Source organism: Calonectris borealis, chromosome Z (assembly GCF_964195595.1).
Source record: "Calonectris borealis chromosome Z, bCalBor7.hap1.2, whole genome shotgun sequence".
NCBI lineage: Eukaryota > Metazoa > Chordata > Aves > Procellariiformes > Procellariidae > Calonectris > Calonectris borealis.
This window is the reverse complement of record NC_134352.1, coordinates 59,696,592-60,177,659: the sequence shown is the minus strand read 5'-3', so window position 1 is coordinate 60,177,659 and position 481,068 is coordinate 59,696,592. Positions and strand designations below refer to the sequence as shown.

The 481,068-nt window shown below is 39.6% G+C and overlaps 8 protein-coding genes across 37 annotated transcripts; 4 read left to right on the top strand and 4 right to left on the bottom strand.

Moving 5' to 3' along the window:
- Positions 1 to 151,749: 151,749 nt before the first annotated feature.
- Positions 151,750 to 181,962, top strand: POC5 (POC5 centriolar protein). 7 transcript variants are annotated; one of them, XM_075136768.1, is made up of 12 exons: positions 151,789 to 151,946; positions 155,073 to 155,172; positions 159,568 to 159,715; positions 166,983 to 167,179; positions 168,663 to 168,839; positions 171,563 to 171,667; positions 172,969 to 173,148; positions 174,289 to 174,451; positions 177,717 to 177,835; positions 178,659 to 178,772; positions 179,644 to 179,820; positions 181,518 to 181,962. In XM_075136768.1, exons 2-12 carry the CDS (start codon positions 155,089 to 155,091, stop codon positions 181,665 to 181,667), a joined length of 1,614 nt encoding a protein of 537 aa, XP_074992869.1. In that variant the 5' UTR covers positions 151,789 to 151,946; positions 155,073 to 155,088; the 3' UTR covers positions 181,668 to 181,962. The 7 variants fall into 7 exon arrangements, with proteins under 7 accessions (XP_074992872.1, XP_074992871.1, XP_074992870.1 ...); XM_075136770.1 differs by lacking the exon at positions 155,073 to 155,172 and having other exon boundaries at positions 151,754 to 151,946; positions 167,046 to 167,179; XM_075136769.1 differs by lacking the exon at positions 155,073 to 155,172 and having other exon boundaries at positions 151,754 to 151,946; positions 177,759 to 177,835; positions 181,518 to 181,961.
- Positions 181,963 to 183,354: 1,392 nt separating this feature from the next.
- Positions 183,355 to 214,240, bottom strand: ANKDD1B (ankyrin repeat and death domain containing 1B). 4 transcript variants are annotated; one of them, XM_075136766.1, is made up of 15 exons: positions 210,696 to 214,238; positions 209,097 to 209,200; positions 206,955 to 207,053; positions 202,771 to 202,869; positions 202,574 to 202,678; positions 200,693 to 200,791; positions 198,930 to 199,028; positions 197,017 to 197,115; positions 196,009 to 196,107; positions 194,332 to 194,430; positions 191,743 to 191,841; positions 188,946 to 189,041; positions 185,201 to 185,399; positions 184,331 to 184,462; positions 183,355 to 183,987 (listed from the first exon to the last, which is right to left on the bottom strand). In XM_075136766.1, the coding sequence occupies exons 1-15, from the start codon at positions 210,964 to 210,966 to the stop codon at positions 183,929 to 183,931; spliced, it is 1,758 nt and encodes a 585-aa protein (XP_074992867.1). In that variant the 5' UTR covers positions 210,967 to 214,238; the 3' UTR covers positions 183,355 to 183,928. The 4 variants fall into 4 exon arrangements, with proteins under 4 accessions (XP_074992867.1, XP_074992863.1, XP_074992865.1 ...); XM_075136762.1 differs by having other exon boundaries at positions 183,355 to 184,462; positions 210,696 to 214,240; XM_075136764.1 differs by lacking the exon at positions 197,017 to 197,115 and having other exon boundaries at positions 183,355 to 184,462; positions 210,696 to 214,240.
- Positions 214,241 to 214,771: 531 nt separating this feature from the next.
- On the bottom strand, positions 214,772 to 252,931 carry POLK (DNA polymerase kappa). 9 transcript variants are annotated; one of them, XM_075136754.1, is made up of 15 exons: positions 252,807 to 252,931; positions 239,877 to 240,055; positions 237,325 to 237,444; positions 231,628 to 231,801; positions 231,118 to 231,249; positions 230,346 to 230,499; positions 227,910 to 228,125; positions 225,996 to 226,120; positions 225,646 to 225,812; positions 223,458 to 223,490; positions 221,492 to 221,588; positions 220,030 to 220,201; positions 218,221 to 219,174; positions 216,762 to 216,813; positions 214,772 to 216,614 (listed from the first exon to the last, which is right to left on the bottom strand). In XM_075136754.1, the coding sequence occupies exons 2-15, from the start codon at positions 240,012 to 240,014 to the stop codon at positions 216,530 to 216,532; spliced, it is 2,619 nt and encodes an 872-aa protein (XP_074992855.1). In that variant the 5' UTR covers positions 240,015 to 240,055; positions 252,807 to 252,931; the 3' UTR covers positions 214,772 to 216,529. The 9 variants fall into 9 exon arrangements, with proteins under 9 accessions (XP_074992855.1, XP_074992860.1, XP_074992854.1 ...); XM_075136759.1 differs by having other exon boundaries at positions 231,628 to 231,780; XM_075136753.1 differs by having other exon boundaries at positions 252,778 to 252,918.
- Positions 252,932 to 253,088: 157 nt separating this feature from the next.
- On the top strand, positions 253,089 to 329,466 carry CERT1 (ceramide transporter 1). Of its 4 annotated transcripts, XM_075137104.1 has the most exons (18): positions 253,096 to 253,530; positions 257,154 to 257,288; positions 277,723 to 277,839; positions 300,506 to 300,613; positions 301,866 to 302,004; positions 302,909 to 302,992; positions 308,659 to 308,816; positions 314,178 to 314,270; positions 315,707 to 315,793; positions 316,752 to 316,844; positions 317,417 to 317,494; positions 320,434 to 320,529; positions 321,185 to 321,317; positions 321,435 to 321,505; positions 322,836 to 322,964; positions 323,750 to 323,879; positions 325,234 to 325,370; positions 326,482 to 329,466. In XM_075137104.1, exons 1-17 carry the CDS (start codon positions 253,435 to 253,437, stop codon positions 325,359 to 325,361), a joined length of 1,875 nt encoding a protein of 624 aa, XP_074993205.1. In that variant the 5' UTR covers positions 253,096 to 253,434; the 3' UTR covers positions 325,362 to 325,370; positions 326,482 to 329,466. The 4 variants fall into 4 exon arrangements, with proteins under 4 accessions (XP_074993206.1, XP_074993208.1, XP_074993207.1 ...); XM_075137105.1 differs by lacking the exon at positions 317,417 to 317,494 and having other exon boundaries at positions 253,089 to 253,530; XM_075137107.1 differs by lacking the exon at positions 277,723 to 277,839 and having other exon boundaries at positions 253,095 to 253,530.
- A 2,894-nt stretch (positions 329,467 to 332,360) lies between these two features.
- On the bottom strand, positions 332,361 to 333,453 carry MED18 (mediator complex subunit 18). Its single transcript, XM_075137108.1, has 2 exons — positions 333,307 to 333,453; positions 332,361 to 333,033 (listed from the first exon to the last, which is right to left on the bottom strand). Exons 1-2 carry the CDS (start codon positions 333,377 to 333,379, stop codon positions 332,480 to 332,482), a joined length of 627 nt encoding a protein of 208 aa, XP_074993209.1. The 5' UTR covers positions 333,380 to 333,453; the 3' UTR covers positions 332,361 to 332,479.
- Positions 333,454 to 340,208: 6,755 nt separating this feature from the next.
- HMGCR (3-hydroxy-3-methylglutaryl-CoA reductase) lies at positions 340,209 to 360,656 on the bottom strand. Of its 7 annotated transcripts, none has more exons than XM_075137776.1 (21): positions 360,503 to 360,654; positions 359,729 to 359,868; positions 356,354 to 356,549; positions 355,849 to 355,960; positions 355,219 to 355,306; positions 355,041 to 355,125; positions 353,450 to 353,555; positions 351,963 to 352,069; positions 351,428 to 351,544; positions 350,757 to 350,908; positions 349,628 to 349,872; positions 349,310 to 349,482; positions 348,653 to 348,847; positions 347,893 to 348,051; positions 347,593 to 347,750; positions 346,391 to 346,496; positions 345,278 to 345,448; positions 343,069 to 343,209; positions 342,803 to 342,961; positions 342,337 to 342,491; positions 340,209 to 342,186 (listed from the first exon to the last, which is right to left on the bottom strand). In XM_075137776.1, the coding sequence occupies exons 2-21, from the start codon at positions 359,752 to 359,754 to the stop codon at positions 342,132 to 342,134; spliced, it is 2,706 nt and encodes a 901-aa protein (XP_074993877.1). In that variant the 5' UTR covers positions 359,755 to 359,868; positions 360,503 to 360,654; the 3' UTR covers positions 340,209 to 342,131. The 7 variants fall into 7 exon arrangements, with proteins under 7 accessions (XP_074993877.1, XP_074993878.1, XP_074993880.1 ...); XM_075137777.1 differs by having other exon boundaries at positions 359,729 to 359,805; XM_075137779.1 differs by lacking the exons at positions 359,729 to 359,868; positions 360,503 to 360,654 and adding exons at positions 357,002 to 357,231; positions 358,479 to 358,644.
- Positions 360,657 to 362,889: 2,233 nt separating this feature from the next.
- Positions 362,890 to 432,246, top strand: ANKRD31 (ankyrin repeat domain 31). Its single transcript, XM_075136744.1, has 27 exons — positions 362,890 to 363,018; positions 363,906 to 363,955; positions 365,750 to 365,829; positions 368,314 to 368,360; positions 369,025 to 369,119; positions 370,121 to 370,161; positions 377,354 to 378,007; positions 380,874 to 381,151; positions 381,477 to 381,604; positions 384,690 to 384,869; positions 388,026 to 388,168; positions 390,606 to 390,750; positions 396,800 to 396,861; positions 397,683 to 397,694; positions 399,173 to 399,707; positions 400,271 to 400,519; positions 405,613 to 405,807; positions 406,659 to 406,801; positions 408,791 to 408,950; positions 409,414 to 409,517; positions 410,294 to 410,372; positions 412,539 to 412,635; positions 415,032 to 416,082; positions 418,327 to 418,467; positions 418,721 to 418,817; positions 422,018 to 422,215; positions 431,967 to 432,246. The coding sequence occupies exons 1-27, from the start codon at positions 362,915 to 362,917 to the stop codon at positions 432,116 to 432,118; spliced, it is 5,220 nt and encodes a 1,739-aa protein (XP_074992845.1). The 5' UTR covers positions 362,890 to 362,914; the 3' UTR covers positions 432,119 to 432,246.
- A 3,859-nt stretch (positions 432,247 to 436,105) lies between these two features.
- On the top strand, positions 436,106 to 456,874 carry GCNT4 (glucosaminyl (N-acetyl) transferase 4). Of its 4 annotated transcripts, none has more exons than XM_075136366.1 (4): positions 436,106 to 436,195; positions 440,729 to 440,935; positions 453,645 to 454,949; positions 455,405 to 456,874. In XM_075136366.1, the coding sequence occupies exons 3-4, from the start codon at positions 453,646 to 453,648 to the stop codon at positions 455,496 to 455,498; spliced, it is 1,398 nt and encodes a 465-aa protein (XP_074992467.1). In that variant the 5' UTR covers positions 436,106 to 436,195; positions 440,729 to 440,935; position 453,645; the 3' UTR covers positions 455,499 to 456,874. The 4 variants fall into 4 exon arrangements, with proteins under 4 accessions (XP_074992467.1, XP_074992470.1, XP_074992468.1 ...); XM_075136367.1 differs by lacking the exon at positions 436,106 to 436,195 and adding an exon at positions 436,526 to 436,597; XM_075136369.1 differs by having other exon boundaries at positions 453,645 to 456,874.
- Positions 456,875 to 481,068: the final 24,194 nt, after the last annotated feature.

Below are 481,068 nucleotides of genomic sequence, written 5' to 3'. Positions count from 1 at the left end.
CAGGGGAGAGAGTACGAAATGGCTTGTTTCAGAAGGGGTTGCAACAGGCCCTATGGCCACCCGAAGACCACTGCATCCTTCCTGCTTACTGTCTTGCCTGAGCGCAGGCCATGAGCACTTCGCAGCAACAGTGTGAAGCTGCCTGCCCTCCATACGCAAAGGCTGCAAGTGAAGATCAGGATGAGAAGAAGTGAAGCTGATGTAGGAAGTCCCGCAAGCGAGTGGTTTTTACACACTTTCCTGAATATAAAAATTCCTGACTAGGAGAAGAGTGAAGCATTAGAATGGATTGCCTTGAGCGATGGTGGAATCCCCATCATCCATGGCTTTTAAGAAAACATCAGAAAAACATAACTTTAAAGACGATTGATTTGTCTTGGGACAAATAGATAAAATAGATTATCTTGTGAAGTCTTTTTTTTTGGACTCAGGTTCAATGAACAGTAGGAGGTTATTATGTTTATTTCCATTGTCACCAATATTTTTAATGTGGTGGCATCAAGGACTGAAAGTAACTTTGTTACACTAGGTGTTAATAGCCACTGTAGAACAAAGAACATGAAGACAGTTCCTCCTTTATGATTTTATACATTTACATGCAATTGCACTGGCAAAGTGTGTAACGTGACACACTGGTATTGCCAAACCGAAGACATGAGAGAAAGTGAAGAGAGCAGGTCGGATTCCATATTAAAACTACTTTAAAAATCAGCAAACATTCCACCAGTTTTATTAACAAACATGGGACTTGGGTTCACCTCTCCAAAATGTGTTAAACCATGAATTACACCTATAGTAGGAAAGTAGGGTAATGGGCAGATACCACCATGGCCCCCACCTTGTACTCTGAACATGCCTTATATGTAGCTTCCAGAGAGTTGTAGTTTCTGAAAGCTCATTTGCCTTTGAGTCTTCCTGTCAATATTTGCGAGCTTGTATGCATGTTTTCCTATGCTCTGAAATGCTTTTCTTTCCCTCTGTTGTTGCGTGAAAGACTCAAACAGCAAAGGAAACTGGCTTATTGATTGGCAACCCAGGGGAAAAGCTGAATGAACTATGCATGGAGTGCTGTCAAGTGTGAAACGTAAGCAGAGAAACAGAAAAGAAATACCTATTACTTTTCTGTCCCTTTCAGTAATCCTAGCCTTAGAAAATTGCACCTGGTGTTAGAAAACAGCACCTCCTTGTTAATAAAATAAACTTGCTCTGTACAATATACAGGAAAAACAAAGATTCCAAAATTTTCCTATGGCATCAAAAGAAAAGGCTGTTTGTGCCATACAACCAAGAATGATGGTGAAATGTTGACTATTTGACTCCATTTACTGTTGACTATCTAATAGGAACATTTCTGCATATAAAATACACGTTAAAGTAATCCCACTGTATTTTACTGAAATAAATTGATTAGGACAGAAGACATGCTCCTTGTGAGATCTTGAGCAAATATAGCAACTAACTCTGAAAGAAAAACCACCACCACATTTAGGTTTTGAATATATGGGACTAAAATGCTGAGAAAGATAAATCAGCCTGATAAAAGCATGATGGACAGATGTGCTTTTAACCTTACCTTCAGATTCTACAGAGAAAGGGCCACTACAGCAGCCACCTTCCACCTCGCCTACCACATTAGAGAGAGGGAGATTCACATGATAGGTTTCTAGGCATTTTGTAGAAAACAGGAACATAGACAAAAGGATAAAACCAAGAATTTTATCCACAGAAGTAAAAAGTGTGTAGTTTCATGGTCAGGTTAAACTGAAGTAACACTGTGTTGCTACTGTAGAGATCGGTTCTTCCACTTGTCTGCATACCTTGCCGCTCTCTTAGCATCAGCTTTATTATTTGTGTGGTTTCAGGGTAAAGTGTGTTGGTGAGTAGATCTGACTGCAGAATAAGCCTGGAAACCAAAGGAAAGTATGCCAAAGCCTGATGGGTTTTCAGTCATACCAGTGACTGACCCACTTGCCTCAGGCTGAGTAAGCCGATTCTGAAGCTGCAGCACGCGTATAGGACCGATGGTGCCAGCTCAGAAAGGTTGTTGTGGGAATGTGAAGCATCATTTAAGTAAAACTGCATAGTGTCTCCATGCTTTGTCTTCCATCCATGAGGAGTATTTGTACGATATGAGAAAATTCCTTCCCCCAAAATGTCCCCTCTGCAGGCAGGGGGGAAGTAGGTCTCATTCCTATGACCAAGAAACACATCCTGAGGTGGATTGCCTGCACACAGGCATCTCTGATGGAAATAATTCCTCTCAATTTGAGAATTTTACACAGATTACCTCTGTTTTCCCTGCTCTTGGATCTGATGATCCCTGCTTCCTGAAATTTGGCCTCAAGAGTACTCTTTTGTATCAGACACAAAATTTAATCTTTATATGCATTCAATTAAGCTCATGACATCTGCTGCTCTGTCAGTTTTCTGTAAAGAATATATGGCACATCTGGACATATTCATTTACAGCTATCACAGACCCAATAACACAAGTTTTTTTGCTAGCGAAAGATCCTGGAATATGACCACGAGCACATTGCATTTCTCTATCAACAGGACAAAACCAAAGACATTGTTTCTAGATGGATGGAAAACCAACAAAACCTTAGTATCATCACTTTGTAAAAGAATTGAGAAATGCAGACCCTGTGATCCTTCCAAATTATTCGTTCCATACTGGTTTTAAAAGTACATGGCAAACAAATGTGATAAAATACTATAGGATTGTGTCTGGGGTTTTTTTTCTTGCTGTTGTTGTTGTTATTTACTTTAACTTGCACCTTAAATATTTGCCTGTGAGACATTAGCTTTGTTTCTCCATTATTTCCTTTTCAGGATATAAATACACTAATATCTGGCTACAGAACCATGACTGAAAATAGCAAGCAGCAAAGATTTGTAGCATTTCCCTTGAAACCAAACCTAAATGTTTCATAGAACCAGGGTGTTACACCATACTGTACGTTCCTTTTGTACAAGTTCCACCTTCATCATGGATTGAATCCTGCAAGTACTTTCCTTGACTTAAATAGGGCAATGGGAAATGAGTAGCATAAAGATGTAAAGTGCACATAAACATTTACGGTTAATCCTCAGCAAGGGGTCAGTAACCCACAGGGATCCTCTAGCTGCCGTGGTAAACAGCTTACCTCAGACACTGAAGCACTTCAGTATTTTATTGTATGCAGAGTATAAACATTTCAGACTACATCCATACAGAGTGACCTAACAGAACAGGACCCAGTCCTGAATGAGACATTTGGACGCCTTTTTATTTCAAAAAAGTAACAGCAGGAAAAGGCCACTTAAAGGTACAGAAGGAATTCATTATGGTTTCAGGTGACAGAGACAGAAAAAAATTTCTACAGTTTGTTTAAAAGAAAAAGAAGAATTAAGTTTTCTTTAGTTGTTCTTAAAGTTTTCTTTAGTTTTTCCTAAAGTTTTCTTTAGTTATACATGAGATACTTGTCTGCATTTAACCCTAAAGATTGTGTATCATAATGTTTAGCCACATCTAATTGGAAATACTAGACAAATACAAAGAGTACTACAGCAAAAGGGAAAAACCTGATACTTCTTTGCTGTCAAATGAAAATCACTTTTTAAATCAGCCTATATGGTAGTGATTCATACACATAATATACATCAGACCATGTTTTCCTGTGGCCTCATGAACCAAACAAACAAGAAACCATGAACCAAGAAGCCAGGTAAAAGCGGTCATTGACTCTACGTCTTCTAAAATTAAAGGTAAAGAATCACTAAATAAATCTTCATACAATGCAAGCAGGAGCAACATTATCAGCTGACTGAGTACTCTACCAACAGGAGTACTATTAATACCTGAATCCTTTTGGTCATGATACAGATATGAAAAAACAAATCTCTCTCCTTGACATAGCATTTTTTTCTTCTGTCTCACTGCTGTCTAAATCTCAAAGTCTGATTGGCAGGAATGAGTGGCTTCCTGGACAAGAGAACGTTAAATGCTTATCTCCCAAATCCTAGTTTAAGGTTTTCTGCTGACCTGCTGCACTGATCATCTCCTCAAGCCACTGCTTCCTTTCTTGTTCTTTGCTGGTCTTGTTTATTTAAGATGTTGTGTCGTTAGACATGAGGAATAATATGGTTGCACTGCATGTAGAACTGTTCTCATAATTAGTATTGTAATTCATCTGTAATTCGTACATCGCTGTCTCTAAGTATAATAAAAGACTTAGGCCTTCTTTCCACAAGGACCACTGGATGATCTTAACTAAGCTATGTTCAGTTGAACTCCTGGGGAATACTCCTTTTATAAAATAGTCCTATTCAGCCCTGTAAATCTTTGCTGCATCGAGGCCTAAATTTGCAATAAGGTAAATCCCGTTTTTCTTCATGGCAACGATAGTTTAACTGAAACAATTTTTTACTAACTGGTTAGGTGTATTTTTTTAATGTATATATTAATGTACATATACTAGTACATTGAACTTGAGTTCTGACTCGTATTAAGTATGTAATTTGAAATTTGCTTCTCTTTCAACCATCATATTGCTTCTGTGTTTGATCACTCTTGTTAAAGTGATTTCTGATACCGTCATGTATCATTTGGAGAGGCTTATTCTTTTAGGTTTATACTGTGCTAGAGCATATATCATGCTAGAGCACGGCCTATACTGGCATGTAGTGCCCCCAATACTGGGGACGGCAGAAAAGTGACTGACCAAAGAACTCACACATGAACTTAACCCAGAGAAGGGTGAGTTATTCAAAGCCATAAAAATGAAAGAGGGCTGCAACAAATACAGAATCTCTCACATTTTTCAGTTATTGATTGATAAAATGACAGATGAATTTAAAAGTTGATAAATTCAATGTGTATTGTGAAAACAATCTCTTCTATGTGCACAGTGATATGATCCAGAATAACAAAATCTGCTATAATGTAACGTGCCTTGTTAGGAGGTTACATTAAGTATCTCATACTGAATATCTTCAGTTTTGTTTCTCAAACACACCTGTTTTTAAAAAAAAAAACTAAAAAAAACCAAGAAAACAAACTATTTCTCTTGTGGCATGACTGACTGGTACAAGCCAGTTTTAAACTTTTTCACCTATAACATGGATATAGATTATGCCATGCTTCCATCTGAAGAAAAATTGTAACATGCTTTTTCATATTCCTGACAGCCAGTGCTGAAGTATCTAGAGATGGTGCAATGAACCCATATTTTCATAGCTACGTATTTGCACCTGCATTCTTTTAGGTATATTCTCTGGGACTAGATAAATGGCATGAAGATACAATGAAATTATGCCAGGATTACCTTTTAAATGAAGAATATATTTTAAAATATCTTTTTTAAATGAAGAGCATCTTTTATAATTTAAAATCTGTAAACAAATCCTGTAAATTATCTGATCATTCAATCATGAATCCACAGTCTTCCTGCAGGTATCTCAATCATGCGTATGATGCCCCAGAGTGATGAATCTTGCATATATATTTAAGGAATAATGAAAAGCTATGTAAATCAAAACTTCACTGAAGCTCCCCTATGCCCTGTATAAGCATCTGAAGAAACTTGCAAACATTGTTTGTAGTATGAAGCTGGAACGTATCACACAGTTGAAAGGTGAGTTGGTATGCTAGTTTCACAAAAAATGTGGAAAAATAACAAGCTTACTGGGCTCCAATTGAACAGTGTTATTTATTCATTGTTTCTTTTCTGAATTTTTTCCAAATAAGCAAGTAGAACAAGTGTATTTGTCCTACTGAATTTCCAAAAGAAAACAAATTAATCCTAAGATCAATAGAAATTCCACAGAAGACTTTGGTGTTCTTTTCATTGCATATATTGCTCCATTCTTCGAAGGCATGAATAATCAATCAGAGACCAGAATCAAGCCATAAGAAACTCAAATTCTGAAGATAAAACAGTAACAGGAGTTAAGAAGTAGGTCTATACAAAATACACAACAGTGCATATGAATGATTCACTGTGGACTACGATAAAGTATTTTGTAAGAAGTGGAAGAAAATAAACATCATTAAACGCATCAAATGTGCTTTGCACAGGCATTGCTCATTCTGGATTAAGTTAATGGAAAGAATCTGATTTTCCTGGAATTGTTCTAATCAGCTCAGCAACTCTAGGAATCTTTTCTTAATTTTTTAACATTCTGAGCATAAATGACTTCAAAACCTGGACCAGCTTCTTTTCTATTATATCTTCTGATCCATCTTGAAAAATTTTGAACCTTTAATAAATTTATATCTAAAAGGCTCTTATGGGTTCGCATTGCTGGAAGGATTTTCATTTGGGCAGCCTAATCTCTATCAGAAGGCAAATTCCCCTCCCCTTCCCTACCTTCCCTCCCTTCCCTTCCCTTCCCCTTCCCTCTCCTCTCCTCTCCTCTCCTCTCCTCTCCTCTCCTCTCCTCTCCTCTCCTCTCCCTCACTCTTACCAAACAGTGCTAAATCACCAAGAAATAATATATTGGATTGCAGTGATTTTAAATGTCAGAAACTGTATTTAGTAAGACAACACATCCTACTTGTTCATAAGCTTAAAAACATTACCACTTAAAATATAAAATGCTCTACGAAACAAAGCAGCAGAAGAGTTCATGAAGTTAGTGAGTACCACAAGCATGTTGCAATTGGGCTATCTGGCCACCCCATGGACCACATAACTTAATTTGCTCCTAAAAGCAAAGGCCAAATTCCCTCTTGCTATCGTTTTTACCTGGAGTATCTCCATCGACAGCAGTGGAATAGCTAACCTACACTGGTGCACAAAAGGACAACTAGGACCAGTGTATCTGCTGTAGTATATAAATTTGTTGAATGCTGCTTTTATAAAAGGCAATTCAGTTCAAATGAATAAGACATATGGGCCAAATCTTGCTCTATTTAGACTACTCATCACCTAGAATTGGAGGTAATTTCTCCAGCATAAAGGCAAAGACCTTGTGGCTGTCCACATTGAAGGGAAGTACTCAATAAACTGTAGTAGTTGAAAGATACTGAAAAGAATGAAATATTTCGTTTAGGAATTCCATCTATAAGAGTAAAGTGAATCCTTGAAACAGGCCTTCAACTCTGTGTTGCAACTAACAGTATTTATAGAACTGAATCATTCTTCTTTTCTCAGCACAAAGGGAAGTAAAAACACAGATCTGGAGCAAGTGGGTGAAAATCAGTACTAAATTCTGCAGCAAGATACAAAATCCCTGTGTTAGCGTTGCTATTTTTTTATATTCTTGTACAACACCCAGACAATGATATTCTGAGGTGACTGGTTTCCACGTGCTGCTCGAAAATATGGTACATGGTAGTGCAATTTATACATCAATTCTAGTGGTCAAATTAACATTGAATGTTCATGCATATAAGCAAAAGCCGGAATTACAGTGAAACTGTAAATAAAGGTTATCAGAACCTATTTTCATCCTTCCTACTAGAAATTTCATGCTATCCTCCTTGTTTTGTAAGTTACATCCTGTTTGCGAACATCCTAAGTGCAGTCATGAGCCCTGGATCCAACTACTTTACATCACGCCAGGAGAAGGACACATCAGTTTGCAGTGAGTTATGAGCAGGCTATGGGTGGTGTAATGGAAAGCAACCCTTGAGCTGCTTTATACTTAAGGATTAGGAGCCAAATCTTGATGTCACTTAAACTAGCAGAGATTTTGCATTTTGGCAGCAGTAGAGTTGAGCTGCAAATCTGCTAAAGAGTACTCGTGGCTGTGTGCAAATAACATGTTCCAAGAGACTGTCGCATTTCAAATATAATCTTATTAAACATTTCAAAAATAGAGTGAAGTTAGGAGTGCCTGTAGCTACTTTTGATTCAAAGATTCAAAGAATAAGGAGGCTTCTAATGATTTATCTAAAATTCTAGCTGAGTCAACATAAATCTAAAACATTCAGATATCCTCCAGTAAGAAGTAAATGTGGCCACAGCTGGAGAAAAGTGGTAATCCTAAACTCCAACTTTCCCCCCCCCCTTCTAGAATTATCTGAATCAGCTATATAAAACATCTACACAAAGAGATACCGTTTTGGTGATTCATAAACATTCACAAGCCCACAATTATAATGTAATCTTTGAAAGCCAGACTTGAAACACCCTATGTGTCCCAGTGATCAGTTATTCACATAACCGGGGTCTAAGTAAATATTCATGTGAGTAACAACTCACCAACATGACTAGATACTTCACACTGGGGTTTCTGAAGGATGGTTATTTTTCACTCTTCCTTCCTAATGATATCTAAATTATAAAACTATGCCCAGCCAAATAATTTGCAAAACAAATCTAAAATTGCTCAGTAAGCCTTTTCCAATGTCAGATAATTAACTTTATCATAACGTTCACAATAAATGTGTTAAGATTATTCTATTTCTGGGCAATATAATTTATTTAATGTTTGCCTTGAATAATTTTTCCAATTGTCCTTTGTAGCTCTTCAATTAGTTTTCTTTCTCTGGTATTATTTTTAATATTAAGAATTCTTAGTTCCCAGAATGGGAAAACTTGTAGAAAAGCCCACCTGAAGTAAAATTTATTTTACCTTTAGGGTGGCATAGCTTTTATAACCAAAACTGATGAAGTTGTAATGGAGCATTAGAATTGTACATAAGTGTCTATTTTTAAAAAGAACATCAAAATGCTAATGCAAAATAATAAAAATTTGGACAAAAAACACCATATAGGAACTATTCTCCTGAAAGATTTTTGACTTGTGCTGTTTCATAAACAATCAAAGATTTTATTTAAATTAATCACTGTTTTTACAGAGATATGCAGCTGCAGTTGATCTTATCTTCTACTCATCAATTTATAAATTATTGAGCTAATTTTATTTTTGCCTTAGATCACATACATAAAATACAGCAGTACATAAGGAAGGAGATGACGGGGGGAGAGAATTCAGTTTTCTTCATCTAATGATATTTTTCTGAATACACGTAATGACCACAACGTCCAAATTGAGAATTTTGTTGCTAGGAGCAACACCATACAAAATATTCTCCCAGCTGCCTCAGTTATTACAGCTCCATCTACTTATCATTACATGTATCTTTTACACGTAATGTACTCACTACTAATTTCATTCTTATAACCTTCCAAGTCAACTATTTCCCCCAGAAAGCCCACAGAGGCAATCATCCAAATGGTTGTTTTGTTCCAGAAACATATCTGAAATTGGGATGATGTCAGAGAAGAGGGAGGTAGAAAATACCAGAGTTTAGTTAATACAAAATATTGTTTCCCAGGACACTAAAAATATCACCTCTATGCTTCCATTTGAAATTCTCTGAATCTAAGGTGGAGGAGCTTTTGACCAACATTGAGTATGTTGGCAGACTTGTGATGAATGAGTACGCATTCAAGAGCTCGTTGCCTGAGTATGTAGAGACAACCACTATAAGAAAATGGGGATTGCTGAACCTCCTGGGGATGAAGTCACCGATAGGTAAAATGATGTTCACCTACATCTTTTGTACTTGTAAAATGGGTGTCAATCTGATAACTTCTGCCTCTAGCTACCTGATTTATGCCCTGCCATGAATTTATTAGAAAAGTTTAGGTATGTAAGGAGTTTCAGATATGTTAAGAGCTAGAACTTGGTCTAAATGTGATTTTCCATGGATCACATCACTAGGAATCTGATCATCAAATTGAGCACTCACAAATCCAAACGAAGGTAAATTATGTCTGTGATTAGGGCTGGATTTAAATAAAAATTGTTATACGCCTAATGTCAGGGAGTAGCAGAAGCAGGCTGCTCAGCAAGGGAAACTGGGAGCTACACATGACAGCAAGGGAGGCAGGGGCAGTGACAAGGAGTTAAAGGCTCACAGCACCCGAGCAAGGCGAGCAGGAGAGGTCCAGTGGCAGTAGCAAGGTTCAGCTAAGAATCCCAATCCTCAGACAAGTCCACAGGGCAGGTCCAAGGTCAAGCCAGGAAGTCGAGTCAGCAAGTCAGTGACAGGATCAGGTCTGGGGACAGTAAACAAGACCAGCCGCAGTCCAGTGACCACCAAACAAGTCCACAGAGATAAAGCCGGTCTGGGATGAAGGCAGGTCAGCAGGTTAGGGTTGGGCTCAGGGAGGCACACGGCCAGGCGTGGGTACAGCTGTAGGGTAGCTACGGTGGAGACAGAGGGCAAGGGCCTGGGCTTAAAAGCAGTTCCCAAGCAAAGGGAGACAGGCTTTCACGTCTCACAGCTTTTTCTCACACAGTGGTTTCCAGACAGCTCCCTGGTGCAAGGCCAGGCAGCTGCACTACCAAGGCTGGCCCTGAGCCCAAGCAGCCAACTCCTCCAGAAGGGAGGGTGCGTTCAGGTCCCTGGCACCTAATTCCCATCCCTACCAGGAAAGTGGGGTTTCCACTAACCTACTGCACACTATGCATACCCTTATCTTTTGTAATCTAACGCTTACTTATGATCTACTTTGTCAGTTTAGGATACATTTGAGTGAAAAAAGATTTGCATTATAACAGACACGGAGCATTTGGGGAGAAATTTCCAAAGCATGCTTCTCTCTAATAACAGATACTATTAATATATTTGCAGTTTTTATGTATGTGATACACATCACCTTTATATTCATTATATTATGTAGAGACGGATACAAATACATAAATAGATATATTTTTATAAATTACACATGCAAACATGTACACACACACACACACGTGTCAATGAATAACCTGACATATATCCTATTTATGTTAAGGCTTATTCTCACTATTCCAAGTTGTTTGTACAACATGAAAGACAACCCTTTGTTATACACAGAATCCAAAACAGTATACTTGAGGAGAAAAGGTCAAAGCAAGGTTAATTGCATTTCTTGACATTTCACGGAAAATATGAGTTTTTTGCATAGTAAAAGTTTAAAGGAGCAGCTGGCAGTACAGGCAGAAAACTAGAGAGTTGTGAAGAAACAATCAATATACCAACACAAAAGGGAAAAGCTATACTTTAAGTGTAATTAGTAAGGCATTGTAAAGTAGTGGGAATGATAGAATTGTAAGTACAACATTAGCTCAATAATGACGAAAATAACCCAACTGTTTCTTTTGTGAAAGTGATCTTTTTTTTCTAAACATACCCTGTTTAGAAACTGGAGGGGAGAAACAAAAACAGAAAAAAGGATCACTAATGGCTTTCAAAATACTATAGAATTCAAAAACTTAACAGACAGAAATACATGTAATTTAAATGAATAAGCACATTTAAAAGAATCTCTCCTATTAAAAATCTAATTTTGGTTGCACGTTTTCTGCACTTTTCAGAGTAAATTTTAATTCAAAGAAAAGGAGCCAAAGGAGAAGACTTGGAAACAGCCATGAAAAATATCTTTTTCATAACAAAAAGTGTCAGGCATATTTTCTAGACTAAAAATGAAAAAAAAAAGTGTATATTGAAGAATTTAGAAAAAATCACAGCCAACTGATCTTCTGCTTAGAACACTGATTGCTAACATATCCAGTTTCATAGACAGCTGTCACTGAGGTCTCATGTGTGTAAACTATATGATGTTTCTAGATGCCTCGGTGGCAGCCGTCTCTCTGCTGCTTATTGCTTGTCAAATGGGCTATAGTTATGACAGCCAAGGGAGACTTCTTTCCACTAACTCAGATTTTAGTATTAGCAGCCCTTAAACTGACTATTGCAGGTTAGTGGAAAGGATACACTCAAGCCCCTGAGAATCCCGAACACCCAGAATGGGGTAACATCTCTTTGAGCAGTATTTCTGCACAAGGAAAAGGAGGAGCTGCTGTTACCTGGGCAGGGCAGGCTGCAAGAGACTTGATTACAAAACTGAAGTCTGTAATCCAGTTACAGAAGCATGTTACAAATTACCCTGCCTACAAATTTCCCTGTGACACCTGACAAGTAAGTCTTCATCTGCTTCATCATCTGCTTTATATGTCCAAAATGGTGACTATAGCACTTCCCTACTTGAGCAATTTAAGGAAGCATAGGTACAGTAAAGACTGAGACATCCAGATACCATAAACAATGGGCTGTATAAGTGAGAAGATTTGAGGCCAAATTCTGATTGTTTTGCAGAGTGCTAACAAGCTCTACTAGCCTTGGACATAACTACTACATTACTTCGTCACAGATTGCTAATGATATAGCACCGTGATAATGTTTGTTGGATTATGAAAGGCCATTCTGAACGTTTAGAGACATCATACTTTACACATATCCAGTGAAAGTTCAGTCTTATTCCTTATAGAATTGGTACCTTTGGTATTTGTTGTTATGTAATTCTGAAGACTGTCTTTCTCATATGTCTTGCATTTATCAACAAACAATATCACAAAGAATTTGGGAAAAAATTAAAGCTAAATATAGACTGTAGATCCTTCTTACTTTTCCTTTTTTTTTAAGATCATGTACAGTTCATAGCAGAGCAATGAACACAGCTCCCAATTTACACTTTTGCTGGCATAATGAACATATTTTTTACTCAGTTTTAATAGTTATAGCATATCATCCACAGGTACTCTGTCGTGGTTTAACCCCAGCCAGCAAAAATAAACGCCACGCAGCCGCTCGATCACCCCCCCCCGGTGGGATGGGGGAGAGAATCGGGAGGGCACAAGTAGGAAAAGCTCCCGGGTTGAGATAAAAACAGTTTAATAATTGAAATAAAACTAAGTAGAACAGTAATAATAACAATGATAACAACAACAATAACAGAATACACAAAACAGGCAGTGCACAACACAACCGCTCACCGACCGCCGACCACGTGTCACAAATGGGGGGCGAGCCCCTACACACACCTGGTTTTTATACTGAGCATGATGTCACATGGTATAGAATACCCCATTGGCCAGCTGGGTCCACCACCCCGGCTGTGCTCCCCCCTCCCGGTGCAAGCATCACCCAGCAACAGCCAAAGCATCAATGGGCCATCAACGCTCCTTTCACACCGAACCCAAAACACAGCGCACCCCCCAAGCTCCTGGGAAGAAAGTTAACCCTGTCCCAGCTGGAACCAGGACAATATCCACCCCTTATTCTATACCATCTACATCATGCCCAGGTCTCACATTTTCCCATACATTCCAATTAGTCACCGCTACTTTTCCCTGCCTTTTGATATACACACACACAGAGATATCATTCCCTTAGTCCATGGGCCATCCCTCTAAAACGTCCATTGAGTTCATTTAGTCCATGACTTCGGGTTCCACCTGTCATAACAGTCTTTCAGGGCAGGAGAGATGCTGTGTGGTGTTAGACTCTTGCATGCGGAGGCCAGTTCTGGGCACTTGTCTGGTTCTATCATTGTTGCACCTTGCTCAGTTTCATCGGAGTTCATCCTACATTAGTCTGGGTGATTCTTACTGTAATACTGTTAATATGGCATATGGTAACCATAGAAGTGATGACATACAGTACTATGTAATAACTAACATCGTACAATTCAGTTCATTGGCTATTTTCACCCAAAATTAAATCCCCTTGAGGTACACACCGGACTTCCCCATCCTTTCTCATCACCCACCAAGTGCACCCAGGTCCCTGAGCAAAAACAACCCCACGGATGAGTTTTCCCTTGCCAGAGGCAGGAGCAACCCAGACCGTCTTCCCCAGCATATTTCTCATATGCACGACAGGGACTTTATCCCCCTCTACAGCACGTAAGGGTTTGGATTGGGCAGGGCCAGCTCGAGTGACAGATCCCCTAGTGTTGCCTAACCAGGTGGCCTTTGCTAAATGTGTGTCCCAATGCTTGAATGTCCCACCACCCATTGCCCTCAGTGTTGTCTTTAACAGCCCGTTGTATCGTTCAATTTTTCCGGAGGCTGGTGCATGGTAGGGGATGTGATAGACCCACTCAATGCCGTGCTCTTTGGCCCAGGTGTCTATGAGGGCGTTTTGGAAGTGAGTCCCGTTGTCTGACTCAATTCTTTCTGGGGTGCCATGTCGCCATAGGACTTGCTTTTCAAGGCCCAGGATGGTGTTCCGGGCGGTGGCATGGGGCACAGGGTATGTTTCCAGCCATCCTGTGGTTACTTCCACCATGGTGAGCACATAGCGCTTGCCCTGTCAGGTTTGTGGGAGCGTGATATAATCAATCTGCCAAGCCTCTCCATATTTATACTTCAACCATCGTCCTCCATACCAAAGAGGCTTTACTCGCTTGGCTTGCTTGATTGCAGCGCATGTTTCACATTCGTGGATAACCTGTGCAATAGTGTCCATGGTTAAGTCCACCCCTCGATCACGAGCCCATCTATATGTTGCATCTCTCCCTTGGTGGCCTGAAGTGTCATGGGCCCACCGAGCTATAAATAATTCACCTTTATGTTGCCAGTCCAGATCTACCTGAGCTACTTCGATCTTGGCAGCCTGATCCACTTGCTGGTTGTTTTGGTGCTCTTCACTGGCCTGACTCTTGGGTACGTGAGCATCTACGTGACGTACTTTTACAGTCAGGTTCTCTACCCGGGCAGCAATATCTTGCCACAATGCGGCAGCCCAGATGGGTTTACCTCTGTGCTGTCAGTTGTTCTGCTTCCACCGCTGCAACCATCCCCACAGGGCATTTGCCACCATCCATGAGTCAGCCATTTTTCTCATTCAGCAATGTCCAAGGCCAGCTGGATGGCTTTCACCTCTGCAAACTGACTCGATTCACCTTCTCCTTCAGCAGTTTCTGCAACTTGGCGTATAGGACTCCATACCGCAGCCTTCCATCTCCGATGTTTTCCCACAAGGCGGCAGGACCCATCAGTGAACAGGGCATATTGCTTCTCGTTTTCTGGTAGTTTATTATATGGTGGGGCCTCTTCAGCACGCATCACCTCCTCCTCTGGGGATATTCCAAAATCTTTGCCTTCTGGCCAGTTCGTGATCACCTCCAAGATTCCTGAGCGACTGGGGTTTCCTATTCGGGCCCGTTGTGTGATCAGTGCGACCCACTTACTCCACGTAGCAGCGGTTGCATGATGTGTAGAGGGGACCCTCCCTTTGAACACCCAGCCCAGCACCGGCAGTCGGGGTGCCAGGAGGAGCTGTGCTTCAGTACCAACCACTTCCGAAGCAGCTCGAACCCCTTCATATGCTGCCAATATCTCCTTCTCAGTTGGAGTGTAGCGGGCCTCGGATCCTCTGTATCCCCGACTCCAGAACCCTAAGGGTCGACCTCGAGTCTCCCCTGGTGCTTTCTGCCAGAGGCTCCAGGTAGGGCCATTCTCCCCGGCTGTGGTGTAGAGCACATTCTTCACATCTTGTCCTGCCCGGACTGGCCCAAGGGCTACTGCCTGAACTATCTCCTGTTTAATTTGTTCAAAGGCTTGTCGTTGCTCAGGGCCCCATCTGAAGTCGTTCTTCTTCCTGGTCACGTGATAGAGAGGGCTTACGATCTGACTGTAATTTGGAATATGCATTCTCCAAAAACCCACCACGCCTAAGAAAGCTTGCGTTTCCTTTTTGTTAGTGGTGGAGACATGGCTGTTATTTTGTTGATCACATCCGTTGGGATCTGACGGCGTCCATCTTGCCATTTTATTCCTAAAAACTGGATCTCCTGTGCAGGTCCCTTGACCTTACCTCGTTTTATTGCAAAGCCGGCCTTCAGAAGGATTTGGACTATTCTCTCCCCTTTCTCGAAAACTTCCTCTGCTGTGTTGCCCCACACAATGATGTCATCAATGTATTGCAGGTGTTCCGGAGCCTCACCCTGTTCCAGTGCGGTGTGGATCAGTCCATGGCAAATGGTAGGGCTGTGTTTCCACCCCTGGGGCAGTCGGTTCCAGGTGTACTGGACGCCCCTCCAAGTGAAAGCAAACTGTGGCCTGCACTCTGCTGCCAAAGGGATGGAGAAGAATGCATTAGCGATATCAATGGTGGCGTACCACTTGGCTGCCTTTGACTCCAGTTCGTATTGAAGTTCCAGCATGTCCGGCACGGCAGCACTCAGTGGCGGCGTGACTTCGTTCAGGCCGCGATAGTCTACTGTTAGTCTCCACTCTCCGTTGGACTTTCGCACTGGCCATATGGGACTGTTGAAGGGTGAGCGAGTCTTACTGATCACTCCTTGGCTCTCCAGTCAACGAATCAGCTCCTGGATGGGAAGCAGGGAGTCTCGGTTGGTGCGGTATTGCCGCCGGTGCACTGTTGTGGTAGCAATTGGTACCTGTTGTTCTTGGACCTTCAACAACCCCACAACAGAAGGATCCTCCGAGAGACCAGGCAAGGTGGACAGCTGTTTAATTTCCTCTGTCTCCAGGGCAGCTATACCAAAAGCCCACCGATACCCTTTTGGGTCCTTAAAATACCCTCTCCTGAGGTAGCCTATGCCAAGGATGCACGGAGCCTCTGGGCCAGTCACAATGGGGTGCTTCTGCCACTCATTCCCGGTCAGGCTCACTTCGGCCTCCAACACAGTTAACCCTTGGGATCCCCCTGTCACTCCAGAAATACAAATGGGTTCTGCCCCTTTATAGCCTGATGGCATCAGGGTACACTGTGCACAGGTGTCTACGAGAGCCTTACATTCCTGTGGGTCTGATGTGCCAGGCCATCGAATCCACACAGTCCAGTAAACCCGGTTGTCCCTTTCCTCCACCTGGCTGGAGGCAGGGCCCTCTAGTCCTGGTCATCATATTCGCTATCTACTTCTTGTAAGTATGAGTCAGAAGCCCCTTTATTAAGGTCGGAAGTGGAATCAGCCCTTCTACTCTGTCTGGGGAACTCACTGGAGACTGGAGCAGCAGTTTTCCTGGAAGAACCCCCTTTTGTGGTTGTTTCCCCTTGCAACTCATGTACCCGTGCCTGTAGGACTGAGGTAGGTTTTCCATCCCACTTCCTCATGTCCTCTCCGTGGTCACACAGGTAAAATCACAGGGTGCCCCGGGGTGTGTACCCACGATGTCTCCTCTCTTGAGCAGAGGGACGCTTGCTCCTAATGGCTGAGACGCTGGCCTGTGCAGGTGGGGAGCAGGACATATCCTCTTTGAGTTGCTGGACCTCCTGAGACAGTTTCTCCACAGCAGAGACACAGGCCCGTAGGGAGGAAGAGAGACTTTCTTCATATTGCCGGAGTTGGCCAGCCAGTTCATCCACTGTTTGTTCCTCTCCATCTCTCCAGGTCATTACCGCCAATGAGTTTGCATGTGACGCCGGTGCACTCCGTACAAACTTCCGCCACATGGGTCGGGTGCATTTGACTTCATCTGGGTCTTTGGATAACTGCTCGTTGTTCAGGTCATCATAAATCACTTCCAGCACAGCTAATTCTCTCAGGTACTGGATATCTCTCTCCATGGTGGTCCACTTGCCTGGGTGGCATATAACATCTTCCTTGAAGGGATACCTTTCCTTCACACCTGACAGGAGTCGCCTCCAGAGGCTGAGGACTTGTGCCCCTTGTCCAATTGCTTTGTCAATGCCCCCTTCCCTAGAAAGGGATCCCAGCTGCTTGGCTTCCCTACCCTCTAATTCCAGGCTACTGGCCCCGTTATCCCAGCATCGGAGCAGCCAGGTGACGATGTGCTCGCCTGGACGACGGCTGAAGTCTTTTCGCATATCTCGCAGCTCACTCAGAGATAGGGATCAGGTGGTCACCATCTCATTTACGGGTTCTGCCTCCTCCTCCTCCTGTTCTCGTGATGGCCCTGGTTCATCTTCATCCCTTACTAGACGAGCTGATTTTCTTGTGCATTTTCTTTTTTGTATAGGGGCGACTGATACCAGCAGGGGTTGGTTCCCTGTCACAGGGGGCGGAGTAGCTGCCGTGCCTGCCGTCGGGGGTGGGGTAGCCGCTGTGCTTGCCGTGGGGGGTGGAGTAGCCACAGGGCCTGTTGCTTTGTCATCAGCTGCAGAGACGTTTCCTTCCCCTTGGGGGTTCCGAGTGGTGTTAAACAGGGCTCGGTAGGCGTGGGCCAGGCCCCAGCACATTGTAGTGATTTGTGTCTCCCTAGAATGGCCAAGGTGACAGCATACTTCTTCCAAATATTCTACTAATTTTTCAGGGTTCTGCACTTGTTCAGGGGTAAAGTTCCAGAACACTGGGGGTGCCCATTGTCCTAGGCATTTGCCCATGCTATCCCACTCGCCCTGCCACTCATAACTATCCAGCCTTGGGGCAGATCTCTGGATGACATTCTTAAATTGCTTACTAACCTTGGATAAAACCACAACAATATTCCCAAGGAGTACCAATAGGTGTATCTTAACTCCCCAGGCATGTTCAAGGTACTGGCAAGTTATCTTAACAAAGGAGATGACATCATAGAGAAAGGTAGCGAGGGTGCCATTCTCTATTTCCTCCATAAAAAATCTCTCGGAGGAAAAGGTATAATTGCTAATGGTCTCCATGAGGTGTCTCCATGACATACTCTTAAAACAAACATTAATGCTGTAGTACAGGATTAATTGCTGAATGGGATTACAAAGAAGTTTACCCAGTTGTAGAAAATATCCATTGCAATAAAAGCAATTTAGTAAAATCCTTAAAGCAAAGCTGCAGTTTGTGGATAGGGAAAAAGTGGTCTAAGGAAGAATGGGCAGACCAATACCTATATGAATGGAAAATGCTCTAAGTCAAATACATTTAAGTCTGGATAACAGAGTATTTGTGATTCTATTAAAAAAACAGGATAGAAAGGGAATTTAATTCTACCATAAACCACCAAGTTTATCTATGACCAGGCACATACTATATTAAAATATCCATTGTGAGGTTATCCACACAGGATTACCCACACAGCCTAAGCATCATGGGATATTCAAGGTGCATGGTGTCTCCATTTTGTCTAACTGTAGTTAAAATGTTGTTGTGTCATCAGCTAATTAGGTCAAAACAGTTGTGTTCATTAGGAACCAGTCAGGTCTTGGGTAACATGACTCTAATTACAAGCATAATAGCTGTTCATAATTTATTAAACTCATCCTCAAGGCTTTTTTTTCCTCTAAAGACATGAACAACTTATTAGGCAGGTCAGTCTAAAAAATTGACAGATATCTGAGATGACACTGAAAATAAATTGATAAATATACTCCTCTTTAACATTATGGTATTTCTTCTACGACCAGTACCTATCTTTTGCATAGTATCTTTCATATCAAAGCACTTTCACACTTCATTAACTTTTAAACTCCATGCCCTATAGAAACTCAGCTAGTGCCATGTTGAGGTGAAGAATTTGTGTCCCAAAATATTAGAAACATTCACACTCTTGGAAAAAAAAGAGTGGGCTAAGATGTAGCACTGTGGTTCGCAAGACACATCCAAAGGATGTCTATAGACTAAGCAGTGAAACTTCATACTCTTGAAAATCAGAAATGGCTTAACTGCCCAACTTGAACTTCTTTTAAAGAGTTTTGAATAGCATAAATTTATAAACAGCATAATACAGTTAAAAATAATGCCATACATTTTAAATGTCAATATATAATCTGCAGACTATCTGGATAATAATAATTCTATGAAAATCAAAAATATAGATCATATTTTCAAATTGACTTAGCAGCAAACCGGCATATTTCTGTCTCAACTTTCCCAACTCATCAATATATTCCTCTTCAGCCTATGAAAACTAGCCTTTGGAAGCACTGAGCGCACATATACCAGGTATGTATTTCCTCAGTCCTCACTAAATGTTATCTGCTTATGTTTACATGACTATATATAACCACAGACTTTCTTTCCAGTCATAAAACATCTTTAATAATCATAATGGCATTCAAAAAAGAATCACCAAGTATTGAATATAAATATTGGTGTATTGAAATACCACAAAGAGAGGCAGTGTTGAGAAAGTACTGAATGTTAAAATATTGGTAACACCAAGTCATTAAACATTTCAAAGACCTTGACCTACGTGCTTAGAAACAGAAGTAGCTTCAGTAGGAATTTTGGTAAGTATGCTCATCTCAAGGCAAGCACTGAACAGCGGAAAGACGCCAACATAATATCATTACTTAATATGAATCTAAAAATAAAACATGACCTTTTTTAATTTCACAATGGGCAGAGTCATGGGAAGTATTTTGAGAGCTTAAATACAGAGACAAGCAAGGTCACACTTTTTTCATTTGGTTAACAGATAGAACCGCTAGAGCAGATTGAGAATGAAGTAAACATCATGTTCTCCCATATCCCAAATTCACTGGTACTTTATTTGATACGGAGTTACTGAACATGAGGAACGTTACAAGGATAAATTTTCATCACACTTTATTTTGTTCTCAGTAAAAGTTGTATAAATTGGATACTGTTTCACAGAAGGCAGCAGTCAAGGTTGTTTATGATGAACTAATTATAAAAACTTTATTTTTTTCTGCAATAAAGCAGAATTTCTGAATCTAAAAGCTCCCATTTTTTTTCAATTTATTAATCCTATTTATTTATTGAATGACCCAAAGTTACTACGTGCAAATGAAGATCTTCCTCAGAGGTAACACTGATGAGTTGCTTATTTGAGTAGCAGTTTGGAATCCTAGAAAAACAGGTCTGGAAGCAACCTCAAGAAGACATCTGATCTTGCCTACCACAGAGCAGGATCAATTATATCTATTTCATTAGTGAAATATGGATACGAATCTAACACCAACAGTAACTGAGACTCCATTCCCTCCACACAAGCTGCTGGAGGGCTTCATTATCCTACCATTAAACCATAAATCATGCCACAAAGAAGAAACAAGAAGATAAGGTAAATATAGTTTAAAGGAAGACTGAGAACAAATGAGCTGACAGATACAGAATTACATCTTTTCATGTAACCACAAGTATATTGGTTTTAGTTATATATAATTTATTGATGTTGTATATGTCCTGTACTGCTTGAGATTTTTCATAAATATTTTTCCATTGCTGATATTTAAAATGCAAGTCAAAGCGCATGGAGGAAGCATCACAACCACTTTCAGTCAGTTTCCTTACTGACTGGAAGTACTCAGGGTCATGTTTCCGTGAAGCTTATTGGAGTTCATACAATCAGAACTTACTTTTTGCCAGTAGTCTCTAATATTTACTTAATATTTGCTGCTTTCATGAACATTTCAGCCAGGAAGCTTACTTGCTCCAACAGTTGCAGAAGGAAATACAAAAAGATTTTAAACTTAGTAGCACTTAATTCAGCTTTAAAAATTCTTGATGAAATTGTGAAAATTTACTCACCTCTAACACCATACCAGACTGTACTGGAAGAACAACTAATCCTAAAGTAAAATAAAAATAATATATTGTAATGTATAAGCAGCTGCATGATAATTATAGAATTTAGAAAAGAAAACTTAGCCTTATCTTTTTAAACTTCCGTATAATGTAATCTGCTGTACTGTGAAACACTCCAGGGAAATGACTAGATATCACTGACACTGGGCTTTTAAAACTAGAGTATAAACAGCATTGCTGGGCCTATGTTAAAACTGCAATAATGTCACTGTGTACTCGAACCTGTGCAAAATTCAGAATCAAATGGGTCCCTCTAATAGCCTTTAAGAGAGATTCTTTGAATCAAACAAGACCTATGATAATATATAAGCAAAATCAGCTATAGAAAAATTGAAAATCTGCATGAGATGGCAGTCTTCCCACCAACACTATCAGCAGCAGAGATATTCAAGGCCACATAATACAGTTGCTCTCCTTTCACCCTTCATTCATGCTCTGGATAGACGTAAGCCCATGCAAAATACAACAACATTATTTATATTCTTTTCAATGGGTTAAAAAAGAAGGGAAAGAAAATGCACCCTAGTATATAAAGCCAGAAGTTGTAACCCAGAATATACAGAGGGGGCAGATTAAATGAGCTAAGAAGCTGCCAACTCTATGTAGTCACTCTTCAATTGGATTTTATGTTTTCAAATGTTAGGCAACAGCAGTACAGTCACAATGCATTAACCCAAAGTATTACAAGAGCACTGATTAAATGGGGCTGCTATCCATCAGAGTGCTGCATCTGGTTACTATTAAACCTTAAGTAGTGATTAGAGTAATGAAAAACAATTTTCATGGGTTTCTACAGGGACAAAAGCTGAAAAAGTTGTTGCTTGCTAATGATCTTTTACTGTCAAAACAGGGAGGGTTGGTGTTGAAAATACAAGGAGGAAAAGTTGGTTTCTGAACTCTAAAATACAGGTCACTTAAGAGATCTGCCAAACTTGCTACATGTTTACAGTAAAACTATCATTTGTGTCACTGGAAGGCTATTAGCACTGTAATTTATTGAAGTATTATACTGAAATTATATTCATGCATTTCAGAGTTTTGTATGCAGTGCTGAAAATTTATGAAAAAAAGATTCTAGGAGGCTAAAGGAAATTTTAGTCTCTTCTATCGGTTTTAAATGGTGAAATTGCATTACATAGTTATCAAAGATACAGTAACTCAATATTCAATATATGTATAACTGTATGTACAATTTATGCATGGAAGTTTCAGCTTATTAGTCTAGACCACTTTTTCCTCAGTATCTGATTATTGCAGTATGAAACAGAGTTTTGTATTGTTCCAAAAAGCTGCTCCAGAATGTGGTTCCTGATAAGCTAATAGTGAGCTTGAAAAACAAAAGCTAAAGATAAACAACTCTGTATTTGATCTGCAAATCAGATGCAAGAGAGAAAAGGCTGACATTGTAAATCACAGAGACCTTCAAGGTTAGGGGGCAGATTGATGGATGAGAAATGGAGGATGAATTCTAGAGTTCTGAAGTGTTTTGATTGGAAGACTCTGTAGAGCTGATCTCTTGGTGAACAACTTGCCTTTTTTTTTACCCTGCAAAGAAAACCTCTACAACAAAACATAAGAAAGCACATTACATAGTTTTCAGACCAAAGGTCCATCTAGCCCACTGATTTGGGCAGTGCTCAGAAGTGGATGTTTAGGAACTTTTAAAAGGTTTTTGAAGTTCAAGTGTTTTAAAGTAAAAATGGTGAGAGTAACTGGCATTCAGTTAAGCACTGGCGGAGGTTGCTTAGAGAGCTTGTGGAGTCTCCATCCTGGGAGATATTCAAAACGGAGATATTCAAAAGCTGTCTGGACATGATCCTGAGCTCTATGTGATGCTGCTTGAGCAGGGAGCTTGGACTAGATGACCTCCAGAGATCCCTTCCAACCTCAACCATTCTGTGATTCTGAGAGGAAGGATACAACAACAGGCAAATGTACTGTGATATTTCCTTTCAATATAGTTGTCCTATTCCAAGCAATCCTTGGCTTAGGAATCTTTGGAATTAAAGGTTGCCTCTTTGTGGATGGTTACTTGGATGGATGTTTCTTTCTGAAATCTGTCCAAATGCTTTTGGAAAAAAAAGGGTCATACCAAGGACTCAGTCCTGTGGTGGCAGTGTAAAGAAGCACTGATGTATGTCTTGTGCAGTAGGATCTATGTAGTAGAACTGTCACTCATATTCTTAAGAGCACTGGAAAACAGCCTTACTTTCTCACTCATATTTTGACTCTTTCCTTTCGTAATGTCATCATATCTGCCTTTGAACAAAATTTCACTGCAACATAATATTCTCTTCAAGACTTCTTATGGTGCTGAGAACAAGGATGCACACACCCCTTCCTCCATTATTCACTGTAACCTCTATTTGTATTTATTCATTTATTTAAGATGTTTTACCTATTCAGCTTTTTTCCTGTGTCAGATTAGTCTGGACTTCCAACCAAAGTGAGTCTACACTTTACATATCGAACTCTGTATCCCCTACATCTAAGAAAGATACTCAAAATACTAATATGCTTAATCCTTGACTAAAGTTGCCAGGCAATAGAAGTATTTAATAATAATGATGATATAAAGATGTCCACCTGTCTGCTGCATCAGTTATTGCAAATGAAACATTAGAGCACTGGAGTTGAGTGTAACTTGTAAGGCAACTATGTTCAGCATTGCTGGTCCTCAGGTAGACCATGAAGGTACCGTCAGAGCACAGAATAGTTCTTCGTTTGTGGGCTTTATGTGAAAAGCATAAAGGCACGGCACACTTCCCACCCAGGTTCCATCCCAGCATTCTGTCAGGAAGCAGCTGGGCGTAGACCTGGAAGTTGGGAATTGCTTCCAAGGTCATCCCAATTACATACTAAAGGATGTGATTATGATTTACCTCTTCACCATGGCTTTGGAGGTGTTATTGTTATTATCAAAACAGCAGAGCTGGAGAAAAGCTATAAAGCCACAATGAAGGACACCTTATACTTTACTAATGCTGCCCTACCATTGGATTTTTAGGAAAAATATAATAAAATATCTAAATTGAATTTTTGAGTGTGCTTTTCTGAAAAGGCATACACAAAGCAAAGTTGAAATTAACTCCATTATGTCTTTGCTGCGCTGTTCCTTTATATAGATGTTTGGTAATGAAAAAAACAATGACATACGTACATAGATAGAGTTTACTTGCAGGAAACATTTACTCTTCCCAGAGCTATTTCACAATCTATTCAAGTGCTGTAAAAATGCAAAAGGAATTAATTCCACATTCTCTTCCTGCCAACAGTTTAGAGTTGCATAGTCTCTGTGTGTAACTATGAATACTGAAATTGGTTCAATAATTCCTTGAAATAAATGGCATTTTTTCACTAACTTTCTAGTTATCATCAGTATTTTATCTTTTTTATTAGATGATACATTTATAGATATAACTAAAAATAAACATTTTGCATTCTATTCACTTTTTGAAATTGGCCATACCTGTTATATAAAAATTAATCCTTTTACAACTCTCTTAACACATTCAGAAAGCTTAGATTTTGCACGGATTTAATTTAATCTTCATATATATATATATGATAAATATGCTAATCTAACAAAAAGATCCATGTTCTTTCCATATACTGGAGACTAGAAGAAATGTAACAACTTTGAAAATCTTCCTGTTTACCACTATTTTGCTAAAGCTTTTTTTGTCTTGTACTGTGGCATGTCCCCATGGAAACAGAGTTCATAGGTCATCCAAGACCAAAAGAGGACTGTAATCAGCAACATGTTGAGAAGTGACTGCAGCAAATCTTAAGTGAAATCTGAAGTATACCACTTCAGAAACTTAATTTTATCCCTATTGTGATTATAAAAGTTTGACATTAAATCTGCTAAAACTCTCTGAAAACTTAATAAGTTAGCACAATAAAACATGAGAAGATGGCCTATGCCTTTGTTACCTCCTTTCTCCCAATGGACTAACTTAAATTTCATGGAACTCATATATACAGATACATATATGTGTTTAACAAAATCAACAGTCAAGGGAACAAAAAACGTATGGGGCCTTTTTCCTTCTTTTCCGTTGTCAGGTTCTTTTTGTGCTTTTTCTGCTTGTTTATGAAAATCAACCTTTATAATTGCCTGACCTTTGTCTGAAGATATAGCATGGACGCAGCAATTATTGACTTAGTTTCATATACGTTATGCAAAATACAGCAGACAGGGACTATAATTGCTATATTTGTCATTGAACTGCTATTGCTGATCAGAGATCTGTACCTTGCTTTCAATCTTCCTACAGCACATTCTGCCATTATCCTGCAATTGTCTCAGATAACATATACTAAAATTGTTGCGTACACTAGGACAAGTTCAACTAGCCAAGGACACAGCAGAAATCAGGCCCCTCAGCATTACACAAGGAATGGAACGTCAATAATCTCAGTGTAAACTGGCTCCAGTTTTTTAAAGATTCTAGGTCTTTTTAAGTGGTGGCTTCCTGCACTTCACCTGTGTATGCCCCAATAATCAAATAACATCTCGCTAGTATTTCTTTAGGGTGCAAAGACCACCACATTCTTCATATTCCATTTTGATACTATCTGCATGTGGAGCAGGTATCTGGAAGACTTTCAGATTACTGCTGGCTGACAAACCCAAGAGTAATAGCTACTCCGTGGGATAGAGAAGGTTCTTTCTGTTTTTACAATGCATCAGCTAGCATCAGGGGTATAAGAAATTTTCTGATGTTGAACATTTACCGTTTCTCTTGTTTGTGCCACATCTTCATAACAGGATATACTCTGAGCAAGATCAAGCAAAACTTTGCAGTCATTCCTACACTCTCACTAAGGAAGTTCCAATTTCTGCATGCAGGAACATTATCTCTGCTTATGACCATTCCATTATTTCTAAAGAGAACAATTCCTGTCACTTCACATCCCTAGTAATCTGCGTATCACAAAATGGTAGATAAAAGAGTGTCTTAAAGGTAAGGATAAGGTTTTAGTTATCATTCAAGTGATTTCTGAGTATGTTGTGGAGAATCAGCATGGAGAACATAGGTCAGGCATGATGTGCTGCAGCTGTTAAAATGAAATGTTGTCCTGTGTGTCACGTGCTCTGACAGCTTCATACTATATTGCTAAAATTTAGCTGGGAAATGGCAAAGTTAGATGTGCCATTGAACTAGCCATTGTTTTTCAAGACAGGATGTGGTCTACGCACCATCGACAGATCATGCTACACTAAGGTCAGCAGAAGAATGTCTATGAGTAAGCAAGAAACCAAGGGGTTAATTACATCTCTTCCATCAAAAGGGAGAATTCTGTGGCCAAAACAAGCTCTGAGCCCTTTCTTCAGACAATCAGCATAGTCTGTCTTTTACGGCTTCTGTTTTAACCCGTTGATCTGTATCCTCCTATATTTCTTAGCAAAGTATTGGGCTATATTGGTGGTGTGGTATTCTGTGTCATACAAGATAGAAAGAAGCATGCTACTTCACACTCAGTCTAGAGTGCTGAATCAGTAATTTCTGTGTTTATAAATGTTTAATAGGGCCAGACAGAAAACTAATCTTTATGGGGCTCCGGAGGTAAGGGAGATACAGTTTCTCAGCACAACTTGTACGTCTCTTCTCCACTAAGAACATTAGGTAGTGTGTTTCCCTGGGAATTCCTCCATCTCCCTCAGACATGTTATTAATAGCTCAGGAATGACCGACTGACTCAAAAAGGTTTGTGTTCTGTTTACCAGTGGCAGAAGACCATCCAACAGTGAGATAATGTTGTTCGTGTTCTCTGTCTTGCCCTAAATCCAGGTTGTGCCAGGTCTAGGATATTTTGTGTAATTAGAAGTGTTTGAAAAAAACTTCAGACCCCTTTCCATAAGCTTGTTTGGGAAAAGGAGGATTTGACAACGGGTGGTAATTAACTAAGTCAGGTTTCTTCTGGATTGATCACTCTTGTTTGTCTGAACTATATACAGTTAGCTATTTCAGTGGGAACCAGGGACCTGGTTTAATCTCACTACTAAGGAAGAGACAGCATCTTCCTCAAAGATTACTTATACAAGCTCATTGGCTTCGGAAATTTGGCTCCTTATGCTCCAAACATTTTCCTGAATGTGGATGATCTCTTCAGCAGACGGACGTTAGATCTTTCCTGTGGATTGCAGGATTTCTGGTTTAATTATTTATTTAGCCCTTTCTTCAGGATATAATTTAACACCTTCTTCAAAAGCAGAGAGAAAATTTCTCTGTGAATGGAAACTTCTGCATAGGCTCAGGTAATTTCTGTGTTGTATTGTCTTTTTTTTTCTTTAGTTTTACACTTGCATTTTTTTGCCTGCCTCTGGCACAGTAGCACAGAGAAATCCATACAGTAACACTCCACATCTTCAACACTTTGATTTATAGATTGTGACTATCTACCCTGCAGTGCATTTGTTGAATCTGATGTAATCCTTAGCCCAAGGTCAGGTACTTGTTAAGTCTTTTCTAGCTGGAGAAACCCTGCTCATTTATTGCAACTCTTCAAGAAAAAGGCTGTGTAGAGATAAACGGCTCTTGTATGTAGAGATTTAATACAAAGGCATGTTACAATGAGCAGAATACAGAGACATGTGGATGACAGGAAATCCATAAGAAGTGAGGAAAGGAATATTTAGACATTTTCTTTGAGATGTTATTATAAAGATAGTGAAGTCTCTTGAGATGATGAATCTCATCATTATAACTAAAAAGCTTAGTGATGCTGTGAACCCTTGGCATGATATGAATTAACATGTTAGCTTTGGTGGTGATTTCTATATGAGTAATTTCAAAAGCCTCTGATTTCTGGATGGTTTGGATTTGAACTAACAGAACTTCTATCTGCTTTTTTTTTTTCCTTCTTTTTAGAAGATTTCTAATGTAGAATAACCTAAAAAAATACAAGATAAATACAGAGTTGTCATGTTTCCTCACTGGTTTTGAAGGTTTCTCTCACTGCCTGAAAATACCGATACCAGGATCTAAGGGATATGTCACAATAACATATTCCCTGTGACCTTTGTCGTTCAAATATGCACCCCAACATCTTAAAGCCTTCATGATCATCAGAGGATGTTTCTTCCCCTCTTGCTTCCCCAGTGTCACCCCGCTGTATTTCTCTCTCTGGCCTTTGCAGATGAAAGAGATGTCCATTATACTACGCTTTGGGCGCATTAAGGGGTGTGCTGGTGAGCTAGGGAACCCCTTTTTATTTATTTGTCACACTTTTGTGAGAAGGTTGCCATATTGTTGCTCAGCAAACTTATATCATGCTGATCTGAAGCCACTTATAGGTCAAATCCAAAGAAAATAATTTATGTATGACATTCAAAATAAACAATGTGCTTAATATTTGTAAAAGACACAGGTAAATAAACAGAATACATTTAATCTACCTATACTAAACCTACATCAGAAAATTTCTCACCCCATTGTCTTGCTCCTTGCCTCTGTCAAGGCTGCAGTCAAGGTTTCCATCTCTGTATATAGTTTATGGGTCAGGATGCATTTATAAGAGAAAATGCTTCCATGAGAGAAGTCACTCAGGAGAGGAGGCCTCCCAACAAAGGCTTCCTTTACAGACTTCTTTCAGAAGCCTAATCAAATCCTTCTGCCTTAGTGGAACATGTGATGCTCGTAGCAGATCCTGACAGATACAGCCTTTTACCCTGAAACTCAGTCTTTTCTTCTATAGGAGTTGATCTGGCCATTTAAAGAGCGGTTTCATTTTGGGGGGCAATATACAAGGATCTCTTTGTTAATTATTAATTAGTCTTTTGGTGTAATCACCTATGCTTGACTGACTAGTTTACTTTCTAGCAAGCTGTAGAATTTAAATAGGAGAATTCAATAAGAAAGCTGGCTGACTTATTGTTATATATCTGTGGGAAGTATTTTTTACACAAAACCTTAATTCTGTATTAAGCCGTAAATTAACAAAGCTTCTTGGCATAAGGACATTAGGAAAATATTATTCACTGGCAGAGTACTGCAACCCTGGAAGAGGTTTCACAGGAAGGTTGTGCAATCTCCATCCTTGGAGACATTTCAAAGCCCTGAGCAACCTGAACTAACTTTGAAGTTAGTTCTGCTTTGAGCAAGACATTAGATTCCAGAGGTCCCTCCCAACCTAGATTTCTCTCCATCATTTATTTAAATGAGGCAAACATAAGTATCTGGTTACTAGTTCTTGACTGGGATTGGGTGTCATTGCAATTAAACATTTTGGGGTGAATTTGGAATAAACTCAGAAGACCTACAGAAGGCCTACAGGAGTTACATATTTGTTTCATTTCTGTTGTTTCTGTTGTTGCTGGTAAAATTCCCACCAAAAAACGTCCAGATCTTGGTTTTTTCTGTGGGAATACACCTCCAGTTGATGAATAGCCTGCCACTAATGTAGTGCTTGCTCGTGGCAAACTTAAAGTACAAACCAGCTATCACTTGGGCAAGTCTTTGGTTGTTAGGGGAGACTTAATGTAGAAGAGCCTTGGAATCTGGTGGAAAAAAATGTTTTAGAAACAAGCTGGTTCACAGTAATTGCTATTTGATGAAATTGTTTTGCAGATCCAAGAAACAGTTTCCATTCAGGTACTCCTTGTCAGCTTCTACTTGTTGCCACATTGCTTTTAACACAACGTAGTATCAATAAGGAAGGTGCAGGTAAATGTTGAGGGTAAAACTTAAAGTAAAAATTTAAAATGTGAAAAGACAAGCAGTCCAAATAATAAGGTGTTCTTAAATTTTTACTGCTTATCTCATTTGGACTAGACAAAATACTTGAAAATATCTCATTTGTAGATTCCACTATTTTCCCTTCTTTTTTTTCCAGTCATGCTTTAAGCAAAAATATCTTGCAAATACTTTGTATTACTTGCCTCTAGCACAAAGAATTTAAGATCACTTTTCAGACAGAGTCATGCACATTGAGAGATAAGCTACGTCCATTTATTCAGGACATGGCTAGGTACAAACACATTTGTCACAGAGCAGCTGACACACTGCAGCATCACTCCCAACTTCAATTTCCAGTAATTTTTCTGCCAATGCTCACATTCATATTGCCCAAGAGCAGGTCATACTGTATCTGGCTAATGAAGAACAGCATGTACCCACTCAAAGTATGGGCTCACTCAGCTCAAAGCAGTATTGTTATTCATGAATATGTATTCAATTATTTTTAGAAGTATTGAATCATTATACTTCAATTAAACACATTTTAGCAACTCCATTTCAAAACACAGTGAATGTGAGAGATACTTGGCTTAAATGTTTATTAAGTAGGGAATAGCATTTCCAAGAATAGTGTAACTAGGTTAAGGTTTAGAGACAATTTTACTGATTGAATGTGTCTTTGTGTATAAATAATATCCTCCTACATACATCTAGTGGCTATAATGTTAATTCCTCTGTTTATTACTGACCAATATTTCACCAGTAGTTGCTGCTATAAGTCAGTCCAAGACTTTATTGCAAGATTACGTATCTCAAGCAATATATATACCTCATTTCAATTCTAGTAAGTCTCAGGAAAATTCATACCTGTACTTCATACAGTCAGAATGTCCCTGTGATACAAACTAAATGAGGAACAAGCTTTGGATGCCTCCCCCGCTCTCTCTGAATATTGCACCCCTCTTCCCGAAAGGGAAAGACATGGTCTTGCAGCGGATATTTTTCTTCTTCTATATGTTTATAGCTCTTCAGCTCTGGATACAATAGACAACTAAAAAGATGAGCTCCTTTAGATCTTCTCACCCAATCCTCATCAGACTACAAGTGTCCCAGACTTCTGAGCCTCATCTGTTAGAGAACTGGACATAATAATGCTTCTCTACTTTCCTGCAGTGGATAGATACCTTAATGATTGTGGGGTGTTCAAATGTTAAAGTGAGTGACAAAAAAATTGGTAGCTGGTGGATGATAGTGGGACTTCACACAACTTAGGCTGTACCTGCTCCAATCTTTACATTGTGCAGAGGATTGAATTATTTTTCTGTAGTTGGCTGACATATGAGGTACATGCTGTGTGTATTGGCTACCATAGTTGCAATAGCAACAATAAAAAAAAGAAAAACAAAGTAAATAAAATTAAATTAGATGTAAACATGCAACCAAGAGTAAAAGGGCAGTAGTTCTCAGCAAGGAATAAAAATGTCAAAATATGCCTGGGCAGGACTTTGTGGACAGAGAGGGATTGTCGATGAAAAGCCCTCTAACTAAGTTCGTGGCTTGATGCTGAACTCAATCCAGTTTAGTGATGTTGTTCTCTTATGGGGGGCTCAAACTGGATGCGGTATTCTAATGTAGTCTAACGAGTGCTAAGCAGAGGGATAATCCCTTACCTTGGTCTATGGGATGTGCTCCTGCTAATACAGCCCAGGATACCCTTGGTTTTCTTTGCTGCCAGGGCACACCACTGGCTCAGGTTCAGCTTGCTGCCCACCAGGACTTCCAGGGCCTTTTCTGCAGAGCTGCTCCCTGGCCAGTCAGTCCCCTGCCTGTCTTGGGACTGTAGCATGGGGTTCCTCCTTCCCCGGCACAAGAATTTGCATTTTTCCTTGTTGAATTTCATGATATTTCCCATTCCTCCAAACTGTTTGGTTATATCTGAATGACAGGCCTGCCCATGAGCGTATCAACAGGTCTCCTAGTTTGGTGTCACCTGCAAACTTGACAAGTGTGCACTCTCACCTCCTCCAGAACATTGATGAAGATGTTAAACAGTTCACGTTCCAGGACAAATCCCTACAATACTACATTTGTTATCAACATTGGGGTAGAGTATAACCCATTACCCACCAGCCTTTGGGCCTGGTCACTCAAACTGTTTTTAACTCATTGAGTTAAATAAATCCATAGAGACTGTTATATTCTAACTTGGATGTAAGAATATGGTGGGAGACAGTGTAAAAAGCCTTGCTAAAGTCAAGGCAAAAGACATCTACTGGTCTCACCTGTATTCACATCAATAATTTTAAAAATGGTTAAAAATGTTATTTTCCAAGATAGAGTTATGAGATGCACCACCAGATAGCAGAAGCCTTTGCCCAATGGGGTGAAGTTGCTTTCTTTAAAGGTCTTTGCTTTAGATTTCTAAAAGCTACCTTTAAATTTGGTGCAAGCTAGGATGTTGCAAAGCAAAATCATAAATGAAAGTATGAAATGGTGACACAGCAGTTGAAGTGGAAAAGCTCTATTCCTCTATGGTATTGAATTAGGTCAAAAGTCCTAAACATGATGGACAGACTGTTGAGAATTCTGGACACGTTAGCAACAGAAGGTCAATTCTTAAAATGCCTCATATCCCCTCAGTCCATCTCATCATCTACCTTCTGCAAACCAAAAAAGTTTGAAATTAGAGATCACTGGTAATGTCTGCACTTCTGGGGAAGAGAAAACCTAACATGAAATTCAATTAAGGATAGTGAGCCCAGCTACTCAAATTCAAAACAATGCTGAGACATTTACTTCCAAAGTAATCAATGCTACAATGTGCATTATTCAATCAAAACTGAATAGAAAGGCAACAAAATTATCCAAAATCTCAAAGTTCTCATACTAACTGCAGATATTACAGAAACACCACAAGATACTCCTCACATATGGGGTTCTGTTTTCCACAGTCATCCCATTAGTTGCCTTTTCTTGATGCAGGTCAAAATATCAGCCTAAAGAAAGATTACTGAAATCAGCCCAGAAGCATTGGCCAGCTGATGCAGGCAAAGCAAATTTTGCAAAATGATGAGGACAAAAGTGAACTTATCAGTACAGACAACCAATGAAGACTGGTGTAGCTTCAGAGATTTACATTACACTAAAACATGCCTTCAATCACAACAGACAATTGCTGTTCAAGTGTTCATTTTACATAAGTACAAAGGACAGAATATATTACTTATAGAAAATAGACATAACGAAAGAATTTATTTCAAAAAATCCAAGATTTATATTGTTCACACAATCTTTTTCAGAATGATAAGCTACTATTCTCTACATTTTATTTCAATAAAAAGTTTTGTAATATGGAAAAAATTTGTAGCACAACTACATTTCACTTTTCAATAATGTGAGATTAAAATGTTCTTGTTTGAAATTCAATGCTCCTTTTATTAATTTAATCCCTGAAGTTTAGGCTAGGGGGCGATGGATATGAAGGCTTTCCAAACTTCTTATCGCATGTCCAGAAACATCTAACTACTTAAAGGCTTCGAGACTTACTGAACAGAGACTTTAATACAGAGATACCTGTTTAACTACACGACCCAAAACTTACAGAAGTTGGGAGTATAATACAGCTGGACAACAATAATAATGTGTGGCAGCAACAGCAAATCTCAAAATTCTTATAAAAATCACTGACAAAAAATGTGAAGTTACACTTTGCACAGATGACCTATTGAATTTTATTACCTAATTCTCTCGGTGTACAAAAGTACCGTATCTGAAAGTACAAACGTCAAAGTTCTTCACTTAGCCAGACAGAATCAAATATTTTGGAATCAAAGATCCAAATAAATTAGAACAGGCTTAATATTCATAGTGATGAAACCTATCCAGCCATTGCTAGCAGTTACCAGCTGTTAAGGAAAGACAGTGGTGGCAGTGCTTCATTTTGCCATTGAGTCATTTGTACGTATAATTGCAAGAACTGGGAAAAAATACACAAATCATTCTCTGGATTTTCTTTTCTGGAGTAACCTGAGCATGATAACAATTATGCCCTCTGTAGCAGGGCCACCTGTTACTGGAAGCAGTTGAACACCATACAAGCTGTCTTTCCAGTCCAGCATTCCTATTACAGAACTGAGCAACTTTTAATGTGAAGGTATTTTAAAATTCTTTAGATTTCAGTGGTGATAATATTCCACCCAATGATTTTAGAACACTTGATGTTGCTAATCCCAAACTTTGCTTTGAAATTTCTAAAAATTAGATTAATTTAGTTGGCACTTTGTGTGTGTATGTGTGTATGAGTGCATGTCTGCACACAAGCACATGTATTTATGGCTCTGATTGCTTCCATATAAACTCATTAAACAGTAAAACTAGGTTTGAGACATCATTTAAAAGAATTAATAGTATTTTTACCACAAAAAATCCAGCCCCCCAAAATAAGAAGAAATAATTGTCATGTAAAGAATTAGGAAAATTTAGCGAAACAGATTTTATCGGTTTTGGAGTAAGGAGTAGAGAAATCTCTCACTTCTCATATGCCCCTTAAAGGTGGCCTATTCTCACCTACAAATCATCAGATACTAAAGAATCCATGCTATGAAACAGAATTTCTGCTTTAGTAAATTGTGTCTAGAATATACCAGAAAACTGCAGAACAAGACCTGGAGGCTATGCACACATTTACATTTGGCAATAACTCAAGACAGTCATAGATCCTTATTATGTCCAGGTGGTTTGTTTCATCTCATCTCTAAGCCATTTAACATATTTGTGCTTACTATTGTAAAGAAAGAAAGACAAAAGGAAAGAACCCCTCAGTTATCTCCTCCTTTTCTAGTTCCAGACGGGTGTATGACATTTCTCATTTCTAGAAAGAATAACGGCACAACAGGAAATATATTCAATTCAGATTGGTTGATGGTAATCCAAGCACAAAACTCTTACAAATGTTCATTAAGATGTCACTGATCAATGTTAACCTTCCAAAAAAAAAATTAGTATTTCAAAACAAGTAGACTCTAAATTACATTAATACAATAGAAACTTGATTGCCTAAGAGCAATCTTGGAGCAGATTGCTTTTCAAATTATACCTGGCATGACTTTTGTAGACAGAGGGGCAAATAAATGTGCATAATAAATTATTAAAAACATCACAGTGAATAATGGATCTCTCATTTTCATATGAAAACTTCTACATATACCCAGCCCCAAATAAATTCAAGTAATTGTGTGCATTTTTCCCACGCACCTAAAATAAGAATAATAATTTTTAAATTAAATAATATCCTTCATAAAGCTATTATGGATGGATACATATTTAAGTTACAAAAGTCCTCCATGAATTTGTTTACCTGGGAACACATTGGTCATTCTGGATTTCATAACGAAGGAAGAAACAAGCTATGGACAGCTTGAGACACGGAGAATTGGCAGTACCACAACTCAGCAGCCTCAGGACAGTGGTTATAGAGTCTGCACTCATCAAGAGGGAGACATAGGATAATCTCACCATTTAGAAGAATTTACAAGAAAACACTCAATATACGTCACACTTAAGCAAGAACCATTAACTCCAACGTGGGAAAGCCACAGTTCACTGGCTGCGTTCTCATGTGTGTGACACACAACATTAGAGTTCACACTGCTCCTATTTAATTTAGTTCAGGAATTATCATTACAGTTAATTTATTAATCACTTTAAAAATAAAGAATCCAAATCCACCTGCAATTATACTTTTTTCCCTGTAACTGTCAGCTGAAACTCATGCTGAAGTAATCTAAGTCTTCTTCTGCAACATGAGAAATAGGATTTATATTACAACCTGATTCGAGCATTGAGCAGGAGGATGGATCAAATGAGCTCCAGAGCTCCCTTTTGGTCTAAATTATTATATGATTCTATACATTATCACAGTGTAACTTTGCTTTTTCTAGGAGGCACCAGGCTGAAAAGAAAGCTAGCCAAACTGCCAAAAGCTACATTTGCCTGGATAATTAAACAAAAATTGTATATAAGTTTTAGGAACAATCGTGGAGACTGGTTTCATCTTAAAAGAGTAAGTATGAACTTGGATACACATTTGGCATCTCTTAGGCCTTCAGAAGTGGCTTCAGTCGGTGAGACAATGATTTTGTAATCAAGTGCTTGTGGCTCTGAAAGGTGAAAGGATGAAAGAGGCCTCCTTTCTTATATAGTTAAATGTTCCTTTATTTCATGAAAAGCAGCAAGAAGGATTTAGAGATTTTTTACCCTCGAACATCCTACTAATCAGGCAGGCAGAGAATTCATCTGAGAGGTAGGAGACATAAATTTCAGTCTCTTTAGAGACAGAAAATAATTGAAATTGAGTCCCAGACACCCACAGTAAGTAGTCTGATCATGGGTCTTGTTGAAAAGTATGGTCGCTCCTTCTGGTACTATGCTGAACCAGAGTAGTGTAGGCTGACACAGAGAAATACTTACATTCAAACTTGAGTAAGCTTGGGCAGGAGCCAGAAACCAACTGCTTCCCACTGGCAAGCCCTGACGTCCTTTTGTGCATACTCATTAACAGCTACTTAAGCACCTTGGCGGTTCTCTAAGGAAAAAGTTGGTGGCCCAGTCCACCAGGTACTCGTGCGTTCAGAAGTAGATGAACTGGAGTTTGGGGATCCATGTTTTCCCCTTCAGCACTTAAGTTTTATTTATACATCTAAGCATTGGTGCACCAGGTAGGGCTAAATATATGGAAGGAATTAACATGAGGAGTTATGAAGGCACACGCGAGAGAGGAAAAATCCATCAGTCTGTTTGATAGTGGTGAAAGGGTGATTCTAATAGAGGAAAGTGCTCTCTCTTTAATGAAGGAGAAATAGCTTCCAGTGAAGGGAGACCAAAGGCCAAAGGCACAGCTTTTCAATGCATGACATGCAAGAAGCACACACTTGGCTTCACTAATTTAATGTTCAGTCAAAATTTCTGCAATAATCTCTGCATACCTCTGTCTTTTAAAAACAGTGTTGCTCTTCTCCAGTAGCTTTGATGTACTGAGAAATCTAAATTTTAAACTCTACTCTAAGTTTGAGCAGAGTTACTTTAGCTCAAATTAATTGTTAGGAAGAGCAGTTTGGCTTCCTTTTGAAATACATTCCATTTCTTTCATCCTGCACATGGTTCCTAACCAACGAACCACACTGGGGACTGACAAAAATAGGTATGATTCTTCTGGGCATTGCAGGCTATACAAGGAAAGGATGCTTTTTGGTGAGGAAAAGATGGCTCCTTCCTACAGGTCCTGGTACAGTTCCTAGGGCTGGGGGAATTGGTCTTGTATGGATAAAGGCAGCCTTCCCTGAGGATGGAAGAGAGGTTTTTTGCTCTAAGGCACTTCTCTCAGTTAAAGGGAGAAGAAAAGAAGAAAGAAACTAACAATCAATTTCTGGGTATCAGCCAAGGAAAGATATGCCTGAATCCATTAGGCTGAGAAGGTTTCATTGTGTAGCTGTTCTAAAAGATTAAGTAGCATGGCTGACTTTAGACTAAAGAACCTGAATTAAAATTACAACATTCATTGATATAAGTGACTGACAGCAGACTGCAGATTGTACTTTATAGGCCAGTATAATATCCTCTCGTGATGTAAAGGTGACTCAACAGGCCAACAGCCAGAGAACAGTATTTAAATATTAGAATCTGTACTGCTGAAGTAAAGTTGAACAAAATTGAAACTGCATTTGAAAATCAAAATATGAAAAAAGAAGAGACAGTATTTAGATTTAAGCTGGCAGAGCTCAAAAGTCACAAACGTTACTGCAGTTTTTCAGATAATAGCCAATAGTGCCAATTGGAAAAAATATCTATGTTCTAATCTCTTGTCAGCTATGACTAAAGAAGAGATTTTGAAAATCAGCACTGTTTTGGCATGATTTTCTCTCTGTCCTCTGACTTATACATGGGTCCAAAAAAACCCCCATGCCTGAAGCTAAGACCTCCATCCATACTAAAATCTCCACCAGTTTCCATAGGAAGAGCAGGGCAGTTTGTTTCGGCATTCTTATGTACCTTTCTTCACAATAAAAGAATAGGATGCTCTGTACAATCCAATGTAGTTAGTGTGAGACTAGCAAGAGAAAATACTTCATATCTAGAGTATATCTCAGTCCAAGGAAGAAGTCATAACTTATGATTTATATTCAGAGAGCTAAGGTTGGACAGGACCAGGTCACCTTGACTTGCAGAAACCGGACTCCACAATCTATGAGATTGTAAAGTAGGTATGTTTATTCAGCGCTGGGCGGCACGGGGGGTAGTCCCACCAAAATCGTGCGCACCTCAATGCGGCACTCACCATAAATATATACAGTAAAATATTACATATTCATAAAGTTTTGTAATACGCCTATACATATGCATGACCTGTCCCCGCTTTGTATTAAAATGAGTTCCAAGAAGTCATTTCCATAGACCCCTCCCATCTGCGCTTGCGCATTGCCTCCTAGTGGTGGTCGTCGGGGGTCGTGGGGATGAAGGCTGATAGTTCCTCTTCGTCACCGCTAGTAACCTTTTGTTCTTGCGCAGGCTCAGTTGTCTTCTTACTTTTGTCCATACCGCAGGGTCAGTTTTAGCTGGCTTCTTGAGACAAGTTTTTAGTCTTTATCAGGAGCTGTCCTTGTGAGGCGCCTCAGTTAATTTACACCATAGCTAAGTCGGCCTTATCAGGCTGAGTCGGCCTTGTGAGGAACAAAGTATCAAGCCCCTACCTACTAATTCAATCTTCTACCTACTATTAATCATTCAACTACTAAAATTCCTTAATCCCTTGTCTCAGTCCCCCCTTTTCTAAAAAGTTAGTAAATTCTTTTACTCTATACTAAACCCTATACTAATTTTCTTTATATTATCCCATTCTTCTCCAGGTTGTATATTATGTACAGGCCCATCCAAACCCCTGCTTCGAGTCCCAACCACATATTTCTCAACCTTCCTGAGTTGTTTCCCCAAAGCAACCATGTAGGAGGTCATGATTTCATTCCCGACTTGCGTGGACATCCCTTTCTGTACTCTATAGGGTCGTCCATACAAGATTTCAAAAGGGGTCAGTCCTTCCTTTGCTCTTGGCCTAGTTCGTATGCACAAAAAAGCCAAAGGAAGAGACTGAGGCCAGGCCAAGTTAGTTTCCTATCCCAATTTCACAATCTGCTGTTTAATTAAGTGGTTCATTTTTTCTACTTGGCCACTCGACTGAGGGCGATATGGGGTATGAAGCTGCCAATCTATGCCTAAATGGCGGCTAATTTGTTGTACTACTTTGGAGATGAAATGTGGTCCTCTGTCAGAAGATATGGTTGCTGGAACCCCAAAATGTAGTATTATGTCTTGTATTAATATTTTAGTTACCTCCTGAGCCTTGGCTGTCCTGGTAGTGAATGCCTCTGGCCAACCTGAAAAGGTGTCAGTTAATACCAATAAATATCGATACCCCCCTTTTCTTGGGAGTTCTGAAAAATCGATCTGCCATTGTTGCCCAGGCCCATTGCCTTTTCCAATTTGGCCCTTTTCTGGTTTGGGGGTATTCTTGGGATTTGTCTGGAGGCAGAGATCACACTGCTGTGTCACTTGCCTTACAGTAGTGTATAAATTCCTAGCTACGATTTCTTTGATTAGTTGTTTATATAGGGCCTCCGCTTTCTGTGCCGAGGTATTTAGGGGCAAAGGCCTTAATTCTAGTATCTCCTGATGAGTGGTAATAGCGTATCCCGCATATCTTTTACCACTCAGGACATAGCTGCTTCCATCTGTGAACCAGTTTTCTCCGTCTTCTGTGGGGCTGTCTTTCAAATCTGGTCGGCTTGCGTATGTTGCTTCAATGGTTTCTAAGCAGTCATGATGCACTGGGTTTCCCTCTAGGAAGGAAGCTGGGTTGGCAATGTTAGTGACTGTTATTTCTACATCATCCTGTTCTACCAATATAGCCTGATATCTTAGAAATCTTTGTTGAGAAAGCCAATGTCCACCCTTCACTTCCAGTACTGCAGATACTGTATGGGACACCAGCACAGTCATTTTCTGACCCAGAGTGAATTTTCGGGCTTCTTGTATGTTTAGTATTACAGCTGCGACTGCCCGCAAGCATCCAGGCCAGCCCTTCGCAGTTGTATCCAACTGTTTGGAAAAGTAGGTAACTGCTCGTCGATCGGGACCCAAATTCTGTGCTAGTACCCCCAGAGCAACCCCTTGTTTTTTGTGGGAAAAGAGGAGAAATGGCTTACTCACATCTGGGAGCCCCAAGGCTGGAGCTGACATCAAGGCTTTCTTTAGTTTCTCAAAGGCTTGTACGGCCTGGTTGTTCCATTCAAGGTGTCCCTGGCTGGTAGTTATTAGGGCATATAATGGTTTAACAAGCAGTCCATAATTATAAATCCACAGCTGACACCACCCAGTCATTCCCAAGAAAGTCCGTAACTCTTTCACTGTTCGAGGTCTCTGGGTTTGGCAGATTGCCTCTTTGCGGGCTTGTCCCAAAGTTCTTTCCCCAGCACTGATTTCATAGCCTAAATAAATCACTTTGCGCTGTATTACTTGGGCTTTCTTCTTAGACACCCGGTACCCTTGGAGCCCCAAGAAATTTAATAGACTCACCGTCCAGATGACACAATCGTTCTCTGTTTTGGTGGCAATCAGGATATTGTCCACATATTGTAGCAGTTTTCCCTTTTCAGATGGGATTTCCCATGATTCCAAGTCCTTTGCAAGCTGATTGCCAAAAATGGTAGGGCTATTTTTGAACACCGTCCAGGCGAGTTGAGTCTTGCGACCGGTTTTGGGGTTTTCCCATTCGAATGCAAACAATCTTTGGCTGGCTTCATGGAGAAGGAGGCAAAAGAAGGCATCTTTCAAGTCTATAACAGTAAACCAGGCTAATTCAGGTGTTAGTGTAGTCAACAGAGTACATGGATTCGCCACCACGGGGTAGAGATCCTCAGTTACCTTGTTTACGGCCTGTAGATCCTGGACTACACGATACGACCCGTCAGGTTTACGAACTGGTAATATGGGTGTGTTAAAATTAGACTCACATTCTTTTAATAGTTCGAATTGTAAAAATTTTTCAATTATCGGCCGAATCCCTTCTCTATCTTCTCTCTTTAGGGGATATTGCTTAATCCTTACTGGTTGTTGGTTTCCCTTTTTAAGTTTAACTTCAATAGGTAATGCATTCTTTGCTCTTCCTGGTACATCGATAGCCCATGCCCCAGGGTATACCTGATTTAAGACTTCCTCCCTAATTTCTCCTTTTATGGAAGGATTGGTTAAGAATAAACTTAGGATTTGAATGTATTCTTGATCTTTTACTTTCAGAGGAATTTCTCCTTTTTCGAATATAATTTTTTGCACCTAATTGTTCTAGCAAGTCTCTTCCCAATAGGGCCTTTGGAGAGTCGGGCATATATAGAAATCTGTGAATTCCCCATTGTTTTCCCAGTTTATATTTCAAAGGTTTACAGAAATACGCCTTTTCACTTTGGCCAGTTGCCCCCTTTACCATGATGTAATCGTTCTCCAGGGGCATCAAGCCTTGATTCAGTTTATTGGACATTCCCTTTTCCAATGACCAAATTCCTTGCACAGTGCACATTGATCCTTGCCTAACCGAGATGGTTCTCGTCTAGGCCTCCTTTCTTCCTCTTCCTTGACAGCTGCTATTATTCCCCTTCGTACCTGTTTGTATGCTTCTTCCCTGTTACTAAATACTCTCCATGCTTCATCTAGCAACACCTCCAAATTTCTACTTTCTGTAGTACGTAGCTTCTGGAGCTTGCGCCTAACGTCCCCTGTGGACTGACCCAAAAACAGAGAGACTAGTTGTTGTATTCCTACCTCGGATCCAGGATCCAGCGGTGTGTTACGGTGCATTGCATCCCTCAGTCGATCCAGGAATTCAGATGGGGACTCGGAGGGACCTTGCTTAATTGCATATAGAGCTGACCAGTTTATGGTTTTGGGTATAGTCTTTTCCATTCCTCTCGAAATCCACTCCTGATACCCCTGTAGTTTTACCATTTCTGCAGATCTGTTCGCATCCCATTTTGGATCTTGTAGAGGGAAATATTCCTTAACATCCCCTCCTGTAGTCCTATAGTATTCATCAGCCAAACTCCCTGCTGTTTTTAAAATCAATTGCTTTTCTGTTTCAGTCACATAGTCTAATAATAATTGTATGTCCTTCCAATCAGGGTTATGTTGTTTCACAATAAACTGAAAATGTTTAGCTACACCGATTGGATCGCTCCTATAATCTTTTGCAACCCTTTTCCGTTCCCCTAAATCAGTAGTGGAAAAAGGTACCTTGATTAGCATCATCCCGCCATCAGGCGCCACCGCCTCTCGAAGAGGTGCCTGTAAGGCTACTGGGGCAGTTTTCTTTCTGGTGCGGGAAGATACAGGGCTGTCCGGGGGGGTGGAAGTTTCGTCCGAGTCCGCATGCTGTTCCTGTGGTCGAGGGGGAGGCTTAAACAGGTCAGTTAGATCTGGTTCCGGCACCTGGTGAATTTTGTTTGCTTTCAAACACCTCTGTCCAATACTGCATGCCGAGCAACACCGCTTCAGTTTACCTTTAAATTCTTTATTTTCTCGCTCAAGTGCGAGTACCATAGGGTCCTGTGGTGGTGCCAGTCCACAGTCCCTTTGCCACTCCGGATGGTTTCGGAGGGTGAAAAACATATCTGCATATGAAACTTCATCCCACTTCCCTTCTCTCCTTAGAAATAGCATCAATTGTAGGAGAGTATTGTAGTCTATTGATCCATTAGGTGGCCATTTAGCCTCACTTTCTAATTTATACAATGGCCACCATTGATTACAATATTTAATAAGAATTTTTCTATTTTCCGTCCCTCCGATCCCAACAATATCTCTCCAATGAGCAAGCACACAGCCCAAGGGGCTTTTCTTCAAGACTCCCTTTTGAGTGTTACCCATTTCGTATCTTCCCTTTATTGATCTTTTCTTTTAACCTTTAATAAGATGCCGGGACTGGTTTTCCTTCCCGCACTGTCTTAGTGACTTTATCGGAGGTTTTCTTATCATAGAACTCTCTAGATATACAATACTGCTTTTTCACAAAATTCTACAACGTTTTCGTACACAAAAGACAAAGGCTCGATCCTATCATTCACTTCGTTCGTCTCCGGCTGCTCTCCTCGCGGAGATTACGGAACCGCGGATCAGAACTCCACACTCGCTTCACAGCTGTGCTGCGTCTCACTCATACAACACAGACACTCAGTCACACAATAAATTGTTGCAACAGATGATAATATTTATGGCCATGCCACGTACAGCTCCTCAGACTAGTTGTACTCCCACCCAGCAGCTGCAACCATAAATTGCAAGGAGGTCTGCTTACCCTTCTCCTGCTTCTTATATACCAGTCATTAGCAGGTCCGTCCTGGCTCCCAACACTGGGATACAGCAGAAACCTCGGATCCACTCAATCTACTCCCAAGATCGCTAGCGGCCGCTCTATCGGTCAGCGAATCCCCGCTATTACCGTATAGGGTACCCTCCTACCATATGGGGACTATGCTGCACGCCAGACGTCTCTGTGCGATTTACCAGCAGCCGCAGCCATGCGTATGACTTACAGGCCCCTCTCCTAAAACATACCTTTCCTTTCCGCGGACTCAGGAGGTTCTTGTCTACTCCCACCGCAGGAGCGGCTGGCAGTGGAGTCCCCTCCGAGGAAATGGTCAGGACGCGCCCAGGGGCGTCCGCTCCCCAGCCGATCCTGCAGTGAAGCAGAGAGTCTCCTGCCTGGCTCGCCAAAACTGACTTGCGGAAACCGGACTCCACAATCTATGAGATTGTAAAGTAGGTATGTTTATTCAGCGCTGGGCGGCACGGGGGGTAGTCCCACCAAAATCGTGCGCACCTCAATGCGGCACTCACCATAAATATATACAGTAAAATATTACATATTCATAAAGTTTTGTAATACGCCTATACATATGCATGACCTGTCCCCGCTTTGTATTAAAATGAGTTCCAAGAAGTCATTTCCATAGACCCCTCCCATCTGCGCTTGCGCATTGCCTCCTAGTGGTGGTCGTCGGGGGTCGTGGGGATGAAGGCTGATAGTTCCTCTTCGTCACCGCTAGTAACCTTTTGTTCTTGCGCAGGCTCAGTTGTCTTCTTACTTTTGTCCATACCGCAGGGTCAGTTTTAGCTGGCTTCTTGAGACAAGTTTTTAGTCTTTATCAGGAGCTGTCCTTGTGAGGCGCCTCAGTTAATTTACACCATAGCTAAGTCGGCCTTATCAGGCTGAGCCGGCCTTGTGAGGAACAAAGTATCAAGCCCCTACCTACTAATTCAATCTTCTACCTACTATTAATCATTCAACTACTAAAATTCCTTAATCCCTTGTCTCAACCTCATCTGATTGTCTGTATCATAGGACACTACATTTGAGGTCTTTACATTTAGTTGTCATTCAACTCGTAAGTAATTTTTGTGAAGCTTCAAATTTTTTAATTTGTGGAGGGCAGAACTGCAGTATTCCAACATCAGTCTCACCAATAATGCATACAGAGGCAAATAGTCATTGCCCTTCTTCTTGTATTTAAATAACTGTTGTAGCTTAACCTGGCAGGCAGTCAAACACCACATAGCTGCTCACTCCCTCCCCCCCCTGCCCCGCAGATTCTCCCCGTCCCCCCGGGATGGGGAAGAGAATTAAAAAAAAAAAAGTAAAATTTGTGGATTGAGATAAAGATAGTTTAATAGAACAGGAAAAAAAAAGGAATAATAATAATAATAATAATAATAATAATAATAATAATAATAATAATAGAATATACAAAGTGAGTGATACACAATGCAATTGCTTACCACCCGCTGACCGATAACCAAGTAGCGATTGCTACTTTCTGGACCATGCCTCCCATTCATATATTGAGCATGATGTCACATGGTATGGAATACCGTGTCAGCCAGCTGTCCCAGCTGTCCCAGCTATGCTCCCTCCCAGCCTTTTGTGTACTTGGCAGAGCATAGGAAGCTGAAAAGTCCTTGACTAGCAGGGTACTTAACAACAACTGAAAACATTAGTGTGTTATCAATGTTCTTCTCATACTAAATTCAAAACACAGCACTAGGAAGAAATTTAACTCTATCCCAGCCGAAACCAGGACAGTATCCACCTCTTATTCTATACCATCTACATCATGCCTAGGTCTTACATTTTCCAATACTTTCCAATTAATCACCACCACCTTTCTTGTCTTTTGATATATACACACAGATATCATTCCCTTAGTCTGTGGGCCATCCCTCTAAAATATCCATTGAGTTAATTTAGTCCATGACTTTGGGTTCCATCTGTCATAACAGTCTTTCAGAGCAGGAGAGATGGTGTGTGGTGTTGGATTGTTGCATCCTGAAGCTGGTTCTGATTCCATCATCACTGCGCTTGTCCGGTTCTATCATCATTGTACTTTGTTCGGTTTCATCAGAGTTCATTCTTCATTAATCTGGGTGATTTTTGCTGCAATACCATTGATAGCAACAATAGAAATGGTGATATACAATATCACATAACAATTAACTTCGTACAATTCAGTTAATTGGCTATTTTCACCCAAAATCAAATCCCCTTGAGGTACACATCAGACTTCCCCATCCTTTCACATTACCTACAAAGTGCACCCAGGTCCTTGAGCAAACGCAATCCCACGAACGGGTTTTCCCTGCCCTGCCCTCCAGAGGCAGGAGTAACCCAGACTGTCTTCCCCAGCATATTTCTTATGTGCACGACAGGGACTTTATCCCCATCTTCAGTACGCAAAAGTTTTGATAGGGCAGGGCCAGCTCGAGTGAAAGATCCCCTGGTGTTGACTAACCAGGTGGCTTTTGCTAAATGTGTGTCCCAATGCTTGAATGTCCCACCACCCATCACCCTCAGCGTAGTCTTTAGCAGTCCATTGTATCGTTCGATTTTCCCAGAGGCTGGTGCATGGTAGGGGATGTGATAGACCCACTCAATGCCAAGCTCTTTGGCCCAGGTGTCTATGAGGGTGTTTTGGAAATGAGTCCCGTTGTCTGACTCAATGCTTTCTGGGGTGCCATGTCGCCATAGGACTTGCTTTTCAAGGCCCAGGATGGTGTTCCAGGCGGTGGCATGGGGCACGGGATATGTTTCTAGCCATCTGGTTGTTGCTTCCACCATGGTGAGCACATAGCGCTTGCCGTGGTGGGTTTGTGGGAGTGTGATCAGCCTGCCAAGCCTCCCCATATTTATATTTCAACCATCGTCCTCCATACCAAAGAGGCTTTACTCGCTTGGCTTGCTTGATTGCAGCACACGTTTCACATTCATGGATAACCTGTGCAATAGCATCCATGGTCAAGTCCACCCCTCGATCACGAGCCCATCTATATGTTGCATCTCTTCCTTGATGGCCTGAGGCGTCATGGGCCCACCGAGCTATAAATAATTCACCCTTATATTGCCAGTCCAGATCGGCCTGAGCCACTTCAATCTTAGCAGCCTGGTCCACCTGCTGGTTGTTTTGATGTTCTTCAGTGGCCCGACTCTTGGGTACGTGAGCATCTACGTGATGTACTTTTACAACCAGGTTCTCGACCCGGGCAGCAATCTTGCCACAATGCGGCAGCCCAGATGGGGTTACCTCTGCGCTGCCAGTTGTTCTGCTTCCACTGCTGCAACCACCCCCACAGGGCATTTGCCACCATCCGTGAGTCAGTATAGAGATAAAGTACTGGCCATTTTTCTCGTTCAGCAATATCCAAGGCCAGCTGGATGGCTTTCACCTCTGCAAACTGGCTCGACTCACCTTCTCCTTCAGCAGTTTCTGCGACTTGGGGTATAGGACTCCATACAGCAGCTTTCTACCTCTGATGCTTTCCCACAAGACGACAGGACCCATCAGTGAACAGGGCATATTGCTTCTCATTTTCTGGTAGTTTGTTATACAGTGAGGCCTCTTCAGCACCGATCACTGCTCCTAATGGCTGAGATACTGGTCCATACAGGTGGGGAGTAGGACATATCCTCTTTGAGTTGCTGGTACTCCCGGGACAGTTTCTCAGCTATCATGTCTGATAGTTTCTCCACAGCCAAAATGCAGGTCCACAGGGAGGAAGAGAGACTTTCTTCGTATTCCCAGAGTTGGCCAGCCAATTCATCCACCATTTGTTTCTCTGTGTCTTTTCTAGGTCATTATAGCCAATGAGTTTGCATAGGATGCTGGTGCGCTCCGTACAAACTTCCACCGTATGGGTCGGGTGCATTTGACTTCATCTGGATCTTTGGTTAATTGCTCGTTGTTCAGGTCATCATAAATCATAAATCATCTCCAGCATGCCTAATTCCCTTAGGTACTTGTTACGTCACTTGTCTGGGTGACATGTAACATTTTCCTTGAAGGGATACCTTTCCTTCACACATGACAGGAGTCACCTCCAGAGGCTGAGGGCTTGTGCCCCTTGTCCATTTGCTTTGCCCCCTTCCCTAGAAAGGGATCCCAGCTGCTTGGCTTCCCTATCCTCTAATTCCAGGCTACTGGCCCCGTTATCCCAGCATTGGAGCAGCCAGGTGATAATGTGCTCGCCTGGATGACAACTGAAATCTTTTTGCAATCTCGCAGCTCATTCAGGGATAGGGAATCAGGGATTTATGGCTTCTGCCTCTTCCTCCTCCTGCTGTTGTGATGGTCTCAGTTAATCTTCATCCCTTACTAAATGAGGTGATTTTCTTGTGTGTTTCTTCTTCTGTATAGGGGCGACTGATACCAGCATAGGTTGGTTCTCTGGTTCAGCCGCAGTGACTGTTGCTGGGGTTTGGGTAGCTGCAGTGCCTGTCGCAGGGGTTTGAGTAGCCACCATGTCTGTTGCTGGGGTTGATCTCCAGACGGTATTCCTAAATAGTTCTTTAACCCTAAACAAGACCTGAACCACATTCAGGAGACATAGCAATATGAACATGCTTGTTTGAACATCCCAAGGATATTCAAAATTCTCAAGAACTGTTGTGGAGGGCTTCACAAAGAGGATAGAAGAAAAAGGAGTTTCTGGAAATGTGAAAGGGAAGGTGAAGGAGTGGGGGAAAGTGTCCCACCCCATCTCCCCCATAAATTGGTTCCAAGGAGAAAAGGTAAAGAGTGTAATTATTAATAGTTTCCGAGACCTGGCTCCCGAGGTACAGAGGTGATGGCAATGCTGAGTATAAATACCTGGTCAGACTCACGACCAATGATTTTATCATATCATAAAACAGTGTTACACAGTGCAGCAAAATGATAACCCTGACCCAGCTCCAAGCAGTGATAAACAGCACAACAGGGAATACATACTGCAAGTAAAGTACTACATAACCCAACATTGAGAGCCAGCCCCACAACTTTGAGAGTCAATAAATCAACATTGTGACCAGCAACTATTAAACTAATATAATGAATGCTTATAGCAAATTTTGCCTTAACACATTTTAGTCAGATCTGTCATTATCTCAACCCTTTGAGCCCCACGTTGGGCGCCAAAAAGGTCTGTTGTGGCTTAACCTGGCAGGCAGCCAAACACCACACAGCCACTCACTCACTCCCCCACCCCCAATGGGATGGGGAAGAGAATAGGGAAAAAAAAAAGTAAAATTCATGGATTGAGATAAAGACAGTTTAATAGAACAGAGGGGGAAAAAAAGAATAATAATAATAATAGAACATACAAAATGAGTAATGCACAACGCAGTTGCTCACCACCCACTGACCGATAACCAAGTAGCGACTGCTACTTCCTGGACCACCCCTCCCATTCATATATTGAGCATGACATCTGTCGTGGTTTAACCTGGCAGACAGCCAAATACCACGCAGCCACTCACTCACTCCCCCCCGCCCTCCCAGTGGGACGGGGAGAGAATCGGAAGGGTAAGAGTGAGAAAAACTCATGGGTTGAGATAAAGACAGTTTAATAGAACAGAAAAGGGAGAATAATGATAATAAATAATGATAGAATATACAAAATGAGTGATGCACAATGCAATTGCTCACCACCCGCGCTGACCGATAACCAAGTAGCGATCGGCACTTCCTGGATCACGCCTACCATTCATATACTGAGCATGACATCACATGGTATGGAATACCCCATTGGCCAGCTGGGCTGGCTGTCCTGATTATGTTCCCTCCCATCTTGTGTACCTAGCTCAGTCAGTAGGCACGGGAGCTGTCCTTGGACTAGGAGGGCACTTAGCAACAACTGAAAACATCAGTGTGTTATCAACATTCTCCTCATACTAAATCCAAAACACAGCACTAGGAAGAAATTTAACCCTATCCCTGCCGAAACTAGGACAACATCACATGGTATGGAATACCCCATTGGCCAGGTGTCCCAGCTGTCCCAGCTATGCTCCCTCCCAGCCTCTTGTGTACTTGGCAGAGCATGGGAAGCTGAAAAGTCCTTGACTAGCCGGTACTTAGCAACAACCAAAGTGTGTTATCAACATTCTTCTCATACTAAATCAAAACACAGCACTACTAGGGAGAAATTTAATGCAATCCCAGCCGAAACCAAGACAATAACCAAAAATTTGGTTTGCATTTGCTGCCACAGTATCATCTCAGAAGTTCATATAAAGATACTTGTCCCTTAATTTTCCTGAGTTCCCCAGTTAGAGACTGCATTGTGCATATATAAATCCCACTCCCTATCTCCAGCTCCATGACATTGTGATTGGGTGTATGAAACCACACTTCGTCTGAGAAGACCTATTTTACCAAGTGATGCAGGTGACTGTTTTCATTATTTACTCTTCCACCCACTTTAAATAATCCCATAATGTCAAATATTTATAACCTACTTCCAGGTCACTGACTTAAATTTTTAAAAGAAATAGAACTCTTTCAATGATCAATCGCCTAAAATTTTTTGAGATCCAACTGTCAGTTCCTAGTGTTTGTTAATATTTGACCTATCAATATTAAAGAACAGTAACATTTTTAAACAGGATTCTATGCAATAATGAATTAGCCCTTTATAAAACTTAGTTACTGCAATGATGCCATTATTTTTATTAGTTTAACTTACAGCCTTCTCAGAAAAAGAAATCATGCTTGACAAGATTTATTTTCATTAAATTAAAGTTATGGAGATAATTGTATTCTAATCCTTTGTCACCTGAACACTGTAGCGGCTTTTCTGTTATTTTGCCTCAGACTAGTAGGACTTCAACTGGCTTATAAAAATATTCATGTTATCAATGTGTCTTCCTTGAACACTGATCTAATGCCTTATAATCTTCAATAGTGACTCCAATATTCAAAAGTCAGACAGTTTTTTGGAATACAAGGTACAAGTTTCCAGACCTGGTAGTATTTAGTTATAAATCAGTTTAGACAGAAATCCTCTGCAGTTACTGAGATATCACTCACTGAGTATATGGAGAAAAGTGACTTATTTAAAGAAGTGTTTAATATGTATGGGGGTGCCTTGTATATAAGCTGATAAAACATATAAAAATTATCATCATTATTCACCCAGCTTTCTTACCTAATGTACAGCTCTACCTCACCGTCTTTACCCTTGTTTACAGGCTCATGTTTTAAAGGTTATTCTTCCAGAAGCATCCATCCCTTCCAAAATCAAATATAAGTGCAAAGGAAGAGAAGAGGGGAAATTCATATACATTTTCCTGAAACATAAGACTGGCTTCCTAAAGATAAGCAGTGAACTCCACAAAATAGGTACATGTATATGTCTCCACTTTAGTGTATAGCAGTGCTCTTACTTTCACTGCAACGCAATTGATCAAGCATCTTTCCCTTAGGGCAGGTAGTTGTGTTATGGTGTTCCTGTGCTCCAAATCAGAGCTTATTCCCGCCACATAATAGATCCACTTCTAAATAGCAGTTTGGGGAGGAAGTAATAATGTGTGGTGCTGTTGGGGTCTATAATTACCTAGATTTATATTATGGGGAAATGGAAGGAGTAAGATGGAGCAAAAATAGGACTCGTTATACCTCTGTCCCATGTCTAGGTTTGAAAAAGCAATAGTTGATTTCAGCCTGAGAAGAAGCCATTCCTAGGATATAACTATCATAATGAGTACCATAAAAATAGATTTTTGAGCCAATGGAAGAGAATCTTCAGCAAATGAGAACATCAGAGAATGTCTCATACATTTTATGAATTATACTCTACAGTATTTCATGCCAGGTACAATTTAGATATCATATGCTATGGGCAAATAAGTAGGAAGCAAAACCCCAGCATTTTTAGATCAGTAGGCAAAAAATGCCAAAAATATCTCTCTTTGCACTGAGACGGTAAGAAACACAAAAGACAAAAATTATTATGAGTCATCTTTAAAATATCCCTGCCTCTGTGAGAAGGCAGATAGGGACAGAATGTATGAGAGTCACTAGTCAGCATGTGTGAGGGAAGCCTACACCAAGACAAAACTGTTCCAAAACATGAATTTTGTGAAATGCATAAGGAAAAGTTTGAGTCTTTCACAAAACTTGACAGAAATAATGCTACTTAGCTTAGAAAATCTACAGTACTGAAGCTGCAAAAATTCCTTTTGTTCTGTAGAAAGACAGTGACTTAAAGGAGATAATCTAAAACAGAAATTCATTTCCATTCTCCAGCAAAACTGGTGGCATTTGTACCATTCCCAGGTTGTATGAAAGTGCAGATAAATTTTACATTTCTGCTGACATTTTTGCTTTTGTTTAAAAAATAAAATAAGTTGTTCTCTTAGTATCCAGAGTAGTGTTGGTCCTAACTTCTAGTGGAGTGGCTGGAGCGATAGCATTGCACTGTTGTGCTGATATTTGTTTTCTCTGGTTACATAAGCTTGATTTTGAAACAATATTTCATGGTAAGTGGTACCAGATGAAAAATTTCTTGTCTTGCTAAAATGCAGCTCAATATCTAGATTTTTATCTCTTTCAGCTGTGTCCCTTGTACACGGTGTGACTGCCAGGAACTAGAACAACAACTAGGAGATTTTGATTTGATGGTCCTTAAAGTTGAAGAGAGAAGTCTCAGGTTTTGGCCTTCATATAGTTCCTTATTGAGGAAGTATATCCTTCTCATTAATTCTGCGTTGCAAAAAAATTTGAAAACATATATTGCATGTCTGAACTATGCATGACAGACACTGAAAATGTGATTCCTCCTCCATTTGAAAATGTTTATTACTGCAGATGCAAAACCAACTCAGGCATGGATGCCAGGAGGTTCACCAGTGACCATCTGTGATTCTTCATACAGATACAGTTTCAAAACTGGAACCAAACACAGGAATTCTTGCAGAACTTTTAAATAACCAGTTCCTGTAGATTACTAGGAAAAGGCTACTAAAGTAAACCAATGAAAGAATTTGTAAAAATAATAAGAAATGTGAAAACATTCTTGTGCCAAGAAAGCTTTTACTGATACAAAAAAAAAGTCATAAATTGTTTCAATCTTATTAAAGAGCAAATTATAATGTTCATGATGGAACGGATGAGCAGCCTGAACTCTTCTCTCCCATTGCCAAAGCCTGAAATCAGAATTCTCTAGTTACCTGACAACTGACTTTTATTTGCTGACCAAGAATTTTAGTGCTGTGTGGAATAATGGCCCTGTATACCTTGAAGCCTCAGCTGCAGAGGTAATAAAAGTGAAAATCCACTCCTAACACATGGCTCTGGCTGATGTTGCTCTTGGAAGGAAATCTTAATGGCCTTAGAAATCTGTGCCCCCTTGAGTGAGATTAGAGAGGAAAAGCTGTCCAGAGAATAAGCAGGAGAATCTGGCATTGATTTATTGCCTTACAGAGATGATTTATTTATTCTGATTTCCAGCTGCATATCTCAGATTCTGTAATACAATGCAATAATTCAAAATGAAAACTTTAAAGAATACTATTTGTGCAGTTCTTAGTAGCCTGTCCTGAAAATATTCCTAGAGCACATGCTAAAAAAAGGATTTCAGGACATCATCCTACTCACCATCCTGAATCAAAATATTTCTACGTCATAGCTGGCAGCATGTATGTCTTGCCTATTTTTTAAGAATAGTCATAATTTCCTTATACAATTCACTCTGAAGAGTTAGAAGGTTCTTTCCAATGTCTAACCAAATCCTCCTTCTTTACAATTTGAGTTCATTACTTCTCATCCTGTTCCTAATGACAAGTTCAAATTGCAGAAGGGGAGAGTTGATTGCACTAATTTATATTAAATCAATGATTTGTATTAAGCAGCGAGAAATTACAACTGGGTCATCGACACAACTCTGCTGTCTGATATCCTCTGTGAAAGAAAGGAACTTTGTCATATTTCTCACAAACGTGCTAATAAAGATAAAAGAGGTAATAACAAAACTGAACTGTCCCAGCCACTTACTGCACTGATTTGACTCCAGACAGCTGCAATATGAAACTTCTGTCACTTTCCTAACCCAATCTCTATTTTATAGTGTCTGTAACGCATATATCCCCAGGCACTCCACATAAAAACATAATTAAAACAAATATTACACTGAATAAGCTTTTAGAAACAAAGTATCCTTTTACTGTCAGTTCCTTCTAGCAAAGAGAAATGTGATGCTGTATATTCAAAGGGTTTGCTGGGAAGATGAACCCAGGGAACATTTGGAAGACATGAATCAAATGAGCACGGTGTACTAATATGCTGATACTCAACATTCACCATGGACAAAGACAGTGATGAGTCTGATGCATCAACAATATTTTCATATTAATTCCTGAAGCAATTGACAGCCAATGCAGCTGAAACCAAATAAGAGCTGCAGCATGTGGAGTAAGATTAGCTTACATTAACATGAATGCTGTAGTATTTTTTATGACTTGGGAGAAAGAGTTAGGGTAAAATCAAAACAAGACAAAGGGAGATCCTCATCAATTTTTAAAATGTTTATTTACCAATTCTGTTGGCAATATACCTGCTCCAAAATTGCATTAACTAGTGTGAAGAAAAGTAGATTTGAAACAAACAGGCACTTAACAGCAGAACTCCATGCCCTTAATGAAAATTCTGTTCATTTACAGAACATTTCACGTAACCCAAGAATTTTAATTTTAGCAGCCCAGTGAACACTCTCCAAAGAGACAGAGAAAACTGGGTCATATCATATTCTGAATGTTTTAAATGTTTTGAATTCTGAATGTTTTAAACCTGAACAACTTCAAATTCTGTTAAGACAGGCACTAATCAGAACAAGTGCAATTGTAAGTTTATCATCATCCTTTTATTTTTGAGGGGTGTGTTTTCTGTATTTGTTCTAAAAGAGGCTCCCAGTTTAATTAAGACCTCTTGAATCTCTGTCTTCTGTAATGTCTTTATCCCTTTACCCTTCCTCTTATGTCACAAAAATAGATCTCCCTATTGAAAAGAGGAATTTGTGATTTTAGGGATAGTTTGGTTGGAACATTCTAAAATGGCTTTGAAATTGGGATACCCAGCTTGATATAATTAGGACTACCCATATAAAACTGTTTACTGATTATATGTGTAATAAAGGAATTCTGTATATATGCAACACAAACAAAGAAACAAATCCCAAACAATTACATTACACAAATTTACACTACATAAACTTGTGTAAGCCTAAGTGGTTATTATTAATCTCCAATATAAAGACAGAAAAAGCCCTTAGATTTTGCTACAAGTCAAAAATAGATAACCTATACTTGTAGTAATATAGGTTATCAGTATAATTTTGTTGTTGAATGTCCAGTTTGCTTGGAAGTGGCCCAATACCCATAAGAAAAGAAGAAAAATACAAGAACAAATCAAAACCAAGAATTGCAATGTAAGAAAAGACATAAAGAATGGGAAAGACACAGAAAGCACAAGAAAGACATGGACCTGTTGGAGCAGGTCCAGAGGAGGGCCACAAAAATGATCAGGGGGATGGAACATCTCTCCTATGAGGAGAGGCTGAGAGAGTTGGGGTTGTTCAGCCTGGAAAAGAGAAGGCTCCAAGAAGACCTTATTGCGGCCTTTCGGTTCTTAGAGGGCTTATAAGAAAGATGGCGGCAAACTTTTTAGCAGGGCCTGTTGCGACAGGACAAGGGGGAATGGTTTTAAACTAAGAGAGGGTAGATTTAGACTAGATATAAGGAAGAAATTTTTTACAATGAGGGTGGTGAAACACTGGAACAGGTTGTCCAGAGAGATGGCAGAGGCCCCATCCCTGGAAACGTTCAAGATCAGGTTGGACGGGGCTCTGAGCAACCTGATCCAGTTGAAGATGTCCCTGCCCATGGCAGGGGAGTTGGACTAGATGACCTTTAAAGGTCCCTTCCAATTGAAACTATTCTATGATTCTAAAAAAAAACCAACCAACAACCCAATGGACAAATTAATCCTCTCTTTGAGAACAAACGAATCCCATCTTTTCTGAACTTTAATTTTGTCTCTTTCTGTATATGATCTTCCTTCACTTGCATCCCTAGACCTCCAAAAATATTTAAAAAGCTGGCATGTGCAAAGGGCATTACCTAGTAAAAAGCATTAAAATACACTGATGACCTGATGACTTTCAGTTTGAACTAACTGAATTGCCTCACAGCCTTCCAAATAAAATAATAGCATTAATTGGTTTACAACAGTTCCCTTAGGTCCTGAAAAACTTCTAGAATTTACGTAAATCAAAGAACTTAAAAGACCAAGGAACCTTTCAGCACAGTGACATTTTTTAAAACTAAGTTATTTCATTTCCAAACTTCTTAAAAGTCAACTCAGTTTTAACTAGTTGCATAGCCACTAGAAAACTAGCATATAATGGAAGTTTTTACCCTCAGACTTGGCAGGCTTCCTGGACAATAATGAATCATGAAAACCCTAAGACTTATTTAAAAGAAGACTTCAGAGCTGACCTCTAAGTTGACTCCTTCCATGCACACAATACTGGAATTAAAAGCTCTGCAGGATCTAATTATTTAAGCTCTGTTTACCTGAGAAACACTACCTTTCTTGCTCTTAAGGGGAAATTCTTACCTTCTCTCTCAAATACAACTAAGTAATCATGTAAATAAATACAAATGAAGGATAGCAAAGGCAATTAATTTGGCAAACAAGGACAATAGTATGATCATCTATTTAGGAGCAGCAGAGATTTAAAATCAGAATGTGCAGGAAGAAAAATGGCTGTCCCAATTGTCACGCGGTGATTTCTTCCTCTACAGTAAAATTAATGAGAAGCACTTTTGGTGCTGAAATCATCTAAGGACATTTCTCTCCATTCTGCATATTCCTGTTGGTGCTTTTGTCCCAGCATTTCTCTTTTATATTCTCTTGGTTTTAGCTTGCCTGACTTTTGTTTAGTGTATATGTTCTGTTGGTCCTGGAACATAAATTAAAATACCACAGGCACCAGATATCTGATGGTATGAGCCAGAGCAAAGGCCACAAAACAATGTTTCAAATTCAAAAGGAAAAATGAATAACTTAATGTAGGCAATGATGAATCCTGCCTGCAGATCTATGTCTGAGAGAACAGAATGTACAGAACGATGATTGTTTGTTCCTTTACTAACATGGTCAGATATTGCTATTAATTTGTTCTCACTGTGAGAATGTCTATCAATTTTTTTGTTTCTTTCTGGTCTCCTTTCCAGCCACAAAAACAACCTGAAGGAAATGGAAGTCACTTACACTCCTTATTTATACCTACTGAGACACTGGTTTGTATCTGGAGAGGCTTAGTTGCCTGCACGTTCAAGGATTTTGTAAATGCTATTGTACAGTCATTATCTTTTCTTCTTCCCTCACTGTTGAATAGTGTGGTTAACAGACTGACCACTTTAAAAAAAAGACAAAAAATGTTATAGTCATCAGAAACATGCCCGCAGTTTGTGAAGTGAAACCCCTGCCTCCTGAAATTAGTAAGGGTTTTACATCTGACTTTGATCACATCAATATTTTACTCACAGAAAAGATCTCTTGAAGTTCTGTATGTAAAGGCTCAGAACTGCAAGTATGCCTTGCTATAAGATTGTAAAATTGCAAACCTGTACCATAGTGAAGTGCATGTTTTAATTCAGTCACTTCTTAATGTAATAGCCCTATTCATAATTCATATTTCTTGTACTGGACAGGAGAACCAGAATAGGCTAACTGGAGCTATTGGAAGTTTTAAGATGCTGAATCTGCAGCTTTTTGAAACACAATAACCACAAAAGCTGCTTTTTGATGGTGGAAGAGATTTTTCGTGGTATTTATTGTAATTATTAATACTAATGTAGTCATAATGGCATTTTAAAAATAATACTGTTTCATACTTCAGACAATTTTGTACCTTTTCTGACTTCCTGTTTAGAAGGTTATTCCACACAAAGGATTTAGTATAAAAATGTCAAACTTGTACCATTCTTTTTCAGTGAATAGTTGGCCACCTGAAACTGTGTAACAAAATTGATTATTCCTGTTTTCCCTTTATAATGATAGAGATAATCTTCCAGCACAGCAGTGGCTGCAGCATTCTGCTCTTTCTTGTATCCTTAGCAACACAACCTGTTCCCTTATTCAGACAGTTCAGTGCAATATAAATGTGTCACATCCTTTCTGAAAGAGTATGTATCAACAATTCCTATCACTCAGAATGCAAATACAGTGAGGAGTTAAAGAGTTCATCAGCTCAATAGAAACACATGTCGTTTAGGAGGCCAAGTGGTGTCATAACTCCAGCACATCTTCTTTAGAGCTATGGTTCAAAATTAAATCCATAGTAAAACTGATCTCTTGTCTTGTCTCTGATATAGACGGCTTCATTATAAACTATAGTTTATGCCCATATTTAAAATACCAAACAGATTAAAAACTGACCACTTTTTCTGTTCTGTATCCTGACATTTTGAAAATTTACTAAACTCAGGGTCAGCCACAATAACACAAACAAGACAGAGCTACCATTAACGTCCAGCAAAATATGGGAAATCACTATCTCACTCATATTAATTTTATATGAATATGCAGAATGCAAAAGAGGGGAATAGCATTGATTTAAAAGATACTAAAAATATTAGAACTTTTCACTGCTTCATAACCCACAGACATGTTATTTTCAATGAGAAAATTACATCATTACCTCAAGTGAAGAAGAAGTCATTTATTATTTATTTTATCTCAGATAAAATCTGACGGATATGCTTTGAAAAGTTATAAAACAAAATATGGAAGCTTTCAGGGTACTGTTTTGGGTGACATTGCTAGCACATGAAATCAAAATGAAACCTCATACATTACTTTAAGACGTAAGAGGTGAAAATGCCAAGTTTTACCTTCTTGATATTGTCAGTTCTAGGTAAATTTTATAATCTTTTATATAAATAATATTTAGAATGAAAGCAAAGTAATTGCACTCTGTTCTTCAGCTCACAACAGTAAGACTATGGTGAAACCTACCTTCCTTCAATAATTGTATGTTTCTTGGTATGTTTATGCTATTCCATTTTTACCCTATCTGACAGCTATTCATCAGGACAGTCAATGGCACACCTTCTTAAAGCAAAATAATCTCTCAGTACCACAGAGGACTGCCATTTGGAGATATGTTCTTTGGAGAGATGGGAGAGAAAGCCTTGATGATTCTTGCATTTTTCTTCCCACCCAATTAGGGTTCCATCTGTCAGACCTATCTTTCTATACAGGAGCAGAATAAAACCCTACCATGACAGTCAGTTATAATTCTCCGAAGTAGCTGGAGGACAATAGGGGACACCTCCCCATTGCAGAGTTTGTAATATGTTCACATTTATTCCATTTCTGATACCAAACACAACATAGAACTTTCATATTTCAGGTTATAAAACCATCTCACAAGCCTTCTCTTTTAGAAAAGCAGGTAGCTCTGACCATCCCCATTAGCAACCTTTGCCAACTGACCTTGCATCACTATCCGGTCAAGGTTAATCTGCTTACGGGTCTCTGAAGATGTTGTCAGGGCAGAAGGACAAACCACACCTTAGTTTGATAGCAGTTGCTTTTAGGCATACCCTGTAGATGATCAGCTCGGAGCAGCCATGTAGTTCTGACATTCTTTGACTCCTCTAGGCATTCATCACCTAATTCCCCAAGTAAGCTAACATAATAAGCCATATTTGACTTGACATCTCTGGGAATCTGAATTACATATTTCCACTGTAGTGCCTATGGAAAAAAAAAACCCAAACCCAACAAACCCGTAGAAAAAGAGAGTGGAAAGTCATGCAACTCTATCTTGGATCTATTTACATCTTTAAAACTTTCCCAGGCTGCTTCTATAATCTCCTTCTCCTCAGCTAAACCCATCTATGTTTAGGTGAAGCAGAAGCAGACAGACCTAACATAGCATGCCTCCTGCCTGTGGCTCAAAGACAATCTCTCAGGTGGACTGATAGACACAGCAGTTTTCTGCCCTGTTCTTTCCAAACACCTCTTCCTTCTCTAGCTCTGTATTAGGGTCCAATATCCTCTTCAGTCCCAACTATTGGCTTGACAACAGTGACCCAGCCTACCTGTGAAGAATCAGATGGGCACTTTCTTCTTATTGTTACAGTCCATTGTTATCTGAAATCCTCAAGAGTACATGTGATACTTACAAAGTTAATACAATACTTCCTTATCAGTATGAATTAAAAGAGGCCCCTCATAAAACACAATTGCCCTTGAATGAGAGATTCTGATTACCTGGTACTTCAAAACATACACAAGTTTAATAGGTCATCAAAATTTTCCTGTACTGCACACTTACAGCATAATTTTAAAATACACAATTGCAAGAAATTGAAAATTCATGTCATATACAAAATTAAGAGTAAAGGAAAAAGGCCAGAGAGCAAATAACGTGAAGATGACAGGACTTTTCTGTGAAACAATGTTAAAAACTTAGTACTTCTTGAAGACGACTATCAAATTGCAATCCATGTCCCCATGGAAGATTATTCAAAGAAACAGCATATGGGAAATACTTGATGGACAATGTATCTTTAACAGGGAAACAATTCCATCATTGCATGGTCTTGAGTAAGTGGAACAATAAACACATTAATTATCCCAACTGAGTTATATCATTAAACAAACCGACATAAATGCATATTTGATGAAGCAGTAATGGAAAATATACAGAAGTTTCCACAAAAAGCAGAACCAGAAAATGAATACATTAGTGAAAGAGTCAGACAGGTTTACAAGAAACCTTCAAAACTCTATTTAAGAAGTTCATTATATTCAAATGACATCGACTGAGCAGTCAACCAGTCTCTCTTTTCTAGATAAAGTTGGAAAATGTGCATGATTGGTTAAGTATAGCTGAGAAAAATGGTAAAAAGATACAGGCATTAAACTTAAGAGCAATGAAAAGACACAGATAGGTCTTCTGAAACCTCACCTTTTCAGACAGAAGTCAGATCCTAACATCACAAAATATAAATGCTTCATGCTTTTAGAAAGTTTCTTTCTTTTTTCCTCCACTGAAAAGCTTTTTGACAAAATGAACAGGCAAGCTATGTACTCACAGTGGTTTTTCTGTGTAACTAAATTCAGGATGGTATATTGACGATTATCCACTAGAGACTAAATTTAAGGAAGAAGCATCTCTGACACACTATTCATTATAGCTACGGGTGCTGCAGCCTCAACTGGTGACAGAAGAGAAAAGCAGACTCCAGAGCTTTGTTTCATCCCATGACATACCACAACAGGCACAACATGTCACCTTAGCATTCTGTGCTACATGGGACAATGACAGGCTACAACAAAAAGCTAACTGCAAGCTAACTACAAGGGAAATGCATAACACTAGTCCATTTAAATTTGATCAAAAAGTTAAAATTATGATAATTGTTACATACATTTTATATATTGCAATTGTCAGACACTGTTTAATCATACAATGGTATTTAGCAGCACATATAGAAAAACTTTGTCAGAATGCTTGATTTTATCTGCTGAATTAGAATTCAACAGACTTTTCAGTACTCCAAAAATAATCAGGTAAGAACTAAAAGAATATCTGACAGTCAAACAGGTGAATGTGTCCCCTGCACAACAAATTCAGAGAACTCTGTACATGAACAGACCTGTGTAGGCCAGTAGACGACAACACTGTATGTTCATTCAAGTCAAATATCAAAGGATGAACTAACAAGTGATGCAGACTCTCCTACTGATATAAGCTGCAAACAGATTTTTTGTGTTTAATACCTATGTCTCTTATAATGAGGGATCTGGGGAAAAAGCCTCATACTGTTTATTACTTCACCTTTCACAGGCTACAGAGATACCTAAAATTTTGCAGCTTCTTGTTGTTATGTGTTAACATATTGCTATTGGAACACTAAAGAGGATCAGCTTACACCTAAAGAGTTACGTGTCTTACTGCAACTGACTTTAGAGAATTACAGTCAGCTCTTAAAGATGTGTTTTAGGATTCTTGGGTATAAGGGAAAAAAGCCTCACAGCCTCACAGTTCTAAAAGTAAGAAGAATAGCTAGCATATTTGTATGATCAATGTTTGTCATTGTGGAAGGGCTAAAGCTCCCTCATGTATCCATGCGTGGCCAGATTTGGTCCTTCTTGCTTATATCCATAAGCGCCTTTTCCTCCAAGCTACAAGATTGTGTAAAGGCCCTATGATCCCAAAACTCCTTATTTTTGGAAAATGGAGCAAGGAATACTTGCTCCCTGTCACATCCTTGAAAGCAACCTTATGCATACATGGTTGTTGTGTTTTATTAAGCCCACCCATCGAGTTAATTAGGACTCTCAAGCACATTACACCTCCCCATCCAAGATTTTTTCAGCCCTCTGCTACATAGAGGTGTGAGACCTTATTACATCACATCTGGTAGCACACATCTGACAAGTGAAAACAATTTATCTTAAAAAAGCATTCACTACTGTAATATTTATTGTGTTTCTTCACTCTTACAAAAGAGAAGTATTTTAATAAAGGTTTTTCCTACCATAGGTACGCTTCTGAAGACATGTCAGAAGATTTGACTTAAAGGGAGGGAATTGTTCTATTTAACATTGCTGATTCTAGACAAGGCACTACTTAAGCATACATAATCTGTTGAAAGATGGATGATCATGAAATCACGGTTCAGACACAAGGATTCCACTACCAAAGGGGATAAACTGCATGTATGAGAGAAAGCCCTTGTTTAAAACAGACCATTGGCAACTCTGAAAGAAGCTTTAGAAATCAACAATAATTAGATCCAGGGTGTATTTGTGGATCATACAGAAAGTTGTTGCTATTGGGGATGAGTTCATTCTTCTATAGAGTTTACTGGAGGAGAGAGTTGTTCTAATATTTCCTCAAGGAATCAAATTTATTGTGAATTATTTCAAAGAACCAATTAATATTAAGGGAACAAATTAGGTGACTTATGGAGCCAACAGCAAAATAAGATATAATACTAACTTAATGAAGACAACAGAAAGAAATTTTTAACTGTAATGAATTATTGTTCATTATGTATTTTCTGATATGGTGGCAATGTGTCACAAACGAGGCTACTGATGTGTATGATGTACTATGGGCAGACTTCCTGAAAAAGCATTGTATTTTTTATAGAATTCTAAGACAAAAAATGCTATTTGTGAAATAGCATAAAAGGCAGCGCATTCATATTGCATGCATGCATGCATGCAGCATGAAAGATGGTGTATAAACACCTGAAGGGAGGATATGAGGACTGGGATTCTGGGATAGACCTTTACACATCCAACAAATGTGTGGTACGAGTATGATTTTATTGTGACGAATGCTGGTTTTCTTATGAGTTACTTTTGTCTTCCCTTTTTGACAAGGGAGTACTATGGCCTTGCCTTGGCCAAGAGCCAAGTATAAAGTGAGCAGGAAATGAGTGTAATAAGCCATGGCAAGCAGGAACAGAGTGTAATCAGCAACAACCAACAGGGGAACAATCTGCAAAGGTAGAGATCAGGGGGACATCCGTCTGCAGATGTCCAACACCACATAGAAGGAGCATGCCCAGGCAGAGGAACTGTATAGGAGCTAAGCTGTTGCTGTACCTAAAAATATCATAGCCTTATGAAAAACGTAACAAGAAAACGAAAATTAAGAAGGGTATTTAGTTATTTCAAAATGAAGATATGGAAAAGCTATTTTCTGTGCAATTATCTATAATCACATACCAGTAGTAATACCAGTAGCTGTATGAACATTCTTCAGTGTTAAGTAACAAGGACCTGATCTCCAATTTCTTTCCTCTAAACTTCATTTTAAAATGTCATGAGTAAGTCATAAGATCTGAAAAAAGTCTTCCAGCTATTCACTTTCTTATTGTCTGGGTTTCATAATTACTATGTAGGGTTTCATATAAGAGCCCTGGAAAAAATTCTGAACAAACAATCTTGAAAAGCCGCTGCAAGCAGTTACTACTAGACTTGCTGTAACTTCCAGTTAGTAAAATGCAGGATTTTCATTTTAAAATGACAATGTATTACATATCCCGATACATAAGCCTTCGTACAGTGATAAATGATTCTTGAATTTTGCTGAACTAAGAGGGTATAAACATATCATTTCACAAACTGTGTTGTATTTTAAGGGTTTTTTTTTCATTTCTGTCACTCCTGTGTAATGGAATCCTAAAATATTTCATTTGAATAAATATGCATATATGACTCATAACTTGCATAGTAAAGGTAGGCCTTTGCCATAAATTAGACAAAAAATCTAAGCTAAAAGTTAAATGGAACACAGAATCCCATTGGTTATACAAGGGGAAAAATGAACAGAGTTTTCCTGACTTATCTAAGATATGATGTAAGGATTAACAAAGCAATTTTGAAAAATTATTCCTGTTGCCAAGTCACAGAGAATAGATGAGCAGATCAGCTACTAATGACAGAGGTCATTTAATTCACACCTCAGAACTATGTTTGCGGCCTAGGTGGAAAGGCTTTTTTCATGTTTATATGTATGCTATATAAAAATATTTTAACTGAAATACCTTATAAATATCCTTATATAAACTTGAACTATTTCCACAGACGGAAAGGGGTTGATGCATATGCTGTGATTTTCTACCATCTCCTTGGGATCAAAATGTTATTAAATAGTTCAAAATATACAATGATATTGCATTTATAGAGAGGGAAAAAAGGTCCTGTCATCATTTATCAGTTAGTGGAAACAGGAATGCAAAACTGAAATTCAAAGTTTTAAGATCTTAGTGACTTGACATCCCGAATTCTCCCCCCACATTTAATGAAACGTAACTCACCCAGCCCAAAGCAGATCCTGATCTGGATCTATTCTTTGAGGAACTGGCCAATACCTATTCAAAAGTTGAGACATAAACATCCAAAGAAAAGGAATTCTGGATTTATAAATATCCTGAACACTCATAGAAAAGGAGCGGACAGAGTGGAGGAATATGCATTTTCATTCCTGCTTTCTAAAACTGCATTGGTAACTAAAATGGGATTTTCATAATTTTTGGTCATCACGTATTTTTATTTCACAAAATGGGCAATATATAACCGTGTATATTGCTAGTAGCTCTTTCCAATTGTTTTGAATTCTGCTTTTGAGTACATGTTCTCAAAAGCTTGTACTTTCTTTTTTACTTGGTTTGGAGAGATTAAAACTCAAAAGTCTCCAGTTCTGATGTGCCACAGGACTAATAGCTGGTAGGTATAAGTTGCTTATGCTTTCAAGATTGATCCTGTGAAAACATATGCAGCTAATTCATTTTATGCACAACAAACCTACTTGTGCATAAACGAAATATATGCATAAAGGTTTGCAAGTTCTGGACCTTCGCCAATGCCACAAAATAGCTTGCAATGTATATGAAGTGTTTGAAGATTCCTCATACAAATACAAACCCTTTTTCATTACTCTATTTGGAACTGATTTGTAAATAGATGGTTGTCGTGGTTTAACCTGGCAGGTAGCCAAATACCACGCAGCCGCTCACTCACTCCTCCCGCCCCCCCCAGTGGGACGGGGAGAGAATCGGAAGGGTAAGAGTGAGAAAAACTCGTGGGTTGAGATAAAGACAGTTTAATAGAACAGAAAAGGGAAAATAATAATAATAAATAATGATAAAATATACAAAATGAGTGATGCACAATGCAATTGCTCACCACCCGCGCTGACCGATAACCAAGTAACAATTGGTACTTCCTGGATCACGCCTACCCTTCATATACTGAGCATGACATCACATGGTATGGAATACCCCATTGGCCAGCTGGGCTGGCTGTCCTGATTATGTTCCCTCCCATCTTGTGTACCTAGCTCAGTCAGTAGGCACGGGAGCTGTCCTTGGACTAGGAGGGCACTTAGCAACAACTGAAAACATCAGTGTGTTATCAACATTCTCCTCATACTAAATCCAAAACACAGCACTAGGAAGAAATTTAACCCAGCTGAAACCGGGACAATGGTTTGACAGAAATACCAGCCTTTAGCTCTGACAGGTTAGGCAAGGAATTAACCCAACAAGTCATTCCTCCTTGTGAATGCTTTCTGGTAAAACAGCACAGTTTAAGACATGACTCATCATAATTTGTTAACTCTATTAAAAGGGAAATAACTGTGCAGCTGACCTTGCTAAACAATGTGGGCTGAAAATTCTGGGTAGCAAAAAAAAAATTAAGATGCAAGTAAATTAAAAGCAGGCATCACTCCCTTTTCTGGTTTAGATCAAGATCCTCAGGATACATAAAAGATGTCATGCAGTATGAATTTTCTGAGGCAGACAGATCCACTCTTTTCCCACCATTCCCTACCTCAACACTTTGCACTGTAGCACTGCCTCTTTTCAAACACTATAGTAATGGCTGCTGGCTGCATCTTCTCTTCTATTCATATTAGAGTTTCAGCCAAGCCTGAAGGTTAAAATAAGCCTGGCTCTCAGATCTATTTATATCTAAAAGCAAAATAAATTCTGAGGACAACTAATTTATCTTTTTGTTGTTGTTTTCTTTAGGCCTTATCTCACTAAAATAACAAATGTTCTCGCTATCTGTAAATATTTAACAGAATACGTACATGTACCTAGATTTTTCTTAGTTACAAAAATGTATTGTTGGTATTCTCTAAGGAATCTAAATAAATTACATTTTGCTCCTGAAGTCTACAGGATGGGAATAATTGTGTTTTGAAAATGGCCAAACAACTAACTATTCAGATATTCGGCCAAAAAACCCAGACATTGCATCAAAACATAAAAAATAAAGCCATGACCATAAATCTCTCTTTTTATAAAATACTGAAACAGCATTGAGATTCCTATCCAAACTTAAAAATCATTCCAAGGTAATCTGTGCAAGGATGCCAATTAGCCATCTACAAAAAGTCTATGTTTGATGTTACTTCACAGAGGAAAATTGTAAGAAAATACTTTTCAAAATACAACATAGGTGAAACATTCTAGGCTCAATCCCAGAAGTTCAGAATGGAGTGACGTATATCAAAAGGTATACCAGTAGTGATCATAACATAGGTTGTAACAGTGTTTTGGCTTCATATGTCATATAGCACATCTAATAAACCAAGCACCTCCAACTGTAAATTACTGAACAATAAATTACTGGACTTTCCATTTCTTTTGGTTCCTCAGATTGCTTTTTGTAGTTCCCCCGACTGCTTCTCTGTTAATAAATACTTCATTTTAATAATTTGGTTTTGTTGTTATAAACATCAGGGTATTTTAAAGAAGGTTGATGTGACAGCCCTTAGCATTACTCTGAGTTCTGGAAAATTACTAATACCGGGTTTTGCCCATATGACTTGCCATGTCTAACTTCTATGAGTAAGATCGATATGAAACAAGGTCTCACAGATTAGTGATTCAGCAACACCGTTACTGAAGTTACTGAAGTTATTCTTTTAAACAAATGAATGTAAACTTATAATGGATGAATGGTCTTGTAACTCCTGAGTTATCAAATAAGCTAACTCTACCTGGAAAAAGAGAAGAAAAAAGATATTCTGCATGAATTTCCAAATTCATGTGTGTATTAAATGATTTTAACAATAAATGTATGTCCTTATGTGGGTCACACAATAAAAAATGAGCTGTGTTACTATTTTGTACACATTCTCTAATGAACCATTAATGATTTGGCATAAGATAATTCTGTCATTAAAATAGTTAAGGATGGAGACAAGACCTGTAATTTTGAGAAGAGAACTAAGAGACAAGAAATTCTAACTGTGTCTTCTAGCTTCAGCTTCTTGGTTTCTCTATTTCTTAGGTACTTTAAGTTACTATCTTATTATGAGGATTAATTAATTATTTTTTGATTTGGAAAAAAAAAGAAAAACCATGGAGATCAGAGGTATCATAACAGTAATTTTTTAAAAATATCATCAGATGAATTGCTCAGACGAAATCATACAATCATGGCAATGTTGTCTATACAAGACCTCTAGAAGACATCTAGGGTAGCCTCCTGCTTATAGTAGGACCATTGCCAACTTTAGAGTGGGCTAGCTGTGGATACATCCAGCTGAATTTTGGAAATCTCTCAATATGGAGATCCCACAAACTCTCCTGGACAACCCATTCTAGTGCATTAACTTTGGGATGAAGAAGATTTTCCTAATCCATAATCTGCATCTCCCAAGCTGCAATTTGTGGTCAATGCTCCTTCTTATACCACCTGCTACTATCAAGAAGAATTTGGCCTTATCTTTCAAACTCCCTTTCATGTTGTTGCAAGTTGCTATTACATTACCCCTTAGCTTTCTCTTCAAACTAAACAAACCCTGCTCCCTCAATCTCCATCCATGCTCTAGGCCCCTGACTGTCTTTGTTGCACTCTGCTGGACCTTCCCCAATTTCTCTGCATCTGTTTTGAACAGGGCATCCAAAACGAGATGAAGTATTCCAGGAGTTCCAGTTTCACCAATACTAACCATAAAGTGGTGTTCCCCCGGGCTCAGTTTTGGGGCCAGTCTTGTTTAATATCTTTATCAATGATCTGGATGAGGGAATCGAGTGCTCCCTCAGTAAATTTGCAGACGACACCAAGCTGGGCGGGAGTGTTGATCTGCTCGAGGGCAGGAAGGCTCTACAGAGGGATCCGGACAGGCTGGATCGATGGGCCGAGGCCAACTGTATGAGATTCAACAAGGCCAAGTGCCAGGTCCTGCACTTGGGTCACAACAACCCCATGCAACGCTACAGGCTTGGGGAAGAGTGGCTGGAAAGCTGCCCAGAGGAAAAGGACCTGGTGGTGCTGGTTGACAGACGGCTGAACATGAGCCGGCAGTGTGCCCAGGTGGCCAAGAAGGCCAACAGCATCCTGGCCTGTATTAGAAATAGTGTGGCCAGCAGGAGCAGGGAGGTGGTTGTCCCCCTGTACTCAGCACTGGTGAGGCCGCATCTCGACTACTGTGTTCAGTTTTGGGCCCCTCACTACAAGAAGTTGCTGGAGCGTGTCCAGGGAAGGGCAACAAAGCTGATGAAGGGCCTGGAGCACAAGTCTTATGAGGAGCGGCTGAGGGAACTGGGGTTGTGTAGTCTGGAGAAGAGGAGGCTGAGGGGAGACCTTATCGTGCTCTACAACTACCTGGAAGGAGGTTATAGTGAAGTGACTAGCGATAGGACGAGAGGAAATGGCCTCAAGTTGCACCAAGGGAGGTTTAGACTGGACATTAGGAAAAGTTTCTTTACTGAAAGAGTGGTCAGGCCTTGGAACAGGCTGCCCAGAGAAGTGGTTGAGTCACCATCCCTGGAAGTATTTAAAAGATGTGTAGATGAGGCGCTTAGGGACATGGTGTAGTGGGCATGGTGTGTTGGGTTGATGGTTGGGCTCGATGATCTTAGAGGTCTTTTCCAACATTAATGATTCTATGATTCTATGATAAAAGAATAGTAACTTCTCTCAACCCATTGGCCACATGCCTCCTAATGTAGACCAGTGTATATCATGTGAGTTATTTGCACTGAGAGCACACTTTTGGCTTAAATTCAACTTGACATTCGTTGTGACCCTCATTTGGGCTACTACTCAGCCACTTGGTACACAGCCTGTACCTATGCTATTACAAGGTTATTACATCCCAGATACAGAACTCTGCACTTCTCTTTATTGAATTTGATAAGGTTTCTGTTAATCCAAACTTCAAGTTTCTCAAGGACTCTCTGGAGTGTAGCTTTACCATTAGGTATGTAGGCCTCTCCCAGCTAGTATCATTCACATATTTGTTGAAGGTGTATTTTGTTTCATCATCCAGGTCACTGGTGAAGACACTGAACAATGCTGGCCCCAGTATTGCCCCTGGAGTACTCCCCTTGCTACTTAGTGGCTGCCAACAAGATACCAAGCCATTGAGCTCAATGTCCAGCCAATTTTCAATCCATCCAGCAGTCCACTCATTCAGACATACTTTCTCAGCTTCTAAATGATAATGTTGTGGGTGTTGGTGTCACAAGCCTTACTAAAACTGAATATTTTTAGAAGTTTTGACGTAACTTGGAAATATTAAAAGAAAATCCATGTTTGGAGCGGAACATTGCTTTTTTGGTGCTGTAATGCAACAGTCAAGTGCCTAAAAATACCAGTCAGAATATGGGCATAACTGCTTGTTGTGGTTTAACCTGCAGGCAGCCAAACACCACACAGCTGATCGCTCACCCTCCACCCCCCGCAATGGGCTGGGGGAGAGAATCGGAAAAAAAAAAAGTAAAATTTGTGGGTTGAGATAAAGACAGTTTAATAGAACAGAAAAGGAAGGGAAAATCATCATCATCATCATCATCATCATCATCATCATCATCATCATCATCATCATGGTAGAATATACAAAGTGAGTGATGCACAATGCAATTGCTCACCACCCGCTGACAGATACCAAAGCAGCAATCGCTACTTCCTGGACCACGCCCCCTATTTATATTCTGAGCATGACGTATGGTATGGAATACCCTGTTGGCCAGTTGGGTTAGCTGTCCTGGCTATGCTCCCTCCCATCTTTTTGGGCACTTGGCAGAGCATGGGAAGTTGAAAAGTCCTTGACTAGCAGGGTACATAGCAACAACTAAAAACATCAGTGTGTTATCAACATTCTTCTCATACTAAATCCAAAACACAGCACTAGGAAGAAATTTAACTATATTCCAGATGAAACTAGGACACTGCTTGAGAATATGTGTTTGTTGCTCAACAGCACGTGAAGAAGAGACTTCAAGGCTAGTAGCAATCACTAATACATGAACAAGGTGTACCGTAGTGCTGCATCACAATAACAGCTGGGATCCTGAAGCAGTTAGCTGATGGCTAGCTAGCTGGTGATAAGCTCGTTTCTGAGCAGACTAGAATTATTGCAGAAGGATTCTGAGCTTGCTTTAACAGAAAAAGTAGAAGTAATGTGCTTTATGGTTAAAACTAGAACAGTTGTTTACCTACTCTAATCCAGGCTAGCAGAAGGAACATGATATGGTATTTAAAAACACCATTGTTCTATCATCTCACGTATTTTAATATTGATTTACTAACTATTTCTCAGCTGAATTGAGCACACAACAATGTTACTTTTACTAGCTACAGAAGTCACTTTTATCAGATTCACATCAACAGCTAGCTTTGGTTATTTCTTTGATTATTTTAACTTCACCTTGCACATCATAATTTCACCTTGCATTTCATCATTCCTTCAGAGGCTTAAATCTCTTCTGGCTGTACTACTGAAAATCTGAAACACTTCAACTGAGTTAATAGAGTTTGTACCTACCTTGTTTGATGGACCTGACCCGCATCTGTGGATCAGGGATTGAGTGTTCTCAGAAGATCAGGATCATCTTCTTTCCATCAGCCTGCAAGAGGAAATCTGAGCTTGGAGTTTACTAGGTGTTTCCTTAAAAGACTCAGTCAAACCAGCTAACACAGTGAATACTTCAGCAACATCCAAAAGACTGAGGACTTATTCTTAGCTCGTGAGCCCAAATGCCTATCCCAGTCACAATACCATCAGATATCAGGGATACAAACCCCCTTCTCCTCAGACATTGCCTTCTATAGAAACGAAATGTGGATGTGTGCCAGAAGAGATCCATGACATGGCTCAAAGCATCAGGACTCCAAGACTTGCCACAGCACGTACCTAACATTCAGTGAAAAATTATTCATTTTATTTTCATTTCCTTTGGTCAAAGGCCCTAACATTTTCTTTTTCTTTCTTAAGTCTATGTAATTTATTCCAAAAAGCCAGCGCACCACAGAAGTAGCACCTGAGAAACCACTCAGTTACAAGGTTGCAGCATCATACTGCAGATCTAACCTTACTCATGTAATGCTCACTTAGCCCTATCCTTCTTCTTCCTTCTGTGCCACAATAGACAATAGTAAGTGTGTGGGTGGAAAGAATCACTTGAAGTTGACATTTGTTATAGTTCCTGAGAGCTGCACAGAATTCTCTCCAAGTCACTGTGTCAGGACTACATTTCTCTTAGCCACAGAATTGCTCTCAGCAAATTGGAGCCTCTTCCCTGGTATGCAAAGGAATGTACTTCAGACTAAAAAAAAGGAACACTAATACCTGTAAGTGGCTCAGACTAGAAGAAAGTAACATAAAGAAGCAGATATCTGAAAATCATATTAGCCCTTCTTATCTCTTACCTTTCTAAGATCTCTTATCTTTCTTAGATTATAAATACTCTATGTACTTCAAGTCATAGTCTTAGGGAGGCTAAAGGTACTTATATGACACCATGGGCATCCATGTCCAAAATACATGCCTTAAAATTTGCTATCAAAACCCGGATGCCCACGAGCTTTCTCATTATAGTTGTCAGGGCTCTAAATTTCTGCTACTGGGCACCTACCGAACCGCCTAAGGACTGGGCATGCTCAGTTTATCTCATGCTAAGCTCAAGCAAGAATCGCATAGAAGGAATTCCCCACATAGCTTACCTCTGGGGTCCAAAGCCTACCAGTAGTGCTTAGAAAATAACAAACTGTCCCACAAAACACAGTCAAAAAGACATAATACCTTGCTTCTCATCCTCTACTACCAAATAGAGCACTCATTCAGAAGCTGGAAGAAATATCTGGAAATTTCTTCTGTCTGGATATAAACCTTTCTCTTAGAAATGTAGCCTAAGCATAGGTCTGTACATTAGCCTTATGATATTCTTAACATGTTAGCAAAATGTCTTCATGAATACCATGTCTACACACCTGACATTCCCCAAGCAATGTACAGGGAGAGAGGGCGTCCAACTTGGGGGTTGAATCTGAGGACATAAGAAGGCATTTAAAAATTAGGTGGTGCAGCACCAGCACAAAAGCAGACTATGCTAGCAGAAGGCTGTGAAGGTGCCCTAAGCATACTTGAAACTTTGATCCTAAGATCTATGTGCCAGACAGACCAATGAAGCCTGAAATTCTCCTGCTTGTACCTTTAAGTGCCTTACCTCCAAAGTTCTCATTGCTTCAGCTTCTTAAATATAAATTAGAGACCAGGAAAGAAAGAGAAAATGCATGGGACTTTTAAGTGAGGTTTTGTTGACATCATTCCATAAGAAATGTTTGTGGAGAAAAATGGTTTTGGAACAAAGCACGTGTAACTTTTATGAAGTAAATCTGACGTACAGCAGCACTTTATCTTCTCACATAGTTTGGTTCCAAATGTTAGAAATTATGACAGCCTCATAAACCAGGAAAATTCACTGTGTGATTTCCTCAGGATTATAGAACTTCATTTCCACATTTCACCTATTGACCTCTTCATTCATTCTTGTCAGCGACATTTCATTATATAGTGCACACGTGATTTGGAACTAGAAAATCAATTCCAAGAACTCATATCCCCTTTTCACACAGGGAATTAAATGATCTCTTTTTAAATAAATCTACAATGAAATCAGGAAAATGCTGGCTTTAAACAGGAAAAAAGTAATAAATAGATGACTTGCAAAGAGGCCTTGTGTTTAGTGGATATATTCAATTGTAAAAATGTGAGAAAGACCCTGATTTTAAAGCTTTAGCTCTAATTGTCTGTCTGATAAATTACACAAATGCAGACACAGCCAAATAGAATGAATGATCCAACAGACAATTGGTACTTGGTACAAAGTTAACATAGTAAGTAAGTCTGTAGTAAAAGATGATGGAGTAAAAGATTATGGGAAGAGCGGTTCATTTTGAGGGCGCTCATGAGCCATGTCCGGGACAACCAGGGGATCAGGCCCAGACAGCACAGGTTCATGGAAGGCAGGTCCTGCTTGACCAATCTGATCTCCTTCTATGACCAGGTGACCTGCCTAGTGAATGAGGGAAAGGCAGTGGATGTGTCTACCTGGACTTCAGTAAAGCCTTTGACACTGTCTCCCACAGCATTCTCCTAGAGAAGCTGGCGGCTCACGGCCTAGACAGGTGCACTCTTCGCTGGGTAAAAAACTGGCTGGATGGCCGGGCCCAGAGAGTTGTGGTGAACGGAGTGAAATCCAGTTGGCGGCTGGTCACGAGCGGTGTTCCCCAGGGCTCGGTACTGGGGCCGGTCCTGTTCAATATCTTTATCAATGATCTGGATGAGGGGATCGAGTGCTCCCTCAGTAAGTTTGCAGATGACACCAAGCTGGGCGGGAGTGTTGATCTGCTCGAGGGTAGGAAGGCTCTGCAGAGGGACCTGGACAGGCTGGATCAATGGGCCGAGGCCAACTGTATGAGGTTCAACAAGGCCAAGTGCCGGGTCCTGCACTTCGGCCACAACAACCCCATGCAACGCTACAGGCTTGGGGAAGAGTGGCTGGAAAGCTGCCCAGAGGAAAAGGACCTGGGCGTGCTGGTTGACAGCCGGCTGAACATGAGCTGGCAGTGTGCCCAGGTGGCCAAGAAGGCCAATGGCATCCTGGCCTGTATCTGAAATAGCGTGGCCAGCAGGAGCAGGGAGGTGATCGTGCCCCTGTACTGGGCACTGGTGAGGCCAGACCTCGAATACTGTGTTCAGTTTTGGGCCCCTCACTACAAGAAGGACATGGAGGTGCTAGAGCGTGTCCAGAGAAGGGCAACAAAGCTGGTGAAGGGCCTGGAGCACAAGTCTGATGAGGAGCGGCTGAGGGAACTGGGGTTGTGTAGTCTGGAGAAGAGGAGGCTGAGGGGAGACCTCATCGCGCTCTACAACTACCTGAAAGGAGGTTGTAGCGAGGTGCGTGTTGGTCTCTTATGCCAAGTAACAAGTGATAGGACGAGAGGAGATGGCCTCAAGTTGCACCAAGGGAGGTTTAGGTTGGACATTAGGAGAAATTTCTTTACTGAAAGAGTGGCCACGCCTTGGAACAGGCTGCCCAGGGAAGTGGTTGAGTCACCATCCCTGGAAGTATTTAAATATGTGTAGATGAGGCGCTTAGGGACATGGTTTAGTGGGCATGGTGGTGTTGGGCTCAATGATCTTAGAGGTCTTTTCCAACCTTAATGATTCTATGATTCTATGTTTCTATGAAAAGAAGCCTGTCTTATCATGTTTCTGCTCTCCTGAAGTCCATGGTTATAATTCTGTTATTAATCTTGGTCAATTCTCTCAATATCTTAAACTCTACCATTTCATGATGGCTCAGGCCAAGACTGCCATGTCCTTCACACTCCCAACTAGGTCTTTCTGAGAGTAATAGACCCAGTAGTGCATCTTCCCTAGTCAGCTTGTCCATCAAGAAATTGTATTAAACACACTCCAGAAATCTCCCGGATTGCTTCTGCCCAGACATCTTTCAGTAGGTTTGGAGTAGCTCATATTCCTATTCCTCACTAAGGAATGTTTCAACTACTTCTTGTTATTAGGTGGTCTGTGGCAGGTACCCACCATGAAGTCACTCTTGTTGACTCTTTGATGCTCTTTTACCCATAAACATGCAACTTTGAGCTGCTTTGTGCCGTTGAGCTTTGTGTCCTTGTGTAAACTGCAACTCCTCCTCTGCGACGAGCGAGGGAAGGCAAGCAGTCGACTCAATGTGAGTGATAGGGCAAGCTTTTCACTTTATTGCAAAACTCTACACATATTTATACACTGAGTTCTACCTTATGCATACTTGTCTATAAATCATTGGCTTAGCTCTAAGGATTACATTATCATACTCCTCCTACTTCCGGTTACTGCTACGTGGTCCGGGTTCCATCCTGTTTTTCTTATACAGTGCTTCCTCAAAGTTGTTTATCTGCACAGTGCAAGGTCAGCACGACCTTCTTTTCTCCCTTGTCAGCATGACTCGGAATTTACCACCGTGGCCTAATCTGGCTAACTTATGTCAAGATTGAATCATGACCGCGTTCCCTCATCCATTCTCCAACACTCCTCCTTGCTTTCCTGATCTGTCCTACCTAAAGGCTCCACATCCATTCATCACAACACTCTGTTCAAGCAAACTATCTCACCATGTCTCTGTGATCCCAATGAGACCATAGCTCTGCAGCCGCACCTGGACTTCTCCTGTGTGTTTCCCATGCTGTGTGAATTGATGCACGTGTGTCTGAGATAGGCCTCCGGTCACACTTCTTTCTCAGTGGAAATATGAGGGCCTCTTTCATGCTGTGTTCCCAGGCACTTCCTTCTGCCTCTCACGCCTCCCTACACTTCTCTTCAGGCTTTGGTCACCATTCCCCGGCAAACCTAGATTAAAGTCTTCCACGCTTGTTAGCAAAGATGCTCTTGCCCCCTCATGTTAGTCCATCTCTCCCCTGTGGTTTTTATTCTTCAACACGAACCAAGTAGTTATCAAAGACAAAGCCTTGCACGTGATGTCAGCTGTGCAACCAGGCACTGACCTGCCAGATACCTTTCTACTCCACTCAGAATCAAGAATGTGAGGTGTAGGAGTAAAGAAAAGTGAAGACAAAGAAGTTTTCAGCATAACATGTTGTTTTCCCTGGGTTGTTTCTTTGTCATAATGAGCTATCGAGCTTGTCGTCGTTCTATTTTCCATTGCATTTTGTGCTTTCTGTGAGTCTTAAAAATTACCTATTAACTTTTGCCTGTTTGTAATTTTTTATGGCAAACACTCTAGTGGAAAGATCTTTTTTTTCAAAGTACAAAAACAGAAAATGAAAGTAAGAAAGTCAGAAACATCAGAGCTGTGATCTGTGTTGAAAAAACATCCACAGGATTTTGGGAGAAAAAGAAAATCAGATCATGATTGTTAATGAAATAACAATGTTAGTGAATCAAAGGTTGCCTGTCTTTCAGAAAACAAGGCAAGAAGGCTCCAAATAGTTTTCTTAGGTCTGCTCTGAATATGTCTAAAGAGCACATTTTAAAGCGGAAATGTTTGTACAAAATTGTTCTTTATTATTGCTTGTGTAACAACCTTAAGCATAACATCAAGGAAGAACTGGGTCTCCTAGAGCTTTTTTTTTTTCTTTTTTTGGCTGAGCTGCCTCTTCCAAGCATATTTGCTTTCTCCTGTGTTGGTATGTGAGTTCTTAACCTGGAATTAAAATTATTACTTCATTTTTATCAAAATATGGTTTTGGGGAGTGAGAGAAAAGATGTTGGTATAGTTTAGAAATTAAGTACCTGGTGGTCTGACTAGGGATATACCCTGCTAAACACTTGGCAAAAGTGTTTAACAAACTGAGGTTATACTGTGTGACAATAAGCTGCGATTTCCCAGATGATGTACTCAGTGTTACAGAGTGATTTTTACATTTTCCTGTAACAATACTTAATCAATGTTCTCTTTCAGTCCACATGTAAGACATCAATGAATAATTATTTTGGGAGTGAATACTAGTTTTACCTGAGCTGCATCTGTCAATACTTTATTCTGCATGATTTCGTTGAAGCAAAACCGAATAAAAATTTCACATTCAAAAAGCAGATTCAAACCAACATGCCCAGACTTGCAAAGATGACAAAGAAAAACAGTATCCAACAACAAATCCCTGCCTGCTTGCAGCATTGGTGATGTGGCAATTCAGGCCAGACAAGAAATGCCTCCAATTAACTTAAACAAGTACCCAGTTGTATAGGGGAGAGCAGCCTTTAGGCAGCAGCAGGGGAAAAGCTTGGAAGCACAATATTGAAGGTCTGAAGAAGAGAGGACCAAATAGAGGAAAATGAGACAGCTTCAAGATGACCTACTATAAGACTAGACTTCCAAAAATGCAGGGGAGTCTCAGTGTGCACCCAGTCTGGGAACACCACGTGAGCCCTTAAATTATGTCTACTGGCTTGTGAATATTTCCCGTTTCTTTTGCCTCTTTCTCATTCTCTTTGCTCCACTATGACTTATGCATCATGAAGCACTGCATCTTTTACTTTTCTGTATCGATCAAGACATAAGTCTTAGCTCAGCTCTCTATTGATAGAACAGAAGAAATGTTTTCATCCCACATTATCAACATGAACATTATTTAATAATACAATCAGAAATAAAATTTTCAGAATCTTTCTCCATTTCTGTCAATAATTATTCAGATCACACAGCAAGGAGAAATCACACTCTACCTGCTATAAACCTCGCTTGTTTAGGATCATTCTTGTCTCTGAAGACATTAGAAAAAGCCAAGAGACTTCCCTAAACATTTTTACGGATAACACGCTAAAAAGAAAAGACCTAATCAGATAAAAAATTCACTCTAAACAATTCATCCAGCAATAATGTTTCTATTAGTTCATCTGCATACTTCAGTTAAATTTCTTAATGTTTGCAGATTAGTCCTTTACTTTTTGATTTGTCCTTAAGGACTGCTTAAATTAATCAGACTGTTTAGCTTGCCCCCCATTTAATATTCTTTTCCATGCTGTAAATACAACTATTTCCCCTCAGTTTTCTTCAAACTAAGGAACACCAGTGCTTGCAAACTTCACATGTAGGTCTTACTTGCTAAGCAAATCTTTATTGCTCTATTTAAATGCACAAGCAAGTTTTACCCTTAACATTCAAAGACTAAGCATGACTCAGTTAGCAACCAGCATTCCATCACAAGCTATCCACAAGAGATCACTGGTCCCCAGACTTTTTAAAGTCCAAATACCCTATGAATACCACTACCTTACTTTTGCTAAGCTCACATACCTATGAATCATAAGCCATGTATTAATGATGGAAATGAAGGAAAAAAACCTACATTTACACAGCGTAACAGGCATTCTGCATGCACAACTGCTTGCGTTTTTATTTTACATTGTACACTGTTAATCTCAAATTAAATCTAAAGTCACATGCATGAATAACATATGAAATGCATGCACATAAAGAAGAGTAAACCAAAGTATTACGTGCAGGACAGTTGAAAAAATCGTTCTATTATTTATTACCAGTATGACTTCTGCCAGAGTACCATGTTGCATGCTGCACATAGTACCTGAAGACAGACATGACTCCTTCAGAAAATAAAGCTCAAAGAAGAGTATCTTGGATGATCAGAGGCTTAGGAAAAATAACATAGGAGGGAAGACTGAGAACTGGATTGATATAGTCAAGAGAATACTGAGAGGATCAGGAGAACAGTCTTAAAATATGCAAAAAATTTTCCCACAATGAAATAACAGTTTCTCCATGGCTCTATGAAACAGACAAGAAGTAGTGGACTAACTGCAGTAAGTGAGATTATCTTAAGCATCAGGAAAAGCTTCTCAAAGGTAAGAGAGTGAAGCACTGGGACACATTGCCTAAGACTGTGAAAGCTTCATGACTGGAGGATTTTTGAAAAACATTTTGTTTATACAAATATCTATCAGGAATTATTTAAGTAGAATTCATCTTGCTTTGGAGCAAGGAGATGCTAAAATTTATCTCCTGAGGTCCTTTCCAATTCTACTTAGCAAGTTGAGTTATTTCCATCACTACCATTAAGAAAACAAAGAGCAAACCAAATCAATAGAGAGACAGGTACAAAATGTTCCATTTAAATGGAAAAAAACCAAAACAAACCCCCACATTTTTACTGTGAGGGCAGTCAAACCCTGCAACAGTGGCCAGAGAGGTTGTGCAGTCTCTGTCCTTGGAGACATTTTAAACTCAACTGGATGTGGCTCTGAGCAACCTGCTCTAGAAGACCCTACTTCGAGCAGGGGGTTGGACTCAACAATCTCCATAGACCCTTCCAACCTCATCCATTATGTGTATGACATGCGATCAAATGTTTCAAATATACTTAAGCCATCTGTCACTCAGGCTGTGACCAAGGCTTTGATCCAGCTTGTTTGCAGTTAGTAGTCTTATAATTTATTTATTCTAGCTTTTGTTATAATTCAGGCTGTCCTGTCTCTTAGGGAAACAACAAGGGAAGGGTTGGACAAAGGCCTGAAGCATCAGTAATTGCAGTCTTACAGATCAGTTCTCACCTTGGTCAGAAGGGAAGCAACCCAAGCATCTGGGTATTGAACCATGAATTTGAGAACAGAATGTCTATTAAAAGTAAGCAAATATTCATCTGAGCTGCTATCAGATATAACAAGAACTGTGCTGCAGAAGACTCTTCCCAAAAACCACACACGTTTGCATCTTGTATCATAGAGATTCTTGTAATCAGTGCATTTTTCTTCATGATTCTTTTAAATAAACAGCTACTGAAATCTGAACACAGGCTGTCATTACCATGGAATAACTGCTCAATTAAAAATGCAGATTAAATTAAGTACTTGTCTTTAAACACTAGTAAATAAACCAAGCATAAATATGTCATTTTGCTAAGTTGTGTATAGAAAAGTAAAGAATTTAGCAATACACAATCCTTTTAATTTTTTTAAGACATATTGAATATTAACACTGTGATATTTGGAAACTCTGAAATTCATGCAAGCATTCCAATAGTTCATAATAACACGGAAGCTTATAAACAGGAAAACATTTAAATTCAAGCTAAGCCCTACACTTCTACACCTCATAAAAACAGATAAAAATCCCTTTTCTTTTTCTTTTCTTTTTTTTTTTTTTTAAGTAATAGTCCTATTGAGTGGTAGTCCTATTTCAAAAAACACATTAAAAAACTACGCTGATCATCAGCTTTTTAATCAGTGCATTTTTCCATATTCTGAAACATACTGTATTTTGAAATAGTCTGTATGAGAATAGGATTGGATATCTTATTTTTATCAGTGGTATGCAATACTGCAGTTTTAGAGTTCTGATGAGAAAGAATTGAAGCAATTGCTGCTGTTCTAATAGAAAGTGAAGCCTTTTCACTACCTATGGGAAAGGCTACAAACTGCCTAGGAAAAGTTTCTGCAAAGACATGAATATTGTGCCTCTCATATACAGTAGTGCTGAAAAATTGAGAGAAAAGCCATAGAAGTCCTTAAAATGTCAAAAAGCACATCTTCTCGTGAAAGACTACAACAGCTCAATCTCTCATCAGAAAGAAAGAAGGGGTATGATCTGATTAATGTTGAGATATACAGATACAATCAAAGGCTAAAGCTTCAAACTAGATAATATTAGACAAACAAGCATTTTAACAGGAAGAATAATTAACAGTTGGACCAACTTCAAGAAACTAGGATGGGTTTTCCGTCCTTGACATATTGAGGTTAAGCCCAGACATTGTTCTGAAGATATACTCAAGATTGCATAGCAATTAATTAAAGGAAGATTCATAGCCTACAAAATGGAGACAGTCAGTCAAGGTAACAACAAAGGTACTGTCTGGCTTCATAATCAGTGAACGTGTAAACTCTCATGCCTTTTATTGGAAGTTGAGAGTATTTAACATCTTGCCAGAAGTTCAGCCCTAATTGGTTTGTCAGGAAAGTATGTGTTCACGGTTTCTCGATACATAACCTTGGACCAGCAAGGTGAAAGCACGGGCTCAACAGAGTAAGTGGCAAATCTGCCACAGAACTTAAGAAAATCAGAATGTCTCTGGGCTACTAACATTTCTCAGTACTGAAAAAAATGCAACTGCCTTTGACTGTTCCCCCTAAGATACAGCCCCCTAGTCTCCAAAAAGAGTTAGTGTTCTAATTATTAGTAATATAATACACACTTCATTAAGATATCTCACTAAAATGGCAAGGTAGTTGTTTTCCAAAGCCTGCAATTATACATTGCCTGCAAGACACCAGTCTAACATTGTTTCTGTTGACAGCACGGAGAGTCCAGTTATGCTTATTAAAATTTTCTGTACCTCATGAATTGTACTCATTTTTAATACTTGGATCAGAAATTGGAAACCATATTCAAGAAAACCCACACAAGTAACACGAAAGTATACATAAATTAAAAGAAATAAACAAAGTTAAATGAGAATTTGAACTATTTGCAAGCTTCCAAAAGTTTTTCAGGAGTATTAACAAAACTATGTCTCAGATGGACATACATATTCCTTCAATTGCCTTATGGTATATCTACTATTTTTAAAGCATATCCCAGATACTTCCACCTTCTTTTACAGATAACTTAAGAGAAAAAGGAGCATTGACATTTCTGACTGGTCCTGTCATGTTATGAATTTATTCCATTCAGTACTAATTGTTTCTTTTAGGCACCTCCTTTCTAAGGCGTCCAGAGGCCTATCTATCGCTATAGTGGATTTCCAGATTTCATTTCCATAAGCTGAGGCAGAAAAATAATTTAATTGAAGACCTGTATGGGTTATAGATTTTTCATGTCAACTTATCACCTGCTCTTCTGGGCATCTCTACTTACTAACATGTTACTACCAACTGTATGACTTGACTCTCTTTGTGTCCTTTTGTCACCTTTGTGATAGGATCTGTTGTGGGGTTTTACTGAAGAAATATTTTTTTTCATAACTGATCATTTGTCCTATCTTTAGTAGAATGAGAAGAATTTGTGGTCTTTATTTGCATGATGGCTGAACTGCCATGTAGAAGAGCTGAATTTTGCTAATGACATGCAATTTGCCTTTTCTTCTTCATGTCTTTTTTTTTTTTTTTCTCTCATGCAAACTCAGTGGCAGTCCTAAAGAAGAGAAGTATAGGAATGCATTAATATTTAACAACTACATCTATGTCAAACCATTCATTTAAGGCCACACTTGCTTGAACTGTGAATGTTGAATCTTGAAGAAAACATTCCCAGTGAAAAAAAAGACATCCAGCTTTTCAAAGGACTCCAGCATAAAAAAAGTTTAATTTTTTAAATGGCAGAAGAAACTCCTTTTCTATGCTCACATAACTCGAATCATTTGAAAGAATTCTCTTCCAATTTTTGCATTAAAAATAATCTATTTTTGATGAAGAACAAGCAGGAAAATGCCAGGTGAAAAAGTCATTTTTGGGAGGTCATAAATCACTGGAAAAGCTTTGAACAAAACTGTTGTCTGACCCATAATTATACACTCTGAGAATAATGCTGTATAAAATAAACCCCACTGCCAAATTGTAAGACAAATTTGTTGTTGCACTGCTGCTGAAATCATTCTTTGTGCAATGCCAGCAGACATAACATTTTGCTTTCAGTGCCCACCCACAGCTACTCAGAAGAAAAAGCACAGATACTGCACTTGTACAATTAGCCAGTCAGATAGATTAGGAGAAACTGTTCAGCTCTACCAGCTAAGCAAAATGGCATTATAAATACGCCTAATAAGGGAATAAATTTCTCTGCATTTGCAGTGAATCTTCATGAGTCCTCTAACACAAGACAGAATCAAAAGTCAAAAGCAGACATTGCAGATTTCTTGCCCTTTAAAGAGCAAGGGATAATATTTGGCATTAAACAGACTACCTGCAAGGATGGTGATTTAAAGTGGAAATTAACTCAAAATGGGAATTCACGGTGAGAATTCACTGTCTTTATTTTCTCACCATTTATGGAAGGACCTAATGCCATTAATGCAGCCAAGTATTTCAAGAAATGCTAATTCTGGAAAAAGGACAGATTTTGGTGTCACTATAGGCACAAGTCTCTAGAAGTTATGTTGTAATGCCCAAGATGATAGGAAATTTCTTTAAAGAAATTATGAACCCATGAGGAGAACTCAACACTAATTACAAGTCTACCACAAATAGCTGTGGAGAAGCCTGTCCAAGATCTTGCTCTTTCAGTCTCCCAAAAAGAATGAGGAATTTTCCTTCCAATTACTGAGATGAGAAGAAAATATTTTCCATTTTTCTTTTTCCTTATGCCGCTACAACACAAGTCTGTCCTGTGCAGAATAAAATAATCAAAAGAGCACATTTCGACAGTCTACTATGTGGACTTAGGTCTCACAATCTGACAGAACAATGAAGAATTCATATCATCTAGTGACAGCTGTTCAGTGCTGCTAGGTTCTGGATCCTGTTGTCTACCCACTAAAGGGCTGTACCTTACTCTATGAACACCATAAGCTCTCTTAAAATTAGATGTCACAGTGAATATAGATGATAGAGCTGTGTTAAATACCATTGTAGGGAGTCTAATTCTATAGATCCATAGGGAAGTTACAGCACACATTTATATACTTTGCTTCATGGCTGTCTTGCTTCCTGTGGTGACCACACTGTTACCAGTACTAATTATTTTAAAGCTAGTTTAATTTACACTGCTGTTCTTTTCACTGCCTCCAATATGAAGATACCTACAGTTAAAATACTCTCAGCAGAGTTAGATCTTTTACTGGCCACTGTAGTCTTCCCACTATGGGAAAATATAGTGGGAACAGAGAGCAGAAATCCTGTATTGTGTAATAAATTCGGGCTTATGCTATTGGCTTAGAGAAAGTATTACTATGCTAGTAGGTCTAAGGGCAAGTTTCTCCAGGATATGCTTGATAACACAGCTATTTAGGAGAATCTCCAGAAAAAAGTTCAACAAAATCAGCAAATTCAGCGTACAAATAAGACAGGCATTATGCTTCATCTGTTTTTCCTATCCCAAGTAAAGAGAAGAAAAGAAACTAGTGTTGTGCAGGGAATGTTGCAATATTTGTTAATAGAAATATTGGAGGGTTACAAAATTATTTTTTTCTGCTGAATATTTTCAAGGGATCAAAACTTGGGGTTTTTTAAAGCAGGAAGTTATTCTTTAGCAAAACTGAGAAGAAATTCCCATGACACTTCCATGTTTAAGGTCCATGTTGATGGACCTTAATGGTGATCATGACGATGTATAGGCCCCATATGCAAAGCTGTGAAAGACATGGTTGAGAGAAAATGGAAAGATGATAGTAACATCTAAAGAAAAAACTACAAGAAAATTATGAGGAATATCTTTGTGAAAGTTTTTTGTTTGCAGAAACAGTTTGTCAGCAAGCATAAAAATGAACATCAATAAAACCTTTGTCATGTATTCAAAAAGAAAATAAAGAAAAATGCAATTGCTGCATACATCCTATGTGTAAAAAGATAGAAGTGGGCTAAATCTTGCTCAGTTATATACATCTGGAGTCCAGATTTTACAACATATATCTGATGATGGAAATACCCTGTATAAGGAAGAGCAGAAATGAGACCCATCATGATTGCCTATTCAGAAAGAGAGAGACGGACAAATGTGTGCTCGTCTCGTCTAATTAATTGTTTTGAGTTAAGGAAAACAATTGAGAAATTATAAACAAGTTATAAAGTTCCCATAATGAGGGGACATTGACTGACTAACAGCTTGGCACCCAAAGAGAAAACACAGTAACAGCTGGCCTTCCAGCAAAGTGGTAGTTCTATATATAATTAAACATAAGCTTACAGGAAAACAAAGTCTGCATACCCATCTGAATGTCCTCCAAATTAAAAGGGCTTTGGAGGATAGCTTCTAAATCCTTGGTTCATCCTTGCTAGAGAGAAAAAAGTTTTGCACAAGGTACAGGGGCAAATTAGGCCCAAACACTTCCCCAAAAAAGGCCACAAAAATCGATTGATTCAAAATGGTACATACTGAACCCATGGCAAAACCAAAACTGGTTTCAGTTAGTTTAATGTGTCTATGTTAGGACAGCATTATCTGTGAAGGAACAATAAAAGAGAAAGCCGTTACAAGAGAAGCAATTAACTGAAAGTTAGAGATTCTCAGCATCGGCAAAGAGAAGGAAATGCTGTGAAAAATTGAAGATGAGAAGGAAAATATTCAAAGTATTCTTCTAAAGGTCAAGGAAAATATCAGAGAAACTACTCAATGGAAATGTCACTAACTATAAAATCCTGACAGTAGCAGCAAATAGAAGGACTTGTACAATATTCTTGGTAGAAAACATATCCTGAGTGGCCCTTACTACGACTACATTTAAATGATTGTTTTTATTGTATTGCAAACATGATTTGTTTAAAAAATTTCTTAAAAAAAAGTTGTCTGCCACCAACATAGTTTAACGTTCCAATGAAGAAGAGAGAATACCTTTCAATAGGCCAATAAGCTATATATAATAAAAGCAAGAAAATCATTGTCTCAGTGAATATACATCTCTCAGAGATGAAAAGAGTTGAAACTAGAACCACAGTAAATCAAGTTTATTTCAACATTTTAAGTTTAGACAGAAAGTTGAGATCCATTTTACTGGATAAATGTCAGCTACTCCTACTGAATATACTTTTACTGAACACGGGCTTTGATCTCCTTTTGTACAATTGCTATAGTCTCTTTTAGAATATACCAGTTTTTCTAGAAATATTTTTGGTTTCTACAAATCCATCTTACTTTATAGATCCTCATAGTAATCCTCAGCAGCCATTTATCCAATGAATTTTCAGTTTCTGAATAGACAAAAAATAAAGGCTAAAATTTTCCCACACTTCTATTTCTTATTGGAATATGGGCTACATCTCATTTCAGTGCAGATGAACAAAATGTCAGGAAAAGAAAAAGAGAACAATGAAAGAACATATTCACCCCCCAATACATTTTAAAATATACTAGTACTAATACTGTCTAGGAATATATCAAATAGCATAAACTGCAGCTTCTGCATGGATTGGGAAGTCAACATCCAAAAAAAAAAAGCAAGCTATTTTTATTTAATGTACTGGTGCTGTAAAGCCAAAAATTTATTTCAAAAGAAGGACTCAATGAAGCAAAATCAACTGATTGCAATATTGTTTTCATTATTTACAAGCTATTAGTAATATCTAATAACAATTATAATACTGTAATTCTAGCAATTTCTGATTGCATGGTTTTAAAAAATTAAGGTTAAAAAATGATCAGAAGAGCAGGAAAATCATATTATTAAGTATTCTGGGTGAAACAGTCATTAGATCTAGGATCTCATGGTCTATCTAAATCTGAAGAGCACCAAGTGTTAAAACAGAGAAAGGAATTCTGTGCTTGCTGAAAACAGCAAAACTCATTTAAGTTCAATGAGATCCATGTTTCACGTACATACAACTCTAATATCTTCAGTGGAAACAACTCACTGAAGTGGAGGCTACAAACTGATTGGAGCTTATTTTTTAACAGATTACAAAACCAGAATTTATGTACAATTTACATTTTTGTAGCCCTTGCAAACAACACTTTTATCTTCTACAGGATTTCAGTACCCTTTCATTGTTCTTTGAACTCCCACAGTCTTTCACACAGAAGAATGGGTTTTCCGGAGGAGCTGTCTGACTAGTCACAAAACACTGCTGCTATAAAGGTTGCTTTGGTTGACATTGTTTGAATGACTATGGTCCACTAACTTGGAAAGGGCTTGGAAAGCCAGGGCATTATATTAAAACAAACAAACAAACAAATTATCTGCCTTAAAAATACTGTTTAAAAGATTTTAAATCTTACAGTCTGAAGAAAGGTGGTGAAACAGTGGAACAGGTTGCCCAGAGAGGTGGTAGATGCCCCATCCCTGGAAACATTCACAGTCACGTTGGACGGGGCTTTGAGCAACATGATCTAGTTGAAGATGTCCCTGCCCATTGCAGGAGGGTTGGACTAGATGACCTTTAAAGGTCCCTTCCAACCCAAACCATTCTATGATTCAATGATTCAATGATTCGATGATTCTATGAATGAAGAAAAAGTAGCATAAGTATTTTTCTTCTGTGCTCCCTGGCATATACCTCTGCCTTTTATGATTTCTTTATATTTAGAAAACCAGAGCCACATTTTGGACAGTTTTCCATCAGCAAACAATCTGTGTTCATTTTTAAACTGGATTACATTGTCCCAATAAAGATTCTCTACTCTACTCCTTGACTGCTTTATAACCTTGACTGTTTTGAGAAGAGCATGTAAGCATACTAAAGAAGATACAGTCTTTGCATTATTCTCTACTCTATGGTCATTGTGGTTCAAGTGCCCAGGGAGCCTAAGTTGCTCCACAGAGAGACAAAAAGCTGGCATTTCCCATAGCAAAATGTCAACAAGGAAAGTTTTTTGATGTTTTGTGCAAACATTCATTCTACAGTAGTCCTAAAACAATGTCCTGCCCTTACTTAAAGACGACTGTAAAGTTATGTTCTACCCTAAAATATGAGTAAGGGATTTTAACAAGCAGAGGAAAAACCTTCATAAGGAGTCAAAAACTATCAAGTGGTTAAGAATATGGGGTTTGGGCTACATTTCATTAATAAGGCTACAATAGGGAATTTTGTACATAATTGTGGGTTTTCTTATACATAGCTTAAAGCATACAAAGCTTGATTTGTTAACCACGAATGAGTACTCTAGAATATTCCAGAATTCTTCTGCTTCAGGTTGCATCACAGACTTACCTTTTCCTGTTTTCTATTCTTATTACTTACTTTATCTGTGACTTTTCCAACAAAAATGATCCTGCTCCTCAGCAAAAGTTGTAGAATAATTTCCTTCTATCCTCCTCCCACTTCGCGGCTCAAGACCATCTGCTGGCATTTCTCCTCCAAAGTACTCTGTTTTAGTAGATACAATAGATACTAGTGAAGGAGTATCATGCTAAGAGAAGTGCTGGAAAGGGAGAACAAGATGGAAAATAAAGTTGTAATGATATTTGATTTGCTCCTCCTCATCTCCATCTTATGAAGACAGGCTGAGAGAGTTGGGGTTGTTCAGCCTGGAGAAGAGAAGGCTCCAGGGAGACCTTATAGCAGCCTTCCAGTACCTGAAGGGAGCCTACAAGAAAACTGGAGAGGGGCTTTTCACAAGGGCATGTAGTGATAGGACAAGGGGTAATGGCTTTAAACTGAAAGCGGGTAGATTTAGATTAACTATAAGGAAGATTTAAATTAACTATAAGGAAGAAATTCTTCACTATGAGGGTGGTGAGACACTGGAACAGGTTGCCCAGAGAAGTTGTGGAAGCCCCACCCCTGGAAGCGTTCAAGGCCAGGTTGGATGGGGCTTTGAGTAACCTGGTCTAGTGGAAGGTGTCCCTGCCCATGGCAGGGGGGTTGAATCTCTAAGGTCCCTTCCAACCCAAACCATTCTATGATTCTATGATGTCTTCTGCATCATAAAGTGCCAAGAAATACAAGACAAGAAGGTATTACAAATTGAGAAATACAAATTACAAAATACAAATTAGGAAATATGCACTCTTCTATTGATCTCCATGAAACCAAAGGAATTGTTGTAACCTAAGAGTCAAAGGTCTGCTTTCCAACATGAGTTGTACTTGATACAGTCCCATGTTCTATATAAGTAGTTTAAGGGATTAAAGCACTGAGTCCTGCGCTAAAGGTGGAGGTGATGTGTCAATGGTTGAAGCTGCATCAAACTGACAAATATGTATTAAAGGTATTACAGACCTGTCACTGTGAGAATAAAATAGGACACCTATCTTTCAGACAGATCAGAATAGTCACTTCTTTCAAAGGAACAGCTGTTCGTGACCACTTCTGCCATGTAAGTGAACCTTTGAGACATTTTTTGTTTATACCTGAAAGAGCCAACCAAAGAAGAGATTTCCAGAATTCTACAGTGTCTGCCTGATAGCCAGTAAACAAGACAGAGTATTGGTAATATGCAAAGTCTGTCAATAGTTTAATCAAAATTGTTTGTAAATGGTTTAATATATGTGTGTTGTTCGTGATTTTCACTAAATTGCTTTTCACTAAATTGCTTTCTTTCTCCTGTGTCACATAATTTTCAATGGCCATTACTAGAATTACATGTGGGGTTTATTTTAGTTGCCAGACACCTTGAAGAGAGGGAAGTATGCCTGTGATTTTAGGTCAAGCGCGAACTTACAGAAACTGTGGTCAGAATTTGGCCTTTTTTGAGGCTTATCAGAGACTGTAGGTTCCTTACATGAGGGAATGAGTAACAGTAAGTCTGGGAAAGAGCACTTATTTTACAATGATATTTCCACATTTCCATAAGTCATTTTTATTATAGTAACAATGTATGACTGTGGTGCTGAATTAACAACAGACAAGTTCACATAGCTACAGAATTATAATATTTAATAGTAATAATAATAATGCTTGCCCTTAAGAACTAACAAGAAAAACGAACCTCTGTATTAAGAATGAAAGCTCTCAGGGGCTCTATTTATTTCATGACAAAGTATATGTCCACACTCCTCACTGAGAAGCAATGTAGTGATAGCACAGCTAATACCCAACAAGCTAGTCATGGTAGTGTAGAACTCCATGCTACTGGTACTCTACTATGTTACTCCTCAATGCTCTTTCATAGCTTCAGTACACTATATTATGATGTGTACTAGAAATGTATCTACAGTTTCAGACTTATACTGCCTCATTCATATTTTAACTAGTTCTTCCTTGGGCTCACTTAGAACTAAGGACTGAATATGCCTTATTCAGTGTTGCCTTATAGTTCAGTAGAGGCAAGTCAATTTAACACCAAGGTGTGTTTTCTTTTTTTAACTTCAAACACACCATTTATCCTGAAATGTTGTATCATCTAGCATGCAATCATATTGTAGGAAATAAGAAATCTCAGACAAGTGGTGCCAATGCCAACAGTGTCCCAGATATCTTGCCAAGTTTTCCCATATGCAAGGCTAAGTGACTCAGAGCAGGGCTAGTGAATGAGTTTCCAACGTAAAAATTCTTCACTGGAAAGTGATGATTTGAAGAAATATCAGCAGTCAAAATACTGTCTATTTCATCTCAGTTGTTAACATGAATTTACCAAAACATGTCCTTTCACAGAAATTGGACCCTTTTCTTTTGATACATTTTGACTGTACGATAAGCAGTTGCAAACTGCTGTAACTGTTGTAAAGCAGCAACAAACTTTCTACCCCCAAAGCAGTAATACCATCAACTAAAAACAAGAAGGAATCATCAGCTGCAAAAGAAAAACCTGATGTATGGTCTGGAAATCTGAACAGCTATTAATAGGAGGAAAATATTATGATGATTCCATTCCACGCTGATGACTCACAGGTGAAACTGTGACAAAAAAAAAACAATTAAAAACTAAGCCCTATATCTCCACTCTTCAAGAAAACATAACATATTTAAAAGTTGAAAATAAAACTGTACAGATAACCAGTTTATCAATTAAACTTACTAGAAAAATCCCTTCTGCTTCTGAAGTGGTCTGTATTTATTATAGGGATATGCAGATCTCTGATAAAACAGAATTTTATTCTGCAGCACAAGGTCTATCACCTGTGGCTGAATGAAGTCCTGAGTGTTAAGTTGTCAATTTAAGTTGAAAAGAATTACAAATTAAATGTTATTTTGTATCATTTTGACAAAGGTATATCCCTAATGTGTAGAGGTCTTAATCAAACTCCTAGGAGTCTAGTAGGAAAATAAGAGCTAAAGTGTTCTCTTCCCAACATAGCATGTAATAAGTAAGCATTACAGCCAAATAAATAAGCATTGGTTAATGAGGGAAAAGGTCATGCAGGCTTACATCACGTCTTGTATCAGCAAGTCCTGAAAATGCAGACAAATAGGAAATGAGTGTTTATTTTTATAAGACCCAAAGATCATCTACTCCACAAACCCAGCCTAACAAAATGATTCTAACACCTTACAACAAACTTAAGACCTGTAGAAAAACTATAATGTTCCAGATAAAGAGTGAAGAAGCTATTTCCAATGTCCTATATCTCATAATTGAGAATGTTTGGAAGAAAAGCATGCCTAAATACTCCTAAAAAGTGGACTGTGTTCCATATTACAATGGGGAACAAAAATAGGCTAATGGCTGTTGCTGATGAGATGAGAGTGGAAGGAATTTCTGGCTGATCCCAGTCTGGCTGATTAACTGTGAATGTACAAGGACCACACATCAACCAGCTATCCATAGGTTATTTAGCTAACTACGTACATATATGTATGTACACACATGCACATGCATCTTTATCTGTGATCATGTTTAATATCTGAAAGGACAACAGAAAATATCTCCCTAAACTAAATTATGCACTATGAGGAAAAGAAAATTTTTCTTGTTATGAGTCTTGAAGTGTGAGGTTAATATAAAATAAATACTATGCAAACAAAGAATATATAGTCTTATTACAAGTCTTCTTGGAGATATCATTAGAGCCAATATTCTAAAACTTTAAATGTTACTTTTCTCCCTCCAAGAACTCTGATATTCTGTCACGCGATCCTTCAGTAGTTTACCAAGTATAAAATAAAATAGGGTAAAATGTGGTCCAAAAAATCATTCGAAAAGTAAGGTGGAGAATATGTCTCCTTCATGAACAGAACAGAATTGTATCTATCAATGAGAAAACAGTGGTTATGTGCCAAATCAGAGGTGATTTCTCCCATCTCCCAGCTGGAGTGGTCATTGGCTAATTGTCACTTCTGACAAAGGAAAATACTGGTTGAGGTAAGAGAAATGTCACACGAAAATGAGAGGACCATGGATTGCACTAAGGGCCCTGCCTATTCTACGTAAATTCTTCTCAAAATTAGTCTACCAATTTACCTGTATTCCAGGTCAAGGGGATATGCCTTTCCATTATGTGGAATGGTCCTGAATTCAACTGACGAGTCTGAGTTTCCTTGCAAAGCTGTGATAAACTTGAGCACAACTAGCTAACTGCTTTATTCTAGCTGATTAGTTCAGTAGTGCCTCCGGTAAATCCATGTCTTCTATGTTTGACACAATCATATGTTTTCCTAGACAATATTTTTTAAAATATCCCTGAACCCAATAACAAATACTATGCTACCTCTTTTTCTGAATCTGTTGATATTCAGCTTTTTTAGTGCCTGCCTGTTCTAGCTTTGACCATATCGTGATAAAAGGATCTCATCAATACTCTAGATGCACTTGTAGTGACAGGCAGGTGCTAGGCAAAACTGCAAGGCAGCTGTAGTGATAGGCCATGCAAGGCAGACTAGAGAATCCAGCCAACTCTCTCCTGCTACCATCTTCTTTACACCTATATAGGCTAAACACACAAGATAAAACACGTATTTTAAATGTTAACTTCTTAAATTCAAAATACGTGATACAAATCTTAGAAACTGTGATGCCACTTTCTGTGGAATCACAGTTCAGTCAAAAATCTTTCCATTTTCCTTTCATTTTGAGTAGGTGCATAATCCAGCTATTCCATCAGAAACATATGTTTGCAAAACTGGAAGCTCCAGTATAACAACTGTTGTTGAGACAGAAGTTAGTTCAGGGGATTGCTATATATAAAATATGATTAAATAAGACAAAAGTAATATCAGTCTGGATCCACAGAAATTAGCTTTTGATGACATTATTTGATTTAAAAGGCACATTAAGAGACCAGGCAATAAAATTGCCATGCTCTCTTTTTTAAGACTTACAGATGCACTAAAGGGAAGAAAGCAATAGAGTATACAATCGGTCTAATGATAATGTTAATAAATACTTGACTTTTGGAATGCGGTGATTTAGGAAACTGTAAGTGGAGACTGCTAACAATGTTATTTTGCATGATTGCACAGTAATTGCTTTTATGTCATTGATATCAAGCTGTGCATGATTAGAGGCTATTTTAATTCTAATAACAAATAATGCATCCTTGTATTGCTAAAACAAAACTGTACAAAACTACTGTACAACAGTACTGTTGTTGTGACTAACAATAATTTTAAATAATAGTAACTAAAGTTACAAGCAAGCTACTGTGATTTATCTAGTTAACACCTATCAGTTTACATTTGCAAACTGTTTATTTATGCACTTCTAGCCACCTGAGAGCAGAAAATTACCAGGAGAGGTCATTCAAGCTAGCGTAGCTGCAAGTGGAAGACATGAAAGCTCATTCAAATTACTTTGTGTTTCTTACAGGCTAGAAGCATCTCTCAGACAACTTCTGTGAATTGCTTGATGTATTCTGATGTATTGCCTGAGGTATTACCTTGAGACTTTTTGTCTCATCGTAACTTGTTCATTTTTCTGAGCCCATAGCTATAGTTGGATTGTATTTCTCCATCTAAAATATACTTTATTTTTCTAATAACCTATTTTTAGTCTGTTGCAAAGAAAATCAATCCCCCTAAATTTCTCCTCACAACAGTTTTTCCCCAAAGTAAGATTTTTCCTTTAAGTTTTATAGAAGTCATAAAAGTTATGGTAATTCCAAAATGTTCCCATGGAGCCTAAGCTGATAGAAATCTTAGAATCATAATAATAATACACTCTTCTCCCTGTAAGTATTATCATAATATCTGACACATGGTGAATATATTTGTGCTCAGAAATATTGTTTTCCTCCAACTTAACAACTTAACATGGAAGTACTTACAAGTAATTCTATGATTTTTTTTTCATAAAAATAAGATTATTCTGTAAGGTTACCTTTGGTCCTATAATACACCAGTTAGTATGCACCTATACATAGAAATGCAACCAGAATCACTACAGGTTTATGAATGAGAGGACAGAGCAGCACCACTAACCCAGCTGAAGAGAAGGTAGCCAGTGTTCTGCCCTTAAAAGCAGGGCTACCTTCATCTCATGAGTACCCCCATCTTTTCATGGTAACTTTTATCTGCTCATTACGTGGCTGGTTTTAGGAACAGGTTTACAACTAAAAATCATGACTGGTATCTTTAAAGTGAAAACACCCACTATTTCTAATCCTTCAAGCATTCCCTGCAAATTTCACAGAAAAAGTTTAATGAAACAGTTGTTTTTGCACAGATGCAGACAAAACATATATTTTCATTTCTTTTGTCTCCCCACACATGGGTAAAAGAGAAAGCAAATCTCAGAACAGTGGGAAAGAAGGAATAGTAAAGATTCTCTATATTTAGAGAGGTGGAGATATAGATTATGTAGTTTACAAAGCCCAACCCCTATGCTCTTCCATTTGAAGTCCTTAGCTTCTTCATGATACAGTCTATTTAGAAGTTGTAATTTCTTATTCTCTACAAAGGTATTTTTCAGGCTACTGATTTTCGTGTAGATGTGCTGCTGAGATTCTGTAGGGGTTGGGAGGACATTTGCAGACATAAAGCCCTGTTGGAAGCTGATTATATTTGTGATTATAAGAAAAATTCCCCTAGAGGTCTTTGTAGGCAGAATTAGCAACCATAAAGACAGGAAGGTTTAATTATATGTACTATTATTCTGCTCTGTACAATGTAATCTTGACAGACAGTGCAGATTATCTCTAACATTTCTCTACTGTTTTTTTTTTAATATATTTTCAGTATATGCATATCATCTGCCAGGAACAAAAAAATCTCCAAAGCTACAGTGCTACAGCTAAAGATGTGGGGGAAGAAGGGAGGCAATACTGAAATGCTCCTCTTTCTTTTGTAGTTAATTATAGGAGAGCCATGTCTGCTTGGGGTGTGAATGCCTTTAAGAATACAATTGCTACTAAAAATCATAGCTGGTTTCTTGTCTCTCCTCAAGGAGAAATGGCTTATTATGGAAGTACATAATTCACACTAGAGTTGTGATTTTGAGAAGGTATTTCCATTGTAAATAGAAATTTAATTCCATCACTAAGTGCCCCTCCCACGGGACTATTAGTGCCAGAGAATCTCCAGAGCATCTGCTTGAGAAAGAACTTAAATGGCTTCATAAAGAGAATGCATAAAGATAAAAAAAAGTTCAACCATTCTTCTCTCATTGCTTTCACAACAAAAATAAGAACACAGGATACAACATTTTGTTCTCCACATCATAGTGAAGTATGAACATAAAAAGCCATGGCACAAAACATCAGCTTACAAACCAAGGACCCCATTTCAAAAGTTATTAATGACTTTCTATGGATCCCCAACAGGCACGCGGAGAAACAGGTGCTTTCGAGCTACAAAGCAGATCACAAAGCTACTTCTAAATAACAAAAAGGAACTCTGTGACTAACTACAGAAAGAAGGCACCTGTATACATTGCTGTATACAATACAGATTGTGCATGGCTGAGGTCCTCAAAGGCATTTAGACATGTAACTTCCTATGTAAACTCTTACATAGTACTGAATAGACTAATATACTGCCGCATACAATCCAGACAATCTGTCATGAGTTCCTAGTCCATGTGTGTTTAGTTCTGTATCTAGCATCTTCTCAGCACATCACTTGTCATTGATGTCTTTCAAAAAAGAAGGCATAGATTTAGTTATATATTCAGAAAGTTTAGAGAACAAAAGAGAGTTAAGAGGGAAATAAGTTTCTGTCCTTATTTCTTTCATTTCCCACATTTACTTCAAAAACAATGAGAGAAGAAGATGACAACAACAATGTTGGAAGACCACACACCTCACACAATGTACAGCTGACGTCTAATTTAAATAGCAAATCAATGTTAATCAATTTGTGTTCCAGTAACCCAATAGATAATAAATATATTTCCATAATTTGGACTAAACGGTGTGTCGTGGTTTAACGGTGACATAACAATATGACTTAAGAGTCTTGTCCATTTTCCTGGAAGAATTTTAGGAGGGAATAAGTAAAGCAGTGGTAAGAAAAGTATGCATGAAAAATATTTTACATAAAGTATCCCAAGAAGACAGTAAAAACTGTGCTGTAGAAATATTACATGAACTCCTTCACATTCTAAAAACACACATCAAATTTAAACTTATCTCCTATGTACACAAGCAACAGCAAAAATGTACAATGTTTTTTGTTGCATCTGCTTGCTAGGTACAGAATATCATCCTGTTCCCACTCCTGATCCAGAATAAAGTATCCACATTAGGGAATTTTACTGGCAAAACTGTGTGTTTAATTATAATATTATGCTCCAAACAATACTGGGAAAATAACCAGGGCAGACAAGTCTTCCTAAAGGATATGTCTTTCAGAAACAGACATGAACACGTGACTGGGAGGGCTACAAATTAGACATGAATATGAGCCAGCCATGTGCCATGGTAAGTTGCCATATCCCTGCAATGGCTCCAATAGACCAGTATGGAAGCTGACAATCATTGCAGTGTTACCCACTTTGCTTTGGTCTTCAAAGCTGTACTCTTTGTCATCAAAAAACTTTTACATTGTAGTAATTTGCCTGTAAATGGCTAGAGCAAATTAAGGTCTGCCTCATATCAGCAACATGTAGTTTACAGTCTCTAGGCCACAGTAAGTATCAACAGGCACAAAAGGAAGTTGGACATTGAGGAATGATCTGTCATATGAAAACACCACAGAAGTCCTCAGTCTACATCCGTAAGACATACCTAAAGGAGGAGCTGTGAAATTCCTGGAATTACTATTACCATGACTTCTGAGTCATAGCATCCACGACACAGTTTGGACTTCTGATAACAGCTCACTAGCTAGCCTACGTAATTATTTTAAAAGACAAGTCAAGCTATTGATGGAAACTAAAAATGCAAACAGCAAATTAAATACGCCCATCATATTGTCATATATATCAGGGAAAACACCACTTTGTTTGACTTATCAAACCAGCAAACAAACAGACTGGCAAATGCCCTAAATATTTAAGTATATGTAAGGTATCATAGAGAAGCCCATCAGAGCAGAATGTGACTACTCTCTGTACTCTCTGTACCTATAAAATATTTTTGCAAGCATAAAAAAATTATTTAGGAGAGGTGATTTCTTTCAACATTTCTAATTGGCACAATCAGCTCAGCAATATTTTATAGTCCAGGCTTCCAGCAATACTTTGTAGTGTAGGTTTGAGATTTTTTTTCCTGTTCAAGCACAGGCATGTAAACTTACCCTTGTACCTATAAAGACGAAGACTAACCAAACTGAACCTGATGAGGAAAAAGGCAGAATTTTCAAATGATTGATACTTTTCATGTTCATAAAGATGAATAATAAACCTTTGAGATACATCCTCCTAAGAAAAATATAGTATGGAATTCAAATGGATATTAACATAAGCAGTCTTGTAGCGTGGCCATGAATATTACCAAACCCAGTCTCTCAGCTTTATAATGAATCCTAGATCAGACTATGTAATTGAAAAGGAAATATCAAACATTTATACAATTGTGCTTTAAGCATTCAGTTAGATACCAAATTCCAATAATAATAATCCATATGCTGATACCACTTTAATAGGGAAATTATAGGTAATAGCTACCATATTTAACACAATGCTGAGGTCCATTTTCATTACCATTTTCACAACCAACACTGTGCCTTGCTAGAGATCACCCAAGTGATCTCTGTGAGAAGAGCTGGAAAATACTCTAGAGATCAGACAAAATGTTTTGAGGCACATTCTGCAGAATTCGTATGCACTTTGCGATAAGCACTAATATATGACTGGTCAATTCAGAAGTTTTGAATCTTCAGTCTACCTGCTTTGAAATATTCTTTACTGCCACACAATGCATACTATGTAAGGGACAGCTGATTAGGACAGCTGATACTTTTGCAGTATAAGGTTCTGGATGCCTTAGGAACTTTCTCAAAAACCCCACAATTTAGTAGTCTGTTTTCTGGTATTATCTGTTTCAGAAATCGCTCCTAACTTTACTCTGCATACTGCACAAGCATATACAGCCATTTTATTTCTAGCTACTTTCTTCTATTTAGGAAAATTCTATGTAGAAAGTTTGTTTGCACTGATATTGGTAAAAAAAAAAAAACAAACCAAAAAGATTTCCACGTCATGAAAAATATTCTCAAAATATTCAGATTGCAGATTGCAGCTGGAGCAAACTGGTAGAGTATTACTGAAGTCTGTTTTTCGTATCCCGTTAAAATCACTGTGCTTCATGTCCCTGACTTTACTCCTATATGTTCTGTGGACTGGACCAAATCGGTTTCATAACCAAATGAATTTATACTTTGGAAGTGCTTCGTCTTAGGGCTTTTAACATAGTCTCCATCAACTTAAGCAGTTTTTCCTTACATTTTTCGGAGTTTACTTCCAAGTTTTTTAACCTGGTGTTTCTGCTAACATTTACAGTAGGGTGCAACTTTGTCTGTGGCTTTGCAGTCATAATAATTTTCATGTAATTAACTGGTGAATAAATTCATTTTTTAAATAGAAAGGTGTCAAATTTGCAAACGTTTCACTCCTGTATCAAATTTGCAAACATTTCACTCTTGTATCACAAAAATGGTCCAGAGTATAATAATTTCAAAGTTTAATGTATGCTATATATAATATCTCCTTGAGTGAAAAAATAAATCTGATTACGATAATGTCCACACTAACATTTATTAGATGACTTGCCTTAAAAAGTCCAAGGAAATTAACAGTTTGAAATTTAAAATAGCCTCCCCTCTATTTATTGAGATACTCAGAGGAGTTAAAAACAAATTTATTCCTTCAACATCAAAAGAAATTAAACTAATCAATGTTTTTCTGAAGAGAAGCAATTACATTTAAGAAAGTAAAAAAGATGGTTTCCAAGCGACTATGTTCAGCCTACTTCCATTGTCTATTCATAACCTCTAGCAGAGTACAGGAAATGACAGGCTGTCACTGTCAGAACAGAGACATGCAGAATTATGCCATTTCTTTCCTGTGTTACCTCCTACAGCAGAGATATCACTTATATTCTACATGCATTTATTAGGTTAAATAACTTCAGTAAGTTTGAAATATTAGGATGTCTCAGAGTAGTCACATAATGCGGTGAGAATGCTTCCAAGAATTACAGCCACTTAACTCTAAAACATCACTACCATCTATACGCCAGACCAACATCTCTTGTATAGCTCTCTGTGTAAAGATGGGACTGAGTTCCCCCAGAGTTTCAGAGGTAGAATTAGCATTTCAGTGTGGCCCATCAATGTTGTAATTCACAAGTCATTGTCTCGATCCTGTAATTATAGCAGATGGGCAGATTGTTGTGCCAGCATGAAACACCATTAACTGCACTGACACTCTGCATGGGTGTAACCTTCACTCTATACACTGTAAATTACAGGACTAGGGCCTATGATTATTTTTTCTGGGCTTCTAATAAATAACAGCATCACACTTTCCCAATGGTCCATCCTTGGTGACTTTTTGAATACATGACACAATCAAGGCCTAAATGAAGTCAGCAAGAATTCCACCATTAACTTCTATGACAGTTTCATTAATTTCTTTATAATCTTTATGTCTAAAAGAACCATGAGATTAGGGGAAACTTATTTTCAAAATCAATTTGGCAGGAAAAAAAAAAAAAGGAAAAGCTTGAAAGCTTGAAAGCTGATATTGCTGCAATTTTAGCAATATGGCTGGGATAGTAAGAACCGATTCCTCTGTTGCAATCGTGGCAGAAGTATTTGAACATGTACTCGGGCAGCATGTATCTCACTGTCAGCAGCAAACAGATAGTGTAAAACAGAATTTGAAATTTTGTAAAAACATTTCATTTGACTGTATTGTCTTTTTCCTCTGTTTTCCCAAATAGGTTCCTCTTGTCATAGACCAAAAGGAATAAAGAAATGTAAAAGTAGATGGTTTATTAGTTGGTTAATTGAAGGAAAAGAAGGCACACACCTTCTTCTGTATTCCAGTAAAACCAGAAAACAACAAACGTGATTAAATAATCAGAAAGATATAAAAACGAGAATAATGATGTTTGCTTGTCTTTAGAACACGGACTTTATTCTCCTTTTTCATCCATTTTTTCCTCCTCTGATTGCAGAAAAACTCTTTAGAGTGTATTTTCTTTTCCTTATTACTGCATTCATTCAAGTTTGTCCAGTCAGGAAAAACTTACCCCTCTTCAACTGCAGGGAGAGAGGTATTTCCCACCTTGTTTTGTGCTACGATCTACAGATCCCATACAGAATTCAGGCTCTGTAAACATCACCATGCAAGGATTTAGAGAAAGGCCAGGAGTGTGGGATCTATTTAGAGGAGCAACAGAAGCTACATTTACCCAACAGAAAATACTGTTTGTGTGGAAAATCCATTTTCTTCTCAGATGGCAAGAAAAGCTGCTTTCCAGGACTCCACACAACACTGATCAGCTGCCTAGGTTGTACATAGGGAGCAGGCATCTTCTTCCACCCATATTCCATTTCAAATAATATACCCTGAAAGCAATTTAAATCTAGTTATCATGAATGTTGGGAATACTGTAACAAACAACTCTTCTGGGGCCAACAGACAAACTATGCGGATTTTCGGGGGGGAAGTTCAGCTGTATAAGGAAGCATTACTTTATCTGTACAAGGAAGCATTACTTTATGCTGGGCTTCTGAACTAATTGCTAATAATAGCTAATTAATTAGTTCAACCTACTTATAATGATTATGTATTTCTGGAACTAGCAGAATGCATCATTTACATATACAATTGTATATACTCCATGCTTCATTCATCATACTAAAAAAATAAAAATAGTCTACAGAAGGTTAATCACTAAAAGTAGATCTGAGAAATACCTGGCTTACTTGCAAGTTTTTAATCAAGTTAGTCATCATGTATCATGAAAGCGAACAACTACAGTAATTTTAATAATGGTCCTTTCCTTTAAAACCAGAGGTGCCTCAAAATTTTGCTTGAGTCCTTGACAAGTCAAGGAAAGTGAGTGGTATTAAATGAATGATGGTGTGCTTTTTCTTACAAAGAATAGGGCTAGATCCCAGGGAGGGGAGAATGTAAAGGAAAGGCAGTGGAATCAACAGTGGCTGCATGTTCAAAGGAAAAGATGCAAATAAGCGATAAAGGATGAAAGAGTAACCATTGACCACAGGGTGCAGCAGAGGCATTAAAATGCTGACTTACAAGGTAACAGAAACTACCAGTTCATCATGCACAAAAAATCCTTTCACAGCTACCTCAGTTTTTCTACAGTTTTTGTGATTTTCTTCTACTTCAAAAATTAAAAAAGTGAATAAACCATTAACATCTTCCATGTACAGCAAAAGTGTTTTCCCTCCTTCTCATTAATGGTAGTGCTTCCTGGTCAGCTCCTTGTTACAGTCATTAAGTACATACTATATGCATATGACACAGTCACAAAGTGGGACACAGTCCGTACTCTGGAATGCCTCATCAGCACAACTCATGTTCAACTCCTGTATCCTTTGCAAGATGAAATGATTGTACAGATAATTCTGGCTACCCTGAAGGAGCCAAAATGATGCTCCTCAGCAGAAATACATACAACAGAGAGAGGATGCCAAATGTTGTCTTAAACCTAGGCATTTGCATTTGCATATTTGCTAGTTAGGTTGTGATTAGGAGCATCTAACAAAACCCTTCTGAGGGTTAGTTTAGCCAAGATGTGTAACAGCTCCATTATGATAAAAAAAAGGCTAGTGTGCTTGTTTTTCTGTCACCAGTAAGTTGCCAATTCAAACGTAGTAAGAAAATTATTTTCTTTTAACAATCAAAATAGCTTTAAAATAAAAAACGTTGTACCTGAGCTTTTATTACAAATGAATTTAATAAAATTAAATTTCTTCAGATTTGCAGAAGCATAGTGTTAACTCACAGTAAGGCAGAGATGCAACCCCAATAGAAAACATCTGGCTAACAGCTGTTGCTATGAAATGACCAGCAGAATAATTTTTCAAGCATTTATTTAAACAGTGGAAGAATTCGGAAGGTGTACAAAGAACCTTAAAAAAAAGACAGAGCAAGAGCAAACAGCAGGAAATTTGTTCATTCTGTGCTCTCATTATTATTTTTTAAGTTATTACAGATTTACTGCTGCTGAGAAAGTCTTTTATTCTAATTAGAGACAAGCTAGTGGTGTGCATCAGTAGCAGCTGTTGCAGAGTCAGTCTCCTGTTCTCAATTATTAGCCCAGGTGGTGAACTGGAGAAAAAACTAAAACAAAAGATCCTGAAAAGTGCTCTCCCTGCTTTTCTTTTCTAAGTTTCTGAATACCGTCTTTGTGGGGAAAAAAAGCATTACTGCTGTTCAACATTAAGCTCTTCTCACCACACTGGACCTAGGACTCACGACAAACTGAGCATTAAGTCTTTTTCAGAGCATTAAGTCTCCAGCTTAGAGTTGATTTCACCTGACTTGCAGGGAATCCATTTTAGTGATAGGCTAATAGTCCCAGATGGAGCTTGGGATTTCTCCAACATATAATGCAGGTGGCAGCTAAAGTTACCCTGTCTTTCCTCTTCTATACTCTCCTATTTATCTTTCCTCATTCTTTTTTTTCTCCCTAATTTGGAGGAGTTTTGAATAATGATAGAGACTTTTATGCTAAAAAATAAAGAAAAAAGAGACTTTTGCACTTTTTTAATATCAGTGTATTAGATTAGAACTGTCTTAACTATTACAAAAGAAAGTCCCACGGACCTGCCTTCTCAGTATCAAACTAAGTAACAGCTCTGTAAGCTGCAACATGCATTTTTATCTCTAAAGGGCATAGATAAAGATGCAGCCTCCAAAATATCTCATGCTTAGTTCATTAATGGATCTGTAGATTTAAACAAGGATATTGAGTTCAGTCCAACAGCAGATGGAGAATATAAATCTTTCAAATATTCTGTATGAATGGACGCACTTTCTCATCACACAAGAGGTGGAAATAATTGGGTCTACCATTGTGCAGCGTTCCTCAGGTCAAGAAAAGCAGAACTCTTTTTTGAAAGGAAAGCTTTGGGAAAAGGCACAATCTGTAATGCCCAACCCATTTGTTTGGGCTTTTCTTCTAAAGTTCATCAGTAAACTGATCATAACCAACCCTTTCCAGGAAAAGCTTTCAGTCCTAATAAACGAACATTTTTTAACTAGTCACAAAACTGTACTGAAAATTCTGAGTAGTTTTCAGAAGTATACACTGCCAGTGTCCCACGTAAGCCAAACACCAAGCAGGGATGGCTCTTCAAGTTTCAGAATGGGAAGATAAGACTTGAAGTAAATTGCTCAGTTACAGACAAAATAATCTGAGTTAACTATGTCTCTCTGACACTTTAAAAGCAAATACAAAGCTGGCCATGTTCCAGGTGAGAATAGAATGAGCAGGTATGCATATGTTAATTAAACAGTGCTAGGCAATGTTCCTGGGAACTGGAATTTGACCATCTGTTCCTTTTGATTGTTAAAACGGTGCCTGAACCTGTGAGAATTAGTACTTTCGCAAATGATGACACGTTTGTGAACTAGCACAGGCTAGAGATTTTTCCTAGCAGGTAGTTTGGATGTGACCATCCTGGTTTGGCAGGTAAGAGAATTCAATAGCATGGGCACAGGCCACTCCATGCCAGTTGACATCAATGCTAAAGATTAGGGACAGGCATGTTTATTTTGCTATCACAAGGTATATGGGTTGTACTTTTAGTAAACATTCAGATAGTAGTACTCGATGACCAATAATACTGAAGGTTGCTGATAAGTCTAATATTTAGTATGGACATTTACACTACTCTCTTGTCCTGAGTGGCTCCACAATACCCAGGTTATTATGCATGTGTTAATTTTCGGTGTGCATCTTTGAAAACCACTTGATGCTGTATTTGGTTTACCACTGCTTTTTACCACTTTTTACTACCTTTTACAAAAAGACAGACTAGCAGCTTTAGCTTAGTGGTTGTTATGAAATTTGTTAATATCAGCATAGTGTCGTTTTGAAGAAACAATAAACTGTTGTTGCCTAAAGGGTTTGAGAACGAGTTCTGCCCCCCTTCGGAGAGTGTTCAGCCACAGTTTGCACCATGCCTTCTAGGCTCTTGGTACTATTCAGGAGTAAACACTGGTGAGCAAAAAGGAAATGGTGTGATGTCACAGAACTTGAATGTGACAAGAATTCTATACAGTACACCAAAAAATACGCACTGCAAGAATTTGACATTTAAGTGTCGAATATACACACCTCACCGGCCAAGACTTTAATCTCACTCAGTCTCAAAAATGATGTGCTTCAAATTAAAACAATTTGTTCCTAAAGAACAAGGTACATTTTTTATACAAATAAAACACAATCATCAGAAGGTGGAACAAGTCAATATCATTGGCCCAGTGACTGCCACCTAAGGTTCTAGGATCAGATGCTGGGGTTTTTTAGAGTCTTTTAGAGCTTAAATTCTTACGGTGATCTCAAGTAGTATGGGCAGGCCTCTGAAATCCTCCTATTGAAGGAATTTTATATCTGATATTCGTTGCTCAGTCTGCTGTTGGACAAGAGGTGGTAGCCCAGACAGGTCTTTAAATGATCTACTAAAGCAATACCCCTATTCCCATAAGAGAAATTAAGATAATTCTATGAAAATTTGTAGAGTTTACTCCATATGCTGATTTCTTCTGATGTCATAAATAGATGAAGCCTGGAAGAGCACTGCTGGCTTTTTTTTCTAAGTTCTATTATTATACTTTTGGTTTGTGTGATGGTCTAATGCTCAACTCGTTTCCCAAACCTGTAACATTACTACAAGGCAAGAGGTTTGAAAGACCACAATAGCGTAGGCTGCCCCTGACTTCTGAGCATCACCTGGATGTTAAATTTAAAATTTCCTTGCCACTGCAGTAACCTATATTGTGAAAATGCGCAGCACTCCTCCTGGCTCTAGAGGCTAATTCAACTAGTGGTCATCGCCCCCACAAAAGAGGACCTAGCTATGGTTTCCCAGGTTAAGGACATTACTAGGAAACTCCCTGGTCTGGTACGGCCCTCCGATTACTACCCACTATTGATTATATGGGCTGGCAGTGAGGAGGTTGCAGCGAGAAGTCCAGAAGTGACCAAAAGAGACTTTAGGGCACTGGGGCGATTGGTGGAAGGATCAGGAGCACAGGTAGTGTTTTCCTCAATCCCTTCAGTGGCAGGGAAGAATACTGAAAGGAACAGGAAAAGACACCTGATGAACACATGGCTCAGGGCTGGTGCCATCGGCGGAATTTTGGCTTTTTTGATCATGGGGAGGTTTATACGGCACCAGGCCTGCTGGCGACAGATGGAGTTCAGCTGTCTCACAGGGGGAAAAGGATTCTCGCTCATGAGTTGGCGGGGCTTATTGAGAGGGCTTTTAACTAGATTCGAAGGGGGAAGGGGATAAAACCAGGCTCACTAGAGAAGAACCTAGGTGTGGCACACCAATGTTGGGGGCGAAACTGGTAGCCCAGCTCAAGTGCATCCACACCAATGCACGCAGCATGGGGGCAAGCAGGAGGAGCTGGAAGCCATTGTGCAGCGGGATAGCTACGACTTAGTTGCCATCACGGAAACACGGTGGGATGACTCTCACAATTGGAGTGCTGCAATGGATGGCTATAAGCTCTTCAGAAGGGACAGGCGAGGAAGGAGAGGCGCTGGAGTAGCCCTGTATGTTAGGGAGTGCTTCGACTGTCTAGAGCTCAATGATAGTGATGATAAGGTCAAGTGTTTGCGGGTAAGGATGAGGGGGAAGGCCAACAAGGCAGATATCCTGCTGGGAGGCTGTTATAGACCACCTAACCAGGATGAGGAGGCAGATGAAGCATTCTACAGGAGGCTGGCAGAAGTCTCACAATTGCTAGCCCTTGTTCTCGTGGGGGACTGCTGGAAATACAACACGGCAGAGAGGAAACCGTCGAGGAGGTTCCTGAAGTGTGTGGAAGATAGATAACTTCCTGGCACAGCTGAGCCTATCAGGGGAGGTGCCTTGCTTGACCTCCTGTTTGCCAACAGAGAAGGACTGGTGGGAGATGTGGTGGTCGGAGGCCGTCTTGGGCTTAGCGACCATGAAATGATAGAATTCTCGATTCTTGGTGAAGTAAGGAGGGGGGCCAGCAAAACCACTACCACGGAATTCTGTAGGGCAGACTTTGGCCTGTTAAGGACACTGGTTGAGAGAGTCCCTTAGGAGACAGTCCTGAAGGGCAAAGGGGTCCAGAAAGGCTGGACATTCTTCAAGATGGAGGTCTTAAAGGTGCAGGAGCAGGCTGTCCCCATGTGCCTTAAGAAGAACAGGCAGGGAAGACGACCGGCCTGGCTGAACGGGGAGCTTTTGCTGGGAATCACGAAAAAAAGGAGAGTTTGTCACTTGGAAGAAGAGTTTATCACTATGGAAGAAGGGGCAGGCAACTCAAGAAGAGTACAGGGATCTCATTAAATCGTGCAGAGAGAAAATTAGAAAGGCAAAAGCCCAGCTAGAACTCAACCTGGCCACTGTCGTGAGTGACAACAAAAAATGTTTTTTCAAATATATTAATGACAAAAAGAGAGCCAAGGAGAATCTCCATCCTTTATTGGATGCGGGGGGGAATGTTGCCACCAAGGATGAGGAAAAGGCTGAGGTACTTAATGCCTTCTTTGCCTCAGTCTTTAATAATCAGAGCAGTTATCCTCAGGGTATTCAGCCCCCTGAGTTGGAAGACAGGAACGGCGAGCAAGATAAACCTCCCATAATCCAAGAGGAAGCAGTTAACGACCTGCTACGCCACCTGGACGCTCACAAGTCTATGGGGCCAGATGGGATCCACCCGAGGGTACTGAGGGAGCTGGCGGAGGAGCTTGCCAAGCCGCTCTCCATCATTTACCAGCAGTCCTGGTTAACAGGGGAGGTCTCGGACAACCGGAGGCTTGCCAATGTGACGCCCATCTACAAGAAGGGCCGGAAGGAGGATCCAGGGAACTACAGGCTGGTCAGCCTGACCTCGGTCAGCCCTGTCAGCCGCAGAAGATTATGGAGCGGTTTGTTTTGAGGGCGCTCACGAGCCATGTGCGGGACAACCAGGGGATCAGGCCCAGACAGCATGGGTTCATGGAAGGCAGGTCCTGCTTGACCAACCTGATCTCCTTCTATGACCAGGTGACCTGCCTAGTGGATGAGGGAAAGGCAGTGGATGTGGTCTGCCTGGACTTCAGTAAAACCTTTGACACTGTCTCCCACAGCATTCTGCTAGAGAAGCTGGCGGCTCACGGCCTAGACAGGTGCACTCTTGGCTGGGTAAAAAACTGGCTGGACGGCCGAGCCCAGAGAGTTGTGGTGAATGGAGTGAAATCCAGTTGGCGGCCGGTCACGAGCGGTGTTCCCCAGTACTGGGGCCGGTCCTGTTCAATATCTTTATCAATGATCTGGATGGGGGGGATTGAGTGCTCCCTCAGTAAGTTTACAGATGACACCAAGCTGGGCGGGAGTGTTGATCTGCTCGAGGGTAGGAAGGCTCTGCAGAGGGACCTGGACAAGCTGGATCGATGGGCCGAGGCCAACTGTATGAGGTTCAACAAGGCCAAGTGCCGGGTCCTGCACTTGGGTCACAACAACCCCATGCAACGCTACAGGCTTGGGGAAGAGTGGCTGGAAAGCTGCCCAGAGGAAAAGGACCTGGGGGTGCTGATTAACAGGCAGCTGAATATGAGCCAGCAGTGTGCCCAGGTGGCCAAGAAGGCCAATGGCATCCTGGCCTGTATTAGAAATAGTGTGGCCAGCAGGAGTAGGGAAGTGATTGTCCCCCTGTACTCGGCACTGGTGAGGCCGCACCTGGAATACTGTGTTCAGTTTTGGGCCCCTCACTACAAGAAGGACATGGAGGTGCTGGAGCGTGTCCAGAGAAGGGCAACGAAGCTGGTGAAGGGCCTGGAGCACAAGCCTTATAAGGAGCGGCTGAGGGAACTGGGGTTGTTTAGTCTGGAGAAGAGGAGGCTGAGGGGAGACCTCATCGCGCTCTACAACTACCTGAAAGGAGGTTGTAGCGAGGTGCGTGTTGGTCTCTTCTGCCAAGTAACTAGCGATAGGACGAGAGGAAATGGCCTCAAGTTGCACCAGGGGAGGTTTAGGTTGGACATTAGGAAAAATTTCTTTACTGAAAGAGTGGTCAGGCCTTGGAACAGGCTGCCCAGGGAAGTGGTTGAGTCACCATCCCTGGAAGTATTTAAAAGACGTGTAGATGAGGCGCTTAGGGACATGGTGTAGTGGGCATGGTGGTGTTGGGTTGACAGTTGGGCTTGACGATCTTAGACGTCTTTTCCAACATTAATGAATCTATGATTCTATGATTCTAATGCTGTCTATCTCTTCTGTTGGCTTCCTAAAGTGTGAGAGAGGTGCTCTTCCCTTGTAAAACCAACATCTGGAAAATCCTTCCCTGTAGGACTCTAGATCACGTATTGTCTTCTCATGGTTGTAAGTTAAAAGCTGAGCAATAATAAGGGCTACTTTTGGAGATGTTATTCATCCATCACAAAGGCAGATTCCACTCTTTGTCCTCCTCAGAACACTTCATCTTGTAAAGTCTCCTCCTGATAAACAGGCAATAAAAAATCATCTGGTACCTTTACAAGAAATTTTTAAAAATCCTTTAGATGAGTCATACACTCTTCCAACAAAATGACACCCACTGTATTCATAGAAAAGAAGATAAATAAGTTTGTCAGTTCTTGAGGAAGCTACTATCCACAAATATCCAATTCATTAGACAAAAAAGGAAAGAACTAGAAAGACAATTACATCAGACAGTAAGACAGAAACCTGGTTATAAGCAGCAACTTCATTCTAAGCTTCCATGGAATTGGTATTTGCATATTTCACTAAAGTGAAAACACAAAGCTCAGTTGAACAATGGGAACATATAGAAGGATCCATGGCACAGAAAGAGAAAAGACACAAAGCCAGCAATGACACACATAAAATCAGAATCGTTAACGACAGATATGGAGCCCAAACATATTGGGTAGCAGAAATGAAATTGTCAAATGGAAAATTACTTACTGAACTGGAATTTTCACCTGCTCCCCTTTGCAAAAACTACTTTGATCAGATATATTTATCTGAGGGAGGTCAGATGCTTTTAACAAATATCTGAAGGTGCCTCTCAAAAACCTGGGTTTGACTTGCGTTTATTCTTTAATTTATGCAATATGAAAAACACACAAATTTGTTCACATTTTTTGGCCAAGATGTTTGCTTTTTCCAGAGAAACATCTTCAGAAAAAGTAAATTAAAGTGATCATTTCCCATCCAAAGCAAGAACGTTTAAAATGCACCAAAATTTTTTTAAGCTTTTTTAACTGCTTATCGGTGTATCTTCCTCCCTTTGGTAGCACTGTCTGTAATAACCTAGTGATTTAGACTGCCACTGTCATTAGAAACAACTTGCATTCTGTGCCACAGTTGATCATGCCAAACAGTGTCCTAAAAAGTGGTAAACACTAGCTGGCATGGTAGCTTGTGGGAATTCTTTAGAAAATTGGAAGAATTTATTGCTTTTATAGAACTAATTTCTCTCTCATTTTCCTTCTCCAGCTTATTCTGCAAAGCTTGGAACCCAGAAGACCACTGCAGAAGTAGAACTGGAAATCAGGCTGTATGACTGGCTTCATCTAGGAGTGAGGGACCCCACACATGCAGAGAAAGGAACAAATTATACACTTAAAACATCATATTTTCACCGTAAGATTATATGTAAATAATAGGCACAAATAATGTTTTAATATGTCAGCTTCCCAACTGTTTTTTTTAGTATCATGGCAGCAAAGCTTCAAAGAATGAAAGGCACTCTAACAGTTTGATGGACTACAAAAATCAACATCCTTCATTCAGTACTAAGCAAATATTGTCTTAGTATAAATCCCACTAGAATATTAAACTCTACAAAAACGGAAAGATTTTGACTATATCATCTTCAGTACCTGAAAAAAGCCTTCAGAGAAAGGCCAGTAAAAATACTAGCAGTTACATTTTAACAAAACCAATTTTCAGAGTGAAAATTGCGTTGACCCTCTCACAGTCATGCAAACTAGGGGAGAGGTGAGATTTATTTATAAGACTGCTACAAATATTAAATCTAATAAACATTAACCTAGTTTGATTTCTTCTCTAATATGCATTGGTTTTGCTCCACTTCATACGGAAGTGAATGCACACTCAGGTCTCTGGTCCATTTCCTCTCTGAAGACACGTGCCTTTCTTTAGGGGCCTTCACTCCCTCCTGCATCCGACAGGCAGGTTTATGACAGACTCCAGCCAGGTTTACTACACCATCAGAACTGGAAGCATAAAACTAGGCCTACACAAGACCTCCTGGAATTAAACTTTGCTTTTATCACAGTTTTTCAAATAACTTGCAGGACTGGAATGTAAATTGTAAGAATGGAATCCATGGAAAGAAGAAACCCATTCCTTTCAACAGCTTAATACACAGTTTCTCTACTACCTGCACATTAATCCTTTTATGACTACTCCTGCACTACCTGACATACCTCTTCCCTTCGCCAGCTTTATTAACATCACACTTTCTAAAGGTGAAACAGTCATCTAAAATGCAGCATGATCCACATGGCACTAGGCTGTAAAATGTCTCTTTGCAAGGCATATGCTCCTTTGTTTATAGAAATTAAATGCAAGGACTGACACTTCAAACCACATTTCTCCAGCCAATCTAATAATGGGATATTATTCATTTGCTTAGCAGCATGTAAAAGGATAATACTTTCAAAATAATGAATAACAAAATATGGAACTACAGTAACAAAAACTGAAATAGCAAGCACATACTGGATGGGACCAGGAATAATGCATTATTTTTTCATTGCATAGTAGGCTATACCAAACGTGCAGGACATGTGAGCGTTCCTGAGTGCTGCTGGTCTACAGGTAGAACTTTGCCACCTCAAACCACAGTGGGGCAAGATTCAGGCATGCATCACCTATCAGATCCTTCCTGTCCCATTCCCTTCCTTCCCAGGGATGGTAAGGGTTGAAAGGAGGCCTGCATGCAAGGGCTGGCTGGAAGAGAACTGGACCATATACTGTCTTGTGAGCAGGGAATCAGGACCTCTTCCATTACATGGTAACAGAAGATTCAGGCATGGGTCAGGATGCTGGAATGCCAGGACACAGTGTCACCTTCAAATGCACAGTACAAGAACAGTTCTCTCCAAAGAATACTCCAAAACCATAAATGTTGAAGAAATCAATCTTTTTTATCAAAATCAACTTTCCTCTAGACATTCCATGAACATATAATAACTTGAAAAACATGATGGAGGGGGTACTGTATTGTTACTGCTTTACCTTAAATCTCCAATATCTATATGGGCTAAATTAAAAGCTTACTTTGTTTGATGTTTCATCATTCCCATTACATATGCACATTTCTGAACTTGGGGGAGGGGAAGTCTTATGACCTTTGTGACAGGTTGATCCAAATTGGTTTGTGGCAGAACTGCATTTACTTCAGTTAAGTCACAGGAAGGATGAATTTGGTTTGCTGCATTCTTTCCTCCGAGTGAAGTGGCAGACTCAAAATTTCAAAATGCAGTTTCTCAGTTTCTCAGTTTCTCTCTCCCTGAAGGCCTGGGCCTCAGATTGACTCAGGTTACCTTGGTTTTACCCTGCATACTATAAAAACACACTTAAAATCGACACAAGTAACATGACAAAGTCAAGCAAACAATACATTTGCTTGGCACAAAGAAAAGCAAAATACAATCTGTGATACTGTTTATAAACTGGAAGAAAATTACATCTAGGCGTTTTGAAGAGGAACACATCACAGACAGGAGAAATATGTACTACTAGCAGAACCGGAAAACCTTATAGGATTTACTATATGATGGGAAGAGCAAGTAATACCCCCAATATAAAATAAAGTAGGTTTCTCCTCTTCTAGAGGAATCTTCTTTCATGACTTAGTACAAGAATCAGTAAAAAAATATAGCAGTTACAATACATTTTCTTATCTTCAAGGAAGTAATATAATTTACAGTGATGTTCTTCTCACTGTTATTCTGCAAGACAGTAAGAGCTTCCCAAATGAAAAAAAAATGAGAAATTTAGTTATGCAGGAGGAGGTAAATACTTTGGTCCTTGTCAGTAAGATATTATAATAACCAAATTTCCATGGGAAGCCGTATTCATTCTGAAATTTTGAGACTGTGTAAACCAATTTTTATTTTAGATATATCCTGACCAATAAGCTGATCCAGCATGTCTGAAAAACAGTTAATAAAGATTTAGAAAACAGCAAAAAAGAAAAAGAAGAGCCTGGTTTTTAGAATTTGGACATGTCAAAGAATTCTCAATCCAACCTTTAAAGTTTGGGCCTAATTCTACCAAAGCTACAAATGAAGTATTTCTGAAAACTGATACATACTAACGCATCTGACCAGTCCATTACTAGTACACCTTGACAGGAGGCACAAAGAAGAATCCTGGGAATTGGACAACTGATGTCCATGACGTCAAAGAGAGACACATTCGAACAGGTCAGAAGCAGGACCAGATAGCAGCAGCGGACCGGATGACAATAGAAGTACTTTCACAAATACATATTCTTTTTGCTATTAGGCACATCATTACATGGATATTTTTGGCCCTGAACATGTTACTTTTTCTTTAAAGGGGGCCTCAGGGCAGAATAAGTCTTCTGAGTGCTGTAGTCTCAAAAATATTAGCTGAACGGTAATACCACTTTCCAAATAAGACACATTTTGTATGTGTCCATATATATACTGCACAACCTGCAAAAATGGTTAAGTTAAAAATAAGGTAAAACATGTATGCTATCAAAACTAAAATGACCAAATAAGATGCTAGACCTAAATGCAGGGCTAGTCATAAACTAAGTTTGGAGTTGACAAGTTCAGAAGCAGCAGTAAAATTGTCATAGTCTACTACTTTACCTCTATCACAGCCCTAAAAAAATATTTACTACTGCTGCCACCACTGAGAGATGAATCAGCAACTACTACTAGGGGGAAGATGGGAAGGAAAATTATCCCTCCCAGTAGTGATAAATATAATTTCTGAGTCTTCCTTTCCCTTGAAGAATAGGAAGCTTGACTTTCCAGGACTTCCTCTTTGATCTGCAGCCCAGTTCTGACCCTTCTCTTTCATTAAATGTACCAGCAACGGTTGAATCCTAATTTGGTTTCAGTCTTCCACCATCTGGATGGCAAAACTGCATTTCAGGTATGCAACTAAAAAGTTTTGAGCCGGACATTTCTAAACCCAGTTATGACCCAACATATTTCCCAGTTATCACCCAACATATTCATTAGAGAAGCACACTGTCAAGGACTTTTAACTTGGACTGCTTTGCTTTAAATACAAGTCAAAACTAAATAAACAAGCTGTCGAAAAAGGCAAATCTGACAAAAATCTAACAAAGATTCCAGACAAGGAACATCTTTAAGTACATGAATAAATCTGATCCCTATTCAGCAAAGTCCTGAGTCCTTTAACTATAGGTTTAAGTTAAACTGTCCCTGCATGACGTAAGACGTTGTTCAAATTCTTTCCAAAGTTAGTGACACAAATAATTTGCACTATTGTCATTTTTTGCAAATTTCCCTTTAAGGCAGGTGATAAAAGCGGAAGCAGAAATTAACTTGATACACACAGCATGAGATGTGTTTTTGCAAGTGCAGAACCTCAGCATGTTCTTCTTTGAATTTTTCTCATTCATGCATTCAAATTCTTATCAGATGGAAGACTGGTCACAGACAGGCATATGTGAGTATGCTAGAAAATAAACAAAAACCTTCCCAAACGTTCATTTTACAATTCATTTAAATGCTTCAGCCACGAAATCATCGCTTAGTTGGCTTCATACACTGCAGAAGCTGACAAAGCCAATTTTGAGAAGACAACTTCTCAAGAAGAAGAATGCCTCAAGAAGAAATGCTGTTTCCACAGCTGTTTACAAGATATTAGACACTGGGTTGTAACATTGATTTGACTGAAGAGTAGCTGACAGCTTCATCCAAAAAACAACTGGAAACTAACAAATTAATTCCTACAGAACCTTATTGCAAAGCTTCATTTCTCAGCACTAATATTAGGGCTTTCTTTAGTTAACATTCTGTTACCATTTCCCTTCCGTTAGAAAAAGAAAAAAAGCTGCATGACAGGACTGTACGTGCATTTCACACAGCAAAAATGTGTGGGTGGATTTCAAACAGCAGTAATATCCCATGAAAGGCTGAAAGCAGCAGCACCTTGGATACTGTAATTTCACCACACCTTTTCTTCTTTCATTTAAAGCAGGAAGAATCTTTGTGTATTTGCTACTTCTTTTTCCTTCTCAGCTCTTCCATCACATCAGGAATGTCAGAGTTTCAGTCACGAAAGAAACCCATAAGAAGTATACACTGTTACAGTTCAGGGATTTAAGAAATATCACTCAGATGTCTTTGTGGAAGTAGAAATGCTGACTAAGATTTCGATAAAAGGTTTCCAAATGTCAGTATTGAGAAGCAAAAATGAAACTGATATACTAATATCCTGCCCAGAATTTGGATGACAATGATGTCCTTCAGTTACTACTTGCTGTTTTTCTCAAATCCTGCCTGTCAACTTTTGTATTTTAACCAATCCTGTACCTATAAGGGAAGAAGTTTCTAAGTTCATTGGTACTCTTCTCCAGTACTGGTTGAAAATGTAGCCTTCCACCCTGAGTACGGAACAAGACTTCAAACAAAAAGGTGTGTTGAATTTGCACACCTATGAAATGGGCATTCAGTTCCTCATCTTAATGTCCATAAATGTTGATGTCTTCTACTAACATAACATTTTCCACCATTACATTAATTTAAGAAGCACAGGTTTAAAAGTGATTAAAAATGTCAGCATTGTTGTAGGTTCATGGCATACTTGGTATGCCTGCAATTTTTTATACATAACTTTTAAGACGGACTTTTTGACATTGTCACTTGATTTAGACACTGCCACAACTGGTGTAATTCACATCTCTAAAGTCTCATTTTGATGTTTTTCTCCAGTTTTCCCCTGATAACCAATGAGCTGACTCCTGGCACTTCTATCTCAACTTTCTCATTCTGGGCTGTCAAAGAGAAAACCCCATCTCATGCACCTTTTATTAAAAAAGAAAGAATGTATGCAGCTCCTTCTCTCTGGGAAGGACCAATGATTTGCTATATTAGAATAAATGATGTTCTATGTCAAAAAATATTATTTAGGTTTATTGAAACACAAAATCAACAGAGTATTAAAAATGAAAGTTGCAGGAGCAAAAAAGATTGTGTTTTACAATGAAGATTAGCTCATACAGAGCTACGGGGAACATATTGATAAATGAATTCCAGCCCCATTATGTTTCGGGGTGGGGGGGAGGGGATCTGAGGGGAGGGGGTGTTTGCACGCACACACACGCATGCAAGATTAATTTCTGAACAGGAAATGGCAGGGAGAGAAAACAGCTTTTGTTCCCTGAAGCTGGCTCCTGCTGCTGCAATCAGCGCAGGCTTTCATAACACACACAAGTATACACACACACTGCTGGGAGAAAACCTTTTAGCATTCTGGTCCCTTCTTTTGATTTCCAACCAAAAATAAGTGAGAAGCGAGGTGGGAAACAGAGAGAGAAAGAAAGGAAAGACTGGAGGCTTAAATTAACATTTTATTTGCAATTTATACCAAATCATGTTTATCTTTACAATTCCAAAATAATGGTGGCATATTGCCAATGAAAAACAAAACTGCTGTTTCTGACACATTTTATGGATCAGACTTTGGGTATTACACCACTAGCAAATCAAAGACCATCCTGAATGCTTAAGTAGCAATCCTTGCTTGCTGTAAAGTTGGTATGATTTTTATTACAGCTTTTCCTTCAACGTAGGGGAATGTCAGATGGCCTTTGACAGTCTGGCTGTCAAAAGTATACTGCTAGAAAGCTGATGTACCTCAGTACCACAGTATTTTTCAGCTGTCAACAGCAGATCCACAGTGGCTGTCACAGTTGGACGCAACTTGGAACAGTCCACTACTTCCTCAGATGGACCACAAGGTAAATGCGGACTTGGGTGGCCTGAGAGTTGAGACAGAGAGAATAAATTACATACAAAGTCATCTTTCACAGGTGCTCAGAATACAAACAGGAAGGCTGACCACCTGGGTCAGTACTTGTAATGTAAAAGCTTACCCTTTGTATACATGTATGCTGGTATTTCTTCACAATACAGCATAGCTCAACTATTACACACCTGCAGTATTTCCTAATCTTAAATAGCTCTATGTTATTATTGTGGCTTACGTTGTTTCGTACTTACAGTAATTATCAGAGGGTTTGTGATACGGATCGAGACATTTAGATGAGTCCTCTTTTGAAGGCTATATTTAGGGTTTTTCTTCACCACATAGACTTCAACCAGCAGCATCACTTTCTGTCACACCAGAAGTGAGGTACTTATATCTGTTGTTAATTTCATTGTGGATAGAGGAAAATCAAAATTTTCTCACTAATTTCTGTTGCATGGTTCCACAAGAAAATCATTAAAAGAGTAAAAGCCTCTAAAGCAAAGGACCAAGAGTGGAGGTCTGTGGTGTTTACACAAACTTGAGCTGAGCATTTGTATGAAAATAATCAATTATATTCCTATCCTCCTGTTTCTCATATAGAGTACCTATCCCATTCCACACCAAATGGCTTATACTTATTTAGCAATCATCTATTTGGTTTTATCTACATTGTTCGGTGCAAGACCCTAAATCTAATTTACACCATTCCACTCCTACATTTCTCTGATCTCCAAACCAGTATTAATTATCTGTCAACTTTTTTCAGTATAGTCATTACTCTAAGTGCTTTGCACAAATTAGGGTCTCAATTCAGATGCCTAAACATAGATGTTCAGCTATGCTATAGAAAATATATGCTACCTGCACAAGGCTGTCATATGACACAGGATCTACAGAAGATTCATGTCCTTCAGAATTGGCCAAGTGCAATAGTTCACAGTATCACAAATGCCTATGTTCATGCAACCGACCTAAATTCTGTAAAGCTTATTCTCATGATACCCCACCCTCTTACTACAATCCCACTCCATATTCACTGTGAAGTTTTCCATTCATGCAATAAATGAGGCAGAATCCTACAAACCCTTGTTCTCCATCTATAACACAATATCATCCATTATCTGGAAAAAACAGAAGATGAGTCTGTAATTAAAGACTGCACTACTATGGTGGCGCATTCACACCCCCGCTTTCTTCCCTGGGCCACTTGTTGATCTGGGCCGCTTGTTGATCTCAGAAATTCCCATGAAACCTCGGCCTTGGTGTACTGAGTCTGGCGGCTGAGCGCTCCTTGACCGTATCAGGAACTCTGCATGGCTGAGCTGGGAACATCCTCCTACTGCCTGGCCCAGGTGTCCAGCAGAACAGCACCGAAACCTTGAGAATTTTTTAGTAATTGCCACCTGGGACTGTGGCCAGGATGGAAATTTACGGATGACTAAAGCCAACCATCTTGCAAACCTATAATCGGTGGTCCTAAGTGAGGCCCTGTGAGCTCTCCTGGACCGCAGCGGCTGCACCAGCATCTCCCTCTGAGTGGGAGCCTCTCAGAGCTCGCGACCTCTCGGGTCTGCGATATTCGGAGGATCGTCGGGTCCTGGGCTGAGTCCCTTTCGAAGCTCAACCCTTCGCCCGTTAAGAGGGAATGCCTAGACATTCAAAATGAATATTTCTTCACTGAAATCGAGGAGGATTTTTAACAGGTACTGTCTGTATATTTTTTTATATATATATATACATTTCTCTGTGTGTGTGAACTGATAGTAAGCATAATCTGTAATTAAGTTGTGATTGTAGTGGACTTACTAACTCACTTTGTAAATATTGAATTAGTTAATGATTAAGTGCTATTAAAGTTTGCTAATGATTAGTTGATAATTAAGTGTTGCTAAACCGTGAATGAAACCTAGACTGCTGCTAAACACATATAGTCCCTGAGATATAAATCCTTAGATTATTTCCCTTTATATGTTTCATCCATGTAATAAGTAATAGAGTGAACCTTGCCATCGAATTCTATTAGGTCGTACCTTTAAAAATCTCTGTTAAAATTACTTTCTGCTAATACCTTTGATGGTGATTCTTTAAGCGGCCTCTAAACCACTCATTCGCAACAAGTACAGATTATCTGCAAAGTGGCAGTCTTACTGCTTTCTCCTTTATCTCTCTTTTTTTTTTTAGATCTCATCTTTGGCACCTTTGCGAGATTTTAATGAAGAAAATACATACACAAACTAAGTTTTAATGTAAGAAAACTGAAAACCTGAAATCCCCCATACACTACTTTAGTGACACCTCTGTGAGTCATACCTATACCACTTAAACAACGTAACCTCACACAGGCAGTCATGTCTCAGTGTGTTTTACAAATATCTCCTGAGAGCATAGGAATTGAATTTTTCACCACCATTTCACAAGACAGAGCCAAGTTTTCTTCAATAGATGTGTATTTTTCAAACCATTCCTCTAAATTTGGACCTTTTGCATTATTCCATTCAACAAGTCCTTGCCCCAGTCCCAGTGTGGTTCTTACCCTCTTTGTTTAATGTGTCTGCTACTCACGATCGTCCTTCCAGTCCAAGTCTTCTCATCCAGGTAGACTTTTTTCAACTTCACCCAAGTCCCAGAGTGCAATGTCATTTCTAGTTGCTTCTTGTCTTTGCCCTCAGTCTCCATAATTAATTAAATCTAATTCTTTCCATCCTTTTCCTCTACATTGATGTAGACCCTGACCTGCAAACTGACTTACCAGCTTGACCTTGGACCTGCCTTGTCATCATGCACTTGCCTAATGATCTGGACTCTTGGTTGAAACTGGCTATCATCTCCAGGCCTTCCCTGCTCACCTCACTGGGAGCAGTGGGATGGGGCCCCGGATGCCAAGGCACTGTCCTGCCATCCATGCTATTGCCCTTGGCTCCTCATCCCTTTGGAACCTGTCGGACTGACACTTTCCTCTATATTGCGCAGAGGCCAACACCTAGGTGAGGAAGAGGTGAGGAACACCAATTCCAATGCCCAGCCTCAGCCTACTGCACGGCAGGCAAGAGCATCACAGAGACATTGCAGCAGACATAGTTACTCTGCCTAAACATTTCATCCATGGCCTTGTCAGCACTAGGAGCTGTGTGAGGCTGAAGCATGCCCTGACAGACCAGGATTTGTAATTAGAATTGATTAATAGTAAAAGACTTGTACATATGCAAATTAGAATCCTTCATGGATTTACACAAACCGAATGTTAAAGAACAAAATAAGTGTATCCTTGACCGAAAGGCTGTTCCTATGGCAAATTTCAATAGCCTCCCAAAGGGCATAAGAATGTCAAATTAAAGAACTTTTATTTACTCTTATTTTAAGCACTGGAAAAAGGCACTTTTTCTCTATCTTTATTGCTAAGAATGCCTGAAAACAAATATAATGTTAATGTAAACCACCTACAAAAAGCCTTCAGACCAAACAATTGAAATTTGGGGCAATTATAAACATCTGTCGTGAGTGAGTGGTTTAGAGGCCGCTTAAAGAATCACCGTCAAAGAAATTAGCAGAAAGTGATTTTAATAGAGATTTATAAAGGTGCGACCTAATAGAATTCGATGGCAAGGTTCACTCTATTACTTATTACATGGATGAAACATATAAGGAAAATCATCTAAGGGTTTATATTTCAGGGACAGTCTAGGTTTCATTCACGGTTTAGCAACACTTAATTATCAACTAATCATTAACAAACTTTAGTAACGCCTAATCATTAAGTATTCAATATTTGCAAAGTAGGTTAGTAAGTCTACTACAATCACAACTTAATTACAGATTATGCTTACTATTAGTTCACACACACAGAGAAATATATATATATATATAAAAATATACAGAAGGTATACCTGTTAAAAATTCCCCTCGATTTCAGTGAAGAAATATTCATTTTGAATGTCTAGGCATTCCCTCTCAACGGGCGAAGGGTTGAGCTTCGAAAGGGACTTAGCCCAGGACCCGACGATCCTCCGAATATCGCAGACCCGAGAGGTCGCGAGCTCTGAGAGGCTCCCACTCAGAGGGAGATGCTGGTGCAGCCGCTGCGGTCCAGGAGAGCTCACAGGGCCTCACTTAGGACCACCGATTATAGGTTTGCAAGATGGTTGGCTTTAGTCATCCGTAAATTTCCATCCTGGCCACAGTCCCAGGTGGCAATTACTAAAAAATTCTCAAGGTTTCGGTGCTGTTCAACTGGACACCTGGGCCAGGCAGTAGGACGATGTTCCCAGCTCAGCCATGCAGAGTTCCTGATACGGTCAAGGAGCGCTCAGCCGCCGGACTCAGTACACCAAGGCCGAGGTTTCATGGGAATTTCTGAGATCAACAAGCGGCCCAGATCAACAAGTGGCCCAGGGAAGAAGGGGGGGGTATGAATGCACCACCACAACATCATAGGAAACACTGGACAATTTTAGTAAAAGGTAACAGTACCACTCCCAAATAATATATTGAAAACCCTGAATGCATGGGAACTTTATCATAGGAGCTAGACTCTGTTCTCCATACATGGAACAATTTACCATGTGCCTATCATAGTCAGTTTACCTGGCGCACACAAAATGGCACACAGTATTACAAGCTGATACATCTGTGTAACTCAGTTGATTGAACAAAATGCTATGCTTCTGTATTGCAGTGTTTTAAGAAACAGGACTTACAGTTCAAGATTTTATTCTATTACAGCTATAGTATTAGTACATACATACTACATTAATAATGAACCTTAATTGAGGTGCTTTTCAGAGCTTTACCTTTCAAAATTAATATTCCTTTAATGACATTTTTCTCTCAAATTATGCATTTTTGTTATGTGCATTTAAAGCATAAAATGAAAGTATTTTTTAAAAAGGACCTTTGATTCCCAAGATGTCAGTATTATTTACCTCTAGGACAGAAACAAATAGGAGTGTAAACTTTGTATTTGTCCTGGTATTTCTGGAACTACACGTTAGGAATGCTCTCTTGCAATTTGACAAAGGAATACTTCTTATGTTAAATTTCAGACAGTAGCGTCTTGAATATCCAATGCATACATATGCAGTCTTCCTTAATTTTTCTCTGAAATCACAAACTACAAAAAAAAATTAGTATGTATACAGTTATTGAAGACTCATATGCAAACGAAACTAAAATCAGAAGCTCATCTCAATGGAAATTACATGAGAATCAATGTTAACCTTCAGTTGCCAGTGTTTTGTTACATATAGTATACATATGGATGCTACATTACAAATATATTACATAAATCATACATTTCCACAGACAACATGGTTGATCCACATAACATGTATTTTTCACAGAATTTCCTCTTTGTCCAGGACGGAACCTTATTAATTGTACAAGAAAATAATATGAAATACTTCACATCTATAGTAGGCTAAGACCATGCTCAGATGGCTCACGATAGCACTTTAAGCTGATCTTTTTTGTCACCGACCATGTCCAATCCCCTATTCATTAATATACAAGTTCAGATCATCTATCTGAATCATATTTTCTAACAGTATATAAACCCACATCTCTCGTGGCTTTCTTAAACTACTACTCCAGCACCAATAAATGAAGGCCCCAGAACATAGTACACCTGTCTACTGTGTAACACACCTTTTTTTCACTCTAGATCCTTTCCATTTCACCCAAATGCACACCAAGTATAGTTGGTTTCAAGTTGCTATCCAATTTCCAATTAAACAAATTTGTTATACAAAAAAGGAAGAAAAGGCCAGATAATTACTATGTCTGTTTCACAGTCAAACCATGCTGCAAATTAAATGTGTTGAAATCAAAGCTTACATTTAAAAGGACACTGTCAAAATATTTTCATAAAATAGACTTTTCTCTTTTGTTATAGAATAAAGAATTGAATACTGAAAATTGAAATCTATTTCTTCAGTGAATTTCTGTCTTTCCTCCATGCATATACACTGCGTGTTGTCTGTATGGTTCCTCAGGAATAATAGGTTGCTAGCAGATATTAATTCTTTTTAGAAAACACCAGTTTTCTAAAGCATTTATTTGGGGAAGAAAAGAATAGGTAGATATTGCAGTTTGTTTGTGCTTGTTTTTATAAAAAGAGAAATACCTATGGCTACTCCCCATATATTATCTTTAGAAGCTCCATTCTGTAATAGCTAATTCTCCTCAGGAGGGACTGCAACACTAATTCCAGGGACTCCCTGGTGCCTTGAAAGGAACAGGCTACACTTCTACGAATCCCAGCAGATTAATGCAGGTAAAGGATGCCCAGGGTTCTCTCTCGACCAGCATCTTACCATTCAGCATCAGAGCTCTTGCCCTCTTGAAACTTGCTGCAACTATTTTTCCACTAAGCCATAAGTATTTTCTCTTTAAAGTTAAGACAAGAAATTAAAGGTGGTTGTAACAACACTGCATGAATTTACTGTCCAGCAGGTTGTGGAAAAGGCAACCTACACAAAAGACCTCAAGCCATACTGTGCAAGGTCTGGAGCTGATTAAAGCTCTGAGACTGTTAGGCTTGATCCTATTAACTGCAGAACACATTGGTATTATTTCAGCAAAACAACTAAAGATTTGAACTGTATGTGAGTAGCCCATTCAAACCAAACTAGCTTGCTCATTTCAAGTCAAACATATGAATGAACTGGGGCTAAAATGGTAATCAGATCAACATTTCTGATGAAACTCTTTCTTTCAATATTCTTCATTTGAACAGATCTATCTTACACAGCTAAATAAAAAGCAAAATACCTTAACTTCTCTGAAGCTCTCCACAGTATACTTTACTATGCTGAGAATAGTGTTAACAGCAGAAAGGGCATGGAAAAACAGTAGAAATCTACTTCTGCAGCTCTTTCAACTACTATGATCAGACAGGCTGCTCAGCTGACATCCATTTTTGAGACACTTCATACCTCTACACTGAAAACACACTGAAAACCACATAGGGCTGCAGCTTTAATCTAACATCCTTTATTACTGTATTTATTACTTAACTTAAATCTGTCAATAAGCTTATGATCTTACACCAGATTTATGATGCTTCCTGCTGAAATCAATGGAGTTAAAGCTATTCAAAACAGGTTTGATGTAGCAGAAGAATATCAGGCCTTCAATCTACAAAGACAACCTTTTAGATCATGAACTCCATTATCTCTGAAGTTAACATGAAAGGTTATTTTTTTTCAGGCTTCTCTTCATGGCATGCAGATGGTGAACAAGAACACTGTCAAGTTAATATAGGAATACTTCTCTGAGATACAGTTTTGTGAAAATCTACTCCTCCAGGGTGGGGTTGGTTTGGGGGGGGCTGGTGGTTCTTTTTTGATTTTTTAATTGGGCAAGTGAAACACTTTCAAATTTTCCAGGGAAATTATCATCACTCTAAAGGGAAGGCAAGCATATGTTTTGCTTGGACTGGTAAATCTTCATGACAATTTTGCAAGGCTGCTTGAAGATTTTTTTTCCCTCTCACACACACGTAATTACAGCATCCCATGTAACTGGGAACAAAGACTACAGGGAACAGAGTTTAATGGACTGTGATTACTGTTCTGGAACAGATTGAACCTCTTTATAGCCTATGAGAAGACGATGTGAACTGAATTCAAACTAAGAACTGATAATGGATTTTACCGAAAGCTACACAGCTAAAAAAGACACTCTCATAATTCATAGCCGCGGAAGGTATCTCAAAGCAAAAAGGGATTTAAAATAAATAAGAGATGTAATATGAGTAAAACAACAGACTTACACATTTGATCTTTATATAGTACTCTACTTCCAAGAAAGGAAAAGCAATAATATTATTTACTTTTGTTTTAAATATTTTCATTAATAATGTTGTGTTCTGGCTTTTTTGCACTAACACAGTAACTGTACCTTCTTGTTCACGCAGTTCTGTTCATGTTTCTATCTAACATAAGTCCCTGCTGCTACCAACGCAAATCAAATCGACTGTACTTCAACCAACACTTTAAAAATAAAGCATATTTCATGTCAGCCATTCTGTTTTGCTCTACTTCTTACTCTAAATCAACCATCCAGACATTTTCTTCTCCTCCCATCAGTGAGATGAGGGAAGAGGTGATTTTTCAGCTATCCATAATGATCGTTCTTGACTTGCTCACAGCATGGGGGAGGGAAGTGCCTCATCCCTGCATAAATACCTCCCTTTGTGACTATAGTCGTCATTTCTGATGTTCTATCCTTGGTGGCTGTTTTCTTCAATCTGCAAGTAGTGAAGGAGTAAGCTGCCTTTCTGAGTAAACAGCTTTGGAATTTTAGTCAGTAGATGAGAAAAACAATTTAAAATATATTTAATGTAGTATTAGCTGCTTCAAATTCTACCTTTCATACAAGGAAGGTAATCCTCTTTGTAAGCCAGAATACGCCCTATTAAATTTCTTACCAAGTGAGACTGAAGGATTAAAACAATGCATAAAAGTTGCTGTGCTGTTATCAATAGGACTGATGAGTTAACCCATAACAATCACCAACATTACAGCAGCCACTTTCTGATTTCTGAGGCACATTTTAAATACCATTTCACTAATGTTTGTCATAAGAACTGATCCAATATCACACTGGGCCCCAAATCTACCCCCAAATAGATGAATCTTCATGGTCCTTTTTCACTGTAATAAAGAGGATTAGTTCTGCACACGAACAATCATTTCGTATCTCGAATTACATTCTACAAATATTTTTAAATGGAAATATTGGCGAGTTTGTAATAAGCAAGCTCAAGCTGAAGTTTTTCTAATAGGTATTTTTCCTCTAACTTTGAATCCTCCCACCAGACGCCCACATTCTCCTAGTCTTTTTGTACTGCCTGTGTAACAGACATCTCCACTAGAAAAGACTCAAACAATTACCTAATGGTGCAGAACTAGCATGACAGCCCTTGCTGCTGTGCACCCCATTTCAATGAGGACGTGTTTTGTATGACTCAGAATGAATCAGACTGAGGAAAAAGAACTGCAGTCCCAGAAATAATAAACAGCAGCATACAATTTGGAAGAAAAATCCCATGCTGGTTAATCTTCACTGCCCCAAAGCTAATTGCATTGCACATTATATTGCATGCCTTAATAGGATACGTGTGTGGATGTATGATCATGCTTCCAATAAGCTCCACAAATGTTAATCAATGCCCTTTGTTGAAAATATCAAGCCCTAATCAATCATAACTGGATATTGATATAAAGCTGGATGCGTTAGCAAAAGACATTAAAACATTAAGAACTCCATTCCCATACTCATGCTTCTCTCCCCACAAGTCAGGCTGGTGCCTAACTGTGGGAGGGGGGCACAAAAGGTGGCACAAAACCACTTCTTCCAAGTATCCAGCACACAGGTCAGGCACGATAAGTTGTGGATTCAAGGTCCTTTCACACAGTCAGGCTCAAAGCTAGCAGAATGCTTACTGCTTTTAGAGGGTCAGCAGAGCTGTCCTCCCAAGTCCCTCAAAGGAACAGTGAGATTGCTACTTATTTAACAAAACCCAGGTGCCGGGTCTTCACAGCAAAGCCACACACATATTATGAGCCTCTTAACAACTTCTGCCCTTAGCCATGTGTGTGCAGTTGGGACCAGCCCTTGAAGATAGCTGGGGAAAGGCGCTGGCAGACCCCTACCACTGCAGTGACCTCACACGAATCTTTCCCGTGGCAGTGCAGAACTTACAGACAGTGTTACACCAGAACTTGGACTCTAACCTGTCATCGCATCTGTGCAAGGCTCAACAAGCACCCAAAACTGGGTCAGATTTGTTTTCTAGAGTGGTGGTGTCAAAATCCACATAAGATATACACACTGAAGGTATGTCTTACCCCAGCTGAAGCTTCTACTGAGTTCTCCAGCTGAGTGCTGCTCTCTCACTCATCATCACATATTGCTCAGAACCCCACTCCCATCTCATAAGCACAGATCTGTGGCAGCTGCTCTTAATCACAGAAAATCCTACACTATTTCTGCATAGAACCAAAAAAGAACAATGCCTTTATTAAAACGCTATCAACAGACAGTGGTGTCAGTAGAAAAGAAAATGAAAAGTTACCTTAGATAACACAAAACAACAATAAAATTACTGCATTCTCATACCATGTTTCTTTTTTTCCTCCCTAATCCTCCATTATTTACTTTCTGGTTTGGTTCTAGCTTTTTCTTGCATATATTGATGCTTCTAATATCAATGGCTATTTAATATGCTTCCTTCTTATATTTATGTATATATCTCCTTTTATCCCACTTTTTGTGTAATGCTTCTTATTTTCATATATTTTTAGAAGAATAAATAGTTTTTGTAGATCAAATGTTAACAATCCGCCACGAAGGCAATTAACCTCTGTAAAGTCACCAGGTCCAGTTCCTTCACTTTTAGGAAGAAGTCCATTATTTAAAATCACTGCACACAACTAAAATCCTTGATGTCCTGTACTGCACCATCGTATGGTCAACTGCATTTGTTTAAAAGACCTGAAAGTACTGCAGTACTCCCTAACTTTTGAAAAGAGGATTACATTCCCTGAGGCAGTGCCTCAGGGGTATCACAGCTGCATAGTTTTCCTAAAAAACTTTTTCAGTTCATTACCTTTGGCTGTGAACAAAATGCCAACATCTTACATTCCTAGGGCTGGAATCTCAGGAAAGGCTTACCTGAAAGATATCAGCTTTCTCCACAGGACAAAAGGAAGGCATGAACACGTTTCCTTGCCAGCTTTACTCCATTTAATGTCAAGAATTTAAATGTCAGCATTTTCTTACTTCCAATGTGGAAAAAACTGAATATACAGGATAAATGATCTCAGCAGTCAGCAGTTATGCCTAGTTTTGTTTTATAATTTCTTCAGCAGCTTTCTGTTCCATCAGGGATGACTGACTATGGGTTTTGATTTCCTATCTAGCTACTACGCTGCACTTCTTTACAAGAGAAAAGAAAAGAGCTCTGGAATCTTCCCACAGAGTGATAATGGCTCAAAGGCCCCATATGTTATATCCATACGTATAACCTCCAAGTCATTTTCTCCCTATGGAAAATGGTAGAAAGAAAGAGGATATTGGAAGGAATTGCAGTCAGTCTACAGGTATCCTAATTTCATTTGTTCTTTTTTCTGTCTTTCACCTTTTTGTCAGGCAATCTCCGGAACACCCAAGTGCCAGCTTTATCGTAGAGACTTCCAGCAGGGCAGAGAGTGGCTTGGGGAGCACAGACAGGATTTGGCCTTTTCTTTTGCAGACCTCGACTGAGAGCACACTACAGCCTGTGCAGCATTAGCCTGCTTTCAGTGAGGCTCTCAGAAGCTCGCTTAGGGAGAGAAACATCAAAGCTAGTAAGGCAATGCAGACCTGAACTGGCAGTGTCTTAATCCACTGGACACACAGATCCCACTGGGCTTTCAGAACTGAACTGGTATTTGTAGTCTGGTTCCTGCATAGCCTGTGAGCGTGGTCTTGAGGACAATGCTGAAATTGCCCCGAGAAAAGAGTCTAGACACACACGCTGAAAAAAAATCTTTATTTGTATGCTTTTCAACTAAAAAGAGCCAATTAATTTAAGTCTAAATAATCCCAATTATAAGATAATAAAGTGAATAAAGGCACAAATTAACCCTAGACTTTTATGATCCATATACCCAGTCAAATCAATACTTCTGTGAATCCAGGCCCTGAATTTCACAATAACTATTACCAAGAGAACATTTTCTCTGTGCTAAACAGAAGACAGGTTTCATGACCTGGGGGAACTATTATCATCAGACCTTTTGCTTAAGGCAGTTCACTGAGCCAGTGGCTTTTGAACTGAGCCCAGAACTTGTGTTTGAATCTTTTAGAAAGATATCCAAGTAACTAGGAAAAATGGAAATACTGTCTACTATGCTGAGCAGTTAAGCCATAAAAAAGAGCTGGAGAGATGTAAAACTTAGAAACGACTTTTGGGGTTGAGATTTCTGATGGAATACTGAAGAGCACTCCCTGGATCTGGCGTACAAATATTTTGGATTTCTGCAAAAATGGTGTGATCCACATTCATACTGGATAATTTGTCATCTTAATTCCATGTGTCATTATATCAGACTATATCCACCTGTTCATATTAAAGATTTTGTTTATTTAACAGATTAAGTATAGTTTATATTGAGAAAAACACTATGCCATTAGCTACACACAGCAATGGGGAAAAGATTTATTTGTATTTTAGGAAATAAACCAAGATTAAGACTGTTGAAATTTGAAGAATTACAATAGGAAAAGCATTAACTATGTATTAAAGATACTGTCATTCAGTAGATTCAATTCATAGGCAAAACTGCTGTGAAGTTAATGATTAATGAATGGGTTTGAAAATGGCCACGCTTGCAATTATGAAAAAATTCAGTGAGCCACAGTTCCAAAAAAGTTTTTAAAAAATATAAAATTGAGAAAAAACATAGCTTATACAAGGCAAACGCACATCATCTTTTATATTTAAAAGTCTTGAAGAGAAAAACTTATTTCACTGTTCAGACCAAATCTTCACACTCTCTAAAACTCCCCTTTATGCAAAAGGTTCAGTCCAAGCCTGTGAGCCCGGTGCTCCACATAAGATTAAATTAGGGGATACTTAAAGTAGCATATACACTTAATGGCTGTAAAATTATGAATTTCAACCACTAAGAGGATGACTTGATTAATTCTGCATGCCAGGAGTAACATCAAAGGCAATGTACCACGGTGTTCATTGAGATACTGAAGAAGTGAACCTTTCAGTGTCTATTCGGTGGGTCTTCTTAGACCAGAAGGTCTTTGGAACATTAAATGCTCTTTCCTTACAGAAAAGGCCTCACATTATGGGCCTGTAGGAATTGCTCCAGTTATTGCGAGAAAGCAGATATATCTAAATGTATCTAAAAAAATTCCATATACAAGTATCAGGTGACTGTAAGAACAAAGTCATTCTCCTAAAAACAGAATGCTCCTGTTTTTCTTTAAGATGTAGTAATGGACTATCCTAAATATGCTATCAACCAAAGATAAAAAGTTCTTCCAAGGTGATGAATAGTTGCCAATCCCAGAACACAACAGAATTCCTTACTCCACTGTAATGGAGTTTATTAAACAAAGGCGCTATAACAGGAAACCAACTAACTGTTCTATTTCCTAATTTCACTATATGCTAAAAGATGCTTAAAACATCCAAGTTTAAGGAGGCTACGTCCAGGCCTATGTCCAGGCCTACGTCCAAGACAATATTACATTGTCCTTTGGTAACAGTCAGAAGTGTTGATGAAGACTGAAAGCACCACAGTGTTTGGCATATTTATATCTGCTCTTAAGCCTTCTTTCAAATTTGCTGAGTGAAAAAAGCTTCAGACTCTGAAAGAGTCAGATTAGAAAGACTTTCATCAAGTTAAGGAATAGGCTAGTACCTTATTGAGCTTGATGGTATCATGGCTTTGAAAAACTTCTAACTCAATTTCCATCTTCCATTTACAGACCTCCAAAATTTTAGTTGACTCCAATTTCTCATCTCTTATACATTATACCAACTGCTTGGTCAGAAGCTTTAGCTGTGCTTTGCTGGATAGTGGTTATTATCTCCTACTCCTTTCAACTTCTCATGTTTGCAAGATGGTTTCATTCATCATTTTGAGAGAGAGAAGCAAATATGCAGCTTGTAGGGATGGTATTCCGCTTTTATAGCCCAGTACAGCAACCCAGAAAACAGGAATTTGTGTCTATTTCTCTCTGCCTCAGGTGATTGTGGACATAGCCCACTGTTCACCCTTACTGAAGGTAAAGTTTATTAGTATCTAACGTGCTAAGTATGTGCAAAACTGACCGCTGAAGAAGAATCTGCTCCCATCATAACTGTCCCAGGAGCCACAGGAAGGGAGTGCTATGCAAACGTCTGCAAGTCCTGCCGTGAAAGAACAGTTAGGAGTTACATGGGTTCAGCTCCAGAGTTTCATGCATCCTTTGCCTTCTATGAGTTTCCCTTGGTAAAGAACACTTAACCTGTAAGCATTTAAGCTTTAGGGCCAGACAGGACCATCACTACTGTTCCTTTTCACATGATATACATATACTGGCTATAAAACTGTGCTTTGTAAGACCTGCAGCAAGCCCTATCATTTGTGATATTAATTCATGTTTTCCTGCAAAGAATCAGCCCTCATGTCAAATATCTATCTAACCTTAAAGAACATACACAGAATTCAAAATGTGCATACTGAAATATTTTTCTACTGATTCCTGGTACACTGTCGTCCCCCTAGTTGCCTAAGCGGAACTGTTCGTTACCCTTTTATTTCTTCCAAATTTTGTGATTTTCAGACTCTGTTGAAGATTATGTCTATAGTACTGAACTAAACAACATCCAGAAACATCTCTGAACACTCGAACATACTTGTCTGTACAAACAAATTCTTAAAATATTCCCTAAGACAATTTTGTCATGTACCTCTCCCAAATAATTCATGCGTATGGTTTGGGAGGACAGTCTTCCTGGAACTATTCCTAAAAGGCAGTTTGTACACAACCAACCTGTTTTTGGAGGATAAAAGAGTTTACTAACATATATGCGTGGCATTATCTGCCAGTTAGCCCCAGTGCTTGGGAGACGTTTTCATTTACGAGTATAGACATAGCCTTAATTTAAATAGCTAGGAGATTCTTATATGGTTAGGTAGGGGTAGCAACTGACAATGTTCATTTGCCGGCCAACATTATTTGGGTAGCTGTTGAAAACATTATGAATGAGTTAGATCCAGTGAGATCCTGCGTGGCTCATGAGGGGTCCTGAGTATTCTAAAATCCAACTTCAAGAAAAAAAATGCTCCCTGCAGCGTCCAAGGAGGGAGGACACACAGGATTAGGTCTGAATGTGATGATAATATTCAATAAACATTCAAATGGAGTGGTAAGAGGGTTCATTTTAGAGTGAACCCAGTATCGGGGAATACAACAAATGTCACAAAAGCACTGGCAGCAAAAAGCTAATTGCAGTCACGCTACAGAACCATGTTCAAGGGAGGAGCTGGAGAGCTTAACGGGAGAAGTAAAGAAACAAGCAGAAAGGACTCAACACACCTTCATCTGTCTTTGTCCTCCTGTTTTCTATCACCTGTGCGCTACTTGTAGCAATGATTAGAAGTTTGCATCTACTCATGACATTGCAGGACATACTGTATTTTAAAATTTACCTTTTTATAGAACTTTTCAAATTGGATGGATTTTACAGCACGTTTTTCACTTCTTCCTACCTTTCAAATTGCAGATATTTCTGCTAGAAAACGGAATGTTTTCTATCATCAAAAACATCTCTTCAGCAAAATACGTCTTTACATAAGAGAACTGCATTTCTTTTGGAAGCCCATATAGCTGAAATTATTTCTTCCTTTACTGTTATAAGAAAACTGTAAAATGCTTTGTTGAGTAAAAATGCTGAAATGTTGAAAAAAACCATATGTGAATACCACAGCACCTTTTCCCATCATTCTTTTGCTGAGGAATTGGACTGAAACAATTAAAAAGTACCCAGCAATGACATCAATTTACAAGAAAAAGGAATCCCAGGTCTGAGTCTTGTCACAGCCAGTTGCTGTACGTTGTTGCTGGCTGTTCTCACAGCCAGTTGCTCCACTACAGGTATTTGTATCAGCAGAGATCTGGCTCATAATCAGAGAAGCTAACAGGAACTAAGAAAACGATTTGGCTGAACATCACTGGGCTAACTAACTTTACTCCTGATGAAAAGCATGGGGATCCCTAAGAATCTTACTGGCCAAGCTCTGGAAGTTACAGTTCCTTCACTCAAGATTTTAAGACTAGCTATTTCTTAAGCTAAAGAGTGCCTATTCTACATGAGTGAAGGAAAGGAATGGCTTGTGACTAGTAAACATTTCCAAGTATCCAATAACACTAGCTGACAAGCAAGCTGACACGTACTGTTCAGCTCCACATATAGTGAACACTTGCAGATTCTACTGCTTTTGAAAGGACCTGAGTACTCAGCACATTTGAAGAAAAACAACACTAAGTCCTATCCTCAGCGGAGGACCTTTCTATCAAATTCTTTCTTGTTTATCTTGTAGTCAGCACATCCAAATGGGGACATGCAAAATTAACAGCTGATTTGAAAACTGTAAGATTGCAATTCTCTACATTTCAATTTCTTAGTTTCTTAAAGCCTAGCAACAGTACTGATGAATGATATTTAGCTACTTCATCATTAAATAATATTTGAATACCAAACCACAATTAAGACCCATCAGTTGTAGGAATACAAGTATAACTCAAAAAATTCCTCTCAACCAGGTCTGTATTTGTTCCACTGAATCATTTCTTGTGGACACCATAATTTCCTTTCTTCATTCACTTTTCTCCTTTTTCAAAATGTGGGACAACATGTTTGCTGGAAAAGTTCTTTTTGAAATTCAACATACCTCCCCAAGAAAAGCTGCCTTTATCCAGAAATACCCCCAAAGTACCTAGAAATCCTAACACTTGGGACCTTTTGGTCCTAAAAGCCTAAATTGGTTGGTAAGCAAGACCATGTGAAATGAATTGGTAATCAAAAAAATAATTACACAGGCTATCAAACAAAATAAAAGTTAAAAATTCTAAGCTTTACTCCTCTCAGTACCACATTTTCAGGTGCTTACATATTAGCTATTTTGGTAAAGGAGACAACACAAAGCAAACTACACAATCATTCAGAGGATCTATATTTGTGTGAACATTACAAAATCCAAAGGAGACTTCACAGTGTTATCAATTTATGCAGACAGGGGAGGAGCATGACACAGTATGAAAGTGCTAAGTCTGCAACACAACGTAACTGAAATACCCATGACCAAATCTGAAGAGATCTTAATAATAAACATTGTGTAATGGGAAGATAAGTGAGATCAGATAAAAGGATAAAAATAGTTTTCACTTCATATGAATGCTAAAATTCATGTAAGCTCAAGGAAAAAAAAATTAAAATAGAGTAATTGTAATAAGCCTGACAAGTATAACCATCACATTAGTACTGTCTACTGGGAGAAGCTGTATCAGAATATTCTGGTGATGGTCTGCTCTGTTAAGGTAAGCTCCCACCAAACATCAGTAAAAAAGGAAAAATGTAGCTTTTGGAAGATGTACTATAACAATAAATCAATTACTCAGTCAAACAAATTATAACCCTGGATCCACTCTGAGGCTTTAGAAATGTAGGCTTCTGTATGTAGTTAAGAAAGAACAGAACAGTTCTTGCCTCTCAAAGTCACTAATTAAGAATCCATATACCTTGTAGCTTTCCCAGCCATGAGCAGCGTTAGGCATTTGCTTGGTTTCCCTAAGCTGTCCTTTCAAATTTACCATTTCTCATTCTGTTGAGCTGCTGGTCTCATTGAATGATGTTCATGACCTGAATGTAGAAGGAATAAATAAAAAGACAAACAGATGAAAAAGTATGTTGGATCTGATTACTCGTTGTGAATAATGATTATCTAACAAATAGGGATACTTTGCTGTACATATTAGTATATTTTGTAGCAAGATTTCAATGTGGTTCACAAACATATTAGGATATCAAGCAACAACCCAGAACTCCTTAATGCCAATTATTTTCTCTGTCAGGAACATTAGATGCTTCCCTTTATCAAATATTACCATGGATAGGTAGGAGTATCTCAGGAAATCCTGTTTTCTGTACCAAAAAAAAGAGAACAATGCCTGCCTAATGTTAGAAAGAGATGTAGTCATTATGACAGATAGAAAATTGAAGAGTCCATGTCACTGATGGGGTGGCCAAAACCCCCATCTCTGATTAAATATATAATAACATATAAACACTTTTATATTTAAAATTGTCGCTTAGGTACAAGGAATAAAATGAGCTACAGAGCTGACAGCCTAATGTCCCATTTGCATTCAGTATACAGAAATCCAAACAGGACTCTGACAGCGTCTAGACATGATCTATTCCTGCCATATAATATCAATGATTATAACACTTAACTGTTCTGCACTGATGCAATGCTACATCTGAGGGATCAGAAAAAAAGAAGAAAAAACTACTTTTTGCATAACGATGTGAGTTTTCTTAAGGGTTGCCAAGGCCACCTGCTAGTGAGAGTCTTTATGCAATTTACTTAATATCACATTTCAATTGCTCCCTTTAGAAGTAAAGAAAAATGTTCTTTTCAAGACACACCAATATCTTTGTAAGAACTAAAACTGAAATGATAGAACTGCAGCATGAGGCAACACGAAGAAGAAAATTAAGATGCAATCTTGTAAATAATGTCTTAATGACTAAAAATGAACTATTTAAGGATTGCACAACTGTGCTTCACAACTATGGCTAAGACAATGCCTTATTTCCTCAAAGTATGTTAAAAGTCTCCACACAGATCACAGTCTTGGCTTACCGTACGCATAACTTTGGGGCTTTTTAACAAAGCTCTTTAAGATCAAAATCTGTTCACACATAGTATCTCAAATGGGAAAGTTTAAAGCTTTAAGTCAATTAAAATTGTCACAACATTTTAAAAACTAAAGACTATAAACAATACAAACTCTAGAAATGGTTAGAAATACTGAAACATATCTTAACTATGTCATATAACTAAAGGAAAATTGATTCCAACTATTACTCAGTTATCTCTTTTATTTCCAAGGTATTAACCAAGTCTTTGTCTTTGAAGAATCTGTTCATCATAAAACTCTAGAATGCAGCACTTCACATAGTGTCTCACAGGGAACGTTCCTGGTGCATTATTAATTGCCATCAGTAATGCTTATTCTACTTCCCTTTTTACTCAAGTCATAATGTGCTGTGGTTTAACCCCAGCAACTAAGCCGGCAACTAAGCCCCACACAGCCGCTTGCTCATTCCTCCCCAGTGGGATGGGGGAGAGAATCGGAAGGGTAAAAGTGAGAAAACTCGTGGGTTGCGATAAGGACAGTTTAATAGGGAAAGCAAAAGACACGCACACAAGCAAAGCAAAACAAGGAATTCATTCACTACTTTCCATCCACAGGCAGGTGTTCAGCCATCTCCAGGAAAGCAGGGCTCCATCACGTGTAGCGGTTACTTGGGAAGACAAACGCCATCACTCCGAATGTCCCCCCCCTTCCTTCTTCTTCCCCCAGCTTTATATGCTGAGCATGACGTCCTATGGTATGGAATACCCCTTTGGTCAGTTGGGGTCAGCTGTCCCAGCTGTGTCATAGAATCAATCATAGAATCATAGAATCATTAAGGTTGGAAAAGACCTCTAAGATCATCGAGTCCAACCGTCAACCCAACACCATCATGCCCACTAAACCATGTCCCTGAGCGCCTTATCTACACGCCTTTTAAATACTTCCAGGGATGGTGACTCATCCACTTCCCTGGGCAGCCTGTGCCAAGGCCTGAACACTCCTTCAGTAAAGAAGTTTTTCTAATGTCCAATCTAAACCTCCCTTGGCGCAACTTGAGGCCATTTCCTCTTGTCCTATCGCTAGTTACTTGGCAGAAGAGACCAACACCCACCTCGCTACAACCTCCTTTCAGGTAGTTGTAGAGCACGATGAGGTCTCCCCTCAGCCTCCTCTTCTCCAGACTAAACAACCCCAGTTCCCTCAGCTGCTCCTTATAAGGCTTGCTCTCCAGACCCTTCACCAGCTTCGTTGCCCTTCTCTGGACTCGCTCCAGAAACTCCATGTTCTTCTTGTAGTGAGGGGCCCAAAACTGAACACAGTAGTCGAGGTGCGGCCACTCGAGGCATTCTTTAAAGGTTTGTTTCCTACTACAATCTTTCAGTCACTGATGACTATACACACTTTGACAAAGACTCGATATGCTATTTTTTGCAGGTTGTCAGCTAAAAAACTCTTCTTCAGCATAACTTTGAGGACTGATTAATTATGTAATGAAAAGAAAGCTCGTAGAACTTTAATGCCTGCCTGCAGATGGGTGGTATGTTTCCAAGTACTGCAAAAAGAAATTCCCACATGGCAGTATCACAATAGGTTTTAGTGAGTATGAGCTTGCTGGTAGAGAAATTTAATATCTTTAAAGGTGTTCTAAATTATTGTCTTCATATTAATAGAGATATGTAATTGAATATAAGCAGTTCACCTTCAACTAAATGCTAATTTCTGTATATTACTTCTCACTTTCTGCATCATACCAGATACAAGACTATAGGGCAGGTAATGCTAACTACTTTTATACTCATACATTCAAAAATTCTGTTAAAATGAAAATCACATTGAAGAGGTGCCTTTTCCCTCTCAAGTCTTCCATACACTGCCACAACACCATCAAAGCAAACAGGTGTTTATTTCCTTTTGCTTTCTTCTTCCAGGTCAAATTTCTTATTACCTTGCTGTTCTTTCCCGCAAATAGAACAGCCATCTGTATTCACGTAACATGCTAGAAAGTATACAATCTGCAATCCTGATGAAGGGAAGCAGGAAAATGTGAGTGATTGCCGCACTTACCACAGATTTTGTACTATTGAGTAGATATACTTTCCCATAAATGGAAAAAAAATCACAGATAAAAATTGAAAATACGAAGTTCTTGGTTTTGGCACAACAATTACTGCTCATCTAAAGCAAGTGGGAGATAGCAAATTAAACAAAACCTAGCAAACTAAACCAAAAAGAGAAGCAAAATATGTATTTATGAGGAAGTAAACTAGGAAACAGCAGAGTTAAAGGTAACATGTCCCTTCGCCATTTATTCTCCTATTTATCATCTTCACTGTTTTTGCTATAGGACGGACATATTTAAAAACTTTCAACTTTTTCTTAAGCATGCTCCTGAAATGACAATAAGGACAACTGTAATTCACACACAGAATAAAACACATTCACTCTACCTTAAATGGAATCTGATAAATTTCATATATTTACCTGAAAAATATCTCAAGCTAAATTACATACTTTTGTTGTAAATCTATTTTAACACAATCAGTTAAATCCATTATTATTTAAAATAAGCACTGTTTCTAACATAACTGTGATTCTAGGTCAGAGCAAAAGCTAGTGATTCATCAAGCTTAGTATCGTGTCTCCAAAAGAGCACCCAAAGTAAAAAAGAGAACAATATGGCACACAGTAGGACTTCTCCCGAATGATTTCCTGACCTCCAAAAATAGGTATCATTGGGGCTTCCTCAGTCAGTGATAATGTCTTTGCATTCAATAGGTATTGGTGGATTTTCCTTCCACGAACTTGTCCACTCTTCTCCTGAATGCATGTAAACTTTGTAGAGTTAGTTTGTGGAACTTCTTGCGAATGATGTTACAGATGCTAAAACAAGATGAAGAACCAAGTCTTCTTATTTGCTTTGAATAAGGCTTCTGTTAGCTTCAATTGATGTTCCCCCACTTTTTTTATTGGAAGAGAGAGAAAACAAGAAATCCCTAATGCACCACCTTCATACCACTTGGGGTTTTTTAGCCCTCTATTACATTACCATAGAATAGTCTTTTCTCTAGGCCGAAGAATTCTGGTTTGCCTAATTTTTCTTCCTGTTGTAGCCACTTCACACTTTAGATCATCCTTTTTACCTTTCTTTGAACTTTTTCCAGTTCGACTGTAGCTTTTTTAAGAGGAAGGGATAACAATTGTTAAGCACCAGACTCATGTTTTATAAAATCTGTTGTAAACTGAAGATCTTGTTCCTGAGTGAAGACGGATAGCTCAAAATCCAACATACTATGTGTAAAGTTGGAGGTGGTTTTATATATATTACAATACATTTGCCACCTGTGTACAGAGGGGTTAAAAGATGGAATTTTGGTCCGTGGATGGACACTGGGTGAGAAATAGATAGCTAAGAAAACCACAGTCAGCACAGAAAACAGATGATCTATTGTCTATTGTTTGAAATGCTGAACAGAGAGATAAGGAAAGTTGAGAAAATATTAGGGGAGGACGTGGACGACGTGCAATAATGAAGGAATATAAAGCACAATGTATAATTTTGCTTGCCTTGCTACATTTTGCTATTGGCTTGAGCATGGTTAATATGTGAATGCTGGATTATGGTAATATGCCGCATGTACAAAGCCTACGAACCAACAGACGGGGTGGCTATGGCTCGTGCAGCACGCCTGATCAGCGAGCGCATGCGCCATAGGCTCCCTATGTTGCGAGCTGGCAACCGAAGTGTGTTTTGGCACCCGCTGGCCACGTGTGTCGAAACCCATTTCCTCTGCAAATGTATAAATACCAGGATTTCCCGAAGAACAGGCCAGTGTAGACCGAGGTCTCCGTGGGGACGCCCACGTAAAGCTGGCACCTACCGAATGCTGGGCTGAGCTCGTGGCGCAGGACGACACAAGAATGTACGGATGGTCCATCTTTCTCATGGTCTTTGGGTCGGTACGACAATTGCTTTGCAAAATACCCTTAGCGTAATGCATGACTGTAGTTAATAAACCACCTGCTTTCCCTTTTTAATCTGTACATGTGTGTTTACTTTCGTGGGAATCCTCGAAACCACTCTAAAACACCACCTCAAAAACGTAAATTGGCAAGGAGGATGGGATTCCTGTGTTGAAGGAGGCACACACACACAAGTGGGTGGGGCGCGGATAGTGGAGTCGATAGCTATCTGTCGGTTGCACCACTCGGATGCAGGAGGGTCGGTTGAACGGGAGGCTCTCCGCATGAAGCTTTAGGGTTAAATTTGATAACAAGGCTTACTGCTAGATGAAGTCCTCGAATTGTCCGTGTTTTGTTAACTTAGATTGTAGTTGGTGCAGAACGGCCAGCAACTTAGTGAATGGGCAGCCGTTCGCAACAAAAGTTAGGGATAAATTTGGTGTCAAGGTCTGCCGCTGGTCGGAGTCCTTGTTCTTTTTGTGGACGGTGTGCGTGTTTTGTCAATCTCGACTGCAAGTGGTGTGCGAGACATCTTTTACCCTGAGATTTGAGGCTAGATAGAGCCCTTGATTTCTTTTGTGTTTGCTGTGGGGGAACCACCCCATTGCCTCAGGCGCGATTGGCATACTATTATTGTAATACCTACCTAAAGTCATTTTTGACTACGCGGTATGGCTGCTTTCCAGATACTCTGGAAATCTGGATCGGGAACCAGTGGGTCCCCACAGGCACCCCCAGTTGAGCGACCAGGTTGGACCCTGGAACCTTGGAATAGCCTTTGGGATAAGTGGGAAACCTGTACTCAGGTATGCCCAGAACGATGGACCAATGAATCTCCTACGGAGGTTTTAAGATATTGGGAAGGGTTCATGGAAAGCTCACATACGAAAAGGAAGGACCACCTTAAGCACGCTGGGTGGATGGGGAGTGCCCTCCTATTCGCCTATAAAGTACAATGGGGGACATTCGGAGTGATGGCGTTTGTTTTCCCAAGTAACCGTTACGCGTGATGGAGCCCTGCTTTCCTGGAGATGGCTGAACTCCTACCTGCCAATGGGAAGGGTGAATGCATTCCTTGTTTTGCTTTGCTTGCGTGCGCGGCTTTTGCTTTCCCTATTAAACTGTCTTTATCTCAGCCCATGAGTTTTCTCACTTTCACCCTTCTGATTCTCTCCCCCATCCTAGCCAGGGGGCGGGGGGGAGTGAGGGGCTGCGTGGTGCTCAGTGGCCGTCTGGGGTTAAACCATGACAGTCCTTTTTGGCGCCCAATGTGGGGCTCGAAGGGTTCAAGATAGCAACAGGTTTGATTGGAATGTGCTAGATCGAATTTATAGCTGTTATTGCTGTTTAGCTATTAATGGGCAGGCTCCTGTGCTTGCCATGGGGCTTGCTTGCCTTACTGCATATTAGAGTCTTGTGCTCGTTAGTGGCTGCTTTTTGCTTCCGCTGCTTGCTGTACTGCTGCACTGCTGATTGTCTTACTGTGCTGTGCCCGGGAACATTCTGATAACAGCAACGGGGATGCGCCTGGGCTGGCAGGTGGCCAGGGCATCGCTGCTCTTTCTGTGCTGCTGTACCGGGCAGGCTGGAACGCCAGTGTGAACGCGAGTCGAAGGGACTGTGACCTGTGGATGAGTCCACGCGGGAGCAGAACACCTCGAGGTGCCTGTGACCGAGGAATTACGTGGACATGGCATCTTCCTTACCACCCTCAGGGGGCAGGATTAGTAGAGCGCACGAAAGGATTACTGAAAGAGCAGCTGAAGCGCTTGGGGGGTGGCACATTCACCGGGTGGGTAGACCATCTGACTGAGGCAGTACGCATCCTGAATAATCGTATCATTGGCCAGAGCTCAACCCTCATCTTACACATGAAGCAAGGGCAGATCAGAACCACAAAAGTTGCAAATCCAGGAATACCCATCTTACAAGGGACAGCCTACACGGCTACACCCCAGGGCGGTGGATACACCGTGCAAAGTACTACAGACATAACCATGGCTAGTCAAGAGATGCGGTGGTTTTGTACTGACATCACGCTGTATCCAGCCTCCGGCAACTGTTTGCGTTTACTGTGCTTAACCCCAGGGCTCCTGGCCCGGAGCCTTGTATTACTGAACCCAACTCAGGAATCTGGACAACGACCACTCATACTTGGGATTAAAAATACCTCCTCGCAGGCAGTAGTCTTGCCTGCCGCTCCATGGGTTTTAGTATATCATGTCCTGAGTGCACCACCGGTTACAGAGACCACGCGGTGGTTCGCTGGAACGTGGGTATGGTATCGGCCCCCGTTAGGACAACCAGTTGCGGCTGAAGTTATAGCCGCTGATGACTCACAAGCTGTAACTATCGTGGTGCAGGGAGAATCTGCATGGCGGCATGTGCCAGCACAGCACTTATCGAGGCGGGAGTAAGGTATAGGCCATGTATTTTCTTCCCGCCCCCGCCTTGTGTTCACAGATGGACACAGTCATGGGTACCGCCGGAACCCAAGGAAAATGTCTGGGTAACCTTGGCTAAAGTGACCGGACAAGATTCCTTATGTCTCAGTACAGCAAGACCAAATAACCCCTTTTCCACGTGTCTAACAGGGGTTCCACTGTCATCAAAGGAGTTCAAAGGTTTGTCAACGACTGCCGTGCAGTTAGCCATGAACTCGATGGATTGGAATGCCCAGTTCTCACGAATCGGACATTTGCCTTCATTGCCACCCCTGGAACTGCAGACTTTAGGATCCACGAATGCAGACTGGTGTACCTATTTTAATTACACCAAAAAAGAGGGTGTGTCTTGGTGGGCTAATACCACCCTATCAGGATATTCCAACGCATCGCGCTGGTATAACACCACTTCCAACAATGTTACGATGAGCTTTTTTATGCATATGTCTTTGCCATCGGGACTGTTTTTGATATGCGGTGACCGAGTCTGGACAGAAATACCACGGGCCATCAAAGGTGGGCCATGTACCCTGGGCCGACTCACCTTGTTAGCCCCGAACATCACCCTTGCAATCTGGATGCAGAAAAACCATACTTGAGAGACACGGGAAATACATGCTTTTACTCCCGACTGCAAAGATAAAGTGGAGTTTTGGGATGCTCCACAGATTATCGCAGCATCTGTGCTCACACGTGGGGTAGCAAGTGCTGCAGCCCTATCTCAACTAAACAAACTGGGATGTTGGCTAGCCAAATAGAGTAACTCCACTAGTTTAGCATTATCGGAATTACTGTTAGATGTAGATAGTATTAGACACACAACATTACAAAACAGAGCTGCAATCGACTTTTTGTTACTTACTCATGGACATGGTTGCGAAGACTTTGATGGACCCTGTTGCATGAACCTGAGTGACCACTCCACGTCTATTCATGCACAAATACAGGAGCTACAAAGACTAAATCACCAACTGGTTGTACAAACAGGTTGGAACCCCTTCGCGGGATGGACATGGGGGCGGCCATGGTTACGACAATTCATTCTGGGTTTTGCTATTATGTGTCTTCTGTTTCTATGTATCATGTGTTTTGTCCCCTGTATTATCCAATTAATACGACAAATGATTGATACCTAGCTGCAACAACATGTCGTACGAATGGTAGAATATCGTCGTGTTCCCACCACAGACCACACAGTGGCATGTGTACGGAGGGGTTAAAAGATGGAATTTTGGTCCGTGGATGGACACTGGGTGAGAAATAGATAGCTAAGAAAACCACAGTCAGCACAGAAAACAGATGGTTTATTGTCTATTGTTTGAAATGCTGAACAGAGAGATAAGGAAAGTTGAGAAAATGTTAGGGGCGGACGTGGGACGACGTGCAATAATGAGGAAATATAAAGCACAATGTATAATTTTGCTTGCCTTTCTGCATTTTGCTATTGGCTTGAGCATGGTTAATACGTGAATGCTGGATTATGGTAATATGTCGCATGTACAAAGCCTACGAACCAACAGACGGGGTGGCTATGGCTCGTGCAGCACGCCTGATCAGCGAGCAGCAACCGAGGTGTGTTTCGGCATCCGCTGGCCACGTGTGTCGAAACCCATTTCCTCTGCAAATGTATAAATACCAGGATTTCCCGAAGAACAGTGGGCCAGTGTAGGGCGAGGTCTCCGTTGCCTCCGTGGGGACGCCCACGTAAAGCTGGCACCTACCGAATACTGGGCTGAGCTCGCGGCGCAGGACGACACAAGAATGTACGGATGGTCCATCTTTCTCATGGTCTTCGGGTCGGTAAGACAATTGCTTCGCAAAATACCCTTAGTGTAATGCATGACTGTAGTTAATAAAACGCTTTCCCTTTTTAATCTGTGTATGTGTGTTTACTTTCGTGGGAATCCTCGAAACCACTCTAAAACACCACCTCAACATCCAATCACTGTCTCAAAGTCTTCCTGTAAAGATAATCAGAGATGGCCTGTGAGTGCTAGGCAGTGTTTATTCTACGCAGCACTGCTAGTCTCCTTGAAATAAGAAAACTTTGCTAAATGGTACTTTATGGACTCCAAAAATTAATAATTAAAACGCAGTTATTTTTGCAGGATTTCCAGAGCAGTAGCCTCTGACTTTGCTGATTAATCAATTCATTGTAAAGTAGTCCCATAGAAGCTTACATTCCCCCCTGTCACTGATTCTGTCTGGCTTTACTCCGATGTCAAAGCTTTTGACATTCTGCCTAAAATGTTGTTGCTTATCTACACACACATGCCTTTATCTTCCTCCCTCTCCTCCTTCTTCTTTCATTTAAGGCTGCAAAAATTTCCATAAGCACTTTTATTCCCTTAATTTCAGTTCATGTTCATGGATTAGATTTTTTCTACATCATTTCTTTCATACACCCTTTATCTTCCCATTCTCTTTCATAATACTGTCTTCCGTAAATGCCTCATTTGTCAGTTTACTTGTTATTTGCATTTTAAATACTTCACAAACTTTTATTTAACCACAGCTACATTTTGCTTCTTAAATTTGTTGTACATTTAAAACTTTAACAAAGACTCTTCCCTTGCATTGCTTTTACTATGTTTTTATTATGGAACAGCGTCAGACAGGCCCTACCAGATTCATCCCTCACCTGATGTAGTGGGAGTTGTGTCTACTTACTCCAAAAATGGATTAGGATTACTCAGATCAATATTTAAGTCAGGCTTGTAGAATTCAGGTGCCAAACTGATAAATTCTGGGTTTTAATAATCAAATCCTCTAAGACTCTGTAGTTCCATTTGAGGTACAATTAAATTCAAAAGATAGGAATCATCCGAGCAAATGCAAATGTCTAAAACATTGATATCTGAACTCGTCGTCTAGACTCTCTTTATAGTCACAACAGAAGATAAGCACTTTTGTGGTATGATTCATCTGACCTTTTAGAAATGTATGAGATCAGCTGAACCCTGCAGGCACTTGTTTCTCTGCTTGGACTATAAAAGACTAAAAGACTTTTCAAATGAGGCTATCTCAGGTGTCCCTTAAGCAACTATAAGGGGAATCCAGAATGAATAGCCCAGAAGAAGATGTCTGCAATAAAAAGGCCTTAAGTTGGCAGGACAAATACCAGGCAAAACATTTCAGCCTGAATGTTACAGACATATACAGATAGGCAGCCTTTCTGAACATGTTTGAAAGGCATTTTAATAGCAACCTAAGTTTTTATTAGAGTCTGAATTGGAGGTGCTGGTCCTTCAAAGATTAGGAATCTTTCTTTATTAACAGAGAGAACTTTTTTATTAACTAGGCACCAGAAAATTTGAAAGAAAAAACTGTCATAATGTGTAGTATTTTGCGTCTGAAAATGAATGCCAACAATCCTCTCTAAAACTTAAAAAGGTACCTTTGGTGTACACTCTTACACCATCTGGACCATTTAATTAAGTTACTTTCTTCCCTTCAGTTAATGATACTCCACCAGTCTTTGTCAACATTAATATAATATTATATTATTATATTATAATTATAATTATTATGTTATTATATACTATTATATTATATATAATAACATTATACTATATTATATTGTATTATGTATCTATAACAATACAAATTCCAGAAACAATTAATCTGATTTCCAAAAAAAAGGGGTAGCAGAGCCAGGATATTGCTACTACATTTGTGATTCTAGGAGTAATCAAGAATGGTTGCTTATATTGATATCGAGTCTTATCTTGTGACTGTCAAAAGAGCAAAAGTTTCCACTAAGTCCCAAATTCTAGAAAATTCTACAGCTCTAAAAGGTATACAAAACACTTGGTCATATTCTATGTTGTGACCTAAGGGAAAGGGACCAAACTGACTAAAGTGACCTTTGTCGCTTTCTCACCCTGGCAAGCACAATGGGACAACAGATGGTGGCTTTTAAAGAGCTTTGTGTTTCCACACATCTTAAGCAATGCAAGCTCAAGCTTCAGGTTAGTATATTTTCATCCTAGTACACTCTGAGTCCTGGGACTCAGGACATGTCTAGAGAGCTACCCTATAGCCGAAGGTCACACACCTCTTGCGGAACATCTCAAGCTGATTGGAGATTTTTCAGAGCTCTTTAAAAGCAAAGCTCCTTTAAAGCTGAATAAAAGAGCTGGGGGGTCACGGGGATAAGCAGTGGACAGAATATGAAGAAGTGAGGATTCAACACCTACAGCTGATTTTTCCTTTCTGTGCTGACTGAATTCTACGGCCTGCTGCACGTTCTAAGTGGCGTTTCTTTAAATCGAGCTCACGAGCAGAGCAGCATGATATGTTGCCACCTGGTGTAGAGGTGATGTAAAAATCTTTGCTGACTCCTGTATGAGCAAAGGCTGCGTCACTGCAGAGGCACATCTTTGCGTGGACCACCTCGGCAATGTCGTCAGCTCCCTTGCTTGCTGACTCACGTCTTGGGAAGAAATCAGCTCTGAGGAAAGAAACTGCCCTTCAGCCTGCGATGATGCGGAGAGGGCAAGCACAGGGACTGCAGAACGTGCTTGAGAAAGGGGAGGGGGAGAGAGTGATGGCTACAGGCAAAGGAGCTGGAAGCATTCAAGCCAGAATGCAAATATGCATGTTTACAGCTGTCAACAGCTAACGTGTTGATCCTGCCATAAGATGCTGGAGAAATTGAAACATGATGACTGTTATACAATCACTCATGTAAATGGCCTGTTCTTAGAGGGAGGATGAGAGTCTGCTTCACATTAATCTTTTCAAGCTTTTCTTGCATGTCATTTGCCAAACAGATCTGTGCTTTATAACGCAAACTTCATTCAAATAGCTTGCCTAGTATTCCTTTGCGCGAAGAAACTCTTAAAAGTGGTAAAGCAAGTACAGTGCACAGATTTTTTAAAGACAGCAATAAACTTCACAATTGTTATTTATAAAGATTGTGTTTTCCTTAGGAACAGATCGTTAATATAATTAAGCTTAGAAAACCTTTTACTTATTTTTAGAGAAAACAGATTAATTGCTGCCAACTGCTTCCTATAGACTCCTGTAAGAAATACGGTTTTACCTTCCTTTTAAACCCTATATGCTGCTGTGAGGAACAATTACAAAACTGAAACCAGTATTCTTTCTTCAGATATGATTTTCAAAAGCAGATTTATGGGCTGCCTTAATGCTAGTCTTGAAAGAAGCTGATGTTGTGCATTTTATGGTCATTCAATATTCTATAGCACAGTGGTGTTCTACTGCCCCTGCAGCAGAATATGTCATCACAAGTATGTTGTACATATGCACTCTGCCACTGAAAGATCTCTAGGGATGTTGATCTTTTTATTTCCTATCGGAAGAGATTAAACTGATCACCTGTTCTCTACAGTTTAAAAGGAGAAAAGTAGCATTACCACAGAAATATTCCTGGTGCTTTTTGGCAGAATTGTTGACAGATCTTTTTTGGACCAGTTCAAGAGTGTTTCTTATAGCAGGAACATACCATGACCCCATAACTTATAATCCTGTTTTGGTTTATGCAGAGTATCCATGGCATTGTAAAACTTTATCAAGCTGCTTATAGTTTTTTTTTCAATTCAGAAGTTTGCAACAGAAATTATTATTTTAATTATTAAAAATACAAACAATGCATTGCTATTAAGTACTCTACATAGATGATTATTTGACTGAAACAGTATATTCTAGTCACTGTAGGCTACCATTATTCGCCACAGAGCAAGAGCTGATTACTGAAATCATATATAGCCACGGAATGGAATTTAGACTACAGAGTACAAACAAGAATATTCAGGCTTCTTCCATTCCAATTCTTTTCAATATTTGGAACAGAAACACCTTCCTTTTAATCAGCTGGTCTCCTATTTCTCCCACTAAAGACTAAACACAGCACAAGTTGCTGGTATTTCGCTAGCTTGAGGAAAAAAATCTGCCAAAGGAAGATTAAATAATCTTGAGGGTAGTGTTCTCCTTACATTCACCCAAAGCCTACAGATCTGGTTTCATGCATGGTATCATGTTGGAAAAAAGTTAGAGGCTTGAAAAACAGGCAAATGTATTGTTACTCAATCCACTGTAAGAGAAGCACTTTTTTCCCATGTAACTGAAAATCTTTATCTAACATGCCAATAAGTCATTGTGGTAGAAAAACCTTTTTTGCAATTCATGCAAATTCCATTCATAACTTTAGTCATGATAGGTTCTGTTACTGATGGGGAAAAGACTGACTGACTGATGTAGAAAAGCTTACTTGAGTGAAAAAATTCAGATACACTAGGAGAAACTCTTAAGTATATATGAACACATTCACTAGGCCTATAGCATGTATGGGCTTATCAACAAACACTGTTCTGTAAGTGCCTATCAACCTATAAGCTGATACATCTGTGAAAAAAAAAGGGAGAATGTATTTTCAGACATAGCAAATATTAGACTCCAGACTATTTTCAATCTCTCAATACTAACTGCAGTTCACGTGTTTTCTCTGGAAAGGATATATACTTGATATATGCACTGACTATATGACTGATGTAACAGAGTACATAGTCAGAACAGCATTTCTACAAGGGGAGAGTGGGCTATTAGGTAGAAGATAGAGCCCTTTAACACTAAGGTGTTCCACATTCACAGGATATGGTTGTTACTACTATCATCATTATCACAAGGAAAGAATGCCCAATAAATAGCTTCCAAAAGATGTGGAACTGCACTGTCACAGTGCCCATATGCATTATCTTTAGCCATTATTTTTTGTCTAAAATTAGGATTTCAATTGTGTATGAAATGCTGGTATTTTGAAAAATGTTTCTTTATTTCAGTTGGAACAAAAAATTTTATTTGAATCTTGAAATAGGTGATCTGCCAAACAGATACATTTATTATTTCAGTTCACATGATGGGAAAGGAACGGTCCTGGACCACGCAGTTACGAAGGCCCCACTGCACAAGGCAGTAGCCATAACATGACAGTCCTTTGAATGTAAAGCCCTTCTTTCTATAAAGAAGAATGTAAAGAAATGTAAAGACGCTTCTGTCTGAGGCATGTGGAGCCATGGAGCGGAAGAGAGATTGCAAGACTATATTGTGCAAAGCACAGATCTACCTGGTGGCCAGAACTGCATCTAACACTGCGCATGAGAGGAGCCAGATCTTGTGTTCACACAGCAAACAGCCAAATAGTTAATCTGGTAGAGTCAAACAGTAATTACGCCAGTATCCACATTTATTACAAAGCATCTGCTTCTCCATCATGGTAATCATGATAGATACTGGGGAAAACCAGAAAAAGAAACATTGAAAAGGTATTTCAACAAGCTATAGAATTATGGAAAACACTAACAATTCATGAATATTTCATATAAACTAGACTATGTTTACTTTGCACTTTGAATCCTTCAAAAATTGTTTCAAAGAACAAAGAGAGAACCTTTTATAGATGTGCTAATGCTATTAAATGCCTCCTTCCTCCTGCCTCCCTTCTCCCTCCAAAAAAGCAAAGGACAGTAACAGTTCCAAAACTAATTCCTAGTCTGCACAGATGATTGTACTTCTCCTGGCTCCAATCACTGCTGTGGCACTTACTTGGCTAGAGCAGCATATGAACAACAGAGCATAAAAGCATGGAAAAATTTCTTTCCCTCTGTAAAAATAATTGTACGTTCTATTCTACTATAGAATCCAACATTAAAGATGACTAGTATTTTTTATATACAATTCAGAATCAGAAAGTTTCAACAGAAGGTTTTATCAGATACTAAGATCCACAGTGTGGGAGTAGGGTAATTATTGTCATTTCATTGCTCTTTCTCTAACTATCTACAATTATCTCTTTATACTAGTAATCAGCTTTATACCATTTGATTTCCTTTGCTTTTTATCCATCTAATTACAAAGTAGCAGTAGATGTTTGCATCACAAAGACTGGTTTGAGTACCCATTGCAATCTCCTTCAATTTTCAAATGTCTGCGTTTTCCCAAAGACGTAAGACTGAAAACTAAACACATATTTAAAGGCTACGTCTTATGTGCCAATGGCAGTCATGTATTTAAAAAACTGTTTTATGCGGAAAGATTCATCATATTTTTTACACCAGCAGTGTACCACACAAATTAGCATGACAGCATGATAGAAGCATACGTCATCTCTCTATTTTGAATACTCCTCTTACATTGTTGGGTCTGAGACAAGGAACTTGTGCTCTGTTTCACTAACGTCCCCCAGACAAACATAAGCCTTGCTGAAAAGTTAGATTTTGACAAGCATTTCAAAACATTGCAGTAGTTCTACATTCACGTGACCTTATTTCAAATACCAAACAAATAATTAAATTTGGAGGCTGATTTTTAGTAGTTACGGATCAGAAAAGCTCATTTGGATTTGGTGATCTAAAATTGCTCTTTGAAGGAGCTTTTCTCTCGCTCTTAACTATATTGCCTCTTAAATACTAGAGATATGGGTAGAGGAAGTCCTGCAACCAGACGTCCTGCCACTCTTCATGACTACAAATGCCACCGTGCCCCCTGTCCTTTGATATGGAGGCCAACTCAGTCCAGTGACAAACAGTATTATTCCTCACAGCCCTTATTTTAGAGTTTAGGGATGGTCCAATACTACAAATTCATGTAAGGGTACAGTAACAACCCTACTCCCTTTTGTCCAGGAATACTTTGATTTATTACAAAATCCTCCCTCAGCTGTGACCTTGCAGAAAAGCCAGTTGTGGCAAGGGAAAATATATTATGCCTTGCTTTGGTGTAGGCATCGGTCACCAAAATATGATTACAGCTGGATGTTAGGTTCCATTTAGCATTCAAAGAAAATGGTGCCAGGACAAGCTCTAAGGCCAGCGCTCTTCCTATTCATGCAGACCTTACAAAATGCAGTTCCTCTTTACCCCAAATTTAACCCCAACTGGAACGGAAGACCCTATCATACCTAGTTACAACCAAATCAAAAAAAGATGTTTCTCTGAAACCATCCGCTCCTTCATGCTTACTACAATCCATCAGCAAATGCAGTCCTTCCATTCTGCTTTTCTGGAAACTAAGCTCAACAAGCATCATTGTAGGCCTTAATGAAACACAATGACTGCACGATAATGAGTCACTCAGGCTGGAGTTTTTGCTCATCAAATCATGCGGACCTTACCAGATGCTACAGTTAAAACCAGCCCTCTGTTGCCACTTTCTCTAAATCCTAACTCCAAATAGGTCTCCAAACTATTCTTAAACAAATTCCATTCACAAAAACAGTGACCAGGCAGTCATTTCTATACATAACAGCATCCATCCTCTTCCTGGAGACCTCAGAGTATCCTGGAATGAAACTTGTCTTCAAACCCTGCTGGATTCAAAACTGAACCTAACCCCATTCCCATTTTCAGTCATAACCAGAGTCTAATAAAGCACATGTGCAGCAAACCCAATCACACGCTTGTCACTTCTGCCAACAGAAGGTCCTGTCCTAGGTCTCAGGCAATAAATGCAGTTTATGACAATATAACCAATTGTTTGTGTTTAGGTTTTGATACAGACATTGCTAACTTGGCTACGGTCAAGACTAAAAGCTGGATGTTCTTAGGGCCAAGTTTTGTAAAAGGAATGACCGAATGCCTATTTATTGCTCAGTTCTGAATATGTGCTTGGCTAAGATGGAAGCTAATGCAGGCAAGGGCAAATATATTATGTTTAGGCTTGGAACAAATATGGATGTCCTGGTTAAGACTTAGACAAGGTTTAAGGTTGGGGCTGGATTATTGATTGGTAATCAAGAGCCGAAGGGTTTGGCTCATTGCAGAATCCTCAACAGACTACACTGCTGAACACATAGTAGTAGTAGTAGGTAGGGAATGATTTCAAAACAATTTTAGAAGATGCTTATTTTATCATAACCTAGGAAAGATTCTAGGTTTAGTTAGTGTTACAAATTTACGGAAAAATATGGGAAATTTGCTTTATTCCTTGAGCTCCTAGGCCTAAGGGAAAGTCTAATGTTGGTAAGTGCCAATTGCTAAAGCATTTAATATTAACAAAGTCAGCACCTCTCTTTAGCTAATGCTAAGCTGAAATTATGATTAAGTCTTTAGAAAAGCGAAATAGGATACCTCAAGTTAACAGATGGTTACTGTGTAGATTGCTAGAATGGAGAATTGAGGCCCTTTATGAATATAAAAATATTTATAAATATTTTATATTATAAAATATAAATTATAATTTTGTGGATGTTCAGGTATTTTATGTCTATGCTATCTTTCTCATGTTATCAGACAAAATGTTGGTGCAATATAAGGTATGTTCACATACTATGGAGCTTGACCAGGAAGTTTGTGGCTCTAGTATACCAGATGGTACAGCTGTAGCCAAAGTTCAGTGCTGTAAATTATTTTGAAAAGATTTTCTATGTCACAGCTTGCATTACAAAAAGAACAGTTAAGATGGCATCAGGATAAATGAAGGCTAGCAAACAGGACTCTCTCCTCCTTGATGTCTGATAGAAAATCTTTAAAACTTGGATGTTGAATTTCTGTTTATTATAGCCCCGAGATAACAGCAATAAAACCAATTCTCTCTGTGATTACACCGAGCAGTTACTGCTCCAGCTACTGACCCAGCAGCTTTGCCTCAGATGGGGTGTGCTACACACAGCTCTGCCACAGGGTTGACCGAATTTAACACCTGAATTCATTTAGCGTGCCTACCTATAAAAGGGTTTATAGAATTGGATTGGAGAGAAATGCTGGAGCCCACAGCTCCTTCTCTAACATCACTGCAAAAATTATTTAGAGCGCCTACTCGGGGAGGTTTTCTAGCTTCACAATTAGCATAGGTGGAAATGTTTAAGAACAAAGTAGTTCCACCAAAGAATCCTGTTTTTTTAAATCTTCTTTCTCCACAGGAAGGCCCTTCAGCAGCTCTTCTCCAACATGGAGAACACCACGCTCCCCCCACCTTGCCTAGCCCAAGCTTTCAGGTTGGCAATGTCCCCCAGCCGCCCCGCGCATTGACAGGGCCACTAGCCACTGCTTTGGCGGTCGATGAGGGGCGCACGCCAGCACCACAGAGCGGCCACCACCTTCGCGGGGCCCCAGGAGCTAACCCACCGCTTATCACTCGCCACCCGCCCCCCCATAACGGTACCACAGCACCGCCCCGCCCCGCCCCGCCCCGCGCGCAGCCCCTCACGCCCCCGCCAACGGCCGGCCGCGGCCCGCGCACCAGTCCCGGGAATGCTGCCGCCAATCAGCGCGCGGCAGCCGCCGACTGGCACAGGCCGGCGGGAGGCGAAGCGGCCGTAAGCGAAAGAGGGACGGCGGTGGGATGGACTGGCACGCCCGCCCCCCCAGCTGAGCAATTTAACTGGCTAGTTTGCCGCCAAACTGCCCAATCAGAGAATGCATTGTAAACGCACCCTGAGCCTATCAGAGAAGTGCTTCTTCTTCCGCCCTGGTAGTTTGAAACCGTCTCGCTCGGCGGCCGAGGGCGGCTGGTGCCCGCAGGTGAGAGGGGGGTGGCGGGGGGCGGCCGGGGGTGCTGCGCCCCGAGGGGCCGCGACCTCCACGGTACCTTCTCCATAACCCCGGTGCTCCTGCCCGGCGGCTTCCCCGCAGCCCCCCCGACCCGATCTTCGTACCGCTCCCTGAGGGGGCCTGTGGGCACCCACTGCCCCCGGGTAGTTGGGCTGTGTTGCCTTAAAGGCCAGCCTTTTTTTTTTTTTTTTAAAAAAAAAAAAAAAATCTCCTGTTCACATCCGGAATTGTGCTCCTTCCTGCCTGTCCACCCGGGTGCCTAGGCGGCTGTGCCTCCCAGGTGTCTGTGTGGCACCCTGCGGCTTGCCCTTCCTGTCGCTAGTGGAGATGACAGCGGCGGTCACTGTAGTATCAGCTCTGCAGGCGTCAGGAGTAGTTGCAGAGATGCTGTAGTGAGGATCTTAAAAACGTGGACCTGAGCAGTGCTGCTTTACAAGGGGCTACACTTAAGAGGAAAGAATATGTCCTGTGTGTACTGGGAGATGGAGTAGTTCTCTTTCCTAGGTGTTGAGTCCTCTGATCTGAATACAGCATTAAATTGTTTGGAAAGCATCACTTTTAGTCAAAACCAAACCCAAAATCCTGAGCACAGCTCAAACAATTCAAAATTAAGAATGAGAGCAGCCATGGTGGGTCAGACCAAAGGTCTTTATAGTTGTGTCCTGTTTCTAACAGTAGTTGTGTAGTTGTACACTTGTGTTTTGGAAGAAACTACTGCTGTTAAGAGGAATCTTTCTTTAATGAAGTCAGACATATGTTTTGGCAGATGTGCAGGTGAGATTAAAAGAACATGGTAAGCATGAAGGTGCTTCTCTCACTTGTCTCTCACTATATAATGAGTTGCAGCTTAGCAAATCAACTTGTTGACCCAGAGATAGTGTCTTACTTAATATCCCTTGATTTCTTTTTTAGAAATTTATCCAGTGTTTTCTTGAGCTTAGTGCTTGTTCACTGAGATCAAAGCAGACGTTATTCTCAGCATGACGTGGCAATGATGTCTGTAAACATTGGCTTAAAAGAAGTGTATTTATCTTAATTTATCTAGTAATCCAATCTGTTGTTCTGTACATGAGTAGATTTCTAGAATTTTAGGTTTACTGGGATTTTCACTGGAATGTTGCAATAATCAAAATGCAAGGTTAGACTCTAGACACAAACATTAGAGGTACAGACAAGTAAAACATAGAAATGCAGGGAAAGCTCGAATTTAAGTAGTAACCTGTTAGTGGAATCTAAAGCGGCATTCTAGTCAGTAAAGGCACTCAAGTGGAAACCGGATGGACAGAGTGGAGGGCTAGTCCACGGATATAAAGAAAAGGGATGGGAAGAGGAGACAAACACACTGAGCTTGAGGTGACAGTGAGAGACTCTTACAAGATGATGTCAAACAGGTAAGCTGCAGTTACAGATTTGAAGAAGAGAGTGGCCTGGAGTGGAGAGGTAGCATCACTTGTGACGAAGGAACCTTTTGAGTTTTGGAAGACCACAAGCTTGAGAGTAGTTTCAGTGATAAGCGGAGAACTAGATACACTAGACTGAGTGTCAAGGGCATGATGTCAGAAAACTGAAAATAGGAGTCAGGACAGTGGTCTTAAGTACAGAAATGAACTTCCCATTCTGCAAGATGTGGCAGAGAGAGCTTTTATGGTGCAGGAGGATTCAGCATCTGGAATAACTCAAAGAACAAAAAGACAATTAATTTCCGTCTGTATTCCTATGCAAAGAGCTATGACATTATTGCCTTTTTTTTTTGAAAAAAGATTATTGTTGAGTTACTGCCAATTTAATGGCAGTACAACTAGCAATTTAAAAATAACATTTCTGTCAGAAAATGCATCTGTTTAAAAAAAACAACTGATAATATTATATTTGACAGTTTTAACGGTCTCTCTAAAAATATTAATTTTCCTTGCATGGTTGTTTGCTACATTGTACAAGCAGTCAGTTCCTCTGGTTATTGACGGTGGTCTTCCTGTGCTTACTCTTTGCTGACAAGTCCCTGCTCAATGTGTCTGATGATTGTTTTTCATGTGCATCAGGCAACTGTATCACTCTGCCATTCATTCATTAACAAATTCACCTTGCTTAATACTCAGTTCCCACTCATTCTGTAATTCCTTTCATTCCCCCCATATCCTTCAGAGTTCTCTTTCCCCATATCCTATCAAGTTTTATCACAAGAACTTCAGTTCTTCACTGAAGGACTTACTCCAGGCTGCAGTAGATTAAAAGATACGTATATCTTTCAGAAAGTCTTCAAGTTTCTTGTCAGTTCTGCAGCATCGCCTGCTTCCCAAATGTTCAAAGAATACCTCACTATCTTGCGTAGAAATTGCTGGAATGATTGACATTACCTGAACCTAAGGCATTTCCTGTCCTTCCATACCTGTTTGTCTTCCTGGGCCTATAAGGCAAGAAGAGTTGAAAAAGTGGGGGGAGACTGATGTTGACCCCTAAGTGAAGGCGTCAGGGTATTGAACTGGAGTGTTCAGGACATCATCTCAGCTTGGGCTGTGGATGAGGTAGGGAGAGAATTTTTTCAGGGGGGAAAAAATCGCAGTGTAGCTTAGTCATTCGTATGTCACTTTATAGGAATTTTGTACTGAAACGAGCTGATAAGCTCCAAAACAATACAATGTGAATAAGAAGGAGGGATTGACACAGGAATGTATCTGTAAATTAAGGCTTCTCTTATTCCTTTTTTTTTTTCTCTTTCTCTCTTTTTCTTTTTTTTCCTCTAGCGGTGTATTTTAGTTACCATTGATGTAAAATTTTATATTGTGTATCATGAAGCATTAGGTATTCAACTTACGCAGTCAATGTAAAATAAGAGAAAACTTTTATATTGTTGCTTTTGCATTTTCCATTATTTTCTTTTAAAATCAATGGAAGTCTTTTCATGGTTTTGAGTATGGTTTGGATCAAGCAGTTTCCTACCTAGCGTTATATAATGAGACTATACAATCAGTTTAGCCCACCAAATGGGCGTTGATGTGGTTTCTACAGGAGAATCTCTCTTTCTGGGTAAAATGTTGGTGAACATACAGTAAACCTTTTGGAACAGAAAAATGAAGTTCAGCTTCTACTGTTTTATAGACTAACTTTGTGCAGAATGTCATCAGATGAGGAGAAAAGCACAAGTCCAGTTTTGCCAAAAGACTCTGTTCGGGGCAGTTCTGTTTCTTCAGATCTTCAGGTAGGAAAGAGGCAATCTCATTTGGTTCACTGTCATGGCATTTTATTTGGCAAAGGATAATTATGAGGAAACCTAACAAAACTTGGATCTTTTTTGTTTTACGTGTACAGGAAAATAATAAAAATGTTAGTAAAAGGAAGCAAATTAGACAAAAAATATCTGAGATTAAAATATCTTCACTCGGATTCCCTTTTGTGCATTTCGCAAGAAATTTCAATTTATGTGAAAATTCTTATCTAAATTTAAAAGATTGATCAATGACAACTATAGGTAAAATAGTACAGTTTTCTTACCTTTTATTTTTCTGGTATTATTTTTTATGTGTGCTAAGTCTTATCAAGAAGCATAAATTTGACACAGTAGCATAGAAACCCATTATTTCTGAGGGATGAAGTGTAACTGTGTTAGGCTTCTTACATGATGTTGTAAGAACTGATTTTTTTTTAATGGGTTTATTTCCCTTGGAGTAGGATTGTGGACAATTTAGTGTCAGAAAGGAAATGCTATTTTTTTTTTCTGCATGAAATATGCCAAGATATGCTGGAACTGTAACGGTGGGCGTTTTTCCTTTTCTGTGCTCAGCATTCTTTTGGGAGGATGCAGATACTGGATAAAGTCTTTGTCGTATTCCTTTGAAAGCAGCAGATTTTCATCCTTTAATAATTGGTTATTCCTATTTGAGTAGTGGGTGGGTTTTTTCCTTTGATAGGATTCTATCCAAACCAGGCTGGGTTTGACAAAAATAGGTTTTGCTTGTTGCCCTGTAGAAATGCATCTCCACTTTTGTCACCTGGTGGAATGGGCATGTACAGCAGAAGCATTGTTAAATTAAGTTTTGTTTTTTCTTTATGTGGATTGCTTGTCCCTTTTAAACTACCTGTTTATGGGTGATTCATTTCTGCAGTTCGTATGCTTCTCTTTTTGTGGTCATTATCTCATGGATAAGTTTTCTTAATCTTTGTTCAGCAATAGTAATTAATCTGTGTTTGTAGTTGGAAAACAGGATGAAGGCGTGCGACAAATTTTGAAAGACCAGAATTTTCTTTTATGATCTGGTTGATTATCAAGGAGGTTCTAAGGCCACCTTGTAGAGAATGATAAGGTAAACTAATCTTAATGAATGACTGCTTTGCAACTGAGAACACATCTAGAATAGAACAGAATAGTTCCAGTTGGAAGGGGCACACAACGATCATCTAGTGTAACTGCCTGACCAATTCAGGGCTGACCAAAAGTTAAAGCATGTTGTTAAGAGCATTGTCCAAATGCCCCTTAAACACTGACAGGCCTGGGGCATCGACCACCTCTCTAGGAAGCCCATTCCAGTGTTTCACCACCCTCTCAGTAAAGAAATGCTTCCTAATGTCCAATCTAAACCTCCCCTGGCACGGCTTTGGACCATTCCCACACGTCTGTCCTATCACAGAATACTCAGGACCTCCCTCTCCATGTCCCCTCCTCAGGAAGCTGTAGAGAGCAATGAGGTCGCCCCTCAGCGACCTTCCTTCTTTCCAAACTAGACAAACCCAGAGACCTCAGCCGCTCGTCATAGGAGTCTATTACTATTGAAAAAGAAGATGACTGGGGTCACAGCTGAGGAACAGGAATACTGACAGGGAAGTACTCTACTCTTTGTAGATAATTTTGAAGGGCCTTTTTTGTTTTATTTTGTTTGAGCCTTTTTGATAATTTGATGCTTTTAAATAGAGGCCAGATTATTACCTAGAAAGAATCCACTTTAAATTAATTAGAGAATTCTCTCTAAGGCTCTTAGAGAATTTCCATTTACTTATAATTGAGTTCTGCAAGACTTAGTCCATTCAATCCATTCTTTTTGTGTTGTTTAGTAACCTTGACTGCAATCCTAAGGACAAATTCCATGCAACATCTGCAGATTTTTATAATGCTTTAAGAAGGAAGAAAAAAACCCAAACCTTTGAATGCTCTTGTGCCGTTTGCTTGTTGCAACACTAATTTATTTACTTCTACAAAACCAAGGTAGTATGCATCAAGTGATCAAAACTCCTCTGACCTTCGGGCCTTAGAACTATATTCCTGTAGTTTTATGCTCCAACAGAATTTTTGTAGTTGACATAACAGCTTGAAAGTTTTGTTTAAAGCGAAACAAAGATAGTAAATAAACCAAAGATATATTGTTAATTTTATTTTATTATGTTTTTATTTGAAATTTATTGGTCAATATTGCATTCCAATTGCAGCGTCCTTGTTATGGAATATTTAAGATTGAGATAATACACTTAATCACTTAATGTTTCCATTTCTCTGTCTTACATATTCTTATTGCAGTCTCCGGGATTTTTTTTTTTTGTGTCTAAGTTTCTGATTACAATTGGGATACTGTGGGGTTTTTGATATTTGCTTTCAACTTCATTCCAACAGTGTTGTAAGGTTGTAATTTAAAAGCGTTTATTTTCAGATCTTTCACTGGATGCACTTTCTGTTAGTGCATAGAGTGTGTATCCTTGCACATAGTGTATTCCTTGGGTTTTAGTAAGAGTGTTAAACTTGAAAGACTAGATAAATTTTCTGCCATAACTTGAAATGCATATTTTGAGTGCTCAGGACGTCTATAGTAACACAGACTGTGTGCTAGTGATTAAATTGCTTGACTCAAAATGAGCCACCTACTTGTACCTGACATCTTAACCTACTATGTCCCTTGAATTGGATAAGGTACTCATGGAAGAAGCTGGATCAGCTCTGAAAACTAACTTGTTTGGGGGGAAAAATTAAAGTTGCTGGTCACACTATCTCTTTGAGGAAGACAGAGAAGTGATCTAATGTCTTCTGCACAATCATTTAATTTAGATGAGTTAAAGTAAAGATGAGTATATCGGCTTTTTTACTCTGCTGAAATTTTACTGGAGGGAATTTGGTATAGATCCATGTAGTTCATGGTTGAATAACTCATCTGAAGATACCTGTTTTCTTCTTCTGACATCTGATAAAATGTAAACTGTATTTATTTAGAAAGATATGGATATGGAAAAATGGATAACTTTTTGATTCACAGCTAACTATACCTTTGATGTGGAATGTGATACTTCCTTTTGCTTGTCAAAAAGATACACTATATATTTGTTTGTAATTATATCGCTTCACATACATTTATTTAGCCTTTTAGTTTTAATATGATAGGTTAGAAGATAGGAAACTTGAAAGGAAACTAGAATTCAGCTAAAAGGCACAAAACCTGGATTCTTAAAATGTTCTTTAATTACTTGAAACCCACATAGATAAAAGGGCTCCACTGAAAGTTTTAAAGATTATCCTTTTCAGCTGGTAGATTCAAAAACATATTACCTGGTAATTGGTACCTTTAACTGATTGTTTCCACTCTAACTTTCCCCAGCCTGCAGAGGAAAATAATTTTGCAATTCACAACTGGTTTCTGAGGTTTGACCTCATTAGGATACTAAACAGAATTAGTACAATAGTATTAAGTGAAGAAAAAATGACTGCTAGTGACCTGGTTTAGTACTTTCCAACCGTCGTTTTTTTCCAAATATTTAATTAGTGGCTTTGATCGGTTTCAACATTTAACTGCTACTGGAACTTTTTAAATTAAGTATTGGATTGTATGTTTAAGCTACAATACAGATTGTTCACAGTTTCACATTGAACTCTAAATACTTTCATTCTAAAGATCTGTTTAACTAGGAGATTTCAAAAAAATGTTAAGTTAATTGGCTTACTTTGGTACATAGTATAATGCCACATACCAGTTAGGTTGGTTTATCACTTTTTAACAGGAAAGCTTTTATATTAGTTATATATACACATTCCCTATACCTATGTAATTTAAAAATGCATAATACAAGGTGAGAATAATTATATCTCATCTAAAGAAAATACTGGATATTCAAATGTCTTTTGATGATTGGCTTTAGAACTCCCACCAAAGAAACTGTAATGTTACGGAATGTGAAATGTGACTGTGTTCAGTAGTATCTTTGTCATGGCTATAAAAAGACATATTTTTCTTTGCAGTAATAGTAATACTTAGAAATAGTATCGGGTGATTAATAGGTTACATGATCTGGAACTTTTTTTTTAGTTCATGTTTTTAAGGTGCCTGTTATAGTATCCAGTTCTGGCATCTCGTGAAGTCTAGATGTAACTATTACAGTGCATCTAGTTGTAATTGGAATGAACGTCAACATGAAACAAGAGAGAGATAAATTACTGTAATCATGGTAGAAAAACAGCTCGCTTTTGCAACTCTAAGGGAAATCCTCTTAGTTTTCACCATAATAATGATAATAAAAAAACTCTCAAAAATTATCAAAAGCCATTTCTACTCCTTCCTACATATACCTAGTTTTTAGAAATGTAATTGTAGTTTTATAATTATTCGTCATCACTTTGTGACAGGATGAATATGAAGAGCTGCTTCGTTATGCTGTAGTGACTCCGAAGTTTGAACAGAGTGTCTCGAAGTGGTCAGAACCTGCTTCAGAACTGAGAGCAGGTGGCAGATTTTCAAGTGTAACAGATGATGCCATTCACCGTAAGACTCCAGGTAGTATGTACAAAGCTATGCGTTGAGCTTACAAGAACATGATACAACTTTTTTGACTTAAGTTTTCTAGTAGCTTCTGTTTGAAAAATATATGTAGATCATATATAGCGCATTTACATTTTGCACAACAAGAAATTTAGGAAGGCATATTCACTGAAGGGTTCTCTCTCTGACATAACTTTCAGATCATAGTATTGATGTGCTGACAGTTCTCTGTGTCTTGTGATGCAGATGCTTAAAGTGATTCGTGTAATAATGCAAAAAGGGGTGCCCTTATTGACAGTATACTTCGTAGAAATTTGACAGGTGACAACTGTTATTTCTCATACCTGTGCTGCCGTGATAAATGAGTATTTTAAATACGATTATTTGGAAGTTACCTTAAAATATACCTAGCTGAATAACCCTCTGCTAGCAAGAATTTACCAGTGGGATTGCAAAGGGCAATGCAGACACTGAAAGTTGTTTATTTCATCTTGGAAAAAGAACCATGAGTAAAAATAAATCTGTCTTCTTAAATTGTATGTTGTTTTCACTGGAATATAAAGCAGTCTTAGTAAGCTGTCAATTACCATTTAGTTAACTCATGTTAATACAATATAATAAAAAAAAATCTAGAAACAGGTTCTTAAAATAAGGAATGTGATTAAAGTGGGGATGGTAGTATTGGTTATGCTCTGTATCCTTCCACAATGAGTCTGTACAGTGGAGTTTAGGTACATTCAGACACCCAAGCCAATACCTCTCTTTCCAGTATGCCATAAGAAGAAATGTTTTATCATTTTTATAAAGTAATGGAGAATCTTAGTCCTTAAGGACATCATATCCATAACTTCTCCCCATGCAGAATTAGCGTGGTTGGTCTTCTGAATACCAGACTGCCATAGGAAATGTAGAAGGCATGATTTTAGGTTCATTGAAAGCGTGAGAATGGAGATTTGGAGAGAGAGAATATTCTGTAATGGAAGTAGGTCTGGAATTAGAATGTGAATAATGTTAGAAAAACTTCTGCCAACAGAAGAGTTTCGAGTGCAGCCTTTGCATTTTGATTTTTACATATTGAAGGTTATTAACTTGATCCGGTGTAGTTATGGCTTGTGTGGGAATTGTACCAAGTTGCGTAAGAAATCAGATCAATAGAAGCTGCTAGTATGTTGTACTATGGCAACTATTCTTGAACAATCAAACATTGTAGAAAAAATTCCACTATAGTAAGAGGTATTCCTGCAACTCCTAGAATGAGAGCAGTTGTTTGGGGTTTAAAAAATTATGATACAAAATGTTTTGATTGGGGGAATAAAACATCCTCATCTGTTATATCAGGTTGAGGTACCAAAAATTGCAGTCTGATAGATTCAGCTGAAGGTAACGTTTAAACTACCTGTGATTTCCACAGCCAAAGAACATTCTGTGGCTACTGTCAAGAATCCAGTACTCTCTGACCAAGTTGCTTTAGTTATTGCACATGAGGAGGGTTTAGTCTGCTAATACCAGTTTATTCATCTGAAGATGTTTGCTATTACAGGGGTCTTGGCTTAGCAGAGTAATAGAGCAATATACTGAAATTGCAATGCAAGCACATGTCACAGTCTGTTTGGATCTCTCAAATTTGCAGGTTGGCATACTCGTAAATTAAACATTATTTTCTGAGCTCAATAGTAAAGAAAACAAACACATCAAACAAGGGCTCAATCCCCTTTGTACAGACTAGTCTAACATGTGAATTCACTAATTCATCCCTTAATTCATAAGGTTTTTAAGTCACGAGTTCTCCAATTCATAACTCGCAACTCGTATCTCACACTCCTGTGAGCAAAATAGTTGCCTAACTGACGGAGAGAGTGCTTGTCCTTCCTCCTTCATCATGGTGCAGACCTCCCCTGTATCACACCGGGAAGCACAGAAGCCCCAGCAGTCTGGATACATTTCAAAAGTTTTTTGGATAAGCTGATGTATTTATACCTTTCAGCTTGGAAGTTTGGTCTATACTATTTCTATAAGTTAGTGAATTCTGAAGGAACTGCCAGACAATCAAGGTGCAAGGATTATAGCTGCAGGAGACAGCAAGCTGCAGGTGATAATGGCTGCATAATGACCTTTAGCCCTTCTGTCCATCACGTCCTGCCTATATGCTGCTCCTGCCTTGACCTAATCGCACTATTCCCAACATACACCCGGCGTTAGCATGAGCTGTGTGTTAGACAAAATCTGAGCAGGACTTGGTGAACAGTCACAGCACGGTAGAGTAATTGTAGTATACAGTTAGATCACGGTACAAACATGATTCCTGTTACCAGTCTGTATACACGTACCCATCATAACACTGGGTGTCCTCAGTTATGGGAAGGGAAGGATTATGTGGGTTAAAGCCAGCTCAAGCCTGTTCCACTGTTGAAAGTTCGTTTTGCTGGTTGCTTAGTTTTTATCTGTGTTCAGTTGAGCCAACACTTCCCTCCTGCTCTTCTGGCTAGCACAGGAATGCATTCATACATCTTGATTAAGTAAGGCCACTTACACAACCAATTGATCCACTCAACTGATACAGCCATTTATGAAAAACGAAGGCCACCCTCTGCCCCTCCCTGTGTTGAGATAAGTTCAGCTTTCTTTACAACAGCTGTAGTCACTCCCTGTATTCTTCCCTAAACTTCATGAGCATAGTACTCATCTCCTCTGAATCTTCTTTCACTGTAGCAAGCTGTTGATCAGTCACACTAGCAGATTGCCAGGATTCAAATACACTTGCAAAACTCTTGAATTGTAGAGCAGTTCAGGTCAGCTGCTGGAAGCATTTTTCAGCCTGATAAGTTGTTCTTAAGAGGGGAGTAGAAAATTTCAAACCCAGCTGTGTGGAATTATATTATGGAGCAAATCCCAGTTCAGGTCTTGTCCCCAGTGCTTCCTCTGCTTAGAGTTTTGTCTCGTGGTTTGAGTGGACACTGTTTTGAAAGGGAATATTTGTGATGTGTGATACTGCTGTTCATAAGAAAGAAGATCAGAATCAAAACAATAGACTTGTGCTTTTTTTTTTGGTAGATGACTCTATATTCCATTTTCAATCACCCTTGTCTGAAGAGAAGATTTTAGCCAGCACTGTTTGCTGTGTCTCTTTTACTCTGTGAGAGGGGTTATACTCTTTCTTTTTTTTTTTTCCTGGGCCCAAACATGTAGCCTATGAAGTCTTTGTTCCTTTTCACTGCCTAAAGATGTGCAGTAGAAGTGAGAGGAGAAATTTCCGTTCCCTTGATTGCTTCTCTTGAAATATTTGAACAGAGTTATCTTTTAATATGCTTGGTATTACCAAATAAGAATAGTCACTTGCAAGCTGTAGTTAGTTGTCATGGGCCAGGGGAAAAAAAATGCTCTTACGCTTGATTGTGGTCAAAATTTTGTATTGCAGTTTTACGTATTGCTCATTACAAGGAGCCACATATTCCCCTCAGTTATAGACATTCAGATGTTTATTTCTTTGCAAAGGGCAGCACCTTGCAAAATACAATGTCTTTTATTTTCATAATAAAAAAATGGCTAAAAACAGTAAAGAAGGTGCTCTTTATTTTCTCGGAGACTAAGGCAAGAACATTTACACAGCCCCATCATGCTTCTATTAACTACACACTAGAAATAAACTTCTGGTGCTTTGTTGCTTAATCAAAAAACACAGGTTTGCTGTTCAAAGTGTCACTAAGTCCTGTCAGTCTAGGAAAGAGCTGTGTTCCATCTTGAGACAGAGCTTGAAACAATCTAGCTGTAAAAAGAAGGTTATTTCAACTTTTAAAAAAGGGTCTGACCAAAATCTGTCCAACTCTTCTATATAACCTCTAGTACTGATCCAGGATGATTGCATATTTGAGTGGTGTTTGCTGCAGTGTTAATGGCCTTGGAATACCTTTTTTTCTCCTGATACTAATAACAAGACTTTGGATGGACAGTGAGAAGGTAGTTGAATTCAAGTTTAATACTATACCCCTGGTACTGACCAGATAGGATAGATTAGCAGGTTGTTTCTGAAGGACAGTTAATTTTTTGTTTAGCTCCATTCTTTTGCCATTGCTACATGTTCATACTAAAAATCAGGCTCTTTGACATTTGTTCTTTCCCTGTCCAGCTCTAATGCTGTTGCTGTGTTAAAATAACAAAATCCTAAATTATTAGGGTAGTGTTCTATAACTTTGTAAAACAAAATGCATGTCTTTGCTGGGTATAAAGTTAATACCTAAAAGTTTGCTCTTCTGCAGAGCTTCTCAAGCTTGCAGTGTTTTTTCGCCTTCTTCATGTGATGTTGGTATTCAGACCGACAGAGTTTCCAATGCCATGTGATGCCATCTGACATGACGTTCTGTTTGTGGAATATTCTTTGGTCTGGCGTTTTGACTTTCTCCTCAGGTTTTTGAAACGGAAGTGAACGTTTCCCCTAAGACGATAGAAGTCTAATTACTGGTAATCTCTATTTGTTGCAGTAAATTTAATGACACATAGTATCTTCCAGTGAAATAAGAAAAATAATTGGAATAAAACATTCTGTACTATTCAATTCAATGTCCAAATGCTTTTAAACTTCGAAACCTAAAACTTAATTTCCTGTTCTCGTTACCAGTTTAGTTGATTAAATTTGAAAATGACTAAGACTGGAGCAGTAAATTATTTGTAGCAAAGATGTGTAATGATGACTTATACCCATACTCATAGTGGGAAAATTCCTTCTCTCCAGGCTACCAGTTCTCAGTATTGATCCATTAAAATTCTGAGAAGATTTTTTTAAAAACTCTACATTTTAGCAAATTTTAGCAAAATAGCTTGGGCCACTGATAGCAGATGATGTGTGACAACAGTCTGTCAGAGCTTATTTACTTAATAAAAGCAGAAAAAGTCAGATACTAGAGCAACACAGAAAAAAACCAAAACAGTAGTATTGGGATAACAGACATCTGGAAAAACAGCTAATTTCATAAACAAGTATCCTGTACTATAAACAAGGATACAGTCTAGAGATTTGTCATAGTAAATGCACGTGGGGATTATTTAATGAAGTGCATTTTTATAGTTTGTCATGTCCAAATGGTTCCACGTCCTTGGTACCTTAGTGCACTGTAACTGAATGGCATCATGTAACGCAGTGGAAGGAATAGAGGTGACAGAAAGAGAGCATTAGGAATAAGAATGAACAGAAAATTATGGCAGTACTGGAAGACCAAGAGAAATTACATGAGATGATGATATAAACATGTAACAGATACACTCAGTGGATTAAGTGAATCACATCCTATGATAAATGAGAAAAATGGAAGCTGAGTTAGGATAATCTGTACATAGGGAAGATTAAGGGGAGGGGAGTAATACTACGATCTTGGACTATGGCAGTTGTCAGTCTAGCTTAATATCCTGTTTTTATTGGTTACATTTTGTTCTGGTTTTTTCTTTGTAAATATCTTGCAACTATGCTGTGTAAATTAGACGTCTTTGTAATCCAAGCAAATAATGAAAGTTTAAAAATAAAAACAAACCTTCGCCTATTTTACAGCAACATTACAATTGAAGGAGGAGCACAGTGACACGCAGGAATGGGAACAAAAGTGGTGAACAACAGAACTGGAAACACTCGACAAGAGTAACACTGCCAAATATTTTATATTGTGAAAGGACAGCCAGATTCTTCATCACTGAAATTAAATGTATTTCAAGTAGTCTGGGTCATCTGTCTCGCAAAAACTCCAAAGATTTTTTGGAGATTTTTACAAGCAACGAATACTCAAATTCTGCCATTAGCTAAGCAATACTTCTCTCATTTTCAGGAAAAACAATGACAAAAAGCTAGAGCGTGATCTTAATATACTGGTGTGATTGGGAATAATCTGTTTATGGTCTTCTGATTATGCAATGGAGTAGGAAATTTAGTCTAGAGAGATGGTGTGTTAGATGGGGCTTCTTTAGCTCAAGCTGATGTTAATTTTATGATGTGTAGTTGTGTATGTCCTTGGGAGAAACACCAAAAAGCAGGTGTAACTGCCTCTGCATCACAGTTCTCCCTTATTTCCTTCTTGTTTTGGAGCATGAGTGTAGTAGTTGCAATCCAGCCTACTTGATGGGGGGAAGTATTAGCCAGACAGCTCTTCTCACTTCCTTTGGACAGGAGACCTAACAGTGCCAGTAAATTCAAAAGTGTCAACCATCAGGCTTGGCCTTGAATAAATTAGAAACATACATTTCCAGTGTCCACTGAAAATACTGCTTTGTGACAAACACTTAAGCTTATCTCTGCATGCTTGTATCAAATAGTACCCATCCACCATGAAACCAATTGTACTGACAATATTTGTTTTCAGAAAGGAAGACTAAAATGTTAGAGGTTTCCTCTCTCCATTTATGAAAGAAGTTTTTGAAGTTTTCCTGATTGTTATTAATACCAGGAATCTGGTAATCCCTCTTCTTTCCAAATTTTTTTTTATTCGGCTGTCAACTCAGATAACAAATTTTCGGTAAGGAGTAAATAAATGTGAAACAATATTTAATTTCCTCTGTTTACTTAAATATTAACTTCTTTATTCTTAGCTCATTTTTTTCTTCCCATCAGTTGGAACTCAAACGTATGCCCATTAGCTTCCGGGTGTCGATTAATTTTTTTTTTGTAGTGGTAGTTAGCCACATTACATGAAAGTGAGACCTTACTGTGTAAGGCATTATATAAATTAATAGTAGATATTTCCTTTTTCAAAGAGTTTAAAATCTAATTAGATTAAGCAAATTAAAGGCTGTAAGGAAAATGGATGCAGATACATACCAACATTGAAATATACCCACAGGTTGCGTTGCGAATGCACAAGGGAAGGCCCCTGGCCTTGGGAGTTTACAGTCTCATTAAGGAAAATGGCAAAACTTTTTAGATTTTTGACCTGAGATGTTAAACGACAAGAAGTCTTTACTGAGAAAGATGTTTTTTGTTTCTGGCAATGCTATTTTTTTGGTACTTGCTGTGAGCATCATCTTTACCATGAAATGACATTACAACATTCTGTGCTTTAAGGGAGTAGTAGTTTTGATTTGGCTACTGTTACAATATGACTGTTGGTTGAAATATACTTCTACCTTGGAGGCATATATTTGAATTGGTTGGTTTGTTTTACATGGGGAAAGGAGGTTTCTGATGGCATAAATATTTTGGGGTTGGGGATTTTTTTTTTTTTTAATGCCTGGCTTCTGACTTCCATCCAGAATGCAGACCAGTTAGCCTTTCCAGAGTATCAATCTTTATTCTCTGTTTCATTTTTAGTCTTAATATCCGTGAAGGAGCCTTCTGAGGCCAATATGGAAAAACTTTGCCCTGTTCTTTCAGAGGAGACTTCTTCACAAGGGTCCATACGTGGTCCAAGAGAAATTAATGAAACCACAGCATCTGAATTAGCTTTACCCGATGAAAAAGTAACTCAAATAGAAAACATACTTGATCTCTGGAGTGGAAGTCTTAAGGTATTTATTTTGTATGGAATCCTTAAAAATCCTTCTCTTTAAACTGGAGAGGTATGGATTTGATGGATGGACCGTCCAGTGAGTGAGGAATTGGTCTGGATGCATCCAGAGGGTAGTGGTCAACGGCTCAATGTCCAGATGGAGATCGGTGACAAGTGGTGTCCCGCAGAGGTCCGTATTGGAACTGGTACTGTTTAATATCTTCATCAACGACATAAACAGTGGGATCGAGTGCACCCTCAGCAAGTTTGCAGATGACTCCAAGCTGAGTGGTGCGGTCGACACACCTGAGGGACGGGATGCCATCCAGAGGGACCTGGACAAGCTCGAGAAGTGGGCCTGTGTGAATCTCATGAGGTTCAACAAGGCCAAGGGCAGGGTCCTGCACCTGGGTCGGGGCAACCCCCGGTACCAATACAGGCTGGGGGATGAAGGGATTGAGAGCAGCCCTGACGAGAAGGATTTGGGGGTACCAGTGGACGAAAAGCTGGACATGAGCCGGCAATGTGCACTCGCAGCCCAGAAGGCCAACCATATCCTGGGCTGCATTAAAAGAAGCGTGGCCAGCAGGTCGAGGGAGGTGATTCTGCCCCTCTACTCTGCTCTGGTGAGACCCCACCTGGAGTACTGTGTCCAGCTCTGGAGCCCTCAGCACAAGAAAGACATGGACCTGTTGGAGCAGGTCCAGAGGAGGGCCACAAAAATGATCAGGGGGATGGAACACCTCTCCTATGAGGAAAGGCTGAGAGAGTTGGGGTTATTCAGCCTGGAGAAGAGAAGGCTTCGAGAAGACCTTATTGCAGCCTTTCAGTACTTAAAGGGGGCTTATAAGAAAGATGGGGACAAACTTTTTAGCAGGACCTGTTGTGACAGGACAAGAGGGAGTGGTTTTAAACTAAAAGAGGATAGATTTAGACTAGATATAAGGAAGAAACTTTTTTACAATGAGGGTGGTGAAACAATGCAAACAGGTTGCCCAGAGAGGCGGTAAATACCCCATCCCTGGAAACGTTCAAGGTTGGATGGGGTCCTGAGCGACCTGATCTAGTTGAAGATGTCCCTGCCCATGGCAGGGGGGTTGGACTAGATGACCCTTAAAGGTCCCTTCCAACCTAAACTATTCTATGATTCTATATACAGATGTCAGTGTGTTGTAGAATAAATGAGAGTGCAGGAAAGGTTGCAGTGTGATTGCACTGGTGATTTTCTTATTGATTGTTGTTGTTGCATATTGCATATAACCACTAGAATATCTTGTTTCAAGAACTTTGGAATAGCTTTCTCCATTAGGGATGTTTGGTTATTATCATTTAGTATAGTTCATTATATCTGGTAATGTTTATAGATACAAACAGCCTGCGTAATGAAGGCATCACTGTAAATATTCATGTCTCCTTAATTGCTAAGTGTTTTAAGATTAAAAGATTAGGGAGGAGGGAATAATTTTACTAATTACACTACTGCCATCCCTTTAACTTTTCAGACAAATGTTCTGACTGAATTGAGAAAATGGAAGCTTAGTTTGATCGAACATCACAAGCTTCAAATGAAACAAGAAAAAGAGAAACATGCTGCGCATGTGAGGCAATTGAGCAATGAGATGGAAAACCTGAAGGAGTTGCTACATACTTATGAAATTTCTATTGGCAGAAAAGATGAGGTAGTAGTTCAATTTCATAATTCAACAGTTTCTCTCTTTTTAAAAATATCCACACTGAATTTTTGGGTCTATCTTCTTGAATAACAAAATTCTTCTTGCAGCAAGTAACATAACGAAGTAAATAATATATTTAGACTGTATTGTAGAAGAAGAATAATTGTTGCTAATAATGTTGTCCATACTAATAATAGAAATCTGACGTTTTGTATGTACATATTTTGCATTGTTTGCTTCTTAAATCTAGGATCTGTTGTTATTCCTTATTTGTTGGTCACAGTGGCTTAGAGTCTGTTAACTCTTACACTTTAAAAGCCTTTAATTTTTCAGTGATTGGATTGATTTTCTTGAATTTTAAATGAGCATCAGTCTCCTAAATGTTAAAGAGTCTCTACTTTAGGATTCTTAGGAATTGTACATATGTACAAATTGTTAGGTTTGTACTTTTGAAGTCTCTGAGTTATACTTTTCTGCTATTTTTTTCTGCTATTAACAAGTTCAAAATTAACTAGAATTGTGGAAATGGATATAAAATTTCGGCAGCCCTGCAATCACATAATGTAATTGATTCCTTTTACGGCTATCCTGAATTTTTAACCTTCTACTTGAGAACACTTAATGGAGTTTGAGTTTTTAATTCCTATTTACCTGTTTTTTTAAAAATGCCCATTAAGGGAGTTGAAATATGGAGGAGGAGGATGTTCTGTGTCCATCTGGAAAACAATCTAATCTTACAGGCCAAGTAAATATAAATGTTGTAACATCACAAGAACAAGATTAGTATAATATCATTTAACTAGAACAAATGTGCAGAACCACAGTTATTTCCGTGTATACCATTCAAACATATCTAGTTCTGTTGGACATCATTGTATGTCACTCATGTGTAATGCACCATAATTCTTGATGATACTTTGAAAGCAGTATTTTTTTTCTCCTACCAAAGAAATTATTTCTTCAGCCAGTTTTATGGTTCTGTTTCCAAAAAAAATTGTTTTCAATAGAAAATTATTTGACTTAACAGTAGGTGGCTGTGCTTCCATGTATCACACCATATTTATCAAAACTGCTGTATTCTGACATGGGCATAACACAAAGTCAATCAGCCTCCCAAATATTATGAATACCGTAGATTCTTGTTTTCACACTGGAAATCTCACAAGTGTTTTTTAATAGCAAAAATATACTAATTAACAAACATGGATTTAGACTAAGACTTCTAGTGTGTATTAACAGGTACGCAGCATCTACAGTTGATATTTTATTTAGTATATGACACTTTTTCAACAAAAGTAATTAATTATTATATTAATTTCCTTTACTTTCTATTTTCTTATTGATTTGTTGACGATTTGTGCAGATTTGCTTCTAATTTTAGATAAATCCGTTGTTATTTATACAGCTGAGACTATTCAGTTATTTTGAAACTAAAAAGTTAATTAGTCACATATAAGCAGAGAAAAGTAGCTTTTATTAGATTTATTAAAATACAGTAAATTATGAAGAACTCAAAAACATAGAGATGGATCAGCATTAAATTACTTCAGATGTGTCAAATTGACCTTTATTTGTCTCTGACTTCGATATTTTGAACACCTTAAAGAAACCAAGCTTTTGCCTAGTAATAGTTCATTAAACATTCTCAAGATTGACTGAAATTATTTGTATGAAACTCTGTACTGAAATAAATAGGAGTTTTGTACTATTTCCTAGATAACCTTGTTGATTTAAGGATAAATCTAATTTCAAGTATCATTCATTTCATTAATGTATGTTCGATAATTATTGCATATAACATAGGCAGTATAACATATTAACATACGTTAGCATGTAACACCATAAAATACTGTTCTTCACAATCTTTATGCAGTAGTTAAAATAACTTTAAGTTATTCCCAAGAGTCCCAATATTTGTCACTATTGCCTGTTGGAGTTGCTCAATTACGACTGATGGCAGAATCTAACTTAAGAAGTTAGGGAAAAATATAGAGAAATACTCATGGATTTGGTGTACCAAATTTGCATCATGCCTGGTCTAATTTTTAATCTGGGAACCTCAGCTGTTTCTGTATACTAATTAAAACATATTTCGAGGTTGATGGTAAAAATCCCTGGTTGCATTCTCTGTCCAGCAGGCCACCTTGCCTTTCAAATGCTATAGGCCTGTATGATGTCTTCCATGAGATTTTTTTAAAGGGAGTAACAATTCTTAATCAAATTTTTCTACTTCTTAGCAACTCCTTAGCTTGTTTATTCTGTTCAGAAAATTGAATAAGCTTTCTGCAGATAAATCGTTTCTTTACACTTCAGTTAATTAATAATGCACTAAAGCAAACTTTTAATATAAATGTTCCTGATTTATCAAAATTGTCTTTGCAAATAAGTGATTATTCTGATCTTATGCTACAGTAACATTTGATTATTAGAAAGTAGCACAGAAGCCTGCAGATGTAGGATGAAATAACAATTCAGTTGAACTTTTCTTAAAACTACGCAGTGAAAGTGTTTACGTGCCGCAGCCTGAGTGTTGAAGCCACAGGAATTTTACTCCTGATTTGAACTCTGATTATTGTTTCCTGCTTGATTAGACTAAGGGGAAGATTTAGTAGAAAGCATCTGTTGAAAGCAAATGCTTTAGTTGAAAAATAACTGATGCATAAAGTACATTCTATTTGACTTTACAAAGATCATAGCTATTGAAATAGTGTTAATAAATATTTTTGCAGGTGATTACTAACTTGACACAAGCATTAGAGAGGCAAAAGGAGAGAGTAGAGTTGATGAGAAAGTTTACACTGTGGCGGATTCAGCATGTTAAAGCCAAACAAGAGGTATGTGCACAAAATAAAATGTGATGCCAGTGAAGCCTCTGAACTCAAAAGGATCACAGTTGCTGCAGTTTCAGCTACAATTTGAAGAAATGACAGTGTTTCTATTTTGATGTGTTTGACAATGTGAAATAACAGTTTGAAAACATCAATTCTAAAAAGAACGCTGCTGTCGGAAAACTCTCTGGGATGGGGAAAAAATCAAACCTGTACTTGTCTTATATTGCTCCAATTACTGTGATCAGCTCACAGCAAATCACCATGGTTTACAGTATCTGCATTTTGAAGTAGGCACCAAGGGAATCTCTATCTAAATTTCAAACACATTATGTTTGAACAGTGATATGATACAGTATCACATTTTCCCACAAGCCACTTTCACAATTAAAACTTCAGCTGCCTGCTTTTCTCACCTTGCCAAAACTTGAAGTAGCTAAGAGGTAGTTGCCCACAAAATGTTTGGCATTACGTTAGCCATCTAACAGTAAACAGTCTACTAAGTGAAGTATGACAGAAAAGAAGGATCCCACCTCAAGACTGCAAATCTAGGCTGTTAAAAAGGAGAAGCTGTATTCAGGGCCTTTGTTCATTGGTACAGATTCTCGGCTAGACTCAAGTTCATTGACGCTATCCAAAATTCTGCTGAATTGCGGGGAGGTTTAGCCTTTTCTCTTTTCCTTCCTTCCCATCTTAGAATTTACTAATAATTTGGAGTCTGTTTTTTACTCAGCTCTTTTTATTTTTTCTAATTAATTTCTGAAATACTGAAAAAATACTGAAATACCTTGTCTGGTGACTATTTTGAAATACTGTAGAATAATAGAATTGTCTTAAAGGACTTTTTAAAGCATCCTGAAGTCTAAATTTATTAAAAAGATAGGTGTTTTATGCTAATCATCTGCAAACTTTGTGACTGCAGGTTTTATATGGTTTCTGCAGTGAATCAAAATGTGCCACAAACCCACTAAATGGCTTCACACATGCATGGTTATACCATATATGCGAGGTTGTTGTTTAAGTGTCATTAAGTTAAGAGTAAAAACACAGTTTTGTGTAACCTAGGAGTTTGCAAATCTGGTTTCTCGTACTGGGGACAGTAACGCTCCATGACGTGTGCAGGAAGAAACACCGAGTTGCTCATGCTATGTTGCGTATCACTTTACTGTGGCACGTATAACTCAGTTTAGGCGTTCATACTGTGGTCTACGTAATAAGTTGTAAAACAATCATCCACACTCTTTTGAGTACTTAAATGTCTAGGAAACCTGAACTTGCGTATGATGTGGTTATATTTGTTTCCTAAGGAATATGCAAATAGAATAGCAGACAGACAATTCCGGACAGCTTTGATGAAGAAAGTGTGGGCGGCATGGCGCTCTCTTAGTGAAGAAAAATGGAAAGAAAAAGTAGCAAAAGCCTGTCAGTTAAGGGCAGAAGATGTCTGTGTTCAGCTCACCAATGATTATGAAGCCAAAATTGCAGAGGTAAAATTTCATTTCTCTCCTTCACTCCCACACCTCCTATCCCTCCAAAGTATCTCTTTCTCAGCAACTTGAAAAACATGAGGACTTCCCAGCAGAACAGAGCTCCCAAGTACACAAGAAGATCTGAGGAGATCTAAGATCTCCACTATGGTTTCTAGATGTGATTTTTGTTTTTTTCCCCTCTGCGTCTGATGTAAAAATGTTGCTGATCTACATGCACAGGTGAAGTAATTCAGTCTCTTCCTGAATGAGACAAATCTCTATTTGCCCACCAATAGGGATGGTATTTGTTTTCTAAGAGCACACTGTTAATAATGGCTATGCATTTTGCAGTCTTACTGAAGAAGACAATGGAAATAGAAGACCATTATTATTATGAATAATCATGATGACTACAATATTTTTTCCTATAAGAGCTATTCTGTTAAAGGCTGAATTTAAGTTTGGTTTTGTCTTCAACTTGCCAATTAAGCTTGTTAAAGAATTTTCAGAGCTTAAGGTGAAGTTGAGTTATCAATGTATGCATTGGTGCATGGTAAGTAAGTAAAGTTTTAAAATACACATTTTAAAAGCTTTGTATTTTAATGAGAAATTAAACCCAGAATTTTAAGAACAGCTTACCAAATGTGGCTTACCAGCACAAAAACAGTAAGTAGTGAATTACAAAGGTAATTTGGTCTGTCTTTTCTCAGCATTTTTAGTTTTTTACAGTGGCTGGAAAAGAGAGATTGCGGATGGCAGTTCACCCTATGCTTAAATAGTTTTCTGGGAACACTTATTCTTCTGTTGAGCGAATCCATGTTCCTGCGGAAATCTAGCTTGTGCCAGATGCCTAACTTCTAAAAGACAGAAATTAGCAAGATAAATTTCTGCTTACCTGGTTAGGTAGGGTCTGACAGTCCTTCCTAGTGCACTTTTGTCCTTGGTGTGCTCTAGTACAAATAATGTGCTGTAGTACAAAGAAATGACAAGTAGCTGTTCATCTCTGGTGAACCAGAGATTTTAAATGAAGCAGAGATTTTGAAGTGAAAATGCGTGTCTTTGTAAACGTAATAAGTGACTTTTAAAGCTAATTAAGGAATATGTTCGTAGTTTGCGTTCAGAAGTACAAGACAGCTGTTTCCTTATTCTCTTTTGTAGTTAACTGCTACTTTGGAACAGACAAAAGCCGAGATTCTGCGACTGCACAGTGAAAGAGAACAGTATGAAGACACCATGAAGAAAGCCTTTATGCGTGGTGTATGTGCTTTGAATCTGGAAGCAATGACGATGTTTCAGGGCAAGGACAGTAGGACAGATTCTGGTCGGTGTAAAAAACAGCTCTAATCTGATAGTGTGTGGGGGTTTTTGTTGGGTGTGTGTGTTTGGGGTTTTTTGTTTGTTTGTTTTAAAGGATTCTACCTTTTCTCTTTTTTTTTAAAATTTAGTATGAGGATTTGTGGCAATACAGAGTTTATCAAACTCTTACTGCTTTAAAAAGTCCTGTTGAATATGTTCAGAAATATTCTGATGCTGAACTTTGTACTGCTGTAGTTGCAAGGTGGAACATGTTCTCTTCATCCTGTCTTGCTGTGAGGGTGGTAACCTGCAACTGAAGGCGGAACCCGAAGCCAGGGATGGCAAAATTCTTAAAATAATGTGGAAGATTACGCAGAATTCTGTCAGAATCCAGGTTATGGGGGATTGAGGGGGAAATCCTGGAAAACCCTCCTCTGTTCTCTGGAATCTCGGAGTGCAATGCATCTGCCTTTCCCAGCTCTCCTTTCTTATTCTTGCCTTTTAATGCAAAAAGGGCAAGTAAATCTCCAGATTCTGTATTTAGCTGGATTTCTGTGCCAGAACAGGAAACACCAGTGTAATTATATCAGCAGCACTCTCTTAAAACTTGTGCAGCTACACAGGAAAGAGCTGCACACCCTTACTGATGTAATGAAATCACCCCCTCAGAGTGAAACAGTCTATAGCAGTAGGAGCATAATCATGCTGGTGCAGCAGTGTACATTAAAGAGAAAATAGCTGTGCCAGTAGAAGTGTCACAACTGTGTGTGTGGCTTAACAACCAGCTGTACTGGCAGCAGTTGTTAATGGCCTTAGACAAGTAACTTCCATTGCTAAGCTTAACAGTCTTATACCAGAAGTTTCTGAACTTCAGAGAAGTTCATCCCCAAAAATGTAGATGTGAAGAGGAAATAAAAACCTGAAGGTGTGAGAGGATACTTACCTTAGCAGCTGTGTGAGCCTGTTAAGCATATGCAGTATTTGTGCAGTTGCTTAGGGAACTGGAATATAACTTGTCTAAGTGCAGTAGCTGCGTGCTAGTAAAAACATAGAATCAGTATTTGGGGAAGGTCAAGAATGAATGATTTCTTGAAGATACTGAGTTTGGGAATGAAGTTACAGGGCATTGCCCAAGTACTTTATTTTTTATTTTGTTATAAAATAAGAACCACTCTCTCTTGAAGCTTTATCTTATGTTTGTTTGTTTATTGCTTTCCAAAAATATGCAACTGACATGTTGGGTAATGATGGGTAACTGAGTGGTGTGAAATAGGAAAGCATTATTTCTGTAAACCTGTAAAGAAGAGGGTAGGTAGGAAGAAAATGAAGATGACCAACCCCTGAGGTTCATGGACCAAACACTTTGCTTGATTTTTACTATGAAGCAGGAGCTGATACTCTTCACAGGCACAGTACCTAGAGATTTTGCTGTGCTGGACAACGCTGGGGTGCCTGTACCCAACTTTTTGGGTGTCCAGCATCATGCTTTTTAATTTTCTGTGGTCACTGTGGTCCTCATCAGGCTTCATAACATCTCTTCACAACATCTCTGTTGTCCTTGGTCCCGTGCCAGCCATCTTCCTCCACTGTCTCTCGTACCACCTCCTCCCCTGCCCCAGGCACACCATGTCTTTCTTGCTACAGCTGGATGGTGCTTTTAATGACGTTAGTTACATAATTATTTAATACGGTTGTACAACTGTTTATTGCATTCTTCCTGAGGTATAACAGAACAGTGATCAGGACATCAGCGGACTTCAAACATCAGATTAGATGATTATTGTGATTTTTTTCTAGTCTTGTAATCTGTGGACATTAAAACTTCCATGTACCAGCCAGTCAGTGATTTATATGAACACTGCAGTGCCACCTACTGTCACTAGAAATAAAAGCATAATTTGGTCCCTTTACAGATTTATTATTATTAGGTTATTATAATGTACATTTAATATACATGTAATGTACAAATAACATACATATAATATACACTATAATGTAGATTATTAATAGTGTGCAAGTATCACAACTTTAATGAGTCCATAACATTTGGAGTCAATGTTGATGGTCTCAAATCTAGCTGGCTGATTTACTGATAGATGATTTTTTAAAAATTATTATTATATTAAGATTATTTTTAACCTCTTTCTGTATTTAAAGGAACATTGAAGCCACACGAATTCATGACTTTTTACTTAAAAAAACCCTAACACTGCCTTTTTAAGTAACATAGATCAGATCTGATTGGTCTGTAACTATGTGTTGGTCCTGTCTATGCTTAAGCTTCATGTGTGTGTACATACATGTATATGTACAAAATGCATATTCTGGCATAATTTCGCTCTTGAAATCTTAGAGTATTGCACCAATTTTATTTTTCCTGCTCACTTCAAGAGAAAAACAAAAAAACCAAAAACCCACAACTACCACATGGTGTCACTCTAGACCCTGGAAATGAGCAAAGTTCCCTTGTCCTGGAACTGCTGCTAGCATCATCTGCTTCAGAAATAGGAGAGTAAATAAGAATACCTCTCTCTGCTTCCTTTAAGGAAGTTGCATTCTAAGGGAAAAGGCTGAAACTGCTTGGAAAAGATATTGGTCTTAGGTCTGCAGCTCTGACCTGCCCAGGATGTCTGCAATGCAAGACAAAAGAATCCTGGACAGATTTTGCATAAGCTCAGGCTTACCCAGCTGGTGGGGGAGACGAGGGCTGTAGCGTGCCCACAGATCATCCCAGCCCTACAGCCAGGATGCGGCCAGTGCCCAGCCATTGTATGTGGAGATGAGATGCTGCTGAGGATAATCTATGGCTCCTTGAAATTGCAGTATGTTCTCAGGAAAGTTAAAATAACATTTTATTTTACTGACAGTGAGCCCCCTTAAGGATCTTATGCCTTCGCAGAACTCCTCGCAAAAGTCTCTGTTTTGCTGCTCTTTGCCTGAACTGGATTTTGGCTCGTAGCATAAGAACAGCTTTTGCACACTGGATGTAGTGTTGGCAAGCAGTACAGAGAACCTCGGTTCTTTGCACTACAAGTATGTGACAAGTGCCACAGGGATGTTGAGGCGTAACACAGAAACAAGCCCCTTGGAAAATATTATTTCCAAGCATCTGAAAAGAAGGGTCAAATACAGGAATGTTTGTATATATACATCTATGAAGAATCCTTTTAATTAGATTATACAGAAATCCCAAATGAATAGTAAAATTTTTACTGTGACTTATCTCTTCTTTTCCCTTAGGGTTTGGTAGATTATGTGCTGATCCCATTACTTTGTGTTTCTAATAATAGATGTAGGAAGTAGGAGAAATGATAATGGTACCATTGTTGCAGGAAGGCTACCTCCTTCGCAATATAATCCCCCCTCACCACCACCTCCACCAGCAACTACTCTTCAGCTGGAAGACATGGTAAGCATGTAGCTGGAACAGAACTGTATTTGCTAGTGACAAAAATGAACTTCGTCGGTTGGAGGTTTTTAAAGATTAAATGCTATAGCTCATGAATTGAAGGAATTTGAAGACAGTCTAAGTGTAAAAAGAACATACCTAAGGGTATGTTCAGACTGCATTGTGTAAATGAAGTGACTGGGGCACAGCTGCTGTGACTTGCTATACTTCCACTAAGGTCTGTTTTTTATTTTAGTGAAAATGCGTTAAACTAATGAAGACAAGGTCACTATAATAAGCAGAATTTGCACTCTAAGGTTCTTTCTGGAAAAAAGCTGTTAAGAGTTTGTTGCAAAAAAACTGAACTTAATATAATCTGAAAAGAAGAAAAGCTGGCTTGACTTGAAGCTTCTTTTTTAGAAGTGTATAACTTTAGAAGTGTATAGATGCTGAGGGAACTCGGCTTGTCCTGTCATGTCAGCTTAGCCAGATCATTATCCAGTAGCTTGGATGTTCTGGACCTGCCCTGGAGTCAGGCTGAAGACATTGCCGCTGTAAAACAATTTCACAGTAGAGTACAGGTTAGAACAGAGAAGATGCGCTTGCCTGTCTTCCTGATTTTTTCATTCTAGTAGTATCAAATGTTATTCACACTGTTTCTACAATTTTTAGACAAGTATTTTTAAATTAGCTAGAAAACAGTAAAACTAGAGATAAAATATTTGCAAAGAAGTTAAATTTAGAGGGTTAATTGGAATAGTCAAAAAACTGACTATCTAAAGAGTAAAACTGTATTTTCTAGAAGGTTACACTCATTCTTTGTAAACTCTGGTTTCATTCACAGTTTTCTACCCACCTGGGTCATGCAAGCACTTCTCAGACCAGGTTAGATTCTGATTCTCCAGTAATTGTCACTAGCACAGCTGCAGGATCTGGTGTGGCGTCAACTCAAAAACTGGTAACATGCTAAAATTAACTTTCTTATTTTTTAAGGCATAATTATAACAAATATTAGTTTGGGTATTGTTATTTCCACATTTTTTCACAGCAACACAAGTATGTAGTTCAGAAAACTGCCTTAAAGTTTACATAGCTGTGTGAAGACACTAGCTTGGAAGTGCCCATTTATGTTAGGGGCAATTTTAAATTATTTTTGGAGGGAGGAGGGGGAAGTGTGACAAAACGAAGAATAGAAGAGTGCACGTAGACTTAAGTATAGTGCAACAGGAACAATTGGTGTTTCATATTATACCATTTTGTTCTGGAAAGAATATGCTTTGCTTCAGCATCCTGCTGTTTGAAATGTCTCTCTCATTCCCTCTTCTGTATTTGTTGCTAAACTGTCCTTTTTACTTTTCTCCACTGTCTTCTGCATTGCTCTCCTATCTTTTTCCCATCTGATACGGTTTGCTACCAGCAGTCAGAGAAAGATGCAGCAGTTTACTGCATGGAAGCATTTTTGTATCTCCCTGCTATGTCACTGCTAGAAAGACTGTACAGGGTGATGGAAGTGCCTGCAGCTGTCACAAATATGCAGCCAGTGAGCAAAGCTAAACTATCCATGCTGCTTGATTTTTGACAAATTAGCCTTACTCCCCTCAGGATAGAAATCACTTGCTCGAAACGCTGTCTTATACTTAGAGTGGAAAAAGATGGAATAAACCAGGTTGCAACTAGGTGGAACAAAGTCCCATATAACATAACTGGATTACCTGCAACATCCCATGTTCCGTTTAGGCACGTGGCTGATAAAACTAACCAGACATACTACAGCATTGTAAATATTATGTTTAGAATTTCTTACCAACTAATACTTCATTTATTTGTAGCCCATGGCGAAAGTAATAACATCTGCTCAACAGAAAGCAGGAAGAACAATCACTGCTCGAATCACGGGCCGAGCTGATATGGGACAAAAAGCCAGAATTTGTGGTAGTTTAGCAGTGATGGGAGTTGTTCCACCCATGAGTTCAGTCATTGTTGAAAAGCATCATCCAGTCACTCAGGTAAGTCAGAATTATGTTTGTAACAGTATTCTTACTACAAAACATCTGGTAGTAGTTTAAGAAAAAAGACCACTGTGAAGAGATATTAGACAAAGCTCTGACTTGAGTCTTGTTTAAAATAGTAAACAGTACTGTCTTTGGGCTGGGTAGAAGGCACTGGTGAGGTGAGGATGTAAATATTGCCATTTTAATCTATTGGTCTTGTTTCTGTAGTAATTATTTCACAGATATAGTAGTCTTGGCTGTCTCTTTCTTGGCCAGCTCTTCCATGAGTCTTCCTTTTTGTGGAAGGGGTCAGTTGGTACAGCAATGTTTGGTGTTTCACCATGCAACCACAGTTTTAAAGACAAGCTTCATAGTGTATAGCAGGAAGAGTGACTCAACCAGAGGTGTCAGAGAGAGAGAGATTAGACTGACAGGCTGAGCATAGCAAATTACTGGGGGAAAAAAGTAAAACCCTTGTCCAGAGGCAATCAAATTTGTCCAGCCTGCTGATTGTTGTATTTTGAGTCTTACTCCCTCCCCCCGCCATTTATCCTAAAGAAAACACTGAAATAAGTGCATTAATAGGGTATGAAACCAACATAAAAGACAACTATGAACAGTGGCCTAAATGGCCTGGGCAAATGCTACACTTTTAAACCAATCTGAGCAAAAAAAATGTTTTGACTGGAGGTATATGAAACAGTTGAAGATTTTTTTTTAATATTTTAACCTGTAAAGTAGGATCTGAGTTTCCTCTGTGCTATTGGAACTCCAGTTTCTCTTCAGTGATACTGCCAGAACAAGCAGAGATACATCGGGTCCTTTAATTTGAGCTGGAGAATACTGGTAACTCTCTGTGTGAGGGATGTTCTGCTTTCACTCATTTCCTGCAGTGAATCAGAGCCCTGTGGCAGGCTGCACACAGCTTTCAAGAATTTGGGCTCCTAAACAGAAATTTGTGTTTAAATTGAATGTCCTTAAGGGGTTAGAGGTTTGGTGTGAGACTTTTTTCATTAAGAACAATTTCTAGATTCAGATTGTGTGACTAGTGTGCCAAATAAAGTACTTGAATAGTGTACCAAAACCTGACTTCTAAAAATCTAATAAATGTGACAATCCCAGAGATACATTCCGTATACTCTTTCTGCAAATAAAAGCCTAAGTGGAAGTCAATCAGATTGAAGTATTTCTCTTTAATTAATCTGACAGGGGAGAGAGTTTACCTTGATTAAAAGCAGAATGACTACTACTTATTGCAGTAAGGTGGCTATTTTTGAGGGGAGAAAATTCATTGTTGTTAAATAAATGCAAACCTTTTCCTTTCAGAGACCAGAGATCTTTCAGAGACTTCCTCATAGCAAATACTGAACTTCAAAAGGAATGATGGCATGATTAAATTAGCACTACAGAGGAAAATTCTAAACAATTTGGTAAAAAAACAAACAAACCAACCCTGAAATAAGATTGAGGTGATAAAAGCTCAGGGCATCTAGTTAATTGGATGTTTAGCACTTTATGTTCTAAAAAGTATATTACAGATAAGGAAGGAAAAAAATTACTCATTCTCTTAAAGTAATCCCTTTTTTTTTTTTGAGAAGTGTATTTCAGTTTGCTGGATTGCAAATCTTCTGTTCAAACTACAGCTCAGAGCGATTTTAATGGGAATTTTTTTGTACCATTAAAGTGTTTTGATGTATCTGATTACTTTTCAGCAAACCATATCCCAAGCCACTGCTGCTAAATATCCTCGAACTGTGCTCCATTCTTCTGGTTCTACCACTGTGAGACCTGCAGGACAAGTTGGGCGAATGCTTCAGGGCCAAACTCATACCAGTGTTCAGTCAATAAAAGTTGTTGACTGAATGAATATCTTTCTCACCGGTGGGGGTTTTTATCAAGGTACAATTTAAACCTCTTCCCAGTCTTTTCAGGTTTGATGTAGCAAGGCCTGAAGTATGTATCATGTTTTTACCCTTTTCTAAAAAAAAATTTTTTGAAGTAAAAGTGCTTTTATAGTAAACATTTGGAGGGGGGAAAAAAGAACTTGAAATGTTGTTCTACCTCCAAACTATTTGAGAACTTATTTTATTAAGATAAACACTTTTTATTTAAGGAATCTTTTGCACACTTTTAAATAAAGAATAGAACGTGATTTTTGTCTGAATCTCTTTGTTTAGCTCCAATGTTACTAACATGTACTTTCAAGAGAAAATTAAATTTATTTTTGTTACATATGCTTTTAGTTGCTTATGCAACTAAATGTAGTTGATGTGTATTTTAATTATATCCTACAACAGCATACTTAAATGGAGAATAACAGGGTGGTAGCCTTCACACCCAGGCTGTGACTTGGGCCAGGTGAGGTACCAAGTCCATCAAATTGTTAAACATTTTCGTTTTCCAAGCTAATGTTGCAGAACTTGATGCATATCTGTCAGGATCTAAGAATTTGTGATCTTAGATCCCTAATTCCAAAACCTGAGGATTTACCAGTCTGTTCCTCATATACCTGTGATGCTCTGCAGCCATGTCAAAACAGGTTGCACACAAGAGGGCAGTCAGGTGTAAGACTTCAAAGTAAGTTACATCATCTCTTTAGTACAAACAATAAGATTTAGTACAAAATAATGCTAGCCATATATAGATAGACAAGGCAATTCAATTCTTCCATTACATGATAAAACTATTGCTATTTTCTTACAGAGAAGACTGCGAGGACAGACACTACATAATTTTTCAGAAATATATTCAATAATGAGAAAACCTTTAAACATGTTCACCAAGACGCTACCAAATATTAATTCAAGACATGAACAGGAAATAGGTAAATAATTGCTAAATGTATTAAGTATTAAATATCAAATATTCTTTTTTAAGTATGTATACAAGGTTATGCTATGGTAGAAAATTCTGCAGCCAGCCACACATGGTTTTAGGCATGATATTTTTGTGTATTTTCACTACATAAATCAAATGCTGAAGAAGAAAGACTTGTCCTAATCCTAGCACTAATTAAACAAGAAAAAGCCCTGTTCAGACAGGAACACTATGATCCTAGCAAGACTTTATAAAAACCTGAATCCCAAATGAGACCTATTTCTGGAAGTGTTGATTTATACACATAATTTTCACTTACTAAATTTAATTTCTTTCAGGTAGAAAACATCTCATTTGCATTTCATGTCAAACACAAAATAGCTTAATTTGCAGTTCCAATACAGAATTAGTGTATCAATGTTAAGCCAGGTGTAGAAATTGTAGGGGGGTGGTTCTTGCTTAGCAGTATAGTCATAAATTACCAGCCAGCCATTTACTCTTAAATTCTTTAAATCATCATTGTATAGCAAGCATATGAGAAAGAACTAACCAGTATTTCAGGAGTGCAAGTTCTTCTAGCTTGGAAAAAGTCATACGACTTCAAAATAGGTTTTTGTTTCTGTTGTGGTTTAACCCCAGCCAGCAACCAAGCCCCACACAGCTGCTGGCTCACTCCCCCCCGGGTTGGATGGGGGAGAGAATTGGAAGAGTAAAAGTGAGAAAACTCGTGGGTTGAGACAAAGACAGTTTAATAGGGAAAGCAAAAGCCGCGCACACAAGCAAAGCAAAACAAGGAATTCATTCACTCCTTCCCATCAGCAGGCAGGTGTTCAGCCACCTCCAGGAAAGCAGGGCTCTGTCACGCGTAACGGGTACTTGGGAAGACAAACGCCATCACTCCGAACGTGTCCCCCCCCTTCCTTCTTCTTCCCCCAGCTTTATACGCTGAGCATGACGTCCTATGGTGTGGAATACCCGTTTGATCAGTTGGGGTCAGCTGTCCCGGCTGTGTCCCCTCCCAGCTTCTTGTGCACCCCCAGCCTCCTCGCTGGTGGGGTGGGGTGAGAAGCAGAAGAGGCCTTGGCTCTGTGTAAGCACTGCTCGGCAGTAACTAAAACATCCCTGTGTTACCAACACTGTTTCCAGCACAAATCCAAAACACATCCCCGTACTAGCTACTATGAAGAAAATTAACTCTATCCCAGCCAAAACCAGCACAGTTTCCTGAAAAGATATTATTTGTATTTGAAAGTCACTTTCCATCTGGCATGTAATCCATCATATATGCCATGTTTTCTTGATGAACTCATGAAATTGCACATTTTCTGGAGTCCATGTCAGTGCTACTTGCAGCTCTGATCTTGTCTGTAAGGTAAGAGGGGAAAATGCTTGCTTGACATGCTCCACTTTTTACAAGGTCAGACTAATGTAACTGAAGAATGGCCAATCACATTTTAACCGTGTTTGCAGGACAATGGAGGGAAGCAAAGTTTGCACATTTTTATCTTCCTTTAGAAATCTCAAGTCTCATTTAAATGCTCGTCAAGCAACCTCACCCCCCCAGCAAGGGCAGATTCCCAGAAAGGAAGGGAGTGTCCTCCAGCTGCACCGCGGTCACGCCTTCCCCGCACCAGCAGGGACCTCAGCACCGCACTGCAGTCTCGCAGAGGATAGTGTAACGTGCTCCGAACACCACAACACAACTTACCAGCTAAAGGCTGAAATCCTGCTTCCACCAGATCTTCGTAGATATGCTTGACAGGATTCTGATGAGCCAGCAATATACCATGTAACCAGATGAGCAACATTCTGTTTCCATGTTCCTTATAACTTTTTTTCCCTATGCAATACACAAAGCATTTGTCTGTTCCATGTGCTGGAAACAGTGTATTTTATGCTTTTGCACTTTTAGAGTTCCAAGAGGAACCTTGGAAACCCTTTAAAACCTACTCATTTACTCTTACTTCCTTTCTCACCTAGAAGCAAGATGAAGACTGAGACTTACAAAGGTTAAAAAAAAACAAACAAAAAGTCCAGTTTTATCTTAAAGCTGCTGTAAAGGAGGGGAAAAAAGCTAATACATCTTAAAATTATTTTTTTCCTTTCATTTTTGTTCAACGTGGAAATATACCCTGGAGTAGTAGTAAACAAGTGCAATGCGGGCTATAGAAATATTGCTTTCCCAGCACTCGAGATGCCTGAAACCAGGAACAGCAGTGTTTCTTGGCAGCTGTAAAGACAGAGGGTGAAAAGGTCTTCCTGTGTCATGAGGTTCCCCAGGTCCTCACTTGCAGCATGACCTGCAAGACCCTTCTGTGCTGCTCACTGCTCCTGTATTTTATTTCCAAATATGGAGGTTCCTTCAGGCCAAGAGGGAGAACAGAAGTGGCCTGTACTTCTACAGCACTGCTCCCCAGGAACCAGGGACAAGGCTTGCATCCATTCACCGCTCTTTCATAATTTAAATAAAAGCAGTATGGCCAGTGTGTATCTGTGAAACTTACGTAGTTTAAAAAGCAACTCTGCCTGGCATTTTTTATAGCTTATATATTATGTCTAGCCATTCATATATTGTTACCTGTCCATTGTTCTTCAATAGCTTTAATTTGTTCATCCGTGAACTTCCAGAACAGAGCCAGTTTTTTCCATTCCTGGGGTTTTAACTGGTTGTATGCTAGATCCCACAGGGAGGAACGGATTTGCTTGGTCTGTGTACTGTGATCTTGTTTGAAGGACAAGCTGAAGTCTGACCCATCATCACTATGAGCTAGATGTTCCTGAAAAAGAAAGCAGATGATAAATCTTGTAATGAAGCTGGGAAGCTTTGCTTAGCGAGCAGTGAACACTCTCCTGTACAGCCATATGTAGCTACTGACAGGTGATTTGCTCAGTGCAGGTAAAGGAACTGTGTTTGGCTCTTTGGAAGACGTCTGAGCATAGATGACGTTACTACAGTCTAACAACAGAACAGAAACAAAGCCCTCCTGTGTCTATTGCTGTGTCTTACTAAGTTAAATGCAAAATAAACCAGTTTCTTTCTCTGGCACTTGATACAATAGCAAGTACACCAAGTCCTACGCCAGAGCTGCTGTGCTCCTTGGCTGTGTCTACTTCATATGTCACGTTTTGAACGTGGTTGGGTTTCCTCTTCCTTCTTGAAGTACTAACCTCTCCCTGAGAAGAGTCTAGGCACCATCGGCACGGTGCTTGCTCAAGCTGTTCCTGCCTCTGCCCTGTCAGCTCCGCTTGGCTGAAGCGGGGACTACCAGGTCATTTGATGGCAGCATGAGCCACTAGGTTTAGCATGCACAGCCCCGTTCAGCAAAGTGTCTGAGCACCAATAAGCACATGCACGTTGAACCTGGATCTAGTTTTATTGCCTGCATAAGCAAAATGAGATAGATACTAAAACTGCAAGCATTTTACCCTCCAGATTAAAAGTGATGTTGCTACCATAGGAATGGCTCGCCTGAAACAGGAGTGATGGGGTTAGTTCTTGTTTGGGCACCTCTGCAAAAGTCATGTCTAGCAGTGATTTCAGCCCTAGCTGAGCGGTGCCCAGGGAAAAACCTCATTGCTAGTGTAGGTATGCTCAAACTACTTTGATATTTCATTTTGTTTATGTGCTAATCCTGTTTCAAATCAGTCTCGAAAGTGAAAAATGTCTTCAGGAAGTTGATACAGGATTACAAAGCAGATACTAAGCAGAAAAGGCAGCATGCCACATTTGAAAAGTGCTAAGCATAAAATACTCCATTCCAGATTAAACTCAGAAAAATACAACAACAGGGTTACTTCCTAACCTTATGAGAGTCTGGCAAGAAAAAAGATATCTTAGTTCAGTAACTAAGCATTGTCATGTATGTTTGATTCCATTTTTCTGGTGCAGACTTTATTTCATCCTTCCTGACACATGCAGGGTGAAATTTAGAACATTCTATAGGACAGCTTCAGGCTCTCCCCAGTTCAGTGTTTCTCTTCCGAGGTTTTTTAAAAAAAAAAAACCCCACACCAAAAAAACCCCACAAGCAAACAAACAAAAAAGAACTTTTTTCTCCTCCCTTTGTCGCAGCACAGCTTTTCTTTGCTGCTAATTGTGTGTCTGGGCAACGGCAGGGTGGGACAGTAACAGCAGCCCTCAAATCCAGTCAAAAACAGCCTGGGCAATGATAGGGAAGGGTTAAGTAGAAGCAGTAAATAGTAAAAAGGGCAAACAGAGAGAACAAGGCACACTCTCACACACATTAGTATCATTTGCATTTTCTCACAGCAACATGACATTTCCCTTTGTAACTAATGCCTCGTCACACATGGTAAGTCAGCCCAATGTAACAAAAAGACAGTTCTTACAATAATGGTTCAAAACGCTGTAGTTTCCTATACGGTAACACCACCTGAACGACATCATATTCCATAACTGTAAGATCTAAGCTGCTCCCAAAGGCTGTGCTCTTAGCTTCAGGTAATGGGATACAAACACTTATGTTTCTATTTCCCAACATCTGCGGAGCTCTTGCAGAAAACATCTGCTTAAATATCTTTTCTTCTCCTCTGGCAATTCAGGAAACAATGCCAAGAGGTTAGGAGCATTACAGGCTCACTGCTGTCAGACTTGTCGTGTCTTCTCTGGCAACAGATTAGATCACTTCTAATTCCCCTTTAAGCTAAAAGAAACAATAACGTACCTGACAACTCCAGCTGAAGGGATGCAAATCAAATATGCACAACACAGGGAGTTCATGGAGGTGTTTTTCATGATGATTAATCTGGATCTGTGATTTACCAGCACAATGCCCTGCAAGGTTAAGTGTCACGGATTTGGACACACAGGGCCAGAGTGGGATGGTAAAAGACCGGCTAATTCATGTGCCTGCGCCCGGGCAGGATCAGTATGCTTATACCGCCCCGGGAGGCACTTGGCTAGCCTGGTAAAACAAACACTCCCTGGCAGCAAGCAAGGATGAGAATGAAGTTACAGATTTGTGTGGCAGCTCAGCAATGAGAGCGCAAGAGCTGAATTCCTTTCACCAGACCTTTTGCCCCAGTTTGCTAGCTCTGGTGCTCACAGAATTACTTGCTCTACATATATAAATTGTGTCAGCATCTTCCTTCTTGCAGGTTTTACGGTGGATGCTACAAGAGATGTCTTTTACTGCCTCACTAGGCCCAGTCTGCGAGCAGTGTATTTGAGAGAGCTTGGAGATTTTAAACTGTATTGTGTCAAAACCCAGTAAATTTAATCAATTCTCAGGGAGCCCACATAAACCTATGGCTCCAAACAAGAAAAACTGAGCAAGCCAACACAAGACTGATTTATGGCATTAATATGCCCTAAATGAACTTTCACCATCTTATGAAACACTTCCCTTTCATCAAGCATGTAGGTGTAGCAGGTTCTTCGTGGCTCATTGCCACAACGGTCATTGACGGAATAAATAAACTTTCTCAGAATTCTAAATGGTCCCAGTTAAGACCTCGTGACATGAGACGTCCTGAATTTTCAAGACCCTTTTGGCCTGGGTCTGAGTTTCAAGGCACGTCTCTAGTAATGGGCCTCACCAGCAGCCCAGCTCCAAATACTCCTTTGATCTTAACAGGTACTAAGCTTAGCTTTGCTTGTTCACTTACCACTCATAGAGCGTGTACAGATTCTTAACTGACGTGGGATAGTCAATGCAGGCCAAAATAATTGTCATCTACTCTTTAATACATCTGACTCTCAGCCCTTTAGGGAGGGCCATCACTAAGCAGCCTACATTTAAATAACAACTAGGGAAAAAAGCTTAGAAATTCAGACAATCTGAGGTCAATCTAAGCCGTGTCCTTCACACTGGTTGCTTGGTTCTTTCCCATTTCATTGATTGCATTTTATAATTAACACACATAAAACAGAAGAGGGAGCTCCTGCCAAAGCAGCTGAGCCCTCACTAGCAAAGGAGTGACAGACACACGGACTCCTCCATTTTTCAACCAGAGATTTTGCTCTGTACCAAAAGGACACAGGGATCAACGTGGATTCAGGTCGTCCCAGCCCTGATGCTGATGGCACAGTTTTAATTTGGGTCAGAATCTCTCTCTGCCCCTTTATCTCTGTGCATAGAGCATGATGCAGGAAAATGGTAAGATCTGTCTACAGTTGTACAGCTAGTTGGGAATAAAACCTGGATGGGGTAGAGACCTTCCTGTTCCCAATCCTAACCTCAGTTTATCAAGGCCAGACTTGCAACTTGCCAAAAGGAACCACCTCAGGCAAAAGGCACTTCAAGATCAGAATCGGCTTTTCCCTTACAGTTTTCCTCAGTGTAACGAAAGATGTCTCTTACCTGTTTCGTGGCGTAATACCTTTCTGCTTTAATTATCATATCTACAATGAGGGCGTGATTGCTCCTTGATGCCACAGCTAGTGCAGTTTTTCCATGCTGAAAGCAGAGGTAGTGAATCAGAACATTATCTCATATATATGAGGATAAGTATATCATAGAAGAAACACAGGAGCTTCGTTTACAGAGCCCCATCCCTTTTTTTCAAGAAAACGTATTATTACAATTTTATGGCTTTAGGGTAGCTACAAAGTTCTATGCTTTGCGTGAGCTGTATCTCCTCAGCCCAGAGGAGGTCAATTTTTTCCTGCACTGAACTCCCCCTGAAGAACTTCTGGTGAGGTACAGCTGCTTTCAGAAGCCTCCTGCACTCAGACTGCGGCGTACTTCATACCAGCTTGCACTCTCCAGTCACTGCTTCCAGGTTGATGCAAGCCAAGGCATCCACAGGCTGAAAACTACCACAAATACAGTTCATTCCCGTGTTATGGTTAAAGTGGCGTTTCAGATGGATAGGCTGGCCAAGCTGGAAACCTCCAACTTTAAGGGCAAACCTGCGTCTTGTTTTGGATGGTAAGAGAAGCTGGCTCACAGAATGAAAAGAGGGTGTGGGAATGACTTCCTCATGACAACTGAAGTAAGGTGATGTTTCATGGGTAGTACAGGCAGTCAAAGGAATTAAAAGCTGTTGCTTTAATTCCAGCTGCAGAGGACTGCTCGGTCTATCTGAACCCATCTCCACTATCAGCACTTTGATGTAAAGGTATCTCAGTGGCTCTACAAGGTTCTCTGCAATTGTCTACTTTCAGCAGATTTGCACTGAGGGGACCTGGCTCAGATTTAAATATTCAGGATATTTTCCACATATCAAGTGCTAGGCATTCTAGAAAATTAGACCTAAAAGAAGCCAACCCCTTAATTAGAAGGTTCAGTAATTAAATTATACAGCATTTCAACTCCCCAGCCGTTATAAAGTTCCCTAATATATATCTTTTGAGTACTAGCTTCTCGCTCTGCTCAGGATGATTCTAATTAACCTGTTTTTAGAAAAGCATCACATTGGAAGCCAAGGCATTTACAGTTCATAAAATCTTTATAGCATAGACATACTTTATATGTGAAGAGCCCAGAGACCACAAGGTGGGTCCTTGGGTCCCACCTCTGGAAAGGTGCTCTGCATTTCACAGGGAGGTGGAGGGGTGGGTGTTTCTGGCTCCCTGTGCTAGTGTAGACACCACTGGCATCCTGCGTGTACGCGTAGCACGGCAGTCTCGCACACAGGGAGCACTCTCTGCACTATCAATCACAACCAGCAACAATTATATCTGCAGATGGGAGTAAGGAAGAGCTCCAAGGAGAGCATCTCCTGAGCTGAAACAGCTTGCAACTCGTGCAGATGCATGACATGCTCTGGAGACTGAGGACTCTCGCTGCTGGGGGACGGAGGCCAGGAAAATACTGTGCAATCGAAGCAGGCTCCCCTTTTTCCTGCCTACTGTTCAGTAAGGACGGGAACATTTTTGGCATCTCAGCACCAACTCAGTTCAAAGAGGAGTGTAGTTACAAATGTTCCCAGCGGTGGCGTGGCCTCAGGGGTCATCCAGCAAACAGGCAAGGGAAAAGCTACTCCAGGAAATAAAACCAATGCAGAAAGGTGACAGAACTTGTGCTGGCTCAGAGCCATATTCTCATAACATACCCTGAACTCTGTCAACACTGCTGTAATACCAGGGCACTATCCAGCTCAAAGGCTTGCAGGTGCTTAAGGTCAAAGCAGGCAATACGAAGTCATTTTCTGTGCCTGGCCTTGGAAGACGAATAGGTAGAGACAATTTTCCAATGGCTAAGGCGCTGTCTAAAGTGGACAAGATTTCATTTTGGGTTAGCCCGTATGAGAGCTGCAGCTCTCTGGCTAGTGTAGGCATGACTCTGAATGGGAAGGTTTAACTGCAATGCAGCATCTTACCTCAGCCTCCCAAAACACGTGAACTGTGTCACCCGCACTCAGAGCCCCGAGCCTCATGTCAGGCTAGGGAAAAAAGGGATGATCCTAGTCCATTAAGCTTTACTCCTTATCAGGACAGTTTTGTGCATGAAAATTACTTCTTAGAATTACTAAAGAGCTAAACATCAAATCTGTCAATTCAGTCATACAGAAAATCAATATAGTGGTAACAGTATAAAAAGAGGAAGCTCAATCTTGCAGTAATTTAGCAAAATTTGTAAAAACTGGATTTGGTACTCTGTCCTTTCAAAAGCACTTCCCCAGAGACTCTTTGCTTTGGTACTTCTTCCAGCCATCGCCATTCTTGCCTCAGTCTTTCCAGACTGAACATCCGCAACAGGGTCTAAGCAGCCACATGAATGGATCTGGGATGGCTTCTCAGGGACATGGCACCATCATTTCCAGATGGCCCAGACTGCTAAAGGGCAAACTCACCATCGCTGCAATTAGTGAAGCTGGCAGTACCTGTGCCTCTCCCGGCAATGAACCTGGCTGTGGGTGCACAGTTACAACAGCCGCAGGCTGTTTTCCACCCCGTAAGCCTAGTCCTTTTTCCATCAGAGGTCTCTGGCAGCAGGGTTTACCCTTCCAAATACAGAGCTTGGAAGCTTTACAGCTCTTCACTAAAACCAAGGCAAGGCAATATTAAAAGGAGACTTCCTTTGTAACAACTAACAGTTAGTTTTACGTAGGAAAGACAACTGGCAACAAGTGCTTCGTGCATCTCTGGAAAGAAGGTTATAAAACAAAAAATAAAATCACATAATCCTTGCAAAGGTGAGGAATGCAATCTACCTTATCCACGGTCTTGAGATCACAGCGTGCCTTCAGCAGCACTTCCACCAGCTCCACATTGCCAAGATCAGCTGCCAGATGTAGAGGGGTTTCCTGCCTCTGGAATTAATGACACCAAATAAATACAATAAGCCAAACTCCCTCTTAGAAGCAGAGTGCTCACAATCTGAATCTAAAGAAGATTCACCACAAGAGATGGCCTTGGCTAGAAAGCACTGAACAGAATGAAATCATTTAACTTTGAGTGATCTAACTCCCAGTTCTGTTTCAGGCAAACAAGGCAGCATCTGGGATCTCCACAGAAAAACCAGGCAGGAGTTCCAGCTGGCTCAGGAAAAAGTTGCTGTCATGCACCTCTAATGCATGTGGTCACATGAACCATGAGCACTGGATGTCATCTGGATCTTTGGAGGCCTGGTTGTTGGCCAGGTCACTGTAGACCACCTCCACCACCATCAACTCCCTCAGATACTGGATTACTTCTGTGGTGGTCTACTTGCCTTGCTGGTTTACAGTATCTTCTCTGAGGAGATACCTTGCCTTCACACTCAATAAGAGCCACCTCCAGAGGCTTGCAGGTGGCTGCCTCTCTTTCGATCCCTTTGGCAATCCCATAGTCCCTAGAGACGGACCTCAGCTGCTGGGCTTCCCTGCCTTCCCAGCACTGGAGCAACCAGGAAGCAATGCGCTCACCTTGCTGATGGAGGAATATTTGCTGCCTATCTCGTAGGTTGTTCAGGGATGGGGACCGGGTAGTTTTTGCCTCTTTTGTTTTTCCTGTCTCTTCCCTCTCCTGTCCTGCTGCTGGCCAGGCTGCCTCTTCTGACTCTTCCACCCCTCAGCAGGAGCTGCTGCTTCTCTTATTAACCAAGCTGACATCCGCTTCCACCATTTCTTCTTGTGAACAGGAGCAACTATTATACTTGAGGGTCGAGTCTCTGGTTAAGCCACTGTGTGTGCCCTCAGACTGAGCGACCTTTTCAGTGTCCATGTGGGTGGCTTCAGAGCAGGAGACCTTCTCAGCATCCCTCTGTGTGCTCCTTGATCAGGAGATGCTCTTTCTCTTTTGAGGCCACTGGATAGCAGCTCAGTAGGCATGCCCCAGGCCCCAACACAGCATTAGAAGTCATTGTGGTTCATCGGGGCAGGCAAGGCTCCCCTCCTTCAAATGGGGACTGTCCCAGGGATGAAATCCCAAGCTATTGGAGGCCATGACAGCCCCAGGCACCTGCCCAATTCCTCCCACACACCCTGCCACCCCAGGATCGACCGCCTCTGGGTACATTCCTGTGTGGCATTCCCAATTAGTTGTTTAACCTTATGAACAATAATCAAAATCAGGCTCATGACACACGCTACTATGAACAGTCTGATTACACAAGGATATTCAAGGAAATGAGAGGCCATTACAAGAAGGTGGGAGAGACCTATCCTGGAGAAGAAGAAGCGGTAGGTGCCATTCGTTCCTCTCTCCACAAAGTGTCTCTTCCAAGGCAAAAAGGGGAAAGGTGTAGTTACTGATTTTCTCCATGAGATGGTTCTCTGAGTACCCATATAACAGCAGCGTAGGGCCCAAAAATACCAGATTAGGCTCAAGGCCAGTGCTTTTATCATGGCTCTCCCAGGCAAAGCAAAACAAAGTGATACACAACACAGCAAAAGCTAAAAATGGTCATTAACAATTCTAGGAGGTTTTGTACAGCAAAAAAGGGATCAAGCAAGCCAGCACCAAAGTAAACACGTCGGCACTCTTCACATGGCCTTCCACAGAGGAGGTATCCAGTACCTGAGGGGATTAGCAGTGGTGGACGTGGTGGAGGTAGTCTACAGTAAACTGGCCAACAACCAAACAGACTGCAAAGACCACCAGCACCAAGCAGAGGCCAAACAATCCTGGCAGAGGTGGGGAAAACAGATGCCGGCGTCCCCGGGTAGGCTCGAGCCCAAACCTTTCGGTTAACAGCCGAACACGCTAACTGACTGCGCCACAGAGACCTGTGACCTCATCACTCAGTGCGGTGCTGTGTGGTGTGGAGCATCTCTTCGGTCAGCTCTGGCCATCTGCTTGGTTGTGTCCCCTCCCAGCTCCCTGAGCACCCCCAGTCTATGCACTGGCAGGGCAGACTGCGAAACAGAGAGGGTCTCGGTGCCGTGCAAACACTGTTCAGCAACAGCTAAAACACTGGTGCCTTACCAGCACTGTTTTGCTCACAAATCTGAAACACAGCACCACTAAATTAACTCCATCCCAGCCAAGTGACACTGTGCACTGGGTTTCCCTCTGCGATCAACAGCATTGAGACATTTCTGTCATTTATTACGCATTAATTGTAACACTTGAACAATAAATTAATCCAAATATTTTCTGAGTATATAGCATTTTGCTATCCTTATCTTGCGCAAACAATACTACCACAGCATGTACCAGTGACTAATACACATGCACACACGCAAGAAGATAAGGAGGGAGCTGACTCTTCCTATTCTTTTGTACCCTGAGCTTGTAAGGAAAAAAAAAATTATTTCAAGCAAAATCCACATAATCTCCTCTTTACCAGTGAAGTTATGTTAATTCCCAGTTTTTCTTACGTGATTTAAGGAGTTTATATCATGATTGGCATCCAAGAGGCTTTTTACTACTGGTAGATGATTATTGATGACTGCTAAATGGAGAGAGGAATTCTTCTGCTGTGAAGGGAAAATGATAAACTGTTATACTTGGGTACATTATTAGAAGTTCACTCAAACAAGAAAGAGGTTCATATTAAAATCCGCCCCTTGCAAAGGTGGTATGCTCTAGCAGAGGTTCAAAACTGCAGAAAACACACCTTGAGGTGTGGAGATATGCCAGAGACGGCAGTCTGCTCCTGCTCCTGCAACACCTACAGCAGCAGGTAAACAAATACAGCTGAGAAACCTGGAAGTGTTGAGTGCACGGGGTGCGTATCAGTGTGTCACCGCGTAGGAACGTGGCAAGGCACTCCTCTCATGTGTTCGTACCTGGGATGTGCTGCTACCCTTGGCCGACAATAGAGAGGTCGGGCTAATGTTTCTCTTCCCTCAGAAAATTGCATTTGCCCTTAGTTGAATAGGCTGGAGACAGATTAATTCTGTATTGGGTAAACAGCTGTCAAAAACTACTTTCCAGTAATAAACTCTTGTCACATGTTGCTGCTAGAAATATTCTTCATACTAAACTGACTTGCTGTCATATTTATAAAAAGCAAATTACAGCTAGAAAGAAATCAAGGTTTTTTATTTAAGTGATTATTCATTAAAATAACTGAGGCGCAGGTCCAACACCAGTCACAATCCAACCATTAGATTGGCAAAGTCACTTTGCATGTTGAACATGTGACTCATCAGTTCCTTGTTAAATACAGCTAAAAAATAATTCCATAGCCGTTCCATTCACTGGTGCCACACACCAGTTCATTAGTGTCTTTATAAACCACAGCCATTTCTTCAGGGCTACAGAAAAATAAAGCAAGCTTTTAGGCAACGCTGCACTGGAAATGTTTCCAAGACTTAAGTTACAATTTTATGAGTTGCTTCTGCAGCAGAAACCCAATGAGAACAAGCAGCACAACAACTGCCTGATCTTTAAAATAAATCATTTCAAGCACATCATAAATTGTTCTTCCTTGATAACATTACACAACAGGCCAGTGATCACGGCAGATAAGTCACAAAGCCCAGATTCTATTTTCATCCTGTACTGTAGAAGTGGAAAATAATTTACTATTCACAGAAAATCCTGGATGTAACAGAAACTGTAATATCTAAATTGAGGCAAGATTTAAATACTCTTTCTTTTTAAATCCCAAAGAATGGCAGCATGCAGATTTTGAAGGCATATGCTTTGAGTGTAGAGGGTGAAAGCACTAAAGTGTTCATTTACCTTTTATTTACCTTTATTCAAAATCAGTTACAAGTGTTAACTCTTTGCCCATGACAAGATGAAGTGGCACACAGGGATGTCCGCATTACTGCTGCTTAGTTCAGGCAGGGTACTTTGCTCATCTTCTCACAATGCCCAGCCCTTGGCTTAGCCTGGCCACTTCTACAGTGCGCTGTCCAGGCACTGACTGGGTTTGTACAACATATTGCTAACCAACATCCATAAACCATGTAATAACGTGCATAATAAAAAAAAAAAAAAAAGGAACTAGTCAGTCTCATTCAGCTGTCTGTATTCCCAAGGAAGGCCATAAAAGACAGGACGTGTTGAACAACAGCAGAACAGTTATACTGATATACACTCACCTTGGGTTTAGGGACCAGGTCAATATTCTTATCAATAAGAAAAGCAACCAAGGATAGATGTCTATTCTGAATTGCAATCTGCAAAGCACTGCTACTGTTCTGAAAGAAATGGTATGGACAGCAAAAGCTTACATTTTTGTTGCCGGAAAAACAGCACTAAAGAGAGCTATCAATACCAGATAATCTTACATTTAAATCTGTGTTATTATCCCCTCCCAAAAAAAAACTCCCTTTGATAAAATGATATAAAATGAAGTGGATCAGCAGTTAGTGTGATGTGGTTTTGTAAATACTGAAGGAACTCTCCATTTTTACTGTATCACAACAAACATGCTAAAACCACCAGTATTCAATAGTCCTTTTCAATCTCTCTTAAGAAAGAGATAAATCAGCATTGTCAGCTACCCTGCACCATGGACAACGACAAAGCCAACACGTCTCCTATTCTGTTAGTTCAGTTTGACCTTTAACAAACAAGTATAGTCACATTAACAAACTTTAAAAAATAAATCAAGAGAAAATTTTCACTTAGTAATTCTGCTAAAACAAATAAGCTCTCTGTCTGCTGGAATCATAAACTTCTCTCAGCAGGCAAGCCAAGGCCATTCAACAGATGTGAGCTGGACTGGAGTCCAGGAACCAGATGTGGAGAACAGGTTTGTCATCAGTTCAGTCGTATATGCTGCCAAAAAGGAGGATTTTGAATTACCCTAGTTGGTTACATTTCCTAGTCATATGTTTTACTATTGGACACACAGTAAACAAAAAAACTCCACCACAAGTATCTGTCAAATAAATCTATGCTATATTTCTTCCACATCAGTTTTATTCTCTTAGGACTCTCCACATTCCCAATTCTATTTTATTAATTAATTCTTTTTTTTTCCATTTCATAAAAATAAGCAGAGCAAATATACTGTTAGTACACACAGAAAAGAGAAGATGAGGTCCTTCCCATAGCCCAGGATGTCCCAGTACCTTTGTGCTGGAGGGCTACTGTGTACATACTTGAGTTAAAACATTGATGTCACTCCCTGCTTCCAGTAAGAGTTCAGCACATTTTTCATGACCTCCTTCAACAGACAAGTAAAATGGAGTTTCTCCGTTCTGGACCAACAGAGAGAAAACATCTGTTCTAATTTAAGCCATGTGACTATAAGGCTGTGACACAAAACAGGTTAGCTCGATCAGACTTGTCCAGCTCAATAGAAGAAGGGAGATGGTCACAAGAGAACACAACCTGAAAGCTCCTAAATTAACACTTAAATGAAATGGCAACTCACCAACGCTTAAGTGACAGATGACATTTATGCAGACAGATGTATGTTAAAGTTTATGATACAGATAACTATTTCATAAATATTAATCATGCTCTTTTCAAAGAATATTGCTAGCAACAGGCACAGAAACAAAGACGGTGGGTACCAATTGCTGCCACTCAGCACCAGGCAAAACTGCTAGCATGCTAGCACATACCGTGACATTTCTGTCAGTCCAACACCACGGATTTCTGAAGAATTCTCAACTCTAGGACTAGTTATAAGGAGCGCTCTGAGCAGGAATAATCCTATTTGTATTTATTTCAAATCTTCTCATCCCAAAAAAGTCCCCATGTCTCCACAGCAAGTATCTAAAGTAAATTACGTCAGCTGCACAATGATCTAATCCCTGCTTCTCAACTCCTAAAATACACAAAAGTTTACTGAGAGTTACGCTAATGTTTCAGTATTCACAGAAGCATCAATAAATCTTAATTTTTCTTTGCTTAAACTCCTGCCACCATTATTCTGGCAAACTTAATATATTTTAGTGCTTTGCTCATGCTGGGGAAAGAGAGACCTGTTTATCCACAGACCAGAACATCTGGACAGGAAGATCACGCCATTAGCCATGGCAAGGCAGGGGCACAAGCAGTACAAGCTTTGTGTGCAGAAGCAACTTTGTTAGACAAGGCTTTGAAACAAGAGGGCTTCACATTTCCAAAAGGGGCTCGTGTGCCTCAAAGCTTGCATAGCTGGAAATAACAGACAAGTTGGATAAGAGAGAACGCCCCAACCCATAAATCTGTTGCTGATTAAGGAGGGCCTTGGGTAGGAGCGGGTGTCCCTTACTCATTTCGCCTGCTGGGTCAGCAGAACAGACAGTCAACCACATGGCAGATTCCTGCAATGGGCATGCAAGCCCACAACAAAATGAATTAACTTGCTCATTCATTCCAGCTGCCCCGCAGAAGAAGAAGAAGACGCAAGGACCCCTTTCCAAAGCAGGAACGCTGAGTTGAGTAGTCAGGGTGCATTTCCCTCCTTCACCCCTACTTTAAGCCTTAAAATTAAGCTCATGAGTGCATCAACTCAGGGATACAATCTTCAGAGCTAATATGCAATTTATGAATATGCTGGCTGAGCTCACCAACACTAACCCAGGAAAGAAAAGTGGGGGCAGTGTCTGCAGCCAATTCTGTGCAGCCAGTTGAGATCAGATGAACAAATCTGAGACCTCTTTGCTGAGGTGCCTGCGATAGTATGTGCTGGGTATGCATGTTGAACTGGCTCAGTGAATAGCCTGAAAAGCACCAGAGATGGTAAAAGGAATGGGATAATGTGGCCAGAAATGTTGGAGGACAGGAAGCAAGGTCGGGGTTAGGCCCTTCTCTCTTTCCTTCTACCAGTGGTTATGCAAGGACATGCAAGATGGAGGGGAGGTCACTGGGCGAGGAACAGAGGACAGAGGAAGAGACATTGAAGGAGTTAATGGAGCTGAATTTATTAGAGGAGGGATAATGAAACAGGATGCAAAGATACTAGAAAAGCAGCAGAACTAATGAAGTCTACTCAGTGCAAAGCTTATCCCTTTAAAATGTTATTTTTTAATTGATTTTTCAAATTTCTAACTATCTCTTTCAGTAATTTCTGTGTCCTTACCTGATTGAGGTCATTTATTTCCTCCCACTGTTCGAGCAGAATTTCTACAACTTTGCTGTGACCATTTTTGGCTGCCAGATGCAATGCTGTGTTTCCCTCCTTGAAATTAAAATGTCAAATAAGATATTTTAAAATGCAGAATAAAGTTGAAACATTAAGTAACAACAACATTTAAACACAAAGCCTTTGGTCTTTCCATCTCTCTTTTACATACAAGGAGGAGGCAGATCCACATAGCATGTTCCAAGATTCAGACTAATCCGAAAGGAGCCTTTTCATACGTATGCAGACATCACTTTGGTCTAGTTCGCTGTCTGATATTCTGAAAACTGCAGTGTATTACCAGTGAAAAAGACCTAAAATTCTAACTCCTAAAGAATGAATCAGAAGAAAACTTTGGGCACTAGTTCCTACGAGGATGGGGATATCAAGCCCCCAAAAGCACTGATTTAAAGATGAATGGCCAAAACCTAGGTAACTTTATATAATCTTATAGTGGCTTTGATGCCAACGTCACAGCCTTCGTTCCTCTTCACCATCAGTACAATTCCTCACTAGCTAATTAAGGAAAAAAAAAAAATAGCACACCAGCAAGCAAATAGAAACAAAGAGCAAGCTAGATGACTACCAAGAAAAGCAGCAGCTTTTCAGCTAAAAGATAATGCTGGCACAAAAACAAGTATAAAACTGGCTAGAAACAAACTGAAGCTGGAAAGTAGGAGAAGGATCCTAACACTCAAAGAAATGAGGGTCCAGAACGCTCTTTTCAGTCAGAGCATGGCGGAGGTGGAGGGGCAGAAAATCCAAATACATTTTAGGAGAAGGTATGTTTGCTAATTGATGGTTACAGTGCAAATGCTTTCAGTGACCCATGAGATGAGTTGCTGTCCTGGCTACTTACTCTTTAGGATCACGGCCTTTGCCTCCCATCATTGCTGCTTTACACATTTAGCCCGCTAGGTGTCTGGGACAACACTTTTATTTAACTGCTGCTGATAAACTACTTAGCACATCAGAGCTCCACCTTGCACTGCAGCTTTTAAAGTATCACCAGAATACAAAAAAAAAAAAAAAAAAGGCGTAACTTTCTGGGTGCTTGCTTACATGGTTCTATAAATGCACTGACTATTTTACAATTTTTAATGTATTTATCCTTGCAATGCCTCGGATGCAGAGAAACACTGTCATGCTCATTCCACAAATAGTGAAGTAAGGAGTAAAGAAATTTAAGGGCAGACTTTGAAAGTTATTTAGACACCTTAAAATGCAGTGTCAAAAGCAAAGTCAATCAGATTGAGGTGTTTAGGCACTTCTGAAAAATCCCCATGGGTGTTTATTTGCATCCTGAAGTATTTAAACAACTTTGAAAAATTAGTCATGCGGGACTTAGCAGTGACGCACAGACACAGCCGAGCAGAGCGAAAAACTGGGAAACATGATCTCCCAGCACAGAGGCTGGCACCTTAATCACCAGACCTTCCCACTTCTCCTAACAGACAGCATATGCTAGGCTTGCTTTACATGAATTATTAATGCATATGGAAAAGTTTCCTGGCAGTAAGACCAAAAGTTCCACTGTCCTCCCTTAACTGCTGAAAAATCATCGTCCTTGTATATTTGTTGGTCCAATATATGTCACTGCCAGCACCATGACATCTGCGCAGCTTATTCATATGGCTTGATTATGTTGTAACTACACTGAAACGAAGTAATCTTTCACAAGCACATTTTTAGTTGTACTTCTGTGGAAAAGAAACCTTTACCTTATCTTTTTCAGATGTAAACAGCTTCAGAGTAATCAAATTGTTTATCATGTCAACATGGCCTTTTTCAGATGCCAGAAGAAATGGCTTTTTACCTTTCTAGAAAACAATTATGGAAAGAAACACAGTGTTACTGAAAGTAAAAATACTTTGCTTCCAGTTACTAGATATATGGCATACATATGTGTATGTACGTTCTGCATAAAAATGTATATATTGTATGACTAAGTAAACCAACAAAAAAGTAGGTATATACAAGAAGAGTAAGAATTAAAAAAAAGATACAATATTTACTTAGTGTAAAAGACATTATACATCTTGCATAATCTGAAGAAAATATCTGAAAACCGTTCCGAAACGGTAACGAGGTAGAAAATGTGCTCAAAATGTTTAATTCTTAATTCTTCTCAGTATGAAACTATTTATCAAAAGAATTGTTTCATTGAAAGTCTGAGGATGCTCAGAAACAGGCAGTAAAGAAGTTGCAAGATTTGTTTCCATGGCGTAACACGATTGATTTGAATTCTGCAAGCACAGACCAGAACAACCATATCTCAGAAGTTTCACCCAGGAGGCCTGAATTTAGTGCTGTACATTCTGGCTTTTTTTTGGTGGTGGTTAAACTAACAAAAACTTTTCCAACTGTCTACAACTCAACTGCGTAAAGTTATCTTGACATAAAACCATCTCACTGGTCAGACCAATTAATTAGACAGCCTCACTACCTTATAGTGGCCTATATTAAATATCTAAGGAAAAAAATGCAAGCAAATAATAGATAATTATTAAATAACCTCAACATAAAGAAGATTCTTCTTCACCTTTCCTTTCCCAAGGCCTAAAACACAGAGGTTCGTTTTGTTAAATTAACTCTGTTTTGTCAGCCTTGTCACGTGTAGAAAGAATTCAGAATTTTGCACCATTAGGTCAATACAATTCAAGACTCGAACAAAAGGATAGGGGAGCTCTGTTCTTTTGGTGACAGACCCTACAAGAATAAATTTTCCTCATGTAAAGATAAAATATCCTACTTAGCTAAGTAAGCCTTCAAAGCAAGATCCCCACATTGTGGGAAGGAAAAATAAAAACACAGTAACCCTGATGAGGACAAGGCCCTGGCACTGGCGCACCTCTGCAGGATGGCTGCACATAGTTTTATGTTCTGCGTTGGCGAAATATGCCCGTGTTGGCCATAACTGGCCGGTTTGGTACGGGCAGGGGGCGGCAGGGGTGAGCTGTGTGGGAGGAGGTCAGAGACTGCTCTATGCTGGTCACAGCCATTTCCAGCTGGCTCCACAACGGGCAAAACTGACCCACCACATGTCAGCACTCAACCCACCAGAGCAGCTTGTCATACCTCTCTGAAAACGTATTTAAGGGAGGGTGGTCACCGCTACAGGGAGGATGCACAAGGGGAGATACAGGAGGAGACATGAGAGGACGCAAGGGAGGAGACACAGGAGGAGGTACACCCGCAGGGGACTGCAGCCCATAGATGAACCCTTGCTGGAGCAGAGGAAAAGAGTAAGAAACAAAGAGCAGGAAAAAAAAGGAAATGACTGTGGACTGACCCCAACCTTCTCTGCCTCCCATCGCCTCACTGATGGGACTGAGCATCATGTGCAGCAAAAGCAAAGGGAGCAGGGGAGAAGAGGTATCTGGAGGTCAGCAGAGACAGGCAAAGAGGGAGGAAAGGTCTTTTCCCTAAATGCTTGTCTGGCTGTTTGTCTTACTTGTTTCTCAATACCCAAATCAGTAATTAAAAGTTTATGTAACTGGCAATAAATTAAAATTCATTGAAATTCCCCAAGTCAAGATTGTTTTGCCCACAACAGATACCTCATGACATGAAAGAAATAAACAGAAAGAAACATACTGTACCCCATCAGGCTTGTTCAAGTCATTCAGATGAAGATCTTGGAGAAAATATTCAACTATTTTAACGCTATTGTTCTGAGCTGCAAAGTGCAGTACATTCATTCCTTCCTGAAAAGCCATAAGCAACTCTGTAAGAACAAGTTTGATTTTTTTCCAACATAAATACGTTTAGAGTTGGTAAAAACTTGTCATCAACAAACCTCATTGATAGCCTTCTGATCAGCGCCTGCTTTAACTAATTTTCTCATTATATCCAGATTTCCAGTCCAAGCTGCAAGATGAATCACTGTCAGGCCATGCTTCAAATAAAATGATAAAAGCAGAAATTACCACCAAAATACCTCATGCCAAATTTCTTTAAATCTTTTTGATTAATTCAGTGTACGAGTGCATTCTGTTCTGCAGGCTCTTAGAAAATCAGTATTAACACCTGGCAGTGAGTGGGATTCACCTCACTTAATTTAAGCTAAATGTCATGCATCAAGACCTAGCTAAATGTTCGGGCTGCCCCTCTTCTTGACAGAAGGTCTGGCATCTCCAAGGCTGAGCAGACCCAGCTCTCTCAGCACCTCCTCATACACCATATGCCCCAGTCTTAATCATCCCAGGGGCTCTGCACTGGACCCGCTCCAGCTTATCAGTGTCTTTCCTGCATCGGGGAGCCCCAAACGGGGCACAGCAAGCAGAAACTGCAGTCAAAACCAGTGGAGGGCGATATGGAACATGCATCTGGTGCGCTGGCTACAAGACTAAAGCTGGGCTTGGGCGAAATTCGTGACTGTGGCTCAAAAGTCTGCCCTGAAAAACCTTCCCAACTCTGACCAAGGAGAAAAAGTAACTAGATCTGATAGCCTTATACAATGAGAAAACTAGCCTGGTGGGTGAGGGGAGAGAAATGAATGTTTATCTCAACTTTCGTAACAGTTTTCACACTGTCCCCCACGACACCCTTGTAGACAAACCGATGGAAGTACAGGTGCAGAGAAATGGATATACCAAGGTGTACTGAAAGCCAGCTGAACTGCCCAAAGTGTTCTGATCAGCAGCACAAAGTCCAGTCACTAGCAACGCACGCTAGGCATTGATCCTGGGTCCAGTACTGTTTTAACATCTTCATTAATGACCTGAATGATGGGCCAGAGTGCACCCGTAGCAAATTTATAGATGATATTGAATTGGGAGGAGTGGCTGATGGACCGGATTGGTGTGCTGCCATCCAGAGTGACCTCAACAAGCTGGAGAAATGGGCTGACAAGAGCCTCATGAAATTCAACAAGGGGAAATGCAAAGTCCTGTACCTGGGGAGGAGCAACCCCAGGCACCAGTACTGACTGGGGGCCAACTGCCTGGAAAGCAGCTTGGCAGAGATGGAGCTGGGGCTCCTGGTGGACACTAAGTTGAACATGAGCCAGTAACGTGCCCTTGCAGCACACGAGACAAATGGTATCCTGGGCTGCATTAGGAAGAGCACTGCCACCTAGTCAAGGAAGGTGATTCTTCCTCTCTACTCACTGGTGAGACACACTTGGCATACTGTGTCCTGTTCTGGGCTTCCCAGTATAGGAGAGACATGGACATACTGCACAGAGTCCAGCAAAGGGCCACAAAGATGAGTAAGGGACATCTGACATACAAGGAGAGCTTGAGTGACTTGGGACTGTTTAGCCAAAGAAGGCTGAGGTGGATCTTATTATTGTGTATAAATACCTGACAGAAGGGAGTAGAAAAGATGCAGCCAGGCTCTTCTCAGTGGTGTCCAGTAACAGGGAAAGAGGAAATGGACACAAATTGAAGTACAGGAAGATTCACTTAAATATAAGAAAAAACTTTTTCACTCTAAGGATGATCAAACACTGGAATCAATTGTCCAGAGAGGTTATGGAGTCTCCATCCTTGGAGATAATCAAAACCCGACTAGACATAGCTCTGAGCAACCTGCTTTTCATGACTGTGCTCTGAGCAGGAGGCTGGACTAGGTCATCTCCAGAGGTTCTCACCTCAGCCACCCTGTGTGATTCTGTGCATGGACTGTTTGATAGGCATGTGTCTGGAAGGAGAAAAGGAGGCACATGGGTACCAAAAAGGTGGGTTCAGGAAAAGAAAAAATAAAAAAGGCAAATAAGGTATAAAATCAGCTGTAGAATAAAAAAGGGAAGGATCTTGTGATGTCCCCAATCTTGTGATTGTGGACTCCTGCTGATGGTGGTGAAGGTGACCTGCAGACCCAAGCTCCCCCTGACATAGGAAGGAACTACCTTGGACTCTCCTGCTGGACTCTCCATCAGGTCCATGTCTGAAAGAGTTAGGATGGTAAGGTGGATAATAAGGGATAAACTTGTATCTTGATATTAAGTGCAGAAGGACAAGCGACAGAATTGCAGCTTAGTAGTATAAGATTTCTTTGCAGTAATGTAATTGTGTATCAATACTAATACTGATAATAAGCCACAGAATTGTAGCTCAATCACTGGAATGTGGAATGATATAATTGTGAATTAATACTACTAATAATAGTGGTGTGTTTATTAGCCAATTAATGTATTATTGGTTTCTTAGAGATGTGCCGCTTAATCAATAAAGTTCATAACTATCTCCATGAGTTATGTCAAGTCTCCAATCTGAGACGGGTTGATGGTTGGACTCAATGATCTTAGAGGTCTTTTCCAACCTTAATGATTCTATGATTCTATGATAAAGGTGGAAGCACCACATATCTGCTGCTAAGAACACTACCGTGTGTTTTTAATCAGCTTATTTTTTGTACTGAGAAATGTTAAGAATGCTTAAGACCTTATACTTATTAATACAAAAAGTATGTCAGAAACTGAAAAGGGGTAAGAAATAAAGTCATAGTATCTTCATTCTATTTCTCATCAATTGCAAGATCAAACTGATTGCCAGAGAGTACATGAATCACTGTCAAATACAATACGTAATGTCATAATATTTAAGCTCTGTAAGCTAATTATGATGGAGTGTTTCCAATGGTCTTTCAACAAAGATGATTAACAACATCTAAGAACTAAAGTCAGCTAATAATTAAAAGGTAATCCTTCATTAGAATGAGATTCTGAGTTTAACAGAACCCCAGCATGGGCGGAGGGTCTATATTTCCAACCTGGCTTCAATATACCCTATCAGGGTAATTAAAGGAGCCATAAAATGTTTTAAGTCACCTTATTGCCTCAACAAATCTGGAAGATAGCCACTGAAAAATAATTTGCCATAAAGAATAATTTGCAATAGCTACAAAATAAAATTGCATTAACACTATACCCAGTGGTACTCTGTAAAAGATCCAGGGATCCGTTTCTTAACCGTTGTTATAGAGAGTACTACTACTTAAAGAAAATTTTACCCTCTTGCAGAACTACCCTATTAGCATTTATATCACAGACTATTAATTTTAGAGTACTTCATTCAGGCAATGTCTTTCAGCTTGCCATATAAAAGGGAAACGTTGCTTACAGCAGTGCAAGATTTACGTAGGATAGGGTCCAGAAAGACGGCCACATTTCTTCAAAGCAGCATGTGAGGCATTCACTGACAGGGCAGCTTGGGAGAACATTTCAGAGCAACTCAAGCAGCACTAACAAGGAGATAGTTACCTACACTGCAAGCACATGCCCAAGCCAGGAGCCGCTGAAACTGGAACCAACAGGTCTCTCTCATCTTATTTTTATTCCAACACAATGCGAAAACAAGGCAGCTTCCTCTCTCTACCCTCCACAACCTGGAATTTGTCTTACAACTTAAACACTGCCACATATGGTGGATAAGGAAAAAGAAGCAAACAGGGGAAAAAAAGGTAAATCTATTTTCATTATTCAGTTCACTGGAAAATTCCTAGTTTGAATAGCCTGTTTATTAATAACATAACATACATTTGGTTTTAATATCTGAATCAAATCTTGCACTGTGAATCACCATCTGGCCCAACCAAATCAGCCATACACTGCTAAACTCTTAACGTGTTGGAGCCTGCAGAGCTGTCAGTTTTGCATTAAGCTACTTATATAAAAATGGAGGGAAAGAACACAAGGAGTTACTTTCTGAGCTCCTAGCAATCCTCAGAGCTCATTTTTACTTTTAGTGATTGTTTTCATACAAAGTGGCCAATGATTAATACACAACTACCACAGACAGCGTATTTGCACAAGTGGCTTCAACCACCCTTGCGCTCACTCAAGTATTCAACATAGCCAAAGCTCTGGGCAATGTGTTTTTCCACTAACAATGTTTTTTCATATAAATGTGTGCAGTCTTAAGACAAACTGAAGCATTTACAGCAAGCAAAACGCAGAGCATAAGGCAAATATCTACTTTTACTTTTTCCCTAAGGTGTTCCTATACTGTGTGAATCAAAACATGTAAACCAGCTTACCTGATCTGCCATATCAAGTCTAGCTTTGTGATGGAGAAGAAAATCCACCACCGAGATATGGCTTCTTGCAACAGCAAAATGGAATGCGGTGCGCTTCAGCTGAAATAAGCAAAGCTTTGGTTGTCAGGTCCATAACACTGTTCTTTTCCTTGTGCGGGTGATCAGGATTTCTGAATTCTCTGATTATTAACAAATGTATTTGTTAATATATATTCATTTGCATATTTCTCCTTCAACAGCCACGCTTGGTCTTTGTCTGCATTTTTGTTCCTTGGATAGAATTTAGGTATTGATCTTAAAGATTGTAGAACCAGAACGATTTAGTTACTCTACATAGCATCATCCCTTCACTGAAATTCACCGAAATGTCGAAGTGGGATTAAATAATTATGTACTGCCTAGAGGAGACACATGCAGTACAAGAAGCATCCATGGTTATTATTTTATTATATGATTTGATTTGAAAAGCTGAGAACTAGATTAACGCAATTAGATTTGCTTTTGGTGTCCTCCTTGCTTTTGATTATATCTGCAACGCATGACGAGATTCCTCCCTCACTGAGTATTAGTCACCCTCCCAGACTGAGTCATTATCTATGTAAATGAAAGCTTCCACCTTGCAAACAGTGAGTAATTTTACACAGATGAATAGGCTCAACACTTATCAGGAACACTTGATTAATTTTTCATTAAAGTAATTAATGGTATGAATTTAAAAGGGATTGCTTAAATTGAGTTAAACTTTAGTGGACAGAGTTTTGCTTCCAGTTAAATTGAACATAACTGGGTTTAACATAATTCACTGAGAGTTTCCATACAAGGATATATAAGTGATTTAACTTTAAAAGTCAGTTTGGATTTTTTCTCTTATGCTTCTATGCAGATCAGCAGACTTATCCATGTGTAAGTCTAAATTTACAGCTATATGCATTAAAAGCATAAAAAGGGGGGATTTATGATGTGCATTTATGCCAGAAAAAGCCTCTTGCAGAGAAATAATTCTATCAGCAAAACTTACCTTTTGGCAGCCTTGCTTATTTGGCTTGGGAATACAGGGACAGGAATGATCAACGTGAACAAAAGAATGGTTTTGCCAGTATAAGCTATGTCCCCACTAGGAGAATCAATCAATGCACACACCCACATAGCTATGCTAGTAAATCACTTATACTGTAGGTCTGATTTAAGGATGACAGAGTAAAGATTCAAACTACTGGAGTGGAAAAGTGTTTAGTTTAATTTCCTGAATTCTGGAAAGCAATAAGGAAGCAAGAATTATTTTTTTAAGTGACTTTTTAGAGTACTATGTAATTGATGGGAACACTCTCATTGTTCAAAAGAAGTTTACTCAAAAGAAATTTTTGTCTCCCCCTTTTTTTCACAAACAAAGCAAGGAATGCACCTGCACTGTCTCCTCAATTCCTCAGTGGGGAAAAATGCACGCAGGCATGGGAAGCAAGTTTTTTCAGAACCCATGATTAAGTAACATTGGATGTTCACGGGTAGATGATTTATACTTAGCCACTGAGGGCAAACTGTTCTCCGCAACTCCCAGATTAATATCATGACTGCTCCATTGCCGTTGAACTACCTCTCATGTGGAACAGAGCATTATATTTTGTTACTGTGAAGTACTCATCCTCAGATTTTAGGCCTAGAGCTTATGTCAGCATAAGAAATGCATTTTCGTCTATCTAGGGCAAATCTGAACTCTGATCTCAACCTGGAGCCAGAGGACATGGTAGAATGCTCCCGTGGCTCCATACAAACCGAACGGTAACAATTCACACTTGAAATTTGTAATGTTAGCAGCATAAATTTGTTCTCAAAGTGACTGTGAGGTTAAGTCCTCCTGCTCTGAACGATGGGGAACTCGAGAAATTAGAGTAAATATGAGAGCAGGGACCACAATTCAGAAGTCCTTAGTTCCCAGTCTGATGCACAGACTAGTGGCTAAATGCAAAGACCTGTGCATTATGCTGTCCATACTGGACGTGTGAAATATTTCTTAATCAGGTCCTAGAAGGGACTTCTGCAGCCTCAACACCTTGCAGTTGATGGGGCTAGCATGCTGGGATTCCACCATGCAACCCTGAGGAGTCACATTTCAGATCAGTGATCTGCCAGACGCTTCATACTCACAGTATCTACAGCATTTATATTAACATTCTTCTTAAACAGCTTTTCCATGGTTTCCAAATTGTTCATTTTAGCAGCATACTGAAATTCTCTCTCATTTGGTAATACTGTGGAAAAACATGATGAGAAAATTGCATTACTAAAAAAATAGCCGTAACCAACTTAAGGGATGATGATACTGTTCTTACTTTATTTGTCCTGATTTCATATGTCATGAGAATCATTTGCTTCTCATCATGGAAGTGTTCCAGGATTACATTTTTCTCCTCTAGAGACATCTGGCTGATGTTTCTAGTTGCAACTTTTAAGTGCAAATAGAGGTAGACTTTTCACAGCATGGATTACCATTATTTGCACTGTTCACAGGAACAAGAGTTCATTTATGAAGCTGTCACCACCTAAATGGGTCCCAAAGCACTTTATAGGCATAGCAGCGAACCATACATTTATTTCAGTACTCATAGACAATGGAAATCTTTCCAAACTTTTCCCCCCCTCCCCCTTTTTAATATCATGTTGTGGTATCCACATTGTCTCAAAAAAAGCACGTCTCAAAAAGTACATGGAAAAAAACCAGGAATTTGAATTGGCTGAAGAGTTCCAAGGAGGTAAAACACAAAAATAATAACAATATTCAGATTCAAATGACAACAAAAATACTTTCACTCTATTGTTTCTGAAAATTAAATCATATATTTAATGGTTTGGTAATATTTTCAATGATTTCTCTACGTTTTCTTGTTTGTTACTGGAAATAAAATGACTAGGACAAAGTAGGTATTTTGTTAAGTCACAAGAATCTTTGTCTAAAATAATTGCTTTTCAATTCAAAGAATTCATGGGAAAACCTACCTATTAAGTCCAACAGAGATATTTTATTTGTTTATTTTCTTTATCTGCCCTCTTTGCCAGCCTGGAATCAGGAAGCACGGCCCAGGAGAGTGGCTCCTGGCTCTCCCGCTGCGATCACAGCACAGGGCTGCGGCAGGGCTTAATAATTACCACTCAGTTTCCACAAATAACCCGTTTTCACTAATTGCAGCCCACACCAGAGCAGACTGCTCTTTCACAAACCGGTTTGCGGGATGAAAACGGGAGACACCATCACTGGGAGTCGTGCCACAGAGCGCAAGAAGGCCAGAAGGTCGTCCAATTTCTGCGTGCCCCCCAAAACAGGAGCCCAGATCGGTTGTGAAACTGTTGGCAGAGGCTCAGCCCCAGGGATGCGACTAAGGCCAGCGAACCCCCTCGGACAGCTTCAGGGGTGAAACTGAAGCAGGGCGCTGGGCAGTTTGCAGAACCTGTCCCTTGGAAGACGGACGTGCCAAACCCCAGCTCCCCATCCCACATCCACACGTCCTCGCTGATGTCTACTGCTTATAAAGCAGCTCACGTTCAACCTCCTCCTTCCCTCCTCCCACCGCTCATGTTGTTCTTTGGTTGAGGCAAAAAGGGGTTGAGGCAAAAATCCCCCACCATCTCGGTAGCCCTGACAGAGCCTGGTGCGGTGCCCCCGGGCAAGGCAGCCCGGGGCTGTGCCGCCCGCAGCGACGGGCCGCGCTGCCCGCTGGGTTGCCCCGCCTCCGACCCCCGCGCACTCACGGCTGTCGTGGCAGGCTGCGGCGGGTCCCTGCGTGGCATCCTCCCTGGCGCGGAGCAGGCGGCTCAGCCCCTTCATCGCTGCCCGCGGCTCCTCTTCCTCCTCACCCGAGGGAAGGAGCCCCAGGCCGCGGTGCCGGGGGAGGTGCCCTGCGCTGGCCCCGACAAACCGGTTCCCAGGGCTGTGAGTTGGCCGGAGCACACCCAGCCAGGCCCTGGCTGGCAGCGCCCTCCCCGCACGCCTGCAGCAGCACCCCGCGCTTGGCCACATCATCGGAAGAGGGAGAGGTGCAGAGCAGCTTTAAGAGTTTGTTTTAAAAGAAACCAGGACCTAAATACACGGAATTTCTTGATACTAGCCAGGCATCAAACAGGGTCATCCTTGCACAATCCCCCCCGCGCCCCAGGTCTTTTCTAGTGGCTAGCCTTATGTGCAAATAGCAATTTGCACCTACAAATGCACACACAAGACAAAAGTAGTCCAGTTTGCTCCTGAAGTGCTTCCCACATCGCCACACAACAAGAGGCACTTTTGAAGGGCAATGCCACAAGTACATACAGACAGACACACGGAGGCATCATAGCTTGCATAGGACCCCCGGCGCCAAGTGGCTTTGTCACTAGTTGCAGGGTAGTCGTGGAGCTCTCTCTGCAAGCTGAAGACCATTTGGGGGGAAAATTCCTCGTGGGAGTTATTCCCACTGCTGTCAACTAGTCTTCACTGGACTGGAGAGGGTGACTGTCCCTCCGCCCCTGCAAGCTTGACACAGTCTTGGGATGCGAGAGACTAAGGTGCTTCTGCCGTAAATTTGGGCAGAAACACGCACGTGCAGTAGAAGACTCTTCATTTTCAGGTAGATAATACTTCCATTTGCTTTTGTCCAGTCCACATCCCCAAATGTTCAGCTGCTGTGAATTGACATATTGAGATCCATCTGATCTACCTATCTCTCAATTTATTTTGAAGTCCACTGTTACTTTGGTCTACTTAAGCTGCCATTGGTATTTCATTTCAAGTAGACAATGACTTTCTGAGACAGGGCAGAAAAATTGTTTAAAGTGATGTTAGATTTTACTTTAAAAACAGCCTTTGATGTTGCTAACGTTTCAAAATAAATATTGGAAAAGTAACTCCAACAATGCAGGACTATCAGTATTCAGCCTTACACAACTGAAGACACATTCGTGTTCCTTCACTATAATTTTTTCTTTGTAATAAAATTACAGTCATCTTAACTTCCAAGATTATTAACACCATATGCGTCCATCATAAAATTAATCTGAAAGACTCAAAAGAGTTTGTAAATTGATTAAATTTGGATAAAAACCTATTTGCTCAGATTCTGCTTATCATACATCAAGAGATTTCAGTTCTTTTCTCTTTTAACATTTTTGATACAGTCAGGCTGTGATGTATAAGAATCTTTACACTTGATACTCCTTGGTCTGATAAGACAGTTTCATCAACTGTACTTCCAGTAGATGAATATTACTGAGCTGAAAAAAACACTGTGAAAATAAACCCAGAGTGAGAAGAAAAGTAACTGATTGAGCTGTAGCTGAATGACGGAGGTTTCACTTTTACTTGCTTCCTGCAAGTCAAACGTTCCAGTGAAATTTCTTAGGAGGAAGAGTTTTATTCCTGTATGGTGACTGGGCCAGTAATACAGGCCCACTGTTTGCAACATTAATGCTCCTTTTCGAAATGAGAGACAGCAGACAGCTATGGAATGATTGGGTTTACCTACAAAGCTGGCACCGAAGGAGAAATAGATTTGCAGCCTCATACAGAGCAGAAGTTATATATATATATAATCTTTAAAGATAATAATTTTACATACAGTCTGGAAACACCAGCTGTTAGTTTCCAGTAGTAATTACTATCATGCAATACTATTTCACAGCGTATCCCTTGTCTCTTAACTAACTTTGCCAGTACAACTATACTTTATGTGCTCAAACTTTGCAAATAGAAAGTTTACCACATTCTCTAACTCTTTCAAATGGCCCCAGCAACCTGCAGAAAAGACTGATGCAGAAACTAAGAGATGCAGAATCCAGAACAAAGTGCAGAGCAAGGGAGTACTGGACCATCTTCCTCACTTGCCTTCACAAAGGTCTCTCTCTGCCAGGAACTCAGAGCATTTTTTTTAATATTTAAAATAACAGTAGTAATAAATACATAAACAAGTAGAACAAATATAAAGAAAAAATGTAAGGTAAGACAAAAGCATGTTGAATAGTGCATAAAGAGGAACAAGCAAAAATTATGTCCTGTAAAAGAAGGTGAGATTTGAAGATAATGTCAAAGTAGCGACTATCATGTTTTTATTGAACTGTGTATTAATCTGTATTAAACTGGGTACTTCTACAGAAAGTATGAAACGCCGCAGGACTCTGAATCCCATGGTGCATTAATTGTTTGCCTGTGCAACTGCAGCACCTTACAGTGACCCTCATTCCTCCTCTCATCCCTGATGGTTACAGCTACCTGTTAATGAGCAGTAACTAGAACAATGAAATGGAGAGCCCCAGTCTCAACAGGTGCTCACGTATACAAACGGCAATCAGAAAAGACTCGGCAGACATCCCCAAAACACCAGCTGGACGACAAGCTCAGGCTGCTCCCTAGGTTCACTTGTAGGCAGCGTGATTTTTGATGGCTCCAACCTTCTGCTTGGATCTGCATACTACAATATGAGAGAAAGAGACAGGGATGTGATAAACTATCCCCAAATTAATTCCAACACAGATCAAGCCCAAGCAATTCAAGCCCAAACTCTGTCCTGCTGATGTTCCTGCCTGTTACTGACACTTCAAAGTGGAACTTCAGCAACTCTGAGAACAAAACAGCATAAGCCAAAGTATTTATATATGTCCAACAGGAAAGTTTCTAGAAATAAAAATTTTGAGACACCCAGGCCAAACAACTAATAAACAAAATTGGTCACCGTGATATCCAACCACAGTAAGATGTTCTGTAGGCAAGATATTTCAAAACTCAGAAATAAATGAAGATATTACTATAAATAGCAGTAAACAGATTCAATAGGAAAATGCTATTCTACAGCCTAAGTTTTTGGTGTTGAGGATGTACAAGATAAACTCAAGCAAGTCTTGTTCTTAAGGTAGCATCTCAATGGCTGTCCCACTTATGCTGAGTATCCTCCTTACAGGTCATCCGTATGCTGTCTGCATTCCTTTCTTTAGAAATGGTGGAGAGAAGAACATTAAGATCACAGAATTATCATCCTTCTTCTCTATCATTCATAACTAAACGAGGAATTAAAGATAACGTATATATATCTACCTTAAATAAGAGAGATGCTTACACTACACAAAAATTCTCATCCGCTACCAACCTAGATCATTCACGTGCTTCAGAACTGTGGATATAGTAAGTGTGGAATGGCTCACACACAGGAAATAATTTACACATTAAGTTAAACACAGCTATAAAGAAATTTCCAGATGCTAACGAAAACAGATTTTAAGTTAAGGTCAATTATATAACACACACACTGAGAAAAATGCAAAACAAAAACATCACTCACAGAGTCTTCTCCGCAAGAACTGAGACGAAAAATCGTATCATGGAAGTTTATGACAATACTTAATCGTGTACTGAAGGCCTTCTTCAGTAGAAGATAAAAACTGTAATAAATGTGGTATAAGAAACTATAAGGAATATTAAAAAAAAAAAGGCTTCTGTTTTGCATTGCAGTAAATAATTTACATGGAAAACATTAAAATAATCTCACCAAGCACCTTCTGTAAACAAACAGAATCACCTTTCCAAAAGGTGTATTTTTATACACATCTCAAAAGACAGATTTTTCTGGCTTTAGAATCATACTCTGAGTTTTATTTCCACATTGACTCTAACATACTCCAGAACTTTAACTTCATGACACTCAGATAACTCTGTTACACTTTTTTTAAACAGATGGTAAGACAACTTCCAAGGCTAAGCCAAACTAACTTCATTTGTTCAAGCATTTACAGTAGTTTACTTTTTTGCTAAGTAATGCATATGTAAAAATACACATTTTAAAGAAATACACACAAGGACAAGGTAATACTTAGATTCTACAGTTTATTGAATCATACAGATACAAACTAATAAAGGGACATGTGATCACCTTCTAAACAGCAGTGGTAGCTTAAGTCATTGTTCCCTCAGTTGCTTTTATGTCTTTCCTACCAAAAATTTCCAGCTCCCACCTCTGTCAACAGAACAGCTCATGCTGGATGCTCACTGACCTACTTTAGAAAAAGTCAACTGAGTCAGCTTACATAGTCTGAACTAGTCCAGCTGATTTGGTCCAAAGCAGATAAAGGAGCACTGACATCAAATGACAGAGCTGTGGGTACAGTGGCATCTGGCAAATAAACAGATGAGCAGGTAGAGATGATGAAATCATTCCAGCAAGTTTGGAAACAAAAAAGCATGTTCTGGACTTAGCCTGGGCTTCTAAAACATACCAGGTACACATTTGTTTGTTTAAAAACCAAGCAAACCCCAAAGTACTTCCAATACAGTTAAACAATGAAACGGATGCTTCTATAGTAGCCACTTCTTTTAAAGATTTTGCAATTGAAAAGCAGTTTATATTTCATAGAGGGTTTGACATTGTTTGTATAACTTGTAAGAAATATGCTGTCATCATAAATTATTTGCCTGATAAATATTTAATTATAATAAAATGTCTATACTTAAGCAATTTGGTATGAACAGAAAAAAACTAAACAGAGTATTTTAAATATTTGCACTTTACAACTTCCTCCTTTCACATATGTACTTATAAAATATCGTTTATTCAGAAATACAACATAATTTTAAAGGGAAAGATAGGTAAACAATAAGATGCTTCAGCACCTTACATATTTGCACATCATTCATATTATTATTGCACCATGAGACCTTTTATTTGAAGTAAATTTAGTGCTACTGACTGGTAACAATTTCACAATTGCGAAGAAAATTGAAGTTCTCAGTCTCTTTGGAAAAGCCAAGGATCAAATAGCATTTGTCTGACTAACCTGGAGAAATCCTTCTCTCATCAACAGGTTTATTAACATTTTTTAAATCAGTGAAGTCATCCTCATCACAATGAGTTCCTTCAGGGCTGGTCCATCAACTCTTACTGAAGTCATTTTCAGTGACAACAATCAAAGCTTGACTGTGCTCTAAATTCTTGCTCTTTCCCTTTGAAACTGTGCGACCAATCAATTTTTGTAACCACTGAGAAGACAGACGTTCAATAAGCTGAAATCAAGCAACTCAGCTCTTCTTTGTTATCACACGGCTAATACCACAATTAAATTCGGTGTTGAATTGTCCAAGGAAGTGTCAGCCTGAGCTACTATGGCTACCATGGCCAATACAACCAACAGAAGAGACAGCAGGTCAGGTGTGGGAAGAGGGCCTTCAGTGTGGCACTCTAGCTAATGATTCCTGCTTTCTAGCGAGCTTGCCCTACAGGCTCGCTCAATGGCAGCTCTAATCTCCCTGTTCTGTTTGCTGAACAGCAGAGAAAATTCATGAGCCTGCTCGTGACTCTAACAAAGTTCCACATGCTTAATATAAACAAAGTCGAAGTGCTAGCACATTTTGATTCTCGGAAACGACTGGGGAAAAAAGTATTAGTCTCAAAAAAAAAAAAAGAATTACCTGTTGTACCTCCTCTTCTACCTCAAACATCATGTTCTTTTTACACAGGCATGCAATGGCTCCAAAGTGACAGGCACCTGAATCCAGCCTACCACCAATGCTAAATTCATTTGCAGTCATAAAACACTATGAAATACTTCATATAGAGTATGTTGCTACACAGTCATTTAAAAAACATTTCAATTGTATGCTTGGAATTGCTCGACTTGGCCTTTTTTGGTACTGACTGTGAAGTTGTTAGTCCAGACCTAAAGTTAAGGGGAAAAAAAAAAAAATCACAGTAAGAGGTTAAAATATACAACGCATACCTACACAACTTTTACAACACTGAATATTTTTCTAAACTTTATTATTTTAAAATGAGTTGTGTACTCAAGTTTCCAGAAAACACTTACCTTTTTGTTCCTTGCGATGGATTTGTGCATTGCTGTCCTCTGCTTAAACCTCCTGAAAAGTAATTGGAAACAACCAAAATTAATTACTTCAATAAAGCAAGAATGCTTCAGAAATTACATACATGGCAGAACTTTTAGAAGAACAGTTTTGGGTAAAGCTTTTCTTTCCCTTTTTTTTTTTTTTTTTAACAGAACTGAATTTAATCTGTCTCAAGCAGATAACAGTTTGAGCACTGCAGTTTATATTAACATTTTTAAAAGAGAAAAACAAAAAGCCTTTAGTTTATTGAATTTTAAGGGATTAATTTGAACCTTGTAGTTTTCAGAAATATTTCAGCATAACATAGTTGATTTTCAAGGTGGTTATTGAAAACTATATTTCTGATTTTTTTATCCTGCAGGGGGAAAAAGGAATCTTTGCCAACAGTTAAGTTTTTCATTTAAAACAAAGCCTATTTGCACATGTAACAGCAAAACTGCTTATAAAATTTTCTGTATAAAGGATTCATATTGTAAGTCTCAATTGTGTTCTGATAATTCTAACACTCTAGCATTTTAATTTCCTCTCATAAAGCTCCCAAGTTAGATTAGGGACAAGGTACTTTAAGCAGATACTTAACTACCGCAGATGTCCTCTAATCTGGCTGAAGATTAACTCTTCATCAAAAAGAGAAACTACTTGAGTAAATATTCTACTGGTTTGGCACGTTACAGGTGCAGTTAGGACAAGAGGAAATGGCCTCAAGTTGCACCAAGGGAGGTTTAGATTGGACATTAGGAGAAATTTCTTTACTGAAAGAGTGATCAGGCCTTGGAACAGGCTGCCCAGGGAAGTGGTGGAGTCACCATCCCTGGAGGTATTTAAAAGACGTGTAGATGAGGCGCTTAGGGACATGGTGTAGTGGGCATGGTGTGTTGGGTTGACGGTTGGACACGATGATCTTAGAGGTCTTTTCCAACCTGTATGATTCTATGATATATTTTATTAGATGTAAAACAGGCTTGCAAGTTCCTGCCTTTATGCTTTAGTTCACTACGTCTCTGTTTTTGCCAGCACATTACATAATGGAACTTTTCTGTCAACTGAGTCTCTGAAACAACCCAGCTTGAAGATGTTTTCATTGATTTTCTTAAATCCTTACAAACACCTTTCTGAACATGGTCAGGAGGTAGCAAACATGCAATTTAGAGAAATGAGCAGTAATTCCTATATCACCATTGTGGCAAATGAGAATGCACTGTGTAACTACCATCATATTCATAAATATAGTTTGTCATGAAAACTGATTTGGTATTTTTTAAATAAAAATGTTCACTCTTACACAGGCCTTACTCAAATGAACTTCTTGCAAAAATGTCAAAGCCCTGAAAAGTTCAAAGTATAATATTACCAAATTATTTTAATTGTATACAAGCAGATAATTTGAATAACAAAATATATCCTAATGCACATACTCACCAACTCTGTTTGAGTTTTCCATATTATAAGTCTTAGTAGGAAAATCTTTTTTTTCTGTCAGCTCCTGGATAAGGCCTTTATTTAAGCAGACATCCACATGTCTGTTAAATGACACAAGACTGGTGGTTTTCTGTTCTGAATTACAAACTGGACAAACAAGAACACTGTCGTCTTTGGCTTCAAAGAAACAGGATGAACTAGTTTCTTCTGTATATTCAGTCTTTTCAAAACGGTCTTCACGGTCTTGTGAAATTCTTTTGGGGAAGAGACACTGTTTCATACACACGTTTCTAGCAATATCACTGAGATTGCTAGGCTGTCTTTCTGCGTGAGATTTATCAGATATTATCTGAGTTAATTTTTCTGTGCTATTGGTAGTAGAGTTGTCAGATGTAGTTGCAGATTGGTCTGTTCCTGCTAATTGATCTGTTTTATTTTTTTGACGTTCATCAACATTTTCATTTTTAAATTGTGGAAGACAGTTAAGTGTATTTTCTCTTGAATTGTCATTCTTGGATATTTCCACGGTATCTTTAATAAGAGGCCCATTGAGGCACTCATCAATATGCCTATTAAGCTCTTCCAAATTATTGCTGCTTTGCTCCTCAAAGCAAACAGGGCAGGTGAAGATCTTACACACGTTAAAATTCTGTAAGTCTGTGACTTTCTTTGTTTCTTCCACAAAATTTGCTGATTTCCTATCATGAAAGAGCTGCTTACCTACACTTCCATTTGGAGAAAGATTCTCACTGTTTAGTTGCCTTGCAGCTCGCTTTTTATCAAAAAAACTCCCTCTGGGAGATGCTTCTGAATTTTTTGTGAAATATTCTTGGTTGGACTTTCCTGGCTGAAGCCTAAGAAAACCAGTTTCTTTTCCTGATTTTAAGAAACTCATAATGCTTTTTTGTTGGTACTTCTTCTCTTCTTCACTTAGAAATCCTGATACTCGTACACCTAATGATGAAAAACAAACTTCTAATACCAATTTTATGAAAACTTGATACTAATTCTTGATTAACACCTTTTGAGGCACTCAATAAAAGTGCATTTTATCTCTAAACGGAGGCTATACTACCTGCAAATTCTAACAATGTATCACAATGTCCATACAACTTTATCAGACCCGAACACTTGCCCAATCATATTATTAATTTCAATACCCATGAAGTTTTAACCGATTGCACCATAACATGAGGCTATAAACTTAATACAGTTATATAGAATTCAGTCTGAAAGAGAGTTTTGCATGAAGTTTTCCCACCAAAGTATTTTTTTCTTCAGCGCATTCTGATACCATAGACAAGTAATTTTTACAAATGACTGAATGGTTCAAGCAGAATGTACAAGCACCTGAAACACATGGGTCTTAGAGTCAAAACACATTTGACAGAAATTTTCAAATTTCTTGCAGAATATAGCATCTTCTATCTATAAGCACTTTCATTTAAAGCATCTGTTTCTAAAAGAGGTTATGAACAGAAACTACCTGTTTCTGTGGTGCAGATCAGATTTAAAAGCTCTTTTAACGCAGCAGAATTAAGCACTGCTATGCGTTAAAATTCTACTCTCATGCCAGTGTGTATGTTGTACCAGGGCTAACAGGTGATAGGAAAAGTACAACCTCAATTACTAAAATGTTCCTGAGTCACCATTCAGCACTCCAGACCTGTTTCACTTCACAAAAACTACCAGGGCAACGGAGAAAGGATAAATCCATTTATACCGATTTTACTTTAGAGTATGATCTATTACTTTGATACACTAAAAGATCTAACTCTGAAAAGGAAGAATGAGTTTGAAAAATTTTACCCATAAGTCTTATCCGTAAAGGGTGAGGAGCAACACTATCAATTTCTGTTCCTAATAAGTCTTTAGCAACAGCAAATATTTCCTCCTCAGTAGAAACAGAAGACAGCACGGTTGAAGCTCTTGTTTTTACTTCAAAGTTGACATGCTTTAGCTTCAAAGTAACAGTTTTACCCTAAGCAAAAAAAAAAAGAAAGAAAAAAAAGAAAGAAAAAAGAAAAAAAAGAAGGAAAAAAAAGAGGAAAAAAAAATAAAAAGGTTAAGCATGTCATATATGGCATAGAAACAATTATTGTGTAGCATCTATATAAGGGCCCTAAAGCCATAGTCAAGACTGTGTGCTTATCTGTGTACAGCAAGGGGCACTGCCAAGAATTTGTCTGCAAGATTCTGCACTTGCTCCTAAACTGCTGCCAAAGCCGAATTCTCTGAAGTGGGTCATTGGCTATGGTTCCCCGCAGACCATCTGCCACCAATGCATGTTCAATAGATTTCATGCTCTGGCTACAGTCACAACTTCTACCCTGTCTACAAAAACTTATTTCCTCACTTGGAAACTCTCAGTGCCAGATATCTTAACTTTGCTGGGAAAACTACTAAGGACGCATAAGTGATACCCAATTAAGGATTCGCTGAAAACTTCCTTCCTCATGCATGGTGCTATCAGAGCCACACACAGCATCTGTGTTTGGCACAGATATTCCCCTGGCAACACCTTCCAAACCATTTGTGTTATTTAGCGTGTCCATCCAAATGTAAATAAATGGCGGCCCTTTTGTTCTGGTGCCTTTGTAAGCTTATCCTTTTGTCCTTCTTAGCTGATGATTTCCCTTTCAACCTGTCATCTTCTGAGACAATCTTTTATGGCTGAAGAAAACTAATCACAATTCTTATAGGCTTTTTAGGCTTCCTTGCTTTACCATAAAGACCTCCATAGAAAATATGAACTGTTCTTTCCAGATGATAAATAGAAATTTGGGGAGAAGGAATACAGGGACTGTTCCTACCATTCATACCATTGAATGGTATGAATAACTTGTCAGCAAGTTTGGGACATGTGAACTTCTTAAACTACACTACTGGCTATTGACTGGATCCTGTATGAATATGGGAGAGAAACACAGTGTTTTAAATACATTAGTATTACATGATTGACCAAAGCACAGCTTATAGACAATCAGCTCTATTATTTGTTTATAAACATTGCTTTTAGCATAAAATATTTATATGCTAAATAACTTGGTTAATTAATTTAATTTTTTCCAGGCGTGTTATTAGATAGCCACCTGAACAATATCAAAATGCTGCCTAATAATTCTAAACATCTGCAAATTAAAGAACAGAAACTTCTGAAGATAGATTGCATGGTATGATGCTGCTGAAAGCATTCACAATAACGCTGCATTAATAAATTTGAGTGCAAGGTGTTGTCTTTTTGCAAGTAAACAAAGTATAATATAAATACCTTAAGTCCCTCTTTCTGTAGCTCTTGAGCAAGGTCTCTGCAGAGTTCTCGACACAAGTTGTACTGGTCTTCTGCTGTGTTTATTTCACTGAATGTTCTAAGATAAAGATATGATCTTTTTTTCAGTATGAATCCTAAAATTTGTTCAGTGGCTGGTGTCTAAAAGTATTTTTGTACAGTTAAACAAAACTACATCAGAAGGAGGTTGTATAGGTTTGAGTGTTTATTCAAGGAAAAATGAGTATTAATACAAATATTATACAGAAAGATTTGTGCACATTTATGTGTTTCAAAATGTTTGCAAAGCTCTTCAAATAATGAAATAATTTCAATTTTTCACACACTATTTGAAAATGTATCGGATTTAAGGTCATTAATGCTTCAATATTTGCAAGAGAGAATACTAACACCAACTGAATTAATGGAGCCAGCCAAGTTATTTGTATTTAATCTCCTTTGTACCATGCTGTGTAACATCAGAAGAAAGAAAGGATTAGAAAGTCAACATCAGAGCCAACTATCAGAAATAAATAATGCAGATGCTAAGAAAAAGATGCCAGTTAGGATAATTATGTCTAGCCTCAGAGGATGAAAAACTATCTTTCTGCCAAAAATGTTGCTAACTGCCTTTGCTAGACCTTCTTAGCAGGGGAATTACAGTATTTTTTTTTGTTGTGCATCTGCTTTTTAGTAATAACATGAAAGCAAAGGCAACCTTTGGTTAGTAGTGGTTTTAAGAGAAGCGAGAAGCAAAACTTACAGCTGCCAGATGCTTTTGGAAAGGTCTCTCAGACCCATTGTTTCATGCCAGGCTTTATATTTACAAGTTTAAAGTCCCTATAGTTACACTGGATTTCAAATCTCTAAGTTATATTCAGGTTTACCTGACGTTTTGAAAAGTCATCCTCTATTATGATTCACATTCCCCTAAGAATGTTTGCATGCTGCCAAACTAACAGGATGAATATTTTACTGTGGGTCCCACACTATTGTCCAAGGAGTAACTCATGTTACCCTGGCAATGCTGCAGTGATTTACAGCATTGCAACGCTGCAGTAATTGGGAAGCTGTGAAAGTCCTAAGTTTGGAAGGGGCAGGATAGAGAGAATGCTATTTCAGGCCCATCTCTTCCCCCCATATAAACCAGTTCCATGATCTCAGCAGCCCATTGACATCTCTGGTCTAAAACCGTTTCCCTTAGGGAAAAAAGAAGGAAAAAAAAAAAGCAGAGGGGTACAATAGGCTACCCAGATTATCTGTCCGCCTGCAAACCAGCACAAGACTACAGCCATAAATTTCTCAGCTCTGGGCTTACTTACGGGGCTTACTTAAGCTGCCCACAACTATTAAGTCTCAACAGGAATAAGAATCTTTTCTTATCTTCTTTTCTAAGAAGAGACAACACATGACATAATTATTACGGTGCTCTACAGATCTTCCTTGCAGTATTTTCTTTTTAAAAATGAACTTTTGGAAATGACACACACCATCTTCTTGAGGAACTTTACACTGGTAAAAACTTAAAAGTTAGGAAATGTAACCAATTTTAGTTAACCATCAAAACTATTGTCTGCTTTGCAAGTCTACCTTATGCTATACTATGCATGTGACTGCAGGCTGCTAGACTGATACTGACATTAAAATGGAACATATAAAAAAATTCAAGGCCTTAAATATTTCCACCCTCTATTATGTCTTAAAGACCACTTTGATGCATTAAAGGCATTAAGAGAATCAGATGATGAGAAAAGAGAACACACAAACCAACAGAAGTACCTCCATAGTATTCTGAAGCCAAGGGAAAAAAAAATAATGAAAGTTTGAATCTGATTTAGCGAGCTGGTTGTATATGCGTTTTTTTAATACATATAAATACACAATGAAATTATATGACTAAGTATACACTACTTTGCATTAAGTAGATTTAGTAATTAATGTAATTTTTTTCAATATTAAAGAGGCATACCTTTCAGTGCTCATACTTTTTCTTTCTCCATCCCTTTAAAAAGAAGAACAATTTATTATACTCACTTTACCTAGAATTGTTCTCTTTTCAATAAACTCCGAGTCAACCAATCATGCTTCAATAACTAACAGCACTCTTCCATAAAATCTGGATGTTAACTTTTTCTACAAATCTTGTACATGAAGTTTAAGCGAGTGTGAAATGGAGAATTTTTTTTTAGAAAAACTTAAACTACTGTAGATAAAGACACAGATCAACCACAGACGTCAATAAAAATAAAGTTTGTAAAAAAAAAAAACCAAACCAACAAAGCTCCCCTCTCATATCAGAAGGAGTCTTATTTAAAAACAAAACTAACTACAAATCCTATGCTGTCTCACCTAGGTATAACCGTAAAGCACTGCTATTAAAATCCTGAACATACTATGTATATTTGAAGATTTGTTTATCTGAGGAATTAGTTTGCTTTCTGTCTAAATTATTGCCCATGTTAAAGGTGATGTGTTAAGGCTTTTTTTATTTGTTTGTTTGTTTTTTTCTTTCCGCTTTCAATTGAGCATCCTTTAACAACTCTTCTGCATATAAGGAGTTCCTCAGAGCATTTTCTTTTTAGGTTCTTCTTCTGTTTGTAAAAATTGGAAATAACAGATTTGGTATCCTCAGAGTTTCCTAAAAGAAGGTGGTCAAAGACAATGACCATAAGATAAACCAACTACTGAGGACTCAGGTGTTAAGGGCTTGTTTTCTCCACACTGAAATTAAGTTGGTGCTAATAAAAATAAAACCAAGAAATAAATTTCTTAGACAACACCATTAGAAATGTGTTCCCCTTCACAACGATAATCTTGGCTTTTGAAATGCTCCTGTTTTTTTTTTTTTTAAAAAAATGTACTGGGAGATTTCCCAGACTGTATAACACCTAAACAGGGTGAATAAGGGGAGAGAGTGCACCAATTATTAAAGGACCATTTGAGGTTGCATTATCTTAACAGAAACAAGTACTTGGAAAACCGCATTTTATCTTTTACCAGGTCACCTTCACAAAGTCAATCTTACTGCATATTTTGTTTCAAGTCAACATACTTGAAAAGAAAGAAAAAAACCAATACAAAGATTTGTGCTAGCACATTACTGGTCTACGAACTGCTATTGCATGTATTATTTTGTAGTCAAATGGAAAAAATGGAAGATCTATTACTGTCAGAGATGGAACAGAAATAATACAGAATAGGTCTTTCAGAAGTACATAAGACACTTTGGAACTCCTAATGAAAACAAATCATTGCCAAGCCATTTTTAAATAGAATTTCAGCACTTTGGGAAGGATAGAAGGATATTTAAAGAAGGAATATTTAAAAGAAAGGACTCAATCCTAAATTAAAACTCTTGGTTACACAAAATGCTATGGGTGTTTTTTTTTGTTTTGTTTTTTTTTGTTTTTTTTTTTAAGAACAATGGCTCCATGTTTGTTATCCAGGACAGGCTTAGAAATGACGCATATAATTGAAAAGACGTATTCACTAGTAAGACTGATTTCTCCCCTCCCAAACAGGACGCTAAAAAGCCATTAAAGTAGCATGAACCTTAAAGGAACAGATATGGAGAAGGATATAAAAATCTTCAGGTCTCTTCCAGCAAATTCACAAGTTGGTATTACAAATATGTACATTAACACAATAGGAGACACAGAAACTTCACTTACTTTCATTAGAAATACGACAATTTACCACCAGAGAAGATCAGATACCAATGCAATTTTCATTACAATCAGATAATAATAAAACCCAAGGAATGTAGATTGTTTTTACAGAAGAAAGAGGACTGAACACCTCTGCTTAGGATAACTCATTTCTCTTTAGCTATTTTAGTAATTATGAGGTTATCCTAAATGATACTGACTTGATTTCTTGATATACACTTATGCACAACTTCTCTGACAGACTTTTTGGATTTCATATATTAGACGTGGCTGTACAAACTTTTGCTTTTTAGTGTTTGGCTGTTCTGTGTATCTTAGCCATAAGTGTAACAATAACAGGTAAAAGAGATCTTTTAAAATACATTAAACAAGCTAAATTTTCATAATATTTGTTTGTCAATAAAATATGTCTAAAATGTACAGCATGTAACATACACAAGGAAAAATTTAGAAAAATGTAATTGCAGGAGAAAAACCCCCAAAACATACTTTTCCAAATGTGTTGAACCCAAACCAAGGGAAATATCCAAGAAATTACGCCAAGATGCTTCTGAAAAAAGAAGAGAAAGCAGTGCCCTCTGCTGGTAAAGTTCTGAGCAAGTCACAATTCCAAGGGCTTTTAACATCTTCTCTGTTACTTTTCCTATGCCTGGCACCTGAAAAAGAATAAGTATCATTATGTTGGAAACTTTCCATTTGTAGATCCAATACCAAGAACAATTTAAATCAAACACAACTGGGCCGATTACCTAGAAAAGTATATTTCTTCAGAAGAAATCTTGCTTTTAGAACATAAGGAACATACGTGCTTGCGTAGTAAATGTCATGGTATCTCTTACCTTTCTAATGGGCAAATCTTTTAGGAAGTCTAGCACTGCTTGTCTCTCAGGAGCAATTCTGCATTGCCCGTTAGGTTTATTACAATCACTGCACATTTTTGCTAACATTGTATTCGGCGCTATTCCTTAAAAACAAACAAACAAAAATCATATTTTTAAAAAATACAAGACAATGTTTAATTTCAACTGTCCAATATTTAAAAGCACAAGAGGAGCCTACACATTTAGCAAAGACTAAGCATAAGCAAAAGAATGACCATAACTGATAACCAGATTTGTTACAATTCCACAAAAAAATTTTATAATAGACATGTGAGAACATAAATACACGTGGTAAATTAACTATAATGGATGCACCAGATAAAGTGTACCTACCATTTTAAGATAGTCATGGTAACACAACACGCACTAATCAGTCATGAAGGGTTAATTATCAAGTGTTTAAAAATAACATCAGTTACATGATTGAACGATTTTATGATGGTGATTACAGTAAGACAAAAGGAAATGCTTACAACAGCAGTTATAATGAACTCTTAATAAGAAGGAGATATTTCTTACTTGTATTTCAGCAAAAAGACTAAATTAATTTTGACGAAATTTACCAAATAGAAGTCTTTTGTGGGCTACCACTCTTATGTAGTCATTTAAAAATATATATATATTTCACTGGTACTGGCAGCGATGAGGAGAGATTGCTCTTTTCTATCAAAGTAACTGTTTTTACAAATGAACTCAGGAATTGGTTTAGCAAGAAAAACGGAATTATTCTGCACTACAGCCCTAGTGGTCTAAATTTTTATTTGCTAACTGATATAATGTATTATTGAAGATGGTACAAGTAATTCTATTTATTATTGATTACCAGTATTTTTCCAATTAGCCTTCTAACTGTTTTTCATTTTTGGGCTTAAAACCCCTGATGCACTTATAAAAGCTATATCTGTTTTCTAAACATTAACTCATTCTTAGGAAGACAAAATTTCAGTAGAACAAAATTATTATTTGGCTACCACTCATGAGATAACGTACATGGGAGGGGGGGTCTCATCCTGCTTCTTCCTTTACCTGTTGCTTTACCTAGCTGCACTAGCTGTTCCTTTACCTCTGCTTACATTCAACACTTCCCTAGCCTTCCACATCTGCTTCATAAAGCTCAGCACTCCCTGATGCCTCACTGGCCTGGTTCATAAAGCAGATCAGATGTCATCCAAACTAAGTGGCTGGGGATATACTTTTTTTTTAGTGACCTAATCCAAATTATTATCAGAAGAGTTGAGACTTACAGGTGGGTTGCCAGAAGTCTATAGACAAAAAACTTGAATGGAAAATATTAAAAAACTAATGAACAGTTTATTAACTTCATTAACTTCAACACTTATTTACTTCTCTGAGAACTAACTTTTTAATGAATTTTGATATTGCCTTAAGCAAGAAACAGCATGGAGAGCTGTTAGAAATACTTATCAATATGGATCTGCTATTCAAACTAACTAATTTAGCAACCAGCGACAGATTTGACTATGACCACTGGCTTATGAAAACAGTTTACATAAAGCACTAAAACAACAACCACCAATGCTAAGATCAGCTCCTGAGCGCACTGGTCATTCTTCCACACTACTTGTATTTCAAGAAAGAAGCAAAAAGATGATATAACTGTTTCTAATGTTAAAAAAACAAACAAACAAAAAAAACCCACCAAAGCCAAAACCAGGAGTGACTTTGATAGCCATAACATCTCTTGAAACACTTGAAAGTCACAGTCTTTGCAGACTTGCAATGAGAGCATATTTCTTTGCAGCACAAGAATGCTGTGGCAATGCTAATTTCTTAATTAATGCCCTCTGAGATTGGAGTAGAAGACATTGTGGAAATACAAAGCATTATTATTACTCATATGTGTCTAAATACCTGCACTAGCCGTCAGTTGAGTTTTCTGCTCAATCCTAAAGCGAATTTCCTTCACAACTTCCTCTGCAGAAGTTCCAAAAACAACCGAATTTTCCACTGATTGATCTCTTTGTTCAGGATGGTCACCCATCAGAGGTGTACTGTCTTCAAACAGTACCGGTGAAGAAGAGTATCCATCTTCCTTAAATTTGGCAGATACATTTATATCATCTTTATCTACGTTAGATAGAAACACAAACAATTAATCTATCCATATAAAACATATACTTTATTGATTTCCTTCTGCAGTGGCTGAAGAGAGTTCATTGGCAGTTTTATTTTTTTCCTGTTTGGAAAAAAAAAATGTAATTATTTAGCCAAAGCGATTGCATTGCTTTTTGAAGAAAGGAGAGTCATAACTGCTTTGTTCTTAATATGATTTGAGCTTGGCTGAGATTGGAAGAATTGGCTAGGAGACTGGACATAACTTCTAGAAAAGCAAAGGTTTAATGGTCTGTTGCTGTAGCAGCAGATAAACATCAAAATTTTGGCATTATTTTTGTTTCATATCAGAGTGAAGGTCAGATGCTCCTTTTTTTTGTGGAAATAAAAATCTTTTGCAGAAGTTTTTTCAATATTCTCCAAAGAAAATGAGGGTTCTGGAATATCTGGTTCTAGAACCATCAGCCTGGTAAGCTTCTTGTTTTCAACTGCAGTCATGGTCGAACAAGTAATGTCAGCAGCCCTTTGGCTGACTCTACCAACTTTCCTATTACGATTTCACATTCTGAGTGCTTGTTTGTGTTTCAGAAGAACAAAGATGTCAGAGAAGTATGAAGAGGCACATGACTACACATCAGTGTTATTTATTTTGTAAAGACTATGCCAGTTTGTTTCCTTCTATTCCATTAATGCTTTTCAGTAGGAGTGTATCCTTGATTATCCTCTTAATGGCTATTTAGATAATTTCTGAATACTGAGAATATAAATGTTTCGGCTTGTGCATCAATCAACCATTTGTATGACTCCTCCTTTTTTATTATTCCCAATTGGGTATACAGTTATGGATGTGGTTCCAACTCCATCTTCTAGAGCCAAGTGAAATCCAGTCATATCTTAAGCCTTACTGTAACTCCAGCAGCGCTCATTACTTTATACATTTTTAGTCTTGTAAAATAATCACGTAACTAGAGCTTACGCACACTGTCTTTGCAGACAATTTCTTACGTTTCTGATGTACAGGATCACTATAGTATTTTAGGAAACACCTTTGCAAAATACAAATAATCTTTAGAGCTCTAAGTTTATTTATTCTACACTTCCTTAAGTTATAAGATTATTACTACTTATTTGCAAAATTATCATGCTGAACTGTAAAAGAAAAATACACACCTAAAACACGCAATTGGGTTTAGTAAACCTAGTACACTTTTCACACTTTTTACTCAAGTTAAAACAAAATAAATCCTCCAAATCCAAATCATCGTCAGCATACCTCTTCTGCACGGGTGAGTACTAAAGGAAGTAAACTAACAAATCAGAGGTAGAGTATTGGGAGGATGAATTATGCAAGGACTTAAGATTCTACACTTTCAATGGGTGCAGCTTATCTGAAGCTTACTTTATATGCATGTGTGACTGGTATGCTCTGCTCCCCACCCCTGGTAATGCAGTTAGCATAACTAGCGCCATTTTATAAGGCAAGCAGCCATCCTCTGTTACCGAAAGGGTCATGTATTCCTTCCTTTTCCCCTCATTATCAGGCCCTGAAGGTCCTGTGCACCAAGCAGATGAACCAAACAGATTTCTTTTTCCCCTCCCTATTGGCCTCAAGGTTCCTGGGCACCAGGCAGACTACGCCCTTCCTTGCCAGCCTTGAAGGTCCCAGGCACCCAGCCAAGCCGGTGTTGGTGATGACCCCGCCACAGAACAGGGAAGGGTAACGGCACCCAGAGCACTCCCTGTAAAACCAAGCAGTGACAAGTCGTAAGGGGGAACCTGGACCAGAAGTGCTGCCGGACAGCGAGGCCGTGACCCCCCCATGACCAGGGACGCCTCCACCATCGTCTGCTTCCTCCGAGGTCTGAGGGAGTGACTCGTATTCTTTTACATGATTTCGAGTCCAGATTATGATTGTTATATATACAGCAAACCATATATTAAGATCCAACCCAGTCTGCAGAGGGTCCACGTGATTAGAAATCATAAGTTAAGTTGTATTATAAATTCTGTATTACACTACTTACAGATTGTACTACATTGATTATGCTTGTAGAAATCCTGTGCTACTCTAATCGTAAATTCTGTGCTATACTAATCACAATTTCCTGTTAAGAAAATAAAGTTTAAATTGTAACTACGATTTAGTGCCATCATCATTCTGCCAAGGATCCCTTAAAGAAACCATCTGTCCTCTCATTGTCAAGTGACGGCATGAAAAGAGAGTAATTCACTTACCTTTTTCTGTAGTGCTTTCTGTGTTAAAAAAGAATCTTCTCTTTTCTTCAGGCCAGTTCAGCCTTTCCTCCAAGTGATCAGTTATGTTCAGGTAGGCTTCATCTAGGCCCATAGGCATAAAATTGGGATCATATTCAGCCAGTATTTCTCTAACCTTGATAAACACATAGTGAAAGTTTAAAGCCATGTTGCTGTAAGAGCAGATCTTGACATGCAATTATGAGGTGAACAAATGTACTCTGAAACTTCGGGATGACCAATCAATATTACAGATATTTATAGAACAAATTATTTATTGATATCAGAAAATTATAGTACTGCTTCTCACAAGTAGCAAGGTATCAATAGCAAGTGAGAACTAAACAGGTTTTGAGCAGTGTATTTTACTGCAGGGGTCATTAAGATCAGTGTATAAGGACTCTACAGGCACTAGGTTCACATACACTGCAGTAACCACCTGAATAAAAATCTGGGGACCTCGGAACTCAGCAGAGCACATGAGCTGATGCACCTTTTTGTGCACTGTGGGTCAGACATCACATAGGCAAAGGTTAAAAAAAAACCCACCTAAGTTTTAAATTACATTCAAACTAAAGTTATAGCCAATATTTTAGAGCACTGGCTAGTGCCACAGGCAAAACTTGTTAGAAAAATCGTTAGTCATAAATGCATCTTCCCAAAAGGCAACGTAATAAATTAAATGGTCAAAACCAAAATCTCTACTTTTTCTCCTGTACACTGACTTTTGTTTAGAGAGCACTTTCAGACTTACCTCTTTACTCACTTTGCCATATTTTTCAAAGTTTAATGGTACTATAGTTAGATGTGGACACAGCTTTTTAGCAATAAATCCAGGCATGGCTGCACGTACACCAAATCTCCTAGCGTGGTAATTTGAGGTGGACTTAGGAGAGATTAAATAAGTTTAGTGTTCAGTAATCAAGTTTTACTTGAAGTTTAGTATTAAATAATCAAGTTCTAATCACATATCTCCACGCAGAAAACACTGACAAGGCTGAGAGTTTATATGCATTCCCCCACCCCGCCTTTCAATCTGTTTACATCCTTTAAACTTTCATTAGTACACCTTTTACTGAAAAATAAAATCCAGTTTATAGTCTAGTCTAAGAACAGATGTTTCCTCTATGATTTTTGTTATTTTTTCCACACTTATAAAAATTCTCTATATAACAGTGACATTATATTATGTTATTATTGTATGGTTTATTAGGCTGTAGATTCACGTAATTGATTTCTGTATTAGCTTGACATTCGGCCTTACCAACATACTCATTGATCCCACTGCTATAGGCTTTTCCTTCAGCTCTGGATTGTCTCTCACTTCCACGGCTGCATAGAAGGCATCCATGTCAATGTGTACAATCGTACTGTTAAGGTTACGGCTCTGTTCCAGTTCTATCACAAGTTTGTCCATCTGAACAGAATAAATCAATAACTGAAAAACTATTAACCTGGCAGAAGTGCAACAGTACAGATGATCCTAAAAACTCAAATGCATCTGGCATATCGTTAAAAAAAAAAAAACAACAACAAACCCAAACCCCACCAAACCAGCACCAACAAAAAAAAACACAACCAAGTTTCTGATGAAACTTGCTCTCAGAGAGAACACTGCTGCAGCAAATGGTTCAAAAACACCCAAAACCCAACGAAAAAACCCCAACCCAACAAACAACAAAACCCCACCTATGTGGGAAAAAAAAAAGATACATCATCTGATTCAGACAGAAACTTTGTAAGACCACTGAATATGCAGCTTTAGCTACTATGATACAGGTTATTTAAAAAAACTGAAAACATGCTATTAGAGAATTTCCAACACTCCTGAATTAAGATATCACACTTCAGAAAATTGGCCTAGACAGGTGAAGAGAAGACCAACAGCTCACAGGGCAAATCCATCTACCTTGTCTTGTCAGAAATAAGGTCTCAAACAAACAAGTTAATTTACTGCCGAGTAAGCTACTATTAATCCCTTCAAAAAATTCCTCAACATCTGTTACAGGAATCCACATCATGTAAGGGTGAACTGCTAGCAAAACTGCAAGGTGACTTTTAAAGAAAAGCCCATACACAGAAAGAGTGTCTCACTCTAAGAGTCAAAGATGTATGGTCTACTAGTAGACTGTGAGCAGTACACCCGCTTCATCAGTTCTGTAGTGTTGTGAGGCAGAGGCTAAGCACACAGACCTCTCCATTAAATACTTTTAATTGTGATTAATTTGCTTGCATTCTTTTACTGGAAGACTTGCAGATCACGTGCTTGTTTCTGAAATATCTTTCAACTATGAATGAGGTATGAACTGTAAGTGTCACCAGAAAGCATAAGCACGTTACTTGACAGGTCTACTGATTTAAGACGACTATGTTGACAGCATCATCCTAGAAGCGAAAAAGAAAATATTAAAAAAAAAAAAAAAAGAAGGAAAAAAAGGAAGTGCTGTCAAACTATGACTAACTAACCACATTAATGACTATGCTAACCTCTATTTACACAACAAAAGGTTGCTACTGCTAGGAAAAAAAACAACAAATAGGCATAATAGAGCTCAAGAAATGCAAATAGTGAAAAGAAACCGAAGTTCACTTTGCTTGCAAACACAAGGACACTCACACACATTCATGACATCAAGATACTGTTACAAAAATGTCTCTGGCTTGATTGCAGTGGGTTTATAGTCCTGGAGAGGAATGTTTACATGCAATTTGCACAGTTACTTGAAGACAGTTTCTCTCTTTTTCCCCTCGACAGAGCTACTTAATAAAAACATAAAAACCTTATCCAAAAACACATCTTTGGAGCTGAAGACACTTGAACCAAGGCAAGTGGCTATGAATGTTCCAACTAAATTGCTGAGTAATGATTTACAAAGTCTTTTCTCCGTTTTGTTCCAAGTTGATTTGAGGGATGAAAGGCTAGAATGGGGCCTCAAACTAGGCTATTCCATACAGAATAGCACAGTATGCTCCCTGAGGCCAAGAAAACTGGCTTAGACAAATTAAAAGCACAAGGGGAAAGCCATTCAAATAACAACCAAAAAAAAAAGTGGGGAATTTACATTATTTTCATTACGCTACTAATTCAGCAAGGCTCAAGTCACACTATAATAATGAAAAGCATCCTTATTTTAAACTATACCTTACAAAGAATTTTCAGGTTACGCTCAAATTCAAATTGCTTAATTAATTAATAGTGTCAATTGCTCCTCTAGTTACTTAACTTCTGTATTTCAATGTATCATATTTATAACAAATTTCTTTTTGCTTTTTCTCCCCAAATGTATTTCTGACATGATATTTACTGATTAGCTAACATATGCATCTAAAGAATGAATTAAAATTACAGTGAACTAATCAGAAATACAAAAAGATAACTCTTCAGCAAAAGCAACTGTTACAAGTAATATGCCAAAACAAAAACCACCCAGAGGTACTCAGAGAATTCTGGGGACCTACAAATGTTTCCTTAGTAAGATAAGGAAAGTTATGGTATAGTTCCTTATGGCAAGCCAGGCTGACAAGTTTTTAAAAGCTGCTTTAAATTTTCCTTGGAAGATAAAAAGAGATACTAAGGTTTTTTATTTTTTATTTCTAAGCTAGGTGAAAAAAACCCTAAAAAGTACAAACTGTAATTAGAAGTTTAATTTTGCTTATAGTGACTTTTAGACAATTTAAAGAGTAACCTCTCATTCTTCCTTATCCCGCGATACAAAATACAAGTTTTCTATCTTAAATTGTCTTGTCAAAGTAAGACAGAAAAGATTATTCAAAATCTCTTTTACATTTGTAAAAGCATCTGACAAGGTAAAGAGGTAACAAACAGTGATACTATATTATGACAATAGTAACTATTTACAGAATAAACATCTGGGATAAAACCCATACGGATAAAAATAGCAAACATCAGTACAGCAGTTTGCAAATCTGGTAGCAGCTGGATACTTTTCAAAATATTATTAACTACTGCTGAATTTCAAGCAATTCCACTCTAAGTTGTTAGGATAATCTAACACTGTTACAGAAAAGTTTTCAAAAATTAAGAATTACATGATACTGTACAGTGTATAATTTCCCTTAAAAGACAACAATGAGATTCATTAGGAAAACTTCAAACTACCTTTCACATTTCAGATTGTTTAAAAACAAACAACCAAAAAAACAAAGAAATATTTGTACACAGAAATGGCAGTTTTAAGAAGATTTACAAGTACTTTCTAATGTCCGATATTTGCAAAATCAATGGTGGTAAATGCCCTTCTGCAAAGAAGGCCTTCTAAGGAAAACTGTAAAAATATGAGAAATACCCTCACAAATTCCTTGGCATATACACATGCTAGTGGTGAGGAAGACAGCATTACGTTGCAGATTCTACATTTTATTTACATTACTGTTTCCACCATGTAACCAGGATTTTGTCCAACAAATCCAGTAAGTGGGAATTTGTTTGTTTGTTTGTTTTTACACTACAGCACTTCCATCAACTGCCAGCTTAGGAAGCCGTATCTGAGCCTCTAACCATCCTACAAACAAGACTTGATCTGCAGATGAGAACTTGCAGCTTTCATAGAAATAGATATATGGATACCTTTGTAATTCTGGAGTACCTCCCACCTAAAAATTTTAGGAGAACCAATTCTCTCATGGTATATCAGAAGATAGCAGTAAAAAGAAGAGTTATAGAACTTGATAGACAACAACAATAAAGAAGAAGAAAGATAATGAGAGCTGACTATATCCATATCTGAAGACCTAGAGAAGCTGATTAAATAACACACAGCACATATTAAAAAAACCAAATAGGACAAATAAGATTTGCAAAGTTAAAGGTGGAAATAATGGCCTGGTGAAGAGCAGCTGGTGGGTAAGTGACAGGAAAAGAGGGAGGCATTTAGGATATCAGACACAGACAGATGAAGACTAGCTATGTCGGGAGACTGGCGGGGCATAGACAAGGACTGCTTTGGAAAGAGAACTGATGGTAATCTGTGGATGTGGGACAAGAAAAGGAAAATTCAGGATAGGAAAAATTAAAAGAAAGAAGAGGAGAGAGCAACAGGGTCAGAAGTTGTAAAGAAAAAATGAGGGCAACAACAATAATGAATGAGACCTTATCTGCATACAGAGGATGGAACCAAAATCCAAGATTTCAAGATGTTTTTAGAGCAGCAAAGATCTAAAATTAGCCAGCAAAAAAGTGTGCATGTTATCCCCCTCTAACGACAGTTCTCATGCAGTATGGCAGCTGACTTAACAGTTATTCCACTGGAAATAAAGACGACTGCTATTTGAGCAAGGGCATAAAGATTTCAAACATGGGGTTTGAAACTCAGGTCCCAGTAAGCTTTTTTTAAGCTTCTTTTTTCTTCTATAGAATGCAATTTTCATACAAAACATTAAAAGAAAATAACATTATGTTGCAAGATCAAAGAATCAAGTTCAGAAAAAGACAGCATGAGGGTAGTCAAAGCAATTAAAATGTATAGGCTTTCACTATATGCACTATATATTCTTTAATTATATAACCATACACTAATTTTATAGGATCTGTGTCATTCATTTTATAAGAAAGATTGTTCTCCATAAAATGAAAAGTTCTGTGGTGAAGGAAGGATGGAAATGGAAGTATTTTTTCATAATTAAATGACTTAAAAGCTACCCCCAGAAAACTAAAAATAGAACCAGACAAGCAGAGACATAACTGATCCATGTTAAAGATTAACTAAAAAGAATTGAGGCATATAAGCTTATAACAAACTTTTCAGAAATACTCTGAGAGTAATTGCAAGCTTTTCTGGGCACAAATTTGAGATACTGGCACCTAATCTACAGAAGTGATTTGTAAGTCTGCAATGAACAAAAGAAAAAACTTGGGACCTACAATCCTCACAATGGCATTCAAAATTAATGGATGTGTTTAGTCTTCATGTGCTTCAGCTCCTCATCTACAAAACAAAAATATCACTCTACTTTGCTAGAGAATTGCAAGAATAATTTAAAGGATTTACACTATGTGGTGTACAATAGAAAAGCCTATGAGGGAGTCAGTAGTTCTGCATTCAAAGCTTGATTAGACTAGTGTACAACAAATAAAGCTTGGGGCCACCCATTGAACAATGAGGACAACAGTAAATACTGAATAACTGCTCACTCAGTGAACACTGTCTGCACTGTGCACTGAATGAAGCAGGAATCCTGTTAGGGAAGAATAGCAAGCAATCATGTAATTAAAGACTGAATCACAGTACAAATGAAAAAGGAAAGGAATTAAGCCTCTACAAGCAACTTTAATTCTGTTGCGCCTAAGAATGCTTAGTGTGCAACCTTGGTGCTGTTTTCTTTTAACAACCTTTCATACATGGTAATACTTTGGAAACTATTACCTATCATTGGCATTTAAGAAGAGAAATAGCTTCTTCGTCTTTCTAGTTCAGGACACTCGTATTTCTTATGACTGCTTGCCATGATGATTTTTTCATTAATTAGCATAAATAAGGAATAAATTATATCCAGAAGAGTTGACAACTGTGATGTCCCTCATCCCATTGCAGGCCATTGAGCACAAATATACTTACATTATAAAAACAGAAAGTAAACTCAAGACTGATATGATACTTACTATTATGATACCTATTAACTTATTAATACTTATGTAAAAGTATTTAACAAAACTTTTACATAAACAATAATGACATCCCTTTAAAATTGATCAGACTTGGAAGAACAGGAATTACTTTGCTTCGCTTTACTCATTTAGAGAACATTTCAGAGTGATCTTACAATCTATTCTTCTAGCAAATTTATTAAGATTACATCATCAAAACATTGTGAACTTTTACTTGCACAACTAACATCAAAATGGTAGTTAACATTGTGCTTATCACCAGAATTTAATGTAATAAACACACCAAAATGTTTATCATGCGCCATTTACTCCAAAAAGTCTTTACAAGACTAGTACCTGCAGCTGTGCTTTCAAGAGCTGTCGTGTTGTAATTTTCTCTTTTAGCTGCATCATTTTTTCAATGCGTTGGTTAACTTGTTGATCTTTTTTAAGTTCATTTTCATAAAATCTAGAACCCTGGAAGAAAATTGCAAAAACACTAAGGTTTTTATTTGTCTTTTCCTATAAACATCACATTTGATCTTTAAACACAGAAAACATAAAACACAGTAATGGTTTCTAATGCATACTTTGGATTTTCACATAAATGATACACAAGAGAGACCAGTGGTGCTTTACATCTCTCCTCAAATGACAAATATATTTCTCCTTCTCAGATCCCCTATACTCAGATGTGTATAAGGGACTATTTAGAGAACTTACTATGTTTACTCATTCTAACACTTGACAACAAAAATTCCAAAATAGTAGATAAAAGTCAAACTATTATTTGCAATACCTCCACAATAAGGAGTATAAAACTGTAAAAAAATCTGATTTAAGCATTTAATCAGCATGGAAATAAATAATGACATTGTAAAAGTCAAACCCACTTATAATGTTGAGTATTTCATTGACCATTTCATCTTGAAGGACTTTGCAGAATTACAAACTATTTGGAAGAGGATGATAAAAGGAAATGGGTATAATAAAGCCCTCTTGCTCTCAAGTATGTAATTGCTCCTTCAAGAAAAGGAATGAATAAAAGGAGATGTAATGAAACCGTAAAGAGACAACAATCACATACTGAACATATAATGCGATTTCCCTTCCTGACTCATAACAAAGAAAAGAAGGCATACAATGAAATACAAAAGAGGAAAATTCAAAACCAGGAAATAAAATATTTTTCTTGCAACATCTGCTTAGTTTATGAGAGAAGTAACATTTGCAGGAAGAGGTAATATCTTTTACTGAACCACCTGATAAAATCTGCAAAAGTGGACAAATTCTTAGCTCAAAGCTTCTGACTACCAAACTGTCACTGATGCCAAGAATTCAGCCATAGTCAAATAAGAATCAGGCGCTTATATAAAAAGCAAAAATATCCGCTTTTATAATAATGATAAAAAGGGTGAATGGCAAGACTGTAATGTGTCATGTCTCATTGCTTAGAAAAAATCTCTAATTAGAAGCAATTAGGGTGTATCTTCTTTCAATATCAGACACGCATGTCCTCTTTTCTCCCCTCCGCAATCAAACATGATTTGTTGAGACTCACTGAAAGAAATAAGTACCAAAATGTTGGTGTGGGAAGCAACCCAATACTTCAGACTGTTATTAAGTGGTTCGTTTTTTTACATGTCATGCAGTATTTCACAGTTTAAATGCTATAAAAATCTTGTTGTAATACAATTGTGGGTAGTGTTTGTAGGTGTAATTTTGAAGATGAAATAAAAGCTTAAGAAAAAGAATCAATGCTTCTTTTCAGATTTCTCAAGCTATATCTGGTATTTATATTCTTTTGCTTTTTTTGACAGAAATAGATGTCTTCATATCCGTTTGAAAATATATGGCCTATATCAGTTTTGAAAGCCTATTTTACAGTTCATTCTATTTCATACAAGGAAATTAAATGGTAACTGTTCCGAGAAAATAATTTATCCAAATATCATTATTAGGGATATGTGTGACAAAGCACTAAGTTTTCAAGAAAGAGTGAATAGAATAAGTAGAAGAAACATCTAACCAGTAAGGGGCTCGATAGCATATAAAGTATCATCAAAGTGAAAATGCAAGCAAAAAAGAGTTTGCCAAACAAGAGCTGTTTGTAGTATGTTTTCTTCCCCCTGTCCCCGCCCCTGCAATTTACCGCAGAGCAGTAGTAGTCAACACAGAATTCATGAGCAGAATATCAAGCACATCATTTAGGGACATAGCAACACCAAATGAAATACACATTTGTGCAAGGAAAAGTAAGAAAACTCAGAGTTGCTCAAATAAAGCATATTATTATCCCCATATAGTTCTATGTGAAGACTTTCCGATAACAAGTTAGAGGACTAATATTTCAATGCTTTGTAGATTTGTGGGGTCCTCTGTGGATCTTTGGTACAAAGTTGCACGCTGCTGGCCACCTCTCTTGAATACTGAGAAGAAAGTCAGGAAGACAGGCAGTAAGCACAAAGAAATTCTACTGAAAGTACTAGAAAAACCTCATTACATCAAATTCATCAGTTACAGGAAGGTGACCAATAAAGGTAGATCTGCTTGGCTGATTAATGATGGGGGGTGGACAAAAGGAATGCAAAAGGGGAGAACAAGAGGCCTAAGGAAGCTGAAACCTTCACAATTACTGCTGGACAATGCTGTGATATGTACTGCTTCAGGCAAAAAGGGAGCACCTAAGGACGTACTCAGCTGTGTTGCTCCACTTCCCTGTGGATGAATCCAACAGCACCCTATGGTACCCTAAGCTACAGTTCCTCACCTTTCTCCCCACACAAGCATTCCTTCTTAGAAGCTGCCCTCCATTTATACGTGAGGGATAAAATTTGGAGAAGGGAGGAAGAGGGCCTTATGATACTGGACAACAGACAAAGCACCAGGAAGAGAGTAATCAAACCAACCTTCGTAGCTTCCATGATGATTTTATTGATTTTCTCTTTGTCCAAACCTTGCATTCCAGCTTTGTTATCATTGAGGCCCATTCTAAGTAGCACTCCATCATTGCAAGAGCTGTTATCAACTTTTTTCATGTCGTCCATAGCACTTCTTGAAAACAAGTACCTCTTTTAAGACTTAATACCTGAAAAAAAGAATTTAAATCATATTTTTTTCTAAGTTCCAGCTGAAAAATAAAAAAAAAATTGTGGAATTCATTTGCTGTATTTATTGAATAAGCATTTTATACTTATTCAGAAAACAACATACTTATCACGAATTTGAAGACTTGTATTCCTGTAAAGTGGCTGACCTGCCACATTCACCACATAAAGCCGCCTGTAACTCTATCTGTGTTTGGAGACAGTAAGATTTTACTTTTTTGTTAACTTAAAAACATACTCTCTTAAAAGCTCCCTTACAGAAATAATTGAGCACCATCAACTTCAGGTAAAGGCTAGTACCTTACACATGCACGTGAGATTTATGCCTGTATGTTATCCTGTCAGATGAAACAATACTGCCTTAAACACAAAATACTGCTCACTAGATTATTACATTAAAAGAAAAGAAATTGAACGATTTTTAAATTGCAGAAGACCATTGTTCATTTAGTCCTCATTCCTGCTTGAGACAAGCCATAGAATCTTTCCCAGTAATTTCTAGCTCAAATTCAAAACTTTTGTCTTAAAGCTCATCTTCTAGAAGCAGATGGCTTCAATTAAAAGTTTTGAATAAAACACTATTGTTTAATTCAGAGTAAAATTCATGCATTCTTTTTTTCCATTAATTTGTAGAGCCACGGTATCCAGCTAATAGAACTTACCAAGCCTTTACTACTCAGTTACTGCCATCAGTAATTTCTTATACATACAGGTACTTCCGATACATGAACTTCTGACATCTTCCCTTGTTGCTTATGAAAGTAAATAGCTGAATCCTTCAGTAGGCTCTAATCAAATGGCAAACTGTCTAGTTATTAAATTGATCTTAAAAAACTAAAGAAAGCAAATTTTATCCTCTGTAGCATGAGCCTCTGGTCTTATTTTTCCCAAATTAAAACAAGCAGAATCCAAGTGTGATACTGCCATATATTACTTAATATGTATTTATTACTGGAAAAGCATACAGAAAGAATTTCCCTCTACCCTATGAGTTGCTGACTCATAAACCACTTCAGCTTTATTCTCATGCAGGAAGCACATTCACTTCTAAACTTCCCCTTCAAGCTGCTCCCTGTGACAGGAGCCCTTCTTGTTTGGAGGAGCCACACCCTTCCAGGCACGTACAGCAGCTCCATGAAACAACCACAAATTACACAAATCTAAGAGTGTTACATTTTTGCTTTAAATGCCGCTTTCCCACTCCAGGACTTAAGTGGGCCTTATTAGCAACCAAACTGAAGAAAGTCATCACGTATTTTTGCATTTAGAGATGAACTTTTGCTATTAAAGAACCACATGGGTGACTTTTTTAAATTAATGGTGGCAATGTTCGTGTTTTCCTAAAGATCTTCTACAGGCCAGTCAGTCTCACCTCTGTGCCTGGGAAGATCATGGAACAGACCCTCTTGGAAGCTATGCTAAGGCACATGGAGGAGAGGGAGGTGAGTCGAGACAGGCAGCATGGCTTCACCAAGGGCAAGTCCTGCCTGACCAACCTAGTGGCCTTCTATGATGGAGTGACTACATCAGTGGACACAGGAAGAGCTACAGATGTCGTCTATCTGGGCCTCTGAGGCCTTTGACATGGTCCCCCACAATATCCTTCTCTCTAAACTGCAGAGATATGGATTTGATGGTGAACGAGGAATTGATTGGATGGACGCATCCAGAAAGTAGTGGTCAACAGTTCAATGTCCAGATGGAGATCGGTGACGAGTGGTGTCCCGCAGAGGTCCGTATTGGGACCAGTACTGTTTAATATCTTCATCAATGACATAGACAGTGGCATCAAGAGCACTCTCAGCAAGTTTGCAGATGACTCCGAGCTGAGTGGTGCGGTTGACACGCCTGAGGGTCGGGATGCCATCCAGAGGGACCTGGACAAGCTCAAGAAGTGGGCCTGTGTGAATCTCATGAGGTTCAACAAGGCCAAGGGCAGGGTCCTGCACCTGGGTCAGGGCAACTCCCAGTACCAATACAGGCTGGGGGATGAAGAGATTGAGAGCAGCCCTGCCGAGAAGGACTTGGGGCTACTGGTGGACCAAAAGCTGGACGTGAGCCAGCAACGTGAGCTCGCAGCCCAGAAAGCCAACCATATCCTGGGCTGCATTAAAAGAAGCGTGGCCAGGAGGTCGAGGGAGGTGATTCTGCCCCTCTATTCTGCTGTGGTGAGACCCCACCTGGAGTACTGTGTCCAGCTCTGGAACCCTCAGCACAGGAAAGGCATGGACCTGTTGGAGCAGGTCCAGAGGAGGGCCACAAAAATGATCAGGGGGATGGAACGTCTCTCCTATGAAGAAAGGCTGAGAGAGTTGGGGTTATTCAGCCTGGAGAAGAGAAGGCTTCGAGAAGACCTTATTGCAGCCTTTCAGTACTTAAAAAGGGCTTATAAGAGAGATGGGGACAAACTTTTTAGCAGGGCCTGTTGTGACAGGACAAGGGGGAGTGGTTTTAAACTAAAAGAGGGTAGATTTAGACTAGATCTAAGAAAGAAATTTTTTACAGTGAAGGTGGTAAAACACTGGAACAAGTTGCCCAGAGAAGTTGTGGATGTCACATCCCTGGAAACATTCAAGGTCAGGTTGGACAGGGCTCTGAGCAACATGATCTAATTGAAGATGTCCCTGCCCACGGCAGGAGGGTTGGACTAGATGACCTTTAAAGGTCCCTTCCAATCCAAACTGTTCTATGATTCTATGAAACACACTAGCCAACTGAAGCCAAGATATTAAAGAAAGCCATCTTAAAAAAAAACGTTCTGACAAAAATATCCTGATTTTAACCATATTCTATTAATTCAGACTATTATTTATGATGTCTTCCGAAGATGCAAAATCAGGTAAGTGATGCTGTGTTTATCTCCAGCTTGTTGTATTTCAAAGAACAGAAGGTGATATAGAGACTAGAACTCTTCTCTTGACCCTTTATTATCACTTGAGCTACTATAATGGCAACTAGGAATGGGAGTGGCTTCATAGCTCTTATGTGTATCTATCAAATAAAAGACCACTATGGTGAACATTTTCATAAATTTTTCACTTAGAGTAGGATAATCTCTTTCAGTTAACGTACACATTTACCAGAACAGGTTTGCTAGACTTCAATCAAAGGTAAAAGCACTGCATCCTGCACAACATTCCAAGTTTCATCTCAAGCTCCTAAGTACCCCTTTATCAATTAGTTCCACAATAATTCCATTGTAACTGGCAATTACTGGTAAGCAACGGGCACAATTCCCAATAAATACTTTCCTCAAGGTAAATGCCCCTCCACTATTCCCCCTGGTTCTTTTATCACTCTTTCCCTTCAAGAATCTGGAATGAACACAAGATTGCTTCCATTTCCTATTCCAGTCTTTGCAACATTTGTAGCTTATTCCTGAAAGTGTCTTTATCCCTACCACATACAAATCTTTGCCCTGTCCTCAGTCAGATCACTCTTAAAGGCTCAGTTTTATAGCAGAGGCTTTAAACACTAATTCATGTCAGTCAATAGCCTTCTCTATTACACTGTTATATATCCGGTGAGAAGAAAATTACCATGATGATACCAGTGATGGAAAAAATAATTGTCTTTAAAAAGCCTCATAAATGGTAGTCTCCTGATGTGTTTTATCTTTTCAGCTTCTTGTGTGGAACAAAATACATTGCTAGTATCGGATGATAAAGTGTATAAATATCAAATAATACCTTAATTGGAATTAAGAAGAAAACATTTATTTGAGGACATGACATTAGTTCTCCACCATAGCTTAAAGGTGTATAGAAGGGAAAACATGAATAACAACTGATACAATTTTCAGCCCCTTAACATGAACAGAACCTGAAGATTATCTTGGTTTCAGATTAACAGGTCTGGAAAAAAAATATGTAAAATATTTAGCATATGAATGAATCACAAAAGCTACAATAAGACAACAGATATAGCACTGTCAGGTAAAACCAGTGGATCATCTGCCATAGACAAAATGAAAATGGAAATATTTAAGGGAAACGCAGGAGAAGAACAGTTTGAAACACTATGCAAAATGTGAACAAAATGTCAGTGTAGAAACTGCTAAGGACAAGTAGTAACTGTTTTAATGGAAAATTGACCTACAGAAAACATTTAGCTTGTGGTGACACAATCTTATAAAATTTTTGCTAGAGCAACTTGGAAAAAGTGGGTAAAGGTTTAGAGTCTAATGAATACTAACTCAGAACAGTCTAGGCGAAGAGTGACATATTTTTGGCATGCTGTCACCTCAAGAAGCTGCTGCAAGACTGAGCTGTTTCCTCTAACAGAACACACTGAATCTCCCTCAGCATCATACTGAGTAAAGTAGGGTGTGAAATCAGAGAAGTCTGTGAAGGCAGTCTACAGTTAAATACTATCCTATTATTCCTGTGATTTGGGAATGGGGGGAGGGAGCAGGAAAATCATCTACAAGTGCAGGAGGTGACTTTCCAATTGCTACTGGAAGGACTTTTAAAAGTAAAGAGGAGGATTTCGGCAGTGGATGCCAACAGTTAATGCAAAACAAAGAAGTGGAGAGGAGCCACAGAATAGCATCACTGTGTAGGAAACTTTGTTCTTTGTTAGCAACCTGGGACGCTTACAAGAGGAAAAAGACCACTAATAAAACCCTAATCAAGCTCTTCTAGGAGCAGGCACAGAAACTCAGCTGAACCAATCAGACAGGGTTATATAGTATATGAAAGTATCAAGAGACTGAAACAGCAGTAAAATCTGAGCAACGATTCAATTTCTAGTGCCTCTACCTTTATTCAAATTCAGCATATTTTGGGACAGTTGACTGAACTAGCCTGAAGGAAATGGCTTGTATTTGATCCTGTGCCACTCCTCCAACTTCAGTAAAAATCCTCCAATTCCAGCAACAGAAACCCTGTGTGTTGTGTGAAAACTTAAATGCCTTCATATTATTATTTTCATGTAATAGAATAATACATAAGAAAGATAAAAAATATTTCTAAGAATATTCAGTTCAGTGGACACTGTTATTATGCAGGTTATTAACACTTGCAAAGTATGTTTACAGTTTGCCTTTTATTGATAGCACTAACAACTTGTTGCAAAGAAATATTAGGACTGCAAAATGACACCAGTATGGAAGAGCTTGAAAAAGAATTTATTTACATACTGAATTATGATTTGATGCATGTAAATTGAGTACCAGTCCTCATAAAGCAAATCAAATTCTGACATCTTTGCTATCACAGATGCTCATGCCAATAGTGAGATGCAAAGAAGTTACTAAGACACACAACTGCCTACTTCCCCCAGAGCTCAAAAGCTAAATGTAGGAATCAAGACATATACTACAGATGTAAAAAACCATCTTTTACATCCCAATTGCCCTGAGTAAGTCTCCACAGTGTGTAAAAAAATACCAATGTTGCAAATAGCGACACAATTATTAAAGACTCCTTTCTATGTGATTTTTTAATTATTATTTTTAGGATGGCTAAAACAAGGATCTAAATTAAATAGTTTCTTTCATTTCTGTAAAACTCATAAAAGCCTCCAATAACATCTCATCAAAATCTGACACCTCATTTATTGAGGTATGAGCCCAAAATAAACTTCCTATTTTCCCTCGATTAAAATGTTTTAGAGATTCCTTTATTTGAACTCTTCTATTCTTACTTTAGCAAGAACAAAACAAAATTATAACAGCTAACTTCACATACAAATGTAGAGAATGGATGAAGGGATAGTTTCAGGAATCCTGTCATTACATAGGCTGCATTAGAAGAAAATCAGTATTACCCTTAATTTCAGTAACAAGGTCAAGATGTTAATAGGAGTTCTGTAAAAGTATTGAAAGCACAATAATTAAAAAAGTTAGCACTTACTTCAGCTAGTTTTGATCACAAAGGAACAATTCTCAGGTTTTTGGCTAAAATCAAGTGTGCTTTAGTACGGATCACTATGTTCAGTATGTTCAAAAGATAAATGCCTCTGAAGTTAGTACTATACCAAAAACATCAAAAAGAAGAAAAAGAGAGAAACAACTTCCTTTCAAATATCAATATATATATATATGAGATCCTGGTCTTTTATTTTTCTTATGAAAACTTTACAAATGATTCATTATCAAATATTACTAAAGTTCGGAGCACTCAATGCAAGTGCGGGATGGAAAAATTTCTTCCATAAAGTAATTATTAAAATAATCACATCCATGTAGAAGATGGTTGTGAATAATATGAAACTCCTAGAACATTTTTTAAGTATTCATAAGATCCTCAGAAGTCAAAATATGAAATATCCAGCTTTAACAGGTCTGCAGTAAAAGGGTAATTTAGTAGCTTATGATGCTAAAAGAAGCAATTTCAGTTATTTCAAAAAATACACTTGTCATAAAACTTTGTGGGGCCACCACTTCACTATAATACACACTTAAGCCAATCAAAAGCCTCATAAGCCAAGACAAGCAACGTGAACAAAAATAAGCAAGCTGGATAAGTGTGTTTCCCTAGTGAGAATGGTGAGAATGCTATAGAAAGTCACTAATAACCATTCTTTGCAGTCACTTTCTTTTGTATTGAGATGGAATTAAGCTTAGTGCTGTAAACAGCTTCCTCTACCAAAAACCATAAACTAATGAACAGTTACTGTTCTAGATCTCAGACAGAACAACTCATATTCACCTATTAGCAAAAATTTTCAGTTTATATAAATGTAAAATATAAAATATACTCCCAAGAAGTCATGTAGGAAGTTATATACATACTGAATCAAAGGATAAAAAATCAAGTCCTTTTAAAAAAAAAAAAAAAGAAACAAAACACCAAAACCAACAAACAAAAAAAACAATCTAATGAAAATTGTTTTGACAAGAGATGTGGAAAGCTGTTAAACTCCACTGTAAGTGAATGGGGATACTCTGGGCAGAAATGAAAATCACTTGTACCGAAGACTATACTTCACAAGTAAGCATTAAATACTTTCTCTATCTACTTCATTACTTTTTGCCAAGCATTGAAGAATACTTGAAGAATAAAGAACTGAAGAGTGAATGCAGAACAAACAAGCGGAGCAGACTACTGATTCAAGAGTAACTCTCAAACCCAACCTTTCAAATGTCTCCCTTGCACTGGAAATTATTACAACTGGAAACCATATCACAGGTCACCTCGAAAGAAAGCCTCTGGGTACTACTGAAACAATACTATAAGTAATAAATAAAAGAGACCATACGAGACCTTCCCAATAAGACCACAACTCATCTAAATCAACATTTTTAATGGACACCACTTTGTTTTTACCCCAATTGCTAATTAAGATTGAACTGGTGGCCACATAGCTACACTTCTTAGTCCACTCACTGCACAGAAGTATCTTCATCTAGGCTGTGCATGCAACTGTTCAAGTCACCATCGTTAAAGAACTAAAACCCAGCCAGCCCACCTTGGTACAGAAATTCATGTACCAATAGTCAGGCCATTTGAACAATGGGTTTCCCACAAATGCATTGGTTTTTTTCTTGAATTTCTAAGACAAGAACAAACATACCTTCAAACTAGGAAACTTCAACCCCACTAGAATATTTTTAACATTTCTGATACTTAAAAGGTTACATTACAAATTCCAGTGGTGCATTTGATTTCATACTACTTGATTTATCCATTACTTGCATAAGGATTTTATCCCAAAACAGTAACATTACATTACATACTTTCTGACAAGAAGTACACCTGTCTTTTCTGGGTATTCATTTGGCAAGGAAACATTCTGGCTGACAGGATCAGATTTAACAAACTCCTTAACTCTCATTTCCTTGTAGAAACATGTTCCTCCAATAACAATTTAAGTATCAGCTGCTCTGAAGTCTCTCCTTCTCAGCAGGACAAACCACCAACAAAGACATGTGCAAGCAAGCATATCAGACTGTCCTTCTGAACTATCTGCTCATTTCTTTTCAGCCACAGGGGGTTTGATATTTACTAGAGCCCTGGTTTCCGAAGCCCTGAGAAGAGAACTCCTGTCAGTTTTAATCCTGTAGTGATTTACAAGAAAAGAACTGGCAGAAGGAACTGTACAACAGTATTATTAGCATTTAATATACACCGTGTATATACACTGTGTATTTAATATACACAGTAGGTTCCGTACTAGTGCATTCAAAACTGCTACTGTTTCACTATTCTCTCTCTCAATATGTAATAAAATCTAGTTCCCCAGAAAACAGAATCTTCTAAGAAAGATGTAAGTATTTTCACAAGTGTAATAAGCTAAGGTACATGATAAATTAATACTGAAGACAAAACCAGGCCAGGATTCATGGAAGTGAAAATTCCAATGCCCAAGCTGACACAGCTGAATGGGACTATTTTTCAAGTAGTAGCTGACTCAGCATTTTACAGAAACATAGGTCCCATACAAGCACCTAGAATTAGCCTTCAAAAAACAAAGCCCTAGAATTATGTCTTTTCTGAACTCACTGACTTTAAGATACAACCAGTGACAGACAACTCAATCCTTTTAAAAAGTAAATAATTCACACTGCAAAGTAAACAGATAGTAGAGATTGCTTCTGACAATGCCCAAAATTAAATGTCAAAATATGTATTTTATGCCATTCATCAAACTGTTTGAATAATTCTTCGCATATGTGAAGTGCAACGCAAGTGAACAAGTAGAATACTCATCCCCTACTAAATTTCTGCAGGCAAGATGCAGTACAATTCTGTTGTAAATCCTGCTTTCAGCTTCTCTGTCTAAAAAAACTCATGTCTTTAAAATTTCAAAGTTTATTCAAAGGGCAAAGAACTGTGGTATCTTCTCCTGTCTTTACTCAGCATTTTACAAGACCTTTTGTCCTGGTTCCGGCTGGGACAGAGTTAACTTTCTTCCCTTCCTAAGAAAGCTAAGCTTTCTTAGCTTGGGGGGTGTGCTGTGTTTTGGGTTCGGTGTGAAAGGAGCGTTGATGGCCCATTGATGCTTTGGCTGTTGCTGGGTGATGCTTGCACCGGGAGGGGGGAGCACAGCCGGGGTGGTGGACCCAGCTGGCCAATGGGGTATTCTATACCATGTGACATCATGCTCAGTATAAAAACCAGGTGTGTGTAGGGGCTCGCCCCCCATTCGTGACATGCGGTCGGTGAGCAGTTGCATTGTGCATCACCTGCTTTGTATATTCTGTTATTGTTGTTGTTCTCATCGTTATTATTATTACTGTTCTACTTCATTTTATTTCAATTATTAAACTGTTTTTATCTCAACCCGGGAGCTTTCCTACTTGTGCTCTCCCGATTCTCTCCCCCATCCCACCGGAGGGGGGGGGGATGAGCGAGCAGCTGCGTGGGGTTTATTTGCTAGCTGGGGTTAAACCACAACACCTTTTAAACTGAAAGATTTATCTCAAGTTTCTAACCAAGTTTTCCCAGTACTTCTCGATTACTGAAAACAAATGTTTTAGCAGTTTAATCCATAAAGAAAATAATGAAGGAACTGAACTATTATTAACAACATTCATCAGTAAAAACTACACCAGAAGTGTGTAGTTATCTGTAACCTCATTTCTATAGAAATGTGCTTATTGCCAATATATTCATAAATAGCAGTAATCTTCTGGGTTTTGGGTTTTTTTTTTTACTTAGAAGAAAAACCCTAACACAGTGATTCACAGAGATTACAATTGTTTTAGAAAAAATTGTCTCAATCATTTATATTTCAGAGCCTATACTATTAGGCAATATGCTGTGGCATAAACAAAGTTCCTTCAATGAACCTCTTAAGAAAAATAGTGTTAAATTTAAGAGCAAACATAACCATGAGCACGAACATACTAGAAAATGTTTATACACTACTGGTGAATGTGTTTTAATAACATACAATGAACATGCTAAAAGAGAAGGTACAATAATGGAAATAAGAGATATAAAAATGGAGAAGGAAAAAACCCAGATATTTATAAAGTTACCCACTTTATGATGTTTATGACTGACATCTTTAGAAGTAAAACTCAAAAAAACCATTTTTGTATTACAAGTACTATATCAGCAATACCGAACAACAGTATCTGTTCCACTGTTCTAACAAAGATGATGACTATTTCCAGTTAAAACAATAATTTGTAAACTTCTCACAATCTCTAAGACACTAGAAGGGGTACAGATTGAGTACTGGGGCTTGCAATGGAAGAACAAACACAGCAATGAAGTGCAAAATAAAAGTCCAGTGGAAAAGTAATAGGAGGTAGAGAGGAGTGGTCTACATCAGCATATCAGTTTGATCATCTCCATTTCCCACACCTTGGTTTGCATCCCAAATTGGTCTTGGAGCAGGCAAACCAGATTCCTTTCAAACTAACTAAACTGGAAGACTGTGCTTGCAGAGCACACCTGATGCATTACAATTGCTAATGCAGGTGCCCTCCATGGGACCAGGCTAGTGCTAGTCCAAAGAAACACCTCTTAAAGCATATATAAGATGAACTTAAGGTTCTCAGCACCAAACCTTTCCTTTACAAATCTATTCCCACTGCACCACATTCTTGCTAATGCAGATATGGCCTGATCTCATTACGAGTAATAGACAGCAAGTTATATAAGAAAAAGATGGTAAGAACATTAGAAATAAGAGTTAATTTACATAAGATATTCACAATTCCAATACACCTTTTGGAAGAACATAATCTGGTGACATTGTGGAAAAAATAAGACATATTAGGAGGAAATGGCAGATGTAAAAAAATCTATCAGTTAGCACAGACAAAGCATTATATGAGTTGTTGAAAAGGCAAACCTTTTACCACCCAGTATTTATTCATTTAAAGTTTGGTTATAAAATATTAGTTAGAATTAATAATTAAACAAATATTGTCTCTAACAGAGATGAGTATGTTTGTTAAACAACCTGAAAGAATATCTACCCATGGCATTTCAGTCAATCTATATTCGAGAAAGGAGAGCGAAAGGGGAGCGAAAGGGGAGCGAAAGGGGAGCGAAAGGGGAGCGAAAGGGGAGCGAAAGGGGAGCGAAAGGGGAGCGAAAGGGGAGCGAAAGGGGAGCGAAAGAAAAAAAGAGCTACTTCTGGAACTAGGTGAATAGTCCTAGACCGAAAGCATGACAGCACATGGCTATGTAGTACACATCACTGCCACTACCAAAAGGATTTGCTCAGACATGTATCTTCACCTTCTGCTCTCGATCAGGATAAAGAAGTTCATTCAGAGTTTAATGGAGAAAACACGACTGGCTTGACAGGTGATACCACTTAACTTCATCAACATACTGCAGAGAAGAACTATAAATTATTCTCATACATATCAATATATACAGAACTCAGCCACTCTGCTTGCTTAACAGATGCAATACATTGCAACAAACACTAAGAAAAAATGTCTTGCTTAGTTTCTTTCCAAACAGCTGGTGAATCAAAGAACATAGCCTCTCAACAACGTTTTATATATTATAAAATTGTCTAAAATACCACCCTAGACTCATATAAAAATTTTTCTGTGCATTCCAGTGATTACACAAATATTAAGACCTGTGTGACTACTCTTTATTCCTAATTTTTTAGGACAATGATGCTGCTTTACTGATCAGTCTCAGTGCTGTATTCATTGTAAACATCTTTATACTAGAGACTTTGAGTTGGTAGTAATACTATTTGACTTTTAGTTGCTACGTGTATAGAGAATGCACATAAATATCAGTGTCAATGCCAAGAGCTCTTTCAAAAAAATAATAAAACCCTCAACGGAAAATTTCAAGCAGCATAACATGGAAAAATTACACAACGATTTGTCACAAGGAGGAAGCCAGAGAAAATACAATGTACAGCATTGCTCTTTCGATATAACCAGAAGCGTATGTTCCAAAACTGAAGTTTCCTTAACCAAGACTACTTAACATACTTTTTTTTTTCAAGAAGTCACCGGAAAGGAGATGAGCCATCACAAATCTTAAGTCCTTCCCAAGCTACTACATCGGTGCATAAATTGTGAAGTGATACATTCAACTCCCTTTTTTTTTCCTTTCTGCAAGTACTTCTCCACCCACAAATACCGGCAAGTACACATATCTCAGACGTAAGTCTGAAGAAAAAAATTATCCTTTCGTTTCCTAAACTGCGAAAATATTAGGCAAATAAAAGACAGGACACCGCTACCTCGCACCTGAGGCAGTCTGCTGACCGCCACTTTCCACTCAACTCATCACACGCCTTTGGGCACAGCCGGTGAAGCAGAACGAAAAGGAGCAGCCGGGAAGGCGCGGGCTGTCGAGCCCAGCCGCGGCCGCACAGCACGGCTACTTGGCACGCCCCGCCGAACCGCGATCGCCGCCGCCCGCAGGGCGAGAGCCTCGGTGGCCTCTTCAACCCGCGGCCCCAGGGAGCCGCGCAGGTGCCCGCCAGCCCCGCACGGGCGGCAGAGACCCACTACCTGCGGCGGGACGGACGCCCTCTTCTCACGACTCAGCCGGAATCGGCAGCACCTTCCGCCCCTTCCTGCGACTTCCGCGGCCACCATTTTTGTAAGGGAAAGGTCTGGCGCTCACCTCCTCCGTCCTGCCGGTTTGAGGCAGGGAAGACAAGGCCGCACCTCTCACACTAGAAAGCAAGGAGGGCCGGAGAGACGCCTCACCTCACTAAAGAAAGAGCCCTCCCTCACCCCACAAAAATTAAAGCAAACATGCCCCAAGCAGCACCACTGCCCTCGCCCGGCGGCGGCGGGAGCGGCGTTCCCCACCTCATCGAGGGCACGGAGGCGAAACCCACCGGTAGAACCACAGAAACGACGAAACCAAGATGGCGGCCACCTGCCGACGGGAGGGAGACGGCCGCCGCGGCGGACTGCACCTCCCAGCACGCCGTGCCGCACCAGCGAGCACCAGAAACTACCTTTCCCGAGAGGCAACGGCGGGGGGAAGGAAGGGGGGGGCTTACCGCTGCGCAGGGCAAGACTACAACTCCCGTCAGGCGCCGCGCGGCCCGGCCGCCGGGGCTGGGAGGGAGGGCGTGGGGCGGAGCCGGTAAATAGTGGCACAGAGCGCCCGTCTCGCGTAAGATGGCGGCGGCGGCGGCAGGGGCAGCAGAGCTCTGAGCGGAGTGCGCGGCAGGCGGACGCGCGCTCGCCCCTCCTCCCTTCGCCACCTCTATGTTGTGGCTCTTGCCGCGGGCGGGGGCTGCGGAGCTACGGTGAGGGGGAAGCCCGAGCCTGCGTGCCTCGGCGCCGGCCGGTCGCTGGCAGGGGCGGGCGGTGCTGGTGGCACCCGCGGGCACGGAGCGGTGCCGGTCAGGTAGAGGCTGCCGCTCCCGTCCCTTCGGCAGGAGGAGGCTGAGGCTGCTGTGGGCCGGGGCCGCTTCGGCTCTTCTCTGCTCGGCGGTGGCTGCGGCTCGGGTCTCCATGTCGGACAACCAGAGCTGGAATTCCTCCGGCTCCGAGGAGGACCCCGAGACCGAGCTCGGGCTGCCTGTTGAGCTCTGCGGGGTGCTCAGCAAGGTAAGCCGCCTCTCTCCCTCCCCGCAGCCCACGCCCCGCGGCCTCTTGCTTTCCCTCTCCGCGCTCCGGTCCTCCCCCCACCCCGCTTCGTGGCTGGCCGAGGGCTGTCAGCCCCGTCCGCCTGTCTCCTGCCTGCTCTGGAGGATCAGGCCGAGGCGCCCGGCGCCGGTGGAGGGGCCTGGTGGGGGGGTCCGGGAGGCTCCGAGGGAGGCGCTGGCACGGCCGGGGCAGCCGCCACCTGACGGCGGGGAGCCTGCCAGGCAGCCGCTGTGGCGCCCGGCGCCAACGGCCTGTGCCCCCTCCCTCAGCCGCGGGCATCGGTACATCGCCGCCGCCGGGCCCCCTGTCTCTGCGTAGCTGCCGCCCCCCCCTCCCCACCCCGGGCGGGGGAGAGCCGCGGGCGCGGCGTCAGCCCGGCCGGGAGGCTGGGGGAGGTGTCGTTGCCGCCGGCCCGGGGGTCCCCGCCGCCCGCTGGCAGCCCGCCGTGAGGTTCTGGAGAGCCGGGCCTGGCAGGAGGCGGCCCGGTGCGCCGCGGGAGGGCGTCTCCCCCGCGCCTCAGGTTCCTGGCCCAGGCACCCCGCTTGCTTCCCCGGGAGCTCCCAGAGGCAGGCGCAGCCCGTGCCCAGGAGCGGGCACCAGCACAGGAGCGACGCAGCCTTTGGTCCAAGTATCAAAACAAGGCAATAAAATACTCCTGCAGCAAGAGATACGGGAGGTGGGGAGGAGTGGAAGGAAAATGGCCTTAAAGCTTGTTTCCTCTTTTAAAAATAAACACAATTTTTTGCTTTTTTATCACTGAAAATAAGATGACTTGCAAGTATGCATTGGGTGATACTGGGAAATTTTATTTTTAGGAGTACTTTAAAGGTGAATATTGAATTACTAAGTTTGAACGCAGGTTTTTTTATTACAGAAGGCACCTTCAGAATAATGTTGAAATATCTTTGGAATTAAAGCACTATATTTTGAATTTTTTTTCCTGCCCTACACGATAAGGCTGGACACAAGCCAGCATAGAAGGCACAGGTCACAGGATACAGAGATCATAAACCAGCCCTGGATGCTGAGAAAACAGCCATCATGGGGCTAGCACTCTGCTTTTTGTGAGGGACTTGGTGAACTCCTTCCAGCCTGGAAATGTTTCTAGCTCCAGAGATGAGAGGAACGGTTAGGAGAAAAGAAGGGTCTTGGCTTTCATTTGTAAGATCTTGTCATCTAATTTGGATGGGAGAGGGAGAGGCTGAGACGGATATGAGATGTTACAGCAGTTAAAATGTGAGATTTTAGTTTAGTGTAGTTTTATTGAGTTTTTTCCATTGCAAAGTTTTCCTTTGATTAGGTGCTTCCATCATCAGTAATTTTAATATTTGTGGGATGTAGTTGATTTTTATGTTGGCAAATTAAATACTTTATTAAGTCCAGGTGCTGTTTCTTACTGGTGTAGCAGGTGAAGCCGTGGTTTCTGACATTCTGTAGCTTAGGTATGCAATCTTTTTATTTTTCTGGATGATTATGCTGAGTGTAACTGACGCTGCCTTTCCTGTGAGAACACGGGTTATAGTCAAGTATGGTGAAACCTGTTGCAGTGAATATGCTTGAGGCATAAGTTTACCTTTTGTTAGTTGATGCATCGGTAATACTTGAGACAAACTCATTAAAATGAAATGGTAGCATACCAAACTTTCTACTAAGGAAAGATCTATTTTTTATAACTTATTGTGTATAATTAAATCTAAAGTGATAAAAGTAGGCTGCAGTTTCTGTGTGCTTAGTAGTGTTTCTGTTGTTCTGCCCTTTGGTAAAGAGAGAAGCTTTGAAGGAAATGGAGTAATTTGGTAAGAGCAGCTTATTAGAAGTACATCCTGCTGGTCTCTTTCAATGTTTCAGAACTCTAGGCTTTTTTCCATTGTATTTCCTGCTAACAATTTTAAGGTGGATACGAAGAAAGGACTTAAATGTGGAAGAGTCTTTCTTGAAGCCCAAGAATCTAGATGCTTGAAAAAACAGTGGTCCTTTCTTTGCCAAAACCTTGTGCCTACCCAGTATACTTTAAGGAGTGTCTTAGTTCATGGCATGTTTTGATTGCAACAGCAAGCATTGATTGCAATAGCAGCTGCAAGATTGAATGCTATATTTGCCTCACTTAACTCTGTCAAAGAAGGAAAGGTGCTTTCGTCCCTATCCCTTGCTCTTTTGCCCAAGGTAACTTTGCACTCTGCCTTTCACATCTGGGAGGAGTTGGGAACATGAGACAGGAAAAGAGGAAGGCAGGAAATAATATACCTCCATGACCGCTTGTGCTACCAGTTCACGTACTGAGCACAGCTGAGGGTTTCTTTAAGAAATACTGAATTTAGCAATTTGATGTGTTAAGAGATCGAAAAGGACTTTATCTTTGGAGAGCAAATCAAGGTCTTACCTATGCTTGAAAATTGTTAGGAATTTCTCAGCTATAGAAGTTTTCCCTAGACATCCTTTTGGTATTACTAGAGTTAACATATAGTTATGGGACATGTATTAACTAATATGTGTAACAGAATGTGGAAACGAGCCTGTTAGTTGACTTTCTTCCCTCCATTTATATATTACAAAATGATGAATAATGGTTAGACTTAAATGCTAGAAGGAACTTATTTCTGAGAGCTTTTTGTCCAAGAATGGTTGTCATGATCAAATAAATGCTTGCATGATAAAATTATTTTTGACGCTTTTGTTTCCATTTTTATCTAATTTATAATTTTTGCACTGCAATTCAAGACCAAGCACCAGCGTATAGTCAGAGTTCAGAACAGTCCTGATGCTCTATCAGTGTCGTATGATTCTACAAAGTGTAGTTGGGAAGATTTTGCAAATACAAGATAACCAGAACTTTTAGTCGCTTCTTACTAGACCTCTGTAGGATGAATCCAGGACTTGTTCCTGGAATATCAGTTTCATTCCATGTGTGAATACGGAGTCCCTAAAAAAATCTGAATAACAAAAGGATAATTGGATGTCTGCTGATAAGCAAGTATCTTCTTAATGATAATGTGGTTAGTAATTAAAACGTAAAGCAGTATCTATGGGCAATATTAAATTAATAAAAAACTGATTACTTAAGGCACTACAGTAGTTACATACTGTATTGTGGGATAATGGCATGTTTGTGTTTATATGAAGTGAACCAGGTACTTTAGTAAAATCATTTTTGTAGAAATGAACTTCTGTATAAAATGAATTATTTCATGTTCCACTTAGGTTTGACTTTTGGTCTAACTCCAGATTTTAAGTCAGGTGGCTAAACTCACCTTAGTGATTAATGTTTTATTTTTGCCCTCCTCCCCTTTCCTCAATTTGTGTCATCAGTATGTTTATTACCTTTATTTTAACTGGCTTTGGCAAAGCAGTTGCAATCAAGACATCTGTTATCTTACTGTTCATTTGAAACAACTGGTTTTTAGTGCCTTTAGGAGTTTTTAAAATTATTTCAGGAGCTCTGATCAAAATAAAGTTCTCAATTCGGAAGAACTTTTAAAAATAAGTTGCTTTTTTTCTCCTGGTGCTTGAAAGCCTGAGAAATATCAGCCATACTGTCTTTTATTGTTATTTTTCTATTAGCTGATCTTTGGAATTTTTTTTTACAGTGGACCAACTACATTCATGGGTGGCAGGATCGATGGGTAGTTCTGAAAAGCAACACACTCAGTTATTACAAGTCTGAAGATGAAACGGAGTATGGCTGCAGAGGTTCTATCTGTCTGAGCAAGGCTGTGATTACGGTAAGTGCTATTTCATTATTGCCATCTTTTCACGTTTTGGGGTGTTACGTATATTTGTAGGCTAATGTCTGGTGAAAGCAAACATGGGTATGGCAAATTCTATTAGGTCATCTATTACGAAAGTTAGTTCCATCTATCAGTGGAACACTTATTAGGGGTTCCTAATAAGAAAACAAGCTGTTCTCATTTGCGGCTGCAGTAAGCAGCTTTTCATCTTTTACGTTAGAGGTTTCTGTGGGTAGGGATACAGTTTGCCTCTGGAGGCTACAAAGTTTTTCCAAGGATTGACTTAAGACCGCGGACCAACTTCCCAAAGGAGGTACCGTCCGTTAGAGTCTTCACACTTTGCACTAGAGAGAGAGGGTAGTAGTTCTTTGATTGTACTTTCTGAATGTGACTCTGTAAAACATTTCCAAAAGAAAATGTTCTACTGCGTGCTTCCTCCTCTGGAAAAGTTAATGTGTTGCTGTTTTTGACTAACGCTAAAATATCCGCTATTACACTGGTGAGACTAAAGAGCCTACATAAAAGTGAAATCTCATAAAGATGAATTGGCCTTAGAAGATAAAGAAAAAAATGTGCTTTTTGTGGCTTTCAGAATTACGATATGTATTAATTATGACTAATGCTTGCCAAAAAGCATGCTGTAGCTTTTCTGTGTTAGTGTTAAATAGCCAGTCCAGATGCGTGATTTAGGGAAAAAAAAGCTGGACTTCTGTGTAGCACACAAGTTCCTAGAGTAGTAGTGTCAAATCTTACTATTTATGTTCTTATTCCACGGAATGTGTTTTTTTTTCAAACTGAATTAAGGACGGCAAATGAGAAGTTTTCTTTCTTACTAATATTCAGCTTACAAATAGAATTTTATTAAACACATCTTGGTTTGAAAAAAAAGTCTGGATTGATTACATCAACTGTATGCATTTTGGAAAAAATCTTGTGAAGAAAAAGCAGATTTTTTCATTTAGATGTCTAACGGGTATTGCGGTTATCTAAAAATTAAAACAGATCACCTCATTTATTTTAAAACTTTTTTAAACTGCATAAACTTTTAAAACTTGCTCAAGATTTGACTTACTGAGGAATATATGGTGCACAACAGTAATCTCTAGGAATTCTGACTTAAATGTACTTTTGGCAGTCTGTAGTACTATCAGCCTCTGATCAGGACTTCCAAAAAGGTCTCAAGTTAGCTAGCAAGAGGCTTAACATGCTAACCAGTCAGAGACAGAAAGGTGGTGGCAAGAAGGTAAGTCAAGGGATGTCTGGAAGTGTGCTGTAGAGCACATCTCAGCAGCCTGAATTCCAGTTGTGGTGACAGAGTGAGAGATTATAGTGATGCTGCTATTGCTACTGGAATGTTTTGGTACATTGCACTTTGTGAAGGGAAGTTGGTGGCTTTCTCTTCTGACTAGGGAGTGTGTAACACTGGAACTTCTTACAGATAACTTTTTTTCTCTTCTATCTGGCATTTGTTACATCTGGTAAGCTGGAGTTGAATTGTTGCATTTTTTTCAGTTCTTGAGCTTCTTGAGTACATTGAGAAAGAAACTACGGAGTTGGAGAAAAAATAAAAAGTGGGCACAGTTCGAAAAGTTAATCTGGTCTTTCAGTTGTTCTGTTTTCATTCAGGCTCATGCTTTGTGAGTGGTATTTGACAGTTTAATTGCTTGATTGTGGTTTGAGATGGCATCTCTGAAACCTAGTAAACTGTTAATTCTAGCTGCAGTTAAAGTGATTATTGTGTAAGTATTAGAGGTTCAGGAATACTATTGGATCATTTCATGTCTCTAGGATGTAGAAATTTACTTTTGAAACTGGCATGTGATTATTCTATCTGTTCTTTTCCAGAAGTTATTCTTGAAGCCAGAATTTTGGCATGAATGCTTCTGGCTTGATAGTTGTTTGGTAGCAAATAGAATTTTTTTTTTAAACCTATGTTTTCAATAGAAAATTAATTATCGTCAAAGATAAATGTTTAAAATACTCTTCCTGAGGTACGTAGTAAATCTTTACTTTCATGTACTTGTAATGTCTTACTAACTATAAGCTTACTAACATGTATTTAAATGCATAGGAGAACACCAATAGCTGATAACATAAATGTTGAGATGATAATGTGTGAAAACTACTTTTGCTGTCAGTGGAACTTACTCTTTACTGTATGTCTTGTGATTACTTTGGTAGAAAGCGGATGTCAAGTTTCTTACTGGCTTAATGTTTAGTAGCAATGATTTCATGTAGTGGGGATCCTAATCTTGAATATTTTTCAATAGTCTTTCACTAGACTGTAAGTTTCGTTTTCCTTGATCTTGGTGATCCAGAGTCAGGCATAGTAACTACCTATCTCCTAACCTGGTGTATTCAGTAAGTTTTCCTCAGTATAAAGCAGGACATGAGTGGTATGAGATGGTGTTGATGGCTGTAATGTTTCCTTGGAGGAAAGGGAGATCGGATTTTCATGAACTTTCTTTTAGGCACTCAGATTAGGTATGCATGTTTGGATTCAACAGGGAATGTAATGATTTTCTGTGTGTAATTAATGCTACTAGTAGTATAGAATGTTTTGTTGATGTATAAGCATAGATTTGGAAAGCTGCTGTCACTGAGTAGTCTTACTGTACTCCCAACAATGAAGATCAGCCTAATGATAAGTCATAGCATTAATTGAAACATGAATGTTGTATTCAGAAAGCCGCAGTTGCTTCTGCACTTGTTTTATCATTCCTATCACATTGGGCAGAGATTGATAGACAGATAATTCTACAGGGATATTTTATAAGACATTTATCTCTCCCCTCTGTGTTTAATGAGAGGAAGACTTGTTAAATTAGCATGTTAAAATAGCTTCTTCAGGTATTTCAAGTGTAGAATTATAATGTCATCCCTTCAAAACAGGTAAGTTTCTGTGACAATAGTCCTTAATTGAATGAAAAAGATGGGGTCTGGTTGGACTACTTGCTATATTAACCATTGGGGCGGAAAAGAGCTGATTTTTCTGGAATAGAGGACTAAAGGATGAATATTTATTGTATACTCACTGGATTACATCAAGTAATGAACAGTTAGGAACTGGCCATGTGAATTAAGCTATGGGGGAGGACAATGAAAATCAATACATGATGCTGAGTTGCTTTTAGCCAGGTAAAGAGAAACACCTCAAAGGTGTGTAATTGGTTTATAACAGGGTGGAGACTTGAACGCAAGTTAAAAGTGCTGCTATGTGGTCAAGGCATGAGAGGAAATCATGGGTATTATAAAAAGTTCATATATGCACAGATTTAAGTTTTATTATATTAATATAGCCTAGACATCCTAAAGTACTGCTGTAGTTGGTTGTCAAAACCAGATGGCGTTTATTAAAGATACCCTTCATTACCGTAAAGTTTTGTAGTTCTTTCATTCCTAAAGTCAAGCTTTCAATGGGGATTTCTGTGTACATGATTAAGAGTGGATATTCAGGGCAATCAGGTAGTGGTGGATCCATGGGGTTCAGCTTTGGAGTTGGAAGGTCTAGGGTCTGTCATTAAAAAAATAAACAGAAATGCTCTGTAGAGTTGGAAGTCCAACTTCCAGGCAAACTGGCCTTTCAGTTTGTACTTTCTTTGCCTTGATTACTGTGTCTGTTCTGATAGTGCCATCGCTGAGTTTGTACAGGGTGACTTGCGCTAACTCATGCAGTCACAGCGTGATATATCAAGAATAACATGGTATGCATAGAATAACTTAAGCTGGAAGGGAACTCTTGAGGTCATCTGCTGTGCCCCCGCCCACTTCGGGCAGTCTCATAGAAAGGCCAGCACTAATTTAATCCTGGTGGTAATTTATATTAATAGATATTCAAGCCTGTTTACAAATTCTTAACAATGAAGTTCTAGGGTTTTCCAGAAACGGTTTGGCTGGTCAGGATAGCTCTTCTGCATGGATCCTTGTGGAGGATCTTGAAAATGCTTAGAGAAATGTCATGCTTGATAAATTTTAAGAATGCTTAAACTCAACCATGTGTGAACTTTGTATTTTTTGTCGCTAGAGTTACTACCTATACAGGAACTGTTCCAAAAGCTTATGTTCCAACTTAACCTTCAACTTTTCTTCAGACAGGATTCATACTTGCCATGTTGTTTTAATCCAGTGGTTGCTCTTCTTTTCTGTATATATTACTGATGTACAAAAACTTCTTGATTTCTAATTTGGTAGTTTAAACAACATGCAATAACTATGATGCAATTATTTCCTTGGTTTTGGTTATACTGTGATGATGCATACTCATGTCAAAATCTTAATGAAAACATGCTATTGGTTATTAGTCTTTTTTTTTAGAACACTTCGTTGTTACTGTATTGTAAGGAGATGTTTATACAGTTCTGTGGAAATGCCTGGACCAGGATTGAGCAATAAATTCAGTTTGCATAATGGAGATATTTTCTATTTTTTTTTCCCCAGAAACAGTAGTTAGAAAGCACTGCTGCTTAATGAAGGCAGTAATGATGTTTTATATTAATATACAAGTTGAAAGCCATTCCCCTTCAGAATGGACTTCTGAAAGGGTGGATTTCTTGAGTATCTTGTGAATATCTGGAGCTTAGGACAGGCAAGAAGATAGAAAACTAAAGTCTGTCTGAGTGACAGCTTAGTGAATTGTCTTAGCTTTTTTTTTTTTCTAAATAACAATAAATTGCTATTGTGAAGAACTTAATAAATATTTGTGTTATAAATTAGGGCTAGTACAAATGTGTTAGTTCCAGTTTACAAAAAGAACAAGAGCACTAAACATGAAAGAGCTAAACTGGCAGTTTCCAATTTTAAGCTTCTCATTTCCTTACACATAGTCTGAAGAAAGAGTAAGATGGTTCTTTCCAGTAATCAGCTGCTAATAATAAAAAACGTACCCCACTTTTTAAAGGTACAGTTAATTGAACAGCCACCCTTCCTCACTCTAGCAGTATTTCTGGTTTATTTATAGCATGACACTGACCACCGTTAATAATTGGGCACTTGTGAGGGGAAGTACAGATGGACATTTTTAAAAATAGATTGACAAGTTGACAGAGGATGCTTCATGCATTTGTCAATTTAAACAGATACAGAAGCTTCCTATGAGAGCTTTTTTCACAGAAACTTTAAACTCTACAAATATTTAAGTTTTAGAATAAAGATGTGTATTTTTAATTGAAGGAAGTGTCTGTGCTAGGCAAATATTCTTAGTAGTATTGTTTAAAACACTTTTAGCATGAAGAATCATGTCTTGCAAAACAGACTTTCAAAATTTTACCTTGGCATTAACAGTATGTTGGTGTGTTTCTTTCAAATTTTATAAAATGTGAAATGTAACAGTATTTTGGAAGCAGTTGGAGTGGTAGTGTATAGAAGTGGACCCACTTGGAGGACTAATGTGGGTAAACTTTGGATTTGCTTTTTTCTAGCTACTACTCTGAACTTTTATCTTGCTAACAGACCTGCTCATGATAAAAGGAGAATGATGTAACTGCAGCTTTTATCCACTGATAAGTTTGATTCAATCTGTTGCTAGTTCAATTGAATGGGAACTGATAGCTTTTAGTTGGTGAAAGCTTTTTTAAAAAAAGCTAAGCTATAAATCTGTGCCCTAGGCAGAAATATCGTGGCAGTAAATTTGTAATAATTGCTAATTGCATGCGAAAATATTGTTTCCAGCTGTCTGAGGTTGGAAAACAATCTGTTTCAGTATGAAGTGATGAGCATTTAATTAAATAATTCATTTTCTGTAATTTGATAAAGTGCTTCCTCAGCCTTAATTGCTACTAAAAAGATGACCAGAGTAAACTAAGACAGAGAATACAAGCCCTAACTGGGGTTTGTTTATTTAGAGTTTTATTTAGGACACATGGCAATTAGTACTTTCAGGCTTTGGTGTGTGCCTTAAATAATCAAGTAGCTAAATCCAGTCTGGTGGAAAATCTTGGCTAAATGGGAGAGAAATCTGAATGGATATCCTAAACAGAGGCAGGTGTGGTCAGGAATGCTTACTCACATGCAAAAGGCCTGAGGGGATTGTATTCTGGAGAGGAAAATGCCAAAGAGCAACAGGTGAGTGAGGGAGAAAAAGGGAGTTGATGCCTAGGAGGTAATGACACTGGATTGGTGCTGGTGCAGCAGGCAGAAGTTGCCTGGAACATGGGATTCTCCTGGACAATTATTTTTAGCATTCACATCCTCTGTACAAATTTGTACATGTCTTTGAGTTATCGGAACCAGCAATGGATGGGTTGATGTTCAAAGTGAAAATGTCAGAACGTTGCCCTGTATTTATCAAAGTGCTATACAGTGCTAATATCCTTGGCAAACAAAATGCAATTATTTGGCAGGGTGGAGAAATAGAAGATTTCTTCCTTAGTAAGTATTGAGGAAATTAAGTAAGAAGTGGGAAAATATGCATCCAGATCAGCTCAGATGAGACTGTTCTTCATATTATGATGAAGAATTCCATAACGATTAAGATGTGAAAAAAAAATCAGTAATGTGTATTAACCAAATATTTTAGGATTACTTAATATCACTGAAGAATTCAGTTTTAGTACTTGAACATAATCATGTGTTACCACACACTTGAAATTAGGGCTGTAATCCAACAATATTTCTGTCAACTTTTTATTATCAATTAGAATACCATTCCCCCACTTGACTTTTTTATTAAGAGAATTAATTAAGTTTTAACAGTGGTCATGATTTGACATTCAATTCAGGATCATAATTCCCAGCTGTGGTTTATATCGGAGCATTTTCACACTGTGGAGCATTTCTCACAGATGCTATACCAAGCCTTAAATAATTCCAATGTTTGCATTTGGTGTTAAAGCTGTGATTTTATACCTCATTTTTCTGTGGTATTTGCAATCCTTATTCTTGTTCAATCTGAATTTCTATGCATCTTCATAAAATTGATTTTATAGTTGATTTATTGTTCATGGATACAGTTGGCTCATATATCATCCCCCCTCTGGGGTTGAAGCGTTGCTCAACAGTCCTGCTAGGCAACCTGCTGTTGATTATCTGATCTGTCTTGTGATAGCTATTAATGACATTTTTAACATCTCTATTGAGGATTTGTACAATACTTTCTGATACGCATTCCTAGAATGCTAAATAAAAAGGTCAGAATACTGTTTTTTGTCTACTAATATGCAGCTGCACCTGGCCATCTCCTGTTTTGCTGCCTCCTAAAGTTGCTAACTTACCAGCCTTGCGCTTCTGTTCATGCCCTCAGAATAGTTCTTCACAGATGACTGCCTGAATGTTGTTTCTGCTTCTCCCAGTTCATCTTTTTGCCTCCTCCTTTGGGCATACAGTTCAGTTGCTGTGTTTGCCATATTCCTCATGAATTCTAATCAATGTGAATTAGGTCAAATATTCTGGCTGACTTCAGCTGCTTCTTAGTCTGTTTGGTGTGTCTTTCCACTCAGTTGAAGTCCACCATTCCTCAGTTAAGAGGACCAGTTGGGACAGAACTGGTTACCCCATGCCTCCAGGCGCTTAACCCAGATTGTATTGTGACTAGTGTCTAATATATTTTTAAAGATTTTTAAGTTGCTTTCTCTTAAGAAGAAAAGTTGCTCTTTTTCTTAACCTCTCTTTTTAAGATCTTTCACAACTAAATATGTGTGCACATGTAGATATATATGTACACAAATATAATCATATATATCAAGGAATTGGAGATAGGTGTGATGCAAGAGTTTAGACTGACAAATTAGGTCAATTTTAAACTTTAGAATGAAAGCTTTTAGGCAGCCATTCATTAGCAACATGCCTTGTGCTTATAATTAGTTCTTACACATTGTTAATTATCACTATACATTAGTTCTTACACACTAACCATTATCATTATGTATTCAAAGCAGTCAGTCTTATATCTGACTTATATCCTAAATTAGCTGTAAGTATGCAGTACTATATATAGTACCATATAGCTAGCCTGATGGCTTTGTTCTTGATGGTCCTAGTTGCTGAGGTCAAGGTGACCTGACTGAAGAGCTCTTCAATAAGGGGTGGGGGGAGGTGGATGACAGGACAGGGACAGAATTGAAGTAGGCATCTTCCAACCCACCCCCCGTCAATTTAGGATCTTTTATAACCATCTTTTATAAAATGATTGGGGCTCCTGGACTGCAGGTGGTGTAATGCTGGAGAGGTGTTACTTTCCCAGGCTGCACCAAATGCCTTGCCCTGTTGCTCAGCTGTTTGGTTTTTTTCCCTTGTGTAGCTGCTGCTACTTAGAGCAAAAACAGCCTTCCCAGCTCTGGAGGTTGCACTTTTTCACTGACCAGTAATTGACCATTACAGAGTTGTTTATGTTTCTGGGGCCTCTGCTTTTAGTCTGTCCATATTTTCAAGGCCTTTGTTATCTCATGTAACAAGAGACACCTGGTACCAAAGTCTAGTTCACAGAGCCAGTGTTCATAACAAGATGATAATGAGCCTTACAGATCAGGACTGGGACCTTGCATAGTTAGCATAAGGCCTGTTGCTAGTAATGTTAATACTGCATTTATAGAAATGCTTATACAGTTGTACTGTATTAAGTTGTTTATGTTTGGATTCAAACCAAGCTAATCTTAAGTTTTAGTGTGCTGCTTTCAAGGTACAGCAGGCCTCTGCTTTAGCTGCAGCTCCACTGCTTTTGTAGGATGGGAACTCTCTGTACCCATACAGTGAGTGTAAGTCCAGGGTGCTCGACTCTCTCTGCTGCAAAGCTTTTCTCTTAGAGCAGAGTATCTTCTCTGGGTGTTGCCTCATAGTTTTCTTGTGAAATCCATATTGTACTGTTGCTGCTGGTGTATGGTCAGCTTTTGGGTGTTCCATGGCACACTGCAGTACATAGTATGAGATACCACAAAGCTAATCAATACACAAATAGTGATTTTAGGGATGCAGCAGTGTATATGTGATTCCTGCTCCTATATTTGACTGTTCTATGAAAATAAACTTTTAAAAACGTGATACATGGGGTTTCTGCATTCTCTGAAGTTGATACGAAGTTGCCTTGCTTCCTGCCTGATTAATAACTCCAGCTTCTTGCTGTGTATGATGGGATTCTTAATGAGTTTAACTTGGCAATTTCAAATCAATTCTAAGCTGATGTTTTTCCGGTGGTATAATTCTGATCCTCCCCCCCGTGCCATGGCTGATGCATGATGTTGGTAGATAATGCAAATATTTTGCTCCTAATGGATACCTGAGAAGCATCATATGCATTTTTCTGCGGGGGACTCCGTTCTCCTGTTTGGTTCCCACCAAAGTGACAACATGCACACTTCCATTTCCGGTATCTTATATTCTGGAGTCATTAACTGATAATTAGCTCTAAAGGCAAGTTTTATGACTTCGATAAAAGTTTAGGTTTATTCAGGCTGTGTTCAAACAGGACAGGCCCATTAGTTATATCCTGATTTCTCACGGTGTGTATCTGAATCTGTTAATACTCTATCACTAATCCATGGAGCTCTTAAATAGGGTATCCACAGTCACTAGTAGATCACTTTAGGCAATGGCTGTGTGCACATGCTGTTCTACAACTATTTCAGTCTTGCCCTCATTTCTTCTAATAACACAGGGCCATTCCATGTCTTTGGCCAAAGTTTAGCTGATATTTCAAGTGCACGTTTGTTACTCTGGATCTTGCTATTACAAGTCATTGTTTTTTCAGTAGGCAGTTGGGAATAAGGTGTCAGAGGTGTGTTTACATATAAACCAATACAGTGTGACTTGATACTAAATAGTAATTCCACATTATTAACAAAGAAATAACTGGATAAAATATTAATTAAAAAATTGGGTACTGTAAGACTATAGGATAGTTGATTCCCCACAAAAAATCTAAAAATTATTTTTATATAATCACTCCTGTATCTGAATCTCTCTGTCGGATGGGCAGAAAACCAGATTGACCAGGTTTGCTCTTGAGAACTGTGGGTTTCAAATTTTAAATACGGTTTCACTGCTAAAGTAACACATACAATATATATGCATGTTCGAGACTTAAAAAGGCTATTCTCAGATGAGAGCACTTCTTTGCAATGGATTAAATCAACCTCATTTTAAAGTTTGCATAGCATGCTAACAAGTTAATATTAAATTCTACTTAGCGTGGTTCTGCTTCCATGGGTGCAGTGGGCCCTCTACTTTAGCTAGGTTTTGGAAAAATAAGGTAATTATTGTTTAAAAGAAAGAGTGTTGAAAGGCATTTTGAAAGGCAAATATTCTAACCTAAGATCTGAAGTGAAATATTTGGGTAGTAGCAAAGAATGTAAAAATATTTAATAGGCTTTTATATTTTTAAGCCTGTTTTATTGATAAGATTTTTCTACATGTGTAAATGTGCCACTATAGGAAAGTTTTTCTTTTTAATGTAGTAATGAGCAAACGATTGATTAGACGTCCTGTGTTTTGCCACCTAAAAGGATCATCACTGTTTCGGTAGGCATAAAGCTGTCTTGTTTGCAATGAGATTTTCCTATATCCTGTCAAAAAAAAAAAATATAGCCAGCTGATATAACTAAATGGTGGGTTCTTATTGCTTAAGAATAACAGCAAGAAAAGGCAAGACATCCTAGTCCCCTGTTTCTATTAGGTTTTGCCTAGATTTTGAAATTCAGAAAGGGAAACCAGAATTTTGTGTTGTAAATTTTGGCTGACCCTAATTCCCCAGGTTTGTGGATCTACTTGGATTTTGTTGGGGGCGGGGGAGTATGACAAATAAAGTGAATTAGAACTTGCAGTGTCTCTTGGGTTTTCAGTATATTTTTAATAAAATGTATTATAAACAACAAAGTATAACACTTTCTCTAAGTTGCTCCACACTGAGAGTTAGTTCTAGGATAGTTAATGATATTAAAAAAAACCCTTGCAAAATTAAAGTAATAACTTTATTTAGTAACTTTAATGTTTATACTTCCAAAGCCAAGTGTCTTCAAAAATAACTTATAGAGACTTTTATAATTGCACTGGGTGTACATGGCAAGGGTGGGGGTTACCGGGCGGCCTCTGTGAGGAGAGGCTGCGCTGCCCCGCACTGGACATGGCCGGTTCCAGTGGACGCACTGCAGGGCACAGCTGAGCCCCTCAACCACCGTGGTGAGACCTCGAGATAAACATAGTTAAAGGGCAAAAATGCTGTTCAGCAGTGTGTGAGAAAGCAAGGAATGAGGAAAAAGTGTGAGAAACAGCCCTGTAAGCACCGAGGTGGGAGCAGGAGGAGGGGGAGGAGGTGCTCCAGGAGCAGAGATCCCTCGCAGTCCTTGGAGGAGAGCACCACGCAGCAGGCATTTCCCTGCAGCCTGTGGAGAGGACCACACCAGACCAGATGTCCACACTGCAGCCTGTGGAGGACCCTACCACAGCAGCTGGATATGCCCCTGTGGAGAGCCCATGCTGGAGCAGGTTTATCCTGAAGGACTGCAGCCATGGAGAAGATCCACACTGGAGCAGGGGGAGAGTGTGAGGAAGGAGTGGCAGAGTTAAAGCATTATGAACTGACTACAGCCCTCATTCCCCATCCACCTGTGCCTTTAGGGTTTTGATTTGTCTTTTTTTCTCACCATCCAACTCTAATAGGCAATAAAATTAAATTAATTTTCACCAAGTCAAGTCTGGTTTTCCCATGATGGCAGTAGATAAGTGATCTCCCTGTCTTTATCTTGACCCATGAGCTTTTCATCTTATTTTCTCACCTTTTACAGCTGAGGAGGGGGAGTGAGAGAGCAGCTAGGTGGGGGTCTGGCAGCCAGCCAAGGTCAAGCTGCTGCGGTAATCTAGAGAGTCGTTATAGGAATAGCTTGTGAATAATGTACTTGTTTGAAAGACTAAGAAGGGGCAAGGATTGTTCCTAAGCAGAGGGAGGATTTTGCTGTGTGTACTCAAACTTTGGGAAAGGAAGAAATCTCTAAAGGAAAATACAGTGGTGATGCTCATTCAGAGGAAATAATGTCAAGGAAGGATATAAGGAGGAGTAAACCATTTGGAATAGCAGTGTTCAGGCTATATTCTGAAAAATGAGCAATGCCTCTAGAAAGAAATACGCTAACTTGACTAAATACTTCTCCTTAGTATTTAATAGGGCACAAAAGACCATGTTTTTAGATGTATCTTGTGTGGTAAAATTCTTACCAAGCATAGTATTCATTGATAAAATACATATTTTGGTTCAGCTGATTGAGAGGATTTTTCCATTGATATTTTTAATACTATTCACCATATAGAATACAACTTTAAAATCATTTCTGTGGTACTTCATTTCACTATCTTTTCTGGTCAATGGTTTTCATAAGTTAGCATGTTTTCAGCCATTTTAAATTTTGTAGGGAGGGGACATAATTCCTCTACAGTTTGGACCTGTCATGAATTAAATGCTTTAGAAAAATTATTTTAAGATGTGCACATTTTGAAACTTGGCTGAGGTTTTTCACTTGCCTTTTTTTTTTCTAGCTGAATAATCACAGCCTTTGCCAATTCCAAACTGGTTTTACATGGGAGCTGAAATGCAGTTTTCATGTGTACTTTTAAAATTAATTCCTTCAATCATACAGCACAAATCTTAAAGTAAACTTTTTATCTTTGGGTTTTTGTTAGCACATCAACATAAGTACATATCGAAAGTGTTCATATAACTTTTCTTTCCTTCAGATACGTTCTTATATTTGCTCCCACAGTCAAAATACACACTTTGGTGTTAGCCTCACTTCTCAATAACTGCAGTGTTTTTCTTATTTTGATACATGCTGCTTACTGAAAATGGTGGAGTGAAGAGGGTTTTTTTTAACTTGATCTTGTTACTTTACGTTGCTTTCACTGGCTTCCCCTTTTTCTGTTGCATCAGGTACACTTTTTAAGGTCCTCAGCATCGTATTTCTATAGCTCATCATATAAGATGTTACGCCTTCTCTCTGTTTAAAATGTGATAGTGTTTTTGTCCATTGCTTCCTAAATTATCAAATATGCATCTCTTCCTTTGTCCAGTTTGCTGCCCCCTGTTGTGAGGAGGTTCTCTTGCTGATGTGTGAACACAGTCCTCTTTTGAACTTCTGTCTGTTTCAAAAGTAATACCATAGATGCGATTTAGTGTATTCTGATAACTGCTTGGCCCCCTCTATTCTTTCTTGTCCTATATATACTGTCCTGGAATGATTTTCTGGATTTCCTGTTGGAAACTAGAGAGGATAGAGGGGGTTTTGGCATTTGAGTGAATACATCCTGGTCCAGAACCTATTGAATCACCTATAAGAACATATAGGCAGATCTGTAGATCTTGTCATGTGGTAACTGCTCTGAACTCCTTTTCTGTGGAGGAAGTGGTAGTTTGTTCAGGTACTGTGTAACTGGAGGATTTCAGGAAGTTGCAGAATGGTTCAGGAGGGACACTTTTTCCTGAGTTCCATGGTGGAAGAACTTAATCCACAAACCAGTTGTAGAATTATACCTTGCGTTGTAGGAAAGTGACACTGTTCTCGTGGGAGAAGATTGTATTCAGCTCTCTTGAGCTGGCAGACATTGGTTAGGATAGCCTGGCTTGCATCTCATTTTCCAGGGTATAACTTTTCATGTCCACTTTTATAAGAAATATTTAAGTTGCAATTGGTGGAGACTGCTATCTTTAAAAGATTTTTCAGGCTTGTGAATGTGAAGATGCTTGTAGATAGACATCAGAGTTGCAAAGTGGTATTCCGGTACTGTCCAATCAGATGAAGCAAAAGACAGAATGAACCGACTCATATTCTGAGTGGAGGAGAAGTGATCGTGGGGTGATTTGTCCCTGTACACATCCTACTTGGAAAAAAAAAAATCTATAAGCATGGGTTACAGCATTTGCATCAGTGAAATACATGCAAAACACTTTACATTTATATAGGAAGAATAATTGTATGTTAAGTCAGTTTTACTTATATAAGGCATTTTTAGGTTTTTCAAAGCTGAGAATTAGCATTTTTAATAGCTTTAGATATTGTGATATAAGGCATACAAGTTTAGACTTAAGAAAAACATTTTAAGTTTGATTACAAAAATTTTAATTAATTTTCTCAATTTTCAGTTAAGTACCTTTTGACTGACACCATCCTCAAGCTTACCTGGAAAAAAGAATGAGACGTTCTGTTAACTTGTTTTGAGCTGCACAAGAGAAGGGGGGCGAAACATCAGGTTTCATGTTTTAGCTTAAAGCTGCTACTAAAGTCTTTGCTAATGATTGAAAGCTAACTGATCATCAGAGGAGTTCAGATCATTCAAGCTTTTTCCCTTAAGAGAATTTTGTGAAACCTAATTACGTAAACCAAAATGCATTGCTTTACAAAATGCCTTTTCTAAAGCAATGATTCCTTACAATTTTGCAATAGTTTTATTAGAGGGAATAAAACAGGTAGTACTTAATATTTGCCTTCATTGTAAAATTACCTTTTTATGAATATACTTCTCTTACAAGATTTTACGGCGGTGGTAACTCCGTCCACAGAAAAGTAAATAATGCGGTGTTCTAGCAGAATGAATGAGAATTAGCATTAGAGGTTTTGGGAATCTGGCTTAAATATGACTGGAATTTAGAATTCAAGAATTGTATTCAGCAGCTGAACAGGTTTTCACATTTAGCCTTGGGCAAAATGTGCAGCTATACTAAATTTTTCTTAATCTTGTATGAAAAAAAAAGACTTATTGGCATCACAAAAAAAACAACTAAAAACTGCAATGTCAAAGCTTCAGAGATAAATAGCTTTGTACTACTTAATTAGGTAAGTACAATGCTTGTCTTCACTCAGTTAATATATGTTATTATAGTGTATAACACTGGTGTATTTGTGAAGTGCATTTATCTTCATAGCAGTATATGGTATTGTTTTGTTAATAACTGCGAAGTGGTGGAGCTAGGCTAGATAATGGCCTCTGTTGCATTTATGCTAGTGACATTTGTGTCTGAGAGAGAACTAAAGAATGGTGGTTCTCGTTTTCTGTAGGTCTCTATTAATTTGTCTTGTATTCTAGTGCCCTGCTCGGTATTTTCTTATTTCAAAATTTTGAAGGTTTTTCATAAGTTAACCTTAGATAAGTTTTAGTTCTGCAATGGGAATAGAAACACAAGCACACTTTAATAGGTGATGTGCAGACTTGAGTTGGAACCCAGCTTTCCTCTGTAGGGAAAAGAAGAAATACCATTCAGAGTAGTGAGAGAACAAGCAAAAGTTTCTATGTTCAAGTTGGTTGGGTTTTTTTCCCCATGCAGTACTCTTGAAGGTTATGAAGTATATAAAAACACTTAAGCTTCTGTGTGTCATTTGCCTTAAGCACTTGAACCAATATTGTTCAGGCAGATACTGCTCTGAAGCTTGTTTCATTAATGCCTCAGGCTTGAGAGCTGTATAGCAGGAAGGATTTTGTGGCAATGCAGTCAGCTATGACTCATGAGACCTGAGCTGGCTATGGACTTCCTCAGTAACTGTAGCCAAGTAAATGTTTCTTCATGTAAATTGTTCTTGCTTGTATAAAATGTAAGAGCTAGTATAGGTTGGTTTTATACAGAAAGATCTGGGACGCTTGAATACTTGCTTTTATTTCAGCAGGATTCTCTCTGCCTCGGAAGAAAGCTTAGGAGGCGTACAGAAAGACTGTTTAGGGGTGCTGGAGGCCTATTTCTTGCAGCATATTCTTGATGGAATTATGATTTAGCTGTTTGTCTGGGTTTTTTTAAATGCTGGCTCTGGAAGGAGCCCTTAGTACACACACAGGCTGCCTCTGCCGCAGACTCTTAAAGTCTGCTCAACTCTCCTTTGAAAGTGCTGTAAAGGTTTTCAGGTGCTCCCATTCACAGTGTCATGTCAATCTGGGCTTTGTTGCCTGGTGCCCTTTCAGTCTACTTATGTATGCTGTTTGAGGCTGCTGTGGGGTGGAGGTGTTAGGAAAAAGGAGCTGATGTTCTCCAACCTGCTTTATGTCCTGAGGGTAGATAGTGAACTCCTGTTTGCTTCCTGCTTCCCTGCATGACTAAAACATTCCTCTTTCTTGCCTTATCTTGGTTGTGAAAGGGCAGTAGGATGTATCCTGGCCTCAGCACAGGTCCTTAGCTTGTTATAGATAAAAATCCCTATTTATGCTCCAACGTCTTGTCAGGCAGCTAAGAACTGTACCATTTTATAATCGCTTCTGAGCATAAGGAGGAAAGTAAACACTAGGCTAGAAACAGTGAAGCTCAGAAAAATGAGATCTAAATGAAATGAGTAGAGATCTACAGGAAGAAAGTGAAGGGAAGAGAAATGGAAAAACTTCCAGCAACTGTAAGGAGAGGCTCAAACTAGTTTCAGGAGGGTGTTAGAAGAATAAAAGACAGACCTGAGAAGTTGTGAATAACACTTCGTGGCCTCTGCTAGGTGTAGCTATAGAAAACAATAAAAGCAGTTATACCAAGAGGGAAACCAAGGAGGTTTGTCCATAGCTCAGTGGGGAGAAGAATGTAACAGATGATACCAAAAAGTTACATACTGAAGTCTACGAAGTTATCAAAGAAGATGAAAGGTGAACGCATTCCTGGTTAAGAAAAGGGTTAATCAACAACTTGATTTGTTCTGTGTTAAGAAAAGAACAGGTCACATGTAATTCAGGTGTTTTATTTGCTCTTGGTAAAATGCATATTAGAGAACTCGTGTTTCATGTTCAGTTAATACAGGGTTCTTGTGGTGGAGTCTTTCTTTTAAAAAAAAAAAAGCAGAGGAAAGGGGGGGAAAATAATGGGTCTGATTTCAGTTGCCAAAAATATGGAAAATAGGCAATTAATGAGTACTATAAGATGGTAAATAGGTAACATGCATCTGTCGAGCAAATCATGTATCACCTGCCTAACTTCTTTTGAAGCAGTATTTAGCCTTGTTAGTGGATATTTCTTTTTTTTAAGCAACTTGTCTAACAGGACCACCTGATCAGCTGGCTTTTTTGTGACATGGAACTGCACAGTGAGATGAGTATAACCCTAGACCTGATTTTCAGACGGCCTAGTCTCTAACTGTAGGTGATGCAGAAGTGTGCATGAAGTGATTGGCCCAAAAAAGTGTTTAAAGTTTTAGCTAGACCTCAAGGAAAACATTTCTCTTCCCTGTCTTGGCAATGAGGCATGGATTTTTGAATACATTGAAAGTTGCTGTGCAGAGAAGGAGAATACATTTGAAAAGGGCAGAAAGGTGATGGTTTTAAATCACATTAGATGATGTTTAGGTTAGAGATGGAGGGACAGAAAAAGCAAGGATGGTTGTACATTGGAGTAAGTTGTGTATGGAAGTGTGGGATCAGTAGTACTGCAGGCTTTTCAGTTGAATTTTGTCAAGTCTTTCTATCTGCGTAGCATGTCATTGCTTTTAATTCCTCCCAAAGGGCTTCAGAGAGAGAGATTGAGGAGGGGAATGCTGTCACAGCAAGAAAAACTTTGATAGCTAATTCTTGTACGCCTGCTTTTTGGGTGATTTTTTGGGGAGAGTCTTCCATTGTTGTAGATGCACGTCCCCCACCACATGGCTAAAGGAGGGACTGGCAGATGGGTGGCTGGGAACAGGCATGTAAGCCTGACACATTGATGTGGCAGGTTTGCTACCCTAAAGCAGATAAACATCTTTCTCATATACAGAAATAATAATGCAGCAAATGCAGTTTGAGGAAGCAGGGTCTGGACTAGAAGATTTAATGTCCTCTATTGGGTTTGCATGGCAGTGTTTTGGTAGTGGGGGGGCTGCAGAGGTGGCTTCTGTGAGAAGATGCCAAAGTTGCCCCCATATCTGATGCAGTCAGTTCTGTCTGGCTCCAAGATGGACCCGCTGGTGGCCAAAGCTGAGCTGATCAGCGATGATGGTAATGCCTCTGTGATAACATATTTAAGAAAGGGTAAAAACTGCTGCGCAACAGCACCTGGGAGAGAGGAGTGAGAATATGTGAAGTAAACAACTCTGCAGACACCATGGTCAGTGAAGGAGGGGGAGGGGGTGCTCCAGGTGCTGGAGCAGAGATTCCCCTGCAGCTTGTGCTGAAGACCATGGTGAATCAGGTTGTCCTCCTGCAGCCCATGGAGGTCCACGGTGGAGCAGGTACCCACTCTGGAGCCCGTGGAGGAACCCACACCAGGGCAGGTGGATGTGCCTGAAGGAGGCTGTGACCCCATGGAGAGCCTGTGCTGGAGCAGGCTCCTGGCAGGACCTGTGACCCTGTGGAGAGAGGAACCCACACTGGAGCAGGTTTGCTGGCAGGACTTGTGACCCTGTGGGGGACCCATGCTGGAGCAGTCTGTTCCTGAAGGACTGCACTCTCTTGAAAGGACCCATGCTGGAGCAGTTCATGAAGAACTGTAGCCCGTGGGAAGAACTCACGTTGGAGAAGTTCGTGGAGAACTGTTCCCCTGGGAGGGACCCCACACTGGAGCATTCTGTTCCTGAAGGACTGCACTCCATGGAAGGGACCCATGGTGGAGCAGTTTGTGAAGAACTGCAGGCTGTGGGAAGGACCCATGTTGGAAAAGTTCTTGGAGGTCTGTCTCCCATGGGAGGGACCCCATGCTGGAGCAGGGGAAGAGCATGAGGAGGAAGGAGCGGCAGAGACAACATGTGATGGACTGACTGCAACCCCCATTCCCTGTCCCCCTGCACTACTTGAGTGGAGGAGGTAGTGAAATCAGGAGTGAAGTTGAGCTCAGGAAGAAGGGAGGGGTGGGGGGAAGGTGTTTTAGGATTTGTTCTTATTTCTCATTATCCTACTCTGATTTAGATTGGCAATAAATTAAATTAACTTCCCTGAGTTGAGTCTGGGGAAGTAATTGGTGAGTGATCTCTCCCTGTCCTTTATCTTGACCCACGAGCCTTTCTTCACAATTCCTCTCCCCGGTCCGGTTGAGCAGGGAGAGTGATAGAGCGGCTTGGCGGGCATCTGACATCCAGCCAAGGTCAACCCACCACATGTCTCTTCTTACATCCCTATGTTCTGTGGCTCGGTGAAGGCAAAGCAGTGTATAGAACCAGTTTTGAAAGTTGTTTGAATTGAATTAAGTTGAGATGATCAGGTATTAAGTAATTAGTAGCTGCAGTTGATTGACTGGATTGTCAGTTTTGTCAGTTGCTGGGTTTTTTTCTGTGGAAAGTTTAAATGTCTTTAAATTGAACTTGGGTTCTGATCCTTGACCAAATATTTGAGGCTTTTAAAAGAAAAAATGTTGAAGCTTCTGTACTTTTATTAAATTCTTCCTAGCTCATTTTTTATTTGGTAGCTTGGCTTCTGTTGTGCTTTTTTTCCTCCTTAGTATATTTAAACAAGAAAGATTGTGTATTATTTGTAAGTAGCCCCTGATTTCCAGATCCTTTGAAAATAATTCTCACTGACACTGGACTGTTGTGCATGACAACAAATGAGACTTGCTTCTACGTTTTCTTTTGTGGAGTGTTTCATGAGCGATCCACAGTGCTGCAAGATGAATGTATTCACAGAGCGGTTCTTACATTGTAAGGGGTATTACTAATGTGTAGACTTGTCTTTAGCATCTGGAATCAATATTTGTGGTCCTTATCACCATGTTCCAGTATTTAAAGGGTGGCTACAAAGAAGGTGGAGACTCGCTTTTTAAAGGAGTCACATGGAAAAGACGAGGGGTAATGGGTACAAATTACTCCTGGGGAGATTCCAGTTGGACATGAGGAAAACTTTTTGCAATGAGAACAATCAGCCGTTAGAATAATCTCCCCAGGGAAGTGGTGGATTCCCCAACATTGGACACTTTTAAGATTCGGCTGGACGGGGTGCTTGGCCATCTTGTCTAGACTGTGCTTTTGCCAAGAAAGGTTGGACCAGATACCAGAGTAATGATGCTGGAAAGGATTGCATGTTGCTCCCAATTATCTGACAACCCTGTCTTACATGGTGAAAATAGTTGATGCAGAGGGTGCCACAGCATCCTTTAGTTCCTGCTCTTCCTTGTAATTTTGCTATAGTCTGCTTTTATGGTTCTACCCTGGTGCTTTTTGCTACAATGTATATATTCCTTCCATCTAAAATCCATACTGATAGCAATAACCTTAATTATTTTTTTTCCTGCTTTGAAAATAAAAAAAAATATATAGGTGTGTTTTCCTGGCTGTGTCCAGTAGTTACTTTGCTAAAGGATTTGTTTTGAAGTATGAAGTTTTGGTCAATGTTTGTGTGGAAGCTTTTTGTGACAATTTTATTTAATAAGAATATATTAAACAGGCTTTTCTATTTCAGAAGACTGGCACTTCTCATTATGAGAGTGTATGCTCATTATTTGAGACAGCTACATAAAACAGAATTTAGAATCTAGGATGAATTCAAGACAATATAGACCAGGTTTTCGAATTAGTGTTTTAGAGTGTCAAAATACTCTGAGAGGTATTGTTGAACATGTTGCTAATTTCAGCTACTCTTACCCTCTTTTCTGTCACAGCCTCATGACTTTGACGAATGCAGATTTGATATTAGCGTAAACGATAGTGTTTGGTACCTCCGAGCTCAGGACCCAGACCACAGACAACAGTGGGTAGATGCAATAGAACAACACAAGGTATGGTTTTTTTTTCTGATTTCCTTTCTCACTCCCTCATTAGATCTGGTGGTGCTTGCGGAGAATTATAAGCTTCCCTGTACAGTCATTAAAGTACTCAAAGTATTTATGACAGGTAAAAGCTGCAAGATTGAAGCTGTGTGTTAAACATGTTTCAAGGGAATTGATTTGCTTATTCTTCGTAGATAAGAGTTTAGAGAACTGGGAGCTAACAACTGTGAACCTTTCTTGAGCTCTAGCTTGAAAAAGAAAAAGCTTGCATTATGTTTGAGTGACTTAGTAATTGTTTTGTCCGTTCTCTCCCATGATTATTGAATTGTTTCTTACCTGTCGTAGTTGTTAAACTTGTTCCTCTTAGAGTCAATTCTCCTAGGTTATCATTCTGGTTTTAAGCTCCTCTCTTTCATCATTTGGCTGTTTTACTGTATCTGATTACTGGCTTTCGTCTACTTGTCTCTTAAGGCCTTAGTCTTCATCAGCATTTTCGTTCAGCTTTCCTGATCTATCCTGTACATCCTTCAATGAACTCAGTTATTTTCTTTTTATCTATAGAGCTTGAAGGTCAGGTATTTTTGAAGTACATAGCACGCAAAACATCCATTATATTTTCAGGTACAAGATAGGCACTGCCCCAAGGTGTTGAGTTTAACTACAATACCTAGCACAATGCAGCTTCTGCATCTGGGTTATACAGGTGTTACAGGCATACAAATTAAAATAGATATTTAAGTAGGTACATATTTTTACCTTGAGCTTCTTGAAATACTGCTTATATAAGTACTATTTGTAATTAGGAGGTTTCACCTTTTATTGGGCAATCCTTACAATAAGCGGTACATGCTCTTAAATTTGAAGTGCTGCCTTTTGATAATAGTTCTCTAAAAAAAAAATCATCTCAGTGTATTAGTCCATTTATAGTGTGGCATTTTGCCTTCACTTTGATACAGAGGTAACATTAAAATATTCAAAATTAAGTTGCAAAACTAGGCGTCTAGTGGAAGAGATACAAAATTAACCATGGAATATTCTTGAGGAAAAAAAATACTGCAATTTGTTACTGTTGCAATACCCAAGAGAAATGTCTCAAGAGGATACACTGACCAAGTTTCTGCATTACACATCCATAATGCCATCTGGCATTTCAAAAACTGGTTTACAGTCATGGGGGTCTTTAGGTATGGGGTTGTGGGGATATGGAACTTGATAACCCTGGGCTAAAATTCAGACTAGGTTTGGTGAATGATTTAGCTAGTGAAATGCAGAGCTTAACGTGAAGTCTGGATAAGCAGTAATGTGGGCTGGATCATTGCATGCTACCATGCAGGAATGAATGAGGGAAAAAAACCCAAATCCTGTCTTCAACTCTGCTCTGCACAACTCCAAAGGGAAGTCTTTTTCATCCTGTTCTTTTCCCTCTTCCAAGGCTGTCCTTAACTGTTGCTGAATTCTGAGCTGACAATTTTACAGAACCACCTTTTTGTAATATGAAAGTATTGAGTGGTAATAGTTTAGAGTTTGTCATTATATGTGTAAGTTTGGAATTGTGTTTCAGTGTCACCAAAAAAAATATCTTGTTTTTATAAACACTGAGTTTTCTTCTCCTACTTTACTGCCCAGCTGCTATCATGAGGTATCTGCTTGCTTTTCTTTTTCTGTCTGGTATTACTGGTAAACTTAAGTCATCTTATTTAACCTCATTTTCAGATCGTTAATGATTATTGAGGAGCATGAGTTCTAGCTTCCAAAAGTGATCTTCCTTTATGAAGAAGCCTGATTAATTATGCAGTCTTTCCACTTTTTTTTAAAAAAAGGCTTATTTTAATATTGATTTCAGCTTGGACAGTTTAAACTTCCATGCTTTGCAAGAATTTAGTGGTTCTTTTAAGAAAAAAAGGAAGATAATGAATTGTATCAGATCTCTGTCTTCACATTTAAAGGAGTGGAATGAGAGGTTTCTTGGGTAATTCCACTACCCAATTTTTTCAGTATTTACTTAGAGTTAGTATCAGGATAGGGGTAACGAGTGTTTTTTTCATTATTTTATTGAAGTTATCTTTCTGTTCATTTCTAAAAGAGAGTGAGTCGTGTTCTGGAATGTTATATAAACTGAAGAAAAGTGTGTCTACAAGTAGGAAGTGGAAATAAAATTCTTTCAGTATATGCTGAACTGACAAGAAATAGTTCAGTTTGCATCTTGCAGTCCTAATGTAATAACACTGGACTTGACTGTTCCAAATCCAATGGCTTTTTCAGTATGTGTAGTTTGCAGTTTCATGGCTATTTGACATTTTTGAGTTTCTTGCATACTCCTTTTTACTCTCTAGTGTTTACAGTATTCAAGACAAATAGCAGTTGTTTTCATTCTTAAATGGAGAGGGAAATATTATGGCACCTCACTTCTAAATAAACCATCAAACCATTTAATATATTAAAGCAATACATTATTTAAAAGCATTCTCTTTGTAGTATGCAACTAAATATCATGATCAAGACAAGGCAAGGAAAACAGCAAAAGGTAATGCAATCTTGTAACAATAGCTTGGACTCAAGTTAAAAGTATGTAATTAAATCTCAGAAAATCATGAGTTACTAGCATTTTTTTCCAGTGCCATATTCTGTTATCTTCATAATACAGTAGCAGCTTCGTGTGATGAATGTTGTAGATGTGGAGATGTATCTGTTCCTACTAACTGTTACTACCAAAATACATAGGAATCTTATTACCAGAAGCCTTGGAAAAGTGCTGTGTGGACATAAATAGGTGTTTGATGTAATTAAACATAAAACAGAAATGTCCGAATTCAGTTTTCACTTTGGTTATCATTAATGTTTCTTAAAGAACGTGTCTCCAAATGTCTTGTTTCTCTGTTTTCCAAATTGAGTGGTTAGTGCTATATCCTATGATTTATATACAACTTCGTAGGAAAAATGTACTGGAAAAATATACTGCTGCTTAGTAACATTGCTAGGATCTGAAAAATAGATTTTCTTGGAATCTGGAAGTTAATCCCATTTTTCATTTGAATTTGTATGAACAACACTTCAGTGATCCTTAGTTTTAAGTAACTTTTCACCCATCCTTTTATTTTCTTCAGCTCTTGTGGAAGTTTTATATATAAACACTTGATTGAGAGTAGGAGAAGGTGGGCTTTTGTGAGGCAAAATATCCCATTTTAATGAAAAGTTCAGATTTTTGTCTGCTTACTCTGAAATTTTCTGAAGGAACTTTGCTGGTCAGGTTACCAAAACTCAAGCAAATGTTCCTTGACAAACTTGTTACCTTTCTGTTTTTGTTTGAGAACTGGGTTCTTGAACTGACACATAATTATTTGAATAAAATTGAAAGAGGAGATTGTTTCCTTTACTAAGCAGTCATTTTGATAACTTGAGTCTACTGCTATGTAAAGTACTTTTTTTGTTTGTTTTTAAAACTCTTTGTTACTTACTGAGTGGGTAGGTAGTTCTGGTAGGCTGCTTAAGCTGTTTGCTAACAAAAGTATGTTTGTGAGACTTAGTAGCATGTCACAAGGTTGTTTAGAGTATGAAAGATGGACTGAAACTTTGTGACTGTGTTTCATTGTGTTCTGAACAGAGAAAATACTGACTTAAAATGCATTCTATATTAAATTTGAGTATGAGCAGACAGAAAAACTTTCTGCTTAGCAACACCAATGAGTAGCTGGTGGCCGAGAAATGTAAAACATCTAATGTTAAAGCATAACTGTTAGAATTTGCTGCTCTTTTTTTTGATCATTGCATTAGCCTTTTCTTGTATTGAGGTTCCTGAATGCGTACTAGATTAAAAGTTTCAAGTACAGCTTCTAAAATGCTTATTAATCTCCCTGAACTAGAGGAGGGAAAAGTCTAAAACAGTGATAAAACCATCAGTGAGGCGAATGAGGAAGTAGCTCATGTGTAACCAGGAGTCTTTTCTTCTACTTAAATGTTTCATTAAATGTACTGAGCAGATATTTATCTGTAAAATACCTGGTTGTAAGGGTGTGTATCATTAGGAAGCTTCTCTCTTCTCCTACCCTAAGAGATAGTCAGGTCTAGGATGGCTGATCACCTTTTCTTAGATGGATCTAATGGGAATGTGTATTGCTGAAGAACTCAAGACCAGACTAGGTTTCCACATTTCTCCAGAGTAAAAACATTGATGCATGAGCACCAAGGTATTGATGCTTTTGAAAAGTTGCTCTCTTCTTAAATAAGTTGCTCTCTTCTGTAAGCTGAAGGACTGACTCCAGGTCTCCACCGTGGTTTGAAAGTGGACTATGGAATTTCTAACCTAAGATTAGAGAAACCGGCTTAAGTGTTGTTAGTTCTGTGCTGTGAGGAAAATGCCTGGGTTTACCTGTAGAGAACATGGACTCCTGCAGCATGTAACTTCTAACAAATAAAATGAATGTGTGCTGTATGAATAAATAAGATTTACTTTTTCACTGAAGTGGAAAGTGTTTCTTTACACATATTAAACTTATCCAGAGTTTTCATTCTTTACCCTCTGCTCTGGCAGATGTGATATGTTAACTTACAAACTTGCATTACTTCCCAAAGGTGTAGATGAGGGGAGTGGATTGCTGTTTGCTGTGAGAACCACCTAGATAGTTAAACTTATTTTGAGCAAATCAACTTGAACTCCTGAGATCCAGATAATGAATTCTTGTAATGTTAATCTAACACCTGAGTTGAAAACTTGCTGAGAATTTGTTTAGAAATGAATGTTTCATGAGAAACTCTGCATTAGCTGAGGTTTGTTCCATTTTGTTCCATCTTAGTTTTAATTTTTTCCACGCAGATTCTGCATGTGTTCATTATTGACTTTGTGACTCTTCAGCAAAATAAATGGACAGTATTTTAAGTCTTGGATTTCCAAAATCTTGTGTTTATCAAACTGAAATACTGTTTTAAATCTTGCTCACTTCTTACAGTACCTGTCTTCAGTGTGTCAAACTGTAAAAGGTCATTCTCCAGAGGGATATCTAGATGTCCAACAAGTTTGGCATGTAAGGAGTAGGTGGTTCCCTTTTTCATTTTGAAGGGATGACATACAAGGTGTCCCTATCTAGAGCAGGAGGCATGAATTTCGAAGTCTGACTGTGAAAGGCATCAACTGGCTACCTTGAAGGAGTGACTACTTCATTGTTTTTACTGTTGATTAAACACTGGGAGAGGAGGAGTCAGCTACTAGAACAGGATTATACAGAAACATTGGGAAGAGTAAAATTTACAAAATGTCTCTTTTCTAGCAGTTTTTTCCCCCCAAATAGCTTGGGGGGAGGGGGCGTGGCAGCCTCAGGAGTCAAAGATTGTTTCGCTTCTAAGTAATTCTAGTTTTGTGAAATTCTTAATATACTACAACTTGTTTTTTAAATTACCAGTTGTCAAACTCAGTAAGACGCTTCACATCCCAGGTTTTTGCATTGTGTAAGTACAGATCTAGTTAGGATGGTGAAAAACCAAAAAGCTGGATTTGGCAGGCTGGTAAAGTCAAATTTAGGCATAAGTATTAAAACAGTTGATTCACTTCCTTTATTAAACACTGATACATTTCCAAACAAGTAAACTAGAATTGGGATGTTTAGTTTTGAGACGATTATTTTCTGAATGTGGATCCTGGTTCATAGATTAATTTAGAAAACCGCAGAGCAAACTTTAAACAGCAGTTTTGATTGCAGTTAATAAGGCCACTTTAGAATACTGTTGTGGGAAAAAAACAAACACCATTGTCAGCTTGAAATTTTCACAAAATGCTTGTTAACCACATAAAATGTGGTTCTTTTTTTCCACATAACCTAAAAAAAGTTAACAGTTACCTTGTGCACATTATTAAGAATTAAGAGTCACCCTTAAGATCATCTGCATGTTGTGTTTTCTCTTGTCAATGTACTATTCTAAAGGAGTTAATGAATGTGCTGTTAGGCATTGAAATATATTACTACTAGCAGTAATTGTGTTGTTGAAGCAGAAGAGGCAGGAAGGTAGGTGTCTGAGGGGTAGAGGTGGGCTTTTGCTTGTCTAACACAAGCGCAACACCACACAAAAGCAAAACTCCCAATGGCTAAAAACAGAGCACCATAGCGTTGTATGCTTGAGAAGCATCTTGAATATAACAAAATGACCTACAGAGTAATCTTAAAGGAGCCCCCGCAAACTTTCTGGTTGTTCCAGTTCTAAAAGGTTGAGTTAGTGTCAGATTGCTTAAATCTGTTGGTAATACAAATCAGCTTCTGGGTAAACAATATGAAGGACATCAGGTAAAATACTGAAGTACAATATTAAAGTATTTCTTAAAATTAAACTTGGCCTTCTGTCTTTGTGTTATTTCTCTTATCAACTCAAGTATAAGCAGTTATGCAGGAGTAACTTTTTTCAAACTCAGAGGAAACCTTAAATTTCAGTTCCGACTTTATGTAAGCACCTGGAGTATCTCAGTTCCCTGTGTTTTGTTCTGTAATTGGAATGCTTCACCTTCAGACTGCGACCCAAGTGCATCTACCCATTCCTTCAACCTAGTAGCTGCCTTAAAGTATTGTTAATGTGAAATTTCTTAAGTCAAGCTTTTGTTTGAATACTGTATGTAAATATTGATCTATGAGTTAGCTGTGCTAAGAAAACATTGAAAAATGCTAATGGAGGTAACTTTCTCATACTACTATTTTATTAGCAGTGGGTGCCAGAGCAAAAAACTTCTGACCAGAAATCTGTTCAGAAACCAATATCAGAGTTCTATTTCGCTAAAAATGGAGCTCAGGTTATCAACACGAAAGGGAGAGTACAGAAGGGTACTACATGTTTAACTTGTCCACAGGCTTTCAGCAATTTTGAGGAGAGCTATAACAGGCAGGGTAATTTTCTCCTTTTCTACATCTCTTGAATCCTGCCCCAAGATTGAACTAATTTCCTGACAATGCCAATAAAGACATGCAAATAAATCATTCCAAATCTGTTGCATGTCTGGACTGAAAGTAACATTAGTAAGATAATTCAGAATTAATAGGAAAGTATATGCAGAGTAGGAACGCTATAGAAACATTTTGATTCAGCATATTGATGTAACAAACTTTTTAAATAGAAATTAAATGAGAAGTACAAATTTCTGCCATCAGTAAATAGTTTTGTACGTTAAACTTAATTTTCCTATTCTCTGGCAGATCTTTGTGGAGCCACTGAAATAAGTAGTTTGGATGTTTATGTAGGCTATATTTAAGTGCATGACGGAACACTGCAAATGGTCTTCAGAAGTCTACACTGATGTTACGACCTTTATACATCTAATTTTTTTGGTACCAGTTTACTATGCTGACAGTTAGGCACTGTCGAGTAATTTCTAGCAAATAGCATCTCTTCTAATGTTGATGAGTGAATGCTAATTATAAATAAAACCTTGTTGATTATTTTAAAATTAAAACTTTCCAATAGTCTAATTTCAGATATGTCACACAGGAGGGAGCAATAGGAATAGTGTCTGTTGCCATTTCTCCAGTTACTTTCTGTCCTGGAATTTAGGTGTTTCCGTAATGTGTGATTTTTAAATGATTTGCTTCCTCAGCAGCGGTTGCTGAGGTCTGAAAAGGAAAAAATGTGGCTCCCTAATCTGTTCATTCTTTTGGCATTTCATCCTAACACCAGTTCCTCTGTCCCTACTTCCCCTCTGTATCCATTCACAAATAAGACTGGCTTAAGTGGAATCAACAGTGCAGATGAAGGAAAACACAGGAGGTATATGAGTAGGTAAATATTGTTTAACTTTGCTTTTATTTCTCAGGTTCATAATGAGGCCTCCTTTTTCCTGTGTTGATATTGGTGGCCTAAGTGTTGGAACAAGTTTCTTAAATGGTCTTGGTGTCAGCTATTGTTCCCTATCAAATTGACGTGGGTTGCCTTGTTCTGTTGTCTGATGCTCTGCAGCATATTAACAAAGTCTAAATTTTGCTATTTCATGCTGACACTTTGGACTGTATAAAATACCGTATTAGTTTCTGTGATATCACATGCTGCTTCAGAAGGTAGTGGCCCACTCTCACTGTGGCATTGTGAGGCACTGACTTGCAGCAGGAGTGCAACTTGCCTGAGAGGAGGCTGTAGAACAGCATTCAGGTATCTGTGTTAAGATGTAAAAAGCTCTTACCTGTTTAACAGACTTAAATGTGTAGGCAAGTCACCGATGAGTGGTAGAGACATATGCTTAAAGGTGTTGCAAAAACAATGTGTACTAGTTTGAAACTAAAAAACCATTAACAATTGCTCAGGCTTATGCAGGAACTTAGATCTGCTCTTGTTGCTGTTCTGTCACTGATGTATGTTGACACAAAATATGTAACTTAAGTTCTTGTGTATTCACATTTGACATCTCCCTTCAAAGCTGAATTTGAAGTGTTTGCAAAAGTACTCCCTGATACAAAACAAAAAATTAAGTCCAAGCATCGTCTTCTGAACTCTGCGGTAATAAGCTTATTTATTTTGGATTTCAGCCTGAATCTCAGACTAAAGTGGGAAATACACAGGAGAAGGATGTAGCTGTCTCAAGTCCAAGCACCTTGTCTAGCTTTTCTAGTTCATTGGTCCTTTAAATGTGAATACTGGCTTTTAGTTTTTACTCTTCAGTGACATCTGGCTAGTATACATATCAGAGAAGTAAACTGAAGGGCTCTCCTGAAGAAAGAGTCATGACGTTCATCCTAATTCTTTCCCTAATATGAACTAAAGTCATCCTTATCAGATGCCGTGTTTCATTATAAGTTAGACTGGTAAGTGTTGTAACAGTGAGGGGTCATGGAATGATTTTAGCCTGTTTCTGCTGTTAAAGGGATTTCTTCTTGCCATCCTCATCTAATCTGTTTCCGTTATAGAGTAGTCTTACTCACAGTCAGTCTGGAGAGGAAATTCTTCCCTTCATGTTTGCAACACTTAAGATTTCTTATCTTTTTATGTTGGCCTGAACAGCTACCCATTCCTCAATTGTTGTTCATGTGGACATCTTTTACAACTCTGATACCTTGTATGGCTTTATTCCAAACTCAGTCCTCATCTTTCTTTGAGGTACAGCGCCAAAATTAGACTCAGTATTCCTGTTGAGAATCTTACACGTTGTGTAGAACGTGGGATCGTTTTGTGGGTCTTGTCAACTACCCTGTTTTGCAGTACCATGATTTTTTTACTTACTCAGCCTGAGAACCACTAAATCTGATTCATCTCTAGCACTATCTGCAGATTGTTACCTGTCCTGTACTCGTGCAGTACAATATTTCCTATAGCCAAGTAAACATTGAACTTCGTTTTTCTTCAGTGTATGGAAGTGTTAAGTTTTCACTGCTCTTCTATCAACTTCAGTCTTTCCAACTCTGCTATCTTGGGTTTTGGTTTCTTTCCAGAAATAGTTCTCTGTCTTGTTTGGGTTGGGTTCAGTTTCTTAAGTGACTGTGCTTCTTCTAGTACTTTCTAAAGTATGGCAACTCTCTGGGGGAAGAAAGGCTAGGTCGTTTAACAGTATGTTGGTTGATAGCTGAGCTTTCTTGTTACTCTGTTTGGAGCTGCTTATCTGAGTCTGAAGCTGTATACGTATGTGCACTTAAGATAATCTTAAATCTTTGTATCCATGAAAGATGGGATCACTGTCTGCCATATGTTCCTGATCAAGAAGTTTTCTCCTCCGTGTAGTCAGAGTATTAACAGGTAGTCTTCATAATCTTAGTAGAGAACTCCCCTTCTCTCAAACCCTTACCCCCAAAAGGTAGTGAACTTAACTGAGATGGCTTACTCCTATCTTTCCCTTAAATAGCTAAATACATGAATCAACTGAAGATTCAAATGCACATAAAGGCTGAAGTGACTTTTTGATCACTGTATAGGCAGCCTGGTGAACCAGGGTGTTCTGAAATGTCTGAAGAATGCCTGAAAATTACAAGCCAAAATGCAAATTAGCAGAGCATTGCCTTGTGGGTGCAATACCATGTGAAAGAACACACTTTGAAAAGTGCTAACTCAGTATCAGATAGCATGAAAGGCTTGTGACTCTGCTGCTAAGCTGTTAAAAGTATGTCAGTCAATATTTTTGTAGTGCTATTTAATGAAGGGTTGTGTACATGGCTAAAGTAAACTTGGTGCCAAGTCTAATGCTGAGGCTTGAGATGACTGAAACTAACCTACCAGACTCAACATGCAGCTGGCTGTGCAGTAAATAACTGGTCTCATTTCTATAAACATGTGGGATTCTAGTAGTAAACTCAAAGGTGTTATTAATTCACTTTGTGAAAACAACTATGGTAGGTCATTTTGATAATGTATACTTTCATTTAATAAAAACAAGGGGAATGTCAATGTTTGTAAGTGGCAGAATGCCACATGGTAGTTTTAAGAGTCAAGCTCTCCGTGGCAGAGAGGCAGCACTTTTTTGCATGGCCTCCCTGAAAACAACATTGTTCATTGAGAGAGTCCTGTATCAAGCTTGACTTCAGTGGTCAACGCCCGTTCAAATCAGGGTAAGCTCTTGATATCGAGAACAGAAAGCATAGAGCTGCAATGTGGAAGTAGTGAGTGGTTAAACAGTTAAAAGTTGACACTTGCCAAATAGAGCTGCATGCTGTTTACTCAGAATTATTACTCATCAGCTCAAACAGTACTGTGCATTGACAGTTTAATAGAAAAATCTTGGATACTCTGTATGCATCCATCTACCAAATGCAGTCTTTTTTCTTTCTAAAAAGACTTTGGAGGGTGGTGTTTCTTCAGTGAGCTTTCATTACTGTGAAAGTCATCGAGTTGATATTAACAGACCAGAGTTACACCCTAGCCATAGGGAGTAGATGCTGCTCAGCCACATGGGTGGGGTGCACAAGTAGCAATGATACATATTCGGTAACATTCAACAGAGTGAATGTTTTGGTTCTTTTGAGAGAGACAGACACACAAGCACATGCACACCACCACCACCCTCCCTGTCCCTCTCCTGATAAAAAGAATAGCTGCAGGAGCTAATGGAACTCTAAAGAGCAGGGGGAATTCTAAAAACACAAGACTTGGGGCATCTCCTGCTTTTTTAATTCAATGTCCATTTGCCGTTATTGGAAACTCTTAAGGTAATTCTTCTAATATAATTTCCACTGTAGGACAACAAAAAAGATCTTTTTCTGTCTCTGAAAACACGTAGTGCTTGAAAATATGCATTTGCTATCACTTTAGTGTCATCTAGGTGAATGGACTTACTGCAGAGGAATCAAAATTCTGGTGTGTTAAGCATACCTGTTTTAAATGGGAGGGGAGGAAGAAAGGTTTAATATTCAGTTGCTAGTATTTAAATGTTATATATTGATTGGTATGAACACAGGCATTAGGAAATGTTGGGGGGGGATAAAAAGAGAGAAGTCCATCTTTCTTCCCCCCAATAATCTGAAATAACTTGTGGGGATTTGTGTATTACCTTAAAATTGCTGGTTTAAGCAAGCAAATACAGTTGAGGCTGCTCAGCTGACAAGAACTACTTGCCCTGATGTACATCATGATGCTGGTAGTGAAACTTGTAGATGTTGTAAAGAAGCTGTGTTTTCAGGGGAAGACTGGATGGATTGCTCAAGTTATTAGTCCTTTACTGGAAATAACAAAAGTTTCTTTCTTTAAAATTGAATCAAATATGCTTTTTCAAAGAGGAAAACTAAGCTTGGGTATGTCTTAACACATTCCGTTATTTTAGCACTGTTATCAGCAGGAACTCCTTAATACATATGATACTGCTTGTCATTTAATGTTACTAAATTTACTAAGTGCACTTATTGCTGGAAACTCTGTATTTCCTGAAAGAATACTTTAGGGGAAAGCCAGTGAATCAGCAGTTTCAGCTGAGTACACAAGCATATGCTGCAGCAAACTTAAATGCTGTCACTTCCAAACTGTTGAAACTTCCCTTTCAGGAAAGAGAAAAATAGTTCTTTGTCTGTCTTGGCACCCTTTTGCCACTCTTGGGCCTGTGTTTGAACAGCAGCCGTAAGTTGCAGTTTTATTAATAAGTAGTTACAGTTAAGACTGTTTAAAACTGTACTAAAGCTTTCAGTCCATTCCAGCCCAACACACTTGATTAATTATAAACAATGGAGATTGTTTCACTTTGACCTGCCCAGTCTTTCTTTGCCTGTATGTTCCAGTTATGTTTCATAACAATCACTTTGGCTTTGAAAAGAGATGTAATTCTCTGAAGAATGCATCCTTATGGGGTGGAGGCCTGGGTGTCTAATTGGACATACTCTGAGCAGGAGGTGGTACTAGATATATCTTGCAATCTCATCGTTCTGATTCTATGATAAAACCATATTTCTTATATAGCAGTTCAATTTTTCCTTGCTCATAATATTTTTTACTTCATAGCAAAAGAATTCCTCATTCCTCTCTTGAAATGATCCTTTGTTAACAAAGTGAAGTTGTATTGCCTCAATTTGCTAGTTTTTAGACTTTGTAAATAAAAGATTTGGTTAAACTCTGTCTCCTTGAAGTTTTGTTTTATTCTTGCAGGTGTAGCTTCTACTTATTTCCATTCTTGTTTCTACCTGCCCCCAAATATGCTAAACAAGGTTAAGATGAAAATAAAATACCTATTTCATGTGTTTAGTGGTATTTAGTAGGTTTGAGGAAAAAGGTAGGTTAGGTAAACCTGCCATTTTGAAATGTAAAAAGAAAGTGCAGAGATAAGCAACAACAGCTATTTAGACTACACTTCCCATAATCTAATCAAACAACACATAAGATTTGAGGTTTGTGTAAGTGTATCTAACTGATCTTCAGAGACTTACTGGGCTGGTTTGTGCTTTAGTTCTTGAAAAGAGGCCATCATGGCTGCTAGACACATGTCTTTAAATAGATCAAGAGTGTTCAGCCGGCAGTTCCAATCATACATAGCCTCTCCTCTTGGAGTATGCATGTGAGTAGACAGGTGATGCACCTGGAGTAAGACCATGGTCCATTATGTGTTTGCGCTTGGTCATATGAAAAGGCAGTCTGCAATATGTGACCTGGGGCTGCAATTAGAAGCAAAACTTGTGTGTTACCTGGCTGGAAAGGTTTTCTGCCAACCTCATTGATTTACAGTGTCTCGATATAAAATGCTTCAAGAAAAGTCCTATCTTTTTAGAGCTCTGCGATACACAGGCAATCTGCAAAGTTTTCGTTTACTATCCTAGACTGGGGGGCAGCTTTGAGTCTAGAATGCTTTGAGCCTGGATAAAGGTACCATAGCTTCACTTCACTGCCATTTTTATGGCTGCTACTTTGTCATGCCTGAACTGGGCTATATGCAGATCTGTCAGAATATGAAGATCTGGTTGCAGAATATGCATTTTGTCACTGCCATGCAGAACCTACTCAGTCTCACCTACTGTCAGGTGGGAGTCTCCCTCCCCTTGCTTAGCAATGGAGTGAAGTCAGCTTTTAATGTGTTGCAATTTAAAGCAGATAACAGCAAGAATATGGCCATTCTCGTTAAGTCTTATGCTGCTCCCCCATACGCACACTCTGGTGTCTGCAGGCAATAGCATCAGTGTTTCAAGCGATTTGTGAGCTCTTAACACATGGGTGTCTTTCTCATGATGAATTCTTCAGGGATATACTACCGTAAGGGAACCAGCAATGGGATTGGACTTTAGCAGTATGTAGAAAACATACGGGTCTACAAAATAGTTTATTCTGAGGACATACATATTGAATGTGTTCCTGCAGTTGCCTGAACTTTTCATAGGACAGTGTGCAGTTAAGGCACAAGTTCTTGCAGAAGGTGTTCCTATAGCTTGTACAAAATACAGTGGTGCTGTAATGCAATGAGACAGTTTAGTTATTAGAAGACTGAGTTAGAATAGGCTACTAAACTGCTTGTTTTATTAGTAGTACACTATTCTCTAGCTAATGCTTACTGCAGGGAGGTTTTTGTGTTTGTACGCAGCACTGCACTGGCATAGTTTGTCTTGTTCATACTTTTTTACCTCTCTGGAAAGCAGTAAGAACAAAAAAGGTGACCCACAGCTTAATGCACAACCTAATGATGCCAGTATTACAATCCTGTATAAAACTGGTGATAATGCTTATCTGTGAAGTCCTGAGCATTTTAGAGCCTAGATCCTTCCGTTTGCTTTCTTCTGGTGCACTTTTGTGGGCTGTTTTTCCACCAGTTCCCAGGTTTTCCTTCAAGGGCAGGGAAGGTCAGCTTATTGTAGAGACCTGTACTGTGCTTTAAGTTGTTCTTTCTATTGTCTTGCGCAGAGGGTGTTGGCTTTCAGCAAATAAAAGCAGTCTGTTTCTTCTCGCATGAATGAGTAATGATAGTGGGGGGGGGTGTTTTTGAATTGTCAGATTAAGTTGAATTTAATATTTTTACTGATATGTTTACTGATACTATGTGTAATGTCAGATAACATTTGAATTATCAAAGATTAACTTCCTGAAAGTGGCATTGCATAAAACATTGCATACTAACTCCTAAGTAAACCTACTTAAACTTAAGTGTTATGAATAGAGTAATAACTTATTTCAAATGAAATGTCTCTGTATCACTGCTGCATGACTTTTTATGGGTTTGCAAGGGTTTAACTAGAACTTTGTTTCTTCTGATGCTTCTCAAGGGGCATATGCATACAGGGAAAACTAGTTTGGTGAGAACCTACTTAATGCATACTCTGTACATGAAGAAATCCTGTGCTTGTTCATCTGGCTGGTATATAAAACTCCTTTTCACAATAAGCTGCATGTTTGACAGCTGCAGACAAATGGCAGAGCAATTGAATGTGAAGAAAAGTCTTCTACTTGGACGTGGTACTTGAGACAGAGGTGCCCAGTTTTCTGTATGTCACATATTAAGCGTTCTTTTTTAAAGCTAAATTATATTGAGCCTAACTGCCTCCATGTTAGATGAAGTTCTACGAAATCTGTGCCTAAACATTTGTCAGTGTGTTTAATTCGGTGCTAATGACTTTGGACAATCTTAACTGGAAATCAACGTGTTGTTAGTTGGTTCAGTGCTTTGAATGGCCTGAGAGGTGTGACTCAGAATAATTTCATTAATCTCTATTAAAATTTCTAACTCACTATTACTCTTTCAGCAATAGATGTCATTGTTACTTCTTGCATACTGTGCAGAAAACTTTATGCTCACTTAGCAATGTGTCTCAAATGTAATTATAAAGGCTAAAGGTAAAACTGTTCTGTTTTTAATAGTCTGTCAAGGAGAGGAGGTTTATATGCACAGGGACTGAAGCAGAAACAGGAGAAGGGTTACTGTTGGGCTTTGACCAATAGTAACCTCTAGACGTGTCTGTTTCCTTTTTGCTGTTGCCCTCTAGTGGTCACTCGGGATACTGATTTGGGGAGGTTAAATCCATGAACTCGTATCTTTTCAAATGCTTGTACCTAAATATGCTAATACAGAAGTAATATGGGCTGTATGGAAACTTAATCTGCCCAGTCCTGACTTGTTAGAACGCAGTGCATCGTAATATCTTGTGATGGGAGGACATACTCTCATGCTTCAGGTTGATCTGAATTTTTATCCTGTTGGGTATCCAGATGTGCCCTTTACTTGAAACTCAATCATGCAGTGCTCTTAGCATAATCTAAATTTGCTTCTAAAGTTTTTTGAGGTGGCAACTGCACTATATGTGTATCTTTGCCTTTGTGTATCTGAGACTAGGCCTTATGTCTAAACAGTTGAAGTGTTAAGATAATTTATCACTTCAGCATTTTATCTTTATCATGTTAGACTTGTTCTTGGTGCACAGACTAACATGAGAATTACAGAATCAGGTAGTGCTAGTCTTTGTAAACCAATTCATGTTTTCATTTAACTTTTTAAAAATGTTGGTACGTCCATTGCATATCAGGTGTTTGACTTAAGATCTTGCAAATGTTTCTTATTGTGTAAGCTCTTTTCTGCTTGTCATGCAGAACTGTTTTGGATTTTCTTTGTTTATATTGTTGTCCTTACAGAACTTTATAATTGATGCTTCCTATCTAGTGTGTTAATCTTTTACCTTTGGACAGAATTACCAAATTTGGTAATTTGTCCAAATTACCTTTGGACAGAATTACTCCCTAGTTAATTTGAGCTTAAGATATGGAATCTTTATGTTGCCTAACTGATGTATGGTTGGAAGCCGGAGTAAAGCTGCTACTGATGGCAGGATTCTGTGTGCATGAAGAGCTTTTAAACCAGACTGGGCTTCGTGTCTAAACAAACATAATTCTGACACAAAAAGAAGGACTGTTTTTATGAAACTTCAAGCCTGGACAACTTCAGGAATCTGAAGCTGTATCAGGAACATGACAAAAAAATGAATGTCCTGCGGAGTCCCTTGTTTCGTATAACCTTTTCTGTTCAACTGTGTAACGGGTGCAGTGAGCCTCCCTTGGTTTTGAAGGAAGTGGGTGTTGAGACCTGATAAAAACAAGGGGTGCAGCAAGAAGGAAGTAAGAAGAATAGGGAATAGGTTTTGAAGTCAAGAAAAATGTATTACGTTTGATAGGGTGTGAGATGCAAAACAAATGCTGTGTTGAAAGTAAACTTTCCTTTTTCCCCGCCTTTACCCAAATTACTGTTGTAAGATTGCAGTTTAAACTTAATGTGTTCTCATAGTTCCTTCCTTTGGGTGTAAGATCAATTTTTCTTAAATTCTCTGTCAAACATAATATGGATTTTTCCATCTTTGACAGTTCTAACTTCATCCTCCAGTGCTTGCCTACCTATTGCATACTCTGGGGTATGCCAAGCATTTAATAAGAGATTTCTATTCTGATGGCTAGGTGAATGTCTGAGGATTGAGTGGAGGGAAAAAACCTGTTCTTGTGTGTACCAGTGACAAGATAACTGCACTAGGTGAACAAGAGATTTAATTGTCTTTGTATTTTTTGCAGAAGCATTTGCTTTGGTAGTCTTTCTGCTTATTGCTAAGCCTGAGGAGCAGAATAGTAAAGGTGTTCTGTTGCTCACCTTCTCTTGGGCTCTTGGGTGTCCTCCTGCTCAGCGTCCTGGCTGTCCTTCATTCTGCTTTTGGAGCACCTGCCTCTCTCTATTCAGTTTTCGTGGAATCTTGGCATTTAAATATGTTGAATAATATTTGGTAAATAATTTTCCTGTATACATTAACAGTTAAGAGAATTAATGGAAAAACAGTACACATCCATGTAATTAAACATGGGTGTGAACTACGTAGATAAAGATAATCAAAGGCCAGTCATTTACTTTTGGTTGCCTCTTTGTCAACCTGAGTTGTCTTCTCCCTGCAATGATTTCTGTTGATACTGCTTCTCAGCCCTTTCCCTTTCTTTAGAAAGCAGCTATGTGGTTCCAGAGCTTACCAGCCTGTGTACTACTCTAGCTCATGCAGCTGTTAAAGAGGCTTTGTCTGCAGGCAATGTGTGGTGACTTACCAAAAGTATATGGAGTTTGGGAAGTAAAGACTGAAAAGATAATTGTTACTTAGATTGGACAAGCGAGTATAGCAGTTACAATAATCTTAGGGCTATAGTTTCTATTTTTTCAGTTGTCTTATTATACGTATTTTTCAACTCAGAATTCCTGTTTTTTTCCTCCTGTGTGCGTAGTATGCTTATTTACTATGGAATTGCAACATTTATCACTGTTGGAGGAAAAATATGTCTACATTTCTTTACCTGTTTTTGCAGTTGCAAAGAAAGGTCCTCTTAGAAGCTTTTTTGCTTTCTAAGTAGTCTCCTGCACTGTGCTTGGGAGAGCTGTAGGCAGGGGAATCATTATCCAGCTGCTGTGACCTGGATTGTGAAATTCCCATCTCTACCTTCCTGCTAATAACTACCTAATTTTTGAAACCTTAAATTTCCATTGTCAGCAGCTATAGAACAATTGAAAAATCATACCTACAGACACATGTTAATTGTATCTTTAACTTCAATCCTCAGGAATGCATCCTGGACTGCCCTACCTGTAGTATCTGTGGTGTTCTTACTGTCTGCAGCCATCCCTAGGTAGTCCTTCCTTGGCTTACCCTAGCAGTAGCCCTTCTTTCTTCAGGTGTATGTTGAAACATTTGCAGCAAGTCTAAAAATTGCCCTTGGAACATTGATGTTTTACAGAGCTTGTCTGCTTAGTCTCCACCAAGTCTTTCATAGTACCTCTCAGCTCTTTCATTTTGCGTTTTTACTTCTTTCTACATTCTTTTTTTTTCATAAGATATTGTGGTTTGATCTCTTGGATATTTTAGTAGGATTTTTCACAAATACTGCAGAGAACATGATTAGAGTCAGTGTATCCTAATATCTCTTTCATCATCTCCTAGGGTGAGCCACATGCCTTAGAGGGAGGAGCTGCCTGCTGCTTGTGTTATGTAAAATAATAAATAATTTTATAATGCTAATTGAAAATGCATGCCTCGGTGGATAAACATACACTGAAGTGCTTGACAGGCATTAAATCGAGACATAATCAAAATAATTCCTTGAAGACATGGGAGAATACTTTGCTTTATTTGAATTTTTTTTTTAAGTGGGGGAGCTTTCCTGTGACTCTGTGCTTTACTCAAGAGTATTACTGACCCACTTTAGGAAATCCTTAACTGGCGTATCAGTGTGAGCCATAGTGGAGGTCTGCAATACGATTCTGCGAATACGTAGCTATTTTACTGAAAGCAGCTTTTCTGGTGTGCTGCCTTGTTGCTGATACCAGCATCTGCTCCAGTAAAGAATCACATTGGATCATGTGGCTCTTTCCTCTCATCTATCATAACAAAAAAGCATTTTGAAAGGATTAATGGATTTTGTGCACTGCCTTAGAAAGCTGAAGGTGTTGCAGTGTACTAACAAATGCCAGTTTTAGTGTAGCTTTGAAGCTATGATGTATGCATGGAATTTCAAAGAACTGCATCTATATACTGAGCATGGTAATTTAGCATTAGTGCTTGATGGTATGAATTGATACAACTTCTGCAAGTTATTTTGTTTTCAAGCAGAGACTGTTAGCTTCTATTATATGGACTCTACCTGCTTTTCCAATTTTTATCATGGGAAATTAAAAAATGTGTAAACAGAAGAAGCTAGTGTCAACATTCCTCCTCTCAATGTAATTGAGTATTTCTGCAGCGAATAGTTAATGATGATCTGCTTTGCAAGACATGAATGCGGCAGTGATCTGCTCTCATTTAGATGTTGCGGTAGTAGAATGGTGGGGCTTTGCATGATACATGCTTTCATTGTTTGTGTTAAGCTGCTTGCATGTGTCTGCTGTGAGCTGGATGGCTTGTGTCTGCATCAGTTATAAGGAAATACTTATTTTCTGTTTCTTCTGACAAATAAGTATTCTTGATGTAATTTTCGTTTTTTTCCCCTTGGCTATTAAAACATAATTGTCTGAGACAGTTTTGTGAATATGATCTGTAAATGCACATGCTTTGGATTTGTGTTCTGTGCTGTTCTGTCTGCTGTTCCATCTTTCTGAATTTGCTCCTTGGTTGCAAATGATTAAAACTGTCTAACTGCTTTTTATGTAGCACCTTTTTATTGGTAGGGTTTGCGAGCTGATAGCTGTATACAGCTGATAGCCATATATGCTGTCTTGTATACAGTTCTGAAGCATGGATAAACTGTTTAGTGGAATTACTAAACGACAGTCAAATAAATATACTGCTGAAAAAATATCTTAAAAAAATCAAGCTTACATACTGATATGGAAGGAAGATAAGTAAAGAAGTTTCTTTAACCCTTAGCTTTTATTTTGTGAACTAAATTAACTGAGCATTGACTGTATGGGTAATATTGCAAGAAAAAAATTTTTAATTCAAATGTAGAATATAAGTCACCAGATTTTCTACTTCTAAGATTACATCTATTCTTGTAAGTTTTAGAGTACTATTAAGATGTGACTTTGATTAAATCTGCAAATACAGAAATTCAGAAATTCAGAAATTTCACTTCCTAAGCTTAAATCCAGGCTTTGCATAGGTGTGTCTTTCTCACTTAAAGGAGAAAGCAATCAGAAGGCATTTGCTGTCCTCAGTTAAAATGCTCTGACCTCAATGCAGTGGATACTTTGGCTACATCTTAAAATTGATCTGTTCATTAAGTCATATCCTATTGAAATGAAATTTTACCTTCTTTCTGGTGTGTACAACTTACAGCGAAAATAGAATGAGTCCCCACTGTCAAACTGACTGTAGAAAAGCACATTCAGACTCATCTTGATATTTGTAGCATATGATTAAATAAACACTGAAGTTACCAGTAAAACAGTGATTTTTTTTTTTAGATTTGCATTTAGAGGAAATCTTAAAAGAAATGTTGGATGCTTCAGAGTGTTGTGTGACTCTTATAAAATGCTTTTTTGACGTTTATGCTCATTAAACACTTCTGAAACAAAATAATTGTATGCCCAAAACTTTTACTTGTCCTTTTAAAAATCCTTTTATTCCCTTACCTACTTTTTTTTTACTTGTTAAGCCTTTGGAGGACTTAAAGTCCATAAAAAGAGTCAAAAGCCCTTACTCAAGTATTTGCAAAAAAACTAATCAAAGCTTCATTATTTGATTTCTGCTATACTTAAAATTACAACTGAGTGAGTTAAGGTATAATCTTTGCACTGAATTGCATTGCAATTCAAAATGTGGTCCAATATCCCAAATACATTACCAAAGCCAGGTATACTGCTTAACACTTGAACTGATATTCTGAAAGAGCCCCACGTATCCAGTGTGAATGTTTTTAACAAGCCTATTCCAATAGATATTTTAATGCCAAGCTTTAAAACAAATAGTAGAACTAATTCTTAAAAAATGGAGCTTTTAGCACTTTGATTGCTATACTTATGTAGCTATTTTTCTAGGACTCTTGGCCATTTAAATAGCTTTAAATGCATGATTTATAGTAGAAATTAATAAATGCTTAATACATCCGTATAGTATGGCTTAATAAGGAAACTATGTCTTGTGTTCTGTCATTTTACTCTAAGCTGTCATTAAACAAACTTCTATTTCTGCTAGGTCAGATGAGTTGCAGTATTTTTAATTTTTTGCTAAATTAAGCAATGAACTTAAGATATGCCTTATTAAATCTTTTGAATTTATAAGTGCCATTTTTCTTTTAAGTTGGTAAACACTTAGCCTTCTTCCACCAAGACTTTTGGAGTACCTTTTTCTAACTACACTTGCATTTCTTGGTCATATTCATTTTTCAACTCCAGTTCTACTTTTGATACTCATCCTGTTTCTCTTCTGCTTTCTCAGCGCTTTCTTGTCTTCCACCTCATGCTTTAGACAGGCCAGATAGAAATTGACCCTTGGCTCCTTTTTGCTTGATTTTGCTGGATAATCTCATTCAGTCATGTTCATTCAGGAATTATGTTGACAACTCTGGGACTCACATTTTTCTTTTCAGTCATACCTTCATTTCTCTCAAACTGTGTTTTTCTGCCACTGCTCCTTTGTAATCCAAACATACATACTTTGTCCTGCACATTGCAGTATTGACCAAATCCTCCTGCTTTAGCCAACTCTTCAAACAACTTTTTGTCCTTTCTCCTTGCTTTTAATACTCTTTAAGTTCATTTGCGTCTTAATTTATCAGCACTCTCCTGCCTTCCCAAAGCTTATGGAGTTTCCAATTTTTCCATAAAAAGTACAACAGCTAGAATTTCATCGTTGCTGCTTGTTTGTTCTATATTATTTATTTTGTCTCCCGTTCTCTCTGAGTTTCTACGCTACTGCAGAATTTATTTCTGTCAAAAGTCCTTCACAATGTTGTCACTGTTTACTTGATCAAACTCATCTATTAACAATATTTCAAATATTAATCTGAACCATCTGTTTATTTCTTACCTTCTCTTTCAGGGTTTTTCTTCTCCTTTGCCATGCGCAGGCCACTTACAATTAACCTTTAAGGAAATATTTTTCTTCCAGTTCTTCAGTATCTGCTACTGTTTGATTTGTGAGGAAATTTGTCAAACGTGATATTTTTAGATCTTTTTAATGTTATTTTAGTCAAGAGATGTTTTTATTTTTCTTTTTTCCATTATTCAATTAGCTACTATTATTGTCTTCTCCCTCTTACTTTTAGTATCTCACCTTTTTTACGTAGACTTTTATTCTTTGCAAAAAATAATATCAGTCTAGTATAAAGAATTTTGCTAAAGAGGTCTGGACCAAGCAAAAAAAAAAAACTTGATAGCAGTCATTGTCTGGTTTTCTATGACCTCTACTTTGTTGCTTTTAAAAATAAAATGGCACTATTTGAATGATTGGAAGGATTGACTGAGGCTGATTGTCTTCAAACTGAACCACGTTAATCCCCTGATTAATTGTACAGTACTGTAGGTTTTTGAATGTTATGTTAAAATTGCTTGGTAGGAATTATATAAACCAAAATAATGGAAGACTATCCCTTTTTTGAACCTTAAATAAATTTTGCCTTGTTCTTTTGGGGGCCCATAATAGGTAGTAGATAACTAATCTTTTACAGATCATTATGATAACAAAAAATAGATTCATAGTAACTTTACCGATGCTGCATCAACATCTTAAATATGCAGGCATAATTTGAGTTATTAAGCCCCTGCTGCTTCCTGACAAGAAACAAATGGACTGGTTTCAGAGGAAATGACATTAGTCTTGCTTTCATGATGTCTTTTTTATTAAAATCCTCAGCACTCTAGTTTTGTGTGTGGTTTGTTTTTTAGACTGAATCTGGCTATGGATCAGAGTCAAGTTTACGACGCCATGGCTCCATGGTGTCTCTTGTTTCTGGAGCAAGTGGATATTCTGCAACATCCACCTCTTCGTTCAAGGTTAGTGAATAAAGTTTTCTTAGTATTGGTGCATAAATAACACACGCAACTGGAAAAGAAATAACTTACATAAAGACTCATTCACGCAATTATAGAAAAAATACAGAATATTTGGTTTATTGTAAGTGTTAGTAATTCATCATATGATGATGAACAGATCATACAGGAAGCTCTCTTGTGCCTCTCTGCAGTTGTCCCTTTTAAACTGTGGTGCCATGGCAAGAAAATCAAACCCGTGGGGGCATTTATTAACCTCTACTAGTTTACTCCTCAGAATATCAGGGCCTCTGCCTGAAAAAGAATGCTGATTCTGTGACTTAACAAATTTGATTAATATTGATTAACAAATGATGGCTTTCCTTCTCCTGTGCATAAATATTTAACATATGAACTTGGGTGGGCTGTACTTCTGGGAGAACAGAAGAGGAGCGACACAAGAAAGGGGAGTAAAGATTGGAAGAAAGATCTTAAACTAGAGCAGACTGTTTTCAGGCAAATAGGCATAAAACATGCAAGATCGCATTTTTAATAAGCTTTTGTTGAATGCTCTAAAGTAGTAGATGCAGTCAAGAGAAAAAATTAGGACCAGTGGACAAAATAGTAAGGAACACTTGTTACAGTTTCTTACATTCATAGAGTCTTAGAATAGTTTGGATTGGAAGGGACCTTAAAGATCATCTAGTTCCAACCCCCCTGCCATGGGCAGGGACACCTTCCACTAGACCAGGTTACTCAAAGCCCCATCCAACCTGGCCTTGAATGCTTCCAGGGAGGGGGCATCCACATCTTCTCTGGACAACCTGTTCCAGTGCCTCACCACCCTCATAGAGAAGAATTTCTTCCTTATAGCTAATCTAAATCTACCCGCTTTCAGTTTAAAGCCATTACCCCTTGTCCTATTACTACATTGTAAAAAGTCCTTTTCCAGCTTTCTTGTGGGCCCCCTTCAGGTACTGATAGGCTGCAATAAGGTCTCCCTGGAGCCTTCTCTTCTCCAGGCTGAACAATCCCAACTCTCTCAGCCTGTCTTCATAGAGAGGTGCTCCAGCCCTCTGATCATCTTCATGGCCCTCCTCTGGACTTGCTCTTCTAACATTAACAGTATTTCATAGCTGCTGATATCTAAAATGTCCTTAGTGTACTTGAATTTGTTCTTCATATCTGCAGAAATACAATTTTATTTTTTATTTATGCATTGAACTATTGCTGAGTAGGTAGAAGCATTTTAGGCTTTTTTCTCTTGTATTTTCAGAAGGGCCATAGCTTACGTGAGAAGCTTGCAGAAATGGAAACCTTTAGAGACATCTTGTGTAGACAAGTTGATACTTTACAGAAATACTTTGATGCCTGTGCAGATGCAGTTTCCAAAGATGAACTCCAGAGGGATAAAGGTAAAACTGTAACTGAAAACTCCTATCTCCATCGAGTTTAGCTTTTTACACTGTAATAGCCCTTGAAATAGTTACTATAGCATTTGATGCCATATAAATAAAATAAATATCTTAAATTTACTTTTTAGTATAGGGATCAATCAGATATTTCTGCATGAAGTGTTAACTATTTTCACTTCAGAAGTTGGATTCCCATAAAAATCTGCTTAACTTAGTATTAGCCTGTAGCTGTCAACTGTACAAAAGAAGTGCTCTTTTAAGCATTTGCTGTTATAGAACAATAACTGTTTACTCTCATAAGATGAATTCAAGTTAGTTTATCACTGTGTCTCTTACCTTTTATTTTGAAAAACCAATAGGATGTTAGTTTTGATAGAAACAACGCATTCTTTAAAAAAGGCAAAGGTGCTGCCATAGTGAATGCTCCTGAGATGTATTGGCTGGAGGTAGAGCACTGAGTGCATGCTTGAGGCCCTAAGTAGGCTCAGGTGTGGATGTCTACATATCTCTGAATTGCTCTTCTCAGAGCATGGCTTGTTGTCATATCCGTGCACTCTCCTGAGGCATTTATATTTGTCCCTGGGTTTGTTCTGGCAGCCTGAAACTTTTGGTAATAAGAAGACAGTAGATAAATACAATTCCACTTCTTTGTGAATTTTCTAGTGTAGAAGAGTTGCTGAATCACCAAAATAATGTTGTTCTTACCATAGAATCGAGTGCTAAACTTCAACACTGATAGTGGTCTCAGGTCAAAAAAAATAAAAAAAGGAGGGGTTCATGACTATTGTTATAGGAAAAAGTCTTAAATGCTGCTTAGCCATGAAGATGCTCTTAATTCTTTCTTGCACACTAAAGAATTGGAAAAACTTTCTCACTCCCATAACACACTTTCTCTCAAATGTAGTGGTAGAAGATGATGAAGATGATTTCCCTACAATGCGTTCTGATGGGGATTTTTTACATAACAGTAACAGCAGTAAGGAAAAATGTAAGTCTGTGCCAACTTTTTCTCTGAAAATTCATACGAATGGTATGATGGTAAGCCTGATACAAGACGGGTGTTTATGCTTTTCTCTAAGCAGAAAATGGCAAGAATAGTTATTTAAATGTATGTGATGGAAAGTTCTTATTCATTTTGTCATTCATTAGCTGCTTTTCATGATTCTCTGAGTTATTCTTAATTCATACAAATATTAATGCAAGGCTGTCAAGCTGGAATTTCCTATTCTGTGTCCAAAGCCACTTTCACTACAAAATTCTGTTGAAACAACTGCATCATTCAGATATTGGGAACTGAGATTTATTACAGGTAATTACAGTTTTTCTTGCAAGTGTTACCTGCTTTAGGAGTGTGGTGGAGCACAGTTTCTAGTTAGGTATGTCCTAGTGTGGTTTTTCCAAGTTCTATGGCTACGTAATGGTTAAGTGAACACTGTTACTGATTCTCACTCATCATAATTTTAGCACTTTTTTACTGTGTTTCCCATAGATGAACAGAATTCTGATTTTTATTCTTATCTTAAGTGATCTAGTTATTGTACTCACTACATCCATGCAGTAAACATGAAGAACTCTTGCAAGTCTTGCTGTTCTGGAGATCTGATACTTCTGGCCTGGCAGAAGTTGTGTATGCATTTAAAATCTATTTGCATTCTTCTTAGACTTTCTCTTGTTTCCTGACTGAAATATTTTAGTGTTTATATGCTCTAGATGTTGACAATTCAGTTAGTCCTGAGGTATTTCTTAGCCTTTGATTCACAAAACTTTGAAGTTGCACTACCTCCAGTTTCAAATCTGATGGAATCTCCCAAAGAAATACTCACCGAAAGTGTTTTTAAAAAATGTAAATATTTCCGTCAAGAACCTGGAAAATACACAGGCAAAATAAGCTTTTTCTGTGTCCGCTGTTTTCTTTTTAATTGGCTATTGTTCCCACATGTTACATCTTTCCTTGCTGTATTTAAATGCCCTTTCTAGAGTATAGCTGGAACTGTTTCGAGGAAAGAGGAAAGGAAATGGCAGGAGCTTTCAGCATACTTCCAGAATTCATCATATGAGTAGATTTTTTTCAATTATATAAAGTGCTTGCTCTGCTGAGGATTAATCGTAATGCTGATTTCAGAGGTTAAGTTGCATATAACTCTGAAGTTTTGAATAAATCTTTCTTGCCTCTTATCGCCAAAGGTAAGCAAGCTTGCAGTGCTCACCTGTAAGCAAGCACACAGTTCAACTAATCCTATTGTGTATATAAAAGTGTACATTTTTTTGTGGACTATTAAGTCAGAACAATTTTCAGAAAACTGAAAAAGCCTTCTTTAAAAAATGTTAAGTGAGAATTTAACTTTGCTGCATGATTCATTTTGAAAGAGATGTCTTTGTCAAACTTAATTTTTGTAGGATCATGTAGGAGTTTCAGCTTAATTTACCTTTAGAACATTTCGTCATATCTACATTCTTCTGGTATATCGGCTATATATACATATACGATATGGGGAGTGTCATTAGGAAAGTCTATATTTTTAGTACATCTGGTGATCTTAAAACATTTAAATGCAAAGTAAGTGACTTTATTTTTTTCATCACCTGTTTAACAGGAGTTTGAAGTGATATCCATATTCCTCTTGTAAAAAGTTCTGTATCAAGTCTTTGGGAACTTAAATGCTAAGAAATTGCTATGTATTATAGGTACCTGTATATAAACTCACAATAGCTCACTACAGGAAATAATTTCTGCAACCCCTTGCTTTTTACAGAACTTCTAATTCCAGTTGTTATGATTCCTGATTCCATTAAATTTACTTTCCATCAATTATTTCTATGAAAAGCTTTATCTTCATTTTAGTTTTTCTGTGCCTCAGTTTGATTTCTAAGGGCTAAACCCATTAAATATTTAGTAGCTGAGTGCTGCAAAGCTTGATTAGGAATGAAAAATAAGTCACTGCCCTAAAGTGAAATAATAAGTCATAAGTGATGCAGTGGGGGAAGTAGATGTCTCAGGTTGAGACAGCCATGCCCATATATTGGGCAGAAAACTACTCAGACTAACTGATAATGAAAGATTTATCTTCACCCTTTTCTAAAGCTTAGCCTCAGAGCAGCTGTTAAGATTCTTTGGTTTCTCAAATTTCAGGTTCCCTTCTTGAAGTCTCTGGAAGGACTGGAACAATCTTTTTAACTGTAGCTGAGAAATGGTTGCCAGTTTAGTCTGGGGCTGTTCTGCAGTCAGTGCTCCAGGAAGTGAGAAGCAGGGGTTCAACCCGTTTAGTCTACTGTGATAAGAAGGAGTGTTTGAGAGCCTACTGTTCAAATCACTAGTGCACCAATCTAATGCTCAAATCATTAGATTTAATACTGACTTAAGGGACCATATGCACATAGTCTTTTGAAATTTGATGCCTTCTGCATCTTTCCTGGGGTGGGAGGAGAAAGTTAACATGACTATAGAGATTTGTGTACTACTCTGAAGAAGACATTTTGGATAGGGAGGCTTTTTCTTTTCTGTGTTCTCTAGGATCTTTGAAGAGCTAGGAAGAGTGCTATGAATGTATTTAAATTTATTTCCAATTAACAAATCTGGTAACTGAAACAATGATCACTTGTATAAAACACCAAGGGAGAGTCTGTCTGATGCATATTTACCCATTGGGATCTTATATTCTAAGAATGTAGAATCTTGATCAGCAAGTGTTCCCATCCATCCACTCAGGAAAATGAGCATATTTGGATTTAAATTATGTAAGAATAGGAAGAGCAGGTGAAACCTACTTAAGGAACCTCTCTGAAGACAGAAGGTGTTTTTGTACTGGAATTATAAAGAAGGAAATAGTACAGAGGCTAAAGGAGAGAAATTTGATGTGAAACACAGTGGGATTTATGCTGGGTTTTTGTGCTTTGAATGGAGGAAGAATATTCACCAATGTATTGCTGAAATAATGGGGTTGTTCTTAGAGGAAAACTAATCATATTGATCTTACTGCTGTCTACAGAAGATCAACAGCAGTAGGTATCAATAAGTTGGTCATGCACCTGAACGTTTTTTTTTCACTTAGAATTAGTTTAGTGACATATGATGTTAAGGTGGCATAAAATGGAAAAGGTAAAGGAACTTCTTTCTACTTGCTGTCTTTAAAATAATTTTGTTTCACTGGAAAACGGGTGATGTTTGGGACATCTGGGCAACTGTTACAAACAGAATCTTAGGAACAAGAAGGGAAAACTTTCCTAACAGACATAGAGGTGTAGGAGAGAAGGGCTAAAGCATATAAGGGAAGAATCCTTTATAGGAAAGGCAAGAGAAAACAAATCAGAAATAAAGCAAAATGCTTAAAAGACAGGATAGTTAAAAAGGAACCACCTGGAAGATGTTGAAATTGAAGTTAAAGTAGGAGAAAAATCATCCTGCTGCTTCTCTCAGTTGGCTGCATGCAGTTTGATCACCAAGCTGGAAGAGCAGTTGCAATGGTAAGAACACTTTCCTGTTAGCCTTTACCTTGAGCCATATAGATCTCCTGATGTCAGATTTCATTTTGAAACACTCAATCTTGTAGCTGACATGAAAAACATAAAAAAGGAATAGGAAATATGTTCGGGATCTCCAAATAGAAAAATCTCCTGACAAATACTTCTAATGTGCTGAAACTCAACTGTTACTGAAACAGGGATTGAGGCCATCTTCTGACATGTTCTGGGAAGACAAGTGTCTCCTGTGATTAGGAATGAATCAAGATACTCCCGCCCGTTGTAAGGAATCTCTTGAGTGACCATCTCTTCAAAGAAACAGGTTTTGTTCTTTCTGCAACAAGTTCATTTTTGCCCAGAATTATACTGGCTGAAAAGAACTATGGACACTGACTTTAAAACTGCAAGCTCTGCATGTATCACTGCTACGTTGAGACTAGTCATTGAGGAATGGCTTAGAATATATGATGACTGAAACTGTATGGAAGTATTAATGAGCTGTAGCTGAGACCTAAAGATATCCAGGAACAAAAGTTGGCTTTTTTCCAGGAAATGAGTCTGTGTTGCTGCATCTCCCTTACAATCTACCATAGAGATTTCTGAAATTATTTTAGTGTTGCAGCCAGCAGTAGTTTCTTCAGCATGTCTAGCACCTTGCATAATTAAGAGAGAAAAATCACATCTATAAGCATTATACCTGTGCCAATAAGCCTGCACATGAACACAGCCTATATCAACAGGGCAAATTATTGGTATAAACTATGTTTTTCAGTCATGAAGTGTTAAGGGTGAAGCTCTTGTTGTGTAATTTTCATTACTCTCAGTGAATCCACTGCATCGCCTTGCCAGCTTATACCACTTTCAGTCTCAGCCTCCTCTGTGTTCCCTCTGCAGCTGTTAGCGGGAGGGAGAGCTGCTCTGCTCATTATTGTTTCTGAAACAGATTTTTCTTTCTCCTACTTTCCTTTTTTGTCCAGCCCCCATCATCTTTACCTTTTAGGGAGTATTCTCAATCAACATGAAACAAAAAATAAGCTGTATTCTACCATAATATGTATGCTTATTGAGGTATTTGAAGTAGGGTGTAGTCTGTAGTCATCTGTTTGAAAAATGGTTTGATTCCCTCTGAAAGGAGGGCTTATAAAACCTCTGGAGACTTAAACCATTGCTTAAGACCATGTGACGGATTACTTTCTGTTCCTGAAGTATAGATACTGTGCTCTACCATTAGAGAACAGCAATTTCATTTCTTTTCCCTACAAGAACTGAACTGCTTGAAAGCTCTGCTTTGCCCTTGCAGACAGATATTGGATAAACTTACACAAATATTTATTAGTACATTTTAAACCATAATACTGGCATGTTGACAAACTGACAGACTGGGAAAGAAAAGCAGTATCCAGCTAGGTGATATGTCATTAGCTTGCCCATGGCATAGCAGGAGTTACTTTAACTTCATGGGCTCAGTCAGCTTCAACATGGGTGTTACTTCTGCTTTCTAATACTTTCTGACATTAATGTGTAGTGTTTGATTTGTTATTATGTCAACCTACATATGAGTTTGACATATAATAGGTACTTTTTTTGTCACACATTTTAAGTGACTTGTTTAAATAGCCTTAGCAACAGATGGCTTGGTTTTCAGCATGAAGTAGTTGTTAGAGCTGCAAAACCCGCAGTACTTGGATAATTCAACACATTTGATACTTTTATCTTATATCATACCTTTTTACTTTGAGGTTTTTAAATCTATAATTACCTGCTTAAAGCAACCTCAAATGTTATGTTTTGGGTTTGACTGCATTTTGGAATTGTTCCTTTCTTAATGATGTATCAGATATGTTTTAAGGTTGCTCTGTGCTAATTAGGCCGCACTTCAAGCTGTCAAACTGCTATTGTTGCAAAGTATTACCACTCCCGCCACCCACATGATTTGCAGAGTGCAGAGTAATACAGCATTACAAGCAGACTTGAAATACAGTATAGCAAGATGAAGCTGAAGGGATGTGTTCCTCCTTTTAAATCTCTTTCCTTATCCTGTGGATAGCTGAAAATTATTAGCACTTTTGATTTTTATTTTTAAATTAACTTTCTAGCCAGTCCGTTTTCTTCAAACAGTTGTAATATACGCATACATGTAAAGTGCTTGTTTGAGTTAAAGGCAGCTATCAGTGAATGATTCATGTTTGGTTTTAGTGTTTCCACATGTGACACCCAAAGGAATTAACGGCATAGATTTTAAAGGAGAAGCCATAACTTTCAAGGCAACTACTGCTGGAATCCTTGCTACACTCTCTCATTGTATTGAACTCATGGTAAAACGTGAAGAAAGCTGGCAAAAAAGGCTAGATAAGGTAAGATAATTTTCCTTTTACTTTTGTGGAAAAAAATGTTTCTTTAGCTTGAAATTGAAGTTTCAAATGAGCTATTAACCTTTTTTTTCCCAGGTATTGCTTTTAGTTTTATGCACAGCATTTATTAATTTTAGGTGCTTTCATTATTACTTCTACAAAGTGTTAAAGCCTCATCCTGACTGGTGATATAGTAACATTATTCATCATAGTCTTTCTTTTCCTAGCTGTTGTTCAGATGGTGTTCCTGTATTTTTTATATCTATAGAGAACCTGACAGTATTCCACAGCAATAAGTGTATTGCTTGCAGATTTCTAAAAGAGACCTAATTATCCATGCTTGCAAATTGACGTGCAAATCTCTGGAATGTTTTAATTGCAATAAGAGATGGTGACAATACTGAGGAGAACATCCAGTTCTAACTTTAAATGTCTCTTCGAGATGATACAATTATTTCACTTTCCTTTAGGAGATTGAAGAGATTAAGTCATGTTTTATACTAATTAGTTAAATTTTTTAGGTATGTGGTGTTAGAACATCTGTTATTCTAATGGCAGTGGTAGTTCATGCTAAGCCTACTCAACCACTATAGCAATTCGAAAGGAGCAGTGTCTTCTCTCATGAGATGTGCTGGAGGCATGGCTAGGTTGTACTTCAGGCTTTGATTTCTAGAATCCTGCCATCACTGGCTGGTGTCCTGTGCAGTCCTCTAGCTGTTGTTGTCTTTTGTTTTTCATTTAACATGTTTGTATATCCCACTTTAAATCTTACTCCATATGTTTTAGTGGTACACAATTCAAAGAATAAACACATTCAGACAAAACACATCCATGTTTGAATCCTTGCCCGTCTCTCCTGGGTCTTCTTTGTTCATATGTCAAAGGCCTGGCCCTGTCTAACTCTATTGCAACTTCTGTCAACACTTAATTTGTTACTGCTTCATCTAAGTAGTTGGAGGAATTACAATAGATCCAAGACTTGAAGCTTGTTCATGGAATCATAGGGTAATTCAGGTTGGACCTCAAGAGCTCTCTTTCCCTCTCCAACCTCCTGCTTAAAGGAAGGACAGTTTGAGATCAGACCGGGTTGCTCAGGGCTGTATTAAGTCTGGTTTCAAGTCTCCAAAGATGGAGACTGCACAGCTTTTCTGGGCAGCCTGTCCTGCTGCTCAACTGTTATAATGAAAACATTTTTCCTTACATCCAATTGGAGTAACTCTTACTTTAATATCTGCCTATTGTTTTTCATCCTTCTATTAATAGACTGCTGTGAAGAGTTTGGCTCAGTTTCTTTATGACTTTCTTGCAGATACTGGAAGGCTACTATTAGGTCCCCCACAAAAGCCTTCTCTTCTCCAGGCTAAGCAAACACAGTTCACTTTTGTTGATTAGACTTTGCTTAGAGCATGGATGAAGTGATTTTTTCTTGTCCCTAGGTTAGTATATGTTAATACAGAATAATATGTTAATACAGAGTTTGAATTAATTTACATTAGTTATTTGTCACTTTTTTCTTCTTCTGTGGACTAACTTTAAAGCACTTGTTTTTTTAGCTGCAAGTGGTTAACAAATTCAAACCTAAATTTCACTTCAGGTATCATGATTGATACCTCATACAGCATGAGTAAATACATTTTAAAGGGGGTCACAAGCTTATTTGGACTTGTTTTCCCAGAAATCAGAATAGCAAAAGCTTCTAAAAACTTGGAGGTTTTAAGTTGCTCTGCTTTGGTAGCCTTGCAACTTTTTTGAAATCACATTTGTCAACTAAATTTTCTGGGGTTTACCGCACACTCATGCTAAAGTACTTTAATTCTAATATAAAATAATTACTTTTTATTTGTATTCCTCTAATTGCTAGCCTTTTGGAAGAGGAGATTTTTATTGAATTAGATAATACAGAATTGTGGTGGGCTAGCCTTGGCTAACAGCCAAACACCCACCTAGCTGCTCACCAGCCATCCAGCAGGACTACAGGGAAAAGTAAGGTGAGAAAGCTCATGGCCAACAGAAAGACAGGGAGATTGCTTATCGGTTCTTATCATGGGAGAACGTTCTTGACTTGAGGAAAATCAATTTGTTGCTGATTTAAAATAGATCCAGTTAATGGGAAACAAAAAGACAAACACTAAAACAGCTTTTTTTCCCCCATTTCCCAGACTCAGCTTTACTCCTTCACTGCAGGCCCCTCTACCCGCTGCTTGCTAGCCCCAAGCAGTGCGGGGTGAGGAATGGGGGGTTGCAGTCAGTCCAAAACACTTCATCGCTGCCACTCCTTCCTCCTCACAGTTTTTCCCTGCTCCAGTGCAGGTTGTCTCCAAGCGGCAGTCCTCTGGGAAAAATCTGCTGCGGTGTGGATGCTCCACGGGACACGGTTCCTTCAGGAAATGTTCCTCTGCTCTGGCAGAGGAACCATGTCCTCTGGTTCCTCTGCTAACACTATTCCTTTTCAGTTGTAGACCTGCTTTTGTTTTTCTTCTATCTTGTTCTTTTAGTGGTTAAACAAGGCTTTATAGGAATATCTTTTATAACTATGGGCCTCAGCAAAAAACATTGCTCTGTCATCTGATAAATAGATGTAGGAGGAGAATGGTGTGCATCTTTGTACTTTTGGTTTTCTTGGATAGATGTGTAAACTGCTCTGAAAAGGAAGTAAATATTGTGAGATGATAAAGTTCAGAATACCTTCTCTAAAAGAGATTAGAGGGGGAAATTACATTAAATTAGGCAGCTGTTTGTGTTTATGTTCTGGCTGGGAGGGTTTTAGTAAGTCTGTCCAGTGCGTGTGAAAGAGCATCTAGCAGAGCTGAAAGGAGCAGCGTCAAGTTTGTCCTTTGCGTGTCAGCAGATTCATGCCGCTGGCGCTGTACTATGCAGGTTTGTCACAGGAGGAATAAGATCTCTGTCAGTGGCTAAAATCAGTGAGTGTTTTACAAGAAGTATAGGTGCCACTGTAATCCAGCTCACTCTCTTTCCCCCTCCAGCCTCCTCACTCCACTAGCTTCAGAACTGCCTTTTACTTAATAGCAACATGCAAAGGTGATCAGTAAGAGTCCTGCCACCTCACAAAATTACACAGCCTCCATCCTGTAGAGGGGTAACTTAGCCTAAAGATGCAAGATAGATTTATGTCTGCTGAACTTGAAGCAAGTATGTTTCAAAATTATAGCTGTCCTAAAAAATTTCTCATATTAAAAAAGCTCAAGTTCAGTAGAATTTATTGAACCTGGAGGTGACTACAGTTTGACTGAAGATGAGTACAGTATTATGAAGTGAGTATCTTTCTCTATAACCCCCTTTTTTTTTAAATAAAAGAAGGGGGTTTAAGTTACATTCTGAAGGTTCAAAACTATTTCTAAACCTTTGAAAACAAGAAATTATTATTAAAATGTATTTTAATTTTTAAGGAGACTGCTACAATAATGCACTTAACGATTACAATTTTAGAATTTTATGCTTAGTTTTCTTTCTGTTACAAAACAGTCAGACAGAATAAAATCAATACAAAAGCGTGTAATGTTATCTAAAGTTAATTGTAGTTACAGCTTTGCTTTCAACCTTTTACTCTTAGCTGTTAAGATCTTGAGCTTGACTTTTTATTTTTCCAGTGCAGTATATTTTTCAGTATAAGCCTCTTGAATGTGTTTTAAAATACTTTTCTTAAAATGGATAAATAAGGAAAGGATTTAATCTCTAGTAGTTGGTCCATTGTTTTATTTGCAATAGAATCCTTGTGATGAAGCTTTTTTCGTTGTCTTGACTACAGCAACATTTTTCTATTCTTGTTTCCTTTGGTCTTACTAATTGTTATTAATAAGCGAACTTATCTTCTGAACATTAAATTTCAGCTTAAGATTAACACGTTTAGGTAGCTTATTTTGTTCATCATTGACAATTGTAACTTAAATGTCTCATTAAATTTTAGAGTTTTAATATACCAGTAATTTTTCTGCTGTATAGTCAAACAGTTTCCCAATTTCTGCCTTATTTAATGTTGTTGCCAAGAGAAGCTGGCAGATTTGGAGAGTTGTTTTTTGACACGTGAATTATCACTAATTTGCAGATTGAAGTACAAAAGTGTGGGAACTGGGGGCGAGCGGGAAGAGGAGTTGTGTTTTGGGTTTTGGTTTTTTTTTTCATTCCAAGTGTTCTGGCAAAGCTTCTATGCCTTCTCTCAATTACTTACACTCAAGTCATGCTTTATGCATCTTCAGGCCTCTCGAGTTATTTAAAAAAAATAAATGTGCAAAATTTTGTGAAATGAAAGTGTTAGCAGTTATTTCCTCTTTGTGATAGTTTCAGAAGGGAAAAGCCTACATTCACATATAAAGACAATACTGTCTTCATTTAAGTGCTGCTTGTTTCCCTAAGAATTTTCCAGTAGAAAACTATACTACTTTGTTTTACATCAAAACTGTTGTTTTACTTTTCAAACGTTTCTTTAGAAACTGAAAAATGTGTTCCAGAGTGAAGTTGGTAAACTCAGCCTTTCAGTATTGCTTAAGCGTTTTCCACTGAATCTTTAAAGTTCAAATTGGGTTGCCGAATCACTATCTGCAAGAAGTAGTGTGTGGTGTCCAGTTGTCACCTGTAAGACTTAACTTTCTTCCACCCCTTCAGTGATTTTGAAAAAGGACAGAGAAACATTATTACATATTAAAGCTGAATTCTGCAAGAATTTCAGAAGTGTTTTTAGCTTTTCCACTGAGAATATCTGGCAGTATGTAGAATTTGCAGAAGAACTATTAAACTTAATCTGATTCTGGCATTACTAGTTTTTTGTTCAAAATATCCAATGATATAGACATCATCAGTGGCTCTAGTACAGTCACACACCTATTACGGGAGAATGCTGTTGAGTTAGTCTCTGCGTGGAGTTCACAAAATGATTCACATTGATCTTATGCCAGCTAGTTATAGATACAGACTTACATGCTGTGACTCATTAGTATCTCACCACATTCAACAAGTTAGCTTTTTACCAGTCTTACTTTTCATCCTTTGTTGTCACTGCCCAAGCATCTGAGTCAAGGAGGTTTATATAAACTGTCAGTCAGATACAAAGTCTGACCCTCAATGAACCATGAATAGCTATGCCTAAACTAGATACCAGTTTTCGCTTGCTTGTTTCTTCCACATGACGTAAAGAAGGTATCTTCAAGGTAGCTAGTTCCCCAAGCTTTGTATTGTATGTGCATGTATATGGGCACATATAATGCATGCATGCAAATAAATTCAGAAAATCAGCAGCTTTGCAATTGTTACCTGGGAAAAAAACTGTACTGGTCACTTCCGTTTATTGGCACGTTGACTATTATCAGTCCATTCTTTCTCTCTGCATCAAATGATTATGTAATTTTCCAGGAGATAGAGAAAAGAAGAAGAATTGAAGACGCATATAAAAATGCTATGACAGAACTGAAGAAGAAGTCCCACTTTGGAGGGCCGGACTATGAGGTACCAATTCTGCTTTTGAAATTTTTAAAAACAATATGACTTTTAAAGATTGGTTTGTTTCTCAAAGGGGGAAAGGGATGTGTAAATCAAGGTGTTTGGCTTGTGCAAGTGTGTTCATGCCACTTTTGTTTTTCCACTTTGGAAACTGAAACTGGATGAAGAATCTCAGTCCTTAATTTTTTGAGAATGGAAGTCTGTCTTCACCTCAGGCGTCCATGTTCTAAAGCATTTTGCTTGCAGATATTTCTGCTGATTTTTTTTTCTTGTATATTTGATATTTCTTATATGCAATAGTTTTGTACTTTTCCTTTTTAATAGTTCAACTGTATAGATATGTAAAGCAAATATGAAAACCCTGACTGCAGAGGCAGTCCTAGAATCTGAAGCTTAATTTGAATTGATTTAACTTGTCACTGCCACTTGAAATTTCGTGTTGACAAATTCAGTGATTTTAGGTTCTCTTCATCTGTTAAATTGCATATTTCAGCAGTTTCCTCCTCAATGAGCTATTTAGTCAAATTCTAAGACATTTAAACCACCTTCTGAAAAATAATGTAAGCTAATGCACCTATAATGCAGTTTGCCTAATTTTTAAGGACTTGACCCTTTCATGTACATTAATCAAACGCGTTTTGGCTTACAAATCATAGCCTGAGAAATAGTACTAATACGTTGAAATATTGAAAAGATACTTGAGTTTAGGTTCTCTGTTGTGACTGAGGCATACGCTGTAAAAGAAAAAGGTGGATATGAAGTTGGACTTTGTCTACCTGGTTGTGAATCCAGCTGCTTCTCCCAGATATCCCAGTTGTAAAGTAGTTTTTTGAAATTTGCTGGACCAGCTTGTTCTACAATACAGTAAAAGCAGTAAACCTGATTTTCTGAAATTACCATTTTATTTAGTAGCCTCGAGTTTTTAATAGTTGACTCAACTCTACCTGCTGTTTAGTGTTAAACTGTTCTTTCCAAGAATTTTCAATAGAGATGCCCAGAATTTTGTCTTCTCTTGATATGTTTTGAGCACATATCTGAAATCCACCCTAAGGCACGGGAATACTTGCAAGGAGTCTAACTACACAACTATGTTAATATGTGTACTTTATTGACACTAAACATTTTTAAGAGACAATACGTGTTAATTAAAACCTAAATCTGATGTCAAAGCATATTGACACGGTTGCTCAGTTTCCTGTTTTTTTAATTCTTTATATAACTATCCCTAAATTGTAGTTAGAGGGAGTAACTTCCTTTTAAGAAATAGGGTTTTCAGAGGAATTGTAATCTAAGAATATTGGTGAAAATATGTGAGGCCTATAGAAGAAATTTGCTTCCATCAGTTATATGTGTAATATATAAATACGTATTTCTGAAACTAAACTTAAGTGGAACTCTCATGTCTCCAAAATTTTGAACCAGTTTTGTTTCTTATGCTCTAGGAGGGTCCTAATAGTCTGATTAATGAAGAAGAATTCTTTGATGCTGTTGAAGCTGCTCTCGATAGACAGGATAAAATGGAAGAACAGGTATTGATACTTGAAGAATGCCTTAATGATGGGCACTTCATGGGAGACTTCTGTGACTTAAACTCAAACCTGGGGTGCATCTCCTGAAGCTCTAAATATTTTATTCTGACACTGATAAGGGAATTCACTTAATATTTTTACAGTTAAATATTGTTGCTTAACACTAATTTTGAGAATGTGATTTCACAGCTTACATAGAAAAGGATGGTATAAGTGTTAAGCTAATTGAATGTCTCTAGTTTCTAATTCCTAAATAAGTGTGCTGTATAAAACTCATCTTTGTATGTAACTGATGCCCTGTGCAAATAAGAATATCAAACGCTGCAGCTATTTCTCAAAACCTAATTATTGCTCTGAAGTTTCTTTTGAAGTATGTGAAATAGGAAAGACGTAGTTCTGTTGGTGTTTGTTTTTATTTAAAAATTCTGTAGGCTCTAACATTTCTTGAATACGCTTCAGTGACGAGGATCAAAAAGAGATAAGATGCATGTGAGAAAATACATAGAACAGGAGAACGTATAGCAGTGTATAAAATGAGAGGGAATAACAAAACGATGCACGCTTTGTCTTAAAAATGTTTAGGCTTATGAATATAGCGAGTACAATGACTTGGTTAAGAATTAAAAGACTTTCTAGTGGACATATAGTAGCCAAAAGAGTTTACCTATGTTGGAATCTCTTAGTGGAGAGTAGAAGTTTTGAGTGACTGTTTTACTGCTACATGGATCCTTAATGCTGCCGATCTGTTTTCCTTAACTCAGAAATACGCTTTGAAGCATAGAGGAATTCAGTCTTCAGGCCCATTCACTTACTGAGAATTCCAGCAGAATGACAGCTTCATGCCTGTCGTGGACAGCATTAGTTGTTGTAGCCACTACGTAGATTAAGGATGACTCACTTTGTTTCATAGTCCACCCAGTAGCAGCTGACTGCTAGTAATTAACCTATTTTGTTGCAGTCCCAAAGTGAAAAGGTCAGATTACACTGGCCAACATCCTTACCTTCTGGAGATGCGTATTCTGCTGTGGGGACTCATCGATTTGTCCAAAAGGTAAGATATTTCTCATTATCTCCTCTGAATAATGGGCTGACCTATCATATTTCTATATAATATTTTGTATGGGTAGGTGAGGGGTTTTTTTAGGTGTTTCTAGTAACTTTCAATGGTTTACTCATTTTCTAATTAAGCAGCTGGAATTGGAGAAGGACTGTTTTCTGTCTCAGCTCAAAAAATACTAACTTGGCTATCTGTTTAGAATACTCGACTTGTATCAAGCTTGTCAGTTAGATAATAAAGGAAAAATCCCAATTCAGTGTTTTTAAGATACCTTCACCAAAATTCTTTGAATTGATTTTATTTAAAAAAAAAAAAAATCCAATCTTTTGTATCAGGATCAGTTGACTTTATTTTTAGTGTTACTGGAAACACTATGCTCCTCTCAGGGCTACACTGGGAGCATAATACATAATAGGTGCATGAAATCAGCATTCGCTGCTGTGCTTGCTGCTTATGGTGCTTTTGTTTTCCTTTTCTTCATTATCTTGTGCTTGCAAGTTGGTACTGAATGCTCTGTTGTGCCTTTGTTCTGATTACTTGGTTTTTTCTTTGTCTGTCTCTGGTAGCCCTATAGTCGCTCTTCCTCCATGTCTTCCATTGATCTAGTCAGTGCCTCTGATGATGTTCACAGATTCAGCGCCCAGGTACTGTATTAATGTGTAGAGTGGGGGTTGCATATCTTTGCTGTATTTCATCCTCTTCTCCAGAACCTGGGTTTTTTGTAAATCACTGCTTGCTTTAGACCAGTACGTTGAGACAAACAAAGGAGTTCTCTTATTCCTGTACTAAATGGTTGTCTTTTTACATTCTGCTTGCATGTATATCACTTGTGCAGAGGTCCAAATCTTGTGAAACTGTTGGATTTAATTCAGTAGCCTTAATAAAAATGCCTACAATTTGAAAATTTTGCATTTCTGATTATAATAAAAGTAGAATAACACCTGTTTTGTGTGGACTGGAGGTGGTCTTTTCTTCAAATTGAATAGTTTTTCATGCTTTTAAATCAAAGATTTGATTTTTGTCTTTAACATTTGTTTGTAATGACATTAAGATACTAAATGTTAAGGTTCACCACTACTGTTTGTTACCTCTACACTAGTTTTATTACTGAAAGGTTATAAAGTATGTTGTTGACAAACAAGATTGGGGGTATGAGAATTTCTACTGAAGAGTTTCAATATATTCACTTATCCTTCAGAAAATAAGTCTGATATCCTGAATATGTCAATGTAGTCATAGTGACATATTCCAGCAGCTTGCTCTGAACATCATAGTTTAAAGTAGAATTAGATAGGTGAGTTCATGTGTTTGCTCTTTAGTCTCAAAAATGTTGGTCAAACATGTTGGTCAAACTACATGCCAGTAGTTTCCTTCTGCTGTGGTCCATATGTGATTGTGAATATGGAGCTCTGAGGGCCTTTAAAGTGAAGAGCTTCCCACTTAATGTTCAGGCCAAGGCTGCATGGCAATACGGGTTACAAGTATTTTTGCAGACCATTCCTGTAGCCTGCCAGGAACCCAGAGGTAATAGTGTGGCTTCCCCAGTGGGAAAGAAGCTGTGAATCTTGACTCTCTGCCTCTGAAATAGGTGCAGGTTGACAGACAGCGACCAGTGCATAGATTACATACAGTTTGGACAGGTGGTATGCACAAGGCAGTTGTAGATACTGCAATTCCTTGGTGAAGCAGAAGTAAGAAGCTGTTTAGATTGCACTCCTGTGGATGACCCCTTCTCTTCTTTCCTTGCTATTCCCCTCATCCCTCGGCATTTAGCATAAAGGAAAAAGCAGCAAAAGACAAAACAAACATATAAAAGCTAGCTTTTTCCTTAATAGATTAGGAGCTAGGGGAGAACAGACATAGGGACCTGAAGATGTTGTAGGTAAATGTTGGGAGCATAGTGAGGATTCCTTTCTGAAAGAAGTGTGACCTAGAGCTAGTAAATTGAATATTTAAGAGTCCATATTCTTACCTGGTTTGGATTGTACTGTCTTCGTTTCACTGGAAAAAAAATAAGTAGAAGAATCTTTTGTAGGAAACCTGCTAGTAACTGGCAGGAAAAGATGGCCTGCTTTTAGAAGCAGAAACAAATCTTGTGGGTGTTTTTAGTTCACTATAACTCGAAAACAAAACAAAAAAAAACAAAGAAAACCCCAGAAACTGGACTGATCACTTTTGCTTCTGTAGAGAAATATATAGTTAAGATAACTAGAATTTCCATCCAATGGATTTTATTTTGATGTGGTACTTTGCGGATTTTGACTTGATTCAATTACCTTTTTTCTTTCTGGTCTTAAGTGTATTGCCCGTGGAGTACATAGTACAAATGGAATTATTGCTTTAAATTAGAAGTTAATTATATCTTTCAATTCTATATTATAGCAGAAAAATATCTTTAATTTTGCTTTCTACTTGTTGTACTACTTGCTCAAATATATGTTTTCTATGTTATTTTATATGCACACTAGGCTTCATATTTTTGCAAGCTGTGCAAAACCACTTATGGATTCAGGCTATTAATCTTGTGATTGTGCACTACTTAGATTAATCTTTGTGTTGGTCAATCAACTAACCTTTGCTTGTACTGCTTTTCCTTTTGGAAAAAAAAGGTATTTCTAGTAATTCAGGAAAATAGTGTCAATCACGTGGACTTATTTGCTGTGACAAGTTTTAGCAGTCATGTACCTTTTGGTGGAAAAAAGTTATTAAATTGTTTCCAGTACTTGTAAACATTACGCAGCAATGGATACCTTATATTTTTGCTTCTGTTTTTATTTGGGGGAGAGTGAGATTTGGAAAGGGGTGTGGAACTGAAGAAACAGAATAAGATTGTAGATTTAATATAAAAATCCATTTCCTGTCCCAGCTATTTTCATGTACATTATGTGGAATAAAAAAAAATGAGGTATTCACATAGCTTTATAAAAATTTATCAATATTTGGCCTTTAAGAAAAGCATACAACTGTCTGGCTAAATAATTTTTAAGTTAGTATTTTATAATAGTACAGTCTGTATCATAATTTTTTTTAATGTAAGCATTTCTGTTTTTTTTTTTCTAGCTGGCAACTGTGCAAAGATACCAATGAAACGAAATAGGCATGCTTTGCTCATGACTGTTTCCTTCACTACTCTTCCAATATGACTTTTGATATGCATTTGCTTTTTTAGAGCTTGTCTGTCTTTCTCCCCACGCCCCCATCTTTGTCCAGCTTTTAAAATGTTCTTCAGTGAATATCTTAAAGTGCATTGTAATTCTATTTAGAGATATCTGAAATAAGTACCTGTATGTTGAAATAAAACTGTCATAGGTAGAAATAGTGAGTTTTGACATTTTAGAGGTGCAAAGGAAGGATAGGAAGTACCCATAAAGAATGAGATTGGAAGTTGAATCAAGCCTTCAGCTTTTGTTTCTGAAGGCCAGAAGTATCTGCTTGTTCTTAACCTGTAATAGAAAGCTTTGTTATCCAAATTCAGCTCCTGCACGAGATTTGAAGTATTGACTTGTGGCTTCCAATACTGTACTGTCTCTGCCCAAGAAGATGGAAGAAATGAGTTAAAAATGTGTATTTTTTTCCTTTAAAGGTGGAAGAGATGGTACAAAACCATATGACGTATTCCTTGCAAGATGTAGGAGGAGATGCCAATTGGCAGCTAGTGGTAGAAGAAGGAGAAATGAAGGTAAACGTTTCGGTTTTTGTTTAATTGATATACGATGACATGCTGTGAAGACAGATACCTTCAGTCTGGTGGGCTTGCAGTGTTAGGTTTACAGTTGAACTCAATGATCTTAAGGATCTTTTCCAACCTAAATGATTCTATGATTCTCTGGGAATACTATCACTCAGCAAGTTATGCTTCTTCTAAGAATAGTGGTGTTTAAGTTAGGACTGGAGTCCACAAGAGCTGTGGCTTCTGATATATTTATACAAAATCCTGTGTAACTCTTGCAATAGCTTTATCTTTGCAGATTCTTCATTCTCTCCTACTTAAACTTGGTATCAAAATGACATGTAAATTCGATGTATCAAAATGTTAGAGTAGCTGTGTTGGCTGCTCTACTGTGCTTGTATGGATCCTTGTGCACAGTAATAAATAAAGTTGCTTAATCATTTTTTGAGTAGAGATTCTTAAAATACTGATATTTTAATGTGAATTGCCATGTAAGAATGTCTGCATTGGTAGCTACCAGAGAACACTCTCATGGCAAATTATTAATTTGTTAGTCTTCTAGGTAAGTGTGTTTTTTAAAAACCTGATGAAATTTTAAACAATTGAAACATGAACAGTTTTGACAATTTCTGTTCCACATTTCTTTCTTCGTGTTTGGCTATAGGTATACAGAAGAGAGGTGGAAGAGAATGGAATAGTTTTAGATCCTTTGAAAGCAACCCATGCAGTTAAAGGGGTAACAGGGCATGAAGTTTGCCACTACTTCTGGAATGTCGATGTTCGTAATGACTGGGAAAGTAAGGAACTTGTTCTTAAGCTTTGCATGTTTATCAGCAAGGATATTATTTACAACATTGACCTAATATCTGTGTTTGTTTACTGATGGATTTTTTTTTTTCCCTCTCCTCTTTTAGCAACAATTGAAAATTTCCACGTTGTGGAAAATTTAGCTGATAATGCAATCATCATTTACCAGACACATAAGGTAATAACACTTCAGCTGTATGCATACCTTTCTGAGACAGTCTGGGGCATATATGTTCTAATATTATGCTGAAATACTTTAATGACTTAACAACTTAGAATACTGTTCAGAACAACATTTCAGAAGAAGTTTTCTGTTAAATTGCACTTTGTCGATTTTTCAAAATTTGTCATGATAGTGTAATTGCTTGTGCATGTGTCTGATAGAGCTTGTAATAACAAATGAGAACTGTTTTTAATCTCTAAATATATCACTGCCAGCAAGCAAGAGTCATCTAAAGGAAATGGAAGCAATGAATCAACACTGACTACAAGGAAGAAACCCATACTACTGTATCATATGTTTTGTTGCAATAATGCAAGCTATTGTTGACCACAATTAGTTGACATACACGTTTGCATTATGAGGTGGTATAACTGCTGGTACAACGTTTGTTCTTGTAACGTCATTATGTTTTATCCCCCACAACCAGTTCTGGCGTAGCTTTACTAAAATGTTCATTTGAATTATAACCCAAGAGCTGTAACTTAAAGGTTCAAAAAAAATGAGTGAAGTGTACGGATTCATTGTTAATCTTGCATGAGTCCAAGTATTAGTATACTCGAATATTAAACCAAATATTTTTCTTTGACAATTTTACCAGTAGTACAGTCACTTTAAAACTTCTGTAACTGGGACTTGTGATTTTGAGTAAGACAGTTGTGTAAACTGTATAGTGTTGTGGTAAAAACTAGACCTTTTTTTCCCCTGTTGAGTGTCAGGAAAATGGCTTTTGTATATTTTCTTATTTTATCAGACATTTTGCTTCTGAAACCTTCTCTTAGATAATATCAGTTTACCATATCTGTCTTACTGAAGTAGTAGCTTTTTGAAATAATATTTGTTTTAAATATTTCTCCCCCCCCTCGCCCTCTCTGGAGACATGTAGATGCAACTGTAGATGCATCTATTTATACTTAACCACTAGTTCAGTTTGTAGCTTAAAAGTATTAACTAAAATGTAAACCTGAGGTTGAGGGAACAGGAGGGGAACCGCCTCTTCCTGTTTGTCTGCTGAACAAGTCATTGCAACTTGGCTTTCTGCATTTCAAAGGCCTTAAACTTTTGCCTTAAATTTTCTAAAATGAAGTATAGCCATATAACCTGATATCCATCCGTACAACAGCTATGTTCTGTTTCAGTTTTGAAAATGAAATTACTAACTTGAAGGAACTTTTCCTTAAATAACATGACTGACCTGTTTGCCTTGCTTGTTTTTTCCTTTATCTAAGGATAGTAAGTACTTAATTTGCAAAACTGGAAAAGCTTATATTCAGGTGTTTCTCTGCAGAGGGTGTGGCCAGCTTCTCAAAGGGATGTGCTGTATTTGTCTGCCATCAGAAAGATACCAGCATTCAGTGAAAATGATCCTGAAACATGGATTGTGTGCAATTTCTCTGTGGAACATGACAGTGCTCCTGTAAGTATTATTTTCATTCTGTCAAGTTCTCCTTCTGAGATTATGTTTTTCTATTATGTGGTAATGGATGTGCAATACTAGTTTGAGGGAGGTGGGGGTGTTATGCAAAAATACAGTTTATTTAAACCAGGTGATACAATGACCTGATGAAGGGATTCTGAGCCAAAAGCTTTCTTGCCTTATCTCAACAGTTGGCATATCTAAGGTGTTGCAGCAGAATGGAAGTAAAATTTCTGGAGATGCAAAAACATTTTAAAGAATTGAGGTTATTTTGTATGGAATCAAACCAATAACTCTTCAGTATTGTCAGATATAGGAGTAGGATTGTATAATTGTAGGTATGGAATCTGTTAAACCTCCATCTTACACAGTTCTGCCTTGGTTCTGTCAGATAGTAGCAATGATTGTTTCCTTTGAAGTATTTCTGTGCTGATTGCTATGACATAGCCTGCTTACAAGGGAAGAGTTACTAACTGATATTTGTAAATGCTGATACATTATTCTTTAAAAGTTTCCTTGCTCATTTGTCACAATAATTGAAGTAATTCACTTGTATTATGTATTAAGCAAGCAGAAACCTGATATTCAGGCATTTTAGTTTAACGCTTTCCCTATTCATCCTGTACCTTTAATTTCACTCACATTCATGTTACATCCATGTAGTGCTGGAATGCAAACTCTCAGAAACACAGCTTCTGAAGTGTCTTAGACTTCATAGTAAATTAAAATGTTAGCAGTCAACAAATTTAGTTTGAGGCTTACAAATGTTTCATTTTTTCTGGCAGCTGAACAATCGCTGTGTCCGTGCCAAAATAAATATTGCTATGATTTGTCAGACGTTAGTAAGCCCACCAGAGGGGAACAAAGAAATAAGCAGGGACAACATCCTATGCAAGATTACATATGTAGCTAATGGTAAGTCTAAAATTTTTCAGTATGACATTCATGATATATGCTAATTTTGGGGAGCTGAATACTGGCAAAAAAAGCTTGATGCAGTTTTCTGTTAAATTTATGTATAGCATCACACTTGTGGTCTTCATGTTCAAAAAGACTCAAATTAATGTGCTACATAAATCAGTGGATGGGATCATTCATTGTGTGGCATTCTGGGAGGAATAAATGGAAGTGGTGTGTAGCTCAGTCCTAAATACAGAACCTTGAGGTGCAGGAGGGTGGGCAGAAGAAATGTCAGCAACTGGGATGACTTGTCATAGCTTTTAGTTTCATTAATAGTATGGTTTTTTTCATGTATTGCTGTATTTTTTTTTCCCCCGATTCATCTTGGTAGGCTGAAAAGCTGCTGATAGTGAAGATACAGTTTTTACCCTCAGTGTTAAGAAGGAGCAAATACGTTTTGTATGAGGATGTTTGCAAGCTATATAATCTAGTCTACGTACATTTTTTATTTTTTTAACTGATAGAATCCTTGGCATTGAATAAAAAGTTATCAAAGCCAAACTATTGTTACTGTACCCAGTATTTAGCAGTGTACTGTAGTATTGGAGCTACATACTTACTAACTCCTCTCCTGCAGCTACAAAACACTTCAAGAGTAGCTTACCTGCTTATTACTTTTAACAACCTATTACATGGCTTACTAAAGAGTCAGAGTCTGAAAAATTGGTTCAGTCAATCTTTACCATATAGGAGTGATGTAATTTGTATTAAATCCTGTACAAATAATACTATATGGTGTTAAACTCTGGGGTAAGCTGCTTTATTTCCTTTTTAGAAGTTTCCCAATTACTTCAAAAATACATTTTCAATGATAAATTCTGAATTGTGGTTATATGGGAAGTGGCAGCTTTTTCAGCAAAATACTTGCTCTGTGAATTGAAGTGTATTTTGTTTGAAGTGCTTTAAAAATAATTTGTAAGACATTGGCTATGTAGCAATTCTGCAGACAAATGCAGCAGTTATTGAGAAGTTAACTTACGGGTTTTTTTGAACTAAGAACTAACTCGAGTCTCTCTTTCTGTTGTTTCTTGAAAGTCCTTAGAGAATACCATTTGGATGTTCCCCAAAGACTCGAAACACATCATGTTTAATGTTTTCTAAATAGTGGCATCATAGAACTGGAATGAGCTTGAGTATTAAGTGTAGGAAGTGCTACAGTACAAGCTGTAAGGGCATTAAAAAAATCTGCTGATCATTATTCTTTCCTGTTACCTCAGAAAGAGTTGCAGGAATAATGAATTTAAATTTTCTTTTCTAGCCTTTAGCAGATTTTCTGTATTTCAATGTCTGTCTTCCTGTCTACTTCTAGTGAACCCAGGAGGATGGGCGCCAGCATCAGTGTTACGGGCAGTGGCAAAACGAGAATATCCAAAATTCTTGAAGCGTTTTACATCATACGTGCAAGAGAAAACAGCAGGAAAGCCTATTTTATTCTAGTATTAACAGGTATAACTTAGTTTTTTCACTCTTGATTCACTGTTGTAAATTTAAGGCAAAATAGAAGTATCCAATCTAGAAATGTCTTATCATGATTAGCGTGAATTCAGTGCTTAGTTTTAACATATGTATGCAATATACTTTTTAAAACATTCAAGTAATTCGTGTGTATTATTAGCATGAAAAATAAGGGCTGCACAAGTTATCAAGTATTAGTTTTTGTATACTTTTACTAGTTTATCTTGCAAGTTTTTGCATATATGTCTAGTTTAGGTAGAAGTATAAAAGGATGAAGTATTGTTTTTTTTCTCAGCTGTCAGGCATTTTACACTTGTTCTGAAAAGAATACATACGAAGTTTCTCTAGAGCCTCATGAGGTTTTGATATTATTCCTTGATATTGACAGAATAGTTTTGATCTAGGATTTTTATTAATGGAACTTTTTTGACAGACCAGTGTTAATAACTGGAGTATTTAAAAGGCTGTGAATTTTTAGCCTTTCTGATGAGCCTAAGAAAGAAAATGAATTTACAGATGCTTTCTGAAGTCAGTGGATGTATTTTAATGGTATAGGTCATTGGGCTAATCTAAAATGATTTTAACATTTAAATGATGATATGACATTAGAAGAGGATTTCTTGATCACTTTTGGGGCTGTCTGAATCTGTCAGACATAAGCCTTAGTGCTAAGTAAGGCTTTGCTTAATTCTTGGTAGTGTAGATTCTTGCTATGTACTTCATTATGTATAACTGTAGTGTCAAACCATCGAATTCCATTTGGTAGTTCTAGCATACAGCATGATCTGAAAATGAGTTTTTATCAGTTTTTCTATGCATGACGTAAGCTGCCTCTATTTTTGGGTTCTATTCATTATGTCAGACTCCAAAAGTCTTAGTGATTTGATCTTTCTGTAACAGGTAGCCCTGTGACTATTCATTTTTAATTGTATGTTGTTAGAGAACTAGTGAGGTGAACCTTTAAAAACACAGCTGTTATGAGCCAGCAGTTCAAATGTGATCATAGCAGTGCTGATACTATTTAAGGTGTTTAACGAGTTCTTGTTTCCCTATTAGTGTTCAAACTTTTCAGTGCTGTATTTTTGTCCTTGCTTACCTCCAGCGATCGGAACAAGACTGGGTGAGCATTCCACGTTGGAGAAGTGACCTTGCATAGAGCACTCCATGATGGAACGAAGGATCTACAGTCTTTTTATGGCCCAAGTTCTAGGCTTTGTATACTGAAGTGAAGAAGTGTGTGACACCATGAGGCTGAATATTTAACACTAGCTCTCTCCTGCTAACTTTTTTTGCTGAATCAGTGTGTAATTATAAATACATGTATTGATAACATGTATATGGCTCTATTTTTATTTGCTTGCTTTAGAAGCGGAAGAACGTGTCCAACTTTGAATCACCAATGTGGAGTACTGCTTTAATTTTAAACAACTTGCAGAATTTTCCCTGTCAGCCTTCCTAAGATACTCACACAGTTTTTGTGCATGTTTAAAAAGCACAAAAGACAAATGCACATATAGCATACTGTATGTGCTTTATATGTGCAAAAATCTATGTGGTATTTTGGGTGGGAGGGAGGAACTTTAGTAAAGCGTAGGTGACTTATTGGCAGGTTTTGTTTTGCTTTGTATAATCATAGTTCGTTGCTGCTGGTTTCTATAATGAATCATCTTGTTCCATAGAATGTCAGTTAATAACTGAGGGCTGTCAATATCCTTATGACTTTGCCTTTTCTATTGTCTTACTCTTATGAAGATCTTCAGTTCTGAAGGAGTAAGAGTGTGAAAAGCTTTATTTTTTTTCCAGATATCTTTATATTTCTATTGTAATTTTTAGTTATGTAGTATGTGCTACAGAATTTTTGTTATTAAACATGATCCAGAAATATCTAGGAAGATTCTGTATGAGAGGGCAAGAGACTGCCTCAAAGCTAGAAGTCATCTGTCCCTGCTATATGTGGACTGCTTTCTTGCATGATATCCAGGGCTTTCCCGAAGCTGTGAGAAGGTACATTATAATATTTATTGAAGTAATTTGGACTACCTAAGACAACATTCCCAGTCTAGAATGAGGATGAGTACATTATTTTTAGATCCTGCATGTGTTTTCCTCATCTTAATAAAGCCATGCTATGAGGTTCGTGTAGAAAATTACTTGCCTCTTGGTCAAAAACCCATCAAAACTATAAGGATGTGTAGCTCCTATTGGAAAGTTCCCTTTAGTTGCTGTGAGAATTTAAATGTCAGATATTTGCCTGCCTTTGATTCTGGAGATGCTCATTAGGAGAGGATTGTGGCAGACCGGTACTGACTGAGATCTCTTATCCATGTCCTGTAGATGAAAACTCTTCAGAAACTGCTCCGTGTTTCACTAACCTGTGTATCTCGAGAAAAAAGTTTCAGATATATTTTTTTCAAAAGAAAGTTGAAAGTCTTATTTGATAGAGTATGATAGGTGCCTGAAAATAAATATAATATAGTAACTTAATGAAGATTTGGTAAATGATTAAATGTGATCTGCACAGTGTTGAAAAACTTTTATCTGTTCATCTTCTCTGTAGAGATGAAATCATTCATAACACATGATTACACATGCATGCAGATTTCATGCTCCATAACTCTTCCCTTTTTATTTGCCTTTCTTTAATGGTGTGCATGGAATATGCCTTATTACAGAGTTATTCTGTTAATTTGAATATGTAGAAAAGTGCCTATATGGTAATGCGAGTAAGGCAAATAAGATGAAAATTTGTACATGTTTACTATATCACCAGTGAGCATTTTATATAGCGATGTTAAAAAAAAAAATCTTATACCTCAAATGTACTTAATCTTTTTACAATCAACTAAGCAATGGTTCATTCCACCATAGCCACTGATGGGAACTTTTAAAAAAAAAAAAAAAAAAATCCAAAATACAAAGGGTTTAACTCCTTATTTGCTGTTTCTGGTAACTGTTGGAACACAGACGAGTTTATTAATTTAATTGGATAGCTTTATTTTACAAAGGTATGGAAAGTTTACAGAGCAGTATATAAACTGATATCATTAGTTGCATTTGCACTAAATGTGATGTACTTTTGCAATTTATTCTGTAAATAAAATTACACTACATATACTATTTGTAAAGAATACGCTTTACTTTTGGATAAAGGCACGGGTACTTCACTACAGCTAGCCCTGCCCAATCAGAGTTGTAAGAGGCTTCTTAAAGAATGTGGAAGGAATTGCAAGATGGAGAAATCGGTAGTAATTGACCTCTTTAAAAACAGATGAAAAAAGGCAGTTCTCTGTAGGCCTCTCAGATTGTCTGTGTGCAAGTAGTCATTAGATCCTTTCTTCTGGAAGGGATCTTACTTTTTTAGTTTTGTAAAATTTGCCCTGTCTCTTGAGCCCGTCCGTCTTTTCAGTCACTCCCATGTGACTGTGTGCTCCGAGTTCATTTTTTCCTGTTAATGGATCGGTAGTGTTTATACAGCTGTGGTGGTCTTTGCAGAAGCAACTCCTGACTCTAGAATGGATGTTTTTATAAGCTGAACCAAGGGCTGAGAATGCAGCAGTCTTCTGCATCAGATATCATTCTCTAAATATCTGTGTCCGATTGGAGAATTTGAACATTGCCAAACTAGATCTGAAGGAAATGACTTGATAGAACCTGTATTGGGAATGAGGATGAGATGGTCATTGTTATCCTGTCTGAGAACCTGAACATCGTATTTTGACAAATTTATCTGTGAAAAATGTGATGCACTTTGGAAAAAAAACAAATTACCTTTTACTTAATTGGGCTGAGCTGGCTTATCTGAAGTTGCGCAGATTCTCTTTAAACTAATCAGATTGTCCACCTGTATTTTTGTCAAGTTGTACAGATAGCGCTGTATTTGAATTGCCACTGTTCATCTACAGACTTAAAACATGAATCATATTTTTGAGTACCTTGAGTGTGTAGAGTGTAACTGTTTGTTCTATAATAGCTTTATGATCCTAATGATAAGTTTTAAAAATTAAAAGAAGTTGGCTCTTCCATGTTACAATCACAAATTTAAAACCAGTATTTAAAAGTGAAAAGTATTAAAAATTATGAAGAAAAATCCTCGTTTGTAGTTATTTTTAACTTTCAGTGCTTTGGAGAAACTCATTTAAAACATTTCACCTTTTAACCAACTTTTAGATCATGTATAAAGCTATATACAATATTATAATGTATGGGAAAAAAAGGAAAGCAGTTTGCTTGTACTACTTGAAGTTACTGAGATGAAAACTTGAATGTCACATTAGTTTATATATTGAAAAGCTCATTTTGTGCTAGCATATCAGGGGCATGTTAAAAGATGTTCCTGTACAGTATAGTCTTAATATAGAGCGCTTCCAAAGAATTTCAGCTCTTGTCTTCCTTTGTACAGAATTAACATCATTATGGAAGTTTCCATGGGAAGAAGAGAGATCAGGACTGAGGAGTGCCAGAGGATAAACTTGTGGCTTTTTCTAAAGTATGAAGAATTTTTAAGAACTGAGATGAGCTTCTGTAGAGTAAGCTTTCTTAATTAGCAGAAGTAGCTGGTGCCTAATGGATCAATAACAATCCTACCTTTATTTGTTACGCAGGGATTTCTACTTTTTATATGGTAATCAGTAAAGTTGTAGAAGCCTACAATACATATATAACTAAATATAATTTGACCCTAGATAATGATAATTAGTTGGGGTTATGCCATGCAATTTACCAGTGTGTATTACTGATGGTATTGCTATTATCTTTAGTCTCCAGCTATAACAGCTAAGTTTCATAGGAGGAGAAAAGTGTATTTCATTAGATAAAAGAAAGGGATACACTTCTTGAGCATTAGGTGCCTGGAAGTGTCCATTTTTCTTCAGCTGTAACCACTGATGCAGTAAGCTTTTTTCTTCTGCACACCTATCTCCTCTATGCATGCACTGCAACTAGAATAAGGAAGGCTGGTAATGTGGATTGCTGCGATTTTTAAGATTTAAACTAATTCTCCTTAAAAAGAACTATTTTAAATGATTAATTTTATTTTTGAGAACTTAAACCAAGCAATAGTCAGACCTATTGTCATCTAAAGTGTAAAAACTTCAGTTTAATTGGGAACTTGCCACTCAGTCTCCTTTTGCTTGAGCTGGTCTGCCTGAAATTCCATGTGGGATTTTTATCTCTATCACCATTACACTAACATCAACCTTCTGTGACTTGTTTGTCCCTCCACTTAGAAAGAATCTTGGAAGGTAAATTACCAAGTGAGTTCCTTTCAGATGCAATGGGAAGTAAGTACAATGCGTACTTACTGTTTTCTGTGTGTCTTTGTACTTAAAACTATGTACCCTTGGAAAAGCTGGTATACAATGTTCAACTTTTCTGATCCATTGGACTTTTAAAATTCCGTGTCACAAGAGACAAGCTATGGAAGTCTGTGGCAAGCGATTCCTAACCAGTGTTACAGTGGCAGGATATGGCAACAACCCTGAGGATTCCCACCTAGCGGGGTGGGACTGCAACTGAACCGCGGAGCAACCCAGCAAGTTCAGCTCCCGGGTACAGGCAGAGCTCTGGGACCTACTCCTCACCCCTGGGAAGTTACCCCCTGTAACAGTATCCTGAAGAATTCCAGACTCAGGTTGGAATTCCAGACTCAGTGCTGTCTGATGAGGGCGAGTCATGCAAGTACGAACAAAAGAATTGTAGGTGTGTCCGTACCCTCCAGAAAATATTTCAAGTCTAGGTAGTGAGCAGTCGCACAGGTCACCTCGTTGCCTGTACCCTGCTGGAAAATCGCTGCTATGTAGTCAGGGTAATGGCGTTCTCCAGCCGGTGTTCAAGTACTCGGTTGTCCCCATGCCCCTTACGTAGAGCCTGCCTCAATGGAACACTCGAGACACTGCGCACGGCGAGCGCTAATCCAGTTGTCATGGCTTACCTTGTCCAAACTCCAGCATTGAAAAATGTAGCTGTTAACTTAAAAGGCTTTTTTTGAAGCTTTTTGTGGGAGTGGTCTGCCTTTAGTTGTTACATAGAGAGATGTGTGGTGCTAAAGGGAGGTGATGTCTCCGACAAAGGTTGGTGCATTTTAGTAATGGGTAAAATGGTTGCCTTCTGTAAAGAACTTGAGAAATTTAAATAAGCTTCTTTATCTTTGTTGCTTTTGCCAACCTTTTTTTGTTTGAACTGTATTTGAAAACTCTCAAACCTAATTCAAATATCATTGAACTGTAGGGAGGGTAACCAACCGTGGGAGGGTAACCAACCATCCTGCTATCAAGAGAAGTGCCAAAAAAAATCATCACTAGTTCAATTGCAGCTGTATGATGCTCTTAATTGTTTAATGTGTCAATTTTCAATATTGCTGTCAGGTGCGAGAAGTCGTAATAAAAAAACCCATGTAATTTACTGCTTTCTCATTAATTAAGATTGCTGTACCCAACTTCAGTGAAAAAGACAGAACAGCATTACAAGATTTGAAAACTTCTTGCCATTGTAATACTGCTGAATTGTTTTCCAATTCTAACTTTGGTTATATCAGAAAGTTTCACTACAGTATCTTGTGTCCTAGCTGTTCCTGTTCCATATACTATTACTTTAGTATTCTGTTGTAAATAGGTGTACGCTTGCTCTTTTATACTGTGTAGTGCCTGGGTTTATGCTTGTGTTAAACCACACCTCCTGCATTAAAGGATATTAACTTCATGTAGAAGAAAAAAGGATGACTGGGTAGTACACATGAATGGTGCTTTTTTAAAAAAAAAAAAAAAAAAAGGCAAGCAAGCAGCACTGGGATGTGGATACACAGGAGGATGAATGTTTTTGGAGTGTTAGGCAATATGCTTTCTAACAGGTATCTCCCCAACAGGAGAAGGAAAACTACCACTATTAGCATTTATTGATGTTTTCAATGGCATTAATTTAAAGAAGTGTCCACTTCTGTTCACATTCACGAGTGAAGGAAAAAACATTCAATAACTGACAAAACACTGTTATTTAGTCCTTTATTCCCCTCTCCCTGTTTTGATTTGCCCATGAAAGGCGTTTTAGAAAAGTACCCTCTTCAGGAACACTAAAAAAACCAATGCCTTAACTGCCCAGCTTTTCAATCACATCAGCCTTTTGGGGTCAATTTTTTCCAGGTGCACTAGAGGCTTCAGTTGCTCAGCAAAGTTCCTCATGTCATCAGAAACGACGTCCTGTCCTGCTGGCGCTACCACATTGAGCTCCACCAGGTAGGAGAGGGAGAGCGGCTCGATGCTCTCCGTGTTGCCCGGCATCAGGATGCGGAAGATCTTGTACACCACGATCTTCATGATGCCCTTGCGGAACACGTGCCCTTTGGCCACAAACTCGTGGTCCATGCGGAAGCCCATCTCCACCAGGAAGTCCGTCAGGTTGTCCGAAGTAGCGATGTCTACGCAGTTGCGCACCAGAGCGTGGCGGTTCTTGTCACCTATTTCTGGCTGGCCCAGGTAGCGCAAATGCCAGGGCATCCCGCTTTTGTCCATAGACCGCCGTGCCCGCAGCACGAAGGGGCTGGCCTGCTGCCCCTTCAGCAGGAACACCATCTCGTGGTCCAGAAAGGTCTCCGGCTCCATGTTGTCGCAGAGGCCGCGCAGGCGGTGCAGCAGGCTCTCCAGGCTCTGGTCCAAAACGCTTCCTGCGGCGGGCAGAGACAGCGCCTCGGTTACCCCCTCCCTCCCTCCCCTGCTCTCCCCTTCCGGGGGAGCGGGGCTTTCTCCACAGCGTGGGCGATCGCAGCCCGCCTGTGTCCGGCTCCGTTCCCGCGCCCCCCGCAGGCCCAGCCTCCCGCGGGCTGCCCCTCGGCCGAGGCGGCAGCGGCCTGGTGGCGGCAGGCAGGCCCGCGGCCCGCCGGGCGCTCTCCTCGGCGGCGGGAGGGAGCTGCCTGCCTGCCCTCCCGGCCGCCGCTTACCTTGGAGCAGGTACTCCATCATGTTGATGGTGCCGCCCGTGACGGGCATCATGGTCACGGGGGGCGCCTCCATGGTGCGGGCCGCGCCGCGCGGAGCCGGCCGCAGGGCTGAGGGCAAGCGGCGGCGCGGCGGAGGGAACAGCGCGAAGTCGGCGGGGGGCGGCAGCGCCACCTCGTGGCCTGGCGGTGCCGCTCGCGCCCTGCCCGCTGAGGCGGGCTGAGGCGCGGAGGGTGTCGCCCGGCCCTCCCGCCGGGGGCAGCCCCGGGGGGCCGGGGCCGGTGGGCTGCACGGCTCCTGGGGACGCCTCGCCTCAGCGGGGCGGAGGAGAGCGGGAGGCCGACAGGCGGGACCGGCCGAGCTGTGGGCAGGGGCCGGTCTGCCGGGGCGGTGGGAGCAGCCCCCGCTTCAGCCGCTCCGCGGCGCAGCGCCTCCCCCCGCGGTTTCCTGCGCAGTGAAAGGAGTACGCGTAAAATTTTGTGTAAAATCTTCGTCAGAAATACCGCGGTTTGTCTCTTGCCGCCCGTCAGTCGGTGCGCGTCGGTCCGCTGCCCTACGGGAGGGTACAGCGCAGAGGCCGGGCGCGGCGGTGTCGCGGGCCCGTTTCCAGGCTCCCCGGGAACTCGGGTAAGGAATTGTTACCGGGGTGAGATGGGCGTGAGGCATCGGTTTGGGAAGGCATAAACCCGGCCCGTCAGGCTTCTCGTCTGGACGCTGCAGGTTTTGCACCCCTGTTTCCAAATGGAAAAGCCTCCGTTTTCAAAAAGTACTAGAAATGCCCAGTATGTACCAGTTAAACTCGGTCCTGCAGAACCCAAACCTAGAGTTATAAACTTGATTTTTTCCTTAGCTGTTTTTATAACAAGCCTTCATGCCGCACGCAAGGTGAACAGTATGTCTGTCTTTCCTTTCTCAGTATCTCCACACAGTGGCGGTGTCCCCCGCCTCCCCCAAATAACTTACATAAATATTAGCACTAGCCAAACACCTGCAAATGAGAAATGGCACAAGCATACTCTCCCAGCACAGTAATAATTTGTTTCAGCCCTGATATATGGGAGCTAGCTTGCAGTACAGCCGTGCAGTTGAACTGGGGTGACTTCAGGGGCACAAGTGCAACCCAGGAGGGACCTGGCTCTTGCTGAAGCTGGAACCAGACCCCGGGGAGCTGCCACAGTGCGTACACATTGTACGTACTTCCCTGATTGCGGATAAGAGGCCTCTGTTGAAATAAAGGAAGAAAATAGTCAACAAGAGGGTTGAGTAATGGTTTAAAAGCTTCCTTACGCTTCTAAGAGCAAAAAATAGGTTTTCTCTTGTATACAGATCAGCTTTAGTTAACGTGCTCATAACAATCAGAATGAAAGAATATATAGTGAGGAAGGTACAGGAAAAGTAAAAATGAGTCAACAAAGCACTTCAGTGTTTCGCAAGGGATAGTTTCTGAGGTTCACTTTTTCCTGTGGTGATACAGGTTATCTCTTCTGCCTAGCTGAGGTGCATGGTAACATTACTACAAATGCCTAAAAAAAAAACTAAGAAGATGTGTACTTTTCAGTTTTGAAATGCAAATTCTTTTAAATTCCCTAGTTGCAGCTACCTCGTGTAGTTCTGCCCCGTAGTCTGAGGAGCTATGCAATAGTCCAATGCAGAAAACAAATGTTACCCCAAACTGGGCAAACACCCTGTAGGACTGGACAAAATTGGTGAGCAAAAGCGGCTTACATGCACACACAGAACATCTCCAAATCCCCTCGCCAGTCATGTAAAAGACAGCGACGACACAGTCCTGCAGCTGCTGAGCTGCTTGTCACCTTGGGCTTGGAGGCTCTATAGTGCACCTCTGCATCTTAAAGGTGAAGAACGTTTTTCTGCACTTGTTGAAGATACGACACAGCAGACACAAAAGACAGTTGGTCAGACAGGCGGAGGAGGTGGAGGGAAACAGAATAGAAATGGAGGGTAAACATGTTATTCACAGCCACCTACCTAAGTTCTGTTCAACTCCCTTTAAAACCCTTCTCAAACACCTGGCTGTGTCAGGGAAACGGGATGCCTGTGCGGGGCCAGGCCTTTATCTCAGCTCTGTATCACAGCATTTCAAGGGCATTGAGCAGAGCCCTCCCTGCAGAGCTCCTGCAGGGAAACGTCTGGTGAGATGTGCGATCCAGCCATGTTCTCACATTGAAGTAACACAAACAGTAGGGATGGTCAGTTAGATATAAACTGGATGTAAAGTTTTTTCTTCCTTGTTACTAAAACTCGGATTTTTTTCTCACTCATCTCTCAGGCTTTGGGTCTGAATCCCTGTTTTGCACCTTTATCGATCAAAATTGCTTTCAGACTAAGCGTACAGCACTCTCCATTCATTGGTGGTTGGTTAATAGCAAAAAGCTTTCCATCTCTCAAATCTGTGTGCGAGCTTGTTGAAATCAATTACTCCATTCAGCTATGTAATAGGCAATTTATATAATGAGTTCATTGCATAATTTACATTTTAAAAAGTTGACAAAATTTCAAGGCTAGGATTACTCATTAAGTGATTTTCTGTCTTAACAGGTAACTCAAGGACGTTGGGTTGTTCTTAGCCATTTCACCATACCCAATGATGTGTCAATAGCTGAGGGACCATCTTAAAGAAAGGGACTACATAAGCTTACAGCAGAAAGACAGAGAGAGAAGACAACAAACATCAGGTAATTGATGACTTATTGCCAGCCTCAGTATAATACACATTATGATTTATTCCTCTCTACCTTGCAAAGCAGGACATTTTTTTCAAATTAGATAGTTCAACCAGCTGGCCAGCCTGGTGGCTTCCAGACTTGGCCCTGTTCCTAAACTCGTATTACCAAAGCAAAAACTAAAGTTGCATGTAGTTTTCTATGCTACGTGACTGTGTCCCCTGGATTTTAAATGACCAATTTAGGGTGCTTTGTTAAATGTTAAAAGAAGCTGCTGTGAGAACATTTCTTTAGTGAGTGTCCAACTCTTTTTAGACTTACTTACCCAGAAACAACTTTCACATGGAAAAAACAAGGTTATTCCTGAAACAGTGCAATTCTGTTTAGCCAGAAACTCTGCCAACAGTGGTGTCTCTCCATGTGGCTGATAGACCTGCCCATTTTTTTTCACTAATGAAGCAGTCTTTTAGAGCCAATATTCCCAAAAGTTGAACTAATTTTAACTGGGTTAGTGCTGTCGAACTGGGCCAGCTCACACTGAGCTATGCCAGCTCTCACATATAAAAGAAGGGGAATGAGCCGGACCGCTGTACGTAGTTACACTAGTACTTGGCTTGTTTCGAGCACCTTTTTTAAAAAAGTTTTATCCTTGGCAGCATGGTTATACCCCTGCACAATGTATAAAGCAGGCTTGATTGGCTGTGGGTGAAACACTGATCAAACAATCAGTGCTGGGCAGAAGAAGGTAGCAAGATTGCCTTCTTGTTTTGAGGGTGAAGTAAGGTTTTCAGGGCAACTTTACACAGAGACTGCTTCCTTGGAAGACCACTCGTCTGAGGTTGTGGATTGATGATGATGCAGCCTATGGCATACACGTCCTCTAGGATTGCCTTCCATTTGTTCTTGGAGATGTGTTTCATTACAGGGAACGTGGGAAGCAATTTGGCAAACCGTATTGTGATACCAGGTGGAGAGCTAGAAGCAGCAGACCTATGTAACTAGTCGTGCTCTGAGCTTGACTTGCTTAAGTCTCGTCTTTCACCCAGTGGTCCTAGGAGACACTGGTCACAATTGGCACAATTTTTATGGCACAGTTATTTCATTCTGGTGTTCTAGCTTACGAAAATGGACTGACCTTGTACAAATCTTCTCCAGAAGAGTAAATTAGGTAAGGAAGAAATTCTTTATAATGAGTGTGCTGAGACACTGGAGCAGGTTGCCCAGAGAAGTTGTGGATGCCCCATGATTGGAAGCCTTCAAGGTCAGGTTGGAAGGAGCTTTGAGCAACCTGACCTAGTGGAAGGTGTGCCTGCCCACAGCAGGGGCGCTGAACTAGGGGAAGGGATTCTTTAAAGGTCCCTTCCAACCCAAACCCTTCTGTGATTCTAAGAGCTGGTCTTTATTTGGCTGTTGTGGATGTCGGCAGATACTGGTGCCAAGATGTAGATTTTCTTTTTTGTACAGATTCTGGCTGCAATGGAATCAATTGTCTTCACAGCAGCCTGTATGGGGCTGTGTTTTGGATTTGTGACTAACAGTGTTGCTAACACACCAATGTTTTGGCTATTGCTGAGCAGGGTTTGCCAGCATCAAGATTTTCTTTTTGTGCTGCTTTCTCCCCTGAGCCCACCACAAACGAGGAGGCTGGGGGTGGGCGAGAGGCTGGGAGGGGACACAGCCGGGACAGCTGACCCCGACTGACCAAAGGGATATCCCATACCACATGATGTCATGCTCAGCATATAAAGCTGGGGGAAGAAGAAGGGGGAATGTTCGTGGTTACGGCATTTGTCTTCCCAACAAACTGTTAGCGTGCCGAGGCTCTGCCTGCTGATGGGAAGTACTGAATAAATTCCTTATTTTGCTGTGCACATGCAGCTTCATTTTACCTATTAAACAGTCTTTATCTCGATCCACGAGTTTTCTTGCTTCTACCCTTCCGATTCTCTCCCCCATCCTGCTGGGGTGGGGGGTGAGCAAGCAGCTGGGTCAACCCACCACGTTTTTCTAGATAGCCCGAGTCCTAGTGGGAATGCTGCTGGGTTCTGTAATTGGGAAGAACCTATGAAAGCTGGGGCTAAAGCCCCTAGTGTCCCCCTGGATAGATTAAGCAGCAGACTGAACATAAACCAGCGGTGAAGATGGGGCACTAGGTAATTCTGCATTGTGTAATAGACTGCAAAAGCCCTAGAGCGCTGTAGAGAGGGGTTAGCTTCAGAGGCAGGCCTCCTCCCAGAGGCGGGGACACCAGCAGTGATCTCCAGGCAGGAAGACAAGGTACAGAACTGTCAGTGCCAGGAGTTTCACCGGATGCATAGCACTGTAATTGCCTTGGTGTCAGGCAAGATGCATCTGCCAGGAATACGAGCTTCCCCCGAGGCAACAGAGGATCTGTGGAGCAGAGAAGCTGTTGCTGTAACACAGCCTGAAGCCCAAACCATCGTCTCATTGCTTCAGCAGGTGTCCTTGTGCAGTGTAAACCTTCCCTAACCAAAGGCAAAGGGAGAGAGGGAAGAGGACACAGCCTCAAAAATGGTAAGCCATGTCCCAAAAGAGATGGAGATGATAACGTATCTTAAAAGCACTGTGAGTAGTAAGAGCTCTCACTCCACCCCAAAAGGCAGCGGAAAGGAGTGGGAGGACGGACCACCTACCACAGCTTTTCTCAGAGCTGTTCACCTTCTGAGCAGGGCTCACGCCAAGGATGTCCCAACAGTGCTGTGCATGGACACACCCAGAGCCCGGATATACTTGAATGCTCCTCTGAGAAACCAGGCAGGCTCTCAGCCGTGCTCTTTTCTGGGAACCAGTGTGCCTGCTCAGGAACGCCTGTGCTGGGGCCCTTGCTGGCACGCCCCCGTCCCACCACCAAGGCAGCATCCGCTACAGGCTTCTGGTATCATAGCTGTGCTCGGTATGCACGTGGCTGGCATCCCTGCGCTGCACGAGCGGAAGCCGCTTGTCCTGTCAGGAAGATGAGGTAAGGCAGACTTCACTGATAACGTCTTACGCTGGCTGAGAGAAATCACAGTGGACAACAACTCTGTAATTATCACAGCTGGAGCTGCGAAGCTTCCAAGCTTCACAGCTCGAAGCTTTCATGTCAGACAGCAGGAAGGCAACTGGTGTGTAGGGGGGGTAAAGGAGATTCAGGACACAGAGAAGAAAGGAGGTCATCTAGGTAAAAAGAGAAGCGAACTAGTTACCAGGGTCAAATACAGTATTTTTACTATTTTTTTCTCTAGGGTTTTAAAATATTTGGAAAACCGTTTCAAGTGTAGTAGTATAGCATTTCAGTTGAGGCAGCTTTAAGAACTTGATTACAGACAGCTGGTTTGGTTTTGCCAAGAATGCAAAACAAACAGTTCAAGATTGTTTCTTTTACTTGCTACACAAAATTTTCAGTGTGTATGCAGGGACACAAGAACCCTTCAGTTGTTACCAAAATGTTCTAACGCGTATGAAACGGTAACCTCTGCTTCTGGTATGAAGCCTGCAGTTCTGAGGAGACTGAAAAAGAATGCAGACTGCACTGTATGTCCGATGTAGACTGATGGACATTACCAAGACCAGACATGGGAGCTGGACTACAGGTGAGGAAAAGATGTGGGGAGGGGGAAATTTTTGGTAAGTTTCCAGGATGTGTAGTGGGGTACTGTCTAAAAGCTTAACCACGTTGCTGTGAACATGCACTGTGATATTAAAAGCTCTGATAAGAATTTCACATAGTTCTTGATGTGGTACTGAAGGGTTCTTTTACTCTTCCAGCTTAACCTGTCTTGCAAGAATATACAATACCGTGTATTTTGATAAAATTACATTTTCCTGGTGAAAGCAGTGTTTAAGATTGAAGTAGCAAGTTAACAGATTAAAAAGCACCTTTGAAACTTTGCTTTTGGTGGACAGGTGAAAAACTGCCACCAGTGTAATTCAACAGTTTTCTGGAAGATAGGAGAAATGCCCAGATAGGCCCGAGCAGAAGGTATTGCTAATGTGGCAGTAATTACTTCTCCCACCTGGGCAAACTGTGTAATTCAGCTTTGAGGAGAATAAATGAGTACAGGCTTCTGCAAACAAGGTTGAGAAGTTCTGGTGTCACAGCCCCACGGCGTTTAGTACTGTACGCCAGTTACATTTTCCTTAACCCTCCTATTTTACGTTGTTTACTAAGGTATGTCGCTAACTCATGAAATAAGCTTAAAATATTACAATTAAGCCAATACGTTTTCCATTGTTTTACTGAAACTGAAAAAGTAGTTCTGTACCAAAATGTACACAATTTAGTAGTAATACAAAATGTTAATTCTGCAAGACAGAATGTCAGTTAAATCCACCAAAATGAACACTGAACCACCATTTATTGCCAGAACAGTGTTAACTTTAAATAAGATCACTGAATGAACATAGAAACAAAGTAGTTCCAACTTTCCTTAAATAAAATGGTAGATATTAGCAACAATACTGCAGGAAGATAAACATTCATGGTATTTACATGCTATCAGAACATATCTAGCATGTAGTATGTCTTCATGCTTGCACACTAGCTTTAGTGAGCTTATGACAATGATATTAATATGTTGATGTACTACAAAATAATCCATCATGATTTATATCAAATTTGCACATTAGAAGAGCACCTCTGCTAGTCACCCCTTTAGGAATGCTGCTGCATTCCGGCAAGAAACCCAGTCCAATCCACTGATTCCCAAAAAAAAAAAACCAAAAAAACAAAACCCAAACCAAACCAAAAAAACCCCATCATCAAGCATATTAACATTTTTCCTGTGATTAACTAGGCAAGGCAATGCATTTAGCAATATTCCCAAAGGTGACTCAAACCAGAATACACCTGGGTTTTCTGTATTACGTTAAGAACACCTGAGACTGCTTCACTGGTCCAAGTACAGTATTTTAATACAAAAACTGCTTGTTGCATTAACATGTCATTTCACTGAATTCCCTTAATTAGTACTTTTCATCGAAAAAAGGCTAAGATTTCTTCTCAAAATAAATACTCCCCCCTCAAAAAGAAAGTTGAAAAGGAATTAAAACATAAAAAACCCTAGTGTTAAAGAACAGTGTGATTTTCTGGCTTCACTTTATCTCAGCTTAAGCAGTGGATACACACCTATTCCTGGGGAACAAGTGTCAAACACTTTTTAAAAAAAAAAAAATTAGGAATATACAAACACACTGTACCTTAAGAGACATCTTTTAAATGAAGTGTAAACATCGGTTCTTGACTCCTGTTGTTTGAATGCACTCCTATCAAAAAAAGTTTGAGAAACTGCATTTGCTTAAATTACTAACCTGTCTTGACACGTAACTGGTTTTGGAGTTACCAGTTTCAAAATCCATTTTTTCTACCTGAACAAAATAACAGAACAGTTGAAGACACTGTTTTTCCTTACTTCAGTACAGATTATATTTAACAGTTCAGAACTTCATAGGTCACAAGTTTTCTGTAAAAGAATAACCTAAATTGTGGAGTTAAAACATTGAATGCTGCTTAGCTGAAGCAGCAAGCAAATTAAGTACTACATATAGACATAGGTTTCTATAAAACTAGTATGATTCAATAAAATCGCCTTATAGCCTAAGACCTAGTTTTACATGTGAACAAAAATAAAATTGGGGTTCATGGAAATGATTAGGCTTGCCATCACTTTAAAAAACATACTTATCTAGCCAGAAAATAAAGATGGCAAGGACCAGTGCAGTCAAGCCAAGTTTAGACCAACCTTTTTTTTTTCCTCTTTTTTTTTTTTTTTTTTTTTTTTTAAACGGTATAAAGTACGTTACATCACTTTTCAGCTTGGTAGTTACCAGGAGCTTACTAGTCAAAATAATCTCAACCTGTAAAAACATAAGACTGACCCTTTAGAAAATTATGTTTAAGAGTAAGAATTCCAAAGCCATGTTCAAGACATCTGGCAGGACTTCTTTCATGAAGTCATCTCTAATCACTGAAGAAGGTCCAAGGCCTAAGTAGTCTCACACAAGTCCATTGATCTCTCAGTTTATCTTACACAGACATCATTGAGTTGAAGGTGATTTTCATTCTAAACGTCACAGATTTTTTTCTTCCCTGTGCACCGGGTCAGTTGCTAGAACACTTCCTCATTTCAAAGCCGTTTTGGTATTCAAGCTGCCTTCTTAGTGCAAGTTCCTTGAAGATCTTGTAGATTTATTTTTGACCTAAGAAAAACAGTAAGATTACTACATTAGATAGTTAAAGTGTTACACTGCTATTGTATGTTGCTATTATTCATGTAATTATTATTGAATCTGTGTACTTGGAAAAAGGGCAAAACAGCAGAGAAAGACAAGAATTCTTCCATTTCTTACCTGTTGTGGATCATGTGGCTTTTGACTAAATGCCCAGCTGCAAGAGCTGCCATTAGTGATAATTCCCCTGCCATCACTGTAGCACAAACAATTTTAGCAAGCTGACGGGCATTTTCACCAGGGTTATCTTGGCTTGCACCTTGAACCCCTAACATCTGGAGAGAAAAATATGCGATATTATGCTATAAAATCTAAGTAAATTTATGCTAAATTTAGTATTAAAGTCTTTCCAAATTATATCCAATCAACTAGCTTTAAGCCTCTTTCATATTAAACATCTTAAGCTTGAGAAACTAGATACATGAAAACGTTTGTAGATAATTCTAAAATTTTCATGTCAAATCCACCAAGTTTCAAGAGGCCCGATTCCCATGACATATTACCTGGACACAATATGCACAACACGAAAGCGAGCTTTGATTCAAGAGGCTAAGTTGCTTTAAACTTTGTTTAATTTGATTTGTACCTGCAAACAGGCCTGCTGTGGGAGCAAGTTGGTGCCTCCGCCAACAGTTCCTATTTCTATAGAAGGCATTGTGCAGCTGATGTACAGGTCTTCATTGGTGGAACCAGTTCGCTCCATCAAAGTGATGCAATTAGAGCTGCCCACATTCTGCGCAGCATCCTTCAGATCAGGAAGGAAAAACGAAACAAAAACAAAACACGCAACTAAGTGTTTGGTAAAGAATTATTGAACTAAAGAAAATCTGAATTGGTGTAAAACAAACCTACCTGACCACAGGCAATGTAGATAGCTGTCACAATGTTTGCTGCATGTGCATTGTAGCCACCTATGCTACCAGCCATCGCAGAACCCACTAAATTTTTGTTTATATTGACTTCAACGATATCTTCTGTAGTTGTCTTCAATACCTAGGCAAAATGATACACTTTTACTACACCATTCCTTAGGCAGGAGTAGAAATACTCTGTTTATGGTTAATAAGCCCTCACCCCTTGTTTGCTTCCATATGGAATTTAACTCAATCATTGTCCTAGATACCTACTTCTATTTTTGTTCAAAAGGAGCCCTTTCAAATGCAGGCTGCATTGTCCAAGTAAAAATTGAAAGGTCAGTGCAAAGGGTTTGGACTTGCACAGGCCTTTAAGAAAAGCTCACCAGCGATCTTCTCCGTTTCAAATTCTCAGTTATCTTCAGAATGAAACAATCAACCAACCAACTTGGCAGAAGTATCCCATTAATTCACCTTGACATGATAGCAACGTTCCTCACAAGTTGCTCCAGATGCTAAACCCTCCCCAATTTTGCTCTGCATAAGAATACGGAGCTAAACTGAAGAGTTCAAACACAAACCACTGTGTTACATTGGTAAATAAACATTGTGCCCAGCAATATCAAATTAAGTTGCACATTTATACTATACTGACTGTATTTTGAAACCTTCAGATAAAGAGATTTACACTGAATTCAGTATAAAAATTATCAAAGAGAACGAAAAAAAATAGAGCTGTGAGCAAAGCTTAAGATATTGCAGGAATAGCAACTGATGACAGAGATCTGCACAAAGTCTACAACACTGACAAAAATATAAAGTTTATGTATTAGAGTTGAATGTAAGTAAATGTAGTGATATACGGCTGAGGGTTGAGGAAAAACATCCCAAATTTACCTAAAAACTATCCATGCCCATTACCAAAGGATTGGCTCCCCATTACTACTCTGGAATGAAATCTTGGGTTATAATAGATATTGCCACTGAATCAGCTGTAAAAATGCAAACCATCTGAAAATTAGGAAACTACTAGGAAGCAAACCCAAAAGACATAAATGATGTCAATGTATAAATCCAGTCTGCACACACACTTTGAATAGCGTGTCCAAGTCTGTACCCAGAATTTTAGATATTTTAGAACTGAAAAAGATCTAGAGATAAGGATGTTTACAGACACGCAAGGATAGTCTTTTTACTCATTCCTCATAGAGAAACTAGAACTTTTCAATCTGAAAATGAGAATAGCTGGGAAGGTGGAAGGATGGTGTTAGAGCTATAAAATCTTGAGCAGTAGAGTGAAGGTAAAAGTCTTAATTGTCTCTTCCAGTACAAAACTAAGGCATCATCAAATGGAATCAACAAGAAGGAGGAGGTAGTTCTCACAGAAGGTGTAGCTGCACTGTGGAATTCTGCCCAGAATACTAGTGCTAAAAGTTTACACAGTTTCACAAAAGGACTGGATAAATTACTGGGGGAAAACAAAGGAACAAACAAAGCACCAATTCAGAAAATCTTGAACAAGTGGATGGAAGACTATGCTGAGTATGATGTAGTAAACGCCTCCCTGGATACTGTATCTCATGGCCAGTGCTGGCGACCAGGTAACAGGCAATGGATTTGGTCTGACACACATAGCCAGTCTTCTTTGCTCAGGTGGAAGAGAAACTAAGATAGCTCTTAAGATGTAGGACAAGTTTGCCAGGGGCTAGGACTGGCACTGGTTATAGAGGTTACTCTTCATCGTGCAAGACGCTAAGGCAGCTTTGGAAATAAGTGAAGCACCTGATTATCTGTTTCCACTGTAGTAGGAGGCATATAAACTTTGAAGAGAATGCCAGGTTTGTGCAAGAGACAACAAATGAGTGAAATAATCAAAATGACTGGGTTTAATGACAGGCAAAAGCCCATGTGTAAAAATCTGTCAAACTGTGGCATAATTTTTCAAAGGTAAAAGGTGAAAGACCTAATGCCTTCAACTAGATATGCATCATTAAATATATGCATGTTATGTCAGAAGAGACAATGAAAGGAAAAAATGTCTACTGTCTCACGAAAAATCGCTTATCCTACAGCAGGATCTGAAAATACATGTAGGAATTATCTTACCTGCAAAACAATTTACAGTTAATATTTATGATGTAAGACAGGTATCAGTTTTGTAAAACGTATGCATTTTTATAAACGAGTAAAAGAAAGCAGACACTTACTTCTCTAACAACCTTGGCTGGAATGACTGCTTCGCAGACAACTGACTTCCCTCTTCCTTCTATCCAGTTTATAGCAGCAGGTTTTTTGTCGGTACAGTAGTTACCACTAATAGCTATAACCTGGAGATCAGGAAACTCTTCATTCAACTTTGCCAGTGCTTTTTCAGTACCCTGTTAGAAGAGAAACAGATAAAAGGCTAGTATATCATTATAGCTGCAGAACAAGCTACTCAAGGACAATGGAACAGCAAGATTGTATTAAGTCTAATCAGATTATCAGTTACACCTGAAGAAAATAACATAATTTCAGGAAGGAACCTGAAACAGGAAAAAAAAAACCCCGATTATTACTATCTTTTTTCTAACCACTTTGGGAATTATATGGGGAATAATTGGACACTCTGGATACATTCTAGGTGAATGGGCATATGCTTACCATACCGAAGACACAACATGAACCAAGTCAAACACTACGGGCATGAAAAGAATTCATTTTGGATGTAGTGGAAAGAGCTGCTCTACACTAGAAAATCAGACAAAAGGTCTGCTATATTTAGTACCTGTCTATGACCAGACTCATTTATGTAATGGTTCTGATAGACTTAAATTTAATACTGATTGCCTATTCTATATAAATCTCTAACAGCACAAGGCATCCCCCCAATCCATGCATCGTGTCTCAGGTTCTTCCACATATTTGCATAAAAACAAAACCAACCAAACAAAACTAGAGAACACCCCTCTGCTGCCATTCACCAAATTCCTAATCCTTTATTTACAAGGAAGTGATAAATACAGTAACAGATTAATTACTGCTGGATAAAATCTTTGGCCCAAAGAAACAGAACAACCAGCTTAACTTCCATATTATCAAGAATACTTTCTTTAAATAATAAAAATTAAAATACAAAGTTACTTTTTTCTTTCTTCATTCTCATCCTATTTTTGTTTACACTTGTCAAACACTTTTATTATTTTATAGCACTGCAAACAGCACTATGTCTTATCTTCTGTCTTCACATGCCACGTAGTCAGAGATTGGTAGACTACAATTTGTTTATTTTTAAAAGAAATACACATTTATTAAAAAGACTTAAGGGAACTGGTCCTTACTTTTGAAATCATATTCATTCCCATTGCATCCCCTGTTCCAGACTGGAAACGGATATAAAGGTTACGACCAGCCAAACTGATGAGAAGTTTTTGTAGGCGGGCAAACCTGCAAGAAAATTTAACTACTACTTACATCCTCAAGGGAAAAGATTAAATTAGTTTTAAGTAGCAAAATGACAGTAAATGACAGCAAAATGACAGCAAAACAGCAGACAGCTGTTAACAGACAGCGCTGTCAACTACACTGTGCTCCTCCTCCCTCAGTGCAGGAAAAAACCTTCAGCCTCCATGCACATAGTTTTCTCGAGTAAATACTTTAAAAATGTTCACTGTGAAAGTGTTCACTGCCTTTTTATGTTTTATATCCCTGGACTTCATGAAATAGAATATCCTGAAGTGCTAACACAAATTTAATTCATTTGTATTCCTTAAAATATCTGACTACCAGGTATAAACTAAAAATGAGGCCTTTGGAAATTCTTATGTCAGTTTTACAGCAAGGCAAAACCCATGCTACCTCCCACAACAGTGCAAGTTCTGCAAGTCAAACAAAGACCGGGAAATACTGCATTTAAACAGCAGCATGTGTTTATTCTGGCTGAAATACACTTACGTCCTTGGCTGGCACTTGTAAGGTTGGTAAGAAACAAAACCGATAAGGAAACCTCTCTCTGAAACTTCCTACAGAAAGCAGGTCATCGTAAGTCTTAGAAAAAACTCTAGTGCTTGAAATAGACTTAATACTGTTTTACGTTTTTTAGCATTTCGATTCTAGCATTAGTTTATCCTGTATTCTCTGGAACCTCACAAATTAAATTATTAACATTAGTAATATCATCTGAAAGGCTAGATTCCAAACTTTTAATTACTTTTTGCGTAGTAACTACTAAAAATCCAAATAAGCTTTTATGTTTATTTTTAAATGCTTAGGCAAAATAAATAATGTATTAAGTATTACACAATGCGAATGTATTTGTTGCTAAAATACAGTTGTTTACCACTTATCATTGGAAGATGTTTATTACTAGCACTGCTACATAGCCAGTGACTTTTGTTCTCTTAGATTCACACTACATAGGATAGCCAAAATGAAGATGTAACTTCATGTATTGTACTACGCCAAAAAAAAACAATTAGGAACTTCCTACCATCCACAGTCGTCTTAAGTCAGGAAATAAAGCTGGAATGGCCATTGTACTAACCTACTTGTGCTGTCAAAAGCTTCCTTCATTATTTTAAAGCCTTCAGGGCTTTCAAGCCAAACTTTCACTTCTGCAGCCTGGCAAGCAGTGGGCAGCCTTACAACAGGTCCTCGAGTCATCCCATCTGCCAGAATACGGCTATTTGCTCCTCCACCAAGCTAAAAATCAAAGCAGAAGGGAAACAAAGTAAGATTACTGAAAGTGAATTTTAGTTTTTAGGAAGTCAAAAACACGCCTTGAATCACCCCAAATATATTTTATAATATAGAAAGTTTTTCAAGCTAGTCAAACAATACTTACACATATTGCTCTACATCCTCTGTTTGTGCTTGCTACAAGACATCCTTCTGTTGTTGCCATTGGCACCTGAAACTCTTTGTTATCCAAAAATAGTGGTCCTGCTACGCCTACAGGAATAGGCATATATCCAATCACGTTTTCACAGCAAGCTCCCATAACCTTACCAAAATAATACAAAAGGTATCATTAAGGTTACACTGCAGTGGTATGGTACAGCATGTTACATACTACACCTGTGACTACAACAAAGTATCTTAGCAAAAAACCCACAACCCTACCCATAAAGCAACCAATTCCCACCTCAAAAGGTTAATACCTACAGCTATCAACAGCCAATACTGTTCAATCTAGTATTTGGCAGACATATTGAATCTTATTAAGGCTTAAACACTATTAAAAAAACCCTAATGCTGTTAAATGAGTTTTAAATAAACTTCCACTTTAACTTGAGCTCAAGGTAGTATTATCATTCAGCTGAACTCAGGCTCAGTATTAGTAGGATTCTGCATTTCTGAGATAAGGCAGCTGCATACTTTGGTAGGAAATATTTTTGGGGTAAGCTACAAAACTTACTCACCTCCCTAGGTTTAAAAACATCAAGAGCAATAAAGGTAGTGCCTTACGTTTGCCTTTTTTTTCTTCCTTCTACATCAGTTTTGACCAAGCTCATTGTTAATTCACATACATCACTTTGAGCATGTACTTCATGTGTTTGAAAAATGGTTTTGCAGTGAGTTTTGCTTGTCTGCCTTTTACTTACCAAAGAATAATTATAATTCCTATAAGGAAGATATTGCAAAGATGAAGGTTCAGGGAGTTTCTTAGATAACATCTGTCTGCGAATGGACACACCTCGCTCCTGAGTTTCCATCAGCGTTTCCAGTTTGTATGCAGGAATATGCTTAGCATTAACTAAGCTGATAACCTCAGCATCAGTAAGGAATTTCGCTCCTTTCTGGAAATGTAAAGGGTGGGGAGAGAAAGTAGAGATTTTCTTGGTGAAAATCCTTTTAAATGTTGCCAAATGAAAAAGGGTAACAACTTTACTTTGACATTATCAGAGTACATCTAAAGGAACTAACTGCCAATGTCAGGTTTTATAGTAAGCCAGGATATCATCAAAAACTTTTTACTCAGACACCCACATATACGCGTACATGATGAAGCTTCAGTGACTTGGTATGTCACGAATGATGAAGCTGCTCCCCCGTCCCCGACTGACTGGAGGAGACATGACCTATTAAAGGGTTTTGTTTTAGTCATGACCCCCCACCCAAGTTATTAAAGCCATATAATTTTCCGAAGAATGACATTACAATCAATAGGATCATTTAAAAGCTGGAAAATGAACTGTAAGAATTCGTGCATCAGATGTTGCAGTAGAGGTTAAAAAAACCCGCAAGTTATTTTTTCATACCTCTGCATTTCCAAGTATACAAACACATTCCTCAATAGAACGTGGTTCTTTAGGTAACTCAATTTCTTCCTCTTTTCCATTAAGAAATGAAGAAGTTTCCACAGGGTTGCAACTGCCAACTACAAATGTAGCCTTGGTTGATGACTCTGCTAATACGGGTTTTATGACTTCGGCTGCAAAAAGACAATTAAAATGAACATTGGTTTACAAAATTCTTAAGTTTTGATTCCCAATACAACACACTAATACAGATTTCACTATTTTTTCAAATATTCAGGAATTTAAATTTAATTCAGACTTTAAAATGCTAAAAATTACCATTTCCATCTTTGAAAACTAAAGCTTCTTCTACTGTGTTAGATTTCTGATTGTTTTTCAGAAGTCCAGATTGCTTCCTGCAACAATTCTCAGGGACCTTTTTCTGGACCATCACTGGAGATGTTATAGGATTCTTCAGTGAGAGAGTGGATTCAGTCTCTGCTTGCTCAAAGAAAATGTATTTGACAGCAAGGAGAAGGGCTAATCCCAGAGTGATTACTTGTTCAATATCCATACTGGCCATTCTGGAACAGACAAATCAAAAAGTAAATACACGGTATATACAGTTTGTTGCTTGTAACAGCATTCTGACATCCCTTTGCTTTAGAAAGGGTAATAGTTTCATCATAATTTATACAGTTACAGAAATTCCAGTCCAAAGACATTTTCTACCAGGACATTCAAGTATGCTAGGTTAGGGTAGAGAAATCATTCTCTGTATTATTAACAACGTAAGATTTCAGATTTCATTAAATAGTTACTAGATCTTACCTAAAAAGCAGTCCCAGTAAGAGAAAGGACTGTAGAATATTCACTATCTAAGCTACATCAAACTGATTTAACACCTATCTCCCAGTGATAACGTAGAAAGTTTCAATTACCATCCTCTACCAATAATGACTACTATGATGCAAGCTGAACTGCTGCGATGGGGTGGGAAAACCTCTGAAACAGACAGTTCTGATTTTTCAGAATATGGAACCACAGATGCTGCTAACTTCAGTTGAGCTGAAGGCAAAGCAATAGCGACATGGCTTTTGCACTTTTGGCACTTGTGTGTGAATGGTCAGAAGCTCTGCATAAATAATTACTCTAGTGCAGTCAGAAAATTTATCTCCCAGTGTGCTCTGAAAGGTGTCAGTGCTAGTGGGAAAAGATAGTGTTTTGATGCATACAGGACAGCTGGCTCCTGATCATGTTCTTGATTACTTCGATTGTACTTCGAGGAGATTGGAGAAACAGCATAACATTGAAACATTTCTTACGAAATGTCATCTCTGATTCCACGAAATCCTACAGTGGTCAGATCTGCAAGTTACAAGTGTTGTACCCGAGGACCATAGCTTGGCAGCACTGGAGAATACACCCTGATCAAGGAAACACAATTCTCTTCTGTGAAGTCGCCTACCGAGAAAGGTAGAACTGCCATAATGAAACATTAGGTTCAATTCTCTTCGGTGCATTCTCATCCAATCCCACTGAATTTTCTACAGTACTGTTTTGAGCAGCTGGTTCCGCTATCCAACGACTGTGGGCATGAACAAGAACCAAACCCAGCGACTGTATTAAAAACACAAAACAACGAAACAAATATTAGTTTTTCAACTCTAACTAGTTATGTAACCTACTAAGATTAAACATTTTCCTTTTTTGTTTGTTTGGGGTTTTGTTTGGTTTTTTGTTGTTTTTTTTTTTCTCCATAGCTCAGAAGTCAAAAGTTAAAGGCTGATTTTCCACACCTCTCATCAACACCCTTTTTGGCCTATCATGACACTGATAGCTTTGAACCTGTCCCACCACATCCTTCCTTTTACCCAAGTAATAAGAAAAGGAAGCTGAGGGTACTGTAGGGGTAAGAGGGAGGGAATTAGTACACATGAAAAAGCCCTGAGCGTTTGGCACAGAAATGGCATACGCAGAAAGACTTCAGATGTAGATACAGGGGATGTTATTAAAAACCACCACGGTAAACTAGACTAATGGGATGCAGAATACAAGTCTATAGAAAACAAAAGCTTGATTCATTGCACCAGGACATCTTACTGATTGCATAACCACAGGTGAAAAAGAGCCACAAACCATAATCATTTTGACCCTCTGTGTTACAGGATTTGGTTTATTTTCTTCTTCTTCCAGAACACGAGCAAAATGGCTAAGCTGCCATATAGGGCGCCCTTCACGACTCTCTCGAGAAAGCTGCAAAAAGAACAAAATTTAAAAATAGTTCCTATTTAGTACATACTAGAAGTACCAATAAGTAAGCTTCAACGTTGTATTTTCATGTGATCATTAAGAAATTACCAACAGAAGAGTTAGCCTACAATCTACTGTTTAGCCTACGTTAGACTTCAAATAATGAAAAACCCTGGATGGACAGCCAGCAATTTACTCTGCTTTAGATCAGAACTCATACTGTTGAGTGTGACTCATTTACAGTGGCATTAACAAGTTACTGTTATCAGCTGAGCCACTCTAACATTTTTTGCACGCTCCCTCTGTTCATTTCTAAAGGAAGACAAACGTGCTGGCGTATAACTCCATGAAGAAATGTATAGCCTACGAGAAGCCCAGGGTCTGAACACTAAGCTTGATGTTGTCTTGAAGTTGGTCTTACCTCTAATACCAAGGACACACAAGCTGGAAAGAAGGTCATGAAGACAAAGTAGTTGGCAAGAACAGACATACAGCCAAAGCAGCACATAATTTCAAGTTGTCGTACACCTACATAAAAAAAGAAGACATTTTTTACATCTGAATATGCAGTGGCCTTTCTAGATACTTAAAGTGTTGCAGAAGTAAGAAAGAAACCATTAAACACTGCAGATTATCGTGGGAACTGTCTAGATTAATGAAAAACAAGCATGTTAAGCCCTAGTCATTATGTATTAGCTTATTCTAAGCACAATATGTATTTATGGTATGTCATTTACAGAAAACTTTTAAAGTGTAATTCTAAATAAATACAAATAACTACAGTTCACCAAGATTTTAAAGCTTCACACCAAAGCTTGAAACTCCTTGCTTTTCTAAGCAAAGAACAATTAGCCAACATTATGTTCTGAAATCCTTTCTGAAAGATGGCCAATTAAGTGTTCAGGCCATAAGAAACAGTATATACCCCACCTACTCTTTCGCAAGCCTGGTATCTGAAAAAAGTCAATTAGCCATGTCACACGTGCATTACAGAACTGCCTTATTAAAGATGAAAGAGCAAAGAGTATAAATCATTAAAAAAAAAAAAACAACTATATGCTACACCAAAATGAGGGTTTTTTCCCTAGATGTAAAGAGGAAATCAGCTTATTAATAGACAATACCCTGAAAAGGTCCAAAACAATTTGAAAAGAAAGTGCTTTGAAAGATGCCTTTAAGGTAGGCAAGACGGTTTTAAAAAACCCCACGCATAAAAACGACCAGACAAAAATAAACATGCAAACAAAACCCCATTTAGTCCTAACTATGGAACTTTGATTTATTTTACAAAGAAATCAGTTATTTACACATGAAAACCCTTTGCTTATTACATTTAACTGTCCTCTTTTTAAGGAAAGACAACTGCTACTGCACACAGAACTGATGAAGATCAAAAGATGGGGTGGGGAAAAAAAAACAGTAAAAGATTGGTTATTTTTAGTTGAACTACAGTAACTTTCCTCGCCTGTAGTAATTTTTAGAAAGACTAATTTTTTGCAAGAATATATAAAATAGGTGTGCATGTTCTGAAAGTGCAACTCATTTTTCAGAATGCCCAAGAAGAAAGATTAGCAGCTACTTTTAAGATGTTAACAGGAATTATGGGAATGATAGAAGGTCTTAATTTTATAAAAGCAGCTGCACGGAAGGTCATTCCTACTGCATAATGCTCAAGGAAAGCTGTTATCTGTATTTCAAACTTCTCTTCAACATGTACATATTATTCATATCAGCAGGAAACTAGTAATATAGGCTAATTAGGAAGGTAAATAAATAGCTAAATAAATAGATTAAGTCACTCCACTCTCATCGGTAACACCTATTATTTGAAACTCTCAATATCCCAACATCTTTCGAACAGTCTTTTTTTAACTGGAAAGATTTAGACCCTTAGACTTTATTGCTCACCTGACATAGTACCAACACCGATCACAAGACACTCCACAAGAGCATCCAGTGTAAACGTAGGGCCTAAAATTGCCATTCCACGTGAAATATTTTCTCTTACTTCATCCTAAAAAGAAAAATTTCTGTACGTTAACAAATCAAAGACAAAAATCAAATTGAGGGAGTACACATAGCATGATTAGTACGTAAGTAAATTGAGTAGTATTACGGTGATAAGGCCTTATAAAACATATGCTGAAAATGAACTACTATGAGAGAATACATTCTTTAATTGCTTTATTTTCCCATTATACTTTGACAGTCTTTATTTACAAAAGATTATTTAATTTTGATTAATTTCTCTACCTTTGGCTCATCGGTATTCTAAGCTCCTACAACACTGATGGGCATAGACTTTAATTACAGTACATTCAGAAGAACAGGACTTCTACACTTCAAGACATAAAATAGAAGCCACTTATGTCATGGCATTTCAGAAGTTCTTTCAACCACATATCCGTACCGTAACGTCTATTATTTTATTATTTAACTCTCTAGACGCAGTTGACAGAAAAGAGGACATAAAAGACACTAAAACCTTCCCCTGGGGGGAAAGGGATTTCCTCCAGAAGCCAGGCATGGCAAAATCTAGAGGGTCTGCTGCTGTTTTTTTGTTGGTGGTGGTTTTGGGGGGAGGGGGAGAGCAGCTGTAGGGAAAACCTATTTGTGAAACACTTTCTTGAAAAGGAATAAAAAATTCTGTACTCGCAATTATTGTAAAATAATATACAACACTATAATAATATTGCATATATAGAAAACACGCAATATACTCTAACATACAATACATGAAAATACAATTTACAATTTTTCTATCACAATTAGTATGCTCAATTACCATGTATAGTATTTCATAGGTATAAATTAATTTCACTAAATATACTTTTATTTCAGAACTTAGAATATTAGGAAAAAACCATTACAGTGTATGACAAGCAAGATGTCCTGTCAATTCTTCCTGTTGTGCTGTGTTAATTGCATTAGAGCATGAATGTTTCTGTCTACATATATGCTATGTTTGTTCTGCTACAATTTTTTCTAAAAATATGCTTTTTCCGGTATCAGCATTGTAACATTAGATGTCTCTTTATATGCTGTTCCTGAGCCCTAGAAATTAACTTTTTTCAGTAACTGTTCTAGGGAAGACTTCGGTCTAGGAACTGTAGCCTTCTTAATAGAGCTACAAGCATTGCTGATTCTGAACCTATAAAGTACTAATACATACAATTAACTTAGCTCACATGATTATGCACACTAATTGTACAGTGTTACTATTCACTTCAACGCTGATCTGGACTGAAGACAAGACAACACAGAATCTGGATGAAATCTTACCCTTTTTATATATCATCAATACAGTATTCACCTGTATGTCTCTCCACCTGGATTATTCATAGAATCATAGAACGGTTTGGCTTGGAAGGGACCTTAAAGATCATCTAGTTTGAACCCTCCTGCCATAGGATAATGTTCATCTTTGAACAATAAATTCAAAAGCTCCATTGCAAAACAAAAGAAAACCAACCAACCAACAAAAAACAAACCCCCTGACCTGTGAGTTGGAACTGAGCGCAAATTTGGCTAACGCACTTGCTCTTGACAGATCAATCAGAAGCAGGAAGAATGGTAAAGCTTCACTGGAAAAAAGAGGCATATGTTAAAATTCAAGGTTTATCGTACAGGAAAAAAAAAATCAGGCAAGGAATCCAGAATAACAATTCATTACTTACTTTAAACCTGTCAGTTCTTTATCTAAGAAGTGAATTACCACTGTACTAAAAACAAAACTTGAGAAGATTGTGAAGAGGCCAGCAATACCTTTAAAAAAAACAGAATTGGAAATTTTTGTTTTATATATATTGGGAGGGAAAAAAAAGGAAAAAAGAAAAAGTATACCTTTAGATCAATCCTGAAGCAAACAAATAACAATTCTCATCTCTCAGAGTGCATTAACAGCAGTCGAGATACAAGCTGAAGTAGATGCTATTTTTGTACAGATATTTAAATCTAAACTTTGTACTGCATTCAAAGTAAGACTCTAAGAATCAAAAGCCATAAATCTTCTCATTCATTACCAGCAAAAATTAAGACTGGCTTAAACAGCTCTATATTTTTAAGTGTTTCACGCAATAAAAAATTATTTCAAGAATTACATGTTCAGTGTTTATATAATCCTACACAATCTCTCTTTAAAAAAAATTGCACTTTTATCTATGCAAAACATTTATTCTGCTATCTAGCAAATAATTAAAACAACCCTGTTCTGTATATAAGTATTAAAATTCTAATATTTATCACCAATTTATATTAAAAAACTAATTAAAATGCATACAACAAATACAAAAAATCAGATACAGTACCTAAGATGTATTTTGACCCAAGCTGCCTTAGGTTCTGAAACTGGAAATATATATAAAGGATTGCTATACAGCGTGTGATTGTCAGGATGATGATGTCACTGCTCAGAACATCCTGTTTGAAATATAAAGCGATTTTGTTAGCTTTTACATTGAAGTTGTAACTTCACCACTGTGAAGCTGCATTAAAAATATTTCAGACTAAAAGTTTCAGAATAAAATAAGTATCACTGATAGTCTGTCTTAAAAAATGGAAATATTCCAAACCATATTAATATAAAATCCTTGTTCACTAGATACTGGGCAACTGAAAGTTAGATTTGAAAATATTTTGTAGCGCATCACTGCTTGCATACAGCTTTAATATTCACAATGGGAAAAAAAGGCAATAAAGATGTTTCTGCATAGCTACTTTCCTCCTAATACATCACAACCTGATCTTAGTCTACGGAAAACCCTGGATCTACTGATTAGCAGTGAGTACTATAACACGAATTTAAATCCTTACTTCTTCAAGTTTGGGGCACTCATAATTCCAGCCACAGATCTTATCATTCCCAGTGAACATCTTCATGGACATCATACAGATGGTGAGAGTCACTGTTCCCACAATGACTTCCCATGGATGAGAGGCTACAAAAAGGCCATGCAGTCGAAAGAGTCTGGACAACATTTTCAGGACTGTTTTTCTATACTTAGCGAACCTGCAACAAAAGAATATTTCATATAAGCAAGTACGAGAGTCAGGGAAAAAAGACAGAGCTCTATGAACTTCTGGCAAGTCATCACTCAGAAAAAAACCCCAGAACCAGTTAAGTAACAAATGAGTAAGGAAACTAATCTTCACCTTTCAACTATCCATGTAAAACACATTTATTTCTAATCTTCTGAAATATAATATGATCTGCTCCTGCCTTCTCAATCGTTTTTTTAATACACATCTCCCCTGTTTTGTCAAGGTCGTACTAATAAGTCTCCGCCACTCTCACAACTCTTAGTATCTTCCTGTCACACAACTTTGATAGCACTTTGACTCCAACTTCTTGTTTTTACCACGTACGCAAGCACTAACTAAATTCTGCTACTTCTTTCTACTCACTCTTCCTATCAAAAATATCAATTAACTTTATTTTAACTATATAAATTACCAACTAACCATTGTTGGTAATGCTCAACTTCAACAGCAGGAATTGCAATGTTATCTTCCTCTGACTGTGTCTTCTCTACTTTCTGCTCAATATTCTTCAGTGATTCAAGTTAACAACATTCAAAACAGCTCCTTCTTCATCTCAAGCATAAGTCCTTCTCACATACAGAATTCTGTGACAGTTCTCTTGTACCCATAACTAATTCCCAGGTTACTGATGCATTTCATCATCCCCTTTGCTTTCAACAGATAACAAACATTTGACAGAAACTCTCACACCTCTTTTTCACCTAACTGAGACCGTGGATGTTCCGTACATCCTTCAGTTACAAAAACTGCATCCTAGTCCATTGGCTCTGCGTTGTACCTCTAGACAAGTTCATCAAGAATGTTTACTTATGTTTTATAGCATAGAAACCAAATGCCATAAAATTGTCTCTTAAATACATTAGTACTCGGACTTTGCTTTTCTCATTGCACAAAATCAACAGCATATAAAACTCTGTGATGAATGTTAACTATATAACTACATTGTAATGTTCAAAAGATGCTTAAATAGTAGCCTAGCTAACACAGACATCTATAATTCAGTATTTACTTGCACAAACCTAGCACTGTAAAGATTTCCATAGAGGAATGAGGGCTCTACACATTGTCATTTCAAAGTGGATAAAAAAATCCCTTCACGTTACCTCAAAAGTAACAATCCATCCATCAGGCTTCTGGGAAGACAGTCTTTCTAGTATTATTTCTTTTGCTCAGACATCAAAAATGAAACTGTCATTCAAAGGAGAAAATAGCAGACAGGGCAAATCGAACTGCTTAGTGTTCCTGAAGACACCAGAATCATTGTGGCTTCCTACCAATGCCAATCTCGATCATATAAGCACCAACAGCACCAATCTTATTTTTCTTTATCCTTCCACAGTGAAGGTGTGGCAGGATTTTTGTGGCTCATGGAACCAAATGGGGAAAATCATTCAGAGGACTGCCTCCCTTATGAACAAATTATTTCATTTCCTGAGAGAAGGCATTCAAAAAAAGAAAAAAACCACATAACAAAACCACTCCTTTTAAAGCCAACATTATCCTTTGCTTTTGCCTCTGTAATATAATCTACGTACTGTTTTGTAAATTTATGTTCTTGTAAAATTGTTCCAAAGTGGTATTACAGTTTTTCCTCAGCAGAATGGAAGGTATCTTTTAATTAGGAAAACTAAAATAAGACATAGCCAGAGGAATATCTTAGTGCCAAAGATTTTGAAACAACACAAAAAATAGAAAAGGCATAGTGTTGTGGTTTAACCCAAGCCAGCAAATAAACACCACACAGCCGCTTGCTTGCTCCCCCCACCCCCAGTGGGGTGGGGGAGAGAATCAGGAGAGTAAAAGAAAACTTGTTTAATAATTGAAATAAAGTAAAATAGTAGTAGTAATAATAATAAAAGAATATACAAAGAAAATGATGCACAATGCAGTTGCTCACCACCTGCTGACCGATGCGCTGCCCCCAGGCCAACACCCCCCAGCTTATATACTGAGCATGACGTCATATAGTATGGAATACCCATATTGCCAGTTTGGGTCAGATGTCCTGGCTATGCTCCCTCCCAGCTTCTTGTGCACCTGGCAAAGCATGGGAAGCTGGAAAGTCCTTCACAGCAGAAGCACTACTTAGCAACAACTAAAACATCAGTGTGTTATCAATATTATTCTCATACTAAATCCAAAACACAGAACTATACCAGCTACTAGGAAGAAAATTAACTTTATTCCAGCTGAAACCAGGACGTAAAACAATGTCCTATGAAAATACAAATACTTCTGAATACCACACTGTTTCCAGACAATCAGAATTAGTACTTACTATAGAGTTCTATCAGTCCTAAAACTAGCAATACAACTCCTAAATTCTGACAGTTGCGAATATTATCTAGGCAATTAACAAATTGTTAGTAGAGCTAGAAATATTTCAAAATCTTTCTTCAGACATTATATTTTACATTTCTAAACAAAACTAGTAAAATTGCTTCACATAAATCAATTAGGGAAAAATGCATTAATTTAATTATGAAAATAATTATCCGTAATACCTATTATTAGACAATGTTTTACCATTAACTGCTGCTATGAAATACAGGATGCCTCACTGCTGATCTTGGCGTTAGTGGCAGTAACTCCTAACTTAAAACGGTTTGTTAAAGCCTGCATGTTTATTTAACCTGCCTGAAGTGCATGGGGTTTTTTGCTATGCAGTTGACATTTCTAGAAAATATTGATGAAGATTTCCCACACTGACTCTGCATTACTGAGTGCTGTAAAAAAAAATTTCAATGCATATGATCAGCTCGTACTTCTAATTCTGTTTAAAATATTTGTATAGTTACACTGACTTATAGCTTGAAATTAGCAGGACATAACATTAAGCAAGAATCTTAAGTTTATCATTAGGATCATTTCGTCAAATTTCAAAATGGTGCTTCAAAACGGATGCTTTATCCTGCTTGCCTTTGTTTTCAGTCAAAAATTTCCAGGAGACTCTAAAGTAAAGCAATCTATTCTGGAAATCAAAACAAAATACAAACAAAAAACAACTGCAACCCCTTCAAAAACTTAACCAGAGTGTAAAAAGCAAACTAGATTGGTTGTATGAAATGCTTTAGAGCATTAATCTGCCACGTAACTGTACGACTATTTGCTTAAATACTTCAGGTTTGTCACACAGCTCTCACTAACCGCAGAGCAGTCATCTGCAACACCATCTATTAGATCAGCACAAATTTCCCATCTCTCGCTGGCCGACTCAGCAGTAGCTACAGTATTATAAAGGAACCCAGTTGCAAAAATAGCCGACTGAAAACCTGCGCAGTGCTCACCTGAAAAGCATATGATGCCACACAGACCCCGTCAAACTGCCAAGTACCGTTTTTTGTTTCCAAAAAGGCAAAGCACCCTCTCGCAAGCCCCTCGCTGTAGCCCCTCGAGCCCCGTGCGAAAGGCGGGGGGCCCAGCCCTCCGGCGTGACGGAGGCTGGGCCGTCCCGCAGCCCGCTGGAGGCCGGCGCGGGGAAGGCCGAGTTTCTCCCTCCAACCGCAGAAGCCTCGCGCGTAGCGGGGCGGAGCTGCCGAGCCCCCCGCAACGCCGGCGCGCCCACGGGCGCGGCGCGCTGCGGAGGGCAGGTGCAGCGGGTGGCCTGCCGCGGCCCACCCCCGGGGCCGCGCCCTCCGACACCAAGAAGGCAGCGGGACAGCGGCTCTGACCTCCCCCGCCCGCCACGCACGGCGGCGGGTAAGGCGGGCCGGACGCGGGGCGGCCGCTGCTCCCTAGGGGCAGCGATGGCGACGGTGCCCTCCCTCCCGCCGCTGCTACCCGGCCGATCTCCGAGGAGCCGCTCGGGGCCCGGAGCCGCAGCCCGTCCCCCGGCCACGGAGGACCCGTGTCGCAACGGGGGGCTGCCCACACCGCGCCTGACCGAAACGCGTCCCTCCTGCCCCGCCGGCTCCCGCTCACCGTCCCGGCGCTGCACCGCCGCACACAGCCGACACCCTCCTCCTTCCCGCCGCGCTGCGCACTGAGCCGGCCGCTCCTCTCCGAGCAAGGACACCCGGGGCACGACACGCCAGCCGCCGCCGCCGCCATCGCCCGATCGCGCAGCCAATGGCGAGAGCCCGGCACGCCCAGCCCGCGGCGCGTCACTCGCTGCGTCGCCGCGGCAACCGCCCTGCGAACGCCGTACGGCTCGAGACTCGATCAGGAGCGGGGAACACGCCATCTCGCCATGGGCTGCCCGCCAATGGGCCATCGTGCTCCCCAGTTCGTATTTCCTGATTGGGCGGCAGGATGCGGTTCATTTACATATGCTGATGGACCGACAGCTCCGCCGCGCTGCCGGACCCGGCCGCCCCAAGCCGCGCAGCCCGCGCCGGCACAGACCTCTGCGGCGCTGCCCGCGGGAGCCCCGGCCCCGTGCTGCCTCCCCTCCTGTCGGCGGCCTGTGCCGGGCCCTTCCGGGCAAGGCGGGCGGGCAGGGCGCCCCTAGTAGGCTCTTACTGTCGTGGCGCCTCTACGGCTAACGCTGATGCTGACCTGCTGCCTGGGTGCGCTTTGCCTAGGGGTTAGGAAATAGTGTAATAATTCACAGCTCTCCTGCTTGTGGAAAGCAGTGGTGCCCCCGACATCCAGAAAAAATGGAATGTATTTATATTCGTGGCTTTCGGCCACAGAGGAAATACTACTTTTTGCTCACGAAGCACGAGAGTCTCTTTATTCTCCTTGGGCACTGAGTCAGGTGCAACACGCTACACTGCAGCGCTATATATCGCTCCAGTTTTGCATGGCCATTTTGTGTTTCTGGGTCTGAGCTAGCGGGCTAACATATTTAAATACAAACAAAATGTAATCTGCAAGGATTTTGCTGGAGATGATCTATGCTCCGGCTTTTCCAGAACTGCTTCTTACATGTGCCATTTCATTTAGAAAAATTTCTAGTAGCTCCACATGGTACTGTGCTGTGAAGCATTAATACGATTCTCAGAAGAGGATACGCTGATGAAAAGGTTTCCTAAGAACTCCACCCAGTGTAATTGTTGTCAATGATGAAATCATTCACGCCAGCTCAGTCTTTTAACACGTATTTACATTTTTCATTCTCATCTTAAATGTGATGCTTATAAATCCTAGTAATTTACTGTGTATCCACCTTCCCTGCCAGCGTCTTTCTTAACACTCATGTTTTCTTGAGTATCTCACCTTTATTACCTGAAAAAAGTAAAGTATTACTAGTGAGATTTCTGGAGTCATTTGGTAATATGCACAGCAATTGCTGTAATTGCATACGGATATGACTAAGTCAAAGCAAAATAGCAATTTGTACACAGTTGCAACAATTATGTGTAATTGATACATAATTTAAGATGACCTTTAGTATCTTGTTCTGTTTTCCACACTTTTTCCATAGCAGCGGGTGATGAATATAGAATCATAGAATCATACAGGTTGGAAAAGACCTCTAAGATGACATAATATGATTTGGCAAGTAGTAAAAATGCTAATTTTATCATCGAGTTCACTGGGAGCAGGAGTCGCTATGATGATTTGACGTTTGCGGTCTGTGCAAGTATGACATCACACTTTCCGCCATCAAGTTTTCGTATCTGTAGCTCTCGCGGTGGCCTGCCCGCAGCCCAGCTTCATGCTGATGGAGGCCACAGGGGCAGCGCTGGCCCCGCTGCGGCAGAGACGGAAGGCAAAGCTGAGGCAGAACGGGCCTGCCTGAGGAAAACGTTGCTGTGATGAACGTGATTGCTGGGTTATGTACAAGAGGGCTACTGCAAATACTGTGAAAATACTGGCAACTAATAGTTTGGTAATCTCAAATACGTTCCTACTCTTGGAACACATGAACCATTCATTGTGCTCAGGACCGTAGATGAAGTTTAGCTCCTTATATGTGGCCACCGAAGTACACAAATTAGGAAAAGGGAGCAATTTTAGAAGACACGCAGGACGGTATGTTAGGCCCTTTGTGGCTCTGCTGAATGATGTGCACGATGCGGCCAGAACCAGGAGCCCAAAGCTAGGGAGGAGGCACAACCCCTGCTGAAGGTGTGGGGATAGCATCGCCGCCCCAAGCAGGCCAAGGCCAGCCATGCTGAAGGAGACTCATCCCAATAGCACTGAAGGGAGAGCTGCCTTTAACTTCTACCACCAGACACTCCAATCCTACCCGTGCTCGAGGGGCTGCGCTCGTTGGGGACTGGCTGTCATCTCCCGCTCTGCCTCTCCCTAACGAGATAACGAGGGGCCGCTGGGCACACGTCTCCACAAGATGGCCGCCACGGCCTCCGCTGGGGGGAGTGGGGGAGGGGCGGCCGCCGGCGGCGCCCGGGGGAGGGCAGGGGGGGCGAGCGGAGCGGAGGCGCCATGGGGGAGCCGGGAGGTGGCGAGGAGAGCGATAGCGACGAGACCATCGTGGAGGGCTCTGTGACGGAGAGTGATGTGGAGGAAGAGGAGTTCCGTAGGAGGAGGTGGTAATGCGGTGTAGCTCTCAGCTGCGCGTACCTGGTCGAGCGCGGCGGCAGGTGTGGTGCAGGGAGAAGCGAGGGGCCCGCGGCGGCGGGCTGAGGGGCCTGCTGCCGGGCCGCCCTGAGGAGAGGCGGGCCGCTGCCCACGCCCTGACCGGCTCTGGGTTTGTTCTCAGGAAAACACCAGCCACACAGAGGAACCATCCCCTCTTGCATCTGACATCCCACAGTGCAAAACAGCTCTTCTCGATTATTTCATAAATGTGTATTTTTAGGGTTTTTTTTCTTTTTTTTCCTCTCTTTTTCTTTTTTTCCCCCCCATCTGTTCAGACCAGTTTTGTATGCCCTTAGGCTTGGTAGTTCTCAGCTCTGCAAATGGCCCCATTTATTTTACGCACACCTTGTGGGCCTCAGAGTTCATGCCTCCAGACCCTCCTGAATAACAATTTAGTCAGCGTAAGTGGAACGTACGAGAACCCAAGTCAGAGAAAATAAAGACAACACTGCTGATATTCCTCTGCAGCTTTAACTTGATACTGTTTTCATGATATTATCTCCCGTATCCTTTAAGACATGGCAAAGAATTGAAACGACCAAGCAGCTGCACTTCTTTGTCCTGGCTTTGTGGCCCAGTATTGCTTGGAAATATGTAAAGTGGTGAGGTACCTCCCTACCTAAGGTTCTCTATGCAGACTATCAGGTATATCCTCACAGTTTGGGGGTCCTGTACTGTTGGTGTTAGCGTTAGAGCTGCGCTCGCCCAGTGTGGGGTTAGCAGTGTCCCAACAGCGGGGGGCTGCAGTGGGTGCCCTCAGCTGCCCTTTGAGTTTATAGGACTGAAAAGCTGAGCATACAACTGTTTAATGTATTTTTTTTTTTATTTTGCAAAGGTTGCCTTTTCTTGACATGGCTTTAACAACTGAAATAAGAATTAATGAAGGTAGGACAGATTCTTTTTTCAGTCTGTGATGTTTTTTTTCTGTGAACTGCTGCTGTGGATGTTGCCTGAGTTCATCTTATTTAAACTTAAGTGTTGCATGAAGTTCATTCTTATGAACTGTGAGTGCTCTCTTATTATATGCATAGTTTTAGCTCATATTTTAGAAGAATGTTCAGCATATTTTTAATATTTGAAAAATAGGTTTGCTCTTAATTTCTCCATTCTTCCTATGTACTATAACTGAGAATGCCTGGCTTTCTGGGAAGTGTTTGAACTATATACAGGGATATTCTTTTTATTTAGATATGTGTATTGTGTTTGAGCAGAATGAAATAAATGGTATCTAAACACGTAACAGTCATATAAATGGATTCTAAATGTATAATAGTCATATGTAACTATAGCTGCATATAGTATTTAAAAAAAACTTTAATATTGTTAATATATCCATTCTCCTTAAATTTAACATACAAAATTTGGGTAGGGATATTTAAGTGTGTTATTTTAAGTGTATTATTAAATTACTTTAAACATAAATGCATGCGTGCTCATTTAAAGCCTTAAAATCTTCCTTAATAACTCCCTTAGAGCAGGTTGCATGAGCAAGCATGTTGTAGTTACATAAGAGTTTTACTGGTACCTCCTTGCCATTGTTATATAATCCATTTGACTTGCATCCTGTACGTTTTATTCCAGCAATGCAGAGACTGCCTATTCTTTAAGTGACACAAGGTGTTCTTAGTGTTCTTCCAGACTTTTTTTTGTTTGTCTTTTTGCTAATTTGAAGACCTGAGTGGACTATGGTTTTTTATCAACCTACTCTAAGTTAATGTAAATCTTATCTACAGCCCTTTGAAATCTGCAGAAACTTTTCATATGGCAGTGATTTCCTGATGCTGAACCTTTTATAGTTGCTCAATAGTTTTGTCTGAGGAAAGAAGCATCATCCCATTTTGAACTTACCTGTGGTTATCCACTCAAATTAAAACCTGGCAACATTCAACATATATGGTTTAAGGCATGTTTATTTCACTCATTGTTCAGTTTGTGGAGTGGGGATTTGTCTGAGAGTTGGGTGGGGTTTTTTTGTCTCTGTAAATGTAATAGATTATGATATTTTTAGCATTCTGCCTGCAGCATTTTATATTCAGTAAATTGGAAATTAGTATTTCATTATTCATGTATTTGTGCATACTTGTATAGTAGCAACTTGGTGATGAGATACATAACATAAAGTTTAATTTGATGGGTATTTTATTAATGTCAGTAACAACATTTTTGTTTTGAAACCTAAGGGTTCAACCCTAAGGATTTATCTTTTTTTTTTTTTCCAGAGAGTTCTTCCTTTGTGTAGTCATTGAAGAAAGTATTCCATATAGGAATACAAATATTTTCAGTCAAATAGGTTGGGCAGCTTACCAAAATTGCAATTGTTAGTTTAAAAAATAAGAGGAAAGAATTATTCTCCAGTACAAACTCAGGAAGGGTTCCAGAACATTAAGTGAAATAAATTTTCCCCCCAGCTGGTTTTATTCATCTCTGAATATTGTAGCCATGTAGTTTCCTACGTTATAGTTTCAAAATCTAGTTAGATAGACTGTTTAACCACTTAAGTCTGTTGCATATCAGAAGCTTTGATACATATACCTCAATTACTGAGTTATGTAGAAATTTACGTAGAAATTTATGGAGTTACGGAAAGTTATGTAGAAATTAAGGCAATCAAAATTTTCTTTAATTACTGTATTTTTCTTCTGGTTTGTTTTTTTTTTTTTTTCCTTCTTTCCCCCCTAGGAGCTCCCTCTCCAGAAATCTGTTTTATACAGAAATTTTATGATCACACATACAGTCAGAAGGAAGAACCAATAAATCCAGTAGGTATAGAAATGGTACGTCTCCTGCTACACATATCTAACTATTAATTTTTAATAAACTCCCAGGGTTTCCTATTCTTTATGTGCAAAAGAGCCTGGTGGCTTGCAGCTGAAATGAATTTTATGGCAAGACAGTTGTCACATGTGTGTAGCACATTCTTTCCAAGAATGTATCAAAGTCTCTTCTCTGATATTTCACGAGGGTATAACCTTTCAAATTTGAGGAACAAGCCCATGACAAAGATAAAGAAGTCATAGAGCACAAACTTTTTAGTATGTTCCCTTCAGGAGCTGAAAGATAACCATCTGGGTTAACCATGCCAGAATACACCCTCGGCTGCTCGTTATAAGATTAGCTGTGATCCAAAGATTGGGCAATTGTTTCTTTAAAAAAGAAAGAGATAATGATCTGAAATGCAAGATAAAATATCTGCTTGTGTGATGATGGGGTAATTATTCTACTCTATGGATAATTCTACATTCCCTAATCTACTAATTAGCCTACTTTTCAATATGTTTGCCACAGTTGGTAGCTAGCCCATAAACTGTTCAATGGAGCAACCAGCTTTCCACCTGCATATGACATGCTCATGAAACAGAAACAAAAAAGTTTCCACTCTTTAACTGAGATTGTTTTAAAATCTGTGACTGTTACACTGTCTTTAGCGCTGTGGATTCACCCCCCTATTCCAGTATAAGAGGGGTTTTTAAAAGAACTAAACTGCTTCCTAGATGACAAAAACTACATCGAAAAAAGACACTCCTTCTACTGAAGTGAATGTTTTTACAGAGCCTTGCAGAATTACAAATAAATTTGTCTCAGCTGACAGTACGGGAAGTAGTGAACAAAAGCGAAAAGATGCTGTTATTTCAAAGGCCTGTCTCCATAAGTTTATTTTGCCACTTGCATGTCCCAGGGTTGTCTTGACTGAAGTTTATCATGGTTTTCTAAGGACAGAGGGAAGTGTCCATTTACTCTCTCCCTTTCTCCTCTGGGAGCTGATCTGACTGCCTGGTGCCGAACCTAAGTCTTGGGCTTCATGGCTCTCACCAGAGTAGCCAGTCTGCAATCCTACTGAGGGATTCTTCCAAGACTAAGGACAAATCCCTTGTCTGCAAAAGGAAAAGTCAGAAAAGCAAAGAAACCTAGTACGTTTCACCAAATAGTTTGGGTAACTCTCACTACTATTTTTTGTGAGACCTATATAGCATGCCACTGGCAGCTTGGTCATGCACAGCATGGGGACAGTATCAAATTTAAATCTTTACTGAATGCTGTCCTGTCATCCCTGATACTTGCATGTGTAGATTGCACCAGTGTGGCTCTTCAAGCACTCTGAGAACCAACATGGAATGTGCTTACATAGAAGCTTTCCTTCCACTGTGTCCTCAGAAATGATCTTGCGTGGATACAGCATCTTGATGCGATGTATTATGAGGGTCATGCAGGCCGGAGTGGCTGTGAATTTTTTCAGGAAATGTAACATCTGTTCTAGTTGTTCCAAAGAGTCTTGGCTTTCTTTGTACTTCAGGTGGGTTGGGGGAGGCTTGAGATACACAGTCCTATCTTTTGATTCTACCATGTAAGAGATTGTAAGTAAGACTTTTCTTCCACCAGAGATGCAGTAGATATACAGCTGGATTTTGTAGGACTCAGGGTCTTTCCAACTGACAGGTCAAGTTGTTTCCATTATCTATTAACACTCTATTCCGTTCAGGCAGGCCTCATGATTGTAAGTATGTGCTTTCACCTTTTTCAGGCTTTTTTTTCTTGCCCAGTCTGGTGAAGTGCACCTAAAGTTGTTAGGTGGTACATACAGCTTTTAAGCATTAGTCTTTTTTTGGAACACATCCAGAGTCCCCTCAGATAGTTAGCTGTGTAAATAAGTGCTCAAATGAGAAAAATCAGTTGAGTTTTACAGGAATTTCCTTACCAAAAGCAAGAGAGCAGGACAAAAGGCTGTTCCCAGTACTTGCAGTCAGTGGCCAAAATACTATTTGTGTAACTTCTACGATTTGAGAAGACGTCTCAACCAATTAGCAATACACTGATTTTGCTTAGAATGTAATTTTTTAGCAGACAAAATAGCTCCTCCTTCTTCTGAGATATAACGGTAGTTCATTGAGCTTTAAGCTGGGATTTGAAAGAAAAATACCTTGTGTTTTGATCTTTTGATGTATAAAATACCTGAAGTTTAAAGCAATCATATCTTACTTGCATAGGTATGTTTTCCTTCTGGGTGAGTGTTGTCTTTCATAGTCTTGATTTATTTTTCAACATTTTTCAAATAGCACAAATAAAAAAAATGATTTAAGTGGAATGGCTTTTGCATCTTATTAGTAATGTATGTAAAGATCAGATCTAAAAATTGCGTTTCCCAACTCAATTACAGAAGGAAGAAGATAAGCATGTAAAGAAGCTGAGAAAATAAATAATTAAGTACTTTGTTTACTAACTTGTTAATTTTTTTTTTTTTCATTGAGGTACCTCAAGAGGCATACGCATCTGACCAGTCTCAGTCTCTACTGCAGTAAGTATAATATATCACACAGGAATTCCAGTCAGGCATACTGTAATTAAACAATTCCGTTATACCTCCATTTGTACGTTATTTTATTCTCAGTGTTCTATTGTGAAGCAGTTTTCTTGTTTGCTTAGTGAAGGACCTATATTTATGTCAGAGGTAATTCTGTGTCCCATATGGGTCAAACTGTACCTGTATTTGTTTTTATCAATGATACTACCTTTAATGGTATAAGGGCATAAGCAATAGGAATGACAGTAAACTACTCAGGGAAAACCATTAGACAAATAAGCAAAAACTTCTAATAAATAATATTAGACCTTTTGTTCTTAGAAGCTATGGAAGGATTTCAGTAGAAGATGGATTTATAATAGAAATACAGAAAGAAGTAATAAAAAATAGGAAGGGCCATTTTTTCACTTACAGAATGAACATACAAACATAGCTAGCTCCACTTAGGAAATCTGGAAGTCTTAGTTACTGCATGTCCTTGTAAAGAGAAGTATGCCTCTAAAATAACTGCAGTTGTTTCCACTGCAGTTATTTTATACTTACTGTTTTAAGTACAAAACTGCATAAATAAACTCAAAGTACTGTAGGAATTTTCTTAAGCTGAGCAGATTACAATTCTTTCTGAATAAGAACTTTTTATTGTATTATTTAATTCTAGGGGTTGGATAAAGTGCCCATCACTTCCTGAAAATGTTTCTAAGCCTGGTTTTTCACTAAATGCTGCAGCAGAGGGACAGCAAAATAATTCTGTAGGTATGTTGTATTTTGTACAAAACTGACAGTTGCTCTAGCTGTGACAAAATCATTTGAGAAGCTGAAGATGAGTATCCATGTAGGTTTATTTTGAATGTGACTATATGTGGCCTTTACAACAGTTGTTCAGTAGTTTCATAACTACAAGTTATGTTTTTGTAAGTATTCTGTTAGGATTGTTTGAAGAAATAACTGTTTTCCCAAGCCAGTGGTATATTTCCAGCTTAAAATTATTTCATTGCTGTGGAATTTTCTGACAAAAGTTACAGGCCACATGGTACTCAAGTACCACATGGATGTGTAAGGTAAGCATGGATGTAACAGTCATTGAAGGTTCCTACGTGCTTCTTACTAACATATCTAAGAATCAAAGACATCTGTAAGGAAGGAGGAACAAAAATGCTACTGGTCGTTCCCCAGATGTTCCCCAGTCTGTCACCTGCTGCTACTTCAGTTGTACTTCCTTTCCTCTGTGCTCCCAGTGCAGGACGGCCCCATCTGTTTTGCCGTCTCCCTGTTTGAACTCATTTTTGCTAACCCAATAGAAAACCATTCACTTTATTTCTGATTAGGAAATTCCCAGGGAGTCACATGAATGTCAAAACACGGTGATGGGAGCAAAGGGGTTGGGACCAGCCCTTTTCAGAGGCAGGGATTGTTTTAGCTGTATTGTCCAATTGCATTGTAATTACAGAGAGCAGGGAATAGGTCTCATCCTCTGGAATGGGCAGCAGTTCCATCTGCTGATAAGTCTTTGGAAACACAGGCTTCTAAACCCCAGTGAAGAAATGTGACAAAATAGCCCAGGAATATAATTTGGTGACTAACAGAGCCTGACTAGAAACCTTATTGTCAGTTCCACTTAGGGAACATGACTATAGTAATTTTTAAGGTTTGAAACTTCAGCCTTAATCAGAAGTGAGGCCATTTTATTAGAGATGATGAGAACTTTCAGAAGTGGAAAGTACAACTGAAATATTTGTTTACTCTTCTAAATTTAGATATCAAATTGAATGGATTTCAGAAAGAATCAGAAGAAAAGGTTAGTGTATTTTTACAACTGAATGAATATAAAATATTATTTAATTTAATTAGCATTAGAGAATATTTTTCTGAAAAATACCTGGTTCTTTCATTTTAAAAAGCAGGCACGTAGCTGTTGAAACTGACACTGAACGCATTAGATGAAAACAAGTTAAGAGCTAACCTTTATTTTCTGGTTTTTGGCTAGGAACTGCAGTTATTAAGTTGGCAGGGCGCAAGAGTAGAAGCATAGCAGTAACAGTGAAGTAGGAAAAACATCACCATGACACAGGATCTATAAGGGCTGTTACTTAAGCTAAAGTAATGAAGACTTTTAGTAGCTTAAAACATGTTTTCCACCAATGAAAGTTATGGGAGGGGCATTAGGAAGGTCTTTGAGAAGAAACAGAGTATCTGTAACTGTCCTTCTGTTTGGGAGTAACGACTTACTTGTGGCCAAAAATAGGTAGTACCAGTCTCTTTGATACATTTCTTTGGTAATCCTAAAGCCGCTCATGAGTGACAGGTTTCACTGCTGATGACGTAAAAGTGAGGGAGTAGCTTTGGATCTACCTTTTTCCCCATTTGTCAGCTTCTTTCTCAGCGATACTGAATTGGGGATGATTCCATTCCAGTGTGAGCCCATCTCCTTGGGTGTTGCAAGGTACTGCCCGTTTTCTTTGCCCTGTGTTTCTGCTGCTTCCTTTGGGCCAATGCTAGCGCTTGTTTGACCCCCAGCATGAAGTTTTGGGGAACAACTGTCAGATGCTGTTCAGTTTTTTTTAGTTGGCTTAGTTTTCAGCCAGGTTATCTTTTCAATCCAGCTCCCCAGAAGATTAGGTAAGTGCCAATGCAGCACAAGAGAGGATGTGGAAATGCACAGCTGAAGGCAAGTGGAAGGACGGGGACTGTGCCAACACTAATTTAGATAAGCTTAATGCAATCTGAATATTACGAGTGTAGCTCACAAATAATACTGATTATTTTAGTAATTATCTGTTTGCAAGCACTGCTTTTGCACATAAAAGAAAGAAGACCTTGGAGGGAAGAAGGAATTCCTTGACAGTTTCCAGAAAAGACTAGAAGTTTCCAGTTGCAAAAATTCAACAATACATCCATGTGAACCATCCAACCCAGAAATATCTTGAGCAAGAGTTGAAAGTTCTGCAACCACCGACATAAACATCCAGTGATCAAATGTTGCCTTGATTCCTCTCCACTTCCCCTCTCCCCTTTTCCCTTTCAGCACTTTCTCCATTCTTGGTTTGCCATCAGTGAAGTCCAAGCACCAGTGAAGGACTCGAGCAGATTTCTCTCCAGTTAGCAGAGGAAGTGCTGGCAGCATTTCATGAAGGGGTTCTTGGCCTTTGCCTCTGTATCATCTGTCTGTATGCTATTGTCTGCAACCGCGATGTTACTTATGTCTGCTCTGCTACCTCTGCATTGTTATCTCCTTCTGTTGCCCCTTTGAGGCACAGTGCCTTCTTTGTGCTTTTTGATTTCTAGTCTCAGTTCATCCCTGGCCAGTTCATTGCTTTCAGGTCTATGTATGCTGGACAAAGAAACTGTTATTGAAATTTGCTCTGTTGCTGTTTCTGCAGCAAAAAGTAACTGCTATTACCAACTCCTGTTGCAATGTCATGGACAGTTTTGAGGATTTCTGCAGCACTAGTGACATCAGCTGCATGGGTCCTAGAGAAACAAGAGGATCTTACTTACATGGGTACATGTAATGCTTGCTGCCATCTGCAGCTTCTTGGGAAACCTCACATTAACTTACAGCAGAATACCGGTTCCAGTATTTCTTTTCTGACATTCCAGTGTGGAGCAATTTACAGCAATATGCAGTGTAATTATCTGCTGAAATAACCTGCTTAATGCAGAGACCATAGCATTATGACTGTTCCTTCTAGTCCCATAGATTTTTACCTATGAATAAAAAGTTAGAATTATCAATTTTACTTTCCTTTTTTCACCAAAGACAAATTTGAGACCAGTATGGCAAATTATTCATGTCTTGTAGCAAATACGATTGATTACATGGTCAGATGTCCCTTGTCTCAGAAGAAAGGAAAAAAATGAAATCCCCTAGGGTATTCCTTTTTGAAAAATATACACCTATAATACCAAGTTTTTTAAATGAAACATTCTCATTGTACAGAATTAGTTAAATGGAACAAAATTGAAATTCATTGAAACAAAGATAACTATGATTAATAGCCTCTGGAGAATAGGCAGACTGAGTGCATTGAGAATATCTTCAGAGAGGGTATTTTAGGAGCCTTGGAGTAAGAAGATTGGGATTAATCACTGCAGTGAATTATACTTTTTGCATATTGGGTGATGTTGGCACTGTCGCAAGATCCAAATGCTTCAGGAAGACCTCTTGTGGGAGGAAGCAATGGCCATCACAGGCTTCCGTGTACTGATTTGAAGAAAGGGCAGGACAGACACCTTGACAACCATCAGTGGGTCACTGGGCATGTTAGTTTTGTGTATCTATTCCTGAAAATACAAGAGAAATTAATTAATTAACATAATCTCTGCATAGAACCCCTGACACCATAAAATGAGTCTTGCTGGGTTTTCTTGGTTTTGATGAATTAGCAGCTCTGATTTCTGTTGTGGTTAGTCTGTTAATAGTGGAGCCAATTCTGTTCAACATCTTCATTAATGGCCTGGAAAATGGAACTGAATGCACCCTCAGCAAGTTCAGAGATGGTACTGGGAGGAGTGACTGATGCACCAGATAATTGTGTTGCCATTCAGAGGGACCTAGGCAGGTTGGAGAACTGGGCAGAGAGAAATCTCATAAAGTTCAACAAGGGGAAGTGCAAAGTCCTGCATCTGAGGATGAATAACCTCAGGCACCAGTACATGCTGGGGACCAACTGGCTGGAAAGTAGCTCTGCAGAAAAGGACCTGGGGATCCTGGTGGACAATAAGCTGGCCACGAGCCAGCGATACGCCCTTGAGGCAAAAAAGGTGAACAATATCCTGGGCTACACTAGGAAGAGTGTTGCCAGCAAGTTGAGGGAGGCGATCCCCTACTCAGAACTGGTAAGGCCACCTCTAGAATGCTGTGTCCAGTTCTGGGTCCTCAGTACAAGAAAGATACAGACATACTGGAGCGAGTCCAGCTCAGGGCCACAAAGATGATTAAAGCACTGGTGCATCTGGTTCCGTAAGGCCTTTGACACGGTCCCCCACAACATCCTTCTCTCTAAATTGGAGAGATATGGATTTGATGGGTGGACTGTTCGGTGGACGAGGAATTGGTTGGATGGTTGCATCCAGAGGGTAGTGGTCAAGGGCTTAGTGTCCAGCTGGAGATCAGTGATGAGCGGTGTCCCACGGGGGTCTGTACTGGAACTGGTACTGTTTAATATCTTCATCAATGACATAGCGGGATCGAGTACACCCTCAGCAAGTTCGCAGATGACACCAAGCTGAGTGCTGCGGTTGACACGCCTGAGGGACAGGATGCCATCCAGAGGGACCTGGACAAGCTCGAGAAGTGGGCCCACATGAACCTCATGAGGTTCAACAAGGCCAAGTGCAGGGTCCTGCACCTGTGTCGGGGCAACCCCCAGTATCAATACAGGCTGGGAGATGAAGGGATTGAGAGCAGCCCTGCCAAGAAGGACTTGGGGGTACTGGCGGGTGAAAAGCTGGACGTGAGCTGTCAATATGCGCTCGCAGCCCAGAAGGCCAACCATAACCTGGGCTACATCAAAAGAAGCGTGGCCAGCAGGTTAACGGAGGTGATTCTGCCCCTCTATTCTGCTCTGGTGAGACCCCACCTGGAGTACTGTGTCCAGAACCTCAGCGCAGGAAAGACATGGACCTGTTGGAGCAGGTCCAGAAGAGGGCCACAAAAATGATCAGGGTGGTGGAACACCTCTCCTGTGAGGAAAGGCTGAGAGCTGGGGTTGTTCAGCCTGGAGAAGAGAAGGCCCCGAGGAGATCTCATAGTGGCCTTTCAGTACTTAAAGGAGGCTTATAAGAAAGATGGGGACAGACGTTTTAGCAGGGCCTATTGCGACAGGACAAGGGGGAATGGTTTTAAACTAAAAGAGGGTAGATTTAGACTAGATATAAGGAAGAAATTTTTTATGGTGAGGGTGGTGAAACACTGGAAGATGTTGTCCAGAGAGGTGGCAGATGCCCCATCCCTGGGGGCATTCAGGGTCAGGTTGGACAGGGTTCTGAGCAACCTGATCTAGTTGAAGATGTCCCTGCCCATGGCAGGGGGGTTGGACTAGATGACCTTTAAAGATCCCTTTCAACCCAAACTATGCTGTGATCTTTCGTATGAGGACAGGCCAAGAGAGGTAGGAGTGTTCCCACCTGGAGAAGAGAAGACTCGCGGGGATCTTAACAATGTGTATGAACACCGGAGGAGTGAAGGAATGAAGATGAGGCAGCCAGACTTCTCAGTAGTGTGCACTGATGGGACAAGAGGCAACGGACGCAAATTAAAAAGAAAGAAATCCCAACTGAACACAAAAAAACACTTTTGAACTGTGAGGGTGGTCAGACACTGGAGGTTGCCCAGAGAGGTTGTGCATTCTCCACCTGTGGTGATACTCAGAACCTGGCTGGATGTGGTCCTGGGCAACCTGCTGTAGCTGACACTGCTTCAACGGCAAGGTTGGACTAAATGATCTCAAGAGGTCCCTTCCAATGGCATCCCTTGTGTCCCAGTATATTGCAGTAATCTTCAGCTCAGCATTCTCACAAAAGCTGGTAATGTTGATCCTGCTCAAACCTTAACTCTTTTATAGTGATTCTTTTACATGTATGTATTGAAAGGCTGAACTTCTCTGCTGTTGTTTGACTCAGAGCTAGGAGATATAGGAGTCCACTTAACATTTCCAGTCCACCCTTATTATTTATGTTTTGATATTAGTCAGTCCAGTTTTATTTTGTAACACTTGCAAGCCACAATCTGTGACACCAAATAGCTACCAATTTCTTGATAATCTTTTAGTTGTTCTCAAACACATGGAAGAAAAATCCTTGCATGTCAAGGCTCACCAAGGTGATGTGAATGCACTGCCATCTGCTGGAACTGACAGGCCAGATTTAAGCTTGCTCATGTAGTGCACAGGGAGAGGTAGACATCTCAGGCTCGGCTAAGCCTGGCTCGCTCAGTGGCCTTTGGTGCAGTGAGTTTATTAACAAACAGTTCTTATATCCATAGTCAAGTAAGTTGTTTTTTTCACATGAGACCTCTGCTTGACTTCCCTGTCTACCTGCTTCTGGTGCGAGGTTCTGAATGAGCTGAGGCTGGAGTTGACTCTGGCCATGCTCAGCTGTTACCCAGTGTGTTCTTACTGGGTAAGATGGGGAGATCAGATTCTGGGCTGATGCTAGAAAGTCAGCAGGATTTGTGCCTGGATTAAGGAGCACCTTGATTTGGATTTGTACTGGGAATAATTGCTTTTACCACAATGTTGGTATTGTACTGCTGAGCTACTGACTGACGGGGAATCCTGCTCCTCCTCTGAGTGAAGCTTACGTGTATTCAGACCATATTTGCCAGATGAGTCTGCAGGAGAGAGAACTGCCTGTTTTGGTTCAATTCCCAGATAGCTCAACCTTGCTCCTTCAGCAGCTCCTCTATTCCTTTTCAACAGACAATTGAAGGTACAGGGACCTTAGGCACTGGGGTTTTAAGTGTCTTTATGGATAAGTGGCAGCTAAGGATGGGTTTTGACTTTTATTATGTTCTGCAGATTTTAATTACTTGTAGAGCAAGTCCCACAGGATTTTACGAACAGAAATGTGTGCTAAAGAAATGTAGGCACCTCTCTTGGATGGGGGTTTTGTGAACACCAGTAACATTTAAGTGTTGGATTTCAGTTGGCATTTGGGTTTTTAGGATCTTGCAAAATTAGTCATTTATGCCTGCCTGATTCTTCTCCATTGATATAAATGTAAGTGTCACCTGCCCTTCAACAAATGCACCAAGCCTTTTTCTTAGGAAATTTGCAATATACATACATGCTGTTTATACCACAGTTCTTCAAGTACAGAAAGTTATGCCAGTGGGTTTTTTCCCCAATTGTTTAAAGTCTGCACGAATTAGAGAAGTGCTCTAAAAAGAAACTGTGGTTCAATACAGCAAAGTAAGATGTAGTCAGTACTTAAAAAGGAACAATTAGCTGCACAGGTACAAGATAGGAAACAGTTGACTGTGGAATAATTTTTCAATAAAGAATCAGGGATTTATAATGGCTTACAAATTGAATGTGAGTCAATGCTGTAAGATTTCTGCCCTTTCTGTTTTATTGTGTGTGAGCTTTATCAAAGTTATGTTACCAGTGGTTAAAGGATTCTTGCACTGCCCAGTATTGCCACTTGCTGGCAGCAAGAGTCTAAAAATTATTGAAAGAGATTTTCTAAAGATCCAGTATTACTAAGCAACAGCACTATTATATACAGATGTTATGTAGAAAAAATATGTTTTAGGCCTGCTGAGGCATCTGATTTTCTCCTGCAGAAGCATTTGAAGCAGGGATAGGAAAAAAAATGGAAAAGCTAGTAATTGCTATAAAAATGGGTGCATCTTTTGAAAGCGGCTCAAAGTGATTAGAAAAATAGTAGCAGTATTACTTTTCCAAGAACAGTTAAGGTTTTGTGGTTCTGTACTTAGTGTGGAAACTCAAATACGCAGCCTCCAGACATACTCCTGAGGTTTTGAACTGAAGCTTGTGAGGCACAAATGCTCCATACCTGTGTTGGATCCACATAAACACATAATCAAAACTTATATATTGTGTTTTACTAACTATGCTTTTTATATTGTTGTGAATATGTTCGCTTTCATTATTTCTGGGTAACAGAAATTTGTAATGCCTTTCTTTTAAAGCCCTTTAACATCCTCAGGTTATTGGCAATGGCATAATATCTTTGACATTATAACAGATTCAGTCTTTCTTACTCTGGATTTTGTAATGCTAGGGAATTCAACAGCTGAAGTGCTCTGCTTTTGAAACTGAGAACTCAGTCCAACCCTTGTTAAGAAATTGTATGTATTCTTAGGGAAGACTTTGAGTCTTGTGGTTTATGCAAAAATTGCAAATAAAATACATACATATATATGGATGACTTCTAAAGTGAATGCTAATTACATGCTTTTTAGAAAGAGTTCTTCCATTCCTTTTTGTAAACATTTTTTTTTTTTTGATATTTAGATTTCACAGAAATTAAGTAATGAAGATTTCTCTCCGGAAATAAGCCTCTGTCTAGATGCCCTTCTGGAGGATATAATAACGGTTCCAAAGGAACAGACACCACAAGATACATTTCTGAATGGTTTAGAAGATTGCCAGAGAACCTACATGACCATTATTGACACAGATAACAGAGTAAAAGAACATTCCCCTAAGAATGATACAGATCTTTCACTGACATCCCCAGGGAAGATTTTCATGGAAACATTCCCTGAACAGAGTATAGAGAATGGTGAATTTGAAATCAGTGATTTGTTCAGATCCCTCAGTGATTCTGAGAGTCTTAAAATGATAAACCCACTGTCTGACAAGTTAGAGTGTCAGGGTCATGCCTTTTCTATTGATCCATCAGCAGATGAGAGCAGTGATGCCCTGCCAGTACAACTTGTGACAGCTCTGAATGCCTTGTCAGGATCTGTAGTACAACCTGTCACTCCTGTAGTGGCAAATGAGAGACAGCTTAACACCGAGGGAGAGCAGTTAAATTCAGAACCCAGTATTCCCCAGTCAGATGATGACTATACACAAATAACAAACATGATTGAGCCTCTACTTGCTACAATTCAGGTGGAAGAAATAAAAGCCTTAACAGGATCTAACTTGCAGAGGACAACAAATGAGCAAGTATATACACAGTTTAATTAATATTTGAAAATTTATGCTTAGCGTAAAATATTTTATAGAATAGCCAAATTACTTGGAGATGTGAATCTTAGTAAAAAATAAACTGGCATCAATAATTTACATGTTTAATACATTTCAGTTGTTTTTGTTTTAAAAGTCCAGTAGTGTTTTTCTGTTTTGATATATCCATGTTATGAAAATGGCTGAGCTTGCTGGGATGGGAAATCCTAGTAAAGTTAATTCAGTGACTGACATGGAAATCTACAATCAGCATGGGAGTTTCAAAAACTCCTGGTCCCCCTGTACATCTTCTATGTCTTGCATTCTCTCCGAGGGAAGTTCCAAAACACTATTCGGTTATTTCATTGTAGCACACCAGCATATACCAGCCAATTTCAACTCTAAGTTCCTACCCCATCTGGCTCTGTTTTATCTCCAGACTACAGCATGCTGTTTTCTGCTGTCATCATTCTCACCGCTGTAGCATACAAATGCTTTGCAAATATTACAAAAGAAATTATAGCTATGTCTTTCATGTAGTCTAGAAAGATTACTTATGGGGATTTTTTTACACGTATATTTAGAAGGGCATTTATTTTGTTCTGCCTATGCGAGATTTACTGAAAAAATTGAGGCATGGTTTTGTGTTCATGTCCTCCCCTGAAGAAGCCAGTATGTATGGATACAACATGTGATCCTTCTTTCTGTTTTCTTCTCTTACCCCGTGCTGTTCTCTCCACAATGCTAGTCCTGTGCTCTAAAGATGATCTGGAATAGGTCATTTGGATTCAACGACACGAATGCAAAAATCTGGAGAGGAACACGAAGGGAAAGCAACACTCTAGTCTTTTGCTATTTAGGTTATAATAAGGGAAAGAGAAGGACACATAGGAGACCTATGTTTATGCTATAGAGTGTAGTAGACATCCCTCGTAAACCTGGAATCAGATTTTCTGATGTGTGTTGTCTTTGAATAATCTGGAGCTGCAAATCAGCGATCAGCCACGTATAACTAGCTCTTTAAGGTGGTTTTACAGCCACTTTGCTTCCCCACAATGGCATAAAGCATCCAAAGACCATGAGTTAATTCTGCCTTTTGCCGGTAGTATTAACTGAATATAACAGTACGTAATAAAATGTGCTACAAAGGTAGCTAATTTCAAGGTGCCAAAAGGTCTCTAGACTAATTGTCTCAGAACCATAGCAACTTACAAAGCTCTTTCAGTGAAGTGGTGATTTCTGAAATTTATAGCACAGCTGTGTGAAGCTTAATGTATAGATTTACTCAATATTGCAGTTAAGATTGTGAAGCAGGGCCCTGTGGGAATGGGGATCTATAACCTCTTGTCAATTAATAATTGATTTTAGCTTTTTTTGTGCCTCCATCTGCTGTTCTTGAAAGCAGAAAGTAGGGAGGCAATTTAATGAGGAAAAAATCGCAGTTAATTTTTTAGTAACTGTTGCATTCTAACAGTATATTGTTCACCTTGGCCGCCTCTTGTCCTTATTTCTTCAGAGTATCTTTGGTGTGGTGAAACAAGTACTCAAAAGAGGAGAGCCTGTACTGTTCTGTAGATGCAATCAGGATGCTAGTTAATCCATTTATTTTAATATATGGTCCCTTGTAAAGCAAGTGGCTTTTTTTCTCTTTGAAATGGTTGCTTCTTCTTCTCTAACCCTCCTCCCATAGCAAATGTGATGCCATGGAAAGTACTGCATTGATAATTTTGTAAGTTGAAAAACTGCTGCCATGTTAACATGCATCATTCTTGACCCAGAGGGACCACTTCTAGGAATGCAATTCACCTCTTCAGTAGCCTCTCTGCTGAATATGTCAATTAAAAAAATTAATCAGTGAATCTTCCATTTCCAACTGTATCCCAAGAAAGGGCTAACAAGTTCTCCCACATCACTGTGAAAGAATTTGAATGCGTATGTGCTGAGGGTGTGTCCTAAGAGCTTTCAGCATTACTCAAGTGTGTAATAAGCTAATGAGTACCCAGGTTTCAGCAGCTTGAGTGATACTCAGCAGCACGTCACACTCACTTGACTAAAATAGTGAATAAACTCAAGGAACTCAAATTAACCGCCATGTGATGACGTAACTTTAGTGTGGGATTTTTCTCCCTTACTATTAGAGATAAATCTCTGGTATACACCAATCATTTAGGTTCCCATTTGCACAACTTAGGACGAGGTGAATCACCATCATCTCTGAAAGTAGCTCTTCCTCTTCACCAATGGTAGGGGTAACGAGTGCCATCTAGATGCCTGGCTTTTAGAAGGCTTGAAGGTGAGTGAAATGAATCTCATCTGTGGTGGCTGTAGCTCAGGGATGGTATGTCTTTAGCAATAACTTCTCAGCTGGGAGTTACTGACCTTCGGGTGAAACATGGTCTTGATCTTGTGCTCATTTCTAGGCTTGTGCAAGAGTGAGATAAGGTGGGCTAGCTTAAGACATCTTAAACATCACTTTATTTTTTAGGACAGGAGCTCATGTCCATAGGAAACTGAAATGAATCTGTTAAGTCATTTCATATGTCCAACCAAACAACTTTCAGATAGTAACAACTTTTGTTCACTGTCAGCCAGCTTAGACTTATTATTTAAGTTGTGATTCTGAGTATCCTAATTCCCTTGGCTAATTCTGCCAGGGACACATGGTGTGGCCTACTACTACTCTTCTATGGCAGCATCCGTCTCATATCTGTAGAATTCCAGTTACTCACTGAAGCAACCCCTCCATTGTCTGTGAGCACACATGTAGTTTATCAGACAATGTTCTTGGAACTCTTACCTTATATATACAGCCCTTGTTTTAACTGCATGCTTACCAGTTGCTTGTAATACTTCTTTTTTGTCACAGCCTGTGGGTGATCAGCAGAGAGAGAAAGAAATAATTTCAGATTACTGTGGTGCCACCTCCAGTGAAAAGCAAATCGGTGTGGGAAGTTCACATTCAGTGAAGGCTGCAGCATGTGCAGAAACAACCCAAACAACATCAAGGAAAGTGATGCAGTTAAGAGAGACCTCCTCAAGAAAGTGCAGAGATCACATTTCCAGTCATGGCCAAATACTAGAAGAGACTCAGCAGAGGATGTCTCACAGTGGCAGAACAACAAGAAGTAAAGCTAAGGATTTTGAGTATGACAAAATCATGCATAATATTCTTAAATTATTTTTTTAAATTAATGTAACAAATACCATGCATACAGAGTACTCATTCCTCGTGTTCATGACTTTAAGTGATCAAAAAGTAAAGGTTTTACCTTTTATTTAAAGATCTGGAAGTTAGTTTCTCTCCTGATTTACTCTTTATTCAGTACTACCTAAGTTAGCCTATATACTTGCATGCTATTACAGACTTCCTTTTAAAATCAAATATATTCATATTCTTAGCTCTACTATAAACATCGATTTATATAGAGAAGAGAACATTTTTGTTGATTCTAAGCAAATTTGTTGTCAGCAAAATTCAGAAATCTACTTCTAAAGACAAGCAGGATCTAGAAAACAACATATGCCAAGAAACAACTCTGAATGAGGATAGAAAAGCTCAGCAGAGAAGAAGGAGCAAGAGAATCGAAAACAAACTGAGTAAGATATTCTCTGATGTTTATCAGAAGGATTATTTTTTTATTTGAACAACTGTACTGAATCAAATATAATTCATAACCTTTTAAATATATTGTGGTATGGATTTCTTTTAAAAAGATGGTATAAACATACATTTTAATAATTAAAATTATTGATAATTTCCCTCACTTTTTAAAAAAGTACATATTAGCAACCTAACAGTTGACTTGTTCATATAAACTCCTTAAGAATCATGAGAATTTTTGGGGGATGCAATTTTTATCACAGTGTTATATATGAAAAAATTATGATGTAATTTGAAAAGTGGAAGAAAAATGTTCTCATGCAGTGTGAAAATGTAGATCCTGATATACATTTATATATCCTTCTATAATCGAGTATTCTGTGTGTCATTCTGAGGGCAGTGGCATCCCCAAGAATCAACCTATACAGTTTATTCTATTTTGAATGCTGCTGATGTTATCCTGTCTGTTTTAAATATGGAATTATAGGGCCTTCACTACCACAGTCACGGAGCACTCTTTGAAGTATTTTTCCTTGCAATGTGCTTTGTCAGAGAGAAAGATTGCTATTTTTCATCCTTTGAAGATGCATGCAGAGAAATGCTTTGCCTCGCAGAGGAAGTGTGTAGGAGAATACAGAATTTCCTCACTTAAGTGCTCACCCCCAGCACCTTTAAGACCGGGGTCTTAAAAGGTTTTTTTTTTGTCTAAGCCCACTCAATCTGGATTTATCTGTGCACCTACAATCATTTAAACAGCTTACAAAGTTTGGAAGTATTTGAACTGTAACAGCTACATTATAGATCTTACCAATTATGAATAATTCTACCCCCAATTAACAAACCTTCTCTTTTTCAGGATTTTAATTATTCCCAGTGGAAGCACTGTATTTATGAGATTTAAAGTTGTATGACTAACTGCTCATCTATTTCAAATTGATTTACTAGTTTCCACTCAAAAAACAAGCTGTTGTTTTTTTAGCATAGTTTCTGCAGAAAGGGTTGCACTGCATATAGAGCTTTGTGTTAATCCATTCTAACAAATTTAGCTCCCTTTTGCATCAGACCTAGCAATCAAGAGTCTGTGAGTCATCTTAGTTTGGTAATTCAGTGAAAAAACAGCCCCATGAAAAGTTGTGCTTTGGATCAGCAACCATCATTTGTTTTGCACAAGGTCGGACACAACGAACGTGCTAGGGAAGTGTCGTGGTTTAACCCCAGCCAGCAAATAAACCCCACGCAGCCACTTGCTCACCCCCACCCCTGACCCCCTGGTGGGATGGGGGAGAGAATCGGGAGGGCACAAGTAGGAAAACTCCCATATTTGTTAAGATAAAAACAGTTTAATAATTGAAATAAAACGAAGTAGAACAGTAATAATAACAATGAGAACAACAGCAATAACAGAATATACAAAGCAGGCGATGCACAATGCAACTGCTCACTGACCGCGTGTCACGAACGGGGGGCAAGCCCCCCCCCCCGGTTTTTATACTGAGCATGATGTCACATGGTATAGAATACCCCATTGGCCAGCTGGGTCCACCACCCTGGCTGTGCTCCCCCTTCCCGGTGCAAGCATCACCCAGCAACAGCCAAAGCATCAGTGGGCCATCAACGCTCCTTTCACACCCCCAAGCTACTGGGAAGAAAGTTAACTCTGCCCCAGCCGGAACCAGGACAGGAAGGCAAGGTAGAAGTGATGGGAAATAGGTCCGCTTGAAGTAACAAGTTAAATTGGGTTAAGTGTAGCATAAAACTGTGCCTTGTTCTGTGTATGTCTGTGCAGTTTAATCCCTCCTGAACTGCTTGGCTATTTTAGACCAGCTTTGACTAGGGACTGCAGTATCTCACATGATTAAGGTCTTGCAAGGCTGGACAGGTGGAGGAGAGGGACGGTCCATGTGCTCAGCTGAGGAAGGGTCCTGGATAAACCCGTATCTATTAGATCCTAAAAATCTACAGAGAGTCAAGAATTTAACAAAGTTGGGAATTAGTATGAACTCACAGTATATCACCATGCACAAAACAGCAGAGATATCAGGCATTGGGACTTACAGCTCTAGGAGAACTGTGTGGTTTAAGGTCATACTTAAAATGTCTATTTCTGACACCTAGGTGGAATTTTGGGGCCACTGAGCCACATGAGGAGCTGTGTATATAGCCTGCTGTCCCAAGGTTTTTCATTAGTAGATCAATTAATGACCTAGGCCATGCGTTGTGCTTTCCTGCAGGCGGTCCTCCTGTCTTTTCCTTCTTCCCTTCTTTCTTCCCTCCCTGTTTTTCAGAAGAGGCAGTAGCCAGGATGCTCTTCTCCACAGTGTGAAGGGATGCTGGGATGGCACTGCTGGTGAAGTACAGAACAGCTAGTCTATGTATTGGAACTAATTTCACCCAACCTGAAAACTGTAATAAGTGCATAATGGGAGATAGCATTTGTTTTGTAAAATAGTAAACTAAAAATTAAAAAAATTATCTTTCACATTTTATTTTTTACATTTAGGCCTCATATTCCCAAGCAACTGTTCACCTTTCACTCATTGCAGAAATGACTGAGCTAGTTGTGAAATAATCTGAGGGAGCTAATCGCAATCGCTATCCTTGCGTAAATGCTCCTTGCTCACGAAACAGAGGTTTTAAAACTTAAATGACTGCAAAAGAACTGCTGATAAATTTGACGTTTAAGAAAAGAGAAAGTATTGATTAACTGACTAGCTATTGAAATGCTCACCTTGTAATGAACTGTAACCTAGAATAGCAGTTTTATGATCCAGTGGGAAACAATGCACTTTGCAAAAATGTCGTTAAAAAGGAAAAAGTCTAAACTTAACACACTTCTACAAGGTCATATTCCTATGAGTTAAATTTCAGTTGGAGTTTTGTTATGTAATTCACTATGGCATCTTTTATTGAATGGTATTATTATTTAGTTGGTAATGTATTTTTTGAGATATTCGTTTCTACTAGATTGAATGAGCATTTTTTCTCCAGAAAGCTTATTTACTAACTGTAATGCCAAGGGAAGCCGTAATAAGAGAGGAAAGAGATTTTTCTGTTCAACAGTTCTTTTACATTATTTTTCAGGACAAGAAGCCTTTGGTAGGAATTTTGTAAATCCTGTTTGCCCCATTTCACTTTCAACAATCAATAGGAGGAATATTTATGGTGAGACCTTACTGCATAGAGCTGCTGCTCGTCAAGATGTAGCCCTTGTACGTAACATAATAAAAGCTGGTGGAAATGTAAATGTTCAGGATTATGCTGGTAAGTTGCAATTGTATTAAAATACTATTTTCAGAACAGGTATCTACCTATAACTAATAAAAGTACATTTTATGAGTTTGTGCCATGGACAAGACTGTAGGCTTGTGACTAGTCAGTAGATCATTCGATTTTTATTGGTTTAACTTGGTAATTGTTCGTGAGAAAATATATAGACCTATGTATAAAAGTATACTAAAAAAGAAAATTTTGTGGGAAAAGTAAGCATTTAAAAAATAAAGTGATGCAATTAAGTTTACTTAGCCTTAATTCAACAATCCTGTGCACGCTTATCACAAAACGGTCCTTTAATTAAATAATCAACATAATGTTTTTTAAAGATTTTTTTGGTCCATTTCAAGTGGCCAACTTGAGACATCAAGATGTAGATTTTCCAGTTTAATTTTTCCAGGACTCTGATTTAGCCCCTTGCATCTTAAAAGAAGTTGTAGCTTCATAATTTAGCACTGCTCTGATTTTGTAAAGTTGTGAGTACTTGGTATTTTGCTTCATATTTTTACTTCATCTTGTGCACCAGAAAAAAGAATGAGAAATAGTGCCAGTTTTGACTGAAGCAATTCACCTCTTCCAGCTTCACGTGTGACAGTCTGTGTCAAAGACATTGCCACACCCTAAAGTATCAATTGGTTGTTTCAAATGTAAGATTGTTGTTCCTTATTTTGCAGTTCCCTGTCTCATCCATTAGGCTCTGATAAACTTCCATGACAAGAAGGTGGCTCATGTGGTAGAAAACTTTGATTCATTCTTAGAGTGTGCAGTGGCTAGGATTTCACAGCTGTTCTGTGGGAACAAAAAAAAATGTGTTCTGCAGTTAAAGGCTATTGCATAATGCAGACATACCAAAATTAAGGTAGAAATTCTCTGTCTTCTGGAATATATTGAGAGATGGATTGGGTCAGTGGCAAATTTCAGACTTTTGCAGCGTAGGACTCTGGCATTTGACCTAACAGAGTGACTTGTAATGTGTGTTGACTTGTACTAGAGGTAGATGAGAAAATATTTTGTTGGTGGGTTTCAAAGCCACCTACTGACAACAGAGAAATGTTGATAGCGTGGGTTCAGCTGCAGCCTCTGTGGGCAAGTGTACTAAAGTGCATTGGTTCCAGTTTTTGGCCTCACAGCTACTTCCTTTTTCTGCCATTGCACGTTTTGCCAGGCCACTGTTTCTTCATCCCCCAGACTCTGGCTACTATTTTTTGGTGTGAAAGGAGCACAAACTGCACAAACTGTACAAAATGTGCTTTAGTTGAACTCTCTGAAGAGATGAGAGGCTGACCTGGCCCTACTTCTTTCTTTTTTAGTGAGGGAGGTGTAATTAAGAAAGAAGTAGAGTTGCCAGACCTGTGCCATTTTGAAATGCACTTTAGTCTTACGCTCTTTGGGAATCATTGTTCTGATGATTATATTCTGCCTCTGTGCCTTTTCTCTTCCTTTAAAGCGCTCCACCAGTGATTACGCATATCTTAGCAGAGTATTTTTCCTTATTGCTGTGCTACAGTACTCTGCTTCAGTACCTTTTGGTTTTTTTGGGGTTTTTTTCTCCTTTTTATTTCCTGGACATCAGCATGTAGGATATGGACAGCATGGTAGAGATACTGTCTGCGCTCTCAGGTTTGAGTCCTGATTTAAAGTGCCTTGAGGGAGCTGAAAAACGGTTGCAATGCAACTTGTATTTCTCCCTGGTCTGGAGCATGCATGGTGTCCTTGGAGAATCATGTTGCTAAACTCTAATGATTATCGGTTAATCATGTTGCTAAACTCTAATGATTATCGGTTGAACATGTTGCAGGTTCAATTTTTCAGGGACTTATTAGTATAAGTCCAGACAGAGGATACTTTCGACTGAGGGAGAAATAGGTACTTTCCCCTAAGGGAACCTTTTTTATCCTCCCTGTAACAGATTTCAAGCTTTTGCTCCAGAATATGGAGTTAGTAGAGTTTCTTAATTAAATAGGCTCTATAAAATGCAAGTAAAATGTTTTACAAATGATACTGTTAAAAACCATTCATCTTGAAGCACTGTCAACATTAGGCAATGCAGTTAAAACTTAATTGAGTTTCAGGCATTCAGGAACAAAGCCTAATAGCACAATATTTTTGGACAACCTGATGCAACATCCTGTGTCCATAATAAACACAATTCTATAGAAATATACAATATTCTGTGTTGGGTGGTGTATAAGAGAGCCTTAAGAGTTTCTCTTTCCCATAAAATTAAGATAATTTTGCTTAATGGGAGCAGAACAATCTTAATAAGCCTAATTCACATATTAATTCACATATTTAGTATGTGAATTAGACCCAAACAACCGTCTGATAATGGGAGATGGTTGAAGAGTAAGGCTATCCGTCAAAATGGTCTTCTGGACAGCATGCTGGTTTGAGAGCTGGAAGATAGGAAGTGGAAGATCCTCTGCCTTTTTCCCTTACTTTTCTCACCCCGCAAAAAACTGTCACATGATGAATGTTTAAGGAGCTCATGCAAGGCTACGCTAAACCCAGTTCAAAGATTTACATTCCATCTTTTATTTTTCTTCAACACCTCCTTCTGGGAGTAGAATTGTTCTGTGGGTCATGAAGCTCATATCTTGGTTTATTCAATATAGCTGGGAATGGATATGGAATTTCAGTAAGGATTTTTCATTGCTTTCCTTAGAAACTCGAACCATTCTTGGATAGTCTTAAAAAACATTTTTGTTTGTCAATAAAGACTCCAGGTCTTTATTTTGTTGGTTCTTTCTTACTTACCCTCTTCAGCGTGGCTATGTAAATAAGACAGTGCCATGAAAAATTATCTTGTTCTTAAAATAGCATATATATTTTATACAGGGAGAAATTACTAAGATGTGGTGGAATAATTATTTTTGTCTTCTTTCATAACAGAACTATCAATCTAAAACTAGTATTGTTACAGCAGCACCTGGTTCTTCAGTAAGTGCAAATTCTGACAGAAGAACGAGATCTCCCAACCCTTATGACTTTTTTGTAAACATTTCTTCATACAATTTATTGTAAAATGCATCCGTTTTTACCTTTTCAGTATACTCTCTGAAATTTTTGTCAGACAATCGGAAACTGACATAAATTTTGACAAATTATTTCACCCAAATATGACATACAGGTTTTTCTTTTTCGTAGGCTGGACTGCACTACATACAGCAAGTGTGGAAGGCTTTTATGAGATAGCAAATGAGCTTTTGAAAGCAGGAGCTGATGTTAATGCTAGAGGAAATGAACAAATAACACCATTGCAAGATGCACTTACAGAAGGCCATTATGAGGTATATTCCAATTCGAACACAGATTATGGTTTAGGAATAGAAATTATTTTTGTTGGGTCCAGAAGGTCACATAATCTTTTTACTGGGCTTCTCAGATTATGGGTAAATTCAGGACCTTGCAGGTCCTTGCCCAATTTCTGTTCAAACCATTCCATGCTTTACAAGATTTGTCCAAAAGCAGAAATTAATTGTTTTTCTAACTGTTTGGGACAATGGCTAAAGTACTGAGGAATAGATTGCTATTGTTTAATACTACTTGTTTCACTTATTTTATAATCACCTTGTAGAATAATTTATGACCTGAGCAATATTGTGAAGTTTTAATGCCTTTTCTTCATGATTTAGTAAACATGCATGTATGGTGTGCAGCCACAGCACAGACATTCTTTGTATATTAACACATAGCATGGAGACTTATGAAAATATGGCTTTGTATTTTGTATGGACTTAAACAGAAAGTCAACTGAAAAGTCAATGTGAATTAATTGTACGTTTTGTTGCCAAGTGCTGTGGTTTCATAAGCCTCTGTCTGAATTGTGGATCTTCTTTCAGTCTGGCAGTGGTTGCCTCCGCCTGGCTGTTTGTGCATGTTCCTAGGGTGGCCCAGGTTTATGTAGGAGTTCTGCACGTCCTTTTTACCTGCTTGCTGCTTCTTTCTCTAGAAGTGCATATATGCTGCCTCATATTTATTGATTTCCAAGATTTGAAATTTTTTTTGTGAGGTTTAATAGGTTTTGTCCCTAAACATTTGTTCTCTTTCTGTTCCACAACTGAGATAAGACTTAATCTGTTTCTCCTCAAGTCTCCATGGAGCAGAGAGGAGGGGTGGACTTTTGGTTAATAATTTTCTCTGAGACTTGAGAGCCCCAGGCTTGTTTTTCAGCTTGCGGATTATAGAATCTTGTGGGTTTATGAAATATTTCTGTGTTCTGTGAAAGTACCTAAGACACCATGTCCATGGTTATGCATGAAGAACTCTGCATGTCCGCAAGTAATATTTAGGGGTCAGCAACTTGAATGATATTGGAAGAACACTGATCTCAGCTAGGTCATTTGGGGCACACCAACATCATTCAACACAGAGCTGTGTTAGAGTTATGTGAGCTGGTATATCCACAGGAAATGGTACTACATGGTGGCGCGGTATTTACTCAGGAGCAGTATAGTTGTATCACTGCAGTGGTTTGTCAGACTTAATTTTTGTTGCTTCTGACTAGTAACAAAATAGTGACAGTGGTTCAGTAATACGACTTTTGGTAATGTGGTATTTGGAGCTGTTTCTTTCAAAGCTACCTTCTCTGCATGAAGTTATTATTGTAGATTGGAAACACACCTTTTAACTGCTTTATCCCTTTCTGCACCAGCAATATGGCAAAATTAATATCTTATTTCAAAAAAATGGTAAGTATATGAAAGACTTTCTAATAGTACAATGTAGGGAAGAGCATACAAGTGTGACATGTAGCTAAAGATCTCATTAAGAAAGAAGAGTTCTCAACATTACTCATTGAAAAAGTCCATAGATTTGGGACAACTTGTGAAGCCCAAGAGGGTTTTTACTACCAATTGAACCCTTTTTTATTTGCCCTGTTGTTAGGAGACTGTATGAATTGGGGAAAATTCACTAGCAATTTTCTCAGTAGCAATCTGGTTAGAAGTAATGACGGACTTTAGACGCATGGGTGAAGGATGTAAGTCCAGCTCAGTCTGAAATGATGACAGATGCTGAAGAGAGAAAGGCAGAGGTACAAGTAAAACCACACTAGTGCTGGAATGGAATAAGATGGCAGGGTTACCCACAGAAAGGAAATCATCAGACTGTAAATTTCCCATGTCTTAAAAAAGTATTCCGCAAAGATACGTGGAACGTGTTGCTAAAGTGATAATTTCTTGAATAACAACAGAATCAGGCTTTATATTTGTACAGAAATCATAATGTTGGCAAGACAATCTGGGTGGGTTTCACTTGACCAGATGTATGTTTTATGTCTGAAATATCTATCAAATATCTATGTATCCTTTGCAGTCACAGGAGTCACAGTAGACACACCTAGAGCATAATTTATTTTCTCATAAAGTAAATATCCTAAGTAGATAAGCTGACTTATACCCTAAAATCACGTGTTATTTTCCACCAATTAAGAATTATGGGGACATGAATCCTACTGTATATTTTGGGAGACCATGGCTTAATGGCATCAGGTTAATAACTGGAATGAATTTATAAAAATGAAAATAACAAGACTATAGGATAATGATATATCAAGGGGAATTCTTGGGCTATATTAACTAGAATAGAGAGGGATTATTTGTCATAGGCCTTAGATTTGGTTTTAGTTGCTCATGTTGTTGAGTACAAGAGAGAGAAGGCTGTAGAAGGAAGGAGTGTGGAAAATACTGTCAGAAAAGAAACAATCTGAAAACCTTATTTTTCTAGATGGCAGAATTATTACTTTGGTATGGAGCTGACCCCTTACTAAAAAATGAGATGGGAAGGTGTGCATTAGAAGAAGCTTCTGATCCGTCTATGAGGAAACTGCTTAAAAGCTATATAGCAAAATCCAGAAGAGAGTCAGTATCAGGTAGGAGAGAATTATTCTGACATATCATTGCCACTAAATTGAGAAATTCAGAACAACTGTTGCACTATATTTCCTTAATTACTGCTGGTAATTCCATGGGCTTCACTCTCTGATGCCTGAGTACCAGTGAGCACTCCTTACCCAGAACAGTTGCTGTACATTGGCAAAGTATAAAAGATAGTGATGTCCAGCTTTTTCTTGGGCTGGAGCTACCTTTAAATTTGAAATGAAGATGTGAAGCAGAATGGTTGTTGCCTATCTAAATGTAAGATGAGGCGTGGCTGGACTTGCTGATGGTTGAGGTATGGCTTAGAGCTAGGGATAAAATTTGGTTCTAAACTGGCATAGAGACCATAAGATAAAAAACAGAGGATCTAGGATTAGATCTAGGTCTTAGAGGTGGCCAAGCCTTAACTGCTTATCCTTAACTGCTAGTGTTAGGGCTGGGACTAGAGTAATATTGCTGTAGGTAATAGCTAGTGAGCTTGCAAGGGGTTGGTAGGTGAACATTTTGGCTAAGGTGAGATCTTGTACAGTCTTAGGAACTAAGCTGAGAAGAAGGTTCAGAAGAGACTGCTGGGTCAGGGGCAAGTACAAAGAAGTGCCACAAGGCAAGCCTTGATTAGAGTTAGAATTAGGACTCTCAGACACCAATGGACCAGTGTGGTCAGTGTGACATGTTTAAGTCTGGAAGGAGTCCCCAGCCCTCGGGCTATTATCCATTATTGCTTTTCCATGTGGGTGGCGATGAAGCCGCAACAACGTGTAGTCCAAGGGCAATCAAAAGAGACTTCAGGGCTTTGGAACAGTTGGTAAGGGAATGTGGCACACAGATAATTTTTTCCTCTATCTTTCCAGTTGCGGGCAGCAGCATTGGAAGAAACAGACGGACCCAGTCTATTAATACATGGCTCCATGGCTGGGGTCACCGCCACAGTTTCAGACCTTTCAATAATGGGATGGTCTACACGGCACCAGGCCTGCTGGTGTTCGACGGGATTCACCTTTCTCAAAGGGGGAAGAGGGTCTTTGCCCGTGAGCTAGTGGGGCTCATTGACAGAGCTTCAAACTAGACTTGAAGGGCGAGGGGGCTAGTATCAGGCTTGCCTGTGACAAGTTGTGGGATGACACACCAAGGTTTGAGGGAGAGGGTGCTAGCGAGGGCCCTCAGCCTGTTGCTCTGAGACATGCTGCGTACACTGGAGCGTACTTGAAGTCTTACAGAGATGAGCCAGGGGCTCCTGAGGTAATAGGGGCCAACAGGGAAATGCTGGGGAAATACCTCAAAGGAATTAAGGTGTGTTCTTCTAAGAAGGTGATGTGGCCAACAGCCCAGCTGAAGTGCCTCTACACCAACACAGCATGGGCAACAAACAGGAGGACTTGGAAGCCACTGTGCTGCTAGAAAACTATGACCTAGTTGCCATTACTGAAACTTGGTGGGACAAATCCCATGACTGGAGTGCAGCTATCAATAGCTACAGGCTGTTCGGAAGGGACAGGTGGGGAAGAAGGGGTGGAAGTGTTACCCTCTACGTCAAGAAATGGATAGATTGTGAAGAGCTGTCTCTGAAGAATAGCCACGAATAGGTTGAAAGCTTATGGGTAAGAATTAGAGACCAAGGCAACAAAGGGAGTCTTGTGGTTGGTGTCTACTACAGGCCGCCCGATCAAGGGGAGCCTATGGACGAAACCTTCTTATTCCAGCTACAGGAGGCATTGTACTTGCAGGCTCTCATCCTGCTGGGGGACTTCAGCCACCCCAGCATCTGCTGGAAGAGTAGCACAGCGAGCTGTCGGCAATTCAGGAGACTCCTGGAGTGCATTGAGGATAACTTCTTAAGCCAGGTAATAGACAGCCCTGCCAGAGGGGATGCGAACATGAACATGAGCCAGCAGTGTGCTCAGGTGGCCAAGAAGGCCAACGGCATCCTGGCCTGTATCAGAAATAGTGTGGCCAGCAGGAGTAGGGAGGTGATCGTGCCCCTGTACTCGGCACTGGTGAGGCCGCACCTTGAATACTGTGTTCAGTTTTGGGCCCCTCACTACAAGAAGGACATGGAGGTGCTGGAGCGTGTCCAGAGGAGGGCAACGAAGCTGGTGAAGGGTCTGGAGCACAAGTCTTATGAGGAGCGGCTGAGGGAACTGGGGTTGTTTAGCCTGGAGAAGAGGAGGCTGAGGGGAGACCTCATCGCGCTCTACAACTACCTGAAAGGAGGTTGTAGCGAGGTGCGTGTTGGTCTCTTCTGCCAAGTAACTAGCAATAGGACAAGAGGAAATGGCCTCAAGTTGCACCAAGGGAGGTTTAGATTGAACATTAGGAGAAATTTCTTTACTGAAAGAGTGGTCAGGCCTTGGAACAGGCTGCCCAGGGAAGTGGTGGAGTCACCATCCCTGGAGGTATTTAAAAGACGTGTAGATGAGGCCCTTAGGAACATGGTGTAGAGGGCATGGTGGTGTTAGGTTGACGGTTGGACACGATGATCTTATAGTTCTTTTCCAACCTGTATGATTCTATGATTCTATGATTCTATGATACTGGACCTGATGGTCATCACCAACATAAGTGAGCTAATCGGTGACGTCAAGGTTGGAGGCAGCCTGGGCTGCAGTGATCATGCACTGGTGGAGTTCACAGTCCTGAGGGGTATGGGTCAGGTGAAGAGTAAAGTCAAGCCTCTGAATTTGAGGAAAGCAAAATTCCAGCTGTTCAAGGAGTTAGTCAATAGGACGACCTGGGAAACTGCCCTCAGGGACAAGGGAGCAGAACAGAGCTGTCAGATCTTTAAGGACGCTTCCCATAGAGCACAAGAGCTCTCAATTCCCAGATGTAAGAAATCAGGGAAGGACAGCAGGAGACTGGCATGGATGAGTCGAGACCTGCTGGTAAAAATAAAGGGCAAGAAGGAAACGCACAGGCAGTGGAAGCAGGGACAGGCATCCTGGGAAGAGTATGGGGACGCTGCCCGGTTGCGTAGGGATGAGGTCAGGAAGGCCAAGGCATGGCTGGAGCTGAACTTGGCAAGCGACACAAAGAATAATAAGAAGGGCATCTACAGGTATGTCAGCCAGAAAAAGAAGGTCAAAGAAAGCGTTCCCCCCCGGGGAACAAGACTGGCAAACTGGTAACAATGATGGAGGGGAAGGCTGAGGTACTTAACAACTTTTTTGCCTCAGTCTTCACTGGCAGCCTCTCTTCCCATACCTCTCGAGTGGATGGACCACAAGACATGGACGGGGGGAGCAAAGTCCCTCCCACTGTAAGAGAAGATCAGGTTTGTTACCAGCTGAGGAACCTGAACATACATAAGTCTATGGGACCTGAAGAGACGCATCCCAGAGTCCTGAGGGAATTGGCCGATATAGTTGCCAAGCCACTCTCCAAGATATTTGAAAAGTCATGGCAGTCAGGTGAAGTCCCTGGTGATTGGAAAAGCGGAAACATTGCACCCTTTTTTAAAAAGGGTAGAAAAGAGGACCCTGGGAACTACTGACCTGTCAGCCTCACCTCTGGGCCTGGGAAGATCATGGAACAGATCCTCCTAGAAGCTATGCTAAGGCACAGGAGGTGATTCAGCCAGTGTGGCTTCACCAAAGGCAAGTCTTGCCTGACCAACTTAGTGGCCTTGTATGACGGAGTGATACATCAATGGACAAGGGAAGAGCTACGGATGTCATCTATTTGGACTTCTTTAAGGCCTTTGACACGCTCCCCTACAATCCTTCTCTCCAAATTGGAGAGATACGGATTTGATGGATGGACTGTTCGGTGGACGAGGAATTGGTTGGATGGTCGCATCCAGAGGGTAGTGCTCAAGGGCTCAATGTCCAGCTGGAGATCAGTGATGAGTGGTGTCCCACGGGGGTCTGTACTGGAACTGGTACTGTTTAATATCTTCATCAATGACATAGACAGCGGGATCGAGTACACCCTCAGCAAGTTTGCAGATGACACCAAGCTGAGTGCTGCGGTTGACACGCCTAAGGGATAGGATGCCATCCAGAGGGACCTGGACAAGCTCGAGAAGTGGGCCCATGTGAACCTCATGAGGTTCAACAAGGCCAAGTGCAGGGTCCTGCACCTGTGTCGGGGCAACCCCCAGTATCAGTACAGGCTGGGAGATGAAGGGATTGAGAGCAGCCCTGCCGAGAAGGACTTGGGGCTACTGGCGGATGAAAAGCTGGACATGAGCTGTCAATATGTGCTCGCAGCCCAGAAAACCAACCGTATCCTGGGCTACATCAAAAGAAGCGTGGCCAGCAGGTTAACGGAGGTGATTCTGCCCCTCTATTCTGCTCTGGTGAGACCCCACCTGGAGTACTGCGTCCAGCTCTGGAACCTCAGCGCAGGAAAGACATGGACCTGTTGGAGTGGGTCCAGAGGAGGGCCACAAAAATGATCAGAGGGATGGAACATCTCTCCTGTGAAGAAAGGCTGAGAGAGCTGGGGTTGTTCAGCCTGGAGAAGAGAAGGCCCCGAGGAGACCTTATAGTGGCCTTTCAGTACTTAAAGGAGGCTTATAAGAAAGATGGGGACAGACTTTTTAGCAGGGCCTATTGCGACAGGACAAGGGGGAATGGTTTTAAACTAAAAGAGGGTAGATTTAGACTAGATATAAGGAAGAAATTTTTTATGGTGAGGGTGGTGAAACACTGGAAGATGTTGTCCAGAGAGGTGGCAGATGCCCCATCCCTGGGGGCATTCAGGGTCAGGTTGGACAGGGTTCTGAGCAACCTGATCTAGTTGAAGATGTCCCTGCCCATGGCAGGGGGGTTGGACTAGATGACCTTTAAAGGTCCCTTCCAACCCAAACCATTCTGTAATTCTATGTTTCTCTAAGTTTAGAGTTAGGTTAGTAGGAGTAGGCAGGAGTTACTGGCATCAAATATGAGTGAAACCAAGGTTAACGCTACTGTAAGAGATAAGCCTGACAGGGACTGCTGTATTTGGGAGGTCCCATGATTAGAGGTTAGGGCTGCAGCCACCAAAGGTCATCTAGATATTCTGAGCCTTACAAAGATTGACGAGCTAAAAATATGTTCAAAATTATAGTTTGGATTAGGGTTTGGTTTAATCAGTGCTCAATAGTTCAGCCATTGGGCTTAATTTAGGACTAAGACTGGCAGGATCCAGTGGACTAACCATGATCCTACGGCTAGAGTTAACATCTGGCATGCCAGGTTCCCTGAAGTGGTGGAGAAAGAGCTGCCATGCTGTGAAATGCCTGTTAAATTTAAGGCTGGTTCCAACATGGGTTGTTGGCTGCATCTTAGAACTGGGGTTGGGGTTCATGTTGCAGTACAAAATAACAAAGGGTGATGAGCTAGATTTTTTTCAATGTGGTGTGGCTAGTTTAGGTTTAAGAACATATTGGCCAGAAGTAAATGCATAGAGTTGCATGGATTAAGTAAGTATTTTAATATCTAGAGTAAGATCTTGGTAGCTACTATACTCTTTTTGTGCCATTTTGTCAGCACACAGGGTAGCTGGACCACCAGCAAGGCACTGAATTGGTGCTGGGGAAGATCCCTGCCTATTTTTACACCAATGACTTGGCTTTAGCTGCTCCATCCCTTTCCCTGCCCAAATACACTATACAGGGAAGGATTTAAGCTAGGCTGTCATCCCACCATCACTGGCTTCAGAAAAGTCTCTTGGGGATCAGGGAAGCCTGTTAGAAGTTAGAGAAATGTAGTAGCTCTTCTAAGTTTCAAAAAGAATTGCTCAGGTCACTAATCTTCAAAAAAGTTTGGAAGCCTAATGTCATACTTTACTCTCACCTGTCCTGGTTTGTACAAGATGCCATCTGCAACAAAGATCAGACTTTTGATTTTATATCAAATCACAAAGACTTTAATATATATTTTATATATTGATATGGTTTAGATTCTAACAAAACCCTTACGACTTGATAATTTTTGTGGATAGCTAAATGTGCTAAGTACTGTTACACCCAAGATTGTGGACACAAGGTGGTATATATGTAAAGTAAAGAATTACGGTCTCTTTTCAATTCTGGTTTCTTTCTGTCTTTCATTTTCATTTCAGGTGGAGGTGATTCAAAGAATATGTTAAATACTGAAAGTGTAGGGGATACAAACTTGCACCAGGTACATCTTTACAAAGAATTCTGATGTTAATTTGATGCTGAACTAGCTAGCAGTCTTCCGTAAGGGCTTGCTAGCAGTCTTCAGTACACTAAAGCAGACGACGTATTTGTGAAATGTTTTTCAAAACCAGCACATAATGGACTAGATGCTTCATACCGAGCAGGGACTGAAACAGAGTGATATTCAATGTTACACCAATTCTTTGCCAAGCAGTTGCTGATCCTTACTGGTACACGAGCAGCGGTTCTTGCTGAGTTTTTGCAAGTGCTGCCGAGATAATTTACAACAAGCATGGTACGTCAGTGCCTCTTTGTACTTGCAGAAACCTGACTGAAACTGCGAGGTGTTGCCTGGCTGTTAGCAGTAGGATAGCTGCTTCTTGCCCCTGTGTAGTAGGTTGTATTGGGTTTCAATAGGAAAGGGTTAGGGAGCCACTGTCTCACACAGGGGTTGCACAGTTATGCCATGGGACCTCAGTAAGATGCGGGACCTAGTGCCTCACATGAAGACAAGACATCATGATCAGTCACTTGGGTCATAGTTTATTTGCATATAGCACAACAGCTTTTGGCATTAAAAGCTGTGCTCTCCCCCTCTCGTTTTCTCCCCTTTCAACAATGATAACTGGTCATATCTGAAACATATATGGCAGTGTGCGTGAAGACTTTATTCTTGCTTCCTAAAGTTTTATGTGGTAATGATAACTGTCCTTGTTACTTACAGTAGTGCAGTCTACAGTGTCCTTAAAAATGTTATGCTATAACAACATCCATGGTGTATAGTCTTAGATTACACTTTAAAACATCAGTTGATTGATGAAGGATACTCTCCAAGTAGAAGGTGTTGTAAACATTTAATTGGGGAAACCTATTACTGTGGCTGTGTAACTGATGATTTCAGTAGTTGTGTGAGTTGTTGCAGTGTTTGTGTTCTGGTTCTATCTCCAGATATGAAGTGATCAACAGGATAATTCTAGTTGGTCATTGGCCTTTGGAGCAGTTCTATTATGAGATTGCCATGAGTTAATTCTGCATGTTTTTGCTCTGTTATTTCCCTATCTTTATAATTTCCCAGAATTATTGCAGACAGGTTTGCCGGAAATGTGAAACTGTAGCTCTAGTATATGACCACAAAAGCAATGTGGTTTTAATTCTTTAAAGGCAGAGTATTAATTTGAAACCAGTTCAATTTTCAGAAATAAATAAAAGTGTAAAGCACTTCAGTAATATTTATCGTTGGATTTCACCCGTTAATTTTTACACTTTTGTATACATATTTCTTAGTTCCTTAATTTCTTTGTCCTGCTGTCTTAAAAAGCTGCACAGGCAGAAGAAATCAGTTAATTTTATAATAGCACAATTTTCTTTTAGTATATAATAAAGTCATTTACCAGAAAATGAAATGAAGAATATGCCCTGTTTTGTAGAGAAAATTAAATGCAGTTCAACATGATAATACTAAAGCATCAAAGGAAGTTTTGCTAAAAATGAGCAAAGCAGAAAAACAAATTTGGTGAAATATAAAAAAGGTAAAGTTCTTCAGGATTCTGAAGGCAGAAAACTGAAAAAAATACAAGTTCAAAAAAGACAAATAGATCTGCTATTCTTATAGCAGAGGCTATAGCCAAGAGTAAAACTATTCAGAAATAATGTCTCCTGTTAGATTAACCTCATGTTTAGGTCCAGTTACAAACCAAGGAACAGTTAAATTACAGAAAATATATTTCCCTGATGCTGGACCTAATGAAATGGGCCACACTGTTGCTGTTTCTAGTCATAATTGTTGTATCCCAGTTAATGTGGTAAGAAAACTGCATTAAGTCAAACAGAATTGTAACATGAATTCAACAGTGGTAACAGTGAAAATCCATTTACAGAACAAAAGGGCAGAACTGGTGGAAGCTCAGTCACTTCTGTTGTAAGAGGGGAGGACATGACCAGTTTGCGCTGCCCCACATCAGTGGTTTCTGGAGAAAAAGTGTCTGCACAGCATTCTCAGACTAGTGGTTTAACAGAACTTCATTCACACTCAATACTTACTTGCTTTGACTTCCTCTCACAATGTATCTGTTTTAAAGTTGCAACAGGGAGTCAAGAACTATGACAGTGATCAACATAGTCTCAAGCAGAGTAACAGTAGTAGTTTGTGTGACAGGAATCTAAATACTGTTGCTGGAATACCGTCAGAACAAATTATTTCTTTGCAAAACTTGACAAATCAAGTTAAATCTGATGTTGATGGAAACAAAATTAATGGATCGGCTCTAAGTTTAAAACTCTCTTTGCCTTTGTTTGAACATATTTCGTTACAGACAGATGAGTCAGAACCAGCGTATGCAAATCTTATGGATTCAGACAGCATGGACATATTGCAACAGACTATTATAAATGAGGTGCAAAACATTTATACTAATACATCTGAAGATGGAACCAGCTGCGCTGAACAGACACTTCAAGCAAATACAGAAACACTGTTAGCACATGAGCTTTTAGCGGCTACTAATGGAGAAAGTGTTTCTGGAAGTCCTAATAATTCTACCAGTGGTGTACTAAGCACCGTTGAACAAAAGACTCCACAACCAGAGAAAGGAGGGAGGATCCTGCTTAATGCAGAAGAAGGTGTTGAAGGATGTCACATTGAAACTGAAAATGCTAGTAGTTTAGAGATTGAGCCTATAGCTTTACAGGTCCATGAAAAGGACAGACTTCAAATTAGACAAAAGAGAGAGGATCTTCAGGAGACCAATTCAAAAGCAGATTTGCATTTTGGTGTTAATGCAGACAACAAGTCTTCTTATTCATTTCAGATTGTGGAAAACATGCAGAAAGAAACCCCCCAGAAAACAGGTGCCATGTTTTGTTTGAAAATAATTATTTTATGAGTCTGTTGTAAGCATTCTGTGTGTTTTATTAAAAAACCCCAGCTGTTCGTCTCCAGAGAACGTATTTTGCCATAAATAAATAGCAGACACATGGAAAGTGTTGTGGTACCTTCCACTATGCCAGATTATCTAGTTAGTAATTTTTGCTTTGTATTTTTGGGGGCTGTTTTATATCCAAGTTCCCACTGTATTTACCAAAATGTGACCACAATAGTCATTACAATAATTAGAACGAAATTCATAAGTACCATATTTTTTTTTTACTATCTAAGAATCAATAAAGGTCATATTTTCACAAAAGAATCTTTGAATTGTTTTGGATTCAATCTCAGTACATTAACATATGATGAATAGTGGATAAAGATTTATTATGTTAATGTATTTTCAAAAATCGAGTGAGTTACTGCAGGCATTTTTTAACCTAGACTAGGTGGTGATTTTGACATTCATTTTAATATCAGATATAATTTCTGAAATTACAGAGTATTATGCTATGGATACTTTTAAGTTCCTTTGTTAAACCAACAGATGAAGGAGTGTTTGCTGGAGGAAGTGGAACAGAAGGCACTGAAAAAAATGGAGAAGAAGGAAATGCAAAGACCAACGTGCTTTCACAGTTTACTGAGACAGAAGAAGTCCAAACTAAAAGAGTAAGATTAGATCCTCAGGAGACAAGCCAAAAGGCAGCCTCGTATTCCCGTAGCAGCAAAAACAAGCTTTCGTCTAATCAATCACAATTCAGACCAGCATCAGACCAGCAAACATCCAATAAATCAGGTGAAAAGTAAATAATATTTTATAAAAACAGTGGAGTTTTTTTCCAGACATACATGAAGAAGGCTTTTTGTAATACATGAGGGAAAGTTTGGAAAAATATGTATAGCATGTTGAGCAAATATTCTAGTGAGTTCCAAATATTTGAAATATTTCCAGAACTTCTGTACTCCGTTTTACAGACTGCACATACTTACTCTGTTTTGTTTATGTTACATTCATTGGTCTTTCAACATTGTGGTTGAGGGGATGCAGGATCATAACTGAGAGCTTAAAATAATATTAAATTGGTCTGTAGTTAACTATGTTACATAAATGATAGTTTAAAATAACACTAAATTGGTCCTCAGTTAAATGTTTTATGTATCAGAGATCAAAGAAGAAAATCTGGCTCTCTGTATATTTGGCGCACATATATCCACTTACATGTTATAGACTATATCCTTATCAGGACAAATTAGCATAGGCTCTGATTGTACTAGTACATTTGGTTTTAGCTGTAGTGTAGAAACAAACCTAGTCCGGTAGTTATATTCTCTTCTGCCTGCATGTACAGCTTTCTGTTCAGCAGTTTCATCCCATGTCTAAGACTTGCATTTGTCTTGTAGCCTTACCATCACAACAGAGCTCTGGTCTAACTGATTATTCGTTATAACCCCCATGTATTTTTCACTTACTGCTTTTTTGGTACAGCTGGCAGTCATCTTGTGTACTTTGATTCTTTCTGGAACCAGAGAACCATAGCACTCAAGACTTACTAAAACCAAAACCTGTAGTTCAGATGGGATCCTTCCTCTCTTAAAACATTTAAATGTAATATATCTGGACCGCTGATTCAAAAATGTTTATCCTCATATCATTTGACATTCTCCTTAACTTGTGTTGAAATAATAAGAACTGTGTCATTAGATGATAGGAATTTCTTGTGCAGCTTTGCCTTGGTATGGAATAGAGTATTTGTTGTTTCTGATTATTTTAGACAATTCTGTCATTTCTCTCTAGTAATTAAGAGTTTGGGAATTACTTTTTCTGGTTTTGATAGATTTTAAAGTACTTCCTTCTTAGGACCTTAACTGTCTGTGACTATCTCCTTGTATTCTTTTGTTTTCCATAGCAATTTTTTACAACTCCGTATTTATATTTGCTACCATTCACTTCCCATTTTTTCATTTCTCATTTACTGTTGCTCTCTAATTCACTTCCTAAGCCAGGTTGGTTTTTGAATCGGTGCAGCTTTTCATCTCAAGTGTGGGATATGTTGTGAAATAGTTCCTAGCTATTATTCATATTTTTCTGCTGACATTTTTTCTTCAAACTGTTTTTTATTTAAAATTGTTTCCAGCTCTGTAAAACTTTCCCTTTCAAGTAACTACTGTGTCAGTGTAAATGTATGCTTTGTATATACGTACACAGGAAAAGGTGGGTTTTATATAAATAGGTTTATAGAAGTATGTGTGAGTGCATATGTATTTGTGTGTGGATGTAACATTTGATTTATTTTTTCCAAGTGTGTGCAGCAAAAAATTTTAGTTTCTTCCTTGGACTGCAGTTATGTGTTGCTGGGGTCTATTGGTCAAACTTTGGTTGCCTTTGAGTGGGATGTAAATGAATGCTAGCATTAAGTATATCATAAATATTTTGAAAATCAATGGGATTCATGCTTCTACATCCATTAAATGCTTTTAAAACCAGTGTACGTAACAGCGTGTATACTTAATGTAATTCATATAACAAATATACACGCCACCCATATACGCACACATAATATGGACAAATATATCTGCACACATACTATCAACATATTCATTTGTTTACCTCTTTTTGTTGTTTGCTTAGTACCATCTTTCTCTTTGGGTCTTTGTCTGGATGCTCACTAGTCTTATAAGTTGAATTAAGGAGTCATCAGCCAATCTCTGCAATGTCCTGTACACATGACAAAAAACGTACATAGGAAAACTATGTGAAGCTCCCACTGATCCTTTTCTCTTTGATAGTCACAGTCGTCTTGTCCTCTTCTGCCTTCAGCTGTACAGAATGCTGTTTCCTCATCCTGTCTCAGGTGGTTGCTAGTTTTCAACCCGTCTTAAGTTTCTGCTCTCTTGAGTTTCTGGACTTCAAGCTCGTGTTTTCTTTTGGAAGTTGAAGGGAGAAGGAAAGGAGTAGGTGATTCTTGTTACTTACCACTCTCCAGTATTTGGCAGCGTCAGTACTTAGTTTTCTATCTCCGAATTGGTTCCTCCTGTGGTGGGAATGCCTTTTACTTCATTCTGGAAAAAAATCCATGGTATATCTGATACCTGTCATCATTCACTGCTAATTATAGGAAGAATAAACATTGAACGTAGAAATGATTCCTTTCCCTACAGATGTTCTTTTTTGTAGCTCCTATGTTCCTGCTCAATTTTTATAGTAAAGTCTATGTGCATTAATACATTTTTGGATTTTTTTCCTTTATATTTTTTGCCTCCTATATATACAAGTATGATTTAAAAAAACCCTTTATTCCAAACATGTGTCTTACTTTTTGGTCTCCTCTGGAATAGCATTTCACAGATTACTTTTTCCTCCAAAAGAGATTCTTCAGGTAATATTTTATTCAGCTACAATTTAATTATTTCCTTCACACCAGGAGAATGTTGCTGTTTGAGAGGTGATGTGAGAAAGGCTAGCCCTTCGTACAGTTGAAGGCATTAGTAGCTTTGGAGAGAGGGACAATGGCATTCAGATTGCAGAAGAAAAAGGTGGAAGGTGGGATAATGTTTTCTGACTTGTGGGGTTTTCAGATTTTTTGCTATCTCATGCCTTTTTGTCATTAACTGGCTTTTCTATCTCATCTGATTGTTCCTGTGTCCCAGTGGTCTTCCTTCTATTATTCTGTTCTTGAATAAAAATCTTTTCTTCCTAAATGATGGCGTATCACTTTCATCTACAGTCAATCACTTACTAGGCTCTCAACATTCCTATTCTGCTTATACAGAAGGAAGGTACAAACAGCTTGCTTCTTTTCTTATAGTTCAATCTGTGGAAAGAATTACTTATAGACAAATGCTGAAGTATTCAAATATCTTTTTGAAGGAGGATATCCTTGAAATATATGGCAGCCTAATCTAGTCTGATTGCTGGTTACTGTAATCTCTCCATCTTATCTTTGTACGTGTGCTGACTAGATTTTGTATTTGCCAAGTTCCTGATCTTTCCTGTTCATGACACACCTGGCAATGCATTCCACAGAGAACCAGTATTTTGTGATTCACATACCAATGTCCTATTATGCTTTTGCAAATGTTTCTTAACAACGATGAAGAAAACTGTTGTGCATGACAATTTAACTGGAAAACTTTGCAATTATTCCTGTTCACTTGCAGCCGATATTGCTAAGGGTCATTAGCTTAATGGACTGTTGTGCTCCTTTTTTTTCTCCTAGTCTCTATGAGAGAGAGACTCTTTCTCCTTCTCCCATGAATCAAAGGGGAAGAAAAGGAAGAACCAGAAAGTGGATGATTGCTTTGGGAGTTGAGACCCAGAAGCTTTTAGACAAAACACATTACACTGACTTACAGAAAAGTAAGTCTCAGATTGGAGGAGTATTTCAATAACGTGAGCCCTCTGTGTGCTCTAGAATCTCAATTTTCATTTTAAAAAGAAATCTGTAGCTCTTCTGGTTGCCAGTACGGTGTGGGCCAAGCACCCCCAATGCAAAGAGGGCCACCTGAATGCTTTCTGACAGGTTAGAATAGCCTACGGTGTGCTCCATCCTGCCATAGTCTGGCTGCAGCAGTGCCTGAACAAGCTAGTTTAAAATTAGTATAGATATATCCTTACTATATGTCTGCCTTTAATATAGTTGCAGTATGTCTTTCATGTTCTTCCAAACAGTCTTGGATGACAAGCTCAGTAGTTTACCTTAAAGGAAACCTTGGAAAAGCAGATTTTCCAGAAGGCAGGAGGAACCTGAAGAAAGGCAGCTGTCATGTCATGGAAGATGTTAGATAGCAATGGATACTGATAACTGAAAATATTTGAGAAGACAGCATGTCTGACGGGAAGAGGAAATACTTGGGATGCAGCAAGTAATTGTTCATAGGAATAAGTAAAAAAACATGGATAAGAGTTGTAAAATGCTTATTTAAAACCGTACACTTTCCTTTTTTTGGACAAATTACAGATTTTCAAGAAATCAGAGAAAGAACACAGTGAACTCTTAAAAAATCTGATAGCATAGTATTATAACAGCAGGAACAGGAGTTAAAAAAAAGCTAACATGCATGGTAGAGCTTTTGAAGATTTATACACCCTGTCTTTTTGGTTGCAGTTTTGGGGGAAGGCGTTGTCCTTACTCTATATGCAGAATCTTTTTTTTTTCCTTTGTATCTCCTACAATTTGATATGTCTGTAACCTGAAGCCTCAGAATTAGGACCCATCGGATGGTGACATGATAAATTTAAAGTGGCTGTTGTTTGTTTTGTGAACCAATAAGAGAAGGATTAAATCAAGTTTATTTACAATTATGGGTCCAATCCTGCCCAGGTTTAGTTAAAAGGCAGTTCAGCTATGTCACTAGACACTAATCAAAGATTTGTAATCAGTCTACAGGACTTTTTCACATGACAGCTGTAAAAATACCTTATGTAGAAACCTATATCTTCTCTGATACAGAATTAGGAATGGAAAAGAGGTGATGGTCAAGTCTTCACTTCTATATAGTTTCTTAAATATCTTTATGTGCATACTTTATATATTTAGCAGGCATGCCTGGTAGCTTGAAAGCAGTCCATGGAGAAACATAACATACTCCCTACCTCTATACAGTACAAAACTTCAATCTTGTTTCCTTTTTCATTGAGCCCTAATTCATTGTACCCTTGCTAAGTTGTCTAGATTTGAACTGTAAATTCTTTTGCATAGGGTCTGTTTGTTATCTGAGCTGTTAATGCAGTACCTTCTAAACTTTTGATGTAGTCAATTAATGTTATTGAATAATTAAGGCAACAGTATTGCACACATTTACATTAATTCAAATGAGTTGTGAAGCTTAATTCTTTGTTTACAATGAAACATTTTTTGTGGTTCTTAATAACACTCAATGTGTGTTTAGAATCCTCCCTATCTACCAGAAAAGAAGCTGTAATTTTACATGGTACCTGTGATACAAGAGCTGGGAGAAAGATGAAAAAGAAGAGAAATGCAAAAGGGGAAACTCAGCTGCATATTGCTGCTAGGAGAGGAGATTTGTCTTTGGTGAAAACTCTAATATCATCTGGAATTTGTGTCAATGAACAGGACTATGCAGGTTTGAAAATTGCTCTCTTATGGGCTTGTTTTGTGATACAATTTTATATCATTTATAGTATATATGGTTTTATATAATTAGTGTAATTTTAATATAATTATGGATTCTTGATTTATGATATAATTGTGAGGAGGAAAGGAAGTCATTCAACAAGTGCAAGCACAGTCAGTGAATTCCTGGATTTTGTGTCTCAGCATGGAGCTAATGCAGCCTTTTTCTCAGCAGGGGCATTAATCGGGTCTTGCTCCTTTGCTCAAGAGCACGTTTTCAGAGATACATACGGAAAGTGGATTTGAAAGTTCAGCGGGAGAACTAATGCTTACACACATGAGTATATACACATGTGAAGCACAGTCACATAAATCTTACTTTCTTAGGCAATGACAAAAATCAGATGACAAAATTATTTTTTCTTTTTCCTACCTAAATGTGTAATGCATTTCTATTTTTATAGTCTCAGAATGGATGGTATTCTATTCTGAATGCCTGGCAGACTTAATATTATATAATGCCACTGGGATTAGAAATCAGACTATTAATATTACGCTTCTGAGTTTTTAGAGTCTTTCTACGCTATTGTTTTGTTTCTTTTATTATTTTTAGTAGTGTAGTAGAAAAGTAAACAATATTTTTCTGCTTAATATTGGATACATTTTTCTCTAAAGCAAACTGAATTACACAGGAAGTAATTTACCTTGGCATTTCAAGACCATTGTTTGTATAAGATTCATCTTAAAGAGTCCTTGCTTATAGTACAGCAAACACAGCAAAATGTATAATCACTAATTAGTGATCTGTGTGGATCTTTCCAAATCAGATGCATGCTGTATGTGTTATCTTTCTTTTATTAGGTTGGACAGCAATTCATGAAGCTTCTAATGGTGGGTTTACTGAAGTGATCTTAGAATTACTGAAAGCTGGTGCTAATGTTAACAGCAGAAGTCTGGATGGTATTTTGCCAATACATGATGCTGTTTCTGGCAATTATTTGGAGGTATGTTTTTCTTTTACATTAGATTTCCTGAGCCTGATTTCCAGACGAGGGTCAGCAAAGCAAAACCCTGGTTAAAAAAGGGAAGTCAAAGTTATTAATGCAATTTTAGTGTAGATTTGCATTTAGGAAATAAACAAATATTCTTTGAAGTGATCAAAATTAGAGAAAAAAGTATTTTTCAATAGTGACAGTTGAAATTGTACAGTTAGTTGACATTTTTAGTCCAGCAGACAAAAGAGAAAAATTCAGATGCTCCCCATGATTCTCTCCCACATATTGGGCTTTTTAAAAATAATCCTGAAATTGAGCATTCTCATTTTGAGCATCTAGTCCAACCCCATTGCTGTGGGCAGGGACATCTTTCACTTGGTCAGCTTGCCCAAAGCCCCGTCCAACCTGGCTTTGAATACTTCCAGTGATGGGGCATCCACAGCTTCTCTGGGCAACCCGTTCCAGTGTCTCACCACTGTCACTGTAAAAAATTTCTTTTTTGTAAAGAAAAAAACCTAGGCTTGCTGTTTAAAAATCAACCATTTTTTTTATTAACTGGTCCCTTCCAACCCAAACCATTCTATAGTTCTACAGAATAGCATAGGCTATTTCACTGGGAAGGAACCTACACTGGGAAGGAACCTACAATGATCATCTTGTCCAACTGCCTGATAATTCAGGGCTGACCAAAAGTTAAAGCCTGTTGTTAAGGGCATTGTCCAAACGCCCCTTAAACACTGAAAGGCCTGGGGCATCGACCACCTCTCCAGGAAGCCTGTTCCACCCTCTTGGTAAAAAAATGCTTCCTAGTGTCCAGTCTAAACGTCCCCTGGCGCAGCCTTGAACCATTCTCACACGTCCTCTCACTGGATCTCACAGATCAGCACGTCCCTCTCCATGTCACCTCCTCAGGAAGCTCTGGAGAGCAATGAGGTCGCCCCTCAGCCTCCTTCTCTCCAAACTAGACAAACCCAGAGTCCTCAGCTGCTCCTCATAGGACATGCCTTCCAGCTCTCTCACCAGCTTTGTTGCTCTCCTTTGGATGCATTCAAGGACCTTCACATCCTTCTTAAATCGTGGAGCCCAGAACTGCACACAAATAAATAAAATGTTGTTTTGGCACAGTGAGTTTCAGGGAACTGAGCATAAAAAAGTGATGCCATGGCTCAAATATACCACTTCTACTCCTGTCAGAAAAGCTGATATTTCATCACATTTATCCTTTCTGTCAGCAAAGATAAAATGAAGGGGATGATCTCACAGGCCTGGTGCCAAACTATCAATAGGGTTCTTGAAAACATATAGGCTATTATTCAGTATTGTGGGGGAAAACTGACGGAGAAGATTCTGAACTTCTAGAGAGTATTCTGTTTCTGATACTTTCTGATACTTAACAGCACTCTGAATGTAAGAAAGAAGAAGAAATACTAAAGATGAGAAATCATACGTATGAAAATTCTTTACCATCCAAGCTCTGATCTCGTCACACTTTCATATGATCTGAATTTTAGAGGGTAGATGACTCCACCAACGCCACTAATCTCATTTCCACATTTTACAATTAAGCAGACTTGCAAGTGATTTGGAATTAGGAAAAAAATCATCAGTGCATGTAACCAAAAACCAAAACCACTATTAAATACTCAAAGAAAAATATCCACGTTTCTGCACTTTGGTCTTAATACAATTGACCACTTCCTTTTAATTTAGATATACGACGTTTTGTAATTGCTCTCTATAACAATACCATAAAGATGGTAGTTTTAATGACAAGTTGTGAATTATTTGTGTATTTTAATGGAAAAATTGGAAATGTAAGATACAAGTCTGTGTTGATAATAGGCAATTAAACTTGTTTGTTTAATTGGGATTGCAAGTGTAACGGGTTTTAGAGTATCTTATTTGTACCTTTATTAGTTGTGATTTATGATAGATACAACACATATAGTTGTCCACAACAAGAATAATCACAATACAAATAATAATAATATATAACAGGCAGTCAGGATTCTACTACAGCATGGAGCAAATCCCTGTGAGAGGGACGATTCAGGGAAAAGTGCTTTGGATAAACCTTGTGATGATGAAATGAAAGAACTGCTGAAGTCTTACAGTGCTATGGACTCTGTACTTCCTGTTGAGAGCACTGAAGTTACAGGTGTGTTGGTTTCGTAATGCAAATCATAGGATTACCCTGTAGTCTTAAGGAAAAACTGTACATTAGAATGCTGCTGATTTGCGGAGCTGCATATTGCCTGGCACTGATATTTTCAGCTCTATTAACTACTGAATTTTATTTATTTATTTATTTTCAGAAGATAGTATATATGAGGGTTTTTGTTTTTTTTCCTGAGAGAATGAGGTATAAGGACATATTTGGCTCTTCAGATTTTTGTTATTATCTGTATTTCCCTTCACAGGAACCTTGTGTTTTTGAAAGTGGTAGCTTTAAAGACTTACTTCCTTATGCTACCTAAATTGGATCTCATTTGCATATACAAGATTTTTTTTTTTATGATGTGATCTGTCATTGCATCTTTGTAACCTATATTAGCTAATCTAGCCTATTATGCTCCTGCAAATTCATTTAAAATTCTATTTATTTTTTCCTAATCGTGCAGAGAGGACATATCCTTTTAGGTCAAGAAGATCTAAACGTCATTGTTACGACTGCTGTAAAAATGATGATGCAGCTTTGGAGCAACAACATGGGAAATACAGTGTGGTAAGTATAGATAATAGAGTTTTGTTAAACTGCTTCATAGTGTAGTACTGCATAGTGTCATTTACTGACTGAGTAACATGAAAATCATTTAAATAATGAACCCTTTAGAATGTATGTAAAAAACCAGCATGCAGAGGCTTACAGTATCTAAGCTGTGGTTTACAGTATATAAGTGTGTATATTATCACTTCTCGCTGTTCATGTTTCCTGTGCACTTACATTTATTGTGCAAACAGTAGTCAATACTTATATACATTTCTTACTGCTTATATGAATAGAAAAAAGGCCAGGAATCCTGAGGCTTTTCATCACGTTTCCAAAATGGCTCTTTGAAAGAGTAATAGTTTTTCTTAATGATAATGAAGGTATTTAGGAATTGTTTAATCTTAATTTAAAACAGCCAGGAAGATTTTTGCACAAGTTGTATGTTAGGAGAGTGCTCTTGCTGGTATCTGTGGGCTATGTCTACGTTGTCCAGGTGATGCTGTTATGGTGAAATTCACTGTCTAATCCCTTCAGTGTGCTCAGAGGTGGGACTCTGAGCATGGACTAGTTTGAAAGCCTGGGCAAAACCAGGCTGTGACAGCCCCTTGCAGAGCATACCCTTGGCACTATATACTTCTATCCTTCCAGTGCCCCCATTGTTTTTATACAGTAATTCCCTGCCTGGGATGATTTGAGTCCACCAATACTTATCCTGCAGGCCATACATCATGATTTTATGTGGTGCACTTGGCTCTGCTTCTTACTGTCATTTCTGTGTTTGTTAACAGGAGTCTGTTGCTACCATACAAGATGCAGAAGAGAAGCAAAAAGAACTGTTGCTACTTGAATTGAGAACTTCCAGAGATGCAGGTAGACGTAAATTCAAGTTGTTTCACTTTTTTTGAGGGGGGTAAATATCTTTGGTAATATAATTGTTTTTGAAATAGTATTGCCCGTAATAGATTTGAATATCTCCTCTGGAAAATACAGCTTCAGAGAATAAGATTTTAATAACAGCTCCCAGGTAAGTGTGCTTCCTGAAGTACTTCCATTTTACGTAGGAATGAATACGATGACAGAAAAAGGAAGCATGCCGCTTGGAGGCATGTGTTTCAGGTCAACCTAATCATATAAAAAGGGATCATTAGATAAGAATGCACACTGTTGGCAACATTATTCAGTTACAAGTACATGAGCCCCTCCGTGAGCAAGAACAGCTATGTCTGTGTGTAAAGTAACAGATGCAGCATTTTCATTCTAGTGCGGCTGGACTTTCAGGATCCTAAAATAATTTATGAGGGAAAAAAGAGAAATCTTTAAGGCAGACACTGTGGATGATGGGCAGTTTCAGAAATGCTGGTTCCTGGAGGTGTAATTTGTCTTAGGCAATCAAATCTCAGTTCAGATTAATCTCAAGAGCCTACTAAGTGACACTGACTTCCTAGGAGATCACAGTGCTGGTGCTGCGTGGCACTTTGAGTTTATTGTGTCTGTGCTATGACTGTTCAAGTGGCAAAGCTAGCTGCAGGAATGCCTTTGACCAAAGTCTCTCTCCCCAGCTGCCCTCGCCATCTAGGCAGGGCTGTTTAGTTTGCAGCAGTTCATGCCCATGAAACAGTTTTGCTTCCTGACAGCAAGGAAGGGTTTTTTAAAAGTTTATTTTCCTGAATATAGGGTGGAGCTTTCAAATTATATTTAAAATAGTCAATTTATCCCTTTAAAAATAAATGTGAAATACGGAATTATGCATATTTGTAGCTTTCAACTCAAATTTATGGCATATGAGCTGTTAATTAAAATTGATATGTTTTCTTGAAAAATGTTTGACAACCAGGTACATGATACAATAGGCAGAAGCCTATAGACAGAGATAGGTGCAATTTCAAAAATGAGAAAAATAAAACTACCAGACTTTTCCTGTTTAGGGCTATGAGAGGGATGAACATGGTGATCTGTTACCACTACTGACAAAACCATTAATAATCTAGCACGTTTTAAACTAAATCATAGTTATTACTTGTCAAGAGGCACAAGACTGAACAAGAACCTAGAAGTACACTGATGAACTTAAAACGCAGAATAAAATCCTTAAGGTATTTGCATGCAGTACAACCTACTGTAAATAATAGATTCAAATTCCCTATTAAGCTGCCTTAATAAGAGCAATATTTTCATATTTTTCTATTTTAATAAGTAAGTAAATACTGGTGGATACTATGAAACAGGTTTGGGGATACATTTTATAAATACCATTTTTAATCCTGTAATTTCCCATTTTTCATGATTATGGAAAGCTCGTATTTCCTGTTTTAGAATTTCAGGAATTAGATTACATGTTTAGCATATTAATCCCAGTGGTATCTGCTGGTCATGACTTCTGAGCCCTCCCTTATGTTATATGGCTAAGAGGGCATATAAAGAAGAATTTATAATTGCTCTTCTTATTTTAGAAGAATATAGCTGACAAAAAGAGACAATTTATAATTAATTTTATTTTATAGTGTAGATTTGAAACTATGTAAAACTATGATGTATATGTTTTTACCATTATATGTAACTTGGAACAGTCTAAGCTCATTAAACTATTTTATAATGCTTCAAACATAAAGGTTTTAACCACCTTGTTAAGATTGTGTAACTTCTGCAGGTAGCCTCACGTATAATTCTCATGTTATGTAGCTCCTTGCAACACAAAGAACTTCAAAAGTTTGAGTGCTTATCATCCATAGATCAGTTCTTTAATCTATCCTGTTCTCTTAGTAATTTCCTACGCAAGACACTTGCATTTCAAAATTTTCCAGTACTTGGGCTACTTCCTTTTAATTTAAACTTGTATTTAATTCTTTCTATGAAGAATTTCATTAAAAGTACTCTGCTTGTAATGAGCTATCAGTATGCATGACAGTATAAGGTACTGCTGTAACAATATTTTCATACTTTGGCTGTGTATTTTCTACATTAAAAAATGTTATTACTATAATTATTTTTTACTGCTTATTGCCATCATCATTTTGATTATATCAAAATATTGGACAGATGTATACATCCAAAGGCTGTCTCAGATGCAAGATACTTTGAATGAAATGCTTGCAGAACAGAAAACAGAAAGGGATACGCTTGCTAAAAAATACAGGTAAGTAGAATACAAGGATTGTATTTATGGAAAGCTATTCTTTATAGCAATAGTGATAGAGTTGTTAGAAGGTTAGCATACAGTAGCGTGAAAGTAAAACTATGTGGTTTTCATTCAGATTTTGCAGATTTCATTCAGATAATGGCTTCAGTTACCTCCAGTAAGAGTTTACATCGAGGAAGAACTTCAGGGTTTAGCGAACGCATACTAATCAGTTACCGTGCACACAGTGAGCATTGAAATTAGATAGTGAACATACAAAAGGTGTGGAAAAATACTTAAGCAGAAATTAGGACATGGAGGTACTGAGCAATTAGATTACTTTTGCAGCATCATGGAGGAAAGCAGTAGCAACTCCGACACTACTTTCAGTGTCCCTGCCTCTGATTTTGTTTCTTTAGCACCCCTAGATTGGGAGCGTTCAACCAACAGCCCACAAGAGCCATTTAGAGCAATGGCTTGAAGCATGCTTGCAGATATTTCTTTTTTTGTGAGGACACATCAAATGTGAGCTGGGAGTGCTCACCTCAGTGTGAGCATGGACTATGTGAATTGTCAGCTTCCTGCTGCTAGCTCTCACAGGGCTCTTTTTTACGTCCTTCTAAGAGGGACTACCTGAATGCTAGTCATGTGGTGAGTGCTCAGCTAACAATGTAGCATTGTGTTCAATGGATGCTTCTAGGCCATCTGATGAGGATGTCTACATATTGTTTGTGTGAACAGTATTTGTTTGGTCATGTAAAAGAACAGCGTACAGCTTTCAGGTAGTTCCACGGCAAAACATATAGGCTGGTTGAGCAAAGAGACTGAAACATTTCTGTCACGGACCATTTTACAGCTATAAAATGTAGGATACATAGATTACACGGATAATAAAAAAAAAGAGAGGGTTTTATGTGAAGAGAAGTTAGGGTTCCAGATCATCCTTGTGAACAAAGCAGTGACTGAATTAAGAAACAAGAACAGTAAAATTAGTATCTACACAAACTTATCTGCCTTCTAATATTGAGAGTGAAACTATGTTCCAGAGCAAAGTGATAAATATTTCTGGGTATTGCAGTTACCCTGCAGCTAGTGCAACAGCTACCCATCAACAGTAACGAGCTACGTGCCAAATTACATTAAATTTCCTTTTTATTATTTATATGGTGAACATTTTATTTTTAGCTAATTAACATATAAGCTTTTGTCGCACAATGCATGAATGTACAGAAGATCAGGAGGCATCATCACATTTTCCATCTTTCTGTTGTTCAGTTAGTTGGCCCAGGGAGACATACAAAACTTACCTGAAGAAACAGTGCTAGGAAAGTGTGTCAAGCCTCACCGGCCGTGTAGGAGTCCATAGTTGTCAAGGCTTACTCTTATCAGTTATTGACTATACGCTGATACGTTGATCATACCATGGATTCTAAACACATGTGATAGCAAGCAATATCACAGTACAGACACCAATACTATGCTGTGGTTTGGCTGTCCTTGTTCTGCACCAGCTAGTCTTGCTGTACCTCTGTTCTGATCCCCTCACAGTCTCTATCCTCCAAGACTGGGATTGTGTTACTTTATGGCACCTCTGCTGTGAGTTAAAAGCAAACCATGCTTGCTATTCCTTTTCCCACACCTTGTGGTACTCCAGTGTCTTCCCAGCATGGTGCCAGAGTGGTAATGCAATCACGTGTCACATGAGGGGGAATTAGGAGGAAGGAGTATTATGGTGGGCTAGTGGCTCTTGTGCCAAAGGAAGTAGGGGAAATAAGGAATTCCCTTCCAGCAGGAAGGAGGTAAAGTCCCCCAGGGAAGGAGTCTCACAGGGAGACCAGCTCAGCTAGGGAGCAGGGTTTGATGAAGGGAGAGACATTCCCAAACTAACATACAACATCCTAAACCGCTCTGTCCTCTTTTCTTAATGGTCATGTGGTATTATTACAGTTGTGGCTTCACAAAATGTTTTGTTGTGTATGCCATAAAAAATTTCTGATAGTATCATCCTTCAGTAGCTCATCCTGAGCTCATTTTAAAAGGTTCCAAATTAGAGCCACAAAGGCATTGAATTCAATGAACTACTGTGATTTGTGGTGGTAAAAGAGCAGCCAGTGATAATACACACCCAGTTCCGATTCTATGAATTAAGGGTATTGTAGGAGGACAAGGCTATTACTGGAGTTCTGATGCTTTGCATCCTACTTCTAGACGGGATTCTACAGTTTGTTGTGCATAAGCCTGGGATTTGAACTATGAACTTCATACATGATAAAAAGATTGTTCAAATTTTAGGTGTTGGCAGAGTCCTTTGAAACACATTCCTGTTCTTAGTGGGTTATGTCTATTAAACTGCTTGTATTTTGCATTTACAGCAACTCTGGTGTCCTTATTATTACTTTTTTTGTTTTCTATAGGGCTTCAGTGGAATCTTTTAAAAAAGGAGCACTGAGGAAACAATTAGTTAACCTTGCTTCTAGGCAAAAGAGTCTGTTGACTGTTGCCCAAAACCAGGAAGAATTAGTGCAAAAAATACAAAATTACAGAAAAACAAAGCAAGTGTTGAGTGCATCATGTTCAGAGAAGCAAATCTCAAACTTATTTATTTCCCGTGGAAATGATAAAAGACAAAGTTTAACTGCTGATGAAATCATGTCTCCTGATGTAGTTACATTTAGTATGGGGCTTGGTGCCAGTATGCCTAATGGAAACAGAGTAGAAGCACATCTCTCTTTAGAAAATAGATTTTCAGCTCAGGAATGCAGCCAACATCCACACATCTGCTTGGGTGAGACAGGAGCAAATAAAGAAGCAATTAGAAACAAAGAGGCTTCTGATCATGCTTTGGCATCCGAAAACAGGGTAAGAGAATATCCCTTCGACAACATGTCAAAGCTGACAAATGCTGTAGAAGTGGTGACATTGCCTTCAGAACCTACTGTTTCCACTGCTAAAACAAAGGGCTCACAGCAAAAAGACATTGATTGTGTAGCAATTGCAGAACAAGGAAACAAGTCTTTAAAGGCCACTTCAGTGACCAATGCATTAAAATTTGTAGAACCTCGAAGCACTGTTGTCAATAACAATGTCTGTCAGCCAGGCAGTGACTGCCAGCAGGTTCTTACAGATGAGAATCTACACAGATATGTAAGTAAGAAAGAAGCTTTCCAGCAGCAGCAAGTAATTTTGTCAACATCTACAAAGAACTTCCCTAATAATCTGCAGCAAATGATCTTTCGGTGTAGTGAGAACTCATTTAATGCCAACTCGGTGCTTACAAATCTTACCTCAAATACAGATTATCCAGTAAACCTGAGTGAGAAATCTTCCCAGAGCTACAGTAATCAGGAATGTGAACAAAAACAAGTGAGGTATGGAAGAAAAAATAGGAAAAAGCTTCAGTTGATAGATCTACTTGAATTGGGAAGGATTAAGCCGGGAGAAAATGTTTTAGAATTCAAACTGCAGGTAATTGTTGAGATATAATAATGTTAATATTAGTGTGTAATGAAAAAAAAACCCCACTAAAATGGGGAAACGGCAGTTCTCAAGGTTTAGTCTGCATCTTCAGCACTTAGTATTGAAAATTTTTATTCATTGGTTACAGATAATCTTGTATGAGTTTTAAAGGAAAATGCTATGGATGATGTCTTCTGTCAGCCCATAATTTTAACACTCATAATATTGCATATGTGAAATTTGTGTTTAATTTTGCATTATCAGTTTGTTAACATTTTCTATTGTTAGAACTAGAGTGGAATCATTGGTTGGACTACATTGTGTAATACCTGATTTTCATATTGGAAAGAGCAGGAACGTTAAGGTTTTTATGACTTAATGTGATTCTTGGAACAACTATCAAGTCCCTCAAATAAAGAAATGTGACATCAAGGATTTCCTAGTGCTGTGACAGGCATGAATAGAAGCAAAATTACTTGTGTACATGCCAGCTGATTCTATAGTTTACAGTCTGGTGTGAACCATATTTGAAAAAGAAACAGAAAAAAAAAAACCAAACCCAACCTTTTTTTTTTAATACAAAAGCATGTCCCTGTGCCTCCAAATACAGAGCAGGTTTGCAAGGCAGCTGCCAGGGGACTGGCTTGGTATTCAGCAAATGATGGAATTATTGTCTGAATTCCCAGCTGCGAGCTAGTTAATTTCCAGGGCAACATATTGATTAAGACATTAAAGGTTCTTTTCAGCCAACTCACCAGGTATAGTTAATGTAGAAAAGGTTCCTTTTTCTGCAACTGTAATCTGCTCGGGAATACTTTTCTGCTAAGAGTGGTCATTTCGTGTGGTCTTGTGTTTTGTAACATAAGGCAGCGTGAGTAAGTCACAAGCCTCTACATTGGGCCATGTCATAAGTATATACACATGCTTCTTTTCTTTAAAGGACATGTAATATTCCTCTGAATCTCAAGATGGCTAAATGGAAGGATGAAGAATTCAGTATGCTTACTGTCATTTCTCAAGACTGTCATCTGTGATACTGGCTTCATGCATGTGGATCTTAAGGAATTATAACCCTGTATTGAAATGTTGATGTTTGGAGTGTAGAGAAGTCAGTGATTTTTGCTAGAATGAAAACAACACTCATTTATGTCTTGGAAGACAGTGCTATAGAGATTGAAGTCTAGAAGTCAGCATCTATTGCGTTGCAAAAAGGAGATGATCAGTAAAGTTTCCTTCTTTATCATTATAGAGATGTACTTGATAACAACATACAGCTAGTACATAGTCCTTTCTTAAGGTTAGCTTTGGACAGGCAGAATGCACTTTTTGAATGCTGTAGACCTAAGCTATGAAACTATGAACTGGATTGAGTGTTCATCAAAATATTTGGGTTAAACATCTTAGATTCTTATAGACATCCCAAGACAGTGATATGGTAGGAGGAGGTTCAGTATTTGCTGGTGGATCATTCTCTTATTCTGATTGTTTAACCTCACGCATGCTAAGCAACCTTACTAAGTTCTAACATAGTTTACCAACAGCTAATTTTTGTGTTATTTAGCTGAGTTAGTCTAACTGCGACCAGTATAACAAAATCATAATTTACTGAACTGTAAACAACTATAAGCTGTGCTTCTGGAGGTGCATATGTTTGCAGAACTGTACTAGCATTATCAAAGAGGCAGTAACAATAAATTCTTTTATATTTAATTTTGCATAAAATAAGGCTGCCAGGTTTCTCCTAAAACATGTAAGTGATGTCCCTTGACATAAGTGAAGTTTTTATGCAAATATATTTCATCTTTGAATCATTGCTGGAATTTCACTGTAACATACATTTGTTCCGCATGTGTAAGACAGATTGCGTTTGAGTAACAGTTTCTTGGTGCGCAGACTTTCCTCTTGTGAGTTCCTGAGTTTACTGTTGCAAATTAACTTAGTCACAGCTTTGTTATGTCTAAGAGGACCTAAGATGCAAATAGAGTTCTGATAAACACACATAGGGAGATTTGTCCTCTGACAGTGGTGTCTGTGTGGCCAAAACATCTTACTTTGGTGGAATAAATCCTCTTATTTTACATACCACAGTTTATGATAGTGGCATTAAATTCTTTCATTTTTTTCAGAGAAAAACAGAATTGGCTGCAACTTTTCAGCTATATTGTTCTTCAGCACTTTTTCATGTTTTAAGGATGTTAATTCAGATTTGTTAATTTATGAGTTGAAAATTATTTCTTAATTTATCTTCTTTAGGAATTTAGTCATAAAGCCACGCTCTTAAACAATGGCAAGATCAGAACCAGTAAGAGACAAATACTTCAGAATCCAGTTGAGTGGGTTAAAGACCTATTAGGGAGTGATATTTCTGTGACATGGAAGTATGTGTGGAATAAGGTAGGCCTGATTTTACTCCTAAAAATAGCAATAATAAATGCAATAACAAATTTCACGAATCTGGATCTCCTTACTGTTCTTAAACCAGAAGAGGGTACAAGCCTAAATTTTAAAAAATCTTCTTACTCTTAATGAATAAGCAGCAAAGAAAGAGCTACATAAACTCAGTTTTATAAGAGAAGTGACATTTTTACACTCTCAGAAAATACACTAATTAAAATGACCAGTTATCCATTTAGATTTGTTTGTACAGGTTACATATCTTGGGACACAGTTGTCAAAATTTCTTGTTGAAGAAGTGTCAGTTTCTAGTGACCTGGAATTACCATCACAAGAAAGAGAGCCTTTGGGTATGTACCACTTAAAATCTAATACTCACCATGACTGAAAGCAGTGGAAAGTGATTTCTAAAGGCTTAAATTCCAAAATTCCTCTATTGCTTTCTGATTTTTTCCTGGGCTACGTGCTTATCACAGATCTTGGGCTTGAAAAATAGTGCCAGAACTTACACATGATCTCTAAAGAAGTACATTTCTCTTCTTCCATGAATTGGTTCTGTGAAGAGAATAATTACTAATGACTTGATTACTATGTAAAAAATACTTATGTAACATTTTGCATTAAAAATATTTAATATATAAAGTGAAATTTTTAATAAGCTAATTTAATACTTTTTTATTCTGTTGGCAACACAGATACACTAGCATAAATTTTAATCTCATGTACATCTTAAAATCACATTAAATAATCTGTGTTGGTGGAAATCCCAGTATTTCCAAGCAACAGTAATAACTAGGAGGATATTTTATTCTCTAAAAATAAACAGTCATAAGAAACAGAGTGCATTGATATGACAAAATGACATTGAGCAATTTTTTTGGAACTGCCCAGCAGACTTAAGAACTTCAGCCTAATTTTGATAAGTAATGTGTTCCCAGGGAAACCCAAGTTCCTTTGATAGCCAGTTGCACTTGGAGTCCAAAAAGCTTTTGGGCTTTTGTGATTGGTTCTGTTAATTTGATGAGACATTGCACCTCACGTGAACTGGGATACCAGCTTGGTCTGTTCTTAACATACTAAAAGTAAATTAAAAGATACTAATTTAAAACAATGAATTTGATATTCAGACTACCATGTTCTGCTGGTATTTGCTTCAGGCTAAGAGCATCCAGATGATGAGTTTACATTGCCCTGCTTCAGTAACTTAAGATTATACCAGGTGTAAGTGATTTAAAAATTGATTTAGTCTCCTAACTTTTTAATAGGCTTTTGAATATTTTACTAGTTCTTGTAAATTATTCCTCTCATGGAAAATTTATGACAAACATTGTAACTTCTAAACCAGAGAAATCCGTTCATTCAAAAAATACTCTTGACAAACAGAAATCAGCCTGAAGATCAGTAAGTGGTTATTTTCCCCTGTTTTTCACAAATAGCCCAGGGTAATCTGGGAAAGAGTATTTAGAGAAGTTTTTGTGTCACATGTTATTTCAGATCACAGTAATGCCTACCCATTAGCCCTAGGTGAGAAATTGAGGGAGGGAAAGCCAAAGCGTTCTCAGTTTCAGTTCCGTTTCAGGTATTATATGGCCAGATAATAGGAAATTAAGCAGATGAGGATTAACCTGCATTGTTGTATTGTGAGAACAGTTGCGGGCATTGGGCAGCTCCTGAATGGTTTCCAGGCCCGGTTCAGGAGTTAGCTTGTTCCAAGGGCGGTTCCCAGTGGGCACTTTGCCTGCAGCCAGCCTGCTCGAAAGCACAGGAAAGTTTGCTGGTGTGGATGTGAGCTCTTCTGTGCCGCATGCCTGGGGACATTCCCAAGCACTTCTTTATTTTTCTAATATACTTACAGCCTGTGTGTGTTTTATAGTAGAAGTTTATCCTGCTTTTGTAAAGAACCAATCTTCTTTTTTTCTTTCTGTATTAATGAATTGATTTTTTTTCTATGCATCCCAGAGCATCATTAAAAAAGAAGACGGGGGCCTGATAATTTGAGCATTTTTGGAGGAGAATGCTATTATTTTAAATACCCCTCCCCCACACTCCTTCCAGCTTCCCATATCTTAGCTCAGTGTTCGCTGAAGAGGATAGGGAAGTGGGAGGAAAATGGTACAGGCAGTGGCTGTATCTAGCCATCTTTTAACAGAAAGAAGCAGCTACCACTGAACTTTGTGCAGAGCCCAATTTAGGAAGCATGTCCTAAGAACCTCTGCCAAATCAAGGTCCCTAGGCAAGACAAGTGAAGGAGTTGCTGTTCTGTGGCTGCCAGCATAAGAAATGTCCCAGCTTTTCAGCTTGGTTGAGATCAAGGTGCTTCCAGGTTTGTATAGCAGCAGAATTTTAGGTACCTGAGAAACATTAATGCAAAAAACTTGAAGAGCCCATGAAGTAAAGCAGTCCCAGACCAATGCAGGTATTTAACAGAAGATTGCAATTTTGGAATTAGCCAACTAAATCCTAAATGAATTTCACTTTATGTCCCTTCTTTGAGTCTGAGCCTTTAATCTCTTCTAGGATCACGCTAGCAGAAAGCAGGAATTACTGTATTCAAGTCTGAGTGAGAACTAAATATTAAGAAAATAAACAGTACTTTTAGACTATCTGTATGTAGGAGAGTGGAATTATATGGCTTGGAACTTACTCCTCTGTGCTTTCTGATACATGTAATGATGACATAATGTTTACTAAAAATGACCAAGAATAACAAGGATTCAGAAACAGAAGTCAGCTGAAGAGCAGATGTCAATTGCAGAGCAGATGGTGGTGTTAGATATTTCACATTGAAATTTCAGCAAAGTGGCTTAAAATAAAAGCATATCCAGTTGTTACAGTAAGCATGATATGTACATTCATTTTGCAGATTGCTATTTCAGGAAGATGGTGTTGGGAAAACGACATGACTAGTGCAATTCTTGTGCTCTGGCAATCCCTTACTGCCCCTAATAACCATTAACCACCTGTAAAGATTAGAACAACTCTTGCTCACCTTTAGTTGTGAAAGACACCAAAGTTGTGTGGAATAAAGAGTGTTTTCAAGGGAATCCAGATGATTTCTTAGTGGCTGAACCATGGGAGCTGTTTCAGAAGGTTTATGTTAGTATTACTTCAGGTAACTAGCATAAGATGAGCAATAAGATTCCATGAAAGCGAATGAGAATAGTTTTGCTGTGATCATATGTGGTATTTTATGTTTCTGTTTTCCTGGAGTGAAGGAAGGAAGCAGTGAAACACACATATATTTAGTAGGCTACTTTTCAAGTTAAATTTGTGTGGCATCTAATGTTATTTTGCCAAGGAAGACATATATTTTACAAAAAGAGAATGCCTCAATCATCTTACAGCAGTTACAGCTGGGCTGGTAAAGGAGCAGAGGAAAGTCTGCCCTTACATGTGTTAGGTGGTGTAAGCCTAAGTGAAAATTTCAGCGTTTACCTTTAAGAAAAATAAAAAGCAGAACTGCGCTGTGGATTAAACCATTAAACCACCAGTGTTAAATGATACTGTTTGTTCCTAGAACAAAATTGTCTTGATCTTTTTATGCTCTCAGGAAAGAATTTTATCACGAGGGACCCCAGCAACCAGAACCAGCACCATCAGAGTCCTGGTACTGCCTCTATTGCTCAGCCTCATGGGAGCTTTGACCTGAGCAATATGCAGCCAAAAACCCCATCCTTGCCACAAACAGAAGTTGTGAAAACATTGCTATGTGCTGAAAGAGAAGCAGCTGTTACCAGGGAATTTAAAAGTAAGACTTTTTTTTAACTGCCTAAAAAACCTAATGGTGGGTGCAAGGGCTGTACAACAGATACAAAAGGAAAAAGAAAGTAGGTGACATGGAATTGATTTTTGTGGGGGAGGGGAAGAGTGCTGGGGAAAAATCATGACTTTGCTGATGGGCTAAATTGGTCTAAATGACCCAATAATTAAGTTTTTTTCAGAGCTCGGTATGTTTGACTCTGCTGTGTCCAAATTAGAAACATTTTGCTATTTTGATGTAGTTAACAAAATAACTCCATATAACTTGAAGTACTCGGTTAAATGTTTCCACAAAATAATAGCATAGACAAATGTCTTCTGGATTTAGATGGAGAAATATGATACAAAAGCATTGCTGAATAATCTCATGTAATCTAATTTAAAGAGAAAAGTGTAAATGTTCCTGAAGATGCTCTGATCTTTGGGGAGTTGACTGAGCTTGTAACTTTGTGGTTTCAGTATTACAGTTTTATGTTGATTGCACATTAAACCCAATCCGTAATGTTCGTACAATTTGAACAGTGCTTACTGCACTTTGACTTAGTATTTTTGCCTCTACCACCTTTGATTACACCGCAGAGGGATGACCCTGATGGACCACAGTGCAAAGGCAGAGTGGTCAGCTCTAGCCCCGCACTGTGCCCAGTGTCAGGTAACACTTTGCACTGAAGTGGGTAACAGTGCTGAGTCAGGTCTGCTGTGAGAGACAGTAAGAGGCAAATCAGAGGTGAAGTGCCTAATCAGTGTCTGCCATTGTAAACTGAAAGTGTATCCACACTATGAAGCAATTCTTTATGCTTCTGCAAGTCGATACCTAGGCCCTGCAGCTACAATGCAAAGGATGAAGTAAACCCTGGAGCTGAGAATCCTCTGCAGAAAATGCTTTGTTATCTTCTTCTTTTTTTTTTCGTTTTTTAATAGAAGCAAATAGACTTAGTATCTTAAATGCCAGGGCAGAATATTTGGAAGGAGGTGGTCTTTAAAGTTACAAAAAACAGATTGTGTAGTAGATTGTATTCACATTTATGTATCAAAAACCCCAGGTTGAACTGCCCTTTGATATGATTTGAAAAGTTGCACAGGTTATGGCTCGTAGGAGTTATGTCTCTCTGCTGAACAAATGAACAGCCGCATTCATGTTTTCTCAAATATGGTAAGCAGAACTATAACTACTAACTAAGATAATGGTCTTGTAGCATGTATGGTCCTTGCCACTCTGTTACCTAAGTGCTCAATCCTGTCTGGAAACTGTTATAGCAAGAGTGTAGAGTCATTCTGTAGCCAAAGGTAACTGTTAACAGACATGTGTGGATTATGCAAAATTAAACATTCATAATACAATAAAAATTAGTAAGTTGGAAATTTACAGAAATGTTGTTCCATATATACATTTTTGTTTATATCTACTACAATTACCCTGTATATTGAAGGAAGAAACTGCTTAACATGCAGTGTAACCTTTAAAAGATTTAACCACCAGCCCAGTTTCCACATCTCTAGTTTACAGAAGCCAAACCTTTTGCATCCAGTTCTGAGGTTTCGTAGTCTGACCAAAAATATTTTTGAAAGCAAACTATGAAAATCAGACTCCTACTTAAGAAGGAAATGCCTTTAAAAACAAGTGTCTCAGGGTAAGTATTTCATTGAGTCGCTTAAACGAAGCTTTGGAAGTGCCATGAGAAGCCCCATAGCCCATGGATGGATTTGCTGTATTTGTTTGCCCTCTACATTTGTTTCCAAAGAACCGGTCAGATACACAATGCCATTGCTGCTTTACTTCACGCTAAATAAATTCTGAATGTAAAGCTGAGCTGCATAAATTGGCTTTTAACTAGTTTACTTCCTGGGCTTCGCTAGTCCTGGAAAATGATAGAAGAGTAATTAATTTCAGTTTTCTTGCTAGTCAATCTTATCTTCTTGTCTTGTACACCAGTACAAAGTTGTGATGCTGAAACTGCTGACCTGGCAGGAGAATATTTAAATCCAAATGAATTGCTCCAGTGAAGTGAAACCAAGTTATTATGTATTTCAATACCTCCTTCATAGGTGTAAAATTGGGCTACTAGTAAACATCGCATGTGCGTATTTGCAAGAATGTTCCATTAGACTTTAAATTGTAAACTCCTCAGAAGAGGGATCTCATATGTGTCTTTGAACTGGTTGAAGATATTACTTTGGTATTAGTCCAAACAAATCTAGCCCATTGTAGTATATTTTTCCTGCAGTATGTTTAAAGCTCCATGTAATTATAATGCAAAGAAATGTTACCTGTTCTTGCAAGCTTGCAATATATTTTGTGCTGCATAGTGCTCCAGTTCAGAGCCACAGATTCTGCTTAGGCTCAGACAATTATGTCAGAAACTACTGTAAAACTCTACTATTCTTATCTTCATGTTTTTCGAGGAAAGCTGGAAAAGATGATGAATGTCATTTAATGATTCAAAAGTCAAGATGTAAACTGAGAACCCCAAGTTTAATTTTATTTATGTGTTTAACAAAATAGCATGACTTAAAGGAGCTTGATTCTGTATATCTGATTTTTTTTGGTTGGGTATTATTGAAGTAGTGGCTCATCATCACCATCAGTAGTGGCAATAATAATACGGAAGAGGAGAAGTACTTGGAAGTGCTTTAAAAAAAAAAAACAAACACAAACCAACCACAAAAAAACCCCAAAACCCAAAACCACCACAAAATCAAAACCCTAGCATCTGTGCTTTCCTTGTTACCTATAGCAGAATATTCATCAAGTACACAATGTCCCCATTTATGTGACTGTAAAAGACAGGGAGATGAACTATATATTCTTTGTATTTTGGAAGCAAAGTGAGATTGTAGACAAATACTTCTGTCCATAATCTCAGAAGTATCTCAAGGTGCAGCTATTGTACTGTTTTCTCTTCTTTATGGCTTGCAGACAAAATACTTAAAAGTATTTTCCAGTATGTAAAGTTCCGGGCATTTGCTTTACGTAATTACATATTTTACAGAGAAGGACATAGTTCTGTCAGCAGAATTTACAAAGCTATATTTTTCAGTAACTTTCTGTACCATAACTAAAGGATAGGCTTCCTCCACCTGCACACTCTTCCTTTCCAAAATCCTCTACCTGCTCTTATTTGTCTATCAGCAAGGTAGAAGGTAGAATATCATGTGACTGACTCAGAGTTGAGCTATGTGGCCGGCAGGAGCCAAACAAAATTCACTTTTTAGGAGGCCAAAAAGGGAAAAAAAAAAGCAGCAGCTCTCAAGGACTACATGCTATGGCAGCCAATTCTAAGAATTTAATGTCTTTATTTCTTATCTGTCAATCAGGTTTTTCTGAAACTGGCAAATGACTTCAAAAATAACTAGGCGACAGTGTGATTGCACAGAACCATAGACTAATGTAATCTATGGTGGGGCCTCTGGAGGCCTCTAGTCCAACCTCCTGTTCAAAGTAGGACTGACTTCCAAGTTAGATAAGATTGCTCAGTGCCTTGTCCAGTCAAATTCTGAATATCTTCAAGGATCGACATTCCAGAAGACCTCTGCACAACATATTCGTGTGCTTAACCATGCTCATGGTGAATTTTTTTCTCCATATATCTAGTTGGAATCTTGCTTGTTAAAACTTATGACCATTGCTTCTTTTTGTTGTGTAGAGAAACCTTGTTTCCGTAAGAAGCCTGGCTAAAAGTAAGTAAACTGACTCCTAGTCAAGAGCTTTAAACACTGGCTTTCTGGCCTTTTTACTTTTTGAAACAAGTTGTAAAAGAAATCCTTTGATAACTGACCCATCTTCTTAATTCATCAGCTGCACTATTATGTTTTCATCTGCTTTGGTGGTCCCATGGAGACTGAGAGAACACTAAGACAAACAGAACTGTTGTAGATAATCTTCCTAGAACATATCTATCTTTTCTTGTCTTACTTATGAAAGCAATAAATGAAAGGCAATGTGATAAACAGCAAGCTTCAAGAGGCAGTGGCTTCAGCTGCTGCATTGCTTGAAACAGAGAGAAGACAGACTTTTTTGACACCACACTCTGGTAATGTCAAATGAAAGCATTTAGGAGACTACCTGATGATCTTGCCTTGGTGAGCGTTCAGATTGTATCACGCTTCTATCTTATTTTTTTCAGGAGTGACTTTTAACGAAGCTGGGACAAAGCTCCTAAACAAAACAATTCAGTCTTTAAGTCACCACATGATAATAGCCTTGGAGAAGGCTCTAGAAGTTGTTCTGAGGCTGTACATAAAACCCACTGAATGAGTCACAGCTCCTGTAGATTTTGCCAGTGCATGAAAAACATGAGCTATTGGTTTTTCTATCAGATAGCTGTTCTGACCGAGCTGAAACCTGATTTATACTTTGTCCTCTGTTTCTTCCAATCTGCATCTCAGTGTGGTATAAACTGCAAGAATTTTAAAGTGTTCTGGTTTTAATTATCCAAGGTTGACCCTGAAACTGCTTCTTATCCACTATCTTGGCACATTAAATTCAGGTTTTCTAAAATGGTTAGAAATAATTTGAGAGAACCATGTATTTTCCATCCAAATGAGCATACAAGTGAACCATTATATAATCAAGTGTACAATAATAACTCAAAATAATAAGTTTTAAAAGAAAGAAATGTATGGTGGAAACCTGCACCCTGCTAGTCACACCAAGAAATAGTCCGCTATGAATTGTTTTAAAGCGATCTTAGTGCCTTTTAATAAACGGTACTAGTGAACGCATTTGTTGTTGTTGAACTTGGTAATTTGATATTGAAATAAAGTGATTGGTTTATGGGAGGCTGTATACATTTATCAATTGGTATTTGCATGTATGTCCATCTTTTGTCACCTTTTGAGGAAAAAATCATGTCACAGCTATACTAAAGAAGGTAAGAGCCACTGAGATTTAAATTGTTCTCTTGTTTCCCTGTAGGTTATTGTAACATTGATTGATTTCTGTAATAGATTGGAGGTTTTGAGTTCCCCACATTGCTAGATAAAAACTTACAATATCTTAATACACGAATCCAAGGACCCTGAAGAATAATAATTCAGAATGTATCATATCATACAAAGTATTTGTTACTGGCTACAGGCATATACCCAATGTATCTAGGAGAAGAGAAAAAACAGTTACTGTATAAGATTATGATGTAGGCAGAAGTTTTAATGGGGAATAATATATTGTGTTTATATCACTTATCTAGGCAATGCTTGCAAGCAAGCTATAAAGTATTATTAATGTTGTACATCTTTCAAACATTTAGAAACAGAAGGATTTACTATTAACTGTATCTCGAAAAAGTATAACATCTTCAGGTCCGTGATGTGGAAACAATACATCCTGCCACTTGAAACATAAAATAATTAAAAGAGATATCAGCATAAACCTTGAAACTGATGCTTTAGAATAAAAGGCATGAATTCTTGATCTTTAATCATGCCTGCAAGTCCTTTTTCTGTGTAGATACAGAGTGTAACAATAAAGGCCGCTATTATGAAATACTTTCAAAGAAGAATGATTTTAGATACTTAATCTTTTTTTCTGCTTTTGCCAGTCTCACTGGAGGACAAAAAGAAAGAATGAACTTCTGAGGAATACTATTCCTTATTGAGTGGAGGAAGAAATGTTACCTTCTCAAATTTAGCATTTTATCTAGAACCGACAGAATAGAATAATTATTTGTGAAAGTATGAATTAAATTCCATGTTATTGCTATACAAATTCTAGTTATAGGCAAATGATGAACTGAACCTGCAGATGGTGAGTCATGTCTGATATCTGAAGGAAAGAACTGTAGGCTAAAGAACTATTAGAAGGTGCTCTGAGTCCTTCTGGCACTGTTATAGCTGTGCTATGAAGTATCTGGTCATTATACCTATCCATTAGGTAGCTTCCAAACTGAAATGATTTATTTATTTCGTAAGATGTTATGAGTAACCTTCAATTTTTTTCGAAGGGTTGTTAACTACCAATGGGAAGAATGCAGCACGCGTAATTTAGGATCACTTGATAAATTAATTCTTGGGGAAGAAGTACTTTCAAAATCGGGATGGGGGTAGACAGAGAGGATCACAAAGCAATTAGCCAAAATCCCTGCTGGCCTGTATCTTTCAGGGGATGGACACCTTAACTTAAGGTGCCTCATTGTCATGGTGTGTCTGATTGTTAGAAAAAGATCACTCCTTACTGGCTGGTTTGTAAAGGCAGAGACCTTGGACTCCAGCATTCACAGGAGGAAAACAGAGTTAAGATCTATATCTCGTGAAGTGAATCAAGAACTGTGGAGAGTCCTGGCAAAAAGCAAAGGCATTTTGAGGGGGGGGGGAGGAAATTACCATGGAAGAATCGTATTTTGTCAGAGAAAGATCTAGTCTTACAATGACAATCTAACCACAGACATTTCTTTTCCCAAGATACTAGGTCTTGATCAGCTGAAAGAAAAGTTATTATTTTCAATATTGCCACTAGCATAGGCAGAATTCATGTGCCTCAATTCAATAGCAGCCTTTTAAAGAGTCAGAGGATCCAAAAATGTTGCTTATGCGAGGTGCTGGCTGTCATTTCTAAGACCTTACTTGGTCTGAACGGACAATGCCTTTTGGGACTCCTGGATTGTGACTTCTCTGTTTCTAAGTTCTTGAGAGGAGCGTGGATAAGGCCCAAGGAACTTGAATGCTCTTAAGACAGGTTTTTGATCTAAATATCTCCTCGTGGCACTGTAGATCAAATGCTATCACCTTTAAGTGTGTTGTTCTCAGATTTTCTTTTTGCTTATGCATCTGTGGCCTGTGTCTAGACTATCTGCACTGAACCAGATCCATTTGAGTTGGAAGAATAACATCTCCTGTGATTTTGCCACAGATACTGCAAATCAGTTCGGCTTTCCCTCGGATGTGATAATAATCTTTACCTGTTTTACAGAAGTATTGAAATCGGATTTACTGATACATGTAAATTGACTCAAATATGTTGCTTAAACTGCAAGAGCATTTAAATTTCTTTTAGAAGTAATTTACACAAGTGAAATAGTTATAAAATGCTTAACCACATCTCTGGATAGTTCCAGCACTTTCTTGCTTGGAAAAAGTAAGGAGGATACTGGTGGGATAGCCGTTTTCAAAAACTGATCTTTCAGGGGCTATTTTAATGATCAGAGAATGGTGACTCTGCACAGAAGTGGCAATCTCCATTATGCAACTGGAGATTCTGGTCTGACATTTATATAGTTGTGCCACTAATGGGAATTCTCCTTAAATACAGTTCTCAGGTTCTTCGCTGCCACAGAGACAAGGTCTTGTAAATCTGTTACACAAATGGAAACACAAGTTGAAACACATTTTGAATGGTTTCAAAACTATAAGGCTAAAATAGATGCTAACAAAGACAGAAAAGCTATTGGCAAGCAGGATGTCGACAAGAGGCCATGTGTTTTCCCCAGATTTATGTGAAAAAAGTTTGTTCTGATATTGATACTGATTGACACTTTATCTTGTAGTTCATGAAGATGGCAGAAAACTGAGAGCACCTAACAGGACAGCAAGGGTAGGAAAGCAGAGAAAGACCCCGCCTGTGTGCGTCTTACCTTGCTAAGCTTTCTTCTGTACCTCAGGCGCTAAGATGAGTTTTGGATAGCAGTGTGGGAGCCTTTCTCCACTGCTTACAGCCTGTACGCTGCTGGTCTTTTCTAAGGGGGTGAGAGTTAATAGACAGCAAAAGGGAGAAAGGAAACATAAAAGTGGGTATTAAAAGATTAAAAACAATAGTGAGAAAAGGGAGAGAGAAAAGGGAAAAAGAATTGAGAAAGAAAAATGGAAATGGGGAGGACATCAGTTGGCTGTGTCAGAATATGGAAGAAGAAACACAGATGTTCAAATACTGATCCATCCCTACTGGGGAAATTATTGTCTATGGATATAGAAATTTTGATATCAAACACTGATGTCAGAACTGAGGAGGACAGCTCTGGAATGTATAAATTACTGTGCTTTTGCTAACTGTTGACTGTTACCTAAATTACTGAAAAGTAGAGATTAGAGAGAGTAGAGGTTTTAATTATTCACTCAGGTAAAGTTGTATTTATGGTAGAATGCTGATATTTAGTTTACAATATCTTAATCCAATAGGTAAAACATTAATTTGACCCAAAGGAATCAACAAAGAAAGCTGTCAACTGCTGAAAAAAGTTATTTCAATAGATTTATTTGGTCATATCTTCATTACACTTTCAAATTTGACTTGAGAATTTTTAGTAAATAAGTTAGAATATTGCAGTGAGAGTTCTGAGAGGAGCATTTCCAAAGCAAGAAAGGAATGTGTATTCTCCAATTATGATCTCGCAAAATGGGATGTTAAATGAACTTCAGGCTTTGCCAAGAAATTTTTCTGTACTTACATACAAATGTGGACATTTCAGGACAAAAAAGTTTTTTGCAGCAAATCAAAACAGGTTGAAGTCATGCCTGTCATGTCACCATAGACTCAGTATTAATGACAATGTTTCAGCTCAGTTTCTGCCAGTGTATTTTATTAAAAAATTCCCAGACTTACTTTTAAGATCATTTTTACCTGAAGGTGTCCTTAAAACTATTTTGTGACTTCCCATCCAAGCATTCCTGTTTACGCCCTTTGAAATATCACTTCTAGGTGAGTTGTGTAAGTTGACTTCTTCTGGTGTGACTGACCGCCGCTTCATACGCAGTAAAGACTCTGTGAGGAGTGTTGTGGTGTAACTTCTCGGGTGGGACTTGTATTCAGCCTGCCCGTCTTTGTTGTAAGTCCAAGATACTTAAATATACCCTAGGCATGAGATCGTGCTTTTCGTTCCATTACGTACTGTGTTATGGCACGAGCATACTGAAGATGCGCTGAGGGTGCCAGATACTGAATGGAATCCTGTTCTCACTGGAGTCAGAAGTTTTGCTGTGGATGTCATGGGCGTGGAACAACATACATTCTCATGCACAAGGCTCTGCGTTTGTGTTTCTGAACACAGACCTCTCGCTTCTAATAGCAGGGTATGGAAGGGAGAAAGTGTGGACAAAAGATGAACAAAAGCAAGTAACTCTGAAAACTACAATTGTAAGTGCCTTTTGGAGTCTGGGCTGTTAAGAAGAAAGTGCCTTGTAACATTTCTTACTGCTGGATCTTTACTGGTGTTACTTTGTTACTGATTTTAATAGTGAAAACTAAAAGTTCAGCTTCTCCTACCCTGACACAAGTGCCCTAAGTTTATGCATTGCAATAGTTGCTTCAGTCTGGCAGATATTTAAATATTGCAGATACCCAAGTCCTGCAATTTCTTGTATACAGGTATACGCCTGCCTTTTTATATAGTCCCCTTTTGGGACTGTAGGAAGGGCACTTTCTGCGAGAGGGATTCCTTAATTTTGGGGAGTACACTAAACTTACCCACTCGTGGACATAATACGTGAAATTCAAGCATTGCTGAAGAACAACTGCATTTTCCTGTTACATCATTGGAAATGGCCAGGACGGTTGGTTGACTGCTCACCTTGAGCATCACGAAGTGTAGTATTGCCCTTGCCTCACTGAAGTTTGGGTGCAAGTGAGAGATACCGGTAAGATTGCTGGGGTCTTATGCCACAAGGTTCCTAGGACACACTACAGATTCCTAGGGATCTCTAATGCTTACATGGTTCTAACAAGCTGTTAACACCTCTCTAGATAATAGTGCCAGCGATTGCTTTCCATTACTGTTATATACACTGTAATCATTTGCATTCATTTTCAGCAGGCTCGTCTGTCCAGTTCAACTCAGTTGGAAGTCTGACACATTTTCTTCAATTCAGTGAGGTAGTAATGGTACATAAAGAGGAGTTTCTACCGTGCCCTGTAATGGAAAAGCACTGGAACTTCTACAAAGGATGTGAAAGTTTTGGATTCTAGAGACTTCTTGAGTGCTAACATTCTTTTCTTCATCGTTACTTAAAAGTAAACATTTGAGCTTTTAGAACTAAGTGCTTTGTTATTGCCATTTTGATAAATCAGTTGCCGAGCACTTGGAATGGACTGAAAGATTGTTTGGGTAAACGAGGAACTGGGGAGTACTTTGTAGCAGGTAGGGATAACTGTCAATATTTAATTTTGTTCTGAAAGATTAAGAAATGGGAAAGTAGACGAGGCCAGTTATACACTGGTGCTCATTGTGAGTTATATTCCAGGTTGATAATTTTGTATGAAAGTCACTGCTATCAACATCGATAGTCACTTCCTACACCTAAACCTGGAACCGCTCTGCCTGAGCACGTGCTATCAGAAATGGCTGCACGTGTTTGTGTGTTAGGCAAAAAGTCAAGATGGGCAGCATTGAAAATCACCAGCAGCTTTGCTTTATGTGGTGTGGATATATACAAACATTTGAGAAGGGGGCAGGTGCTGGGAGAGGTTAGAAGAGGAATCTTAGCCATTGGAAGTGCTCAGGGAAATTCCATTCATGTTCCAGCCAGGTCTTTCTGACAGGCAGAAAATGTGCTGGCATATGGCAAGAAATGCAGTTAGCCTGTTTGTGGAACACAAATATCTTAGATATTCACCCCGATCTCCGGAGGATTTCTATTTGTTTTAATTTTATAATGTGTGAATCTGCCTCAGTAGCATATTTATAACATATTTGACTGTCATGAGAGTTATCTGCATTCAAATGGCATTCTTGCTTTTTCGTTCTCTGGATTATGAGAAGAGATGAAATAATAACACCTGCTACTCCTGACTCCAGTGAATGGGATGAGAAATACCTCCTGTCGATACGTAACAACCTCAGCTAGCTATTTGGAGTGCAAAGAGCTGTTCTGCAGAGATTTGATTAGTGTCTTAAACAGAAGGTGGTTCAGGGAAGAGAGAGCGGTCTGTGCAGGGAGCTAATGCTGTGCCCTAGGATGCATGAGCCTGATGGGCTGTAAGGATAACGAAATGCAAACTGCCTGGAAGCCAAAAAGGTTAAAGGCTACTGAGTGACAGGTATTTAGTAAAGGTCACTTTCTACACAGAAAATGGAGCAGTCTTACAGCTGCTGCAGCAAAACAAACCTGAAGGCATATTGGTTTAAAGGAAATGTTCATTCAAATACTACACTTTCACTGAAAAGTGAGAGACTTTTGCCTGTTTAAATGGCTACTGAATTACTTACACGTTTGTTTGACATTTTTTCTTTGTTACAAGATGTCTAATAAAATTAATGTATAAAAACTGGGAGGACTTGACAGTAATACTTTTAGTCCATTATATTAACGTGATTACAGGACCTAAGGCAATCCTAAGATACAGTGACAAAAAATCTGATTGATTCAAGCATGGCAAAGAAGTGAAAATGTAAAGTGTTAGATGAAAACCAGTGTCTCTTACTGATGCTATTTGTAAATGTAAGCTACCAGGTTTTTTTTTTCAATATTTGTATTGTATATAAGCATCTTGAGAAAGGTGTTAGCTTGACAACGTATGTTTTAATATGACTTACAAATGTAGGGTTCTACTTCCCAAATCTTCTTACAACTGTGAATTTTCCCTGTTTTCCCTACTGGAATCTTTTTCTTAATGTAAAGATTCATTAAGAGATGGCAAAAAGTTGTACCATAATGGATAGGGTGTTTTGTTTTCTCGGCTTAAATTTATGCTATTTAGTGTACTTTTGCATAAAAATGTAAGCTGTTATCACAGATCGAAGATAGGCAGCTATTAGTGATCCTAACTACAGCAGAGTAATGAAGCTTCTGCTTACACGGGGCAAGCAGCAACGGTTAGTCCTCCCAGCCCCTCCTGCTCCTTCCATGATTCAGTTCTTTTATTTAGGAAACCCCTTCTCCGCTCCTAGGCTGTGGGTTAGCACATATTTTGTGTGGTGCAGGCTAAAGTAAAAAGGACATACAATGCAAAGAATACAAACCCCCTGGCGTTCTGCCTGCTGTTAATATTCAGATGGTGAATGAGAGGAGAAAGAGATGATGCAGTGAACAAAAGCCACGAATTCAGATTCATATTTCCACAGATTTATATATTGCCAAGATGGAGTTAAAAAAATCAGTCGGAAGATTAATACCAGTGAGGAAGAATGAGAGTGAAACAAAAGAATGAGAGTGAGAAGGAAGATAAGCAGCTGGGAGGCAGACAATACAACACGAGATGCATAGATTTTAAGGCCAGCAGGGACCAATGTGATAAGCTGGCCTCCTGAATAACACAGGCCAGAGGTTGTGGAAAGGTATAAGCAGGGGAGACACGGGGAAAAGAGAAAAGAAATAAAGACAAAGATGTGGGTAGAGCTAAATTCACTCTAGGCAGAGGATCCGCACAAAACACCGCACATTCTTTTCAGGCAAAGCTGAACTATAACGAGCGAGAGCAGTTAAGGTAAGAGAAACATGGGAATGAAGGCTGGCTTTGGAAAGGTGTTAAAGTACTGTAACGCGCAAATACACCTTGGGTTTTTGATGGTGGGAATGCAACTAAGGAGGGGCGGAGGCAAAAGGGATACCAGAATAATGTTGCCATAGGAATCTGAATAAATTCTTGGAGCAGTTGCAGTTGGCAAGTGTTTTGTTATTATGACACAGAGGCAAAGACTTTTTTTTCTGGTTTTCAAACCTTAATGTTAGCTGGAGAAAAACACCCTGTTTGAATGATCGAGGGAATGAACAACTGCATATATGAGATTCAGGCCCTTTTTCTGGGTCCCCAGTAGTCAAGTAACCAGTTGGGTAGGAAATCATAAAGATGATCTGGAATTTGAACAATTATGTTTCTGGCCATATCAAGAAAAGAACATGACACAGGAAGGGAATAAAACATTTCAAAGATGGAACAGGATTCAAAGAACTAAGTTTTTCATATACGTATGTTTGGGGGGGGTTGGGTTGGGCTTTTTTTTTGGTTGTTTGTTGGGGGGAGGCATTGTTGTTGCTAAGGCTTTGGCTTTGCCTCTGGAGAAAGTTTTACCACCTGCACCAATACTATTACAGCAGAGTGGCCCGCAGGTGAGTTGTCCAGCAGCTGTGTCCCTTTGATTTCACTTACGTTTCTGTGGAAGGAGCTCAGGCATATGGTTACATATAACTCGGTTACAGTGGCTTAAGCCATTAGCAGCCTTCGGCCGAGCTGTCACAGCCGTGCCCAGCTGCAAGGTCTGCGCTACGGCAGCAGACAGATGCTCTCCGCTCTGGCGGCGGCTTCCAAATTTCGCACCGAAGCCAAGCAGCAGGCGTGCTGAGCCTAGCAGCTCAGCCTGACCTCAAAACGCTGGCCTCTGCCTGGAAGTCGTTGGGGAACTGCAATATTCCCGTCCAAGGGCAGGTTATTTCACTATTAGCAGAGGTTTAAAGCCAGACCGCAGCTTAGCAGTTCAAAGCAGCAGCCGCGGCCGGCTCCCCGCGCCCACCCGCCCCTCGCCCCGGGGCCGCTGCAGACCGGCCCCCTGCACGCCTGTGCTTCCCCCCGAGCAGAGGCGGCCGCCGCCGCCGCCCCGAGGGGGAAGGCGAGGAACCGGGGCCGCCCCCGGAGGCGCCGCGGCCGCGCCCGCACCCAGGCCGGCGGCACCGGGGCCCTGCCCGGCCCCGTCCTGTCGCCCCCCCGAGCGGGCTCCTGCCCGGCCGCAGCCTTTGCAAAGCCGCGGCGCAGACCCGCGCCCCCGCCTCGGCCGCCCCCAGCGCCTCCGCAAGGGCAGCCGCGGGGCAGGCCTGCGCCGCGTTTGCAGGAGGGGCAGCGGGCTCCGCGCTCCTCTGAGCCCAGGTGCCGGCTCCTGGGCAGGGGCGGCCGCGCCCGCTCCGCTCCCGGGGACTTCGCCGCCGCTCCCTCCTCCTCCTCCTCGCCAGGTTGCGGGGCGGGCGGCGGCCCCTCCTTTTTCCTCCACGTCATGGGGTGCCGTGTCGCACACATGTCCGTGCACACACATCACACACACGCACACGCCTCCGAGCAGAGGAGTGCCCTGCCCGCAGCGGCCGGCCCGGGACGGCCGCGCTCCGCTCCGCCGCGGTGAGTGCGCTGCTGGTGGGCACGTCCCGGGACACCGGCGGCGGGGCAGCCCGGCCCGGCCCGGCCCGCGGAGCAGGGCCCTAACTTTTTGCGCGGAGCGGCGCGCTGGGGCCGCAGCAGCTCCCGCCTCCTCCGGACGGCTCCGCCATAGGCGCAAACTTGGAGGCTCGGCCGCGGCGGCGGAGTTTGGGGAGGGGGAGGAGGGGGAGGGGGAGGGGGAGGAGGAGGAGGAAGGGGCGGCAGCTGCGGCAGCTGCGTGGCTCCGCGGACGCGCAGCGGGGCGGGGCGGGGCGGCGCTGCGCGGGGGCGGGAGGGCCGGGCCGGGCAGGGCGCGGCGCTGGGGGCGGCCGGCGGAGGAGGAGGGTCGGTGCCGGCGCCGGCGGGTGCTGCCAGGGAGCTCCGGTAAGAAGCCGCGTGCGTCTTAAAAGTTAATTACGGGGGGATTTTACTTCTCAGGAACAGAGGGAGGCAGCGGTTAAGCGGCTGCAGGCGTCTGAAGTGGGGGCGCGCACTTGCCGGCAGCCCGGCGCGCAGCGGGTGTGCCCCGCGGCTGCAGCCTCGTTAGCTTTTCGTGAGGCGCAACAGTTGCAGCAACTTCACGTGTGGTTTGGTAACAGGAACCGGGTTGTTGTGATGTTGGCTGAAGTCTCTCGTGTTTTTTTTTTCTCTTGTCTTTCAGTAGATTGCTAAAAATGTACGCGTTAGTCTGTAGCTGTGTTTAATTTGCCAAGTGAACTTACTCATTTCTTTAGTATGGAAAGAGGCTCTTTTTCCTTGCGAGGAAGCAAAAAGTAACAGAACAGCAAGGATCTGTCAGAAAAAAATGTTTTTTTCCTCAAGGAGAGACGGTAGCAGCTTCTCTCTCATTATGGGGTGAACAGACTTACTAATATCAGAGTAAGGCTTGTGGAAGGAGACCTTAAGGGGAACTTCCCTGGAGGTTAATTCATCCACTGTGTCCCCTCTGAGGATCTGCTCCATTTAACATCCTCTGACTTGTTCCAAAGATCTGGTCCATAAACCAGCCTGTTTTGTTTTGAGTTAGGCAAACTTCCTTACTAGTAACCTTTTAAAAGAAATAAACTTCCTTAATAATAATCTTTTCGCATTTGATAGCCTGGGAGAGAAACAGCTGAGGGGTAGATATGGTAGATAAACTTGCGACTGGAGTGGAGGCGGTGAACAGGAAAGAGCTGCTTGCTCTCTTTCAGACCAAGAACTACAACAGTCAAGTGACGCTGGAAGGCAAAAGATTGAAAACAAGTAAGAGAAAGTGGGTTTTTACACAATGCTCGGGTCAGCTATAGAGTGTTTTGTCCCCGCCCCAGTCTACTGGATGTTAGAAAACTTATGTGGGTTCAAAAGCAACTGGATGGAAGAAATTGAAATTTCATGACAAGTGGAAAGTTGTAACCCCTGGTGTTAGAAACTGCTGAGCTGTAAGGGAACGGAAACCGAAAGAACATGTGGAGATGTTGGAAAGTACTTGTTCTCCTTCTGCTCTTTCTCCTCTTTCCAAGCATCTGCTTTTGGGTACTCTGAGACAACATCCTGGGCTGAATGGGCCCTATGGATGTGATGTGATATACCTGTTCTTCCATGCATGTAGCTTTTCTGAGACGTCATAGAAAGGGAAGTTAAATGCTCCTATATTTGTGCACCTGTGGTTTTTGGTCTTATATATCTGATACTGACGAGTTTTGGTCCAGTTCTTCTGTATTTTTCTGTATGCTGTTCAGCTGTAAAGGCATTTAAAGATCACTAACAACCCTGGCTAATGCTTTTTGACACGATTCATATAAATGGGCAATTCTTAAGGACTAAAACTTTTTCAAAAGCAGTAATGGTGATAAGGGTTACATTCAGGTTTGAATTGTTTGTGTTGGCACAACCCTTGTGCTGGGATTACACTGGGGATGCAGGAAAGGGGACCAGACACTCAGAAACACTTGTGTACCAGGTTCTATAGATTTTGTGGATGATAACCTATACTGTTCATGCTATTTTCTGGCCTAATATGTGCAAATTATTCTAGTCAGTCAACAGGCTGTCTATGATCATCTTAGAAATGCCTTGGTGGCTGAGACTAGATCTCTGAAATTCTTTAGGAGTAGTCCAGGTGAGCTGGGAAGAATTAACCACAGGTAAAACGAAAAAAGCACAAAGGGTCAAAGCCGTGGGCTATCATTAGGTATAAAGAAACTGGTGAATGCTGATGTGTAGGATTCAGGGAAGCCTGGAAAACGTTGAAACGTTGGTTGAGAACAAACAGGTAAGTCTAGAGGTTGTTGATCACGCGGATCTTGTCAGCCCAGCAGCTGTTTAGCCTGGCCAGATGTGGCTGAGGGCCTCAGCAGGTGTCCACAATGATTTCAAGAAGCTTTATGTCCACTAACAGGACAGGGCCTTTTCAGACTTCAGCAGAAACATTTCAGGAAAGGGCGATGCAGGGATTTTGAAACGCGTTGGCTGTTGGTCAGAGCTAGGAGCGGAGCACTGGAGAGATGTTGATGTACCTGCTCAGCCGTTAGTGTTGGTGGTTACTGTGTACCTAGGCGACAAAGTGGCTTCAGGTAGGGAGTGGGTAAGGAGTGTGGGCTGTCCTGATGCCTGTTGATGAAGCGAGTTTGGTCTCACTAACAGATGATGCTTAAGAGGACTCTAGCAGGAGCTGACAGCGTTTGTGTAGCTGTTACAGCTACAGAAAGGTGTCAGGAATCATACGGTGACTCCAGCTTTTGAGGTCTCCCAGGAAATGTTGATAAAGGAACTAAGAGACACAACACATGAGTCACAGAAAGCTCATTTCTGCAACATAAACTGCAGGGCGCTGCATCCAGCAAGAGAGATAAGTTTTGCATAAGTCTATCAACAAGTCAAGGCTCATCAGACCTCTTTGTGGAAAAACTGAAAAATGAAGAAGGCTCCACCAGGATTTGCAACATGACCAAGCGCGACGCGCAGTTCCCTCCACTTTGAGTACAAGAGGGACAACTGTGAAGAAAGGGGAGTTTTCTAATCGCATCACGCCCAGACAGATGCATCATTAAGCAGATGACAGAGTACATACCAGCCCGTTGGAGACCCACACGTCCTTGTGCTCTGTCATATTGCCCAACGGCGGTGTGGCTTGTGTGGTACATCAGGAAGCTAGCTGCTGGCCTGGGCAGGATTCCTGGTGCTAATCAAAGACCTTTTCCTTTTGGATTGACGTTGCGAAGCGCAGTTGGCCTGTGTGCGTTTTTGTGGTGCATTGTTGTTTGATGGGGGGGGGTCTTTCTGCATGCTTGCTTTTCAGGGGAGGATAAGTCGGCACCCTAAATCTTATGCAAAAGACGCACATCTGTCTGCAACCTTTTCCAATTTTGCATGTGCTGGGAGCTTTTGTCTCACAGGAAATTCCCATAACCTCTATATTTCTGTGTTCTTAATTTTTTTATCAATTAATAACATTTGATACCATTGCTCACCGTAGCCCCCCCATCACACTGAAAAGGGGTAAAGTTGACCCAGCTACTGTCATGCCACATTGCATCTTATGCATACAGAGGGTGCCAAATATTAAGCAGGGAATTCGGAAACTGTTCTCACTGTATGAATTCGCCGTCCTGGGCCCATTGAACTAAGTCAGGACTGCAGGATCCTGTGGATCTGTGGCACCCAGATCTCTTTTTGGAGCTTAGGAAATTCAGCCTGCTCCTGCCACACTGAAGAATGGAGCACAAATAATAAGCTCCATAGTACAGAGATGTGCAGTTTATAAATCCATATGAGCTGGAAGGCTGATGATGAAGAGGAGGCTGGTGTGCACAATACTTTAGTCAAAATGTGGATGGAGAAGAGGAGAATGCTACATATGCCTTAGGAGTACTGCTGCTGTGCTTTCCTTGAGGGAAAATACTGTCATATTTGTTTGTGGTACATGCAAATAGTACAATGTTTAGTTCCTCAAATTCCTTTGTAACCATTACACACACAAAGCTTAGGTATAATAGCACAAAAATATATTTCTTGATTTACGGCAGGGGCTCGCAGACATTGTATACCATAGGAGGTACATATGTATACGTGAACTTGCAATGCAGATCATCGTGTCTAAACAGTTTCAGAAACTATCACCAGGACTGGGGGGGTCATACCAGTGGCCCAAATTTCTGGCCTTGGCTCAGTGGCAGAGCTATTTTATCTGTGGAGGGAGCAAGGCCTCCGAGACCTGAAGTCTCGGTACCTGAAGTACCGTGCGAGTCTTGAACTTGGTGAGGCTTTTGACAGACTCGTCACATCTGGGCGCTTTCCTGCCTCTCCCCCGGTCCTCTTCACCCTGCCGTAGAAGGAAATTAGGTTGCTTTGATGTGATCTGTTCTTTTTATGGTGTGTTTTTCCCCCATCTTCTTGGCGCTTAGAAATGCTATGTGAGTAAACAAAAATATATGCTTATTATACAGATAATGTCTTCCACAGTTTATGACACAAAGCCGCCATACTCACTATTTTTCAGCTAACATTACACTTTTCTTTCATAATCTGTGCAAGCAATAATGTCGTCTCTGCTACTTCTGTACATCCGACTTCATACGCGCTTGAAACACCGATAAAGCTGAAGGCTGCGGGCACCGGCAGGATGGAGCAGACACCAGGACCGTGTTTAACCACCGAGCCGGCCGTGCCCGCGTCGATCTTCTGGGACAGAGCGTCCTAAAGAGCTCCGCAAGGGGAAGAGACCACAGCAAAGTCCAGGAGGTAGGTCTGCAGCTCTCCTTGAAATGATCTTGCTGATGTGACAAGCTGTGACTTTGGCGATGAAGACTTTGAGGTGGGGGGAATTGACTCGAAGGGGGTGATTTACGGCGGGGGCTCGCAGAAGAGTCTGCAAGCAGCTTGGTGGAGAGGTGAAGGAAATGGAGGAATATTTTGAGCTGTTAATGGGAGGTTTTCTGCAGCGCGGTGCAGTTTCCCCTGCCTCCCTGTCTAACAGGAAACTTCCACCCTCTTTTATGGTGCTACTCCTTGCCAACGTACACAAGTTCTGGCCCTTTGGGCCCGTTTTTTATGTTATGCGGTACTTTGGGGGTAAAAGTTAACCCTCTCTCCACCGTAGTAGTAGTGATATTTTAGACTCTCATATGAGTCAGAATGAAGCTCTTAAGCTCTAGATTGCCCCAAATTAGAAGTGAGTAAACTCTTATTTACCAAGGTTTATGGGTTTTTTAAAATAATTAATTAATATTTTAAAATATTTTTATCTTGACCCCCCTCCTTTATGGTGCATTAAGTCCTTGCTAAACATGGATACTCCCATCCCTTACAGTCAGAGAATCTAAATACTCAATGTATAAGCAATCAGGCTTGAGGATTTCCATGGCTGACTGTCCCTGGGCTTTCTAAATACTTCCTTGCTTTAACAGGGCTGCAAATTTTCTGACTGGCAGGACAGAATAGTTTGGGATGTACCAAGGGATTTGCTGAGAGATTTTTGTGTTCGGGCCTCCACCAGAACAGCTTCCCTTCAAAAGTTACTGTAAAGCAGTTCAGATTAGTTGGGGATGCAGAGGAGTCACATTCAGTTCTCTCTTGTGCTGCTCTCTTCCTGCATGACCCCGCAGAAGTCGCTTGCCTCTTTTCCTGGCCAGAGAGCAGAGACACAGACTTCCTTTACCTCGACATATCTCTGGGACATGGACATGCAGGAATTAATGTTAGATATTTTACTGCAATTATGGGGATCACTGATGTACTGGAGGCAACTAGAAAAGAGCATCCAGCCTTTTCTAAAGAACATCTAGAGATTTGGGACTGAGTGGCAGACAGACAAGCAAAACAACTTGCTGTCAGCACAGCAGGTTATGTTAGGAAACACATATCCTGTGCAATGAAGAGTCCTCGTGTTTAGCAATGGGACAAAGTCGTATGTGATACCCATAATCGCCAAATCTTTGCTGAACCTGTGTTTCCCATGTACGTGGTGAGAAGCTGTCTTTCCTCCTCCAGAAGCACAAAACAGGCTGTGGTAAACTGTAGATTTTTGTTGTTGTTTTTCTTTAGGGTACTGTGTTGCTTTAAGTCTTCAAGGTCTTAAAATTGGTAGGCTTATTGTTTAATTAGGCTTGGGTCTGAAAGCAACGGCGTATTTCTCCACATCTCGCAATTAGAGATCCATAAGGCAGCATGAAAGTAATTGTAGTTACTTAGCTCTTCAGTTGTCCATCATTTAGAGGAATCTAAGTATTACATCAGGCAGGCCAAAACAAGGGGGTGAGCTGTGTGGAACAGGCTGGTAGTGGGCAGTGCTAGGTTACAGGGGTGTAGGCTGAGGCTCCAGTGCAGTGAAAGTGGGTGGAAAATCAGACAAACTTGATAGAATCAACTGATCTAGATTTAATGCCAATAAAAAGTACTCCTACAGCTCCATGATTCCTATCAATAGATAATTTTGCAATGGAAATAACCAGCTAGCAGCAGTAAACAGTAGCACATGAATAAATTAACTTTCCCAGCTAGCAGCATTGAATAACCAAGTAGAGTTAAAAGTTTAATTCAGGCAGATAGTTTTCTAAAAAAAAAAAAAACACAACACAAAACTGAAAAACCTCTTAGCTAAGCACATCATTACTTTTCTCTTCCCCAGCTTCCCAGGAACATCGTCCTCTCTACCTTCCCCAGAGACCCATCAAGTGACTTGATTTGTATAGAGTAGAGGAGAAAACCAGAAGGGACTAACTGCATCTTTCTGCAGAGTTGGTCATGCAAACAACTCGACCAAGTTTGCATTGCTGTGTGAGTGGGTGTGTATTAAGCAAACAGAGATATTTTATCAGGGAGAACTTTTCCCAAAGTGTTTTTGCCTGTAGGAGAGGGAATTGTTCCCGTAGTTCCTGCTATTTTATGGTAACGGTGTTGGTTGCTGAAATACACTGTGACGCGGCTTCCAAGGAAAGGTGTAGACGCTGGTTTTGCCTCAGATGCCTTTGAGGGATGGGGGAGTAGCGAGCCAGAGAAAGCACCTGTTTTGCTGTTCTGTTTGATTTTGTTGTTGTTATTGTTAATGCTACTTACATGGAAGCACTTTCCCTCATTGATCCCTCTCTCTGTTCTCCTCTTCCCAACCTCTGTTCTGCTGCTCCTTCTCAGCACCCATTCCCTTTTTATTTTTTTAACCTAAGTGATAAGCAAGGGCCTGGTTCATGCTGTGTGTCAGCAGAAGGGCTTCTGCATGGGAGAGGTAACAACATGGTGGGGTAGGAGCACTCCTGCTCCCCTGCATTCACTGTCTCTGTTTCCTCTCCTTCCACGGGCTTGCATTCAGACTTGACCTTTTCACTTAACTCTTGCTCTGTGGCAAGCACAAAAGCTCCACGAAGCATTCTGGCAAGTACTATATATTTCAGATCCACTGAGGAGAGAGCACTGCCTACTCACAGCCTGAATTTTCCAAGAATCCCTATTCTGGTAGCAGCCAACTGTCTCGCCACTCCACGCGCTGGGTTAACCACTCCCAAGCTGACGTGACAACAGATAAAGAGATGGTTCCCGCCAGCTGGCTGTCTGGCATGACACCAAAAATCGTTTGTGGCATCTGTAGCCAACTCTAGAGAGTCACAGACCTCTTTGATGGGTAATGCTAAAGTAGAAAAGTAGTAATATAAATTTGATAGGGCTGCACGTTAAGGGAGACCATGGCTTTTGCTTTTCTGTAGCTCAATGTAGCTGGTGGTTGAGCTTGGACTTTTCCTTACCTACTGAACAGGCCCTTCAGGAAGGACTGGCAGAGGGCAGAGCAGGGGGTCCAGTGGACATTGGAAAGTTGCGATGCGTTGGTTGTTGCAGGCAGGCAGGTTACAAGCTTCCTCAGGTAGCCCTGCCTGCTACTGAACATGTGGCTTTCAGCACTGTCTGGAGCGCCTTTCCCTTTCCATGAGGCCAGCCCGCTCTGAGCAGAGATCCCTCCAGCCTCCCTGGACAAAACCCAACCTTCAAAGCAGGATTTTCATCCTTCTGCCTGCGGGGAGGCTTCTGGTGCATCTTGGCCCCCCCAGACTCTGGGCTTCGTGTGATGGACCTGGGTGGTTCATGACAGCTCCACCCTGTGGGCAGCATCCAGGGAGCTTGTGGGCTCTGTAGATCCACCTGGCAGCTTCTACCTTTAATCACTGAAGCGCTTGTGTTTAGTGGAGCACAAGCTGTATCAGGAAAGATGCAATGAGGAAAGGGAATGAAGCGCTGGGGAGTTACAAATTTGTTGTAGTCTCAAACAAAGTGGTTGACGAGCTGTTAATAAATCAGTGCGATCTGAATACAGACAAACTGGGAGCACCTCTGCAGTGCATAGCAAACATTGGAAAAAGACCACAGATTTTGATGAGGCCAGTGACACATTTGCCCTTTTTGGACTGGTTAAAGCAAACTCTTAATTGGTACTTTTTAGTTACAAAGGGTCTCTATCAAAAGTAGCTTGTCTGAACCGTCACCGTTTTCATGGTTGAGTTTGCCCCACGGGAGTTTTTGTTAGATGGGGAGAAGGAGAAAAGAGTAGATGTTAAAATGTAAATACCCACAGGTCTTTGACTTTTGTGTTAAAGAAAAATTACCTTGAATAATGCAGCTGTTACTTTAAAGGAACAGCTTTTTGGATACAGCTTTATTACCAAGAAGGCTGTTTCCAATAGCCATAGAGGAGCCATTTGCGAAATAGGACAGAGGCTTCTGGAGGGGCTGGGGCTGCTTCAGCCAGGGGGCTGCTTCAGCTATCTTTTCTGCCTCAAGGCAGTCAGTTTTCATATTTTCTGATTTGTACTGCCAATACAGGGATGCAAGAGGCAGTTGACTGTGTGGACTGCAAGTAAGACTTGCCATGCAGAGCAAGAGGAACGTGAGAGTTGGTGATTTGTTCCTGCTCAGGGTGAAGGGAGCCGTACACTCCTCCTGTGCAAGAATGACGTTGGCATCACTGAGTTGCGCAGACTGGGAGTTGCTGTTACTCCAGGTACACGGGGTTTATGGAAACAGCAGAAATAATAGTGTGAGGAGCAGCAGTAAAGCCCTGGGCTCTCTCAGGAACCAGGGCTCTCCATATGTAAATCATTAGGGTCTTAGTAAAATGGAAACATGCCTTCAGAGAGGCACCATGAGCCCAAAGCCTGCCAGTTTCTCTGCGCTGCTGAAGGGAACCTGCCTGTACCTCTGGGTTGCTCAAATCCATCTTTAACCTTTTATAGAGGGGCAGCCTCAAAAAGGGCTGAAGGGCTGGTGGATACGAGCTGTTGGAGGTCAGCCAGAGTGCGAGCTTGCTTCTCCGAGCTGGCTCAGGCTTGTGCTGACTGGAGCAGCTTCCAGGCTGGCTTTTCTCCATTGCTCCTGGGCACTGCTCTGGGGCGGAGGAGTTGCTGGGGTGTTACTGGCAGAGGATCAGGCGTGGGTGCAATGCCGCTACCCCCAGAACGCTTCACGCCAGAGGTGCACCGTTGCAGGTGGAACTGGCAGAGCTCGCAGTGCTGGCACTAAAGCTGGGCTCTTGTCCCGGCTCCCGTTTGTTGGGGCAGTGACTTTCCTAGGGATGCCTCATCTAGCCCATCTCGCAGCCCATGCTCTGGGATGAATTGATGGTCCTTTGCAGTTCCTTATATCTTTCCATCAGCTGCAGAGGGACCTCAGATGCCTGGTTTGACAAACGTTGGTCAAGGTGGGTCTCACATGCGTCGTACAGCAACCAGGATACAGAACAGGTTCTCTGCTGGTTTTCTTCAAGGCCAAATCCAGTGATAATTTAACCACATTGACTTCTACTCCCTGGTATAAAATATTCCTAGATCTTGTGGGACAACCTCAAACAGTCCAGTGGAATGTCCCTGCCCATGGCAGGGGGGATGGACTAGATGACCTTTAAAGGTCCCTTCCAACCCAAACCATTCTATAATTCTATGTTTCTGTAAGTTTGAATTGCCGTGGATTAAACTTTGATGTAACAAATTGATAATGGGTCTGTTAATCAGACTGATACAAGTGTGGGTGTTTGTTCTTGGCCAACACGGAAAGGGTAAAATCTGGGAGGTTTAGCAAAATTGTGGTGCAGAGATAGGAGAGGAGAATTTCCCTGGGAACCAGGGTTCGTGAAAGGGCTGTATAACTCGGGGAGGATCTGGACAGAAGTCATATGCCTGGTGAAGACCTGGGGCTCCTGCCCTCCTCGAGAGCCTCGTCATGCCAACTCATCCCCATTCCTGTTCACAGGAGTCGGGGTGACTTCTGGAGGAATGGGATGGTGAAGGGCAGGCACGAGAGAAAGTCACTGGCCAGGGGCTGTGCTCTCATACTGAATCCTGTCCTGTCCCTCTCTCAGCAACCAAAAGCAGAGTCCCAGACCCCGGGCTGCACCAGGGTGGGTGTGGGAAGGAGAGGGGGAGGAGCGGGGTGCTGTGGGTGTTGCTTCTTTCTGATATCCGGCTTGGATACAGGCGTGATGTGCTGCAGTCTTTGCTCAGGACAGATGCGGACTAGCCACGTGCCAAAGGCATGCTTAGGGAAGTCCACAGGGTAAGTGCCTGGTGGTGCGTAGAAATGTTATGAGTCAGCGGAGCTAGAATTAGAATTGTTTTAAGGCTTTTTTTTTTCCCCTCTCCCAAAAGAATCCTAAGAGCAGGCTCTAATTTACCTTTAATTAGCCTTTCCTTTGGTTTCACCTTGCAAGCAGTTAACACTTCAAGCAGTTACGGTCTCTCAGTAGAAATTCAACATTTCTGTGTTGTTATAGTAATCCGTATTGTAAAAGCGAAGAGAAATAGCCACTGGTTCAATTTGCTTCTCTGGCTTTATAGGTGACCTTTACTTCTACTACTGTGACAGTCTTCCAGTATGAGCTTGGTATCAAGCACGCTCTGTGATTTACCCAAGCAAATTGCCTATGGATGGTGTATGGGTGCAAACGCTGCTTTTCACATTTGTGATGTGCTCACTGTAGGGGTTTGCACACTCCTGAGTAATCTGCAGCTTCACTAGCTGTTAATTTATGTTTGCAGATTGCTGGAATAAGATTCAGTAGTTTGCAAGCAGGAGCAACAATTTTTTTGCAGGAAGGTAAACTTCTGCACATCTGTCTGATAGCAGCTGGAAGTGATTATTGAGGCAACAGGTCTTCCACAGATATTCCCCTGTGATCAGGCCATACTTCGCTTCACTTCCCCAAACCTTTGCTGTGTTACCCAAAATATATATTTAAGTGTCTATAGACACATATGTGTTATTTCCTTTGTTTTTATATCCATGTTCTCTCTCTCTTCCCCAGTTGCTTCACGTCAGTAGAAACCAAGGTCTAATTCTAATGTATGTCCTATATGCATTTTCTAGCATGCTTTTACCTTCAGCTTGGCCTTCCTTCCCAGCGCTTCCTTTAGCTGGCCATGGCTCGGTTCATAACTTTCAATGCTTTCAGTACACAGGGGAAAAAGCCTATCCTCTGGTTTTATGGGTTTTATAGGGTTTTATGAGCGTTGTGTGAGCCACAAGAGAGCTGCAGAATTCTTCTGCAGCCTCCCAAAAAATGAGACGTGCGCACTGGATTGAAGCATGTAGGAGGGAGTGGAGCTCCACTGGCTGCTTGAAGAGTGCTGTGTATTTTCTGGTCCTCCTGCAAGCCCAGCATCGTTGCCTTAGGCAGACACAGACAGCTGAGCCTATCTGGAGAGCGCCTTGGAGGGGAAGACCAACAGTTTGAATCTGAGAGCGGCAAGGCTCAGCTTTTGCTCGGTCCCCTTGGGAGGGTTTATTCTAAGGCCATCACAGTGTTCAGCGAGTGGAAGGACTTGACCGGTGGCTGAACTTTTTCAGGAGGGTGTGAAATTCTTCCACCACCCTCCTTGTTCCTCCTTTTTTGTCAATGTGCAGCTTGCACAGTTGCATAAAGTGAATGATTGGAAGTGTTTGAAGGTGTAAAGCTGCCCAAAACCAGCTTCTTGCAGGGAAGAAAATTAAAAAAAAAGCAGCGAAATACACCAGTGGAAAACCCGGCCATTCTCTGTGTGGGATACAAATATTGCCGTCATGGATCTAACCAGCAATCCCTCTTCTGGTCCGGAAGTAGATAAAAGCAGATTCAGAGAACAGAGTGATGGTCACAAGAAACGTTTTTATTGGTAAAAATTTCCTGTCAGAAGTCTTGGCAGCTGGTAATTGCCTGATGTCGTGGTTCCAGGGAATTTAGCTTTCCATCCGTATTTATGTATTGGTGAAGGTAGCTCTGGAAACTCTAAATAGCCAGCTGATTGCCTAATTTCTTCTTGAATCCTGCTGAGCTCATGGTCTTTAAGGTACCTTATGACAGGCTGTAATTAAGTGTTGCGTAAGAACATGTGTTTTGTTACACAACATAAATGTGTTTCCCTTGTATTTATTGCATTTGTTTTCTTTGACCATCTCTTGTTCTTGCAATTAGAGATGCAAAGCGTAAATAAAACCAGCCATTTATCTTCTCTGAATCATTCAGTACTTTACATCCCAGCTGTAAGTGCCTTTACAAATTAGAAGCTGTGTATGTGTGTATATAGACCAGCTGTGTGATATGTGTTGGTCACAGGATCAGTCTCCATTAATTTTCTCAGGAGGCTTCTCGCATGTAGAAGAGAAAGTGCAAACATTTTACAAAACAAGGCAAGATGGCAATGCCAAGCTTCCCTCCTAGTATACAATCTTTGTGCAAAAGAGGGAATGTTGGTCCTGCGTATAGTATAGAAGCACCCGAGAAAAAAATACTCGTGAGCAGGATACCTGGAAGTAGCATCTGGTCAGTGCTACCCCAGGCAGGTGCTTCAGGTAGCTCTAGGTGCCTGTTCCCATCTGCTGCGTGTCATTCATTCCTTCCTCCTCCGGAGAGGACTGCGTGTACCGCGTGCTGCTATGTCTGAGTGGGGCTTCGAGTGGCGCATGTGGTAAGAAGAAGGAGGTTTGCACCTGAATCAAAACCTGATGAGGTTTGTGGTGGCCCTTCTGTCCTGAGGGATTTAACTCCCTGATCTCGCACTGTTCCTCAAAAAATCCTGGTCTTTTGCAGAAACTAACTTCATCCTGGTTACAGGCAAATGATTTGCTCCTAAAGAGCAAAGCTGTTGCCCTTGTACCGCTATACCGAGCCTGGCTGTGGAGTGCCTCGGAGGTAACAACAGGAGACTATGAATTTAATGTGATAAGCATGGAGCAGGAGGGACAGTGGGATATTGGTAGTGGTGAACTCCACTGCTGGAGAGATGTTAGAGTGCTTAAGAGTGGTTGGAGTCACACATGGTGTGATTCTGAATGAACCACTGTGGTGATGGTGATATAGTCTGTGTTTGGAGGGGAAAAAAAAAAGACAGACAGACAAAAGACAACAAACAAACAAGTGGAGCTGTGGATGTAATTGCTGGCTCCTAATGCTCTCATCTGACCAGATGCTTGCCAGGATCAGGGGGAGATCCTCCATAAACAAGTGATTTGGTGGAGGACCTGAGATTTCTCACCAGTGCTCCTTAATTCCTTCCTCCACAGGGAATTTTAACCATGTCACCACAGTCTTCTGGATTTCTTTATATGGCACAATAGTGTCTTGTGGTTGGCAGTGCTGAAAACCACACTCGGCTCCCTGAAATATTCAGGGAGCTGAGTGTGGATCCTTTGCTCATCAGCTGCAAAGAGGGAGTCCTCGGTGGTGTCCAGGTGATTTCTTGCACATCCTGGTCTAACTCTGGACTGCACCAGGAATGGTAGTTTCAGGCAGGGAAGTGTGGTGCAATGGCTGTTTTGTTGGTTTGCCTAGAAACAGAATGTTTGGCACTGTGTGGAAGCTGGCCAGGGCTACCACTGACAGAGGAGTTTTAGAGCAGTGGAGGATATGCTTTTTTCCCCGCTCCTTTTTCTTTGTCCAGGCTCTCTTTTGCCTTTTTAAGGCTGTAGAGAGGAAGGGAAGATTTGTTCCCTGGATGAGGTGATGCCTGTTCAACCAGGAGTTGGTGGGGTTTGGTAGCCAGGGAGACCACTGGGCCGGCTTCACAGAGAGATCGCACCACAGAGGTCTTCTTCCTCCAAATAAAAAAAGGAGGCACATTTAGCTGGGTTCCCCTCCGCAGGGCTTCTGTCACATGGCTGGAAACCTGGCTTTGCTTAGGAGCGGCTTTTGAGAGCAACTTTTCTCCAGAAACATAGGTATAGGAAGGAAATAAATAAAGGGGAGACCTGGATTAGACACTGAGCTGGGATTACTTTGGAGAAGAAGTGAAGGAAAGCACCCGCTGGCTAAGGTGGAAGGTGGGATTTTTGGCTTCGTGGGAAGATAGATCTGGTTTTTCTTTTTGTTTGTTAGCGTACCTGGAGGCTGTTTGTAAAACCTGCAGAGAGCTGCTGAGATCTGGCTTGTACAAAATAGGTACGTGTTGGCTCACCCTGCTCCCTTCCCTGCTCTATACCTGGCACCCCCAGGCGAAACAAGGAGGTGACATTTCCTTCTCCTTTCTGTTGCCTCCCATTGTGGTTTAACCCCAGCAGGCAGCTGAGCCCTACACAGCTGCTCGCTCATTCCCCGGCCCCGCTGGGATGGGGGGAGAATCGGACGGGTAAAAGTGAGAAAACTCGTGGGTTGAGATAAAGGCAGTTTAATAGGTAAAGGAAAAACCGCGCACACAAGCAAAGCAAAACAAGGAATTCATTCACTCCTTCCCATCGGCAGGCAGGTGTTCAGCCATCTCCAGGAAAGCAGGGCTCCATCACGCATCACGGTGACTTGGGAAGACAAACGCCATCACTCCGAATGTCCCCCCTTCCTTCTTCTCCCCCCAGCTTTATGTGCTGAGCATGACGTCCTATGGTGTGGAATACCCCTTTGGTCAGTGGGGGTCAGCTGTCCCCGCTGTGTCCCCTCCCGGCTTCTTGTGCACCCCCAGCCTGCTCACTGGTGGGTGGGGTGAGAACCGTAAAAGGCCTTGGCTCTGTGTAGGCACCGCTCGGCAGTAACTAAAACATCCCTGTGTTATCAACACTCTTTCCAGCACAAATCTAAAACATAGCTTCATACTAGCTACTATGAAGAAAATTAACTATTCCAGCCAAAATTAGCACATTCTCCACTCCTTATTCCATACCATTTGCATCATGCTCAGGTACCACACTACCCAATACGACCTCATTAATCACCAGCTCTATAAAATGTCTTTAAAATCTCCATAAATACCCACAAAATGTCCACTGAGTTAATTTAGTCCATGACTTTGGGCTCCATCTGTTACAGTGGTCCCTCAGGACAGAAGAGGTTGTGTGTTACATGGAGTTACTGGGCACCAGTGCTGCTGCACTTGCACTGCTGCTTGTAAGGCTTCTCCTCCATTGGTTCAGGTGGTTCCTGCTGTAGTAATTCCCATAACATGCAACTCAAACCCAGGGTTACAGCAATTTAAAGATATTTCCATGGGGTTTAACCAGATCATAGGGTTTAACATTGCAAGGAACTCCTCCCCTTGCCCCTGCTCCGGCTTGGACTTATCCACAGACTGCAGTCCCTTAGGGGTGTACCTGCTCCAAGTGGAGCCTTATCTATGAGCCACAGTCTCTCCAGGGATATACCTGCTGAGGCTTAGACTTATCCACAGCCACAGTCACTTTGACGTGCACCTGTTCTAGCATGGCCTTCTCCATGGGCCAGAATGCCTTCAGAGATAGACCTGCTCCAGCGTGGCCTTATGCACAGCCACAGTCCATTCAGAAGTAAACCTGCTCCACCATGGCCTTACCCATGGCCTTACCCCCCTTCAGGGGTACCTGCTCTGTTTTGGGCTTATCCATGGCCACATGCTTTGAGGTGCTCCAGCATGACCTCATGCACAGCCACTGATGTTTCAAGGTGTACCTGCTGCAGCATGGGCTTATCCACAGCCACAGATGCTTCAAGGTGTACCTTCTCCAGTGTGGACTTATCCTTGGGCTACTAATCCTGCGTTATCAACACTGTTTTCAGCACAAATCCAAAACATAGCCTCATACTAGCTTCTATGAAGGCAATTAACTATCCCAGCCAAAACCAGCACACCCCCAGAAGAGAAATATCAAGGAGAAAGATGCACAGGGAAAGGGAAGGTCAGGGACAACAGACAAATGAAGCAGCTCTGCCTTGACAGGCTGCATTTTAACTGAAGCTGCAGCTTGCAAGACTTGACATTGGTGGGAATGCTAAAGATGCCTAACTTAGTCTTCAGTGAGTGTTGCAGGTACACCTCAAATCTTGATTTTACGTGCATATGTGGGATCTGCAGACATCTGAGCCACTTCTCGTGGCCCCACCATTTTATTCACTCTGAAGCATTCTGGAACAGCTTCTTCTCAAAAGAAAAAATTGGGAGCTGTTCAATTTAGAGACAAAGTAGAGCTTAGTTTAAGCTAAGTAGAGCTAAGTTTAATGCTGCACCTGGATGTGGACTCTGGTCTTATTTTAATTCAGGGATAGCAACAATGCTGCTTGCACTTAGCTGGTAAAGCAAAGCTATATGGAAAGAGGATCACTGTATTTCGCTTTTATTGTGGTAATACCTCAGTTGTTAAGTTGCTACACAGGAATATTATTAAATACCCTGCTGCATAAAAAGGGGCCATGTGTGTGTTTTTGCAGTCGCATCCGAGGTTGTGTCACATGGCAGGGAACAGGATAGATGCGCTATTGCTCACTACTGCGCCTCCTACCTTCAAAAGGTTACATTATATACTCATTCCAGTGGATGGAAGTGCTATGTCTTCATCCATCTCTTTCTTCAGGGCAGATTAGCGGTATTTTCCAGAAGAAATCTGGACACAGGGAGGATTTGGGGCTTGTCAGACCCTGTTGGGAGAGGACAGGAAGGAAATTCCTTTTCCCTTGGACATCTTCATGGGCCAGCCCCAGTGTTAGAGACAATGAGGATGCTCTGAAATTCTAAAGCTTTCAGTTTAATGTTTTATTTTTTTAAATACTAATATCTACCATTAAGCATACATTCTTTGCAGACTCACAGGAGATCCCCTTGCTGCTCCCATTGAATCCCCTGGAGTTACTTGGGAAAATAAACAATTCTTCCTACTCACTTACAGGACAGTCATGTTTCTGCCAATGCAGGGGTTGCTGTAATTCAGTTTGTGACTCATAAGAAATTAAAAAAAGGTTTGGAAAATAAACAGTGGGAGTCTTGTTCCAGCACTCTTATTTAGCTGGAAATCATCTGAAATCCGAGTTGGTTTATTGCCTTCAGTCAGCTAATTCGGGGGAATGGAATCTTTGCCTATTATTGTGGTAAAATCTGTCTCTGAATTAACGTGATCATTAAGAAACTGCAGATTTCCAGTGCCCTGTCTTGCTAAGGTGGTGTTTATGCTGTAGACAGACCGGTGTGTACATGTCTTTGTTAGAGGCTGGAATTGTCTCTGATGCTTTGTTGCTGATTTAAAATACCGTCATGTCTCTGTTTTCTTGCAGAATGAAGAGACGCAAGTGTCCCTACAAATGTCCCGCACGAAGGAAGATCCTGATCCTGTGTGTTACGGGGTGGCTGATTGCACTGCTGAAGCTCCTCCATGTCGAAAGACGCTTCTTTCCCTCTAAGGGCATTTATTTGGTTGAGCACTTCTTGAGCACTTCTTCTTACGTTAGAAACAGGTATTCCTACCTTAGAAATGAGTTCCAGTATGAAATAAATTGTTCATCTATATATGAACAAGATCCCCATGAAATTGGCAAGAGTTTAGAGATAAGAAGAAAAGAGATAATTGATTTAGCTGATGAAGATGTCATAGCAATGACGAGTGATTGCCATGTGTATCGTTCACTTAGGAAATACCACCTAAAACTTGTTTCTCCAGAGGAGGAGAGTTTTCCAATTGCCTATTCTTTGGTTGTTCACAAAGATGCGGTAATGGTAGAAAGGCTCATACATTCACTGTACAGTCATCAAAATATTTACTGCATCCATTATGACCAAAAAGCAGCAAAAAGTTTCAAATCTGCTATGAACAACCTAGCTAAATGTTTCCCCAATATTTTCATTGCATCAAAATTGGAGACAGTGGACTATGCACATATTTCACGGCTGCAAGCAGATTTCAATTGTTTGTCTGATTTGATGGAGTCTTCAGTTCCCTGGAAGTATGTTATTAATTTGTGTGGCCAAGATTTCCCTTTGAGGTCAAATTTCGAGTTGGTCGCTGAACTGAAGAAACTCGGTGGAGGAAACATGCTGGAAACTATAAAGCCAAGCAGTAGCAAAAGAGAACGATTTACTTATCACCATGAACTTATGAAAGTGCCTTATGAATACATGCAGATGCCTGTAAAAACAAACATTTCCAAGAATCCGCCACCTCATAATATTGAAGTGTTTGTAGGCAGTGCCTATTTTGTTTTAAGCCGAGCATTTATTCAATATACCCTTGAAAGCTCTCTTGCAAAAGATTTTTTCGAGTGGTCAAGGGATACATACTCTCCTGATGAACATTTCTGGGCCACTCTTTTACGTGTTCCTGGGGTCCCTGGGGAAGTTCCAAGGTCGGCCCAGGACATAACAGACCTACAAAGCAAAACTCGTCTGGTGAAATGGAATTATCTTGAAGACCATTTGTATCCTCCCTGCACTGGTACCCACCTTCGCAGTGTCTGCATCTACGGGGCCGCAGAATTAAGATGGCTTCTTAATTACGGGCACTGGTTCGCCAACAAGTTTGACTCCAAAGTAGATCCTGTCCTGGTAAAATGCTTGGCAGAAAAACTGGCAGAACAACAGAAAGAGTGGGTATATTTGTCCTCTGATAAATACTTTCTGCACATAAATTCTATGAATGCCTCGCTATAGCAGCACTGTCTTCCCTGCTGTTAGTACTGTGTACTGTTACAGTGCAGCGCCTGCAGTTCCTCTGCCTTGACCTGCTGCAGGATGTTAGCGAGGGAAACGTGCATTCTGCATGAAGTTCAGGGCCCTGGAGAGCCAGGTGCCTGGCCATATATTTATGAAAAGTCATGCCTCTCTGATTAACTGTTTTGTAACTTGCCATAATAATCCTGTAATTGTTCTTCAGGGTGATTCTGAGAGGGTGAGCTTTGCTTTTGGAGGCTCTGGCGCGGTCTGTCCCAATGGAGTATTTCAGAAACATGTTTTACATTTAATGTGTTCGCGTCTTTCCTAAGAAACTCCAACACATCTCTCTGCCTGTTCCCCTTTTCCTTCACTTTTGTTTTTCTTAAAGGTATGGAACAAACACCTCTATATCTGCTACCTCAGGAAAACTGGAAGTGCCCAGCTCACGGACAAAACCAAGAGATCAGCATGACACCAAATGAGCCATGGGGCCTCACCTAAAGTCCCAAACTTCCCATCTATGGGAGCTAACAAAGATCTTTGCAATGTGAATATGACTGGATGATATAAGGGAAGGAAGATCCTTAGATACCGCATTGTCCGTAGCGTCGTTCTCTTCTCCCAGCTCATCTGTGCGTTGCTTTTCCTTCTGTGAAGCTTGTGCTCAGGTGCTGTGCCACGCCTATGAAATTGGTGGTGGTTGATTGAAACAGAACTATGCACTGTTATTCTTCAAAGGCAGTACACGAGCGTGCCCTAGGGGCAGTCTCTGCAGCCCCTTAGAATAGATATCCATGCCAGAAGAGGTCAATCTTCATTTCTATCTCTGCCCATAGAAATATCCTCCAGTGAAATCCCAGTCCTCTTGAGACAGTACGTCTACATACAGTGGATGACAAGTGCTATTTCTAATTAGTGTTCAGCAATGTGGTGCTATGCTGAAATGCAAAACATGCGAAGTTGAGTGGTAATCATAAGAATAGCCATACTGCAGAAATGAAGACCCTGTGTAGAAGTGTCTTTCTGTGCAAGTCTCGTGGCCTTGCGCCACCACGATCCCAGGCTGACGGGTGCCTGAGGAAGCCCTGGTTTAGCCATAGAGCAACTGTTCTCCAACAGCCTCTGCTTCCCATGCCCTGCCAGGCCTCCTGGTAGCGAAGTGGCCCGGGAGCCTCCTCGCAGCTGGGCTCCCCACGCTACAGCGTGAGGGAAGCGTTTGTTAGTGCGGGGGTCTCTGCAGAAACTCTTGCAACTCAGAAATGCCTCTTGGCATTTTGGGGGTTTCTTTGGAATGTTACTCTGCCACAAGTTCTGTTTCGGTGGTTCCAGTGGACCCTGAGGTATAGCTTGCTCCGTGCCGCTGTCCTCTCTCTAGCCATCTGGCTTTTATTAAGGGGCCTCTTCCCACGAGTGACTTCGGGATATCTGGTCTTATCGATCCACAAATCGCTGCAATAATGACGATGTCTTGTACCCATGAGAAATCTTTTTTCTGATTTGAGTTGAAAGAACCACGGCATTTTTTGGTCTCGCTTTTTGTTTATAAATTTAGTCATGGTCAAGTCATCTGTGGCTTAAGATTGGGTTTGAGAGTCAGGAGTCGCAGGCCTTTTTCCCCACGTGTGACACTGATTTCTTATGAGACCTCAGACAAGTCATCTGAGTTTTCTGTTTCAGCTGTTGCAGCTGTAAAATGGGAACAATGATGTTCTTTTATCTTGCTAAGCACTTTGAAACCTATAGGTGTTGTGGGTTGGTTGCACAGTACTAATTGCTTATCAAACTATTTATGGAGTCTGTGGACGCACAGGTCAAGTATTTCTTTGATGTACTGTTTCTGAAATAAATGAGGATTATTTTTAAAGTGTGTGTTGCTTACTTCAGTGACTTGCCATGTCTGTCATGGCCCTTGCCAGGGCTGTCCTGACTTGATGTGATTTATAGACACTTTATAGAAAATGAAATATTGACAGTATTTACAGATTCATACATCAGTACTTGTATATGAAGTAGAAAGTTCCCACGTGGAAAAAGATTAATAAAAGAGATGTTAGGATCCCAGAGGGCCAAGCCACAGCCTTCTGTACACATAAACTGATGTTTAATGATACATTTAAATTTTTTTTATTTAGTTAAACTGGCTTTGTGTATGTATATAGAGACATCCCCATTTGCATTTAATTTGAGTGGTTTGCTCTACCATAAATTTATAAAAATAATCCACCAGCACATTAAACTTAACTCAAGTAAATAATTTTAATCAACATGCAAATTTGTGATATTTTAACTGAATTGGGTTGAATGATACCTATAATTTAACTAATTTGAAATAAGGCAGCTCATGCTTCCTAGGCAGTGAAGAAGTGGATGCGGAGATGGCAGAGTGTGTGGCAGCGTCACCCATTACAGCGGTACGTGTGGAAGTACAAGTTGTACAGGCATAGTTGCAACCTTATGAAGTGCTGATTTTCTAATGAATTATAGATATTTCTGGTTTTTGAAGGTAACTCTAAAGGCTATTCAGGCTTATAGAAAGGCAGTTCATAAAAATCATAGGATCACTCAGGCTGGAAGATCGTCTAGCCCAGCCTCCTGCTCACGACAGGATCGACACTAAATTTGGGCTGGGTTTCTTGGGCTTTGTCCCAGGGACTCTTGCAGATCTCTAAGGAAGATTCTTCAGCTTTCTGGGACAACATTTTCCCATGTTTCCAGGAAAAAGAACTGCCAAAATATAAGTTCCTTAACTTTTGAATAATTTTCTCTCTGTTTTTTGACTTTGCATTCAGCAATGTAGATGCCATACCAATGCCTGTATCATAGTTAAGTGATTAGGGGTGGGTAACAACTTCATTATTTACCTTTGACTTCATCATCTTTGTTCTTTTCACAGGTAGGTCTGTCTTTGCTGAAAATGGACCTGAGGCATGATCCACAAACACCTTTCTTTCTGTGAGAAAAGTGGATGAGCCTAGTTTATGGCAAAGCAAATATGAAGTTTTATCTGGGCTGGAACTTAGATGATAGGCAGTTATCTGCCATTCTGGTCTCACAGGGGTATTTTTTTTTTTTTTGCCTTAGTAAAGCTCAGACATCTCTTTCCTCTTCTCTTCCCCTTCCTTACTTCTTCTGAAAAAGATTCCTCTTGTAAGTTATTTCACAGATTTGAAATGCACGTACCTTTGCAGGTATTAGATGATTCTCTCTGTCTTTGTTCTGCTGAAGAAGCCCCATGCTGGCTTTCTTCCACCCACCCTGCCCCGTGCTGGCCTCATGGAGCAGCTGGACTACCAGTGAACCTGATTTTCCCGTTCAGGAAGGATGCATGGGCAGGGCACTAGTGCTGCTCCTGGCTGTCAGCACTGGTATACGGGTCCAGCCCACCGTTCTGTTAGCGGCTGAAAACAGCAAAAATGCTGAATGCGTTCTGTCATGGTTTAACAAAAGAGACGCAGAGAAAACATTTGTACAACTTGTCTCGCTAATGAATTTATTAGGCTGGACATGGACTCAGGAGGATAGTATATACAAGCATAAATGCCTCACTATGTATTTTCTTTGACATTGGAATAAAAGAATGTGAAAGGAAAGACTAGAAATTAGATACATAATCTGTAATTGTAATTAAAACAGACTTGGCCTGTTGAGCATTTCTATGGCTGCTATGTCATTACTGCGGCATTTGAATCAGAATGTATAAACATGAGAAAACCAGTATTTGGGCAGCAAATGGGGAATATATGTGGCACACTAGTGTGTATTTACAGTGTGACCTTGATTTTTAGTTTAGTATCTGTTTCTATTTGGTGTTTTTACAGAACTTGCATCGTTCTTGGTGGTGATAATTTCTACTCACAAACAAAAGACACTTCAGAACAATGTTAGTTGTTAGAAAGATGCGGTAAGATCTGTTAGTAAGATGCGGTAAATCTGCACTGAAAGTATCCCAGCGCTGTTTGGTATTTCAAGCTGATAGTTGAACACTCCATCCTGGTCCTGTTTTTTCAGAAGTACTGGGCTCTTTGGTTTTTCTGAAGTATACTAATCTTTATAGTACCAGTCCTTCTTAGAAAAGGGAGAAAGCAAAAGCCACGAAACTTTGGATGAGGCATTTTCTGAAGTGAGACAGGAAGGAGCCAGATGGTATATTGTAAAAGAAGACAGGAACAATACATTTTCTTGCTACAGAGCTGCCACGTATGTGTTTTAGCAGAGATTTGCTTAAGTGGAAATGCTTGCATATAGCATGGTTGCTGCTGCCATCTCTGATCGAAGTAAGCTAGACTTAGGTTAGCACATTTTGAAAATGAAGATCATTTAGGAAAAAATGCCTGGAGCCTGTATCAGTTTCTCTTGTAAAAAATGGGTGCTCTGAAAAATCTTGAAAATTTACTGCAGCTTGACTAGGGGGTTACAAAAAGACTCAGGAGACTGTGCTAGTTCCATCAGAGAGGGCAGAAGAAGGAGCCTCTGATTTTTTTGCTCAAGGCAGGTCAATGATTTTAATGATGCTTTCTTGTGTTATTTGTAGAAAGCAATTTAAAGATGTGCTAATTTGAAAAACTAGTGATTGACTTCCACCTTGCATCTCAAGTGTTTGCTATAACACGTATGATTTTATTTAAAAGACTCTTCCCTGGGCTACAATTAGAGACTTCATTGTGGTTTAATTAAAGGCATCAGCTTTTCTATTGCTGAGCCTCTTTCCTCTGCCTGAGTTTGTTCTCTGAGACGGAAAGGATGGCAAGTCTAAGTTTTACCTGGGGTGATGAGAAGACTAAAGAGTATACGGAGATGCACAGGTGGCATTATTACCACCATAGCATAACAGCTGGGAAATAAGAATAACTGCATCTTATACTGTAGAGGTCCAAGTCACCATTTATTCATAAATGTAATAGGAATTGGAAATCATACAGTTGGAAATAACTACATGCAAATATTTAAGCCCTAAATTCCTAGGGGCCATAGGAAGTAGGATGAAAATATAGGTGGTATGTGCATTTTTATCTGACATATGGAAAAATTAGCTGTAGATGAATTGCAAGACCTTTCAGTTAGCAGAAAAGTAGAAGTCCTCCTCCTACAGAGGTTCAAAATTGCAGAAATGAAGGCATCAGCTTATTTTCTCTAAGAAATGTTATGCTTGCTTTTGTTTCCTATGGTCCTTACCTTTTAATACAGCAGTCCCAGCTCCTTTATGGCCTTAAGATACCCATATCAATTAAATTTTATCACTTACCTCTCATTTATTCTAAGTGCTTTGGAGTTTCAGAACTCGCTTTCTGTCCTGTAGCAGGTCTAATGGCTCTTAATACAATCAGCATGTGGCATGGCTGAATTTCCATTTAATTGGCTTTAGCGGGACATCTGCATGTGCTCAGCTACCCTGGGCCTGAACTAGTACAACATTATGAGCTTCCATCACTAGGAGATTACCCATATTTTACTCTGCTTGCATTTTGAGGAAAAATTATCAAAGGTATCCTTTGTTCCTATGCTGAACTTAGTTTCTTCCTCTTGCCTTGAATTCTGCTTGGCACAGGCTACATATAAAAAAGCTGCATCAAGAAGATACATCCAAAGGAGTAAAATTATGTACATCACCAAAAAAAAAAAAAAAAGTTGGTTTGGAAAAGTCATTTCAAGTAATTGAAAAAACAGATGATGCTGGGACTGAACAGGGATAAAATACATGCAGCTGTTATTGCAGCCAGTTGGAGAGTCACTTCTCTGACTTCTGTATTGCTAATAATGTTCTTAAAAATGCACTCTTTATTTCCAAGCTTTTGCTCAACTGGGATGTGAATGCCTGCAATTGGCTTCATCCCTCTTCTTTGCAGAACAGAGTTGTACCCTGTGAAACCATGAGCAGGTTTAGATAGTTTATTTCTTTGCCAGGCCTCAGATTCCAGGCTTCCTGTGAGGTAGAGCAGAACCAGAAAAGCATCTGGCTGTCGGCACGCAAGTGATCAGACAACACAGCCTCCTGAGGGTGGAGCTGCCTCCAGAAACCAAGCTGGAACAGGAGTCAGCCCACTCAGCTGGCAGAGCAAACACTGCCTCTGTTTCATTTCATTAGAGCACATCAGCATTATAATTTTCAAGACCAGCCAGCTAATTGTATTACCTGTGTTGTTTTCATTGGCTGAAGAATCTTGGAATTCTCTCTTACGGCTTTCTTAAATGAAGATTTATTTAAAATCTCTGTACATGTATTTTGGGAACAGACAGAATATGTCTTCTTGTACTGCATGGCTTGTCCTCATTTGAAACCCAGGCAGCCAAATCAGGTTCTGAAGCCATAAAGCGCTGAAGACGTGAAGAACTGAGTCATCCTAAAATTAAGTAGCCGTAGCATTTTGCTTCTCTATGGTCATTAAGTGGATAGTTTTATATTCAGTTTCAGAAACCTGAGGCATTTCATAAATTGAAATAGCAAGAAGTGGAGATACTAAAGAAAAATTTACCCGGAGCACTTACCTGGAAGTTTTTGTTTCTGTCTACGTGAAGTGAGCCGCTTTCATTTCAGTTGCTGGACACCAGAGCTGCTGCTGGCACCCTGGCACTGTTGCCATCTTCCCCAGTGCCCCAGAGGCTGCCCTTTCCCCCCAGGCACTGCTCACTGCATCACCAGGCAAGGGGGCAGAAGAGGTAGCCTCTGCCCCACTGCTCTAGAAATAACCCTTTGGGCAGTGATCCTACCTAGCAGCATCTAAAGGCTGTTGGAGTAGGTAAACGTAACAGATGATGAGCTTCAATATTGCAGCCTTGGGAAAGAGTGGAGACAAGGGCTGGGCTGCAGTGGATCCCGACCAGAAAAAACACTCAGACTCAGGTGTGCGGAGATGTTCCCTTCAGGTGACCAGATGCAAAAAGTAGAGGTTTGGGTTTCGTTAAGGAAATGCGTTACACTCCATGAGCTAGTTTAACCTGCAGCAGGAACTCACGTGCTTAGTCCAAGAGTATTTGGCCACCATTTCTCAAAACAGTCATAATTCCACTATTTTCATTTGGTTGGGGTTTTTTGACAGATTTTTTTCAAATCTACTTCAAATTTCTGAACAACTGAACTGCTGAGTTCTGCATGATGTTCAAGTGCTGCTCAGGGGTAGAGTGACGTGAACTTGACTTGACAAGGATTTCAGCTGCCTTAGAGGCCTTCTACAATTGCCAGGTTAGCTGATGGTAGCGTGAAGTTTGGGTGTTGCTCGCAGACAGTTTAAAATTAAACTGAAATGTTTGCTGTTAAACAAGTGGCACTTTGCATAGTGTCTGAGAGAGATGGCTATGAATATCCATTCTCCTGGTGGCTGGTGCCTTCTCCTCTGATGAGGCATGATGAGGCAGTGAACTTTTGTGCTCCAGGAAGCACAGTGACTGCTGAGCTATAGGGGGAGAGGATCTGCATCCTCTTTTGGGTGCTGTTAATTGAGCTGAATGTCCAAGGTTGGGTTAGCTGGCAAGACTGGTGAGAAGATCATGTTTGTCCACCCAGTCAAGCCACAGGGATGAGGGAAGTGCCTGCTCAGACAGTTGAGTTAAGATTTGGCTGGTTTTGCGCAGAGTCAGAAAGTGATGCAGTCCTGGAGTACTATCAGTCGAAGGGTAGGGCACCCCGCAGCTTCTCTTGTCTCCAAGGTTGGAATGAGGGTGTGTTTGAAAACTGGAATGCCAAATGTGGGAGGGTTGTGTAGCTGCTGAATCCATCCTGGGTGATTACATTGCTTCACAATAAACTGATCCTGAAATCTTTCTAAGAGTGGATTCATTCTTTCCTCTGGCTGCTGGGTAAACGCTCCAGCAAAATACTTCTATTTCTGTTTTCTATTGAGTCTATTGTTGTGATCAACCATTTGATCACGTTCTTCATTTTTGTATATGTACAGAAAAGCAAATCCATATGCGTCTCCTTGCTGAGGAGTCCTGGAAGGCACAACCGGGCCATCGTTCATCGCTGCAGTTGACCCCGCTGACGCGAATAAACCATGTGCTGAATGTTTAATGGAAACTGATTTATGGATGAGTGACTTGACCAGATAAAAGTGAAATAACACCCAGAGGGAAGGGAAAGCAGCCAAAAAGAAGTTATGTCAGTGCTTCTGATAAATGGAGATACCTGTCTTTTTTACCCCCAAGCAAAAAAGCAACTTGATCTTGCACCATAAATACAGAAAATGAACAAATCAGCTACTACAGTATTGCTTAATCTAGCAGACAGAAATATAATGGAGGTCTAGTGGCTGCAACATGATGCCAGATTTTAGCAATAAAATTCAAATTATAGCTCTTTTTCAGTAAAGGAATTTGCCTTTAGAACAAATTGCCAAGGAGTATGTTTGATCCTCTGTCATTTGAAGATATTGGTAGTTCAGCTGTAACTTCAAGGCTTGATGTGGGAATTATTCTGATTATTCATGGTCGGTACTATGCAGAAGGCAGGCTGCATTTGATCAAGGCTGCAGATAAAATCATAAAATCAACTTCGGAAAAAAACCAGCTAAATTCAAGTGGGAGTGGGAGTTGCTCATATTGACCATTACAATCATAAAGGGCCCTTGCATTAATTAGCACCAGTGATCGTGGTTCTACACATAAAAGTGGCTAGCTTTAATTTTTCTGCTCTTGTTGAAACAGCTGAAGCCCTACTAATAGGAGAAGTTACCCCTGTTTAACAGTGCTTATCCTTATGTAGTTTATTCTTGTTAGGAAGGAGAATAAGCAGTGAAGGGGAAGATCACCTGTATGGCACATATACAAGCAGCTGCATCAGTAACAAGTCACAAGCCTAATCAAAGATATTGGACTGGTACAGACACTTCCGTGTAAAGGTCCAAAGACCTGAGATCAGGGAACCTGGTGTGGACCCAGCGATCCAAACCAGTAACCGTGGGCCCTGGGACTTGAAGTATTGGGGCTCAGGTGTCAGCCACAGCTAACGATGTTCCCGGTTTGGGTATGCGGGAAAAGTCTGCAGTTGTCACTGGTGATTGCTGGTCCTGAGGCAATAGCAGGCTGTACGTGAGCTTTCATGCTACAGCCTTCTGTACCAATACACCTACCCAGAGTCTTGGTTCACGAGCTAAATGAAAGTTAACAGCCAGTGATGCAAACTCGGTCTAACAGCCAAGCCGAAGTTTTTAGTGGGTCATATGCTACTGAAAAGCAACATCTGCAACCGAAGTTAATGAAGAGGTGCCACTGCTGCACAGTCACACCTTGAATGCTCCTCGGTGTAAGGCAACCCCTTTCTCTCCCAGCACCGTCCCACTTCAGACTGCAAAGTGTTTCTCCTCGCTGTTCGTTGCCTCCATGGGAATCGCATCCCTGCCACCAGGTTGCTTTAAAAATTATAGACAGGGCTTACTTAAAGGCTTTCTGGGAAGCCTAATTCTTGACCGTTGCAAAGCAACTTTTCCTGTTCCAGAAACCTTTTTCCCATTTCCTGAAACAGAGTTTTAAACTCCTGTTTGCCATGCTCTGTGGGAGCCCCCTCAGAGAAAGATTAAAGTTTAATTAAATATTAGGAGGAAAGAGAAATGGTTGAAGCGTGAACGAGCCATGGAAGTAAAATGTAATTTCTGGTGGTAATTCTGGCTGTCGTCTCAGGAGCACGCGCTCAGTGGAGGGACTGATCCCTTCCTGCTGTGGCTGCAGCAACGCAGCTTGGTTTTTTGCTTGTTTTCCAGCATCGGGAATGGCAAATCAGTTTTACGCTTCTGCTGGCAAATATCTTAAATATTTAATGACTCTGGAATGGGTTTTGATGTGTTAGGGCCACAGGATTGTTAATAAGTGGACCGTGGTCCTGCAGCTGCATTGGACTGGTCAACTGGTTTGTACCCGTAGACAAACCGCATTACCCAACGTTTATGAAATGTTTGTTTCGTAATTAATTGGCTAAAAAAACCCTCTGTTTGCAGATACTGCTCTGGGAGCAGGGCTGCTTTATGAAGACAACGGTGTCTCCCGGGGCAGGAGGACCTGCTGCTGCAGGGGCCTTGTGGCAGGGAGGCGGGGAGGGACGCTCCCCGGGGTACAGGCCCGCCAGGCCCAAGGAGAGGGAGCGGGGAGGGCTGCAGCCCCCCGGTGCTGCTGGGGGGGAAGGAGGCCTGTGAGGCCGGCTGGGGGGGCTGGGGGGTGCGAGGGTGCGCGGGGTCACTGAGGCCGGGGGGGAAAAGCGAGGGCTGGGGAGAGGCAGAGAAGGGAGTGCCTGTGTGAAGGCGGAGGGGAGCTCCTTGCAGAGTACGTGTAAGATCTGGATGGCTTGAAGGCTTTTTCTTTTTCAATATGCATTTTGTTGTTTTGGCTTTTGTCAGTATTTTTCCATTATGACTTTTATCGCTTTGAAAAATGCAGGTTATCTAAGGCGACCTCCAATTTAAGATCCAGGCGAACGCCTTAATCACATGCCTGGGGCCTTACCTTCTTCCTGGATCCATATGTAAAGAAACAGCAATCTCTGAGGGCCCAAATACAGCCAAAATACTGCCAATGGCTTTATTGTGCCCAAGTGACCCATCATTTAAGTGGTATTGCTTTTGTCTCTGTCCCCTCCCTCCACATCTGTACAAAGGTACAAACCCCTGAATTTGCTGGTTTTGATATTTGCAAGTAACCAGGTGTGAGAGCAAAGCATGAGTGATACTGTGAGGAAGAAGAGACAAGACATCACGGGTGCAGAATATCGCTGGAAAATAAAGTTTAAAAGTACGAAGAAATTAGTTTTGCTTGGGTTCTGCTATGACAAAGCCATTTAAATAATGTCAGTTGGATGCTAATTATATTTTGATTTGAAGCAAAGCTCTGAGCTTGGTAGTGAATTACTATGAGGCTTTGAGGAAGTTACCGGTAAACCTGTCAGAAAATATCTGCTGAAACTGCTATTCTACAGAATACTGAACTTTTGATTAAGTTACTTCTTCTGCGACCATATTGACTTTCCTTTGAAAAAAGTTAAGTTGTAAGGATTCCCCTTGGTTTTGTTGTTGCTTGAATATGAAAACCTCAGGTTTTCAGGTGAAACATTTTCCCAGTTTCTCAGTGAAAATACGTCTAGTCACTGTGAGGTTGTAATAGGGTAGCATGCTATTGGAATAGAATAATTTCTGTTTGCAAAATGTGTTGAAGAAAGAAGTGTTAATGAAAGTTATGCAAACAAATCTCAAGGAGGGTTTGACCAAATACTAATAACTTGATGGCATGTGTATACTCTTCAAATCCTCTCCAAAATATATTTATCCTTCTGCTGGCTCCTTTTCTCATCTTTCCCTTCTGGCTTGTCCTATGTGGCACTCTTTTCTGCATTTGTGGCTGGGTAAATTCTAGTCTGCAGCCTGTCTGTGATACCACTTGTCGTGATAAACTGCAGAAGAATGAAGGTGTATACTGCCTTTGACTGGGGGAAAGGAGAAGCTCCCTGTCATATTCTTCAAACCTGTGGTCTAAAATAAGCAAGAAAGCAATATGAACAGGAGCTAAGACGGTGCACTTGGCCACCCACCCAGCAAGCATAGGACTGGAGCATTCAAAATACATACTGAAATTCTGAGACTTGATATCACCTTTAATATTAAAAGTGTAAATGATTATTGCAAAGCAAGCTAGCAGTAAATAATAAACACGCATGGTACCTCTATTAGGAAGTAAGCCTCCTGCAAACGCCCTGTGGCTCTGTGTATGTGTATGTATGTCCTTGTTACCTCTCTGCCATGAATAAACATTTGACTCACTGCTTGGCACATAGATTTTCAATCAGCCCATGTACGGTGAATAATGCAACAGTTACCAATGTGATATTTATTTCTAGATGCTGAAAGTTGTTTTTGGTTGAATAATTTATGAAAATTAATCATGCTGTCTCCATCAGCTTTGGGAAGGTCTGCAGCATACATCAGCCCAGAAGGTCACTCTGAGGATTGTTTTCTGATTGCTTTATACTAGCTTCCTCCCACAGTATTAAAGAAAAAAACCTCTGCTCAATATATTCTGCCAGTTAATATAGACGGGTATAAATAGATGAATGTGTGTACGTGTGTGTGTGTTTTTTCACTGTGATCTCATAGATACTGATTAGGGGCTTCATGTCCTTATTTGACCTGTCCATTGTTTATTTTGTGCTTCTTTCCTTTCTAGCCTATATAATTGTCTTGCAATGACCAAGAAACCTGCAGAGCAGTTCTTATGCTGCTCATGAGGACAGAGAAGCTGAGCGGCAGACTTTAATAAGGCTGAGCTTGGCTAGAGTAAACATGGTTTTGTTCTTCAGAATCTGGGTCCAGCAGAACTCAGGAGCATGAGGTCTTTCAGGAAATGCAAGTAAGAGAGCAAATGCATTAAATCCTGCTACAACTGCACTGCACAAGCAGCTCCTAGAGACTGTCTCTAGAGAACTAATGAAGTTATGGCCGAAGCAATTTCCTAATGGCCATTTGCTCATTATCTTTCTATATTAACTTACTTTCAGCTTACTCATATGCACTTCTTACAAAAGCTATCCGTGGTTTTATAGGCTAGAAGGTACAACTCCTTCTCCTCTCCCCAAGGGTGTGCTCATTTGTTCCCCTGCAGATGTGTGTTGTAATGACGGGGCTGTCACCCTTCTGCCTATAAGCCAGGTGCACCTTATATTTCTTTAGACTTTCTTTCCCTCGGGGGCCAGTAGTAAGAATGAAACTTATGTATTACAAAAAGGAAGAGGGAGGAGACCTATGAAATTCCTGCATTTGTCCAACACACTTGGAGGACCAGGAACATCATTATGTTTCCTAAGGGTTGTAATGAACAGTAGTTGTAACTGGAACACAATCTTTTTCCAGAGTAAAGAAGGAGGGATGCTTTATAGTCCATTGGAACAATGAGGAGCAATTTAGGATAAATAATAGAGAAATAACAAGGCTGTGGTTTAGAATTTATTGAAAAAAGGAGTGCCTGAAGAAACGCAATGCTGGTATCATAGCACCAAAAAAGTAATGAGATTTTACAGAGCAAGGGATTCTGAGCTATCCTGATTTGTGACCCCAAAGCAATCCCTTTGGACCAAAGCTATCTCTTCCTTTCCAGAACAGGTTATGTGTCTATTTGCTAACAGCGTCAGAACTCCCCGTTTTGGGAATACCATGACTGTGGGGCTCCAAGGTAAGAGCTATCATTTTTAGCCCTTTTATGAGGCCTAGACATAGTAGTTACCATAAGACAAGGTAGAGGTTAACACATGCTAACCATTAAAGGTAGAACAGCAGAGTAGTTTAGCACATGTGAATAAACCTTACAGGGAGCCTAGATCAATTTAATGTTGGGCTAACAAATGACGACCAGAAAATGTCAGAGGTGAACGATAGACCTGAGCCTGGGCTTCCCCCAAGTGGTAGGAAGCAGCAGCTTGAGTACCAGGTTCCCAGCAAACATAATTTTTATCTTACTAAGATGATGTGATCATATACAGTTACCTGATATAAAGTAATATATATTATTAATTAAGATAATAAATAACTGGTCTGGCACCATGATTGTATTCCTCTGTCTTTGAATGTAAGAGTTCATATCTGCACATAACCAAACCCTTGTTGAAGCTTAGATAAATTTAGTAAAACTTCCCCCCTAAAAGGGCATTTCCCTAGTGTTCATTATAACCTTTCCTCTTGATTTTAAAGATCTGTTTTCCTTCTTTTTATATTTGTTGGTATTTTCATTCCATTTCAACATAGCCATTATTTGCATATGTTTCCTACCCTTCTAGAAAATTGATTTGTCATCTTATATCCATATTGGGGTAGGTTCCTTGAGCTCTTGTGATTTCCCAGCTAATGTCTGTGGGCAGTGCTGCTTTTTATCATGTAAGAAACAGCGTGCCTTGAAATCTTGAACAGGAATATAGTGCTGTCTTTCAGGTTAATATAACATGTGTCTTATTGAGGGATTTTTTACTGTTTAATAAAATGTGTGGTTTGTGTTGGCTGATAACAAACGGTCTGTCATGCTGCAAAGTTAACTGCTGCAAAGTATGCAGCCATGTAGTTCAGGCAGTAACACCGGTCGGTGGACCAGGAAGCAGTGCAACTGGGCTGAAAATGAATCTTGGAAAAATTACTGCGCCGAATGCAGGCAAAGTGATATGGATAAACAATAAGGAGAAATGAAAAATATCAGAAAGTTTTAATTCCTGAAAATTGCTGACTTGAGTTTTGTGAAATTCCTGCGAATTTCACATGAGGGGGTAGCTGTGATACACAGCATTCAGGGCAGTTCGCATAAACACAAGTTGCAAACAGTAGAATTTGCAGTAAGGAAAAAAAATTATATAATTCAGTTAGTTTACTGGCTTCTGTAGCAGCAGCAGGACAAATGCATCATGGAACAGCTTACTGACTCACCAAGCCTAATGCTCCACTTCACTTTTCATCTTAGACAGCCCTAATATGAAAAGCTATTAGGAAAACTCCCTGAAAAACAATGTGTCATATTTTGTACAGAACCACTTGCGGAAAAGGTACTTACCACGCCTTCCCAAAGCGCATAGTAATCACCTGAAACAGCCGCAGAAATACTGTTTTAGGCTCAGCCTTATTGCACAGAAGACAAACAGTGAATGTACTCTGTGTTGTAGGGATGATTTTATTCTTTGTTGATGGTTCATGAGAGCTCTGGGAGGAGCTTTGATACCTAAATCTCATCTAGTCATCTCTTCAGACAGTGACCTTCAAAACAGTGAGTCAGCCAGTGATGGAAGTAATGCAGAAACACAGCCTTCCTTTTAACAAAATTGCTGCCTTTGCTTTTGTGAGTGGCAGTGCTTCATAAAGGATAAAAAACTGTGGGATTGGACACCCAAGGCACCGCTTCTGAGTGGTGAGCGTACGACTTGCACAAAGCACCTGCGTGGTTTTCACAGACATTCACGAAGAAGGTTTGTAACTGCTAAGTTTGTGGCAAAGGAGAAGAAAGTTCTTGTTGATCTTCTCCGCAAGATGGGGGGGATAGGGGGTAAAGGTGGCCATGTTCATGTCAGTCACCTTGGTGGTTTATATGGGGTTGTCCTTTTGGTGTTTTTTTTTAACTAAAATTGAAATTCCACAGGCTGTGGTTTCCTTGTGCAGTACATGTCCTAGCCGCTCAGATTGGTCATCACGGCTGCTTTGAGGAAAACTTCATCTCTCACCTGACATATCAACATACATATCCACCATTCATCCAGCTACTCAGAGCTGCGTTCATGGGTGTTGTCAAATGGAGGAAAAGGTGGCTGTGCTTGGCCAGGCTGCTCTAATTTGGAGAGACTTGTTGTGCCAGGTCCCGTGCTGTGCTGCCATGTGTCTGGCTCGCTGTGGGTTTGCCCTGGCCGGGCCAGGCCCTGGGAGAGCTCAGCTCTGCTTCCCTGGCAGATCTCCTCGGCTCTGGTAAAAAAGCATCTTCGCTCCTCTACCTCCATGGACTTGAGCCTTTGCCCTTTTGCTACCTACAGAAGTTCAGAGTAACCCACTCACCGCACAGCAGATTTCCTCAGCCACAATAATATGTGCTGTCCCCTAAGCAAAGCATAAAAATATAATCACAGGGACAAAACTATAATTCATATAAAGTTTGTTTTCTCCTTTTCCACCACATTAGAGCATTGAGCTCAACCTCTCTTAATTTTCTAGTCTCTGGGGTTTACATCTGGGGCTTACCACATGCTTCCATGTGAAAAAGATATGGGATCCTTAATAAGCACAAGTGCTAATGTGTTTGATTTTCTCACCTGAACAGCCCTGCTGCATCTTCTTTGGTAGGAGAGGTGTGCAATATCTCATGGGAAAGAGGTGCAACCTACTGAGGTTCCAACCACTATTGTTGTGGTATCTGGTTATTCCTAGGACACATTTTATTCAAGTAGTGATACAACAGGAGACTCACAGTCCAGGGTGCAATGCTTTCAGGAGAATGAGACTTGTGCAGTCTGCCTTAGTCAGTGGGAAAATGACTGTGATAGTGGACATTTTGTGTAGGCACTGGAAGCAAGATGTGATCCCATTTGCATTAGCTGTTGCACAAACAAAGCTCCAGCTTTTAGTATCCATTTGCTTCATACAAAAGCTATTAAGATATTGCATAGAGTGTTTTCAGGGCACCTTTATTTGCAGAGATAACTAGTGACCTAGGAAAATCTTCCCATTCTGCATAATCCAACCCACAGTAACTAGGACTTCTAACAAATGAACCAGAAAGATATGATTAATTTCATGAAAAATTATGTTAAAATTAGAACAGGGTGCTGTAATATGGGCCAGCTAGTCATATACATTTATAATCACTAAGAAGATTTATGTCAAATGACATGAGAATTTAATTCCGTACATTTTCAACAACTCCCCTCCTCTTTCCCAACACAGAAACCCGTTTGCTAGTCGAGCATGAATGATACTTCATTTTTTTCACAGAGATAGCTCTTAAAAGCAATCTGGTGTGCTGTTGCCAGTGATTTTCAGGTAGTGACAGTAAGTGACATTCTGTGTGATGCACCAAATAAAAAGTGTGATCACTGGTGACAGTCAAAATGCCAGGAAGTGCTGCCTGGATCAGCTAACCATGACCCATTAACACTGGCCCATTAAAAGCAACTCAAATGATGGGAAATAAGGCTGTGCTTAACTGGATAACCAGGGGAATATGAAGAATAATTTATAGCTGGGAGAGATGAGGGAGATTCAAGCAAGCCACTATCTACAAGAAAACGACTGGAAGCTCAGAATGGAGTTGTTTTGGGAAGGACCAGGACAGTCAAAGGTAGCAAAGTAATAGCAAAACTGGTAACAGAAATGGGTAGGGGTAGGATAAAGCTGAAGAAAAGTGCAATGCTATCTGGGTTGCATGCACACGAGGAGCTTGTCAGAGAATGATTGATGCCTCTGTAGAAATTGAGGAAGCCCAATTTTCCACTATACAGTTGAGTTAATCTGGATTTTCATAAATAAATTGGTGTCCAACAGCCTGTGGTTTTGTCTCTTGTAAGCCTTAGCAATGAGTCATGTTTGCTGCTACCCAGAAATCTGATTTGCTGGCAAGGGTTTCCTTCCTTGTACTGAAGACTGTGGTGTTTGCTGCTGGAAAGTGGAAGAGAAGATCATGTTTCAATGGGCACTCATTTGTTGCTCTCTGAAGAAAGTGGCTCGGGCTCTGCAAGGTCTGAGAACATCATGAGACCAGAACTTCTACGGGCAACTCCGAACAGAAAAATCCTTGAGGGTTTGGCAGGAATTGGTCTTTCTAATGGGTGGCTGAAAAAATCCTATAGAGTAAGTGGCAGGCTATCCTACTGTAAAACTTAAAGGCAGTTTTTTCCTAATATTTACAGAAATGTTACCATTGTCTGGGACAGAGCATTGGCTCTGGCAAAAAAAATCTCAATGTGTTTGTTTTGTCAGTGATCAAAGCAATTCTTTTTTTGGGTATGTTTTATACCTCCTTCACCTGTCAAATTTGGCTCTAAATAGAGATAATGTTCTGTAGGAGCCACAGCAGGGAAGACAGGCAGGGTGATGTTAAGGATCCTGTCCTCTGGAGGAATGTGTCTGCTTCTAGTGGAGGACCCTCGACCAAGTGCCATTGTGGTGCTGTTCTTCTGAGGAGGATAGGGGGGATGGCTTACACACCGCAAACCTGCAGAGTGAAGGGGATGCTTCTGCATATTCCCCATGAGACTTCAGGTTCTCAGCTCTTTTCATGTGGTGCTGATTGCTTACATCTTCAAATACTGCCCTTTCAATTCTCTAACTAGACGAAAGTGCTCAAAAGCAAGCTTGCAGTGTTACAGGACGTAGTCTTCTGTGCTCGGCTAGTGTTTGTCCTTCCAGATGAGTGTGGTTTTTGCTTGGAGCTCACAGCAGCCCTGGGTGAGGGACTAAACTGTGCTTTACAGGGAGAAGAGTGCTCTTTTAGACAGTAGAAAAAATAGAAAAAAGGAAGCAAATAGGCTTTGATTTGAACTTTTAAAGTTAATTTTATTGCAGGCATGTAAGTGTTATGCACATGAGAAGGTGATAAAAAAACTCAGAAGCTGGGCAGCAAAATCACAGAAAATCCTGAGCCTGTGTTGCTAGAAGTGCTCCCTCCTCTCAGCTGTGTGCATAGCACCGAAGAGACTTAAGGATGGTGAAGAGACGCTGTCTTGACAGGCAAAAATGTTTTGTTTTGAAGCCACATTCATGTGGATGCGTATGATTGAAAACTGTATCCTTTGAACTGTGAAGGCAGCGGGGTTGCTCCTGGGCTGTGAGTGACAGGGTCACAGGCTGCACGCTGAGAAGTGGAAGGCTGCTTGAGCCCCTAGACGTGCCCCAGGGATGCCGCAAGCTCAACGGCTAAAATCTGAGGAAAGAGATAAGGACGGAAGTTTGTGATGCAGCCTGAGGAGGAAGAATTAATATAAATGTCAGATACATTTTCAAAGAAATCCCCCAACAGAAAACCCCCTTGCATTTTAAGAATTAACAGCCTCCAGGGAAAAAAAAGGAAGTTTGCAAAGGCTGGCTTTTTTGCAGGGTTTCCCTCAAACGGCAGAGCAAGTCTGATATGCTCTGGGTGGAGAAAATGAGGGAGGCTGCAAGGACTGCTCTCTGTGACCAGCTGCCTCTCCTATTTCCTTCTAGTGATTTTTTTTAATAGTGTTGCTTCTGTATTCCTGAGAATGCTCTCTGGGGAAGCCTACTAGGAAGGGAGCTGTAACAGTTTTGGGGAAAACAGGAAACTTTCTTTCAGCAAGCAAGCTTTTTTGCACAGAAGAAAGCTCTGCTGCTCCCCTTGGCTTGGTGGGCTCTGCCACTGGGCAAGCTGTCACCAGTGCATGGAGAGCAGGGTGTCAGAGGCTCTTCTGTACCAACTGCTGTAAGGACATCTTCAAGTTTCTCCTCCAGCTGACACTGAGTTCAAAGCAAGTTATGTTTCTGCAGCAGGACTCTTTACATTTGGTCACTCACTGGAGGTAGAATTTAGTGGGGCTGCCTCTGGTGGCTCGCTGTGCCAGAGAGAGCAAAAGCGGCATCCCTGTGCACGCATGTGTACATGCATAAATACATGTATATACTTCTGTGTGTATTTATGTAGGTGCACAGCTGGGAGACCAGCATTCAGAATCTGCTCCTTTGTGCTTTTGCTGGTTCTGCATGACCCATATCCACAGTGCTTTGCCCCTGCTCCTTTTTGCTTTGCTCTGCTGTGTGTCAAAAACACTCAATTATTTCTTATTGGAAGTAATATTTCCAATTATTTTCTTCACATCTGCTTTCACTGTGTCCCAGATAGCAGAGACCTCCTTCCTTGTGTATTTAAAATAAAGCATTTCTTCCATTAAGTCCTGATCATCTCCTCAGATGATAAAAGTAAATCTCCCAGAACCTTCAAAAGGTTGTCATTACCTGGCACAACATCTATAAGCTCTTGTTGTTGACTATATCCTCTTTACCTAGCAAATGCTTTCCTGACACAGTGTTTGTTCCTGACACTCATCCAATAATAATTTAATGTAAAGTCTCGTGGGTCTTGTGGATGTGAGCCGGCTTTATGTGTGAATCAGCTGAAGAGAAATTGGTGATTCAGATGGAATTTTACACCAAAGAAATCTACAGTAGCTCTTTTCACTCTATTGGATCTGCTGGTTTTGTAGTGCTGGAGATAAGAACTTGGCCAAAACTTATTACTTCTTCGGAAAAGGATCGGAGGAGCACAAAATGCAGCTGTTGGATTGTAAGTTTGTTGATGCATAAATACCTCCAAAATACCTTGGAAAATTCATCATCTCCTTATGTGTACCAGAGGTGAAAGATCACAAAACATTCTTTTCAGTGCTTTGAACAGATTTGTTGTTTGGAGTGGTGTGTGTGTGTATGGGTAGTAGTAATACTAGGAACTGAGCAGAAGAAACTATTTGATTATAATGCTACTACGTATAAGAAAATGTAGAAGGGGAAAATCAATGGATTAGATTATCACTGAGGCATTTGTAGCTCGTGTCCTATTACAAGCCTAGGCTGTCTATTTGACAAAACGTGAAACTTAAGCCTCTGTACGAATGTGAGCAATTCTGTCCATGGAGATGTAACTACAGGTTGCAATCGATTCTCTGAGAGCAGGGCAGACAAATGGTTTTCCAGGCAAATGTTTCACAGACCTGTCTGTGAATGCTGCATAGGAAACAATTTTTTCATAGTCCTTTTGGATCTCTACAGAAAAGAATCACCAGCTATATCAAGGGTTTGGAAACCCAGTCTTGGTGCATTCTTTGATGTTAGAGTCTATGTTGTTCTACTGGAACAAGGCATGGAAGGAGAAAATTAGGATAGATAAATTTTCAGCCTCCAGAACTTGCATATCCGTCTGATTGCATAGTCATAAACTTCTGAAAAACATTTTGACTCTCTATTAGGAACAAAGTTCGTTATCATACTCACTCTCAGGCAATTGTCAATAGGGAAAATACGAATTACTTGCAATGCTTGAATATACTGAGTTTTTTATTAAGGGCTGCAATTGCAGCAAGCTCCATGCTCAAAGGAGTTCTGCATTTAGCTGCCTCCCTGAGGTCCTTTCTGACTTCTCCTGAAAGCTGTGACACTAACATTAATTGGTGAAAGGAACAAGTAGAACAAAATCTGTCTCACTCAATGACTGTATTCAGTGGGAGGCCATTAAAGCGAGAAGACTGCGTCTGCTCGATGTGACCCTTTGCTGGCAGACCTCTCCGTTTAGTATCACCCTGATTCATATTTATCATGGTTTCATAGGAAGCACACAGCAGGTGGAAATCAGACAGAAAGAGGAGAGAGGATTTTCCACAATTCAGCTTGTGGCTCAGGGCACACACAATGACAAAATCAGTCAGACGAAGAAGCACCGCAACACTGGAACCTCATACTGTATAGCATCACCTGCATCGCCGAGCCAGGCGTATGAGAAAACAGGGCTAGCCGTAGTCAAGTCAAAGAAGGAAACGGCTCGGGCAGCAAAATGGTAATGGCCTCATTTTAGTCTATGCCAGATAGTTGCGAAGCTAGGCTGGGGGTGCTGCTTCTGCCAAGATAAGAGGTTGAGGTGTGCAGAGCTTGCTCCTCCCTTCCCAAAATCTCTCACACCTGATGGTAAAGGAGCATCAAGATTAACTCTCCACAATCCCTTTTCCACTACTTTTTCCTTTCCTGGGTGCACAGCAGCATGACCTTGGTCCAGCCCTGGCCCTCGTTGCTGATGTGGCCAGACAAGCCTCGAGGCAGCTCTGCAGCAAAAATATGCAGCTGAATCTGCAGCACTGGTTCTCCCAGGCATGGGCTGGGCTAAGTTTGTGTTCTCTGAAAGAAAAAAAGGTGAAATATAGCTCTGTTGGGCTCGGACATAACATGGAGTAATTTTGAGACTCCTCTCTCTATCCATGTAACTGCTTGTCAGAGGCAGACAGAAAACCTTCACAGTTCCTAGGCCATTGAGTTAATCAGAAAGGCAGAATCTGCCTATTATTATGAATATTTTGTGTTGCTGAAGTGTCCAAAGCACTTGGCAATGCCTTCTGCAATCCAACCCCACTGGCATTAGCACTGCAGGCTCAAAGCAAGTGAGGGGATGGCTGCATCCAGGAAAGCAGGGCCATGTTTGCTTTCAAACTGTTTAGAGATAACCTATATTACACTGCAGTGCAAAAGAGGGCAATCAGCTCTACCACTGCCAACAGATAAAATTCACCCACTAAATCAGGACCCATTTGGCTCAGTGGCCAAATAAGACAAATCAAATCACTTGGGATTACTGGATCCTGTTTAGACAGCTAGTCTTGGGCAGGCTGGTCTGTCCCTATATCTTGTTGCCCTCTCTATAGGGAACATAGGCATTCACTTCAGGAAGATGGCTTTCCTATGCACCTAGAATTAAGGTATGACTTAAATGTTTCAGTCAAGCAGAGTAAAGTTGGTCTCTTCTGGCCAGTGGCCAAATTAAACCAAAATGTGTTTGATGGAGCTTCTGTACTAACTTGTAGAGAAGACGGTGCTCGCTAACAACCAGGAACAAAAGGGAATGAGGAGAGACAGCAGTCTGGAATGGTTTGTTTTTATTGACAGAAATGTCCTGGGTGCAAATTAGGTTCCTTCTCAAATAATTTACAAGTAACCTTATTTTACCTGCCCTTAGGTGAGAATTGCAAGCTCTGCAACATTCTGTGGACTGATACCATCATAACTTGCTTTGTGATCTACAAATACCTGTGGTCCCTTCTCATCAGATTATGCACCAGTTTCCTTATGTCTAACCCTAATACTCAGTAGGTCTTGAGAGGGTTTCCCCACTTGTAATGCTTTGCCCTTCTCTTTCATCGCTGCTTTTCTTACAGTAGTGCAAGACACAGAAACATCTGGCTTGGCCTGATTCTCAGTATTTTCTGCACTGATACCAATGAAGCAATTCCATTATATGGTAGTCTCCAGTGAGCAGGGCAGCATCTCCTGTTATGAGTGTTATCACATAGATTCTGGTAAGAAGAATTATGTTAGAGTGGTATTTCATTGCTTTTTGTTTTTTTGAATTTCCTGCTCACTGCTGATTGAAGTCATAATATATCATGTAACCAAAGTATGGGCAAATTGGTTCAGAAGAGATGGGGACAGAAAGCAGTTAGAACATGTGCAGGGCAGAAATTGCAGTTGTTTTTTTCTTCATAATTAGGAAAGCATATTTCTGTGACTCTAGCTACAAAAGCCACGAAGTTAGATTACATTAAAAGGTTTCACAACATATAAAACACTGAATTGCTCCAGACTAACAAGAGAGCCTAGTGCTCCTTACTCCGGCAGCAGTGTTTGTTGCCAAAAATTAAATGGTGTGGCTCTTCTGCTGGCTTCTGCCTCAGCCAGATGGGAATCAGTCATACGCGCTTTGTGAGGCACGGTGCCGTGGAGCAGACGAGCAAGCATAGCTGTGCCAGCTCCTTACAAGCCGTGTGATTCTCCTGCTGCTTCCACCACTCCCTGCCATCCTTTCTGCAAAAGGAGATTATAATTTCTTCACAGATGCATTGGCAAAACCAGAAGACACTGGATGTCCTAACCTGATGCAGAAGCTCAGGCTTCTCAGTGCACAGATATTAATATCTGTCTGATAAACCAGTCTCCAGTGGACCCTGATTAAGTGTAACAAAGAGCAGAGATGTAATAAATGTAAGTGTGGGGCACAGTTCACCTGGGCCTTCATGACCACCCTTGAAAATGATGGGGTGATGGAAGATTTGAGCCCTCAAGACCCCAGTGTAAGACGCTACAGCGGCTAACAAGAAACAATGGACTCAAAAAGTACATGGTGACAGATCCTGCAAGAAAAATGAATCAAAGCCTGCTTCGAGCCACCTCGTGGGTGCAGTGCTGAGTCAAACTGGCCTTAAGGGCCAATTGCTAGTCCCAATTGCATGAAAGGACCCTCAGGAGCGCTATGGCAGCTTGTGCTTGCCCATGCTACTTGCTTCATTGTGTACCCTTCACATCGGGAGGGTGAGGAGAGGAGTGTGAGGAGATGCAGCAGGGCTCCTCTAAACTCCTCCTACCATCTCTTGGAGGCGTCTCAGAGTTTTTCTATGCATCAGGTCAACCATACGGCCACATGCAGGGAGAAAGCATAAAAATGCCCTACAGCTTTCCTACCCTGCTGCTGAGGGTGCAGGCAAATGTGAACATTAGACAACATGTAACTTGATTAGGGAAGCAAGTTTCATGTTCCTGCAGCAACGCAGACAAAACCAAACCAAAGCAAACCACGCCCCACCTTCACCCTCAGTTTTTGCCTTCTGAAGAAAGCCAGGTGTGTATCTCTCCCTAAGGGCTGCAATGTAAAAGGGAAGGCATTTTCATCATTCATCAGATTTCCTCTCCTCAGAAGTTGGTTGCTCAGGTCTCTGCTTCCCCCAGGTCTTTCCCAGCCCTGGAGGAGAGGCTGCCCTCTAAGCTTGTGGGTTTTATGTGGTGTGCTTTGGGATTGACTAACAAAGCTCATTAACCCTCCTGTAATCTATAAATCCCAGGCAGCTCAGCAGAACAGAACAAAGCTCAGGACTCTCCTGGACTGGCGTCTTTGGCAGACAAGCAGGGTAGCCGACACCAAGCCTGTTTGGGGTTTTTGCCTCTTACCGTTTTTTCTTTACCACTGGGTCCGACAATCTGATCAGACAATCATTTTCATTAACTATTGCTAAAAGAAAAAACAGGAGTCAAGCTTAATATGGCGAGCAGGTACTGTGGTTTTTTAAGAAGCAGCTCATTTGGTAGATGAAAGCTTTTCCAGCAATATTTTTTTTCTAAGGGGGGGAAATAGTCAAAGATGTTCACACTTAATTGATCTTCACTTCTTCTAAAAAGACAGCAAGATTTTACCCATATTTTATCAGCTCTCTTCTTTTTCTCTCTGGTGTCTGTGTCCCTCATCACTAAGAGACGGGCACAGATTTTTCCCAGTGCTGAGTATTTCTGCAAATCCTGTTTTTCATCTTCTATCTCTGGGTAGGGATCTGGGAACCAGTTCTTGAACTTTAATTACTGTTACTTTATGCATGTTACTTGATCTCTGTGTGCCTCTAGTCTAACTATCTCTACAGCTAAATGAAACGAAAAAAATAGTTCTCATAAAATATAGCTCCCCACCTGGTTTTCTAAATAACTTCTTGCCTACAGTGAAGCACAGCAGCTGTGGGAAAAGATCAGCTTGAAAAGGTAGACATCTATCACTTGAACTAAAAAGGGGACCCATTAGCTGTGAGTAGCAGGGTGCTATAGCTACTAAGATCAGGCAAGACAGGGACACAAGATCAAATACAAAGCCAGGATACAGCACTCTTCAGTCAGAAATTTGGTAGTGGTTGTGAGGATTGTGAAGTGGACCTCTTGAGTTTAGTGATGAGGGTTTCATTGAACTTGGTGGAAACAAGATCTAGACAATAACGGCAAGAAGCAAGCAAGAGTACAAAACTGATTAAAATCAGCATTAAAATATACGTGAAATTGGTGAAATCACAATTTCCTCTGAAATATTTGCACCTTGATAACAGGACTGTGAGGTTTTGGGGCCCCCCCACTCCTGCACAGTGCTTTGCCCTGACGTGCGGTCAGTGTGGGCAACCTCGGGACTGGCACTGCAAGGTGCACCACAGCCAAATCTTGCCAGGCAGTCCAGGTACTTGGCTGCAAAGCCCCTCCATTCCCTACCTCGTTTCAGGGATCAACATTTACAAAGAGCAGACAGGGACAGAACTGCATCCGTGGGGGAATTCTCTCTGCACGCGGGCATTTAGAGACTCTTCCCTCAGCTCTCACTGGGTGAGTTTGGGAAGGGGATGGTGCTGATGCCAGGCAAGCCAGGGCTTGAGGCAGAAAGATAGGCTAAGGCTGTGCCTCTTACAGGGTGCAGCGCGGAGTACGGATGGACAAAGCTATAGATATTTATTGTTTGTGTATAAGGAGTCACCTCTGAGTCCTAGTGAAGATACAATCCTTTGATGGCAACAGGATATTGTTAATGTTGCCTTTACAAGCAATGTTTATGTTGGGCTGGGACTTTGTCAAAGCATGCTTTAAGCTCCAGTGGAAACTTCTGCTTTGCTAAGTTGCCATCAATATGCACAAGTTATTTTTCTGTTAGAGCTTAAATGTACTTCTCTTTGAAAGGCATATTTATATTCAGGTGCTGCAGCTCATCGCAATTGGTTGGAAGATTCTCTCTAGTCTAAATGAAACACCTTTCTACTTTTTCAGTTCATCTGATATTCACCTGGTATTTCTCAGAGCTCCAGGCTGGGAATTTTTAATTTCACATTCTAAATATGAAACCTCAAATGCACATTTTAGGAGGTCAAAGTCAACTGGATTTTTTTCTTAAAAGCTTTTTTTCTTAAAGCCAAGCCATCAGAAACAAGAAGGGATAAGTAACCATTTGGTTTTGTTGGTGGAACACTAGTGGCTGGATAACCTTCAGGGAGAGATTGTGTAAAGAGAAAGGTAAAGCCAGTGTCTGGAAGGCAGTATTAATTTTAGGAGGGGTCTAGCAAAGGAAACTAGAGAA

Bases quoted from the DNA above. Each gene is read 5' to 3' on its own strand.
- ANKDD1B (XM_075136762.1), bottom strand. From the start codon at position 210,966: ATGATGTGGCCAAGCGCGGGGTGCTGCTGCAGGCGTGCGGGGAGGGCG. The intron at 209,201-210,695 runs GTGAGTGCGCGG...GTTTTTCCACAG, and splicing joins CGCAGCCTGCCACGACAGCC to TATTACCAAATGAGAGAGAA. The intron at 196,108-197,016 runs GTATGTACACAG...CATTTCTTTCAG, and splicing joins ACATCAATGTTTTAACTCAA to AACAGTAGCAGTGCTTTGCA.
- GCNT4 (XM_075136366.1), top strand. From the start codon at position 453,646: ATGAAGAGACGCAAGTGTCCCTACAAATGTCCCGCACGAAGGAAGATC. The intron at 454,950-455,404 runs GTGGGTATATTT...TTTTTCTTAAAG, and splicing joins CTGGCAGAACAACAGAAAGA to GTATGGAACAAACACCTCTA.
- ANKRD31 (XM_075136744.1), top strand. From the start codon at position 362,915: ATGGGGGAGCCGGGAGGTGGCGAGGAGAGCGATAGCGACGAGACCATC. The intron at 384,870-388,025 runs GTAAGTTGCAAT...TCTTTTTCGTAG, and splicing joins AAATGTTCAGGATTATGCTG to GCTGGACTGCACTACATACA. The intron at 422,216-431,966 runs GTAAGACTTTTT...CATTTTCAGCAG, and splicing joins TGTTACCAGGGAATTTAAAA to GCTCGTCTGTCCAGTTCAAC.
- MED18 (XM_075137108.1), bottom strand. From the start codon at position 333,379: ATGGAGGCGCCCCCCGTGACCATGATGCCCGTCACGGGCGGCACCATC. The intron at 333,034-333,306 runs GTAAGCGGCGGC...TGCCCGCCGCAG, and splicing joins GATGGAGTACCTGCTCCAAG to GAAGCGTTTTGGACCAGAGC.
- POC5 (XM_075136767.1), top strand. From the start codon at position 151,842: ATGCATTGTAAACGCACCCTGAGCCTATCAGAGAAGTGCTTCTTCTTC. The intron at 174,452-177,716 runs GTCGGTGTAAAA...TTCTAATAATAG, and splicing joins GGACAGTAGGACAGATTCTG to ATGTAGGAAGTAGGAGAAAT. The intron at 179,821-181,517 runs GTAAGTCAGAAT...ATTACTTTTCAG, and splicing joins AGCATCATCCAGTCACTCAG to CAAACCATATCCCAAGCCAC.
- POLK (XM_075136754.1), bottom strand. From the start codon at position 240,014: ATGGACGACATGAAAAAAGTTGATAACAGCTCTTGCAATGATGGAGTG. The intron at 231,250-231,627 runs GTAAGGCCGAAT...ATCTCTCCTAAG, and splicing joins TGGGATCAATGAGTATGTTG to TCCACCTCAAATTACCACGC. The intron at 223,491-225,645 runs GTATGTTTTGGG...TTCTTTTTAAAG, and splicing joins GGTTCAACACATTTGGAAAA to GGATGGAGAAAGAAAAAGTA.
- CERT1 (XM_075137104.1), top strand. From the start codon at position 253,435: ATGTCGGACAACCAGAGCTGGAATTCCTCCGGCTCCGAGGAGGACCCC. The intron at 257,289-277,722 runs GTAAGTGCTATT...TTTCTGTCACAG, and splicing joins TGAGCAAGGCTGTGATTACG to CCTCATGACTTTGACGAATG. The intron at 308,817-314,177 runs GTAAGATAATTT...GTAATTTTCCAG, and splicing joins GGCAAAAAAGGCTAGATAAG to GAGATAGAGAAAAGAAGAAG.
- HMGCR (XM_075137776.1), bottom strand. From the start codon at position 359,754: ATGGTGTTGCAGATGACTGCTCTGCG. The intron at 347,751-347,892 runs GTAAGTATTGTT...TTTGATTTTTAG, and splicing joins GAGGATGTAGAGCAATATGT to CTTGGTGGAGGAGCAAATAG. The intron at 342,187-342,336 runs GTAAGAAATGGA...TGTTTTTCTTAG, and splicing joins AGCCACATGATCCACAACAG to GTCAAAAATAAATCTACAAG.